The sequence below is a fragment of the Neodiprion pinetum genome, chromosome 7 (genome assembly GCF_021155775.2).
Source record: "Neodiprion pinetum isolate iyNeoPine1 chromosome 7, iyNeoPine1.2, whole genome shotgun sequence".
Lineage (NCBI taxonomy): Eukaryota > Metazoa > Arthropoda > Insecta > Hymenoptera > Diprionidae > Neodiprion > Neodiprion pinetum.
The window spans coordinates 4,985,638-5,465,967 of NC_060238.1; the positions used below are offsets into that span (position 1 = coordinate 4,985,638).

The 480,330-nt window shown below is 37.1% G+C and overlaps 31 protein-coding genes and 1 pseudogene across 90 annotated transcripts in view; 18 read left to right on the plus strand and 14 right to left on the minus strand.

The window, feature by feature from the left end:
- Positions 1–703, plus strand: part of LOC124222968 (lysyl oxidase homolog 2) — a 9,599-nt gene extending 8,896 nt beyond the window's left edge. The window contains exons 7-8 of the mRNA XM_046634521.2: positions 187–310; positions 456–703. Coding sequence (XP_046490477.1) covers positions 187–310; positions 456–590 — 259 coding nt within the window. The 3' untranslated portion in view covers positions 591–703. The remainder of the gene's footprint in view (positions 1–186; positions 311–455) is intronic.
- A 555-nt stretch (positions 704–1,258) lies between these two features.
- On the plus strand, positions 1,259–7,011 carry boss (bride of sevenless). Of its 3 annotated transcripts, none has more exons than XM_046634517.1 (6): positions 1,259–2,148; positions 2,609–2,757; positions 2,843–3,328; positions 3,675–5,008; positions 5,617–5,880; positions 6,016–7,011. In XM_046634517.1, the coding sequence occupies exons 1-6, from the start codon at positions 1,988–1,990 to the stop codon at positions 6,271–6,273; spliced, it is 2,652 nt and encodes an 883-aa protein (XP_046490473.1). In that variant the 5' UTR covers positions 1,259–1,987; the 3' UTR covers positions 6,274–7,011. The 3 variants fall into 3 exon arrangements, with proteins under 3 accessions (XP_046490473.1, XP_046490475.1, XP_046490476.1); XM_046634519.1 differs by having other exon boundaries at positions 5,632–5,880; XM_046634520.1 differs by having other exon boundaries at positions 2,629–2,757.
- Positions 7,012–7,978: 967 nt separating this feature from the next.
- On the plus strand, positions 7,979–11,081 carry LOC124222969 (synaptic vesicular amine transporter). Of its 2 annotated transcripts, none has more exons than XM_046634522.2 (7): positions 7,979–8,306; positions 8,705–8,914; positions 9,209–9,475; positions 9,588–9,628; positions 9,775–9,924; positions 9,998–10,319; positions 10,592–11,081. In XM_046634522.2, exons 1-7 carry the CDS (start codon positions 8,213–8,215, stop codon positions 10,804–10,806), a joined length of 1,299 nt encoding a protein of 432 aa, XP_046490478.1. In that variant the 5' UTR covers positions 7,979–8,212; the 3' UTR covers positions 10,807–11,081. The 2 variants fall into 2 exon arrangements, with proteins under 2 accessions (XP_046490478.1, XP_046490479.1); XM_046634523.2 differs by having other exon boundaries at positions 9,778–9,924.
- Positions 11,082–15,881: 4,800 nt separating this feature from the next.
- Pde6 (phosphodiesterase 6) lies at positions 15,882–33,739 on the plus strand. Of its 2 annotated transcripts, none has more exons than XM_046634055.2 (12): positions 15,882–16,720; positions 24,038–24,298; positions 24,767–25,104; positions 25,483–25,713; positions 25,979–26,336; positions 26,923–27,092; positions 27,152–27,374; positions 28,111–28,185; positions 28,267–28,305; positions 28,551–28,835; positions 28,906–29,719; positions 30,045–33,739. In XM_046634055.2, the coding sequence occupies exons 2-12, from the start codon at positions 24,248–24,250 to the stop codon at positions 30,701–30,703; spliced, it is 3,243 nt and encodes a 1,080-aa protein (XP_046490011.1). In that variant the 5' UTR covers positions 15,882–16,720; positions 24,038–24,247; the 3' UTR covers positions 30,704–33,739. The 2 variants fall into 2 exon arrangements, with proteins under 2 accessions (XP_046490011.1, XP_046490012.1); XM_046634056.2 differs by having other exon boundaries at positions 15,882–16,270.
- On the minus strand, positions 33,448–39,656 carry LOC124222762 (golgin subfamily A member 7). Of its 4 annotated transcripts, XM_046634064.2 has the most exons (4): positions 39,565–39,656; positions 38,868–39,083; positions 36,685–36,849; positions 33,448–35,901 (listed from the first exon to the last, which is right to left on the minus strand). In XM_046634064.2, the coding sequence occupies exons 2-4, from the start codon at positions 38,874–38,876 to the stop codon at positions 35,611–35,613; spliced, it is 465 nt and encodes a 154-aa protein (XP_046490020.1). In that variant the 5' UTR covers positions 38,877–39,083; positions 39,565–39,656; the 3' UTR covers positions 33,448–35,610. The 4 variants fall into 4 exon arrangements, with proteins under 4 accessions (XP_046490020.1, XP_046490021.1, XP_046490019.1 ...); XM_046634065.2 differs by lacking the exons at positions 38,868–39,083; positions 39,565–39,656 and adding an exon at positions 38,005–38,165; XM_046634063.2 differs by lacking the exons at positions 38,868–39,083; positions 39,565–39,656 and adding an exon at positions 37,583–37,868.
- Positions 39,636–40,456, plus strand: LOC124222763 (anaphase-promoting complex subunit 13). 5 transcript variants are annotated; one of them, XM_046634071.2, is made up of 2 exons: positions 39,636–39,751; positions 40,090–40,456. In XM_046634071.2, the coding sequence occupies exon 2, from the start codon at positions 40,134–40,136 to the stop codon at positions 40,368–40,370; it is 237 nt and encodes a 78-aa protein (XP_046490027.1). In that variant the 5' UTR covers positions 39,636–39,751; positions 40,090–40,133; the 3' UTR covers positions 40,371–40,456. The 5 variants fall into 5 exon arrangements, with proteins under 5 accessions (XP_046490027.1, XP_046490023.1, XP_046490024.1 ...); XM_046634067.2 differs by having other exon boundaries at positions 39,700–39,800; XM_046634068.2 differs by lacking the exon at positions 39,636–39,751 and adding an exon at positions 39,758–39,886.
- A 25-nt stretch (positions 40,457–40,481) lies between these two features.
- LOC124222761 (AN1-type zinc finger protein 1) lies at positions 40,482–41,415 on the plus strand. The gene is made up of 2 exons (XM_046634062.1): positions 40,482–40,907; positions 41,003–41,415. The coding sequence occupies exons 1-2, from the start codon at positions 40,482–40,484 to the stop codon at positions 41,381–41,383; spliced, it is 807 nt and encodes a 268-aa protein (XP_046490018.1). The 3' UTR covers positions 41,384–41,415.
- A 53-nt stretch (positions 41,416–41,468) lies between these two features.
- Positions 41,469–43,944, minus strand: LOC124222760 (fibroblast growth factor receptor-like 1). 3 transcript variants are annotated; one of them, XM_046634057.2, is made up of 5 exons: positions 43,441–43,944; positions 43,123–43,321; positions 42,807–43,012; positions 42,494–42,707; positions 41,469–42,417 (listed from the first exon to the last, which is right to left on the minus strand). In XM_046634057.2, the coding sequence occupies exons 2-5, from the start codon at positions 43,205–43,207 to the stop codon at positions 41,888–41,890; spliced, it is 1,035 nt and encodes a 344-aa protein (XP_046490013.1). In that variant the 5' UTR covers positions 43,208–43,321; positions 43,441–43,944; the 3' UTR covers positions 41,469–41,887. The 3 variants fall into 3 exon arrangements, with proteins under 3 accessions (XP_046490013.1, XP_046490016.1, XP_046490015.1); XM_046634060.2 differs by having other exon boundaries at positions 43,123–43,363; XM_046634059.2 differs by lacking the exon at positions 43,441–43,944 and having other exon boundaries at positions 43,123–43,431.
- A 1,461-nt stretch (positions 43,945–45,405) lies between these two features.
- On the plus strand, positions 45,406–54,052 carry msk (importin-7 msk). Its single transcript, XM_046634669.2, has 19 exons — positions 45,406–45,874; positions 46,348–46,429; positions 47,831–47,984; positions 48,084–48,242; positions 48,411–48,567; positions 48,691–48,881; positions 48,960–49,133; positions 49,257–49,402; positions 49,484–49,647; positions 49,748–49,867; positions 50,032–50,358; positions 50,434–50,620; positions 50,769–50,992; positions 51,244–51,336; positions 51,511–51,737; positions 51,840–52,045; positions 52,164–52,439; positions 52,854–52,997; positions 53,073–54,052. The coding sequence occupies exons 1-19, from the start codon at positions 45,791–45,793 to the stop codon at positions 53,138–53,140; spliced, it is 3,183 nt and encodes a 1,060-aa protein (XP_046490625.1). The 5' UTR covers positions 45,406–45,790; the 3' UTR covers positions 53,141–54,052.
- Positions 54,053–57,089: 3,037 nt separating this feature from the next.
- On the minus strand, positions 57,090–60,713 carry UbcE2M (NEDD8-conjugating enzyme UbcE2M). 2 transcript variants are annotated; one of them, XM_069137806.1, is made up of 5 exons: positions 60,585–60,713; positions 60,389–60,463; positions 60,206–60,300; positions 59,767–59,973; positions 57,090–59,243 (listed from the first exon to the last, which is right to left on the minus strand). In XM_069137806.1, the coding sequence occupies exons 1-5, from the start codon at positions 60,664–60,666 to the stop codon at positions 59,103–59,105; spliced, it is 600 nt and encodes a 199-aa protein (XP_068993907.1). In that variant the 5' UTR covers positions 60,667–60,713; the 3' UTR covers positions 57,090–59,102. The 2 variants fall into 2 exon arrangements, with proteins under 2 accessions (XP_068993907.1, XP_046489768.1); XM_046633812.2 differs by having other exon boundaries at positions 60,389–60,642.
- Positions 60,714–60,975: 262 nt separating this feature from the next.
- Positions 60,976–69,207, plus strand: LOC124222636 (solute carrier family 53 member 1). 11 transcript variants are annotated; one of them, XM_069137794.1, is made up of 11 exons: positions 61,191–62,076; positions 63,805–63,841; positions 64,059–64,167; positions 64,254–64,407; positions 64,532–64,776; positions 65,008–65,269; positions 65,399–65,766; positions 65,878–66,220; positions 66,312–66,478; positions 66,670–66,803; positions 66,923–69,207. In XM_069137794.1, exons 3-11 carry the CDS (start codon positions 64,099–64,101, stop codon positions 67,182–67,184), a joined length of 2,004 nt encoding a protein of 667 aa, XP_068993895.1. In that variant the 5' UTR covers positions 61,191–62,076; positions 63,805–63,841; positions 64,059–64,098; the 3' UTR covers positions 67,185–69,207. The 11 variants fall into 11 exon arrangements, with proteins under 11 accessions (XP_068993905.1, XP_068993895.1, XP_068993897.1 ...); XM_069137796.1 differs by lacking the exon at positions 63,805–63,841 and having other exon boundaries at positions 61,191–61,924; positions 62,010–62,076; XM_069137797.1 differs by lacking the exon at positions 63,805–63,841 and having other exon boundaries at positions 61,191–61,924; positions 62,022–62,076.
- Positions 68,902–70,825, minus strand: LOC124222637 (uridine 5'-monophosphate synthase-like). The gene is made up of 2 exons (XM_046633811.2): positions 70,324–70,825; positions 68,902–69,808 (listed from the first exon to the last, which is right to left on the minus strand). The coding sequence occupies exons 1-2, from the start codon at positions 70,462–70,464 to the stop codon at positions 69,323–69,325; spliced, it is 627 nt and encodes a 208-aa protein (XP_046489767.1). The 5' UTR covers positions 70,465–70,825; the 3' UTR covers positions 68,902–69,322.
- Positions 70,826–80,237: 9,412 nt separating this feature from the next.
- 5-HT7 (5-hydroxytryptamine receptor 7) lies at positions 80,238–164,596 on the plus strand. 4 transcript variants are annotated; one of them, XM_046634464.2, is made up of 8 exons: positions 80,238–81,057; positions 81,161–81,199; positions 114,109–114,774; positions 118,081–118,341; positions 119,589–119,902; positions 123,420–123,663; positions 124,905–125,111; positions 160,307–164,596. In XM_046634464.2, the coding sequence occupies exons 4-8, from the start codon at positions 118,210–118,212 to the stop codon at positions 160,931–160,933; spliced, it is 1,524 nt and encodes a 507-aa protein (XP_046490420.1). In that variant the 5' UTR covers positions 80,238–81,057; positions 81,161–81,199; positions 114,109–114,774; positions 118,081–118,209; the 3' UTR covers positions 160,934–164,596. The 4 variants fall into 4 exon arrangements, with proteins under 4 accessions (XP_046490420.1, XP_068993906.1, XP_046490417.1 ...); XM_069137805.1 differs by lacking the exon at positions 80,238–81,057 and adding an exon at positions 107,421–107,538 and having other exon boundaries at positions 81,088–81,199; XM_046634461.2 differs by lacking the exon at positions 80,238–81,057 and having other exon boundaries at positions 81,088–81,199.
- Positions 164,597–187,721: 23,125 nt separating this feature from the next.
- Positions 187,722–282,516, minus strand: Brd8 (Bromodomain containing 8). Of its 4 annotated transcripts, XM_069138001.1 has the most exons (11): positions 282,311–282,516; positions 278,597–281,643; positions 276,835–277,889; positions 274,977–276,688; positions 272,878–272,973; positions 265,480–265,560; positions 217,371–217,509; positions 210,213–210,392; positions 190,753–190,855; positions 188,779–188,928; positions 187,722–187,834 (listed from the first exon to the last, which is right to left on the minus strand). In XM_069138001.1, exons 1-3 carry the CDS (start codon positions 282,327–282,329, stop codon positions 277,707–277,709), a joined length of 3,249 nt encoding a protein of 1,082 aa, XP_068994102.1. In that variant the 5' UTR covers positions 282,330–282,516; the 3' UTR covers positions 187,722–187,834; positions 188,779–188,928; positions 190,753–190,855; positions 210,213–210,392; positions 217,371–217,509; positions 265,480–265,560; positions 272,878–272,973; positions 274,977–276,688; positions 276,835–277,706. The 4 variants fall into 4 exon arrangements, with proteins under 4 accessions (XP_068994102.1, XP_068994101.1, XP_068994104.1 ...); XM_069138000.1 differs by lacking the exons at positions 190,753–190,855; positions 210,213–210,392 and having other exon boundaries at positions 276,448–276,688; XM_069138003.1 differs by lacking the exons at positions 190,753–190,855; positions 210,213–210,392; positions 274,977–276,688.
- Positions 282,517–282,690: 174 nt separating this feature from the next.
- Positions 282,691–285,513, plus strand: LOC124223863 (T-cell immunomodulatory protein). Of its 2 annotated transcripts, none has more exons than XM_046636210.2 (2): positions 282,691–282,800; positions 283,236–285,513. In XM_046636210.2, exons 1-2 carry the CDS (start codon positions 282,754–282,756, stop codon positions 285,007–285,009), a joined length of 1,821 nt encoding a protein of 606 aa, XP_046492166.1. In that variant the 5' UTR covers positions 282,691–282,753; the 3' UTR covers positions 285,010–285,513. The 2 variants fall into 2 exon arrangements, with proteins under 2 accessions (XP_046492166.1, XP_046492167.1); XM_046636211.2 differs by having other exon boundaries at positions 282,721–282,984.
- Positions 285,514–285,997: 484 nt separating this feature from the next.
- Positions 285,998–288,615, minus strand: Cdk5 (Cyclin-dependent kinase 5). 2 transcript variants are annotated; one of them, XM_046636214.2, is made up of 8 exons: positions 288,380–288,615; positions 288,104–288,192; positions 287,803–287,996; positions 287,155–287,242; positions 286,907–287,078; positions 286,446–286,657; positions 286,266–286,376; positions 285,998–286,152 (listed from the first exon to the last, which is right to left on the minus strand). In XM_046636214.2, the coding sequence occupies exons 1-7, from the start codon at positions 288,414–288,416 to the stop codon at positions 286,269–286,271; spliced, it is 900 nt and encodes a 299-aa protein (XP_046492170.1). In that variant the 5' UTR covers positions 288,417–288,615; the 3' UTR covers positions 285,998–286,152; positions 286,266–286,268. The 2 variants fall into 2 exon arrangements, with proteins under 2 accessions (XP_046492170.1, XP_046492169.1); XM_046636213.2 differs by having other exon boundaries at positions 285,998–286,376; positions 288,380–288,614.
- A 596-nt stretch (positions 288,616–289,211) lies between these two features.
- On the plus strand, positions 289,212–296,622 carry Cpsf5 (cleavage and polyadenylation specificity factor subunit 5). Its single transcript, XM_046636218.2, has 6 exons — positions 289,212–289,409; positions 294,370–294,570; positions 294,849–294,912; positions 295,820–295,985; positions 296,111–296,225; positions 296,434–296,622. The coding sequence occupies exons 1-6, from the start codon at positions 289,291–289,293 to the stop codon at positions 296,453–296,455; spliced, it is 687 nt and encodes a 228-aa protein (XP_046492174.1). The 5' UTR covers positions 289,212–289,290; the 3' UTR covers positions 296,456–296,622.
- A 512-nt stretch (positions 296,623–297,134) lies between these two features.
- Positions 297,135–304,497, plus strand: LOC124223085 (DDB1- and CUL4-associated factor 5). The gene is made up of 9 exons (XM_046634752.2): positions 297,135–297,225; positions 297,716–298,144; positions 298,221–298,459; positions 300,315–300,495; positions 300,720–300,989; positions 301,213–301,439; positions 301,652–301,866; positions 302,197–302,467; positions 303,064–304,497. The coding sequence occupies exons 3-9, from the start codon at positions 298,264–298,266 to the stop codon at positions 304,035–304,037; spliced, it is 2,334 nt and encodes a 777-aa protein (XP_046490708.1). The 5' UTR covers positions 297,135–297,225; positions 297,716–298,144; positions 298,221–298,263; the 3' UTR covers positions 304,038–304,497.
- Positions 304,498–306,213: 1,716 nt separating this feature from the next.
- Positions 306,214–317,576, plus strand: LOC124222766 (integrin alpha-PS5-like). 2 transcript variants are annotated; one of them, XM_069137638.1, is made up of 10 exons: positions 306,214–306,643; positions 308,528–308,894; positions 309,229–309,539; positions 310,306–310,783; positions 311,386–311,540; positions 311,778–312,251; positions 312,558–312,721; positions 313,576–314,093; positions 315,048–315,334; positions 316,160–317,576. In XM_069137638.1, the coding sequence occupies exons 1-10, from the start codon at positions 306,254–306,256 to the stop codon at positions 316,232–316,234; spliced, it is 3,219 nt and encodes a 1,072-aa protein (XP_068993739.1). In that variant the 5' UTR covers positions 306,214–306,253; the 3' UTR covers positions 316,235–317,576. The 2 variants fall into 2 exon arrangements, with proteins under 2 accessions (XP_068993739.1, XP_046490037.1); XM_046634081.2 differs by lacking the exon at positions 316,160–317,576 and having other exon boundaries at positions 315,097–315,249.
- A 108-nt stretch (positions 317,577–317,684) lies between these two features.
- Positions 317,685–326,991, plus strand: LOC124222767 (integrin alpha-PS5-like). Of its 2 annotated transcripts, XM_046634084.2 has the most exons (11): positions 317,685–318,249; positions 319,725–320,055; positions 320,228–320,511; positions 320,573–321,026; positions 321,626–321,765; positions 322,014–322,475; positions 322,739–322,902; positions 323,073–323,584; positions 323,827–324,122; positions 324,445–324,510; positions 326,768–326,991. In XM_046634084.2, exons 1-10 carry the CDS (start codon positions 317,851–317,853, stop codon positions 324,487–324,489), a joined length of 3,087 nt encoding a protein of 1,028 aa, XP_046490040.1. In that variant the 5' UTR covers positions 317,685–317,850; the 3' UTR covers positions 324,490–324,510; positions 326,768–326,991. The 2 variants fall into 2 exon arrangements, with proteins under 2 accessions (XP_046490040.1, XP_046490038.1); XM_046634082.1 differs by lacking the exon at positions 326,768–326,991 and having other exon boundaries at positions 324,445–324,937.
- LOC124222768 (uncharacterized) lies at positions 324,521–331,862 on the minus strand. Its single transcript, XM_046634085.2, has 6 exons — positions 331,670–331,862; positions 329,475–329,961; positions 328,405–328,673; positions 328,072–328,306; positions 326,985–327,313; positions 324,521–326,158 (listed from the first exon to the last, which is right to left on the minus strand). The coding sequence occupies exons 1-6, from the start codon at positions 331,694–331,696 to the stop codon at positions 325,982–325,984; spliced, it is 1,524 nt and encodes a 507-aa protein (XP_046490041.1). The 5' UTR covers positions 331,697–331,862; the 3' UTR covers positions 324,521–325,981.
- Positions 331,863–333,258: 1,396 nt separating this feature from the next.
- On the plus strand, positions 333,259–334,019 carry LOC124223418 (peroxynitrite isomerase THAP4). Its single transcript, XM_046635360.2, has 2 exons — positions 333,259–333,642; positions 333,900–334,019. The coding sequence occupies exons 1-2, from the start codon at positions 333,259–333,261 to the stop codon at positions 334,017–334,019; spliced, it is 504 nt and encodes a 167-aa protein (XP_046491316.1).
- LOC124223416 (UDP-glycosyltransferase UGT5-like) lies at positions 333,388–338,353 on the minus strand. Of its 4 annotated transcripts, none has more exons than XM_046635356.2 (8): positions 338,293–338,340; positions 338,134–338,229; positions 336,769–336,997; positions 336,372–336,675; positions 335,904–336,180; positions 335,404–335,626; positions 335,071–335,312; positions 333,388–334,983 (listed from the first exon to the last, which is right to left on the minus strand). In XM_046635356.2, exons 3-8 carry the CDS (start codon positions 336,995–336,997, stop codon positions 334,726–334,728), a joined length of 1,533 nt encoding a protein of 510 aa, XP_046491312.1. In that variant the 5' UTR covers positions 338,134–338,229; positions 338,293–338,340; the 3' UTR covers positions 333,388–334,725. The 4 variants fall into 4 exon arrangements, with proteins under 4 accessions (XP_046491312.1, XP_046491313.1, XP_046491314.1 ...); XM_046635357.2 differs by having other exon boundaries at positions 338,191–338,229; positions 338,293–338,311; XM_046635358.2 differs by lacking the exon at positions 338,134–338,229 and having other exon boundaries at positions 338,293–338,353.
- A 2,280-nt stretch (positions 338,354–340,633) lies between these two features.
- LOC124223415 (UDP-glycosyltransferase UGT5-like) lies at positions 340,634–373,627 on the minus strand. 4 transcript variants are annotated; one of them, XM_046635352.2, is made up of 7 exons: positions 373,528–373,627; positions 344,993–345,224; positions 343,933–344,236; positions 343,070–343,352; positions 342,536–342,758; positions 341,806–342,047; positions 340,634–341,313 (listed from the first exon to the last, which is right to left on the minus strand). In XM_046635352.2, exons 2-7 carry the CDS (start codon positions 345,222–345,224, stop codon positions 341,020–341,022), a joined length of 1,578 nt encoding a protein of 525 aa, XP_046491308.1. In that variant the 5' UTR covers positions 373,528–373,627; the 3' UTR covers positions 340,634–341,019. The 4 variants fall into 4 exon arrangements, with proteins under 4 accessions (XP_046491308.1, XP_046491307.1, XP_046491310.1 ...); XM_046635351.2 differs by lacking the exon at positions 373,528–373,627 and adding an exon at positions 361,239–361,358; XM_046635354.1 differs by lacking the exon at positions 373,528–373,627 and adding an exon at positions 346,264–346,358.
- LOC124223413 (cytadherence high molecular weight protein 3) lies at positions 349,504–354,954 on the plus strand. Of its 3 annotated transcripts, XM_046635336.2 has the most exons (4): positions 349,504–349,848; positions 349,994–350,056; positions 350,949–351,111; positions 351,410–354,954. In XM_046635336.2, the coding sequence occupies exons 1-4, from the start codon at positions 349,778–349,780 to the stop codon at positions 354,782–354,784; spliced, it is 3,672 nt and encodes a 1,223-aa protein (XP_046491292.1). In that variant the 5' UTR covers positions 349,504–349,777; the 3' UTR covers positions 354,785–354,954. The 3 variants fall into 3 exon arrangements, with proteins under 3 accessions (XP_046491292.1, XP_046491293.1, XP_046491294.1); XM_046635337.2 differs by lacking the exons at positions 349,504–349,848; positions 349,994–350,056 and adding an exon at positions 350,479–350,874; XM_046635338.2 differs by lacking the exons at positions 349,504–349,848; positions 349,994–350,056 and adding an exon at positions 350,479–350,696.
- Positions 355,375–390,791, plus strand: AMPdeam (AMP deaminase). 9 transcript variants are annotated; one of them, XM_046635347.2, is made up of 14 exons: positions 355,375–355,611; positions 357,023–357,160; positions 369,318–369,501; positions 380,941–381,094; positions 381,448–381,634; positions 382,747–383,096; positions 383,196–383,393; positions 383,607–383,902; positions 384,080–384,206; positions 384,384–384,547; positions 384,642–384,936; positions 385,214–385,324; positions 385,547–385,684; positions 387,211–390,791. In XM_046635347.2, the coding sequence occupies exons 2-14, from the start codon at positions 357,025–357,027 to the stop codon at positions 387,226–387,228; spliced, it is 2,358 nt and encodes a 785-aa protein (XP_046491303.1). In that variant the 5' UTR covers positions 355,375–355,611; positions 357,023–357,024; the 3' UTR covers positions 387,229–390,791. The 9 variants fall into 9 exon arrangements, with proteins under 9 accessions (XP_046491303.1, XP_046491297.1, XP_068993740.1 ...); XM_046635341.2 differs by having other exon boundaries at positions 355,376–355,611; positions 385,547–390,791; XM_069137639.1 differs by lacking the exon at positions 355,375–355,611 and adding an exon at positions 355,677–355,769 and having other exon boundaries at positions 385,547–390,791.
- Efr (ER GDP-fucose transporter) lies at positions 390,326–395,075 on the minus strand. The gene is made up of 5 exons (XM_046635359.2): positions 394,628–395,075; positions 393,009–393,225; positions 392,564–392,878; positions 392,270–392,421; positions 390,326–391,645 (listed from the first exon to the last, which is right to left on the minus strand). Exons 1-5 carry the CDS (start codon positions 394,702–394,704, stop codon positions 391,399–391,401), a joined length of 1,008 nt encoding a protein of 335 aa, XP_046491315.1. The 5' UTR covers positions 394,705–395,075; the 3' UTR covers positions 390,326–391,398.
- Positions 395,076–404,377: 9,302 nt separating this feature from the next.
- On the minus strand, positions 404,378–415,398 carry ksr (kinase suppressor of ras). The gene is made up of 16 exons (XM_046634649.2): positions 415,077–415,398; positions 412,511–412,651; positions 412,217–412,364; positions 411,825–412,085; positions 410,894–411,047; positions 410,535–410,719; positions 409,856–410,119; positions 409,250–409,380; positions 408,597–408,720; positions 408,287–408,498; positions 408,018–408,194; positions 407,608–407,793; positions 407,339–407,472; positions 407,095–407,232; positions 406,347–406,476; positions 404,378–406,137 (listed from the first exon to the last, which is right to left on the minus strand). The coding sequence occupies exons 1-16, from the start codon at positions 415,227–415,229 to the stop codon at positions 405,985–405,987; spliced, it is 2,691 nt and encodes an 896-aa protein (XP_046490605.1). The 5' UTR covers positions 415,230–415,398; the 3' UTR covers positions 404,378–405,984.
- A 1,802-nt stretch (positions 415,399–417,200) lies between these two features.
- Positions 417,201–437,339, minus strand: LOC124223018 (peptide transporter family 1). 3 transcript variants are annotated; one of them, XM_046634603.2, is made up of 10 exons: positions 437,198–437,339; positions 435,716–435,762; positions 421,289–421,367; positions 420,738–420,966; positions 420,292–420,566; positions 420,008–420,090; positions 419,449–419,868; positions 419,087–419,318; positions 417,874–418,463; positions 417,201–417,601 (listed from the first exon to the last, which is right to left on the minus strand). In XM_046634603.2, the coding sequence occupies exons 1-10, from the start codon at positions 437,235–437,237 to the stop codon at positions 417,416–417,418; spliced, it is 2,181 nt and encodes a 726-aa protein (XP_046490559.1). In that variant the 5' UTR covers positions 437,238–437,339; the 3' UTR covers positions 417,201–417,415. The 3 variants fall into 3 exon arrangements, with proteins under 3 accessions (XP_046490559.1, XP_046490558.1, XP_046490560.1); XM_046634602.1 differs by lacking the exons at positions 435,716–435,762; positions 437,198–437,339 and adding an exon at positions 430,386–430,664; XM_046634604.2 differs by lacking the exons at positions 435,716–435,762; positions 437,198–437,339 and adding an exon at positions 426,987–427,446.
- Positions 437,340–440,041: 2,702 nt separating this feature from the next.
- Positions 440,042–449,047, minus strand: LOC124223278 (solute carrier family 15 member 1-like; annotated as a pseudogene).
- Positions 449,048–449,282: 235 nt separating this feature from the next.
- Positions 449,283–455,166, plus strand: elgi (E3 ubiquitin-protein ligase NRDP1 elgi). 8 transcript variants are annotated; one of them, XM_046634182.2, is made up of 5 exons: positions 449,283–449,354; positions 449,610–449,770; positions 449,866–450,006; positions 451,162–451,773; positions 452,209–455,166. In XM_046634182.2, exons 3-5 carry the CDS (start codon positions 449,917–449,919, stop codon positions 452,476–452,478), a joined length of 972 nt encoding a protein of 323 aa, XP_046490138.1. In that variant the 5' UTR covers positions 449,283–449,354; positions 449,610–449,770; positions 449,866–449,916; the 3' UTR covers positions 452,479–455,166. The 8 variants fall into 8 exon arrangements, with proteins under 8 accessions (XP_046490138.1, XP_068993697.1, XP_068993698.1 ...); XM_069137596.1 differs by having other exon boundaries at positions 451,162–451,767; XM_069137597.1 differs by having other exon boundaries at positions 451,180–451,773.
- On the minus strand, positions 454,599–477,671 carry LanA (laminin subunit alpha). Its single transcript, XM_046634180.2, has 22 exons — positions 477,206–477,671; positions 474,579–474,725; positions 471,355–471,762; positions 471,040–471,253; positions 470,265–470,474; positions 469,883–470,155; positions 465,049–469,713; positions 464,284–464,510; positions 462,633–463,392; positions 462,227–462,504; positions 461,942–462,129; positions 461,216–461,756; positions 460,742–460,872; positions 459,810–460,647; positions 459,126–459,669; positions 458,755–458,844; positions 457,849–458,061; positions 457,598–457,764; positions 457,239–457,481; positions 456,882–457,041; positions 456,482–456,709; positions 454,599–455,556 (listed from the first exon to the last, which is right to left on the minus strand). Exons 1-22 carry the CDS (start codon positions 477,419–477,421, stop codon positions 455,291–455,293), a joined length of 11,007 nt encoding a protein of 3,668 aa, XP_046490136.1. The 5' UTR covers positions 477,422–477,671; the 3' UTR covers positions 454,599–455,290.
- Positions 477,672–480,330: the final 2,659 nt, after the last annotated feature.

The following is a 480,330-nucleotide window of genomic DNA, read 5'->3' on the forward strand; positions in this document are numbered from 1 at the left end:
AATATTGAATCTGATAACGACATCAGCGTCGCTTGGCACTTCAAGTAAGCCGCTTCGGCCTGGCTGGCCGCATTTTTAGGCCTCCTAAAAACCTAATGGTACACCTACAAGTTGTTTCCCCTCGATTTCTCTAACAAAACATCAATACACACAACGTTCATTCCATTTTTTCACGCCTCGTTTTAGATACAAATGCGAGAAGTACGGAGATCAGGGAATCTCAGTAAACTGTACGGACATTTACAGACACAACATCGACTGTCAATGGGTTGACATTTCGGAACTTGACCCCGGGCTATATACCATGAAGGTGAGACCGCAATTATTGATTTATCGTGTTCCACGCAATTTCGGCTGAACACTTAGTCCCAAAAGCTATGGTCAGAGAATGGCACTTTTACGACGGTTCTAAACTATAGACTGATGGTCATTCCCTGTCACTCGTTAATTCACAGGTCGCAGTCAACCCTGAGTTTAAGGTGGGCGAGATGACCTTCGACAACAACGCGGCATCGTGTCAACTTACCTACACGGAGACATTCGCAACAGTCCATAGCTGCAAATTGGAACGACCCCAGAATTCGTTTTGATTAATTCTAAATTCTTTTTATCCACACACGGTAAATTATGTACGGCAATCTCTGTAACTTCATGTTTATTAAAACACATTATCACATTCCAATAAATCACATAATCAAGCAAAGTATTTTTTCTCAACCTGTAATCAATTATAAACTTGCAAATATGAGGATATCAGATGATTTGGTGAAAAGCCATAGGTTCAATGCACAAAAGTACAACCGAACGTAAAATTTTTTATTAGACGGTGAGACAGTCTAGAATAGTTTAAACAAAATCAAAGATCATTACGTAATGGTTTGGAAACGGTATATAGAAATAATGTGGACTGGGAAGACCTTTGTTCACTTTAACGAGAGTTGATTTATTGGATATGAATGAAGGTCAATGAGAAGACAATTATTAGTTGACGTTTCGGCCCGAGTGGCCCCATCCGATAAATCAACTCTCATCAATACCTAGGTCAAGAAAAAACTTTTTCTTTATTCACTTTAACCCCAGATTGTGGAATCATAAGCGAAGGTTATCCCTGTCACGGTTTGAGAACGGACCCGTCACATTATCCCCGACAAGAAGCGTTGCGCAATTTGGTATACGACTAAATGACTAATTCGCTTAACGCTTAGCGAACGAAGCTTGGCAGGCAGGGTAAAAGTACGGCTTCGATATCGAACGTTGTAGTCACGGCCTCTGCACAGTGAGGCACCTGCCCACCTTTGAAAAGCCATGAACCGTTGTCAGCTGTTGGGCTCCGGCACTAACATGACATGTCAGTCGGTTCCGCGTCACTCGTTCTAACCAAGCCAAAAAGCTAAGCTTGCATAAATGTAACCCACGCTGTGATAAGGTCCCATTGCTCGAAGACTTTCCGAACCCAAAACCGGGAATAATTAAAATAGGTTTTTAAAACTGTGCAGATATCCGCTAACAATCAGCACTGTGTAACTTAATTCATGTGTGACGAATCCAGTCCGGAGCTTCCATTATCCCCTGGGATTCGAATCGTTTAATTACGAGACGAGTTTGGAAAATCGTTTAGTGTCACGTGATGCTGTGTGTTATTAACGCAGGCTTCAACCTGATCCCAAAGAATAAATAGTTACGATTACCTGAAAGGGAATATTTCCATGCTGCGCAATTGCGATTCTTGGTTCACATCGAGCACGCTACTTTCGCTGAAATCGATTCGCTGTTTCCAGCTAGATATTTAACGACACAAGTATAGATAGGAGATATATGGGCGTAAATTGTACCCCGAACTGCTTACCGACCTTCGTATCGACAAAACATCGACTACAAACGAAAGAACAACGCCTTAAACAATGTGATACGAGGCCAAGTTCAGTACCGTTCGACTAACCATGGTACAAAGACAAACTGTTCATACACTGCAGCCCTGTCACTTTCGATGAACGATGCGAGCATCAAAGCAGGCATCAGGCATGGCGATTCGGACGCTTTTCACTCTAACCGTTTTAAACCTAGTCGGTATCGCGTTCGCGAACGATTACTCAATATGCGAGAGAAACCGAACCCTTTTGGAAGTGAGCGGGGACGCGATCATCGTCGGTAAGTCGGAATTATCTGACATATGGTGTACAGTTGTCCGGGAAATACCCTTGAATTTTGCTTGTCCTTCAAAAGTCCTGGAAACTATCATTGAATTGTTTTAGTATCCTGTAAACATTCTAATGTTATTGTCCTTGAATAACCTGAAAATGTCCTAGAAATGTCCTTGAATTTTTTACGGATTTTTAACCAGACACCATGTGACACCATTTCTTTTCCAAATTCAATGATCAGCTCTGAACTCCTAGCATAAAAGTTCACACCGAATTGATTCATCATTCCCAGTCCTGTGTTTCGAGGATGAAACTTGATACCTGATTTTCAATTACTGCAATGAACAGGAATTTTTCAATGACAAGAAAATCGCATGGATCATTTTGTTACTGGGGTTATTCTTGGAATAATTATGAATATTGTCAGGTTATTACGCAGACAGTATAGAGGCGAATTGAATGGTCAGTGTTTCCACTGCTTTTTCAGTATTCGCGGACACAAACTACGGGCCAGACTGTAACGTTTCATCTCCCAAAGGCTTCCAAGAAGTCACCACAGCGCTGTACGTTGTTGAGAAGTTGAACAAGTATGATTACATCCCTGGTCTCACATTGGGTAGGTAAAACTTTAGCGCAGATTTTGATCAAAGTTCGGATTACAGAATCAGAGAATTTACCACCTCGACTTGTTGCCTCGATAGGAGTGAAGATTCGTGACAGTTGTCACGATAAGATGGCAGTTTTCAAGGAGGCCCTGATGGTGGCGGTGGAACAAGATTGCACATCCTACTACGAACTGGGGGTCTTGGTTCCGAACGAGTACCGTGAGACACTAGAGCCACTGGAACAGTTTAGCCTTGTGCCAATGAGCTCGTACAGCGATCAAAATTTCTCTAAACCTCTTGTCAGCATCATGGTGGATTTCTTGAGCACCAAGTACGAAGTAGTAGATTTGTTCCTCTCGAATTCACCGGACGTTTTGAACGTTTTTTTGGACATCAGCCGGAAAGCCGGAATCTGTCTGAAAAGCCACACGGAAATTTTGGACACGGATAATTCTACACACGTGGTGATCGCTGTTGCGGGAAGCAAGGACGAGATCAAAATATGGATCGAGAACGGCGAAAAAATAATCGGTCCAGAAATAACGTGGGTGGTTCTGCCTTTGGATGGCTCTCACGTCGATGGTAGGCGAAGTTCATTCTGTACTCCTCTTTTCGCACTTCCATCAAAACCTAAGACCCCTGAAATTAGGCGCGCCTTTCCCAACTCAAATCCAGTCTGTACCTTCTATACCGAAACACCATGAGCCCCTTCTTTTACGAGCTTTTCCACTTAGCTGATCACTTGGCCGCACTGTTTTTTTCTTTTTTTTTTTTTATTTACTTTTAGGATTAATCCTTTTGTTTCGTGTAACGAATTTTCATTTATATTTTCCCGCAGTTTGTTGCCGCGTTGTGATAACACTTTCGCATTGCAGATCAGAATGCCAAAACAAGAAATTCATCGAAAAGCTTCTTCAACTTGTTACAGATCACGTGCCACCCGGTTCTTACATCATAAAAACAGAGCCGTTCGATTTCGACTTGCTTGAAGAATTTTCCAGCTCCGACACGTTTCTTCGAACAGCAGGCGAGTCGGTGATACACTCACCGTACCTTCTCAGCATCGGCAAAGCGATCGTGGAGACGGCTCGTTCGCTCCAAGAGCTGCAGAAGAAGACGTGTCCTAACGGCGCGAAATGCGTGCTGCCGCGTTTTAACTCAAGGAAGAAGACCTCGATGATGTATAACGAGGTCTACGATGCTCTGCACATATTGCCGAAGGCCCACTCGGTCAAGTACATTGTGACGAGGAAGAAATTGAGGGAAGAAGAGGAGGAAGTCATCGCCTACAAGATCAACGCTGTTACCAGTGAGATCACCTCGGACCTTCACATACCCAGGATGCCGAAACTGTGCGTTAGAAAGTACGCGAACAGCTGTGAGAAGTGTTCAAACTTTCATCGAAGAATTGGCGAGCCTGGTCACGGCCGTAATCGTGACGCCAGGGGAATTTTGAAAACCAGTCTCTGGATACCGATTATATTGACCGTTGTCGCCTGTGGGACCGTCGCCTGTCTCATCATCACCGTCTTCATAGTTTACCGCTACGTAGTCGACGAAGTTCTCGACGGTAATCCAGCGTTGACGATAGTCCTGATCCTCTCGACAATCTTTATGCTCCAGTCCGTGATTCCCTTCTGCATGAACGACGCAACGTTCGGCGTTGAACACCTGAACTCCAGGAAAATCCTCGTCACCAGCATGTCGATTGGAATCGCGTTCTCGATCATGCTATCAAGAGCCTTGTTCCTGGCTTTCTCGGTCGGCGGTATATTCACCACACACATCAACGGGTACCTCCAAGGTCTGATGGTGTTCTTCGTTTCGAGCGTTCAAATAACCATATCAACCATGTTTTTCGTCCTCAACAAAAACGATTCCGGGAAGATCATCCGCAGCTGCACATTTGTCGCCTTACTCAGCTACGACATATTCCTCCTTCTCAAACTTTTCGTAGTTTGCTGTTTCATCGCTCAAATCCAGAGGAATTACCGTGAGGGAAAATGCTTCTTCGGAACTGTCATCGGTCTCTTGATTGTTTGGGCTGTATGGATTACTTGCTTCATTCTCGTCGAACCGGAAACTCGCGACTGCGTTGTCTCCTTTGGCGTTATCGCCAGCGCCTACCTCATCATACTCGGCGTTCTCATACCGAGGACCTACTACATGGTCACGCGTCTTGGTCAGGACAAGACTCTTTCGGCGAGGTACGAGCCTGAGGATTACACTGTCGACCCCAGAACGAACACCATCGCTCGACAGGTTAGACTCATGTGACACCCCGAACATGAAATGTGGAACCCTCAACTTGGACCAGAAGTTCCCACTTTTTTCTAGAATGTAGATCTTCCATCTAGTGCCAATTCAATCCTTCAATATGGAATAAGAGGGATAACCGGGAATTTTAGAATCAAGACCATGTCGACGCTGGTCATCTTTTCTTTTTGTAAACCGAAAAACACTTTTAACTGAACCCAGACCACAACCTTCCTCTTTTTATATAGAATATTGTTTAAACCTATAATACTATGGTAGTTTTGTCCCGTTATTTTGAACTATATAGTTTCTAGGTATCCTAACAGTAGTTAAGTTTTTATTTATATTATGACTTCACTGTACATTTTAATATTCCCGTGCATCAGACTTGTAAATAGAACTTTATCATACATCTTTTATGCATACCGCTGTTATTATTTGTAGTTCATAAGATGATCGGAAAGCTTTCGGTATCGACTTTCGGTATGGTCAGTAGCCTTATGACTCTGTCTCACATCTGAATTGTTGGTTAGCACTGTTCAGTGGTACCTACCCCATTTCACCTTAAAAGTTGGATCGATCTTTTCCACCGGTTTACTCTTATTTTTCTCCAGTTTCCTTATTTGCAGTCTCATCAGGCACTATACGATTACACATTTCCCGGAAGCACGGCAGCTGCGGGAGTGGCCAGCCTACCAACAGTGGCCTACCACCCTAACTACTACGGATGTTCCAGTCCTAACTCGAGATTCGTTCCTCGAAGCGTGAGCCCGTATGTTCGGCAGAGACCTGGATACAACAACTACGCGTTCAACTCCGAAATGCGGGAAGTTGATCATTTGCAGCCGGTGCCCAGAGTTTGCGTCGAAAATACAGAAGTAAATCCTTATTATTCCCCAAAATTTAAGTCCAGGACACTCAGTTGTCACCAATTTATCAATGAATTATCCCACGCTCAAGTATACCGTTAAAAATGCCAATCACAGCCAATAAAGCGCACGTTGTTACTTCAGGGTAGGCGAAGTCCGATTGGAAGAAGTTCAAAGGAAATGAACGTTGATCATCCCAGGCGGTTCCGGGAGTCGCGGATTGGTCTGGATGATCGGGACTGCACGGAGACTGACATTTACGTCGAGGGTCGATTATCGCCGAATGTCAGAGGGCCGGATGAAGCATACCCAACTAGGTGTTCGAGCCCAAGGCTCGGTCTAACGGAGTCCGCTATCCGTGAAGAAGAGGAGAACGATGTTGCGAGAATCACTAAATTCTAATATAAGATGCTGGTTATTCAATCTCGTTAATCATAGGATACATCTTCGTATCAATCATTCATTCACGCGTGTTCAATTCTGCATATTTTCCAAACTTCAACTCATACTTGACGAACTCCACAACTGTAGGAGCAAAAATTGTTGCTTAAGCTACGATATAAGCTGCGTCACCAATGGTATCAAGATTATATTCATAGATCTGAAGATATCATCTCTACTTCAACATTAGGGTTGTTGATTTTTATGAATCTCAGTTGTGCATGTTCGATTAATTATTCAGCCCAAGCTCTTCTGACGTATGCTTCCATCTCAACCCGTTTGATCATCGCATCAAACCACTGGGTTTGATTCAACATCTTGAAATTGCGGTCAGTCGGAAAACAAATATACGAGATAAAGTTTTTTACAGAGTCTTCCACAATAACCGATACAATGAATTTTACGTAACAATAATCCAGGATTTAAACTTCCCATACAACGTGCAAACTTGGCTTTCACGAAAATCAATAACCATAGACCAAAAGTGCGGCTCTAATGATGTGTAAGTGTAAGAATTAACTGAACATACTCAGTCGATATTGAAAATATTTCTCTAGTACTTGGAATGTATTTATTAAAACACGATCATTTAGTGTAAGTGAAATATTGCATGAGAGAAATTCTCAGGTATTGATTAAGATCAACTATTATGTACCAGAAACTCTGATGCCTTAAACGAAAAATAAACAATTAACTGAACGATTTCGAGTAATCCATGCGCATGAATTCCATGTCCATGTTACAAGAAATTACAGTTTTTGGAATATGAAATGAAGAGAAGCGTCTCGCGTAAAGGATTAAGGCTAGTTGAGTACAGGTTAGAACCTGGGATTGAAATTGCATGGGATCCAATTTCAATTGCCACGAATTGGTTCACAGGTGTTTCTTGCTGAGTGACCGAGTGGGCGAGACAGTGTAGGAGTGAGGAAATGCAGTACAGCTGCACCATTGCAACCGAGCTGCAAGGCAGCGGCATTATAAGCCAGTAATTAATTTTTCCACACATGTAATCGTGTATGGTATACCGGTATGAGTTTTCTGCACTTCCATTAGAATTGTGAAATAGAAGGTGTGAACACCTTCTTGGGAATTCCTTAAGGCACTGACATTAATGAGCATTGAGATATCGCTTCAGGAGCGAAAAAAAACGCGGGCAATTTGAATAGTAATTTTTCACACGACGCTGCGTTCATCAGGGAATATCGAGGAGGGAGGAAAAAACTTCGATGATGACGAGTTTTCTCCCCTGTAAAATATAGCTCACCCTGGTTGTAAAAGAAAGTGAAAAGATGTCGCCGATGAAGAAAGATGAAATATAAGATTTGTTAGAGTACCTTATGGGCGGCCACATAGTGGAGGACTCTTCCATTATCCTATACTGCAAATTGTTCCTTTGTGAAAAATTTAATTCCAGTCGACAAAGTCACCATAAATATCGAGAAGTGCGTGAGCCTGCGCCGCGTAGATAAGCGACGGTGTAGCGGAGCATACGTTGAAGATGCAGTGAGTCGTGTAACGCGGAACCCGGGTCCGTATGGTGGTGAACAGGTACCAGGAGGCGTAACGCATATTGGCTAGGAGTGCGCAAGTCGTTTCCTCAAAACCTATAAAAGCAATGGTGGTATCTTTGAGACTCCCAGTTGTCATGTGAATTTTGTACAAAATAAATTGAACAAGAAAACTTATATTCAACCCAAGGTCATGGGATCCTTAGAGGAGTCGAAGTTGCTTAGTTCTATGAACGAGAAATCAGGAATAACGTCAGAACGAAATCACAGCTATTGAGTGGAAGAATACAGTCAAACTTTAATGTTCCCTGACAGTTGGTTTAAGCATAGTTCGATATATTCTTAGTTTGTAATACCGTGTTCATTGAATTGGTTTTGACATTTGGTTAACAATGAGTTTCGAAGTACTGAGAAATTCGAGATTGATTCTAGTCTCGGTGGTTTATCTCAGCTTATTTTTGGACAACATTCTTTTGACGGTTGTTGGTAAGTACAAAATAGAACTTACCATTCACACATTTATGATTATGAAAATCGAGTCAGCTTTTCAAGCAGTTGACCAAAAACTTTCTCAAGTTTTGAAAGACATTATCTCGATATGTTTATGTAAAGTTTCTAACAAGTTTTTCATAAAACGCATCCAAGATACTTGTTACAAGTCAGTTGTGGAAGAAAAATTAGTTTCAAACTCGACATATGACGTGAATCTCAAACTGTCGTTAATACTTAGGGATCCTTGTCCATTGTTTTAGCTAGTGTGATTACCCCTGTACTCTCTTATTGCTTTGCAAAGCTCATCGAATGGTATTATTCCCACATATGGGACGTCGTACAGACCTCTTTATATACAGACAAATAATTTCACCGTTCAAAATTCATTTCAGTACCTATCATTCCTGACTATCTCTATACTTTGGAAGGCAATGCAACCGTTGATGCAGAAACTGACGAAAACGGTCGTGTGGGTTTTCTGCTGAGTTCCAAGGCGTTGGTTCAACTGGTCCTGAATCCAGTGATTGGATCATTGACGGGAACTCTGGGCTATGCCCGACCACTTCTGATAGGCAGCGTGAATCTACTGCTCGCTGCGTTATGTGAGTATACATATATAACTCTACTCGCACGTGATAACCACATTGGTGTAATTTTTCTACGAGTTGTTACTTTACTGTCGTCGCGATGGCTCACAAAAATGAAATTTGACTCTCACTGACTCTTCCAAGACTTTCGAAATTCACAGCAGCTCAGTGAGCGATAAGAAATGGAAACAACTAGGCCAGAAATCCTGTGAAACATTTCAATCATCCAGAAATTAGTCCTTCAACAAATCGATGAACTTGCTGTGGCGGTATTGCGATCGATGGTTAATAAGTCGTAAACAATTCCAGTATTCGCGTTCGGCCAGTCTTACGAGGTGTTGTTTTTGGCAAGGAGTATTCAAGGCGTATCTTCCGCATGCATCGGAGTCTCTGGCATGTCGTTGGTGGCCTCACGATACTCGGAGGAGGAGGAAAGGTCAAAGATCATGGGTTTCGTCCTAGGCAGTATCGCCCTCGGTGTTTTATTGGGATATCCCATCGGCTCGATTCTCTACGATCTGAGTGGCAAGACGGCACCACTGCTGCTCGTTTCGGTCGCTATAGTCTTCCTGATCTGTAGGTATCACAGAGCATGAACGTGCCTCCTTCGTGTCAAAACCATAAAGAGTCAAAACCATAGTCAATAGTCAGTCAACTGTAGGTAGTAATCATCTCGGTTATATTTCAGTTTTTCAACTTGCCACACTGGACTTCCACACGATAAAACAGGTACAACCTCCATGTAACAGTTCATCAACGAAGACTAAAAGCTCTGTTTGTATGTCACTCGTATACTCGTGTTATACTTAAGCAGTGACTTCCACAGCGAGCATTGCGTTAACCGGAATTTTAATCGAATGTCAACTGTTAACCAGCAGAAGACAGAAGCACGTACTAACTGGATGTACCTGTTGTCCGACAAGAAGATTATAATAGTCTCCGGAGCGATCTGGTCCTCAACTTCAGCCATGGCAATTTTGGAACCGTGTCTTCCGCTCTGGTTGATGACCCACGTCAAGCCCAAAGTGAGTTGTTGCAAATACTACTCGTCAAAAGCTCGAGCTTCTCCAGGCTATCAACCGCTGTTTTATTCCTCAGAAATGGCAACTGGGTACCGTTTTCATTCCGGACAGCATCGGCTACTTGGTCGGTACTAACTTCTTCGGAATGGTGGCCTATCGCATCGGCCGATACAAAACGGCCATATTTGCCATGCTCCTGGTTGGCGTTAGCGCGATCCTGGTGCCACTGGCGACGACGATGTCGCAGCTGGTGATCCCGCACCTGGGAATGGGTCTGGGGATCGGTATCGCCGACGCGGCGCTGGTCCCGCTTTTGGCGTCGTTGGTCGACCAGGAGGACGGTTACGGACCGGTTTACTCCTTGCAACAAGTGGCCGTCAGCTTGGCGTACTCCCTGGGTAAGTCGAGTCGGCTGAAGGTCTCTACAGAGCTCGAAATTCAGCCCGTCTCGAGTACGTACCTATATACACCCACCTCTCAGTCTAACGACTTTAAACACGTTGAAAAGAACCACTCCGTTCTTGAGGACTTTACGCGCTACTGTACCCGGCAGCTTGCTCGCACACGTGGTCAAGAGTGCGTGTGTGAACTGGAGAGGCGATGTCGGCTATAGTAAGACAACCCGGTTATTCTTCTCTTTCTTGGTCTCTTTCACGCCCTTCATTTTCAGGGCCCATTATTGGCGGTGAAATGGTCAGGGAAATCGGATTCGCATGGGTGATGTGGGTTGTCGGTATTGTCAACATTGCCTACTGCCCGCTTTTGGGATACTTGGCAAGCAAGGATGGAAAACCCCTTGCTCAGGATGGACGGAAGGACTACGACGCCGTTCAAAAACCCACGACCAAATACGAGAGGTTTTACGATTCGGACGATACTTTGTGAAGAACAAACTGCATGTACATTTCAAATCGTATGTTATAAGATTATATAAATGACCTCTTCACCCGTAATAAATTCACTTAGATATTTAAAATGAGAAACGGGAGTTTGACTCGCTTCAAAACCTCATTACCAATATTTGCTTTGTCAAATAATAATATAAGTCAAAAAAATTCAATCACGCGGGGAATTCTAGCAAAAGTTTTACTCCAAACCTGAGTCGAAATTTAGCGTCTACTTTAAACTCTACGTAGAAGAGGATCTATTTCAATGCAATATTAGACCCTACTTTGACGCTAAAAATGTCCGAAATTTCCCGATTTAACAAGTTTAGGCTCAAAGTAGGGTCTGTTTAGAACCTCGTTTAACCCTCCAAAGATAGTACAGTTCAGTGTATCAATAAATTTTGGAATTTTGCGTTTATATTAACTTGTAGCTCCTGTCGTTAAAAAGGTTGTTGTATTCGTAAGAACGTTGAATAAATACAGTCGAAATGCGATACTTAATTTTCAAATGTTATTGAAACTCATCAAAATTATGTCTGAATAGCTCTTTGATTATTAATTGTGAACACTTGAATACCGCTGTAATAATACATCTATAGAGGAGGAGTTACAGGTCCAATGGAGGAACTGTAGATTGAATAGCGTCAAAATAGGTTCAATCATCTTCTGAGAACGTCAAATTAGGATTTGGTACTTTAATTTTTAGGAGTTAGAGGTTCAATGTAGGGTTTATTTTCAAATTTTTAGGAGCTGAAGTTTCAATGTAGGGTTTGTTCTCAAATTTTTAAGAATTGGAAGTTCAACGTAGAATGTCTAGGTCCAGTTTCCTTCAAAGTAGGTTCATATAAACCTCGGTAGAGTCAATTTTAGGCGCTAAATTTCGACTCGAGAAGAAACCCATAAAACCTGTTCCGCTCGTAAAAAAGTTTCCCAAATATTAGTTCAGTAATACAAGCCTCGGTTAAAGCTCATTAGTGGTTCTTAAAAACGTTGTGCATTAATTAAGTTTTGACTGGAAGTATCGGTGCGTAGCATAACATGCAGATTGGTGACTATAACTTCCGTCTACCAATGAACGTCAAGTGCAAAATGCCACTGAAACTTTGCAAACTTTTCAACGAATCGCATGGGATCCTTGCAAGAAACAAAAGGACTGGAAACGTCAGTTAGGAGCGAGATACTGCCTCGCGGCGTGATTTACTGAACAACTCGTCTGTCGCCAAACGAGGCACATTCACTAATGACGTGATCATCAGACTCATTCACAGCGTGTTGCTCAATCTACGCCCCCTTTACCTTCTCCATCTCCACCCTGCTCCAACACGGTATCTTCGTTGACATGATATATACGTAGACTTCAATCAACTGACAAATTTTCGAGATAAACAAGGTTGTTACCACGACATTAATTCAACCTAAGGTATAATCTGACCCTGAAATAACTCTGGACCTTTGTGCAAATAAGTCGTATGATTCGGTGAATCGTACTTCTATAATTGGATGATCATTAATGAAAATGAAATGAAAAAAAAAAAAACACACCGTATTCCAGATTGTTATATGTTAGGAACGTGGGAACATTTTCGATAATCAAGCAATCTTGGGTAAATTATTGAACGGGTATCGTTACCAGAAATTAAGTTCAACCCTCAGACTTTGTTCGATTCTGGATGTTTACTCTCACATAAAAATGATGCTTGGATTTAGTCGCCTGCGGATTATAATACGGTAATAGTTGCATGAAAAAAGGAAAGATCTTAGGTGAACCGTTGGGGCTGTAAAAGTAGTTTCATAAAATCACGTGTTCCCGATTCATCCTACATGTGTACGTACGGCGCGTAAGATGATAATCTGTTCACCCAGGAATACGGTAATAAATTCAGAGAAAAATTTATGCTTTTTAAAAATAATCAATTTATAGACGCATTTTGTGGAAATTTATTTCAAGAAGAATGCAAGTAAAATTTGACATGAATCAGCTACGATTTTTACGGTAAATCCAAAGCGATGCCTACAGCAATTTTTCTTTTCTCATTCTTTTCCGTCTGTGACACACGGCTTGGATGATTGTGACCGCGGACCCAATAGCCGGCAGTTTTCCGCCTGAACACGCGTTCGAAAAGCAGCGCTGACATTTAAATATCAGCGAACATCAACCGAGAAATAATGTATGCAGAGTTCAGAAGTTTTTGAGAGTTATTGTCAGTACGACGTGTTCGATGAATGCGTTGATTTAATGGGGCTTTTGTTTGTCACTGTTAACATTATTACAGGCGTAACAGACTCTCGATCGGAATTTCCCGATTACCACAAACTCATGGTGTCTGGTAAAAAATCCGTAACAAATTGAGGATCATTTTCAAGAAATTACCAGGTTATTCAAGAACATTCCGAAAAAATAAAAACACACGAATGCAGAGGGCGTTCTACAACCAGTTGGTAGGGAAAAACGAACGACGAGATTCAAGGCGGAAATTCACTATTTAAAAAATAATTATTCGGTAAAGACAAATAAATATATCGTTCCCAGCAAACCTTAAATTTAGAATATTTCCAGGAAACAAGAATAATTCAAGGATATTTACAGGACAACCGGACACCATGAGCAAGTTCTCATGTAATATCTTCTACACTGAGAGAAATTTTTAGTTCCGGTTACCGCTCAGTCCTTAACTACTTTCATTTTTTACCACGATCGAAAAATATAGTTCTAGGTAGAAAATGAAAATTAGTTTTCTAGCCGTTACCGGAAAATCTGGTATCCGTTACTATTCTTTCCCATTACGATCGCTGTTGCTATATTTTCTTGCAACCGTTGCGAAAATTTAATGCTCGTGCAAGAATAAATTGACGTTAAAGCCTTGTTCAACTAAAAAAGTATAGCAAACCTCAGAAACTGATTTTGCGTTGCAATAACCAAAAAAGGATCGACAATAGCGCAAAATGATCAAGCGTACCTCGTTTTTCGTAAACCCAACAATATTGAAACAGTTTTTTTAACGATACCTCTTTTACTCAATTTTTCTAGTTACTATAAACGATGAAATTTTTCTCAGTGTAGATAGCTGGCGTTTTTTGGTCGTTGAAAATGCGGAATAGAAGAGCAGAGTTGAAAACAATGAAGAAAAATCGTTTAGTCATCATCACGCCTTGGCAGAAGAAATCAAAAATTGTTAATCCCCGCCGGCTTACAGGTGTCAGTAAGTTGTGGCTAATGATAATAATTTCTCGGATTTGACTTGATGACCAATCAGTCGCGTATTGACATCTCTAATTCGACTTACATATATGACAAGAAAATTAAGCATTGGACTGTCTGTTTCAAGTTGCTGTAATTAGCAGTCTCGTATAGTCAGCATGATCTGTTGGCTTAAAACGCGCTCTTTCATCCGGGTGAAAATCAGTTGATTCGATACTCTCGATAAGTTAACAGTGCGCTGCTTGGGTTGGTTTATTCTACGTTTAACGGGGGTGGAAGGAGAAGAAACGAGATCCTGGTAAAGAATAAAAAAAAAAAAAAAAACAGTCGGTGATTCCGGAGATCGTAAAGGCAAAAAAACGCGAAACTGGTGACCATACATGCCGCATAACCGTTCACGTTTTCGCTCGTTTCTGATCCCCCGTGAAATCTTTGAAACTAAAAACGAAAACACGGAAAAATATTTAATCTTATGTGCATAGGTAGAATATCTATATCGTTCGTTAGCATGTTTTTGCTGTCTCAAAATCCAATTACCACACTAATTTCGATATAAATTTAGAAACAAAGAAATCGTTTCTACCTTCGGAAAAAAAGTTTCCCAAAAAAATTTCATTTCTTACGGAAAAGGCGGAAGTTTTTTTCTGCAATTACCGAAACTTGTTTCTGAAAACGCAAGTTCAGGGTTAATATACATCCAACTTGACATTATTTTCACACAATCTAAAAAAGTTTTGTTCATTTTATAGTGCGCAGAAAATAAAATGCCTCAGTACTGTCCAAGAAATTGTTTGACACTACAATACCATAGATTCTGTTGCGATTGCGAAATCAGATCTACACAGTGAGATCATATTGTAAGGATTGAAAAATGATTGATTAATTGTTGTACTCGAAAAAATTATCGTTTGATTGTAATTTACGCTGCACGAATTAAGCGCCGCATCAACCAAAGACAAAGAAATATGCGATTGTGAATTGACAGGGTGATTCAATGGTATCGGACCACGAATGATTTAGTTTTGCCGATTATACTAGACCGATGCCTGGAGTCCCTCCTAATAACTGCTAATCTTACTTCTCTCGCGAGAAAGGATTTTCAACGCGTCACGGAAAGTATTTTGCCACTTCAGCAAAAAATTTTGTACATTTACGATGTAACGTATTATTTGATAGCGTTAATCGATTAATAGCTCTCGTGATTTCGTAATTTTAACTGATTTCTATGAACCGTATAAGTTTAGTACGAAGCTGTAGCTGTACGAAGCGATTCAGCTGACTCTACCAGAGACTATTCAATATTTTGCTAGCACCATAAAAGAAAAAACTATTGTTTCATTAAACTAACTAAATTAAAATCAACGTTTCATATTTACAACTATATTTCGTTCTACAAATTTTCTTTTTTTTTTTTACAATCCTGAAACAATAATTTCATCAATCCACGGGAAAATTTTCTACAAAAATCGTCTAAAAATTCATATTTCCAAAAAAAAAAAAAAAAAAACAAAGTAGGCAAAAAGTTTACTCCGACTGTGACCGCTCCGAGCCAAGGGCCCGGTCCTGAAGCTACGGGAAAGCTTCTGCGAGCCGGAGGGGTTGCCTCGACGATGGCCGGGGACGGAAATTCGCCATATCGATCCAAGGGTTGCCCCCACCGAGCTTTCGCAAACGGCGCCTCTCGCGCTCCGGGGCGCCGGCGCGAGGGGAGAAACTACCCCCCACCACCCCCACCACCCCCTACCCTATAATACCATGCCGCCTCTCTCCGCAGCGGCATCAGCCTCCGTGCCCATCATCCCCCCTCACCACCCCCACCACCCCCGCCACCCGGCAATCACCCCCAAGCCTGGCCTCAGTCAGCCCCGAGCTTTCGCACGCGCGTCTCCGCCAACGCTTGACCGGCCTTTCGCAACGTGTGCCGATAAAACGTCGTCGAAACGGGGCCCAAAACGGACTCGTGGGCCCAACACGTCGGCGGAACTTTCGTCGCGTGCGTCCAACCGCTGACACCAAGTGCTTTTGTGTTGTCACGTATTGTTTTTCCACGATGAAACGAAGAATCGTATCCACGAGTATTGTTCGACGATTTGCCGGACGTTGTCACGTCCTGACGATAACTCGGTGCGACATCCTTCTGCGTCATACCTCCTGAAGATCATAATAAGCGGTTCACGGTCTTCCGTATTCTGGAGGATACGATCGAGTATTGGGATCTTCTTCTCGGAGGTCGTTGCAACAGTGTCCGGAGTTATGGAAAAGTGTACGAATCATCGCGTTGTTTAAAGAATTATTTAACCGTCAAAGAAAGAGGGGGGGGGGGGGGGGGGAGGGGCTAGAGAGAAGCCGAACGAACGTATTCGTCAGTCAAACAATATCGGTGCGAAAGTCGAGTCGTTGTACGGTCTTTATCCCGCGTCGTAAGGATCATTTTGTAAACCAGTTGACGTCATTGCTTCCGCAATGCATGCTGCAGCGATTTGCGGGGCGAAACTGTTGAAAGTCGTAACTTTTGTACGGGAGTTGGTCGATCGAGGACACAAAGAGTAACTCGAGTCTGATGTAATCGACGATACATCACGTGCGGGGAAGATTTTCATACTGGAACATCTAGGAAGTATCCCAAGAGGTTGAAATTGAGGCTGATAAATCACGCCAATTATAAGGGGAATCTGATGTTCGAAGGTCCTTCAACGATTCGAGGATCTGTTAGGTATTTTCCAAGACATTCGTTGGATTTCCAATCTTATAGCTGATAAGAATTCAATGAACGAGACGGCCGGTTGGTACGCAGGGGAGGGGGGGGAGAACGCTAGTGAACAACCCCTTGGAATTTCCAACCGGTTAGATGGTCACCCTCCCCCCACCCCCCTCGTCTCATCGACCCCGTTCCTTATTTGCTTAAACTGTGTCTATTATCGTCCGTGTAATCTAGTCACGTCAGATGCCAGAGATTAACCAATTTACAGACACGAGTTCGGTTTGCCCGTTTCTATACAACGTCGATTCATACGGATTATAAACGCAACGCGGTTTGATATAGATGTTTTAACAACTCACGTCCACGTCTGCTTGTCGCAATGAAATCCAGATTCGTTACCTTCGGGCTGAGTATAATACAAAACACGTTCATTGCTGCTGCTTACTAGTCGTTCCGTTTTGAATAAGGTTAGCGACTTTCGAAGCTTGTATTGAGTGCGGTAAATCAATGCAGTTGTTCATTCAAGAGTAAAAATTTTTTAGGTTCAATGATGTATCAGCCTTATTATTATCTGTTTCTTTCAGTCGTCATGAGCGAAATTTAAGATTCTTGTTTCGCAGCTAAAATGCAAAAAAAATATATATATATATATATATTTTTTATTGAAAATAGAGCATCATTTTATAGCACAATTATTGTGTAATTGTGTAATTTTGTTTGTTTTTTTTTGTCAAGGTATATTTAAAAATTGTAGAGGTGCAGCAATTCTCTGAAAGTTATTAATTTTTTTTTTTTTTTTCTGTGACCACGATTATTTGACTATACGCTTTATCCGAAACGTAAGAAAAAGATAAATCTGTTAAAAGACGTGAACGTCCGCTGATTGAACGCATGATTTTTCAAAATTCATATTTTTACCAAAATAGTAGTGGTTTCACTGAAAAGTCACTTTTTTCGCCGTATAAAATTCTCATTTTTTCTTTTTAACATATGTGAAATAAAGGTTTCATAGAGAGAAAAAAATCTATCGTTCGATCAGTAGATTTTGATGTTTTCTAACAGAGTTACTTTTTTTCGCATGATTCAGATAAGGCGTTCTCAAGTTATCGCGGTCACCGTAGAAAGAAATTTTTTCGTAGAATTGCGGTACCTTCCAAATTTAAAAAAATCTTGTCGCAATTAAAAAAAAAAAATTCACGACGTCAATTTACGGTACAATTAAGCTAATGCTTTGATAATATTACTGAGAATCTTAATACCGGTATTTTTACATCTCTAGTCCAACAGCGCATGCCCGCAGTAGCGAAAAGACCACTTTTGACTCCTAGGATTAAAAAATGTTATTTTCGTTACTCCGCACGCGCGCATTCGCAGACTCACTGAACAGTCACAGAAACGAGTACTTTGCGTACGGTAAACAGGCATGAAAAAACGCGTAAAACATGCCTGGGTTATATAAAAACAGTTTTTGCACACTAGTGGAGAAATGGTTCGCTATTTCCCAACGCGGAAGTCTGTTAATAGAGAAATAGCGCGTCTTTTCTGTACTTTCATCAGGGTCTAAAAATCGCATATTCTTACGTTTCAGTTGTGAAAAAAATATCGCACACATTATACGCGTGCAGCAATATCAAGAAGGAGAAAACAGATGGGCGTACCGCTCGTTTATGGTACACCATTTATTTGACACACAGATGAAAATACCCGTTTTGTCAAATAGCACGTAGGCTTATCATTCCGGTAACTGGTTCCGTGATTGTGCGAGAAGAGTCTACGCTATGATCGTCTAGAATGGGAGCCGTGCACAGTCAGCAAATTCTGAGGGTTGTCGGAGCTTGCGACGTAGTTCGGTTAAAATAGCCTCACGCGTCATTTGTAGGGCAGCGCATTTTTGTCGATTTTATCCCAATCGGGCCGAGAGATTTATTTTTTATTCTCAGGATTCCGTACCTGAAAGGGCAAAAACGGGACCATTGTAGGATCACTTTCTTGTCCGTCTGTCAACGCGATTATTTCTGAGAAACGGGTAGAGGTATCAAGTTGAAATTAATATCGAATACTGAGGTCTACGGTCCGTTGGAGTTGTAAAAAATTCAAGCTTCCATGTCAACGGAATCAAAAGATACATCAATTTATGTCACGTATTTCGATACTCGTAAACTCACAAATCAAAATTTACAGGGGTACTTCCCGTTGACCTAGAATCACGAAATTTGGAGAGAAGAAAGCTCTCACAACACAAGTACTGAGAGAAATTTTTAGTTCCGGTTACCGGTCAGTCCTTAACTATTTTCATTTTTTACCACGATCAAAAAATATAGTTCTAGGTAGAAAATGAAAATTAGTTTTCTAGCTGTTACCAGAAAGTCTATTATCCGTTACTATTCTTTCTCGTTACGATCACTGTTACTATATTTTCTAGCAACTGTTGCGAAAATTCAATGCTTGTGCAAGAATAAATTAGTGAGTAAAGGATAAAGTCCGAATAAAAAAATCGTAATAATTAACTTTGTACGGATCACTCGAAGCACTTGTTCGGTTATTTTTTCATACTGTTCGAAAGGGTCTTTCCCGCGAAATAGATCAGCACTGATATCTGTTTGCAGATTCAAATACACATAACCACATTCGACGTGATTCGCAAACACTTGACAAAAGCACAGCTCACGAGGGCATCGACGATTCCAATGTTTGACCAACGTTTAAAGCTCCTCATAGTTTTGGTCATAGGTACCAACTGTTTGAACGCGTGATCCGTGGGCGAAATAAGATATGCTTTGTGAAAAAAGACTCGGTATAAGAGAAATTTCGACGGGGAAAATTCAATTTTCTGACAATATAGTTTTACGCTGCTAAGTAGCTTTTATGTACGTACCTACGTATGGTTAATTTTACTTATGAAACGCGGCGCGGCGTGATGTACAAAAGCCTCGAAAAGACGCTCGTCGTGGATTCTTCTCAAGTGGCTTTCCGCTTGTTACAAAGCTTTGAATTTAAAGCCGCGTTATTTCAGAAGGAATATAAAAGATACTTGACGTCATACGCCTCGTGCTCACGAGAATTGAGAACTTTGTGAAAAACACCCTCGTGCAACCGGGTTCTCAACTGCAGTACCGGTATCAATACATCCTCAGGGTCCTGGAAACCAATACTTTGAACGAAACGTTCAAAATTTATCAGCAAAATCTGTATGACGGTAAATTACTCGGGAATATAATTTGTCGAACGTTTATCGTTCATTTTATGACGCATGATTAGGTGCGGTTACTTTTTTTTTACAATTTATTTCTCTACAATGGAAAAAAATTTGGTCGTAATGACGAAACTTTGTTCCTGGAAACGAAAGTTCAGTTAATATAAGTTAATATATATATATATATTAACCCTGAATATATATATTGCAACAACTCTTTCATCCAACTTATAGGTAACATCGATATTCGCTGTTACCTAATTGCGACTAGCAGGGTTCATTATGTTCTCAATGACTAAGTGCCGTTTTCATATCCATATACACACTGCTTACACACTTGTGAATCTCACTCGTTCAACCATGGTTACATAAAAGTATGAAACTTGCATCAGACAAGTTAGATAACAAAACCGATTTTATCAGAGTATGAAAAGTGCTGCAGTGTTAGTTTTTTTCTATGGCGATACAAATATATGAACAATGTTTTGTGATAATCGTCAAATACAAGTAAAAGTTGATCAACAATTTGCTTCCGTATCCTAGAATTCAAATAATATAGAAATAAAACGTCTGAAATAAAAATTGCGCCAATATATATTCCGTTGAAAAAAATTATGACTATTCTACCGAAGCGCCAAAAACGCGAATTTATTTATAAAAAGGTGTATATTTTAAATAAAGGTGAAAAGACTTGTATTTTCCGTGGATACGATCTTTCAGTACCAAAATATATAATTACTTATCACGTTTATAAATGATATAATATTGTATCCGTCAATTTTTCGTTTTTTTTTTTTTTTTTTTTATTTGCAAACGCTTTAAAAACCTTTGAAACTTGAAGACTCGTCGCTTTCGAGAAAAATGTTAAAAATTGTTATCCTCTCAAAAAATAATATCCATTGTGAACCTGATTGTTCTTCACAAAGTGCGTGATGTTAGGGCATACACGACGATACTTACGACCTTTCAATAAATTTTTCGACTGGTTTCAGTTAAAAATAATACCTGTAAATAATCGAAATTTTTTCGCCATTTTGTAAAATTGAGGCGACACTCTTTTTTTGTTCATAATTTTTAAATTAAAGTTTTTTGTAGTGAAAAATACAATGAATAGAAACTTCGTCTTGGTAAAAATCGATTTTCTGTTTATTTTAAGAGTGAAACGAAGAAAACAATTCTTAACTCGAAGAAGAATACCTAATAAAAACTTAATCGACCGGAATTTTAAATAAAGTAAATAATTTATTTACCAAAATTACGTAAACAATTAATCACACTTTTACAAAATGGTGAAAAAAATTTCGAAAAATCAGAGTTATTATTTTTGACCGTAAGAAACCGAAAAATCCCGATGACCCGTTGATTTGACGTGGAATGCCACGTATAAATTGTTATAAATATTACTCGAGCTTGTTGAGAGAAAATTCACGTACGGCACGGATAAGTTAACTCCAAAAGTCGACTCCCATCACAGCGCTTGTTATTGCCAGTTTGAACGCACCTCGGAGCTTTTCCCAAGTCAACATCACCGCATTCGCTCTCCTTACATGCTCATTTCTCATTCACCCTCATCCGTCGTTGCTAATTCCTCTCGCCTGGATCACCCGATCCCATTGTTCCTCATTCAGACTCTAATCTGTCGCTCTAGCTCTGAACTTTCTATGAATTCCGTTCCACTGTTCCGTAATTTAGCAACTTTACGGGTCAGATTACGTGCAAGCTTTACCTTCAATTTCATTTCATTCAACAAATCCAGATGTGACATACATACATATGCATGTCATATTTCAGGATTTTGAGACGTAATTTGATTGAAATTATACAACGAGACTTGATTTAAGCTTGTAAAAAATTATGCAACAGCGATAAGGTAGGTGTGTATACAATTTCTAAATTCACAACGCGTCGATAACGATTAGATTGACAGTTTTCAAATGTATGTAAAGGAAAAAAAAAATTGTCCCAAAAGGTGCAATAAACTTTTTGGTTTGATTTGACAATTTTCTAAATTGTTATTAAGTAAAAAAAAAAAAAGGTGCAAATCACAAATTAAATATTGATATGACTGTTTAAATGTTCAAATTACAAAAATGTGTGTCATATTTAGTAACGGAAATGTAACAAATAACACAATATAAAATCGACCTGCTGGGAAAATATGTTTATTATTAATTAAACTTTTGTAACATTGTAGATAACGACACTCAATTGAACCGTAAAAATTATGATCTTTGTGAAACATAAGAGTTTCGAGATTTAATATATTGTTTCTTTTTTTGTTCCCACCTTAAGTTTGAAGTATTCAAATTTCATATTATTGTTATCAAGCATCAAATTGATTGTTTAAGTCGATTTTAGTTTCTGAAAAATAAAAAAAAAGGATCTGACTGGGAAAAACAGGGAGATTTTTGAGGGAAATTAACTGCTTTAGGGTACATTTAGGGGAAAACTTTCAGTTTTAGAATGTTTATAGGGAAAGATAAAAAAAAAGATGGAGTGCTTTAACACCGAGACAAATTTTTAGTTCCAGTTACCGCTCAGTCCTTAACTATTTTCATTTTTTATTTCTCATCACGATCACTGTTGCTATATTTTCTTGCAACTGTTGCGAAAATTTAATGCTCGTGCAAGAATAAATTGAAGTTAAAGCCTTGTTTAACTAAAAAAGTAGAGTAAACCTCAGAAACTGATTTTGCGTTGCAATAATCAAATAAGGATCGACGATAGCGCAAAATGTTTACGCGTACCTCGTTTTTCGTAATTCCAACAATATTCAAACGATTTTCTTAACGATTACTGCCTTACTCAATTTTTCTACCTGCTATAACAAATGAAATTTTTAGAGTGTAGTCCTACCGTGCAGCCTGACGTACACATGTAAGTGGTAGAAGGTCGAAATCGGCACCTAACTCTGTGCATTCGGTAAGCAAACAAGAATCAACGCCAGCCGGATACAAGTAGTACCTACCTACAGTGTGTAATTATTATCCGTACGCAGCTTCTCGTTAGCAATCATGTGGCAAACAACGCCACCTGCGGGGTATACGTTGGTATACTCGTATAGGTTTATCCTGTAACTGAGAGTACGAGATATACCCTGCGAAAAAGTTGGTAACGTACGCTCTGACAATTAATCGGATCCTCCGAGAATTGTGACAATTGTGACAAAAGTGACAAAAGAAACAAACGAGACATTGATCATAGACACATAAAATTTCCACAGGAAGAAAAGCTTGTTTCAGTAGATTCCAAAAAACAATAATTAGCCACTGGGAACCCGGTAACGAACATTACTATACAAGCTATTCGACTATTTTGGTATACCGTCGGACAACTGCGAGCTCAACGATGCAAATTATCTGGTTCGCAAAATATCGTATCATCGTGTGAAATCATTCGAAATCATGAAATCGTCTCAATTTGTCCAAAGTGGCAATTACCGAATGTCTTTTTCAACCTTTAGAACGTTTCTGAAATTTCATTAATATTCGGAACGGAGGGTCAACCCAGGATCAATCTGCGGAATGCGCAAATCCAAGACCACGTGACCTGAGAAATTTTTTCCCGCATACACACTTGCCTTGATTTTTACCTTCAATTTAATGATCGTCCTTCTGACGTAGAACCGCTGAATTTGATCACTCCTCATATGCTTTCGTTCCATTTTTTTTTTTTTTTTGGGCCTTTACGCGATACTGTAGAAAGATTTTGTACTTTCAAACTGTGTTTCGACTTTAATCAACTCGTCTTACGACTTGTCAGGCTTACAAAGCAATCCCTTTCAAAGATCGTGAGCCAAAGCTAACCGATCCACTGTAACTCGATCAGACATGTCATAGAATAGATGCACAGTCATATTCTTCAAGGATAATCATCTTGTCGAATTTCATCGATCACAGTTCCGTTTGAAGATCCATAGAATTCGTCTCACTGCCCCAAAAGGCGGTCATTTCTTTTTCTACAAGTGTATTCAACGACCAGAGGATGCAACTTGGAAGCGAAGGACCTCGTTTCTCCTCAAATTTTATGGTTCTAGTGTAGTGGTTGCATGCATCTACGCTACATTCGGATCGTAAGGTATTTGGCCACTCGAGATTCACGACGATAAAAAGTCTTCTCAATTTTCTCGGTTGCAGAGACGGGTTTCACAGATGCAACAGACGGGATTCAAAGCCTGACTGGACAATATGTGAAGGAAACGGCCCCCGCGATCGAGTTTCAGGCGTCAAAACGATCGTAGAAAGGCACCCTGATACTGGTCGCGTTCGTTAAACGGCCAAGCAACCCCTTGGCACCACTGGAACGTCAATGCACAATGCAAAAACGTCTCGTTCCGAGGTGATAATATGGACGCGGAGGAGATGGACGAAGAGTTGCCGGAGGCAATCAATCTCGAGGTGATCGAAGACCCTGTTTGAAATTCACTCCGTAAACGGCCGTCTCGTCAAATTTAACTTCATCCGGCAAACTCTGTACACAATTTATTCGTCATTCTTCGTACTTTAAATTTGGAAACACGATTCATTCAAACGGCTAGCACTTGTGCTAGGTAATGTTCATGGATATTATTACCCAGGGCAAAGTCAGCGTTGCAGTTATTATAAAATGTAAGCGTGTTTGCAGATCCATTGATCCCTTCATTTTTTGATACCATGATATCTTTTGAATGGTATTTTGGAACGAAGGGTGTGTAATATTTGAAGCGTCATTTTGGTCAAATTGAAAATTTTATCTCAATGGCACAAAAGCCGTGTTTGCGTCGTTTCACCTAAGATTCATCCTACAAGCATGATACATCATACATCTGACAGTGGGATTTTTGAAGAAAGTTTATAGCATAAGGATATTGCTTTTTTTCACAATAGGTTAACCATAATAACAACCTCGAGAGTTTCCAAGCAATGAAGATCTCAACGACACCGCGATGCTCCAAAACCCCAGAGAGAGAGGAAAGCGCCCTTGTGGGATCCGCGATCCTCTCTCAAGCAGACGAAGAAGATGGGGATTCGGAAATTGGCGATATCGTTGTGCCTGTTAAATCAAATCGATCAATAGAAATCACAAACGCAAATGTTAAGACTGATTTCAAGGAACCCGAAGTTGCTAGATTGTGCCGCAGCAAACGCGTTTCCTGCCAAGACACGATTCCCGAATCTGACGAAGATAATCGAGACAGTGAACTGACCATGGAAAGAGTCGGAAGGTTAGTAAAAAATTTTTAAAAATAACAGTATTTACGTTAACTGCATCACTTTAGTCTTTACAAAACACGTAACTAATTTATGGATTCACATTATCACACGACACGAAAAGTAGTACAGTGACTGTAAAAGTTTCTACATAAAGGTTCTTATTTTTCACAGATACTGTATAAATTTTATATCAGAGTATTTTCAGACGAATCGAAAATTTGGACAAAAATTTTCGAAACAGTTTCTCAGTGCAGCGCAATATTCACAAAAACGTTTGCTCAAATCAATTCCATAAATATTCCCGCATAAAATACGATCACAGAAAAATGGTTGGATGTAATAAAATTGGTATAGATTGGAACAGCTCAAACGATTAAGTGTGTTATAAGGTACCTGGAGGCAAACCAAACTGCGGTGGAAAAATGGCTGTTGGAAAAGGCAAGTCCAGAACTCCGGCATCGAGTGCAAAATCCTCTCCTAGTTGCCAAGCGATCGGGGCCGAACCTTCATCAGGAAGAAAGCTCGTTGAGCCGGTGTAAAAGAAACAGCGTGACGTCAGACCTCTTCCAATCCTGGCTAGCTTCTAGTTCGCCGGTCAAAAGGAGCAAAAGTCCAAGCAGGTAAAAATCGATACGAGCCCTCTTCGACTACCGGCTGCAGTCACTTAGTACCTTCAATCCCTGTTACCTCAAGCTTGCTGATCAAATAGTTCAAGCAGAACCTCTTATAGGTACCGTAATGGTGGACATGAGTCAAGATAAGTCAAGCGGTACTTTGTACCTTGACTTTTGTCCGAATCATTGGAAGTCGGTGAACGGACTAATCGGTATCTGCCAATTGGTATCATTTCATCGAGTGAATGATAGTGAGATTTGAATTTTTCAGAATGGCTACAACGCTGGTTGGCCGACGCGAAGAACTGAATCAACTAGACGAGGGAGACTTGTTCATGGAATTGATCCGTGACGTTGCCAATGAATTGGACATCAATATCCTCTGTCATAAGATCTTGGTTAACGTTGGTCTATTGACCCACGCAGACAGGGGCAGCTTGTTCCTGGCCAAAGGTCCTTTGGAGGACCGTTATCTAGTCGCGAAGCTCTTCGATGTCACCCAGGATACTGAGCTCGAGGAGGCCGTGCAAAGGGCAAAACGAGAAGAGATCAGAATACCGTTTGGAGTTGGAATTGCTGGATTTGTGGCGCAGAGCAAGCAGATCATAAATATCAAAGACGCGTACAAGGTTGGTGATGATGTCAAACACATTGTGCCGGTCCGATATTTTCAAGCTACTAGAAATTTACGATCTTTCCAATTCGAGTTCTAAAGAAAATAAATATCGTATGAACGAGCAAATAATGATTTGAAAATTTGCTATCTAAACTATTTCAAACAGTCGTGTAGAAGGTTGCATTCATCAAGCTGATCTACTCTCTGAATTTCCTTGGAATCAAAATTGCGCAACTTGCACCATTGACTGAATATTTATTCTTTAAACGTGAACTTTTCCACTCCAAACGCTTAGAGGTAATAAAATCACTCTAAGTATTCACTCTCCCTTAGTGATGTTTCACTCCAAGCCGTTAAGAGAATTGTTTGGTGTAAAATAAAAAAAAAATAAATAAAAAACGATGAATATATTCATGTAAATATGCTATGGAAATACCAGTTTGAAAACAATATAATAGAGAGAATCGTAAAGTTGATGCATACATTTCGCCGAGATTCGGAACGGCGTTAAGTCATAAAATCTGGTCGTAGGGGTGAATGTAAGTTCGTAAAAAGGAAATAAGACAAGTTTGACAAGGTATGATCCGTGATGTTTGTAGGACCCGAGGTTCAACAGCTCGATCGATATGAGAACGGGCTACAAAACGACCTTGATACTGTCAATGCCGATTTGTAACTACGAAGGGGACGTAATTGGCGTTGCACAAATCATCAACAAAACAAATGGGAGCAACGAATTCACTCGAAGAGACGTTGAAGTTTTCCAGAGGTAAGTGTTTTCCAGATTAGGGAACGTTAAGGCTGACTAATTAATCACTGGATTCCAAGGTACCTCACATTCTGTGGAATCGGGATCCAAAACGCACAACTGTTCGAACTGTCTGTTCAGGAGTACAGACGGAATCAAATACTGTTGAACCTAGCAAGAAGCATATTCGAAGAACAGAACAACTTGGAATGTTTGGTAACGAAAATTATGGCCGAGGCAAAAGAACTCCTCAAGTGCGAGAGATGCGCAGTCTATCTTTTGGATTTGGACTGTGGCGAGGCGGTGAGTCACTACAGCATTATTTTTCACTGATAACCCTACCTTAGCTCACTCCCATTGCAACAATAATTCAGTGGTTATTCAGTAATAATTATCGTTCCACGTATGGTACTGAAAAACCAATCAGAACCGACTAGTCGGAACAATTCAGAAGCTTGCTAAATTGTTTTTAACTTACCGTTTTTCTGTTTTCGGAGAAAAATGGAAGTTGTTGTATCACCCAGAAAATGAAAAGTCGAGTTTTCACTTGATCTTGACAAGATCTAGAGAATTACCTATAATCATTTTCGGATGGATATCTGTGTCTGTCAATTTTTTTGTCCGACGATATCTTGAGAATAAGTTACCGGAATTCAATGATATTGATCTCAATCGAGGCGGCTTTCCTCAGCTTAGAACTGATTAGATTTTGGTTTTACTCGGTTCATTACTTTTCGTATTATTTCAGTAACAAAATTCCAAAAAATAAAATAAGATCGACGATCTCTTGAGAATGGATTAATGGATTAGAGTGAAAATTGGTACCATAAGGTTTTTTGAGTCGCTGACCACGAATCTGAATTTCCAGATTGAAATTCGAGTAGGATACTAATAATTTTTTTCCGTAAACTTGGAACCTGCAGTGTAAAAACGGGAAATTCGAGAGCTGGCTCACAGTCAGCTTCAAGCCGCTTGTTAATCCCCCATATATTAGGGCAAACCAGTCCTGAAACATGCTCGTATAAAATTGTTGTTTCAGAGTCATTTGGAAAAGATTGTTGAACGACCAGGAAGACAAATGCAAGAATCTAGAAAACCGTTATCCAGGAGAGAGGTAGGTTTAGACTGCGGCATTCAGATTAATAATTTGGGATGATAGCGATCACAAATCTAATGGTAACGTTGTAAATTTCAGAGCAACAACATCGACATGGAGGATATTTTTCAGCAGCACGTGCGTACGAAATGATGAAACTTACGATCAGACAGTCTCACAACATAGTTGAAGAATTGTTCCAAGTGAACTTTGGTGGTTTTTCAAACCCACTTCATTTCCCTCGTTCACGTTGAACTAGTTTTAAATAAAAGTTTTTTTCTTCAACAAAGATTGGTGGACTTTCAGTGATAGAAGTGTTAATTAAAGTAGCTTTCTACGCTTAGCAACCATTAATTGGTCCTGAATAAAGAATGTATTTTCAGCACGCGACAAACGGAAAGAGCAAGTTCACCATGGTTTTCGAGATGGAGAATGATACCCAACAGGCAAGAGTCTACCGACCAAATTCCAACGACCTGTCGAGCACGCTTGGTCAAATAGCGAGGTACGTCGCGAATACTGGACAAATTTTAAACATCGGAGACGTCGCTACGTGGTTAAAAAGAGAAGTCGTGGACGCTGGAAATGAACCGATCCGCAGTATCCTCTGCATGCCGATAGTGAACGGACAGCGAGCCGTAATTGGAGTGGCGCAGCTGATTAACAAGGTAATGGATGGACAGGAATTGGCCTTTTCACACATCGAAATGATGATGTCATTACGCGATAAACTTGCAGGACAATGGAAGTTCTTTCACCGACTCCGACGTCTCGATTTTCGAAGCTTTCGCCATCTTCTGTGGCTTGGGTATCCACAATACCCAGATGTACGAGTCCGCTTGCAAACTGATGGCGAAACAGAAGGTGGCTTTGGAGTGCCTGAGCTATCATGCAACCGCCAGCAACGAGGATACGGTTAAGCTGAAATCCGACACGATACCATCGGCCGAAAAGTACAATCTGTACAGTTTTACATTCATAGATTTTGACCTCACCGACGAAGACACTTGTCGAGCGACGGTGAGGATGTTTAAACAGTGCAATTTGATACAGCAATTCAACATCCCTTACGAAGTACTCTGCCGATGGATATTGAGTGTGAAGAAAAATTATCGCCCGGTAAAATACCACAACTGGAGGCACGCCTTGAACGTTGCACAGACGATGTTCGCCATGCTGAAAACCGGTAAAATGGAACGTTTCATGACCGACATCGAGATCTTGGGACTGCTGGTTGCCTGTCTGTGCCACGACCTCGACCATCGGGGCACGAACAACGCGTTCCAAATGAAAACAGAGTCGCCCCTGGCGATTTTGTACTCGACAAGCACGATGGAACATCACCACTTCGACCAGTGCGTCATGATACTGAATTCGGACAGTAACAACATCTTTCAAAGCTTATCGATGGAGGATTATAGAACCGTGATGAGGATAGTAGAGAACGCGATTCTGTCCACGGACCTGGCGATGTATTTTAAAAAGAAGAATCGATTTTTGGAACTCATAGAGGAAGGCGAATTCGACTGGCAGAGCGAGGAGAAGAAGGAACGTTAGTAGATAGCAAAATTTTGTTTCAAAAGTGATTAAATTCATTAACGCATTAACGGAGCTGTCACAATTGCTTGAATTCGTTTGAAATCACGTGGACACCGTTTGAGACTCTTTAAAACGAGGTTTAGGTCATTTGGAATGATTTTGAACCTGTATTAAGTCACTTTAAACCTGTTCGAAGTGGTTTGTCATTTGCTTTGTAAGTGAACGACAGTTTTAGGTCGTTTGAAATCATTTTCAAGCCGTTTGAAGTCACTTTAAACCTGTTCAAAGTGATCTGTAAGTGAACAGCGTCTCGGCTACACCTTTTAAATTTTTTTCAGTCCTCTGTGGTATGATGATGACGGCCTGTGACGTGAGCGCCATAGCGAAACCTTGGGAGGTGCAGCATCGCGTGGCTAAGTTGGTGGCAGACGAATTTTTCGACCAGGGTGATCTGGAGAGGCTTCAGCTGAAAGAACAGCCGGTGGCAATGATGGATCGCGAAAGGCGAGACGAACTGCCGCAAATGCAAGTTGGTTTCATCGACGTGATATGTTTACCGCTCTACAAGGTTTTGTCGGAGACGTTTCCCTGGATCGAACCACTCTACGAGGGCACCTTGGAGAATCGAAAGCACTGGCAGGACTTGGCAGAGAAGGTCGAGATGGGTTTGACCTGGATAGACAGAGACACGATAGAGGAACCTGTTGAGGAGTTCGTATCCTCGGAGCCAAAGGACATCGAGTTCACAGTTACGACGTTAAACTGTGCCCACACAGAGAAGAAAGAATTACCCGACGGAGCTCAGGAGCCGCAAGCCGCGAAGTCTTCCTTAGGGAGATTTGCGTCACTTCGTAAGGGTGGCAGGACGCTGAGCAAAGGCGTTAGACACAGACTGAGTAGATCTCTGTACGCGAGAAGCAGTTCCGAGGACGCTGGAAAGGCAAAGGTCTTGATTCCGGAAAGAAAGAACCGGAGTAAGCTCTGCTTGCTCATTTGACGTCTCACCTCTAGCACTCTTGAGAGTATACCGGAATAAGAGTATCGATCAAGTATTTTTACAGGGATCGATATACTTGTATTGAACTTGTTGAAGAATGTGTGGGTGCGAGGAGGAAGAGGGTGAGAGAGAGAGAGAGAGAGAGAGAGAAATTATCTCCAAGACATTTGGAATTCGATGACTGTTGTGATATCAAACTTTGAGGTTTTTACATTTCCTACACTCTATTTTACTACTTGGAAAAGAGAGGCAATTTAGGACCATGCGGCCGGTAAGATGCGCAGTAGATCATAAGGATATAATCATCTTCCATTATTCTTAAAGTTGAACTTAAATTTTAATATCAATATCCGAGTTCAATTACGGATCGAGTGATATGTTGTGACAATTTGCGAATGAGTGTGAGTGTGCGTGTGTGTACAGTACGTGTCGAAACATTATCCGAAGTACTTAGCAAACCTCGGTTCAACAAGTTGTACTTTACACTGCGTCAAAATTAGTGTTGTGCGATTAATCGATCAATCGGCAGCTTCGATTAATCGATAAATTGAATTTTTCGATTCATCGTTTTTCCAACTGATCGATTAATCGACGGTTTCGATTCATATACCGATTGACCTGCAAAATTATCATCAGGCAGTTTCGATTAACCGAAATCGTCGATTAATCGATTAACGGAAAAACAATTAGTCGAAGCTACCGATTAATCGCACAGCACTGGTCAAAATACAAAGCCAAAGCCAATTACTGGGCAACTCAGCACGATCGGTGGTTAATCAAAACTTGACAGAATGTGCCAGCTGTGAAAATGAACGCGTCGCTGTCAACGGATCAGAAAATACGGCTAAAAATCTGCAGAAGTATTTCCTTCCTTCGCGTGTTCAACTGTTATGTATAACATTATCATCATTTTATTCTTATTATTTCATTTTTGTCTACGAAATCAATCATCCAACAGCAATGCCCTCAAAGTAACTTCTAATATCCCAAACTGTGGTCAATAAAAATGTCAACGTTTAAAGTAAAAGCCCGTAACTATAGCGGAACTATTTGCCAAGGAATATTGATCAAATGTATCGTAAAAAAAATTTGGGAAATCGAGTTATTTCCACTTCAACATGCTTGACAGTTTTTTTAAAAATATTAAAATTTTTTTTTTTTTGGAACTAGAAATTTCCCTGCTGGTGAACTATCGTGTCTAATTTCTATTCGTAGCGACGTGATTCGTCAATATTTCGAATTAGGTACTCTATTCTTCCGACATAGAAAAAACAAAACTTTGAATTGATCTATTACTCTGTTAATCGCACGAAAAAGAGTGACGATTGAATTTTGTCCCAAATGAACTAACAGTATAAAATCATTTTGGTTACAATGTAATGATCAACCACGATAATACTTCTCGCAAATTGAACCGATGGAAAATGAAGTTGAGAGTTGTCTACAAGTTTTAATATTCATTTGAGAATAAAGATTGAAGAGAGCCGTACATTGAAACAAAATTAAAAAAAAAAAAAAAAAAACACAAAAAATCACCCTAAACAATTACACTTATGTAAGAATTCAAATCGAAAAACACATGCCGATGAATTAAACGCCATTTATACAGTGCAACAATGGCGAAGGGTTAAGATTGTAAGATAAATGAAATATTGTGAATCTAAGTCAAATTTTGACAATCTTTTTGTATAATTTAAGTGTTTTAGATTATATGGTATATATACATATATACATATATATATACATATAAATATAGTTAAAAAAAAATTCGGTGTATCTAGGCTAAACTATAGCTATAATGATTGTTGTAGGAAAACAATGGAAGCCGTATAAAAACCCTCGTGAAATCCATAAAACGAAATCCTTAAACTCTATTGGATTCGATCAAAAAGCATGAGGTTTAAGAATCGTCGTTGATAAAAATGTATTTTTTGAATTGTCATTCCCCGTTAAACGTATGGATTATATTGTTACCCAATAATTGTAACTAAACTAAACATATACAGCGATTATTGTTGATAATTTCGATTATTAAGTTGTCGAACGAAGAAAAAAAAAAAAAAACAAACAAACTGTTTCTAGTATTTTGATATAGTTGTGAAAGTAAGAAGAATAACAATAAAAGTAATAAAAATTTTAATGTACAACAAACTTCGCGTCAACTTCGCCCTCCCATTGATACCAGATTATTATTACCGATAAAAGTTTCTCCATGAACTGAATTTCAGCCTTTTTGTGTCTCAATTATTCAATTGTTCCTGTAAAATTTTTCAATGATCCTCTCGATTGATGACTCGATTAGAAAGTCGAGTAACTTGTTCGTAAATCAATTCGTTCCATTGATCTCTGATTCGATTCAACCGTTTTGAAACTGTCACATCAATATTTTTATATCGATTTGGCAGTTTCTATAAAAATCATGCACGAATCAATCTGTCTCGTAGTAAAAATTGTAAATACATTACAGCTCTTGAATAAAATTCTAAAATCCTGGCTCACTTCAACACAGCTTAAGTTTTACGCTAAAAGCTGAGTTTAAAACATCCGAATCATTGTGTCTATTGTTTTATTAATAAAACATTTAGAAATTACACTGGAACCACAGTATTAGTACGTTGTAATTAATATTCCGTTACTTGGTCCTATTCATAAATTAGTTATAAATTTTCTTTCACATTTTCAATTATTGTTACAATGACGGCAGATGTACTATATTTACAAATTATGCAAATCCTTATAACACATATATTCATTTATTTATATTTGTTTCATTCTATTTTATTGATTTATTTATTTATTTTTTTTTTTTTCGTTTTTTAATTATAATTTCACATAATACTAAAATCCAGGGTGTTTTTTCGATACACCCCAATTTCTAGAGCCGATCCATGGGTTCTTCACGTATGATAATTTGTTTATTTAACTTTCGACACTGTCATTCGATGCAAAAGTTTTCAGCATATTTTGAAAAACCTCAATAACGAGTGACATTCTGTTGGTAATAAAGGTGGCATATCTACCACAAAATATAAGAGAGAGAGAGAGAGTCACAAAAAAAAAAAAAAAATTAAAAAAAAAATAAGTAACTGGAAGTACCGTACGGAAGGTAAACAATATTCGCTAAAATTTCTGTCAACTTTTAAACGCGTTTGGTAAAAAATTATTCAACTAAATTTATACTATATGCTGTTTAATGTACAGTTTCAAGTGCTAGCTTTCGTGATTAACTGAGGATAATTTTCCAACGCCGTTAAACTTACAATTAAATGCATCTTCTCGATAAGATATTCAAACAATAAATAAAGATTAATTGAAATTAATATAATATTCCCATGTACTATTACAAATATTTTGTTCAAATATTCTGTTATTGCAGAAATTATACTAGTTATATACTTACGAATGCCGTATTACTTTATACCTATATATAATATATTACACGGGAACTTGTCGTATCCTTACATGCGAATGGATACGCTCTCGATTCCATCAAATAATCGAGACAATTTATGTACAAACACACCTATAATAATAATATTTAATAGTCTTTGTACAATAGAGAAAATACAATTGACGGCTAAAGAAAAAGAATAGCACTGACATTGCCGTCGGATACGGACTCGCCCAGGAAATCGAATCACTCTCGAGATGGATAATCGTAAAGTCTACATTTGGCATTCATCCCGATCGTTTGTCGTATAAGATATTGCAATATTTTAAAGTCCGATACTAACGCGTTAAAAATCGAGTAAGAGATGAGAATAACGAGGGGTAATACTTTTTTATTATAATTACTCTCAATTACGTCGTAACAAATTTCAAGGCCAGTGATAGGCATGGAAAAATTGTTTAATTTACTAATGAATTTTCCTAGATAATTTTTCCTGCAATCAATTCCCTCTTCGTTGAACCAAAGAGTTTCTTTGAGTAAGCAAAAAAAAAAAACAAAATTAACAGTACAAAGTTACTTTCTCCATGCCCGTCAACGACGGAAGATGGGCGATCCTATTCTCGCAGCATTTATACCAAAATCGAAGAATTTATTTCTATAACAATACTGTAAAAAAGTGATTTTTCAAGCGATCCATCTTAACCCTAGAACATGTATATCTTTTTTTCTACCTTATAACTCATGATTGGGATCGTACGCGTCTCGTGTTCATAAAATCGTTTTAAAAACAGTAAGGAGACTTGTAAGGACATGAATAAAACTTTTCTCTTGCTAATCAGAGAATAAGTGGTAAAGAGAGAATTTGATTTCATGGAAGTTTGGTCGTAATATAACGTAAGTATTGACGCGATAACGTCAATTTTTAGCTTAGGAGAGCAGTGTGAAAGTCAGCTGGGGTCGTTCACGACCACATACATGTGCGCTAGGGCTAAGTATGATTACAACGTTCCGATGCCAGTTTTATTGGATTCGATATGTAATTAATTTGTCTATTCGTCAACATACGCCAGTCGGAAATGCTAATTGTTGCACGCATCAGTGATGTATCGCTTAAACTTCATCTGTAGTGTATCAAGGAAGGAGGAGAGTCTACGGGATCAATTACACGTTTCATCTGCAACGTCAAACTAACGTTTCATACAGCTTTCGATTACTGCAAATCATTCAACAAATTTTAGAAATATCTACTCGACGCTGTAATAAGTCTGTGGTATCTCAGATATACGGTAAATAAAGAAAAAGATTGCGATTGATAGTTCTAAAAATTAGATTCTTATATATAAACAGAAATTCGTGTATTCTTCGATAAATGCATGAAATAAATGCTGCCGTAATTATCTACGATCGAATGACATCCTACAGAGACATTGAGATGTCGAGCGTGATTCTATCAAAGTATAAAATTGCGAAAGTTGGCGTGTCACATGAAGAACTCGGTGGATCGACTAGCATGCAGTCACGACGCAGGTCTGTCCAGAACAGAAATCTCTATTAACCTGAGACCGCGCGTTGTTGGATCAGTCAATAACAAGCCTCGGGGCCTGTAAACTCTGTCGTTTTGTTCGCTAACAAATTTTGCTACTTTTCGCAAGCACTTTTCGTAGTGCGTCTCTGTACATATGTAGATTAGGTAGCCTGTTAGACAGGCGAGACAACCTTCGCAGTACGTCGAACAGCTTGCACGTTCCGCTTCCGCAAAATAGTTATTCAACTGATTGATCGTGTACTCAAACAATTGACTATCCAGCTGAAAATCAGTAACCCAGTGTTATCAAAATTGACTCACAGTGTTCAAGGATTTATTCAAGATTTTTTGTGGAGAGCAGGATGGATTTGTCGGAATATTTTTCCCAAGGAAAACTTCTTCTACGAGTATATAAAACAAATATTACACTCAATTCGAGGTCATTTAGTTCGACAACTATCTGATGTGGGAAGAAAACCAACTCAAACAATTTTCTCAGGGAACGAATTTAAAAGCTATAAACTCGTAGCGAAAAAGTTTAGTACGAATATCCGTAACACAAGTAAAACACTAAAATATTTCCAACGATTCTTTCAAGCATCACGAATTTGAGGACATTACTACTAGCGTCAACATTTTTACAACCACTGAGTAGGATATTCAGGACTATTATAACAACTGTTCATACTGGAGAAAGATCGGAATAAACAAGGAAGGATAACAGGTTGGCTTAATCGACATAAAAAACCTTGCACATTGATAAAGTAGGACTTATTTCGGCCTTTTCGCAGGGACTAAAAAACTTTGGATAATTTCCTATACCAATAATTTCAATATTTTGAAATACCAAGAGCGAACTTAACATTGCTTCAGAATAATAATTTTTATAACAGCATGTAAATAGTCAAAACAATTGTATACGTGAAAAATTTCGTTTTGAAAATCCTGTAAAGGTCTCTTTTTACGACAGTTTAAATTTTTACCACCATATGGTTTAAGACAAAATAAACAAAATATTAACAAGTAAAACAAGGTTGGTGGAATGCCGTATTTCAAAGTACTTACTCTACCCCCTAGCTCGGAGGGAAACCTTGTTTGAAATTTAACCATAGTGCCTTCGCTGTAATCGCGCTGGATGAAGACTTTCAAACAATTTTGCGGTAGCCCTCCGCCGGCTTGTCCTCTACCACTCGACATATCTTCTAACGGTGTTAGCGCCGCGTGGTTACCCTAAGAAACAATATTAGAGTCTTATTATAAAGTTCGGTCATTTCTTCAACATAAATTATACATTTATGAAATCTCTCGAAGAAACATTAACAAGTATGTAACGCAACTACAGGAGGTTTCCAAAGTTTTATATATTTGGGATTGTGTTTGGAGATATTCGATTATTTCGTTACCGCTCTTAATGCAGTTGTAACAATTTCGTATTTCGCATACGATGACATCAAAGACGTGTCTTTATCAACAGCATACCCATTTATTTTACAGTGCAATGATTATTTTCATCAAGAGAAATACAGTATTCATCGTCAACGTTCATACTTTATCAATAATCTGAATATAATGTAATATGGATAAAAGTAATTTTGATGCATTTCGATATTTGCATTCACATCAATACTTCAAAATTCACGAAATATGTGCAATGTTGACATTTGGATGTAATTAGAACGATCTGAAGTCTTCGACATACCTTAACAGAAACAATTGCTATATCACCGACTAAACAGCCCAGCCTTAAAAATGCCTATTCAATGTTCCGACAAGTTTAAATACTAAATAATAGAAATTCCATTGAAACATGTTGCTGGGAATATTCTTTATGCTAGCAATCGTGTTAAATATCACTGCAATATTGTAGTAATGCAAATAGTTACCGATCGCAACAAAGAAACTGTGAAAAGAAATATTAAACACAGAATGTATATGACAACAAAAGAGGGGAAAGAAAGTTCACCTGATTTTTTGAATGTTGGTATTTTGGAAAGGAATCCAGATGGCTCAAAGGCAAGTTCGTGGCGTTCGCCATAAATCTGAGTACATACTTATAATAACCAAGATATTCAGTAACCAGCCAATCATTTCAGCAACTTCATGTATATTCGCTTTTTTTCAACAGCGTGTGCATGTAAAATCATTGATATATATTGTAAAATCACTAGCGCGGTGAGGAAAAAATTATCCGACGAATGAAAAAAACACGCAACTCAATCCGTAAACCGAGATAAATCGGGTACGGTTTTTTTTTTTGGGGGCAAAAATAAGAGTCTGCTGAAAAGAAAGCGAGTCACTGCTGATTGCGAGTCAAGTTTTGGCAGCGTGATACGATTTGGCCAAAATCTCGCCGCATATTTTGATGGCATTTAAAAGGTTTCTAACCTTGTTCTGCAAAACGTCGGCTGAAGTGTCAGAGAGGAAAAATCCGCGAATTCGACATAATTTTGGAGAAGTGTATTGTTTCAGGTCATATATCAATCTTGACGTTGTTTTGGGTTCGTTTAAAGGTTATTTCAGCAGTCGCGATTCATTTTTTACCCACTGCGCATGACCAACGATGTTCAGGTATGTACTTACTGGGCCGCCATTTTGTAAAACATGTTTCAAGAGCGCGGAAAATTCGAAAATTTATTCACATTTCAACAGCGTATTCTTCGTGCACGATTAAATACTAAATACTATAGATCGTTTTCGAATGTCACCGCATGTTTGCGTTGATATGTTCAAAGTTTAATTCAAAGATCACAATTCTGTTTACAGACGATACATCGTTTAGTTTAGGTCCGAAATGTCAACAAAATTCACGCCCCTCTGAACGTTGATGCAAGAAATATATTAGCGACAGTTCAATCAGAGGCAACGAACTTAAACAGATTAATATAATTCAATATAATGATTAACAGTGCCAAGGTGAATTTCTGAGTCTTACGTCGTGGAAAAATAAAACAGGAGAGTGACAAGTTGGAAATGACTGCCCTTGAAATACAGGTTACGTCAGGGCGCATGACACAATGTATTTCTTAGTTATCCGGCATATTTCGCATTACTACAATCGCTCGAGATGAGGGAAGTTCAGCTGATTGCAGACTCTGAATACATTCTCAAAAGTGAGAAAAAAGCAAGGGTGAAATCCGAGCAAGACGCAAAGTTGACGCAAGGCTAGTTGATAAACACGGTGGAAAGTATACAGATATTGTTTTGAGCAATAGGTTTTGACAGAGGAGTGGTACCCACTCGAGACTTACCAATGGCATTTTAAGCTTCGTCGTGATTTAGGCAAATGAATACGGCCAGCCAATAAACCGAAATCCTTCAGGCGAACATGGGTTCAATTCTTCCTCGACCAATTATCACTTTTCGGTTATATTTTATCAGAGATAACAGCAGGATAACGGCTCACACGCACGTCCCTGATCGTCATGCATTTCTATGCACGATGCGCGCGCACGATGGGAACCAACCTTACAAAAAAAAAGTAATGACACGCTAGTGGTTTAATAATTCCAAGAACAGCCTTGCAACAAATCCGCCAGGGTACGCGAAACTAGCATACTCGGCAGTGAAGCGGCAAGATTGAATTTCCACCGTGGCAATAAACGCCCTGCGTTGATCAACGTAACAACGGCGTGACTGAAGATTTAATCCCAAAATTAATTAATACAACAGCAAAATGATGAATTGTTTGTACTGGTCTCTTATTGATCGCTGACTCCTAGGCTTCTAGCGCAGGGCAGCTGGGCCGATCAACAGCCCAAAAAACCGACACTAGCACTCCAATAGCTGAAGTTAAACCAACGAGTCACGTGGTGATAGCTTATAAGGCACTGATTTATTTTAGTCACGTGGTACAGCGTGAGGAAGTTTGAATGTATTCACCTCGTGAACAAAATTACCATGTTTTTCTTCTGCTGATTATATATTTACTTAAAGAAATGCACTAACCAATGTCGAAAAGTTCATGTATTTTCTCTATTTTCATACAAAAACAACGAAATCTCGTTTCTGTAGGAACGTTGCGTGCTGTCAGTTCTGTCACTTTAACTCCATACATACACAATGAGCCACGTGATTCGTTAGTTTCATTTGGAACACTGTAGTTCCATAAATTTCCGTCGATTACGAGTTTCAGGTTAGGTTAATATCTTAGATTATGAGTTAGTCTACAGTAACCGTGCAATGTAATTACTCATTACTTTTTTCAGAAGCGTTGTATCACTTCACGACTAGATTTCTGTTGTTGTTGAAATTCATAGAATCAGGAACAGTACGTGATTTGAAAATTGATACTGACATTTCATAAATTTATCTTCCACAATTTGCTGAATCACGCTAATAGATTTTATGAACTGAAATTCAGTATCACAATATTGGTATAACTATGGAAATGATATTCGACAACTACTTGGAAAATTTCAATCAAGATAAATTTCATTTCACAAGGAAAATCAGAGTTTTCATGTTTTCCAGACTATTGTCAGTCTCGTTAATTGATCGTACTGTCAATTCACGGTATGGACAGTCAAGTCTGTGCTGATGGTAAACTGCTGGAAGTGATCGACGATAATTGGCGCAAGGAACGTCTTCCGATTGACGAAATATCAGTTCCACTCGCCGAGCTTCCTGACCCAGAAAGTGACAATGGAGATTCGCACATGACTCTAAAAGAATTGGAACAAAAGTGGAATAACTTGGCACTTAGCACACTTAGCGAGAATCACTTGCACTCTCCTACGCCGCCACATAACTAAACTAGCTATAAATCTAATGTAAAAAATATGTACCAAGTTTGAATTTTATACTGTGTTTTGAAATAATATCAGCCTGCTTATTTTGATATCGTTGATAATATTCGGCCAACAATGGAGTTCCCTAGCTTAGGAGTTCGTTGTTCGGTATCTGCTTGTAAGCAACTGGATTTCTTGGCCTTTTCATGTTCGCATTGCAAATTAATTTTCTGCAAGGAACACTTTCACGTATCAGCTCATTCTTGTTTAAAATTTCAAGATAATATCGTTGAATCTCCTGAGTCAGTTTCCGATTATTACTGCTCTGATTCTTCTTGTAACAACCATTCACCCGTGGAAATACCTTGCGTCAAATGTTGCTTACATTTTTGCATCGCGCACCGTCATCACGGCTGCTTAGACATTAGCGAAGAACAGAAATCTAAGGAACTGGAAAAGTGGAATAAACCACGGCAGGAATTTGACGAAGCAAAAGCAACAGTCGATAAGCAAATCAGCAATTCTTTGAGAAAAGCTAAAAATTCTACGGTCGCTGTTAAGGTACATTCGTCATCGAATCTGTGATATCTTATCTATTTGTGTCGATTCTATTTTGAATCTTGTCACTTTCATATTTGTCTTTTGCACATTTTCAGGTGCAACTGATGCGACTAAAGGGTCGAGCAGTTGGTTTCAACGGTATACCGACCGATGAAAGACGATACTTCTTGGTCTATCCACCAATCACAGGTTCGTTGAAACATACCGGAGGTCCAAAAGCAGTTTTCACTTGCTTACGTTGGTCGCTTGGTAGGACTATCGACGCATTTACCGATGCGTTAAGCGTACCAAATACCAACAACTTGTCCAAGAGTCAAAAGTTGAAACTGTTTCACCAAAACACAGGTTACGCTTTGTCCGAACGAATGGATATACTCATATCAGATCTGTTGAGCAGTGCAAGTTTGATCGATGGTGAAAGTTTGATATTAGAATATTCCGATGGCTTGAAAGTGGACGAAAGTATGTATAGATAACTCGTGTTAATAAACGTCAATTTTACTTATAATATTGGTTTCCCGTGTTGTTCTCTTTAAATATTTCTCTATCAATTCACCTTTTTATTACAACCTATTAACAAGTACATTTACCACGGTTTTGCATCGCTTGATTATTTTTAATCACCAATGCCATTGTTGAAAGAAAAAGCCAACAGTACTTAATGAGTGATGAAAAAAGATAACTCGGCTACATTCTTAAAAAAATAGTAAATAAACTATCTAATATTTTTCTATGTACATTCTCACCTGGTATATTCACTGTTAAGTGAAATTCTCACCATGCATTAAAGTATCGTATACATATGCTGCAACAAAATCATGGGAATCTGTCATCACTTGCAAAGTTATCGTCAGAGTCCAGTTTTTTTTTTTAACTTCACAAATTGGTAATTGAAAATCGCTTCTCTAATGAAGAGAGCTTGGAACATGTTAGCTTTCAATCTTCTAAATTGAGAATATCCTAAGCCTGATCACAGAAAGTCAATTTACAAACGGTACATTTTGTTTGTTCCGGGGTTTGTGATATAGATAGCAAAGCCATGCAGACGCAGGTACTAACGCTAAACAGGCAGGTATTAAAAAAAGACTGGAAAATTTGAATCCCACCCACTGCTCAACTTTTCCTGTGTTGTTAAGGGAACTCGAGCTGAAAGGCAAATAGACTTTCAACTGAGCCTCTTGCATTGTCCAACCTTTGTAATTGATTGCAATACATGCGTAATACCCGGAATCGTCCAAACTGAGCTGGTCAAAACTGAGCTTGGATAAGTATATTTGATTACCAAGATGTATCTGATTGCTGGGTAACATTTTCCACCCGGCGTCTCTGTAGATTATCACATCTTCTCCTCTTTTGCTTGGTGCAGTGTTAAGTTTTCTGAACCATACGATGTTCGGTTGTACACTAGACGTTACTCTGCATTGAAGAGATATTTTCTGATCTCTGCCGTAATAAGCGACGCTCACGTTCCACGGTCCTTCTATGATATTTGGCGCGTGAACCGTTCCATCTTTGAAATAAATTTTGAAAAATGGGATATAAGCAAAGTCCAAACCTCAAACTATCGCAGTGGGATTTTCTCTTACCTATTATTTCCAACTGAAACATCCTCAGTACCTTGAAAGTACCGTCGTTTCGAATAGTGCTACATTTGTACAAGCCGCTATCCTCTTCCGCCGTTGTCTTTAAAATTAATTCATCAAGCTGGCTTTGACTCTGCACGACTTGCCACTCTGTGTCGATGGTTAAACTGCTTCTCAGAATCTTGCACGATTGCTGATTATAGCCTGGACCACATGGCTGTACAAACGACCACGGTACATACAGTCTATTTGTGGTAATGAATAAACAAACCGCCTGAACAGACAATTCAGTAATCACAGATTATTATTAATTTACCAAAAAGTGCCACTGATATTGACGATGTCCAGAATGATGGGACATCGGATGACATCTCAGATTAAGAGTTTTTCCAGCCCAAACTCGGACGATTCCACCTTTTGCATTATTATTGTTGATGTTTATAATTTTCCCAGTCTCAGTGCCCAACACCTCCAGTTCTTTGTGACCCTCTGCGTCGGACCAGTACGTCAGTAATGGCCAGACTGAAATTGCCAAACTGCATATTTATCATTGGCTATAAAAATAGCTAACTGTTCGAACTAAACTTTGTATTTCTTGAAATGACATTAGTAAAAGCTCTTCGTAAACTCACTGGGGAAAACAGGTTCTTGATGAATTACAGCTAATGAATAAACGGTTAGACTCAGAACTATTAATATAATAGTACCGATGTGCATTGTTCTCTTCAGACCTTCTTTTAATCACGCAGGTAACAACGATGGTTTACTTAGACTCGTGAATTCAGTGACATAGCTTTGCACATTTTGATTGTCATTTTACGTCTAGAAAATCTGAAATATATTATTCTTAAATTTTGTACTCGATGCTCTCTCCTGTAAATTTTATGAAACTGCTTTATATAGATATTGTGTCAATCATATGATAGATCTTGTGATGTTCTGCACTTCACCTTATCTGCGTAAAATGATGAAGTGGTTATAATTCCAAGTATTATTATATAACAGTAATTGATACATAAGTATCTCAGCTAACGGAACTAGTTCATAAATCAATCACATCGGCAGCGCACCATATTTCGCCGTTCCATATCATTCCAATTTTACACCTTGTACCGGCAGTAACAAAAGTTGACACAATGAAAGTTGTACAATCTTTGAGAAAAATTTAAAACTCGGTAATGGATGATTTATAATTAATATATCTGGCAAACATTGTTTGTGTTTACATCTGTAGAGATCAATGTTATTGCAATATATAGTTGCTGTTAATCTCACATTATATTCTTGATCAATCTCAAATTTACAGAAAGACGTTAATTTAAGGAACGTCAAAATTTTACGGCAATTGTATTTATGATAATTTTTACGTTCAAACTGATTCACTGTGCCTTAACAGTAATTGAGGATTTGGAGCACTGTGAAATCCTTCCACACATAACGCGCTACTGATATGGACAGATGGGAAGATGTGTAGACAAACACAGCCTGGTTGATAGATAATCATACACATGCTTGTATGTATGATATAGGTAGATAGATATTGGCTAGTTACTGATATGAACAAAAATACATCTCCGATAGATAAGGTACGCGTACCAGTAACAATGTTGTGTGCGTGTAGACACACACATATACGCATGTCTTATATTCATATTTTAAATCCATTTCCTCTGAAATCTGGTCAATTGAATCGGTGCGTTTATCTATAGGTATGCTTCATTTGTTGTACTACTTGCGTATTAGAAGATATAACTAAACATTCTCAACTCTTTCCAAATTTTTCGTACAAGTTTGAAACTTTGGAGAATGCAATTTTTATTCAGATATGATCACTCATGAATATGTTTATGAGACTAGATCATTTATACATTTTAATATATACCATTTCTGACTCATATAATCATATATATTGTAGCTTCATATAATTTTTCACCTTTCTATTTTCCATGACCAGGAAAATGTCAGTATTATCAAATAAAATACGCACAGCAGTCTCCGTGTCGAAAAATTAATATCGGGTGATAAATTAAAAATCAGGCAGTAGGAGTTTTGCATTACGGATATTCTTTCTGCTAAAGGGAATCGCATAGCTGCAGGTATAGAAATAAGGGTAACATTCAATAATGCATATTATATACAGAAAGAACACACGTGACGTTTATTGTAATTTGCAAAATAATGCAATAATTGTTTTCTTATAGAGAAGTAGACAGTTCTAGAATCAAATACTATTGTAATGTGATAATTTTTTGAAAAATTTGTGTCCTTCCGCAGCGTTTCATACATTAGGCATATTGAATCATATCCCGCTGTAAATCATTTGCTTCCTGCAGATTTTGAATTTTGAAGTATGTACAGTCATGACGTTTTAATATCAAACGTCTGTGTATCATATCATCAGATCTTTTATAGGAAGGAACGTGCACCTTCACTTATAAAGGTAATTTTAAGATTTTCATACAAGAAACATCAAATCGTTTTTCAACTATCAGTGATATTGAACGAAAATTTTTTTCCGCTGCCTAACTCAACAATAACATAATAACGGGAATCCAACCAACGATAACCGCCATCTAGCGGAAAAATTAAATTTTGAAATATTCTCAGAGAAAGATATACAACATTCAGGTAGATGAATATTGTTTTTGCAACATCTTATTGACGTAAAATAGTCGGAAGCATCAAAGTAATCTTTACGAGGAGTATTATGAAACAGTTTTATCTCTCGATCAAGCTTTCGAGGCTATAAAAATTCGGTACTCCGACAATGACGTCACAATGACACCAAAACGTGCGGATGGAACGATATCCACGCTTATAAATAAACGAATTAAGGCAAGGTGAAGGGCGGCAAGAAACCGTTGGACAAAAGCCAAGTCGATCAACCAATAACGAGTCTGGTGTTGTTATGACCGTTTGTCCAGTATCCGAGTTGAAGCGCCAGTCAAAGATTAGCCCATATTCGAAATCCGAATATTGTACCGCGGAGTATCCGTCAAAAAACAAGAGTTTAAGTTCCACCTCGAAGGCGGAGAGGCTGTCGACTGCCTAGAATCTTCTGGAATAATACGGCAGATTCGAATTTCGAATATCGACGAGGTTTCGTTTCTTTCTCGAAACGAGTAGAGGGTTCACAGAGAGCGCCACAGTCCGCGGCCATATTGTTGATGTATCACGTGACCAGGGGAGCAGTGAGGTGAATGCGCCGGGTCACATTCGCCAGGCATTTAACAGGAAAATTCACGTGTGTTATTGAAGATAAATTTTGTAGTAACCGCAGCTTGAAATCCGTTCGGCATAATGGATCCGAGAAAATTGACAGAATTGCTGCGCGCCACCATAGACCCGGCCCAGCAGAAACAGGCCGAAGAACAGCTCGCCCAGGTATGAAATATGCTCGTGGTACAAAATCCCGGTAGACTAGACAGCCGCGCGGACATGTGGCTTTGCTCCTTGAGTGCCTGCCTCGCGGCTTTTATCCGAGCTCCTATCGCCACCGCAACCACCTTCTGCCCTTTCCCTTCCAAACCTAGGAAACTATCATACGCCGGATCTTCGAAAATTGGCTCAAATTCAGTTTTTTATCCCTTAATGCCATGTCACGTCTGGCACCGAATTGGCATGCGCGAAATCTAACGATAATAATACCCTCTCTGTTACTTACGAGCACATGTTTCGCTTTGTCTGCAAACTTCTCGATGCCCGATCCATTTCTGCTTTGCAGAGGAAGTAAATGATTTTTTCCCGATTGAAAAAACGCGAGAAAATTAGAACGATGGTCGTTTTCATTCCACACATTGGTAATTCCATACTTTTTACACAGTCCGTATTTTTCAACGCAACTATTCTAATTTCAGATCCATAAAATCATTGGGTTCGCTCCGAGCCTTCTTCAAGTCGTCATGTCTGCCGAAGTCGACATGCCAGTCAGACAGGCTGGTAAGCGTAATGACAAATCCTCAGTTTCAATAATAATTTTTTCTGAATCGCAATATTCACTTTTTTGAAAAATTGTATTGCTCGCCCAATATGGCGACAAAATTGAGAAAGTGATAACGATCAGGGATTCTTTTGGGTATGGCAAAGTTGAAAAGAAAGTTAAAAAATCATGCTCAAACATAGGGAAAATGTACTTTTTTCGGTCAGTCATTTTCGAGTTTTTATTCGTAATCATTCTCCAATGACTTATCACGTACCACGAAAGAATAACAAAATACAATTCAATAGTAGAATACTTGGGAACTGAAGGGATTTAATTTCTGAATCTGTCTGCGCAATTCCAATAAGAATATAGTTTTGGCCAAGAACAGATCATGAATTTAATTTTAGCTAATTCTTTTGTAACTCCGTTTCGTCACTGGCATTGATTCAAATATTTACAAGCTCTGAAGTTGAACATTGATTTCTGTAAACTGTTATTCACTTTCTTACTGTAATGTAAAACAGTCATATTTGAGAATTGAGCGCCATAATTGAAGCTGTAAAGTTCAAATCGTAAACCTTGAACCATATTCATTGATTCACCATTAGTTGAACTACACATGATCATGACATATTTAAAAAACAAAAAGTAAAATTCTACTTAAGTGTACCTAATTCAGCAAGAACATGTCTACATTGATTACAAAAGCATTTCTTGTTTACTTCAAAATTTTACCGGTCGTTGCTGAAATTGAGTTTAGAGACATGCCGCAAGTGTCTGGAGAAAATACGTCCCAACTTACTAACATCGGATTCATACTTTGCTAGATAATTTTAGTTTGACTGGAATAACAGTTCTGAAAATACCACAAAAACCGTTTATCTCTTCAATTTACAACATAGCTGGACATATTGAAAACATGTCAAACCTTGTAATGTACATGCAGAATTATTTACATACTTATTTATGACGCAAATATTTGTTATTTGGCATATCTGCTTGAAGTATCCGTGGAAATGGATTTCATTACAAACAACATCACATCTGTACGTGAAATATGAGCGCTTTTAGGTGATTAAATATAGACAAGATGGAAAAATAGTTCAATTGTGCACATATTTTGTGCCTGCCTTTTTCTATTTTACATTATTTCGTTCAAATTTCTTTACAGAGCAAATTGTAAGAGGCCAACGACCGAACCGTGTTACTAAACCACCATATATCCATGTTACTGTGTATTTATTTTATTAATCTCAAGGAACTTTTAATCCGACTGTATAATACTTTGAGTCACTGTTTATGTTGGTTCTTGAAAGCTTCAGTGAATTTTGAATCTTAAATTTTATAAGCTCCGTAAACCCGAACTACACTCGAACTTTAAGAACTTTTAAGTTTTGAAAAACCATTTGGTTTTATAGGTGTTATATATTTGAAAAATTTAATTACAACAAATTGGGCTGAACGTGAGGTTGAAGTTGGAGCTCCCGTGCCATTCAGTATACACGAACAAGATCGTGCAATGATTCGAGATGCCGTAGTAGACGCTGTGGTGCACGCGCCAGAGCTGATAAGGCTAGTTGAATCATTTATCGCATTGCACCTTTTAACTAAGCCCTTTTCTCTCTCATCGTCATCAATTCATCACACAAAGTATCATCTCTTTTAATACAGAATTCAATTAGCTGTCTGCATAAGCAATATAGTGAAACATGACTTTCCCGGACGATGGACACAAATCGTCGACAAGATTACGATATATCTTCAAAATCCAGATGCCTCGTGTTGGCCCGGAGTACTTCTCGCACTTTACCAGCTCGTAAAGAATTTCGAGTGAGTTACTCCAATATATTGTACGGTTGACTTTATTCGTGTATTTTCGTTCTTTATCTGACCATTAACATGACTCAGAATTTATCTTTGTAACGAATACTTTGATACATTATGTTACATATTACTCAAACAACGCACGCCGATTAAACGAGTTCTTATTCTTTACAGATATAAAAAGGCAGAAGAAAGGGGTCCCCTTAACGAAGCAATGAACCTTTTATTTCCTATGGTTTACCAACTGATATTACGACTATTACCCGATCCCTCGGAACAATCGGTTCTTTTGCAGAAACAAATACTCAAAATATATTTTGCACTCACACAGGTGATTACATATTTCAGTTATGCTATTTGCTAATTGATGCGATATTATTACCACTTTTTTCAAGAGAATCAGGGTGTTTTTCTTTAATCCTGAATTCACCGGATATATTACCTGTCCTTACAGTATTCACTTCCACTGGATCTTATTTCGAAAGAAGTATTCTCACAATGGATGGACGTTGTCCGTCAGGTCGCCGATAGACCCGTTCCCCTAGAAGACAAGCATCTAGAATTATTTGATGACGAACGTGCAGAGTTGCCGTGGTGGAAATGTAAAAAATGGGCACTGCACATACTTCACAGGATGTTCGAAAGGTGCGTTGTAATTTAAGTAATCAGATAAACCTTGTGAAACATACCGTTAATGGCGTGTTCTTTTTCTCTGTTCGACAGATATGGCAGCCCAGGAAATGTAACCGTAGAATATAAAGAATTTTCCGAATGGTATTTGCAGACCTTCAGTGCAGGTATTTTGGAAGTTCTGCTGAAAATCTTGGATCAGTATCGAAGAAAGATTTGGGTTTGTCCCAGAGTCTTGCAGCAGTCGATAAACTACATAAATCAGGGGTCAGTTGACACTCTTTGATACCAAACACCTTACGCTCCCTTTTTGCTATAAAACCATTATTCACCTCAACATTTGTGGTTGTTTATTGTTACAATTGGTCGACATATTCACCGATCATGCAGAGTGAGCCATGCATATTCGTGGAAATTCTTGAAGCCGCACATGTTTGAGATTATCCGTGACGTGCTGTTTCCAATTTTATCACATTCTCCGGCAGACGAAGAACTCTGGAAGACTGATCCTCACGAATACATTCGAGTTAAATTCGGTGAGTAAATCTGTTGTTTTCAGATTAAAAAAAAAAAAAAAATTGCTCGTCGGTTCTCATTTGATCCTTTTTTATTCGCAGACATTTTTGAGGATTTTGTTTCACCTGTAACTGCTGCGCAAACGTTGTTACACTCCGCGTGTAAAAAGCGGAAAAATATGTTACCGAAAACCATGCAATTTATTATGGAAGTTTTAACCAGTCCCATCGCTGAGCCTAGACAAAAAGATGGAGCCCTTCATATGGTACGAAAAATAAAGAGCTGCGATAAACAGCTTAGTAATAAAACTTCATATTCAGATTGTCAGATTACATGGAAAATTATTTATGAATGTTAAATTTCAGGCTGGAACTTTGGCGGAAGTGTTGTTGAAGAAGAAAATATTCAAAGAAGAAATGGACAAATTATTGATGCAGTATGTGTTCCCAGAATTTGCGAGTCCGCACGGTCACATGAGAGCAAGGGTAAGATTATTTTATCAAATATGAATTAGACTGTGTATTTCATACTTTGTTCACATGGATTTCGGGGGATTAAAAATCGAACCTCGCCAAGTAGTTAGCTTTACAGACAACTGGCTGAATATTTTTCATTGTTTCAACGCTGATAGTGAAATTTTTGTTTGCAGGCCTGTTGGTTCCTTCATCACTTCTCTGAGATCAAGTTCAAGCAGGAAGCAATTCTGGTAGAAGCTATTAGATTGACGACAAATGCGCTTCTGCATGATCGTGACTTGCCGGTCAAAGTTGAGGCTGCAATCGCTCTGCAGATGCTGCTTTCTGCACAGGATAAAGCGCAGAAGTACATCGAACCGTTGATAAAGCAAATTACGTTAGAACTTCTAACAATTATTAGGGAAACTGAAAACGACGACCTGACCAGCGTGATGCAAAAGATAGTTTACACATATACGGAACAGCTAATGCCTATCGCCGTTGAAATCTGTCAGCATTTGGTGAGTGAATCAAATTTCGTCTGCTTGAAAATCGGTTCTGCTGTGTTAATGTTGCTCGGATTGATTTGCTTCTAGGCTACGACTTTCAGTCAAGTACTGGAGACTGATGAGGGCAGTGATGAAAAGGCTATAACAGCAATGGGTCTTCTAAATACGATTGAAACACTGCTCACCGTTATGGAGGACCAACCGACTATAATGGTTCAGTTACAACCGACTGTACTACAAGTAGTGGCTCATATTTTCGGACAGAGTGTTATGGGTGGGTAATCTAAAAGACGATATTTAGTGAATTTGAAAGAGAGTTCTTTTATAAACTCCCTCTGCGTCATATAAACAACACTTGTTATCTGACGGTAATTTGGATGTAAATGTTTGAATCACTTATGAATTTCGATTGTCGTTCACAGAGTTTTACGAAGAAGCCTTGTCGTTGGTTTATGACTTGACCGGAAAGACTATTTCGGAGGATATGTGGAAAGTTCTTGAACTCATCTATCAGCTGTTCCAAAAGGACGGTTTTGATTACTTCACAGACATGATGCCGACACTTCATAATTACATCACCGTAGACACACCAGCCTTTCTTTCAAATGAAAATCACATATTAGCCATGTTCAACATGTGTAAAGCTGTATGTATTTAATATCGTAAAAGGTGAACGGACGACAACTACGTGATTCCTATTGTTGTAAAATTTTCCACAGCCACTTTGTTGGCTTTGCAAAAAGTCTTAACGAAGTTGAATCCTGTGAATAACACTGCTAAGTTTCACAGCAATCGGTATAACAAAGTTTGTGTCTGTCCCGTTTGGACTTATAACATGACCAACGATGTCAAGTAGCATGTAAATTATACACAAGTTGTAATATTACTTTTTTATAGATTTTAACTGGCGACGCTGGCGAGGATCCTGAATGCCATGCTGCTAAGCTGTTGGAAGTTATTATTTTGCAATGCAAAGGTCACATCGATCAGGTGCGTGTTCCCATTTACACTTTTAAAAAAAATCTTGTCATCAGTCGACGTCTCATCGATAAAAAATTAATTCTTCCATTCTATAATTTCTTTAAGACATCTGTCTGTAGAAGTATGCACTTTTCATGTTTTCATTAGCTTGCGCAGCATCATTTGACACACCTTATTTCACAGTGTATACCATCATTGATACAATTGGTTTTGGAACGTTTGACGAGAGAAGTGAAGACGTCAGAGCTGCGCACAATGTGCCTTCAGGTAGTTATTGCCGCGCTTTATTACAATCCGGCTCTGTGCATCGAAGTTATGGACAGACTTCAAAGCACTATTGGACAATCTACACAACCAATAGCATCACATTTCATTAAGCAATGGATACACGATACCGATTGTTTTCTGGGGTATGTAGAATCGTCCACACACCGTCTGACTGTATTTCTTTGGTCTCTCACTTGCAAAATCGGGAGAGGAATGTTCAGTTTTTATTAATCTCTGTATTTCAGTCTGCACGATCGAAAACTTTGCGTTTTGGGAATGTGCACTTTGATTAGTATGGGGCCCGCAAGACCGGCTGCAGTCAACGAATGCGCTCAACAAATTATTCCTTCGCTAATTCTTTTGTTCGATGGACTCAAACGAGCCTATGCGGCAAAGGCTGCTGAATGCGACGACGACGATAATGACGAGGAAGAAAGTGATTTAGAAGAAGGTAAAAAACCCCGATCATCTACGAGTGTTACGATAATGAGAAGGAAAATCTCACTGCGCGGTTCAGGGTTTACAAAAAGATCAACAAACCAAGTGACTGTAAAATTTATGTTTTCCAGAAGTATTGTCATCGGACGAAGATGAAATTGACGACAGTGGTCAACAGTATCTTGAGAATTTGCAAGAGAAAGTAAGTAAGGCGTCGGGCCAACATGGATTCAATATGACCAGCACGATACGAGATGGTCACGGAGATCATAGATCCGACGATGACGATGATGACGATTCTGAGTATGAAGCAAATGAGGAAACTGCTCTGGAGAGCTATACGACTCCATTAGACTCCGACGAGACCAATCAAGATGAATATGTTTTCTTCAAGGAAATCATGCAAAGTCAGTATATTTACTTGTTACAGGGAGAATCTTATTACTCTTAGACGTGAGCATTCGTAAACAAAATTCCTAGACAATACCACAATTTTTCGGTCGCATATTGAAACGATTATGGGTTGATCACCTAAAATATATCCGTAAAATGAAATTCACCTTCCTTGTTGTGAAAAAAAAAAATCAAACTGTATCACGCAAATAACCTTACGTTGAGAGAGTTGATTGCTGGACTTGGAGGTAAGTATTGTTTTAAAAAAAAGCGATAAAAAGCCTTTTGTGTTCGTTTGTAGGTGAACATTTTTATGCCGCGCATATATTTATGACAGATTCTAATCGCACTCTATTCTGAATACGAATCGCTTTTGGAAAAAATAAAAAACAAAAGTAAAGGAATATTCGAATACCATTTGCTTGCAGACATCGAAGCTTCAGACCAACCTTGGTACAAAGCTCTTACGAGTCACTTGACATCTGAACAACAGAAAGCATTGCAAGAAATAATTCTTCTTGCCGATCAACGTAAAGCAGCCCTGGAAAGTAAAAGAATTGAACAAAGTGGTGGTAAGTTTATTGCACAGAATTTTTTTAATTTGCTAACTTGGCGAATGGTATAAAAACGTTCTTTGCTCGTTGCAGGATACGCCTTCCACCAGCAGACTGTACCAACTTCGTTTAATTTTGGTGGAACCCCTTTAAGCCGATAAGATATTCTAACGATTTTATTCTAGAACGATAAGTAAATTTCAAAACAGAAAAAAAAAATAAATAAATGAATAAATAATGTATAAAATAATGAAATTGGACACTTACAGTACGAGACTGTAACTCGACCACTTCGAAGACATTATGCATTTCCTATTTACTATTTTTATGTATAAACTAAATGTACTTTGTAACAAGGCAATCATGTCCAATGCTCGTACTAAATGTATTTGGAAAAATATCTTTCGTTTTGTGCGCTGTTCTTGCTACGTCGTGTTGCCAATAACATACGCCTATAAATATTAAAATTTTCGCCACTGTTATCCATTTGTGACGCAAACAATTATCTGTATCAATTGCGACACTAGAAATTAACTGCTGACAAACTTACGAACAGATAAATTTATTTTATTTATTACAAGGGCTAATTTTTTCCTGCTTAAAGAGTTGTACAAAGGCTATGATGATATAATAGGATTTGCTTTCCATATCAACTGGGCTATCTTTTCACAACTTAAAGACTAGGCTATACTTTGAGTGAAAAAATAAAAATGTCGAATGGTTTTCGTTTTTCTCTATTAGTCACAACATTCGAAATACCCAGGAGAAATATAAACTTTTTTCTTTTTTTCCTAAAGAAATATTTAAAGAAAACCTAATATCATATCCGATCTTTGGTGAAAATCAAATCAATAGTGCCAATGAATAAAGAATAGTGGTTCAGTTGATGGAAAAAAAAGTACGAAATACCGACACACAATGATGATAATTATAATACCACATTTAGTGAACTGAATATGAAATGGCTGAGATATAATTACGTATTTATGACTAAAAAAAAAAAAAGTTGAAGAGATAGGAATATAAGGAAAGTCCGTGCATCCCCAAATTGCGCTGTATAGAGGCAATATTGCAACCTGTACCTCTTTAATAATAATATTAATAATAATAATAATAATAACAATAACAATAATATAGTATCTCGGTGCCAGCTGGAAATGAGTTTAATGTCCCATTAGAAAACAAATTTACTTTATACAAATGTTTGTTGAAGAAAAAAAGAAAAAAAAAAATTGTTAAATTGTTGATATAAATATGTCAAAGGCTAATTTTTACTATACACACCAAAAAAAAAAAAATATTTTTACTAATCAATTTTTTTTATTTTTTTTTTTTTTTATTTTCTGTCTTATATTTTCTCTGAATTCTCTATTTAAATGTATTTATAGATAATCAATTTTCAATAATTGAGACGGCATGCGATCCTATCTATATACATATATGTATGTATAACCATCTAAAGTTATCTTCATACTATTTTTCTTAACGTCTTAACGCCCAGCCGTTATTATACAACTTTTTGTCCACCACGGCACAAAATTACGTATATAATTTTGAAATATCCAGAATAATAATATCTACTTCAATTCAATTACTATGTTACACAGTTTACCCTCAAAGGAATAGGGAGGAAGAGGAAGAGGACGATGAGAAGAAGGGGAGGGTCAGGGGCAAGGGGGGGGGGGATGAACGGGGGTTAAAATTATTATAATAATATATCAGAGCCCAAAACGATAATGGCGTACAAAAAAAAAGGGGTGTTCTGTGCTGTGGTTAGCGAAGTGGATCGATGCATTGTGCGAGCGCTCCTAATAATGACGAATACCTGAAAGATGCAGGTCAATTAATTGCCGTTACAGATTTTTGTATATATATACTTAATATCGTGTTTGTGAAGAAGTAAGATAATTTTTTTTTTTTTCTTTATTCAATTTGTATCGTTTGGTTATTTTTTTTTTTTTTATTTTTTGTTTTTTTAATCTCTTTTCGCCAGTCTTTAGTCAAGTATACAGAATTAGACTCATCACATTTATTTCCAAAATTGACCAACTACGACCGTTAAGATTAATATTATATTTAACATAGTGCTTTGACGTAATGTTACTGTTGTAGTTACAAATCTGAAATTGTTTTTTAAAGTCCCGATTCACCGCTGCCGAATATGTTGTGTCAATCGATGTTGTTAGTTATTCAAAATTACGGACATGCTGAATAAACAATTATATTTTCATTATTCGCCAAACTTTAAGAATACGATATTACCGATAGTTTTGAGGAACGATTCGCTACTTTACGCTTCGAAATACATTGTTAAATAAAGTTTGCTGAAATATGAGTCCCAATTACAACCTGACTGAAATTTCGCAACATAATATTGTTTGTTTGTTTGTTTTTTTTTGTTTTTAAATTTTTTTCCAACCTTTCTATTAACGTATTTTCTTTCATATACACGATTTTTTCAGGTTTGAGTTGGTCAAATTTGGAATAACGATTTGGGAATCTGTTTGTTTATGGACAGATTTTTCGGGTAGTGAGTTTTCAAAAAAGTGCCTTTAAATGACGAAGAAGATGGGACCTAAATTAAAGAATACAGTAAAGCATTGCTGTAGGTCGGACTGAGGCCAGGACACTTCTCTAGTTTATAAGTTTCATAGGTACTATACTAAAATATAATAATAATAATGAAAATGAAATTGTTCCTTTTTTTCCTTCTATTATCTAGAAATCTTTATTTATAATAATGGACCCTTTGCCGTTTTGTAGTTTTTATATAATATTTAAATTATATAACGATGATGATGATGATGATAATGATAATGATAATAATAATAATAGCAACAATAATCATAGAGACAGTAAGCCAAACAATCTAAGTGAAACATATGCTCTATATATATAAAATTATAACTTCTTGACGTTTGTGCATAAGATATGGTCGGAGGTAAAATAGAAGCTATGTTGGTGCTTTAATATTTGGTATAAGTTCTTGAAAACTTCGCTATTAAAATTGAAATGCAGCTGGTAAAGTTATACTTGTCATTTATTTATCCAAATCCTTTAAAATGGTATTTTTTTATTGAAATTTTTGAACTCACGAAAGATCTCCGCATTGTATATTTGCCAATTGTAAACGCGCACGGGGGATAAAATGAGGATATATTAAACGAGTTTCAAACATCGATTTTCTTGTATATAGTATCACGGTAATAGCGTGAATTTAATCGTGTAAAATTTCCAAAGTAAATACATATATATGCCAAATATAAAAAGCATGATAAATTGAGCGAAATAAATAAATAAATAAATAAATAAATAAAAAATAAGACCTCGCTGTCGTAGATAAAAATATTTGAATTTATATTAGAAACAAAGTGAAAAGGAAAAACATAATTGTATGTAATATCTCAGATTATAGGGTGTAATCTTTCATTCGGAGCACTGCACACAGTCAAATGTAATATTTTTATTTCCTCGAGTCGAAATTGAATAAATTTAGGAAATAAGAACGGAAACCCAATCTGTGCGTAAAGGTGGAAAATAAAAGAACGTAACTAGCAGTCTGCAAAATGGGTCACACGCAATAAACTTCATTAAGCATAGTAAACCCCTCTTAATTTTTTCGTCATCCTTTGTATTCTGCTTGTTTGAAATTCCAGCTACGTTACTTCTATATCATATGTTTCAGACTATTTTTTACTTGCCTTTAACCACAAACCACACGAGACCACAACGTACATTCACTTTTTTGAAAGTGGCTCCGCACTTGGCAGAATGTTCTTTTCACAGCGTGTCCTTATAGTTAAATCTTCATGAAATTTCTAGACAAGCGCAAGTCGGTATTACGATTAGAAAAAATTGGCTTACTTCTTGATTAATTCGAACAATTTAAGTGATTTGAAGAATCCACTTTACAGAAATTTGTCAGCATTAATAAAGACAGATTAGTTTTTAAAGGTATTCATTTTATATCTCAACTCAAAAATTCTCTTCCACCATTTAACGACGTATGAAACAAACAATTTCTGTGTGTACGAACGGAGAATCATAGAACTGTGTAAGACGAATTGCGCTATGTCAAGTTTGAAAAAGGTATTGAAACAAATCAGTTAATTACTTCCAAACATAATTTAATCGGATTTATTATTAATACAATAGTTACATTGTTAACGTTGTGTGTTATAATACGTTTCGTATCAAGGCGCACTTATGGTACGTCAATAGTCCTCTCTAAACTTTATTAAATAGAAAAAAAAAAAAATACAAACAATCCATTCACCGAAAATGCCTGTCCATATAATCAAACAAGCGCTTTCGCTGACACGCAAAGGATTACGTACACTGTATTTAAAAAAAGAAGAGGCAATGTTATTACTTGGTTCAAATTCTGCCTTTGGCAAAGATATTTTCACTCTTACATGTGATTTGCGAATTGTTCTAGATTATTGAAAATAAACGGCAGCTTTTGCGCACATGCCCAACTTACCGCATAAAATCAAGCTGTGCTATAAATTCATCGTTATAAGATTTTAAAGATGTGAATAGTGTTACAAGGAGTACATAGATGTGGAAAAACGTAAATTCCACCCTAATTAATCCTCGTTCAGCGACATATTATGTTCAAATATGCAGCGATTAGATACTTAAGTCTACCAATGCTTTACCCATCACAGTTAGTCAGTTCTGCAGATATTTAGAAAAAGAAGAGCGTTACGCGATTGTATCACTCATGCAATTACCTCCTTAGAAACTCCATCAATGACCTAATATTGAGTGGCTAGTAAAAAAGTTCAGCATTTTTTCTGACGAATTAATATTGTAGAATCATGTGTTGTAATTGTGTCAATTTATCGGATTCAGTACAGAACAGAACGTAAAATGGTCGTCGTCTTATTATACATTGTTCGTGGATAGGATTTTATTACTTTTTACAAGACATAATAATTAATCAATCCTATCACCAACAACACGTTGTTATCATGAAACAAGTTCCACCCAACTTTTCAACGTCAACGTACAAAGTGCGTTTATATGCACAAGCGCAAAATAAATCATGCCCTACCAATTTTGTCGTTTGAGAGCAAAGGGTTCCGAAATAAACAAAGAGGTCCACCTTTGGAACATCTCACTTTGAAAATTGATAAAAATGTACATTCCCCTTTTTTTCTAGTAAATATTTTACTCAACTTTTTCACTCCCTGCTCTTTGAAAACTCCAAGTCTTTGTTACATCGCTACCATCGACCAGTTGTTTTGCATCCCATATAAACTCGGGGGTTCTATTATCTAGCAATCATAGAAGACTTTTTATTGAGATTTGTATGGGTCGCAACCTACATACTGACGCAATAAAGATATGTCCGGTCTGAGCTGATTACTTCTATCGTCGCTCCTTTGGAAGTATTCAGGTAAATTTTTATGGTTCATAAAATTGCGCTACTTTAGCTCGATGTACAAATCACACTTTCGAAAGATAGTTAAAATAACGTGCGATGTTTTTAATCATTTTATTTCATCGACGATGTAGAAGATGGACAGGTCCACCTTTCGGACATCCTACTTTGAAAATTAATGCAATCGTACATTCGCCCTTTTTTCTATGTAAATATTCTACTCAACTTTTACAGTCCCTGCTCTTTGAAAACTCAAAGTCTTCGTTACATCCCGACCATCGACCGGTTGTTTTGCACCACTTATAAACTTATATTCCAGCTACTAAAATAGCCAGCACTGCTTTCAAGGTGTCCTTCTGATCGCTATTGAGAAATTCGAAACCTAAGATCAGCAGCTTCCACCTTATTGCATCTACCCACTTTTTAAAGCTTGTGCAGTTGCTGTTATTTAATCGACGCAAACTGCCTGTTAAGGAAATTTTTGGTTTCTTCTATTTAGTGAACTATACATTGTGAAGATTTAAGTAAGTTTATTAGCCAAAAGCATAAAATACTTGATGGATTAAATGTTTGGAGGCCTGGCAAGACGTGAAGAACGTAAATATGTATAAAGCAGACACACAGGTAACCGTTAGAACACTGTGTTCTCCTCCATTTCTCCAGTCTCTTGGTATTTGTCCTCTAAGTCTGAGTCTTTGCAGGATTGTATACAGCATTGGTGAGGAGGCGGTGTATCACTTGAGACACCGTTCAAAATAAAATGACCCTACGTATCCACCTCGCATTGCTTTCACCACATTCTGTTCGAATACTCTTCGATTATTTTGTAACACCTCTGCCGCATCTTTGTTTAAAGGATCTTCAGGATTCGGTTCCTAAGTAAAGAGAAAATGAAGAAAAAATAAACAAACGAGAGGCATAAGAATAAAATTGTAAGATTTATTCATTAGTACAATCTAGTTAAAAAAAAAAAAAGCTCCAATGGACAATAAAAATAAAATAATGATTCAAAAGGTGGAACCGAAGTTGATTCGAGTGAAACTGAATTGAAACCTTGTCGACTGAGAAGTTCAAGGAAAAATCTTCGGTAGATGATTTGTGGGAAACTTATTTACATGCATAACATATGTAACAAATGTACCATAAGATGTGCAATAATCTGACTTTACTAAATCTGTTAATAACAGTTTTTATCCGAGAGATTTTGTGTGAACAAAACATACTTTGATCGACTTCAGTTGCAAGGTTGAAACTATTTTAACTTATCCAATTTCTTTGGTTCGATACTTTTCAGCCTAAAATATTTGCCCAATATATTGTCAAGATGTAAGTTTTGGAAATACATGAAAGTAAGCACATTGAGTTCAGAGACGCAAATTCAGAGCGTTCAATACTTACCAGAAAGAGATACTGAAGCCCGTAGACAATCGAGTTTATTGTCAATACAGGTTTCCAATCTTCTCTAAGAATATTCAGGCAGACATTGCCTTCCAGGTCAATGTTGGGATGATAAACCTGCGTTTCGCACTTTACTTTAGGTGGTTCGTGTGGATAGTTTGGACCGACCTTAAAACTGAACACAAATCTTCCGCCTTTGTAGAAACCCTAAGAATAATTATAATGCGAGGTGAATACTTTGGCTCATTTATCAATCGAGCGACGAACAGAGAACAGAAGGAGACACAGGCATGAGCGATCTGCGCTGAAGTTAGCACAGCTTAAAGAATCGCTACTAAGTTGCTGCAGTAGAAACTTGACTAACTGAAATTTTGGTACGCAACAAGTAACAACAGGATGATGAAAACAACTGAGAATTTCTGAGTGGTAAAATACGTACTTCGTCAGGGCAGATTATTAGTTTAAAAGTCAACAGGTCATCTGGATCTGGAAATTCTGTGCCGCATGTTTTTGGCAGGTTGAGTTCGTTTATATCTGAAATAAAAATAAGGGAAAGATTATTTTAAATATTTCTTTCACAATCGTATCCCGTTATGTGATTAAAAAAATGAGAAATCGCAACCTTTCGTGATCCTTAACTGCGCTGCTGAGGCCTTTTTCTGAGTTCCTGTCCTTGGTGATTCGCCATCTTTTTTCGCTTGTTTTAGTGAAAATAATTTAATCATGTTAGATTCTAAGTTCGGCTACAATATAGCGAGGCATACAAATACTTTTTAAATTCAAGCAAAATCACAGAAGATTAAAAAATTGGAACCTACTAATTTTTGACAAGGGGGATAACTCGCCTTTCGGACCGTGCTCTCCCCTGGCTATATTCACGCTTCGCGAATATTCCACCATATAGTTAAATTCACGTCTTTTTAACCACAAATACGAAAATTAATTGACCTTGATCACTTTCGCCGGCTATTTTCTGCTCACGTTTATCGCAAAAAATCAACGCGATTCCGTCGCGAATGGCCAGATACCTTGTTGAAGGCTTATAATTAAAAATTTTCACCGTTTAACGGCTGAACGCTGAAAGCTGGTAGATTGGTTCAGTCGAAAATAGCGCCACTGCGACCATCTCCTCATTGGATAAAAAATTTTTTACACCAAGATCCGTATTTAAAGTTGTTCAGTGAACGTAGACACTTTGGCGATGCGTGGCTCCATAGACTTAGAAATAATACTAACAGCGTGAACTCCGCTTCTAAACATCGCCATTGAAATCTCTGTTACTTTGACGTTGAATAAAAAAAATAGTGTAATAAATTCGCGTTGCGTAGACAGTCTTGCTAGTCCAGGTATGCATGGAATAGCGTGGCTATAAGCAAGGTCAAAAAGGTGTAACGAATCTAGCAGCCGAAAATAACGTACGAAAATGACGTACAGCATGTTTACTCTTCTACATATATCATATATTGGCACATATCTGTAGGATTGCATTGTTTTTGCAGAGTAGACAGTTATAATGACCAATCGCGATGGCGTTAGGTAACCGCTTCTCTCACTTTCATAGGTTAATATTTTAACATATTTCTTCGAAACAATTGATAACCGTTCATATGTAATAAATGGTCAAACTAGGGTACAGATAAGATTAAACAAATGCAATAATATATCAAGTTGTGATCCGCTGTAAGAGACATTCAAATCTTAAGCTCTGTTCAAGATTCCGCGCAGTCACGTGTTTTTGAGTGAAGTCTGTCGCACCGTGGTTGAGTGAACCTTTCACTGTACGAAAAAAAGAAGAAAAAAATAATATATATATGTTCTTTGACATCGGTGCATCGGGAATTGTCGCGGCGATGAAACGAAACGATAGTAGAAAGTAACTGTAATAATGATATTGTAGAGTACCGATGTTTACAGTGTTTACGTAGAGTGTGTAATGGGTCAGTGATAATCGAAATTTGCACAACGATGATGTGGTGCGTGTAATACGATATATACATGTATAATATCGCCTTTGTCAATCTATACGAATATTTATTTAACGAGAGATGTTACTATGAGTTAATTGCACTCGATTCTCAACGTTTTAAATTGTTCGAAACGAACTATTTATGATCTATTAATTCAGCCGGAGTCTGTTTAACGTGGCAACCGAATCAGGGTAAATATTTAATTTTCCATAACGCTTAGCCACGGTCGTTGATAAATCCGTTGATAACGTTTTAGTGCTCTATAAAATAAACTAGGGATTGTTGCAGCGTTTATTAATTCATGTTACTTGCCCAACTTCGCAACTCTCCTCGACGAGTTGTTGTAAGTACGTTAAATTTAGTTATAAAAATAGGTTTAAGATTTCACATAATTTCATTTGCTATCATATTCCTTTGTTCCGCTAATCTTTGGCTTGATGAAAAAACTTACTATGACAATTTCTTTTACCATTTTGCTGGCATGCTCGATCACTGAAAATACATAAGGATGAAGTCATCAACGTACCGTTACTGTAAAACGACGTATGTTCAGGAAAAATGATTTTCCGAAGTAAATAAACCATTGTAAACAAAATATATTAGTATTCTGAGAAGCCAACTCCTTGAAAGTCATTCTCAAATATCTCAGTGACGATTTTTTATCCTGGTATGTCGCTACATTAAGGTTACTAACTTCAGCCTTATGAAAATATATTTTAAATCGTCTTCCGCACTTCATGCGACTGCGAATAATTGCTCCGGCATTATTTACCTTCCTTTTTTTTATCGAGCGATCCTGTTTTTATTCACCGACCACCTAGAGCCAATTTTATTTGAAAATAATGGAGTTTTTATACATATATTTAAAAAAATAAATCAATACTCAAATATTTTACAGTCAAACTTGGCTTTTATTTTAGACTTGTGAGCTCCACCAAATTGTTCCAGCTTTGAGTTGTTTTGTAGGCAGATAAAACTTTACAGTTATTGATAAATACAGGAACAAAGACATTGTTATAATTATAGAAACCTTTGTTCTTCGCCAACGCAAATGAAATATCAATCATTGCACACATTTTTTTCTATGAATAAATGTAAAAATTAACTTCACACATGTTCTGATATGTGCGGAAATCGAAGAAATAAAAGATGGACTGAACAAATTGTCCCAAAATTTGTTGAAATGAATATTAATTGTTTAATAACTTAGTTTACCAAGATGATAAGAGAGACCCGCAGTCTTTATTTATATACGCTTTTAACAAACTAAATACCGGAGCGATTTAATGTTTGATTTTAACTAATTTTCATAATAAAGCAAGAAATCGCTGTGAAATTTCACTTTAAAATATCGTTCCACGTTTCACCCTTCATATTTCACGATGAAATTCATTTTATATTTTGCCATACAATAAAGATGGTAGAAACAGAATTACTTAATTAATCAATCTTAACCTCGTGAAATTAGGCACATTAACATAACAAAACATCAGAGAAAAAATCATTATTCCGCAACTTTAGAACATTTTCAAATAAAACTATGTTTTGTTTATCATGTTGTTTAGTAAATTTCAGAAATTCCTAAAAGTGCGAAGTAACGATTTATCCTAAACATGTATCGTTGCAGTAACGTTACTAACTTCATCCTCGTCCAACATCCGCGAACAAAGGTTCGAGTTAATTTAGTCCCCGTTACTTTCCAGTCCCGCAATTGAGAATTGAATATTCTTTGGAAAATAATAATAACCCTACTCTGTAATTATGACGTGAATAATGTAACAACTATTTGTAGAATATGAATAATGTCGCCTCTTCGTAATTCCAGGTAGTCAAAATAACATCGTAACTAACATATTGCGAGCATTTTTTATTTTATGTATCAAATCTAAGTACCATTTCACAAGTAAATCTTGATCAGGTTTAGATCTGTGCGCAAAATTCCTCATCTTTTTTTTTTTTTTTTTTATGTATTCAATTGAGCACGCTTGTTTTAATCTCTCGCAGTTTAAATTTAATTGTTGGTTTGATTCGCCGCTATCTTGTGTTCACTTTGTTGTATGCACTGAGATAGATAATCCTGATAAATGTTGACAACTACATTGAATTCCGTAAGTATACTTCATCGTTATCGTTATAGCTAAGGAAGCGCCTGTTGACACGCTTCTGTATTAAATCTTCCGCTACGTTTATTATTGCGAAATGGTTTTTTTTTTTTTTTTTTTTCTTCACCATTAGTAAATCTGTACTGCCTTAATCATAGCATTTATAAAATACAGTAATCGGAAGTCTACAGATTTTAATTTGTTTATGTTTGTTTTGTTTCAGTGTATGGCTGACTAGAGTTTGAAATTATTCTAAATCAAATATGAAGTTCGCGGAGCATCTTTCCGCGCACATTACGCCTGAATGGCGTAAACAATACATTAGTTATGAGGTAAAATTCATGAAAATTCTATAATTTTTACTATATTTATTCGTAACGTCACATATTATTGATGTTTTTCTACAAATATTTTGTAGGAAATGAAAGCCATGTTGTATACGGCGGTAGAAGAGGCTCCGTCCGTTGAGATTGTCGAGCAGGAAACCATATCTCGCCATTTTGCCTCTTTCGACGAAGTCTTTTTCACCTTCTGCGATCGTGAATTGAAGAAAATCAACACTTTTTACTCTGGTGAGATTAAATCGACGATCAAATTTTCAGTGAAATGAAAAACTAATCGATATTTATCAAGTAATTTTCGATTGATCTGTAAAAAATTTTTAAAAAAATTAATCGACATTCAAATTTTGTGTAGAGAAGCTGGCGGAGGCAACAAGAAAATATGCAGCATTGCAAAGCGAACTAAAAATTGCATCCGAAACGCATCACGGCGGAGGAAAGAACCGCGTTCGAAATACAACAAAAGCTCATCTGCCTGCTCGCAAGCTCAGGGAGCTAAAACTAGCTTTTTCAGAATTTTATCTCTCTCTTATCCTTCTTCAAAACTACCAAAATCTAAACCATACCGGTTTTCGAAAGATACTTAAAAAACATGATAAGGTACTTTAATGTGAATCATTCTGATAAACAGACATTGAAAATCGCCAATTCTTGAATGGAAAATTATGCAACATGTTAACAAGCGTTTGATCTTCGATCAAATCTTTTCAATCATTCATTCATTCGTTAATCGATACATTTTCAATTGGATTTTACAACGCAAATCACAAATTAAAAATTACCTTCATCAACGTTGAACAGCTTTTTATTACTCAAATTTGCATATATTAGCTGTTGTCCGTCGATACCGGCTCCAAATGGCGTACCGAATTCGTGGAAACTGCACACTTTCACACGTCAAAGGACATCGACAGGCTTATTCAAGAGACAGAGGCGACGGTCACTTCTGGCCTCGAAGGTGGTGACAGACAAAGGGCTATGAAACGACTCCGCGTGCCTCCCCTTGGAGAACATCAGAGTCCTTGGACGACTTTCAAAGTTGGACTGTTCTCCGGGAGTTTCGTTGTTTTGTTCGTCGCAGTTGTGCTGTCAGGTAAGAGTTTTCCCCGAACAGTTTACTATATCATTACTCGAGTATATTTGAGCAGTTCTTTATACCTTTAAATTATAACACGCGATACCATCCGTTCGCTTCTGATACAGATTATTAATTGAATTTTAGCAATATTTCATGATGGCGGCGCACGTCTCAAGGTTGCATTTCCCTTGTATCGAGGACCCCTGCTTGTTATTCAATTCCTATTTCTGATGGGAATCAATGTCTATGGCTGGCGTTCGTCCGGTGTTAATCACGTGTTGATATTTGAGCTCGATCCGAGGAATCATTTGTCAGAGCAACACCTGATGGAGTTAGCAGCTGTACTCGGCGTCGTTTGGACACTGAGTTTACTCAGTTTTTTATACAGCTCAAGCTTGAGCGTTCCGCCTTACGCAAATCCCCTCGCACTCGTCGTCATCATCGTAGCCTTTCTGTTGAATCCTTTCAAAATGTTTCGACACGAGGCACGATTTTGGTTGCTTAAAATAATGGTGAGGCTTTTATCGCACGGTATAGAAATGGTGTTTCCGAATCAGCGATTGAAATCATGTTTCTCTGCACGAATCACGCTCTAGAGTTCAACCACTTTTTTTTTATTGCAGTTTCGTTGCATCTCCGCTCCATTAATGGTCGTCAACTTTGCCGATTTCTGGCTGGGCGATCAATTGAACAGCCTGTCGACTGTGTTTTTGGATTTTCATTTTTTGATATGCTTCTACATCACAAACGGTGATTGGTTCGAAGCCGGTGATACGCAGCAGTGTTTGTCTGGGTCTTACATCGTTCGACCAATACTCAACTGTCTTCCTGCTTGGTTCCGTTTTGCACAATGCATTCGCCGATATCGAGATTCAAAGGAAGCTTTCCCGCACTTGGTCAATGCCGGCAAATATGCTACAACATTTCTCGTCGTTATAACAAACACGCTGCGAACGTTTCATGCAGGTAATATTATACCTTCGATCTTCGTGTGTTCTTTCATAAAACGTTGTTCTTTTCACCTCATCAACGCATTCAATTTCATTTCCTTGTTCAGGCGAATATACAAATCACTGGGATAGTCCTTGGCTTTGGCTGTGGGTCGTGAGTAGCCTGATAAACTCCATTTATTCGTACACATGGGATATCAAGATGGATTGGGGACTCCTGGATAGTAATGCTGGTGAAAATCGATTCTTACGAGAGGAAATTGTATACTCTACAGTGAGTCAATTTTCATGCTAATAATCATCGGAACGAATATTTTTTAATTCTATTGTCGTTACCGTCCCAAAAAGTTTCTTTCCATGCAAGAATACTCGATACATTTGTATCTCGAAGTGTATACAGACATTTTAATCTTAAATTTCGCTTCGTATGCAGGAAAAGTTCAATATGGAAGTCTCTTATTTCAGGGATTCTATTATTTTGCGATCATAGAAGACTTTTTATTGAGATTTGTATGGGTCGCAACCTACATAGTGACGCAGTACGGATATGTCCAGTCCGAGCTGATGACTTCTATCGTCGCTACTTTGGAAGTATTCAGGTAACTTTTTATGGTTCATAAAATTTCGCCACTTTAACTCGATGCAAGAATCAGACTTTCGAAAGATAGTTAAAATAATGTGCGTTGTGTTTGATCATTTCGTTTTATCGACCATGTAGAAGATTTATCTGGAACTTCTTCCGTCTTGAGAACGAGCACTTGAATAATTGTGGTAAGTTTCGTGCTGTCAGAGATATTTCTGTCGCGCCTATAGAAAGTTCCGATCAGACCCAAATCATAAGAATGATGGACGAAGAGAATGGAGTAATAAATCGGGGAAAGCGCAAGGGTGGAGGTAAAAAGCAGAACACTGTTAAGGAGGACAAGCGTGCATTATTGAAAGAGGAAACAATTGATATAGATGTATCTAACGCTAGTTGAATTTATATTTAATATTTTTGTTGCACTTGAAAGCGGGATCAAGTACTTTTTATTTCATCGTATTGCAGCTTTTGCATAAAGGTTATTGAAATAGTCGTATGGTTATCCGAGATTTATCTGATGCAGTGCCACTTATTTTTAAACGCAGCAGATTTTCAATCGGAAATATTTTTCGATTAATTGTAGTTAGTTTCGTAGAGCCAATTTTTCGATTTATCCCTAAATTCATTACAAGTTTATAATATACAAGTGGCTGTATTATACGTATATTATGCAAAACGGTTCTGCGTATCCAAGGCTGAGACACGGGATTGAAACACTGTGTTCTATATGCACAATGATGCTGCTCAGATTCTGTGGAATTTATTTTAAACTCGCATTGTCGCTGCCACCATAAAAATTTGCTTTTCTTTTCATGAGATTCTGAAACCGACGGTAAATTCCACAGGATCCGGTGAATGCCCTCATCCTAGTGCCGATATAGTATACTGAATTAAAACGAAATGAAAATCCTAAAATAACGCAACGACACGTGCGAATATTTGTTACATTCCACTAACAGTTTTATGAAAAATCAATAATTTAAGTGTAGATTGTGATTTATATTTTTGAATACTTACATGAAGCGTTATTTCAAGGCTTAGGTGATTTTTATTTTTTAGTTACGTACTTCCTTTTCAGCCCCACGAGTTTATACGAGTAATTACAAAATGAAAATAGTTATTACGTAACGCGGCCATACACTATTAGTAATGCAAAATTACTCTGGAACTAGCGGGTAATACATCTGGAAGGCTTTCAGAGAGTGAACAAATGATAAATTATTAAGAAATATATTCGAAAGAGTTCCCTGAATAATCCTGACAAGTTTTATCGTTTGGTCATCCCCTGGAACCTTTTTACCCGTATTACTTGCAAGTTTCAGTGTCATTAATACAAATGCATGTTAAACATGCATCATTTTTTCACCCTCTATTCCAGATTGCGACAACAAATACTAACCGATATCCAAAGATTTCATTGAATAATTTTTATTACCTCTTATTACACAAGAAACAGCAATACTTATTCCGTATAGAATAATCGAACTTCGTATGAGGTACTTTCGCAAGCTGATTACGAACAATAACTGATAATTGTTTCACTGACAGCTGTGTGAATTTTCCAAGTATTATAGATTAATTTTCCTCTTCTCTGTAAACGTAGATGCGGTTAATCATAACGGGCGTATCCTATTGATACTTTCCAATTTAACTAATTGCGTTGACAAACTTATTGTGTACGATGTTATTTTACGTGAATTTATTTAACACATTCAAGTTTTGTTCGGATATCTGCGCATAATAATTCAATGTAAAATGAAATTCGTGTATCCGTTTATATCCTTATGTTCAGAATTCGGTGCGAGATAAATTTGTGTAAAATAATGAAACTGGTGCAAGTTGAATTGTGATTAATAAAGGAACATGCTTCTTTAGTAATTGATCGCGACGCGAATTTACGAACTAATTAAATTAGTCCAACGGAATTCTTAATTACTATTATATTAAGTAGCACTTTATACGTATTTACGGTGCCTAAACTTCAGTTAATTTAGAAGTTCCTTGATTCAACTTTGTTGTGATTTTTTTGTCAAAAGGTATTTTTACATCTTAAGATTTAGATGTTCAAACGATACAGGATTGTACAGGTGTTGCTAAATAAGAACCAGGCCAGATATTTTTGTAAATCATGTCTAATATATCAATATATAAACAAGAAAGGAATGATTGTGAAAGGAGCGTCACTCTGATCCGTCGTTCATATACATTTGGCGAAGTTGATTTTAACGATACCAGCATAAATTCACCTTCAAACCGCATGCTGTTGCATCAGTGAATTAACTTTGCTGAGTTTGTACAGATTTATAATCAGATATTATCTACCATAGTCACAAACTTAGTGAGTAGACAACTGTGTTACATTGTTTGTAATGTATAAGAAAAAATATTGTTGAAATTATATCTTTATACACATATTGTGATTCATTATTTCAAAATATATTATGCCGTGTAAGTTCTGACCGTATAACATGACGATTTAAATTTATATATTTATTGTTAGATTTGAATCAGTTCGAATTTCTCAATTACTTCTATTTATTCTTTGCTATTTAATTCGACTTGATTTTGTTCCACGTAAGTCTTGACCTCTTCAAAGGTGTCTGAAGTCACTTTGCCTGCATTTAATAGATGCTGCATTAAACTCGTGAGAGTGTATAAACTCTTCATTTCGATGCCCTTTGCTTTCAGATTCTCACGACCACCCTGTTGTCTGTCTAAAATAACAATAGCTTCTTCGACCGTCAATCCTTCGTTGATTAGATCTTTTGCAGTCTCCAGTATACTGCTTCCAGATGTCACAACGTCTTCGATTATCATACAATTCTCTTCTAATTTGAATTGGCCCTCGATTAACTTTTTTGTTCCATAAGGCTTACTCTCTTTTCTCCTTATGAGCATTGGTATATTTTCTTCTACAGATATCAATGTGGCAATTGGCAAGGCCGTATAAGGCACGCCGCATACCTGTGAAATAGGTTTGCCTTGCTCTACGAGTGTCCATAGCAAACTCGAAATAGATTTCTGCAAGTATAAAACCCTGCTTTACATGTGAAATTATTTTCTATACCTCAAAGATTATATGCATAGATTTTTTGGTGATAGTATTTTTTGTCGAGGGATTTTTCCGGTTGGTTTGTAGAAGTGATACGGAGCAAAATGATACGCCAGAGCAATATTTGACCGATGTAAATATTGCATGAACAATTAACATAGGAAAGTCCTTTATTCGTGAATAATATTGTCTAACGCGGACAATACAACAATGGCTCGATCGGTAAGGGTAGGACTTTTACACACCCTTAAGGTATTATTTGTTATCTTAAAATTTATCACTATGGGCAGGGTTGTCTTTAGTAATCCCTAGTCAATGCTTAGATTCGTCATGTTTCTCCTTGAATAAAAATTAAGCATCTCTTGGAATAAAAATTGAGCATCACTTTGAATAAAAATTGAGCATCTCTTGGAATAAAAATTGAGCATCACCTTGGAATAAAAATTGAGCATCGGCAAACAAGCAGCTTAATTAAGTTCCTTACCATCAATTGTGGACGTGAAATAACGGCTCTTAGGTCAAAGTAGACGGGTGTCTGTAGACCGGTTTTCATAATGAAGGTGCCAAACTTCACAGCTTCGGATTCGAATAGTTTTACAGCTAATTCTTCCAAAAGATTTTCCATTTTATTCGGGTAAACAATCACTCAGGCAAATCAAGTATATCTCGTACTTATTCTTGGCTCGCAATTGACTGGATACGGTCACTCACTACGCAGCGATCACGTCTATACATACGAATCTAACCTCAATTAACCATCGTCGAATGCCTGAAATATTTGTGCTCGGTTCGGTCAACAAGTCGAACAATTTGCTGACGTGTAATATCACGTAGTACGGCATAACGGTACCACATAGAGGTATAAACACGGAGGGGTGGAGTACGAGCGGTACTTTAGCCATAACTTTCCATGCCGTATTTATTCTAGGAAAAGTAAGCTATGTTTCGTAATAAGAAAGTTGAAACAATAAACACGCCGTTGATTTTGCCTGGCACAATAACTGTAAACCTGTAATTAATCATTCAACATATTTTCAGAATCGTGTAAGCCGGTTGGGAATCCAAACTTCATCGGTAATGGCGGAGCCGGTGTCATCGACCGAACCACGGCGTGCACGGCTTGTAAACTTACCACCGACCAATTCGGAGTCACGGAGTCTAGTCGGCGATTGTTTTGCAGCCGCCATCATCAGTCGACGAGTGTTAATCGCGATGTGCAGTGAGCTAGTTCCCTCTGGTGATTCTGGTGCCACGGCTGCATCGTCGGCAACAACGACTGCGGTCAGGTAAATATTTAACGATTTTTATATTGCTAATAGTGTTTTGAATCATTGTCTACCAAGTTCACGATCGCTATTGAGTAATCACATACTTGTTTAATCAATGCTACCGGTGAACCCCAATGTCGTAAGCGAACAACACGAACTATCGATTGAACGTTGATGCCGTTCGGGAATCGAATGGGCATGTTTCGAACCGATGAAAACAATTGCGCGATCCTGATTGATAAACGCGTAATATTTTCGCACGTTGCTGATCAAGGTTTTCAGAAGATTTCGACGTAGCTGTTTCAGGATTTTTTGTCCGTCATGCCGACTCTGGTGAAAATGATTATTACGATTTTTTACGAATTTTTTAGGGAAATTGGGACGTTTCGTAAAAAACAAAATTGTAAACACGCATAGTTTCTCAGAAAATTTACAATTCTTTACGAAAGTCTATGCATATTTGCAATTTTGTACGAAATAATACAAAATTTTTCAAATTTCTGTAAAAATTCGTTATAGTAGCAGAAATTTTCACCATGGTAACAACTATAATCACAGTAATTTACGTTCCCATAACACAAACGGAGACGAATGAGTCTCGCAGTTTATTGTAAGTTAAAATTTAGGAAAAGAGAAAGAAACTCCCGTTGAAAAGATTTCCAACAACGTTATCGCTAACGATATTTTCTCTTTTCTCAACTTTTGATACAGCCGTTCATCCTTAATCCCTGCACCTTTTAAAGGGTTAAAGGAATCAACGAAACGGATACTTTCTCGATATATCGCACAGGCCGCCTTTTTCAAAACCACAAGCTCTTCATTTTGTTATTTGCAACATTGAGAATACCCTGTTGTTTGAAATTTGTTAGAGTTTAGGCGATGCGAGCGTAACGATTTCTTCCTACCGAATATATCTGAAACTAAAAGAGAAGAAAAAGAAAATGTGTTTCGAATTTGCACTCTTTTTTTTTTTTTTTTTTTCTTTTTTTATTTAAACATCCCAGCGCGTTCCACGTACCAAGAAGTTCTGATCGCACTCCTTCACGTGACAATTAGATGGATATAAATTGTTATTCACACCAGAGACGTGCATGCTGTGTACAACTGATTGTGTCAACACAGCAAGTTACCATAATATTCAGTCAAGTGTTGTGCAGAAGGAAAAAAAGAAGATGAAGAAAAAAAAAAAAAAATAAAATAAATAAATAAATAAAATAAAAATATCAATTGTTCAACGACGTGAAATGCGAACAAAGCGCTTATGACAATGATGTTAATTATACCAACAACAAGCACGGCCGGTCGAACTAAAGGAAAGCTCATTTAATTTCTATATATACACTCGTTTTAATCGTTTTATTTTGATCGTAAGTCTTAAGTGGAAACTATGTGCAGCCATTAAGAAAACCTCGCCGATATATTAGCATGCGTCAAATTTGTCTCAGACGACTGTTAGCGAAGCTACCGAATGGCGATGCAAACCGATATTATAATATTGTATATATATTGTATTGTATAAGTTGTACGCAACGATCGAATGACGACTCACGTCACTATTAATTGCACATCAATTCATCAGTGTCTTTACCGCGCGTGTTTTTAATATTAATGACAAACAGTCCTCAACAATTCCGCCTTCGTTCTTCTTCTATGCAAATCGTCGGGGAATCTTAAAACGCCAAACATTTCCTCGCACCTATGCCCGATGTACGTGCATGCCGGTTTGAAACCAATTTTTTCACTACCGGATGTCGGCCCAATTATATTACACGTACATGTTTTGTATCGAGTTGAATTTTTTCCTGCATACTTTGACGCGAATCTATTTTACCGCATCGAAATTTCGAGCGTGGCGTAATGATTTGAATAATTTATTACACCCAAACACGAAACAAAGCATCGTAAATATGTTCTTTGTTTGTTTTTTAATTTTTTTATTATCGCCAAGTTGGTAATGTTATAATTATATGCCGCGGATGTCGGGAACTAAAAATATATTGTTGCAAGTATAAATAAATACGTTTGATTTTTCGGTCTGTAATGCGTTTCTGGTCGGGGTTTTAGTAAGATTGGCGATTAATTGTGCACAGTTTTCAACATGTTTGATTGTTGTACAGTAGGTTGAATTTTACGGGATTATATTTCATACCTCAACTATTTCTCTTCAAACACAACAATCACCGAGGTGTCACTTGTTCATTTGATAGAAGAAAACATACGGCTAGGCTAGTTTTGTTTGATTAGGTAATATTATCAACAAATCTGCGAAAATGTAACAAATTTTACCTACACTCTTACTGATCGAAGTGTATTTCATTCTATGCTTAACGCATCGGAGTCGATATTCGACTATGAAATAAACTTAATTCGACTTTAGACTGCAATGAGAAAAATTGCCACAAGTATAGGTACCCATAAATCCTAGTATAAGTTATCGAGTTTAATGGTGCTCAAAATATCAGGAGGTACGTAACTAAGCGTCTGAGGATCAGTTCTGATTAATCTTTGAGGGAACTTGCGTAGATTTTATAATGGGGTTCAGGATCGAAGGACGAGACGAGGGGACGAATAAGTATTGAGAACATGACAATGAATTAAAGAATTGAGAACCGAAATGGGGGAGGAGGGAGACTAGCGCCCCAAATAATCTATACGAATCGAATAATTTGCGGGGAGGCTTAAGAAAGGAATTGACAAGTGATTTTCTCCCTTTGCATGCTGCGGGTGAATATTTAATGAAAGTCGATCAGTACACACACACACACACGTATAAATATATATATATGTTCATTTATATACGTCTATACATGTATTCGATCTCGGTGTATATCAAATTACAGGAGCAAATATTTCTTCAATCAATCTTCAGAATACGATACAGCGGTATATTTATATTTATATATGTATTAGGGTGAGCCAAAAAAAACTAATCTACCGAATCGATGGTCTTAGAAGGACCTGTTTAATGGTAAAAAAAATTCTGCCGTTTGGAAAAATTTTTAACTCAATTTTATGAGGTGTCGTTGGTCATTTGAAATTTCCCATTTGAATAACAAGTAAAAAAAAAAAAATTTTTTTTCATCAAAAATGCTATAACTTTTGAACCGTTCGAGATAAAAAAAATTTCCAGGCACATTCTTATAGGGCGTTAAATTCTCTAAAAAAAAGACTGCCGAGTTGATTTTCTAGACTCAAAAATTCGCATACTTACCGCCCGTGAAAGTCGAAGAATGGCAGAAATATGCAGTTTTAGGGCTCTATTATTGGGAATATACATACTAAATGAAAACGCTTGGACTAAAATGAAGTAAGCTGTGTGAAAGATGTTGTTTATAAACTAGATTCGTAGAGGTTAGTGCTTTTGGTTCACCCTAATATATATTGTACATATATATTTATTCAAGATTGTAAATTGAAAACGCATTCTCGGTGTTGTTTTTCTTTTCTTTCTTTTTTTTTTGTTTTTTTTGTAATTCATCGAGTCCGTTTGATGAAATCGAAAGTTTGTTACCGGTATTGAAAGCACGGAATTGGAGGTTGGCCAAAATTTTTGTAGCTATCGTTTCTCCGTTACCAACTGTTGTCTTTCGAATCAATTCTTGTTCGATATGTTGCATGACGTCAAAAGACGTCTTACTCCCGCCTGCGCGAAATTAAAGGTTCGCTGCTTTTTGCAATTTTTCGTTAACACTCATCCTGCACAGTTTGTATTTTTAACTGATGGCTTTTTTTTTTCCCCCTCCCTTCCTTCTCTTTCTCTTTTTTCACGTTTCTCTCATGCTTCTGCCTTTTTTTCTTCGCTCTTTTACTCCTATTTCTGTCAGATGATCCGCGATGAATGTATACATATATGTAACCGTACTTACCAACATCACTGTACCCGCAATCTTTAAATATTTATCCTATATGCGTTGTTTTATACAGGTTACGCGATCTTAATGAAAAATTACGTCAACGTGTTGTAAACAATATTTATTCTTGTAATATGCATTAATGTAAAAGCCGCGTTACGTGTTGCAAAGTGAAGGAAAATTTTGAAACTGACGTTGTAAAATCGGGTGTAATAAATGATACGTTAAAATTTTCTAATATTGCGTGAAGAACGAAAAAAAAAAAAAAAAAAAAAATTCGCACCGTCGTATACACGAAATAATTAAATTTTGTATAGTTTGAAACGTAGATTTCATAAGTAATTACACGAGTATAAATTTGTACAAACAGAATAAACTTCTGATTGGTTAATCAGATACGCTTAGCCAATGAGAAGATTGGATTTAATGATTCTTACGTTTGGCTGCGTAGCGATAAAGTTTGTTTTTAAATACGTGGCACGTATTCACGATTTTTTCTAAACTATTCTAGGTGTCCGTCAAAGCCATATAACGTGAGTTTAAATTATTCAACGCGTGGGGGATTAAAATTGAGATTGTAAAACCGACAAAGTAAACGCAAGTTGTGTAACAATATATTATAACAACGCTTAAATATTCTACGGATAGCACACGAAATTTCACACATCATATCGCGTTAAGGAATGTTTACAACCATTCCGAAATCACAGTTTGTTACTACAACTTACGTGCGTAATACACTCTCTTATCCTCTCTGATTTTTAACGACTTATGTTCATTCTCTTTGCGTTTGCCGAAAGATTTCCGCGAGCTTTGAAAAATAAGAGAAAATCCATGCAAAGCTTTTCGCGCAGGTGCCATTTGACTAAAATAATGGTGCTGCAACCACGTGGGTTGAATTTTATTGAGCGGACGGTTTTTGACACGGATTGAAAGTCACGTAGGCGAGAAATATGAAAAATAAAAAATTTCATCCGCTCAATTTTTATGTACACAGAGAAATTTTATTAGCAATATATGTACTGTGTTAAAATGCAGGTTTTCAATATTGTTGAAATTTCCTCTTTTCATAAAGAGGAAAAAAAAAAAATAAAAATATATATCCGATTCGTTATGTGATGAATAAATTATGGACAGAATGTAAAACAGATGAATTGTAAATTTCGATGTATAAATAAAATCTTTGGAAAAATTTATTGCAGTTCGACGGTATTTTTCAATTCAAAGCTTACGCGTAACGATAGCGGTGTGAAAAATAGAAAAATTATAAGCTTGGGTCAATTTAACGAGAAAAAAGAAACCTTGAAAAAATTAAAATGGCTGGATAAATTGTTAAATATTGTTTGAAATTTAAAGGAGAGAATTAGCTGACTCTTGAAGATTTTCTTATTTTAGTAATTATTTCTCGAGTGCACGTGTAATAAAGTTGGAAATAAGCTGACCAAATAAAGGAAAAAGCTGTTTTTTATAATACCGTGAAAAAAAATATTAATAATTCCAAGTTTCAATTGTGTTGCCGGAGAGTAATTAGCGAAACGCTCGACGTACACAGCAATGCACAAACATGGTAGGTATAAAGACACAACATTTCGGTATACCTGTACCATCGCTGTTTCATTCTCGCTCAAAAAGACTGCGCAAACAGTGGAATTCATGTCGAGGAAAAAAAATGATAACGTACAAGTGACAATACGAGACAAGAAAGAAATATCTGCTGGAGGCTAACCGGTCAGATCTAAGACGATTTTTCGAATATCCGGAGGTATTCAAAATAGCGAAAATAAAGCGGTTATAATAAATGTGTGTATTAGGGTGTTTCGAAAAAAGACGGATTTTTTTTTTTCTCATGGTGTCCAAAAATTGATAGTATATCTGAAAACAAAAATTTTGGCGCCAATACGAGCTCTTAATATCAATAGGAAGGTTTGCCTCTATCCATTTCTTTATCTTCCATTTAAATGACACGGGAAATTTTTTTTTTCATTTTTGAATTTTTATAACATCGGAACGGTTCATCGTAACAACAATCTGAAAAAAGAGATTTTTAGGAAATTTCACGCTCTACGAAAAACGTCTGAAGATCAAAGTTCCTCGGATCAACCGTTTCAAAGATATCAGCGATCAAAAATAACACTAATCAATAATTTCAAATATTTTCCAACAAAAGTACAAAAAAATATCATATGCCATATTTATATTATGTTTTATGTAAAATTACTCTATTTCTGTTGACCTGAGACTGTAAACTTTTTTTTTTGCTAATCAATTCAATACTTAACTCACCAAAAGCACAAATACATAAATACAAAGGTTAAAAATATCTCATAAATGATTTTTGTGCTTTTTGTGAGTTAAGTATTGAATTAATTAGTAAAAAAAAAAAAAAAAGTTTACAGTCTCAGGTCAACAGAAATAGAGTAATTTTACACAAAAAATAATATAAATATGGCATATGATATTTTTTTGTACTTTTATTGGAAAATATTTGAAATTATTGATTAGTGTTATTTTTGATCGCTGATATCTTTGAAACGGTTGATCCGAGGAACTTTGATCTTCAGACGTTTTTTGTAGAGCGTGAAATTTCCTAAAAATCTCTTTTTTCAGATTGTTGTTACGATGAACCGTTCCAATGTTATAAAAATTCAAATTAATTATACTATTTTGATAGTGTGATTGATAAACAGTTGCTCTCGGATTTTAGCGCGTGCGTATTAAATTTTAGCAGACGACAGATCGTGCAGTCGTTAGGAATTCACGCTGTAGGGAATAAGATAGAGAAGAGAATTAAGATAAATTACACGCAACGTTGTCTTCTGAAAACGATCAAGTCGCTAAACTGCAGTTTCGTAGGTAAAACAGGAGTTTATCATCGTTGATTTTTTCGTATCGTTCGCCTGTTCGTCACAGCAAAAATCCTCTTCCCTGAATTTCATGCCGCTTAATTGTCACGTTATCGATGTCAGTGTACACAATGACTAAACTTTTACCAAATAGCGGTAAACCGGAGCTTAATCACACCGCGCGTATGAAATTAAACAAAATGTCGACAAATTGTCGCGACAGTTGTACCCCGATTATACGCAATATACATAATGTATCTCTCGCTACTCGAGAGACTTGTTCGTTCTAGTATTCTCACGGAGCAAGGTGCGACGTGGTTATATCTGTAAAGACTTGAACTCTGTGCAATCACGAGCCAACACTTTGGCAGATCTCGTTCCGTTGGTACAAGTATACACATGCACGATGATTAATTCCACGCGATTAACAACGCGTGTGGTTAATTTTAGTTAGAAAAAGAAAAAAAGATGGGTTACGTGTAAAGTGTTTCCACGCTAAATTCAAAGTTTCATCGTCAGACGAACAACGCACACTTCGCGTATCAAATTGCCCCGCAATAGAAACGAATTGAACGTGTATAACTGTTCGAAATTTCTACACACTCCCCGAAAGTTTATCGAACGATTAATTATCTCGTTGTTTTTTTAAAAAATCAACACTTTTTTTCTCTTTGATGGGTAAAAAAAAAAAAAAAAAAAAAAGAAAAAAGTAGATCAGTTGGCGTTCGTCGGATCCGCGATTTTTACTAAATCGTGAAGGATTGCTGGAACGGTTTATTTTCTCGTCTGATTTCATGCTCTGTGGAATAATAACCACGGGTTGCATAATATCCATGATGATAACGTAATTGACACGAAATTTACACGTGATGGTGGAATAGTTTTTTTTTTTTTTTTTTCTCGAAACAGCAAATTCCTCGCATAACCATCAAGCTCTCGTCGAGGGTGAAATTGTAACTAAACTATTTTTATGCGTAGTAATTAATTTGTTTGCAGGCGGGTGAAATAACGTTCGATGAATTGTTAGTTTGGGAATGTTGATCGTTCGTACGTATAACGGGAAAAAATAGAATATCGCAAGTGTGTCGACGGCGGAAATATTGATTTTCCCGTTGCCGCTTCAATTTGCTTACGTATGTGTAATATTTTACAAATGCTTATAACGTAGTTATTTTTAATAACTTTAACCGAGATCTATTATTTCCGTAATTTTTTAGCCATTTTTTACGTCCGAACGTTGATTATCCTCCGTTCTTTTTTTTTTTTTTTTTTTTTTTTTTCAGAATCTGTCGATTGCCTACATTTCGTAAATCATTTCGTATTTAGTCGTAAACTTCACAAATATCAGTGCTTTCGCGAAATCTGACAGAAATCTTTGGCGCTTATTGTTAGACTTGAAAAACGCTAAAAGTAAATATTCTGGACATCATCTCTGTTATCGTCTAGCAATGATCCAACCGGTGCCGGTTCGCATGGAAGTCGAAAACTCCTTGGGATCCAATTTTCCTTTTTTTCTTATCTACATCTGAGCTATTTGTCCATTCTAAAAATAACCAACATCACGCAACGGAAGACTATCTATATTATTATTTGAATTATTTTTACTGCACAAGATTTGAGAGGACGTCATACAGTTTAGAAAGTGTCCAACTCTTGATATTAAAATTCTATGACCGATGAGTTTTGCAAAAAAAAAAAAAAGTCTTTCCTAATATGTTCTTTCTTGTAATTTTCAAGAAAAATCCAGGTCTAGTTGTAAGAAATGAGAAGGGAAATCAAGTGTTGCTGGAAAGAATTAAGGTTCATATCATTCTTCGTTTAGGTTAACACAGCTGCAATGAAACAAGGCAAGGGTTAGGTAAAATCTGGACACGCGACAAATTTTGATGGAGTTAATTCGCCATAGGCGGGAAATTCAAACCGTCCAATCGAAAAAGGGAAAGCAATATTTTCTGAAAAAAAAAATGAGGTTCATGGCATCCTTCGTTTATGTTTATTAGAACAGATCGATCAAACCTGTGGAAAAAAAAAAAAAAAAAATTGAGCCAACTTATCCACTGCCTTACAGAGTTCGAATCTAACGAAGCAGTGGTTGGATAAAATTTTTAAACTACTCAACGACTCTTTTTACGCAGTTAATTCACGATAGGCGGGAAATTCAAACGGTCTCAATTGAAAAGGGGGCAAAGAAACCTTTAGTTCGAATCAAATGAAGCACGGGTTTGATAAAATCTTGCAGATACTCAACCCCTCTTATTCGCGCAGTTAATTTCGCGTTAGGCGGGAAATTCAAAACGGTGAATATGAAAAAAGGTCAAAGAGCCGTGTTTGGGAATGAAAAATAGTGGATAGGCCGTCGAATAGATGAACGAATTTAAGGGATACGAGGAGAATAGTTAAGGCAGGAAAATTCAGGGTCGATGTAAGAGGTCAGGTGCTGTTACCGGGCGTCGCATGGCACACGGTATCAATTCTTGGACACCCTCAGGTGCGGAAACCTGGGACCGGCGGTCGGCGTCGGGCAATAGTTTATCGGTCCGGCGCTTGCGCCGGTGGTTCGAAACGACTGGTATCGGACAACTTTGGTACACCACCTCTGCTAGTCGTACGACGGCCGTCGTTGAAGCTGCGGATGCGTCGATTTGACGCGTCTTATCGCGCCGCGTAATCCGAACGAGTCACGGTATAAACTCGTACCGAGGTAATTGTCGTAAAGTCAAACGGATTTAACAAATCACCGGAAAAAACGAAACGAAAACCTCGACGCCCCCCCCCCCCCCTCCCCCCACCCCCCCCCCTCGCAATAAACATGGTTCAGTGATAACATCTGCAGCAACAACAACGACAACAACAATAATAATAACAATAATCATAATAATAATTAAAAAAAAAAAAAAAAAAAATAACAACAAATAAACGATACTGTAGAAAAAAAGTTCGTTGTAAGAAAAAAAAAAAAAAAAACCAAAAATTTCTAAATTACGTGCAACGTCTGCAATTACAGGTCGATTATATTCGTCACTGAGAATATAAGAGGATCAGATGCTCGGATTGACAAATGAAGTATCGATAAGTTTTTTTTTTTTTCTACCACAATTATTAAAATATATTTAACGCAGTTCGAGGTTGATTATTATACGTATGCTTACCCACATGTGTCGGAATTTTTTTTCCAAGTAAACGAGTGTGAAAACGACAGTTGTATTTGTAGTCGAAAATTACACGACTCACCGCAGCAATTATAAAACGACTAACGGTATTTAATACGTGTTGTTTTTTTTTTTTTTTTGTTCTTTTGTTTTTTTTATAATTAAACAAGTGAAGTTACTCTTTTGGTAATATTGTACATATATATACAGGAAATTTACGAAGAGGAAGAACATAAACACGTTCGAACGGTGAGTTGATTATAATATTTACATGACACAAAGTTGCAGTTTCTTTTCTTAGTCCAATTTCAAGGATTGTAATTGTGATGTGAAGAGAATAGAAAGTGAAAAATTTTTAAACGAGATTCGTATACAGGCATTATCCAGCAAATTGCAGACATTTAATCGGTGTTTTACCACAATTATCGGCCTTTTTTTTTCTCCCTCTCTTGCTCCGCACCGCGATTCACTTAATTGGACACTTCAATTGGTCGGAACGAATTCGAGGCGAGGGAAATAAAGGGAACTGAACGAAGAAATTTTATAAGTAGGGACCGGATAAGTGTGTGTTGAAAAACTAAAATTTGAAAAATTTAAACTGCATTTTCTCGCTCCAAACATGATATCTTTATGCAGAAAACCGAATAAGGAATGAAAAGGATTTAAGTAAGAAATATCTATTTACACTGAGAAAAATTTCATTTCTTATATATTAAGTAGAAAAATTGAGTAAAACAACTTGCAAAACGAGTTGCAAGAAAATCTAGCAACAGCGATCGTAATGAGAAAGAATAGCAACGGATGCTAGACTTTCCGGTAACGGCTAGAAAACTAATTTTCATTTTCTACCTGGAACAATATTTTTCGATCGTGGTAAAAAAATGAAAATAATTAAGGACTGAGCGGAAACCGGAACTAAAAATTTCTGTCCGCCTAGAAATTAATCTGAGCTATCATTGATGGCAAATAGTTAAAACGATGTAAGGAAAATTCGCTGACGCTATTGATCGAAAGAAAAGTGAACGAATTGATGAACGAATGATTATGAAGTTAGCCTCATGAAGCCTCGTATATGCTTTCGCTTTAGGTACCTAATATATCTGTAGGCCGGTTTTTACGACAAAATTTTAGCACTCGGGGCGCGTCTCGCACGCCGTTTAAATACCGAACGCATTCTGCCGTTTCTGTAATAATCGAGGAGGATGCTGTAGAGGAATTGTTGTGATCAAGCGGTTAATCGATGGAGTAAAAGTTGCACGGAAGTTCGATTTTCAAAGTAAAGCTAATCGAGGATGGTTAAAAATAATGTTGCGTTGCTGAAAGATTGTTAGAAGTATAGTAAAAAAAAAAAAGAAGAAAAACAACGAAAACGTGTCGATTGTTAATAATACGAATGAAACGACGTCTCTGCTGCAACGTGAAAATGATTATTTTACCAAACTCGAATCGCACAAGCTAAGATGTTGACAATTTGGGAAATGAATTTGTGCAGATTAGAACGTTCAAAATTGTGTTGCACACTTTTTTTTTCTTTTTTTTCGTCCGATTCTGAAGTTTTTCGGGCATATTTTGTTCACTGACAAAATTTTGGTAAAATTGTCCAATTTTCGGGAAATCTCAGGTTAGAATTAGTCGAATTATAACTCCAAAAATGTGTAATTATACAAATATAGTTATATTTTTATGCATTGCACGAATTGATTCAAATTCGTCAAATTGATTCGGGCAATTTCGAGAAATCCTTAAAGTAAAGAAAATAATTCGAAAAGTATGAGAATCGGATAAAGAAATACCAGAGTTAAATAACTTTGAAGTTTATAATTATAAAACCTGTTTTCAAACGGCTGATATCTTGACTTTTATTATCAAAAAATTCCTTATTTCGTTCACCCCGTTGAGATATTTGATTCGTCGTTATTCACTTATATCATAACCAAAAATTAAATCACCAAAAAGATTTTTTATTTTAATTTCTCTCTCTCTTTTTCCCTTTTCTCTTGATTATAAAAAAAAAAAGCTCGAAAGGCGTGACGCGGGTTTAGAGCGTGTTAAAATTGTTAGAGCCTGGCTCGAGTATAAGTAAAGAGTTGCAGATGTAGCAACGGAAAGCGTGGTTCAATTGCTCGAAGACTGCCAACCGCTCGTTGGAGAAAAGATAAATAAACATCGTGACAAGTAATGTAAGCCGAACGAAACAATTTCCGTCGAAGTTCATTACACAAAATCCGCATTATAAAACAGACGAGCCTTTCCTGTGCATACATTGTAAATTGAATATCAAGTGTTTTGTTTTATTTTGAAGTGTTTTTTTGGATTTCATTATCCTAGGTAACGACTTTTATTTGTAATTATCATTTCGCTGGAATGTAATTCAACCCTTTGAGTCATAGTGGTAATTATTCTTATATCATTTTTTTTTTTTTTTGTATGTTTTAAGAAATTTTTAAGACTTATTTATTTGCGGTTTTTTGCTATTTCCGACAGCATGTCGACTGGTTTTCAATGCCCGAGAGTAATTATTGCGATACAATGTAAATTATTATCGTTTGGAACAAATTGATTGAAAAAAATTCGTCAAAATCAGTTGAATTTTTGAAATATGATTCCAGATTCGTAATCAGCGACACCCAAAAACCGCGCAATACCAACTTGTTATAAAACTTGACACAGCACAAGAACCTGTCACTCAAAGGGTTCACTGACACAGAGAATTCGCAAATCGAAGATTAGGATTGTAAAGGACTTCAAACGCCGTTAAAAGAAAAAGAAAAATCAAAATGACAATTTTCTCAATTTTTCCAAAAAAAAAAAAATTACAATCACAGTTACACCCGTTTTATTTCTCCCATTCAATTTGAACTGAGGTGGAATTTCGAATGACGATGCATTTTTAAAAAAAAATTCGTTATCTATTTTGCAACATCCAGCGTTGACTGAAATTCAGTAAATCATAATCAAGATAAAACGTGAATTTCATTCTCGTCTTTACACCGGAATCCCAATTTTGCCTCGCCTTTGTGTTTCTCTTGTTTTTTTCATTTTCATTCGATCATCCGTACTATCCCCGCGAGTTTTTCACCAAATTCAATCAAAATCTTCATCATCAATTATATTATCGATCGTTCCTTAATTGACTCCTCCGACTGACAAATTGCAGAACGGTCAATCACGCAGACTTCACTCAAGCGCGAATTTCGAATACGCGTGTATAAAACGAATACTTGTGGAATTCCGAATTGTCGTTATAATCCGATAAACACGTACCTATCGATATAAATAACGTGGCCAAATCGATCGTCGGTTAATATTCGCCACCTGTCCGCCATAAATCATCGATAGAAAAAAAAAAAAAAAAAATAAAAAAATAAAAACGAAAATAAAGAAAAAAATAGTACAACAAATACGCGTGTATATACAAGTGATCGAAAGTACAACGTGAAACGTTGTACAATGAATAATTTATCGCGACTATCGTCGGTTGAACGAATTACAATGCAGCGTTAGATTTTTGATTGTGAAAACGAATGTAAAGGTAAAGTTGATACAAGTTGATAGTGGTAAAAAATGAAAATAATTAAGGACCGAGCGGTAACCGAGACTAAAAATTTCTCTCAGTGACACAGACACACACACACACACACACACACGCGTAATAATAATAATATAAAATCATAATCAGAGTGTGTAAAATTAGGTGTAAAACAATGTACGGAAGCCTTGATTTTTAATCAGTTTTAATCAAACAAACAAACTCGTTGAGACTTTTTTATTTTTTTATTTTTTTTCTTGTTCTCCGCTCACATGCCCACCTTTGTATTTGTGCGATAAGATTATTTGAGTGATTGGCACAAGAGCGTTAACGGAAGCAATTGATGTCTCGCCGCAAACTCTCGTATGATGATTACAGCGATGATTATCGTCGATATAACGATATATGTTCCATCCATCCGTCACTCTCTCGAAATATCATGAGCTGTGACAGCGAAAGAATCGCTGCGCGATATTGTTGCAAATAATATCTAAGCTTTACTGAAATTCTATCGCGAATATTAGGCAGGTGTTTAACTTGGTAGTCTTCTCATTATTATCATTATATCGTTTGTATTATCACCGGGAGACGATAAAAACCGATAAAAAGATTTTCTTTCACGCATGTATATTAGAATTGTTATAAAAAGAAATCGAATATTTTTTTCTCACCATCACACGTAAGAAGAGGAAATAATACGTTACAATTTAAACCCTTGATATTAATATTTAGTTCTTTCTGGCGGCGATTTTCCTTTTTTCCATTTAATTAACACGAGCGAATAATTTTAGTTATTTCTGAACTTTTGTAGCTCAGTAACGAGGCAGTTTCGATAAATATTTTTAGCAAATTCAATGCTCTGCAAAAACGCTTTCGTATAATTTTTCCGTAACTAAACTCTTTCGAAAGTTATTCGAGGTTGAAGTTAAAATCGTGTAAGAAAGTACCATGTTTTTTTCTTTCTAATGCATTTAAACCGTTATAAAATCATGTCATTCAATTAATTTTCAAGAAAAATTTTCAAGAAAAGTGTTACAAAAAACAAAAGTACATGTTACATGTATTATTAAGATTTCATTTCAATCGAACTTATTTCTGTAATAAACGAAAAATCCTGCTGCGACAATCAATTAATTTCTATCTGATTTTGTATTAGTTGACGTGTTAATAATAATTTATTCCGTTAATGTTTCGACAATTTCGTCTCACAGTTGACTAAAGTTCGTTTAATAACGACTGAAAGATCATAAATTAAGTAGAAAATAAAATGATCGATGATCGATTAACTCGTCTTTCTATTGTTGTGCGCAAAATATTTTATAATTATAAATATAATTTAGTAATTTTGCGTCTGAACTTCGGCCAGATGAATCACGAAGCTGTTGAAACTGAGATGTTAAAATTTTCGGTCTGTAATTAAAGTATCAAGTTTACTTATTAACGGAGATTAATCGTTGATTGAATTTAGGCATGCAATTAACAGATTTCGCAATTATTTCAATTTCGCACGCGATATTTTACACTTGTCGTAAAATTTCTCGTACCTGTTCAAAACCCAAAATTTTGTGGTTACCTGGTTTTATAACACGTGACGGGTATCAAATCTTATTACCGGGGGTTTGATTAAATTTCCCGTTACACCAAATCCCGAAACTTTATAAAGTATTTCAGGATCGTTTCGTGGGAATTTCTCGACTCGTGAAACACGTTAGTCGACGGTTTTGATCGTACCTTTTTCATTTGTTTTTTTTTTCTTTCACTTGGTCACGTGACGCGATAGAAATTTAAACATAGTTGAAAAATCCCAAATTTTTAAACGATAAAGCTTGGTTATTAAAAAAAATTTTTAGACTGATTGGTAAATTGTCAAATGGATTTCTTTTAACGCCAAAATCTTAACGCTTGTTTCATTTTTCTAATTATACGAATAGCTTATTTTATTTGACAATGAATTCTTCGTGTTAATTGTTCAAAAAGGATTATTAATATTAATAAGACAATGATTTTTTCAGTAAAAAATGAATTTATCGTTTACATAACTAGAAAAAATTTGAACTGCGTTCTTTTTTTCTCTTTTTTTTTCTCTTTTTCCTACCTTCCCATTTTTATTACGAGCCGTGCGACCGAATGAAAAAAAAGTTATACAGCAATTGAAGCTCTGTGATAAATCAAACTTTAATAAACAAGTTAAATTTGTCGTTTCGAAGATTGTGAAAAATACTCGTCATTAACAATATAATAGAGATAATGTCGTTCTGTTTCTAACGATCGTTGTTTATTTTTTTCTTTGTTTTCGTTTTTTTTTTTTACTTTTTCTTTTCATCCTCCTCTACATTTCGTTTGAAAAAATATTTTCACCGCAACTCGAGAGTCGGGTAGAAATACGAAAGGGAGAAAAAAAATCTTCGTCTCACAATCGGGAAATTCGACACGGAATGCCCCATGTATTCTACAAGTAGCAAATGTTTCGCACATTGTGAATCCACTTTTTTTTTGCCTCTTTTAAAAAAAAAAAAAAAACGATCGTTCGTTCGAATCGTTAAACCAAAATAATTATTTATCTACACTTGTTTCACTGTAAACTTTATCAAAAATTATATTAAAATATTATTATTATTATTATTATTATTGTTTTTTTTTTTTTGTCTTCTCGGCCATTTCGCTACGAAAAAATAAACATCACGTTATCAATAAAAATAATGTGAACATGTAAGATCTTGTTTAAAAACCTGTTTCCGTGCAATCGTTGGATTAACTATCGAATATGAATAGTACGACAGAAAAGTTTTACAACGTTGCTATTTCGATATCGTTGGAATTAAATAAATGTATTCAACCGCGGAGATTTGTTACAGTTGTCCAAATTTTACATATGTTTGGCAAAATTACTTGTCGATTGGAATTTACATGTTTTTTTTTTTTTTTTTTTCTCTTCTCTTCCTTCTTTCTCGTCGCTCGTGCGGGTCACAATATGAAAAATGAGGTATCAAGGAACCGATTTTGAGGTCTTATTTCGACCGATGATAGAGCGAAGTGATGTAATAAATCGAAACGAACTACTTGTTTAACGGGGGAATTTTAATTGCACTGATTGGTTTGCTCGTCACACATTTTTTCGACTCACGAACAATATTTGAATAATAACCGTTGTTTTGCTATGTGGGTAAAAGAAATTTGAACAAAAAAAAGAAAAATATATAACAATTTACCGGCAACTCTAACAAATGTAATAAAATACACAGTGGGTATAAAATTTTCTAATAAATTCGTTAGGCATGTATAATAATAAGTATAATTACAGACTCGAGGACAGTACATTTTTTTATTTTTTATTCTTCTCGATTGCACAACAATCTTGCTCACAGTCTGTAAAATCGATCCCAACGGTGATAATTTTCTTACCGAACTGCATTTGTACGATCTTATCGGAATTGTTTATCACGTATGTTTATTGATATATAATTATCCACTCTTCGGAATACATATCGATGCTGTGGTAATAATTATGCAACTTTTTCATATATATATATAAACAGAGATCGAGTTCATTTTTTCTGTTTAAGTATAGGAATTCTGTAAAAATATGTTTTTATGGATTACATTGAAATTCTCGATCTTTCTTAATAGTCAATCTGGGCTTATGTAATAATTAGTATAGAGATCGTTACAGCGGGAATATCTTTACCCGGTTATAAAGATAACATAAGAGAGAAGGCGATAACTGAATTATAAGAGTTATACGATAAGATATTTGAATTGAGGGGACATTCGACAAATACGTTCTCTTATTTGGACGATTTTTTTGGTCTATCGATTCACAATTCGATCTATTTCTAATATTGTCCGTACAATTAAACATATTCGAGGTATCGAAAATGCCAAATTTTTATGATACAGAGGATTTTTCTTTCTTTTTTTCGTACGATTTTTGTGGCATTGAAAAACACAAAAACCGAACGTCGCTTAAAACTAATTTTGTACAACGACAGAATGACGGAGAATTGAAAAAAGCAACAAGAAACAGCTTCCGTTAAATTGAATGTTCGAAAAATGATTTTTGTGCTTTCACTGAGAAAAATTTCATTTGTTACAGTAACTAGAAAAATTGAGTAAAACAGGTATCGGTAAAAAAAAACCGTTTGAATATTGTTGGGATTGCGAAAAACGAGGTACGCGTAAAAATTTTAGCGCCATTGTCGAAACTTTTTTGGTAATTGCGACGCAAAATCAATTTTTGAGGTTTACTCTACTTTTTTATTTAAACAAGGCTTTAACGTCAGTGCTTAGAATAAGAATGAAATCACTATTCTTCTGCTGTAAATTTTTATACGCGTCAAAAGTCGTGAAATTGAACGTTAATTTCGACAAAATGAAATCCGATTCTCATAACTGATAATTTTCAGAACTTCTCGACAGCTGACTGACGATTTTCGCGCGGAATGGCTCGTGAACAAGGGATTGGAATTTCGGTGTTATTAGGTTTACGCAAATAGAATTTGGGAAATTTGCTTCGGAGCTTCCCTCGAATTCACGGCGTATTTCAAACCTCGAGCGACAGCGAGAACCTCAAAGGCGTTGTTCTTGCCTACCGAAACGTTGATTTTCCGAACTCCGTAAATATCCCTGTTGGATAGATTTTTTTTTTTTTTTTTATTTTTATTTATTTTTTTTTTTTTTTTAATAATCACTTCGCCACGTCACAACCACGTCTTCAAGTTTTTTCCACGAATTTTATTCGTTGTCAAATTTTAGAGACAAATGTTACAAACTTCAGAAACGGGAATGAAAAGAAAAAAATACAGAACAATTGTAGCAAAATTCTAAACAATTTTAATTTATTTTTAACATAGTATTGGAGGATTTAGTTCTTTTCTTTCTTTCTTCTTCTTCTTCTTCTTTTTCTTCTTCTTCTTCTTCTTCTTCTCTTTTTTGTTTTTTTCTTTTGACACCGACTGCTCGAAAATTGCATCGTTACGTTATTCCATCGATATTATCCTGCGTGATGATAAATTTTTTGAATCAGCAAACCAACGAAGTAGAGCCAAAACTATTGCGGGAAAGAAAAAAAAAAAACGGAAACTTGAGTCACGGTAGCTGCACAGCTGGTGTCAAATAAAGTATAAAACTAAAATGTTATAGTAAGGATTTGTTGAAACAGCTGACAAGTAATATATATACATATATATTTATCCATATACCTATTTATTCCGTCATGTCAAATACGATGAGACATGTGTTTACTTGAACGTATGAACAGCGAAAAAAAAAAATGAAGGAAATAACACCTCCGGTTACGTTCGATGAGTAATATAATATGGTGCCGAAAGTAAGAAATAAAAAAATAAAAAATATAAAATCTCAAGTATCTACCAAGATAATTCTCTTTACCAAACGAAACAGCATTCGTATTTGAATGAATTTTAATTTATTTGGTCTTCTCTTTTTTTTTTTTCTTCTTCTCGTTCAACTTTCTCATCGTCAAATTTATGCCCAGTGAATTCGACGAGTGAGCTGAAGAAAAGAAAAGAAGAAGAGAGAAATAAAGAAATCGAAACAAGTAACGGCTAGAAAACTATTTTTCATTTTCTACCTAGAACTGTATTTTTCGATTGTGGTAAAAAATGAAAATAGTCAAGGACCGAGCGATAACCGAAACTAAAAATATCTCTCAGTCTGTGAAAATTAAGATTGTAAATTTCATAGCACGGTAATATAATGGTTCAAAAATTTCTCTGAATAAAGAATTGTTTTCGCCACAATTCAGCAGATAGATATTTATGCAATATGTCGGAATTTGAAGGAGACTTACTATTTGCAATTATTTATTTCGTTGTTTAATTTTTTTTTTTTTTTTTTTAAATTCAAATTCAACGTATTTAAAGGATTTCCGAGACGAGGAGCTCGTCCTTTTTTGTTTTTTACTTTTTTTTTTTTTTGTTCCAAATCTCAGTTCGTAGAAGATTAGAGAAAAAAAAAAAGTTACTCGAAGGTTTCTCTCGACAAATTGAGACAAAGCGTCTTGTTCAGCGGGACGTTGAATAATTACCGGTTATACAGATTCGCACTGTTTACTACGCGTTCACAGGAATTCGCAGATCCTCGCGATTGTAACGTAAACGAGGCGAGGCAGAAAACTGTCGCAAAATTTTACGAAAAGTTTCTGAAACGTTGCTTCAATCTCGCGATGCAGTGTGTTTTTTTCTTTTTTTTTTTTTCTTGTTCAATTAAAAACTTTTTCCCATAGACATAAATTTTCGAGTAAATTTTACACTCGTGTGGAAATTGAATTTTCGCCTATGAGATGCAATTTCTGAAAAATCGTACACGCGACGTTTTTTTTTTTTTTTTTTTTTTTCCCCTTCACGCTTTATATTACATCAGTCGTAAAAATCATCTACGTTTATTACGTAGTTGTCTTGAGATAATATTACATCGAAACAGTCAAATTAGCAAAAAATGAGAAATATATTATGGTGTGTATTTTTTATAAGGATAAAAAATTCCCGCAGGTCAACGAACTGCAGAATATTTTTTCTTTAGACAGTAAAATGTAAAGATTACGGTACCGTGTGCTTATAAATGTTGCAGAAACGTCGTTTAAATTTGTACCAATTAAATAAGGTAATCGAGTTATCTTCGTTTGCTATATTATTGCACTGATTAAGATACGACGAATTTATCTAACGCGAGTTCCTGTTTATGGTAATTCTGGAATTAAATAACCGATTGCGAGCCGGAGAATCTTGAATTCCTGCGATTGAAAAAAAAAAAAAAAAAACGTACCTGACATTCTCGAATACAGCGATAACGTTGATTATTATTATTTTCTTGCGGGTTAAAAGACATACGAAATTTAATTATTCATCTCGAAAATAAAATCACGACGAGGCTGCTAAATATATATTATATATGTTTTTTATCGAACTGCGAACGATAAGCTTGGAACAATTTTTGACACCATTATCTTTGCTCTTGACGATTTTCAAGATCGTTCTTTATTATAAAGGGAAAGTCAGGTCGATCGTTTTTGGCAGAAAATTTATATTTACGAGATTCGAAGATCTCTTTTAAAATACCGAAGTACAAAATACTGGATTAATAAGAAAAAGCTTGAATATTAATGCTGCATTTAAAAATTGTTGAAAATTTATTAGATTCATTATATTTTGTACATTTCTACGACTGCTCGATTTTGTTCAGAAGAAAAGACTAGTTTCTGCGAATTCATTGAAACGTTTCTTGTTTAATGTTGAATGTTAAAGTCTAGAAATAGTATAATTGAATTGACAAATTGAAAAAAAATATAACTTGGTGTAAAGTCGAAGGATTTTGCTAGATGTTGAAGAATTTCAAAGCGATTTGGAACGAAGCATAGACATGATCTAATCCTTTCATTGCGATTCTAATATTTTCTAGTTTTGCATTTTTAATAATAATATTTGCCTCGATGATAAATGTAGTCAATTTTCATTAATCTAATTCTTCGGAAACTCCATCGAAGGCATTTTACGCTACCGCGAATCGTTGTCACGTCCGATTTGACAAGTCTGGGGTAGGTTTGGGTTACGTTAAGTTAGGTTCCGTTAGCGTTTCGAGTGATTGAAAGTCTGATAATTCCGAGTTTCGGTATCTCGATATCATTCGGATGGATACTTTGCCGCATCATTCGGTGTTTCGAGAAATCTAGGCATGCGTGATTATCGAATTCGAGGTATCCTTTTATCTAAGATCCTCGGCTTGGATAAAAGGGTTCTCAATCATTTCGCCTTGACGTGGATTTCAGAATATATCGACCGTTAGATACCGAAAGAAATATCCTTCATTCCGAAGGGTTAATCACTCTTGAAATCTGGTGAATCTACATCTTTCCGTCAATCTTGCGAAGTCTCTCGAAATTTTGTACAAATCCACTGAAACATATTGGAGTCTCTGAAATCTTCTGAAATTTCATGAAACCTCTGAAAATCCACTGAAATTCTGTGAAACATTTTGAAATCTTCTAAAACTTTTTGAAATCCTTGAAATTTTTTCGAAATCATTTACAAACTTTTGAAATCCTTAGAAATCTTCTGTATTCTAGAAATCTTGCGAAATCCTTTGAAATATTTTGTAATTTTTGAATCTTCTGAAATTTCTTAAAAGCATTAGAAATTTTTTGACATCACTGGCAATCCCTTGACAATAAGATCCTTGGAAATCTTCTGAAATCGTCTGAAATCATTTTGTAATCTTTTGAAGTTTTTTGAAATCTTTGAAATCTGTCAAAATCTTTTGAAATAATTTGATAACTTTCGAAATCTTCTGAAATTCCTGAAACATTTGAAATATTTGAAATCTTTAGAAATCTTCTGAAATTTTGTTGTAATCTTTTGAAATCTCTGTAATATTTAGAAGTTTTGTCAAATCCTTGAAATCTTTCGAAATCCTTGTAATCTGTCAATCGGGTGTACATTAACGCGTTTGTATTTCACCCTTTGCGAATTTTTGAAACCTTCTTACTTTTCGTTTCACATATCTTACAAGCATCATGATGCACGTGAACCCGGATCTGGATACGACACATGAATGAGCAAAAAATATCTCATGTCAAAAGTACTTTGTACCTATTTTTTATCGAGAAAAAAAATTGTGTATTCAACGCGTTGATGCAAAGTCGGTGAAAATTTGAAATTTAAATATACAAATGTGAATATGCTCCGTGTTTCTTATACGACTTCAGGCATGCGTTACAACTTGCGTAAATAATGAATAAGTCAGGAGTCCCTCCAGACGCTGTACATATTACACATCATCTCAGTTCATCTCTTCTACACAGCTGCAGCTCAGCTGTATCGAGATAAAAAGGGCGGGAAAGTTCTCTGATTGAAAACGGTTCTAAAAAAAAAAAAAAATCACTCACACTGTGGGAACAAGATTTATCTGTTATATTATAATCAGTAGAAAATTTTAGACAAACTTGTCACTGGTTACAATTAAAGTCCAAGTATTGTTGTTTACTATTTTCGTTTCAATGAGAGATGTTTTTCAAAATAATGCTCACCCCTTAGTCACTAGCAAAGCCTTAGTGAAATAAAAATCTCTTACTGTCAGTATTGTGAATATATTTCGAAAAACAAATCACAAAAAAAACCAATTAAAAAAAAAATCTCGTTGAAACGAAGAAGTTGAAAAGATCACGATCGATTACATTGGATCTCGAGTAATATCACATGTATTTTTTGGTGCCTATCTTCTCAATAATCACCGATTGTGGATTTGAGGTTAAATTTTAGTTCCGATTTCCAAAAAAGTTTATTACCTACGGTCGGTAAATTATCGACAGAGTATACATTGATAGAGAATAGGTACTGATAGGAACACGATGTTCCGAACCGACTCACGAATTTTCCGTATTAATAAGTAAAATCCACGCGATAAGCAGGGGAGGAGGGGGTTGAAAATGGACTAAATACGTATCTCGTGATTAACGGACATCCGCTTTGTACAAGGGTGCGTTAAAGGTCCGGTGCTAAGAAGATCGAAAATCGTACGTTTGTCACGAAGTTACAAGGCGAGTAAATTACACTCTTGCACGTATCACTTTGCGTAACAGTTTTCTCGGTAAGTATATGCAGAGTACTTATTGTTGATGATACTCGACGTGCAGTTTGCATCTGTATAGTCCGCCGTACGTATTGTTCAGCGAATATGTGGATGGAAAATTGCAGGGGACAGGACGGCTGCAACACAAGCGTACAAATGGAGGATGAGGAACGAGAAACGGATGCGTTAATAATTGTTCGTAATTGTTGCGTTGGTATGACAATTCGCCTTTAAAAACGAGTTCCGTACAACGAGTATAATCATTCTCTGGTTATAATATTAGACGTGATGGCAACTTTGAGGTAACGCGCAGACGACGTATCAGTCATTCTGCGATCCGGCAAACAGGCCAAGGAGTCGAGGATTTTATCCAGAGATGATACACAGAGTGGCGACAGGCCGCGAAAACCGGGAATAGTCACGAGGCTGAAGTTAGTAACGTTAATGGATCGAAACTTTGAAAGAGAAATTACTATTTTGCACCCAAGAATACCTGAGGAAGGTGAATTTTTGAAAATTTCAGTTTGCCGATGCTGTATTGATATTTTAGTAAGTTTCAAGTAATCCCAAAGTTGCGAAATAACGACTTTTTAGAAAGATGCATCGGTACATTAACGTTACCAACTTCAGCCTGATGAATAGGGAAGAGACAGGAAAAAGTCAAGGAATCATGATGGACCATAGTGAAAAATGTAATATCTTTTTTTTTTATAAATCGTTTTCAAACTTCACCTATACTTCGCAAATTTGGTTGAGCCAACTTTCGGACATGGTATATTGTTTCATTTTTAATTATTCGTGTGAAACTAAGCAATGCCATGTGTTTTTTATATCCAAATTTATGTATCCATGGTGAACAACTTCGGGACAATCTTTGGTCATAAAAGATGGCTAAAATCATGGAAGGAAAAAGATCGGGAAGTCCTGAATTTTTTGACTGGAAAAGTCAGGGAATCTTATTTGAGAGAAATTTTTGCCACCCTGGTACGGTATGCTAAATACACATTTACTGGACCGATTCTGCAGGGATGAATCAACGATATTTTTTAATTGAACGTCGATCGCGTTTAAACCGATCTATCTTCATACGCATCTCTGAATTTCATCTGATGATGCTGCTGCTGCAGCTAATCTGATTACTAATGATTTATGAAATAGTTTCGCATCCCTGGTGAACGTGCATTTAATTGGGACAATTTACCGCTGGGTATTTTGCGCTTCGCGAATTAAGGAATACCTATGTAGGTTATGTGTACCTATATTCCCGTAAATGGAACGTCGATGTACCGAGTAATCCCGGGGAGAGAGAGAGAAAAAAAATTCCAAGCCCAAGAACTCTTTCCACGATCTGTTGATTCCAGACGATTCGAGTGCATCAATTGGTACACGCAGCGCCGATGATAAACAAGGTCTGCAGTTTATTAGGAAATTGCTTTCGCGAATTAGGGACTGACTTGATTAAATGGGGAATGTAATTAGCGGGACCGGCTACTGGTCGGTCAATCATTCGATGATGGATGTCGGGTCTGGAAACACGTTGGACTTTATCAGGAGCCTGTGTACAAGTTCCTGTTTCTAATTCTTCTCCGTTATCCTGGAGGACTCGGGAGCAGCAGTCTCCTCAACGCGAACACAGACTTGATCGATAACCGCAGTCTGCTAAAACGGGGTCTGTTGTTGTTACGGGAATTACAAGGAACCACCACACCAAGGCCCTTTTCACGAATCATTATCATCTCCCCGGGCAACGTTGTACAAACGCGATCCGATGTCGAGGATATTGGGTAAACAATATGAATCGTGTTGCAAAACCATTGTTCACTTTTTGCTCAACCTCCGTAACTCTGATCGGGTTTTATAACGTCATTGTTTTTTTTATCAAACCTCTTTTTTGCACAGTTTGAGATACGGAGAAACGTTTCGCCGCGTTTCAATCGTTCGTATTCTCTTCCGGTGAATGGGTTTGACATAATTTTGTCAAAAATAGCCAGGATAAGGGTTTAATTATTCGCTTATTTCGCCTCACGTCGTGATTATTAGGCTGAATCCAACCGCTGACACCAAAAGAGCGGACAAAGCAAGGTAGCCGAAAATGGTCTAATGGGTCCTGTATCCGGTATCGCTGTTTAAAAAGTCGCTGAGTCTCGCGGGTAAAAATGTAAATGGGTATAAGTTTAATCCGTACAATTACAAGTTGTTAAAAAAAAACTTTGCCGGAGACGATAAAAAGGAGAGGACAAAAAAAAAAAATACAAATTCGTTCCAATTAATGCCGCGTGTAAATGCCTAATTCATTGGAGCCTGTTATTACACTTTCCTACGCCAAAGTTTAACCCAAAGTTTTAAGTTTAATACAGAGTTAGCCAACTCGGATCAGCGGTTTATTTTACCCGTTCCTTTTAAACGAGAGGGAAGAAGAATATGAAAAATACGAGAGCACCAAAGAGAAGAAGTGAAGTTCGCCCTATTGTTCGGTAAAATGATCTCGTGATTCGATGATTACGTAGGCTTGCAAAAAAATATTTCATTTCAACCGCATGGGATGTTTTTTGGTGAATATTTAGTTTTTCGAGTGTGCTGAATCCAGTAACGACTTCCATTTCCCTCCATCACTTGGAGTATTTTTGCAAAATACAAGGTATTAGTGTAACAAATAAAAGTAAGAATAATGAAAAAAACCACCGTTTCGTCACAACGAACTAAACAATATTTCTTATGAAATTGAACAAACAATTTCTTCATGAAATTTACTTAATATTCCGTGTTCATTCTTTTTGCTTATGAAATCCTTTCTTCTTCTCTTTGACACCTCTCCGAATACGCTTCCGCTTATCATTTTCCGTTTCCGTTTTTGTACATTTATTCTTTAGTATCGCTTTGATACGTATTAATCGAAATTAAGAAATCACATTTGCATATGATTTTTAGAATCAAGAATAGGACATCGGATTTTGAGTTAAACGGTAGTTTCACTCCAAACGAACACTACAAACACTAGTTTAAGAAACAACCTGACTTGATGGAATTTTTAGTGTATTTTTTTCAGTTTCGGCGAGTAAAAATCTACGAGAAAGAGTATGAAAAAAAAACCCTGTGCAGTTTTTTGGTTGCAGACCCGTGTTAGTATTCTGACCAGTTCGGTCACGTTCTCTCCATTTTCGTCGGGACACTTTCATTCCAATCGTACTCCTCGTGCCGCTTGAATTGCCTTATTAATTGTCATACACTTGGCTAAATTGCAGTACCTAAATGGTGGATTATTGCGGCTATTTGTCAAACAAAATAGTCACGGCTTCGTTCTCAGCTTTGCCCACTCGCGCATTATAATGTATCGATCCTAAGACTCTTGCACCGAACAGCAGCGAAAAGTCGAGAAGTCTGGAGCAAACGTTTGGAGCAAAGCCGATAAGAATTAATGGACTACACCGTCCTAATCGAAAGTTGGTAAGAGAGAATAAAACCGTTCGAAAACTCTCGTGGAATTTTATTATCGCCGAAATTGGAGAACGTGAATCAAGTAACGTCTTGACTGGCTGATAGAAATAAATTTCAGCAAATTTTAATATCCGAAGCAAAGATATCAACAATTCAAGAACAAGTTTTACAGTCGGAACGTTGAAATGATAAGACTTTTTGCGTCTTTGTCTTTTTGTTTTTTCAATCCGATTCCGATGTTTCGTGTTTTTCGAATTTTCTCAGAATCATTTCCAATTACGATATACGTTTAGGAATGTTGTTTTATTCGATTTCTTCGCTATTATCGAACGCGAATAAAATCGTTGAAGAGCTTCCAGACGTTTTTTTTTTTTTTTTTTATACACTTTTCATCACCTTTGGTAAAAGCTTTTTTTTTTTCTCTTCTCTTCTCCAAACTCTTTTTCCGCACCGTCCAGCACATTTGTCCTTGGCGTGAAATTTTTATCCAAGTTTTCCATTCTTCGACAGCCGGCAGAGCTTTCGACCGATAATTTTTATTTCCACCCCCCCCCCCCCCCCAAGTTATCCCTCCTCAGTTTCGATTGATTGCAAGATAACTACGAGGACAACTTTACAGGACATAGAAAAGTGTGTCGGTTTATTATTTTTTTTTCTTATTGTATTTTTTTTCTCTGTAAAAGTTGACTGCTTTCATTTTTCTTGTTTTTTTTTTTTTTTTTTTTTTTTATTATCACTTTCATCCGCTCCATTCGCAACGATACTTTTCATCGTGCGATTTTACGATACGGTGTGTTTCGGGCATAATATTATCGCGGAATATCGGTTTGCCGGGTGATAATTTGTCGGGAATATTACATATAATCAACGCTTTAATTAATTTTCGTAAAATTGATACGTGCTCTAATACAACGTGACGTTTAGTAAGATTAAAAGTATCAGTTTTTCCGCAGTTTTTCACCCGATAAATTGATCGGACTCGACTTTACGCTTTTCGTGTGCTCCAACGGCATTCAAACGTTATAATCGCATTAGACGGATCAATAGAGCCGAATAAATACGGACAGACGTTCAAATATAACGCTGAACATCTATGCATGTTATTTACTGGCGGTTTGCGGTTTTACTTTCGCGCAGTTGTCACGTGTTATCGACGATGTGTTTCATCCTCGTAAAACACTCGGAATTTATTCACACCGCTGTCGTCGAAGTTAAAAGCCGCGTTAAAACAGAGCACTGGATATTCGAATTACCGACCGAGCGACACTTTCGACACGATTCGTATTACGAAAAAAACTAAACGTCATTTTGTCAAACGTCACTTTCGCACGCAATTAAATTCGGACGTTTAGTTATTTATTTTTTATTTTATTTTTTTTTTTCTTCTTCCCTCACTTTCGCACATATATTTTTATTGCACACTATGAAAAACTGCAATTAGCAGCTTCCCGGAACTTTTTCATCTTTCGTACAGACGATGAGACGTTTCGTTGAATACAGGCACTTCGCTTTTCCAGTCGGTAAAGTATCGCGTAATAAATTATTCATGGACGCTGCTCGCGGGAAATTGTTTAGATTTAATTATTCGCGAATTTACCGCCAACGCTGTCGACAAAGATTGGCGGGTAAAAAAAACCAACAAAAAAGAAGAAAATCCACCGTACAAGGATTGGTGAAATCGACAGCTGCTGTTTCGCAATTTATCACCTCCCCAATTTTGCCCGTCGGTCAGCGAATTTTCCTGCCAATTTTCTCAAAAGCGCAAACGAGAATTCCGAATCAGCTGAATTATGAATAAATCTTGGCAATGAATATTTTGTCACGCTTTCGCATAAGATCGCTATTCAACTATATAACGATAAATGATTTATCGTGTTCAAAAGAGCTATTCAAATCATTTGAAATGACGTTGAATGGGGAGGATTTTTTTCATCTCTTAAGCAATTGAAAGTTTATTCAATTTGGCTAACAAAAATTTTGCGTTTCTTCGAATAATTGATAAATAAGACTTGGACTTTGAATAATTACGTTTGAAATTCATCGATTAACCGATCGATCGATTCGTAGATAATGATGATTAATCGAAGGGGTGGATTAATCGCTCAACCCTTGTATTTATGTTGATTGACTAAATTTTCGATACAGTTATCTAATCCGTTCAGCAATCGTTTGGTTGTCGGGGAGTGAAATGAGAGTGACGGATGAATCGATGGATTCCAGGGATAAATTTAGGAATAAATACCGTTCGGTTTATAGTATAGGGATTCTTTCCCAAGACGAATGCCCGTTTTATACAGGGTGTTCCATTAACAAAAAAAAATAAAAAAAAAATGCTGAAACATATCGAAAACTAAGCATTGAATTGAAAAAAAAATTCTGAACAAAAGTTGTTGTTACATATCAAAGGGGACATCGGATGAACGTCCCTGTTTTTTAACAATAGGATGTTTTGTTTAAAAAACAAAATTTGGGCCTCAATGGGTCCAGCAGAGGCCCAGGGCCCAAAACTGGGACGCTCAACCGATGTACCATTTCGTATACAACAACTTTTGTTCGAAACATTTTCCAATTTAATTCTTAATTATAGATGTATTTGAGCTTTTTTTTCAAATGGAACACCCTGTATAATATGAAACGTAGTCAGTTACGAAGGTCAGAATTCAGGATTCGTAATTCCTTGGGTGCCGAGTTCAGAAAACTCGAGTCTATATGCCAAGGATAGAAGAAAACGAAGAAAGGAATGAGAGGAGAATAGAATAGGTGAGAAGAATAAAAGGAGAGGAGAGGAACGCCATCGATCTTACATTGTCCGCATCCCTTTTCGATCATTTTATTTCTCAAGTTATGAACGTCGAGTTCTTATCATCGACGCCACTCGGGAAATCCTTTTACATCTGGATTTTCACTCGCGAATAGCACTCTCTCTCTAAGGTACCTAAGGTACAAGGCAAAGTGATTGATATCATGCACGGTCACGCGGTAATCGAGTTTTATACTTACGTATGCACATACGTAAGGATCTATGTGCTAAAAATGTTTGCAAACTTCTCGCCGGAGATATCGCGATTTTTTTAAAACTTCTCTCGTACACTGGGAAAAATTTCATTTTTTACGGTAACTAGAAAAATTGAGTAAAACAGGTATCGTTAGAAAAAAAAGTGTTCGAATATTGTTGGAATTACGAAAAACGAGGCACGCGAAAACATTTCGCGCTATTGTCGATCCTTTTTTGGTTATTGCAACGCAAAATCAGTTTCTGAGGTTTACTATACTTTTTTATTTAAACAAGGCTTTAACGTCAATTTATTCTTGCACGAGCGTTAAATTTTCGCAACGGTTGCAAGAAAATATAGCAACAGCGATCGTAATGAGAAAGAATAGTAACGGATACTTGGACTTTCCGGTAAAAGCTAGAAAACTAATTTTCATTTTGTTCCTAGAACTATATTTTTCGATTTTGGTGAAATATGAAAATAGTCAAGTACTGAGCGGTGAACTAAAAATTTCCCTCGGTGAATACAATTTGAAAATGACAATTTTCAAGGGAGCGTGATTTTTAGTTGAATTTGAAAGATTACGGGGAAGATGTACTGGTTTTATCTTTAGTTTGAAATTTGAAAGTTGAAAATTGGTCTGCTGGAACTGTTCAACTGCACTCTTTTCATTAAAAAATTGAAATTTGAAAGGTGCTGTAATGATATACGATAGGGAAAAAGAAACACTAGCTTATTTCAATGTTGAAGAATTCTATTATTCAGGCCTTTATCCTTTCGAGATAAGCCAAATACTCGATTCGGGGTAAAAGATAATTCTGGTAATATCTTGGAATTATTTTTTACGATAGGAAAAACTCACAAATACGTACGTGATCGATGATTGTACTCGAAATTTTTGCCCAAATACACAGAAATTGATTGATGATCCATGTCGTCATTCTTCTATTAATCAAATACGCATCTCATTCAGTATCGGTTCTTGATTTCATGCCATGTTCCAATTTCTTTCCATAAAAAACGAATAGAAACTAGATTCTATATTCTTCTGTCATAGATTACCAGTTCTTAAAATAGACTGCGTATCGGTAAAAATTTCTTCACTATTCTTAGACTTGTCGGTTTGACACGTCTTTAAATTTCCGCCGCGCGTATCTGCGGCATTAAATGTCAATACTTTGACTACTTTGTGGCGTATGGCAGTCGAGTATCGAACAAAACTAATATAAATCCTTGTCGTTTTTATTTATTTATTTATTTTTTTCTCTTCTTTTGTTAATGTAAAAATCTTCGACGGGGATTATTCACATAGATTTGAACAAAGTTTTTTATTTCTAGGTAAAAACGGTTTGATATTTCGCCTAGCTTGGCCAATTCATTCACGCCTTTTACTACAGTATAAATATGTACATGTTTTACATACATCGCATGTATAAATGGAAATTAACATATCGCAGACACGGGCCGAGAAGTCTCCTTAATATATGTATAAGCTTTAGCAACACATCGTGGATGCATGGAGACGAAATATTTGTCTTGGTTATACCAACAACGTTGTTAAGTGTAAACATACTGCCGAAACTTGGGGATATACCAAGTGGATGATTATTTTGTGTAAGATAGTGATATACTCGCGGTTTATGCCTCAAGTAGTGAGCAAATATCTATTCGCTGGGGAAATATTCGAGAGATGATAATCGATTAAACTCGGAGGTCGAGGAATGTCGTAGCCGGTCATTTTAAAGATACAAGAACAAAAAACACCTCGCGATACGCTTCGTTTATTTGTCTTAATTACACGAGCATTCGCAGATATATTTTCTATAGAAGATCGGAGTCAGACGAATCGAGTCGTTTCGAAACTCCGTAGACAAGACGGCTGACGTGAAGCAAACAGTCGAGGATAATCTATGAGATAATGGTTGATCGACGTTGCAAGCAAGTGACCTGATTACCGGGTCTAATCTGGTTAAGGGTAAAGCAGCCGATGGACTCAATTTCGCGGCTTCATTTAGTCTGGAAAAGTTCGGGTATGCCAATAAAAGTGTTTGGCAAATATGCAAACAGAGAACAGGCATCGAGGGATTCTTTGTCTCAGTTGAATCCGTATTGAAGACAGTTTATCGACCGATAAATCGTTCGCTGGGTAAATACTTCCGTTACCTTCGGTCGGTAAATTGGCGTGGTAGATCGGCAAATAGGTAAAAATCGGCATGGCGGACTTGCAATAATGCGAAATTACGGAGCTGAAAGTACGCGAAACTCCTGAGAGTCCGGTTAAACATGGATAAAACTAATTCCACTCTGGCTGCCAGATCAAAGCCATCAGAGGTACGAATGTCTGGCTTCGAAGCCCGAAATTCGTTGCACCGTATCAACGAAGCAGCCGGGCTTTTTCACCCTTTACTTTATATATCGCATCCTGAATCGTCGATCACGAATAGCCGATGATTTGATGATGAATGTAAAAAATGCAAAATTCATATTCTCACATATCAGACGCGTTAAGAGCAGTCCTCGAATTACAAAAGCATGCATGAATGAAGAGTGGATATACTTACGTGCGAGTATTGGAAAATGTTCTCATGACGTCAGAGCCTGGTTGTCGTCGCCATTTTATCACCACATAACCTAAGTTTTAATCTCAACGGAGGCAAATCGTGATTGTTGGGATTTCAAATCACTCTCGTCACGTAAATGATTGAAACACGTTATCATTGATATACCTGGTCTACGATCCACACGCGAAAAAACACGGCCAACGGTCAGCTGTCAGTCTGGTTGCATGAGTTTGTTTATTTTTCCACCAGATGCCGCATTGAAAAGTCACAATCCCAATAAGACACCTTCGCATTTTGCCGTTAGCCCCAACCGAGATACCTTATAAGCCTATAAGCCGTTGAGTGCTCATTGTTTTTTTTTTCTTCGTTTTTGGCGGTACCTTTCCAGTATGAGATAAGTGCTCATGATAGTAGAATGTCAGTACAGAACAGTGGAAGAACTAGAGCTATTTTGTTTGGGTATTTTTTTTATTTATTCATTTATTCTTTTTGATGAAAAATCACAAGTGCTTGACACAAATATCAAAACTCACTCGTCATGGGGTGCGGAGAATTGTTTGGGTGAGATGTAATACGAGCGTGATAGCTTGTTCGGTTGGCTCTTGATCTGCCCATTTGACCCCTACAGCTTCACGAAACGCGCGTTTAATAGGTTCGATGGCTTCAAGGATAGACTCTTCGAAACGCGGGTATATTTTCACGATAAATAATTACACGTGTTTCATCTTACGAGTTGATATTGTCTGTATATGTGATAAGGTCAGTTATTTTGGCGTTGATTTGTTATTTAAGAAGACATTAGACCTTCTTGTCTTACCGACCGTGTCAGCAAGCAGTGTTTCACACTTTATTTTACTACTAATCGCTGATATAGTTTCAAAATTTTAGAAATGTCCGAGTTTAAAATTGCCTATGTGCGGCAACAAAAAACGACTTCGAAAAATCGTAAGCAATTATGAATACTAAACTTGACGTTTCAGCAGTACTGCCAACCACTGTAACCTTAGTAAGAAGCTGGTTTCGATATTTATATTTTGTATCAACTATCCCAAATTTATCTCGTCATCACTTAAGCACAATTGGCATCTCTATAATAACTTCCCAAAGTTAATAATAAAACGATTGCAACATTCAGGACCGTGAAACGAAATGTGAATAACGAATCGCTCATTCGATCGGTAAAGCAAGGAGGCCGTCCTACGACTTATTAATCACACTTGACTAGTCGAGTTCGAAATTCTCGGGACGTTTTACCATGTGTAACTCATAGTCAAATACTTCAGTCCGCCCGTTCAGACGAGGCTCGAGTAATTGTCATTCAAACTACTTTAGTCAGTGTCAGTCGAAGTGCAGGTTGTGCTTTAGATCGCGGTCCAAGTGTCTATTCCTCGACGTTTCCTCCGATAGGTTAGAGGTGCGTCGACGTCACACAATTCAAAAGTTTGACAGTGGGCAACTTCAGAGGGAGACCCATTATTCCGGTAAGCTCTTGTAGATTGGTCGACACGGACTACGGCGTTGGTTTAACGATATTAGAGAATTCCGGTTTGACGCCGATGATCATTGGAGAGCCTTGCAGGGTTATTAAGTTAGCAAAATTTGCTTGGGAAAACATTACCGGGGAATATATTCTCCTCGAAAGTTTTATACGTTGGATGGGCTTGCGGATTGTCAGTTGAAAATTCGATTTAACAACCAACGATTATACCAATAGCAGAAACTACTGCTCTGTAAATTTCCTTCAAGAGACTCTGAATGACCTACGATTCATTCGCTCCGACGTTGCAAGCGTCGAAAGTGCCTCTTTGTAATTCAGTACAAAGTCTCTTTGTCTAACAGTTGTATTCTCTCTTGTACGAAATTGTCCGAGCATCCGAGAATTTCTCACTTCCGAACTAACCTTAACCTTAGTTGGCTGAAAGGGAAGCCTGAGTAGCCCATCATTAAGAATTTGCTTTGACTGTAGAAAACGATGAATGGAGAGTAGCTTTTGTATCCCTGTACTTTTGCCATTTGAATCGATACTGGTGGAATTCAATCGCTCAAACTATTCACACTCTCTGATGTATCAGTGTTTTGAACATCGTCAAAAGCATTACTTGCAACAAAAAATCATCCCCACAGTATTGAAATATCAAATGTGCTTTCTGCGCTATCGAAATGAAAGCTCCCGGTAGAATGTTATGTACGTTTTGGAATTAAAAGGACGTATCGATGTTCAGGGATGAAAGTATGATTATGCGTGGCGACGATGTCCTTGCAAAAGTTCAGAGACATCCAATAATGCTGAACTATAATTTGCGGAGTGGAATGCCAATGGAGGGTTGATCGCGTCCTGAATCACCAAGGTATCGTCGATGGCCTCAGGAAAACGAGAGTGCAACTTGGAAAAATTACCATCCGTGGGTAAAACTCAGGAAAACCGGAGTGTAACTTGGGAAAATTATCATCCGTGGGTAAAACTCAGGAAGACCGGAGTGAAAATTGGGAAAATTACCATCTGTAGGTAAAACCGAGAAAAAAAGTTTTTCTGAAAATATGAAAAGAGTGACAGTAATTTCCCTTCTGTGAAAAGTGTGGATTAAATGTGTCGGGCAAAATTGTGAGATTAAAAAGGTGTCTTATCATAGAATTTATATGAATACTTCGCGTTATGAATCCCTTCATTTTACCAATTTCACCCTCGAACCGCTGCGTACCTTTGTTCGTTTCAATCATAATTCTAGCAGTCGATTTTTTGCCGCCTGTCGCGACATTTTCTTCGTTCTGATTAGAAGTTCAATATCACTGGAGGATGATGAAAAACTGATCGCAAAGGTTGCCCACAAAGGGCAAATCTGACAGGGTGCACCGTCGTTTTAATCGTGGAAACGGGTATATATAATGTTACAAATGAGGCCGAGGGGCGAAGTAAAATCGAGATTAATGAAATTTCAGCACGATTGAAAACTCTTGGAGGGATTTAGACCTAAGAAGAGAAAAGAAATGAAAAAAAAAAATTAATTTATACCTATTCACACGTAATCACTATTATTACCAGCATTGAAGATGTCTCAAGAACGGATATTTAATTTTCTTGCATAAGCGGCAAAATTTCTTTTCCATATACACTGTACACGTAACGGCGAGCGTTCTTGTTATATCGTTCCTTTAGTACCATTTGAAAATTTCATTTCACTTTACAAGGAATATTAATTCGCAGCCTTTGTTTCTGTACGCACCAGGTTGAATATTTCAATGGACAATCCTACACCAGAATCAAATATACCATGTGAAGTATACCTTGTATCATTTGTCTTGCTTACCTTTATGAAATTCCTAATTTAGCATATCAATATTCGAGTCAGGTGGAACACCTTGTTTCACGGATTTTTGTACTTTGTTCCCTACGTATGCTGTAAAAAAAAATTGCCTCGAAATTAGCCCATGTGGACCGTTATAGAACAATTTTTGTGGTCGATTCGATAATTCGGCGTCAGGTATGATATTAGACGGACATCAGAAAGTGTTTGATTAACATCAGTTTAGATGGTATTACAGTGACATGAGATGTTATTAGATTGACATTAAATTAGACAATACAAGATTGACATCGGATTTTATTAAATTGACATCAAATTAGAAAACACAAGATTTACATCGGACATTATTAGACTGACATCGGATGGTATGAGATTGACATCGGTTAGATGGTATGAAACTGACATCAGTTTAGATTTCATTTGATTGACGTCGGGGTGGATAGCATTAGATTGACATCAGATTAGAAAATACAAGATTGACATTGAAAAACATTATATTGATATAAGACAGTGCTGGATTAAAATAAGATAATAGTGTTAGATTGGCTGGTGAATTTCACATCGAAATTTTCCTTACATCGTCGTATCATCCGAAAAATTATCGCCGCTCTCAAATTCGCCTTAGCGGTAAGCTTCGTGCAAAAATGTGCTGACGACACACAGTGCGCATTATGTAAATGAAATTTTGTCAAAGTGGGTCAACTTCAGGTCGAATTGTAATCGAAACTCCGAAATGAAAGAATTCTAAACTGTTTATATACGGCAGAACTTTTCCGTTCAGATGACCATTCTCAAAGTTGCAACTGCTGCTGCTTCTGTGCTTGTTGCTTTCTTACAGAATCAGAAAATTCACCGTACCGTAGTGATTTAAAAGCATTCAACGATAGATACATTATTAAATAAATGTCGATACAATTTAAAGCGTTCCAGATTCGCTTACACATTTCTGATCAGTTTCATTCAGTTCATTTCACTTCAGATCCTTTCCTTTCTTGTATTTTGATTTATTTGTTCTTTTCTGTGTGTTGGTTCTTTTAGACATGGATTAAGATTTTCCCGTTTGTGTAGCATTTGGATTCAATCTTGTTGGATGGGTGAATGGTAACGAAGATACAACCACGGTGTTTCACGCATCGCATCAACAATGTTACACGTGTTATACAATCATTGGATTACGATGAATAGGGTATGAAAGAACGGCTGAACTAAGACCTTTTAACACTTGCAGTTATAAATAAGTTTTACAAGCAGTTTATGACTGTGGTGTGAAACCACGCTGATCAGACGCTGTGATACATATCGAAGGTAGACGGAGCGTGAATGTGCCTGTCGATATCAGAACTAACCGCGTTGATTGATCGAGCCGGATAACAAATCATGAACCATTTGATCAATTAGTTACGTTGATCCGACGTTTCATGAAACAGCACTTCTGAAGTTAACCTTACCGATAGGAAAACTGTGATGATTAAGGCTTTCTTCGTTTCGGTTAAGGTACCTACACGTACATACGTGTGACAGTACCGTCAGTCCAGAGATGAGATGCTTTGCAAAGTGGAGACTCAATATGTTTTCCATTCGAAATAGAAACGATCGTCCGTTTGGCGTCATTGAGACGCGAGAAAAACACACCCGGCTTCAACCCGGCGCAACGTAAATATTGTTACAGCTGGTGCCGGCCGCAAGTGCCGATGTACGTTACACACTCACACCAAAAAATGCATGCTCACTTACGTACAGACGGTCCTTGTGTGCTCAAGGCATTAGGACGACAACAGTGTCAAGCTTATGCCCAACGATCGCTTAAACGCCTGAAGACTCTAACTCGATGATTGTACACGGTTTATATAAATTGAAAATATGCTCGATCGAGAGAGTTGAATTAGCCACCGTTCAAATTTGGCGATACTTCGAGGCTCTTTGGTGGGCAAACAAATTAAATACATTGTGTATACTTTAGGGTGAAAATGTGTGTATGGTATAGAGGTGACGATGAAAACAGCGAGTGGTAGAGTAGCATGATTCCGGAATGATGATGACAATTGGACATTTTTATACAAGGATCTTAATATTGACATGGATAGATAATGTGAATTTCTAATCTTCGTTGCGAGATTTGTAAATCCCTCGAACCGTAGACTGGAGATGATTTTGCACTGCGTCCTTACCGACAGAGCAAAATTTCACTCTCGTATCATTTTTAAACCCTACGCAACACCGATGTGAAAATATCGTTGTCAGTGCAATTCTATATCCAATGGCGGACAAAAATATCAAAATACTCGTTTCTTGTGCGAAAATAAGACCAGGTAATTTAATCCTGCAATCAGTGGTAATTCCATTACAGGAATACAATTTCTGCCCACCTTTTCACACCAAAAAAAAAAAAAGTTTAAAGATATTTTTGGTTGGCTTCTGCATGTAGAATTGCTCCGACTAAAGTATTTTCACATCAGTGCTTCGTGGACTTTGATAATGGTAAAAATAAACGAAATTTTACTCAGTCGGTAAGGTTTACAGATGGAGTCATATTTCACTATCTTTCGGCATTATCAAAGCCTACGTAACACTGATGTGAAAATGCCGTATTCGGCGCAATTCTACATGGAATACGGAAAAAAAATATCTGTCGTCTTTTAATTTTCATTTGAGAATAAGACGAGGTAACGTATTCGTACAATCAGCGGTAACTCCGTTACAGGAATACATTTTCTGCCCACCTTTTCGCACAAGAGAAAAAAGTTTTAAGACATCTTTGGTTGGCTTCTGCATGTAGAATCGCGCTGACTACGGTATTTTCGTATCAGTGCTTCGTAGGGTTTGGTAATAGTAAAAACAAGTGCCATGTTTTACTCAGTCGGTAAATGCTAACTACCGCATCCCCTTAATTAGGATCGGGAGTTTTATGCAGGCTTGGTAAATCTCGTGGAGAAGGAACAGAAGCGACCCTTTAACCTCGGATGAAGGAAACGCGCTGGTACTCGGGGCGAATCAATATTTCAGAGAACATTCCCTCCGTTCTCGTTGTTGAAATTATACACCCAACAGGTGCACGGCAATAATAAGAATTCATCTGGGCTTTACACGCGTTGGCGTATAAATGCGCTTTTCACTCGCCGTTTTGCGGATTTTCCTAAAGTTTATACCTACCAGTCGCTTCGGGGGAAATAAATACCGCGTCCTTTTTACTTTTTCAATCGATAATATGTACGATGCTTGATCAATATTCAGGCTACACTCAACCTCCGGCCGTGAGTAGGTTGTAAAAAGTTGAAACGTCAAACGGAAATATCAGGAAAAGATTCAGATTTTATAATATAGTCGTATACTTTTGATTATTTTTTTGCACGAACAAAAAAAAAAAGAAGAAATTGCGTAGTTTTATCCTTATCGTAACGCATCGAAGTTTAAAAAATTGTCCACAATTTTGTTCAATCTTACTAATTTTACTCGATATAACGTTTTTCAATACTTTTCGCAACTTCAAAACTACTTCCCACGATTTTCCTAAAATTTGGCACACATTTTATTCTGATACTTATTGCGAGGTTGAAGTTAGTTACATTATCGTAACGACGCATGTTCAGGGAATATTATTTTTTTTCCGCAACTCAACGATATTCTGAAATTTTGACATCCTCATATTTTGACGACGCAACATTTTTCCAAGTCGTTATAACGTTGCAAAGTAATGAATTTTTCCAAAACGTTCAGTCACGAACTGATAGACGACGCGAATTTTATATTTTTAAAAAAACTTGCCAAAATTCGACAAAACTCAACACTTTTAGTATTCAATTAGCTGATCATCGGTATCGTGTTATTTCAGACAGTTGCCGTGTTTCGACGAGACAACAGCAGGGAACGGATGTTTTCCAATCAGTGAAAATACCTGTTGACGCGAATCGCAGATATGTTAAATTGTGCGAATTTTTGTTCGAATTTTATACCGTTGGAATCTCGTGTGTTTCAACGAATTAACGCATAATTATTATCAGATACGTGTTAATACGATGACGAATCATTTTTTTTTTTTTTCAGACACTATCATTGCTGGAAGTGCTTTGAGAAAGGTAATGCCGGCAAAGACTAGACGTGACGATTACGACATATATATACGTCGTTATAATTTTTTGAATCAATAACGGGCTGTTTCGGTTGGTAATTGTTTATCAAACGTTTCATCTCTTCGACCGTGAATGAATAGTTATCCGAAGCTATGACGTAGAAGTTACCGAGACTTTACTTTACGATGACTCCGTCTCGTCGAGAAGAATATTTTCTAAAAATTCATTGAAACATATGCTTGTATTTCTTCAATTGAGAAGTTCAGCGTTTCTGTATTTTTTAATCGTTTAATCAGTCGAACGGTGCAACGGTGGAAAATTAAATTTATACGATACAATAAATTAATTAGATACATAATCTGAAATTGGGATTAATTATATTGACAACGAGTTAGCGGAGTTGGATCAATTTCCTGTCAGACTCAGTTATCGTATGCTGTCTACGCTTATTATAAATCCAAAACAATGCCGCGTGCGAAATTGCTCTGGAAGTGTTACATCCACGTAGAAATTTGTTTCGTGGTCCACGTCCCGGTGAATTGACTCGCATATTGCGCACGTTCATCCATAATTTGATATTCCCTTACCGAAGCCCGCTCGTAATGCATCCGCTATTCGCTATTCGCGGTGCATCGAGGTGCATCCGCGTGCAGACTACATGTTACATGTAGCCATAGAGAGAGAGAGAGAGAAAAGAGAGAGAGAGAGAGAGAGAGAGAGAGAGAGAGAGAGAGAGAGAGAGAGAGAGAGCGAGAGAGAGAAATTCACCCACCGCTTGTTTATCGACTGCGGATCTCCGAGGGATATTTTCTCTCAACTAAATGGCAGATAGACGGAAGAGATACACGTACATCACCGGTCCATTATGCTGCAGCATCTACACACACACACACACACACACACACCATCTACTTTGCAAATTCAACGAATATTCTTTCACAGCGTTGAACAGAGAGAAAATTATTTTTATCAATATGTTCAACGAAAGCTCGGGTGGGTCAGAGAGTTGAGAAAGAAAAATGGAAAAGAATGTTTTTAATAAATTCCCGCAAGAATTTGTTTCGTCAAACTAGAAATTTGACCTTACGGAGAAGAAAGATTTCTGAATGGATATAGTTGAAAAATCCCGAGGCATGACAATTTTGCCCTTCATACACCAGAGATACTGATATTTCGTGATATTTTTCATCGTCATCAACAAACAGCAATTTACTACAGATTTCCTTCTTTTAGTATCTGAAATAAAAGGAAAAAAGAAAGATAATTTGTAGTAAGTTGTTGTTTTTTGTTTGTTTGTTTGTTGTTTTTTTTCAGATTTTTTTCAGGTACGTAACGACAAAATATTAGGAAAAATAGAAATTTAGGTGAAGAGGGACGAAATTACAATGCCTCGGAATTTTTAAACTCTCCGTTCGTAAATGTATTTTCTATGTACGGTCAATTTCTAGCTTGACGAAATGTATTGTTGAAAAATGATGCAAAATACATACATGATATGTAATATACGCGCTTAATCGCTTTAATATTATATTACGTTACGATATTTTATGCAACCCAGGGTGTCGTCAAATTATTATCATCGTTGTGGTGTTATTTTTTTTTTTTTTTTTCTTTTCTGTAATCGTCCCAACTTCGAAAGTACTAAAGTACTAAAATTACTGTGAATTTTTTCTGATTTTTTTTATTTAAATGCTTAGTTATTTGTTAATATTTAAAAGTGATTTTGAAAACAATCTCCTTTAAAATTCCCCGAAAATTTTCAGCAACTGTATTTTCTGTTCCAAACATTTCAATACTGGACCCATGATGGGCCAATTCCTTCCCCTTTTTTTTTCTATCAGCACTTTAAATTTTTTTGCTCAACTAAAACACCATTCAAACGATCTGAAAATTCTCGAAAATTTTTTCAAAAATTCTATTTTTTTACGTGAAAAATTTTTGTTCATATGTATAATATACGTGAAAAAGCACGGTAGAATAATAATTCTCCTCGCTACCCGACGTCTTTTTGAGACAATATTCTGTCCTGAAAAAAAACGAAGCAAACGCTGTTTTGCAACATCCGGACAAGAGAGGAATTCTTTTTTCTTTTCTTTTACGTGTTTTTTTTTTTTTGTTTTTACTTCCAAAGAAACGGTTTACTCATTACAGTCGACTTTCCTCGCTCTTCGTGCATTTTTAAATATTCGTACATGCAACCTGAACGTATTTTTCTTCTACATCGCGAAACAAAAGAAGGAGAGGAGAACATCCGTGAGAAAAAAAGACAACAACGAAAGAGGAAGAAGTAAAAAATTTAGATGTTTAAGAATTTTTTTCTCAATTCCAAGCACACGGAAAAGTCTCGTTGGAAAATTTTCATTCTCGTTTTCCTCACTCGTAATTGTAATATATGCGTAACGAGGTGTAAGTAAATAAAGAGCTGCTCAATATTGCTGAATTTTTGGTCGATTTGGTTCAATGTATTGTAATATGGAAAAATCCTAAGCTTGGATATTTTATAATAATCCCCCCCCCCGCCCCGTTGTTGGTTTTTTTTATTCCTTTTTTTATCGTACGTAGGTATATGAATTTCTTTTTTCTTTTTTTATCTTTTTTTATTGTTGTTGGTTTTCCCATCATGTCGACTCGCCTGCATTTTTTGTAACAAAAAAAAAAAAAAAAAAATGTTAAACCTGATATATGAGCGTGGAGTGTAAATTTTCACGTATTAAAATCGATCCCATCTGGTGTTGTACGATTGCAATACGAGGAACGGTATTTAACTGAAGTGTTTTTTTTTCTCTCTCACGCGTTTAATCGCCCCGTGTATTACACCCTTCGTTAAACAAATTGAAAGGGGTTGATATTTATTTATACACCTATATGCATGTACATTATACATACGGACGTATTATATATATATTGGAGAATTTAAAGAGGGTCTGTGTTATGGGACGTGAAGGTAAAAATTCCGAGAGATCGAAAAGTCGACTGGTTTAGAAACCGAAATTTTTGAGACACGAATTTTGAAATAACGAATGATCAGGCTACAGAAATTCGGAGTTTTGACAAATCACATTGTTTTCCCGAAAGTTCATTCAACCGAACGCTCTTTTGCACGAAAAATTATTTTCAGAACAGTCGGCGTTTCGAATGAACAAATCACAGAATGTGAAGATATGGAAGAATCAAAGTTACGAAATTCAAAATTGGGATCGGCTGACATATCTTTCTAAGAACGCAAAGAATAGACAAAATATTTTCGATAATATTTAAACAGTCGTTATTGATAAATTCGGATTCGAAAATTTTCAAAAAAGGCTCTAGTCTGAAATTTGAAAAGTCGACTTTTTGACTCTTCGTTATTTTCGCAATTCAATATTTTGCTTTCCGTAAATCTTTCCCATTCTCAAAACAAAAGAATAAATAAATAAACAACGTCGGTATAAATTTGATTATACATTTTTGGGTTCTAAATTTCTTACTCTCGGGATTTCGTCACGTCTAACTTTTTGGTTTTTCGCATTTATTTTTTTTTTTTCTCCACTCATCACACCCGTATATGTATATATATTTATAACACTTTATATATGTGTATATCGGTGTGTTGAGGTAAAATATTTAGGTTCGATACCGGGGATAAAATGACCGAGAATTGAATCGAACAAGCCGAAAACCTAAAGCAATATTGTCTCTGATATTTTCAGGGTGAACCTCACAGGCCTGAAACAACCCGGCACATCCTGTTCGGAGGATCCCAAGGACCCGAATGATCCCAAGGAGCAAAGGACCTCGGGCTCCAGGCTGTTTTTTCAAATTAAACGTCACCGCGGCTCAGTTTATAATCCGAAAATCATTGCCTCGCGTATTTTTTACTCCAACGGCGTCGCCGAGAGTCGAAAATATTCGGTTCAAACTTCTCGATTAATTTCAGACGATAATATATCGTCAAGAAAAAAATGCCGCTGGTATTTACGATTTTCCAAAACGAAATTCGCGCGTCCGGATATTTCAGCAGTTCGTTTAATACGCGTCGTTTACTTTCGTGACTAAATCGAATTATAAAGGAGTATAAATATTTAATTATCTCGTAAGATGTAAATAAAAAAGATAACGCAGATACGGCGGGTGCTTTTAATTTTTCATTATGGAAGAAATCGAATCGGTAAATTTATTTTAAAGGAAAAAAAAAAAAAAAAAATATATTGATTCTTGTATCGCGCAAGAATTTTGTGGGGATTTTTAACGATTCGAGGAAACTCGATTTTCGCGAGTGCGGAAAGTTTACGGACGAAATCGTCGACGGTGGTGTGAGAAGATTGAATTGATTCGTCGATGGCGACGTGATTACAACAGGAAAAAAAAAAACCGAGGTAAGTTTATCGATGTATTAAAAAAAAAGACATTATTACTCTACAATCTTGGTTGGATTCGCAATTTGTATCGATTTCGCCACGATTTAGTTCACGGTTTAAAAACTACTAAACTTAAGGTAATGCGGTACTCCTACCTTTACCGACCGAGCAAACTCAACCTTTTTTTTCCTCGTATATTAAATCAACAAACGAACGGAAAGGGTTCAAATTTTGACGGTAACATGAGTAAGTTTCCTGAATTCCGCTAAAAAACAAAAAAAAATAAAATAAAATAAATGTACCGTCGAAGATAAAAATCGGAAAAAATGAACCGCGATAAAGACGAAAAAAAAAATTAAAGTTGAATAATAATAACAATGCCCAAAAGTTATCGATAAATTGTTGAAATAAAACATTGTTTGACCAATTTTTACGGAATGTCTTTTTTTGTCATGCGAAACGAATCCGTCAATTTTTCGGAACACTCGTGAGTTTTTAAAGAATTTTCTTATTATTTTGAAAAATTTAATTTTTGAAAAAGGGAGGAAAAATCGTGAATTTTGGATACGTTTTTGAAAAAACATTTTACATTACAATTAAGAAGTTTCCGGGACATTGACCGACTAGTTTTGTAAATACAGCCTTTGCAAATTTTTTGGAAAACGAAAATATAAAAAATAATGAGAAAATTCTTTCGAAATTCGTCTGCGTTCAGAAAAATGAACGAATTCATTTCGCACGGCAGTAAAAAAAACATTCCCTGAAAATTTGTTGAACAATATTTTGTTTAAACAATTTATCGATAACTTTTGGGCATCGTTATTATTCAAATTAATTTTCTTATCGTCTTTATTGCGGTTCATTTTTTTCCGACTCTTATCTCATCATAAAGTATTCAATATTGTTCGCAATACTCACATTTGGTTGAGAATATCCTTAATTTAAAATAGCGTATGAAACTGTTTTTTTTTTCTTCTAATTTTCGTCACCTTTGTTGATATAAAAAAAATTATATTTAATTTAGGTCGAGAATCACTTTTCCTAATATCAACGAATGTTTACGTTTTCGAAATTCTAGAACCCGAATAACAAGTTTTCAGAAAAATGTTTTGAGAAACAAAGAAAGTTTCAACAGTTATACCGTAATTAAAAATAATAGTAAAAGATACTATCAGATTTTCTCCAGTCATAAATTAAAAAAAAATCAATTTCATTTAATTTTCATAGCTTGCAGAAATTTCTCTCGATCAAATTAATAATTACATAAACGTAGTACAGAGAGTTTGAATACAGCCGGGCATCGCGAAAATCCAATCAACTTCCAATCCGCGAAATGCTGGCTTAATGCTCATCCCGAAATCAGGAAATCCGAAACGCGTTCGCTTGTCGAACCATGAGGCCGCGTTTCCGGGAAACTGGGGAACCGATTTTCAGTCAGGCATGTCTAACCGAGCCTCAATTAACCGAAGGAGGTCTTCTTACAGCTGCCGAGACTGTTTTCGACCCATGATTGAAAACCGGTGCCTTAAGTTTCGATCGTTAATGCTTCAAGCTGACGCACCGGTATTACCGAGTTCTAACGAACAAGGTCTCCAGTAATTAACGAACAACATCGCGCTGGTCTCTGTACCGGGACAATATCTTGAGACTTGAAAATCAACCGCGCATGCGCGAGTTTTATCGGCTTTTCGCGCAGGCTGGCCAACCCGAGTTTTCAGCTGTCAAACTGTTTCTGCCGGCGATGTAGTTGTTACGAATTTTCGAGGTTAGAATCACAAATAATTGAGATAGCGACTCGGAAAGGTTCGGGAAGCGTTTTGTTGTCGGGTCGGAAAGTTGATTCTTCAAAGAACGGCCGGAATTCGATGCTTATGCTCTTTGAAAATTCAAACGTACACATTTTTCGTACGTTGGCCGGCCTGCGTTGCGGACAAGAATATCGCTGCGGGAAGATTTCGCCGACCAATGAGATTGGATTATTTGGCGCATGCGCGGTTGATTTTCAAGTTTCAAGAGAATGGTCCGGTATAATTGCTATTCAAAATTATTCGGCATTGATGACGATCCGAGCATTTCTATTTTACAGTTATCGATCACTTTTTAAGAATTTGTTTGTTTACAGATTTTTTTTGAAAAAGTGTCGCGAAAGCTGGTCTAAATACGTTCGACTATAAAAGGAGGCAAAAATGTCATAATATTGAAATTGAACTATAAACACATCTTTATTTTAACTTGCACATCATCGTATACAGAAATCACATTATTATGTTTCTCGTGTTTTCATTAAGTCACATTTTTGAACCGACTATGCGAAATAGGAAATTCCATGCGAATACCCGACTAACGTTCTGATTTTGTTTTTTTGATTTTGTGAAAAATTTTCTGCAATTGTCCCAACTCTGAAACAGCACCCTGAATTTGTTCAGATTTTTATATTCATCTGTTCAATTATTTAAATAAATTTCGAAAAGGACGTTTTTTAAAATTCTTTGAAAATTCTCTGAAACTGTATTTTCTATTTCTACAATTTCGAGACCGGGTGGATTTTCCTTCCATATTTTCTTTCAGCACATTCAATTTTTCTGCTCAACTAAAACATTGTTTGAACGGTCTGAAAATTCTTGAAATATTCTAAAAAATTCTATCTTTTCCATAGAACATTTCTAGACGGCTTCCATAACGGTACCGATTTCTGTCTATTTTGTGGACGCATTGAAATTTTTTCAACAAATTAATTACAAAAACAAACAACCAACTGACAAAAATTAACCAGTCGAATAAAAATCTTAAAAAAATTCAGGGTACTGTTTCAGAGTTGGGACAAAATCTTGAATAAAGTAAAAAATGGCGAGAGTCAGACGTTGGTTAATTTCGCATGGGATTCCCCATACATATACAATATACGTACGTATAAATTTCCGTAAATTTTTTCGTTTTTGAGACAAAAAATAAACGTTTAGAAAAAAAAAAAAAAAAAAAAAAATTCCAACGTGTGACGTATCGTACGTAATGTGTATAAAACTAATGGATGCAATACAGACAAAAATAAGCAAACAACACACGTTACCGATGTCGATATAATCCGAAGGTGCAGACACGCTGTTCGATATACGTATTCGAATGTCATATTTTCAAAGGATATATCGAGCAACTTCTTTTTCTCGTTACGAGATGATATGAGAATAAATAAACTTTTACATACCGTCCGTGTATTTATAAATCGCCTGCACGTATTTATCTATGTATATATATATACATATCTATGTACGTATCTATGTACTAATAATGGAAGAACCGCTTGAATGACGTCCGGATTTTCTGCAGTGGTGAACGGAAGTTCGGCGAACGCTGATCGCCGTGTAAGAAATCGTTGCTGAGATGGGCACAACAATAAACGTAATAATTCCGCCATGGTACTCGATGCACCGGATGTCCGGGTAGGCAAATCTTCGCATGGCGGGGACCAGCGAGACTTACAACGTCACGTGGCATCCACACTTGTCTGCATCTACACCTGCAAACGAAGTCCACGAACAATTTTTCCGTGACTTTCCCGGCAAGGATTCACCCTACACTACCCTACAGGTGAGAATCCCTCGTCGAACTGTCGAATTTTAATTGCAAAAAAACTACATTTCACTCTATGCGGTGTTTTTGAAGGTTTTTTTTTTTTTTTTTTTTTTTTTTTCCACCACAATCGATCATATCAGTGATTTTTTCTACAATCCGACGTTACGCACGAAATCGTGATTTCAATATTCAAGGTACCGATTAGCCAATTTTGTAAAAATCGTGACAAATCTCAGAACTCGAGATAAAAGAATGACAAAAAAAAAAAAAAATTGTCGCGAGCAAGTAGAAATAATTCTTCACGATACGAATTATTGGATATAAATTTATTATTATTATTATTATGCGGATTTCGTTTCAAAATTTTATAGTATCGTTTTAGATGAGATCTCTGCGTATTGGAATATTATTTTCGAACTCTTCCGCAAATAGTTGATCGTGCTTTGATCCGAGATTTGAATTTGACATGATTTCGAGTTGGGAATTTTGTTAGAAACTGATTTACTTTGCAATACATTATTCAATATTAACCTGATACTCGATTTGATTTTGGTTTCGTTGATTTTTCTTTTCTTTTTTTTTCTATTCGTTGCAATATCGTTGAATCTTTTTTTTATTTTCTGCGAGAACTCGTCACACGAGCTTTTTAGTATCGTCGATTTGTACGTAATCGAAAATTCGAATTGGGGATCAAAGTACAAAACGGCGGATGGAAATTTACGAGAATAAGCCATTTAAATAAAATTTTGAATTCACTGGATCTGAACTGAAATTTACAAAATTCAAAATTGTGGACCCAATACCGCAACATTAAGTGATCCACCATTTAGAATTTTGTAAATCTGAGTTCAGATTCTCTTAATCAGCGATCTCGAAAACCCCCGAGTACCGAGTTTTGTCAAAATCGAATAATTTTTTTGAATTTTGGTCCGCCATATTGGATCCATAATTTTGAATTTTGAAATTTTGATTTCCAATTTTTAATCAGCGACTTGAACAACTCCCCTATACTAAATTTTAATTCAATGTACACCTGAAAGGGTTAAATAGGAAAATCCAACTTGTTGGGGGCACGGATACGAGTTGAGGTAAAAAAAAAAGGAAAAAAAATGGGGGGAATTGTTTTTGAATTATTTGCTGTTCCAAAATGACCATTTTACGGACCACCCTAACAAGCGTATTAACAATAACGCGATACATGCATAATATATACGTATAAATACGTAAAGAGACTGAACAACCATACGATAAAAACAGAATAGCGTGTTATTATGTTTCAGGCGATAGTGCTCGCCCTGGTTCTAGGAAGCATAATCATCGGCACAGTGATAGGAAATATTCTAGTCTGCGTGGCGGTGTTTCTAGTTAAGAAACTCCGTCGGCCCTGCAATTACCTTTTGGTCAGCCTGGCTGTGAGCGACATTTGCGTGGCCTTACTCGTGATGCCGATGGCATTGCTGTACGAAATACTTGGAAGCTGGCCCTTCAACTCGACGATATGTGATCTCTGGGTCAGCTTCGACGTCCTCAGCTGCGCCGCGAGCATATTGAACCTTTGCGTCATATCCGTAGACAGGTGAGAGAGACACGTCGGTAAGAATCCCAAAGGTTACTAAAATTTCAAAACCATAAGTACGATTCAATTTGGCACTGGGATCAAATGAACCACGCAAACGTAACCCGTGAGATAAATAACCTGGAAAAACGTGAACTGCGACAAGAATTGTACACACAATCATAACCCGTGACGAAAATAACCCACACAAAAATAACCCATGACCGAAAATAACTCGTGGCCAAAAGTAACCCGTCTAAAAATAACCCACAAGAACACAGCCCGTGACCAAAAATAACCCAAGGCAAAAATAACTCATGACCAAAAATAACTTACGACAAAGATAACCCACAAAAAAATGAATCAAAAAAAAAAAAAAAAAACATAACCTATGACAAAAATGACCCAAAAAATATAACGCATGACCGAAAATAATTCGTATAAAAATAACCCATGACTGAAAATAGCCCGTTGAAAAATGACCCACAAATGCTTAACGCAAGGCAAAAATAACTCATGACCAAAAATAACTTACGACGAAGATAACCCATACAAAAATAACTGAAAAAAAACATAACTCGTGATAAAAATGATCCACAAAACATAACGCCTGACCAAAAATAACTCACAAAAAAATAATCCATGACCAAAAATAACCTGCATAAAATAACACATGCGAAGTTTAATTTGATTGAATATGATTTGATTTCTCGTCAATACCTCGGCATAGATTATTCTTTGCTTGGATTACTGTTGTTGGTGTTATTTTTACGCTGATGATGAAAAAAAAAAACCAGAGCCTCGAAGCGTTCGCGGTGAATGTTTCTTGAAAATTGAGCGATATCCGACTTTATTTTGTTATTGTGTACTTGAACAGTTCATGAAAAAGTTATTACGTCGTATTTTTCTTCCTTCAATTGCACAACAATTATTGTTTATATTAGTTAGGGAAAAGTAAGAAAGTAGAGAAAGGATAAAGCTTTCCTAAGTGTGAAAAAGGAATATTCTAGTAACAATATTATTATTATTAAAGTATTTCTCATCACCATATTTTTATTTTCTGTATCGCGAATGCTTCCAAATTTCTGCATCCAATGCATTATGGTGGAAAGTTTCTGAGAATTCGGTGCTCTGAAAAATTTCATTTTTTCATCATATGGAAAATGAAAAAAAAAAAAAAAAGAACGACTTCACTATTGCCCTTATTTCTCCGAACACCGTCACGTTTCGATTAAAATCATGATTTTTTTTTTTTTCTTTATGAGTAAACAGAACATGGCGGTAGAAAAGAAAAAGAAAAACAACCGCGGGCGAAACATCGGTGAAATATTTTTCCAACAGTTATTTACATTTATTTTTTTTTCAATTTGTATTTCTTTTTTTTTTTTTTTTTTTTTTACTACTCTTTTCCCCAACGATGACAAACAACTCAAAACAGTGAACGAACAATTAACGAATTTGTTGTAAATACTCAACGATGTTATAAATATACATGATATACATATATCGCGCTAAATTCTGAAAGCTGGGAAAAAATCGAGGACGCGATATAAATTATGAGAGTAAAAATTCCACCCACTACACATGTACTCGGATCGAATTTAGTTGTACCGGAATGACAAATTGGCCATCGGTAAAATTTCTCGTAGAAAGTTTTGTTTCGTCGATTCATTTATTTATTTATGTGTTTTTTTTTTTTGTTTTTTTTTTTTTCGTCGGGTTTTTATTCGGACTCGGGATATTCTCGCCATTCGCGAGGGTGAGAGTTCGGAACTTCGTTTGCAGCTGGGTTGTGTAAATTGTGAGACGAGTTCGCGAATCGATGATTGAGGCGTGCGAAATTAAAAGGTGAAATGAAATGAAATAAAACAGAGAACGAAACAAATCAAAATAAAAAAAAAAAAAAAAAAAAAGAAACAATCCACCGTTATATCAGACGGTATGCACGTATTAATCAATCAGATCTTCCTGTCATTTTTCAGTATAACGAGTCAACGAAATTGCGTGGGCTTAACACGTTTGGTTATTTGACGTTTGAGACTTTTTTTTTCGGTCCATATTTTTTCCCCCCCTCGATGTAATTGAATACAATATTATATATTTTTTTGGTAAAATTGATTATTAACGTCAGAGAAACGAGGATTGTCTAATCTGCTAGGAATTATCAGCTGTAAAACAAATCTTCGAACTAAGGGTGAAACGATATTAATCGATTAATTGAAGTCGCCGGTTGATCAGTTTGGATGAATGGATGAAAGACAAATTAAAGGGATCGGTTCACCGATCGAACGAATAAGATGATCGGTTGAAAGGGTCGATTGATCGATCAATCGTGAGTTTTGATCAAACCATTTTTACGAGTTAATTCATTTGTCGGAAATGCGGCAAATCGGAGAAATGATTTATGGGGAAAAATGATGTATCGGAAAAACTATCGACGAGCAAGAATTATGAAGTGGATAAACTGTTTAGTGGAAAAACGTTCAGCCGGAAGAACTATTGGCGAGAAAATTACGAACTGGAAAAACTGTCGAGTGGAAAAATGATAAACCGGAAAAACTATTAATGGGCAAGAATTAGTAATTTGGAATAAGCGTTAATCGGAAAAACTATCGAGTGAAAAAAATGATGAACCGGAAAAACTGTTGGTGGGAAAAATTGCGAATCGGAAAAACTGTCGAACAAAACTACTCACCGGAAAAACGATTTATCGGGGAAAATTATGAATCGGGAAAACGATGAATCGGAAGAACGATAAATGAGAACTAAACGATCACGAGAAAAACGACGGATCGGAAAAATGATTAATTGGAAAATCGACGAATCGGGTAACAACTATTCGGAAAACGAACGATCCAAAAATTACAAAAAACAGTTGATCCAAGCCTACGTTTAATCGATTAATCGCAATTCTCTGAGTTGAAATTTTCCTTTGTCTATTTTGTTTACCAACATTATTTTATGGCTGAAAAAAAAATACACACACCCACACATCCATACGCAAACAATACATGGTTAAATTCATGGAGTACGATGTCAAACAAAAAAAAATATATACGTTACAATACGAAACTAATCTTTCAATTTCACCACTCGCAATCACCGTCACGATGAAAAACGATCGATCAAAAAGAAACTACATGTTTGTCGTTTTCAGGTTTATCCCATTCGTTCGAATCACCACGCATTGCGATATAAAAATTTTGTATACACGATTATTGTTTTTTCAATTTTCCAAGTTAAATTTATCCAACCGGCGTCACTCTTACGCAGCGTGATGTTGATCTTGGACAGAAATCGTGATATGTAATTCGAACAGCTAATAATATAATACACATCCATACATACATAACCAACCACGGGAATAGAAAATTATTTTCGTCAATCGCTAATGGTTTTGAAAAAATTTTGTTTCCGGTATCGATCATCGTCGAAATGTTTATTTAGTAAATTTCAAACCAATCAAAATCACAGCGATATCGAAACGCCTTCGCTAATTCGGGGGTCTCGTTTTATTTCAATGCCGTTTCGTCGTCAGGTACAACGCCATTACAAAACCGCTCGAGTACGGCGTTAAGAGGACGCCGAAAAGGATGGTGTTGTGGGTCAGTTTCGTATGGCTCGGAGCTGCCTGCATCAGCTTGCCGCCTCTCCTGATCATGGGAAACGAGCATACTCATTCGAAAACCGGAGCCAAGCAGTGCGCCGTCTGTCAGAACTTCTTTTATCAGATATACGCGACCCTGGCCAGCTTCTACATACCGCTGATCGTCATGATTGTCGTGAGTATTGAGACCAATTTCACGAATGATGATTGCTTGTTTTATTTATTGATTTTTTTTTCCCCATGAAAAAAGGAATCTCAGCTAGCGTGTATGTCGAAAGAAGTGAAGTGGTGCAAGTGAAAAAATGATTTTGCGTTGCAATTACCAAAAAAGGATCGACGATAGCGGAAAATTCCAACAATGTTCAAACAGTTCTTTTTTTAACGATACCTCTTTTACTCAATTTTTCTAGTTACCGTAACAAATGAAATTTTTCCAAGCGAACGAATAGAAAATCCGTTGCAACGACTGTGTAGAAAATTGGAACTAGGAAATCGGGGAAATCGGAAAATTCTCGGAGAATTTTCGTGCTTTGAATAACTCGGCAAAAATTCTTCAAGTCTTTGTGAAACTTTTGGAAAAATTGAAAAGATATTTTCGTTCTATTTGTCCAAATTATTTCAGATTTGTTAATAATGATTGACGAGAAATTAAATATTCATTCGTTTGAGATCGAAGGAATAATTTTTTCATTTTCACATTGACATAATATCTTCTCATTTTCATTGCACCGTTCTCCAGAAGTTACCTCGAACGATAATTTACACGACGCTTTCTAAAGCACGATAGTAAATGTTACTGTTGAAAAAGTTCCTTCTACCCGAAATTTTGTTGCAAAATTGAACTTGGTAATTGTTTTAGAGAAACAAAAACGCCATTTTTTTTTACCTTCAAATAAATTCGAACGTGTTTGCAGTCTACGAAATGTAGACGGAAACGTATCGAGTCTTTGCATTTAATTCCTAAAACAAACATGTCCAAGTTTTACGAATTGCGAAAGCTTCAGCTACGAAATCTCATCTCGCAAAAAGCTGCGACACTTTCCCGAGGTTTTTTCGAACGTTAAAAAAAAAAAGAAAGAAAGAAAGAAAAAAAGAGTCGAAACAAAGTGACAAACGTACGTTTAAATCCAACATGTCAAAATTATTTCCAAAACGAAATTTTATCATACCAAATTTTGGTCTCGTTGATTATTTTAGTAAAAAAATGGGTTTTTTTTTTTCTTTTTCATTCAACTAAATTGAAACCTGCTTGGAGTCTGCAAAAAGCGGACGGAAACTTTCAGTCTTGCACTTAATTTCTGAAATAAACATGCCCAAGTTTTACGAAATGCGATAGCTTCTGCCTCGAAAGCTCAATGTCGGAAAAAGCTGCGACACTTTTTCTGAGTTTTTCTTTTCGTACGTTCCTGGTTAAAGGTGTACTACAAGATCTTCTGCGCCGCGAGAAAGATTGTGCTGGAAGAGAGACGGGCCCAGAATCACCTGGAGGCACACTGCTACCTGGATATCGAACCGGCTTCTCAACCCACGGCCATAGCTAATCGCCAACTCATCTCCGACGTTCACGCCTCCCAGGGCAGCCCCCCTTGCAAGCAACACCGAAGCTCCAGCGGGTCGACTACGGTGAGATAATCATTGACCTGCATTACTCTTCGTCTGAAATTCGCTATCACTTGACTCGAACCGCGTGAACTTTTTTGCCTGCCGAGTGCCGCAAGCTTGGCTCAAAAACGGCCAGTTTTAAAGCTCGACTTTCGCGAAACGGTACGAAAGTTTATCGACGACGTGCGCAGAGAATAGATTTTGTCGAATTTTAGTAATTTGGTGATCAATTATGGCGATGAAAGCTTTTTCTTTTTTTTTGATTCGAAAATAGGCTCGCATTTGATGCGTCAAAAAATTGATCGTAATTTTATGAATCAGGTTATCAATTGCGAGTGAAATCGTGTTTGGACGGATCAACGAAACAATTTTTGTTTTTTTCTTATACCCTTCGCAATATTTGGAATTTCTTAATAACTTCGAAATTTGTTACGATCGAAATGATAAGAGGATAGATGGTCATTTCTCGATGTAGTTGAAAGGGAAAACTTCCTTTTTTTCTCCGAAAACAGACAAAACGGTAAGTTATAAATGGAGTGAAGATTAGAAAAGAAGAAGAAGAGTAGATTTAGTTGGATCGATAGGTTTACCGAGTTTTAGAAGATTTAGGCTTACCGTTATTATCGAAGTTCTTGAACTCGATGATCAGGCGCTTGACTGCTGCTGCAAGAACAACTTTGAACTACCAAATATACATTCTTTTGGAACAATTCCAACGAGTTTAGCTTATACGCTCGAATTAACTCGGATATTTTATTTTAAATACGTCGCGGTTACGAAACTGATGGCTCTTACACTGATGTATGAAACTTATATTTTTACGGTACACGGTTCACCGGCCAGAAGGTAAAAAAGGACAAAAAAAAAAAAAAAAAAAGGAAGAGAAAAAATATTTTCACAACTGTCGATTCTCGAGTGCGAAGACAGATTTTTGTCTCGCTGATGTAAAACTACTGTGTTTAAAAATTACACCGGCAACTAATATATAATACAACACAGCGTAACGTTTTTTTTTTTTTTTTTTTTTAACTTGTTTCTCAACAAAAAATTTGCGGGCGAAGTATCGTTTCCACATTATATCATCGCTTTTTTCTACTGTATTGATTTCATAATTTTGTCAGGCGTGAGAAAAAATACAATGAAGGAATAGAAGAGGTTGTAAGAAAAAAAAAAAAAAAAAAAAGGTATTGCAAGCATCTTTGTGCATTTTTTAAAAATAATTTCAAGGATTTCAATGTGTTGGTTCGGATAGTTTTTCGCGTGTTTTATTAATTGTTCGTTGAATTACGAGGTTAAAAAAATTAAACCGTCAATCAACGGAATCAATTAAGTCGTTGTTAATTTATACAGTTTGTTTAGATACTTTTTCTCGAAAGTTGAGCCGTTAGCCTTCCGAGAATTATGTACGTTCTTCCTTGTTTCAAAATTAAACAGACGCCACTAAATGCAAACATGAAAAGTGCACTGAAAAAAAAAACAAACAAAATGTTCAAGGCCAAGATAATATTTATTCCAGTACTTTGAACCGGATAATTTATTGATACTATAAAAAAAAAAAAAAAGAAAAAATCAACAAAATTAATCTTTATAATAAACATAATTCCGTATCAAATAAATTTTTTTGTTTCAATATAAGTAAATAATCGTTTGAAACAATTGAAAGTCTGCTAAGGATTATTATTTTATTAAATATTTTCTTGGAATTATTATTTGAAAATTCATGTTCATTCAATGTTCGAAAATCGCGTTGTTGAAAACGATAATATTCCGTAAATTTACAGAAAGAAAAACGTCGTCCATCAGATCAACAGCAGTTGAATTTTCTTCTTCGCCTTTTTCGAGTTTCATTCCTGCAGACAATTTGATTGCTTTAAAGTGTACGTGAAGAATGATTTCTTTAATCAAGTCTTAGGAAAAATCACGAGTTCTCGTTTTTTCACACTAAATTTGTGCGATTGCTCCTCGAGACCATTAGGCTGATTGTTAGATTACGGAAACACAGAGTTTCAACTTACTGCTCGAAGCATGCACCGTCTGGAATCGAATCGAATGAATTCTCGTGATTGATACTCAACTGCGTTACACGCAGAATAATCTTAATGAATTATTGTATTTACGACGCCGATTCGAATCAAAGCTATGCATATGGATCTGAAATCAGGTTTCAGAAATTCAAGATAGTGGATCGAATATGGCGAGCGAAAATTTCAAATTTGATCGATTCCGGTCAAAAAACTCTATCCAGGTATTTTCGGGGTCGCTGATTGGATTCGCCATACTGGATTTTTTAAATCTGATTTCAGACACGAGTTTTTTCTCCGGAATCGATTGAATTTGAAGTTTTTGTCCCCCATATTAGATCCGCCATCTTGAATTTTTAAAACCCGATTTCAGATTTGTAATCAATGACCCCAAAAACTTATGATTTATGTAAAACGTGTTCAAGTGTAGAGTAGTAACTTTCTCGGAAATGAATTAATCCTTCAATTTTTACGATTATTTTCGATCAATTTGTTTCTAACAATAATAATTTACATTATACCGCAATAATTATTTTTGAGTATTGAAAACTTGTTAGCATACCGTCAGAAATAGGAAAAAACCGCCAAGTAATGTGTTGAAAATTTCTTTAAACATACGAAAAATGTATATCAGGATACTTAAACTGAGAGAAATTTTTAATTCCGGTTACCGCTTAGTACTTAGCTAGAAAAAATGTTTACGCGTGCCTAGTTTTTCGCAATTCCAACAATATTCAAACAGTTTTTTTCAACGATACCTGTTTTACTCAATTTTTCTAGTCACCGTAACAAATGAAATTTTTAAAGGGGTTATTAAACCGTTATTGGAACGAAACCGATTACCCAAAAATTTTCAAAATAATCACGCCTGTTTATTAAATTAAGTTTTTGCCAGTGTTGGCATCGGTAATAATGATTATAGACTCGGAGGAATCCTTGAATCGTGACAACGTCACCGTGTCTGCAACGACGTGATTAATTGTCCGGACGTTGTATAAAATTATTCGTTTACCGAGCTCTCCGTTACATGGAAGTATCAAACGTTCACATGCACGTATTCTACACCCACTCGAACCGAATGCAAATAATTACGGCTGTAGGTAGCCGACTACTCACTAATTCAAGATCAACATTTGAACAAGAATAATTACACTAGGAGGTATAAATTGTACGAGTCAGGCGGCTTGCATCTGCAATGCAAACAACGTCCGCTTATCCGCTTTTCGGACATCGATTAATTAGCATATCTTCTTCATCGCGTATGCTTGTCTTCGTTCACGTTCCCGCTGATTACCGATCGCTAATTGTCGGCTGGTGAAAATTACAGGGCTCTTATTTTATTTATTCTTCACTTCGTGACGTTTCAACTTCTGCTAAAGTAATTCTTGTGATGCATACGGTGCGTTCCGTGACAACTCATCGAATTGTTGACCGTAACATTTTTCAAATTCATCAAGAATTTTTACCGTGTGCTTTAGTTCGATCCCTGAAAACCTACCGTAAATTTTTCCATTTTCATACGATCGTTCATGTTTAACTTTTGAATTTTTAAAACCCATTCTAAAAACACAAAAATCTATATTTCTGAACTAAGAAAATAAAAAACATTTTCAGGCAAGGTTGAGACTGGAAATGCTTCAGCAAGATTTTTGTGTGTAAAAAATTTTTAACCTTCGTACTAAAAAAAAAAAAAAAAAAAGAACGGTAATGAGAAAAGAAAATTCCATCGTAGAAGCGATTTGATGTAAAAACAATGGATCGAAAATCGAGGTCGTTGAAAATTTTACGAGAGTTGTAAAAATGTGAGAAACAAAACTGGTTGCGTATGAAAAGACTAAGCGGTTTCTTGGAGGTGCGGAAATTGAAATTTGAAGAATGAGATCAATTATAATTCGCCGCTTATGAAAATCTCTCGGTTCGTTGGACTGTAAAAGAAAAAAGATCACCGCCTGCCGAAATCGTAGACTGAACGCGCGAGAAAATTACAAGGGCCTGAATCACCTCGAAATACGTTTAAAAAACAGAAAGAAGGAAGTAATAAAGAAAAAAGAAAATGGTTAAAAAATGAACAAAAGAAACTGCGAATACATCGAAAAACTTGGTTCTTTTTTTTTTTTTTTTTCTTCTTCAACTTTATCGCGATCGTAAAGCGAAGGTAAGATTTTTCAGGTGCGACTGACAGCAAAGAAAGAGCGAAGCCGTTGCTGCTTTTGAGAGAATAATAATATAACAACAAACGACGGAAATAAAAGTGAAGACCGCGATGGAGGGAAGAATAAAAAAAAAAATAAATAAAAACAATGATAATAATAAAAAATAAAAGAACGAAGAAGTAAGAAAATAAGGAAAGGAAAAATAAAATAAAAAAAATAATGACAAAATAAATTCCCCTCATTTCGGGCGGGGGGGGGGATTAGAATGAATGAGTAGAAACTCGAGACGAACTTCAATCCCATTGCGACGAAAACCGCGCAATACCTTCGAAAGTTTTTCTCCTCAATATTTTTATTTTTATACACAGGCGCCTTTCCTCGCTCGTTTCTTTATTATAATGGTATCATTAAAAAGCTCACTCCATGCGTACAAAGAGCATTATTCTTTCACGAGCCGTGATCGTTTTCAGTTTCAAGTTATTTATTGTTCGACGGTGTAACAGTCGAGATTCAAACAACTTTCGAAGCCGATCCCGTATTCATTTTTATATTCGTATCATAATCTTATCCCGTCCCATCGCATAAAAAGTATTCTTCTTTGTTCTTACGCTGTTCTTAGATTCATCGATTTATCGAAAGTTGACTTTTCAACTTCAGAAGCATTTCTTACCCATTCTATTATATACTCTTCTCCTTTCGCTTACAGGGTGAATTTCTAACGCCTGGATGCTCAGCGAGTTTATATACAACTTCAAATGATCTTTGTTACCGAATATAACCCCAAAAACTCCCGAGTAACAAGTTTCGGCCAGAATCATAGAATATTGAATTTTTTTTTCTATTTTATATACGCCATATTGGATACGCCATCTTGAATTCAGAAACTCAAATTCTGACCTTAGATTCTTGATCAGCGACCCAAAAAACCCCCGGGTAATAAGTTTCGACGAGAATCATTGAATATTGATAATTTTTTCGACTTTACATCCGCCATTTTGGACTTAGAAACTCAAATTCTGACCTCAGATTCATGATCAGCGACCCTAAAAATATTGATTTCGAAATGCCTGAGTGAAACGGTTAATGCGCATGCGCTACAATTCGAGATCAATTGTTTTCCAGGGTGACCAACCGTCATAAATTTAGACGACGATTCGCCGCGATGTACGTAACCTCAAAAATTTTGGCAGCTTTCAGCTTTGAGCACAACTACCAGCGATAACTGTAAAAAATTTTGAGGTTACGTTCACGACGGTTGGTAATCCTGGCAAACACGACTGCTCTCAGATTGTAACGCATGCGCATTAAATTCGTAGCAGAAGACGGAACATTCAGCTGTAAGCAATTCACTCTGTAGGTACACATAAAATACATGATTATACATAGATTTTGGTGTCATAAATTATCTTTGTACGTACAAGCAATTCTATGTTACAACGTAAGTAGTTTATCATCCCCAGCGAATTTATCAATAATTCTTTTTTTGGGGTAATAACAGTAATTTCCGTACGTCACTGCACAACGGTATGAATGAAGATTGATCATTTTAAGGATTTATCAAACGTACATTCCGATCGAAAACCCCTCGTGGTACTTCTTGTTCGACGTTACGAAGGGTTTGGAGGTAAAACTGTTTAGCTATTCGACTTGAATTCGATATTGAAAAAAAAAAAAAAAAACTTCATTCAATCCGGAAAAAAATTTGAGAGAAATACTAGCTCATACCAGTTTTTGAATGAAATGAAATTTGACGGTTTAAATTTCATTGATATGATCTTTTTTCCATGCAGTTTTTCGTTCGATTAAAAAAAAAAACAAAACAAACGGTGAATTTATAAAAACAGTAAACCAATAAGCCTGTATAGAAAATAATCATATTTGAATCTAGAAAAAAAAATCTGTGTTTCGCATTTTTCAGATTTTCGTTTCGGTAGCTTTTCGATTCTTTGTAAATATAAATCTTGAACTATGCCCTCACAATTTTGGTCATCAAACGTTTGAAATATATTATATTGAGGAAAGAAAGGAAAGGATCGGTAATAAAAAGTGTTTGGAATGAGCTTCAAAAACGTTTCTCATTATTCTTCGTGTGCTCGGACCGATCGATAAAGCAGATTCGAAGAGTTTCCCTGATCTCCAGAAATTACAGATCGCAGTTAGTTTCTCTGATTTATAAACGAGCGAAGTTGTATCGAATAACAGTCCTTACAAAGTTCGACGTTATTATAAACGGAGAATTTATGGTGCTTCGAAATTCAGACAATATTAATGGTGGCTTGAATTTTCTGCACGATGTGTGGAAAAATTTTCAGTCAACTCGTCAAAGCGGAAGAGACGATGTTCAGAGTAAAAAAGAACCTTGACGAAAAGAAAGCTCAATTTTTCACAAAAATAACGTCCTTGTGAAATGGAAAATTTTTTTAATTGATGCAATGGTGAGAAAAAATGAAAAATCGATTCGTTTCCTTTCGAAAATCATCTTTCGTTTCGTTAATTCCTTACCTGGCTTAAGCGCTCTCAACTGGGTCTACAGTTCCTGCAATTAGGGCTCAGTCGTATCGTGAATCGTAAAGTCAGCTCCGGAATTATTAGAGGCGTCAGAATCACCAGCCTCGTTATAATATAGAATCGATAACACAATCCCTTAACCCTTCTCTTGGCAGCTGCGTTGGCTGTTAAATTTACGTCGATCCTGCCGAAAAATTATCGCATTTATACCGCGAATTACATTGTTGAAGTGATTTGGAATTTTTATAATGAAAAGTCTAGGAAAAGTATCCAAATTATTTTTCCTCTACTCGTAGAGAGTCTGAAACTGAAAGTTCTTCTTAAATTTGTACCCTGAAACACACAATTTTTATCCTAAAAATCATCCATTTTTGGCAGTTTGTCGAGTTATTTTAAATTTAATTTTTTTTACACTTTCGACGCCGATTTTATCCAAATATTTAAATCCGCTGATCTCGAAAGAAAAAAAAAAAAAAAAGGGAAACAACAGCCGCATTGTATATAGAATTTTTATCAAACAAGCAGGAAAACTTTTTCTTTTCAAATTTAGTGTACGAAGCAATGTTGAAGAACGAAAGTTTACAAAATTCGGAATTGAATTCGTTGAAACGAGAACACATCTAAAAATCGTCCGCGTTTCAACAAAATACCGTGCAATTTGTCGAATTTTAATGAACAATTCTGTTCACTTCTGCAGCAGTTTTATTTATTTATTTGTTTATTTTTTTTTTTTTTTTTACCAAATATGGAAGCCTCTTTGCTTTTGTTTGTCTGTTTTTTTATTGGCGGACTGCCCGCGGAACAGAATTTGTCAATTACGCAGATATATAGCCGTATAAAATATTCAAACGTGTCCAACGGCCAATAATTGTTGCGTTGCAAAGTCAATAACGAAACAATTCGCTGGTGGGTGTAAAATTTTGCAAAACGGCGTGCGGTTTTCTTGATTGTGAAATTATTTACGACTGTATTTATCGCTCGAGACGTCGTCGTCTGCTGTAATTATTACACGCAGAATCAGAGAAACGAGGATTTTACCAAGTCGATGAGAGGATCGCGTGATCGAAACTTATTAATGCCGTCGACGGGCTTATCGGCATAACGTTCTGTTATATTTCGGAGAATTATTCTCCGTATAACGCTGTTTAGCGAGATGTGCAAAAGCGGATATTTCCAACCAAGTTTTCAGTGCAACAGACGGAATTATACTTTGAATAATAACGAAGATTATACGGAGATGCTAGTTTTCGATTTTGAATTTTCGACTTCGGGGGAATTATATTATTAACAATACGATTTTCATACGTATACTTTAGGGTGGTCCTTATTTGGAGGTTGGAAAAATTTGCGTTGCGACACCTCCCGGATCTGTTTCAAATCGTTAAAAAAAAAAAATCTGTGCAAAGTTTGAAGATTATACGTCAACTTAAACACGTGCCGATAATTTTTCTAAACTCTGGAAACAACACCGGACATCACGAATTTTTAGTCTGAGTTCTGGTTACGAAATTTTCATTTCTTCCACGTAACTGGTGAAAGAAAAAGAAAAAAAATAGTTTTATTAGATAAAGTTTGCTTCTGCGGATATTTTGAATTATAAGAAAATTTACCAATTTTATCACACGTTTATTGTAAATAACAATTAAACGAACTTCAGTTTCGCATTAAAACTTTCGAATAAAAAAAGTTTGTTTGTTTGTTATTTAAAATAAATAGCTGCACACCCTTAAATTCTTTGCATTTTCCGCTTTCGACCAGAGATTTTGTAAACGTGCTTTAGCCTGGGAAGAGGAGATTTTCACGGGGGGGAAAACATTGTTTTGCCTAATTAGAGGCCGGATACTGTTTGCCAAGAATCGGAGCCACCATTCAGGCATAAATCTTTGCAGCCTCCGGCAAGGTGAGCCACATCAGGAATTTGCCCGAGGATTCGGAAGTAGACTTATTAGACCTCGATTCTCGGCCGTTTATTAGCCGGAATCTGCCGACTTCTAAGTGCAATAATTTTGCGGCTTGCCTCCCTATGACCGGCCAGTAAACGAAGCAGGTTCGAAATGAAAAAATTGCACCGTTTGACCGATTTTAATGAACTAGGAATGAATTTCGTTCGTTAATAAATTCTCTACAAATTTATAACAAAATCAAACTTCTGTAAACGGTGGAAGATTTTTTCGCAATTAAGACGTTGATTTATCGTTAATCACTTGTATTCATTTCACTAATAACGTTTTTTCGATTAACTGATAGAAGATGTGACTTTGTTTGTTACTTGCAGAGAATTAATTTACGAAAAAAATTGATGAAAACGAATGAAAAACTTCTTCGTTAATTCTTGATATTATTGCGTATATTTTTATGTAAATTAGTAACGCATTTCGCACGGTATAACCGGCGTACAAATAACTGCTACACAAATAGACCGCGGTGTAAATTTTACTTACTGGTACTTTTGCATGGATCAGAAGTGGTTTTTTTTTTTTTTTTTTTTTCGTTCGCTGTCGTAAATTCTGCAGTCGTTGTGAAAAGTGGACGGATTTTCATAGCCGCGCCAATAACCGGGACTCTATAAATGCGTAGGTATGTAAAGTAATATGTCAAGGATGAGAGAACCGAGGATTTAAGTACTGGTTACACAAAAGCGTGTCCTGCGGACGGAAAGCTCTGATAGAGATTTACGACTTTTCATTTTTACTCGTCTCCGTCTCTTCAAGGCATTCTCCGGAAGCTTCGAATACCAGGATTAAAGCCAAGCTTCTGACTGCAGGACGTAGTTTCCATGCACTTTTGTATCCAGAGATCCTGCAAACTGCGAAAAAAAAAACTGATAAATTTTTATGCTCGAAGAAGAGAGAAAAAAAAAACAAATTCCAGGAATTCTAAAGTACGAGAAGTGCAGAAATTAACTAGCGAACAGTAACGTTGAAGAGAAGTGTTGATAAGAACTGTAAGTGCCATTTTGTTCCATAAATAAAAACAGCAAAATTTCTCTAGAAAACATTGCACCTGGCACATAATTTCTGAAGAAAAAAATTAGAACAAGAAAAAAAAAATGGCACTTATAGCCATTTTTAATTCACGTCCAGAATTAAAGAGGCTGTAAGTGCCATTGGAAAGAAAAAAAAATGCCTTCAGAAAACATTGGCCTCGGCACGTACGGACTTTGTAAAGAAAAGAAATTCCTTGGACGAAAAATGGCACTTACAGTCTCTTTTAATTCTGACTGTGAGTGCTGTTAAAATAAAGATAACAAAAAAAAAAACATCCATTAGAAAATATCGGCCTCAGTACGTAGATACGTTGTGAAGAAAAATCATTTGCAAAAATGGCACTCACAGCCTTTTTCAATTCTCACCCAGAATTGAAAAAGGCTGTATGTACAATTTTCATCAAAGAAAAAAAATTCACAACACATCGGCCTCGGTACTTACGTCAAATTTCCTAAGCAAAATCTTTTCCTTTTTTTAAAAAAAGGTACCTCCAGCCTCTTTCAATTCTCACCCGGAATTAAAAAAGGCTGCAAGTGCCATCTGCAATGAAAAAAAAAATTCTTCGCAACACAGTCGCCTCAGTACATTGATACTTACAGAGGAGAGGAAAAAAAAAAAAAAAAATGGCACTTACAGTTGCTTTTAATTCTACCCCAGAATTAAAAAAGGTTGTAAGTGTTATCTTTATTCGAAAATTTGTTTCTTCTCCGCAGCACAGTGGCATTAGCACATTTAACTTTCTGAATAAAAATTGAAAAGAAAAAATGGCACTTACCGGAGCTTTTAATTCTCCTCTTCAATTGTATAAACTGCGGATAATCGTTACCTCGGCTTTATAACGCCTCACGGCTATTCTAATTACGTATATCGTTTAAGAGAAACGACAATCAGCTTCTACAGTGCCTTTGCATGTGCACCCAATTTGCCCCGAGGTTGCAAATTGAACAAGACGTTTAGCGGTTTGGTATTGTTAATTTCCCATCGCGGAGAAGTTCTTTTCGGTTCGATAAAAACGGCAACTTGTAGGAGAATCCGATGGCCAAATTATGCCCGACATCATTTTATTTCGTACAAAAGTGCGCGGGTTCGATGCTACTTTCAATTTTTTGGCTCTCCGTTTTCAGAGAAGAGGAAAATTAATTTTTGTTACAGTATCGTTCCGAAAATTTAATTCCAACGATGTCTCGAAAATGGTTCAATGGATTTGGAACACTTTTTTTTTTATTTTGGAACTGATTAGAAAATAGATGGGAAAATGAAAATATTTTCGTCGGATAATAACTTGAAAACTGATTGAATAATTGAAACGAAATTCAGTTTATTGTTTTCCCTTCATTTGACTTTGAATTTACTCGATTTTGAGAAAAATCAGTCGGGCATTTCCTGAATTATTTCAAAAAAATGCAAGTATTTTTGTCTACCCGCAGTAATTCAAAAACGAATGAAACAATTCAGATGAAATTCCGTCGAATATTCTATCTTTAATTGACTTAGAATTGACTTGAGTTTGAGGAAATTCTGTCGAATCGTTACTGATTTATTCGTAAGGACAAAAATCTTTTCATGAAATTTCAATTTTTTCCCATTGCGAGAGGATATTCAATAAATGCGAGAGCCAACATTCGGAAATCCTTGGCTCGGCGGATATTATACGCTGCACGGGGACCGATGCTAAAAGCAGCATGGCGCCACCGAATATGTATAAAGCGTAAATTTGTCAGATGCTTCGTACTTTAAAGCTGAAAGGTTATCTTGTGACCTTTGAGCTCAGAAATAGGATCGTATAATTCAAAAACAGCCGTGCTTTCGCCGCAGAGAACGCGGATCTAGCATAAAGTGCTTTGAACGATCGTTCCAGCGTGACGGATTTTTTTTTTTTTTTTTTATTCGAGTCAAATCAAAGCACTCACCAAGAACAGACAATACATTTTCAAACCCTTACTTACTTCTTTTTTTTTTCTCTCTCTCTTTCTCCTACATTTATTTTATAAGGTCGAATATGGCCGGCAATATCATCTAAATCGAAAATTGTAAAAAGTTTTTGTTTATAATTTGAGTATTCTTTATTTTCATCAGTTTTTTTTTTTTTTTTTTTTTATTTAACAGATCCACGCAGCTCACGAATACAACGATATGATAAATTTACTCGCGTTAAGTCTTCACGTAGCATTTTAATTTCAGCACGCGATGCGACCGAGTCACGTTTATCTTTTAATATGTTATTACGAGCGTGTGGGTGTGTCACATTCTTCGCATAATTTTAATCCAGTTGAACTTTCCCAAAAGTAAACAAACGTTCTTTATTAATCTCGTCGTAATACATTCTACTGTAATTTATCTAAATTGGTGAAAAATCGGCGGTAATTTTGTGCGAGGAAGTGTTGTTAAAAAATTACATCGACAAAAGTTTTCAAAAAATTTACCAACCGTATTAAAATTTTCAACGCAGCATGACGATTCTGTTGTAGAATATGTTTTTTTTCTTTCTTTGTTTTTTGTTTTCTAATTCCGAAAATCTCCCCCTCCCATATCAGGGCCGAAACGTCAATTGTCACCGACGCAGACGAGCGAAACATTTTCACGCAGATTTTGCGAGGTCGAGAAAAATTGCCTGGAAAAAAGAAGAAAAAAACAAAAAAAGAAGAGAGAAAAAAAAAGAAAATTGACAATGAAAAAAAAAAAAAAACGAAGTAAAAAGGACGGCAAAATCGTTGTTCGTTGCGATTTGACAGTCAGGTTCGATGTTCGTGCGACACCATATGGCGATGGGGGAAAATATCCCATGGGATATGGGGGTAAGTTATTGTTATATCGACTGTTCTACCTCCAGGTTCACGGACAAGCGTTATAACGCCGTTAGCTTTGCCTTACCGCGTTGCGTGGGCTTCGCAAATGTACGTGATTTACTCGCAAGCTTCTCTGAACATCCCTCTCGCTCTATGCATAACCCGTGATATTCTATTTCGTCCGGCTTTAGAGCTGATCGCCCAGCTTTCAACGCCCCCCCCCCCCCCCCCCCCCCTCTCCCCCATCTCTAGAAATTGTTTTATTTACACGACAAAATTAGAAGAGGTTTGAAAAATTAAGGGCAGGGGGAGGGGGGGGGGGGGAGGACATTCAACTCGACGATATCTTGTTACGTGTACAAATGTTTTCTATTTTATCAATATTGATGAATTATTTTTGTAATTATACTCACAATTTTCCTACGCGCTAAATTTACAAGTTTATCGTGATAAATGTACGGATTATCAACAAAAAAAAAAAAAAAACAAACCAAAAAGAGAATTGAAATTCGTGGTAAAAATTTTTAAACCAACACGCTTGGGATTAATTTTCAACAACAACAAAGACGAAAACAAAAAAAAAAAAAAGAAAACCAATTTCCTTTTAAGAATTACGCAAAAGGTCAGAATATGACTGATTATGAGTTGAATTGTTTTTCTTTTTCTTCTTCTCTTTCAATCTTTGGAGAGATTAAATTTTGTACGTTTTGAGTCTCACGTTGTCGGGAATATGTTAATTAACCTGCCCGAGGAAATCCAGGATCGCGAGTATCAGGCATAATTTTTTTCATTCTTTATCGCTTTCTTTCTCAAGCCAGGTAATTGCTCCTTGAGGGGTTGTTGAAATCGTGCTATCGAAATGAAAAATAAAATTGATAAAACAATCTCCAAAACTTCCGAAAAAAGATTTCACGAAATTATAGTTCCCAATTTCCCATGTAAATCCGATGTGATAAAAATTCGAACTTACGAATCTGATATAAAAGCCAATAAAAATCACTCGACACTGCAATCAGAAAAATTTCATTTTTATCAGTAACTTGAAAAATTCAGCAAAACAGGTAACGTTAAAAAAATTGTTTCAATATTGTTGGAATTACGAAAAACGAGGTTACGCGTAAAAAAATGAAAATAGTTAATAACTGAACGGTAACCGGAACTAAAAATTTCCATCAGAGTGCGCATATTCGATGTAGTTTTATTTTATTATTACTATTTTTTTTTTTCTCAATCCTGTCGCAACGTTGACGGTAATAAACGGTAAGAATTGCGTTGTAAAATATGTAACGATCCAATTTGAAATCTATCGAATTTTTCAGTGTATCAGACTTTTTAACAGCGCGTTGACATCGACGTCGTTCCGTAGCATCGAATGACAAATGATAAAGAAAGCAAGCGAGAATATTTTTCACACCGCATTTGCGGCGAAATCTATGGTTTGTAAAATGTTTTTTTTTTTTTTTTTTTTTTTTTTTTTTTTTTTTTTTTTTTTTCTACCGAGCGAAACGGTAATACGGTTGTTTTGTTCCGGTTCGCGTCCGTTTCATTTCCGGCTTGTATAATACGATTGATACGAAATTTTACACTGATTTATTACTTTCTAAGGTGCTCGGTTTTATTTCTGCGGTTCGCCGTCCTGCAGCTATTAATATATATCCGAGATATGATGTATCGCGGATACGCGAGAGTCTGGCTTTCGGCCAAAAAACTTTCTGCGTTGTTTGAGCCATCGAGGAAACCGTTTTCTTGAATCAAATACCCTCGGTGTTTCAATATCACAGCCAAGTTATAAAGGGAGAAAAATAAAATAATTTATAATGCTTTAACGTACTTCGGATTATATGTAAACGTTCTCTCGTAACGATTTATTTACTTCAGCATCGGAGAAGGCGTTGATCCCTTGAGCACCCGTGTAGTTACATATTTCATTTCGTGAAACGAAACGTCGACACCGTCAAATCACGCGATCTCCAAGGTTCAAAGTTCAAACGTGCAATTTTTTTTTTTTTCTTCTTTTTTTTAGGTAGACGAATCGGGTTTGTATAGGATAGTCACATTCTCTCAACGCGCAGAGAAAATATGAGGAAGTTTATTAATAACGCGACTCGCAATTCTAACCAACGTCTGACTCTCACAATTTTTGATTTTGTTAAAAAACAAAATTTCGTCAATTTTTTTCAGAATTTTTCATTCAACCGGCTAACCATTTATGAATGTCGATTCTAAATTTGTCAAAAAATTCTCGGAAACTATTTTTTCTTTTCCAAACATTTCATTTCAATTTTTTCTCTACTTTGCTTAGCACTTTAATTTTTTTTTTTTTTTTTTTTGATCAACCGAAACATTGTTGTATCAACGATCCAAAAGTTCTGCTGTTGATTGACTTTTAGCGAAATTGTACCGTTATAGCAAATATTTAACCGGAATCAGAGTTTATTTTTATCAAATTTCAACGAATTCTCTGCACAGTAACGGAATAAAATATTGATTTACATTTTATTGCATTTTTCATATAAAAATGCGTTACAAGCTTTTCTTTTTTTTTTTTTTATTGTTGTCTATAACGTTTGTACGAATCACTGAATAGTGGAAGAAAAAATTCATCTCAAACAATTTGCCGAAAATCCATTCATGACGAAAATGAACTACCTATGCTTGGTGTATAATTTATTAAAATTGTTCGAACGGAACGAGCTTTTTTAGTTAAAATACGGTTGAAACTTTTTTGTTCCCGCGAGTCAAATGCATTGTCTTAATTAATTTCAACTCTATTCCCAGCTCCGTGATTTTATTTATTCATCGTTACGATACTTTTTCGTTACCAGTGTACGTCCTTGACAAACAGAGGTCGCGAGAGCTTTTTTTTTTTTTTTTTTCTTCTCTTTTCAGTTTTAGCTTTCCTTACGTCAAGATCGTATCTCGAGTGAAAAATCTCATTCGTTCATTTTGGACGATTGCCACCACCACCACCACCACCACCACCACCACCACCACCACCACCACCACCACCACCACCACCACCACCACCACCACCACCACCACCACCACCACCACCACCACCACCACCACCACCACCACTATCATCACGTTCATGATTCATATTCGGGGAAAATTAATTACCTGTATAACGTATATTAAAAGAGACCAAGGTGTTTCCGGAAACGTAATTTATTATACACGATTTATGACGATTCTCTGCGAAAATGTGAAATTTTCTTTTTCGGGATTGACGCGTCAAAAAAACTGTTTGAATATTGTTGGAATTACGAAAAACGAGGTCATTTTGCGCTATCGTCGATCCGTTTTTGGTTATTGCAACGCAAAATCAGTTTGCGAAGCTTACTCTACTTTTTCAGCTAAACAAGGCTTTAACGTCAATTTATTCTCGCACGAGCGTTAAATTTTCGCAACGGTTGCAAGAAAATATAGCAACAGCGATCGTAATGAGAAAGAATAGCAACGGATACTAGAGTTTCCGGTAACGGCTAGAAAACTAATTTTCATTTTCTACCTGGAACAATATTTCGTCGATCGTGGTAAAAAATGAAAATAGATAAGGACCGAGCGGTAACCGTAACGAAAAATTTCTCTCATTGCAGTTTTCCGGGGTGTTGAATCCTGTCTATTTCATTTTAACTCATGGCTTTACGCTTCCGCTCGAAAAGGCTCGCTCATATAGTGCGCGAAAGGCGTTCCAACATCCGACGTGAGTGACTGACGTGGGGCTAAAATTATTGAGATGAACGATTCGGGCAAATAAACCTTGGACTATAATATTTCTGTACGTTGTATCCCGGCTGCAGGGTATGTATGTATGTATGTATGTATGTATGTATGTATGTACGTATGTACACGGAGAGAGTTGATTGATTAATATTTGGTTAGTTATTTCCATCGGTTATAATATCGAACAGTGTAAACTCCGGCTTCGCGGCTTCGAGGCGAATTTAGACCGCAGGAAAATCGTTCGCGTTCATCTCGCCAATTTTCACGGCTGGACAACCGTAGTAAATTGAAAATAAATAAATAAATAAATAAATAATCACTGAAGAATTTTGACGCTTCAAACGAGCCGGAGAAAATTTCTGTCTTTTACTGATTTACTCACTCGCTGTTCTTCACTACGTTTTTGGTATTTCAAACTCCAAATAATTAACCTGAAATAATATGTTTGAAAATTTCATGTACAACGATTGATGGATCGTATTGTTCCCGTCAGTGAGAACAACTAGTCGTATCCTGGAAATATTTTGCGAAGATAGACGGAAAAAAAAAAAAAAGAAAGAAAAGGCCAACATCGGTGTATAAAATCGTTTTCAACTTACCGTCGTCGTAGATTTTTCACACTGACAAGCTAATCGATAGTAAAACTGAAACACGCCTATAAACGTATGCTAAACAATTGAGACAAATGTTTGCTTTGAAATTAACGAGCTGGTTTTGTTTATTATTTTTATTCAATAATTTAAAATATAGATACGGTTTGTTTAGTCGCGACAATGTTTTCCGTACGAAAACAAGTCACGGTTCGTTTTTCTTTTTCAATGTATACATATATGTATATATGTATATATATATATAAACATATTCATAAATTATATACCGTTGAATATTCTTATTATTCGTTTGCGTTGCGTGTGTCTGTGATTTTGGAAACAAAGTACCAAACGATTGAGACAAATCGTTTTCACTTGACGCACGAGATGCGCGGTATCGTTTCGGTTTTTTAAAATCAACGACACTGTCAAACCGAGATCCGAATGACACAACGAAATCAGTTTCGAACACGTACGGAGCAGTTAGCCTCACGTTTATTATTAAGCGCGTTATTTTTAACTACAGGGACTTTTCTTTTTATTCGTACTCCGTTCGCATTGCGATTCAACTCTTCGTTCTATGTTCAAGAGTAGTCCGTAATTACACGTAATTATAGGATCTTTAGTTCATTGAGAAATCCGCAGACATTTAATATAACAATTTTTGTATAGAAAGTTTTCTTAGTTTTCAAATGTTTCTTTTCATCTGTCAGTCTACTCTTATATAACGACACGTTAATAGTTTATTATTCCTTTTAATAATTTGAGTCACACGTTATTGTGCTGATTCTAATTTTATAACAAAAATCAGATTCGAAAATTCAAAATGGCGGGACCAATATGGCCGACGAAAATTTCAAATTCAATCGAGTACGGTCAAAAAATCCTATGCAGGGGTTTTTGGGGTCGCTGATTAGAGTGGTTATACTGAATTTTCAAAATCTGATTTACGATTCGTAATCAGTCATTCCAAAAACCCCCGGGCAGAGTATTTTCTTTGGATTCGAAATTTTCGTCGTTGACGTTGACGCAAATATCTCCAAATATCGCAGTCGATGAATTTGAAAACAGGCTTAACTGCCTCATTCTGTACGCAATCTTGGACAAAAACACTGCCATACACATTCATTTGACGTCGAAATGAAGAAATGAAAGAAAATTTACTATACAGCGATTTCGTAAAATCCATGTCATTTCTTTATTTCTGCGTCCATTGTTGCGTTTGATATCATTTGTCAACGTCGAAATCGACTAGATCACCCCCTTAAATCTGACAGTTGAATAACTCATTCGGTGTTCGATAGCTGTAGCATTACTGAATAATTGCTACGGTGACTGTAATACTCGTTTTTCGTAATGCCAACAATATTCAGTTTTTTTTAACGATACCTGTTTCACTCAATTTTTCTAGTTACTGTAACAGATGAAATATTTCTCATTGTGGTTACAAAACCATTCCTCAAATTGTCGATATTTCAACAGTTCGTGGTATTCCAGGATGTCTACTATCCGGAAAAATCTGGACATCCTTGAATTCTCAGAAATTTTTTTTCGTCTCCTGAAACATCTTTGAACTTTCAATGAATTTTTCGTCGAATACAATTTTTTTTTTGTTGTTTTTTTTTCCAATAATGAAAATAACCATGGAATCCTCATAGAATTTGGAATCCTGACTTTATTGGATACTTGGTTCTGTTACGTAGTTCCGACGTTGTCTCACGTTTCGGTTCATCAACATCATTGGGGAAAATAACACATTGTTGAAGATTTTTCAACTTGCTTTTCATACCCTCTTAAGTTTTGGTCCATACTGCGCGTATACATTCGTCCTTAATGCAGTGCTGAGACCGAACAGGATATGATATCCAGCTGGCTTTAGCCGCGTACCACTTTGTTTACCCGTAGAAGCATATACGCGAGATAAATATACTTCGCATTATGTCGGTATAACGCATAAGTTTAGGTAACATGTTGTCCATTTAATACGGGAAGTCAGGGAGGCTTGAAAATACCCCAGAGGTACCCATAAAACTCTTTATGGTTCGTTACGCGCGTATATATAACAACGTATATGGGTAAGTCTCAGATATGCGACGAAGGGTTTTTCCCTTACGGAATACGCGGAGGAAACAGAGTATCGCCATTGTGCATCGACCATTCTTGATCACCCTATCAATTACTCTCCGAGTTTTTCCTCGGCTCGTTTTTCCGACGAAGAAACTATACGTCATATAGGAATGGCTTTTTTCCGAAAACGAAAGAGAGAGATAGATAGATAGATAGATAGATAGAGAGAGAGAGAGAGATAGACAGAGAGTCAGCCGATCAAATATATCGAGATCATTATCGCCCTCGTTTTCAAATACTTTCGTACATACACACAGTTCAAGAAATTTATTGATACCAGCTGCTGATGCTTTTTTTCTATTCATAATATCTCTCTCGGTTGAGCGATCTTTCAATTTAATGCATCTTGTTGAGAGATATGTGAATCATTCTTCGGTATGTATACGTATATATGTATACCTATGAGTATTTCGACGAGATGTTACGGAAAATAAACGGATACGCGAAGTTTTTCCGAGTAAACGCCGCGGTATGTCGGGGTTGCCTACCACTTAGGTGAAAAAAAATCGGTAATACAGATCTACCGAGTTATCGACAGGCAGCGCGTTTAAAGTCTTCGCTAGTGAGCTGGAACTGCTCGTGCTGCCAAGTGATGTGGTTGTGACCAGTGATAGTGTTCTGAGGTCAGGTTGAAGTGACGATATTACTTAAATTGACCGAAATGACGATGGCTCCGTAGATCTGTTTTACCGATATTCATTCCCCTTAGTGATAGGCAATCTAACGTACCGCGGTGTTTACTCGGAAACAGCCTGTATACGAAAAAGAAAAAATGTTTGAAACTGGGGTATATTGCAGATAGGAATTTCGCAATTTTGACGCCTCGTTCGTCAGCATCAATGACGTAACGAACCCGTAATCAATCCAGATTGTAATTTATCCTTGACCCTATTCTCCGTAGCTGAAAAGTTTCCAACTCTAGAGCTTGCAGTGCTGGATGGTGACTCATCATTACGGGGAAACCACTATCTGGGTTGCAAATTGCGGTGAACGTACAGACACTCGGTACTTCGGGTAGAGTTTACTGTTGACGTTAAGAATCTCGTCGCTGCAGGACACTCTCCAATATCGGTTAGGGATATTCATGAGTTCTGGGGGAATTCGACATCCGAGATTATCATGCATTTAAGCCTGCAAAGGTCTGCAAAGACGCGACGACTCAGGAACACAAGTTCGATTCAATTCCATGACAAACAATCGAGATTCAGTTACACGGTCTACAATTCATTCGACACCGTTAACAAGCTAAGAAGATCGACGATGGAGATGCGGTTAAACGGTTCTTCTCATTTCTTTATAACTTTTGATCTATCTAGTTTCCATCTAGTCCAGTATAAGGTTCCATTTATACCTAACATCGATGAAATAAAATTATGTAAGTTTTGACATCGATGGTTGAATCTCCGTTATAGCCGCTGAATATGCACAGTAGTTGTAGTTCAGAGGTGTGGTTTAGTAACTTGAACGTTGGTCACGGTTCCTTGGTTACTTCGTAATAGTTTACTAAATTTCCTCAACCGAGAGGCTTTATAAACCTCCTTAGGTACACAGTGAAATATATTCCTCCACCGAAAGTTGACCTCTTATGTCGAGTAAAGAGATTCCCGAATTTCAAGACCCCGAGACGTTTTACCGAGGCGAATTTGTAGAAGCTTGACAGCTTAACAGGATCCTTCCAAAGCCTTCCGACCCCAAATCAAAAATAAGACGGCTGTCGTCAGGTCTGACGGTGGTTTCGAATATCGTGGCTTACGGTGTAGAAAATAAAGGGTTATAATGCAAAAGTTGACAAGGTCTGCTAAAAGTTTAGCTGTGATACGAAACGGTCGTGCAAAATATCCGACCGAGCACGAAGCTCAGAGGCTTGAATTGTAATCAATTCCGAGATCAAGGCTATTCTCGGCTAATTTTACTTATACGTAACGTCTTATGCGCCTTTGGCCGATTTACGAAGATTATCATCGCGGTTCGTAAAAAATAACGTGCTTAGATAGTATCTCGTTTGCAGAGTTTATACAACCGCGATATACCCTCATTACGGAAACTGCTCATCGACTAATCCACCGCTGGATACTGTTAGATTGAAAAATTGACGAGTGGCAGTAAACTTCCCGCGGTTAAATCATCCTCAATTTAAACTTTTTTTTTTTTTTTTACAAAACCCCCACTGAAATACTTTCGGACAATCTCTTGAAACTTGAAAATCAACCGCGCATGCGCGAGTTTTATCGGCTCTTCGTTGCAGGCTGGCCAACCCAAGTTTTCAGCTGTCAAACTGTTTCTGCCGGCGATGCAGTTGACACGAATTTTCGAGGTTAGAATCTCAAATAATTGAGGTAGCGACTCGGAAAGGTTCGGGAAGAGTTTTGTTGTCGGGTCGGAAAGTTGATTCTTCAAAGAACGGTCGGAATTCAATGCTCTTGCTCTTTGAAAATTCAAACGTACACATTTTTCGTACGTTGGCCGGCCTGCGTCGCGGACAAGAATATCGCTGCGTGAAGATTTCGCCGACCAATGAGATTCAATTATTTGGCGCACGCGCGGTTGATTTTCAAGTTTCAAGAGATTCTCCCGGTATACATGACTCTACACATCGCTGTAGTTCATCCTTCGTCCTTTGTCATTCGTAGCCCGATATCCCCTAATTGGATGTAGCTTGAGCGGATGAGAACATGAGAACGGTGCAACGACCCTCGGGAGGAGTGCTTTTCAATATCCTCGAACATTGGAAAGTTTATTGAGTGGATTCAGAGTCCGCAGTCCCTCGAGGTACATCCACCTTGCGTATACCTTATCCACCGCCTGTTTTTAATTTCGTCATGTTTTCGAATCAAGCATGCTTCAGATATCCTCGGAGCTTTCTTCCTTTTCTTACCTTGTTTCCTGCCATTTTCATTCGTAGCTGGTGCTTATTCGGATTTTCCTCGTTATCTCTGTGTGAAATTTTTGCAAGTTTATTTACGACTTTTCAAGTCGGTTGATCAAATGTTCGTTTTTCTTTTACGTAACGTATGTATCGTGTAAGTTGAGCTTTTTTTTTTCATCTACTTCGGGTTCTTTACCATTAAAACAGCTTGATATCTCAATTATAGATTCGGACATGAATGTTATGCGAAAGCAGATATTGGTTATATGTAGATATATACCGGCTTGATTAACCGAGCAGAAGGAATGAACGCGAGATCGTTGAGCACACGCAGATGGTGGAAAAGTCGTAAAAAATTTTTCAGTGGTCGTAATTACACGGTTTTATCGCTCGTTCAAAACGCTCAAGTTTCAACATCCTTCTATATTCCTAACTATAAAGCTTAAGGGTTTCGTTTTAACGATCCAAATGATTAAAAAATAAACGCAACCATCACCTTTTCAAGAATATCGTATTTATACCGAGGAGATTTATTCACTTCTTTTCAGAGTATTTCTCACCGTCAATAGCTCAATACAATCAGATTTAACGAACTTTTATACCCGAGTTGTTTATACATGAAATCTCGGCGCAGAGCGATGTGATTTTTGAAAATTTGCGATAAAAAAATAAAACAAAATAAAAATAACGCCACCTTTTCCATTCACCTACGATCAGCATTGGTGGCAGATGTCTTTGTTGACTCTCCCTATCGAATCGTATCAGATACGATTCACTTCGTAAAGAACATTCGCTAAACGTGCTAAATTTAGATTCGACTCATCGACGTCGATCTATTTTTAACACTCTCGGGTCTTATCAGTTGTTGATACGCGGAAAGAGAATTTAGATGATAACAATTATACGTATAAAGTCGCTTTTAATGCCTTGAAAATTCGACTTCAAGTAGAATAAGCTCGTCTGGAACTAAAACCACTATCGTTTCGCCCATTTCACGAGTACCCGAGTGGCTAAAACTAGAGCTAATAAGCTAATATACCCGAGGCAGAATTTAGTTTCAACTAGAAAGTGAAAATCTGATAATACAACGTGAAATATTTTACCACGGCAATTAATTGTACCGGTCTACCACGATCGTATTGTCCATAATTCTAACCCTGTAACAGTCCGAGAAACTTTTTCAATTCCAACAATTATCGGTTGTCAACTAGTCTAAAGTATTCGACACTTGACACGCGCTAACAAGGACTGTAATATTGTATCAGCGATGAGAATGGACAGCGTTAAAACAGCTGCAAGTATCACGGAGTCGTGGAACATTCATCGGTACTCCGTTCTCACTGGTATCTGATACACTAAAGTGTTGGAGGTCTCGTCAGTCTTAACATCGCAGGGGGAAATCCATTAACTGTGGAACATGGACACCCTTCCGACCTGAAAGTCAATCACCCATGTGACACGACCATAAGCTAAGTAATTGGGAACATCTATGTCACGTGTCGCATCTTCTCCCTAAACATGTTTCAACCCTAACGATGATTCGTTAGGTCGGAAACCCTATTCGAAGGGGAAGGAATTCTTAAACGAAGAAAATAGATTTTGACTGGATCGATCGATTGGAGCATCGATTCGAACGCTGAGAAAAATTTCATTTCAAAAATTTTTACAGTAACTAGAAAATCAAATCTTTAGTCACTTCGGTCACTCATTTTCTTGACACAAAATTCACATTATCGCAGATAATACTCGCGCAGTGTTATCTTGAATAAATTGATAGTCAGCATGATAATTAAAAGGTTTGATTCAATTCTATATCGAGTTATCACAAGTATTTAGTTAAATCAAACGAATATCACTTGACTCGAATAATTCTTTCCCTCTCCGTGTATTCGATGCGGTATTTCGTTCGTGGTACAAAAGTTGTTTTTCTTTTTTTTTTTTCTGGGTAGAATATATCGGCTGGGTAATTTTTGAATCAGTAGTCATGACAACCGGTTGGCCAATTTGCCTCGGATATTAGGCTAGAAAATGGACAGAGAGCAAAGGAAAACAAATCGCGTTACTTCAACCCATTTAACGCGCCTTGATCTTCGATGTGAGAAAAATATTCTGGCATGGTTCGTGATTTTCGGGCATTTCGTGCCGATTTCTATCGAGTCTATTACCCTAGTTACAGGTTTCGTTGTCACAATTTCCTCTGCAGATCGAGGTGTCCAGATATGATTGATATAACTCTGCCTAATTATAACGCAAGTGTTCAATTGTAATTCTATCACTCTCGCCGATCTAACTCGTGTCACCAAAATGCGCAATTCGAAACCTCGTCGCCAGTTTAATGCGCAGAGATTCTAGTCTTTTTGATTATCATGTAAATTTCGATGCTAGAATTCTCTGCATTATTTCTGCCTGTAATTTCAAGACTAGCGTTGCTTCGAATGATTTTACTGGCTACTTTCGTCGCGCTTAAATTTTCATCGAACTGTGCTTAACACTTTTTTTCCAGTTTATTTTGTTGATTTGATCAAAATTGACTAAATTACAGCGGTGATTTTGTCTCAAATTCAAAAAGACTTGTTTTTTTTCTCAAGTTATAGGTAAAAAAAAAAAAAAATCATTACAGCAGAATCACTCTTCCACAAATTATACGTAAAAGTTTTCACGGTAGTTTTTCTCTCGAAATCTCGCATAGTTTTTCAAATTTTTATGAGAATACGATTTGAAACTATTTTTAAAAATTATTCCAGACAAAGTTTAAGAACTTTTGTAGAATATCGTAAAGCGGAACAGTTTTCCAATTTCTTATTTTTTCGTGTTTTGCAACAGATCATAGTTTGAAATAAATATGGAGGTTAGATTTTGAAAAGAATCGTCGCCATTTTTCTACGAGGCATTTTTCCCACCTTTTAGTTTATTTCAAAAGGGAAGCTTTTGATATGTAGAAAAAAAAAAATGTTATACTCAGGGAAATGTGTAACAATATCGCTCAGTCACATTATGCGTAAAAATATTCCTGCAAAACACGTCCATTAGATAATTTGAAAGAAGTAAAAATGGCTATTTTCCTTGAAGCCGCAGAGAGACGAAGAATCTTAGCGAGGATTTGGATATGGGGTATTTTTTTTTTTTTTTTGTTTATCTTACATCGCGTTTCATGCAAATCATACAAAGCTCGTAATATTTTCTGCACGTTGAACTCGACGTACTAAAAATGTATATTATACTTTTCTGCGAAATATATGAATCTTTTGTCCCAGCCAGCCGGAAAGAATTTTTCAAGAGCATTGTCGAGATGGCCAAAGCGATAAGATTTAGAGGGAAAATTTGGAGATGACTCGGCTCGACCTATTTCGTGGCACAAGCTAGCTACGACTATTAATCCACGCTGACAATGAGAGAACTGCTAAGCGTGCAAGAATTTTGGAATAACTGAATTTAAGACGGGGGAATTTTTCGACGTTGTTGAAAAGAGTGAAAAAAAAAAAAAAAATTTTCATACCGTTATTTGTTTTTTCTATTCCAACGAGAAAACAAGAGAAAATTTCATTCCAAGTTATTCCATCGAAGCACTTTTGCGTCTAACACGTTTCTCCGCTGCTTGTTAATGGTAGAACATTATTTTCAAAACAGTTGTCAGTAAACGACGATCGAATTGTTTTCACAGCTCGTCAAGGCGTCGAATGGAACAGAATATATGTACAATTTAGTAATGAACGGGAAATATATGCCGTGCGATCGTTGTTTTATTTTTCCCCTAATTTTCATTTACTTTTCACGGGTTGGGCGAAAACGCCTGTAAGATAAATTACATCTGAGCCAGACATCGTAGTTTATTAGGCAATTAGGACACTACTTTGTCCCTTCGCCCTGGTCGAACATTATCCAAGAATGGAGCCACTTAATCACTACAATTCTGAGAAAGTTTTTGTTATAGTTTTCTTCGCTGCTAAGCGGCAAGAAATTTTCAAAGCTAGGTATTTTTAGCGATGATAAGGAAAGTTTCGAAAAGAATTACCGTCTCTTATCACTCCGTGACGCTTTAATGTACGATATATCGTTACAGTTATAATTTACAGTTGCGCGTGCGATGTTTATGCAATTTCGCTGAAACCTGCATCGGCTGTGTTATATTGAATTCCAATGATATCAATTTCGAGTCGTAATCAACAGGATTAAATAATCATTATCCCCGGATTGATAACGCATTCAGCGAATCATCGAATCAGGCCACGATTGTATGCTCCACTTGGAATAATAACGCTGTGAAGGTTTTTCGATTTCTGCGAGTACCGATCGTTTTAAAAGCTTCGAATCACACGCCAACTGTAAATAATTTCAAGAGTATAACAGATCAATTTTATAATCAGCATATTCATTTCGAGCCGTGATTGAATAAATGACAGAGAATTTCAAAGGTTCGTAAAACCTTTGGTTTTCTCAGATGAAAGTGTTGTTTTTTTTTTTTTTTCCCCCCCCCCTTCTTTTGATGAAAGTTTAATGAAATAAAAGATGGCGGCTTCTTTTCGGATACCCAAGCGGAGTACTCGAGGCGATCACCTTTTTATCACATACTTTCGATCGCAATATCCCTGCGATGGTGACCCCCCCCAAGTCCTCTGACGATATTATTAATTAATTTGAATCAATTAGGCGTATTCAAAGTACACACGGGCTTTGAGTATGGCCAGTAGCCTCGAGGTAGAACTAATTTGCCCGCAATTACGGATGTTGGATTGTATAAGTTACACAATTCGGCCACTTAGTAATTGGATACTCGACCGAATGTTTCCGCATTCGCAGTTTACCATTTTGTCTGTATATCTCGTCATGTTTGCAATCTCTTACAATATATTGTTTCGACCCTTCCTTTGATTTCCGATATCTAGCGAACCGGTCAATAATTCGTCATCTCGAACGTTCTCGGTTTCGCCGTTTAAGACTATGCGGTAGGCGGTATTTACCGACCGAGTAATATGTCGTTTATGTTTGCTATTATCAAATATTCCACAATTTTACGTGTCACGTCGAATAGAAATGTCTAAAAGAAGTTTTGTTTTACGCAACAATAATGCCAGTTACATGTATTCGTATTAACTGGATTACCACTTATCGCAGAAATACATTACCTGGAACTATTTTGACATAAAACGAAAAAATTTTTTAACACTTCTGTCCGGTATTGCTTGTGTGGAGAATTGCACCGATCGCGGTATTTTCGCATTAGTACTGCACAGGTTTTAATATTAGTAAAAATAAGTGATATTTTACTCAGTCGGTAAATTCATTCATTTGTCTCATTAAATCCATCTCTCCGAATTTACAGTTTTGCGGGAGTACACGCGGTGATTACTCACTCTTTGATAACAGTGAAAATGACTGTCATTTCACTCGGTCGGTAAAAAAGGACTGCAGCATCTTTTTAAAATCGTTCGTTTCTATGGCCGAATCCGTTCCTCCGAATTTACAGTTTGCGGGAGAACACACGGTGATTACAAACTCTTTGGTAACAGTAAAAATGACTGTTATTTTACTCGGTCGGTAAAAAAAGTACTGTAGTATCCTTTCAAAATCGTTCATTCGTTTCACCAAATCCGTTCCTACGAGTTTACAGTTTGCAGAAAAACACACGGTGATTCCACACTGGTATTATTACCACCGTCGAGCCCTCGGGGTGGTCTACAAAAAACGAAATACTAAAAAAAAAAAGTAAAAAAAAAAAAAAAAAAACAACAAAGAACATCCGATGGAGTGATGGAGTAGTTCGGTTCGGCTGACTGATGAGATTCGTACGAATATTCGCGAGCGTGTGTTTTCGATCTCGTACCTCTACGCCTTCATCCGGGATTCGGGGTTATTTCGGCTCGTGTGGTTTCAACCCTTCGTTTGATTTCGCGGCCATCCCACGAGAACAGTTAGTTTTTACCCAAAGTCTCGCGAGGCCGAAACACTCCCGGATTACACGAGCACTTTTACCTGTTTTACGCCCTTAGGTATAGGTAACGGCAAAGTACTCTACTCCGACTAATTGCTGTTCATCCCTGTTATGAAATCACGGCACAACGGTGTGTTTACCACAAAATCGCTGCACCCCGATTCCAAATGCCGCAATATCGTCCTCGGCATGATTCGCATGAGGCTGAGTAGGTATATCCATCGGTCATCTGTCATCCCGAACCCTAAATCGTTTACTCCTCACCTTGCTGACTGGCCGACCATGTGGTCGTCATTGTCCGACATCACGTCATTTACAGACTGGCCACACTCACGTATCCCATCTCTCCTATTCATCCAGCTAGGCTGGGCTTCTCTGGATCTGAGCCGCAAATTCTCGGTGTTTGGATCGGAGTGATTTTCGAAAACTGATATACTATATATATTTATATATATATATATATCTCAAAATGTACGGTCGAACTGCCGCTAATCACGAACAATTACTTTCGCCAATCGTTGATCCGCCCGAGCAGTAAATTCGGCGTAAAACGCGTGTTGCGGATTCAAACGCGAGTCACTTAACTTTATTAACGATGAAAAGGTTTTCACTCCGCAGCTGCTGCACAGCATAAAGCGAAACGATTCATTCGAAAAATAGGATGAACTTAAGCTATCCAAAGTTTCGAGACCCGCGTTAATTGGTAGCCAATATACGTTTTTATGCTGTATATAAATGTATGGAGCATTCCATGCCAACTCACCGAGCCTGTAATCCCGAACAATTTAGATTTTTCTAATAATTTTTTTCATCATCGACCTTATTTACGAAAATCAGCCGAAAACAGATTCGGGGTCTGATCAAATTCCGCTGACGTCGGAAATTTGGTATCAAATTTGGCACATATTTTTACCCGATGAATGATTTGAGTGAGTTTTTTTTTTTTTTTTTAATCCTTTTTTTCGCAACAAGTGAACAGAGATTGGTTTTGCTTACTTTCGCTCATGATACTCGAAATTCGGCTTCGTAGCGGGTCTTAGTTGCGAAAACTACGGTCAGAGTGGGAAAAATTATTTCATCCGTGAGAAAGGCGACACATTTAACATCAAAAAGACATCGCGTGTGAAATTCGCGAAAACTTTATCTGTGCGTAAAGAAATTCAATGACAAGGTTCAGTCTACTTTTCTTTGAAGAAACGGAGCTTGTGTTTCTCACCAATGAGATATTCCGAGCTAAGATTCGAGGCCGGATGAATCTCAGCACTCTTCCAGTATGATTCAATTAGCATATAAAGGCTCCTCGCCTTTTCCCTGGCAAAGCGAGAATTGTATTCGCCATTTCACTCACGGTATGGAATTCACGGTGGGTGTAATAAGCGGAACACTTTTTTCGATTCTATTCGTTTAACTCTCTCTCTCTCTCTCTCTTTCTCACATCTCGCTGAAAATGATCCGATTGGTTTCTGCCTGTACACTAAGAGAAATTTTTAGTTACGGTTACCGCTCAGTCCTTAAATATTTTCATTTGTTATCACAATCGAAAAATATACTTCTAGATAGAAAATGAAAATTAGTTTTCTAGCCGTTTCCGGAAAGTCCAGTATTCGTTACTATTCTTTCTCGTTACGATCACTGTTGCTAGATTTTCTTGCAACCGTTGCGAAAATGTAACGCTTGTGCGAGAATAAATTGACGTTAAAGCCTTGTTTAACTAAAAAAGTAGAGCAAACCTCAGAAACTGATTTGCGTTGCAATAACCGAAAAAGGATCGACGATAGCGCAAAATGTTTACGCGTACCTCGTTTTTCGTAATTCCAACAATATTTAAACAGTTTTTTTTTAACGATACCTGTTTTACTGAACTTTTCTACTTACCATGACTAATAAAATTTTTCTCAGTTTACCTAAAAATTGAATCAAATACGAAACTTTTTCCTTTCACCACGCTGAAAACATCAAAGATACGGAATAATAATTTACACGAAAATCTTGTGTCAAAATTAAGAGAAGCGATGCATTTTAAGAGATAAATTTTGTCTTCGTTATGCGGTAAAATATTTATTAAATAGCCGGCAGTCTTACACGTTGTATGAACGATTTACATCGCTCGGACGAAGAATCGATTTGGGGTGAATAACTTAAAAGCCGTCTAATGGGGTAAATATGGAAATGTGGAAATATTTTTACGGTTACACAGCTTGCTTGTATATTGATCAGAATCGCGAACTTGATTAATTTTATAATCAAGCGAAAAAATTATCCCATTCAAGCTGTTTTATTATTTCACGTAAATTCTCTAGGACCTGATTGATCGGACCGAATGAAATATCTGAGGAAAAATTAACGTACAGCATCGCTCTTTGTAAAAGAAAAAAAAAAAATATAATAACATTTTCCGCCCATCGTCATTCAGCCGGAAATAAAAATATCTCTCGGTGCAGCGTAAAACTTATCGAAAATGTATATAATGTTGCGCATCGCGTCCTGTTTTCTCGTACAGCTATATCTGTCTCTACACATGGGAACAACAAATCGCATTTTTCATACCAGTTTTGAATTCCTCAGGGAATTTCGCAGCGTGAAAAAAACGCCTCGCTAGTATAAATTCACTTTTACGATCTTTATAGTCGTAAATTCATCCGTTATTGGTAAAAACTGTGCAATTTCGTACATTTCCGTATCGATTTTATTCCTCATTCTCTTCTTCTTCTTCTTCTTCTTCTTCTTCTTCTTGTTCCGTTCAAGTCGAGTGAAAAATTTGAATTTCCCGCCACGACACAGAAAGCCACCGCGTGTTCCAGAAATGGTCAAAGATCCATCGATCGTCCAAGTCCGAAGCCAAGTGACGAATACACGTTACGTCGGAGATCTTTTTCCGAGATTCTCTCGTTGCGGCGAGTTGAATGAAACGCCTTCGTCGTTACGCTTACAGTCGGTGTTGTTGTATAAACCGCCGGTTTGCTGATCCTCTCGAAAATTTGACACGAATCCTCCCCTGGATCCGAACCCTCAGCGTCACGCTGCCGGTTGGCGTGGCGTTGGCAGGCAGGGTTTTCCTCTCTTCCACAATGATCGCCTCTACTGAGCCGGCTACATTACCGTTCCCGAAGGGCGGTATGACGGAGGATTTTCTTTTTGCAACGCTCAGCTTCTGAGCCTCGCCACGACGCCGCTATAACTTCGGATAATGTACACACCCACATCGAGCCAGGCCTAGAATTGAACGGCGCGAGGAATCGTCGGCTCGGTAGACAGGGACAATACATTTTCAAACATCTGCGACAATCTGGTTACTAAAAACCACAATCTGTGGCCTGTTTTTGGTCGCATGACTCTCTCGGAGTACAGACTCGATTTACGATGGTTTAATGATTTATGGTGGCAGCACTGCGGTACTATGTTAATCTGTCAAAGGAGGCACAAGCCACCGGAAGTATGTTGGAATAGGGAACAGGGATTTAGTCGGTTTACGTCATGCAACTTTTAATTACTTGTCACGTGAGCATCCATCTCCAGATCAATTCTGATACTTGTATCGTATATTGCACAAGTCAACGCGAATTTTGAGACCTGGGATCTCTACACAGTTTTTTTTTTTCAACCATACCTGTTTTACTCAATTTTTCTCAGTGAGGCGTATCACAGTGACCAAATCCCGGAAAAGCTTGATCGCAATCTGTACAGAATGTTTGTGAACCTGGAAGTGGCCAACTAAGTTTGTAAATCCGAGGTAGATTCGGTGTACGGATAAGGTCTGGAAACTGGTAGGAATGTGTTAATGTGAGTTTCCCTATCTGCTTGTTCAGAATCTGCTCAGGGTGCCCAAGCACCAAGTGGCGCATCTTGTTTGTAGGTTCGTCGCAAATCCCCCGCAGGCCAGCGGATGCTAACGAGAAGAGAAACATTTCGGTAAAAAAAAAAAAAAAAAAACCCTCAGCTTTGCAGGCGCATCCCTAATTTTCGGACATCCTTAGAAGAATCCTGATCGATATTACTTTACATCATTTCCTCGATTCTCACGAACGAGACTTATTCAGGATTTGTAATTGGCAAATGGATTTCAAGTTTCTCTCGTGTCCCAGTTTCTCTCTCTCTCTCTCTCTCTCTCTCTCTCTCTCTCTCTCTCTCTCTCTCTCTCTCTCTCTCTCTCTCTCTCTCTCTCTCTCTCTCTTTCCGATAAGTACGAAAATTTCATTTCATTCGAGTAAGTTGTAAATTTCAATGAATTGGGAGGGGGGTTCGCGGAGTGGAAACGATGGCTTTCGTCTCGAAGTATAATTACTTTAAGGCACGTACCGACTTGAGGTATTTCATCTCAGTATCGAGACTCCACACGAACTTAGCTCGGTAAACTGATATAGATATAAGAGTACGGAAATATGGATGGCAGAAGCGCCGGTGGCGATAAATTCTCTTCGACGAAACCAACTTTTCATCACACGCGTGATTCTTTCGTTTTATGAAATCGACGAACCTTTTCAGAGAAGTTTTTTCAACTATCCAGAAGTTACCACACTGACCTTTGTTCTCAAATAATTGAAGAATCGACTTCTTGCTTCGGAAGTTTAATGGTATCCTTTTGAAACATGCGTTTTGTGACAGGTTTTTATCGACGTGATAAACTTTGAGGGAATTTAGGATTTGGAACGCCAACGTTTTCTCCTCGGTGTCGTATCGATTTATGATTTGACTCATTCCGTGATATAAGAAACGATCGTTACGATAACCCTAAGAGTATAAAAAAAAAAAAGATAGCAGCTGTAACGCGATGTTTTCATGTTTCGCCTCGGTGTGGATGGTTTGATGTGTTTCGTGAGGTCGGTCAATTGGTTCGTTCGTCATTAGGAGAGACTTGAGGTCTTTCGGTGAGTAGGGTGAAATGCTATTTCGAGTAGCAGCAGCCTTCTGCGAAACGAGCCAAGCCTCTGACCTAGAAATTTATAACTACGGGATGTATAGCTGTGTACACCATTGATTGACTTTCGCGTCACGCAGTGCAAACGATTTTCCACACTCGTTTCTCACGGTAACTGTAGAGATCGAACCGTTTTGTTTTTCAACACCGATAAGATCAAACAAAGTGTGAAGTTGTGGATTTAGCGATCTTTAGTGATCTTTGATCGCGTTCGTTCTTCCCGAGGATAAACTTGGACCAATTTTTTTTTTTTTTTCTCAACCACTATAACTCAGCTTTGACACCGACACAAAGTGTCATTGCTTGGCTGCTTTCAGCTTGGCTTAACCCTTTCAGTAACGGAAGCCACTTTTGTGGCACCCTTTATTTTTTCTTCTTTTTTTTTTTTTGTCATTTTTTCTTCCATCCCGTACAAAATCTTGAATTTTTTTTTTGCATTTTCAGGCGAACAATTACGCAAAATCAGTTTCTAAGGTTTAATCTACTTTTTTTTAATTAAACAAGGCTTTAACGTCAATTTATTCTTGCACAAGCATTAAATTTTCGCAACAGTTGCAAGAAAATATAGCAACAGTTATCGTAATAAGAAAGAATAGTAACGGATAATAGACTTTCTGGTAAGAGCTAGAGAACTAATTTTCATTTTCTACCTAGAACTATATTTTTTGATCGTGGTAAAAAATGAAAATATTTAAGGACTGAACGGTAACCGGAAATAAATATTTTTCTCAGTCTGAGATGTCTGAATTTTCACCAACAAATACCGTGCCATTAGTTTCGAACAACTGTTCGAAGATCTCATACCAAGACATGCGTTGGTAAATTCGTCCGTGAATGAACTATTGACTTTACCAAGTCATAAGCGAAAGGAGTTGGATTTGTAGAGCGAATAACACAGGTTAATGCAAGTGGTTTTATACCCTTAAAGTTTAGGAATTAGGACTCGGATCAAAGGCATAAACTTTTCTTCTCGTTTCGTACAAAGAGATCGTACAACTTTGATCTTAGTCCTAATTCCATAACTCAAAGCTCCAAGACAGTTATACGAACCCAAACCTCGTACCTTCGTGCGGGATCACACACGAATGCAAAATAGCTTCGAGCAAGTTACCAAGTACTAATTGATATTCGAGGAATGTTAACCCTGTCGGGCATGTCGCAGCTGCGACTCAAAATGTAATAATTCCCGCAAGTATAAAGAGACTTGACGGAGCTTTTGGGTTCGCCGAACTTTATACCTTGGAAGATTTTTCGTGGCAATATCTTTTTTTTTTTTTATCGTTCCGATTCTAAGGAATTCGTCATATGTTGTATATTCATTCCATTCACCTCGAGGTTTCTTCTCGGGTGTCGAATCGAAGGATCAACGGTTCGGCAATAAGACACGGGAGAAAAGGACCTTTAACGCATCGGCACCCGGATATTTTAGCTTCGCACAGCATGGCACCAGTTATGGAAACGCGGATAATGAAGCTACTCTAATTTTGGTCCGGATGCTTAATTTCATTTGGTTAAGCCAGGGGGGATTGGTTCTGTGAAATTACTGGATTACTCGGGAATCCCCAGAACACGTTTGCTTTCCGTCTCTCCATATCTCTCTCTTCCTCTCTGATGACCTCCGGCTCTGTGTTTTAGAAAATATCACCCAAGCCCTCAGCAGACATTTTGGCTCACAAAACTGATTCAGGTCAGCAATTGCAGTAAATCCCAACTGAATCCTTTCAGCGTTTAGGCATCTAGAAGGATACTAATTTGGCGATAAGTATCGCCTGGCAAGATTTCGTGGCGAGAATTTAGTTGCCGGATGTATCCGTGTTTTCTATTTATACTCGAGTAATGACTTTTGTGAAACAGCTATTTCGATGTCCATTTTTACGTAGGTCAATCATTTCGTTCATGATTTTGTGGGTCCTCATGCCGATTTCACATTGCCAAGTATTAAGCTCTCGTTCGTAAAAGATTATTCATTGACCAAGCCATTGGAAGCAATCACGTTGAATCGGTGACTAGAAATATCTGGCTATTAAAGTTCCTTGGGCGTGGAGTACAGGTTAAAATGAACTGGGATATCAAAAGAGTTCAGGTACCAATGATGGCTTGAATTTCAGGAAACGTCGCAGCGATGCACGAAATAGAGTTCCGATCCTCGATTACTTGCAATGCACGATTCGAAAGGGAGATACGTAACTTTGCCAGAAAATTATCTCCAACTGGCGACTACTTGGTTCTTGTTAAATTAGTAAACTGTAAAACCGAATGACGTTTGAAACTATGACGAGGATAATGAGGCGAGTGTATCAGTTATTGACCCGTATCGGTTGTATCCTTAGTTCTGAAATCACCAAAAAATAAATTTGCAGCGTCTAACCCTCCAGCGATTGGTTCTGGTCGTCGAGAGATTCACAATATGTCCCGTCCATTTATGATTTTGGAAAATAGAAGGTTCAATGATTGGGTCTAAACGTGTCAATGACTGGTACACTTTAACCCGATCGTGTAAAACGTACAATATGGATCTATCGCAAAGTCGTGAAGTTGCGTGCCCAACGAAATGGCGAATCGTATGGTCTGATCAATTCTGAACATCTTCTTGCACTTTGTGTTACAGTGCAGCAGCAACGCGGTGAGATGCTTCGCCGGAGGACCAAGAAGAAGCAACGAGTCCCAGTGCCCGATGTTGCAGAAGGTGGATAAGCACACGTCGTCGGGAGCGGCGTCGATACCGATGGCGACAAAGTCGACGATAATTCGTAATCACTTGAACAGCACGTGCAGCGTGACAAATTCACCGCATCGTAAAAAGCTGCGATTCCAATTGGCCAAGGAGCGCAAGGCGAGCACGACCCTGGGGATAATAATGAGCGCTTTCATCGTCTGTTGGCTACCGTTTTTCGTCCTGGCTTTGGTCAGGCCGTTCCTAAACGAATCCAACGCCATTCCAGCCGCGCTTTCGAGTCTCTTTCTATGGTTGGGCTACTGCAACAGCCTACTGAACCCAATAATTTACGCGACCCTCAACAGGGACTTCCGGAAACCGTTTAGGGAGATACTGTACTTCCGTTGCGGCAACCTGAACCACATGATGAGGGAGGAGTTTTACCAGAGCCAGTACGGTGACCCCGTTAATAATCACGTGACCAGAGCTTGCGACTTGGAGAGCGGAGGACGTTTGGAAAGCCACGGCGTCGAGGCGCTCGACGTAGCTTCCAATCCGGCAAACGAAAGCTTTCTATGATCCACGTGGAACGCTTTGTCGATATACGAGCTAAGTGATACCGCGAGAGTTAACAACGAGGATTAGCCGCGTGATTTTTTCTACCGAAAACACGTGGCGAACACCTCTCTCAAGGTCAGACGAATAACCCCGTTCTTTCCAAGACACTTGACGATGGTCCCTTTCGATGGACATGCCAAGGATATTGGGGATTCTGACTAGATACAAAAACGAACAAACAAGATGAAGAAAATGGAGAAGAAGAAGAGGAGTGGAAAAAAATTGTACGGAAATTGTGAAAAATGAAGGTATGCCGAACGGCTGTGATGTGCAGGCGGCTTGTCAATAAGAAGATGGATGACCGGCGCCGATGGCGCCGGAGAAAGATAAAAAAAAAAAGTAAACCCATACATAGACTGGACGGTGTCGATGAGATATGATGAATGAAAAGAGAGAGAGAGAGGGAGAGAGAGGGAGGGAGGTGAAAGGGAGAGGACGCGTAAAAATACAAAATTTCACGCGAAAATGAGAGTATAAATCGCGATCGAAAGGTAGTTTACCATACGTGTTCCTTACAAATGTGCCGAGGCCTTGCGATTTCAGGCTCAGAAATTGGCTGCGTGAGATTTCTTTTCTCCCTAATAGTAAATTAGAGGTACGTGAATATATACCGTGAAATTGCGAGTACCTACCTTGTGATAAGGGATTGATCGAACAACGTTACCCGGCATTACACGAAAATTACTCGACAGATCGAAGCTGCTTATAACTGACGATAAAGGTAATGGAAAAATAGCAAGAAAATGTGAAAGGTCGCGTTGGTTAGCGGACAATTGTTTTTATCCCACGAGGTTAAACAAGCCGTTTATCAAGTAAATGTTTACCTTGAATTTGACGTCACGTTACAGAGATGTATACAATATTGCAATTGGACATCTGGCATGGACTGGAAGCGCTCGAACCTGTAAGGGTTACAAGAATATACTTGTACATTGAAAAAATAATAATCGTCCACGATGTGAAACTGTATATTATATATCGGCTGGCGAGAAGCGACGCTGAGCAGATATCGAGTGTTCGCGTTTGTTAAACACCGGACAGAAATAAAAAAAAATCGAAAGATGATTAACAAAAAAAAAAAAGAAAAGAAAAAGCAAAGAAACAGGAAACTATATCGACCTTCTCTCCTCCGTTGTAAAAATTACGATACGACTCTGAACGCGGATGGAGGGGAAAGAAAAAGAAAATTCCATTTCGAGATTTCTATGGAAAGAAACGCTGTTCGACGTGTCAATAAAGATTATATCCAACGTGCGTGACAAAATCGGCAGGCGGACTAGGACGAAGGGTGAATGCCCGATGTACACCCAACCAAGTAGGGCCAAGTATTTCGATTCTTCGAAAAAAAGGAGGGGGGGGGGGGGGTGGGTGGAGGGAAGGAAAAAAAAAATACCCAATCATCTTGTCAACCGAGCACACACTGGAGCTACTGCGTCTCGTCGTGTCGTACGGCTCGACTGATCAAACATGACGAATTGCGTTCCAACTAAACAAACAGAATCGTTCCTTTTCTATTCACGTCTGCATTGATATTTGCAAGAAATTTGTGATCCATGTTAAGCCTACTTGGCCGATAATTTTCAGTCCCAGTTTTCTTCTTTTTTTTTTTTTTTTTGGTCAACGATGTAGAGTACTGGAAGAAAGATAAAGGAGAGTGATCGGTAATGAAGAGAGAGAGAGAGAGGAAGTGAGAGATCGTTTTAGTGATTGAAACATTTTTTTAAACCTATTTCCGGTAGCATTTTAAAAGTGAATTTTGAAACAGAGACTTTAGAGTGAATTGAAATGTAGGGTACTAGTCAAAATACTTGTAGTTCTAGTTTTGTGATAAATTTTACGAATTACTTTTTATCGGTATGTCTAATCAATCAAAATATTTCTACGATCGCATAAAAATCCATATACGAATTTGTTAGAAATTGGCCGGATGAGTCGTGAAATTTGGTGAGAAATACTATTATTTGAAAATCGATATACTTACGAGAAGTTGGTACGTTGATTGTTTAAAAGAAAAATAACCATTATTATAATACTGTTACTATCGTTATTACTATTTATTAAGTCTGTGTTACGCTTAAATTATTTAATATTTAAGAAAAATATTCTTTTTTTTTTCGCAATCCACAACCAAAGAATTAACTCCGGAGTTAAAAATTAACGGTGTTGGTTATATTTATCATGTATGATATAATAATTATAATATATGCATATTATATTGTCGTATAGAAAGAATAACAAGGCTCTGAAACTAAGATTGATTTCAGTTTCGCGAGTAAATCTCTTGACGGATTATCCCTGCACGGTGAAAAACTTTGTTGAGAAACTTTTTTTTTTTTTTTGTTTTTCCGTTCACCCCCTCCCTGGTTTACTCAATCTATCGTTTTTACAGAGCTAGGCCATTAGTCCCATCCGTCAGAGTAGATTAGTGCCAAAATAATTGATCCAGCAGCGGTTCGTCAACAATTGAGTAATTGTTCATTCCCGTAGCGATTGTTCACTTTTGACAATTCGCTAACAGTGCGAGTATCGCAAAGAGATCCAGAAACTAGTCAATGACGTGCGAATAGTTATGCATCACGAGACTTGAAGTTGCGGTATATGCAAATTTTACAATTACTTTTCAAGTACCGTGCTTCGTTTGCAAATTCACACGGTTTTCGATCCGCTCAAACACATCCAAAAGAATTAAACCGGTGGTAGAGTTAAACCGGTTCATGTACAGTAATGGAAAGAGAAAAAGGAATCGTGTCGTTTCGACAATAACGAAACGATTCTCGTTATTTATAATCGCAGGAAATTAATATCCGTTGACTTACTCGCGGTTCTTATTACTTGCTTTTTCTTTTTTCTTCGCCATCTCTTGATTTATCTCGTGAAAGTTTTCGCTCCAATCTCGGAACGCGTCTTTAAGATAGCAGCTTTAAGGGACGGATAGACCGTAATCGATCCTGAAATTTGCCAAAGCAACAATCAAGTCCGGGACAATCATTCGATTGGCAAAATTGTCAGATCGGAAATTGGCAGTCGGACTTTATTCCTCACTCTTCGGCGTCTTACACTTGATCTATAAACGGTTTCAGCTGACAGTGCGTGCATAGAGAAGTGACCAAAAAATATATCGTCGAGGGTAACAAATCGCGAAACACATTACCTTATAAACAATCAAATAATAACCCGAATAATTACAGTTGTGGATAGATTGAACGGTGATAATAACAAGGAAGTTATCCCAGATTTGATTTCTTTTGTAACACGTTATAGTAGACTAAAAACTAAGCTACAAGTATTTGTTTTCAACTGCCATTAAACATTTTAAGGGGGTGAAACCACCGTCCAAAGCGAGGCATGTCGAACGGCGATTTGGCAGTTTTTTTTTTTTCTTCTTTCTTGTTTTACTTGAGAAAACTACATTTTTCATTTCTCGTTGTGAGAAAACTTTTTCAGTTGTATTGGTTTAGAAACATTACGTCCCTGTGTGCGAAACTGCCAAATCGTTTCTTGACATGCCTTACTTTGGAGGGTGTTTTTACCCCCTCAAAGTATTTAGTGGTAGGCAAAAAAAAAAAAGACGTATCGCTTAGTTTTTAATCTACTATGACGCGTTAGAAAAGAAATCAAATCTTAGAGATCGATCTGGGAAAACTTCCTTGTAAGTCTGTCGTGTTAAATTTGAGTTGTGTCTGATCTAAACGTGTATTCGTTTAATCGTAATCGTAAATAGAATCACCCCCGAGGTTATTTCCGGTTTAGCGAACCGTCCGATTGGTTGTTAAAACTCGAGAAGACAGTATCGCCCGCATTATTTGCAAATCAATTATTTTTTAACAACCTGTTTCCAATACACCGTTCAACAGTCCTTTCTTCCCTCACGAGAACCAGACGATCAATAATACAGACGTTGAATTTCTTACCGAATCAACTATTTTCGCATCGGATACCGTGCAACATGTGCTTGGGTCACTGTTTCATCGACTTTAACCTCATTTCGCCCAATCCGCTTCTCCATTATCTGCAACCTGGTGTTTTTCATTCAGGTGCTTGCACGGTAACTTGCATGAAGTAGGCACGTAGATTCGTAACAAAGATCGAACGATCGATCGAACATCCAGAGTCTCGTTTGGAAGGTGTAAGAGATTCTCTTTGGCGAGACGATTCTCGGATTATCACCCCACCTACCAAAGTTACCTACCATGTTCCCCCTTACATCCTGTTGCTCGCAGCTCATTGCGAGTCAACTCGGCAAATTAGTCCGTCACCAATGTTCCTTTCATCAAGTAGGCACACTGTACAGGCCATTCGGTTCCGCAGGTTGTGAGGTGAGCCAATTGCTACTAGGGATAAATTCCTTTCACGCTTTCACACTCGACTGATGATTAGCTGATCAGTGAGATGCTCTCGTTAAAGGTACACAGCCAAGATTGAGCGTTGTTAATTTCGACTCTCCCGGTCGGATGATCAAGAATGCAAATATTAATCAAGGCTGAAGACTGGTATCTGCATCCATTCGAATAAACAATTTTTCTCATTTTTCAATCTTTGATATCAGTCAAAGTTCCGTCGACCCGTTTGCTATTTTTCGTTGATGATCGATCCGCAATTCATACCGTAATTGTACAGGTGATATTCTTCTGCCGCTTAGATAGGTATCGAATTTATCCCAACTCAGTGTATGGCAATAAACGGATTGGCCGAAAGAGATCAAGTGCGTGGAATTAACAATGCTTTCGAGTACTTCTAGGGTGGTTTTTATTTAGATTGTTGATGAAATTTATCCACTCCACCCCCCCAAAATTAACTTCAACTAATTCAAACACAATTTTCTAATTTTTTTTCAGATTTAGACCACAATTTTAAGATAGTCCGCTTTGTGGTCGAAGTTTCTTATGGAAATGAAATGGGAAAAACTTTTTTTTCTCAAAGTATATATTTTATTGTAAGAGTAATAATGTTCCGAAAAATCTGTAACTTCGAGATCTTAGTAGGTATTAGTGCTGCTATCTGAAAAAAAATACACATCATCGTATCAGGCTATCTTCACGAATTGCAAACCCTAGAATTTAAGTTTTTTTTTTTTCTTCTTTGTACTTAGAGGATATTTTTCCCATGTTATTTCCACAGGAAACTTCGATCACAAAGCCGACTATCTTAAAGTTGAGGTAAAAATAAGGACCACCCTAGCGTACGTCATAACTGCAGTGATTTGTTAACGACTGGATGGTCCGTCGTCCGCCACAATTTAATGCGCATGCACGACAATTGCCAGGGTTACCAACCGCCGGTAATATAACTTCAAAAATTGTCACTGTCGTCGCTGGCAGTTGTGCTCTAGATCGACAGGTTTAACATTTTTTGAGGTTACGTTCGCGACGGTTGGTCACCCTGACAAACAACTGCTTTCGAATTTTAGCGCGTGCGCGTTAAACTTTAGCAGACGACGGGCCATTCGGTCGTTAGAAGTTCATCCTGTATATTTACAGGTATACGAATCACCGAGTGTTATTTCCGTAAAGCCAATCGAACAGTTCCCGATTTCGTAGCTATGACAACGCAATCAAAATACTAGGTACCTGTTAATACTGCGCTACAAGGGAGCTTTGTAGTCTTAGAGTAAATGTCTAGAACGAATCAGCGTCGGATTTCAAGTGATTTATCTTCGGTTTGAGTAGATACGATTATTTTTACGGCGTCGAAGAGTTTCGCAGCAAATTCGCATCGTCTGTGACAACGCCGTGCATTCTGTGATTTCGAATACTAATCGTGAGCATTTTCAAGCTTTATTCGTTGACTGTAAAATTCGGTGATATTTTTATCAGGAAATTTTTGCAACGCGTGTTGTTTATTTTGCAATACCGAATAACGCGACAATTACCGACTGACGAATGGCTTGTAATATCTAGGTCTACTTTTATTTGTACTAAGGCGTATAACCCTGTGGTATCAAAATTGCATCCTCAACATTCTATCTGGTCTCGCCTTTGTGATTTGAAAGAAATCCGTGTGTTAGTTAAGTGTTAGGATTTGTCAAAACAGTGTAAATTTCCTGTAAATAAAAAGAAAAAAATTCTATTAAGTATATTACATTATTCACATTATATATAAAGTTAGAATGAAATCGAATCGGTTGAAATAGTTTGAAAACTTCTGTATCGTATTTGTTATACGATATTAGCTATAGTATTATAAATAGGTAATAATCAATTATGCTTAGTAAACTGCTTGTCAATTTAGTCTTTTTCTATAAACGGTATACGTGAGTGAACGCGAGTGAATGATAAATAGGCGAATCAATATATTACACGAGATGTGTAAACTTATGTAGTTAAAATTAGGGCATTTTTCGACCAATAATTGTGTATCCTGTATAAATTATTCTAGAAATAAATAAATGAAATCTTTGCATCATAAGATTGTCCCGATTATGGGATATTATACTTTTATCGATGATGTAGTTAATTCTCTAGAGCTGGCGTACATGTATCTATACTATATTAGGGTCTTCTGAAAATGAAAAGTTTTTTTTGTCTTCAAACTTTCATCAAAATTCTGATAGAATATCTCAAATTAAACATCTTAACCAAACATGAGCTTTTAATATTGATATTTAGAAGTGCTTATTTTATTTCTTCCATTTTCCATTTAAATAATGCGCGAAAAAAGAAAATCGGCAAGCTTCTGAATTTTTTTTTTCTTTCAAACAGCTTTACTCATAAACCATCTAAATACACATTCTTGTAGCAAATTTTACGCTCTATTAAAAAATATAGAGATAGAATTTTCCTAACTCTAACTAATTAACAGATATTTAAGACGACTCAATGTTTATAGGCGAATATCTCTTAAATCGATTAAAGTCAGAAAAATTCTATCTCGGTACTTTTTTATACAGTGTAAAATTTTCTATAAGAATCTATATTTAAATAGTTTGCGAGTCAAGCAGTTTACGTAAAAAAAAAATTCTAAAATTTCCCTAAAGTTTCTTAAATGGAATATGAAAAAAATAAAATAGGAACCTCCAAATATCAATATTAAGAGCTCATATATGTACGAGATATTCTACTTGAGATGTTCTACCGGAATTTTGGTGCCCGTTTGGAAAAAGAAAATTGTTTTTTTTTTTCTATATATATATAACACATATATATAGCGTACACGTATAAAATATATAAATCATTCCTCAAAAGACAATCATTTCGACACTCGTTTTAGTAGTTATTGCATAGTTACATTCCAACAACTTATTAAGCTTGCTGGATACAAGTCGATAGAATTTTAACGCTACTACAATAATAATAGAAACGGTGGTTGTAATAACAATAATAATAATAACAATATTAATAATAATAATAATAATAACAATGATCGACAAAAAAAAAAAAAAAAAAACGGCATCTGAGAGGCATTTTTGCTGTACATAAGTACTATTGCATACGGAGTATATTGTATAATAACAACACCTTGGCCATCCGGTAAGTTATTGTATTCTGCTGACAATGAGGCGCAATTTCTTCTCGTAGAGAGGCTTGCCTGGGTATTATTATCGTTGTGCGTGCATGATTTACAACTTCGCATCCAACGCTGGGACGACGGTGTTCTCATAGCTGATTATACGATCCTGATGGGGGTTGCGGGTGAGAATCCCTGAGAGATGGAGGAATTTCTACGATGCAAAGTTAGCTGAATCGCGGCTTTTGGCATCGTTGAAACTTCAAAGTCTGAAAATTCGAGCCTAATTTAGAACAATTTACGTTTGTCACCTCGTTCATTACGATTTGTTGAGATTAATTGGGTCAAACTTTTCACATTTGGATTGTACGGAAACAAATTAACGACACCCGAAAATAATACACGTCTCGATTAAACATTGTTTTTCATTATTCTGATTTTTACAATTACCTTAGTTCGCCTTATCGTTCGGATTCCGAGGGTGGTGGTTGAAAAAAAAAAAATATATTAAAAAATATTAAAAAAAAAAAAAAACAACGAAGACAAATTGTAACGGATATTCCACCCTCAGGCAGCGAAAAAGTTGTTGGGATCACTTTAGTATTCATATAGATTTTGGTTACCAATTTTATTTTATTTTTTACTGTATAATAAGCAGAAGTTACTGAACAAAGTTTGAACAGAACTGTTTGTTATTGGCGAATAAACGCTTCGGTTGTATTTGCGTTGTTACAAATTGGATGAATTCTCTTTTAATCTCGTTTAATAATGATAAATTCGGCATGATTTTCATGTCACTTATTACGTATACCTTTTCTCAGATTCTGTTGTAAATTGGCACGAAATTCCGTATTCTATGCATAACCGCAAAATTTTACAAGATCTTTCAAAAGAAAATTTAAGGGGAGAATTAAAGGGATGCAAGTGTCGTTTTTTTCAATATAATTTTAGAAACACTGAGAGCGCACAAATAACAGTGTTCCAGTTTGGTTTTTTCTGAAACGTTTTGTCGACAATAGTCGAAATATCATTTTGCGAATTCAATGGCTTGCTTTTTACAACCGAAATCAGCTTCTTCTCCGTTCAAATTCCTGCATATATTGCAATATTTTCTCACATATATTCAAAATCGAAACTTTGTTAATCAGGTTCAGTTATAGCTTTTTTAAACAAAGGAACGTCTTCCATGTTTTTTCAAGGATGTCACGCAGCTCAAATACATATTCATTGCAAACGAGCATTCAATCATTATATATATATACAATACTGTAAATTTATGTTAGTCAATTTGATGAAATAATTGCACCGAACGTTTGGACTGTTAAAAAATTTCACGTCATATGAATAATTTTTTTTTTTTTTTTCTTTTAATTTATGACACGGCCTTTGATAATCCCAATCTCTGTTTACCTGTATAATGTATACTTGATCAACTCGTGAGGAGGAGCTCATAAATTCAATTTTTATTCAAGTTTGTAGAATAGTCTCCGAAAAAATCGTTGAGAAATACATCAACAGATTTCTTTACAACCCATGTTATACGATTTGACCTTTCTTTCGAAAAGTACTGTAAGTAAAAGAAATGTACAACGAGCATAAATACCCGTTCGTTCATAATTTCTCTCTATGGATTTTAGGTAGTTTTGAGCATCGTAATTAACAAAAATCCGTGTTAGCTTGCAACGTGATTCTAGGTCTTATACGTAGCAAGTGACACCTATTACCTATCCTAGCCAAAAGGTAAGAGATCTTTTTTTATTCAAGTTACGAAGCGAGAGAAAAATCGTTCCCTACAGTTTTGAACCGAATTAAAACGCTGCGTTGTGTAATTGTTATGGGAAAATTTTATGGGAATGTGCAAAGGAAAGTTTAAATTTTTATTTCCTTCTTTTTTTTTTTTTTTGTCTCTTTTTCTTTACAATGATCGATGCTAGTAAAAATAACCAAAAAAAAAAACAATTTCAAGTCGGTTTAGTTGGTACCACAATTATTGACTCGCGGTACAATTATTACTCGAATGAAAATAATTGTTTATCTGTAACTGACAGTGAGAGAGGCTATCTTACTTCGGAAGATGAAATTCAATGTTAATTAATTAATTATCCTATAAAAATTGTATTTAAGGACTATTTATTTTCATAGAAGCTATTAGATATTAACGATTACTGTACATAGTATAATAATAATAATAATAATAATAATAATAATAATAATAATAATAATAATAATAATAATAATAATAATAATAATAATAATAATAATAATAATAATAGTAAGGTCAGACATGAACAATATCTTGACTCGAGTTGCAATCGAATATAAGCCATGTATAAAAGTGGCTTTTACAGGTGAGATCGTCAAAAATGCCCTAGCTTGCAAATAAGAAATACGTATCTCTGTATATCAGTATGATGAAAATAAAAATGGACATCGAACGTCTAGCCAGTTCTAAATTTATCTACCGTTCACTACTCGGCATTCCTTCAAATCCTTGAATATCCTGTGATCGGTAAAGAAACCAACTAGCATTAATAAATGCTTTTAAATTCCTGCCAACATTTTTTTTTTTTTTTTTACATTGTTATGTAAACCTGGTGGTGATATTTTCGTCTTGCTTTTAGCAGAATATTGTAAACGAAGTTCTTCACGGTCGTTGTGTTGAAAAAAAAAAAAAAAGAAAAGTAATTGAAACATTGGGAAGTATATCCTTCCCGATGATAGATATTGATTTACACGCTGGTAGTTGACTGAAAATTTTTGCTACCGATTTTATCACGTTGTCAGGATTATATTTACACCGAATAAATCTTTCGGCAGAATCATTAATCGGTGTTTGGGTACCGGCCAATAAGTGCCACATTTTTTTTTATTTATTTTTTGTTTTCTTCACGAGCCGACCAGATATAACACTTAGTACGAAATTGTGATGAATTATTCGAGCGTTCTCGGGTAAGTGCATTTCATATTTTTACTTCGCTACGAGACTCGTCAAGATCCAAGACCGACGCGGCAAAATTTCGACACATGATCCTGAAAAGCCCTGCACAGAGTTTTTGGACTAGATTCAATCGAATTGCAATTTTTGAAATCTGATTTTAACAATAAAAACCCTAGAATACCGTCTTGTTATAAATGTTGGCTCAGCACAATAGCGTGTGACTCAAAGGGTTAACTCGAATGACGCGGCTAACTTGGCCAGCAGCGACGATTATTTAAATAGATCGTTGACCAGAGTTGAAAAATTATCATCGACAGCGAATTCTGCACGAGTAGAATAACCGGAGGTAGAAATTAACGGCGGTGGCAGTGGATTCATTTTTCTGAACTTTTGACATGTTGTACGTTATATACGACAAAGGATACGTGACTGGCTGTAAGGAATTTACGAGACCCAGAGGCATGTAATTCAGACATTAATTGTAGCGCAGTGACACAGCCCCGAAATTTCCTCGTTAAGCATTTAGTACGATAATAAATTGTATACGTATATTATAATTTCAAGTTTATCATTTGCGAAGAAAAGAAGAATGAGAAAGTCTAGCCTCGTTTGTTCCCACCTCAAGGCCCATGACAGACACTCTGATAAATCTTTTCCTGCAAGAATTTAAATCAACTTCTTTGCACGATTTCACCGACAACGCGTTGGGTCGGTAATATTTGAAGGATACTCTTTGTAACGTGCGTGCATTGACGATATTTATTACAGTTTTATCGCAAAATCGAGGAAAATAATGGTGATACCATTAGCTTCTTGAGTGATTGAAATTTCTTCGTACCAAAATCTTTTCAGAACTTCACCAACTTCCGATGGCCGACTTTGATCGATCCCTGTGTTTGATGGACGTGAAAATTCAGTCTTCCAATAGTTCATAAATAATCCGATAGAATTATGTCACCGTGATACGAATCTTATATTTTTTTTTATTAAAATATACTTTCACAATTTGCGTGGCGATGTGAAATTAATATTGTACGGTTTCAATTGTGAGTTCAGTTTTCATGCTTAGAAACCATTTTGTGAAATATCACGATGAGAATAAAATATAAATAAATGGTTCAATCTTTGCAGCTTAAGAGCAGCTGCAATTGTCAGTCAGAATAACGAAAATTTACCGACCTTGTGAACTTTATTTAAACATCGTATAATTTTTTGCAAACACATTGATTATGACGGCGGTGAATTGCCGTCGGTTTGAAATTCCGATTGCTATTTTATACGGTACAAAGAGCAATTTTCACTGTTGGTTTATACAATTCGACATCCCTCCGGTGTTTTATTGATAATGACAAAGACAATATCTGCTATGTGCGTGTGTTGTATAGGACATGCGTAACCCGACAAGCATTTCACAATCCGATTATTCACGCTCAGGCTAATGTGAATCGATTCGCTTGGATTTACGTTACTTTCACGGAAGGTTTAACGGTCGGCGTAGGAGTAATTTCATTTCGGTTCTCCCTTGATACACTTGAACTTTGATCAAATAACGCATGAAAAAGTTAATCCCTGATACGCGGAAAAACGAGTTAGAGTAATTAAATTGACGAAATACTCTGAACGACCATTTTCAGCTAACAAAAATCGTTACCGTTTTATCTGTCAATATTATAAATAACAAATAAATAGTGACAATTCCATAGAACGGAAGACTGTTATTCCCAGTCATTAGAAAATATCCTCTCATTAATTGGAACACATAAATTATAAAATATGATTTACAATCCGAATCAATAAGTGTACCCAGTCTAATTGTGAGAACGAATTGGGCAATGGTAGAAAAAGTGAATTTAATTTTCTCGCTTTAACCAAGTAACGAATACTTTCGAATGAATTTCTTTCCTCGCAATTTCCGTCAGACTGAGACGCGCGATGTATACAAGTAATGTATAGATCCGCTTTCCAGGATAGGCACCTGCTTCTTCTTTATGCATATTTGATCCGTCTGCACATTTCCGAATAATAATGGTCGGTTCTTGGCAAGAACGAAGCGTCGATAAAATATACAATACCTGTGGAATCGTAAATCATTCGTAGAGCTAGACGCCACCCTAACGTAACCATTCTTCAGCTCAGAGTTTGGAATCGATGGATGGAGTGTGCGGAAAAAATGGAAAAAGGAAACCGAGCGGATTTGTGACGCGTGTTGACGATTACCGCTGTTCATCGACTTTGGTGACGCAAGAAGAGTATTGGTTTCGGTCAAAAATCACTTTCTTCGAATTTCAACGAATCTTTACGTCTTCAAACCTCTAGAATCCGAAGAATAAGTTTTTTTGAAAATTTCGGCTTGGATGTTTGACTGTCGGTCTGTACGACAAACTCTCCGTGCTCGCAACAAAGAAATGACGGATTGACTTTTTTTTTTCTTTGGAAAAAACAAGTTTTATCGTGACTTAAACGTATCACATACCTGATTTATTTGGCAGGAGGAAGCAAGTTTCATTCGATAAGATTCAAATTCATTCGAATAGGTAAAGTTTTATTCGGGCGAATAAGTTTTATAATAAATTTGTAATAAATTCAAGACTTTTCCTGGATGAGAAGCAGGAAAGAATCTTGGATTTTCTGGAGTGAGTCAATTCATAACTAATCTGGAACTATGGTTAGATAAATCTGGTTGTAATTAAAGTTTTGAGAAATCCAGGTGAATGAACTTAATCTAATAATATTTTCTGTGAGGGGTGATTATCGGTTTCACTTCCATAGTTCGTATTTCACGTTTGAATATGGCACGTGAATACTGCAGAAATTATCGCAAATGATTTTGCGATAAATTTGCGAATGGCGCAAAATGAGAATGAATTAAAAAGCAGTGTTTTTTGAAAACATTTGAAATATGCCGTGTTTTCTTATACGAAATATCTTCATTCGGAGGGGATAAGAATATCACGCGTGAATGTAGCACATCCATGGACTTACGATAAGATGCAATCCTTCTCATATCCATAAATCCCAGCCTGTCATCTTATCTGATCGCACGTGTATGTGCTTTGTCAACTTGAGTTTCCCAAGTAAGACTTTCTCGGAGAGGTTAGCTAAGAAATAAACAAAAACTTTCTCGTACTAGATTGGCACTCTCAGCAGCTCAAGAGATTTGCACTTCAGGAGAAGAGGAATCGAACTTGACTTCCTGAAATATTCGCGCCAACTGAACCATTATTTTCATGCAGACACACTTGGCGTGAAAACAATGTACACGTATCGTTTTCTAAAGTGGATATACATACGTTCACTAAAAACACGTAAGTTTGGATGTGTTGGTTTTGAAATGTGTGAGAAGTAGTAATGAAGTATGTTTCTCAGCTTTCTCAAGGAAAGATGTGTGATTGGTCAACCGAAGATTGATACGTACTAAATAATAAAAAGCTAAACGACACAAGAAAGTATTTGGGAAAGCTCAGAAATCGTTGTTGTTATACTTACCACTGTACTTATCATCAAATCCTGTAGATGATATTTTACTTTTGCATCACTGACTTTGAAACAATATATAGTATTAATTGATGAGTATCAGATGAAAATAGTAGAGTAATTCTATGATACGACCGAGAATTTAGATTTTGGGTATAAAGAAGATGCAAGGCATCGAAACAATCATAATTTTTTCTTAAATTGACAAGCGCAATCAGGTGTCACTAGCAGGTCCCTGTTCCATCAAATTCGGATTCATGGGAGTCTCAATTCAATACAATCTGTTTCTCGAAACAATAATAAGAAAATCGTACGACTCCCGTCTCTCAAAAATTGGGATTAATTAATTGATTGCTTATACTGTTCATGCTCTACGTTTGAACGCATGCCTTCATGCTTGGATTAAGCATGCAAACACTTGATTATATGCTACTTCTCGACGAATTTGAGCGAATTGGAAAGCATGCAGCGCAAAAGGGTTCCTAGTATAAGTGGAATATCTGAGGCAAGAGTGTCTCCATTCGGAAACGAGAAAGAATTTTCCTAGTCAAACTGTTTAGATGTAAGTGTATAATGTGTAAGCAAGTTGTAATACGATATCAGAGCTAATGAAAAAGAAAATTCAGTAAAATACTTAAACATTTCATAACAGAGCTGGCTATTATATTGTGGCAAAGGAGTACAATACTTATTACTCTGAGCAGCATTTGGAAAGTGGAACATAAGATAGTAGTTAATATAGTTTGTAAGTATGTATTGATTTCTGCTCAACGCACGGGTGCAATATGTAACAACATTGTATTGTACATTGTACTTGAGTATCCTACAGCAAAATAAATGATGACATGGATTTCTATGTGTTTTCTGCTTTTTTCCTATGCCGTCAGCCTCCCGATTTTTCAGGTCTTTTCTGCGTTCAGAGTTCAGCTGAACTCGGTAGGATCATGGAAATCGCTTCTGAGTCGGGGAATTTTTTGTTCCGATGCATGCATGCTTGCTTATAAGTATACGTGATCAATTGCTTGTATACTACTTCGGCTTGTGACTAAACAAATCGGATGAATTTCAGCGGAGAATTACTCTTGGTATCAGGAGCGCAGGAGAACCGAGGAGCTCTTCTAGAAACAGGGACACATTGATTAATTGATTGACTGCGTGTGATGTCGACGCTGTGTGACTGAAGGCATGCCTGCTTGATTGGGAGGGCATAAGATCGCTGATTTTCCCGCCATTTTCTCTTAAACCTAAGCGAATCGGAGAAATTTCAGCGAAAATGACTCCTGGTATCAGGAGCACAGGAGAACCGAGGAGCTCTTCTAAAGGCAGGGACACATTGATTGATTGATTGACTGCATGTGATGTCGACGCTGTGTGACTGAAGGCATGCCTGCTTGATTGAGAGAGCATGTGATCGCTGATTTTCCCGCCATTTTCTCTTAGACCTAAGCGAATCGGAGAAATTTCAGCGAAAATGACTCCTGGTATCAGGAGCACAGGAGACCCGAGGAGCTCTTCTAAAAACAGGGACACATTGATTGATTGACTGACTGCATGTATTGTCGACGCTGTGTGACTGAAGGCATGCATGCTCCGAGTATCAGGAGCGCAGAAAAACCGAGGAGCTCTTCTAAACACAGGGACACGTTGATTGATTGCATGTAATATCGACGCTGTGTGACTGAAGGCGTGCCTGCTTGATTGGGAGGGCATGTGATCGCTGATTTTCCCGCCATTTTCTCTAAGACTTGAGCGAATCAGAGAAATTTCAGCGAATATGACTCCTGGTGTCAGGAGCACAGGAGAACCGAGGAGCTCTTCTAAAAACAGGGGCACATTGATTGATTAATTGACTGCATGTGATGTCGACGCTGTGTGACTGAAGGCATGCCTGCTTGATTGAGAGGGCATGTGATCGCTGATTTTCCCGCCATTTTCTCTTAGACCTGAGGGAATCGGAGAAATTTCAGCAAAAATGACTCTTGGTATCAGGAGCACAGGAGAACCAAGGAGCTCTTCTAAGAACAGAAACACATTGATTGATTGACTGACTGCATGTGATGTCGACGCTGTGTGACTAAAGGCATGCATGCTCCGAGTATCAGGAGCGCAGAAAAACCAAGGAGCTCTTCTTAACACAGGGACACGTTGATTGATTGCATGTGATATCGACGCTGTGTGACTGAAGGCATGCCTGCTTGATTGGGAGGGCATGTGATCGCTGATTTTCCCGCCATTTTCTCTCAGACCTAAGCGAATCGGAGAAATTTCAGCAAAAATGACTCCTGGTATCAGGAGCACAGGAGACCCGAGAAGCTCTTCTAAAAACAGGGACACATTGATTGATTGATTGACTGCATGTGATGTCGACGCTGTGTGACTGAAGGCATGCCTGCTTGATTGAGAGAGCATGTGATCGCTGATTTTCCCGCCATTTTCTCATAGACCTGAGGGAATCGGAGAAATTTCAGCAAAAATGACTCTTGGTATCAGGAGCACAGGAGAACCATGGAGCTCTTCTAAGAACAGAAACACATTGATTGATTGACTGACTGCATGTGATGTCGACGCTGTGTGACTAAAGGCATGCATGCTCCGAGTATCAGGAGCGCAGAAAAACCAAAGAGCTCTTCTTAACACAGGGACACATTGATTGATTGCATGTGATATAGACGCTGTGTAACTGAAGGCATGCCTGCTTGATTGAGAGGGCATGTAATCGCTGATTTTCCCGCCATTTTCTCTCAGACCTAAGCGAATCGGAGAAATTTCAGCAAAAATGACTCCTGGTATCAGGAGCACAGGAGACCCGAGGAGCTCTTCTAAAAACAGGGACACATTGATTGATTGACTGACTACATGTGATGTCGACGCTGTGTGACTAAAGGCATGCATGCTCCGAGTATCAGGAGCGCAGAAAAACCAAGGAGCTCTTCTTAACACAGGGACACATTGATTGATCGCATGTGATATCGACGCTGTGTGACTGAAGGCGTGCCTGCTTGATTGAGAGGGCATGTAATCGCTGATTTTCCCGCCATTTTCTCTCAGACTTAAGCGAATCAGAGAAATTTCAGCGAATATTACTCCTGGTATCAGGAGCACAGGAGAACCAAGGAGCTCTTCTAAAAACAGGGGCACATTGATTGATTAATTGACTGCATGTGATGTCGACGCTGTGTGACTGAAGGCATGCCTGCTTGATTGAGAGGGCATGTGATCGCTGATTTTCCCGCCATTTTCTCTTAGACCTAAGCGAATCGGAGAAATTTCAGCGAAAATGACTCCTGGTATCAGGAGCACAGGAGAACCGAGGAGCTCTTCTAAAAACAGGGACACATTGATTGATTGACTGACTGCATGTGATGTCGACGCTGTGTGACTAAAGGCATGCATGCTCCGAGTATCAGGAGCGCAGAAAAACCAAGGAGCTCTTCTTAACACAGGGACACATTGATTGATCGCATGTGATATCGACGCTGTGTGACTGAAGGCGTGCCTGCTTGATTGGGAGGGCGTGTGATCGCTGATTTTCCCGCCATTTTCTCTCAGACTTAAGCGAATCAGAGAAATTTCAGCGAATATGACTCCTGGTATCAGGAGCACAGGAGAACCGAGGAGCTCTTCTAAAAACAGGGGCACATTGATTGATTAATTGACTGCATGTGATGTCGACGCTGTGTGACTAAAGGCATGCCTGCTTGATTGAGAGGGCATGTGATCGCTGATTTTCCCGCCATTTTCTCTTAGACCTAAGCGAATCGGAGAAATTTCAGCGAAAATGACTCCTGGTATCAGGAGCACAGGAGAACCGAGGAGCTCTTCTGAAAACAGGAACACATTGATTGATTGATCGACTGCATGTGATTTCGAGGCTGTATGATTGAAGGCATGCATGCTCCGAGTATCAGGAGCGCAGAAAAACTGAGGAGCTCTTCTTAACACAGGGACACGTTGATTGATTGCATGTGATATCGACGCTGTGTGACTGAAGGCATGCCTGCTTGATTGAGAGGGCATGTGATCGCTGATTTTCCCGCCATTTTCTCTAAGACTTGAGCGAATCGGAGAAATTTCAGCGAAAATGACTCCTGGTATCAGGAGCACAGGAGAACCGAGGAGCTCTTCTAAAAACAGGGACACATTGATTGATTGACTGACTGCATGTGATGTCGACGCTGTGTGACTAAAGGCATGCATGCTCCGAGTATCAGGAGCGCAGAAAAACCAAGGAGCTCTTCTTAACACAGGGACACATTGATTGATTGCATGTGATGTAGACGCTGTGTGACTGAAGGCATGCCTGCTTGATTGGGAGGGCATGTGATCGCTGATTTTCCCGCCATTTTCTCTCAGACCTAAGCGAATCGGAGAAATTTCAGCAAAAATGACTCCTGGTATCAGGAGCACAGGAGACCCGAGGAGCTCTGCTAAAAACAGGGACACATTGATTGATTGATTGACTGCATGTGATGTCGACGCTGTGTGACTGAAGACATGCCTGCTTGATTGAGAGGGCATGTGATCGCTGATTTTCCCGCCATTTTCTCTCAGACCTGAGCGAATCGGAGAAATTTCAGCAAAAATGACTCCTGGTATCAGGAGCACAGGAGACCCGAGGAGCTCTTCTAAAAACAGGGACACATTGATTGATTGACTGACTGCATGTGATGTCGACGCTGTGTGACTAAAGGCATGCATGCTCCGAGTATCAGGAGCGCAGAAAAACCAAGGAGCTCTTCTTAACACAGGGACACGTTGATTGATTGCATGTGATATCGACGCTGTGTGACTGAAGGCATGCCTGCTTGATTGAGAGGGCATGTGATCGCTGATTTTCCCGCCATTTTCTCCAAGACTTAAGCGAATCGGAGAAATTTCAGCGAAAATGACTCCTGGTATCAGGAGCACAGGAGAACCGAGGAGCTCTTCTAAAAACAGGGACACGTTGATTGATTGATTGACTGCATGTGATATCGACGCTGTGTGACTGAAGGCATGCCTGCTTGATTGATAGGGCATGTGATCGCTGATTTTCCCGCCATTCTCTCTAAGACTTAAGCGAATCGGAGAAATTTCAGGGAAAATGACTCCTGGTATCAGGAGCACAGGAGACCCGAGGAGCTCTTCTAAAAACAGGGACACATTGATTGATTGACTGACTGCATGTGATGTCGACGCTGTGTGACTAAAGGCATGCATGCTCCGAGTATCAGGAGCGCAGAAAAACCAAGGAGCTCTTCTTAACACAGGGACACATTGATTGATCGCATGTGATATCGACGCTGTGTGACTGAAGGCGTGCCTGCTTGATTGAGAGGGCATATAATCGCTGATTTTCCCGCCATTTTCTCTCAGACTTAAGCGAATCAGAGAAATTTCAGCGAATATGACTCCTGGTATCAGGAGCACAGGAGAACCGAGGAGCTCTTCTAAAAACAGGGGCACATTGATTGATTAATTGACTGCATGTGATGTCGACGCTGTGTGACTGAAGGCATGCCTGCTTGATTGAGAGGGCATGTGATCGCTGATTTTCCCGCCATTTTCTCTTAGACCTAAGCGAATCGGAGAAATTTCAGCGAAAATGACTCCTGGTATCAGGAGCACAGGAGAACCGAGGAGCTCTTCTGAAAACAGGGACACATTGATTGATTGATCGACTGCATGTGATTTCGAGGCTGTATGATTGAAGGCATGCATGCTCCGAGTATCAGGAGCGCAGAAAAACTGAGGAGCTCTTCTTAACACAGGGACACGTTGATTGATTGCATGTGATATCGACGCTGTGTGACTGAAGGCATGCCTGCTTGATTGAGAGGGCATGTGATCGCTGATTTTCCCGCCATTTTTTCTAAGACTTGAGCTAATCGGAGAAATTTCAGCGAAAATGACTCCTGGTATCAGGAGCACAGGAGAACCGAGGAGCTCTTCTTAAGACAGGGACACATTGATCGATTGATTGACTGCATGTGATGTCGACGCTGTGTGACTGAAGGCATGCCTGCTTGATTGAGAGAGCATGAGATCGCTGATTTTCCCGCCATTTTTTCTTAGACCTAAGCGAATCGGAGAAATTTCAGCGAAAATGACTCCTGGTATCAGGAGCACAGGAGACCCGAGGAGCTCTTCTAAAAACAGGGACACATTGATTGATTGATTGACTGCATGTGATGTCGACGCTGTGTGACTAAAGGCATGCATGCTCCGAGTATCAGGAGCGCAGAAAAACCAAGGAGCTCTTCTTAACACAGGGACACATTGATTGATCGCATGTGATATCGACGCTGTGTGACTAAAGGCGTGCCTGCTTGATTGGGAGGGCATGTGATCGCTGATTTTCCCGTTATTTTCTCTCAGACTTAAGCGAATCAGAGAAATTTCAGCGAATATGACTCCTGGTATCAGGAGCACAGGAGAACCGAGGAGCTCTTCTGAAAACAGGGGCACATTGATTGATTAATTGACTGCATGTGATGTCGACGCTGTGTGACTAAGGGCATGTCTGCTTGATTGAGAGGGCATGTGATCGCTGATTTTCCCGCCATTTTCTCTCAGACCTAAGCGAATCGGAGAAATTTCAGCAAAAATGACTCCTGGTATCAGGAGCACAGGAGACCCGAGGAGCTCTGCTAAAAACAGGGACACATTGATTGATTGATTGACTGCATGTGATGTCGACGCTGTGTGACTGAAGACATGCCTGCTTGATTGAGAGGGCATGTGATCGCTGATTTTCCCGCCATTTTCTCTCAGACCTAAGCGAATCGGAGAAATTTAAGCAAAAATGACTCCTGGTATCAGGAGCACAGGAGACCCGAGGAGCTCTTCTAAAAACAGGGACACATTGATTGATTGACTGACTGCATGTGATGTCGACGCTGTGTGACTAAAGGCATGCATGCTCCGAGTATCAGGAGCGCAGAAAAACCAAGGAGCTCCTCTTAACACAGGGACACATTGATTGATCGCATGTGATATCGACGCTGTGTGACTGAAGGCATGCCTGCTTGATTGGGAGGGCATAAGATCGCTGATTTTCCCGCCATTTTCTCTAAGACTTAAGCGAATCGGAGAAATTTCAGCGAAAATGACTCCTGGTATCAGGAGCACAGGAGAACCGAGGAGCTCTTCTAAAAACAGGGACACATTGATTGATTGATCGACTGCATGTGATTTCGAGGCTGTATGATTGAAGGCATGCATGCTCCGAGTATCAGGAGCGCAGAAAAACTGAGGAGCTCTTCTTAACACAGGGACACGTTGATTGATTGCATGTGATATCGACGCTGTGTGACTGAAGGCATGCCTGCTTGATTGAGAGGGCATGTGATCGCTGATTTTCCCGCCATTTTCTCCAAGACTTAAGCGAATCGGAGAAATTTCAGCGAAAATGACTCCTGGTATCAGGAGCACAGGAGAACCGAGGAGCTCTTCTAAAAACAGGGACACGTTGATTGATTGATTGACTGCATGTGATATCGACGCTGTGTGACTGAAGGCATGCCTGCTTGATTGATAGGGCATGTGATCGCTGATTTTCCCGCCATTCTCTCTAAGACTTAAGCGAATCGGAGAAATTTCAGCGAAAATGACTCCTGGTATCAGGAGCACAGGAGACCCGAGGAGCTCTTCTAAAAACAGGGACACATTGATTGATTGACTGACTGCATGTGATGTCGACGCTGTGTGACTAAAGGCATGCATGCTCCGAGTATCAGGAGCGCAGAAAAACCAAGGAGCTCTTCTTAACACAGGGACACATTGATTGATCGCATGTGATATCGACGCTGTGTGACTGAAGGCATGCCTGCTTGATTGGGAGGGCATAAGATCGCTGATTTTCCCGCCATTTTCTCTAAGACATAAGCGAATCGGAGAAATTTCAGCGAAAATGACTCCTGGTATCAGGAGCACAGGAGAACCGAGGAGCTCTTCTAAAAACAGGGACACATTGATTGATTGATCGACTGCATGTGATTTTGAGGCTGTATGATTGAAGGCATGCATGCTCCGAGTATCAGGAGCGCAGAAAAACTGAGGAGCTCTTCTTAACACAGGGACACGTTGATTGATTGCATGTGATATCGACGCTGTGTGACTGAAGGCATGCCTGCTTGATTGAGAGGGCATGTGATCGCTGATTTTCCCGCCATTTTCTCCAAGACTTAAGCGAATCGGAGAAATTTCAGCGAAAATGACTCCTGGTATCAGGAGCACAGGAGAACCGAGGAGCTCTTCTAAAAACAGGGACACATTGATTGATTGATTGACTGCATGTGATATCGACGCTGTGTGACTGAAGGCATGCCTGCTTGATTGATAGGGCATGTGATCGCTGATTTTCCCGCCATTCCCTCTAAGACTTAAGCGAATCGGAGAAATTTCAGCGAAAATGACTCCTGGTATCAGGAGCACAGGAGACCCGAGGAGCTCTTCTAAAAACAGGGACACATTGATTGATTGACTGACTGCATGTGATGTCGACGCTGTGTGACTAAAGGCATGCATGCTCCGAGTATCAGGAGCGCAGAAAAACCAAGGAGCTCTTCTTAACACAGGGACACATTGATTGATCGCATGTGATATCGACGCTGTGTGACTGAAGGCATGCCTGCTTGATTGGGAGGGCATAAGATCGCTGATTTTCCCGCCATTTTCTCTAAGACATAAGCGAATCGGAGAAATTTCAGCGAAAATGACTCCTGGTATCAGGAGCACAGGAGAACCGAGGAGCTCTTCTGAAAACAGGGACACATTGATTGATTGATCGACTGCATGTGATTTCGAGGCTGTATGATTGAAGGCATGCATGCTTCGAGTATCAGGAGCGCAGAAAAACTGAGGAGCTCTTCTTGACACAGGGACACGTTGATTGATTGCATGTGATATCGACGCTGTGTGACTGAAGGCATGCCTGCTTGATTGAGAGGGCATGTGATCGCTGATTTTCCCGCCATTTTCTCTTAGAACTAAGCAAATCGGAGGAATCTCAGCGAAAATGACTCCTGGGTATCAGGAGCACAGGAGAACCGAGGAGCTCTCCTAAAAACAGGGACACATTGATTGACTGCATGTGATGTCGACGCTGTGTGACTGAAGGCATGCCTGCTTGCTTGAAAGGGCTCGAGAGCGCCTGCTGAGCGAACCACGGATCAAGAGTAACGGTTGAAAAGAAGAAAACATGCACCCGAATTATTGAAGAGGAGAGGAAAATTAATTACAACAGATAGGTTTCTAGTTTCAGTTTCAGTTTATTCAATATGTTTCTATCGTAGTACAATTGTTTTTGTGTCAGTGTATAGTACTTTAAGAAGTTGCGAAATTGTCGTATCATGGTCCAAGTCAAGAAGAAATGGAAAAGAGTGATCGTCCATTACATAAGAAATTCAACAATTATATGCTACAGAAGAAGTGCAATACACAGCCTCAGGCAGAATATGAAATATGTTATACGAGATATTTATCATTGTAGTTCATAAGAAGAGATTAAGCTCTGGTCTGCGTGCAGGTGTACTGAAAGGCCATCTGTAGGATATGATATGTATAATAGTATACTGTTACTATCTGATGTAACCTGTTATAAAACAAATCAATCTGGAATGAATTGATTTCTCTGTATTATCTTTGTTTTTGCTGAGGTGTTTGTCCCACGATTTCTGAAATCCGTTGTTTGCTATGCGCTGAATTTAATTGTTCCAATAAGGGTCATGTGAATCGATATTAAGGTGAATAGCGTTTTTTTACAAGATGAAAGAAAAAGCAAGGCTTGCCCCTTTGGATTACTGGTGAAAGTTCTAATGATTTTGAATAATGCTTAGATGCACTATTGCGACCTTACTTGCCGAGAGAAATTGTTTGCACGCAATGGATGAAAATCACAGCCAAAGAACTGAAGATTTCCCTCGTAATTTCTCTGCTGTTGGTCCTAAGCGTTTCTTGACGTCTTTAAGTCTCATAAACATTCAAAAGTCATTCACTGCTGGAGACCGCAGCATTTATCCAGAAAAATGATAATTGATGACTTGACTCAAACTTATTTATGTTTGAAATTGACCCAAGGTCAACGTACTTATTTTCATTTCTACTATTCAGCTCAATGAAATATCACAGTTATTTCTAAATTTAATCATCGTACATATTCTTAGTATACTCGTACGTGCATCCTGTAATACGATAGTATTACAATGTTTATAGCATAAATCTTACATCAAATTCTATCAATAGCATCACATGGTAAGGTGTAACCGTTCATTGTATTTACATCTTGTAACGATTCGGAAGAACAATCTTACAAATGGAATTACAGTATCTACGGGATAAAGCTTATAACAAACACTATCAATATCATCACCTAATACGGGTTGCAATCATTTATTGAATTCACATCTTTCAACGAAACAGAAATACAATTTTTTTATGACCAAGTCAATAACAAATAAAATCAATATCATCTCATAAATATATCATTAATCTTAAATCAGAAAAATATGTCTCATAAACTTATCATTTCTTCAAAAATAGAAACTCATAGCAGGGTGAAAAATTTCCACTTCCGTCAATCTATCAAAATTACTGATCATAGCTCCACTTGCATGGAACTTGCGCAATAAACTTTGGCGTAAAAAGAAATAATCCTCAACTTTACAGATCAATTTTCAATCAGTGAGATACTTATATTCACCATGTTAATCATTCAGATTGACATATAAACACAAAGCAATGTTCATAATTGTTAGTCTTCCGTTTCAGAATATTTTAAGTTCATTTTTATATCCACTATTATAAGCCTTCTGTCTTCTAATGTCGCAGCAATTCCTTTCAGTTCGACTTTCCTTTTGCGATTAATGTGCGTATGTGTGTGTGGTCGAAGAGCTCTAAATCATCTGCAAGCATGCAATACGTCGGCCATCATCGTTAGAATTTAATGGAAATTCCATGAACTCTGTGTGAGTTCCGGGCAACAGACGTATTGCTGGCTAGAGGAATGCGATTATCCTATACCAGCGAACGGTCCGGCATTATATGCAGTGTGTATGTTCGGTTCCTCTATCTTACGGAAGTTTGATCGAGGTATCCAGGAAACTTATTTCTGAAAAGTAGAAAATACATATGACTTTAATCTCGTGGTCGACTACTTAACCCTTCGACTGTTCCAGTGCCAGACATGTCGACAGAAAGAAGTCGTGCCACTTTTGTGTCATGACACATATGTGGGAATTTTAAAGAAACAAATGTTTTTACTACATCGATTTGACTCTAATTTGGTAAATGATCGTTTTTAAGCTCGCTAAATTATAGAATAAATCTATGAAATGTTTTTTTCAACACAAAAGTGGCACGAAAATCACATTTTTGTCTGACTGATAAGGGGTTGATGACGGAATCAAAATATCAATATGAGTACGTATATTAATTCACACGATTGTTCCCGTAGACCAATGAGCATTTGTGCGTAGAAATACCTGCTCATTACGTGACGTCATTAGTTTAGCTGTGACACTCCATAACTTCCGGCGCTCGGACTCCGTGGGGCGAAGCTTTTCTAGGAATCGGGAGGCTAGGACTGGTTTCCAAATGCGCCAATCAGGCAATCGCTCGTTATGCTGCGCTGATTTGGTATGAAGGCTGATGTAATCCTGTGCTGATGCAATATGGATTCACACGTATATAATATACACCAAGGCGTGTGACGAGATGGCGCGGTCTGAGGTAGAAGTTAGCGCACCAGAAGTTATGGAGAGAATCCATCGTACTAACTTTTGATTAAATTAGTCCGCAAATGAATAGAGTCAGCGAAGTAGCGATCTGATCAGTCTGCCAGCAGTCTGTGCGCAGATCTTTCTGAGGTCACTCATAGTAGGTAGATAGGTACATTAGATTCTTCGATGTAGGATGTTGAGTAGATTACCATCAGACCTTCGCAGTAATTACCTATAGCTGACATACCGTCTGGGAAGAACCAGTTTTAATTGGAAAGATGGGGAATTTGTAGTCTCTGGTTTTTTTGCTGGAACGTGAATGAAGGGTTTTTAAAGTAGAAAAGACAGACTGATCAGACATCCGTATAATGTATTTCGAATACGACGTTGGAATCAAGTATTCAAGGGTTAAACCCAGGATTACGTGTAACCTGATGAAGCATGAATCGCCATCCATTCAAATGTTTGTTAAATATTCACGAGGCGTTTCCCAGAACATGCATAACGTGTTTCTGACTGACCTCCTCATGGCGCCCCACCATTATATATCCGTTTTAAATAACGCGAACAGAAAAACGCGAATTTGTACCAACAATGAGTGTAACGAGTGACGTCTGAAATCCCCTTTCCGAGTTACCCGAAAATACGTTCGGCAATTCCTTTACTGATCTTTCTCAATTTCTTTCCAATTAGCGATACTTGATTGATTACACCTTGTTAGGAAAACCATTGATAGTCGATACAGGTGGCGTTGAGAAGTTATTGCTTTGAAGATAATTACTCATTTATCAGTCGAGATGACTGTCATCTTTTCACAAAATCCAATAAGGCCTGGAGTGTAATGCGACTTTCGTAATTGCAGATCATATTTGGACAGTTAATCGATTCGATAAGGTGAATTTTCTGTTGCACGGTATAATAATGATTGTGAAACGTTTCGTCCCGTAACGAGCCCACAAGTTATAAAAGACTTCCTTGTGAAATGTACCACGACTTTATAATTTTAATAAATTTCTATCATGCGCCCCATTTCTCCCTTCCTTTACATATACGCTAATTGTATTTTATTCGTGGACAGAATTTGTTTCAGAGTCCGTAATTTTTTTTTTTTTTTTTTTTTCAACAACAATCTTCCGACCCTAGGTAAAATAAGTAGGTAGACAACAACGATGGAGAAGTATGAGAAATCAGTTACCTCTCTGATTTTCCCGAGGTATTTCACTTGGCAAGTTCCTCTTTCATTCTACTTTGTGTCATGACGTGGCTGCCCAAATTCAATACTTGACGAACGCGTAGAATTTTCTTCGTCTTGGATAAAAAAAAAAAAAATGATAAAAATTAGTTTCGTTTCCTTGCTAAGCATATAGGTGTATATATATACATATATATATATATATATACACATGATAGACGGAGGATCTTCGCAGAAGCACGGACGAAAGTATAAAACAGCCCGGGGAGTGTGAATGACTTCCCAGGATTGAATTTAGTGAATTATAAAAACGAGCCGCGTGGCTAGCAATCTCGGAAGTGAAAGCCACGCGAGTTGAGGTTACATAGAAGGTATGGGGGTGACGGAAAAAGTAGAGGGACGGAAAATAGAAGCTTACTCAGGGAGAAATGAATGAAGAAAAAAAATCGATTCAATTCCTTCCAGTGAGAAATGAAAGTGGTAAAGTCATCCGCCGTTGATTACTGTCCAATTTATTTTACGTGCCTGTAAAGTCGAAGTTGAAGTAATCAACAATTCTGTCACTGAGTATTTTTTCAGTTTCCAGTCAACGTTTTTAAATGTTTTTAAACACCTGATGAAAAGTACGAACTAGAGAACAAAACAACATAAATCATGCCTTGAGCGGACAAGTTAGATTAATAATGGAACCAATCAATCTCTGGAAATGGTCAGAGGTATATGAGTGTCGAGAGAAAGGAAGTGGTTGAATGAAAGGAGAAGAAGTGGAGAGGCTTAACGGCCCTTTTTGATTAGCCTCGACCCGGTTGACAAGCTTTTTACGTGGGCGAAGCTTCCATATCATGCTTCTTATAGCGTTCATTTACGTTTTTCCAGTTTGTTAATTTTTTCCTTCCCCGTTTGCCTGCTTTCTTTGTCGACTTATCTTTTCACTCTATTCATGCCAACGCGAATATTACAGATTCGTGTGTCGATACAACTTCGTTATTTGTTTTCCGACGTGTCTTTCACCTCGTCAAGTGACGTAGTCATGGAAATTTTTTCGTCATTTTAAACTCACTCTTAGCTGAAGGGACAGAGAAGTTCGACAACTCGCATCGTGCGTCGTTCTTAGCTAATAGTTTGACTTTCCTTAACCTCCAAGATGGCGGTGCTGTCGATTGGACAACGTGACGTGGAATGATGATGTACTTCGGATTGCGAGGATGGGCTGAAACAAAGGATAATATTGTCAAACAACTAACTCATCAAATTTAGAAGTTATCTCAAGGACGGAAAACGCGAGGCAGAAAGCTACGTGATTAATTAAACCTTCGCGCGTTTTCCCCGGTTCCAAATTTCAAACGGTCATCGCCTCACCGGATTCTCCTCAACAAAATTTACTCATTTTCAAGCTTACCGAATTTCATCGCAAATGAATAAGCACCTAAACACATGAACGAAAAAGTTTCCAGTTGTTTGTATGAAAGTTGCCAAAATTGATTGCAAAAACAAGTTCTATTGGATTAAAAAATCGAGCGCATAGAACAGAATTAAAACCCAATTAAAAAAGGCACCTCTGCGCAAAATTGTACCATTTTATTGTCCCTCAGCAGGATATTTCCAGTGTTTGCGTCAAACTGGTTTTAAGCTTTTGCAGTACAGTGTACACCTAATGTCATTGCTGGTATTGAATTTTTTACCGGAATATCGTCAAGACCGTACGATATCCTTTGTAAAATATGGAACCGAGTAAAGACGCATATCATAAGCACCGTGTTACGAAGACTCTGTGATTGTATGCTGAAATGATATTCGACGTTGTTGTAAAATTCCGGGAATAGCCTACTTTCCTTTCAAACGTTTGCGTCATGGTACGATGGATAAAAAATGTACCATCAACCGTTCCCTTTCTTATACGAATGTATCCGATAGGCCGCCCATCGCTGTCACGTGTCAATTCAAGGCTCCCTGTTCGGCGGCCATCTTACTTTCACTCCAAGGGCTAACGGACGGGGTTGATTGATGCCAAGAGTCCTATAACGTCGCTTTGACAAACGAGGACCGCGCGGAAATGCCCGTGCCGAAGAGAGAAAATCCACGTGGTGAAACCGATATAATTCTTATATATAAGTTATAGAGGTATGAAGGAAGCTATCGGTAATGTCCGATTCAATGAATTCAAGACATTCGGTAAGCACGAAAAATTGCACAGAGTTTGATAATCCGGAAAACCTTGTTCAAGGTATCGGAAATAATGTGTTATTCAGGTTGATTGAGAAAAAAACCGATAATAGATATTGTTAAACCTTACTTGCCAAACTCCTGTAAAATCACCTACTTGCCGGACTGGCAAAAATTGTTATAAAAAATAAACTGTTGAACATTTTTAGTTGAAATTTTTTTTAGAACATATTGAACGTTTACTTAGGATCACGTAGTTAATATAGTCAAAGATTAAATTTAAGTATACTAAAAATAATGCAATATAATTCTATAGGAAGAAAAAGAAAAATAGTAATTTTGACACAAAAATTGACAATTTTTTTATTGTTCAATATTATGAGCTGAAATTCTAACTGGGCCGTTTAGGTACTTAAAATTAAGAAAAAAAGCTTGGGTTGGTCTATACCCCTGGGTGGCAAGTAACGGTTAATTTTAGCAGATTGGCTATAAAAATACACAAGTAGAAAATACTGAAAGTATAAACACAAAATTTCATGATACCGATACTTCCTTTCGTATGGTTTTGGAATGGTCAAAACGTGTTTTTGTCCAGTTTCATTCTGCGATGGTTAACTTCATTCCGAAAACTACTTTTTCTACAAATTTACTGCAACGCTTTTCTTTTTTTTTTTTGTCGCTTTGTAAAAACATTCAGCATTGTTGTTCTACTCAGCAATATGACTTCACGTGTTCCCGCAGAATTAAGCTGGTGGGTTTTTCGCTTCATTGAGGAAAAGTTACACAGATAGTTCTGATAAGTAAACACGCCAAAGAGCCAATATACGATTCCAATGAAAGCGCGAGGCGAGAATAAGGATGGCGTACTTACACAAGCAGATACAACGGCGTCAAATCTCCTATCCGAATGAGACTGAGGTGCCAATCGATAGGGCAGAACCTCGCGATTGAACTTTACGCTTGGAATTTATTCTCTGTAATAAAAGCAATACTTAGAAATTTGTATGGAATTAGTGGTAAAATTTTGAAAAAAATTCAATTTTTCGAAATCATTATAACATTCTAGGCAATGTGGTTTCAGGTTTCGTAGGAAATAAAATCTGGCAATGCCGATTAACTTTTTTCACAAAATCAAGTCCATCAAGTCAAGGTAGTCGTTTGAAATTTTGAAACCTTATAATTTTCGATTGTATGAAATCGCGAAATCGACGAGAATCATCCTCTTTAGGCAAAGTATAAATTAAACTTTACCTGTCTAAAATAGCACTAGTTAAACTTGGACCGTCTGCAAACTTTGCATACGGGTTTTATCGACTGGCATATCTTGAGAACAATTGAAGATAATATCTCAACGCGGTCTGGTTTTCTATTCGAAACCATGAACAAGAGAATTTCCACTTGGCATCGAGAAAATAGTTTATAACATGCAGTATATAGAATGAGTAGTTAAGGGTCGAATGAATGGCCTAACGCGCATGCGCTGAAATTCTAGCGCAAAAGCTGTTGTTTTGTCAGGTTGACCAACCGTCATAAGTTCGAACGACAGGTCGCCGCGATGTACGTAACCTTAAAAATTTTTACAGCTGTCGTTGGCAGTTGTGCTCAACTTCGGTCATTCCCCGATTAATAATTTTCACGAATAAAAACATTCGCAATTCGCTCATTCGATCTTCAAAAACAGTTCCAACGACCAAAATGTTTTATCTATTACAGATGCCGTAAATATTTTTGAGGTTATATACATCGCGGCTACCTGGCATCCGAACTTACGACGGTTGGTCAACCTGACAAAACAACTGAATTTGCGCTAGAATTTTAGCGCATGCGCGTCAGATCACTCGATCGTTAAGTTATTCGCTCTGTAGAAATGTAGCTTTTCCGAAATGCATCAAGACTTGAGAAAACTGCAGAGGATCAGGTTAACTCACTTGAGGTAACCTGAGCTGAACAAATAGACGCTTCTCATCGACTGTGAACGCCTTACGTTTGCCTCGTAAATCGAGCCCGCAACACGTCGGATTGATGCAGCGTTTAACGAGCACTGCAGTATAAGTTATGATGTTCCATCAACGGAGGTGTAAATCGTCAAGTAAACATTATGGATTACCTTACTAGTAGATTACGGTGAAAAATTGTTTGGTTCCGAATGAGAAACTATGCGACAATAATTTCGTAGATCGAATCGAACAATGTTTGACAGAGGAAATTATTCGATGTATCGTGCTAATTCTAAGATAATTCAGAAGCGAGTATAATAATTATCGTCGTCGTCAGGGAAACTGATTCTGTTCAGAATCATACATTGCCACAGCTGAGAAAACAAACGTAGCTTGTCTCGAACTCTATATCAGTTAACATTATTGATAGTGATTTTACCAACGTTTAATCAAGTCAAAGTTACTATAACCCGTTGATAGTCCATTAGAGAAACGATGTTGTAGGGACAAATTTAAATCTTCAAAGAACTGGGAAATAGATGATCCCTTTTCAGAATAATCAATGATTGGATGTTTTTCATTCGTTTCATGAGGAATGTATTGGTTAAATACTGCTGACATACAATTATGATTAAAAAATAAACCAAGATGTAGAAAAAGCGTTTGACTGGGTGTAATTTAGCAAAATCTCTTTTGATGTGAAGAAAAAAAAAAAAAACTTTTCATTTTCACTTTGGCGCTATTTGCATGAAGGAATTAATACACGGGTCTCACGATAATGCATAAGCCATGTAGATTTTGAAGCGCCACGCCGGCATAAGAGATGATAATTAATTCTGCCTCACACTCGCCACATCTGTAGTGGTTATATTACGACTATTATAAATTTAATATTATTTCATATAATTGTGGTGCCGTTTCATTTTCACCACCCACATCACCGTGACAAGTATAAAAAAACACACGCGTAGTAGTTGTGGAGTTAAACAGAGATAATCAGATCATCTGCTTTGTATCCTTCATACTCGCTTTCTCAAACTAAGACGCGTAATGATCCATCGTTGTAGTACAGTAATGGATATATTTATCAACAACGTATCTTTTACAAGTTATGAAATGATTTTCACTGTTTCGTTTGATCTTGACACGCTTAACTGGCCCATCTTTTGATCTGATATACCTCTGACAAACACACGAGCTTCGCAGCTACGATCAATCATGCACATCTATCTTTAACTGAACGACTTTAATGAACATTTTAATAAAACACGTATAAAGCAAGCTAGTTCGACGTGGTAAATCGATGCTTACGACACCACGATTCTTACACCATTATTCCTGACTGACTGCAATCACCCAAACCAGAGTTGTCGAAATTAATCGAACAAGGAGTATTTGACGGATCCATCGAAGAGTGGAATTGGAGATTGTAGAGGCATCAGTAGCGAAATAGAGAGAAAAGTTAATTTCTTCAAAAACGATTCACTGCCCGTAGACGAACATGGCTGAACACTCTGATAATATCCGGGTATTGCACACTTTTCAAGAACCGAAGAATAGATCACTCTAGAATTATCGGGACCCGCAGTCTTGATCAAATGTTAGAAAATGGACAAAATCCAGTCCAAAATATCTCCACCAATGTTTACCAAATTTGTACGAAGGATAGTAAACAGGGATGAAACGGAAGTAAAATGTTCAAAGTGATTAAACTCTGCAGTGTTTCCGATTCGGTTCCAACATTTTTGGACGCGGTTTGAAATGAAGGTGCATTTTCAACGATCACCCAAAACTAGTGCATGCCAAATCGTCACTTGACATGCCTTACTTCGGAGGTTGGTTTCACTCCTTCAAAGTATTCAATGGCAGATGAAAAAAAATACGTATCGCTTAGTTTTCGATCTACTATGACATATTACAAAAGGAATTAAATCGGAGGGATCGGCCTGGAATACCTTTCTTGTAAGTTTTAGAGTTAAACCGCTGAACGCACCTCTGACGAGTTCATATCCATCCGCCCGATAACTTCTCTGCAGGTATACACCAGTTCAGTCCTGGACATCAATTGGCAATGTACGCCCTCAGTGTGAAGGTTTTGCGAGTGGCGGCGATTGGCGGAGCTTAAACTGGGGAAGGAAGAGAAGGCCGATGGCTCGTTTGTTTGACGCCTGAGGAAAGGTCGAAGGTCAAAGGTAGCTGGCTGACCGGGAAATTCTCTGCTTCAAAGTCGCAAACGAGGGAGATGAACCCGGCCACATTTGTAGGGTAAACGCTTCATATAACCTCGATCCCTTCATAACAGCCTCAGATATAACTATGAACACTCCTTAACTCTTAACCCCAACAATTACAAATTTCTTCTATTGGCATGCCGTTGTACCAACGTTCAGTACACGAAAACTATATCTCATGTCTTTGGTCGGATGAGTCTTGTCCTTTAATGACTTACAGTTTCGATTTTGAGAACTGAATACAACTGTTGTCGATATAGTTGGGACAAATGAGACGTTGATTCATGCTGTATCCGCCGACTAACATTCACGGTTAATGTAATGGTGCCTGTTAGTCGGTACAACATGAAGAGAATAAGAACGATTTGAAACGAAGTTGTTCCTTGCCAGAAGCGGAGCTGTTGAAATGCCTGGAAACACAGGAATAACTTTCGCACTTTACGATTGTGTTTTCGTGATAAAATTTTTACAGTTGTGGTCGCCGTGCAGAGAAGTTTATGCCATATCGACTTTGCGGTAAAGACATGCAGTTGCCCATTACAAAAGAAGAAACATTCAAAAATGTGCCTTTCGCTGCGACGTCAACGTTACTCAAGATAATATAGCCCCGAGTTTATTGACTCGATTATGATATGAAAAACGTCATGGCGAGGGGTTAAACACGCATCAGTTTGCGCGTACATTGAATTTCACATGACTTCAATAAGACTTCAGAGATTTCAAGTAGTATTAAAAAATTTCAAAGAATTACAAAGGATTTCGAAATAATTCATGGGCTTCAAGAATTCCAATGTGCTTCCAACAAGATTTCAGAGATTTCAAATGATTTCACAAAATTTCAAAAGATGTTACAGGGCTTGAAAATATTTCAAAGAATTACAAAGGATTTCGAAATATTTCATACGTTTCAAGAATTCCATTGTGCTTCCAATAAGACTGCAGAGATTTCAAATGATTTCACAAAATTTCAAAAGATGTTACAGGGTTTCAAAAGATTTCAAAGAATTACAAAGGATTTCAAAATACTTCATAGGTTTCAAGAATTCCAATGTACTTGCAATAAGAATCCAGAGATTTCAAGTAATGTAACAAAATTTCAAAAGATATTACAGGATTTGAAAAGATGTCAAAGAATTACAAAGGATTTCAAAATATTTCATAGGGTTCAAAGATCCCAATGTGCTTTCAATAAGACTTCCGAAATAACAAACGATTTCACGAAATTTCAAAAGAAGTTACATGATTTCAGGATTCAAAGTGTTCTAAAAATTCCATGTAATTTCAAAGATTTCCGAGATTTTCGATGATTTCACGAGGTTTCCTATTATTTCAAAGGATTTCATAAAATTTCACGAACAATGCGGAGCATATTTCGAAGCGAGCCAACCTCTCGCCGTGCATCGCACTGAACATGCAGCACAGAAGCCGAGCATATGCCGCCAGGCAAAACCCTGGTAGTCACCAGCTTCCTTTTATAATTAACGAAAGCGTGAGTAGATACGTATACGACGAACCGTGTTCCACATCCTTGCTACGATGACATATACGAGGAGAGCGTTTGTCTCGTCGGTTTTATTTGAAAGGTATTACTTGTGCCGAGGTATGGCATCGCGTTTCTACTTCATTAATAATTGTTTCATCCAGGGCATGCCACAGAATTGCCTCATTCCAACCTCTGACGTAGGGTAAGTGTGTGTATTACAGCATATCTCGCGACACGGAGAGTAACGAATACATGTAATATCACAAAAGCCATTCGCTTGTTCTTGGATCACCGCGACTTGGGTCACACACTGTTTTCCATTTCGACAAAATTGCAGGGTTATTGCACGACACTGTTCACGTGCCGTAAGCTGTTTCGATCTTGTTGACCAAGGAAAGGGAGACAGAGAAAGAGAGAGAGAGAGAGAGAGAGAGCGGTTTCTGTACTTTATAAAAGAACCCGATCTATTCACCCGTGCAGAAAAAGCCTGTATTTCATCCCCGGATGGAGGCAACTCTGCTAACCCGACGTGACGTAGGAGAAAAATTCATATTTCACCACGGCAGCCAAGCGGCATGGACAAATTGTGGAGACCCATTCGGCTCCGTGTTGTGCAATGGACATATGCTCACCGGGCGAAACGACCGCGGTTCACAGAACAAGAAAAACGATTCGTTGGAAACGGGAATGTAGTGTATAACCTGACTTGCACTATCAACCTTTCATATATTGCGAAAAATCTGCACCCAAGTAACGTACACTGTGGACTTATTGTCGTAAGGAAATGGACTCAATTTGTTGGAGGATGTTGATGAAACTTTCCTATCTGGAACCAATCCATGGTATCCAGTAAAAAATCCGTAACAAATTCGAGGACATTTCCAGGTTATTCAAGGACATTGAAAATAACATTTTTGCGGGACACAAGAAAAATTCAAGATCATTTCCAAGACCACTGGGCGCCATGCAATCGATCCGACTGTACGTCAAATTTTGGACACTGGTGAGTGTACATTAACTATCAGCTAGTCTTCGTTTTGAATTTGTCTGGATTTCGATGTTTTCAAGAACATTCGTCAACTTATTGAGCGATGTTTGAGGACGACAATCATGGATGCGTGTAAGAGATACCGTTTCCCGCAGGGCGGTCTGGATTATTCATGTAGAAAAGGCTCTCGAGGCACTTAGGGGAAATCTGAGATAGGTACGCGATGTGACACGGGGTAACTCACAGTCCGTATCGACAACACCGAAACATTGAACGTAATAGATTGCTCGATTCAAGGATCGTCGATCCATTCTTCTACATTTGACGCCTCTGATAATAAGCTTCGAGGAAATTCCTTTCACGACTTTGCGATGTCGGGGGAAATTATATTCGCCAGGGGTGAAACAATATTCCCTATCGACCGCCTTTACATGAGACTTAAGTGATCATCCCGTCCTCTCGTTTCGCAGTCGTCGTTCATAGCCTGCGGATTTCTAGTGCATATGGGGTAATTGACGCGCTGATCCGAAATATTCCTATCAGGATTCGGTCCGACTTGGAACACCAGTCTTAAACGATTACATACCGGGACAATCTCTCTAAACTTGAAAATCAACAGCGCATGCGCCAAATAAATCAATCTGATTGGTCGGCGAAATCTTCTCGCACCGATATTCTTGTCTGCGATGCAGGCCGGCCAACGTACGAAAAATGCGTACGTTTGAATTTTCAAAGAGCATGAGCATTGAATTCCGACCGTTCTTTGAAGAATCAACTTTCCGACCCGACAACAAATGCTTCCCGAACCTTTCCGAGTCGCTATCTCAATTATTTGAGATTTTGACCTCGAAAATTCGTATCAGCAATATTCAATCATTCGCCTATTTTAATCCAAAGACTACCATTATCCGAAAAAATAGAATTTTTAAATTCCCCGGCTCGACAAGTACTAGTCTATCTACTTTAAGATAGAAAATTTTCTTTCTTTTTTCAGATAAAAAATGGCGCAGGCACGTCTGGTACCGCAAACGCTATCAACAACAACATGTCCTAGGAAAACGACTGCGACTTTTTTGCCGTTTCAAATCTTTCGACCAAATTCTCTCACAATATAGATAAAATGTCGTACTTTAAAAGATGTATAATAGTTGTTCAATAAAATTCAGTTTTATGGACGAAAAAAATTCTTAAACATGACCCTAGTTTTAGCCGTTCCTGCAGGTAAACGTAACTCCTCAAGCATTATCTTGTTTCATGTTAAATCTTTACCCGTTCCGTCACGTTTGTATCATTCCAATCCGGTTGTGTAATTTAACACAAGCCACAAGCATCTTACAACAAATGGTCGACGTTACCCAAGATAATCATTTCAATTTAATGTATTTTTTGGGGATCTTATTCTGGCGATGTATTCAAGTTTCACGAAAGAATAAAGTAAAAGATCTCTTCTTGGAAAAGCTCATATGCCTCTAAGATTTTCTCGCCGATAATATTATCCTCTTGCCTGATAAATAGTCTAGAAAAATAGTTGATAGTAAAATCTAGTAAATGAAGTTTCAACTTGGAGGTCGTGCTTCTACTTCCTTGCCTTGAGGCAACAGCGTGACAAGTAAAGAAGTTTGAATAAGTAGCAGCTTGATAATTTATTTCGATAAAAGTTACTACATCAAGGCACATGATATTCCGATATTGAGTAAATTGAATCAGCACGTCGCTTCAGAAACGCGATACACGTGTCATTTTCACATGGCGTTTCTATTTCAGGCGGTATTTTATACCCGATTCGTACAAAATATACATATTCCATAAGCAATTCAGCCTCTCGAGCGGTACATTATTCGATATCGAATATTTGCTGGACAATGGTATAAAACAAATTGAAACATACGTGCGCGAACAACCAAAGTTTCATTTTTCACATAAGCACAGTAAGGAAAAAAAAAAGCACCACAATATTCCCTCCCTACTAACAGCAGCTGATGGAAAAAATTGGCTATCGCACGTCAAGTTCTATTACAACAGAACTTTGCCACGTAGCTCGGACAAAAGGGATCGTATTAGTTCAGTCATTCCGAATGGTTTATTATCATACGTATAACTACACGTGTGTTCTCAAATTGGTTTCACCACTGTGCCCAAGAACCCGGCTCATATTGCCCACCGAATGAGCAGCTGAGTCTGACAGCTTATTTTATACAGCCTGACAGTTGGATATAACTGAGAATACAAAAAATAAAAATAAAGAAAAAAAAGGCACAATTTCTAATTCCCGAATCGACTGTTGGACGAAAATTCAGACGTTTGAAATTGGTAAATTTTTCTCCCATATACGGAAAAGGGAAGACAGCGTTACATATTTATCCAAAAGGATGTTCTCAAGTTTGCAGAGATTCAAGGAAATTTTTGACCAGAATTAAGGCAAAGCTTTTTATTTTTATACACTTTATCATTATTCTAGAGGCACTGAGAGAAATTTTTCGTTACGGTTATCGCTCAGTATTTAACTATTTTCATTTTTTACCACAATCGAAAAATATAGTTCTTGGTAGAAAATGAAAATTAGTTTTTTCTAACCGTTACCGGAAAGTCTATTATCCGTTGCTATTCTTTCTCATCACGATCACTGTTGCTATATTTTCTTGCAACTGTTGCAAAAATTTAATGCTCGTGCAAGAATAAATTGAAAAATCACAATGTTTAGACGTACCTCGTTTTTCGTCCATTCCAACAATATTCAAACAGTATTTTCAACGATACATGTTTTACTGAACTTTTCTAGTTACTGCAACAAATGAAATTTTTCTCAATGGAGGGAAAAAAGAAATAAATCGTATAACTTGTTCTGGAAAAGCTGATCAGAACCGCGAACTAAGGGTGAAAAATCCTACATTTTTCATGAAAATTTATCGGAGCAAGGTTCCAGGTGCCCATCTATCAAGTATATAATCACGCAAAACATCACTTACGTCAGGTGAAAAATGGCGTCGCTATCTTGCGAGGAGGCGGAACGTAGAGCCGCTTTCAAGGAACCGAGTATATCGCAGCTGGTGTAAAGAAGTTTGAAGGGTTCAACGAAGGCTCGCGACAGTCGTCGAGGCCTTAAATAAGCTTCGCAAAATCTCCAGGGTCAGACGACTCCGGTCTTAATTTTGAAGACAAGTAATGTCCGCCTAACGACCTTCGTAACAAAAAAACCGGACGAAGTTAATTACGTTAGCGGTAAAACCGAAAGGCGACTGTTTCCTAAACACTGCCTTTGAAAACCGCAGACAGGAGACGCGTTGTTTTACGCGTACGTAAAGAGGCGAGGCAAATATATCGCTGTCTGTAATTTCGCCGGTATTACACGCCAGATTTACAGTCCTGTAAATTCGTGAAAAAGATTTCAATGTTTCACGAGACATGTATATTTTATTTCATTGAATTTAAAGCATTGAAATAGAAATTTTTTGTCCGTAATTGTGATGTGCGATTAATCGATTAATGAAAAATGGCGTCATAGAATAATTCAATTTTTTGGTGTCTCGGGTGAATATTTACTTTTGACAACAAATGAAATTTTTCTCAGTGTAGCTACTAGGGAAATTATTTTTTTCTATTTATTAAATTAATTTTTACACAAATTATCGCGTTTTGTTCATAGATTTCGGATTCTATCGCTGTCGCATAATTCACCAAGTCTTTTTTGACACGTGGTGACCCGGCGTATCACCGCGTACGGAATTATTTGCGTCCATGATTTTCACCGCCACGCCGGTATCGTGACACGGACAAAAAATTAGAGCTAGCCGCGTGACTTCCGATATTTGTCTGACAATCAGACAAGTTTCGAGTGTCAGACACACACCGCCTGAAAATTCACACCTGCGGATCTCAAAGTAGGTCACGTGGGCGAGGAACTGCGAGAATTAGACCGATATAACAGAACCGGAAATTGCGGCTCTCTCTATTTCTGTATTTCGAACGTGAAACTGATCTCTCTGGTTTACCCGACGATTTGATTAAAATTCTTCGTCAAAGACTGAATATCGTGTGACAAGTTGGCTCGAAGTTCAACGCGCGTATTAAGATTCATCTCGTCAAAAAAATCCATCCAACGTACGGAGATCGACGATTCTCCTCCTGCGAATTGTTTCGAGTTGTTACTGAAGGTGAAATGACCTGTCAAGAGACAAATTGTCAGAGGTACTTAAATACTTGAGGGAGATTTATGGCCAGACAAAAGCGCATCTCCGTCGAAGCCAAACCGTGGCTAATTCTACATGAAAAATATTACCTTAACAGTTTGATTATTTTTTACTTCCGCGATAGCTCGGAATTGCCACGAGTTGTTTTCTGCTCTTTTTCACTCAGCCATGCGCGAATAAGTGAATTTTGGCTTTAATCATGGAATCAACAAAAATTTATCTATTAAACTACTTTTTTGGAAACAACTACCGAGTTTTTTGGTTCCACATGGTCCCGGAAATATTTTCTAAGTGTTAAAAAAATAAAAAATTCATTTATTTATTGAAAAAATAGCATATGTAATCAAATGGTCGAAATTCGAGCTTTTCCTGTCATGAAAATCACATACCAAAAATTTTTACCGACCTATTTCATAATCTTTCTTCTTGTTGTTTTTGTTCTTCCGCCATATTGGATCCACCATTTTGAATTTTCGATTTTCGACTTCAGATTCGTAATCAGCGATCCTAAAAACCGATTTATGCAAAATTTCAACCGAATCGCAGGCAAGGAAAAATACATGCATAAAATAGTTATACAGAGAATTTCATAACGAATTTCAAGTCTTCTAGAAACCTCTTTCATTAATTAAAACGTAATTCATTCAAAGGTGAATTGAACTTGTAACGTTAAATTCAAACTCACAGCCGGTCCGTATGAGAGAGAAAAGTTCAGCCGTATTTAACGATAATTATGCTCCTAAAATTAGCGATATTCAAACACTGTTTTGAATATTGACATAAAAATCTATTTTCTAGTCACGTCTTAATTTCATTATTATTTTTTTTTTCTTAGCAGATCGATCTATCGAGACGTTAAACATTTATAGTTCCCTTGAATCAGGCGATATGGGCATTTTCTTAGCCAGAGCATCTTGAGCTGGTCTTAAACAAACCTTAAAACTAACCACGTGCACCCTCCACTCTTACGTAACTTTAAGCTCACACATTGCCTCCCGAAAATATCGGATACTCTTTCATATTTTCATTTAATCAAGTCTCTAGCGTCAATTTATGGTTAAACTAACGTCGAATTATCTCAATAGTTACATGAAAATATATTATCTCGTAATTTGTTGCTAAAAATTTGACATCCGAACAGTTAGTTGGAGATATCGAACGCATAGATTAAACCAGACGTCCATGTTTTCGCAATAAAAATGAATTTCGAAAGAGTCGAGAGGTTTCAAGCTACCAGATATTATAGGTATTATAATAATAATTTACCGCTTTTGATTCGAAGTCCGATAGCAAACCTCGCAATGCTTGTCTCGAGAAATTTACGACAGTTCAGAATTTGATTCAAGATATTCTCCCCCGCTTGCACTCAATCGGATCGTAAAATATAAACCAATCGTTCTTCACGTTCATATATATATATATATGCCTGAATGTCGAGGTACGTATCTTCGGTAGTAAAAAAAAAAAGATAATACGATCAAAACCGATTCTGAGAGAAATTGTCGATCGCAAACTCTGACTGGGGCGATGAAATTTTTTTTTCAACTTTCAACGTGACGAGAATCTCAGATAATATTCTCAGAGTAAATTTTTGAATCGTTGAGAATATTTGGTCAATGTTTAAAACTTATGATTATTGTAATTCGTCACGTTTCTTCAGTCTGCGAAATATATCAACGAAGAATTAACGAACGATCGGTCAGTTTGAATAAACTTTGTTCGCAAAATAAGTTACGTTCGATTTTCAAAGTATCGAAGAAACGCTCGAAGAGTTGGAGCGTCTGAAAATTGAAAATGAGCTGCTAACTACTGCGGAGTGATTTTTTATTTTATTTTATTTTTTTTTTTTCTTAATGATGGAGCAAAACTTTTTTACGTTCACCAGTAATGGGAAAGAAAAAAAAAAAAAAAAAAAAAAAACTGTAATTTGGAATTCTCGAGATATGAAAATGAAATTGAGGTCGCCTGCTCTCCGAGACTGAATTCGAAATTCTATGCCTCGAGAATGGACAAGACAAACATGTTTAAATTCAAGCCTGGCCCTTGTGATGCATAAACAAACAATATTATAGAGCTTTGTGAACTTTATGGCGTTTCACCTGACACGTGAAACTTCTGAAACATACTCTAACCGCAGGAAGAGATGATTATACATGCGTTCTCGGCGTTTGCTTTTTCCTTCGGTGGAACGAAAGTCAGGTCGCCATGGATTTTCCGAAAATTAAAAAACATGTTGATGAAAAATTTGAAAATTCGTTGGGAAAAAGTCGGTGAATTTTGGAAATTTATATTCGATCGGGGTTTGTCTTATTCAAAAATTACGTACGCTGAGCCTCGTTAAAATACTGGTTTCATTAAAATCAGTTAATTTGAAGTATCGTTAACCCTTTGAAGCATACATTTTTCCTTGCAGTTAAATTACTTGAAACTGGGTATTTATAAAAGTTCTCGAGCTCGGTGATTTCGAAAATCGAGTTGGATATGAGAAATTTTCAAAAATCAAAAAACTCGGATCTTATATGAGTGAATTGAGTCAATTTTTTTTATTTTCAGTTCGTCACAGCGGATCCGCCATTTTGAATTTTGAAATATAGACGTCAGATTCGTTTTCAGCGATCCCAAAAACCTTCATACGAACAAATTTCATACAAATCTGATCAAATTTTATATTCTGGGTCCGCCATATTGGCGCCACTATTTTGTAGGGATCCAAAAACCCAAGATTACCGAGTTTCACTTTTCCAGTCCCCGTAAACTTCCCACAATTACATCTATTCTGTAAAAACAGGCATTTTCAACACTCATCAACATTGACATCTTAGATGTCCAAATATGCAAAAAAAAAAAAAAACTACAGGGATAATATGTCATAAATGGAATCTAAATCATGAATAACCGAATGGAAAATGATGTCTCGTATATGAGACGCTGTCAATTCATTCATTAAGGATTCGAAATCGATATACGACTTCCTAAAATTTAACCACTTTTTCATTCGTCTACTCGTTTGTTATTTTCTACTCTTACCAAAGCTTGACCCTGACGGTAATGCAGAAGAAAATTTAGGGCAGTCAGTCTGATGGATTTTACTGTTCTCCTAAGTGTAAAGACACGATTTACCGAAGCGATTTTCAACCGACGTGACCTACTCCAAAATGAGATCGATTCTCACGGGGCAACGGCTGCAGGTTGTATGATAATTCGATTAAAGTAAGAAGCAAGCAAGAAGACTGTATAACAGTTTGAATTTCCCACCGCGTATCGCGAGCCAAAAATAGAAGGGAGTTCTTCAAGTTCGAGGTCGCGGCTTCACGTGATCACGGGTGATTCCCAAGTATAAACTGCGAAGTAACTTTCTATATAAAAGGGGCGCCTAAGAGTTCACGCAGCCTGCTGAGTGCTTTCTGACAATAAAATTTTATAACTTTTTTTTACAACTTTTTAGTAAAAACTGTTTGGCATACTTTGCGAGGCTTCATAAAGAATTCCAGTTTTCGATCTTCGATCGAACGATACACCTGAGAGAAATTTCTAGTTCCGGTTAACGCTGAGTTCTTGACTATTTTCATTTTTTACCACAGTCGAAAAATATTGTTCTAGGTAGAAAATGAAAATTAGTTTTCTAGCCGTTACCGGAAAGTCCAGTATCCGTTGCTATTCTTTCTCATTACGATCGCTGTTGCTATATTTTCTTGCAACTGTTGCGAAAATTTAATGCTTGTGTAAGAATAAATTGACGTTAAAGCCTTATTTAACTAATAAAGTACAGTAAACCGAACACACTGATTTTGCGTTGCAATTAGCAAAAAAGGATCGACAATGTAACTTTGCCAATCGGTTTGAAATATTCTTCAAGAATAACTTCGAACCAGGTGTTTCAACACTTTTGTCGATGGACGTATAAGACAGTTGTGATAAGATCTTGTGAAATAAAACATTTGACGCAAGATATGAAAAGTTGACTTGAGAGTACCTCTGAAATCGTTTAAACAAATCTAGTCGAAAAATTCATACCAGCGTGCAAAATTGCACGGGAAACTCTGTAGCTGATTTCCCGTAAGAACTTCGTTTTTCAACTCAGTGAACGTGAAATATCTTGAACGAATCTTAAAATTTTTTTCCCAGCCCGGTCTGCTCCGTCTCTCATATTCACACTGTCTCGATTTTCATACATCAAAAGATTCCAATTACGAATAAAATATAAAGTCTGTCTGCGTTGAATACTTTGGTAAAAACCGTTTGTAACCATATCTTGAAATGTCCTTTGGAATATTGGTTGCAATCAAACGTCACTCGCGCGTGATTTTCTTTGACTCTTGAAATTGTACTTGGTTGCATATCGCGTCTCGCAGCGATTGTTCGTTTAAAAATAGAAGAAAACATCGGCTTCGTTCGTTCTTAAAGTAATAAAATTCGAAATAAGAGATCCGTTTTCCATCGTCAAAGAACTAGGGATAGATATACCAGCTCCCAGAGTCAGGTTCAGGTGTCACATTGATTCGCGATCAGGATAAACTCACCCCATCGAACGTCTCGTCAATCAAATTCCAATTTTCGAATACCTTCGATCAGGCCTCGAGTTTTTATGCCTGAGAAGAAAGCTACCGCATGTGATTTTTCATCCCTAGGCAATTGCAGTAGGAATGGCGTGACCGACGGTGATGTAAAGCGTTTATCATCCTTGCGGAACGTTCAGGGTCTTCGCTTAGCGTCCTCCGTTGCAAAGGTCATGCAAGAGATAACCGTCGAAACAGTTTCTCCGTTAAGGGAATACTCACGGCTTGGGAAATCAAGCCTCTAACCAACGATTATGAATAAAATATCATCGACTCTTTCGCCCGAAAGAGACCATATTCGAAATACCACTGCGTTGGATCGAGGAGACATACCAGCTGGGGAATCCTACGTTGAATTACTCTGCAACACGAGTGCTCCGTATTATCCACATGCAATTATGACGAGGATTTCCTCTCGAGCATTCCATTTCCATACTTTAAGAATTATACTAGCCACCAATCATCTCTGAGATACCTACCAGAAAAGGTAAAAGAAACTTGATATTCTTTCAGTCCTGACGACATGTTGTTAAAAGGAACCTGACCAGCAATGAATACCTACGTAGGATATCTAAGTAGAAACTCGATACTGCCATCCAATTATTCGAGCAGGAATCCAAACACGGTACTTTCAATGTCTGCATAGTTCACAATGTTGCATTTCCTTCTATGCTGCTACAGCTAATCACAAGTCTCGTTTAGAGTCTCTTCAAAGTCCAGCTCAACTTTTCAACCTTCGGAAAGACCATTGCACCGAATGGTCATGAAAAATGGTAGCGTTTTGAGTTTTGATCTTTCAAATTTTGACCATTCGGTGTAATGGTCTGTCCGAACTTTGACCCGCGTCCGTTAAATGAATGTCAGACGGTGTTATACTGACATCAGACAGTGTTGGGGTGACACTAAATTGTAGTGTACAGAAATCGAAACTACATTTTTCCAACCGTATATTAACTTTTCGAACTGTGACAGATCTTTTTTGGTATCAAAGACCGATGATAAGAAGCATCCATAGATGTTAACGTTTCAGTACTTTGGTGCGAGAGCCTCCTCAGAACTGTGAAAATTTTATTAAACATGACTTACGTTATCCGTGATCCATTTGACAACAATCAAAAACAAAGAAAACTACTTTGGCCATCTGGCACAACAATTCTCAAGAACGAATAGGCGTTACAGATAAAATAAACAATTAAAAAACCAATGGTATACTTACTAGTTTTGACATAAAAGGACCATTTAAGGTCAATCGCTGAACCTACTATTGCATTCTTACATGTAAACAAAACCAACATCCTGAAGTTATGATCTTTGATCTTGGATACCAAGAAAAGTCTATCGTATAAATAAAGATGGTCGATCGATTCGTCCATATCTTCAAACTGTCATCGAATAACTAATACATGGCAATGGTTGACCTCTGGTACCCTTTCCAACGTTTTCAAAATTCAGAGACGTTTGAAAGTCGTCCAAGCCATTGAAGAGTCGGAAAATATGCAAACATTTCCGTGGTTACAGTGACGGTATTTCCATAAGATATGGATCAGCATCCCTTGCTGTGTGCCAAGTAGTGTTAATAAGAAATGGTCGGATACACTTCGTTGCATTCGCGTTTACTCCCGGTGGAATAGAGCAGGTACGTACCGCGATAACGTGTAGCCTCGACAGGTTGGTAAGAGGTTCGTAAAGTGTATCACGTCCAGAGGGAGGAGGTCGGCAGTGGAAGCTCCTGGAGCAGTTGGCGATACTTTGAAAAAGTCTTCGAGAAAGGCAATCGGTATTCGGAACTTAGTTTCCCCGTTCGAGTAGAGAAAGAACTTTGTGTGTCTGGTGCAACTGTTTCCAGGGTAACAAATTTAGGATTCAGTATTTTGTTTTTCTTGCAGAGTCATGTGACGCCCGCTTTCCTGATCTCCTTATAATTCCTCCGAAGCCCCAATGGTTCGATTCGTGAGTTTTCCCCTCAGGTTCGGGGTAACAAATGGCGGGGCAAACCTTTCGTCGACACCGTTTAAATTGCATGTAGATCGGACGCGTGGAGGAGAGTGACAATACCCTCGATCGTACATTAAACTTAATCTTGATGAATTACCAACTACTGGCCATAAACCATCCGGAGTCACGACGACGGAACTGTTGTTGGCGAGGAGGGGACGGTGTTGAGCTTAAAAACCCATTTTCACTATACCGAGAACCCTGGAGCCCTTTATAAAGAAGGAAGAAAACGCGGGTGTCGGAGATAAATTGAAGGTGATGGAGAGAAAAAAAAATGGTAAATTCCAGACTCCCGGGATACTTACGGTATTATTCGCAATTTTAGACGAGCTTGGGGAAAGTATAAATATTAAAAAAATATACATATATACATGTATATATTTACAAAGAAAAATTATGAACGCCGAGGCATCTTGAGACGGGTTTAATCGATACCGCGCGAATCTGTGCGGGTCGTAATTTTTCGTCAATTCAACTAGCCGATTGCATAATTGGCTTGATGCCTTTAGCCTGGCTCTAATTCAAAGATTAATGCGTTGCGCGGTCTGAATCGAGAATTGTATCGATAAAAAAAAGAAAAGAAAAAAGAAAAGAAAACAATCAAGACGAAGTTTTCGTACTCGGAATGTTCGAAGCGATTAAGCTTTGGTCTTTTTCATCTGATTACAATGTTTTTCGGCTCACTTTAGTCGTTGACAAAATTTCCACAAATTTTCTGAAAAAATTCAGAAACATGGGTTGCATCGTGCTAACACTAATCTAATTTTACTATTTCTCTCTTTCTCTCTGGAGATAAATATTTGTAAAATTTCTATCGCACAGTTACAGGAATGTTCTTTTATTTCTTCTCACTGTCATCAGTGGAGGTAAATAGATTGCTGAAGATTTTTCGAACAGTTCTTTATCGCTTCCTAACTTTTGATTCCGTCGGTCCGGTCGATTCGCCCTTGAAGCACAGCAGAAATCTTGGGAAATAAATCAGGCGTTTCCTGTTAACTCAGCCTCCGATTCATAAACAATTCAAATCTGAGACGGCCATGGTTTTTTTAAACCGCAACTCCATTCGTTCGATTCGTGCCTCGGCTTTCGATGAGGTAGACATTTTTTTTCGACCATTCGACATCGAAGAGATGAGAAAAATTCAAACGAGCAGAAAAATTATCGTCGAGTGTTTTTTACTCCCATTTTAATGGGGGTCAAGGGTCAAGTTAGCCCGGAGAATCCTCTTCCGTCCAAACGAGAAATAAATTCTGACGACGTTGTTTTACAGGCACAAATACGGTGACTACCGGATCATCCAAAATCCATGAAACGTCCATTGCTGCAGGGTTTTCAATGGGATTCGCGAACAATATGCTCCCTTTCCGAAATACCGGAAATTGAATTACCTACCATGCGGAGAGAGGAAATGGCGGTCCGGTCGTCAAGTTACGATGTAAAGAGAAGTCATTCAACAACTCGAGTCAAACACGCCGATTGTTTAAATTTGATCGCCACGATCGGCATAGTGCTAAAATTAATTGAGAATACTTCCCGCAACTACGTGCAGTTACATGTGCACTCGGAAAAATAATTTTATCACGGCGATGAAATTTCAGGAGTAATACACGTACGACTAAACATTATTTTCACACAAGCAAAAAGTTTTGTTGATTTTATAGCGGGCAGAATACAAAATGGTTTAGTAATGTCTGAGAAAAGGTATCGCACTAAAATTCTCGTAGATTCTGTTGCGATTGCGAAATCAAATCCACGCAGTGAAATCATTTTGTAAAGTTTGAAAACTGATCGTTTTGTTGTTGTAACTAAAAGAATTATCGTTTCATTGTAATTTACGCTGCACGAATTAAGCGCCGCATCAAACAAGGACGAAGAAATATGCGATTGTGAATCGACAGGGTGATTCAATTGTATCGGACCACGAATGATTTAGTTCTGCCGATTATGCTTCACCGATGCCTGGAACTCCTCCTAATAACTGCTCACCTTACTTCTCTCGCGAGAAAGGATTTTCAACGCGTCACGGAAAGTATTTTGCCACTTTAACAATAAATTATGTAAACTTACGATGCAACGTATTATTCGATGGCGGTAATCGATTTGTAGCTCTCGTAATTTCGAAGATTTGACTAATCTTTATCCACCGAATAAATTTAGCGAACTGTACGAAGCGATTTAGTTTAATTTACCAGAAGATATTCGATATTTTGATAATAACATGGAAAAAAGTAACACCTCATTAAATTGACTAAACAAAAATCTAGATTTCGTATTTATAAGTATATTTTATTCAATAATTTTTTTTTTTTTGCGTTTCTGAAACAATCGCTTCGTTAATTTTGGCATGTGGAACAAGATATTGTCTTCTCGCGAGAAAATTTTCTACAAAATGCGTCTAAGAATAGATTTTTTCTTAAAAAAAAAAAAAGGAAATATTTTATCTCCGAGCGTGATTTTACCGATGACGATTATTCATCTTGTCGCAGTTTCTATTTATATCTACGTTCACTGTTTTACCAGGGAATATTCCATGCTCGTTTTAGACATGAATTCGCAAAATCTGGCTGAAACAAGAAGAAGTTCGTCTCGATGGAAGAAAGACCGTATCCTCACGGGGATAGAAAGCTCAACACCGAAGCACTCGACATTATATTCCTGCGCTTCAGGGGAAAACTTTTCTTTATTTTTTTCTCCCTCTCCTCCCCCGTCCCTCCGCTCCGTGTTTTTTGTGGGTGTAGAAATCTCTCGCAGTGATTTTATACAAATGGTTTTCATTTCAGCTCGCAGTTGAAGATACCAGCGTGATTACATTTCGTCGGTTGGGAGAAGAATTAAAACCATTTCAAGGCCATTTCCGTTAACCGTTCGATGCCCGTATTGAAATAGTGTAATCGTCGAATTAAGCCCAACTCAGTTCCTTAATCAAGATGGCGAAAAGCCGGAAGTATGCTCACCGCTGAAGAAAGTCACTTCAAGGCGTCAATGCAAGAACTTCCGTAGTTCCGAGCTTCATTATTCTCGTTCAAACTTTCTCCGACGTTAAGGTTCGAGCATCCGAATAAGGTCTTTGCTTTCCATTCGCGTCGGCGGTAATATCCAACAGCGAAAAGCGTGTAGCTCATATCCCGCGAAGCCTGGAATTTTCCACTAGGGAATAACTTTTATATTTACGACTCTTGAGTGATTTTCAATATAACCGAAAGTCGAGTAGATCCAAATTATTCATACTACGACGTATTTTTAACGGATTTGGCAACGTCCTTTCGGTACAAAATGTCGAAAATATTGCGTCGTATGCTGAGAAAAATTTCATTGGTTACAGCAACTAGAAAAATTGAGTAAAACGGGTATCGTTAAAGAAAAAACTGTTTGAATATTGTTGGAATTACGAAAAACGAGGGACGCCTAACCATTTTGCGCTATCGTCGATCCTTTTTCGGTTATTGCAACGCAAAGTCAGTTTCTGAGGTTTACTCTACTTTTTTTAGTTAAACAAGGCTTTAACGTCAATTTATTCTTGCACGAGCGTTAAATTTTCGCAACGGTTGCAAGAAAATATAGCAACAGCGATCGTAAATGAGAAAGAATAGCAACGGATACTAGACTTTCCGGTAACGGCTAGAAAACTAATTTTCATTTTCTACCTGTAACTATATTTTGTCGATTGTGGTAAAAAATGAAAATAGTCAAGGACCGAGCGGTAACCGAAACTAAAAATTTCTCTCAGTGTATGCATAATTTTACCGATTTTATTCACGTAACCCAAAACTGTTTGGGTATACTAGGATTCGGATTTCGTTTTAAAGTTCGGATATCAGTTTGACTCGCTTCCAAGTGGACAGATGGCTGGATACCATTGAGAAAAAATGCCCGTTCGTTTGAAGTATCAACCTAAAACTCGGTCCTTGCAAAAGTTTTCCAGATGGTTCCCATGGGGGTAATCAGAATTGAAAATAAGCAAAAAAGTTGGGGAGAGAAAAAAATGGCAAAGATTCGACAGCCCGCAAAGTTTGATCGTCTGGGTCCATTCAAGTATCAGCTAACGCTAAAACAGGTGTGGACCGTTCTGAAAAACGTTATCAAATGTTAGCCTATAGTAGCAGGCATTTCAGTCAAGCATTAGCTAACATTAATTTAAATCAGTTATAAAATAGTATATTTTGTTGAAAAACTAAACTTTCAATTTCCCCATTAAAATATAAATTCGAAAATATTATTACACCAATACAAGAACGTAATTTTTTGCTTGAGAATAATTAAAATATTTTCCTTTTAAGGAGGTATTAATAATGCATTAATTGCTCAATAATAATATCTTAGCAAATATAATGTTTATTGCATGCATTCAAGAAGAAAGACAATATACAATGTATTTAATACTAAATAAACAATGTATTTAATACTAAATAAACAATGAATTCACGTTTTACTGAACATGTTAATGCGTATTAATAATTAATAGTCATTAATATTTCATGAGATAGGGATAAATTTATCAGGATGTGACTATAAATGCCATTTCTTTGCAATTTGCAGGTGATGAATCGATTTTCCAATAAACTTTTCGAAAAGCGTTAGCTAACGTTAAAAAACAGTTATGAGCAAAACAAGAAAACGTTGCCAACCGTCATCATCACGGGTGGGATGTAAAAATGAGCAAAAAATACATTAGCTAATGCTTGTGTAATGCTCTTGAAATCGTTCGAACAAACTTTTGAAAACAAGGCCAAGTTAACGAATAATCTTCGACTTACGTGGTTCGAATAATTCGATACAAGAAAAAAAAAGAAAAAGGTGATAGAATATTTGTAGATCGGTACGACAGAGCGGTTTTAAATGTACCGTGTCTACCCTTCGGACTAGAAACTCGGGAATACGTTGTTGGATTACTCGATGAACATTTTTTTACAACCCCTAAAAATATGGCCGAAGTTAAAGCTTGGGTTTAGCACGCATCGCAGTGCTCAATTTGGAAAGGTCCTAAAGTCGGCTGTCATGTCAGCTTATCGTCAGCGCCGAGACGTGCGCCTCTCACAGAGGGTCTGCATCTCGCCTCAACCATCTCACCTAAAGCGGATGACGAGCCGTGATCGATCAGCCCAATATGGCCCGAGTATAATGTCTTTGAAATTGGATTTCTCACACACGATGCTTTGATTCGTCTCGATTTTATTACCGAAAACACGATCGGCTCCGGCCGTTTGTACAAAAGTACAAAGACACGTCACACATCTGTATACTGTTTCAAATCGATATACAAATAACAAACTAAATTTTTCTCAGTGTAGCTAATTGTCGAATGATCTAACGCGCATGCGCTAAAATTCCAGCGCAAATTCAGTTGTTTTGTCAGGTTGACCAACCGTCGTAAGTTCGGATGCCAGGTAGCCGCGATGTATGTAACCTCAAAAATATTTACGGCATCTTTAATAGATGAAACATTTTTGTCGTTGGAACTGTTTTTGAAGATCGAATGAGCGGATTGCGAATGTTTTTATTCGTAAAATTTATTAATCGGGGGATGACCGAAGTTGAGCACAATTGCCAACGACAGCTGTAAAAATTTTTGAGGTTACGTACATCGCGGCGACCTGTCGTCCGAACTTGTGACGGTTGGTCAACCTGACAAAAAAACTGCTTTTGCTCTAGAATTTCAGCGCATGCGCGTTAGACCATTCATTCGACCGTTAGCTAACCACTCTGTGCATTAATACCCGATCCACATTTCCTATACACTATAAAATTAAAAATCAGTTTGCAATAATTTGGTTTTATCGATAGAAAGGATTGTCATCTGTTATTTCATCGAGATTATCGTATCAGTTGAAATTTGGGGTTTGCGATAAAGGTTTTTAAACTATTCGTTTCCACGATCGAAGAAATCAGCGCGACTTCCGGACACATAAAATGAGGGGAAAAACAGTGATCATTATACTCATACACGTGAAATAGATTCTCCTCTTTAATTTCCATACAGGAATAAGCTTTCAGCCTTGTGACATTGATGAACCGTACCTACTCGTTTTTCAGGTATTCGAGAAAATTTACGTCACATTGACGATCGGCTTGGTCATAGGAGCCTCAGTTTACTCCGGTGTATCAACGTCAAACGCAGACCGTGACTTGCAAAACGTATTAAATTGATATAATTTCATCATGAAATTTTTGCCAAGATTCTGGATATTCTCCGGACAACACGAGAAATCGCATTCAAATACACGCGAACGAATTAATCACACGAGTTGAAAGAACGAAAGAAGAAATAAAATAAAAAATATGCCAAATCCGGAAAATAAATGATAATGAAATTGCGTGGCAACTATGAAAATGACGAAAGTCAATCGCTCCGTTCACTTACAATAAAGACCTAACTTAAACTGAATCTAAATTATCCTGATATAATGATTGCTAATTATGCATACTAAATATTACTGCGCTGTTTTTTTTTTCTTTTTTTTTCAATACATACTACGAGACTCGATTAATTATTAAATTATAACAAAGGAAGGTACGTTAAATTCCATATTATATTGCATCCGTGGCTTGCATATTGATCCACTTATGATAAATATCGTTTATAATATGAAAGCGTACGTTTCAACCAAGCACGTATATAATGTATTATAAATAATGTGAAAATAAACTATCAGCATCGCGACAAGAATTTTCATCGCTTCTAATGACTTGTGTGTTCAAATTGTGACTTAATATAAATACATCACTTGATTCACGACGGTTTGCGATGAATTCAAAACCTCTGTGAAGTTGGCTAGTCGTAAAATTCTCGGGTACAGAATATGCGAGAATGAATATCGAGGGAATTATATTTCCTGCGTAACAGTTCCAGTCTTGATAAAATATCGATTCTATGCTTATACGATACACTAACACAGTTCGTATAGTTTGACTAAAATATTTCATCAAGCTGAATATATCGGGAAAAAAAGGGAAGGGCCTGAATCGATTTAGGTATCCTGTTTCCATCCATCCCCTTAAGGATAAATCGGGGGAACGTCTTGATCAAAAGTTAGCGTAAATCGAAAATAACTTTGCAAAAAGTTTTCATTATTTTTTTATACCTGCGCAAATGACAATATAATAACCACGAATGAAACAACATTCTCAATATGTACTAGAAACGAGTCTGAACTAGTCCGAATAATATAAGCTTACAAAATATCAAAAATTTCATTACTGATTTGGTTTTATATAATTAAAACGTCGAAAATGATAAGACTCTGGTCATTTTCATCGTATATAATATAAATGATATTTTTAGGCTTACTCTGATCACTGACCAGATGACCGTAAATTATCTGAAAGGAATTGTAAAAAATTTCACACTATAGTTTAGTTATAATCCGCAAATGGAATCCCTGACGAACATCGTTTCTTGTAACGTAGTTGTAAAAATATATTTTTATTCACTCTGGAGATATCTTATTTTGAAGAAAAAAAGCAAAAAAAAGAACAATTTTAAACGATCTCAAGAGATCTTTATTGTGAAGAAATTAAGTTCAAAAATACTAAATTCTGATTAAAAACGCCAGGGTTTTAATGATTTTTAAATTTTTAATTGTAAAACCTTTTATAAAACAGTCTACATCTTATCTTGTGTTATTCGTATTTACTCAGATTCGATCCCGTCATATCATTAAGATGTCTTTCCATCCGTTTTTACTACGACTAAAGCAATTTTTAAAACGGTTTTATCACTCTTCCTAACTTTTTACTCAGACTTCCCACCCCGATATATCCTTAATTTGATATTGCAGAACAACCTTAGGTGTAGCTTTTCAAGGCCAGGTGCCGACGTAAATTTTAGCATCCCCTTTCAGCGTATCCATTGAGCTGTGACATCGAGGAAAAAGACTGGCATAAATTGGAAATCGTACGCCTAAACCGGAGAGCACGCACAATAAGACACCTCGACTGGAAAGCGTGAGAAGCATTTTGGGCAAAGACGCAAAAAGAGAGAAAAAAAAAAAACAAACCACAATTCGCCACCATCTATGAGGATTCAGACCTACTTTTGGCGTAGTTCAAGTGTAGCGATGAGAAGAATCCCTGATAAAAATAACTTCTACGCCAATGTATAACAAAGTGGACTTCGTTGAAAATTGTATTATTTTGCATAGAAAATTACAAATTTCTACTAAGAATTATAAAAATATACAATTTTTTGTAAAAGATTGATTACAATTTCCGACACGGACAAGATGCGTTTTTTTTTTTTTTTTTACGTAGAAATTCGTACAATTTTGTTAAAAAAAAAGTACCAGCTTTGATAAAAAAAAAATTACAAAAATCTGCAATTTTCTATCGCAATTTCGAAAAAAGGCGACACAAATTTTTTTATTCCGCAGTATTGTAAGAATTTCATTGAAAAGTACAACATTTTATGAATTCCTGCGAAAAAGTTGGAATCATCGACAATGTTAGAATTCGATTCAGATCGATGAGATTACGAATACGTACAAGAAAGTACAAAATGCTATTTTTGAACCACCGTCAGACGTCGCATTTCTATGACAAGGAAAAGTTATTAGAGACAAGTTAAGTATCGGGAAGAATTCAGGTCTTCACTCAAAGAGTAATTTTCTCATCTTTTGAGTATAATCTATTCGAATTTAAATAATCCATCGTAGATTTTTGAACTCATTTTGTATCAATACGCGATTCTTATGAAAAACCTAAGGTTCGTGATTTGATTAAACCAGGAATTTTACGATATTCTACAACAAATTATAATTACTTCATCATATGATATGAGAAAAACGATCATACAAATGCAAGCTATTCTACAGGTATCTATAATATACGAAAATAATTTGTGCAAAAAAAGTACAATAGTTACTATATTTTTCGATTATGGTGAAAATTGAAAATATTTAAGGACTGAGCGGTAACCGAAACTAAAAATTTCTCTCAGTATAATCAATCGTAAAATCAAATTCGTAGTCACGCGTAGAAATCATTTCCACGACGGATAAGACTGGCCAATTTACAGGGTTGGTCCAAATTCGCATAATGATTTTCAGACTCGAATACCGCCTACGTGGAGAGAGCGAATAACGCCCACACTTCGGGTAAATATTATCATTTAAGGTTACTCGAGCAGCTGGGTCGAAGTTACCATTCATTATTAAGTTTGATGCGTGATCCTCATGCCTCAGTAGCAAATTCGACGCACATGCCAGATTCAATACTTCTACTTCGATGGTACCACAGGGTGAAAAGAAAGGGAGAGAGTGAGAGGAAATAAAACGGGAGTCAAGCCTCAGCATTAAAAGCTTTGTACTTTTCAGCAATTTTTAGTTTGAGACCTATCGCTGTGAGCGTGTTTTCTCCCCACTTTATAAAAGTTTACGTAGATAGAAAGACCAAAAACGAAAAGAAAAGAGAGAAAGAACAGCAAAGAATCAATTAGCCATGTTAGGAGTGAAATTTGATATAAGGATAATGCGTACAACAATATTTTCTTCGATTATATTCTTGTTTAACGAAACTCTCTCCAGATGAGATTAAACCGAACACTTTACAACGTAGGTACAAGAATGGAGGTCGCAAGGAATTGAAATATCAATTTACATCCCCTCTTTCCGTCTCACCCATTCCATCAATTTTCCTGTTCACCTAATGCACTGTGAAATTATAATATGTAATAACAAAGCTGGTTTCAGTTCACAATTCCGATCACGCGTCTGCGACACCTCAAGTTATTCTCATCGAGGTTTGACAGGCAAACATAATTCATCGGGAGCCCGATTTACGCCACAGCGGTTCATTTACCTATTAACTATTACTGAATTTTTCTACTTACTGTAACAAATGAAATTCTACTCAGTGTGAATAGATCTTTGCAAGTAACGAATTAATTATCGCACAAATAATTAGACGTTAGACCGCCTCGTTATAAAATAAATAACGCGCATCGATATTTGGTTCAACGACCTCTTCAACAGTGATTATACTGGGTACCATAACGACCCAGACAAGGCCGTGCAAGCACTCAAAACGTGAGACGCCTGTTTTCCACACACGATTTCCATTATTTGCAAGCGTTAAAATTTGCATCGCGGAACGAAAGTAACTTTGTTAGCATATATTACCTTGATCCTCACGCTATCCAGGCACTCGTACATCACCCAATCAATCTTCTACACCATGGCAGCCGTAGGATCTCTGATGTGGCCAGCAAGTAGCCGGAAACAAAGGCTGCCTGATCCACGTCTTACCTGGTGGTTTAATCTGGAATGGTTAAACGGCAGTTGAATCAAACACAAGTTTAACACCATCAGCATCGAATACCGGGAAATGAATTCTCTGTCTTGGTATTTCAATAGTCAAAGTAGCATGAATTTCGTATGAGATGTGTAATCGCAGTCAAGATTTAACAAACTGTTGGGTATATTTCACCGGTGAATATAAGTATAATAATAATAATAATAATAATAATAATAATAATGTAAGAGGCATCAACAGTTCTAAAGAAATATCAAATGGGTAGGAATGATACCGAGAAAGCGATAGAACTAAAATCGAATTCATTGTTGCGTCGCTTTTTGTGATACGCGTAGGTATATCGAGTGGTTGAAGAAAGTGACGCAATCTTGAAATGAAACTTGAAGCAATCGATTTGAGCTGACTGGTAATTGAATTCTATGTATATACATTTTCATTCAGAGTTATACTCGACGGTGAAATGAAAAAGTTGCGAAATATAGAACGTTGGCGAAGTTTCCTGAAACGAGTTTCGAACGTGAGTAAATATCCGGAACCTTAGCTACTTCGTATTTGGCATGTACCGAAGGTCTTCCAATTCGAAGAAAGTAGTTATAAACGCATATCACGATGAGCTTTAGCTTCAAGTCTTTCAAGATGAGAAAGTCTTGGAAGATACTGGTAAAGGATAGTAACGTTAAGCTTCTTCTACCAATGTGCAATTACGGTAGAAACGACAATCGGACAAAAAAGAATCACCCTCGTTTCGGCATCGAGTACCTTATAGTGTAGGTAAGATTCGTGTAAAACGCTGAGCCGAAGCCTGAATGAGAATAGGTTTCAGCAATGGACGTTTAATGTTATACCATTGCGAAAGAAGATACATCACCCAGAGTTCCATTTAGACGGACAGTGGCGTAGGTAGGTTTAATTGAAAACAAGGTGTCACTCGGTATAATATATCAGAGTTTCTAGGTCTTCGAGGTAAAATATGACCGTCCAAAAAACCGGACGAAAAAAGCATGACAAACTGTTAAGAAGACATCGTTACCAAGGTTTGGAGTGAAATAATAGCTGATTGAAACTGTCTGACTGGGGAAAAAAATTCAATGTATAAATTTCGGAACAAGGATGGAAGGCTGAAGACTTGGATCCATTCTCAGTATAGTTGGAACAAATCAAGTGACATCAGGTCGACACTGTGCAAGGTTTTGAAAATGAGTCGCCATTTTGACAGGCTGTAAACTTCATTCAGGGATTTGTCGTTAATCGAGCATAATTCGTGAAAACGCGGGTATATTTGCATTTTAGGTCAAATTCTGGAGAGGTAGGTACCGATAATGAGTGGTATTGAGAAACATTAGAGTGAGAAAATATAAAAACCAAGCAGTATCGATATAATTTCACTTGGGAAATACTGCTGAAATATCTGAATCTCACTTTAACATTTGCTGAATTCTTCTGGGATTCTCTAAATACCTTTTTCCGAGTTAGGCGGAGCTTTTTTCACTTCTGAATCTATTCAGACTTTTCCAAGAAATATTACACATACCATGCGTAACTTGGATTAACCAACATCGACTTAGTTGTGATATTTTACTACCGCGTCTTTATCCATCTTGGAATTTGGAAAAAAAGCATCTTCTTTACAAAACCAGTGTTTGCAGTTAACATCTCGTTGGATTTTGTAGCTTCGCTGAGCTATGTAACGTATTGTTGTAATTACTTAGGGTTCAATGTAATACAGGGGCGAGTTCTCTCTCTCTCTCTCTCTCTCTTTCCCTCCTTCTCACTTCGGTTGAAACGTCAATACGCATTGTTTGAATGACCCAGATTTCCAAGAAAGCAACAATGTAAACTCTGCAAGTAAAACCGAGACGCCTCCCGCACTTTGTAAGTGATATCGCTCTGCAAGTTCAACACGCAACCCAAGTTCTCGTTTAAGTAAACTGTTGTACAGAAGCCAGACCCATAATTGAAGTTATATACAAGCTCAAAACCTGATTAAAAGTGCTAAAAATATGAAATTTCAAACTTGGAATAATTAACGGTGTTCATTTTCACATTATCGTCTCATTTTTACAGTTTGTTTTTATTGTTCCGTTTTTTATTTCAAATTCAACTAGCAGTCAATTATTCAAACGATGAATCGGAATTTCTTTCAAATGCAGAACGTCGTGTTCAATACGGCGGTCAAAATTGAAAATTTATTCTTCTTACAATTAGTGCAAGTTTTGAAATTCAAAAACGAATAATTTTTGTTCTCGAAAAACACTTATTGCGCATATATTGTGCAACTCATTGAATCGATTCATTCGACTGATTTTACCGGAACTTTAAATTCTGGGGAAGATTGCAATTAATACAATATAAATTTCTGTGTAATCTTAAGCATATCATTTTCTAAATATTATCAAACCTTCAAAATAAATGTGCGTCAGCTTGACTTGTACAGTAAGATTCAAGTGGCGTGAGATTTTTCAACGCCTTAATTTGTCTCCGGAATTGCGAAAGCAATTTGTTCGAAAAAAATTGAACCGCAAATTTTCCAAACGTATCCGAATGAAATAAGTAATCGAATCGAGTACAGAGATCCAGCTTCCCACACTGCTATTCTCAATTCCTGCAAAGAACAACGCAGCAGACTTTTACGATTAAGCTTGAGCTGATCCAAGCGAAGCTCTTTTACGGTATAGAAGTAAAAGAAAAAGAAGAAGAAGAAGAAGAAGAACAAGAAAACGAAAAGGACATTTTAGTCATACATTATAATAAATTCCAAGTGGATACGAAAAGCGGGCAAATCCCAATATTATTTCACTCAGAAACAATGCGACTGTCTGGAAATGCAAATGTTTTTCATCTGAGCCATCGAGTGGCGTGACCACGTTCATCTCACGCCAATTCAGTGTGTAGACCTTACACCCAATGCACTTGAATTTTTCATCTCTTGATTTCAACACGTCCTGATGCTGCTCGTGTAATATTAAATAAAAGTGCGATCATTCTTTTCATGAAAAACTCCTGACTCAATCGCCACTTTGATTAGGTATGCGATTATATTTCACGAATGATAATCGATCATCATATTGCGAATCAATGAAGAAAACATTGAAAGACCAATTTGAATGTTCGAAAATTCTCGCATAAGCAATATAGAAAACTTTTGTTTGGAGTCGCGTTTTGGCCACGTTTCAGAGGCCATTTCTCAAGCTTCATCCACCTTCATCTCTCGGCAATTAATCAGGTTCCGTCAACTCACTGTCTGATCCTTTCAAGGTCCATTTCCACCCACACTCCGACGTATCAATTCCCATGTCTGAGTCCTATACCCATGTGTACGTCTAGCCCACTCCTATTCGGCATTTCGGAAGTCGATCTCACCAGAGACCAAATCAGTCTTAACAGTGGACAGCTGGTTAAGTTCAAACACATACGACCGTCCTAGCATCGTTTATTTACTTCCGTCCTGCGGCGCCCAAGCTGTTACTACTTTGTGACCCAAGGAGGTGAAGCGAAAATCAACTTTCCAGGTCGAGAGGCTATGGAAGTACATGACCAAAAGCCACGCAAATCTTCGTCTCATTATGCTTTTAGGAAACAAAGTCTCTCCAAGATGATAAATTTCAAAGTTCATTCCATTCTTTGGGGCCAGTTTTCGTCTCCAAACTTTCACCGATCATATCAAAAGCCTTTGTGTCAGAGCTCCGCACCTCCCATGGGAGAAGACTAACGCAACGAGCTGGCACTGGTCGACCAGAAAGAGGACCCAGCTTAATTTCCCTCCCATCACTGCAGACCTGCTCGAGAATATCCCGTATAGGTAGTAGCAGGAAACGGCCGTCTGTCTTGGGAATCGATAAACTGGCAAGTGCACCGTGATCGTCTCATTTCGACTTCCACATCATCTTCTTCTTCGCTGGTTTTTATACTCCCTCATAACATTCCTTCGGCAGTAGTTTCTTATCGATGTTCACAATTGCACTTCCAAAGATTTGATCGAACCGTTTACTTCCGTCATCCAAACTCTCTCTATTACTCTGTTTCACTCTCGCTCTCTACCTCTCCCTATCTCTCCGACTTTATTCGATGTTCAGTGACCGTGGGGCGTTTGATTTCCTTCACGTCGTCATTGGCAAATGCTCACTTTCACGCTTGTTTGCATCGATGATCGTGGCACGGTATCAATTCCTCCGCTTCGAGTATTTCATCTGCAGCCAACCTCTTCCTCATGGTCTTGAAACTTTCACCATTTCCATGACGTGTGTTCGTCCGTATGCACCAACCCCAAAATATATTTTCCCTCGCTCAGCCCTTGTCTTCAGAGATATCGAGAATCGCCATCGAGGCAGGGGACCAGAACGTTTTCCCTGTGCCTTCTGTTTTCGCATTTTTTATCACTATCATTCTTTATTCTGTTTTTTTTTCGTTTCACTTTTTCCCTTCCACTTTTCCTCGAGGACTGAGGATCAAGATTGGGAAAACTGTGCGGCTTGGAAAGCATTTCTTCCTCACCCTCTCGACGCCGTTGAAAAATTCCGTAGAAGTCAGAGGTCTTCCGGTCGGCCCTGACATCGTTCTCGGTTTCCTTATGGCCGCTCAGTTTTCTCCACGCAACGATTTTACAGCTTAAACCCTTTCTCCCCATCGCGCAAACTGCCCTTCGTCGTATTATCGAACGCCATTTGCCACCCTCGCGTAAAGGACAAACAATTCGCCGTCTGTTTATCCTCACTGAAAAAATATTGTACCAATCTAGGTCTGCTGGTGAGCTCGCGAACATTAGGATACACCTTTGTCCGTGGATCCAGGTTAACCACATTACGACGGTGTATGATCAGTAATTGCCCAGATCTAGTGGATGTCAAGTTGTGGCGTGAGGGTAACTCTCAGGTAATGACACGGCGCTAACGATCGCGTTCAACCAAGGTACCTTAGTTGGTAAGACAGGTGGCTTAGTTGATAAAACAGGTATCTTAATCGGTAAAACAGACGGCTTGATCGGTAAGACAGGTGGCTTAATTGGTCATATAGATGACTTTCTTTATCTTATTAACTCACTTGCCTCCGCTGTATCATGCAAACTAGTGCTGAACCAAGATATCCGGAGCAATAATTCCAGCTTCTTGGTTCAATGCATAGTTAGTATAAATTGTCGAATGTTGTCGTGTCTGAACTTCTCACGGAAACATGATGATACCATTATTCGTATCTTATATTTAGGGATATTGATCTCACTTCGAAGTCAGTGAGATAAAGCTGCAGGTTCCATAATTTGTTTTCTTTCGTTACTACGACGCATGTCTCGCGACTTTGTATTGTGTTACGAAATTGAACTCCTGTACCCGTTCGAGCTATAAGAATAACTCTGCAATTTTTCTCATCCATACGGTTACGCCGCGAGGCTGTTTTTCCATTTATCGAAGGGAAAATCCAACGAAGTCTTCTTCGTAAACAAAATACAGAGATATTTGGGGTAAAGTATAAGAGGCACTCCGACCAAGTTGAACGTCTTTAACCTCGTTCAATATCTGATTGATTTTTTCTTTCGATACGGCCAACATCAATGTCAGTAAAATGAATTCCGTTAATAACCTACTGCGGAAAACTTCAAATTCAGAACTATTGAACGGATATGGTATTCCGAGTGTCAAGTGACCACAAATCAAGGTTTCACAGCACGTATAGGTCTTACAATTTTAATGGTCTTGGCCGATATTCTTGAAGCCACAAGGTGCGTTGTTATTTCTTCCAACTTCTGCAGTGAAAAGGCTATACCTCCATCTCCTTTAAATTGGCGAGTCAGCAGATCGTGAATTATACGATAAGCAGGATAAAAGACTTCACTTGCCCCAAGTTCCAGAAACACTGACGAATAGCATTAAAATTATTACCAACCTTAAAGACTCGATCCGTAACGTTCATTCGAAGAATTCTTGTCTTTCGTTTCTTTATTCACGTTCTTGATATTTCACAATTCGCGTACATTGTGAGTGGAACAAAACTCATTGCGCTTCATCCATCTATGTTCAATCCCTCAATTTGAGACAAGAAAGTATAACAAACCTGCTAATATTCGATTGCACTTGATCAAATAAATTGAAAAGGTACACCTTACGTCCGACTGTGATAAAAAATTCTTTCAAATCAAAATTCACACAATTTCTCTGACCAATGGTTGACCATTTCTAACAGTAATGCTGTATCTTTGATATCGTCTCTTAAAAATCGTACAAACGGCATAATTTCTAACTAGACTATACAAGTTGAACTCCCTTATAACAATTTCCTCTGGATGTTGGCATTGAACCGTCCGTTTCGCCTCAGGCTGATCTCACGCATACACGCACAGGAAACGTTGCAGGTACGTTTACGCTTCATGGATGGTGTGCGTCAGACTCAAGAGTATTGTAAATAACAAATTCTGACGTCAATTTCTACAGCAGCGTGTCAACCGGGTGCAAGGCTGGTTAACCGCGGGGTGAGATCAACCACATTAGGTTGAACTTGGAGCCCGGCTGTATTTACCCTCTCTGGTTTTGAGGGAGGGCGCCGATTGGTAAACACGAAGCATACCACCCCACAAGTCAGATGAGCAATTTGTTGGCACAGTTTACGCCTGGCAAAGTTATTACGGCTTATAATAAATTCGGATTAGTTCTCTGCTAAGATTCCAAAACAATTTTGGAAAATGGAGAGTTTCGGATACCGGAACAGTGTTCAGATGGATATTTATTTCGTTTTCACAGCACGCAGCCAATGCAATTGGACGTACCACTTGAAGTTTGTAGAATTCCTAGGAAGCTTTGACAATTCAAGCTTGAAGCTTGAAGTATTTGAATCGTATTTATCTATTTATCCATTTTATCATTTCACGCAACGAGTATATTTCTGTGGTTCTCAACGTCTTAATCACATCGGAATTTCAGAGGCTTTCCCACAATTAACGCACACCCACGATTTTCTGATGAAATACACTTCGACGGATGAATGAAAGTAATAATAGCGTGAGTTAATTTTATTCCGTGAAATTTGTGGCGGCATAAATTGTGTTGGCCTAAAGTTGCAGGTTTCTCTTGGCTAAACGACGTTCAAAATTAAATCCTGCGTTACGATTTAACGCCTACATATTTACGTTGGTTAAGTTAGAAATAAATTTAGAATTTCGTTAAACGGTGCCTAAAACTTGGAAAAATTCAAGTTTGGCACGAGATGATTGAAAAAATGCTGATTTTAGATTAATTATCGACGTATTAATTCTTCGAACAAGCTGCTAAAAATTCTTTAATAGAACTCACCAAACCGTTGCGAAGAAAAAAGTCTCAAATCAGCAGGCTACGTACATAATTATACGTTATATATATATTTATATATATATATATATATATATATATAAACTTTTTTTGGATCGAATGTAGGAAAAAATTGTGTAACTTTTTCATTACTGGTGCGGTATCGAAAAAAGTTACGTTATATAAGGATTATAGTGAGAACTCTGTGAAGCTGTTACAAAACTCTTTCCAGAACTCATCTCGCTGCTTCATCCGGAAGAAATTCAACCGGCTAAGGAACTTTGGAATTGTGTAATATAATGTTTAAAAGTTTAAACTGTCTCATTCTGAATGTGATTGACAGTGAAAATTGTTTGGCCGCGAATCGATACAATTTGCATTAATTTTATTACAAAATAGCCTTACATTTTTTGGGGTAAAAAAATGTAAAGTATAGAAATTATAAACAAAATTTTCGTTTCAAATCGCTTCAAGATTATTAGAAATCTAACAGATTCTTTCGATTTCATTCTGCGATGAATGGTTTTATTTACATGATTACTTTAGACAAATTCACTGAAATCTGCCTAAAATGAATTTCAGGGAAATTTCACTCCGTACAATTATGAGAGATGAACCGGAATTCATGGAGAGAAAACCACGCCAACCGATTCAACGATGAACAACGACGAGAGTATGAAGCCTTTTTTGGTTTAATTGATCTTGAACATTAACGGAGATAAAAAGGTGGTTTTATAGCGCAGTAACATCAAAGAGACAGAGTTGAAACAAAAAAAAGGTACGGCACTTTTTGTTTGAACGTTGAATAATAATTTACAATCAGATATTTCTTCTGTATTTTTTTTCAGCCTCAAAAAGATGCGCAAAAAGTAATTTCCATAAGATTCGCTTGCATATTAATTGTCGAAAGAAGCAAGAATCCTTTTTAATGAAACACGACCGTCAGTCAGAGCAGGCATTATACGTCTTTATTTATTTTTTTCGTGCAATAACTTCCGCCACTTGAACATATATTTCCTATCCGCTGACGTTTCTTCTTACTTTTTTAATATTTCACTCCATTTTTTTCTCCCCCGTCGGTATCGTTTCTTTCTTTTTTCAAAGACTTTCTTTTTTCGCCTTTCTCTGCATGGGTGGGTATACCCACATCGTGACTCAATCTCCGTGATACCGAAATTACAATAATTCTCTTTTTTCCATAGCTGCGCAGCGAGCGGGGTGGTGGAAAGCTCAGTCCATTCGTAAGACGGTGAAACGGCTCGAGTTACGCTTCGCGGGAGCTCATTTCTTGGGAAAAGTAAATTTCAAGAAAATCTACTTCAGCCCGGGAAAAGACGACAAGTTTCCAAACTCTTGCACCGTCAAAGTGCATGAGATCCAAAGTTACCGTACGTATGCAAAGTTTACTTCTGCGCTGCAAATCTTACATATTATATTAAGCTGCACGCGGCGGCGTTCATTACACAAACTGGTTCAAATATTCATTAAGAGTTTTGCAAGCTTCGAGGACGGTTGAGAAAACTGCCGTAGAAATTTTGAAAAACTACTAAAATTATGCACCTCTCTGAGATAAGAGATTTGCAGTTGATTGGATGCCTCGACGTTATTTAAACAAGTTTCATGAAATTCGATTTCATCAACTTGCAAATATAATTATCATACGAAGTATCGACGGCTCGATACTCTGAAATGGATGGCAAATGTTTTCAACGCTTGAAAAAAATGTCTGCGAATGTTTCAACATAATAAGAAATATCCATATACATATAATATGAATATAAAATATATCACAAATATATTATCATGCTTGCAGGATAAATTAATAAAAACTTTGCAGTTACAGTTTGAATTTCAATGAGAATATTGTGATTCAATTTCACTGAGTTTTAGTTTTTTTAACCATATTTTACTACTACCAAAAACACAAACACTCAATTTTCGAATGAATTTAAGGCTTAATCGATTGACATTAAATTTTTCTCGTCAATTTTTTAATTAATAACAAAAATTTTTTGACAAAGATAGAAAAGCGGGCAACTTCTTGGTTTAAAAGCTACAAGCGAATCAAAGGATTGAAAAGTGAGAAAAATCGAATTGAATATAAATTTCAAAAATACAAATTCATGTTCAATTCAATTTTTCTCGCTACTGTGTTTTTGGTTTAGAAGCTACAGGACAAACATGTTATCGTAAAGTAAGAAACAAACGTATAAAATATAAATTAGTATATTGACGTCAAAATTTTGGTTTTTCTACAAAGAATTCATGAAAATTTTTTTATGTTAATCGCCTCGCGCTATTCTGGGAGCAGTTGAAATAAAATCCGTGGTCTAAAAATTCTAAAACTCTGTAAAAAGATGATTATTTCTATACTCTATACCACAGTGAAAAATTTTTCAAATCGCCGATGGTGAGGATCATACGTAGGTCGGTTAAGTGTGGAATACCTCATACGCATAAATCAATCGAAACGAACTAAGAATCAGTTCTTTCAGCCGATACTCGATTATTAGTATCGTGACATTTTCTTCTCTTAGTACCGGATTCACGACGGATATTCGGATCCCCGGATTGGATAAAATTTCTCCGCTGCGACTGGTAATTTCAACTAATGCTGCGCCATATATTGCAAATCTTCAGAGCACTCTTTGAACATCAAGGATTTTGAATAAAAGATCTTGAAGCAGGTAGGGAAATTCAATTCACCGTGAATATACCTAAATAGAAGTACCCTGTACGTAATTTCTCTCGGAAGTTACATTTCCTCTTTTACTTTTCATACGATCCAGAGAGACTGTAGATTTTTTTTTCCTTCAAATAACCGTTACATCAAATTTAGTTACATATAGACATTTTTCAGAACGGGCAAAAGGAAACAAACGATTATCAAGTACCTACTTCGTTTAAACTACATATCCGAGTGAAGTAATAAAACTTACTGGAAAGATTTGGCTACTAGGTTGTCAATCAATGAAATGGAATGAAATGAATAAAAAAAAAAACTCCGCAAGCTCAGACAAAGTGTAGACAAGAATTTATTTTTTCATCGTCTTCGAAGTTGCGTCGTAAATAAATTTTCGCACTACTTGTGTGTTTTCTTTTTGGTCGATTTTTCTTCTGCCGACTTTCGTCATTTTCGAAAGTATTAAATCGATTTTATTCTATTTACGTAATTCGAAAAAAGAATCTCTTTATTTCTTGGAATATAAGTTCACTCCGTTGCGTTACTTTGGTTGGGCCAAAACTAGGAGAGAATTGTACAAAAGGAGTAAAAAAAAAAAAATAAAATAAAAAAAAAACAGACGAAAACAACGAAATTGAACTGCACAAGACGCGAAAAGTCTTTCTTCGTTCAGTTGCAATAACGGCGGCATATTTGAACCCCCTGCAGAGGAGCAATATTACGTTTCAATGGAAAAATCGGTTTTTTTTTTTTTGGCGGGGCGGGGGGGGGGGGGGGACTTTTTCTTCCCTGGCGTATAAGTTGAAATAAAGCAGAGCCGCATGTGCTGCACCGCAAAAGTTGGAGAAAGGCAGGCTGGGATTTCAGTCCTGCAGACGGGATCAATTTGGACTTGAAAAGCTAAAGTGCTTTACACCCCATGACCCGCTGAAACTTCGCTTTGTACAGCTCGTAGAATAAAGTTGAATTCATACATATCCGTCGGCAGACGCAATTTCACACGATATCATCTTGCTCGATCGGCGTAACCGAATATATGTATATAAACGTATACGAAAAGAGAAAAGGAGGAAGTAAAAAAAGAAAGAAAAAAAAAAAAAATGAAAAATGAAAAATAGGGGGGCATTTATCGAGCTCGTGGATCGTCGGACTCTAAAAATACGCCAATTAGTGTATTCAAAAAGTGATCGAGTCGATTCTTTCCAGTTCTCGAACCTCTGCACTTTTGAAATTGTATTTACATTATATGTATGTGTGTGTGTGTGTGTGTGCGGGTATGTAATAGGCAAAAAACGTGCGATACCTCTTCGGAATATCAAGTAGAACGAAACAGTGACAACTTTTCTCCAAAAATATGCAGCGTGGTTCACTGAGTTCAGTCTAGAATTATATTATAACCTAAAGAACATTGTTGAGAGACTCTATATTCATAAAACGTGCTGACTTTACTTACTTCGCAGCGATGAAACAAGTGAAAAAGTATATTAAAATATATATATACCTATGGTGGTATATCGAAATGCAATTCGAGTGTTCCGTTTTTTCCCTTTTTTTTTCTTTTTTTATCATAGGATGTTTCTGAACGGGGAATTTCGGCTATCCTAATTGCGTGGCATGCTGATTATACGTACAGGTTACCCTGAAATTTCTTAACGCCAGATTAAGAGTGACACACCAAGGCTAATCGGCGCTCATTAGTGGGATTCACAGGCCCGTAACTCGCGATGCCTTAACCCTTTGTGCCCCAGAAAAATATTTCACGAGAACTTAAACGACACGCGATTTTATCACGCGAAAATGCTGTGTGAATTTTGTACAACCCAAAAACGAGTGTTTTTCTGAAGAAGAAAAAGAAAATTCATGTATCCAACCTTTTGCAAGAAGAACGAAGAAACTATAGTTGATATTTAAAGGTTGCAACTCATTTGATGCCAGTAGAATGGCAAAACCGGTTCTGAACGCAGATTCCTTTACAGACACTTAGCCAAGACTCAAACTTTTTGCCAAAATTTTCGGCGATGGGAGGATATCCGTTACAACAATTCAAAATTCTGGAAAAAGGTTTTTGTCTGGACTAAGTGTCGGTAAAAGGTCGATAACAGGAATCTGCGTTCAAGAACCGGCTTTGTTATACCACTGATACAATGATTACTATAGATTTTGGAATTTCTGCGCAGATTGTAAGAATAAAATCTCAACCACTTGTGTCTTGTTGGATATTTGTTTTTTCTTCTCATTGCCTGTTTCAAAATATATTGCGTTATTTTCTTTATCACAGTAAATTGTCAAATGATTTTAGCTTCGCAGAATTTGCAATCATATGTTTACTTTCCGGGCGATGCGGTTGAACGGCTTACGTCTTACCGCTAAGATGCGGAAACTGAACCCCTGAAAGTTTGAGGCACCCGTGCATAAAGGATTTAAGTAAAAGTTTTCAACCCCCCCGTCGGTTGGTAAATGAGATAGCTAAAAGTCTGCGCGATGTTCGCAAAATCGCTTTATTATTTCACCAAGTTGTTATAACTTTATTTCTCATTCGCGGAAAAAACTGCACGTTACAATTTTATGCTGCTTTTCACAGGTCTATACGTATATATCTGTTGAAATTAATTACCTGCGCGCTCTGATACATGATCAAAGAAAATGTAATAAACGGACCCTTTGAATATGTTTGAATGAAGAGAAATTGTATCCTGGATTTCCATTCGCTGCTCATTTTACTATATTTGTTAACATCGTTCGGCAGTTCCGTTCATCCCTGCTGCTATACCGTGAAATATGATGAATTGATAATCCATCCTCGCAGCGATTGGGAATCGCTTATACGCGGCAGGATGCAGTGTACGTACACATTGTACAATTACGAGAGAAGAGATTCGAATTTGCCAAATAATCGATTCGCCCGGATGTCCGCCATAATAACATGTCACGCGAAAACGGAAATAAGGTGAACGTCGATTTGCAGGTTCCAACGACCCGGTGAAAAGCTGAGCAAAATGTCCACCGGTCGTATTAAAGAGTAATGGAACCCACAGTCGGAATCAAAAGTTACGAATAGAGAAGAAAGGGTTTCAAAAAAAAAATATCCAACATGGATGGTTTATCTAACGAAATTTCAATAACGCAAGCTAGGATATTAACTTAATATTTGAGAAAAAGTTTTACAACAAAAACGAAAATGATTGTGTTCTTTTGCTGTTCTTTTTTGACCGACTTTAGTGCTCTATTTTGACTTTTCTAGTCTGCTTACGGTTGATTCGTATTATGAGACCCATTCATCCTTAACTGAGTAGTTTGAGTAAGAGACAGATTTTTTCTTGAATTCGTTAGTTTGTAAAAAAAAAAAAATCCATACACACCATTATAATACTTTACAAATTTTTAATTTGTTATTTAACATGATATACGTTATTGTTGATCAAAGTTTGACTTTGATCTTATTGCTAATTAGGATCAGACAGATGAATCCTTCGGTGAAAAAAAATACTAGAATAATAAGATTTGTACGATGTATCTAAAATAATGAAGTATTTTTAATTCAATTCTTGTATTTGAACATTTTCTCCTCCATGGAGGTAACTTTAATGGTCGAATTTTAACTATATTAGCTTCAGTGATACTATTGAAAGCTCTCTTTCATTAGGATTTCGTTTCAATACTTTTTCAACGCAACTGTACTCCTCGTACATCCTTAAGACTCGTTGTTTATTTTTAAAGTGTTAATATTGAAGCGTTGAAAGTGAAATTCCAAGCCAAAAACTTGGGTGAACTTCAGCGACGAAGTGTTACAAGGATAAGAAATACGCGTCCCAGTAACGCCGGAATAAGAATATATTTCAGAGCAAGACGAATAACCCTGGAAAACACGACGGCAGTTAGAACAGCGGGTTGATAAATTGATAAATGACCATAAATAACGTTTCAAACTGTTAGACATCTGGCGTTAATGCGCCAGCTCCAACCTGAAACGAGATATGATGTTAAACTCACGTGCGTCTGCTCGAAACATTTCCCTAATCCTGATTAATATCATCTCGTATTATAAAAACACGCCCTGCGCTGCCGCTTCTGGCCCATTTTTTGCCAATGATGTAAGCAGTAGTTCCGCAAAAGAATATTAAACGCGAAATTCCTCGAAACTTTTCGTTTCTTCGTATCAGCCGATTTCGCGATGTCTTCTCAGACCAGAAACTTATTATTTTTACTAGTTATACCCAGGAATCTCGGCTAATTTCAAATTCTACAAAAACAGGAATTTTCTTGCAACTGTTGCGAAAATTTAATGCTTGTGCAAGAATAAATTGTCGTTAAAGCCTTGTTTAACTAAAAAAGTAAAGTAAACCTCACAAACTGATTTTGCGTTGCAATTACCAAAAAAGGATCAACAATAGCGCAAAATGGTTACGCGCACCTCGTTTTTCGTAATTCCAACAATATTCAAACAGTTTTTTTAACGATACCTGTTTTACTCAATTTTTCTACTTACTGTAACAAATGAAATTTTTTTCAGTGAAGAAAAAAATTTTTACCGGTCCAGAAATACGTGTATTGGAAAATGAACGATCTCGCTCGTTGTATCAAACATATTTCTATTTATTTCTACCCTATCGAGTCCCGTATTGCGAGTACCTTGAACAACGCGCGAGGAATAAAGAAATCGGTACGAGTTGCACGTATTGAAGGACAGCAGCGAGTAATCTGAGTTCAAAGAAACACCGTGCAAGGATCACGCCTGAAATTTCTCCCTGTAAATCAAATTACGAGATTCAAGTTTGTAGCTCGTTTGATGCCAGCTCTGTCTGGAGGCACTAGACTCTCGCAAAATCCGATATAAAAGCTAGAAAAGCTGTACAGCTGTTGAATGATGCATCGACTGCTGATAAAGAAGACATCTAAGCCGTCAAGGGGTTATACCAAGTCGAAATTTTTCAAGACTGAATTTTTTTTTTTTTCATTTTCTCCATTTTCTTCATTTTCTTCATTTTCTTCATGTACATATATTCAAGTGTACGGACAGAAAATCTCACGAGGATTCAACAAATATTCTCGAAGTTACGAGCACATTTTCAAATACGCCCCGGAGCGTAGAAGTGCTTTTGAATCTTTGAACGCGTCTTTCTCAAAACTATGTTTTCAAAGTCGGTGAGCAGGATTTCTCGGAAACGGCTAAACCGATCAGTCTCAAATTTTTATATAAGCTTTATGAACATGTTATTCAGTCCTTAATCGAAGGTTTTTCCTCGTCAATAAATTTCTTCCATTTTATAAACAAATTAAGGCGAAAATTTTTATGGTGAATCCAATTTTTTAGTTTGTGTTGCCGCCGTTATGATAAAAATTAATATTTTGCTTACTCCTTCGATCAGAGACCAGATAATACCTTATATTAACTAAATCTGTTTTGATTTTTCATTTCCGACGATCCAGTTCAGAGATATTTTGCTCACCGCAAGACGCCTTTTTTTAGAGCTGCTCCCAGAGATCAGCTAAGCTTTAAAAGTCATTATTTTTACGAATAAAGAATATCAGAATGAGGTTCAATGTTACCCTCTTAACCTCTTAACGAAGTTCAGTTGTTATTGTTGAAGTACTGTCTAGTTCTAAATACAAAGACTCTAAACGATCTCTCGTCTCCCGTAATTAGAGTATCGATTCTTAGCCATCCAGGCCCCTTCATAAACGCTTCACGATTGCGGTAGAGATCTGATATGGGATATTATTTCAGTGATCTCAATGAATTCAGGGAAGTTATTTTTCCTCGATCAATCAGACACGTAATCCTTTTCAACGAAGTAGTCAATTTTCTGTTTGTGATTCCAATCGCCGTGAAACCAAGATAGGGGTTGGAAAAACGAAGACCAGGATTTCTTGAAGGTAAACACAGCGGACCGAAGATGGGTTTGAGTATTCCAGAAACCGAAGCACAAAGGGATAACTGAAGAGTTAAGAATCGGATTCGATGCTTGAGCAGCGATCGTTCATGCGCAACTTCTTCAACAGAATAATAGATAAACCACACAGGCTTTCCGAAAATCGAAGAGCAGCTTCCGACTTTTGCAGCTTTCGACATTTATCTGGACATTAATTCTACGGGGTCGATGTTAAACCCTCGCGATATTTCGCCGTGGAAAAGATGCGCCCAAAACTGATTCGAAGGGTCGAGTGGGTTTTCAGTCTGAATGCCGAACTCACGTACCACTAACGTCTCGCCGAGTGACCGGAGGCTTTCAAATCCCCGAGTATATTGTTGGGTCAACAAAGTTCCTGTCATCGCTACGTATACCAATAATTGAAATTGGTCAACAATCGCGACATTGTTTCTTTTACCGACATTGTTGCAATTGGAAAACGAATTCAAGGCTCCGATGGGCAGTTTTACTTGACAAATAATGATCAGCAAGTATTCCAATGAAAATTCATCTTCCGCATGAAGTACTATTCCTGATTTCTCATTTTACTTTTGGATTCTGATTTCACTCGCAATCAGCTTAATAGTTGTTACGACGTATAGCAGGTACGTTAAAACGCTTGTCACAGTGGAAAATTAGCGTGGCATGTGAAGCCGAATACCCGAGGCATGCGGGGGTGAAGCAATCTCTGGGGTCCTCTTACGCCAACGCAACGTCCTCGATGCTTCCCTTTACACGTGCGTACGTACACGTAATACGTGCACGTATACGATACGCCGGGATGTCTTGTTTCAGCCCCGTGGCTCGGAGCTACCATACAAGAAGCCCCGAATCGACAAGAGTGATCTCCGCTTATCTACCTGCACGTATCAAGGCATCCATAATATAATACAACGCGGCATAATAAATTATTCAGGGTTCCGTATACCGAGCTGAGAGCCCGACCGTCGATATCTAATAAATTAACACGTCAACCCCTGTCTGCCGTATCATATTGCGTATACGTACGTATAAACTGTAACCTTATTAATCGGCTTACGTCCACATGTATATTATACACAAGTTGCGCGCAGTTAAGTAAGTTTCCACATTGAGTCAAAATGAGCAAACAAACTAGACACACCGTGAAGATACTCAAATTTTTATACCGATCTTTGATCATTCGGTCAACGCCTGCGCGCAGAGTGACTTGCGTCGAAGTACATTTGTTCGGTTATAAATATTTACCAAGAATCTCGGTTCTGCCGTTTCTTTCATTTTGACATCGTTTTCGTTCACAGTTTCGACCCTTCAACCTCCACTCCACCGTCCAGTATTTCTTGTTCCAGAACTGGTATATAGTAGCTTAGCATCCTAACTCCCAACTTCTTATTCACCCTTAGGAAATGGTGTACCAACTCTGTCTCCCCCTCGCAAAGCCTTGGGGCTACCCTTCTTCGTTCGTTGAGACCCAGGATTACCTTGCTTTTCCTTTCTCACAAAGGCTCCATCTAGATTTTAACTCCCAGACTAGTGTCATCGTATCGTTTGCCAAAGACTGCTGCAGGCGGATTGACGCAAAAATTATACGAGAGCGCATGATTTTGTTTCGAAATATTCAAAAACGCAACACTTGATATGGTTTATGTTGAGAAAAATTTCATTTTTTACAGTAACTAGAAAAATTCAGTAAAACAGGTATCGTTAAAAATAACTGTTTGAATAATGTTGGAATTACGAAAAACGAGGTACGCGTAATCATTTTGCGCTTTTGTCGATTCTTTTGTGGTAATTGCAACGCAAAATCAGTTTGTTCGGTTGACTCTACTTTTTTAGTTAAACAAGGCTTTATCGTCAATTTATTCTTGCACAAGCAGTAAATTTTCGCAACGGTTGCAAGAAAATCTAGCAACAGTGATCGTAACGAGAAAGAATAGTAACGGATTCTAGACTTTCTGGTAACGGCTAAAAAACTAATTTTCATTTTATGTCTAGAATTATATTTTTCGATTGCGGTAAAAAATGAAAATAGTTAAGGACTGAGCGGTAACCGGAACTAAAAATTTCTCTCAGTGTACGAATTTTCTTGATGCGATCAATTCCAGTGTAGATAATTTTCAGGCGTGGTATATAATTAAAGGGAAAAGAAAACTTAATCAGCTTAGGAAGAGCTGCAAATTGCTGGATTAAATATCGCAGTATTTTACAGCAGTTTGGTTAAATACTGCGTAGAAACTTGTTTCCCCATCGACGTTGTTTTTTTCGCACATGTGCTGAATGCAGGACGAAAATTTACTATCATAAAGTTTAATTGGATACACTGTATAAAGATAAAGTTATGCTGTGCAGGCCTTTTAGAAATATTCTAGAACGTCGCTGCGTGGCGTTGACAACGTTACTAAGCTCGTCTGAAGTTGTTCGTGCAGGCAACTTATGTCAGAGTCACGATTTGTCCCAAAAGTTGTTTGTCTTCACCTTTTGGCGTCGGAAATAGAGATCACGAATCCTTCACCTCCGAAATTGTTGTACACTTTTAATTACAAGAGAAAATAACCAACGCTATACGTAGACTCAAAGCTAAGTTTGATAAGCGACTGGAAATTTGTTAGAAAGAAACCGCAAACTCACGGGGCCACGTTGAATAATCCGCTGAAAATTTGCCAATCATAAATATGGAATTTGATTCGTTTGCCCTGAAGCATCACTATTGGAAAGAAAAGCTCTGAAACTGAGACTTTCCATACTATTTCCATGGTGAAATCAATTTAAAATTCTACAACAACCATCGATTTGATGGCAAAGAAAAAAAAGGGACATTGAGTGGCACGTGGAAGAATCAAAGGGGAAACTGAACCGTGTACTAAAAAAATGATTCTTTGCTATCTCATCTTGACGGTTGATAAAATCACGCTGCTTTTGTGATTGATGGAATGTCAGTGGCTTTTTGTTGTATGGACAAAATTTTTAACGGATATTAGGGGATATAGTTCCAGAAGCACCGTTGTCACTGTCCTTATCATCTGTACAAGAGGAACACTAAGATTTTCATCGTTGATTTATTACAGGCCTGAAAAACTATGCGCCAAGGTTCATATAAAAGATTGACATATTAACACACAAGTAGCACCATCACCAGCAGCAGCAGCAGATTAATTATTGTGAAATGAACCCAGAGAAATACGACGAAATGAAAGAATTGCCGACTTGAGGTCTTATTGTTAGAGATATGAAGAGTAGAGCAACTGTCTAATGATTCCAAGATCGAATCTCTGAAAGGTACTTCACAGACAGAGACTTTACGAGTCGTTATTAAAGCGGAACAGGCATTGTCACTCACTCTTGGGGACAGAGATTGCTCTCCGCGGTCTGTGTAAAGAGAAAAGAACCTGTGAAGCGTTGATGACACTGACGGTTAATCGATGATGGAGAATATCTTGAAATTTACCCTCTCAAAAATGACAGACAATTTTGGTTTGGTCAGTCCGTGGCCCGATCCTTGGTCTTCGGGGCTTTTAGGAACATTTATGGTCGATTGATTGGAACCGAAACATATCTGAAAATGATTTCTCATGGATTTAAACGTGCGCTTCATATTGTGTGCAGACAAAAGATTCTCAAACGCTTCCATCAACGTTGGCTTCTTATGCGATTTACACAAAGGGTTTCCAAAACAGTTTCACGTATTACGTGAAAGAACCTGCTCAGTGAATCGAAACTCAAACGAATTTCACCAAACAAAGCCTACCGGGACTCGCGGTGGAGTTGATAGAATGTCAAAGCGGTAACTATGCATTTGAAATCTCTTTTTTTGCTCGTACCATCAGAACTCGAAGGGCTAACTTTCAGAGAAATAAAACGATCAGCTTCCATGTAATTTTTGCCGTAACTTTGTCCATTGTCCTGGAACCAAGAGAAACTAGATGATGTCTTTTTCTTTTTACTTTAGAATATTCTCCGGACAGAATGTTTGACATCAAGACAGTACCCCGTTAGCAGAGTTCCAATAGGTTCATTTGACTAAAAGTGTTCCATCTACCTTTCTTTCCATTAATCGTACACATCTTAATTCTCATCGTGCTGGCGAGAAATAAACCTGTTCGAGCATGTCCATTTTCATTCATTTGGACGTCTCTTGAAAGTCGAGTTCCCCTGGGAGACGTCTTTTCCCGGCAACGGAGCTTGAAGTATCCATATCAAATTTCCCGTGTCGTTCAAAAGTTATAATAAAACGCTCTCAGAGAGCGAGAGACGGTTTATAAAAAGGACGCCCGGCTTAACCATGCCTTCGGCATCGGATGATGGTGGCTATGAAGCTGACATAGTGTGAAGAAGGTTTGTCAAATAAAAAAATTTAGAAAAAAATAGTCTTGAGATATTCCGGCAGCTATGAAGTGATTGTCTGAAATAAAATCGACGCTTTCAAATTGAAACATTCCTCGTTTTGAAAGAATGTTCTTCTTTCAATCTTGAAAATATATTTCTCTTTGACTTCTTATTCTATACAAGGAAATTGGTGATACTTCAAATGGTCGCTGTATATGACCAATTACTCTCACTTTACGGAGATTAACGTGTTACAGGCTGCGCGTGGCATTTGTGACATTCATGAGTCTGACTGCTTCATCTTTCTCAGCCGCAACGAGCCAAGAAAATGACGCCAGAAACTCTGAGCCCTCTCTGGTACAAAAGATTTAATTATACAAGCTCCACGATCAGCAGTGGTTGCCATCTTGAAGCTTATACTTGGATGAACAATCGACTTGCGATAGATTTCAGCGGTCAGACTGTATGAAGTGCGCTTTATCTCACCATCGAAAGTATTTCGAAGACCTTTTTTTACTGCATGCTCCGAGCAACCTAACTAAACCACGAATCATGCCTGTCTTGTATAACCTCAAATTCTGGTTTTCGAATTTGCTCACAGAGTGCGAGTTGTGCACCTTGAACATCTAATATCGGCGCATTCGCAAAGAGTCAATCAGCACTTTCCAAGTCTATCGTCTCACAATCTTATTTCAATACGCTCTCGGAAGATCGAAAACGACCACCAGGTACACCATGTCCGTAGACGACCCGAGTGAATCCGCTTGCGTTCAAACGGATTCAACCTGCCATGTTCTCTGCGCTGGAAGTGCAAGGGGATAAAGTCCGATGGTAAGTTTACCGCTCGTAAAGGGCGAGTCCAGCAAAGCAAGACCAACTGTGAACAACTATTACAGGTACCTGCGAGTAGCATCAATTCTGAGATTCTGCCGTAGGTATTCCATAATAACAGTTCAACATTGCAGGTATTTAATTACTACAGTCAAGGTGTCGGAATCTCAACGTAATTGTTGCTTGCGAAGGGTGAATGGAACATTGTTGATGAGACGTAGTCCATGAATGACGCTTACTACATCAACATACATAAGCCCTTAAGTGTCTGAATTAGGATTTCCGCGATTATGGCATCATCGTAACTTGACAATGCATTTCGCCTTTCGCACCGCCTACCAATACTAAAGCGTTTCATGGGTACCTACATAGATTGTTACAGAACCCAGTGAAGTGGTTTTGACGATGATGCATACTTGAAACGAACGTAGGGTGAAAATGATCTGCTGAGGCGATATGCACACATCCATATAATCGCATTCACGGAGAGAATGTCGACACTCTTTTTAGGCACTATAACAGCACCTCCCTTGAGGGTGAAGGCTGCCAAACCTCCTGCACGGTCTTCAGTCCGTGTTCCAAGATTCGAGTCACGATCGACACTGATCGTCTGCTGCCGAAAGTATCCGTCCAGCGAATCTCCGTCTAGTCAACCTTAAAGATAACCTGATCCCCTATCCCACAGACTATGACATTGAGGTGTGCGCGGCGATGTCGCCGTGTCAACGGAGGATATTCCGCGACCATTTCCCTGCTGGGAGTTTTATAAATAAATATATATAGATATACAGAGGTATGTACACGAACGTGAAATCCGTGTGTGATGGAATCTCAGCGAGGATGATGAAGGGATTTCATACCTCTCTGCGCCACCTTTCTTAACCGAATCACGTCACCTGATTCAATTATTTCCAGGTGAACTGACTATCGATTCCTTCCCACGGAATTCAAATCCAACCTTCGCCAGTAGAACGAACATCGATTCACCCTTATTACAATAATTGCTTCGAGATCTTGAAAGCATTGGTACCAAAATGCGCAACGGTATACATTTATCTGATTATGTATTGGGAATCGATTTCGACGGAAGTTCTTTCTCATATTATATTTATGAAGAACCTCCATCCGATCATTAAACCGATGGTACACGTATCAATGTATTTTGATCACTGAGAAACATTTATACAGTTGTTCTTGCTGTACAGTCCACAACTATTTTCATTTTTTTTTTTTTTTTATATGTATATATAAGCGAAAAATGAAGCTCTGGGTATAAAATGAAAATGAGTTTTTCGAGCCTTAACCAGTAAATCTATTACGCATTGACCCACTCATTTCCAAACAAGGTGTGCAAAGTACGCTTTTTCACTATGTGGGATAAGAGCATTTTGCGCGCTCTAATCCGTACGCAAAACCGAATTTTACGCACATTGTTTGGAAAAATAGTACACACAACGAGTGTTCAAAGTAGGTGATTTTCGCACTAGTGTAGGTTATTGCCGGAGCGAATAACTATTCAAAAAAAAATGTATTAAATTACAACGATGCAACGATACAACTCATTTTACTGAGATTTTCTAGTAACTCAATAAATCAAATGAAACTTTTCTCAGTGATTAAAGAAGAGCGGCGAACGGCTAAAATATCAATTTCCTGACCATTCATAGATTCGGTCATGCCTACAGTTCACGCAATCCTAGATGTCTTACATCCGGTTTCTGGACCTCCGGAATGAATTAGATTGATATCTAGGAACTAGAGCTGACAGCGGGAACAAAATAATTTATGAGGATGCTTTTGTAATTAACGATGCCGCAGTATTGTTAGCGAGTTAGGGTGAGTCTCGAGTAATTTCCTGAGCTTATCTGGACGCCTCGATCATCTATATTGTCTCCCGCATCACCATCGTCATTGCTTCTCGCTGTTAAAAAGCTTTTCTTGCTTGCCATGGTGCACGAAACGCGAGCTAACGAGCAAGTCGTCAAAAGTTCATGCCGCGCCTTCAATTAAGCTCACAGGTATTCGCCTACTTTCAGGCTCCAAGAAACAACACCGAGCACGCAAATTCAGCCGGGAGTACCCGTTAATTTCGCATTACGAATTCATCCCGAGACGGTGCTAAAATTCAATACAAATTCCAACAAAGTTTCATCAACACAACGAATTACCTCGTACACAGTGTGAATTGTTAACGACTGAATGGTCCGTTGTCTGCTACAATTTAATGCGCATTCACGCTACAATCTGAGAACAGTTGTTTACCAGGGTAGCCAACCGTCGTGAACGTAACCTCAAAAATTTTCACACTTTCCACTGGCAGTTGCGCTCAACACCCAACAGTTGTCAATATGTTTGAGGTTAAATTTATGTCGGTTGGTCAGTCTGGCAAAGAACTGCTCTCCAATTGTAGCGCATGCGCATTAAACTATAACAGCCGACGGACCATTTTATCGTTAGCAATTCACACTGTATGCGTATGAGGGTGGTTTTTTTTTTTTCAACTATTTTCTTTCTTCTTATCCGTGAAACCAGAACTCGGGAGCAAAGTTTGAAACGGTGACTCATCCGTAATACGAACGTACGCAAGCATCTTCATTCATTTATTCAATGCACCCAACTTTAAACGTTGATATCAAATACAAGATGAACATTCAGGTGTATAGTAGTCTGGACATTTTTTATAGAAAACTTCATTATCTCCAAAATGAAACCAAAAACAGCTTCCCAACTTGTATAGTTTTCAACATATTTCGATTGGAGTGTTTGAATAATTCAAACTGGATGAGTCAACATTTAGAATTTTGCTATCGAGTTCCGGTTTCACGGGGCTTCGTTCGAGGCAAAAAAACTAATTATTCGAAAGGTACGTAAAAAGAAAAAGAAAAGTTATAATAAAAACCACCCTAATATGTATATATACATTTATACATGCAAAAAGTGCATGATTAAAAATTGTAAAATTTCATAGCAAATTTATCGGTAATAAGAAATTCCGAACGGGATTATTTACACATATACTTAATGCAACGTGAAGTTTTCTGCTTTTTTGTAGCAATCTTTTTCGCGCATCGCTAGGTACAGAAATCTTTATACTACATACATGTTCGTATTATACATATAAAGATACGCACGTATATATACATGTATGTATGTATGAGCTTTGCAACGGAGACCAGTAAATTGAACCGGCTGAATACTCAAATCGTAGGAGGACTTTTCACTGAAATCATATTAGAATTTCAAGAGGTATATGTATAAAAAGCTTGTATTGATTTTTTTCCGTCAAGTATATTTCTTGATATTTATTCGATTTTTTATTCACTCCTTCAATTTTCCGAGAGCTCAAATATGTAACGTTATTTATTCTAAAAATAGTCCACATTCTGAGAGCTGGAATTTCGGGAAGTTATGAAAAGTCAATAATCAAACGGCTGTGTGAAATTCAAGTACTTACGGATAGTTGTTGCAAGAATAACACTGAGAAAAATTTCATTTGTCATAGTAAGTAGAAAAATCAGTAAAACAGGTATCGTTAAAAAAAACTGTTTGCGTAACCATTTTGCGCTATTGTCGATCTTTTTTTGGTAATTGCAACGCAAAATCAGTTTGTTCGGATTACTCTACTTTTTTAGTTAAACAAAGCTTTATCGTCAATTTATTCTTGCACAAGCATTAAATTTTCGCAACGGTTGCAAGAAAATCTAGCAACAGCGATCGTAACGAGAAAGAATAGTAACGGATTCTAGACTTTCTGGTAACAGCTAGAAAACTAATTTTCATTTTATATCTAGAATTATATTTTTCGATTGCGGTAAAAAATGAAAATAGTTAAGGACTGAGCGGTAACCGGAACTAAAAATTTCTCTCAGTGAACCTAACTAAAATTTAAACAATGTCAATGAATAATACTAGTTCAGAATCTCGTACGATTTCGATATTTCGAAATAGTTTGTACAAATCTTCTTCTACGAATCTGGTACCCATAACACGCGTACCTGGAAACTAGATTTCAGAAAAATGATAGAATGTTTCTTCATGGAGGATAATACAAGGAAAAGGGGCAATAAACTTCTTCTCCGTAGAAGTGCGCCGACATCAAAGAAACCCCGCGTTCTTATTTTTCCTTTTCCTCTTTTTCTCGCCCTCGCGGGTCTTCTTTTCTGTGGCTATTTCCTTTCATAGAGACGTATAGGTGTACAGTCACGTCCGGACGGGGTCTTTATTCGAAATTCCGCGTCTCCCGCGATGCGAGCGTTTCCAACAAACGTGCCTGATGCAGGTATATGTACCGTACGTACGACTGCGGAGCTGGAAGCCGGCTGAATCGGAACTCGTTAATTTCAGGCACCAACGTCACGGGAAGCAAAAAAACGAACATTTTGTTGCCTCCTTCAATCAATATAACAGAGCTCAAGGGCTGCTTGCGTGAGCCTCGAACCAAAGTTTTCCTATTGGAATTTGAGACATGATCGCTAGGAGTGTGTTCCTTATTATGGTCTTAAAGTTCCTTGACATCGATATCGATACGAGCAAAAGTCTTCGCTTTTTTTCATTCCGAAAACATCGTGTATGTATATATATATATATGTATATATAAACACCATGTGCATTGATCCATAAGCATAGGAAAAAAATCCCTGTCAGAGAACCACTACGACTAGGTATATTTATTCCTCACCATAACCGAGTGACGCGTTTTTGCAAAGTAGGTAACAAATGAAATTTGATCTTTTAGAGCTGATTGTCACAGAGAATATATTACAAGTTATTATTCCCCCCCCCCCCCCCCCCCCCCCCCCCATTAAGGAACGTTAAGGAATTCTCATTTAAGTTTTTACAGTGTGACTGCTGCAGGTGTTTCATGATTATATAATCACTTTATAATTAAACGTCAGAAACTTTTTACCCGATTCTCGTTAAATTACGTGCAATATAGGTGTACTATACGTGCGATGCACGATTAGCTTTGCTTTGATAAAAACAATCGTATAACGTATAATATTATCAGGTAAATTTTGTCTCCTGGGAAGTCTGAGGCGATATTTATGACAAATGCTGTGCATACAGAGAATAATTTTGTTACAGAGTCAACTCGAGTCGTTTCTAAGAGTAATTTAATTCGGTTTGGAAAGCTTTTAGTAATTTTTTTCAAACTTGTAATTCTCGACAATTGTTATTGTTTTACCGAATGCGAAAAAATAAAGAGATGGGATGGTTTTTTTTTTATCAAACTGACACGTGGGTGGGATAATCTTGAAACGAATGCTACACGGAAGATAATATATTTAATCAAGCTGTAGGTTTTGGCTATAAACGATTGGAAAAGTCATTCCCAACTAGATTTGTTGGTAGTTTAAATCACTTGTCTGTAGAGGCGAAGTAGAAAGGCGAATCGATTCATCCAAGTTAAAGGCTTTTTTTCAACTCCATATCTCTTACTTTTCCCGGTTTTCTTACCACCTACACACACACATAGCACTAGCAGACGACTTTCCACCCTCGAGCTTGTAAATTACCAAACACTTGTAATACATTCTCATTTTCAACTGTATAAAAGAAGCTCGGAAGAAGAAGAAGAAGAAGAAAGAGAAGAAGAAGGGCAAAAATCGCAGACTCGAAGCCGGTGAGTGAAAAAATGTTACCTAAAGAGACACACTTCGATATTTATTCATTTTGATCTACACTTGTTAGAGTATTCGTCCAACTTTTCTCTTCGCTGGAATAACATCCATCTGAAATATCCCATCAAACTTGTAACATATCCCATCGACACGCGATGGACAACTAATCCTGAGTTTCCAACTATCGAATGGAGTTCGGAATGACTTTATGAGTCTGACGATACACCGCGAAGATCATTGAAATCCCCAGGGTGCAGAATAGGCAGGTTCACGTCCTGGAATCGGTATCTTCAACAATATCGCAAGTTACACTTTTCCCCAGTTGAAGATAAATTGGATGTAAAGAATTTGCGATAAGAATCAGACATCTAAATTTGAGAGTTAAATTGATTATGTCCATGAACTAATTTAAAGATATGCAGTGGTCATTATAATAATAACATTGCCTTGGTATCCACTGGTACTCTGCGACTAATCTATTCGTCGATGAAACGATTAATCTAAGCTGCCGATTGATCGATCAATCCAACAGCATTTGTACCCACAGGATTTGCCTGGTAAATGTACTGTCAAATTTTTTATACAACGGGAACTGCACTGAAAAAATTTTTGTAGAAAAAATAAAATTTTTCTTGGTGTGTTTTCCTACATGGGTGAGGGTGGTTTCACCCCTTTAAAGTGTTTAATAGCAGATAAAGAAAAATACGTGTCACTGAGTTTTTAGTCTACTATAACATATTACGAAAGAAATGAAGTCGGAGAGATCGACTTGAGATATCTTCCTAGTCAGTCCAGACACGAAGACGTGAATCCTATCAAGTGCGAGAACGGATTATATCGTGGAAACAAACGCGTGATTTAATAAGAAGTGACGAGTGGTGTAATAACGAAGTTTCATCCAAAACCAAACACACCGTATGCGTGGGACAAGGTTTGCGTGGTTGAGATGCCGGAGCAGGAATTAAGCCCGGAATGAAAATCGCCACTGCCAATTTGGCCTCGCATTTAGGGTCCAACAGGGTCGATGAAAGTTGGGTGGTAACACAAACTGGCACTTGCACTCTGTCTGGTTTCATATTTACTGAACGTGTCAACGTATCGCGAAATGTCTCATGAAGTGGCACTTTCGTATCGACCCGATACCCAAGAGTCCTCAGAAAATCTCCTAATTGCGAAAAGCCGGCGTCCCTCTCGTTGGACTTGGCTCGATTTTACAAGCTACCAAATTATAACACTTTCCGTTTCAACAAGTTTTGTAGAAATACACTTTCACGAAATGATCACCAGGAATAATTGAGCCTGATTGAAAGCAACGTCGTCTACAGCATTCAAAGTCACTGATGGTATTCTGGTTTTGTATGAACCAAGGAAAGTGGGGACGGATCGTAAGAGTTTCACAAGACAATAAACAAAACAGACGTTCCAAGCAGACGGCTTGAAGGGAATTGGAGCGAAATGTGCCAGACAGTGAGACTGCAAGCTTCGGGTGTATGTAAGCTGGTTGCGGATCGATTTTAGCATCCGGTTTGGTCCTGGCTGAGGCCATGGAGGTCAGCCAGGACCCCGTGGCTTCGTGAGAAGCTGATTTATTCCAAGATCCAAGGAGCCATCGTATGAATTATTTGTTTCAATTAGGGCGATGAAATGCATGAGAGAATCCAGCGCAATTAAAACCCCGTCATTATTATCTGACAGTAAAATTTTGATCACCCGAATCGATAACGTTTCAATTAACCCTTTAATTCGGACTGGGACGCTCAGCGTTCCGTCTTTGTTTTTCATACAGCTTTTTATTATTAAACTATTTTTTTGATAACAACCGCCGAGATTTTTGTTTCCACATGGTTCCTAAAATATTTCTAAGCCTGCAAAAAACGTGAAATTTATTTATTCATTTATTTATTACGAAAATATCATGCGTAAACAAATGGTCGGAATTCCTACTTTTCCACGAAAAAAAAAACCATTATCTGACTAATCTGCCATTAAAATTCGAATGCCAATTTTTAGACTAACTCAATTCACACCAAAAAAAATTCACAGAATTTTTTCCAAATTTTTCTTTTTGTTTTTGCTTGTTCGCTATATTGGATCCGCCATATTGAATTTTCGAATCTCGAGTTCAGATTCGTAATCAGTGACCCCAAAAGCTCACGTATGTAAAAAAAAATGAAAGGATTATATAACCACTATCCGTGAAGTGCGACAAAAATTACTTTAACGCAGAAAAAATACTTGTGAATAATTTTTACAGACATGGTAAAATCATCTCTGTAACGTTTTCAGCACATAGTAAGAAGCTTTCGTACTTCTCGAATGCAGGACTTGATGTAAAAGGATGTTAAAGTTGGTACTTACTTATTTCAAGAGTTAATTAAACACTCTAGGCACGAGCCAACGCAACCGAGTAAACTTTTAAGTAACTATCCGAGTAAATCCTGCAGCTATTGCGTACAGCTTTAAAGCAGTAATAGCATTCGAGGGACATAAACAATTGTGTGAATTCTCTACGTTTGATAACTTATATACTTTATGAAAACTCACTAGAAACGGAATGGTATGAATGAAGGTATTTTTGTTGGTATTTTTTGATTCGATTCTGATTCTGATTGAAATTCTTTACGCCAATCATTCGCATCGAGTTTTGTATTCCTATCAAGTAAATTCCGTCGGTCATTTAAATTTTTGCCTGCAAGTGTGCACTGAGAAAAATTTCAATTGTTACAGTATGTAGAAAAATTCGGTAAAACAGGTATCGTTGAAAAAACTGTTCGAATATTAAATAAATTTTCAATTGTGGTAAAAAATGAAAATAGTTGAGGACTGAGCGGTAACCGGAAATAAAAATTTCTCTCGGTGTGTCCGTTCGTTTATTTCTCTCAATGCGTGGCGTCGCCTCTTTCCGCTTCTAACGCGATTATATAATCTCCCTGCCAGCTGGCTGACGGAAAACGGAAGTCTGCAAGAAACCGGCTGTCAGAATGTCAGAGCATCTTTCAAACTGACGCCCAAGCTATAAACAGAGAAAAAAGTGCATTCCCCTCGGAAACGTTACGATATATATAATATTTGATCTCTTTTATGTATAGTTCGAATGTTCTCCGCTCGTTGATTCTTCGCTGTTGAAAGTGAAATAATAATATCTCAAGTCCCATGAGTAAAATTTTGGAGATCGTAAAGGTTGGGGTTAATTAAGAACCCATGGCATGAAATGCGAACGAAGCTTTAGAGACAAAGTCCAAAAATAATAAAACTAGAATGTTAAAGGTCCCAGTTGAATTTATTTGACACAACGTCTCTTGAATCTTATTTAAAAAATTTGCGAACTATGAATTTTACTGATTTATTTTCCATGTTAGCATAAAAATCATATCGTTCGAATAATTTTTATTAAATCGAGCCTCAATTTTGTTCTTGATTAAATTCTCAAGAAATCGTTAGATAAACAATGTTTGTCATACTGATAAATTACGTATTTTATAATAATTAGAATTTTTTTAACACAACGGTTCTTAACCTAAAATTACATCAATTGTCACGTTTTCCTGATCAAATGAGAAGCTCGATGGAAAATCCGGCTTTGGCAGTTTGCAGAGAATTCAATTGCGACAAAAATTAACTGTAAGCCATAACAAATCAACGAAAATAAACCAAATTCTCTTTTTCTTTCAAAAAGTTATTCCAATACAATGAAACATCTTCCAAGTTAGTGGCAATAAAATTTCAGTTAAAATTAAAAAATTTCAAACTATTCTCCGAGTTCGAAGTGATATCCTTTCGACTAAATTAAACTCGATTTATGCCTACATTTGAAAACACAAAAACTCGATGCAATCGTATTTTTGTCCCAAACTTATCTCTCGTTCCGTGACGACGATAAATATAAAACTCTGCTTTGAATGGATGAGATCAGACCATAGATACTATGAAATACCCGCAGATAAAAACGTTGATAGAATATAAATAAAAATGTAAAGAGTCCGAGTGCCGTCGTTGCTCTTTTTAGTTCTTTCGTGTATTCCTATTATATTTTCAATTTGCGAACTCGACGCGAGACGTTCCGCGAAGTTTCCCCGATACCCTCGAAACTGTATAAACGCTAGTATATTTTATTTTTATTCTTTATCAGGTAACGCGGTTCGAATGTAGGAATAATCCGCTGAAGCGTGTGCAGAATTAACCGGTGCCTGTTATTCGCACTCTGAATAATAACGGTCAATATCCGGATTTTAATCAATGTTAATTAATTTCGCTGCACCGATAATACATGAAATATGAATTATATGAAACTATAAATATTTAAATCTGAAATCACAAAGTACTAAAAAAAAAAAAACAAATCTCTAAAGTGGCGGAATTTGCAAATCAACTCGTACCAGCATTATCTTCCGATCTCAAAATCCTCCAGGTTTTTTATGAAACGTTTTCTTCTATCCCTTCTAATTTTCGAGACATTCGTGCGGGATGATTGAAAAATTCCAGCCTGTATATTTACACGTCACTAAAATAGCACGCAAAAAAGGCAAATAGTCACCGACTAGTCCCTTCAATTTATCGGCAGTGTCAAAGCCACGGGGTTATGTACCTACAACATATATTGCTCCAACAACCCTAGGATCAGAGAGGCAAACAGATATTTGCTCATTTGCCTAAGCTCCCTAGGATTTGCCGGTTTGATCAAGGACGACACTTCGAATTTCGTATCGATTTACTTTTTCACTCTCCACCTTCAACATTGAATCTCTTTACTCATGCTTCGCTATATTCTTTTTCTTTTTCTCTTTTTTTTTCTAGCAAAATAAGGTATCTACGTAAATTTAATCTACCAACACCTTCGAATCGTCGCAAAAGTACCAAGAAAGTATAATACGAATGACCGTAATAAAAAAAAAAAAAAAAAAAAAAAAAAAAAAAAAAAAAAAAAAAAAAAAAAATCATTCTCATTTTGTACGTAGAAGTGTATATTTTTCGAAACTTCTAAAATAACCATTTCAATTAGAAATTTCTCTCGGTATGGTATTGACTTTTATTTCATTCTTAATTATTTTTTTTTTTAAAATCCATAACCCGCAGGTAAGTATGTCCTTTCATTTCATATATATAATTGAAAAAACAGCGACATATCTACTGCACAGAAACTGGGGAGTTATAGCAACTTTTTTAATTAAAAAAGGTGGTGTAACTGCAGGAAATGCGACCGCCATTCATTCTTATCTTTTCAAAGTTCTACAAGGTGCAGGATGTTGCCATTTACTAACCTCGTACAACAGTGTCGGAAGTCCCATGCTCGCGGTTTCTGGATAGCGCCTCGATGCTCTAACAACCGTATTTTCTTCAAAGATCTTCCGTGCTACTTATTAAATGTAGATAATTGACTAATATCATTTTCAAATGTATCTGATGATATTGTATAAATTCCGCATTCGCAGATGATGAATGAAAACACTCTGGAGCTCTTTGCCAGTTAAGTTACAGGTGCCAATTTCCTGCAGTGCAACGAATTTACGAGAACATATAGGAGTGGCTAATGCACAGCTTTGACACGGCGTTGAAGGTAACATTTCCGTAGTTATTTCGCAATTCTGTGTATAGGTAATTCCCACGTAAGTAGAGTCGGGACTCGAGTGAGGTCTGCGGTGAATTTAAAAACTCGAGTTTAGTGAAAGCTCTGCACGGGTTTCGTGTATGGTCCCAGTGAAAATGTGAGGCGGTAATTGGGCCGTCCACCTTTTGCATTTTTCATCAACACCGAATGATCAAAGGGCTTTCTGTACCTTTACAGTACTGTGAATACCATTCCTACGGGGAAACGATTTCGCAAAGTCGTCATGATTTATTAGCTCACTTGTACCGACTGCAACGATGCGTTGGCTCGTGACGAAGCGCCGGGTCAAATGACCGTCTGCAATTCAGTAGCGACTGCAGCGCCGCTGACGGAAATTTCACGAGTTGAATTACATCGCTTCGCGCAGATAATCGCCGAGAAAATTTCTCGGTGACTTCGGATTTCGGAAAAAATTACTAGATGACGAGACATGGATGGCAAGAAAGTACAGCCGAAGTTTTGAGTTGATACGTCAAACCGTTCGGGAGATATAGAGAATCTCGGAAGAGGAGAATCACCGTGAGGATCAACAAGAAGGAGCAGAAGATGAGCGAGTTATGTGTTCGATAAATCAACCGTCACTGTTCGATATTATTTCGGTACAACGGAACGATCTGATTTCTTGTAAAATTTTCTTTTCTCTGTTCTGTTTTTTTTCTTGTGTTTTTTTTTTTAACGAGAACTCAAGGCTAGGTGAATTCCATTAGAAAATAGTCAGTGGTTCGGTGTATATCACATGTGATGACAGGCATCCGGTAACTCATTCTTGGCTACGAATTCTTGGCTGGGAATCTTGATGTACGCATAGTCAAGAGAGTCCGTATATTACGCAGATTGCCTAGTCACTAAGTCATTTATAACTTAGTACCCGGTGAGTGGCGGTATACCGGTAGGGCTGGAAAGCTGACAAAAAGCAGCATCAGTTCTTGCGACAGAGCCTGCAGAAGAAGCTTGAAAAGAAAAAGCACCCCGCCCGTCACCCCATACATTCCCACGCCCAAGACCAATGGGGATTAATTCTGAGGGAGGCTTTCCAACGGCGAATAAAATTCCGGCTCAGACGTCGCCACCGCCCGCGTTTTAAGTGAACATATATTGTAGTATAAAAATTAACCGCCATCTTCGAGTTTTTACCAATTATCTGTAACGTAATAATCATCAATTTTCTTTCTTATTTTCTTATTTTCTTTTTTTTTTTTTTTTTATTTTGTAGATTAGACGGTGAAAAATTTCTCATTTTTAGTAATTTTATAGCTAGATAGTCGTGTATTGAGTATATTGGTCAAGTTATTATATTCCTAAGCTACACCGAATATCTCGGCAAAGAGCAGCAAACAATAGGATTACAAAGGAAAGATATAACGTATCATTGAAACCGATTTTTTTTTGTCAGTAATGAATTCGATATTGTCATTTGTGGATGATAAGCAATATCGGTGCGATTTTGTAATGTTAAATATTGAACTATTCCGATATGATGCAAATAAAAGTGTTTCGGTAAATTTGCATAGGAAATAGTTTTCTGTATAAACGATCCAAAAATTGTATCGAACTGATTATCTACAATGTTTTTAAACATTTTGAAGCGATTTGAAACAAAGCATCTATAAGTTGAATCTTATAATTTCATTGATTTCTACATTTTTGTATTATCAACGAAATCTTCGTAACTTACGAATATATGTATTAATTTGACAAAAACTCAAATGTCAATGTGCGAATTGAATAAATAAAAAGCATCGATTTCTGGCGAAAGGATCTCCTTGAGATAATTTTATTCACTGGAGTATATTAAATGAATAATTTAGAAAATTGCAGCCGTCGTTGCTTCGGCTTTTTTAAATTTATTTATTTATTTTGTTTTATTATTTTTATGAAGCCGCGCCGCTCTGAATGATGGTTATGAATTTGGCTTAAATGAACCAATTTATCAGAAAGCGTCACCTGCGTTACTCTCGTGCTTATCTCAAACCTTGGTATTTGTGTTTCAAGTTAAGCAGCCTCGGCGCGTCTGCGTACGAGAAAACGTCGAGTTATTGGGATTGTCACTTTGCAATGCGTCGTCTGGTGGAAAAAAATCGAACTAATACAACCGGGCTCGAAGGTGATCGTTGACCGTATTTTTTCGCGTGTGGATAATAAAACAGGTATGTTATTGATTGCGTTTAATTAATTTATGTGGCATGAGTAATTCAAAACCTTAAAAATTACGATTTCCCTCCATTAGAATAAAAAACTTAGGTTAGGGTGGCGATAAAATGGCGCCGACAACCAGGCTCTGAGATCACGAGGACATTTTCCAATACCGATAGCCTCCCTTGAAATTATTATCCAGAAATTTTGATTCACCTACAAAAATTGCGATCATCAAAATCCACGAAATTTTTACTCAGTAAAACCGAGGCGCCATCTCGCGGTTATTTCCGGAAACGAATTCCGAAATCGGAACAGGAAAATTTTAGTCTCATCGTGACGTAACAAGCTTCATTGAAATCCCCCTCTTTTTGTACCAAAAACTTGACAACGACGCCCTAGCTTTTGCCTCTTCCCTTCGCTTGATAATAATAGAGAACCTTATTAAACTCAGAGCTTTAGAAAGTCCCGTTATATTGAAAAACTTTTTGCGAACGGCTTGGTAGCTGTGTACCATTTACTCGCGTGTTATTTTTTACTTGTTGGAAAAAAAAAGAAATTAGAAGAAAAAAAAAAAAAAACTCTCGCGTATCATCTTCTTGCCGCTTTTACTCGATGACAAAAATTCGAGACACATTGAAGTAATATACATGGATGTTGATAACCTCGTTTCACTGAAACGTCATTACCTTATAAATATCCAACCACGTTATCGAATTATACGCAGATAAATTATATGAAGTGGTTCGTTTCATGCGTACGAAAAGTTTGTCATGTTTCGAAGTTATTTACATATAAAACGAAGCAGTTTGTTGGAGCTTCAAAGTTATAAAGGACAGTGTTGAATGTACCTACTAATGCCGGTTGAGTAAATCCAAAAGGATATAGTCCAACCGAAAAATTAAAGAGAAAAAATACAAGCATGAAAAGAATTGTCGTTTGCTTCAAGTTATATTTGTTAATTATTGATTTCCAATAGTTTTCCACTGAATTAAACTCTGCCTACATCAGTAGCATCATTCGAACTATATCATCAAGTTAATTTGATAAATGATATATGAACTCACTTTTTTCAGAATTTTTAAGAAGTTTTTGATATACCCATATGAAAATTTAGTGGTCAGATCGTTCAGACCAGCAGGCAGCAAAGCCGTTGCTAAAGGTAAGTGGAAAGTTTGAGCCTAGGTGTTGAAATTATTAGGGACCTCTTAAGGGGGCTTTCCAGTGTGACAGCCCGAAAAATCGCTGTTTTTCGCGATTTTTTTTTTTAAAGAAAAAATAATCTAATCGGTCTGGTTTTTTTTTTGTATATTAATTGGGTATTGAAGAATACAAAACAATTTTTTAAAGATCGATTTATTTATTAATTAGTATCTATAAAAATGATGAAACAATTGTTGCAGAAAATGCACTTGGATGTGGTGGCCACATTGGGGGTCACAATTTTGATCTGAGACAAAAAACACAAAAAGATTATTGATCGGTATATAATTGGCTTTCGTGCTATGGAAGCTTTTTTCTTTTTTTTTTTTTTTGCAAAAATGGCGCCGGTTTGAACAAAAAGTATCGATTTTAGCATTTTTTTTTGGCAGTTTTTTTTACAAAAAAATAGGAAGATGTCAAAAAAAAAAAAAAAAGCTTCCATAGCACGATAAACAATGACGTTAAGAATATTGTGTAAAAAATTCAACTCGATAGCTTTAAAACTCTGCCCTCCAAGTTGGCCACCGTTTTGAAAAATGCTGTTTCGAGAAAAACGCGTTCAAAGTTTCAAGTGAGGAAATTTTAGGTAAATCGTTTACTTACGGTCAATCAGCGATGCCAGGTCCATACAATATCCCTTCTGCTTCTTCGAAAAGATCGTGCTCAATGGATTGTTCAATCCGACGAGCTGTCCTCGCCTCTTTGCTATCCAGGGACGCCCGGCGGTTTGCTTGGGTGATGCGCGCATTCTTGTATTTAGCGGCGAAATCTGCGGCGCTCGGCCCTATCGTGCATCCCATCGTCTCCAAAATTTTTAAAATTGGGTCGTAACCTTCATTGAAGGTGCACACAGCACACTGCGTAGCGATTTCTACTATCTGCTTGCCGCAGAATACGTGCTTTGGGGCTAGTTGCCACACACAGTGATTGAAGCTCTCGTTATTATTTTGAGTGTTCGCGCCCGTACATCGTTCTAAGAGATCCTCCGTTGTTAGATCATCGTAAATCGGTTTTAAAACTTGTTGTACGTCTTCGTCGAGTGCTGGTGGATGGGTGTACTCCTCTCCTGTGGCCTCGGCCTTGCGCCATTCGCACCACGAATCTTCTCCCGGAGGGCAATACTCATGCTGAGGATTTTCATCAGTTGAGCTTTTGTGATGAAATGTAGCCCATATGGCTTTCCTCATATTTTCCACGGAATTGGAATTTCGACGAACTGCCAAGCCATAATATTCCGAGAGATTTGTCAATAATTTTAACGTCAATTGCGCTCTTTTCGGTTCAACAGCAGTGTTTTTTGTTTGATTTTTTTTAGTTTTCGGAGAACTCGAACGAGATCCTTTTTTTTTCGGTTCACTCTCCATTGCCTTGTCTTCGATTTGATTTTTGGCCTTTTTTAGTTGAACTAACCTTTTTCTTGCTTCGTTTCCCCTTTTATATACTCGCTTTTTCACGTGCAAAACGCATTCCTTTTTTTTTACCGTCAAATCGTCACCGTACGGCTTGGCTTCTAATAACATCTTGAATGTTTTTGTATCGCCGTCTCCTATATAGAAACCGTATTTCGCGTTGTGCAATTCTTCTGATCTCTTGAATACTTCGATTATACCGTCGACTTCCATTTTTCCCGCGCTGCCTTCGTGATTGACGTTGCATTCGGATTCATGCGTCTCAGACCACGCCTCGTACTCGGTTGTTCCCTCTTGTCCTTTCCAGAATACACAAGCCTTGCAGAAGCTTGATTTGACAGCAACATCCAAAACTTTGTTGGTATATTTTCCAATCACGGACACGATACCCATGCGCGACGTGAAACCGCGTTTCGACCACGATCCATCACCGGACACCGTCAGAATATCGCCCCGATTTTCTGCTTCCAAAGTTTTTTCCTTCTCTTCGGTACCTGCTTTTTTCACGACGGCCTCGTATATTGATTTCGCTGCAATCTGCAGGATTTTTACGATTCCATAATAGGTGTTATTATTGAAGTTTGCAGTTAAATCCATCAAGGCGATAAAATTTCTAATGCCATTTATGCCGATGCCGACCAATCGCATGACAAAGCAGAAACGACGATTGATTTCATAAGCATTTTTTATCAAAGGACAAGAATCTATCTCGGCCGGATCTGGACACGAACACTGAACACAAATTTTAAAGCCCAATCCGCGAATCGATTTTTTAAAAAACTTCACGTCGCTATTACACTTTTTGCACTTCAACAGTTCCTGAAGAGCGCCGAAAACCAAAAAGAACTCCAAAATCACGTAGCTAAACGTTTGATCGATTCGGACTTCAAACTCTGGACTCTTTTTCAAGATTTTTGCTGCCGAAGTGCTCGCAAACGTTAGATTCGTTTCGATATCGTGTCGATTTGTTCCCTTGAAACCACCGGATCTTTTTCGTCTATTTCGCGGATGTCCGCTTCTCGAGCCTTTTCTATCCTGCCACGCACATTCCTCTTTCGTACATCTATCCATTTTGAATGTCGAAATCGAACTGAACGACGAGCAGGTAGGACGTACATGAACTTGGCTCGCTAATTATCGAAAATATGAAATCGGACTATTGCATAATTTGCCGTCAATTAGCCGGAAATTAGTCACGCCTTATTATTTTGTCGCACCCAATTAAAAAAAAAAAAGCGGATGGCGTGCTAAATTCTAAAGACATCCGGTTTTGTATTTGAAAATTGTGTGCGACAAAAACAAAAATTCGACGACTAATTTGCGGCTTATTTGCGGCAAATTATCAACCTAATCAGAATCACTCATGGTGCTCGCTGTGCGTTATTTTGGTAGTTGGCGGGCTAAATTCTTGAAAAATCAGAACGCCATCCGCTTTTGTTTTTGAAAATTGAGTGCGACAAAAACAAAAGTTCGACGACTAATTTGCGGCTTATTTCTGGCAAATTATCAACCAAGTCAGAATTACGAATGATGCTCGCTGTGCGTTATTTTGGTGGATGGCGCGCTAAGTTTTTGAAAAGTTAGCACGCCATCCGTTTTTTTTTTTTCAAAATTGAGTGCGACAAAAAAATAAATTGCGCGACTAATTTACGACTAATTAACGGCAAATTATGCAATAGTCCGAATTCACATTTTCGACAATTGGCGAGCCAAGTTCATGTACGTGCAGGTAGGAACGAGACAATAGAAATAACAGTCGCACGGGCAGACGGCCGACGCGGCAGCTGTAGCGCTCCGTTGCCTTCTACCAAGAAATGCTGTACAGTAACCGAAATAATCTGAATTTCGGCATGAAAATTTCAGGGAATATTCGGAAGAGTGTATACTATTCGATAAAGCAAAAAAAAAAAAATCGATTTTTTGAAAATTTCACACTGGAAAGCTCCCTTAAATGGGCCCCAAGACGAGTCTGTCTCACGTAACGAACACCAAAGAGCGAACCATGAAATGTGTTTCAAGTGTGAGGTAATACGGGGTAAAGAAAGAGAGTCCTCGGATGAAATATGATTGTTTGGAAAAAGGATGGTCCAATCGTGCTCATATCAGACCCGTAAGAGCTGCGAGTTACACTCTCGTGCAAAATGTTCGCTACAAGTATAACATCCCATAAAGTTCCTACGAGTATCTTGCACGCTGAACTTGATACCTTAGAGCTTTTACATACATATAATACTCTGTGTGTGCCTGCGAATGACATGGCCTGGTTCCCAGCTGCTGTGTTCAAGTGTGCATAAGACTCTTACAGCATAGAACTTATGCTTGCGAGAAATACGAGTAGAGTATAATAGAGAGCGGAAGGGAATATTTGCATTAGGGAAAAGTTCCTTGGGGCAACAGAGATATTAAATACACATTTCTATACATGTATACACGTATACTTGAGAGATAAAAGGATGATACTTACACAGGTATAAATTCGTTGTGTGTACTTTGTTTTAAATCTGGGAATCTTTGTGTCAATTGATTCTCTTTGAGACGAAACACTTTGGACAAGAGAAATAAAACCGTTTGGAAAATTTATGGCAATATTGATATTCAAACAAAAGTTGAGGTGAACAGGAATGAAATAACGTCTCAAGTATGAAATAAAAACAATTCTTATTAAATTCGAACGGTACAAGACAAGATATCAACAATTTCAGAAAAGTTCTTGTAATTAGAACGTTCAAAATGATCGTATAAGATATATAAATAAATTGGATGTTATAAAATATGCAAAGTGCTAGCGACATAGAGCCGTAATATATTATTTTTGTTTTAATAAATCGCTCTTGTTACCAACGTTCCTGTATCTGAAATTCAAGAGGCATAAAACCAGCAAAGCGTAACGAGCTGAGAAACAAATTTTCTGCGAACGCTGCTCAATTAGCGTGGCAAAATTGAAACCCTAAGTGGCGAACGCTTCTCTCTTATTACAATTTTGATAACTGAAAGTGTCAGTTTTTGGACGACAAAAATTGAGGTCACTAATGAACCTTGTATCGGGGGTACCGTAGACTCGAGGATTTTGTCAGAGATCAACATAACGAGATTACTAATTCTAAGATGGTTGTATAACGGAAACGAAGTCACGAAACTTGACGAGAGAAATCTTTGTTCTCCAGAATTCAAACATCTAACTGATTTAACGAATTGAATCATGGTGAATTGGAAGCATGCGATGAACCCTTCTATAACAGTTAACAACTGTTGCACGTCGTATATTTCGGATGATGTAGTGTCGCGGATCCTCAGAAACGTATCTAAAAATTTCATCTTAATGGGTCGAATAGGTGATTTTTATTCGCAAATTTACAATTCATTCGTCAATTCACATTCCGAAAAAAAAAAAAGAAAGAAAGAAAGAAATTGCAAATTCCGTTGCACATTCGTTAACCAGATAGATCATTTGAAGCACTAGCATCACACGTGTTTCATGTTATTCTATGTGATGCCCGACCCGCTCTTTGAGCTCCAGTTTCCACATGACTTATACCATTCAAATGCTACATGATTTCACAGTTTGCAGTGAAACTGATTCCGGCTCAATTTGAGGTAACCATGATTTCGTCGAAACGTGTAATACTCTGTACACTTGTAATTGAATATCATTGATTGATGGCAAATGCGGTGACGTATTGACCCGGATCAATCTGTGCAAGTCAGCGCAGAAGAAGCTCAAACACCTTATACAAGGTGTTTCCGAGTAAACGCCGCGGTATGTTGGGTTGCCTACCACCAAGGAGAACAAATATCGGTAATACAGACCTACGAAGTTACCGGTAAGTAGCGCGTTTAAAGGCATCGCTAGTGAGCTGCACGCAAATCGGCAGTCCTGGCAGTTCCAGCTCATTCGCAAGGACTTCAAAATCGCTACTTGCCGATGAGTCAGTAGGTCTGTCTTAAAAAGAGTTCATCACTTTTGGCCAACTTATACAGTCACGTTGAAACTGTCATTCGTATTAATTTCTGAAGAATGGCGCAGTGAAGAATTCTAAAAAAATTCAAGTAAATGCATTGAATGGTTAAATAATATTATAATATAAAAAAAAAATATTAAATAAAGTAAAATAGATATTTAAGAATAATACATAAAATTTTCGTGATATTTGTCCGTCATTGAATAATTAAAAATATAAGATTGTAAATTTGACGTCAAAAGTATCCACATTACGCGCGGTATTCAAATTATTTGCTTTCTGCCGTTTATATGTATATATAGCATTCCTGAAACACTTGAATTGTATTTTTTTAAACAGGTTTTTTTTTAATAATATTGTTATCAAAGAAATATATTAATTCCTAACTGATCTGACATTTTGATTCACAAAAATAAAAGTTATACCGGGTAACCGCCGACGGTTCAAGCAGACTACAACACAAGAAAATCACACGACGTTGCCAAATTTATTTTCTGATTATTTTAGGAATACAGTGCAGTCCGATTGTCCGTCGGATGGCGTTACTGTCGTTACCCAACTACCTTGCCGGCATTTTTGCCCCTTAGTGGTAGGCAGCCCAACACACTGCAGCGTTTACTCGGAAGCACCCTGTATACCCGTTTGGCACGATTTTTTGCGTCATTTTTTAATCGTCACGACGTTAATACGGGCTATATTTCAGCTATTAGAGTTCGGAAAAAAGAACCCGGGCACCGGAGCTTTTTCTACACCTCGCAGCTGCGAAGCCTGATATGGATAAGTTAAGGGGCGAACGAGACTCGACTTGCTAACTTGGGACGAACCGTAGTGAAACTGAGCAAGAGGTACGTTAACTTCGAGTATGATACCTGCATGGAAAGTTTTACTTGCCGAAACTTTTATATTTCGTGGAATGTAATATTTAGTATATAAATACTTCGAAAAGTACCGAGCGGATCTCTTCCTAAGATAATTTCTATTCCTCGGAAGCCGTATTCCAAAATTTCATCACTTTTGTCACAGCAGAAGGGTGATGGGCGTGATAAAAGTCAATGTTTTTTGACTGGATAGTATCTTCGCATGCTTTCGTCAGAGGTAACATAACCTCGATATTCGTTTCAGCTGTTTCAAAGCTGAAAACTCGATCGTCATTATATTTAAAAGATCCAAATAAAGTCCTGCAATCATGAACGACCTTTTTTTTTTTTTTCGATAATCTCTGTAAAACAATCCGTAGTTTCCACTCGGAAATTTTTATCACGTGAATGTTTCATCGCCTCAAATTTCAGCAATCAACGATTTCTTATCGCTCCATAGAATCGAAGGGTGAAAAATCGATTCAACAGACCTTTTACTGTCGATTTGTTTCAATTTTTGATTATCAAGGTTGTTTCAAGCGTAACGTTGACGCAGAAATATTATCCAATCCGAAAACATTGAACTACATCATTTGTATCACCGTTTTACTTGCGCCAAATCTTTATTGTACATTCTCCTGATCCTAATTTCCTCATGCCTGTCTCCTAGTATCGCACACACGCCATCTTATGTATATGTATTTAATTTCAGCAGAACTCCCGATCCGTTAGTCAATAATCAAACAGAATCCTGAATGCGAATTAGCTCGTCATACAGTGCAATATTAAACGTTGGTATATTTACGTGTTTCAAACGATATTTTTCACCCTCAGATTCAGCGCGAAAGAGAATTTGAAAACATTGTTGACAAAACTGTACTGACAGCAAAAACTCACAAAATGAATTCAAAAATAATTAATCACTTCAGATTGTTCTATCATATAATTTATCCATGATTTGGTAAACTTTCGACTAAACCTCATAATATTTAATCCGAAGAAACTTTTTCTTGTAACTATTAGGATTAAAAAAATATCAACAATCATCTAATATAGTCCGAAATGAAGTGATTTTTACATGAAATAATCATTGATTTTATTAAAAATGAAATAAATCCGTTGAAAATAAAAACGTTTATTAAGTCCAAGCTACAATATTTGAAATTATCCTTTTCAAAATAAGTTTCTGATTTTTTTAACAATAAATTAACTCACGATAGAGCAACGACGAAACATCGCATGTTTCATGTAACTGTTTCAAGCAACATTAATATCGTTCTGATTAAAAATAATATCTTTCTGATATCAAACCGTATATAAGTACGTTACGCGTGTGAAGCATCATATGTGGATGGATTGGGATTAAAAGAATCTTCTGAAATAAGATGTTCCGAATCTCTGTATGCGGATCAGGAAACGATTTTACCGTTGAGATAAGGGTTTGTTGGTTTTCGTGATTGGTTCGGTGTATTTTCCTTTCATCGCGGAAACAGCAATCGTCCTAACGCAGCCCGGAGACCCGGATGACTCAGTGCGTTACGCCTTGCGTAAACCTGATCAGGACCAAATTGATTATCCGGTTGATCCGGGGTAATTTCAACTCGGAAATAAGATGACGAAGAAGCATTGAATCAGTCCGAAACTGGGCGGAACGATGCCCGCAATGCATCAATCGATACGACGGCGTATTTAACTACATACGAACTTGATATTGGTAGAATTTTTTAGAGAATTGAACACTGTAGATAAAATTTTATTTGAATCTTCACTCCAAAGTTTATCACTCAGCTACCAAAGACGTTTAAAGACGAATTCTCACATTGAATTTATCTTCAAGACTGCTAACTTGAGAACCCTCGAACCTACGAACATTGCTTCTAGGAGATTTTTGCAGAAAATTGACTTGCCTGATATTTCGTCATGCAAATTTTTCTTGCAAAGTCAATAGTTTAGCCACTGAAACCATTTAAAGACGAATTTTCTCATAAACTTGACCTTCAAGACTTTCAACTTCCGAATCGTTAAAGCTACAAACGTTGCTCTATGGACATTTTAACAGATGATTCAATTGTCTCCAATTTTGTGGCATCAAGTTTTGTCATAGAGTCGATAGTTCAGCCACTAAAGTTGATTAAAAATTCTTATTTCCATAAGTTTGACTTTCCAAGATTATAACTTTCGAACCGTCACCGTGGCGAATTTTTTAAGGAATTCTATTCTCTGCAAAAAGCTTCCAGGGTCAAGTCCGTATCATTAACCCTAGTCACTGACCCGGAATCACTTTACTGACCAGAATCGACTTTATCGTACAATTTTAAATTCAGCGTGCTTGAATCGGGGTTTTTTGTGCAAGTAAAACGAAGCATGATTGAAAAAACGTTCGGGTTTCAGGGATCCCGTGTATATACTGCATATTGTCTTACTTTTTTTGCTTCAATAATTTCTTCGACATCCTCAATATTTTTTTGCAAAAACTAAGATCAGAGTCTGTTCCTGAATAGTTCAATTTTGCCTCAGAATTTTCTTCGAGTCGTAAATGTGAGTAACGTAATGTTGTGTAGAGTAATAACGTTTCAAAGTTAGCTGGGGTCTGGATAAACCCGTGTAAGTAACGTGGAAGTTTTCATAGATGTAAGTGACTAGGGTTGGTTTCGCCTGAGTGGTAACAATTTGATAGAACAAAAATTACACCCTCTCCGTGTTATTTAAGTAGAAAAAACTTCGAGTCCCGAGAGTTTCCCTTAAAAATTGAATTCAAGATATCCTCCCTTCGGGACTTCTTTTTTGACACGTGAAGCAAATATTCCAGCTACTATATCGGATAAAATAGAAACTTTCCTACGAAACGAAAGGCACCCTACACTGAGAAAAATTTCATTTGTTACAGTAACTAGAAAAATTCAGTAAAACAGGTATGGTTGAAAAAACTGTTTGAATATTGTTGGAATTCAAAATCAGTTTGTGAGGTTTACCACACTTTTTTAGTTAAACAAGGCTTCAACGTCAATTTATTCTAGCACAAGCATTAAATCTTCGCAACATTTGCAAGAAAATATAGCAACAGTGATCGCAATGAGAAAGAATAGTAACGGATGATATTATAGGAGGTACCTTCAGAAGCAACCTTGATTATTGTACTTGTGTCTAGGGGTATATGATTTATGAACGATCCCTGAATCGAATTACATTTTTTTTTTTTTTTTGTTTGTTTGTTTGTTTCTGCTTCCGAACACCGCCAGATTTCTGCCGCTGCGGCGCTTCCGCGATCAATATGTACCTACATGTTCGTGTCGTGGATTCCAAGTGGGGCCAATATTGCGGAGATAGGGTGCATATCGAGATATACAGAGCTTCTCTATATGTTGTGCTTTCACAGTAAGTCAAGGAGGGCTGCTGCTATTACGCGATATGGAAGCGCTTCGAGTGATCGTGAAAATCGATTCAGAGACGATTCGAGCTAAATTTGGCCATTGGCAAAGTAAAGGAGTTCGTTGAGGTATTTGTAGAGGTATATAATGTACTCTGTCATGCGATTAGAGTGCAGTGATTTTTTATCAAAATTCAACGTCAGAGAACCAACATTCGAATGTCCAAAGTTGACTCGGATGTAACTTCGGTAATGAGTATTGAGTAGGTGCGAGATAAGTTTATTTTAATTTATTGACCCTGTCCCAATTATTCACCTTTTTTGGCTGTATCTGTTTGATCCTGAGCTCGGATATCGCCAAAAAATAAATTCGCAGTCCCTAACCCTCTGGCAATTCGTTTTAGTCATCGAGAAATTTACAATTTGCGTCGTAAATTTATAATTTTGGACAATAGAAGGGTCGGTAATTGGGTCTAATTAACGTGTCAATAATTGGTACATTTACCTTAGTGATAAAAAGCAACGAAACTTGACCCGAAGCAGGAGTTGTTTATTAATTAATTGGGATTTTCGACAGTTTTTTTTTCCCTCGAATAGCACCATAAAGAAGTTTAATTTTAGGTCTAGATAATATTACAAAATTTCACCCTGATTCAAATTTACCGTTACAATAAAAATTCTATGCAAATATTGTCGGAAAATTCGCAACTCCGTTGCCTAAATTAAAAATAAAACAATAATATTTCTTTTACGATGCATTCAACAAAGACTATCAAAATTTTCAACCAATCGTCACGGACATAGTTAATAATATCATAAATTGACATAGGATTAAAGAAAGTTGTATAACATTCGGTTAATCTTCAATTGGAGATTGAATTGCTTGCGAAGTTCGAACTAGTAATCTTCTCTAATGAATCAACTCACTAATGAGAAATATCGTCACAGGATGTATAGTAATAGAGAATCTGGAGCAATACTGTCCTAAAAATTTCTCCAACTTTAATCTCTCACTTCAAAATGCAGTATATAATATGATGCAGAAATTACACCAAGGGACAAATTTATGTACGAAAAATCAATTTTCGTTTTTTTTTTTGGCATTTTCATACACTAACATCCCTCCTGCGAATGGGGAAATTTTTTAGGGTCAAAAACCTTTAATTTTTATGAGGTTGCATATGGCCAATTTAATATCCGAAAAAGTTTAAATTTAAATACATTTTTCTTCACTTTTGATTTTTCAAAATTCCGCGCAAGGTTTCTCCTGCAGTTGCTAACCGATTCACCTGAAATTTTTAAACGTCGCGTTTAAAGAAACCTTGCGCGCAATGAATTTTCAGCTTTTTAAACTCTATTCAAATTGCATTACCCTGATACATTTAAATGAGGATATGATGAGGTAAATTTACTCTAAAAGACGTAAGAAGTGCGTATCTAAAATCTCTAAAACTTTTTCCTACATGAGAACAAAAATGAACTGAAATTCCTCTAAGTGCGATCTCAAACCTAAACCATCAGAAAGAAGAAAAATCTCCAGGAATTTGATCCGCGGCGATAACACAGCGAGAAAAAATTTCTCAAAGTTTTTCCTCGACTCGTAATTTTCGACTCAAACGATCCTGACTAATCGTCGCTTCATTAATCACAACCGAAATTAAGGGGCATCTTCGGAACATCGATGTTTTTATATATGCCGTTCACACTTAAAGCGAATGGAAGAATGCCCGGTTTGAAAACGACGCGATCCGTTCGTCATTTAACCGTGTCTCTCGAATTGTCTATATATTGTGAAAAATGTCGGGTAGCAAACGATCGCCCCAAGGGATTACACGTAGGGAATCGAATTTTAAACGAATGGTGAATTGATGTTCGATTTACATTGATAAACGGCAGAGGGTTTGCTACGTTTCATCACCGATATCGCCGTGCGAGAATTCGTGATTTTTGGACGAGAAAGAAGGAGATAAATAAATACTTTATTTAGATAATTTGCGATGATGAATAAATGATTTAGATAATCGTTTACACATACCGGGACGATCTCTTGAAACTTGAAAATCAACCGCGCATGCGCCAAATAATTAAATCTCATTGGTCGGCGAAATCTTCACGCAGCGATATTCTTGTCTGCGATTCAGGCCGGCCAACGTACGAAAAATGTGTACGTTTGAATTTTCAAAGAGCATAAGCATCGAATTCCGACCGTTCTTTGAAGAATCAACTTTCCGACCCAACAACAAATGCTTCCCAAACCTTTCCGAGTCGCTACCTCAATTATTTGAGATTCTAACCTCGAAAATTCGTATCAACTACATCGCCGCCAGAAACAGTTTGACAGCTGAAAACTCGGGATGGCCAGCCTGAAACGAACAGCTGATAAAACTCGCGCATGCGCGGTTGATTTTCAAGTTTCAATACGATGTCCCGGTATATTCGTACACGGAGAATATAAAAATTATGTCACGTGTTTAGTACACGAACAAAAACTTCTTAATTGAATTTAAACGAGATTTAATCGAAACGAGTTGCATTTTACATCGTATCAGTTCATGCCTACAATTATCAAAGTAAATTCAAATTAGAAACTTGAACACCAATTAATTCTGCAGATTCAATTAATTTCAACCACTTATAACCTTAAGACTGATTCACTCACTTGAACAATGCCTCGATGTAAAACTAGTTTCGAAAGAGTAATGTGAATGCAAAAATTTTCATTCAGGATTGATTTTAGACTTTCCAAGCTGTACCCTCGGTAAAATATCGTAGGTTAATATCTTTCATTTTCTGGTTTCTACATGTAATAGATAAAGTGAATGCACTCACATGTTTTGTTGTTTTTAAGTCAGGATGTTCGCAGAAAATATACGATCTCAGCAATAGTCGAAGTTTTCGATGTGTATTTGCCTGAAAGCAAAAGTAAATAAATATTACATACATATTCTCTTGAAGTATGGAAAGAATTAATTGTGGACCAGACGAAAGCAAAAGACTGCACCTTGAATAAATGATGCGCAATTGGTACTTCCAGAATTACACTGAGAGAAATTTCATTTGTTACAGTAACTAGAAAAATTCAGTAAAACAGGTACCGTTTGAATATTGTTGGTACTGCGAAAAACGAGGTACGCGTAACCATTTTGCGCTATTGCCGATACTTTTTTGGTTATTGCAAGGCAAAATCAGTTTCTGAGGTTTACTCTACTTTTTATACATTTTTCGATTTTGGTAAAAAATGAAAATAGTTAAGGACCGAGCGGTAACCGGAACTAAAAATTTCTCTCAGTGCAACAAGATTCCTACGAGATGTACGGAAAATCGAGCGGCTCTATTAACTCGAAGACGAAGTGACAACCGATTGCAAAGTCGAACCATTTCACGTAGTTCCTAATAATGTCACTGGATTTCGAATAAATTATAATAACCATAAACTCAATAACAATGTTAATATGTTGGTTATAGCTCGACTTTATCGCTAGACGTTCACGCTCGTACTGATCACTAATAGTCTTTTCACCCGATCGGTCTCTCAGGTCATTCAAATCGTACACATAATCTGACGCACACATATTACACGTACACAAGAGCAAAGATACAAACATACACACTCGGCGACTTCACAACAATGTACGTTACGCCAACCCCTCGTCTCGACAAATTCGATTCGTTGAAATACTGTCAGTTAGTAAATCGTTGACAAAGATTCCTAACCAAAAATGTGACTTTGGTAAATATTTCGAAATGGAGATTTCTCAAGTTTTCCGTCAAAATCATGAAATATCTTTAGAATCGCAGGTAACTCGGAACCCAAGAAAAAACCAAAAAAATCATCTCCGCTGAATAAAGCTTCGAAAATCTTGCTGCCAAATTTGGATATTGGAATCTTCTTCGATTTGACTTTCGATTGATTAGTAAATCGGTCATATCGACGGTAAATTCTAGTGAAAAGATTTACGATTTTTGGAAATGAATATCAATATCTACATATATTCGACACGTGCATCGACGACGTCGACCTTAAGGATGAAAAAAAAAGTTCAAGCTGTTCGTAAGATTTATTTTTCGTCTCAACAGAATTTCTTCGTATAAAATGCAATTCGATTGTTGAACAAGAATCGAGCTAAGCTAATTTCTCATCAAATTTTCTCACTTTTGTACACAGTTGTACATACTTTGTGAATACGTTTCGACATACGATAAAAATTGAGGCACTTAATTCAGATCCATCAACAAATTACTGTCGATAAATCACCAAACTGACAGCCAAAAATCATACCAATTATCGCACAAATTGTATCCGTTCAATTCGACACGAGCTTTATAAGTTTCTATCGTTTTTAGACACCTAATATTATATCGTAACTTTATCCGTTGATTGCTCCCCTTAAATAATTAAAGAGGGGAATTCAAGAAGGCTGTAATTACCGTTTTTTTTTTTTTTTCCTCAAAGACCAATATTTTTCCGAGGAAAAAAATAATTTTGCATTAACCTTTTCTGATTCTCTTCTTCAATCCTGATGCATCGAAAAAGAAAAACTCCTAAAATAGCGAATATACGACGTAGTTTTTAGAGAAATATAGGTTTGTGCAATGATTACACAAAAGCTTGCACATTTTCCCGTGGACTGCAAGGATTTCAGGATTTAGTCTCATCGTCAGATTTCCCGGCACCCTCGTCATACACACTACATTATATATACCGAATACATATATGTGTTTATAATACGCGTATACACTGGCGGCAAAGGTAATGAATTAATTCCCATCACGTTTCGGTGGAATTTTGATATATGCAAATGACTCACTCTTGATGGCCCTGCACTCTCTTCGCCGTTCTCTCTGCCCCAAAGTTGACGTATGATTATTATATCTGCTGGATGTGTTACTGTGAGCTATATATATATATATAATTTAAATTTTATCGTAGCTGTTTCGGTAATTCGATTTTTTTGCAGCGATAAATTGATGTTATTGACAACTTATTTGATTGAGAAAAATTTGTCAAACTAATTATGAAACAGATTTGACGTTATGTTATAACCATAAAATGTAGTACTGACAAAAATATACACATAATTGCAGTAAATAGTTATTTGTACCAAATATTATTGTAATTTTGATGAAATTTCCTAGTAAATTAATCCGATGAAATTCCTCTTAGTTCTTTTGTCGCGAGTTTAGAGAAATGTCCGAGAAGCAAAAATACCGTCAGACAAGTATTTGAACGAATACGTAACAGTTGAAATAAACCTCTTTTCATGTGCAAAGAAAGTAATCGAAAATGTGTAAACTAATTTTATGAAAAACCAGTTTCTACATCGTGTATTAATATTTTCCGCTGGACGATGCAATTTCGATTGATCGACAAGATTATACGAAGAGACTTTGAGATTAGGATTAAGGCACGAATTTGGCCGATGTTCTTGGAAAAACTGCTGAGTATTATTTGCAAAAATTCTTTAAGATAGAACGATTAAATAAATAATCCCTCACCGGATTGCCGCAAACAATTTCTTTACGGACCTTCGTCGATCAGTCTCGAAGTTTTTTAATAGCTTTCTGCAATTTTTTGTCGGCAGTTTTCCGACCCGCCAAAATATCTCCACCCAGGTATATTTTTATTTTATTTTTTTCTATTATTTCAAAAATAATTAACGTTATACGAATTGACAATGTATTGTTTGTAAATACGGTGAAGGTTGGTAATTTGGACGGAAAAAAAAGTCCGGGATAAAAAATGCAAAATCCCCTCCAGACCGGAAGTGATTTTTTTTTTTTTTTTTATCACCTTAACTTATCATACCTTCTGACTAGAAAAAGTGAGGAGGGGGGATTTTATGCTTACATACATTGAACGATCGTATGACTCTGGAATCTATGAATCCGTGAGTATGTGACCTACCAAAGCGGTGGCGATAATGGGAAATCAATTATTCAATATTACTGTGCCAGTCTGTGCGCGGATTTTTGCCCCGCTAACCCTGCTCTTGAATTAATGAATTATGGAGCACAACTTGATCGGATATACAATTTTCGAGAACTATTGGAACTGGAACATTAATCCTGTTCAATCGTTTATTTATTTGTTGATTAGGAAGTTTGAATGGCAAAAAATTGATACTCTTTATTCATTTTAGACACGATTTTTGGCCAATCAAACTACTTGAGAATTTAAAAATCCTGAGTTGGGAACGTAAACGTTAGGATTTTCGTTTAAACTATCGATGCGAAATGTTCAAGTTTACGCTGATTTTATCAACAATTATTTCAAGATTATCCAGTATCGATTTGTAACTAAACTTTGACCTCTTGCCTGAGGATATATATTAAATATATACATTATAATCTTGAAATTTAATCTTATCTGCGGTAATTTAATGACTCTAAAGCTGCATTCGTGCATGCAAGAATTTGCATTGAAAATGCTTGAAGGACTTTCAACATTAAGTATCACATTTTCACACGAGAAAACCATGATTGTTCATAATTTTATTTGTTATAGTTACAAGATTTTACGTAAAATTTTTCAGTATGTACGTTACAGTAAAAGTTTAATTATCGTTCGAATTGAAAGAAAATGTGTTAGAAGTAACTATTTAGCGTGATTATAATTGTTAATGATAAATTTTCTGTTTATTAACAGGTCATTAGAATCAATTTATTGTCGTACTAGCATCAAATCATCGCAACAGCAGAAATCTCAGTATGTAACGGACTTTTTCATTCGTCTGATATTTTCTGAGCATGTGGAATACAAGTGTAAACGAGTATCTGCATGGGAAATTTTTCTTTTTTTTTTTCTTTGCCAAACACATGCTAATACAGCGGACGGATCCTCCGCTTGAATTGTTCAACCTTCAGTTCCGCATAAACCAGACCCTTATACTGTAAGCCCATGGCAAACAGCAAGAGCGTGAAGATCTTAAGGTGACGGAAGATGTTTTCGTGGACAAGGGTCTTAACCATCCGATGGTGGAGGAAATATTGAATATCTGATATCGTGGGAATGAATATTTAGGCGAACGACAATATTAATATTCATTACATGCATTAAAATTAACTCCAACGTGAATTTGGTTAATTACATGAGTAGACAAGTAAGACCGGTTTTAAATAAAAATCCCGTTATCGATATTTTACCGACATTTTTAACCGCTTCATAGCTCAGACACAAACCCTTTTTTCGGGTGGGGGTTGTCCTCAGTCTGGTTAACTTTCTTGATAATCGTGAAAAATCCTCGGTATTTTTTTTTTCCGAGGTGGAGAGATTAACCAGAGTGGGGATAACCCCCACCCGAAAAAAGGGTTTGTATCTGGGCTATGAAGCGGTTAAAAATGTCGGTAAGTTGTCGGTATCGGGATCTGTATCCAGAACCGGAGTTACTTTTCTACTTACATGTAGAATTATTCCCAGATGTGCAAGATATTTGTTTATGAGAAATATTGAAATAATATAGAATACATTTATGGATAGGTATATAAATGTATTCTATACAGCATGTATCGAGCAATTAGTGAGAAGCATTACTTTTAATGTCGAAAATTATATTTCCACACACAAAATAAATCACAGGTATATTCGATTAAATGATAATTTATTAGTTTTCTATATGTGTATACAATTGCTTCGCAATTTCTATACTCAAAATCTCAAAGCAATGTAGGTAGTCTCTCTTATACATACATGAGCAAATATAACCTAACTCTTTAAGTCTGTCATCATCGACCAAATAACATTGAGGGACTGCAAATATATGTTTCTCTCTGAGAAACCATCGGTCAACTTTTCTCTGCGAAACTACAGATCAAACGACTTTTACAATGGAAGAATTGTGTGTCTTGAAATGAGTGAATATGCAAATCATTTCGTAGCATAAAAATGTCGTGGCTGTCCACGAAGCTTAAACTTTTTTCCCGATAATAAACTGCTTTTCAATAAGTACTTTGATACTTGTATCCGTATTGTATTATATAAGTTGTACAAAAATCGATTCATTGCAGCGACGCGACGTTATGATATATTATCTGGACAAGTATAAATTCAATCGAAATCCTTTGTTAAACATATACAGAGACATGAAGAGAGCGAGCGAGAGAGAGAGATAGAGAGAGAGAGAGCTGTGATATAATAGCAATAAATCAGAGCAATGCCAATGATTCGAAGAAAGATAGGCACAACGTGATTCTTTCGGAAATAATAAATCAATCTTCTGTCTTACAAGTCAAGCATATATGAGGTATACCTATAAGATATTGTAGACGTAAAGTGCGTGCGGGTTGAAATCTATATTCTACACCCGATACACGTTTATCATGCAAACTGTTATAAATCATCGTCCACTATGCTAAAGTTCGATCTGCTACCTATAAAGTCAAACAAAAATAAGTCGACCATGCATTTATTTCAACCAGTCATGATGTATTACATAAACGCATCGATGAGCTCCGTGGGGTGCCTAAAAGGGCGCTATTTGTCGAAGCTAGTGGGAACACAGCCGAGCTTAAAGACTCCCAAAGAAGCTATAATAAATGCCCCTCAATTTAGAGGCTCTCTACCCTTTGTCTGTTTTTTTTTTCTCTCTTTATATTGTTCTATTTTTTTTTTTCCGGCACATTTATTTATAGTTTTTAAAGAGCAGAATAAACGCTGTTATGTGGACATACGTTTATACCGAGAGGTTCTCTTTGAAGGACCTGCTCGACAATTGCAACTTGTCTAGTTTACACGCGTAGCCAACTGGGCGAAAAAGTTACTAGCATGATAGGCAGAGTGACCGATGCGTAGTGGATGGCAGTGGCGCCGTGACCCGGCCATTCCTATTACGAGGGAGGTTATGGTTGACTGTCACTTGTCAATCGATCGATTTTAGGGAGATTGTTCTTGTCGGCGAACGTTCACTTCATGCTGCGAGAATAGGTGTCAGAAAATCAAGATTAAGGAGTAGAAAAGGAAGGATATGCTCGTAGCGCGCACGATTCAACTTTGTCAATTTCGATTGGCTGACATATTCATTCTCGAAGCCTGAAACAAACTTTGTCCGACAATAAAAAATTCTCTATAATCGATCGGTTGGCAAGTGACAACTCTGACTAGCATGGGTGCGTTTCGATATTATCTCCCATTGCTGTCAACAGTCTTTTATCTCTTTTGCGCTGCCAAGTTCGCGAGTAGCTTTGCCTCTGTCCTAGGGAGTTTTTACCGTTTCAAGCTAATTTAGGAACGCACCTCTAGATAGTAACATTTTTACGAAGTTGGCTACGCATATAAACTAGACAAATTGCAATTGCCGAGGAGGTCTTTTCGAAAAGAACTCTCCGTATTTAAATGCGCCGGAAATTGACTACGTGGTAAATGACTTAATTCCATGGTGTAATTAGTTAATTAGCATCTGCACTTCGCTACTTAGATTATGTATACAAATTGCTTTCAAATTAATTACACCCAGCAGGGTTAGCTGAGTGAAAATTATCCTAGACGACAATATGGCTTAACGAAATGTCGGTGAATATTTCGTACCGTGTAATATACTGTGATGAAAGAACACCCCAAATCCCTGTACATCATCGTTATTGGTTCAGAAGATTTCTCTCGGCATCAATATGTGTTTGAACAAAAAAAAAAAAATAAAAAAAAATACTACAAAAGTGTTCATTTTTCTTCGGGTCAAAATTTGACCTATTTTTTTTTTATAATTTATTGAAAATTCTTCTGTCATATGAATCGCTGTTTATATCTTTATCATACGTGGATTACAATATTTGACGGATATTTTCACATTTTTACAACACCTGCATGTTATACCTAGACTTATCACACTGTTGCTGCAAGTGATTGCGCAGGTCACCGACGCACTGATAATATCCAATCTATAAATCACGTTGTTTGCCTGCTTAAAAGATTACCGTTTGTACTATGCGTTATCAAACGAAATATTAATTCCATGAAAGTGCAAGAGTCGCAAGTTGCGACATGTATGTATATACATATCCTACGTACAAAATAATTCGAAAGCATATTTTTTTTTTTTGTTAGAATGAGATCTTTTATGTTCTGATTAAACTCTCAATCGAATTACATAAGCAGATTTTTGTTCTGTACAGAAAAATCAGTATAGCCGAGAAACCGATTGACCTAAAGTATCGAATAATAACAGAGCTATGAAAAATGTCTACTCTCCTTCAAACTAACGATAAGATATTTAAATTGCCGGTTCTTGTACTTACAGAATTCTAGTTTCCGCTGAAATTCCCTGAATGATCGTCTGACGTCGTTGCTCAACTAAGCCTGACTCATGATCACGTCCGAGTTTGAAGTTGATCCTATGAACATAAAATTCATCTATTTGAATCTTATTGAACTGGTTTTGGAAATGTGTAACAAAAAATTGACAAAGGCAAATGCGCACTGATGAGAGTAGTTTCAGTTATTATAATTATTTAAAAATTCTAGTAAAATGATTACAGTGATAATAATAACTGTTTAAATATTGTTTGAATTACAAAAAAAAATAGCACAAGTTACTATTTGAAGTGATTACAATTTTGGATTTATTGGAACATTAAATCCTAACATCAGTTGATCGCTACGACAACACAAAATTGTCGTTACATAGTAACAGAAAAAAATATAGTATCAAGTATACCATTATCAAAGAAAACTTTCTGCTCACAGATGTAAAAAAATAATTTTCAGTTAGTGCCGTGTAGAAAAATATCTTTCGGTTCCGGGAAAAATTGAATACAGTTCAGGACTGTAAGGTGTGACCGCAATTGGAATTTTCTCTGTGTGTCGTGCGAGAGAGCACAGCTGTCTCTATGCCATTAGTCGAATACTCCGACGTAATTAGCGGCATAGACACGGGCATGGGAAACGTATTACATAAGTATAAGGGTGTGAAATTACGCGGATATATACAAAGCTGTGCAGTAGTTGTTGATTTATTTCGTGATAGCAACAACAGCAGCCGCGTATAGTTGTAACGAGATAAACTCACAGCTGCGGGAAGACTTAAGACTAGGTTAGGTTTCGCCGGGAGAAAATTAATCTCCGCCATATTAAAATATCTCGTTGATATATGTATACGGAGTTTATGACGTCACTGGGAAGTTTTCAACAAGCAAAAGGTGCCTTTATATACCTTTACGCGGAGTAAATATACCCATCAACCGACCCCATATCGCGAAATGTACTAATTATATACCCAGGGTACACCATATTTCCTCTAGTTTTAATTATGTAGGTAGGCCTGATGGTAATAAGATCGGCGATATAAGTTGGGCAGCTTTGTTACACAAACTTCACTTGTTACAGCATCGCTGCAAGTTTGATCTTACAATATAACCTTTCACAAGTAATTAACTTTCATCGATTAAAAGGAGGAAGTAAAAAAATTGTAACGAATTCGGGAAGAAATTAATCACTATATTTGTGAGCTATACGAAGTTGTTTGCAAAAAATATACAGAATAGAAGACATTCGAATTACAAACAAAAGCTTAGGTATCGATTCTACGTATCAAAAGGTATCGACCTTTTTTTCAAACTAACAGTTCGTTCCTATTCACTCTATAACCGCTCATTTTATTCAAAAGACTATTTTCTACAAAATCACTGACACACATTTTCTTTTTTTTTTTCAGCAGTCAATTCAATACTTACATATTTTGTTGGTCGTAATAAATATCAAAGTACAATGTTATAAAATTAATTAGTCAACGATGCCAACATAATAAAAAAAAAGTGTTTTTGCGAATTTAACGAAAATAGTCTTCGTGAGTAAAATGAACGACAGTTAAGTAAAATCGAACGAATCTACCAGATTTTCAACAATTTTAAAGCATTTTGAAATGAAGCATCGATATCTAAGCTTTTCTCTATATATTTTTGTATTTTCAAAGGTATAAAGCTTCGCAGCTTAAGACTGTGATAATTTGATGAAGGCTCATTGTACGATCATCTCGTGATAAAATTAATAAAAAGTATATCTATTTTGGATTAACCAACTTCCTCAAGTTTTGAAAATATTATGAACGCTTTTTCAAATATTTCGTTTTCAGTAAGGTGTATTGCCGCACTTTTGGCCAATTATATATCCCATTATTACAATGCATAAAGTTTAGTATATTCCACATAATTTTCGTCAATTTCATCCCAGCGGCGCTTCATATATTCGAGATCGCCTCGTTTTCTTACAAACACTGTTTTCGAATTCGATAGATGAACAGGCAATAGGCACTTAATGGGGTTCAGGCAGACTGCAGGAAGTTAATATTTTTTCTCCCCGTCATAAAAGGTAGCTCCATAATATCACCTTACGGTTTTACCTTCTTTTTTTTATTTTTTTTTCCTTGAATCTTCACTTGTATTCATCATTCTCCTATATTAAGCACTTTTTTTATTACTATTCTCAAAACGCATTCTATTACACCATATTACCGTAATTATTTCGTGATACAAATCTACTCATCAAAAACGTATAAATGAATAAACATATTAGTTAACTGTATAAATATGTATAAGCCAGTGCAAAAATCTTCAGACATTAATTTATTTTACGAGCTGACTTCGGTCAGAATAAAGTTCGCGCCCCGTTGGAAAATGAAAAGGCGTTAATTAAAAGTCAGAAGTAAGCTGTCGCAACAGTCTCGTATCTCTGCAATCGTGCTGATGGGTTCTTAATCAGCTTTATCTCACTTCCGAGCTGGATTTCTCAGTACTAACGATAAATTGCGAAGCTTATTTTTTATCCCACCAGCCATTCTAGAACTAATTAAAAAATCTCAGAATATTGGAGATTGTTGGACATTTAGTATAATAAAATATTCTTCGGTATAATCACACTTAATGGCATTAAATACCGACAATTGGCAAGCCGTGGTTATAATAAACACGAATACTGACAGTCGTTTAGGTGTGCTTAACGGATACAGTCAAGATGGAGAATAGAATCTAATGTATCGATCGTCGGTAACGTAAATTAAAGTAGATAGTTTTGAATTTCGATTTCAAGAATGGAAATACACGTTACATATTTTCAATAATCTGTCGCAGAACGACATTTAGCAAATGGAATTTTTTTTTGACAATCGTATGTTACAAGTATGCAATAAGATTGCGTTCTCATTGTCACTTGCGGTTCCATATTTTACAATTTTTTTTTTTTTTTGTTCTTCTAAATTTACCATTAATCACAGTTTAGGCTTTTTCTCAACTTTTCGCTGTCAAGATTTCTAAAATTTTACTTGCGCTTCGATTTTGACGGTGGGCAAAATTTTTGCTCCTTGTATTCATCATTATCTATCAACTCGGTTGTTCGAGGTACGTTATTACCATGAGGACAAGATGACTGTGTTTGACTTTTGCGTCTTCTGGATTTAATTCGCAATACCGAAGTGCCCGGGGTTTTTATTTGTCTTCTAGAATTTGGACAGTGTAATCCAGATGCTAAATTACAACCGATGACTTTTACATCGAAAGGTGGTCTTGACGCGGAAGCCTTAACGGTTGGGCGGTTGCTTAGTTCTCTGGGTTTTTTAGTCAAGGGTGAACCTTGCTCTTGATTGCATCTCCGTCTTCTATGTGCTAGAAGTTTCAAACAGTCGTTTCAAAATATGACGTCATCACGGAATTTCGGCCATGGTTAGTTTTCAACTTTCACTGTGTAAAGAGAAATTGAACTACAAATTTCCTTTCTCTTTTCACCAAGTATCGAATTAGGAAACAATTCTTTGAATGACATCAATACCCTGGAGTTTGCATGCTTCATCAATACATCTGTAATAGCATGAAATTTACCACCGTGACTGATCGGTGACATAATTTTCATACGAATGCCCGGATCAGAGTTGGAGCTGGATGATTGACGAAGAAGAGATCTGCTCCTTTTACGAATAGCAACTCGATTTCTGTATGCCACACTACGTCTCCTCCTCTGCTTGCAAACCAAACGCAGCCTTGACTCGGAACCGCTCAATTCGTCTTCGGCCCAAAATTGACGGTCAGTATCGTCGGCCGTTGGTGGCATTGGCAGTGCTGGCTTTGACAATAACTCTGATGAACGATCATTACAGATTTCTATAGCTAATGACAAATTTCATGTACGAAAAATCGATTTGGAGGAATTGAAAGTAAGAAATTAAAGTTGTAATTGCTACAGTTTGATTATTTGGAAAACAAACTTACTGCTTCTCCGGATGTTCCTGGTACGGGAAATCTCTTCTCATTGATGTTTAAGTGCGCCATCATTGCATACGTGATAGGAGCGACATGTACAAAGTTGTTGTAGACTCCCTGTTGAAGTTCTTCTTCTTCGGAGCTGCAGATTGCGTTTTTACAATCTCCTCTAGCATGGTCACCCATATCTCAGAATATATTTATTAAACAATTGTTCACTACTGTAGAAACTTTATTTTCGGTTTTCAGTCATTAGTAAGAGAAACTTGTAAATTTTGACATGTCCTAGAGTCATCTTATGGTCTGCCAAAATCAGTATTTAAGAGTAACTTCTGTTGATTCTTTTTTTTTTCACTGCTTCATGAATTGTGACATTTGTGGTCACGAAACTATGAAGGGTGTTCGATATGTAGAGATGGAATTTCTTCACTTCACAATTACCTCGTTCCGTTTTAGAAGCATTCGATGCAATAGAAAAAATCACGAAAATCGTTGGCCAGAATTCGAATCAATGTAAGTACGCTTTCATAATTTTCACAAGTATTGAAATAATTGAAATATCCATGGTTCATATTAATGAGGAAAAATCCTTTTTCGACGGCTGATATCAGAATATTATGAATCAATAAAAAATGTAACACAAGTTGTGGAGATAATTCTTCTATATTATGGTATATACAGCTGTGACATATTGTCCATGAGGCGTACTACACTTTAACACCTTGCAGTACTGTGGACAGTGCAATTTTCCCGATAATGTTTTTGTACCTTCAATCGGCCGCAAGCTAGCAACTTTGTCCACAAGTTGGTGAAAGGAATTTGAACACGATATACGTGAAACATTATCAAGCAACAGATCGACACTTGACTGTTTGAACGTATTAATCGTTCTCCGATTTTCTTCGTTTCTTAGTGCGTGCACTGTCAGAGTCATGTGGGCTAGGAGTTATGTGACTTCTTTTTCGCTGCGGTTTTGCAGACGAATCGCCAAAATCGCTACTACTGCTAGCAGCTGTTCTTGTTTCTCTTCTAAACGGTCCCTCGCCGGTGACTTGTACTAATATCTGTCGAAAGGCAAAATAAAGCACTAAATCAGTGATCTCAAGTTTCCAGGCTTCAGATAAAAATGATTCATGGCGTGGGTTACTCCCGTGCCAAATCCAAGTCAGAGATACATGCCCAGATATACTACCGTGCTGAGTGTTATGGCTAACTGCCAAGCATTAGTCTATCCAATATTTGTCAGTTGTAAAGATAAGTCATTTTCTTATTTTTGACCGAGAAAAGACTTTGCAAGATATTTTTTTAAACTGAATATTTACATCTGGAATTGAATTTATCGCCGTTGATTGGAATGCTGTACGACACGTACTGATTTTAAAGAACAAATCCTCTTTTGAAACTTTCTTTTGATTCTAAGTATTTTCTCTCTTCTGGAACAGCATAAGACAGGTAACTCGTACTCTCAATTACTTCGCATAGTTATGCATCATTCCACATCAAACTTGACAACATCGCAACACCCTTCGAAATTTTTTCTTTCCGACAAAATGGCGACCATTTGAAGTTGAGATTCAATTTTTCACTCATTGTTGATCATTTTTTTTATTCAATAAAGAAACAAAACTCGAATGTTGAGAATAGAGAATTGTAGAGATATAAATCCCCAAAATTTACCTGCTTTTGCAGCTGTCTGCTCGTATATATCTATATCCCCTTAAGCTTTGACTAATACCAAAAACAGGTTAATACAATATTTTCGTAAACACACCTGCATGTGTTGCAAGCATTCTTCTTGCATGGAAACAGCCATTTTGTAGACAAATGTATCCTGTTTGTTGTACATAATGGCGTTTTGGAACATCAGCATAACATCTCGCTGGAAGTGCATTGTAGACCTGATGGTTCCATTGTCAATGTTCTTTTTAATGGTTGACAAATCCATGGGACGGAAAATGACCGAATGATAACCCGGCGCTTGATCTTCCGTGATGGGCCTCAGAAATACAGACGCATATTTGTGTGTGACCAGTCTATTAAATACCAACATAACAGCTTTCTTCCAAGCACGGTAATCGGCGCCTTCCCCACTTCCTTCATTCTCTGGTTCACTGTCTATCGTAACAACCGGCCTCTTGGAGTAGGTTTTCATGGTGCGACCACCACTCAATTTACTCAACGAAGATTCCTCCTCGTCAAGGTCTCCATCGTCTGCGATTCCAGTGACCGGCTCTTTTTTGACATCTGGTTCAGGTTCCAAGGTTTCTTTTATTACCGGTTTATCCTCTGGCATTTCATTGTCTCTTGCCACTTCGTCGTTCTTCTCCGTAACAGATTCTGCATCAATTTCGACTTTAATTTTGTTTTGTTCTTCTGCTTCCACAGTTTTCTCAATAACCATTTTCTCTGCCTCCTCTTTTAATGTTGACTCTTCGGTCTTCGTGGGCTCCGGAACATCTGGAGCTTCTTCTTTCACAACCTCCACAGCTTCCGGTATAACAGGAGGATTTGGATCAGTCCCTGATACGCTGCCTACCTCTGCCTCCTTGTCGTTGACTTCATGAACTATCACGTCGATAGAGTCTTTAAAGCTCTCCTTCTTGTCTTCTTCCTTTTCCATTTCTTCCGAAACATTGTCCTTGGACTCAGTTGTTGATTCGTCCATGACGATTGGCACGTTCTCGGTGACTTTTACCACCACATCAGGTTCCTCCTCGGTTGAAACGGTGGATTCCTCAGGACACGACTCAAAAGTGTCCACCATATCTGATACCTGTTCTTGAGGAGGTGTTTTGTCCTTGTTTTGCGATCCTTGCGAACTTTCGTCATCTTCTAAAATCAGACTTATGTCCTGAGATTTCTCCGCTTCCTCTGCACTAGCTCCGTCGTTTGAAGTCTCGGACGATACACTAGCGGGCGCTGCCTCAGCCGATTTGTCTTGTGGGTCCCCGGTTATCTCAGCAAGATCCATTTCCAGTTGATCTATTTGCGGTTCTTGTTTAATCTCCGATTCCTGAACAGGCTCTTTCTCATCACTTGTACTGTCGCTTGTTGTATCCTTCTCAGCTTCGATGAGGTCAGTTTCTTCCTTTATCGCGTCTTCCGTCACCTCTGGTGTGGCACTCTTCTCCATATTCCGGTCTTCCGACCCTTTTGTATCCGTCGGCGTGTTTTCGTTGCTTTCAGACTCTTTTCCTTCGCTTTTGGGACTCAACTCCACTTCTTCGGTAGTATCGTCTCCTTCATAAGGGGAATTCCGAAGTTCCTCTGCTAACGATTCGTTACCCATGTTTTCCTCATCCGCATCCCCAGCCTCTGATTTGGCTTTCTCCTCAACCTTCGGCGATTGGCAAGTGACCATTATTTTCGACTCCGTAGATTCTACAGCTACGGTTCCAATGATTTCCGCGATATTTGACGTGCTTGAATCGATATCTTCTATTGCTAGTTCACTTTCAGGTGAATCCGACAATGATACTGGCTCATCGACGTTCCGAGGTTCTGGACGAGGTTTCGGGCGAGGTTCGGGACGCTTTGAGACAGTTTCTTGAACCGTTTGTACAGTCAATGGTTCCACAACAGTGGCCGCGGGTGGAGTCTCGTTCGTTCTTGGGCTTGAAGTGATCTCCTCTTTGATCAGCTCCTCAATATCTCCAATGATTTCGTTTATTTCATCTTTGTCAATAACGTCGGCCATTATATCCTTCCCAATAACTTCGTCTATATGGTCTATTATCTGTACCATACTCTCTGTTACCGGGATGTTCTGAGATACCGATACCGGCGGTGGAGGATTGATTACTTGCAAAACACCTTCGGATGTTGACGGTGCGTTGGTTGGTAGAGAAGAATGAATTTCGGGAGGCATACTAAGCTGCGTTGTTACCGTAGAGGACGGTTGCAAGTTTGGTAACGGTCCTCGCTGCGGATTTGCCGGCAATTCCAAAAGCATAGAAAGCGTTGGCGCACCAGCTGAAGGTCTTTCGGGTGGCGCGTTTGCTATTGCGGTAGAGACCAATTGCTGCAATTGGGAAGAAACATTTTGTGCCAGACCACGATCTAGCTGGGAACTCGGGACCTTTGGACTCGAAACTAGGAGACTGGCTATGGTAGGGGAGCTAGCTTTTGTTGGCGTCGGTGGTGTTTGTACTTGAGTCGTTGGGCTGGTGGACTTTAATAAGCTTGTCAGGAGCGGCGATCTGCCCCCTCGTTTCTTTTCATCCTCGTCATTATTCGATGACTCCGATACAGAAGCATCATGGTTTTCCATCACACTGTCTACCGCTTTTCGTTGGACAAGTGGTGGCGGTGTTATCATAGATTCTTGCTTTTGTTGTCGTTTGGTTAGCCATGCGGCGTATGCTCTGACTTTTTGCTCCTGTTCCCGTTCTTCTTGTTCAATGACTTGCCACATTTTCTGCAGCTTATCGTCGGATAAGGGGCCGCATTTTAAAAGGTTTACTTCCGCTTTGAGCTGCTGATATTCGTCTCTTTGAAACGCAAGAATTTGTTTCAGTTCCGCAATTCTTTCCTGTGTTAATCGATTCACTATGGATTCAGCTTGCGTTTCTCCGCTCTCCCTTTTTTTCCTTTTCGGAGTATCCGCTGTTTCCAACAAGTGTGAATATTGAACGGCACAAGACTTTTGAGAAAACCAATCAGGTGGTCGCAATGCTTCTTTTTCAGCAAACGGCTCCAATGATTCGGACACGGCTTTCCAATTCTGAACATTCTCCCCAGAATACAATACGCTTGCAGCCAAGCATAGCTGCTCTCTTGTGCTCCATGTATCGTACGGAACACGTTTTACTTTCATCCCTACGATTGCAATAATTTATTAATAGTTGAGGAATAATCATCTCTGGAGACTTCCATGCAAGAACAGCAATCCATTTAACTAAGACTTGGCAAGTATCTCCAAAAGTAAATTGTACTTTCAAGCATGTCTCCAATGATTATCATGTTTAATTTCTTACATAGATACATTGATTCTCTGCAGTGATGATCGGCAATGCTTTAGAAATACAAGAAAAACTTGTTGGTGTGTGAAAATTAGAGATTTAAAAATTTTGTTTCCAAAATATGTGTGAGTAAAAAAACTGAAAGGAGAAATGGTTGTCTATAACTACGGCTTGAACCTGGAAAATATAAAGATTCTCGAAACATCAGTCCAATTTGGAATACAGTTAAATATAAAAGCTTGGTAAAGTATCAATCGCCTTTGTCATCCAATTCGAATGATATTGTGGTTATGTTTGCAATACACAAATAAAATCGGTTTCGCGTGGAAATCTCCATCTGTAAATTTAGTCTAAATGATTTCGAAGAAACAAATACTAGGATTAATCAGTGTTTTGTGACAAATAAAACCGTGAAATCACCGTACACAGTTGAATAATAAGTCGTTTGTGTACTCTAACCTAAAAACTGTGAGTAAACGAAACGGCAAAATTAGTGAATATACAGAGTCTAGGCGATAACTTACTGTCCTGTGCAGATGCCATGTTGCTACTAGTTGTTCTTACATGTGTGTCTCATTAACAATTCACTGAGTTTCTTGGTCATTCATGTTTTGATACAAAACGTACCGCAATTCTCGTTCAGTTTCGTGCACTTCTCAGTTTTCATTTACCACCGGGAAATACAATACGCTAATGCAACCACACAGAATACAGCCCAGTGCTGAAGTTGCGCAGACTGATGCGCAAGAACTCTGTAAGACAGCGAGAGAGAGAGCCAATGGTCGACTTGATAGTGTAAAAGAGATACAAGATGACTGATAGAATTCAGAACACTGCAGGCAATCCCCTATTTTCGTTATAAAAAAAGCACTAGATTTAGTTAAATTGTGCTGTAGTGGCAACGCTGAAGCTGTTTTAAACTATACATGTCCTTCAAAACCAACGAGATAGAAAAAGACGTACATACATGCATAGATCATTTTCCGGACGGCTGTTTCGATTACATGTACCTGGGTGTGTTATTTTGACAATTGAGTATGACAAAAGTCCATTTAAGAACTATGCAGTACCCGTTTATAGAATATTGTATGCTTGAATAAGGAAATACAAGGGACAGATTCCTGTTTGCAACAAAATTCAATCAATCGTCTTTGATCTTCAGAAATAAAGAAATACAACATCTTGACATCTCCACTAGGTGAGAATAAGTAAAATATCGAGAAGTTCTAACCTCTGATAAAAATGTGTTTTATGTTTATTGAGTAAACATAAATCATTACCTGCCTCCTTGATACTTACATATGCTTCGCATAGCAAGTAAAACTTGTGACATACAATTGACAGAATTACAATAAAATGTAAATAGCTTAGATGGGCATAGAAACCACAAACTGAAAAGAAATTAAATAAGCAGATGACTCATTACTGCGTATCTTTTTTTCATTGCAGACTATGTAAAGCTATCGAAATGGGCAAGGCAATTTTATTTGTTTACCTCATCTCGAATTTTCTAATTGTCGCACGATGCAGCGACATAACATCAACGGTATATGGAAAAATTTTGGACAAGATGCCTGCAGCGTTTGGCGATTTCAACTCTGACGAATTGACGGATGTATTTGTGATCGACACGGATGGTAAATCCGTTGAAATTATGCTGGCAGCCGAGCAAGAGCCTCTCCTGAGGCCTGGGGTAGGCTTAAAGTGTACCTTTAATAATTCAGTGACCAGCATTGTGCCTGGGGATTTTGATGGTGACGCATTTATGGATGTTTTCGTAACAACGATAAAGGACGGTCTAACCTACGGACACATTTTGTGGGGCGGAAACGGGCAGTTGAATTGTACACCTGAGTCGAATCCAGTAATTGTGATGTTTGGACAGCCGTTAGCCATCGATTACAACCAAGACATGATTATTGATTTGTTTGGACTTGATGCAAATCAAACAAGAACATTTTGGATATTCAATAAGAATAGAACTTCACCAGCAGTTGTAAAAATGCAATCTAAAAATGGGGATAACTTTGCGCTCATAAGAAAACCACATTCCAACGCCTTTCTAGATTACAATGGCGATTTTATGCCTGATTTATTTATAACAACGGAGAATGGATTTGAAATTTGGCTGGGAAGCGAGGAGAACTTCACTCTTCATCAAAACATCAGCTTGCCGCATAATTTCGCCGTCGTTGGTCAATCTTTATTCTTGGACGTCGAGCTCACTGGCAAAATGGACCTGATTCTACCCGCATGTTATGATGCCGCATGCAAGAACAGCACTATTATGATACACTCAAATGGGTGGCACAATTTACAAGTAGATTTCAAAGATCCTGACAACATTGACTGGGGTTTCTGTAAACCTAACGGGCGGCGTTACACGGATACAATAACTCTGAGAGGCGGCGATTTCAACATGGATGGGTACCCAGATTTACTGGCAACTTTGACAGTTGCGTCAGAATCTGAGCCCAGAACATTCTTGCTTGAGAACGTACCTTGCACAAACTGTAAAGAGTTTAGTCGAAAATTTTCTGTACAATGGACAGCTCTGAATCCCTTGAACAACAGAACAGTTATGGCTGTCTTCTATGATTTTTATCAAGATGGCATATTGGACGTGATTTTGATAGAGCAAGAGGGAAATGAATACCGAACTCTAGCGTTCAAAAATAGCTTGGACTACGATGCTAATTTTGTTAAAGTCATGGTTTTGACTGGGTTATCGAACAGCCTGTATCCCATCACGCCTGGAACACTTGGCAAGAAGAAACGGACCTATGGCACAAATCTACCAGGCCCATCGATCGCTTACAAAACGACGACACAGGATGGAAGTATGCGCATGGCAGTAGCGGCACAATTACCGCAGAGCGCACACTTCTCCCTCAATTTGCCATACTCAACGTTTGGGTTGGGTCGCACTCCAAATTTTATTGATACCCTCACAATAGGGTTGAGCAACAAGTCCCGAGAATGGACACAAATTATTCCCAATTCCCAGATGGTCGTGATTCCGACACCAATCTCTGAACCTTCTAGATGGAAAGTTCAGTTATTTGTAACACCCAGTAAACTGATCCTATTGAGCGTTGCTGCATTGACTGCAACTTGCGCTCTGATTATTGCCATAATTTTTGGACTATATTGGAAAGAAAGGAGAGAGGATAAAATTGAAAAACTTCAGGAGGCACACAGATTCCATTTTGATGCTATGTAATAAGCTTTTATCACTGTTAATTCAGCTTAAGTTCTCACTAAAATATATATTTCTAATTTAAAACATACTTTATCCTGTAGAACGGAATTATACGTGTAACTAAATGAATTGCCAAGACTGTTTTAAGTTTCCTTCTTATGAGGGATGCAAAAACAAGGGTAATAAAAATATGCCGAAACCGAGATTGGGCAAAAAAGTTACTCGGAAAGAAGGGATCTTGTCACAAATTTTAGGCCTCTAAAATTTCGGTTTTACATAACTTATACTGTATATTCCATCAAAAGATGTTTTTGTTTCTGATAACCAATGCACGTTAAAACGCGATACGAAACTTTTATATATTTTTTTGAAGTGTTATTTGTAGTCGTCATTTATTTCGTTCATTTAGTCGCCTGTAATATGTATACGAGGATGACAGTTGAAATATGTTTCTTTCAACAGAAAAATGTACATATATATACATGTGATATAGTCAAGATTTATAATAAATTTATTTTATTCGTTTTTCATTGTTGAGAGTGTGTCTGTCATGTTCCTTGTTATATTCATTATTTGAAAATTTTAACAGAGTATATACTGATTCTCTACTGGCATTTCAGAAAGATAACAAATGAAAATCACGATTACTGCAAGTTCCTAGCTATTTTGATATAGATCAACTTAAATATTTGCAACCAATTCTAAAAGTGAAATCGCGCTTTTTGTTTTGTATTTATTTGTAGCTGTTTGCTTAACATTAGCTTCATTTTTATTTTAATCATACGTCCAAATTTAACGATAAAAAAGTTTTACCTCTGTATTCCTTATTTCATAATGTAAGTGGAAACATGATAATAAAGTGTCGTTCGAATTTTCTTGACAGTTAAAAAAATTTGAAATGAATCACAGATAATCATACTGAATTTCTAAATATGACCGGGATCGTCGATTCAAAAAAAAAAATGTTTTCATTTGAGTGTGAAAAAAAGGGAACATGAGAATGATTAAATTGAACAACAGTAAAATTAAATATTTATTCACTTATTATGTTATACCTTAACTATAATTGTATATTCATAAATAATATGCATACGCACTTACATTAGATATATGTGCAGAGAAACACATATATACTCACACACACACGTCCACACGCTGGAATACCTAAACAACACAAGACATTGTACTATTACACATAACTAGATTATTGCACGTTCATATATAATAAATATATCATTACTGGAGTGTCAAGAATATGAATCGTAAATAAAGCCAACCAGCTATTGACAGCGATCGTTCTTCACAGCTGGATTTAAATCGGCAAAGTACGAGTGTGCCATCGCCTCGTCAGCAGATAGACGTAGTGCTGGGTTACAAACTAATAATCTCTGAAAAAGAAAAAGGTGTTGTAAATTGAGTAATTCACAACTTGATCAGCGGATTCAGTTTAAAATTACCTGCAGCAAATCTTTGCCTCTAGAGTTTAGCTTTGGCGCAAACTGGGGTAATCCACCTAATGTTGGATATGGAGGGAACGATTTATAATCAGGCAATGTAGTTAACCCGGGCCATGTTTCTTCAGTCGGAGTGCCCAGCATTTTAAAAATTCGTTTCAACTGATCCTCAACGTCTGACCCCGGAAATAGTGGTCTGCCAGCATTTGCTAATTCTATGCGATAACGATTCGTGGGTTCATTATTAAGCAATTGACCAACAATTTGTTCAATACTATATCAAATAATATGAAGCTTATCGTGATTTCAAACATTTGACAATTTTTCAAAAGGAGATCCATTTTATCAGATATTTTTGATAAGATTTACCGCTGCCACTATTCGGACTTCAAGTTGAAAATTACTTATCCAAGTTGATAATTGGCACAATCTGTGCAAATTTTTACCAACAAGTAACGACTTACCAGCAAATATACACCCTGCACTCCACATGTCTATGGATGTCGTGTATAATTTTGCTCCGAACAAGACGTCTGGTGGACGGTACCACAAAGTTACTACTTCTGCAGAGTAACATTTTACTGGTATTCCAAAGGCTCTAGCCAATCCAAAGTCGGCTAATTTCAGCTCTCCGTTCTAAAGTATCGAGGAATATTAACATGGAACACATGCATAAAAACTGACTAGCTTTAAGAACACGAAATCGTTGTACCTTGTTAATAAGCAAATTCTGTGGTTTAAGGTCCCTGTGAAGAACATTGTGGCTGTGGCAAAACGCCAATCCACGCAATAATTGGTACCTAAAGGCAACGAGACCATTTTTAAAGAAAGACTCGTTGGGACGAAGTGTATTTTTAGAATTAGACGAAAATACCATCATTATAACTAAATTTAGACAAATACTTACCACACTTGTGCTCAGTCAGCCTATCAAATTTTGAATCAAGCGTCTATCCCGTTTCTTAGGTTAGTTGATCGAAGGGTTTCAAGATTTCAACATATATCCTTATGGAAAATTGACCAACGGTCAACAACAGTTTTATTAAAAAAATTTATAAAAAAAAATTTGAAACATTAAAAAATTCTCACTGATTTCACTACACAATTCTGAAGAAATTTAGAAAATATAAAAGCGTAATGTATGCAGTAATACGGTGACATATATTAAATTAACGCAGTTACTAAATATTTATTACAATCAGAAAGTACGCGATTCGGAAAATTCATAGCGCAAGTTTTAAAAGTTGCATACGTGGCGATATTTTATCAGTCAAACATTTTCAGACTTTACGAGTTTTTATCTCGTACGATGTGACCAAATATCCTGAAACGTACCAAATTTGAAAATGAATACACTTACAGAAATGACTTGACGACATCCAAGTCAATCTCTCCGTTAAGACTATCGAAATACTTCTTAAGGTCTTGATCACAATGCTCAAAGACTAGAGTCAGTTTTTTGTCACTATGAAGAACGTCGTACAGACGAACAATATTCTTGTGTTTCAACTCTTTGAGGAGGCAAATCTCTCGTAGGGCAGAGGATGGAACACCCTAAGGAATTGGAATGAAATTAAGTAAAACCTTTCAAACAGCTTAAATGGAGTTGGAAATAATACCTCTTTGATTGCTAAATAATTGCTCGGTTTGTGTTCACTTACTTCATCATCTTCATCTAGCCGGACTTTTTTCAGAGCTACGATTTCGTGCGTTTCACGGTTCTTCGCTTTAAATACGGTACCGTATGTTCCTGTATTAGATATAAGCAAACCGTTAATATAAACGTACCACCGGTCAGGAGTAGTTCGATACTGTCAATTTCTGACAATGAGATTACGTTCATTTGTTTCTATTGTTCGTAGACTGATTTATAGTTTTAAAAGTTGACAAATTGTTTTTCCACATGTGTGAAATGAGTATTAAGTTCCAAATCGTACCTTCCCCGATTTTTTCTAGCTTCTCATATTTTTGCATATTTTCAGTGACTGTGTCAACGCGTTTGACGGCGTATTTATGATATTTATTTTTATTTTTTATCTAATCCTAATTCTCTCTCATGGCATCGGGATGGTTTATGGTTAGCGCTGCAGCCCGGGTGGAGGATTTGTGGATCACAACAGCAAAAACGAGCCCGACAGCGTTTTCAACTGGCTGTATTGAGTGCGCAAGGGAACAACTAGGGAAATCCCACTCAGCGTGTACTCGGTGCAGCCAGTTTAACATCCGATCGGAAAAATATTGTAACCCGAAGAAATTCTCGAACCATAAAGACTATAATATCATTGTATTAGTGCTAAAATTGACTAATAATATTATTTGAAAACACGGAGTATAGAGCCGTGTTATAGATAATGCGTATCACGTCATATGACCTTGTAAACAAGACAGGGACTGCAAGCCAACAAGCGTGTTGTCTAATCAACAGTATCAAATATCTAACCACTAGATTATAAAGACGTTATGGTTTATACCAAAATATTATCCAAACAACAATCGTAGAGCGTCTGAACTCGATTAATTTAACATGAACCAAAGAATCATTCCTATACAGATTTTGAAAACTGGAGGAATTATTCGCAGTGCAGCCAGTTGAAAACTCCACTAGCGAGTAATTGGTTGGCCAATCAAGAGTGCGTTCCAAAATTCGCTGGCAACGCTAAAAACTCCCTAGGACAGAGACAGAGCTACTCACGAACTTGGTAGCACAAAAGAGATAAAAGATTGTTGACATCACTGGGAGCCAATATCGGAACGCACCCCAAGTACACACTTCGTGTGGCAGGTTGACGCACGGCAGAAGAGAGGAATCGGATCGAACCATTGAGTACGAAGCAGTTTTCAAATAAAAATGGCGATGGCAGCAACTCAGGTAAAGGGCAGTGGGTGGCCAAGAAGGGCAAGTAATAGCTCCTTTGAAGGGAAAGTGGTCACAAATCAATCAGTAACCATCAACAGAACGGTCAACTTGTAAGTGAATATCTAAATGTGTTTATTGAACCTTAATTAATCGTTAAAAACACTTCCACCTCAGCTCGGTGTGAAACGGACATGGCCGGCTTGTCGACGACGCTAATGATACTTACTTTGACAAAATCTAATTTACCTGTGAAAACGTCAGGATTCTAACGCCGTTTCATTCGCTGCGCCAATCTTCGAATTATTAACGTTTATTACGCTCTCTTTCTCCCTAGAAACGATCGTCTTCCTCAGTCACTACTCGTTGATTGTACAGGGAGCGTCACTATGTGTTGGTCGATTTAGATATATCGCTGTTCTTTTCTGTAAGAGAGTGTTGAATATTGACTGCCATTGTAAACACTTCCGCCAATGCGGAACTTTGATTACTTTAAGCTGATTAATAGATGATACACTTGTTTCGAAATAATTCCCATTTGCTACTCGTTTGAAATGTCCGTGCTTTAATTCAATAGAATCACTTGTACGAAATACATCCTTGAATATAAATTAGCTCCGTTAGAAATATTATATGTAAACACATATCAAGAGTACAGAAATAATTGCAGAAAATAATTTTTCTAGTAATTCACTATGCTATACAACATGTAATTATCTTAGTTTTACAGGCATCAATATTGACCTGCCCTCTTATGTGACTTTTTAGGGACTCGAAGTAAAATTTGGTTGATGAAAAATTTAGAATTTTCAAACAATGCTCTCTGATAACTTCTTTGCAATTCAACAGAACGTTGGTTTACAGTGATTTAAAAAAATATATTCTCATTTTCTATCTAGCGTCAAAGTACACGCAGCCTAGAGTAGTATTTTGTTCAATCTTCAAATTTTTCAGAATTCCTGGTGAAATCTATATTCTTTAGACATTTAGCTGTAAAACGCTTGCCGGACATTTCAAATGGTTAAAGAATTAACGCCGTGAAAATTTCTTTTAATATCAATCATATTGTATTACACATGTTTTTTTTTCCCAGAGAAAATTAGCCTCTTTCAAAACTGTCCCCAATTTCAAATACTATAGAAGAAAAGAAATGAAAAATGTTCAAATCAATTACAAATATTTTCTTTCTGCTCAAAAATTCCTCACTCGCTAAATAACTTTGGTTTTCACAAATGTTATTACTCAACTAGCTATATTTATGTTCAAAAGGCCGTGAAACTTGTAATATCGTTTAAAAAGAAAGATTGAACGGCAACAATTAGTGTTATTTTGTTGTCAAAAACAGCCTATGTTTAGGAATCTTAAATTTCGATGTAATGCCATTGTAAAATTCAAATCTAAGGATAGCGATGCGTTATGGAATATTATAAATCATTTGTTTGTAGGAATTTACAAACTCAATCTCTGATATTCTTTTCTTGCAATTGCCCAATCTGGAACATCGTCAATTTTTACACATTTTTTCGTCACTTAAATGAAAGGACAGTACGATAAGAAATCATTTGTTAAAAGACTTTCGTTTGTGAAACATTAAGATGTATATATTCATTTACGTTTGTCTAAGCAGTCTTAGGTGACTTTAGTTTAAGAGTAAGTCGTTTCGACTTGTCGCTACATTTTACGGAACCTCGTTATGTAATACTGCAATAACCGAGACAATTTAGTTTCATTTATAATCATTGTTACTGATAGAACTTTACCAAGTCACAACAATAACATACAAATTGTTGATATTTATGTACCGCAATGACAGTGATTATTGATTAATTGTAAGCTGAAACATTGACAACTACATTTGAAAAAAAAAAAAAAACAATAACCAACTTCCGATCAAAATTTCAAATAATTACGAATGTAGGGATGCCTGTAATGTGCGTGAAATCAATTTATGTTCATCATTTGTTTGATGTTGTTAGAGGCTTTGCCATTTCAGCATTAAATTTAATGCATTTCTTTGTGTGTGAATAATCCCAAAGAAATAATTATATCATCGAATGTTATATGTATGAATTGATATAATTTTATTATCTTTGCATTGCCATTACCATGGTGCATCAATTTTTCGTCTACGCAATGTGATTAGAAAAGTTTTGCGACGACAGAGAGCTACATTAAAATATAATTTATATGGCATAGAGAGCTGTAAAAATGAAACACTTTAATACTCGAACATATATTTAGCATCGATTTTCAATAAATTGCTTCTAATTTATATCGAATTTTATTCAAACTACCATTTGCAATGGTAATCTAGATATCGATGCGATCATGATCGGTGATTAGAATATAATAACACTGCGATTATTCCTTGAATAAGGAATTGGAAAATGACTGTGAAAAATCGTAGTTGGTCATATATGTGGAATATCTATTGTCGGATTTCAGAATATGCTAATTAAATGTGAACAAATTACATTTTTTTTATTTCTTTTTTACTCATTAACTAGCGACTTGCCACGCTGCTCTGTTATATAATCATCCAACAACCTAATGCATCAATTATATATTTTCATTGTAAAAGTTTATGATAGCTTATCAAAGTTCAGTGTACGCTTTACGTGAAACTATGACTGAATGGACATTAATATAATGTTACTAAAATAATGTATATTTTTTAATGCTTTTTTTTTTTTTTGAGTAACAACAAATTTGCAAAAAACAGCCCAAGTAAGAATACAGTCACAAGCAATAACTATTGATGTGGTTTATTCTCTGCATTAAGCTAAACGCCAAAATGTCTCTCACAGTCGTCGCTATATTTATTTTCGTATCGATAGTCAGGTGCTTTTAAATTTTATTTGCTCACCTTTTTCATGCACATTTCACTTATTATACATGTGAGAGGCTTCCCATCAATTATTGGTGTATGATCAACCGGCAATTTAGCGTCTGCACTCAACGCTCATGCGTCCTGAAATTCCTCGTTCCTACTTTCAAATGAAACTTTCAATTATTCACCATTTTGCTATGTTTGGAATGAAACTTTATTTAAACAATATGCAAGAGTCCATACTCGGATAAACTTATGTCCAAGTTCTTTGCCCTTGTTAAATGAAATAAATTTCGTCTAACATTGTTCCAAGTACTGAAATTTTATGTAAAAAAAGACAAATAACGAGTAAATTTCAGTTGCCTGGATCTGATCGTTTACTGGCAATTGGTACAAAGCCTATGTTCACATTTTTTCACGCAATTTTTATTCACTGATCTTTTATATTAAAATCTATAATTGGAAAATAATGATTAGCTTCTGATATTTGTATGAAATTTTATCATACCGATGCGAACGAATTTTTATTGAGAAGAATATTAAAAATAATTGTGCATAGAATTTTGCAAATAGAGTTAAACACTCGTTAGTTGTGATAAATAACAACTTATATTACTTATAATTTTTATCGATGAATTACGTATATTTCCTCTTCTGTGTTATAAATAGTTATTTTAAGTTGTATACGCATCTTGTGAAACATTTCCATTGTATCTATCCATCAGTTTTTCTCAAAGTGTGATCTTTTATTCTTGTTATATTGCTTTTCATCCTCTTCAAACTTATACAGTAATTTAGAGAGTTTTGAATAATTGCTGTAGCAACCATGTGCGGTGATGGGATGTTGACTTTTTGAAATGATATTCGGTCTTCTGAATGACGTCAGAATTTTAATTGTTAAATTCTTTTATGCGTAAAAAGTAGACATCCCAGATCCTACATTCTCATCATTTTATTTGAAATATTCTGCTCACTCGGATCAATTAATACGGCGAAACATATTTTCCGTCAAAAAAGAATTTGAGGAATACTGGTAAATTGTTGTTTATATAATTTTAATCGATTGTAATTAAAATATAACAAGTGTTGGGGAAAATGTCTGACATAGAAAAAAAAAAAATAAATAAAAATTTGTTCACCATCAAATTACTTGATATTTTGAGTATAAATTAAATAAACCGAATACATGCCTTGCTGATGAAAATTTTGGTTATCTGATATCAAGATATGATTCTTCAAATTGAAATTTGTATGAAACTTTTAAAATGCTTTAGTTATGAACGTTGATAAACGTTTGTATGTAGCGGTAAATTAATTGCGCTGAGAAGATTAATTATGCTGGTTTATCTGTATAGAAAAAATTACATTTGCTCGCGTTATTCTGTAGATTCAAAATGGAACTTTAATAACATCATACTAGAAAGGTAAAAGTTATTCATTCAACAAAATCAAATCAATTGAAAAATTGCGACAAAATTCGTTTGGCCTACGTATTGTATTTGCCCTAAAAAGCCTTAGTTTCCGAAGTGGAATTCATTCGTAAAAAAGAATACTACTGTACTCTGTAGACTTTCATTTTGTGCGTGATAGAAAAAACACTATTGAATAGTTGAGAATCAGAATTATACTTGCAGTCTATTAATTTACAAATTGAATCTGTTTGATCGAAAATTGAACCTTTGCAAATGAGGGTATGAATGAAAATTTCTCAGAGCCACGTTAATAGATTTATCATTATGCTATTGAAATCACACATGATTCTTGAAGACGCATGTGTGAGTCAGTATCACAATTCGTCATTTTATTTAATGATACCTCATTCACATATTTATGTCAGATGTATATGCCGTTAAAATAGAGCTATTCCTGCTTAAAATCTGATGAAGAAAAAAACTGATTGCAATGCGTATATTATGTGAAGAAATTTTTGCTATAGCTCAAGTTTTTAAGTATTCAGTCTTAGAACAGACATGAACAGTCTTTTGAAAGACCTTGATACAAAAAAAAAAAAAAAAAAAAGAAAACAATCCCCAACACTTTGTACTCGATGCTTAAAATAAAATTTGTAACAATAGAAATTTCATGTAAATCAAACATACTGTGAATATCTCTGTAAGTTTCTTACTTCCAGTATATCCAAGAATGCATAGTTCAAGATGTTGGAACTAGGTACTTACTTAATAGTTACAATATCCAGATAAAAAAATAATCCTAACCAAAGAAATACAACTCATTTATCATAGATATCCTTTGACAAACTATACATTTGGAACGAAAGAGCCACTATTTGAGAAAGACCCGTCAGTACCAGCCAGGTTTCAGCGAATGAGGGATGAATTTGACAAAATTGGAATGCGACGTAGCGTCGAAGGTGTCCTCTTGGTACACGAGCATGGCTTGCCTCACGTACTGCTCCTCCAGCTTGGTACAACATTTTTCAAATTGTAAGCATTCTTTTTTTAATTATATTCTACACGCGTCATACTTATCACGAATATTTAGAGTATCTCATCTGCTGAAAGCAGGGAATTCGAATTTCCACATTTTTTTCCTGCCCAACTATTTCAATCATCAGATTCAATAATTGAAAATCATGTTTTGCAAATTACAGATGTCCATTTTTTACAATATAAAGTTAAAAAGAAAATAATGAGTACAAAAAATTTAACAACGTTACACACAGAATTATATACTAACGATAGTAATTTTTATTCGTTCGCAGACCAGGTGGCGAGTTGAATGCAGGAGAAGACGAGGTAGAGGGCCTGAAACGGCTCCTCACAGAGGTAACAGTTAGCGCAGCGCCTTAAGCTGCCCTCCCGGGCAGCTAGGAGCAGCACTTTGATTTGTTAGACTGTATTACTGATTTGATGAGCCCTCTGTAATAAATCCTATGACTCTGTAAAAACCTGTTTGTAGAATCGATGTAACCGGGCCTGTAGCTCAAATTAGTTTCTTTTCGTACACTGCGTTATATTGTTGGATAATGGTTTCTCTATATGTGCTGCATGCCCGGACACTTTCATGTCAGTAGAAGTAAACCGAATGGAAGAATTGTATATACACTGGTTAGCTAAGAACATTGTTAAGTGTATCTAAATCATTCACTTTTGAATCCAGGTCTCAACGTTATTGTAGATAAGACGGAAGATTTCAAGACTGTAATTATTTCTCCTATTTCGCTTAGTACAAACATAAAAAAAAAAAAGATGCAAAACTACTTCCAGTGGTTGCAACTGAAATTCTGTCAAAGAACAGAGAGATATTAAGTTATACGCTTGTTACTTTGTTATTTTTAATTTGTTGTGCATTAGCTTTATTTGTATATATTCACTAGTATGCGTTTTATTTTGTGACTTTGGAATGTTAAAGAAAGATAACTGTATAAAACGCTAATTATTTTTGTTTACACTTATGATGTGATATGAATGACATGATTGTAAGTAGGTTCTTTTTCGTAAAATTAAATTATCTATGTCACTCGAGTATATTTTATAAGTAAGAGACGTATTTTTTAATGGGTTGAATGTTTATTGATTCTACATTGTCATGATGTTGTACGAAATATGAAGAATTCACAATTATTTTGTAACCATGTTCTTAGTGAACTAAAACGAAGAAGAATGTATTTAATCTTGGGTATTTGAACTATCGGTACTAACTTGGCATTAATGAAGGTGAAACCATTTGCAGACTCTTGGGCGGCAAGATGGAGTTAAACAAGAATGGGTAATCGAGGATACGATTGGTAATTGGTGGCGACCTAACTTCGAACCACCGCAATATCCTTACGTACCTCCACATATTACCAAACCCAAAGAGCACAAACGACTTTTCTTAGTACAATTACAGGAAAAAGGTATTTATACTTTATCTATTCTGCTAACATATCGTTTGTTTTGTTCCAAGTAACCGAAATTCTTTAACGAACTTTACCTTTTTTCCACCAAAGTTATTAACTTCGATGTTGCTGATAATTTTCAGCTCTATTTGCTGTACCCAAGAATTACAAGTTAGTTGCAGCTCCATTGTTTGAACTGTATGACAATTCGCAAGGATACGGACCAATAATTTCATCCCTCCCACAATCACTTTGCAGGTACAGAATAAATCTATAAATTACCAAATGCTTGATATTTTATGCAGCTTCTTGCATCTGGGATTCAAAATGCTAGGAATTGAATGTAAAGTAGCACAGCAGCGCCCAGATTCATGAAAGTTAAAATCATTCTAATTTTTCAATGTATCTTCGATATTGGTAACGTTTTAATACAGCATTGAAATAATAATGATTTTATGGATTTCAGATTCAATTTCATTTACATGTGAACGATACCGCACGATGGCTGAGAGATTAGCCGGATTTTAATTAAGTTAACAAGAACAACATTGATAACGAAGTTACGTATGTATGTGATGATGAATGCAAGTTTTTGAAAGGTCTGAGTTCTCTGTATAGTACGACATACCCAACATTAAATCATTTTTGTAAGTAATACTTGTCATATTGTTTTTCGTTCGTAATCCCACCACCTTCAATGTGTGCGAGTATTGTCAACGAAAACCAGAAGTAATGATTAAAATTGTAGATTCGTCACCACTACATATTTTAGTCTTATGTTACCGGCATGTTATTAATTGAGTCGGTCACGGTAAGTTTAAGAAACCACAATTATTGCAGTCGTGCCGATCAGATTATTCTAATTGTTTGGATATAAGTTTTTCCTCGTAAGAGTACAGCTCAGCTTGAAATACGCGCGTATACAATTAATTAACGTAATATGGCTGCGACCCAAATTCTTATACATTTGATATCAGACTCCTGTTGAATAATGAGCCATTCCCGTATTCCGAATTCCCTGATATTTAAGAACCCACAGTGCGATTTCTTTACTTTGAGTGTGGATGCCTTACTCAAGCATTCTACATTCTCACAGCCTTTCCAGCTGCAGTTTCGATCGTCCGCTTACAATTAGTATAGGAATTACGCGTATCGAGTCACTATTACAGTTAGTCGAAGTTTGATATTCGTGGAAATATTTCCGTCGACAAAATACAATTTACCAAATTATCGGGCAAGCCTGGAGTGATTTAAGAGGGTGCTATAATCAGTCCTTACCAACTGCGTCAAATGCCTTCTATTTTGAATATTATCAGAAGCTATGCGTTGCAATGCAAGAAAAGGGCATAACGAACTTATTCTACGTGCAATTTTGAACAAAAACACACTGAAGAATTTTGATTTTATACAAAAATAAAGATATAGCATCAAAAATATGAAAGCGTGATCGCGATTTCTTATTCTTCACGTCATTTTTTTTTATCGTTTCCTGAAACATAAATAGGTATATTGGTGTATTTCAGAATCGCATGTAGAATACCACTGTCGTGTTTTTATTTTTTTTTTTTTTTTATTTTTGAATTGCGACGCGGAGTCTTTGATAAAAGCCAAAATAAGAGACATATGACGCAGTCGGTAAAAACTGACTGTAGCAACCCCTTAACACGTTCGAAAACCGCTGAGAGGCGGCACTGTGTCGTGCGCGTCTGTAACGGTAAACGGGATTAATATCTGTTTACATATACAAGGTTGACACGGTTCAAGAAATAAAAGCAGCTGAGAATCAAGGATTAGGAACGGAGCATCATTGTAGCAACAAGAAGTGAGAAGAGACCGGGGGAGCAAATTTAACGCGAGTCTGGCATCTCGTGTCATGAATTAGTTGAGAGTTAAAGGAAAACGCAGTTCGTCGAAGGGAGGTATAAACAAGGGTAAGGAAGTTACGTATATGAGCAAATTGTTCAATGGAACAATGAAAGATCGGCAGAGGGACAGATTCCTAGTTGAAAACGAGCGGAAAATGTTCCGGACATGTCACGCAGCGATATGACTAGAAATCGAAACAGTTGAGAGGCGACGAACAGCTGATTCACAGAGATTGCGGTGGTTCGTGATTGTACTAATCGTAAGTGCAGGACTAGAGACAACTACACGCCTGTCAGCGAAGCAGCAATAAAGTAAGCAGCTATAACAAGGCGGAGGAGGTATATACCTATGTAGTTTTCTTTTTTCTCCTTCTTAATTTTGTAACAGAAGTGTTATATGGAAAATCCGAGACACCCAGCGAGATATAAACATGGTTTCGCCGTCGGTTTGCAACCCTTTGCCCTACGTCGTGAACAGGCAGATACACGATCACTTCAATTTTACCAAACGTCTCGTCAACGCCAGGCTTGGCTGCTCCGAGAATTTGTTTAGAAAAGATCTACAGTCGCATTATGGTTGCGTTAATGCGATCGAGTTTTCCAAAGAAGGGGAGTTACTTGTCTCCGGTAAGCTTGTTACTATCTGTATGCATGTATGTATGTAAGTTATCAAATTTTATTTATTTCAACCCTCACAAACCTTTGCCCATATTATTATAATATCATGCAACTTGTACGAGTATTTATTTTAACACTATACAAGTATAATTTGTCTAGCGTGCATTTCAAAATTTTTTTTCTTTGTTTTGCACGTTTCTTTTTCAACCCGAGATATCAGGCAAAAATATATAACACATAGAAGTTTCTTTTCTTTTTTTTTCTCTCTCTCTCTATGTATCTCCTTGAAATAATAATCGTACGAAATTATCAAATACAAGTTTCCTGAAACCCAACTTTCTTTTTCGCCGCGTCGTCTTATCGTCGAGAATTTTTTTCCTGCCCTCAATTCGTAATAATTCTGCAACATCTCTCTGTTCCAATATTTTTATATAGGAGGGTAAATATGTAACTTGCAGAGAATTTCAAAGTTTTCATATTTTTCCTGTTGGAAGTTAATTGCAATGCGCAAAGTATAGATTTCTTCGAATCCAGGTCAATATTATCATTTCTTTGTCATATAGTCATTCTTCTTTTATCTTTCCATCTTATTTTAAGTTCAATTCTGAAGCACAACAGCAGCTTAACGATATCCTAAATCTTCCTTTCGTCTTTGCAAACTTCGGCCTCTTTTCAATTATCACGTACAGTCGAGTGATCCAGTGCAAACATTAGATTTTTATTTGACTCTGCTGTAATTGTGTACTTGCAATGTAACACAACCATGCATATAACGAAATAAGGATTCGTGCAGGAACTTGGCATGCAAGAATTTAAGAAAATTTCGTACATGGAAAAAGAACTCACATTATCTAAATCAATTAGTTATTTTGATTTCAAACCATGCCGACAAAAGATTTTCGTCGTTTAGCCGATGAATTTCATGATGATAAATGATTCATGACAGATTTTTTTTTCAACATATCTCTGTAAAATTTTTAATGTTTCATTTTTTTTACCTTCGATATAGAACATACATAATTTCAGATTATCATACCTACATTTATCAACTGTTATACTTTTGAACAATTACTTTTTCAAACACACGTCGGATTCAGAATGTTGTCAAGATAATGTCATATATTATTTGCGTTAAGTTGATAAGAACTTGCTAGAATTACTGTAAAAATTGTCGTTGTTATTATTGTTGTTGTTATTATTATTATTCTTGTTTTCTTAAAGCTGAATCAAAAATTTAGTATCAGTAATAAAATTCTTACACAATATCATTTTTTTTTTTTTTTTTAAATTTAATTATCTAAGCGGTCGCATCCCTGAAGTGACCTATGAAGTTTCCCCGGTGTTTCTCTTGGTAAAAAAGTTACAATTGTAGCTGATGATAGAAAAATTGGCATTTTCCATCAATTCAATTTTAATGTCTACATGAGACTAAACTTTGCTGTCCCAACAATTTATGACCATAAAGTCAGTTATTTCAACTATTGTAAATTCAAAAGATGGCGATAAAGAGATATTCATAAAAAGCAAGTAAGAAATTTTATACTCATATATTTGGCCATTTCAGATAATTTCAAATCAGGTTAGAAATTCTAACAAACTTGATGTGAAATGAAAATTCTTGCGTATTCTGTCACCCTAACAAATATGTATTTTTTTCTCTTTCTTTCAAATCTGAGCAAGCGATAAAACTTCACAGACGACTCAGATTTGTGTCTCACAATATTCTATACATTTATGGAAGAAAATCAATGCTCGTAGATAATTGTAAAATCTTTACTTGCATCGAATACTGGTTATTATTATTGTTATTCTATAGACCGGATACATCTTGTATCACAGATATTTGGCTTGTAATTATTCACAGGTGGCGACGACAGAAGGGTTTTATTATGGCAGGTCGAACAAGCGATCCAGGGTGTCGGAAAACCGGCAGTTATGAAAGCTCAGCATGGCAGTAATATATTCTGTCTGGGATACGACAGCACAAAAGCAAAAATATTTTCAGCCGGAAACGACGACCAAGTCATCGTTCACGACTTAAAAACGTGAGAAAATATTATCGCTGTAGCGCATTGCGCTAAAGAAATATTAGAGGAGATCGTATTTACTGAAATTGAATGCATTTCCCATTTCTGCTTTGTCTTGCACAATTATTCAAGCTTGTGAAAAATTGAACTTACTTCTGTGTAACATTTCTCCTTAAAATCGAGTTCATTTACAAGTCAAGCAAGAATTATTATCGGCCATTTTAATTATTTGTACATTACAGCGGCGATCCGCTGAATTATTTCCTTCATGAGAAGCCAGTGTACGGCTTATCGATCCATCCACACAACGACAATGTCTTCTCGAGCGCATGCGACGACGGGAGGGTGCTCATATACGATATCAGAGATTCTTCTTCTACGGAAACCTTTTGCCTTGCTCAGTACAAGTCGGCTTTTCATTCTGTTATGTTCAATCCGTCAGAGCCAAGGATGCTTGCCACCGCGAATGCCAAGGAAGGTGTTAGTATGTGGGATGTTCGCAAGCCTCTAGTGTGAGTAAAAATTTTATGAATCAAGTCCTGGTTGCGACATTCGGAAAGTAGCATCTAATATCAAATCTTGAATCTTTTCATGTTTTGTCTTTGAAAGGAGTATATTTCGGAAACGATTGCATAAAAGCTGAGAGCACTTCAATTTTCTATGACATGAATGAAAGTCTAGATTTGTTTCGAAGTCGCCGAATCCCTCTTTTTTCATTGCACGAATTCATTTTAGAGCTGTATTGCGATATGGCGCAGAAGGGACGTCGCAAAGCTGTATGAATGTCAGGTATAACGCGGCTGGTACAAAGTTGTTGGCCTTGAGAAGACGACTTCCTCCGGTATTGTACGCCGTCGAATCTCCGGCAAATCTTTGCCAATTTGATCATCCTGGTTATTACAACAGCTGTACAATGAAGTCTTGCTGTTTTGCCGGTGACAACGACCAGTACGTCCTCTCAGGTACAAACGCTCACAACGATCGATTCATGCTTCGCAACCACTTCTAAGATCTGAATTTTTCTTGTTTAAATTGGCAAACACAAAATTCGTACGACAAAAACGTTATTTTAAAAATATTGTCAAGTATCTGTATCAATCATATCTAAATTATTTTCTCAAGTTGATCACTTTTCATTTATCAAATTTTGTTATTCCTTATATTAATGTTATAGGATCAGACGACTTTAACCTGTATATGTGGAAAATTCCAATGGATAATGAGAAATGGGTAGACTCTGCGCATATGGTTCTCCGTGGGCACAGATCCATTGTAAATCAAGTTCGTTTTAATCAGTCCAGCTGTATCCTTGCCTCCTCGGGTGTTGAAAAGATTATAAAAATTTGGAGCCCATTTCCACTTGGCAATGGTTGTCTCGGTGGTTTGAAGGTAATTCATTATTCTATTAACAATGAATTTTTCTCTTTATTCATATCGAATATCAGCATTTCTTTGCAACCAGCCTGTGTTGAACCAATGAACATTCTATACTGTAAAAATCATTATCTTTCAAACTTCCTATGCAGACCATAGTTTTCCTGTCTAACAGGCTTATCTTGATTGACTAATCAAACCACAGCGCCAAACGTATGTCAAAAGTCTCTTTTTCTGCAGTGCAAAATATTCGTGCGATTTTTTCCTCCAAACGCTTATTTCGCTAACTTTTGCCATTTATTTCATCCATTTTCACTAACTGGAAAAATATTACACCGTCTGAAGAGGGATGCTGGAAAGCAGGAGAGACAACGTAAAGTGTTCACACACAATGAGTATGTTAGCCTGGTACTCCGTAGTGGTCAATTCATGACCCACGACTACAGTCATCAGTCAACTCGCGAAGATCCTCGTATGATGGCCTTCTTTGATTCTCTTGTTCAAAGAGAAATAGAGGGTTGGAACTCGGAGGACGCACTACCTGCTCCCCAGACTCCAAGTGACTCGGAACATCATCCGACGATAGGACGCACATACAATGGCAGTGACTCTGACGGTAAATTTTGAAAACCGATTACTATTGGAACTCGAGGGGGTCTTATAATATATATGTATAGAAGGTCAAAAAAGTGAAAAAATTCCGAGAATTCATATCTCGACAACCAATTATTTAATTTGATTAGGTTTTATTTTATTCAAAAGTATCTAGAACGAGCGTCAGTTGATTATATTTTCATTAGATTGAATTAGTAGTAAGCATCGTTATTCACAATAACATCAACCAATTTGCTCGATGGGATGTTTTGCAATGCCCGCGCTATCTCAAAAACGGCTCGACCGGTTTACTCGAAATTTGAAATCAGCATTTTTGGATAATTTATCCGCTTTGCCACGAATCGGTGTTTTTGTATTTTGTTAACAAAATCGCCACCGTTTGAAGTTGAAGTTCGATTTTTCTTTCAAGATTTACAGCTTTTTTTAAAATCAATTCAGTAAAAAATATGATAAATGAAAGATAAATGGGCTTGTAGCACAAACTAAAAAAGGAGAATAACTTCTAGTATATAATTGTCTCTTAGACACTGTTATATTAAGATTACCGATACCTTAAACAATGCTAAAATTTTTGTGCGAATCAAAATTTTTTCACAGACTCGACTGCCTCAGACCGTCAGCTGTTGTTGAGTATATTAGGCTCTGCGATTGGTAGTCGCGGTTTAACAGGTGGTGTGGTACCAGAAAGACCTTCGGAATCACCAAATCGCATTACACAGTTGATAGCAAACAGAAGAGAGAAACTCATGAGGTTAGCAGCCCTGGAAGGCGGTGCGACTGTAAATGCCTCGACGAACACCGTAAATCATATAGACACAGTTACGGACAGTGATAAAGATGATAATAAAACAAAGTGTAAGTCTAAGAGCAAATCGAAAGGTGCTAAAGTAAAACATGGAAGAATATCAAGAATCAAATTTCGGGTCAAGAGGAAATTAGCGATAAAGAAAGAGGATAGCGACACGCACAGCGATGCTCAGCCATTGGACGCAGAGCAGCCCAGTACAAGCTCCGGTGTTGTTTCACGCAGATCAAGATACGCAGCGAGATCCATCGGCAATGACAAAGATTCGACTACCACCAGCGAAGATGAACGACCCGCGGAGAAGTGTAGAAAACAAAAAACTGACTCGGATTGTTCGACCAAACTTCACAGACTGAAAAAGTGGCGACGCAAAAACGTGAAACATGAAATATCGGCGGAAAACGGCGGTACGCAGTTAAGAACAGACAATGATACGCAGAAAGATGTAGTTTCTAAGGCTCAAAAAGATATTGTAAATAACTCGAGCGTGCGTAAAACACGAGCGGAACAATCGGTAACGCCGCATAAAAAGAGGTCGAAAATTCCTCCAACTCCGGATAGCGGAATTTCGGGAGTCTCAACGGTCGAAAAATCGCTGGAAGAAGTTCGAAAGGCGTGGCTAGGAGGTGACAGTTCTGATCACGAACAAAAAAAGAGAAATTTGGAATGTTTTAGAAAAAAAGTTGACATTGCACGACAAAGCTATCGACATCGCTGTAATCCGTACACAGAATTTCCTGGTAACAGTAGTGATTCGTCTGATTAAATGGATCTTTGTCACCCGTTTCCTCTTGTAAATATTGAATCTGTGATTCCCTAAAATATATATTTTTATAATATTAAGTTTGATGGCTCCGAATTTTTGAGCAGAATGATTGTTTGTTTGTTTTTTTTTTTTTTTCTTCTTTCTTATTTCTTTTTCTAAACCCATTTGCAATGTTATGAGTCTTTTTATTAATAACTGTGTCATCGCATCCATTTGATATGTGTATATTATTATAAACGTGATTCGTGCATACTAATTATTCGGTTTGGTAGAGAAAAATACGTCTAAATTCTTTAAGTACGTATCAAGCCTATTACCGATAGCTGTGAACGGAGTCGAGGCATTCTTTTAGCACAATACAAATATGTACGTACAACCGTTACTCTTTGTATGAACTCAATTCTGATACTTGTAACTTTGGAATGAGAATAAATTGTGATTTAACAGGGCTGAATTTTCACACTCATCGTGCTTTCAATTACTAATTTTAAAAACCTGAATTCTCACGTTATTTCGTTGAACTGTACAAAACAAGGATTAACGGAAAGAAAAGGTTTCTACATAAATTTTCATTCAAAAATATGTTGAACGTTTTCGCTGAGTGAAGAAAAGAAATATTACCGACAAAATGGTATAAACAATTTGAGCGATACATCAAGAAGCAGCTCAAAATTGCATTTGCGATCCTAGAAAACTTTTCTGGATACCATAAAGCGATGCAACTGTTTTTGAATGGAATACTACACCTGTTTTACTTTTTTTTAGTAATTGAAACATTACGAGCGATATGTTTTTCGGCTCGTGAAGCCGTCCCAGATTTACCGCGTTTTTTGGAATCCGGGAAAAGACAGGGAATTACGTGGATAATCAAAAAGTTGAGAAATATGATAATTATTCTGAAAAAAATTAATATTTTCCAATATTTTGTTGAAGTTCACGTGAAGATTCCCGTTCGGAGTTTATATCGGCTGAAGTTTTGTAAATTCAGTAATACTTAAATGTGTGTGGTGATGAAGTGCATTGCATAATTTAATATCCAACCTTTTCAGATATCTCTTTACGCTGAGCCTGTTTTATTTAAGGAGAACACCTGTTTATTCATATGGTGATGGAAATGTTATACAGGATTGATAATTTATATTCTTGCAGGTAACCTTTTATACTCTGTGAAACATCGAAAACTGCAGTAAACATAACATAATATTCGAAAGTTTTTGAATTGTTGAGTGTAGAAATAATGGAAGTATCGCAAAATCCGTACTCTTATTTCTTGGAAACGTCAAAAAAATGTCCTGATTTTAAACTCTGTTTTTACGATTTGTGAAGCGTTTTTGTCGAATATCTCTACAGATATATGTTTCTCGACGAAACATCCCTCCGCCAAAGTTGTAAATCTCGTCAAGATGCTTCTTTTTGTTCACACAAATTTTTCACGTCTATCAAAATATTTTTCCCGCCAATTGCCGCCGCATGTACACACCAATACAAGCACGTTTCTTTGCTTGTGAAGGTACTTAAGTACTTAATTATACACTGTATATAACTAAACGTAACTCTTTGAAACCGAGGTATAATATTTTATTTACTATTTCCTACCCGGAAAACGTGAATTGTACGACTTGAAAACCTGGAAAAGTCTGGAAATTTTATAACGAAAAGTAGTGGTAACCCACCGTTTTAAAATTGTTTGTAAAATGTGTTCCATTGCTTTGCCATTTCTGCAGAGTTAATTGGAAAAATGAAAATCTTTTCAGTTAAAGGACTGCAGGGCCTTTCGTTCAGGCCTTTCGATTTGTCTTGGATAAATTTTTTTCCATTCTTAAAATTTTAATAATGTTCAAAAACAGCGAACGTCATACGAATACGAAGTTATAGGAGACCAAAATACGTAAGAATCGTCTTACAAATTTTTGCGCACGTTTCCGAATCTTCAGCAGTCGTTTTAAAAAAAAGTAATTTACGGAAATTTAAAGTTGGATAAATGTACAATATATGGCAATGGTTGTAAATATAGTACAGTGTGGAATCATCCAGTACGCATTTCCATATTTGTAAATGAACCGCAATACCAGGATGTCACCTCTTCCTGTGGTTTTTTTTTTTTTTTACCTTCGGTGAAGGAATTCTCATTCAATGGCTGTGGCAGCATAAAAAAGTCGCGGGATACAATATTTCATACGATTTCTCAGTCAGTGTTTGACCTGCGTCAATACACGATGAATACCTTGGGGAACTTTTACTGTTTCGGTTGTATTTTGGTAAACGTTCTGGCGCGCATTGCGGCCCATCAGTTTGACGTAGATAACGCAATATTGTACGAGGACCCAACTCCTGTTACTGAAAATTCCCGGGAGAACTATTTCGGGTATTCAGTAGCTCTTTGGAACGAAGATTCCAAAGCGTGGATTTTTATCGGAGCACCCAGAGCCAATTCATCGCTCTACGAAGGAACCACCGAGACAGGAACTGTATTCAGATGTCCGATTGGTCAAAAATGCACGGAATGGCCTATAGACAAGCATCTAGAAAAAATCCAGCAGCGTCAAAACGGATCTTGGCTGGGTGGCACAATGATCGTACAAAATTCGAACCCTCCAAAGCTTTGGGTATGTTGGTCTTTCATTGCCATCCGCAGTTTTATTATCTTTTTTATTCAATTCTTACCGGATTCTGTATTAATTACCGACTCAATTTTTGGACAAACAGCAAATGACTGAACCCTTGCAAATCTGATGTCTGAAACTTTTTTTTACTGTTTCATTATTCGAGCGAGCAAAATCCATGTAAGGTAATTTAAAAAAATAAAATAAAAAAACATGTGTGCAGTTCACACGTGGTAGAAGCGAAACCTTCAGAAACTAAACTGCGAGAGAATGAGGAGAATGCAGTATCAGGAGTGCAAAAATTATTCGTTTCATCGATAGTAGTTTCATTTCGTTTTATCGAGTTTCAAATCACTCCCCTGCTGAAGAAGTTTTCACCAATGGCGCTAAAGAAGTTTTATTTTCAAAAGGAAAAGAAAAACCACAAACGAATATTGAAATAAATATTTTCAACACAAAGGCCGGAATTGTCCTTATCAGCCGTATAGACATACATGTAAGGAAATATTAACAAAATGTATCGCCATTTATTACCATTTATCGATGGTCGAAAATAGTGTTGAATTGTAAAATTCCATGTATATTACGCATATTTATACCGTAGTGAAAGATTTCCTCCAAATTTCTGCGTAAGCTTGTACATCCATATCTTTGTCGACATTCTAGTATCGCGATGAAAAAATATCATTATGACATTTTTTCTAACTAATTAACAAGTGGTAACATTTTATTTTCTATCTCGAATAATTATATAGAATTTGGACTCGATTCGACTTATGAACCACCCGCACGCAATATTTGAGCATGATCGGATAGAAATAAAATAAAACCTAGAGTAAGGGATAATTGTGATTCAGTTCGGAAAATATAGAATTAGAATGGATGAGAAAATTAATGATCAGGAAATTTTAATCCTGTTTACTATTGCGAATTCGTTACTTTTATATCGGATTAACAAATACACGAACGTAATAGAATTGGAACGCATTTGCTTGAAGTTCAGCGCTACCAAGTGTTATCAGATTTTGTTCGGTCTACCGCAAAGCTGTGCACCGCTCAATTCTACATAGTTTATATGAAGTAGCAGTATAGCAGGAATAATTGTGAAATTCAGATCTTGGTTTTGTTCTGACTAACGTTTAAGTTGTATAGATTACCGCCAGGCGTGGAAAAGATTCTGGTCTATGACTTAGGAGAAAAATGATATTGTAGATACGCCATAGAGGTTGAGTGAGGTGCTAAAAAGGGTGCCGTTGTTACTTACTTTATCTTTGGCTGCATGAAATCGAGGAAATGATTAAGCAACCGCTATATTGCTAAGCGTTTTGACTGACCGAGGAGAGCATATAACACAAAATGTTTAAAGTTTTCAAACAAGAGGGAAATAATTGTGTTTCAATTGCTTTTGTTTAATGCTTCTTCATCTTGTGGAATTCCTTAGGAGGGTGCTTTACAGTCAGTCTTTACCGACCGAGTGAAATTAACTATAAGCAAAATTTTTACGTGCAAAGCGGTGCACGTTATAATAATTAGTATTCAAGAAAATTTTTCTCTCACACAAGAATAATGAAAGAAATGACATTCTTGAATTTCAATTTATGTAGGTATTGTTAGTTCACGAAAAAAAAAATATTTTCGGTTGTTGAAGTGAAAACTTCTTTAGCGCCGTTGGTGAAAATTTTTTCAGCACGGGAGTGCTTTGAAACTCGATGTAACGAAATGAAACGACTATCGATGTAATGGAAACATCGATGAAACGGATATGCAAAACTTAACTTAATTTGCGCGGTAGTGATTTGAAACTCGATGAAACGAAATGAAACAACTATCAATGACACGAATAATTATTCCTTTTTCATTCCGTAATTATTGACAATTTGCGTTCAGGTATGTGCCCCACGGTGGATGGATTATTTAGATCCAAACAAAACGATGGTGCCTGTGTACGGCAAGTGTTATAAGGCATCTGTCGAAGATGTAAATAAGAACGAACCACAAGGGAAGAATATCAATCTATTAGAGCCCCCCAGGGATTATCATAGAATCGGAAATCAGAATTATCCTCTTCACGTACTGGGACAATGTGGTTTCTCCTTACATGTCACTCAAGATGAGTCGCGGCATAAACTTGTCTCGGGTTGTCCGGGGGTATGGAATTCGCATGGAATATCGATAATTGAGGAGGACTACTACGAATCCAGCTTCATTGTTCTAAACGCTGTCGACGACCTCGGGAGCAATTCCGATCAATTTGGTTCGTTATCTGACTAAATATCGAATCACAATGCATCGGTGATACAATATAGTACACCATTTCTGCATCAAATCGATATTCGTTTCACTTGAAGTAACTCACTCTTGTAATACACATTTTTTTCGTGTGAAAGAAAAAAAAATCGATCAAGTTATTGTTGGCATATGAAAAAATGTTTTTCCTCAACATCAGCAATACTTTACGTGAAAAATAATTACCGCATGCAAATACATCTATAGTTAAAGACTTTCTCATCGCTATACTATACATATATACTTTACATTTCCGCATTGATTGAAAATTTTACATCACATACAATTTATCAAATGTTTAGGATATGCGGTAACATCGGGTATATATTTTGATGATGCCGAGCATATTGACGTACGTGGCGGACCAAGAGGCAATAAATTGCTTGGCGAGGTCCGTCTATTCCAATTTCCCTCGAACACTGGCGAAAGTGAGGCAGTAAAGAGTCTTTTGAATCTAAATGGGGAGCAAATTGGCGAACATTTTGGTGCCACGTTGGCTTCTTGCGATATTGATGGTGACAGTAAACATGATATATTGGTGGGCGCTCCACTCTGGTCGAAAAATATAGAAGAACTCGGACGAATCTACATATACAGACAAGGTTACGGAAGGGTAAGCGTTAAGGAAGACAGTAGTACCTTAAAGCATATACTACTGGAGGTAGCTAACCATACCGTTAACCTCGCAAAAACTGCAGCCGAAGTGATGAGAGAGGAGATATACCGGGAAAATCTCTTGAAAATTGAAAATCAACCGCGCATGCGCTAAATAATTCAAATTCATTGGTCGGCGAAATCTTCCCGCGGCGATATTTTTGTCTGCGATGCAGGCGGGCCAACGTACGCAAAATGTGTACGTTTGAATTTTCAAAGAGCATAAGCATTGAATTCCGACCGTTCTTTGAAGAATCAACTTTCCGACCCAATGACAAATGCTTCCCAAACCTTTCCGAGTCACTACCTCAATTATTTGTTGTTCTAATCTCGAAAATTCGTATCAACTACATCGCCGCCAGAAACAGTTTGACAGCTGAAAACTCGGGATGGCCAGCCTGCAACGAACAGCCGATGAAAGTCGCGCATGCGCGGTTGATTTTCAAGTTTCAAGACATTGTCCCGGTAAACTCGGGATACTCCGTCTCTCTCACTCTGCATTTGATTGGCTGGAAGGAAACGTATTGACCAATTAAATGTAGAGCGAGAGAGACAGCTTTTAACGGGCATATACCTCTCTCTTTCTCTCTCTCTCATTCTTCTGCCTTACTTTCTGTACATGAGAAGCTAACTCCGGTAGTATATGCTGTAAGAGTAATACCTAACCGCAAACATATAATTATACGAACAAAAAGAGAATATAGATAAATTGGTTAAATTTTCAGTGCTATCAAAAGATCAAGAGTTGCGGATTCAAAAAATTGGAGCACATCGCTGGGAAAATTTCTGGAGGAAGATTTGGCGCCGCTATTACTTGTCTTGGAGACATAAATTATGACGGCTTTGCAGATGTCGCTGTCGGCGCTCCGTACGATGGGAATGGAGCCGTTGATATATATTATGGTAGCAAAAACGGTCTTGACTTGGATAACAGGCGTAGAATCTCCGGTCCTGAGAACACCAAAGGGTTTGGTTTTTTGATCTCGGAAGCAGTTGACATCGACGATAACGGATACGTCGACATTGCGATCGGAGCTTATTTGTCTGGTCACGTGATGTTGGTTCGATCTAACAGCGTTGTAAACCTGACTGTTAAGTTGTCCAGCAATCTGACAAGTAACTCCGGTCTCAGACGAAACGCTGGGTTCCTTTCATTGAAAGTATGTTCCGTCTATGAAGGTGTAAATGCACCCCCAAATATTAGTGAGTATTACACTTTTTCATGGCACCAATTATTTTCAAATGTCAATCTCTCGACGCTTTAAAGAGCTTTGAAATCTCGCGAGAAATCGTCAAACTTGATTCTCAATACGTGTAGGGTCGTGCGATTATTTGATTATTCCAACGATTCATTGATAAACAATTGATTGGAAGTTGAGTAATCGATTGATCGATAGAACAACTAATTTTAATCTGAATAATCGATTTATCGGAGAAGCGACTGATTGAAAGGGCTAATTAATCGATTAATCGGTCGAATGAGCAATCGACTAATGAGAATCGATTAATCGCACGTCCCTTGGTATGTAAACTTTGCGTAACTTCTTGCTCGCTCACTTCCAGCTTTGACCCGCTTTTGATAGTACCATAAATTCGTGAACACCCTATATAACTTTTCGATTCTCAAAACCACCCTATTTTCAGAAAACCGAGGACATAAAGTTATAGAAAGTCTGTTATATCAGATACATGTAGTTGGGTGCAAAATGAAGATACTTCGTCAATTGTTAATAACTAACTTTTCACTTACATTTACGATTATTATTATTATTATTATTATTATTATTATAAATTTTTGTCCGTAGTCGTGACTACGGAGTTAAAAATCGATGATGAGGGTCAAAGAGCAATATTTTTTGACAAAGAAATCGACGACCTAAGCAAAACAATATACACATTTAATACTACCCTGAACGCCGCACAGGAATGGTGCCACAATTATACAGTAAAAATAAAAAAAGTGAGTATAAACAATTTCGTCGACTGATTTTTAACTCGACGACACGGTACAGCTTGCCGTTTAGCTTATCAATGCTTCAATTTATGTAATTGCGTTTGTATAATTTCAGTAATAGGGCGACAATAATCGGGAGAATTTTTTTTAACCGCAGTAACAATTAATTCAATGTTGCATAAATAAGTTGTAGGTATAATATTTACAAACTCACTTAAATCTGCATGTATAAATTTATTGAAGCTAGTGGAGCGATTCCCCGATCCGTTGAAATTCTCGGTGAGACAGAATTTGCCAAAACATGGAAGTAAGACTGGGCTGTTGAAGGTGAATGGTATTTCTAAGGATAGTGACAATTTCTGTAAATCTTGCGCTGTATTGAACGAGCTTCGACCACCACCTGAGGATCACTTGGAAGTAGCATTTGCACTGGAATGCAACGACACAATCGAATGTTTATCAATTTTGTCGATCAATATGACGACCAATTGGAGCGATGGAAAACCTTACGTGATTGGTTCCTCAGAATTTATTGAATTGGACGTAACCGTCAGAAACGACGGCCAAATGGCATTTTACACCAAGGTTAAAATCTCTATGCCAAGTTACATTGAACTTCATAATTCCGCATCATTGACGTACGACGAGGTAGAAACTGTTGGTGAAATTCGCACGGTTACTTTTATCATCTCCAATTTTCTGGATCAGAATGAAACGGTGAGTAATTTAGTCTAACTTCCGGTGCGCGTACTTTCAATGCCGGGAAACCGATATCTAGAATTTGAAAAAGGAAAAAATCATTTTTCGTACCATCTCGTGGAAATTCTCCGTGTGAAATTACGAAAATTTACGAGTAAGAATGAAAATATTATTCTCTAATCGCCGTTAGATGTCGCATTTCTCTCACGAGGGAAACTTATCCGAACACTGCTTGATTTCCTACCTTCAAATAATGGCTCTGCATTTGAATGCTCTCATCTCATTTATCTCATTATGTCAACTCTGGATGTATAAAATTTCCAGGAATCTATGAAAGTATACTTGAACGCATCTACGCTGCGAACCGATTTCGACATGATAACCCTGAACGCAACAGCGGTAACGTCCAGCAACGATACAGGATCGGGAAACTACATCGCTGATCTGTCGATTAGATATGTAGTGCAAGCAGCCATCGGAATAGCAGGGTAAGCGATTGCTTCCTATGGGTATAGAGGGCATTCCACCTCAATTCGACTAGGGTCTGTTGTTTCATCTCTAAAAACCATTCGAGATTTTTTTCAGATTCTGACAACACCCCTGATTTCTCCGGAGCTCTTCAAACGATGATGTTTTTACAGTTATTGCGACATTTTTGAAAATTATGATAAAAATTACGTCAATTCTGTAACCAAAATCAAAAATTTTCCAATCAAAATTAAAATGGCCAGGCAAAAGAGTAATTGTTCATTAATTTTTTTTTTTTATTTTTATTTTTTTTTTTTTTTAGAATTTTCAACGTTCAAGACATCTTTCCTGACACAACAACTATGACGAAATTTCAATCAATGTTCAAAAATGACATATAGAAATAAGCGAAGAAAAATGATTTCAAAGGTAGATTTTTTTTTTCGAATTTCAATAAGAATTTCAAGATAACCGTTATATTAGGAAAGATATATGGAACCCTAAAAATGCAAGAAAAAAAAATTAAAATATTAATTGGTTAAAAAATAGATAAAAAATTACAGGCAAAACAGCCTGCCTACTTTTATTTTGGTTGGCTACAGAAATTATGTAATCATTTTCATCATTTTCAAATACGTCGCAATCACTGTCAAAATATCATCATTTGAAAAGGTCTGGGGGCGTCAGGATGGGTTGAGAATATTTGAAAAAATTAGAAATGCTTTTTAGAGTTGGAACAACAATATAAAAAATCGCGGACCAAATCCAAGAGGATGAGGGTAAGACCCGAGTTGAATTGACACAGAATGTCCTGTATCCAAATTTCTGAATCATCGCTGACAAGGCTGTTTCTTATACTTTTGCAATTCGTTAGGGCGTCAGAAGAGGCTTTGTATCCTTACACGTTGAGCGGACCTGCGGAAGAGTTGCCGAATATAAGGTTCCGACACACCTTCGGATTGAGGAACGACGAGATTACTCCGATAAGTCTAGCGCTGCTCAGCGTTTCTATTCCAACGCACTGGATCGTGAGTAGCGACAAAGAGGTCGAAATTGTCAGACTGAATGAAATGATGGGCGGAATTTCAAAGCCGGGGGAGGATATCGACAGCAAAATCCTACGACAAGATACGAATGAGCCCTTGAGCAGCGATGCGACCACGATGAGCAACTGGCTTCCCAATAAGGATTCTTCGAAAACAAAAAACCATTTCATAAATTTTAACGGAAAAGTACTCGCGGCTTCTGCAGAGAATAGAACCCTCTACATGAATTGTACCAATCCGGCGTTCAAATGCACAACCGTCAGTTTCAAGTTCGGACCATTGGAATTGAAACGGACCACAGCCGCACTCGATCTCGTCCTCGAGATGCTTTTCTCTAACATTAAACGTAAGTCAACTCGGTATTTTATCCAACGACGAAGGCTGCGATCCGATATTAGCTCCCAGTGCTGTCAACCGTCTTTTATCTCTCATGCGCTACCGAGTTCGTGGGTAGCTCTGCCTCTGTCCTAGGGAATTTTAGCGCTACCATATAATTTCGGATCGCACCCTTTGTCGGTATTTGAATCGACGATTGCATTTATCCCTGATTATCGATGTGTGATTAATTTTTAGTGAATTATAACGTAACTGAAAAAGTCGACAACCAATTGTTCAGTTCAATCGGAGTTTGCATATGTTCTCTTCAACGGTATGCAAATGAACCGTCACCGACATTTTTTTCTATCACAACCAATTAGTCGGCAGCATTGTTATTGACATTAACGTCATCCATTTTACTAAGTGATATGTTACTTCGAAAACAGTTGAACTGATTGAATCGAAATTTGGAGATAGTATTTCTAAACAGAATATCCTCTTTGCCACGATTCAATTTTTGCTTATTTTGTCTTTTTAATTTTTGTCTTATGAAAACGTCGACCTTTTGAAGTTGAAATTCGGTTTTCCGTACAAAACTGCTGATATTGTTATTCAGTAAACATGAAAAATATCGTGAGCAAAATAAAGTAGGATCGTAGCAAGGAACGTAAACTATTCCAAAATACTGTCTCTAAATTTAAAGACAATTCGTTAAGCCGTTTTTGAAATATCGTCAGCACCGTGAAATATCTTGTTAGTAAGATGGTTGACCTTACTGCCAATAACGATCCTTTCTACAGATTGAATATTACATAAAAAAAAAATGTTATCAAAGCTTTATCTACATATTTTCGAGGAAAAGAAACCCTGATGGAATTGAATAATCGGCTGCCGACACAAAAATTCCACAAAATTCATCCACTTTTCCAACAGTTTATTCCTATGCTATGAAGCCTCAGGAAATACTCGTTTTCGTTTTCAGCTGACATAATCGGAATAAAGGATATTATATTGTTTGTTACAAATGCCAGTACGAAAATTCTAACGCCACAGACTCAGTTGATTGCCAATATGAATCCGGTTTCGATGATGGTTGGCACACAGTTCGTTGGATCACCGCAAGATCAACATGTAGCTATGTGGGTTATAGTAACGTCGAGTTCTGTGGGACTACTACTTCTGTTATTAATTGTCCTTGCACTCGTGAAGTTGGGTTTTTTCACGAGAACTAAAAAGGTAGAACTCGAAGCTTTGAAGCAACAGAATGGCGTAAGTATTAAGTATTATTTCCAATTCTGCCTTTAGATGCGTATGTATACATACATAATAGTTAACACGTCCAAATGTTCGCGAACGTCAATTTCCACAAGATTATCTAACTTAGAGGCATGCACTGAGAAATTTCATTTGTTATTATAACTAGAAAAAGTGAGTAAAACAGGTATCGTTAAAAAAACTGTTTGAATATTGTTGGAACTACGAAAAACGAGGTACGCGTAAACATTTTGCGCTATTGTCGATCCTTTTTCGGTAATTGCAACGCAAAATCAGTTTGTGAGGTTTACTCTACTTTTTTAGTTAAATAAGGCTTTAACGTCAATTTATTCTTGCACAAGCATTAAATTTTCGCAACAGTTAAAAAAAAATATAGTAACAGTGATCGTGACGAGAAGGAATAGTAACGGATACTAAACTTTCTGGTAACAGCCAGAAAACTAATTTTCATTTTGTACCTTGAACTATATTTTTCGATCATGGTAAATAATGAAAGTAGTTGAGGAATGAGTGGTGACCGGAGATAAAAATTTCTCTCAGCGTGAAATTGGTTGGTTGCACCAATTCTTACCGAATATTCACGTTCCTACCTTAAACATATGAATAAGGTCATTATCTAGTTGGGGTAGCTTGATTTTGCAATACAAATGCTCAGATATCGTTTTCCAAGCTCTAAAGATTTTATTATAAAGAATTAGGTAATTCTGTGGCTTTCGCACCAAAATTCACTTTGGCTGGATGGAATTTTCATCTTTCTAGAAACACCCACCGCCGTCATCATGAACGATAACTAAAAATTTCAAAAACCATTATTTTCAGGCGTGTCCCAAACTTGTTTTAGAAACTACATCGTCAACAGAAGCTTTGGACCAGCCGTATTACATAAGTAATTAATTATAATCAACTTTGAGTATCTTATACAATTATGCTAGTTTAAAGTCTCATTATTTATTACAATTATAAAACTAATCGACTATTGGTATTCAGCTCAGAATGGTTTTGTGATTTAGCAGAATAGAGAAACTAACAAGTAAAAGTTCTGTTTCATAAAAAAAATTCTTTATCGAATCGATGAGCTAGTTTAAAAGTTCAACGATCCGCAACCGGTTAATTTAAACTATTGATTGATCGACCAATCGGTAATACCATCGAATGAAATCTCTGGTTAATCCGTTGATCGTTTATTTATCGTGTCTAGGGATTTAAGTCACTTATTTGTATGAAAAAACAGTATAAAAAAGGTAAAAGATCATGCAAGGAAAACTTTCTATCATAATTAATAATATGTGTAAGCAGTGAAGTTACTTTCAAGAAGTAGTATAACAATTGTATAATAGAAAAAATTGCTATCAACAAATATTAAAAAATGGCCACACCAGAGCCATTATTGCGAGACGCGTTGAATTCCGCGGCACGCGGTGTATTTGGTGCAAATTTGAAGCTGGAAAGAAAAAAAAATCACTCGAACCAAATATTAACAGCTACAAAAATACGTAAGGGATTTTGAAAATATTGATTTTCATATAATTGGCGAGTATTTGAATGAAAATGTTCAAATTTTTAAGCAGATAAAGATTACTTGTTTGTTAATAAACAATGTTCAAACTAGCTTATAGAAAATCACCCACATATTTCACTATCTATCAATACGTAAATTAAGTGTTTTTCTTTTATTTTTTTTTTCCTCCGATCTAAATTTGCACCAGCGTCGCCATGTTTGAATATTTATTAAGAAAAATCTATCGTATTGTATACTTAAATATATGCCTAATAACTTCCTTGAATATTATCATCTTTTTACCTTTTATTTCATCCAGAAGAGACAAAAAAAAAAGAAGGCAATTTCTTAGATTCTTACACCGGTATTATCCCTTAAAGAAAGGGGATTCCCTGGTTTCGTCGCGGATTAGATAATAAAAAGTTGTCGGTCCGAATTCTTGGTGCGTCGGAAGAATATGAAAAGAAATGGTAAAAATTTTTTAATTCAGATTACAAGATATTATTATTATTACTATGATTATCATTATTATTATTCATTGTGAAATTTTTCCACCTCAAAAAAGAAAAAAGTGTCCCCCCCCCCAGAGCTACATTTTTTTGGTCAAGTGTGATGCTGCCTGTGTCCTCTTGGCACCTTAGTCAGTACCAGCCAAGAGTCCGAACACATAAGACCTTCGAGCGCTAAGCCATCATTTGTACCGAAAACTATATCGAATAAAACCTGGTTGAAGTATAATTATGGTTCCTGTGTGCACCAGTTAGTAACAATAATAACATCCTTCCTTCCCTAACGGAGACTAGAGTCCGGATAAGCCGTGCAACTCCACCAAAATAAAATGAGGCAAGTTCCCAACATGAACAGACTGTAATACTTCTTATTCCTTTACCACAAACCACATATTGCGATACAAGAATGCGACTCGTTAAGCTGATTCAAGTTTTTATCTACAAGAATTCAGCTTCTACATCAGTCGGCATCACATTCGACTTTAAATCCGTAACAGTGAAGGATGTTTTACTTGGGACGATGTTATACTTTTTACGTAGCCATCGTTATTTTTGCCGTTGCGCCGAAGCGCGTCGCGACTTTTAGTTTCGACAGCGAGAATTTAATTCTCTACGAGGACGCGGCCCGATCGAATCAGCGTCGATCGAGCTATTTTGGGTATTCTTTGGCACTCTGGAGTTCGGGGAACAAGGACTTGAATGGATCGTGGATTTTTATTGGAGCGCCAAGAGCCAATTCGTCGAGATACCCGAACGCCAGAGAACCAGGAACTGTGTTCAAGTGCGAAATTGGCAAACCATGCACGGAATGGAGCTTCGAACACAGTTCGATTAAACCTGGAGACGGTTCTTGGCTCGGTGGATCAATTATGACGGAAAAGCGGTCAGATGCAAACGTTCTGGTACGTTGATCCGAAATATTTTTTCTTTCATCGTCGGACGTATTATTATTAAAAATGATTCTGACTTTAGTGTGGAAAAGAATTGTCGAATTACTAAGTCAGGTTGGAAATTTGCGAATTCAATTCAATGTACTTTACAACATTTGTTTAATTATTTAATCAGACATATAAGTGAAATTCGAGAATGTAATTTTAATTTACTACATTGTTTAGCCAATTTCCTTTATTTGTAATTCGAACAAACAGTAAACGTATCGTAATTTCACTGTTTCGTTTACGAGTGAAACTTCCAACGCAGCATAGAAAGTTCCGTGAAGAATTTTTTAACAGTGATAAGAAATCGGAATGCGGTGCTCGCTACGTGGCGAATTCAATTTAAGTCGATAAAATCTTTTTTGATGGTTTTACAAAACCTGCTCACACCTTCCGAAATATTGCAGTGACATTTCTTATAACCCAATATTGAAATCATTATGATTACATTGAATCTCTTCAATTTCCAAAATATCTTGGGATCGAACTTGGAATTCTTGAGAATTAGATTGAACCTTTTTAAATCCCGAAACCTGTGATATCCAGAACGAAATTTCTTGTGAAAATTGAACGAACGCAATTTCATTTCGATCTCGGTATTTTCGTCCTTAATTTCGATGTCTCTTATTGCTTACGATTAGAATCAGTCATCTGGTTAATCGAACACCTAGTGGAATATAAATTGTATAGTTGCTCCTATCCTAAAAATAAATTTAACCGTAATTACGCTCCACAGTGGGGTCAAAATGACGATAAGTAATGAAATATGGTAAAAATCGTTGGTTAATTCTTTTTCAAAAAAATTCAACTTCACTGGAACAAATAAATACCTACATTTTTCTCACCGCGCAGTATCGCTATATTTTTTTTCTCAAATATCTGTGCCTTGATAGTTATTAATTTTCAGCTCAAACTATTAAAAATTCCGTGAGTCATGATTTTGCGGGTAGAATAATCGTTGCTTTATGAATTTGTTCGCATCATATCCAAAATTTCATTTCGCTAAATACAACTAATTTGCTTTGAAATATTGAAGTTGAAGAGTGTCCCAGAATTTTTCAAACTCAAGACAACGGCCAGTACCAAGTTTTTCTGAATTCCGATACTTATTCATCTGGGCTTGGCTGCTAACGTCGACTTTTACGTCTTTTGATAACTGGAAGGCATTACTCGCGTTAAAAGCCATAATAATGATTATATCTCGCAATTTTTATCGTGTGTTATGCCACTCGTATGCCATCTGACTCTGTACATTAACATTGGTTTGTCTGAGTTGCGGTCAGAACTACAGGATATGAGGCGAGGCATGACAGCAACCACAATATATCTATACAAGGATTAAAAGAAAAACTGCGTCTGCGTTATCACTGCGTCGAAAAGAAGAAAAATGTTTCATTACCGATGTGTAAATGCATTTGAAACTCGACTGCTTGACATTGCAGGTATGTGGACCAAAGTGGCTGGATGTACTTCATTCTAAAACCAATCAACCCATCCCGATGACAGGCGTTTGTTACAAGCGTGCAGCGAAAGAAAATAATTCGAATCAGGATAAGACTACGATAGGTATCAGCGGGAATGGCGAAGGGTATAACTCGAATGGACTCGGGGCTTCTATTCACATTCCCGATGATTCGTTGAGAAACGCCGTGATCGGTGGTCCGGTACAACGTTGGGGACGCGGAGCACTGACGGAGATTCAATGGACGTTTGATGGAAATCAAAGATCCAACTTGCTGCCATTCCGTCCGCTAGAGAACTCCGCGTATGCCGGTATGTATGAAACGATTGCAGAATACAGAATCGTCGATGATCTAATTGTGAGTTAGGATCGAGATGTACCTATAATGTATTGTTCCGGTGGGATGGAATGTCTGTGAATGGTTAATTATTCGTTTAGGAGATATGCAGTATTGCGAAACAACAATCTCATTTCAAATTGCAGGATACGCTATAACATCGGGATACTATTTTAACACATTTGAACGCATTACTGTGACCGGGGCACCAAGGACTGCGAAACTTCGTGGCTCTGTGTTTGAAAGTAATTTTAGGAACGGTACTATATCCAGCTTGGGATCGGGAGAGCAGGCTGGGGAATATTACGGATACGCTTTGGCGTCTTGCGACGTCAACGGTGACGGAAGAGACGAGCTGCTCGTCGGCGCGCCTCACTGGACCAAAGACGTGGACGAGGGAAGAGTTTACGTTCTGACGGGGAGGCGAGATGTGAGTCGAATGGTATTTACGCGGTGGTCGATGGTCGAATTGTCCGATTGAATTTTCGCAGAAAACGTTCGCGGTCGCAAGTCGCCTGGAAGGAAGGACGCCGCGCGGAAGATTCGGATCGACGATCACCTGCCTCGGAGACGTCGACTTCGACGGATACGCGGACGTCGCCGTCGGTGCTCCGTACGCCGGAAGTGGGAGCGTATTCGTATACCGCGGAAGCAGGAGTGGATTGTCGAACGGACACAGTCAAAAGATCCCGGCCCCCGAAAGCACCAAAGGTTTCGGGATTTCGATTTCCGAACCAAGGGACGTCGACCACAACGGATACGCCGACATCGCGGTTGGCGCTTATTTGTCAGGGCACGTAGCTTTGATCCGATCGAAACGCGTCGTTACTACGAAAGTTACCCTGAAGAGCGACACGCGACAAATAACGCTTCAATCGGATCCCTTCGTCTTTACGATAACAGTCTGTTCTTCTTACAAAGGAGTTCACGTAGAAAAAGAACTGAGTGAGTATGAAGTGAACTTGCTCGCTATTCGATTCGAAACGCATTCCCAAAGTGCAGCGTGCACGGAGCCAAGTAATATTCATACCAATGGATCTACCCGATACGTGATTCGTTTGATAAGCATTGACGGCACAGTATCGAAAGAAACGGTTACAATATTCTATATTCCGTCATGTCGCGACAGTTGACAAAAATTGACATTATTCGACATTTTCTGAGAATCCATTCGTAAGTACCTTCGACCGTGGTTTCGGTAATGTTTCTTGACTATTCTGCGAAAATTGTTGCGAGTTTTCTACCTTGCACGGTTCAACGTTACGTTATTTGTCGTAAATCGAGACACTGATGAGTCGCATCTGAATGAAAATCTAAAAACTCTATGGAATGGGATCACTCGTCTACTTTTCGTGTATCGGATTTTTAAAACTATTCGTTACTTTACACGAGCGATGAAAGTACCAAGTAAAAAACCAGCCGTAAAAATCATTCAATACTTCGAAACATATAATATTGCCGGTGGTTGCTCGGGCTTCTAAGCCTATGACGCAGGTCACCAAAAGCCAATAATTTGACGAGTCCACTTTACTTTCCATCCGCAGGTGTGGAAAACGAATTAACGGTTGACGAAGTATACAACAGAGCAAAAGTTGTGATTGCCAAGGAAAATAAACAAAGACATATTTTTGTTCATACGCTTCAAAAATCAAAGCCAAACTGTGAGAATTTTCTAATCAATGTGGTGAGTAGTTTCGATATCACGAATTTATTATTCGTAGATTATAGTAGAAGAAGGAAAAATATTTTTTAATCCCATTCAAACGTGAAAATCGAATATGAGATTCGATTTGGAGAAAATTATGTATCATCCTGGTGAAGGCCACGTAATGGACATATTTTTTTTCACGGAAGTGTGTCGACTTTCCGTTAATTAAGACAGTTCCATGACGAACCCTGATGCCGATATAATTTTTTCAATTGAACTTTCAGACGAAGAATGACAATATTCGTCAGGCGATCAAACTCTCCGTAACCCAGACTTTTAATGAAAGTCCTACCGGCGGAATCCTGCGGATTGGCAAGGACAAGATAACTGGCAAGGATCTTTTCTGTCACGATTGCGTCGTAATCGATCCTCTTTGGTCGACAGTCCGAGCCGAGCACGACGTAACATTGGCAGCCAAGTGCGGCAGTGACAGTCACACTTGCCGATCGAAGTTAAAAATTGTTCTGGAAACCGTCGACGAGTTTGTAATCGATTCTTCGCCAGGCTTGACGTTGAATATCAGTGTGAAAAATGCCGGGGAGCCGGCGTATCACACGAAGGCGATGATCCGTGTTCCGATTTCATTAACCGTCGTCGACAGTGTCGGATGTACCGATGGAACGGCGACGGGCAATTACACGGAAATTACATGTCAAATTGCAAATCCCTTGGAAACCGACAAAGCGGTGAGTAACTTCGCAATCCCGAGTTTCCGATGCTGCTGACACGATGCTTGAATTTTCCCACGAAATATATCTACTGAAAGTGAAGTATGCGGTAAATAATAATATGAGCTAAATTCTCTCGCATCGGATAATTCAGAAAGTCCATCGTCAGTATCGGAGATTATTCTTGTATCGATAAATTTTTCAGGTAAAACTATATAACGGTAATCGTGTAACGTGCGTCTATCGTGACGCGATTTACGTGAGTGTTGAATTATTTGCAGCAAAATATAAGTATATACTTGGATGTGTCAACAATTCCATGGGATACGGAAAAACTTGATTTCACGGCGAAAGCAACAACTGAGAGCGACGATATTTCGGAGGGAACCAGCAAAACTCATCATTCGATCGCGTGTCGAGTGGAAACTGATGTCGGCATTTCGCGGTAAGAACTGACGTTGTAAACTGCTCTCTGACTGAATACTCGTGTCACAGAAATGACTCGAATTTGTAGCACCTCGGCATCCCGGATTCCTTAATTTTCCGAAATCGTCCGCTTACTATTTCGGAATTCCCGAGCGCGAAAGGAACCTACGTGTTTTTTGTTGTTTGCAGAAAAAGTACAATGGACACGATCGGATTTGCTCGGACAGACCAAATAGAGAATTTACCGAACAAATCTTTTGAACACACGTATCTGGTGATGAACTACGGACGGACACCGATTTCGAAAGTCGTGCTCGGCGTCTCTGTTCCAACGCATTGGATCCAAGCCGACGAGGAAATCGAAGTAGTCAGAATCAGCGAAATACGTAGTAAACTGGACGGGAATCAACTGATCTGTGAGAATGCGACCGAAAACGAAGGTACAGAACCGTCAGCCAGGATCGACGCAACGACGATGACCAAGTGGCTGGACGAAGACTCGCCTTCGACGAACACGAAGTTTTCAGTCATCGAGGGCAAAGTGTTCAGCAGTTATCCCGACAACAGGACGATATACGTCAATTCCACGAATCCTTCGTTCAAATGGAGGACGATAAACTGCGAGGTGGCGCCTTTCCAAAGCACGCAATCGGTAGCCGAAGTTACTTTCGCGTTCGAGTTGATGCTGGCGAAGTTTCCGCGTAAGTTTATACGATAAACCTCTGTTGGGAATGAAGTTTCTCTTTAGTTGTAATACAATCAGACTTGTAAATAGTATACGATTAATGTATCTTGATCAGAATCGTTTCCATGAATTATGAAAATATTTTTAATAATTGTAACAAAACTCGGTTACCACGAAATTCAAGCGAGCCAATCAAATTGCTCGTTTGGAAGTGAATCGCGAGAGTTTCGTGTGATCTCTGTAATGTTGAAATTTCAGCCAAAGTCATCCAAGCGAAAGATATAATATTCTTCGTAACGAATGGCAGTATCGTGATTTCGTCACTCAACGTCATTGACCGTCAAACTGTGAACAACGCATCCGACGCAATAATGATTGGCACAGTGTTGACTGGAACCCAAATTGAACATCGTATAGCCATATGGATCTTAGTCTTGGCTGTATTTTTGGCTCTGTTACTTTTGATCTTGATTACACTTGGACTACTGAAATTCGGCTTCTTCAAGAGAAGCAAGAAGCTGGAACTTCAAGCTCTACTACAGCAACAAACCGATGTAAGTCACTGTTACGGTCGTTCAAAATCATTTTTGGTTTTTATGTACGCTGTTATAACCGCTACCATATTTTTCTCCGATTTTCACACCGTTGTAAGACTGCCACAATCACATTTCCGATTTCTCGGTCAGTGCTGAACATTGTTGCAGCAAAAAAAATAGTTGTGTTTTCATCCTTCACTAAAGAACCAGAATCGGGAGGCATTGTCAATCCCGTTGACATACGTGTCCATCTCTTAGATAATTCTAAATTTGTCTCTGAAATTCTGCAACTCATATTTTTGGCTGTTTGAACAACCGAATCGTTTGCTTTGGATTCCAGGAGTCTACTGGAACTGCTGGTCAAGCCAATAATGCAACGGAATAATCGTCCGCCATTAAGTAACAGGTAAGCAGTATTTCGTACATTCCATTGTTTATTTGATTTCCGTACGTGTATACAATACGATGTACGTGATGCAAATTGTGCGTTTACAAAATATTTCACGTATCGAAATTTGTAAGGCAAACGTTTCGCTTAATAGACTAATATTAGCATTATATAAAAATTAAACAATTTGTACAAAATAACGAGAGCTTTGTTGCCGGAGGTGGTACTGTGAATAACTAACAAACACATTATTAAAAGTAATTTAATCATAAGCCCATGTAAACAATTCTGAGAATACGTTATCAGATCTTGTAAACTTGTCAACGGTATTTTTCGTTCTCCGTTTATACGAATAGTTCGTTTTAAACACTTATATATTATATATTATAAAATCTGTAACATTGATACTAATAAATTGCGAAAATGCAGAATTGAATTGAAAGCTGATTTTATGAAAAAAACATCTGTTTCAACGATTAAAATTCATTTCAAACTTACGTGGAAATATGGAATACCTCAACAATTTGATAGCCAACAGTGGTAATATTTTCGAGTGATTCGGCATTGGGATAGTATATGTATAATATACGTGTATGTCACGATCAATACCTATAAAATTTCAACGTTTCTCACATGTAAAAGGTCGGGGGACCTGCCCTGCCTGTTTCAACGAGCGTGTAACAGCTATAATAAGTTTATTACATGCATATAATTTGTGCTATTATTCGTACACGGTAATTAATTTTATAGAATTTATGCACCTAATCCAAGCAGAGATTCTATGCGTTACAGATACTTTTAATATCATATTATAATTTTTTCAAGGCCTTGTTCACACTCCGAATATCTGATTCTTACCCAACTTACTTGATCTTTTAGGTACAGTGAAAAGTGTTCCATACTAATGATAATTTATCCTCAATCTCCGATATTCTATGTATGCTTGCACACTGAAAATGTATCTTATATAAGTACAAAAATTTTTGCCGTAGTAATAATTTCCACATGGATTCCTAGCAAATATACTAAAACTAGTTTCCACAGAAATTCCAATGTATTTTAATAAATTACCTTTGACCTTTCGCAAGGTATTAATGTACCGACTACTCGCTGTGAAGAGATTCGTAGTCGAGGTAAACCTCACAGACGTATATTTTATTATTATTCATATCATATTGTATTATTAACAGACAATTTTTGCACAACATTATGCAGAAGACTCGAAAATGACGCTCTTGTTCTGAAATTTTAATTTCGGTATGATACCACCTTCGACGAAATTCTGAACACTGAGAACTTAGCGTATACACATAAAATTATTCACTCCACTATGTGCATATTGACATCCTGCCTACGATCATTCGCTTCTACTAGCCAGGAGTATCGAGGTTTCAATTAACGTAGTAGCATAATATCAGTATCTTGTTGTATAAGAAATGGAAATATAGACGTGTGGACACTTTTCATTGTACCATCAAGAATGTACTTATTAGTCCTCGTCGTCGCCAAGACCAAGTCCACGAGAAATTTCTGCAGCCGTAAGCTTGCTACCTCCGCCAGACGAAGGGGGACCTGCCGGACCTGAGGCGGGTCGAGGGCTGGGAGAATCATTTTGCATTCCGTAGTTGACTGGCCCCTGCGGCTGGTTGTTGTATCCTTGAGGCTTCTGCAAGTACATAAATGTCAATTTTAAGCTAAAGGTACTTGTGCCATTCGCTTGCCAACAGTGTCATGATCTCTTCAAGCAGGCCTAATTCATGGAACCACTAGAAGTAACTTTCTGTCTCACATTAAAAGGCTTGCTTCAAAAGATCGTCTGTTTATTCAACCCTTTTCAACATCTTATTAATGTTAATGAAATATACTTCAATCTAGTAAATTCCAGATATTATTCGAATACATTTTTTTTTTTTTTTGTTATTAAATTATGTTCTCTGTGATTATGCATATAGATTTTTGCTGTATCTGACTATGAAATACGATACCTCATGCGCATGTTATACATTCTTAAAAACATTAGTAAAACCACTGCAATGAAAGTGAGATATTGTTACATATTTCCCTCGCAATAGTTATACAATCATTCGTACAAATTAATTCCACTTTTATAGTTTTGACTGTTCGTTTAAAAGCTACTTACTAAAATTGACAATCTTGATTCGTTGCCATTGCACAGTTTGGCAATATAAACACAATTCTTTAAGCCTATAAATATTCAATGCAAAGTAAATAAATGAGTATAATTGTTATATCTATAAAAAAAATTTTCATTCAGATAATCGAAATGATAACATGAGAATGGGCAGATTTATCTAGATGAAGATGAAAGATATACTTAATCCACGTCATCTCTATATGATAATAAATATAAACGGAAATTTATCTGAGATACAACAATCCGGACAATGTACAACACTGCAATAATTATACAGTAAACATATCATATAGATTAATTAGTTCAGTTTTTAGTTTCTTGTTGCTTTACTACTTACGTCCTTGCCATGCTTGCTTAGTCCGTCTAGAGCGGAGTTGAAGAGCGATGATCCAATGGCGGAACCGATTCCCGATAAAAGATTAGAACCATCAGAACCTTGGTTAGAAGGGTATCCACCTGATTGCTGATAATTGTATCCCCCGGATGGCTGGTATCCAGGCTGATAACCAGGCTGGTAACTCGGTTGCTGGTTTCGTCCTGCTCCTCCGCCTCCAAGAACTCCACCCAGGATTGAACTCAAGGCTCCACCGAGCGCGTCGCCTCCTCCAGATTGCTGTGGTGCATACGACGGCTGATGTCCACCACCGCCGCCACCACCTCCACTGCCTGGATTTTCAATATGAAATTACAGAGACGACTGAGAAGAGTAATGTACGAGAACCGTGGTGAAAAAACTTTTACAAGTTTCTTTAAAATATGCCATATATTCAGTGTTCAGAGAAAAATTCTATATTATTTCTATTGAATTACTCCCATGATGCGTGAACTGGTATTTGAAGAAATTCTCAGAGCTTCCAGAAAGAACTCGAATATCTTTGAGAGATTTCGTTTTCTATTGAAAATTTGAACAATTCTCAGTTTTCAAGTTTCCGATTATTTTAGACTAAATCTAGTTAAAATGTAAAAATTAAATGAATTTCTGAGAACAATTAGATTTAGATTTTTGTCTTTTTAACTGTTTCTAACCAAGTCAAGTTATATCAATGAGAAAATACAACTAATTTACTTAATAAAAAAAAACTCATAAGTTGTACCAGAATTCTGAAAAATTCAAATGCCTCCCGATTCTGGGTATTTTCTCACGGTATCACGTTATGGAGATGTGAGGTGGACTTTTGAGACAAATTAGAAAATAATGTTTTTTACAGTGCAGCTGAAAGAATTTGGATATTCCTACGAAAGAATATTTTCAATGAAACTAGATTTATGAAACTTTTTTGAATACCATTCTTGCCAAGGAATTATGATATATTTAATTCAACTATCAGTTTTGCGAAGAATTAGATGCGAGTCTACATTTTGTATAAAAATACAATTCGTACAATCCATTCAGGCATTTGCCTGTAAAAATTATCTATACGTACCAAGTGCTCCTAAGATGGATCCCAACACGCCACCGCCACCGCTATTGGAATCATGAGGCGGATAGCCACTCCCGGGATAAGATCTGTTGTCACCTTGTAAACCACCAGAAGCCAGCGTGCTTGCCAAAGCGGAGCCAATTGAGGCCATATCAAAACCGCCAAAACCCCCTTCTCTTTCTGATTGCGTTTTGGACGCATCTGATTTCTCATGATCTTGCTCCTGTTCCTTTTTTTTCTGAATCATATAATGTTAGCGGAATGAAACACATGCTTTGGGAAAATTAATCGACAATTTCAACTGTATCTGTCCCCGATTCGCAGATTCAAACTCACATTCATGGCATGCATAGCTGCCGCAACGCCACCAGCTGCAACAAGTCCACCAAGAGCAAGGCCCACTTTGTCCATACATCCTCCAAATGCAGCTTCTTCTTCAGGCTTCTCGTAGCCCGGCTGATAACCGTAAGCCCTCGGTGGATTGTATCCGCCGGGTCCACCGTAGGCATCTGGATGTGACCCGTAATTACCTGGAGGCTGGTAGCCACCTCCCTGAGGTCCCATAGGGTCCTGATTTTTCAAGGTTGGATACAGGCCTCCTGGACCTAAGAGTGAATCATTTCTTAGAATAAAAATACTCGCAGTATCCATGTTTCTTGATAGATCACATCGTCAAGAATGTGATTAATATTAGACACCTGCAACAGTTGTTTCAGTATCGCTTTCAAGTATGTTTGTTGCAAACAGTCTTTCAAGTATAATTGATCAATATTGTGATTTCATTTAAACACACATATTTAAAATCACATGCATTGTACAGATTGAGTCTATTAACCTGTTAATGGCGACGCAGGTCAATATATCGGCCAGCAGTTAACTTGGGGACTCGAAATAAGAAATACATTGAATTTGTTATAAATTTCACGCTTAATGAAAGATCGATTTGAACTGATATTTCCCAGCTGTTAACAGGTTAAAGAAGCGTATTGTTCGAACGACCAAAAAGTGATTGATCGTCAAATTTACATTAGGTTTTTGTTCAGCGATGAGAACTCTGTTTGAGAAAGCATCGTCTGAAAATCGAAAGAGGGTCTCAACAGTACAAATAGTCATGATATAATATTTGTTTAACAGGTCCTAATGTGTTCATATAATCAATGGCAGTTGACAGCTCGACGATAATGTTTTTGGAATAACTGGGTTCCTCTTCTAGAGAAAAGATCAGTGTGACCGCGACAAAGAGATAATGCTTACCCAATGCTTTGTAAGATGCTTTATAACAAGCGTGAGAGAGAAAAGGAAATCGAAAGTCACACTTTCATGGCAATCCTAGTAATTTTTCATATTCTCTTTTCCATAACAATGAGCAGATCGATCAGATACAAGGTAAAGAACAGTATATGTACCTGGTGGTCCAAAATCAGCTGCGGGAACATCTGGCACAATTGGTGCACTTGGCGACTGTGGTGTGGCTGGAGTGCCGCTCTCGTATCTGATGGAAGCGACTTCGACATCACCGTCGATGACCAAGTGAGTTACTTTTTTATAGGGTAGACGATGGGCAAACTCCGTGAAGTGCCTGCCGTTGATAGCGATCTTGTAGCAAGGCTGCTCGCATAATATAATTATCTCGAATTCTTCACCCGGTACTAGCCAAAGGGGACCTTCATTTTCTTCCCTGCCCCAGCTCATCGACTCTATATGATTTCTGGTAACAAAACCCTCTGGGAATCGAGGCGATACATGAATAGCTATATCATCTCGGGGGTTTATGTTCGGCCCCAGCTGGTAATTTATTGCAAATCGAACTGCTTGCGGCGGTATTTTTCCCTGGACTTTGACCATTTTGCCAGGAAAGAGTCCACCCTCTACCTCGCCAACATAGGGAATATCCTACAAAAGTATCAAATTTTCTTTTTGATTGTGAGATCATAAAGCGTTTGTCGAGTGCTTTCAGCTGATTGGAAAGAGTGTGGAATTCATGTGTATCTGACAGAGTATAAAGATAGACGATTTTGTGTTCTGGACGAATTCAGGGTGCTTACTTAATTAAGGTCTCTGTATCATTTTATTTTTAACATCAGGCCTTTCTAGCTGTCTATGAGTCAGCCGAGAATAGAGTAAAAATACATTGGATTTTTATCATCAAAGATAATCTTTTGAACCAAATTTTACAAAGATGCTATAATTCATCACTTTGTCATTTGAATTTACTAGATAGAGGAAAATAAAAAATTTGTCCTCATAAACTATAATAAATGTAATATCTCTTCATTCGTTTTGAATCATTTACATCTTTGTTTTTGAAATGTAAATTTTTTTATTCACAAAAACCATGTCATATTTTTGACTCACGATAGTATATTTATCTCGTATTTTTCATGAAAATATTACCACTGATAACAATTATATTTTATAAGTGTGTTCATGTTACGAATTCCAATCTCATTTCTCTAAGTAACATATTTTGAGTATACAGCGTTTGCACCATTTCAAAAGATGCTGAGTATCGTGATAACTTTGTAAATAATCAGATCGTTAAAACATAAAACCTGAAAATTTGCAATGACATGTGTTTCTTCATCAAAGGCGTTGAAATTTTTATTGCTTGCGGAAGGTCAAAAATGTTCACATACTACAAACGGAAAGTAACAAAAAGTCACAGCTCAGATGTAGAATATTTATTTATAAATGTTTACACCCATTAAAAATTCATGTATAATCTGCAATAAATCATGTATGATATACTATTTAAGATGGGGTATCTAAAACATCGTTGTAATAATTTTTCTTAATCAACAGTGAAAACATATATTTCGCAAATAGTTCACAAATCGTGATACAAGTTACGTAAACTCGCGTTCAGTCATTGAATTGTTCAAGGTCGAGCATACGAAAGATTTCCGAGCATTCCCATAAACAAGGATGGTTGTGTAAAGTTACAGTCAATTATGGTACAATCAGAATTTCCGAGGTAGCTTAAAAGGCCTTCAGGGCATTCTGGGCGCAATTTCAACCAATCACAATAGTTGTATAATGACAATAGTTACGGGACCTGGGTCTAATAATCGTCCGCTGGTCAGTTCGAAAATTATAGTCGAATCTTTTTAGTAAACGCATTATTGTATCGATTTATCGTTTGACGCTCGCTTGTTTTTTTCCGCGAAAACTATAACATTTTCTTATTCCAAGCAATAAATAGTTGCTATCTACATTTGTTTGTCAACTATGAAATGCATTCGGATTTGTATTCTTGATTTCATCATATGATTACTTTTTAAGAGCATCGATAATATTCTGCGTCAACAACTCGTTTGGAAATGGAATGTGACCCAATTACATTCAAAACTGATTCGGTTTCAAGATAGAAATACACGATGAGTTTTGTGTTAACTTTGCGAAATGCAATTGGAAAATTATGTAACAGTAACGATTTATCAAGTACAGCGATATATAATCATATTTTTAGAAATTAGCTATCTACTATCCAGAGTATTAAAATCCAATTTATATTCCGCGACTTTTTGCGCATGCAGTGGCATAATGCTGCAGTTAAAGGGAAGTGATTTGTAACTGTTTATTGTCTATATTGTATACTCACGGGGTTTAAAACTGGAGACGAGGCCATGTTAATATCGGGCAATGAACACGGCTTGAATTGAACACAAATTTTTTTGTTCCGTGCGGATATGAAGACCTGGAACTAGCTCCGAGGAATTCCTACCTCAGTATTCCTCAGAGGCGCTCCGCACTTCTATTTACAGTGGTGACGTATACTCTATAATGACAGCTTGCTGACTGTCGTATATATTTACAGCGTCGACGCGTAAAAGTTAAAGGCTAGTCTACGATAAACGGGCATTGGTCAAGAGGCCGGGCCATGATAAAATCTCAAACCACCGTGCGTCCTCTGAAAGTGACGCATAAACGTGCTCAAGATTAAGATCTATAGCTATAAGGCCATTTTTCTGACAAAATTCATATATGCTCATCATTTTTCAATTCAATGGATTGTCTAATGATAATATGTGCATAGAAATTCATGTGGAATTAAATAAGAAAAGATAATTCTAGACTGGTGAAATTTTTGAGAAATTCTAAGAATAAATTACGAGTTCCTTCGCAAATTCCTGAAAATCTCATTATAGCCATGTAGAAGAACAATTCATTTTCCGATATATATATCTGTTTCTCTCACTCCTCCGCTACACTTTCACCCGAAACTACCACCAGTAGTTTATGCTCTAAGGGTAGTACTCAGTAGTACTAATTAAAGGGTGCGTTCCGAAATTAGCTGACGGCGCCAAAAACTCCCTAGGACAGATGCAGAGCTAGTCACGAACTCAGCAGTGCAAGAGAAATAAAAGACAGTTGACAGCACTGGGAGCTAATATCAGAATGCATCCAAAGAGGGTGGACTGGCACCGTGACTGGCACTCATACTATTTCGTTCGCCAATAATCTTGCAGTAATTCAAATTCCGCCGGTAGTCATTTCGGACGGTCGCACGAGATAACCTCTCATCGTATTTATGTCTGGTAATAACTACTCGCTACTTCTGTAATTTCGTGAATTTCATACCTACATTAAGTGAAATTGCTTAACAAACAAACTCGTTTCGTATAAAGACTCGACGGATTATTCTGGTACGTATTGCATACAAACAGAAATATTCGATCCTCTGTATAAAAACATTTGAAATACACTACATTGGGATTTCGTCGCATAACTTCGTTTGTTTACGAATTTTAGAGGGGGGGAGGAAGACAATATTTATACGCCGAAGAAATATTTGAAAGTACTTCGAAGTTTTGTTAGAAAGTAAATCGAACATATTATCTCTGTAATGAACAAAATTCGTTGCTTTCACTTTTTTTGTATTCGTCGATACAAATAGTTTCGAAAATTTCCAAAAGTGAAACCTTTGCACATATTTTTGAGCAGTTCGCATCTGAACTCCAATTCATTTGTTATTGTTAATGTTATTTTATTTTCACTGGGAAACAACTCTGATTTCAAATTGTTTCGTTTTTTGTCACAAAGCTTACATTTCAAGTCTAGGCCCACACAATTATTTTCTAGGATAGTACACAGAGATATTTATTTACTAACTGGACAGAATCAAATTCTATTTTTGTATTCTAAGTATATACATGTAATAAATCTATAGGCACATAAAATACAGCTGATATGGATTGCAATCAACCGATGCACCCAGCGTTGAAAACTCTAGCTTGGCTGGAAGGTACATGGAGAGCAGAGAATACAGGAGAAGGCAAATTTCCAACGATAAAAGCATTTAAATTTTGCGAGGAAATCAGTTTCTCATCGATTGGTCAGCCAATGTTAAACTATGTGGGTCAGAGCTGGCATTCGGAAAAGAAAAAGCCGATGCACAGAGAAGTTGGTTTTTTAAAAATAATTCCTGGTTCAAATAAAGTTTCTCTTATTCTGGCACATAACTTCGGCTTGACCACAATCGAGGAAGGCCACGTCAACGATTTTGAAATAACATTGAAAAGTACAAACGTTTCCAGAATGTCTGAGGGATGCAAAGAACCTGTGGTTCTGAAGGTAATTTCAAACAATTCCCAAATTACCTTGATGCAGTGAAAAAATGTGCACGACAAAATTACTCATTTGATATGACTAAAAATTAAATTTTTTGGAACATTGATTAGCAGTTTAGAATGTGTAGTATTAGTTGGAAATGATATTCTGTAGTGTCTTATCTCTTATAGCCATATTCCATCATAGTTTATAGTCACAGAAACATCTACGATGATTCTGAAATTTTCCATGCGTTAAATCATTTTAACTTATGGTTATAGACTGAACGAGAATTTCGACTGGTTGGATCTATGCTAGAGCAGACAATTCGTATGGCCACCACAAATGTAGGAGAAATCTCAGAGCATATTCGTACCGTTTACCAGAAGACTGAAAAGTAACTTCAGCTTTCAGATTGAAACAAAGGTAACAACATCATACACTAAATCGTGTCATTTTATAATTAAGCTTACATCACTCACTCTTTTAGTATGTAGGTACAGGTGTATTGAGATCACATATTTTGATTAAGCAAATATTTATAATTTAGGATGTAATGATGGAATTATGAAAAGTTTACCGTTATTATCTTGGATACCGCATATTTGTGTCATCACGAACTCTGACAAATTTGTCATCTGCTGGGCAGAAATTTAATCATCTTATCTTCCTCGATGTAATATAATTAGAAAATACTCACTCTGCAGACAGTTTTAACATGAGTAAAGAATTTTGCATTCTGTTGCTGAAAATCCAGTGTGATCTCCTGACAGTGAGATCAAAGAACAAATTCCTCACCTTTAGTGTATTCATGCCATACACGTGTTGTCACAATGAAGAATAACCTTGACTTAATATCCGTGGTTCGCAAAACGGTAATCTATATCACCGACCTTGCTTTACTTGATAGATCGCCTAACACTGGCGTAAGAGTTATAATAAGCAATATTGGTTTGATAATTACATATATTATCGAACTTGTATGAAATGAGGACTATAAGTTATCTACACCGTCTATTCATTAATTCATACATCTATGGATAATCAAAAAATATCACTGCATTTCGTCTGATTTTTATTTTGGCTTGTTATTATTAGATACCGAAGCTAGTTATTTTTTTTTGAGGTCATCTTGGGCCTAGATTTTCTACACAACAATCTGAACGTCTTGCGTATTAAAATGCACGTCAAGATCAGTAATAGCAAGATTGCAAATCCTACATCGAGCAAAAAATACTGGATGAAATTTTGCTCAGTTACAGTTGCTTTAAGGAGCTTCGCGCCTCCGTTTTTGAGAACGTATTCTACCCAATGCACAGCTACATCCAAAGGATGATTCATTTCACCCTTCCAGTAGGCTGATACCTGAAAATAAAAACGGACAGTTTTTGAAATTGGTTAGAGGCAATACGTAGCCAAGCTTACAACAGTTACATGTTACATGTTAACCACCTTTTTCACGTTATCTCGGTATTTTGGATTTGTTGCAACATTCATTACGGCATTGTAGACTTGGTTTTCTGTCAAAGTTAGAAAATCCACAAAATCGGCGTATCCTTTTGACTCTGCAATTTTAATGTTGCGCCTTTGATCTCCGAAGAGAGGTATACCAACGATGGGTACTTCATGGTAAACCGTTTCCATTAAACTCGATATCCCGCCGTGAGTAATAAAGAGCTTGAGATTGGGATGCGCTAATAAAGTGTATCAATTTTCCATTAATACGTGCTCGCGCTCAATCTTGGTGATTCACGTCTTCGGTACACTTATCATATTTTTCCTTACTGAGTATGTCACTTTGCGGAAGCCATTTTCCTATCCGAACGTTTTTCGGCTTGTTCTCCATGGTGTCATTTTCCCATTTCCACAAAACGTCGTAAGGAAGTCTTTCGAAAGCTCCCTTTAGTGCCTTGATCTTGTCATCTGGCATAAGTATACTTTGCATTGCCGAGCCCAAGCTAAACAGAATCACTCCGTTTTTCGAGGAGTTCATGTATTGTTGCAAGTCCTGGAAATAATTTCGAAACTCATTATCAGTAGAACTCGCCGAGCTTCGTCATTTTGTTTTACAAATCAATATCATATAACTTCTATTCACCACTCACTGTCGATTCAGTCTTTTACTAAACTCGATGTGCATTGAAAAAACCTTGAACATTGTAACTTACGATAGAAGCTGTAATGCATTTGAGACACTTTGGTAATTGCCATAATTTTGAGTCAGAAGTCTTTTATCAGTACTTGTTTCAGTTCCCTGATAAAACCAGCTATTTTAAATGACGTACCAAAGGCAGCGGTTTTGATGGCTTAAGGTGCATTCCGGCGACGTTTTTCATATTTTCCATATATGGCCGTGGGGTAGAAAATATGTGGTGAGAATTCAGGAGAATTAAATCCGCTTGGCTCTCGATTTCTTCTAATGACGGAACTCCAGTATCTGATAAATATTTGTTTGCGAGTGCCTGCTGTTGGGGCATGTAGTAATATTTTCTACTACCGTCAAAATATAAATTCGCGATGGTGTTTTCAAGTCTTTCAAAAAACGTCATTCTGTCTCCAAATCTGGAATATACAAAGAGACGAAAGTTCACATGTCTGATTAATGTTGTATCTTACTTACCGTTAACTTGTAGAACTTGATATGTCAGTTTTCATCATTGAATAATTGAGAAGTAATCGAGTAGACGATGTTCTCTTTATTGCAATTTACATTGTGTCATCGAACTTCTATTATTCATGTGAAAAAAACTCACGGTAAAAATTCAGACGGCACATAGCTGTATGGTGCTGAATTTCCAAAGATTCCATTGATTGTAGCTGTGGGTCCAAATGCGCTGATTAAGACAAAGGGACATTTGAACTTATGGACATAGGCGAGGAAAGCCTCATTGAAGAATTGCTCCATCACGATAATATCGAACTTCTCTTCTGACTTTATCAGAGCTTGAGCTCCAGTTGTATTCAAAGCCATTTCCGTGGTTAAGGTTCCTATGTAGTAAAGGAAAATATGTGCCAAGAATATATTCATCTTCAAGTAATCCATGATGTTCCCATGTTCTTTGAAATAGAAAAGAGGATTATTTATTTTCACTAATCATACGTGTTTTGTCCTTTACCCTTACTTTTCACTGAAAATATTTTTATACTAACTGTCTAAAGGAATGGAGTCGTACGTGATCTCTCTGTAATTTGATGCGTTGAAGCCTGTATGAAACGGCACAAACACCGTAACGTCATGTCCTTTTTTTGCAAGGGCATGCATCAGGGGCGAAGTTACCGAGAGATGAGATTTTCCAGGGATAGGAAAAAGTCCCAAAATACGGGCACCTTCTCCCCCCCCGGCAAGGCCGAGAACGAAGCATGTTGCGATAAGATTCATCTGAAAACCACATATTACGTTGTCGTTAGATCGGCTAAGACGATGTCAAGCTTCGATACTGGATTGACGTGCCTCATGGTAGTGGAGAAAATGCTGCTGACGCAAAAGGGGGATAATTCATACAGTTCAACGATTCATGGGGATAATTTACATGGTTAGACGGCTGAAGAAGAGGCTGAAGTTTCAGAATACATCTCTCAACGAGCAACAACTCAATCCGATTAGGGTTTGTTTTATTCGGAAGTATGTAGATCGATCTTCATTCACATATTTTTTCCTCTACAATCAATTAATAGAAAGCATTATTCTGGACAATAATATCAACCACTTCGCTCTGCGATATGTTTCGAGATATTATCTGTGCCGCAAAACATGTTTCCTATTAGTTGTTTCTAGTAAAAGCTCGATCAACACAAGTTTGAATAAAACAAACCTCAAGAGAATTGAACAATTGATAATTGATTTTCATCTCCTTTTTCATCCGTCGATTGAAAAGATATTTAGAAATTGGAGCAAGCGTCAGGCTACGTAGTGAGTCCCCTATCTCCCAAAAAGTAAACCCCCTCTATTTTTGCCAGTCAGATATTTTTCTTTTCATAAACTCGAATGAATTAAAAAAATCTTCTCATACTTGAGAACAATGTTTATGTTTCCAACCTGTCATAGAAACGATATAAAAAAAAAACTATATTGAATCTCAGATTTCTCTTATATTCCACAAAACCGTGCACTTATCCCAAATTATTCGGTTCTTACATTCAGTTTGAAATATAAACATTGTTCTCAAGTATCGAATTGAGTTGTTCAGTCCATATCAGTTTATGAAAAAAAGAAAAGAAAAATTGAAAAATTGAAATACATCGAAAATTTCAGTGTACTTTACATTCAAAATTTAAATCGCCCCCCAGGACTTGTTAATTTTATCCGGAAATTTATTCACAGGGCGTATTTTTTTCTTTAACTTGAACATGTTTTTTGGGGTGCAATCGAAAACATTCCAAAATGACCAAAATGCCGGACACGTTAGTGTGTACCTCATTTTTCTCTGCCTGGTCAGTACTACGAAAAAATAATGGAACCCTGATACCCCCTAATACTATTTTCACAAAGCTTTCCCCAATTTCCCCTAAAATTACCTGGTTCGATCACTGTGAAGCCTGAGTATTAAAATTCACACTTGCAACGATTCTCACCAATAATCTGATTGCACTGTTTATTCCTTGATCTGAAAACTGAACTTTCTTTATAGTACACTCCTCATTTCAAATAATTCATATAGAAATTGTATAACTCACATTGCACAGTCGCAATCGTAGACTAACTACGTTAAACTGTTATCCACGGCAATAAATCGTCTTTACAAGATCTCAGCTCTAGTAATCAGTCACAGCGTTTCACAAGATAACGATTACTAGTTGCACAATAATCTCTGCGGTGAATCCGCAACTTTTTAGTCTACCTAGATTTGATAGTTTAAAATTCTCTTCCGATATGTTATTTATGTGCTAACCATTGTTCAATTATTACATACCTTTATTCTACGACGTAGGAAAGCCATGAATATCTATACTGCTACAGAAATTATCGGTGCAGAGATGATAGAAATCGTTCCTGAATCTTATGTGTAAAAAGGAATACTAATCGTCGAACCATTTTCATTATACCTTTCGAATCAATGTCAATATTTTCACAAATTTGACACTCTGGAATGTTTCAATTGGGTCGGGATCAAAACTTGGAAGGGTCGATATTTCGAATGGCTGATGTATCGAAATTTCAAACATGCGAAAATAAAATGACGAAAGATAAATTGTTCGAAATTTTGATTTCCGAAAGTGTCACTGATTAGAATGACTACTAATCCGTGACTCGATACTTCGAAAAATTTATCTTTCGTTATTTTACTTTCGCATGTTTCAAATTTCGCCCACTCGAAATGATGAACCTTCCAAGTTTTAACCCTGAACCTTTTAGTTGGCAGTAGAGTGTCTTATGTCAAAAACAGCGTGAGGAATGATTGACGTCTTGATTTCGGACATGAACACTAGGATGACTCGTTTACAGTGTCGTTTGCAAACTTGTTAGTTTTTTTACATAGAGTAAACGCTTCCCGAATTTTAGGTCAATTCAAACATTTTTACGGTTTCCTCAAGAATTTTAACAAGTTCAAAAATGGTCAAAAGTTGAATTTTATTTTATTTCCAATTTTTTTTTTTCTCGTGTTGGCAATTATTTTGACATTGAGAAGAAATTACATCCTAAGAATTTGAGCTCAAAATATGAATTCTTCTTGAGAAGTTCGCGTTTTGAAAATGTAACCCGGATTTAATAAACGTCGCTTTTACTCTGGTAGACAATTGTCAATTCTGCTTGTGAATTGAAATCGTCGGAAAAATGTCACGTTAATCATCATGAGATAAAATGAAAAGGTATCAAAACTTCAAGCATGAATTACAATAAGGAATGAATAAAATTACTTGATGCTGAAAAGGGTTTCATTTTATTTCTGCATTTACATTTGGTGAATTAATCTTTCAATTCTGGAACACCGATTAATCATTCAAAATTTATATCGTTTATAGTCAGAATTTGTTTTCCACTTTTTCACCTATTCATCTGTAGTTGATGAATCACTTGACAGATTTAATAACAAAAAATTCTGGCTTTATCCGTGGTATAATATTAATTTCAGCAATAAATAACAGTGAAAGCGGGCCAAAAAGTAACCAGGATGACTTCGTTTAATATCGTCAAGCTTTCCTGTATCGAGTAATCGTACTCTACCTGTTTTTGTGCCTCTTATAGATGATGGTTCGATCCAAATCTCAAGCACTTTCCAGCGTGTGCGTTTGTAGATTCACGTCCGTAGCTTAATTTCACACACTGTCGAGTGGTTCACTAAACCTTTTTCGATTAGAGCATCAAGAAAAACTGAGCCTTGGCATGGTGTCGTCTTTCTATTCGTTCAAATTGGTATTTTAAAATGTCCTGTTTCATTGAACCAGCCTGCGGTGTTCATTTACGCGAAAAATATTTCTTCAAACAATCGTTTGAGCCTTAAGCCATAATATGCCTTGGGCGATGTGGAATGTCAATTTTATTGCCGAATCTGAGTGATGGACCACTCGAATTATAACTTCAGATGATGGAAAATTGGTTGTGCTTAACAGCGCATTTTTGTAACTTCTTGTGTCATATCTCCTGTAAGTACTCTTTCAAATTATTTCATCGTGATATAATTTGCATCGACGATCGAGTTTCCATTTACATTAGCTGAATTATATTCAGAATTATAAAGGTCTATCGTATCGTTGAAACCAATCATTATACAAATACAGCGAGATTGGTATACTAATTATAATTAGAACATTTGAAATGTATAAACTTTGGTGTTTTTGATTCGATTCTGATGTTTTTACCCCTTGTCGGATGGTTTCGATTTTCAATTCCGGCAACATGAAAAAAAAAGCTGTGAGTTATGAGAATTTAACATTATCAACAAAGTCCAGGATATTTATTTCATAGTCAATTTCAGTGAGTGAGACTTAAATTTACTGAAATCATTAGCTTTTTGCCGATCGAATTACACAGAACAACATGTTCTATTAGTTCCTGGTTTGAATAAATATGGCATCATTCATGAAGTAAAATATAATTTATTTTTGTATTATCTACAGGTATTAAAGAATCTAATGTCTCAATAAATCGAAGTTACAGTCGTTAGTTTGTCATAACAGCAACGTGGTTCTTCAAGTTGCGCAATTTTGCCAGAACTAGTCAGTATTTTCGGACTGTTTTTGCGAGTAGTTCATCGTTTTTGCACTTTTATCGGTAACGGTTGGTTTGTTTTAGAGCTTTTCTCGTTCCTAGTTGATCTCTTTCCGTGCTTAAGTTGGTACTAGTTGATTTCATTTCATCGTTTATTGGTACTATTTGGTTATTTACAACTTGTATTGGTACTGGTTAGTCCTGTTTGAGCTCTCATTGATACTGGCTGGTACTTTTTTGAGCTTTTCTCGGTACTAGTTGGTCTTTTTTTGAGCTTTCCTCGTTACGAGTTGGTCTTTCTTCGAGCTTTTCGTGGGACTAGATCGTCTGCATACAAGCAATCTACACGCTGCGCGTATTAGAATGAAGCCCAATATCAGCAATACCATTATTGTGAATACCACGTCTAGCAGAAAGTACTGAACAAAGCTTTGCTCAGTTGCAACTGATTTCAAATGCTTCCCGCCGCCATGTCTAACGACATATTCCACCCAATGAACAGCCTCATCTAGAGGGTTGTTCATTTCATCCTTCCAGTAGGCGGATACCTGAAAAATAGATGTTTTAGTTACACGCGCAGAGAAAGCATCCATTGAATTAACCAAATATAGCGAAGAAATGTTTTTTTAAACAAACAAATTTTAATTTCATCTTCAAACATATTACCCGAACAGCAATTTCGGTTATTAAGTGAAACAACAACAGTTATTTTAATCGACAAAACACTTCTCCCGTCATATTCGGTAATTTCAACATCAAAATTTTTGTCTGCAGTTCTGTTCCATGATCTTTTATTATATACTAAAAATAAAAAATAAAAATAATAACGTTCTTCTAAATTTGTTTGAAACAAAAAGATTTTATTTCAGTACGAACTGAAGTTTGTAAAAGAGAAAATTTGACTTGTTTCCATTAAACGTTGATTTCAATCCAATAATTTTCTCTTTCAGATTTCTTTTTCTTCAATATTATAGGTTCGTATTGAAATACCTAGATCGTTTTTTTTTTTTTACTTTTTGGGCACCGACTAATTTTCATACCTTCTTCACGTTTTCCCGGTACTTCGGATCGTTCGCAACCTTCATAATATTTTCGTAAATTTCGTCTTCCGTCATTTCCATCAATTCCATCATTTCGGAAAATCCCTTTTCCCTAGCGCAGATTAAGTTTCGCTGTTGATCCCCAAGTATCGGTATACCGACAATCGGCACTCCGTGATAAACAGTTTCCATCATACTCGATATGCCGCCGTGAGTCAGGAACAATTTCAAATTGGGGTGCGCTGAAAACGTTTACAAGATTTTTCCCATATAGTTAACCAGTGCATTTTTAAGGAATTCCGAACAAAATCACCCGTCGAAAAAACTTTTACGTATGAAAAAGATTTCACGCAATCAAAATATTTGCATATGTTCAGAATGAAAAAGAGTAACTCGGAAAGTTTCAACGAAATAAGAAGTGGTATGGTTCACAAACCTAAGAAAAAAAATTATTATAAAGTCTAATACAACCGAAAAAAAAAATCGACGTCATGAGAGACAATACTTGATTGATCTTACACCGAAAAAAATATAATCAAAGAAAATAGGTGAAATCTTGCGAATCAAAATTCTGATCAACGTTCAAAAATACTAAAGTCTACATTCTTACTTGAAACTAATCTTCATCTAATACCCTAGTCGAGTGTTTTTTTTTCTCTCCTTTCTTTTATCCACACGTAAGTTTTTCCGCCATTTTATACCTAAGATTGTACAGGTAATATGTAATAACTTAGTATATCATTCTGTGGTAGCCATTTCCCTATGCGAACGTTGGTCGGTTTGTTGGTCATTGTATCGTTTTCCCATTTCCAAAGAACATCGTAAGGCAGACGTTGAAAAGCTCCCTGTAGTGCGCGAAGAGGCTTTTCCGGTATATGCACGCTCTTCATTGCTGATCCAAGACTGAAGAGAATTACACCGTTTTTCGAGGAGTCAAAGTATCGTTGCAAGTCCTGTGAACGATGTTTAAAAGAGGTTAAAAAAATCGTTTGAAGCACAGAGATAAATTTATAGTTGTTGTTACTACGTATAAGGCTTGAAGTAATTTTATTTATAAGCATAAAATTTAGTTTAGGCAACTCAAATGTATCACATTAACAAAAATCGTTACCCCGCATATCACATTTTTTTGATATTCCAATGATATATTCGAACCGTTAATTTGGGGATGTTTATTACACGAAAATTTTCTGGTAACTATGAGAAATGGAATTTCATTTTCATACTTCTTGTAGGGATAGAGAAAATTGATTCGTGGACTTACCACAGACAGCGGTTTAGCTGGTTTTAGATGCATTCCGGCGACGTTTTTCATGTTCGGCATGTAAGACCGTGGGGTGGAAAATGCGGGGTGTGAATTTATCAGAATGAAATCCGCGCTCCTCGAAATCTCATCCAACGGTGGAATTTTCTCATCGGGACCAGACAAGTATTTTTCTACTAATGCCTGCTGTCGTGGGATGTAGAAAAATTTACGGACAAGCTCGCCGTAAATATACACCAGAGTGTTCTGAAGCCTTTGCGCGAAAGTCATTCTATCGGAGAATCTGGAAATTATACGTAGAAAACAAAACAATTAAATTACAGAACTTATCGCTGGTTGTAAAAGCGTACTCAGAAAAATTCCATTTTTTTACAGTTACTTGAAAATTCTGGTAAAACGGATATTATCACAATATCAATTTGAATCTCTTTAGACTATAACAACAAATTTTACAACAAGTAGCTATTTAGTCTGATCATAGTTGGCAACATTACATTTTCCGGTTATCGCAACGTTAAGTCTCTTTGTTTGGATTACCAAATCTTTTTCACGAGTATGAAATTACCGGTCGCACGTATAAATACGAGAAAACATTTAACCAGGAAGCATAATAAAAAATAACAGTAACGCAAGCCACATCTTTTCTCTTTCAGTCACAAAATTCATTTTTATTTTCCACCCAGAACTTATTTTTCGGTTATGATAATGATAATTAAAAAAGAAAATACTTTTGAACTCTATTTAGTGACCACAACTGGAAAGTTTTCTGAGCGTGCAGTAACTTCAGAAAATCACGATACCTCAGGAAATTTTCGAAGATTGAAAAAGTTGGTTTTGGAAAAATAGAAAAATGCATGACTCACAATAGAAATTCGCTGGGTACGTAACTCCACGGTGCCGGATTACCGAATATCGAATTTATCGTCGAGGTTGTTCCGAATGTGCTTATCAGAACGACAGGACATTTGAATTTGTGAACGTAGGCGAACAAAGCGTCGTTAACAAAGTGCTCCGTAACTATTATATCGAATTTTTCATCCGATTCCCACAGTGCTTTTGCCTCGGGTGTTTCCAAAATCGCTTCCGTTGTCGAAATTCCCATGAAAAAGAACCCGAATGGCTTCAACAGGATGTTTACCCTCGCGTAGTCCAGGACGTTCATCTGATCTTTAATTAATTTTATTAATAACAAAACTATTCTAACATCTATCTTATAAATAAATTTGCAATATTTTCGAGCTTTCGTATTACTTTGATCTCAACAGTGTGCTTTCTTATATCATTTTTAAAACACTTATCATTGTTTTTTAGGGCACGTGTTTAATTATTTTTTACTCAACCTGCACCAAATGAAATAATTTTATTTACTGACTTAAATGATCTATTCTATATGGTTGCCGAATTTACTCCAGATGTGATTTATAACACTCCGTGCGCCTGACGCACTGAGAAAGGCAACCGGAATTACTATCCGTCATTTTCAGGTTGAGAACCGCATCCCGTGGACTTTGAATTTGATAAATAATAAATGACGATTGAGATGCGATGCTCAACCTGAATGTGACTGATAGTAATTCCGGTTGCCTTTTTCAGTGCGTCAGGCGCACGTACTTCGGCGCCTGCAGATCAGCAACCGGGCGTTACAATTTCGATTCGGAGTTAGTGAATTGTAGGTCCGGTTGTCTATCTGCAGGCGCCAAGATGACTCCCACGTTTAGATTCGGTATACAGAAATTCACGATGTGATACGAATAAACTTTTTGTTTACTTATTGGTGAATCTTGAATAATGAAATATTCGTTCAGGAAGTATTTAATGTAATAAACTAATTAAGGGAACGTTTTTATATGTAACCTACTTGTAACTGCACTGTGCAAAGTTGTAAAAAAAAAATATGAACAGTAGTTGAAGTGTCGTACTCACTGGTCATCGGAACGGCGTTCCATGAGATCTCTCTGTAATTCGAGGCGTTGAAGCCGGTGTTGAACGGCACAAACATCGTAACATCGTGGCCTTTTTTAGCCAGGGCATGCATAAGGGGCGAAGTTACGGCGAGATGAGATTTTATCGCGACAGGAAAAAGTCCTAGAATACGGGCGCCGAGTACTTCTTGCCCTGCAAGTGAGAGAAGCACGCATGCTGCGAGCAGGTGCATCTGAAAATTGATGGAATATTGTTATTTCGGAAAACAAGTTGAGAAGTTATTATTGTTTCGATTTTAACGCATTTAGCAAATAGCTGATGAGCGTAAAAATTTAAAAAGATTAGAGAATAGAGAGATCAGAAGATTGGATTTCGAAAAGCGCCTAAATCGCTTTTCTTGGCAATATTTAAAATAGGGAATATCGAAGTACAGAAAAGTTAAGATGTAATAAAAAAAAATATCGTACAAATTCGGTCATGTTATTATTCAATCTAATGATGCTATTTTATGGCTCTCTATACGTCTCATCTATATCTGACCTTTCTACATTTTGTTCTCTATCGACGAATCAAAAAATATTATGACTATAAAATAATCAGTCTGAATGAGTAAAGGAGTGAAAACACAATGAGCTTCAACTAATTGAAATTGATAAAATGATACGCTTTCCTAATTCTAAAAATGATTCAGTAATCATATGATCGATTCAAAATTATTCACAGTACAAATTGCGCTTTTGCAGTTAAAGTCTGCGATTTCCTAATTTTCTTTCAGATTGAGGAAATTATTCAGTTGCATTGATTCTGTAATCGCACGAAGATTTTTCAAATATTGAGCTGTAAAAATTCCACATTTTAGAATGCGATGATGAACATCATATGTATGGCGTATAACGGGTGTAAATCTTTGTAACAAACAACACGATAAATAATCCCGCAAGAAATACTCAGCATTTAGAATTAACGAATTTTTCTGACTACAGAGTATAAAGTCTGTAAACAAGAATATTTTGTTCAAAAAAAAAAGCCTCAAAGAATAGAATATAGAATAAAGACGCAGGGACAGAAGAAGATATCTAGAAGTCATTACGTACCGAAGAATTCTTGTACATAGCGAGAATTTCGTGTTTATTTATCTAGACTGGCATCTCTTTTCTATTCGGAATGTCGTTTAGTTTGGCGTGCGGCTTGCCGGATGATCGAATCACGCAAAATTCACGATCACACTTCACACTAATCAAATTTACAGCGTGGAGTGATGTAATTTTTACCGTTGATCTGATTCCTCGTCAGGGATTCACTGCTCATTAACCAGAGCTCTGAGCATCACTGAGACTAGAGTTCAGTAATTTTTTTCCGGCTGTAGTATACCTATTTAGAAATTCTCCAATCACGCTCCGAGTTTCTGTTGGAATCGAGTACCGTATACGATAATAACAACAGCAGAGATAAACGGATATATGTAACAGCGCAATAGATAAAGTGGCCAATGAATGACCGAGCTTCAGATATTACATTCGTATGCTGCGAAGATCTCATTGGAAAAATCGAAAATGCAAAATACTGAAATTGCAAACAATACTGAGAGAAATTTTTAGTTCCGGTTACCGCTCAGTATTTAACTATTTTCATTTTTACCGCAATCGAAAAATATAGTTCTAGGTAGAAATTGAAAATTAGTTTTCTAGCTGTTACCGGAAAGTCTAGTATCCGTTACTATTCTTTCTCATTACGATCACTGTTGCTAGATTTTCTTGCAACTGTTGCGAAAATTTAATGCTTGTGCAAGAATAAATTGACGTTGAAGCCTTATTTAACTAAAAAAGTAGAATGAACCTCACAAACTGATTTTGCGTTGCAATAACCAAAAAAGGATCGACAATAGCGCAAAATGGTTACGCGTACCTCGTTTTTCGTAATTCCAACAATATTCAAACAGTTTTTTTAACGATACCTGTTTTACTAAATGTTTCTAGTTATTATAACAAATGAAACTTTCCTCAGTTAATAAGCATCGACGTCGTAGCTTCATTTTTTATATTTAAAATCTAGTCGGTAGGTTCTTCTGATTTGACGTTTATGCGATAGCTCAATTTATTCAGAACATTATACAGATTTTAATTTTTTATTTTTTTTATATTTTCAGCTGAAATCAAACGCGAATGACAAAGATTTTCCAACTATCCATTCATAAAAAATTAAATATTCACCTGAATTTTAATCGCGTCTTACTACAGATCGTGGAATGTTTTATTGTTAGTACAATTAATGTATTCCTGTTTCTAACGGATTCTCGCAGCTCTCGTCGAAGGTTGTCGAACCGAAATAATATTTTACATGCGAATTTCGTCGCTGAATATTGTGTGAGAATTAACGTGTTCAATGATAGAATGAAATACTATTCAGTAGAAATAGAGTAACAACAAATTGTACTTTTTTTTTTTTTTGTAACATTTACTCGATAATTGAACTACCAAACTTCATCGCGATTATTTATCTGCATTGTTGAACAACTGCGTGGAAATCGTTTCTACGGACTGATCGAAAATATATATTTATAATATTCTCTCCTTTTTTAAAGTACAAAATCATATTATCCGGCAATTTTCTTTATTAGATTACTGCTTCCGTAGAAAAACGACTGTTTGAAGATTTTATAAATAGTGAAATCTAATCATATTAGCTAACTCTTTTCCAAATATTGGCATGTAACATTCTATTTTCCGTCATATATTTCAATTCGTGCCTGGTACCATGGCTTCATTGATCCAGCATAAATCGATCGAATTATTACGATGAAAAAAAGTTACAAAATTTATGTTAATTTTATATTCAAAGTTTTAATTTTCGGTTGTTTTTAATAATGAAAATATAGCCATGAATTGTATGGTCGAGAGACGTATAAATTTCACTGTGTCACTCGCACATTCATCAACTTACATTTATCTGAGAATTTTTTTGTTTTGAATTTTTACAAAAAAAAAACTGAGACTAGTTATCTAAAGCCTTGACGATTTTTTGTGATACGCATTACTAGTAAGACTTGAAAAGTTGTCTTTTTGCATCTCAGATAAGGCAATCGCAATATCTAACTACGATACGTAAGACGTAATTCGTTTTTCAAGCATGTCCGGACTCAATAAGTTACATAACAGGTGACAACAATTGCAAACCTGTTTTCTTAAAAATTTAATCATGCCTATCTTTGCTACGGATGAAATAAACTGGAAATTATCCAACTGTATATCCTTGTCGAAGATAATAAATTTCAAATTCTCACTCATCTCTATCAGACAACCTCTAATCAATATAAGCTTATCTTCCATGATAGCAGATGTTACTGTAAAGTTACAAACCTATTTATTTAAGAATAATTCGAAAGTAGATAACTGGGAAAACATATCAAGGAGCTCTTTTTGAAACCTATTTATTAGAATTTTCGTGATCAATTGTTCACAGAGAATATATTTTTAGAAACTTTGAACGCATTATACTGTCATAATATTGAAGATGCAGTATGAAAAGGAGTTTTAAATTAAATTATTATAAAATATTTATCCAAGAGAAATTGAATCTGCGACCGCTAAGCATCGTTCTATCAAATTCTCCTAGTTCACACGTGTGATAAAATAATATTTTACACCTTATCAAGATATGCATTATTTTGTAATTATAATTTGTGTCCACCGATTTAATTTGGCACAGAATAAAACTTGATATTGAAAATTTTGGATTACGATCTTTTGAGGTATAAAATTCAAAACAGTGGGAACAATATGAGGAGAAAATGAACTAATTAAACTCGAATAAAAGCTTGAACTCAATTAATTTCTGTTGCATCGGTGTTTAAGAAATTGGTTAGCTAAAAATCGATACTTTTTAATTTTTTTATTACGAGATATCCGTATATTGAGTATTTATCAAATGATTATGTTCGTAAAAGCTTAGCTTTCGATGCTTGATTTAAAATCACTTGAAAATTGTTAAAAAAATCTAGCAGATTCGTTCGATTTAACAATAATTATTAGATACGATTGCTTTTTTTATTAGAAAGGCTATTTTTTACGAAGTGAGAATTCGATATTGCTACACGTTGATCGTAATCAATCTCTATGCAATGTTGTAAAATTAAATATATAACATTGGCAACAGAATAAAAAAACACGTATTTAATTCCAGAATTTGTAGAAAAAAATCTAATGAATAAAATACAGCGATCCATAGTATAACGAAACAGAATAAATTAACCAAATTTTTAGCAATTTTGAATCGATTCGAAACGAAGCATCGACATGTCTAAGTTTTTGTTTATAATATCAATATTTGATATTTTTTTAATTTTGAACAGATTCTCGTAGTTTACGGTTACATTAATTTGAAAAATAATAAATGCTCGACTATCTCGTACGAAAATTAATATAAAAAAAAGCTTCAATTTTTGGTCTGCAACCAAGCTCATAAATCTTTTGTCATTATTTTTAGATGCAGTTTTTCAGCGTAGACTAAGCATACATTTACCTACAAATCCCGGTGCAGATGTACCTGCAGAGCTCTTGCGCACCTGGCGCACCTGCGAATAGAATCGAGGTTTTCCTTCCACCCCTGGAGGGTGCAGTGAAGGCTGCTGTTCGCAACACGCGACAGTTGTTTTAGGAAGTTTCATCGGAGAACGTCAGATTTCAAATTGCACCACAGTGAAAATAGTCGTGAATAAAAGAGAGTCGCGTCTGTTTTCCTGATTGAGAGAAAGGCAAATGCACCCCACAATTAACTCGAGGCCGAAATATGACGCCGTTTTACGACTCTCAGGATTTTTATAAGAAGATGATTGAGCTGCAGGAAAGGCTGCGGAAAAGGTGCGTCTCAATTCGGCCTTCGTCTGTCTATTTTCTCATTTCATTTATTCTTTTATTCTCCTATTTTTACAACTATGCCTAGATCGACACGCGATACACAGATAATAATAAATATCGTTATTTTTTAATCGTACTGTTCATACAGCGAAGAGGAGAGAATGAAGCTGGAGGAAAGATTCAATTTACTATCGCAGGATTCTCGTAATAGGTGAGTTTCAATAACAATCATATTAATGAGTAATGATTTGAGAAAATAGGAGATCCTTTATTTAATCCCAGTATTTATACATCCTTGATGAAGAAACATTTCATCATTGCAAATATTGGTGCAGTTTTTAATGAAGTACGTACTATGTTAATTCGTATAATACACTATAAATAAGAATGATCACATGGACAGTAAATACTTCAATTACTGGACGCAGTGATGAAATTTTTTTTATCCAGATTCGTTCAGCGTTTTTCATATACGAAGAATTGATTATCGTAATAGCATCTCCCGAGATGTATACTTGGTTTTTTCTGCTCGATTCTCATGATAAAAGGTTTTTTTTATTATCCGTCTAATGACGTCTTGTCCTTGAACCGATCTTGTGTATAAATGTAAGGAATGATCAGAGGCTCTGCTCAGATATTACGAACATTCAGTTTATTCCTCTAATATCGATCAGGTGGCCACCAGGTTTGGGGAATGTATACAATCGATATTCTAAACATAACTCTGGTGACACGCGTTCAGGGATAGACAAAAGTTGTGAAGCAGCTGTTAAGCGATGCAACTGCAGAAAATTCCTCGTTGTATAATAGGATTATCGTATTTCGTACAGCTCGGAGAATTTGGCCATTCGGTGAATTTCGATCATTTGTATATAAAGTATCTTTACATACTGTACAGTAAATAGGAATTTGGCAGCATTATTTGTTCGTGAAAAGATATCTGAAATGTTTCGCAGGTTTCTTAAACCTCGAAATTTCCAAGCCATCGCTCGACTTGACAGAATCGTTAAGGAATTTTTTTTCATAACAGTAGGTACAGTTTCTTGAAAGTATTCTTCTGGTCCAAGATACGTGAATTCGGTGATCAATTTTTGGTATTCCAGACGAGAAGCCTGTATCAACAACCTTAGAATGAGATACATCGAGTTTCTCGAAGAACAGCGTCTTCGCGATGAAAGAAATCACGAAATTCTAGGAGCGCTAGATAAGATTGACGGTAGTCTAGCACGCATGACCGCCAGGACCGATCGCTTAGGAATTTTACGGGTAAGTTGAAGGCTGCAAATATTACTTCTTAGTCGCGTATCAAAGCAAACAACTACGCGATCGCATTAGACTATTTCGAAATTTCAAAGCGAACAGAAACTTTTTCGCTGACATTAATGCTAAATGTCACCGACAGTCGGTAACCCTTTTTAGTTCAATTTGTCGAGAAAGATGTCAGTTTTGTCCGACTATTTTCATCCCAGTGTAGTCTTACCGATAGACATTGCAGTGCGGCTTGACTGTCGTTTGTTACCTGTAAAATCGCAACTAACTCATTCGGAGTTCCTATCCTTTACAGAAACAGTATGAAGCCTATTTGCTACGTCTGTACGCGAACCGAAGTGCAGGTGGAAATGGCGACAGCGGCGTTGGCAGCCACAATGATGAGAAACCATCGAAAACCGGTGTCCAGCAGACAAGAAAAAACCGTGGTCCAACGCAAAACGCCACAGACAACCCTGCAATCTTCATTCCTCAGACAAATTATCCCCAGAGTTACCTCGGCTCTTCGAACACGTCGCAGTTCAATGTCCCGAGATACGCTGGGGGCCAAGAAATCCGTCCAGAAGTTGAGGTTTTCCAAAAAAGTGGTCAAGGCGATGGTCCCAAGGTTGCGCAATCCGGCCACACACAGCAGCTCTTCTGCGGTACTAGAGATTTGAACTTGCAAAACATTCCCACGTCTCAAACGCAGCTAGCGAAACAGTTCTCTGAGCCTCAATTCCCAAGACCGAGTCACCAGTTTGCATCTTCGACGAGGTTCCGGGACGTTTCCAATCCGTATCTGGAGGAGAATCCGAGGTCACCTTACCTGGTCGATCAGGTTGATCCGTCGATGATTGGTCTGAGGTCCGATAGAACGAATGTGAGGATGGTACCGGAATTTCCGATCGACTTAACAGACGAAAATTTCGGGCCGTACAGACACAGCACGCCGCTTCCTGGTTATCTGGACTATTCGACTCGGTACTCGAGAAACCCTTCGGGACATGAAGCAATGAACCTTGCTCTCAGGTCTGGATTCACCAGGACCGATTTGGAGAACGTTGTTCATAGAAACGAGCAGATTTTACCTAGGGATTATCTTCACAATTCGGAGACTATTAAGCCTTCTTTGCAAACCTCGAAGTTGGCTTCGGAAAAACGAAGAACTTTGGATCACAACCCGAGTGAAGAAACGTACGAGGATGATCTTGACCAGTACATAAACAGAATTCGAAGTCTCCATCGGGAGAATAATCAAAGTCTGGAGGTGCTTGACATTGAACAAAACACTAGCGGAGATCTACTCAATGCTACACTGTCGGAAGATGGACCGTTGGAACCCTTGGCGCTTCACTCGGATGATAAAGTCAAAATCAAGAAAATTGATGCACCAGTAGTTGCGGATAATTTTGAGGCGGCAACTACAGCGGTCTTTTCAAACAATCGTGATATTCCTAATTCCAAGTTGCAACAAATGATGAACGATAAGAATTTTGCCGCCAAGCCAAAGCTCGTAGAATCAGACGTCGTTAGTCAGGCGGCATTGGAGTCCGATGTGACACTTGACAATTTATCTATTTCCGCGACAAGAGATGACATACTTTCGGAAACAGCTTCTCTCGGCGTAAGCCATATCCAAGATAAGTCTGCAGTGGCCAGTGATAAACTTAGACCAAAGGTTGAGCCACCCATCACAGATTTGAGAGCTACGGATTTAAATATCGAAGTGGTTGCGACAGTGTCTAAAAATAGCCCTGCTGATCTAAATGTACTTTTGCCAAATAAACCTGGTGAAATTCAAGTATCAAACTCCGCCCGGGAGGAATATTTAAGTACGCTGAAAAAGGGTCGCGATCTTGACAAAAAAATTACCGCAGACAAACCAACGCTGGAAAACGTTCCGACGAGAGATGAGGATTTTCCAGCCGAGGAGACGGAAGTTCACGAAGATATCGAAGGAGACAAGGTGACGCTGATCAAACCGGAACAAGTTAACGAACAAGTAATCGACGTTGTTAAGGAATTGCGGCCACCAAGTTTGCAGCACTACGAGAGAAACATTGTTGAAGTTCACGTTAATGATGAAGACAAGAAAGATAAAAATACGCCAAAAATATTGCCTGATGATACTGGGAAACAAATCACTGCGTTAGACTTACCCGAGAACGATAAAAAGCAATTGGAAGCGATTCCAGACGCTTCGTATCAGGATGACGCATTGGAAAGACAATTCGAGCAGAATCCAGATCAGGAATACTCAAATTACGACCACTACTCTGCACAAAATCTTCCCCAGGATGTCAATGAAAGTCTTGACACCGGTCAAAGGTTTGAGCAGAATCCTCAACAGTCATACGATCCTGACACACACGAACAGCTTGATTACGACGGGAAACCAATTGACAATGAATTTGCTCAGGTGCAGCAGTCTCACGGTCCTGAACCTGATCAACTGGAAGATTCTAACCAAGTCTGTAACACTGATCAACAATACCAGCCGGATACGACGCAACAGTACGCACAAGAATCAAATCCACATGATCCATATGGACAGTACTCAACTGACCCCAGCCAACAATACGTGGCTGATCCTAATGAAGAGTACAGACATGATTCTAACGAACAGCACATAGCTGGTTCTGATGAACAGTATGTGGTTAATCCCAACGATCACTACACAGCTGATCCGAACGAGCAGTATTCAGCTGATCCAAACGCACAATACGGTTACTATGACGATAAATCGTACCAGAATGATCAGAATGCAGCGTACGATAATGCTGGAAATGAACAGTACGATTACGGGGATAATCAAGGCTACGAGCACGATCCAAATCAGCAGTATGAACAGGACCCGAGTCAGCAGTATGAACAAGATCCAAGTCAGCACTATGAACAGGATCCAAGTCAGCAGTATGAACAAGATCCGAGTCAGCAGTATGAACAGGATCCAAATCAGCAGTATGAACAGGACCCAAGTCAGCAGTATGAACAAGATCCGAGTCAGCAGTATGAACAGGATCCAAATCAGCAGTATGAACAGGACCCAAGTCAGCAGTATGAACAAGATCCGAGTCAGCAGTATGAACAGGATCCAAATCAGCAGTATGAACAGGACCCAAGTCAGCACTATGAACAAGATCCGAGTCAGCAGTATGAACAGGATCCAAGTCAGCAGTATGAACAGGACCCAAGTCAGCAGTATGAACAAGATCCAAGTCAGCAGTATGAACAGGATCCAAGTCAGCAGTATGAACATGATCCAAATCAGGAGTATGAACATGATCCAAACCAGCAGTTTGTACATGAATCTTACGCGCGGGATACTGACCAGGAATACAAAGAGCAAGGATATGGAGAAAATCAGGGCTACGATCCAACCGGCTACGAAGAATCCGAACAGCATGGCAATCTGGAGGTTGGTGATGATCCGGACGAAATTTATGAGAACCGTAACATGAATTTGGAATCGTCCGAGCAAAATTATCCCGCTATCGATACCGAGAAAAGCAACAGGACTACAAGTCACGAGGTAGCAGAGTCCGATTACACCAGAGTAAAAGATCATTCTGTCGAAGAGAAGAAGAAAGATAAGGATGTGATTAGGGCTCTATTGGAATCGGACACCGAGAGTACCATTGAAAGAAATCCTTCAAACAACACTGAGAGTGATTTCGACTTTAATTAATGTCTAATAATTGTTCCGTTGACATCCCCTTCATTCCAAGTATCTATTATTCGTTTATCGTACCGTTACACAGTGAAAAAGAGTATTTATTGTATATATATTTATGTATTGAGATATGATATTTATCAATAAATGTTACAGCCAGCCTCGAAAGAGGCTGTGAACCACAACTGGAATTGAAACGAAACATTTTCATTCATATCATGAACTTCGATGACCGATAGTTCAAAGAATTCTCCAACAGCAGTGATTGACAAAAGTTTTCCAGCCGGCATCTGGTTATGGTGAATTATTTCCGTCTGGATCGATAGCAAAACGTGGAAGAGTCCGCGGCGCTGGTCATGTTCATACGTTCAAAGCTGGGAAGCTGGTTTATAATAATAAACAAATATGAGGCGTCTGTTCTTATTTCCAGCAAAAGCGTCGACCGCCGCAGCTGGTTTCTGGTTCTTATGGATTTTCCGTCGGCCAATCGTCGCGTCGTTCGGACGATACGCGAAGGCGAGTTTGCGCCAATCAAACGTTCCGTTTCCGCGTTTCGCATCGCCATCAATTCCCGAGTCGTCGTACCGGCGGTATTCCGATGTTCCTGGCTTCAGTGTACATTGTATACTCTCCGAATGGGCACCGACTATCCGACAACCGTTCAACTGCAACCAGGCCTTGCATCAAATACGCACCTGCAGTGTGACCTTAGCGACGACGCCGATTCGCCGTTGTGAGACGCATTAATCCGTCTGGCAGTGTGGCTACCTATCCTATCCGCGAAACATCGCGTGCTGTACAATAATTAACCCGGTCACTGAGGAGAAGAGAAAAATTCAAAAGTTAGTAACAAGGCGGAAACGTCAGGAGTGCAGCAGCTGACATTTGTGACTCCAGGGCGTGTGTTGCTCGTCAGTTTTATGGGGCACCATGCAATCGGACCTGAATCCTCGTTCATCTGCTTTTCTCACCCCGTCGCATTTCACACTATAAACATTCGGTGCGACGTCTCACAAATTCTCTCCCTCTCTCTGTCTCTCTCTCTCACATATTTAATCTTCGTAAACACAAACGCGGGGAGATTAACGAATTGTTATTGGACACTATCAGCCACCGTAGCCACGCGTTAACAACGTCATCGCTGTAACGTGTTTGTTTCCGTTCAGCTGATATAATCATCCAAGGGTCATTCCAGCGTGGTTCGAATTTTTCGGGAAAACTCTCGGCCTATATTTATAAACAGAATGCGGTTACGACTCGCGACGTATACGAAGGCTGATCGTTATTACACGAAGAGGGAACTTAATGTTGTTAATTTTTTTTGTTCACATCGTGACATTCGAATCTTCAAAATACAGATAAACATTCTGCAAATTTGGGTAGAATACTTTATCAGCAATTTTGTAACGCATTTTTTTTTTCAATCTGCGTGATTATTAGTTTATTCTGAAACATTAGATTTATTTCATTCGCTCAATTCTTACCAACCATTTTAGAATTCGCCATCAAGTCGATAATCATCGGATAACGCCAATAATTTATATGTAACACGACCAGTGCTACAGAAACTATAAATGCCTGATTGAACATTTCTTTATAAATTCTAAAACTCTAAATTGAGTTAATCCATTCTATGACGGTCCTAGAAAAATAATTAGTAATCTTGTAGAAGAAAATTTTACAGAATAACGCCAAAGTCGGTGTTTAAACTTTGTACAGAACTCGACGTTTTTTCTCCTGAAAAGTATTGTCGAAAATGTTAATGATTTTGAGTCAAAACATATCAAACCAATAAAAGTCAAATATTTTTGAATTGAACTATTACCGCGAACTAAAAAGAACGAACACATTTTACATCAACTTGTGCACATAACTGGAAAAAAACCGTCACATATCACTTTAGAAATTGTCGCAGGTATCAAATTCATTATTATCTTATCGTTAGTTGTGATAATTAGCACCGTGTAGTTCTGTTCTAAAACGGTTAGGTATGCAAAAAAGAATTTCCCCGATAACTTGTCAATGCAAAATACAGCTCATGCTTTTTTTTTCAATTCGGCGAGAAATTACGCCTGCAGCGAATTCGATGTGTTTAATACCGTGAAAAGCGTCGTTAGACCAAATACGGAATATGTCTCGATCACGCGATCATCGTACCTTCGTTCAATGTTTAGGCGCGATTTTTAATGCTCTGCCCCAGAAATCGCCGCCACGATTCTTATTAGATATAAGGCTTTATTGAACAATTTACAGTCATGGAAACATCGGTTTCTACAAACGCTATCAACGAGTCTAACGGAACTGCACATCTTTGCTTTGAACTTGACGGCGAGGGAGACGCAGACAGCTCAACGACACCTGGACACAACACCGATCTTCATTGTGACGATCGTGAGTATTGACCTGATTTACTTTGCACCATAGCCTCGAATGAAATTTCAAAAATTGTTTTTTTTTTTTTTTTTAATGCTATTCGTTTTAAAAGTCACTCAGAGGTGGCAGGAGGACAGAATCTACATGATCGTCATTGAGAAAAATTTTTCATACACTGAGTGAATTGTTAGTTCCGGTTACCGCTCAGTCCTTGACTATTCTCATTTTTTACCACAATCGAAAAATATTGTTCTAGGTAGAAAATGAAAATTAGTTTTCTAGCTGTTACCGGAAAGTCTAGAATCCGTTGCTATTCTTTCTCATCACGATCGCTGTTGCTAGATTTTCTTGCAACTGTTGCGAAAATTTAATGCTTGTGTTGTTAATAATTTTTACCCTCGATTACCGGGCTCTGAGACCCTGAATTTTTGCATTATATTAATAACACTGTAAACATCGGTTCCGGTACCTCGGGTGAGGATACAAATTGGCCTCACGAATCGCGTGTCTCTGGAATGTCATGCTGCAGGTGACGAGCAAACTTTTCCACTCCAATCGCCCCGAAAGGGTCGTGAATAAACAAGGCCGAGCTAATCGAGCTGGTTCTCATTCGTGTTGGAATTGGCGTGATGTCGCATGTTACCATGCTGCAAAAAGCATTTATCCAAAAGTTCGTCGTCGGTGTGAAATTACTTAGAAAATTTATAATTATGCTCGTTCGTTGGATTCCCGTAAGGTAAGTGTACCATTCATCGACCCCGTCTGAATTATTAAACTCTTTTTGTTATGTCTGTTTGATCTTTCTAGTTCTAAAATAAATTTGCAGAGTCTAACCCTCTAGCAATTGGTTTCAGATATCGAGAAATTCACAATTTGTACCGTAGATTAATAATGCTGAAAAACAAAAGGTTCAATAATTTGGTCTAAACGTGTCAATAACTGGTTGACTTATCTTATACGAGGTTTAAAAATTTTTAGATTTAGATTAGATTAGAAAAACGCTCGATTTTGAAAGAATAAAAATTCATCAAAGTCCTAAGCTCAATTCATTAACGCGTATACTTATATCATGGATGAATTATTAGACTCTGTTTTGCCACATAAAACTAACGATTTGTAACTGTATATAAGAATAAGTGTGACGGAGTTATTATCGAACGCGTAAACCTTCCGGCCTCACATTTGTCAGTGAAATGATATCTTATCTATCAATCAGCTAATGGCTTGAAAACACCATTCGCGAAAAATTCCATTTGTGTTAGTTTTCCGGTTGAGTACTTTCAATCATTTACAGAATAAGACTTATTACGTCAAGACTTGAGTTCGATGAGTCTTTGAAACAAAAAAAAAAAAAAAGAAAAGACGGCAAAACGTTTTGCATTGATCGCAAAAACACTTCAGAGAAAACAAGATTCACGAAAACCGTCAATTTTGTGTCTGCTTTGACTAAATTTTCTCACCGAGTCAAGTAGAACGATGATCTATACTTTGATCTCGACTCCGTGATCCATCCAATGATCGCATCATCGATTGAAAGGGACGGGGTTGAAGTTCCGAATTTGAAAAGTTCCAAAGCGCCTAATTCCGAATTATTTGGTGACGAAACTTAAAGTGAAGAAATCAAACTGTGGAGACACAACAAAGTTTTGAATGGCCGGAAACCCGACGGCTCAAAGTTCCGGAATGCAAGATTCTGAAAATTGAAGTTACAATAGAGCTAAGTTTTGAAAAGTAAAATAAAGTTGCCATAAAGTAAAATTCCGTAAATTAAAATTTAATCGCACAGCGTTGTCCACTCAACGAGTGGGTGTAAAAAATCAAGAAAACCAAAAATCAAAATGACCAGGATTCCGAACGTAAAAATATCGAAAATCCAAAACGATGACAGATGAAATTGGTGAAATTTTAGTAAACCAGAAATTCACAGAACTGAAAATCGTCGATCATTCGGAAATTCGTTGCCAGAGATTTAAAAATTTTCTCACTTTCGCATTTTCGGAACTTTGAGCGTCGGGTTTCGGATCGTTCAAAATTTCGCTGTTCCGTCAAAGTTTGATTTCGTTACTTTGAGTTTCGCCGCCATAAAATTCGGAATTTCACGCTTTCGAAGCTTTTAAAAATCGGAATACGAACCCGGCCCCGATTGAAACGGCGGACAAATGTACAACTCGACAATCTGATTTCGATCCACGAATGCATCTCTGGGTAGGTAATTGAAAGATATATACGTAGAATAAGCGAAGGCGAAGCCAAGAGTGTTAAAAGTGTTTGTTGTGCACCGATTTAAACGGGCTTTCAAAGTGTGTTGGCCAGTTCGTTCACTGATTGGTTACGCGAATAGAAACACAAGAAAAGACAAGCATCTCTCACTCAGTTTAGCCGCCTGCCAGCCGCGAATAGGACACTGTCTGTTTTTTCGACAATATTTCGTTCAACTATTACGCAGCATATCGCGTTACCTGATCGATTTCCGATGGGGTTTAAATCCTCAGAGATCGTGATCGCCTGATAAACTTCTCGTCTTGTTTGGAATCTCCCTCCGGCAGTCAGTGCAACGTCTGTAATTTTGTGTGAACAAGTTCGCTGGGCGTCAATATCGCCCTGTTATTTTACTAAAAGTGATTTCACCCGCCGTTTTCCCGCCTAAATAAATATTCCTCTCGTTATACGCAAAACCCTGTTTTTCCAAATCGCATAATTAATCTAATAACACTCGCGCAGATTCGTTAAACATCGAAATATGTACGTATAAACGTTGACTATTATTACATGCATCCAGTTTGTATTTAATTGGAATTACCGATGCCCAAAACTTCAAGCCAGAAACAAAGTCTCGACATTTTTTTTTTTTTGCAGTCATTGTGCCAATTATTATACGAAATTAATCTACTCGTTACTTTTTAAATTCATGGTGTAGATGATATCACTTTATTGACACAAGATATTTGGAATTTCAAGATTTTGTTTATCGGAATTTTCCTGCAAGACAAAGAGAGAGAAAAAAAAAAAGAAAAAAAAGTGTACAGAATTCAATATACGTACTAGTTGTTTTTGCAACACTAGTGCCTTATTTTTAGTGCGCAGAATATATTTTTACATTAAATTCGTTCCTCGTTGTGGATGTGCAACGGTTCGTTGAGCACACTTTTTCAACTGTGTTTTATTATCATTGCCGCATTCTCGTTTAAATTCTCGTCTAAAGCCGCAGTTATTGCCAGAATTTTCTTCGGTCTAGACGAATCCATTGCAGATGGTTGAAACTTTGTTTTGTGGACAAGTGAAGAAGACGGACAATCAAGTGTACTTTGAAACATTCTGACCGAAGTATACTATAAATATAGAATTTTGCAACAGAACGGTGTTTGCGGTTAACAAAAAAAAAGAAAAAAGAAAAACATTAAAATCAGCCGAATCGTGCAACCAAAGGCCGAACGAGCCATCGAACCGAAAAGTTAGAGACAATTAACTAAATTGGGCCACATGTCGAGCAGAGGCGTCGTCTCAGAGGACAGCGAAGCTTTTCGTTTAGGCCATGGGGTCCATAAGAACTTCTTCATCGACGTGGACGAAGGTATTGCGCTTTCTGATAAACAACACTGAGAAGAATTTCATTTGTTGTAGTAATTAGAAAAATTCAGTAAAACAGGTATCGTTAAGAAAACTGTTCGAATATTGTTGGAATTACGAAAAACAAGGTACGCGTAAAAATTTTGCGCTATTCTCGATCCTTTTTTGGTTGTTGCAACGCAAAATCAGTTTGTTCGGTTTGCTCTACTTTTTTATTTAAACAAGGCTTTAACGTCAATTCATTCTCGCACGAGCATTAAATTTTCCCAACAGATGCGAGAAAATATAGCAACAGCGATCGTAATGAGAAAGAATAGTAACGGATTCTAGACTTTGTGGCAACAACTATAAAACTAGTTTTCATTTTCTAAATGTAAGGTAAAAAATGTAAATAGTTAAGGACTGAGCGGTAACCGGTACTAGAAAATTTCTCTCACTGTCAGTGTATCTTATAAAAGTTGACTCGGCACAATAACGAGTGACTCAAAGAGTCAATCGTTTGTTGCAACAGAAAAGAAGTTGAACGTACCTTGGATGCGATAAAGCAATGAGTTTTTTTTTTGCCCTTTCGATAACACAACTTTTGTAACACAAGTACGAGGCACCTGAACCTCCGTTAAGATACTGTCAGAGCAAAGTCGTTGCTTCTCCAGTCGCGGCTCTTAACCAGCACTTAATGAAAGTGACATTGGTACTCGTTTACGGTTACGAGTCACGATAATGGCGATAAACGATTGCGTAACTTGACTCGTTGAAGAGAGCTGAGAGACAAAGTGTACCGGACATTTAGTTTGAGTATATCCATTATTACGTGTACTATCGCAAGTATATTACAGCTGCGGAGAATCTACCGTTGTTTCGTATGACATCCGAGGACAGTTTTTGATACCTTATCGTGATCGGCTTAAGCCTGTAATGCTACAATAGAAACAGCGCGCAGCAGAGACCTCAGACTTTGCCGGGCTCTTCGCTGAGAGCAACTCGCTGTGAAATCGGTTCGAAATTATCGTTCTCGCTTGGGTTTAAAGTGCCAATCCGCGATTCAAGATCAATAATATTGAATATTGAATATTGACCAAATCTAGGATCGGAGGATCCTCAAGTCTGACTTTTGATTAATTGTGAGTGCAAGAAGAGAAATGAATTTAAACAGAACTGTCAAGTCGATGTCTCAGCAACGGAAAAGGGGAAAAGGTAAAGCGGTAGATTTCTGTATTAGTTATTAGGAATGATCTGAAACGATACTTGGACTAATTCAAGCGATTACGATGATTGCAAATATACTGGACGTGTACTTATAACCAAGATGTATACATAAATATATCGTATCTCTGAACTACAACGAGAGAAATTTTTAGTTCCGGTTACCGCTCAGTTATTAACTATTTTCATTTTTTACCGCAATCGAGAAATATAGTTCTAGGTAGAAAATGAAAATTAGTTTTCCAGCCGTTACCGGAAAGTCTATCGTCCGTTACTATTCCTTCCTAAAAGTTTTAAAATCTGATTAGAATCTGCAAAAGATTTTGAAAATTATTCGTTTTTTTCTTCCAAATCGTTACACTTTTTTGGTCGTTTTCTATACGCTAGAGATTAACCAATTTTTGAACTTTTTGGAATCTTGGCAATAATTCTCGCACCTTCAAAAAGTTCGTAATAAAGCAAATCGACGAATACAAAATTGGTTTTCACAATACCGAGAAAATTGCGAATTTGTAATCATCAGCATCGTTATTTCAATGTCACGTGACTTTACGGCATTAGATTTTTGTCGAAATTACCGATAAAGACTGCAACGATTATTGAAAATTTCGGTAAAATAACAGTTGGACTCGGGATCTTCAGAGAACCGATAAAAATCTTTTCTTCACTGAAATAAGCGAATAATATTATTGCGAAACAGTGAAAGCTCGCCGAATGTTTTCGAAATAACGCTGGCTTTGTGCGGAAATCTAAAGTTGTTATTTAAATTCTGTTTTGACGATGTGCCAAAGTTGGTTATTGCTAAATGCAGGGAACAAGAGAATGGAGAGTAATAGCCTGGGCAATAAGTTGGCATAGAACCAGCTTTCAGATCGTCATCGCGAAACGTGCCAAACAAGTTAGCTGTCATGCGATCGATAACTTTGCAGGAATTTCGTATATACACGGGGTGTTCCATTTGAAGTTAAGGAAATATAACCGGATCAAAACTTCGTACAAGTTTGTTTTCAGCGAGTTTGAAGTTAGTAACGTGATCGTAATAATTCACGTTTCGGAGAAATCGGCGTTTCCCAAATTTAGGAGTATCTGAGATGCAGTAAATTGTAAGAAGGCAAAAGAATTTCAAATTTTTTAAACTTGGCCGCTTCAAAGTCACTGTAAAATTATAAAATATTGACTCCCCCCCCCCAATGTTTCCGTTTCCCTCACGTTACTAACTTCACTTCGGTATCTCAACAACGTACATTTTTTTTTTTTAATACAGAAATCGATTTTCATTTTATACAGTGAAAATTCTCGTCAATATTACATCTATCAAACACGTGTTCAGTGTAACTAGATACGAATGGCTACGACTGTCTGCATTCGACTATATTCTTATCCAGCCGACTTATCGCGAGCAGTAAAAGCGTACGTTGAGACTCAAATTACTCATTGGCTTGCCGTAAAAAGTTACTCGACGACTTATCTTCATTCTTTGTAATCAATTTGTCGCCATTTGGGGATACACGTACACCTTTATCTGTAATAACGTTATTACTTTCTCCTACGTACGCAACTCCGCGACTATTGTATTGGAATGTCGTTCCTTACTTTGATTGGAATTGATTACCTGCTTGATTCGTCCCGTTTGATCGTGTGAAAATATCTTTGAAAGTCGTTTTTTCATCGAATCGAACGAGCATATCACAGGTTTAATCATCAATTAAGAGTCGCAAGGCAAGATCAATTGTGGCGAGCCGAACATTTCACAAAACACAGTTTTCTTTTTTTTTTTTTTTATTTTTCTCTTTTAACCGTCCGTACGCATCGACCGGAATATTTTCGGTTAATCATTTGGTACCAGCGCTCCAATAATTCATAAAATCGCCGCAAGAGGTCGGCCATTGTTTCTTCTTATCTCGCGGATAAAACACAGCTGTTGTCAAATTTTATCGAATTTTAACATTTCGAAACGTTTCGGAGATCTGACGCGATAAAAAAACTTCCACACATCGTTACAACTTTTGAAATACGAAAGAAATTTCACATCCGTGTAAAATTTATTCACAACTTCTTACCCCATATACATTATTATTCTGTCACATTCGTTTTCCAATTTCACGGTATTGCTGTAATTTTATTTTAATCGAAAACTGTTGTGTTCGAGACATTTTGAAATTGTAAATAAAAACCGTAACCGCACGGTTCGTGCATCCAAGGCTTGTTCGGAACTTGACCGATGAATGTTGCATAGCCTTCTTACAGCCAACCATCAATCTCGACCCCATCTTTCAACGGGTCTTATTTTTTTTTTTTACTACGAGCCTTGGCGAAGCTTCGAGTGCGTTGCTCCATTTACTAAAAAAATATTTGGATGCTTTCCAAAAGGCTGACAACGGAGAGAGAGACTAAAATCAACCGCGAACACGTGTATACCATGGGTCAAGTTTCCTCGATCAACCCTTTGCTTTCCGTTCACATCAATTTTTTTTTCACACAGGCTTAGCACATCGTTTCAGTCCAATTTACCAAAATAAAATATCAAGGCACGAAAAAGATCGTGCAAGCTGTTGTATTTTGATTTTTGTGACATCAAGTCAATGTGGATTAAAATTTTTTATATGAAACCAGTACCGAGCAGCATCAAATTACTTTTTGTAATTAATTACATTCAATTTTCAAATTACAATTCGGAAAAATGTGCTAAGTACTTTGTTAATTCGTAATTGATTCGAAAAAAAGATATGTCAATCACACTTGTAATTTGTAATTGTTTTTTTTTTTTTTAATTTCAATTACAAAATACAATTGTAATTTGTAATTAATATTTTTTTTTTTTTTTCTCCATTACAAATTACAATTGCAGTTTGCAATACATTCTTTTTCAGTTACAAGATGCAATTGTAATTTGTAATTTGTAATCTGTAATCAATTAATTACAAATTCGCCCAGCACTGTATGAAATCACTTTTGTAGTTAAATACTACCCGATTATCGCATTATTTTATTACTTTTTATATTTTCGAACCATACGGCGTATTATGAATTTTCGATACACAGCCTACAGAAACATGGCGTCCGATCGGTGAATCAGCTGATCGTTTTAAGCGAATAAAAAAAAAAATATCAAAGCAGCGAAAATATCGCGCAAGCCGTTGTACTTTAATTTTTGCGACATCAAGTCAACGTGGATGAAAAAATTTTGATACGAAACCACTCTTGTAGTTAAATACGACTCGGTTAGCGTGTTTTTATTTTTTTTATACTCCTCTAAGTGGAATTTTTCGGATATCGCGCAGTAAAGAGATTTTCCCCCTCTCCACGAGTAATATCGCATCTTGGTTTCAACTTCTGACGTACATCCCAACTCTATATCCTTCTTGTGCACGCGGCTGATTCATGCTTGTGCGTTACAAGTTTACGCGACATTTAACACAAGGAAACACAGAGGCCGGGAAGCCACGTGATCGTCCCTTGCAGCTGCCGCCACTTACTTTCGACAGTCTTTCGATCTCTCTCGCGGTGATTGTACCTCCGTCGTCGATTCGTCTATAGATCGCTGTTATACCGTCGGGAGATGCTCGTATGCTAGTGTTTTGTGCGCGTATTTGGCTACCTGTCAGTTGACACGTTTCACTGCCGCTTAAATCTCGCCCACTGCAGTTTCGCGGACGATAAAATCATTCGGACCGAAATAACGCGAAAGTTTGATTCTTTTTTATTACAGAGTTTTCTTTCGTCAAGGTGGGATTACAGTGCAAACTTTGAACAAGTTCATTAGCCTACTAATTCCAACACGTATTTCATTCGTACCACGTCTAAATCAGAGTTCAATCATTTACCATTTATTGATGTGTAACAGAGAAACGATTTCGATTTCAGACTTTAAACAATTTTTTAAACTTTAAACAAAACTCTACACGCGCGTCATATTTTCTGTTAATTAGATTATAGATCAAGGTGTGAAACTAGATCATATTTAAAAATTATTAGAGCAACTCGCTGATGTTATAACCACGTTTTTAGACTTTGAACGGTTCTGTTAATCAGTTGACGTACGTATAGGTATAAGCGTATAAATCAATCGTCAATCCGTTTTTATAATTATCTTGTACGTTTATCAACCTCAAGTGTCGAGGCAATGAGTTATTGATCACTGATTATCGATCGTCGATGCGAGCTATAAAGATACTTTAATTTTAATAACAAACGTATTTTTAGACACATCGACGCGTTCTACGATTCTGGATGATTATAATCCCAATTCTTATTTATTGGTTCGCGTAGCGTGTAAAATGATAAAGACAGATCTGATTCTAAAATTGATCCCGCAATATCTTGATTATTATTCGACACTCGTCGTTAGCTATAAATAAACTCTCTCTGATTTCAAGTCAAGTATCGAATCAAAATCGTGTGCAAATTAACAAATTTTATATAATTTTAGCAAATTTTTCGAATTTAAATCGATACAGTCTGATTACCGTTGTTGATAATCGCATTGTTTTTTTTACCGTTGCAACAATTTTTATTGAACGAATGATCAAAAGATATTGGATTTTAAAATTTGGTGAAACGTTTCAGTGTATATTGTATATAGCTACTGGCTCCAGTGAAAAAATGCCAATTTCACACAAATATTTATCAACATTTTCTGGGTCATCGACTATTCGTCGAAGTCATATCTCGAGTTGCGATACTTAGCAGTACGCACGGTATTATCATTAATTCTTGCTTTTTTTCCTACCACCTCGGAATTCGCAGTTGAAAATATCAAATTTTAAACATGCCAACTTTTTTTTTAGAACTTTCAACATCTCGTTCAGGTTCTGTTTATGAAAAACAAAAAAAAAAAAAAAAAAAAGCACGCGCACTTCGATCTCTAGAAATATCAGTAAATAAATAACAACCCAAAATTTCGAGCAAGATTTTAAACAACAACAACTATTGAGCAATGTGCAAGAAAATCACTCGATGCGTATATATAATCTAATCGTAAATAAACCGTTTATTCGATTCACCGACTGTCTCATCAATCGAGGAATCTATTAGAAAATTAAGTTATTCACGTTCGAACGACTGTCCGCAGACTATATTAACAGCCCGACTCTCGGAGAGGGAAATTACTTTCGATATTGATCGGTGAGCACAGCTGAAGCGCAATTATCGGTTCATCGACGCCACTTGCGACCAAATATTAGACGAGCATAAGGTTTTTATTCAAGCAATCGACTTGCCCGAAATGAAGATAATTACAGAGCCCGAATTACAGGAAAAAAACATGTTTTTGTAATTGCTTTCTTTTTTTTTTTTTTCTTAATTATTAGGGATTGTTTTACCTTGTAGACAGCGAAATTTGATTAGAAACATTTATTCACTTGAGCTGTAACGTTAAGATCAATGGTCAATGATTGTAATTCTTGATTACTGAATATGTAATATTAACGCGGATATAGAATTCAGATATTCTTCGTTAATTCAACAAACGTATTTGTTCTCTGACACAGATCTTCGATCTCGTTGCCATCGAAGAAAGAAGGACAATTTACGTCTTTGAAAGATGTCCAAGTAAACTGTTTATCGAAGTTTGAAAATATTTTCACTCTCTTTCGCATTGCGTGTACACGGTTCTAAAAAATTTTCATAAACTTGACATAAATGCGGTTTTTGTCATCGAAGAGTAAAATTCTGTGTAAAAGTATTCGTCATGTTTGTTTGCTGATGAGAAATTGCTCATGGTTGATATAAAACACGACTGGTTGATGAAAAAAAAAAAAAAAAAAAATCACCCACATACAAACACGATTCATTTAACAATTCTTCGCAGAAATAATCAAATAATTCCACAAAGTCGGCGGCATTTATTTATTTATTTTTTATTGTCCGGTTTGATAGACCAATTTGTTGAATTGCGGAGGAATGCATTTGAAACGCGATTGATCTCGAATCATCGATAGTCAAGAAAATTTTGACTGATTTTAAAACATTCACAGTGAACGGTGTGACAAAGACTGGAAATAAAAAATGGTGCTTGGAAAGGAAATAAAGCTGCTCGGTAACATTGAACATTCCACGGTTACCGAGTGGCTTGAAAAGACGGGGCAGGCTGACCGAGATGGTAACTGACACATGTTCCATTACACAGTGTTACACAATAATTTTTAACCCCAAGGCATTACGTCCAGTGATGTGTTTATGTTCGTTTATTCCCAGCTTATAGTAATTTAATGAAATGTTGTGTAATTGCAGTATCGTCGGGAAGTTTCCACTGGAAAATTTTATCACAGTGAAGAAACGAAGGACTATTTTTCATTCCAAGAGTTCATATGTTGTCGGTTACTGTTATTTTGGAAATATCCATTTCAATTGACTCGATATATGCTAGGATGATTCAGATTTTATTTTTTTTTTTTCTTCCAAACAGGTTCAAAAGTTTCATTTAGGTATACAGAGACACCAGTTAAAGTTTTAGATTTTAATAATAATATTTAGGGGTGGCTCGTCGCACTTTTCGATTTTCCGTGAGAATAACATAGGAAAAATGTTGTTTGCTTCTTCTAGTTTTTATAACTAGCTAACGAAGCGTCGTACAAAAATCCTAAAGACACAGTTTTGTAGGAAATTGGATGCTCTACAAAAAAGGTCTCTTGTCAAGATTTCGTAAAACTAACTGTGTCAAAATTACAGCCTGTCAAAAGTTGAGTTACTTATAATTTGACCTTTTTTTTTGAATATTATAGCGTAACTACCGATCTTATAAAAAAGTGTACATGAGTTTTTTTTTTTGTAAAGCATACACTCGACTTTAAATAGATGATAACTGATAATTTATTCTTGCAACAATGAAAAAAACTATCTTTTACCATTACAAAAAAAATAATAAAACGAGAAAAACAAATTTCGAAGCAGATTTCTGCTAAAAATTTTTTAAAAGTGTACAATTTTTTCATTGTTGCAAAAACAATCATCAGTTATCATCTATTTGAAGTAAAATGTACGCTTCACAAAAAAACCCATGCACACTTTTTTTTATGAGACCGGTAGCTACGCTGTAATATTCAAAAAAGGTCAAATTATAGGTAACTCAACTTTTGACAGGCTGTAACTTTGGCACGGTTAGTTTTACGAAATTTCGACAAGAGACCTTTTTTGTAGAGCATTCAATTTCCTACAAAAATGGTTATTTACATTTTTTGTACGACGCTTCGTTAGCTAGTTATAAAAACTAGAAGAAGCAAACAACATTTATCCTGTGTTATTCTTATGGAAAATCGAAAAGTGCGATGAGCCACCCCTAAATATTAATATTAAAATCTAAAATTTTAACTGGTGTCTTTGAATACCTAAATGAAACTTTTTAACCTGTTTTTTTTTTTTTAATCACCCTAATTTATATAAATTTTTTTTTTTCGTTTCCTTTCAGGCAGCGAGAGTCCCGTATTCGGTTTAGAAGGAGGTGCGACAGGAGTTGGCGTAGGTGGCGGAAACTCTCTGAGAATAACGTCTCACGAACTTCCCAACGAGATATCAGCCCCTTATGAAGTTCCCCAATTCCCAATCGAACAGATCGAGAAGAAACTTCTCATCCAGCGACAGCTGACAGTAAAGTGAGTAATATTTGACTGATCGATTACGTGCCCACTTACCAGAGACGGCCAGTAAACTAAAAATATGTAATCGATCGATTGATCGATTAACCGAGTCAAAAAAGAAGAAAAAATAATACAATACGAGTCGTAACTCGATTGGATCGGTAAAAATTAATCGATTAATCGATAATTTCGTATTTTTTGCTTAAAACAAACCTCATGAAATCAAATTTCGTAAATTTTAGTACGTAGTCTGAATAGCGGAAAATTTTTTTTTTTTTATAATTTATTGTTTAATTCGAAATATTATTTAATTTCAGGTAAAAATATTCATTTATCTTTCGCTAATTATATCGATGAGGTAGTTAGTAAGTAAGACAGTGATAATAATTGATATTGCGTTGCGTTGTTCGAAAAAGTAAAAAAGAAAAACCGATCGTGAGGAAATGTAATCGATTTAATCGAGAATGGATTATTTTTGGTCATTCTTAGCCGATTCTGCAGTTGGTCAGGACTGATTCATTTGTTTACGAGATTCTGTTCTCTTACCGAAAACGAATCATCGTTTTAGAATTTAGGCGCTCATGTGCTGCGATGTCTCAAAGAAAACGTATCGATTTTTTTTTTTCACGGTCAAAGGTCAATAATTAAACTACTTATTATTTTGACATTTCGTCGCTACTGAGGGAGGGCCTTTCTCATAGCAAAAGTGCATATTTATTACTAATATATAATACAATTTAGGCCTGAGAGATGATTGAAAAAAATGAAGAAAAAAAAAATTCGCAATCGAACGACACAGTCTGAAAATTATTCAAGAAAAATTATACGTGAACAAGCAGCTCAAAGAAAGCAGTCGAGTAAAAAAAAACAAAAAAAAACTAAATTTATTTTGGGATTAAAACAAACATATTCATTTCTTTGGACAACTTGTTAGTTTTAGTCGTCGCAATACTAATGGTGGTGTAATTGTTGACCTTTGATATCGAAAAAAAAATTGATACATATTTGGAATGAGGTTAAGAAAGTTCTTTTATTTTCATGAAAATAAATAAAAAAAATAAAAATAAAAAATCGAAGCTACCTTTATTCTAGCTGCGGACATGTCGAAGGACTGAAAGTGAGTAAGTAACGAATATCTCTTGGCAGAGTGCAGAGTGACCTACATAAAGCCGCCTTAGAGTCTCTCTTTTTATACTTTGCGACCTTTTTTTTTTTTTTTTTCTTTCTTTCTTTCTTTCTGTCAAGCATTCATACACGCGTTATTTAAAGTCTGAGGAGCGGCACGGCCGCGTTTACATATTCATGGAAGTTCAATATCGAATGACGCATCGCGTTCATTAAGGGGCACACCTAGTGTGACAGCCTGAACAAAAAGCGATTTTTGGAAATTGCAAAAAAAAAAAACTACTGTATCAATTATTTTAAAATTTTAAGGGTATATTTATAAATATTTTAAGAATACACGGTAAAATTTTTTAAGAAAAAAATTAAATATTTTTCGAGTTACACGCGATTTCCGACGGCGCTGAAAAAAAAGGTCCCCCACTGCTGCAGTGATTCCGGCCTTCTCCGTGGATGAAACCTAAAAAAAAAAAAAATTCTCGTTAAACTAGAAGATATTGTCCGTACAATGACCTACCAGTTTTTTGATCTGATCAAAAATCGAATTTTGGCAGGCCAAAAACGACCAAAATTTTTGGTAAAATTCAACTTTTTTTTTAAAAACACCGCCATTTTGTCAATTTTTGATTTTTTTTTTCAACCGTAGGTCATTGTACGGACAATATCTTCTAGTTTAACAAGAATTTTTTTTTTTTTGGTTTCATCCACGGAGAAGGTCGGAATCACTGCAGCAGTGGAGGACCTTTTTTTTTCAGCGTCGTCGGAGATCGCGTGTAACTCGAAAAATGTTTAATTTTTTTCTTCAAAAATTTTACCGTGTATTCTTGAAATATGTATAAATATACCCTTAAAATTTTAAAATAATTGATACTGCAGTTTATTTTTTTTTTTTTTTAAATTCCCAAAAATCGCCTATTTTTTAGGCTGTCACACTTGGTGTGCCCCTTAAACGCTCCTTTCTCAAGACTCGTGAAACTAGCCTCCCGGCTATTTTTCCTTGGTGAATGTAAAAAAATTCGTGGTTAATAAAGAACTGCTAATTTTTTCCGGTACTATGACGTTATTCTAAAGCTTCGTATAAGCTGATGCTTTTCAAGTGTGAACAATGTTTTCATTTTTTACGAGCTTCATTAGTCATTCTTATCGTATTCTTTTCTACGGAACCTGAAATCACGTGTCGATTCCATTTTTTTTTTTTTTTTTTCGAGAACAATACTCGGCAATTTTTAGAATTCTTTTATCGGGTGAATTAGAAGCTCAAGCGTCACGTCGATTTCATTCATTCAGAAGGCTTCACTGTCATCTTCGTATGGCAAAAAAGGGAGAAACATCGTTCAGCTTATCGTTAGGATGGAATTACTGACCATATTTGCGTTGCTTTTGATATCTTAGATCAGTGATTTCACAACAGTTTGATAAATGGAACGGCTATATTAATGTCTGCCTTGATTATCATCGTGGAAAAAAAAAATTTGATGTGGATTTTACATCTCTTGTGGTCAATAATCCACATCAATTGTGTTAGATTTACCTAACCATAATGTTACTCTTGCTATGTTGATTTTTTTTTTTTTTGTAAATTTTGCCACAATTTCTGTATATTTAACTCCAAAAAAAATCCAGTTTCAGGGAATTAGGGTAATTTACTATGTCTTATTAATTATAATAATATGTTATACACTAAAATTCAGCCATCGCGATGTTGTGTAAACAAACATGGTTGCAATGTATGTATGCCTTTATATTTGTACACACAGATAAGCAACGTTCGCCGAAGTTGTTTATCCGGTAATTCTACTTGGCACCAGTTAACAAACAAATTTTCGCCACTGTTGCTGTATCATCATCACTCGAATATTCATTATCTGCATGTAAACAACTAAACAAGTCGTTCCCTTTATTCATTGTCGGATGCCTAAAATGCACATCACGTAGCCGATTTTGAACTTGGATTCCGACGTTTTCTCAACTTCGTCAAAAATTTTCTCTAGGTGCAAATAATTATAAAACGAGATAATTCAGTGGTCAAATTAAATACGATAGACGTAAGAATTAATATCGCATGACGGTGGAGGAAATTTACAATTACTAATATTTACTAATCATACGTAGTGTTTAATTATCAACAACTTTAGAGAGATTATAGTTATTTACGATCATTTAAAAGCTGCAAGTATATATGTATAAATATGAATCGAAGAAAAAAAAGGAAAAAGAAATGAAAAAGAATAACGACTTCGGTGATGCGATATTTATAATTTTGTAAATCCTCAGGCTTTATCGGTTATATATGAATGAATAAATTTAAAAAAGAAATTCCGCAAACGCCATTTTTTGTAAAGCTGAAAAAATTCGCAGATTCTGTAATTTGAAATGTGATTTTCAAGCACCACGCGATAATGGGATCTCAATATTTAATATTTACTTCGCATAGTTTTAGTTTTTCCATGTCGGAATTGTTTTTGCTTTTTTTATTTTTTTACATACCTCGATCTAAATAGATTACAAAATCATATTACTTTCATGATTCTGTTGTCCGTGTTAAGGTCGGGGAATACAAAGAAAAAATTCCAATTCCAACATTGAAAAACTAAAAGCTTACCAAAAAAAATAATATAAATATTGAGATCCTATCGTGCGATGCTTGAAAATCACATTTCAAATTATAGAATCTGTGTGAATTTTTTCAGCTTTACAAAAAATGGAGTTTGCGGTATTTGTTTTTAAAAATTTTTTTTTTGACTTCAAATTTCAAATTAAAAAAATTATGAAAATCGAAAAGTATGAGGTACGTGGGCTGCTAATTTGACATGGAATGCCCGGTATACTTCTGTACGAATCGCAAGCTCCGTGAAAAAAAATGATCGACTAAAGACGCAGTAGAGCAAAAGAGAAACGTTAATGTATAAATAAACGTACCTATATGACGTATCACGATACGATTATACATCACATATCACTGCACGGTGCAGTTTGTAGTTCCTCGGCAAGTCGTGTTGATCAATAACTCAACGCAACGTAACTAACCGACCTTAGCGTTGTTTCATCACGAACTTGCCTAATTCGATAAATGTTAATTAGATATAGGCTGGAACAAGGCCGTTTCCCACAAGCCCACAACTCGCGAAGCCTCGTTTTTTCTGCATGCAGTTCTCGGACGATATTATTCCCATTAATGTAACGCATTTTGTGAATGTCAGTGACGATTGAAAAAAGGGCTCCAAGTGCGATTTTATACAACCATGCAGTGAAGGAAAAACAGTTTTTCTCCATTTTTGGCCGCAGCCACTCACAGCCTTTCTCAATTTTCCTCTTCAATTATCACTGATGAAAATAAAATGCGCTTGACATTTCTTCTTGGATAGATTCTCACTTGATACTTGTATGGTTGACTCGAAGGCGATCGGCTTGCCTTTGGGAAAATCGTTACTTCTTGTTAATCTTTTATTATATTCATAAGCTAAGAAGACGACTACTTAGAAATCCAAGAACAGAAATTAATAATATTTCTAAACAAATGCTCATATTTCGATGCTTCATTTGTAACAAAATTTTTTGAAAGCTTTAATTTCTAACCCCAGTGTTTTCTGTTTTTGCACTTTCGAATGGATCTTCGTGACTCACGTGAATATGATAATTTGATGAATACTAGTGAAGAAAATGAATAAAAGTATCGATTTTTCGTCAAACAGTCTCCTGACTTACAAACGTATCAAAATCGATTCGAAGATTATTTGCTTGCGTGGAATACTTGATTCAATTTTTGTTTTCAAAATTGAATATCTTTCAAAAAATTTGGATAACTCAACGTGTTTCTCATACAATGTTTAGAATCATAATTGTAATCTGTAGCATATCAGTATCATTCATTAGAGAAATCTTAAAATGTTTACCATATTGTGACTGACTGCAAGGAATGCGAAAAAAATTATTTGATCGTTCGACAGCAGCGATAAACTTTGATAAACTGTCAGTCGTGACAGATAAACAAGTTTCCAGTTCCCTTTGTGGTAAAACACGTTATACTTTATTCCAACAATCGTTATACCGGTCAGAATAAAGTTTTCTCGGCAAAATTTATCACGAGAAATTTCTCTAAACTTTGTACATACAAAACTCCGATAGTTATAGCTAAGAAAAAATATGTCAAATTTTCGCGAATCTTGAATTTCCATGAATCTCGTGTGTAATAATGTAGGAGGAAAGAAAAAATATTACAGGACAAAATTTACTGATTACATGATATTGTCTAATTTGTTAGGGAATTTTTCCATTTTTTTTTTTACCATTCAGACGCGGGTTTCGAAAATTTTCTGTTTATATTATCGTCGTTTCGCGCAGGGCGAGTTTGCTGTTTTATATCACGTCGCGTTTACTCGAGCCAAAATTCTCCGCCGATCGTTACTTGAACAGCTACTTTCAAGATAAGTATCTCCTTCTATCTTCAATCACGATTCATAAAGTAAGAAAAAAAAAGAAATATGTATATACGTAATTTTTGCGTAAAAGACGCTCACTTACGAGGAAAAGCTCTTCCGTTAAAACTAGTTCCTTAGCTACAAAGTTTGTTTTACATTTCGCATAATTTAGACAATAAATGTGAGCCAATTTTCAAACGACGAATTTAGAATTCAGTAGGAGAAGTTTGCAAAAAAGATTTGCTACGTTTTGCTTGACAAAAGTTAATTTCAGCTATCGTTAGTTGGAAATTACGGATTCTAAGAGGAAGATCGATTTTTTAAATCAAAATTTTGTTATAAATAAAGCCAAACTCGAGCTGTAATGTTTATTGCGTGAAAGATTGTGAAAACGAATGAACAACATCTGTACCATGTTATAGAAATGAAACTGAGCAAATTAGAATAAAACAAGGTAAGATACGATCAAAATATCTAAATTGAAGATAAAAAATTTGCACATTTTTTGTATTGATCAATATCTGAAGGTCACTACGATGATCAAAAGCTAGAATTATCCAAAAAACGACCTGATACCTTACCGCTTGCGTAATTCGAAAATTTTCTCAGAGTCGTTTCTGTAAGATAATATAAAAATGTTGTTCAACCGATTTTAACTGTAGTAAACGCAATCAATAACATTTTTTAAAAGTTTCTTCTATTCTTCTATTCGCTACAGAGACGATATGCTGGAAACGACGATTCGTCTTTAAAGACGTGATTCGATACTTATTAACTGTTTGAGTCAACTGTTGTGTTATATATCCGTTTTTCGTATATTTAGAGAACTTTTCAGTATATTTCTTTGCAGTTTTTTCCTATTTCTATTAGTGTACTAATAGGTTTCTAATACTCGAGAGTAATTATTGCGATATAATGTAAATTATTATTGTTAGAAACAAATTGATTGAAAAAATGGTAAAAATTGAAGAAATAATTCATTTCCGAGAAAGTTACCCCGTTACATATACGAGTATACATGTTTTACATAAACCGATCAGAATTTGGATTTTAAAAATTTAAAATGGCGGATCCAACATAGCGGACGAAAATTTCATATTCGATCAAATCCGTAGAAAAACTCTGTCCGGGGGTTTTTAGGCTCGCTGATTACGAATATGAAATCAGATTTCAAAAATTGAGTTTAGCGAATCCAATCAGCGACCCCGAAAACAACTGAATAGAGTTCTTTGACCGTATTCGATCAAATTTGAAATTTTCGTCCACCATATTGGATCCACCATCTTAAATTTTCAAACTTTTATTTCAGATTCGTAATCAGCCACACCAAAAACCCTTGCATCGAGTTTTCCGACCGTACTAGATCAAATTTGAAATTTTCGTCGGCCATATTTAATCCACCATCTCGACTTTTTGAGATTTGATTACAAATATGTAACGAACGACTCCGAAAACCACTGCATAAAGTTTTCATGACCGTATTTGATTGAATTTGAAATTTTCGTCCGCCATATTGGATCCACGATATCGAATCCACCATCTCGACTTTTTGAATTTTGATTTCAACTATGTAATCAACGATTCCAAAAACTACTGCACAAAGTTTCCATGACCGTATTTGATTGAATTGAAATTTTCGTCAGCAATATTGGATCCACGATATCGAATCCACCATCTCGACTTTTTGAAATTTGATTTCAACTATGTAATCAACGATTCCAAAAACCACTGCACAAAGTCTTCACGACCGTATTTGATTGAATTGAAATTTGCGTCGGCCATATACGATTCGCCATTTTAAAGTTTCGAATCGAGTCAAAAAGCCTGAGAACATCGTCTCGTTAAAAAATTTAACTCTCCACAATAACGTGTAATTCAAATGGTCAAAGACGTCATTCGATACTCATCAATGTAGTCGAAGATAAAGCACCCCGGGTATCTCTATGTACGTTACGTCTATAATATAGCCGTACATAAACCGTGTGTATGTACACGCAGTGCGTCAGAGGCATCGGATCATGCAGGGGTGGCTCTCACTCACAGGCAACTTCACACACTCTCGGACTCTCGGCTCTGCAAGGGTGGTTAGAGGCGTATATGCATACTAGTATAGGGGCAGCGGCTACCTGCAATAACGTCAGATCGAACGCTGGTGGAGAACCTGCACCCCCCACGTGCTCAAGGCGGTTGTGAATTCTCCAGGCCGAGGCGCTCTGAACGGCCGTTATATCAGCTCAGTGTTCGCGTGGCCACCGTCTGGCCATACGCGTCGTGCCTCCGTGAGGTTAATGATTTTCCGAAATCCCCTTTTCGATTAAATTATAAACTGTTTTTTTTTTTTTTTTTTATTTATTTATATTTCCCCTACTTCCATACCTCGGGGAAAAAAGAGAAATGAGAGAGAAAAGAAAATAGACAGAAATACGATGAAAAGAACGTGAAAAAATTCGAATTTTCAAAATTTACGGAGCATAATTATTTTTCGGATTACATCTATCTTTTTATCTATACATCTAAATGCAAAGCTGGCAATATGTAGTTATTTCGCGAATGAGAGTATCTAGTGCATGTAATTAAACGTTATCCGTGGCAACTAAACTTTACGTATAATTGATGACGTCGAAATGTAATATTGCAGGTCTTTGTTATTGTCTCTATGCGATTTTATACATAGAATCATCGTGTCTCGTTGTCGTTGGGGAATATATAAATGTTTAACATGCTCGACACGCTGTGTCTTGCGAATTATGTATTGTCAATTTCAACAACGGATCGATTGATTTAATATTATATTCGCGACGAGACTGATTTGAATACAAGTTGTGAATGTACTGCAGGTACATGACGTATTTCAATAACTGTCACATCGATTAAGAAATTCTTGTGCTTTACACACCGAGTTGACGCCGAGTCTTTGGTGCGTGTATATATCTGTGTAGATAATATTATTGTTTATTCTTCGACGCATTTATATGCGACTGTGATGATGATGATGATGAAGATTATATAAATATTATGTGCCTTCGAGTACGGTTGTGTCCAACATTCCATTAAACCTATAATTATTTATAAACTTAGAATAACACAGCAGTGGCTTAATTAAATATTTCTGAAATCTTTTTTTTTTTATCTCGTGCTGAATAAATATCGAATTATGTTCGCCAACGTTCGAGCATCAAAACGATGGCAACGAGATAATATGGTCACACTCAGGTATGAAACGAATTATCACGTCGACATTTATTTATTTATTATTATTTATTATTATGTTTAAATTCAACGTTTAAAATCCATCGAATCTTACTGTCAAAAGTTTTTAATTTCGGTAAGTTTTCACCTTGTTTTAAGCAAAAAGAAGAAACTAGACTGATGTTAGTGTATTCAAATGACTACGATGATGATTATACTTCAAAATTATTGTATTAATTTGTGTCTTATAGAACGAGTTTCTTTGTAATTTTTAGTATAAATATATAACACACGAAATAGAATTCGTTTTTCTAATGGTATGACTAATTTTAATTTCTCAAAGTGTACAGATTTGAGTCACGCGTTATTATTACGTTGGTAATTATTTCGTTCAATCGACGCTGTTTGTACTTAGGCACATTTTGTACTGATCGATCTCTACTATTCGTTCAACAGCGAAGTATCTCTGCACAGTATTTTTCTCTCGCAATAAAAGCCATACTTGAACAATATGAAACAATGGAATAATTTTTCATGATACATATTTATTTATTACGTGATATATCCGAAATTAAGTTAACTTTACTTATAATAGCAAGAAAAACAACTGCTGTTTAAATTTTATCAAATTTATATCGAATTTCGATACGTCGTACGTGACTTTAATTGAAGTTAAATTTAAAATCAATCGATTTGAATAATTGCGAAATTAGACAAGCGAACTTAATTGTCGGTGCTTCAACCTCGACAAATAAATAATAGTAAGGTTTATTAAGTAATAAAATAAACTCGATCAGCATGCGATCTATAATTGCGTGGAACTTAAATGGATATGCCAATGCTTATTTACAACATACGATGTAAGAATACGAATGAGATAAGCCTGTTATTCGTGGTTAGAAATATCCTGATTAATTCACGACTCCTCCAATCAAATACAATTAATAGTACAGCAACTGATAATTATGTTGTGTGAAAAATAATATTCAAGTCAAGTTTTATGGCAATCCGTTTTCTTCCAGACACACTGCATTTTCTTCTTTTTTTTTAACTCAAAATAAACACAGTATCGCGAAAGAAATTCTACGTAATAATTGTAAACAATCACGTGCAATGATCGTGTACGATTTAACAGTTTTTCAGAAATGTTTGTTTATTTGATCAATATTGTACGCATTTTTAATCCGTGGTAAAATATTATCTTCTAACGAATATCGTTCAACATAATTGTTAATTGGTTTAATATCTGGAATTATAATTATTCTGCGAAAGAATATTGCCCTGAAAACCCAAATGTTGAAACTATCCTTTTTTTCGTCACTATGGAATGAAACGTTATTCATTCTGCTTCGATATTCCTGTCACACAGCATTATTTGCGCTAACAGCTGATAACCCTGTGGCATGATTAATATAACGCGATCTATTCTGGATTTAGAAAAAAGATCTTTCTTGCCAAACGTTATCAATGCGAGTCAATTAATTATTATTCGAGTATTATACGTGATCCACTTTTCGAACGATAAGAAACAAGTTAACAATTATATCGTTTTTATGTGTTAAACATGTCAGGAAATATTGAAAATCAGTAATACTGAGATGTTTGCGTGAAAATCACGAATACGTAATAATTTTTTTACAAGTTCTTTCATATTGCGTTTAAGAAAAAAAAAAAAAAAAAACGCATTCAGTTGTAACTCGAACTTTGTTGTTCCTAGTTATTATCCAACGGTGTGTATAAATTCAACTGTCTACAAGTCAACTCGTTTTTACCGAATTATCGAATCTTGTTTTTGAACCTCGTCGAAATTCTAATGATAAAAATTAAGACGGCGACCATCGCAATGAAATTCTACCAAATATTATAGGTGTTTAATAACTATTCGTTAATTCTTCGTGACGCGTCGTTAAAGTCTAATAATTCCCAATTACCGAGCCTCTTGTTTTCTGATATTATAAATAGTTAATAAAATATTTCAATCATTGAGAATGGTATCTGGATTATTCCACTGAATGAAAAATTTCACCCAAGATAATTAGCGAGGATATGTTTAAAAATAAGTCAATATAATTCGGGCAAGGTCATTAATTATAACGTCCTACAATACGTGACCTGGGTCTTTGATTCAATTACTGCACCCTGCAGGTTTTTCGTTACTTCAACGTTACGTCGCTCATCGTATGGTTTCAGTCACTTGTATGATAATATTTTTATACCTACTCCACTGAATTCCACGTTTGTTTTTGCACGAAACGATGCCTTGACATTTATTTATCTGTTTATAAAACTGTAGTTTACTTCCTGTATTTCCTCATTTATTTAACTCCCGAATTTAAAGAATAAAAAAATTTTGAACAAGTTGCGCGTTCTGGTTTATATGGAATAAAAAAACTTATACAAACAACTTTTTCAATTCATCCGGATGCTTTAAATACACTTCCATGAGTTTATTTAGCAACACATTTACCGAAACTTAAGTTTATGTAAGAAGTAGATTTAAATTTCAGAAATGAAGTTTGATTTCAGAGAGAAATTTTTAATTTAGATATTTTGTATGCCAAATGAACAAAAAGCTTTTCTATCTTCTTTCAACACATGTAACGAATAAAGAAGCCCTATTTTAATCTCAATTGAGCTATCGCCTTTACGACTAATTTAATAGAACCTTCTCATTTGTTATACAGTCGATTATAACAACAGGATGATTTTTTCTGAATTATTACAGAGCTGCGAAGGACCTTGAAGAGCGACGCAGTCATTACGAACCATCGATAGGTCCAGGAGTACCGGATGAAAATGAACACCCATTTGGCCTTGAAGAAAATGATTTTGTTCCACACTTTCAACGTGTTTCGATATCCGGCGAGGATACCTCGGGGGTAAGATAAGACATTCCACTCAAACTTTAATGACTAGTAATTACTCTTAACAGTAAAGCAAATGTGTAATATTTTTAAAACTGATCAGAGTACAAGAGAATCTTTTACTTGTAAGAGAATTAATTGCCGGAGGATATTCGAAGCCTCTAGGTTTGAGTTTAAGTTCGACATTCTTCTTTACCCAAAATCGAGACTAATAATGCAGATACTAATCAGCGTTGCATGTTCATAATTGGTCTCTGACTCATGCTCGATATGCACAGTTACGCATAATTTATTTTAAAACTTTTGTAACCGGGGAAAGTTTTCGACGCACTGTATTAATTTTTAATAATCAATTTTTGATGCTTCAGGTGCCTCTTGAGGATTTACAACAGGCGTCACAGATGCTTGTACAGGCGCTTGTTATTCGGGAGAAATACATGCAGAATTCAAAACAAAGCTTTCCCTCAATTACCTCTCGGTTTTTGAGAGGTGCCGATAGGGCGCCTCACAGCACAGTCGAGGAAGTAATACATGATGATCGTAAACCGATCGCAGGTATGTTTGAAACAGCTTTAGGAGTTTGCCTGAACTGCATCGACACTTGATGCTTGACCCTGAAATGTACTTTTACTCCCACGCAGATTTCTATAAAATCAGTGATGACACGTCTTTTTGATCAATTTAATATTCACTCCCATTCAAAATTAGCCACACTTTTTATGCTTATGTCTTACAAGTTCTGTAAAGATGTTCGTTAGTCGAAAACCGATAACGTTTTCTCAATTTTATTGCGAGATAGTCGTACGTTGAATAGTCGTCAAATTACTATATTCGTATGAACTTCGAAGATCTCTTAAATACAAAAACAGAATATACTGGAATTATAAAGAAAAGCTCTTCAATACAATCGATGCTTCATTTCAAATTGCTTCAAAATGCATAAGAATATAGCAGATTTATTCGATTTTGTTCTAAGACAGCAGAAGAAGATCATTTTCTACAAAGTAGCTGACATAAGTAATCTTTCCTTCTCAGAAGTTAATTCAATATTGCTATTTGAACATCATATAGAATTTCTGGAAAATAGTCTTCTGAAGAAAATAAAGTATATCCAAGGTTTTATTTATAACTCCAGTATTTTTTAATTTTGCATTTTTCACGATATCTTTGCAGATTATGAATATAATAATTTGATAAATACTCAATGCCCGACTATCTCATAATAAAAACACTAAAAAGTATCAATTTCTGGCCACCGAAGCTTCATTGCAATTATACTTATTCACAAGAACGATCGTCGGACATGTGTCTGAAATTGCAATTAATTTAGAATGTAATTATGGTTAAAGAAACCTTACGTCAATCAGACGAGTTGCAATCAGTTTCGAGTTACACAATTTTTTGCGTTCTCTCCTAAGGAATGCTGTCATCCTCCGCAGAAAGTGATCTACTCGAAATTCGGTCTGATGCAGATATTGATGCCCTTATTAAAGATGTTCCCTGGCAAGGTTCTAATCCATTTTATCCTTGTTTCCCCGTCCATTACTACAGTCCATATCACAAGTCCAAATAAAACCAATTCTTTTCTCTTTGCAAAGTCAATAATTGTACGTTTTAAATGACGTCAGTACCAAACCCACCACTAAATTTATTTTCACTTTACGCAGATCATCCAGTTCATGCACCAGCGTCGCGTGGCGATCCATGGGAATGCGTTTTTCCGCCTCCAAAAAATTACCTCATATCTGCTGTGAACGGAGTTTTTAACGTCTATTGCAACGAAGAAGATCTCGCGAATGGAAAGCCGGTTCCATACTCGTATCCGGATTTGGCTACGTTTGTAGGAGACATGAATCTTCTCTGTACGATGATAGCTGACGGGCCATTGAAATCCTTTTGCTACAGGAGATTGAGCTATTTGTCCTCGAAATTTCAGCTCCACGTACTGCTGAATGAACTTAGAGAGCTTGCGAGTCAAAAGGCTGTTCCCCACAGGGATTTTTACAATATCAGAAAGGTCAGATATATGAATTCGTAATTTTAGATTTTGAGTCTGACAATCGCCATAAAATTATAATCCCCTGTGCAAGTTATAACATTAGTCGATTCGTTACAGGTTGATACTCATATTCACGCAGCGTCTTGCATGAATCAAAAGCATCTTCTTAGATTTATAAAGAAAACACTGAAAAACCATGCAGACGAGGTGGTGACGTGTGCAAGAAACGGAGAAACGATGACTCTGCGAGAAGTATTTCAGTCCATGAACCTCACAACGTATGATCTGACTGTGGATATGCTGGATGTGCACGCTGTAAGCATATAAAACAGTCAGCCATTGTGTTCTTATAACGTCAAGCCATTACATACTGCATACATTTTTGCATAAAAATGAAAGTCAATCCGAAGTCGCCAGCCTTGAATAAAAATTATTACGCTATTATTGACAAGATGAGAATGATGATTTTGAAACGCCCTCACTGAAATATCACATTATGGAAACTTATCATCTACGAATATATTTCAGGACAGAAACACCTTTCACAGATTCGACAAGTTCAATGCCAAGTATAATCCTATCGGTGAAAGTCGTCTTCGCGAAGTCTTTCTGAAAACTGATAATTATTTGAATGGAAAATACTTTGCCAGGATCATTAAAGAGGTCGCGAGTGATCTTGAGGAATCTAAATACCAAAATGCCGAACTCCGTCTGTCCATTTATGGAAAAAATCCAGAGGAATGGGATAAGTTAGCCAAATGGGCAATCCAAAGTGATGTTTCGTCGGACAACGTACGGTGGCTGATACAAATACCAAGGCTTTTGTAAGTTATCGAGATATACTTAATTTAAAATACCATTTACAGTAGATTTCAAACTGCATTTATTCCTTAATTGATTGTGACTGGATGAAGTAATCGAATGGGTATCAAAATGCCAAGGTTCAACTTGCGTCGCAACGTTGTACAAGAGTATGTGTGAACGATGTTAATTTTTTACAGTGACATTTTTAAACTCAACAAATTGATGACCAACTTCCAAGAGTTTTTGAACAATATATTCTTACCTCTTTTTGAGGTCACTAACGATCCGACAACTCATCCCGAACTTCACAAATTTCTACAATATGTAAGTATCGCAGTGTTGAAGTATTTTAAACATCTTTTAATCGATCTCTCAAGATGCATTATACTAACTAAACACCTTGCGGTAGAGACCAGATTAGAAGCATTTGAAACTGGGCGGATATTTTTGGTGCAAGAAATTTCGATTTCTGATTATCTTGAAATATATTCTTGTCAACAGGTAATAGGCTTTGATTCAGTGGATGACGAGAGTAAACCAGAAAACCCGTTGTTCGACAAAGATGTTAGCCCGCCAGCGGAATGGGATGATATTGAAAATCCGCCGTACGGATACTATCAGTACTATACCTACGCTAACATGACAGTGCTAAACCATTTCCGAGCGTAAGTTATCGTTTGAGTATAATTTTTTGAATCGTCGAAAGCACTTGCACAGCTGAGATGGGTAAATCCAAACTGTTGTCAATCATTTTTACAGAGAACAAGGCTTGAACACATTTGTTTTGAGGCCGCACTGCGGAGAAGCCGGACCCATCCAGCATCTCGTGTGCGGTTACATGATGGCCGAAAATATTTCTCACGGTTTACTGTTGAGAAAGGTGCCGGTGTTACAATATCTGTATTACCTTACCCAAATCGGTATCGCTATGTCACCCCTCAGCAACAATTCCTTATTTCTCAATTACCATCGTAATCCGTTACCCGAATATCTGGCCAGAGGACTCTGCGTCAGCTTATCGACGGACGATCCACTACAATTCCACTTCACCAAGGTACATACAGATAGAATTTTGCTTTCGAGATAGTTATACCAACTATAGGACAAAGAATCAAGGCTTTCCAAATTATTTTTTTTTACTACAAAAGTAAATAAAACTGCACATTTTTTTTCTACATGATCAAATTTTTATTGAGGTGTCGCGTGTCTGGTGAAACTTCTTATTCTTTCATGTTTCCAAGAAAAATATTGGGCAAATCTCGTAGCAAACTATAAGCGTTGCGTTTAACGTTATGAACGATGCAATTTTTCAATTCAATTTCTTGATACAGGAACCTTTGATGGAAGAATACAGTATCGCTGCTCAGGTTTGGAAACTCAGCTCATGCGACATGTGTGAACTCGCTCGAAACTCGGTTATCATGAGCGGATTCCCACACAAAGTGAGTTTAAGATTCAGCTGTGTCGTGAAACTTTTTTTTTATAAATGAATTGTTTTTAGTTCATTGAATCGTGTTGAAATACGTTAAATTTAACGATTTTGATCGAATCCACGGAGTTTTTACCGTGAGATTTTTTGGTGTTTCATTTTAGCTACGGCGTAATGTTAGATGTACTCGTATATAAACGATTTAGAGATAACACGTGTACGTTAATATTTACAGAGCAAGCAGTACTGGCTGGGGCCAAATTATACAAAAGAAGGAGTAGCGGGTAACGATATAACGAGGACCAATGTCCCCGACATTCGTGTCGCATACCGTTACGAGACCCTACTCGACGAGTTATCCAACATCTTCAAGGTTGTCGAGAAACCTGATGCATTTTAGGTTTCTTATCGTGATTTTCTGCTATAAAAAAAAAGAAACTGTTTCACTTAATCAAGATTTGATTTCCCCACAGATGGCGTCACTGAACTTTCATGCCGCATCTTTCAATATTATCGATACAGTTGCTTCCCTGCTTACGTGATCATTATCCAAATACTAATTATATCGAGCCTTGTAATAATAAAAAAACAGAGGTCCATTTTTCTTATAGATGGTCGTGAACATTCAATCTTTTCAAAGGGCACGCATATAAACTAAAAAAGCTGTACAGATCTCGCGAGAAAGAAATTGTAGACAAGATTGCTTAAAATATCACACAAGTGTTAAGTTGTCAGTCTAGTTTTATCTCTCGATACTTGGTACATAATTGGTACAGTTTTATTGTCGCGCTTATAATCTTTGATGCGATAAAGAGTGATGGTATGATAATCGTCAATGCTTGTCGCAATGAGAGATCTGTCTTCCAGCGTTATCAGCTCTTACATAAATAAACGAGATTATCAAACTTAGACAATGTCCCAATCAAGTCATTTTCATATTAATTTATAGCTGTGTCAAACATTACACTTGGGACTTTTCAATTTACAACAATCGATGACTCCTTTTCGTTTACTAATAAAAATTTCGGACTTGATTATTCAAGTTGCTCGTAGTACAACGACAGTTTAAGTTTAATTCTTTGTTCAATTTTCCGAGAGTGGTATATGAAATAACAAAATTTTGAGGCAGCGCCATTCGCGTACTTTCACAAGCATGTTATCAGCGCGTGTATAATACGTTATCTGTGCACGCGTAACCCTATCAACGCCACCTTACTTCAGTTCAAGGCGCAGCTTGGAATCTTGGATGCCAATTACATGCATGTATATAAAATAACTCAGGCCTAGTTCTGTACTTGTGGAAGTCTACAATCTGCATATTCGAAAATTCGAATACGCTTCCAAGTAACTTTTTTTGTGAACTGTGTTTGTTATACATGTATCATCACTTAAGCCCATATCCGATGATTTAGATATATTTTAGTCACTTTTTGCCTGAAGCAAAAGTACTAGGAATTTCGTCTGACTTGAAAATATGTAAGCTTAGAATACGAAATCTAGCAAGAACATTGACCAATTTAAGAGTAGCGTAACTAGATGAAAGAAAAAAATAATAAATTCTTCCCCGTAAATACAATTTAGCTTCTAAAATTCATTACGTTCGTTGAGTTAAATACTGCGATGAGCTTTTAGTCAAGTAAATAAAATGTTATAACTTGCAAGTAATGACAGAGGATAGGAGGTCACTTTAGGTCTCGACTTCGAGCCTTTGTTATATTAATATATCTTAAATTTTATCGTTTTTGTTATATTTTTGTACGTTTATACCATATAATCGTGTATGACATTTAATTATTTTAGTAGATTTTTTATAGTAATTACGTCGGATTAGCTGTCATAACATGTCATCGACTTTAACAATATTTTAGTTTTTCATATACAAATTTCTCATTGTTTCAGTTGGTATTTGGTATTTGAAAACAACCTGAGAAGCTTTATTTGGATCCATTTAAATGATCGTAGTATTGTACGTAATAATCATTGTCATTCATATATGCTCTTCAGTTAGTTATCTATTTATCGATTATTCGTGATTATGTTTTTCAACATTGTAAAACGAATTTACAATGTAAACATCCACATTGTGCTTTGAATGTAACATTACAATAACTTACTGATAACTATGACGTTTTTTAGGCTCTTTTGAAGTTGTCTGACGTTACTTTAATCAAATCTGCTTTCACTAAAAAACTAAGATACTATATCTTTTAGAAAATCTCTTGAAGGGAGATTTTTTTTTATAAGAGAGAATATAGAGTTTGCCATTTCTTGTTTTCTCGAAATTCCTTAAGACTAATTGTCGTGACGGCAGGTTTAGTAGTATATAAGATTGATTTGAGGATTTTTTAAGAAAGATGCGTTTATCATGTAGATAATATCTTGACATCTTATATTCTTTTTCATCATGTCTTACCGATTTTTCTTTAGCTACTATTGTGCATAGAAAAAACGCATTATTTCATGTGTTATGTAATTAACGATTAAAAAATGAGTGGGTAGCAAAACAACTTATATGCAATTTTCTAAATTTCCAAGTTTCAAAAGATCCAACTATAAAAACCTGCTATATGCTATTTAATTGACAATATAATACAGATTATTTAAACCACAAGCATACACGTCATTCTTGACGATAGTTGACGCGATCCTTCGCAACTTAATAGTTGTGAAGAGTCGCGTCAACTATCGTCAAGAATAATGGAAATATAGTAAATACCAAAGTGCGATACTTTCGCTGCTAAACTTCTTTTTTTTTTTTTTTTAGTTTATATATTGTCTACATGCATATATTGGTCATACTATTCATAAAATCTAAGGATGTGATATGTAATATTTGAATGGAATTATTGTCAAATTGATAGAAACGAATTTATTTATTGTATAAAGCGTAATATTATATTGTATAGGAAAAATATACCTATATCGTTGAAATATGATTTTAGTATCTGTTAATGTATATTAACATTAACGTCGCATACATATTGTAACATACCATTAATTGTAATAAATTAAATTTGTTTTTTCATTCGCTAACAGAATCTCTGATCGTCAAAAATGTACACAATATACATATAGGTATGTATACTTCTTTACTAAATTTTTCTATATTATTGTAGTTACTATATTAATCTAATTACACAACAAAGTTTTTCAATTTCAAACAACAATCATGGTAAGCAAATAAGTTGCATCATCTATCTGTACACAGATACACGTAGTAAATAAGTATAAGTATGCGCGATGCGTATATATTTATTAATATAAATCTGCTGTATAATGATGAAAATAATGTTTCTTTCGATATGATTAAATATGATATAATTTATTATAATCTAGCCTCTGTCAAGATGGTGCGATTTCTGAACTAAAAACACGTTTAGAAACATAATTTCATCAATATTTCAACTTTTATATTATAACTATCAGTCTGATTATCACACTTAATCCTAAAAAGGATGTCAACCTTTGTTTGCAAACGTTACATCTATAATCGTTTATTTGTCAACTATCCACATGTATGTGTATATCATACATGGAACTCTAAAAAGCGAAATTTCCGTTTAAAAAATACGAGTTTCAAACGGGCTTTCCGCAAATAGAACCAACTTATCAAAGTTTCTGAACTTATTTTTTCATTATCTATTTGAGCCTGCAGTTTAAACTCTATTACTTTTCTGTTCGAAGCAGTCAACTCTAGGAAACTCATAGTAAACCGGAACGAAATGATCAATTCCAACTTACTAACGTTTCGCATTAGCAAGAAATCATTTGAAATTAAAATTATTCCAAGTTATCAGAGTGCTGATTGTGGAGTTGTAATCGTACAATTTACACGCTACTGTAAATAATACGCATATATCAACAAAGCATTTATGATTACCACTTATCATACGCCATTATGAACATTGATGTTACGTAATTGAACGCCTGTAATATTAGCTAATCGTTTCAGATTTCAGAGTCTTACAATCTCTCGTTTCCTACACGTAAACATATATATATATATTCTCGATTTCATTCACGATAATTAATTTCTCTGAATTCAATTATTGTAATGGTAATAGGAAATGTTTCAATTGTATAAAAATTACTCATTCGAAAGTCTGATGAACTTCAAGTTTGTACAGAAGATTGTGAATTATTTTGTGGAGAAAAACCCGAAATTTTTCTACAAAACCATCGAATTCATACTCTTATTTTTTTTTTTTTTCGAATACCTCGAATTTCTCTGAGACTTTCTTTCACTATAAACTTTCAGAGAACTTTCTTGACCAATGTCTTCACCCTAATTTATGTCGTCTTCACCTGTAATTATTTGATCCCGGAACAATCAGCTTTCCTTAAGCAATTTGAGTAACTCAGGATAAATCGACGTACCTCAAATTGCTCTGAAACGAACTAGACATTGCATTTACTATAACGACGTGTCACGATGTTTCTTCCATAGTTGCCAATAACTTTTCTTCTAAAATCTAAAAAAACAAAAGGAGATACTAGATAAATTTTCTACTTACAATAATTGTTCGGAGACTTATTATATACAAATTATCATAAATAGTATTTCATGATTACGTTAAGTTCTATATAATTAAGACTAAGTCCTAATAAGGCATGGTTTCAATTTGAGAAGCTAATTGAAAAAGCACATTAAACATACAGGCATTTATCGCATATCTGACCAAATAAAATTAAAATATAACTAAACACGCAGGATACAATTAAAGTATCAACTCAGCTTCATCACTAAATATTTCCAAGACATTTTTACCAGGAGACATCAGAATAAGCGTGACGTTTTACAAACGAAAAAAGCAACAGTGTGATCCACATATCCACGACCTCGCACTTGACGATGACATCATATCGCTATTACAGTTGAGTGTGTATTTTTTCTAACAATCTTAATTTTTATTAAACAGAATAACATTGGGTCGTTTTACATTATGTAGGAATTACATTGGATTTTGGGAAAAAATTCGGGATGGTTGATATAATAATAATCATATGACTATAATTGAATATCTTATATACAATATATTAATTTCGGATACAGTCTTGTTAAAAGTACAAGATTGGTACTGTGATATGTGACATCTTGACATTATTATGATCATTTGTTTAATTATCACCATTATATTTTTTTATTGAGTTTTTTTTGAGCTATTTTACAATAAAAAACGTTTTCTGCAATATTATCAGAGCGACAATTTAGAGTATATAATAAAATTTATTCCCTCTTGTAGTGCAATGACTAGAATTGAAGTTTATCGGTATACCAATTTACTGTATAACGGATATTACGTTAAAGTGTAATAATGTTTGGTAAATGTAATAAAATGCCGTATTTTAATTACATTACACTGATGTTCCCATCAGTTGCGGTAAAACTGTAAGTAATGGTTACCTTTCAACAGTCACAAAAACAAGTAAATCCTATACTCATTTTTTTGTTGTCCAGGTCAGCCTGAAATATCTAACGAGTTTCAACAAAAAAAGATTTCAACTACCTAATCTTTATTCCATATTGTATGAATTTATAATTAACAATGACATCGTATATGTCAAAAATATGGAATCTTGAACTACGATGTTGTGATTTCAAAAATCATGCGGTCAAAATAACAGATAACACACGTGCGTCTAAATTTTTGTCTATAAGTTTTTCTCTTTATTCTTAGAATCTTTATTAAACGCAGTAAAATATGAATTGTAAAAATTGATGTACATATCTGTGCAAATCTCCCCACGATTGAAATTTGCAAATGATTAACGTGGCGCTGGAATAAATATAATTATGCATTTATTACCAGGAGACTTGGTAATATTGTTTCAATTTGCAGGGTAAATGAGGAGCGCAGGTCACAAATTTATAAGTGAATACGCTGAAAAGAATAAGTGTCAACTTGTATAGCTAATTACGAGATCCTGGATGGGATCGTGAAGAGCAGAGGAATACGATGGCTGTCATAAACAAAGAATTGAAAAAATACTGCACATTGTTCACATATATCATAGTGCTTAGAGCAAGTTTTGTTATAAATCAATAAACAAAGACACACAGAACTTCCCCACCCTATTTATGCTCAACTATTGTACTTTTTCTCCTTTCGGCGGTGCTTGTAAGCTTTGCTGAATTCTGGGAACGACTTCTGTGAATATAATTGTTCCAACGAAAACCAGGGTCGTTCCGATCCAATGGTACAATGTGAATGGATTTTTAAAGTACAGTATAGAAAATAGTAGCGACACAAATTTCCTCAGCGTCACCACCAGCGTCACTGTCAACGATGTACACTCCGTTGTCAGTACATAAACAGAGCTGATGCACATGTATCTAAGATTTTGGTAAGGAATAAAGCTCGCATTTTTTCAAAAAAAATTTGATGTAACTTTGTACAATGTACATAAAAATGTTAATTCAGCTACAATTTTTAACCATAGCTGCCTGAATGTTCGGCAAATATTTTATCGAGGTTTATATTTTCGTCTCGAAGTCTATGAGTTTGTGCTTGAAGCATAAACAACACAACGGCGGTAGAATCTTGCCAGTGTAATATTTGAATAACAAAGATATATTGTAATACTCCAGTATTGTATGGACAGGTGGTTCTCACGTGTATTTACAGTTACGTACGACAGATAATTGTTTTCATAACTGTATTCGTGAATTTCACCTTGGCATGTAGAACCTAAAGTTTAAATTTTTTGGGTAACAGTCTGCAACGAATTATTCAGACAGCTTTGCGCAGCAAATTTCTCTGTCCAAGTAACATATCCATCAGTAAAATTTGCTCTGTAAAATCTCATAAATTTGTAAACTTGCTTGCTAAGAATTCGGGGAAAATAGTACACAAGTTATAGGTTTTGCCAAAAGTTCATAAAATATTCCAGGGCGACGAATCTGCAAATAATGAAATTGCTACATAATCAAAATACTTGATATGTGTAAAAAGGATACTGTGTCAGTACATTTCCTATCAGGTATACGAGTGTTTTGGGCATTGAAACGCCAATGAGAGGTAGCGTTAGAGGATCCGAATTAACAGCCAAAAGAGTATGATTCCAGATATTTGGTAGTAATGTCAGAAAGAAGGGTAGTGGCAATAAATGCTGAAAAACAAATTATTATTCACAATAATATTCGCATGGTCGTATCTAATATTTTGTTAATTCAAGATTCCTGAATGATTGAATTCCAACATGCAGGCTGGAGAAGCGATTCCATGGGAGAAAAAACGTGGGGATGTTTTACCGTATAAAACAGGGCTTCTTTGGCATGTTTTCCGTAGCGTACGTACAAAACCTCTTGGTAAATGCCCATCCTGGCGGATATAAACAGAGCAACAGTGAGCAGAGTAATGCCAAGAATCCACCAGAAAAAGTCATCCCACGGAGTAGTCGGTAAACTGTCCGGGCGGACGATCTGCGTAGATTTGACTTCTTTGCCACTGATTAGCGTGCATAAAAATATTCCCGAACTTATCATGAATACTGAAAGATATTTGCTAAATACATATTTTTTCTTCAGTATTATTATTCCCATGATCATATTCGCTATTAGAGAACCCTGAGGACAATAAAACAGTGGTGAGAAAATATTCCGATAATCTCTACGACAGCGACGCAAAGCTGCAACAGAGCCAAAGTGCAAACTATGTTCATTATTCTGTTGCAGTTTAAGAAAGGGAGATACTTACAGCTCTGAATATCATGTGTAAGGGCATTGGTATGTTGAAATCAAAAGCATAATTGTTGCAAACGCTAACAACGAAGAACATTGAAACTAAAATCGTGTAATCCTTTATTCCTATTGTGGGTTTCACCGTTCCAAACTTCGAAGTGAATATGAAACCTTCAAGTGCAATAAATGCAAACTGCGAGAAAGTAATTAAGTTCCCACTGCCAGGGTCTTCTCTGAAAAAAATTATAACCGGCTAGAAATTATTTTTTTGAAAACATGTTCACTAGGGCTGTTGAGTGATTGTTCTTGAAATAAAACGTTGAAAATAAATTCGATATTTCTTTATGCCTAGCTTTTATTTTTCGAAAATATTATTGATAGCCAAACAGTAAGGAAAAAGAAACATTCAATAAAGTGATGGGTTTTAATATTAAAAACAAAATTTTTATCCAGTTTTCGATGTTTTTGTTCCTCTAGTCATAAACTTTCAGCTGCAATTGTTAATATACTTGAGCATAGAAATGAAACAGTCAGAAGAAACATTCAATCAGATAATATATGAAGGTCAATTGGCAATTTCAAGTATTTGGGTTATCAGAATACTCAAGCGAATGGATATATATTGTAATTCTATCAGGCCATAGATATTAGAGAATGAATGAATCAAAAGTGGATGAAATTCAGATATAACGCATATTCCAAAGTCCTTTGTATATAATAAACATTGATTAATTTATTACAAAACTGTATTCTTAACAGCATTACAAGGATGTGGCAAAAAGGGATAAAATTGCTATACAAAATGTAGAGTGAAATTCAAGAATTTATGTATTTGAACAAAAAGTTGCTTGTTCTCAGTTCTGACAAATAATGAGTTACTTTTATTCTTCCGATCCAGCTCACTAACTTCTGTAACCTTGTGGATAGTAAGTTAGAGTTAGTATGAATACCAGGGAGCTCTAAAGAGAGGACAAAACATAAGTCGTATGACAATAACATGACTTGATAATTCTTAATTCCTCAAAGCCTGCAATAAGATAGATAAGAAAAACTAGTTTGCTGCGATGGTTGAATAAATTGAATCAATTACACAGAAATGGAAATCCGTGAATTGAGAATTACTTGGTCTTTTACACTTTCAATTATCGATGTCTCTAGTATACATGAACATTCGATCGATTTAGCTCGATGAAAACTCAAATTATCGCCAATATAAAGTTCCAATATTGAACTGAAACTATTTGGGACTCTTAAGCAACTTACCGATTTTCATTTTTATCTGAGGATTTCATTATCAGAAATTAGTGTGAGCGACAATTTCGGTTTACAGAAAATATTAATCGATCGAAACTTCAAGTAGATAATATCTAACGTTTTAAGGGCATGACTAAAATTATAGGTACATTGTTAAATCTCTTGCTGTACAAATACAAGAGAATATAAGCAATTATGTGTGAAGAGTGAAACATGAATTCTGTAAAATATTTATTATTTGTAATAAATTGTGCTGGATGATATTATATAATAAAGTACAGATTCAAGGATCGAATACTGTATACAATTATTTCTGAACACTATAAAACTTCCGAAAAGACAACTGATACGTAGGACTTAATTAATAATAGGCATACATACTTGACCAAAAGTTCCAGGAAAACAACATTTGTACAACATCCTAAGAAGACGAAAAATATAGCAAGAGGAGCCTGCATTTTTAACAAACTGTTGTCAAATAGTTAACCTATAAATGAATTGACTAAATTTGGGATAATTCAACTAATGCCGAAGATATTTTCGGAGACGGAACTAAGCTGCCAATAGAATTCTTGACATAATATAACGGCGGTCACGATATCACTGACGGAAAGATTCTACTTTCAGTCTTATCTCTGGGCGGACAAATTACCGCCACGAACGCCACGTGAAGGTTGTAGGTAGTTTGCATTGAACGAATGCTGACAATTGCTCAAAATTGAGCAGCAATTCTACGTAGCCACGGCTAACGGTTGAATGCGCGCTTTATACTAGGGTTTAAATTACACGATGCGACATGTTTGCAGACAGATTGCCGTTGTACCACTGAATAAGTTCATGTTGAAGCTTCGTGGTTTCATATTTCATAATGTCGCCTGTAATTATGTGATAAGGACTTCTATGACGTCATCAATGCTGAATCATGCATTCATGCCGCTTTCGGTCAGCAAGAAAGATAGCAGGTGGAGAAGGAAGTTGATATTAGTTGAGAATCTGAGATTCTGTTGCTTTTTCTGCCGTCCACACGTTTAATTGGTTGAAAATAAGCTAGTCATTTCTTCCGCGGAGAATTGAGCTTCGCTGTCGTCTTAAGATATGACCTTGTGAAGACTCACGCCATCGTGGCTGAAAACTCGGTAAACGCGACGATTCCTCATCGCATATCTCTTCGAGCATATTAGCTCTGTAGAAACTCAAAATTTTCTACGTATTTTACGTCAATTATTTTGATTCTGAATTACTGTAGAATATAGTGATCTGACGTTTTGTATGACATATTAGGTCGAATTTTGCAAACGTAGTCCAAAATACTTGGGAGTCCTGTCGCGATTGCTTTTTCAGCTTACGATTCATAATGCGAATGCCTGCTGGTTACGTGCTATCGATAGAGGAGAATCGAGGTAATTTTAGCGTAAAACTGTTACGGATGAAAGCAGAACATCAGAGCCCAGAAGGTCGATTAAAATCGGGGCTGATTGATTGAATGCATGTGATGTCGACGCTGTATGATTGAAGGCATACCTGCTTGCTCGAGAGGGCATGAGATCGCTAATTTTCGTGCCACTTCTTATTGGAACTAAGCAAATCGGAGAAATTTCAGCGAGAATTACTCCTGGTATCAGGAGCGCAGGAGAACCAAAGAGCTCTTCTAAAAACAGAGACACATTAATTGACTGCATGTGATGTCGACGCTGTATGATTGAAGGCATACCTGCTTGCTCGAGAGGGCATGAGATCGCTAATTTTCGTGCCACTTCTTATTGGAACTAAGCAAAACGGAGAAATTTCAGCGAGAATTACTCCTGGTATCAGGAGCGCAGGAGAACCAAAGAGCGCTTCTAAAAACAGGGACACATTAATTGACTGCATGTGATGTCGACGCTGTGTGACTGGAGGCATGCTTGCTTGCTCAAGAGGGCATGAGATCGCTAATTTTCGTGCCACTTCTTATTGGAACTAAGCAAATCGGAGAAATTTCAGCGAGAATTACTCCTGGTATCAGGAGCGCAGGAGAACCAAAGAGCTCTTCTAAAAAAAGAGACACATTAATTGACTGCATGTGATGTCGACGCTGTATGATTGAAGGCATACCTGCTTGCTCGAGAGGGCATGAGATCGCTAATTTTCGTGCCACTTCTTATTGGAACTAAGCAAATCGGAGAAATTTCAGCGAGAATTACTCCTGGTATCAGGAGCGCAGGAGAACCAAAGAGCTCTTCTAAAAACAGGGATACATTGATTGACTGCATGTGATGTCGACGCTGTGTGACTGGAGGCATGCTTGCTTGCTCGAGAGGGCATGAGATCGCTAATTTTCGTGCCACTTCTTATTGGAACTAAGCAAATCGGAGAAATTTCAGCAAAAATTACTACTGGTATCAGGAGCGCAGGAGAACCGAGGAGCTCTTCTAAAAACAGGGACACATTGATTGATTGATCGACTGCATGTGATGTGAACGCTGTGTGACTGAAGGCACGCCTGCTTGATTGAGATGGCATGTGATCGCTAATTTTCCCGCCATTTTCTCTTCGACCTAAGCGAATCGGAGAAATTTCAGCGAAAATAACTCCTGGTATCAGGAGCACAGGAGAACCAAGGAGCTCTTCTAAAAACAGGGACACATTGATTGATTGATCGACTGCATGTGATGTCGACACTGTATGACTGAAGGCATGCATGCTCCGAGTATCAGGAGCGCAGAAAAACTGAGGAGCTCTTCTAAAAACAGGGACACATTGATTGACTGCATGTGATGTCGACGCTGTGTGACCGAAGGCACGCCTGCTTGATTTAGATGGCATGTGATCGCTAATTTTCCCGCCATTTTCTCTTCGACCTAAGCGAATCGGAGAAATTTCAGCGAAAATGACTCCTGGTATCAGGAGCACAGGAGAACCGAGAAGCTCTTCTAAAAACAGTGACACATTGATTGATTGATCGATTGCATGTGATGTGGACGCTGTATGACTGAAGGCATGCATGCTCCGAGTATCAGGAGCGCAGGAGAACCGAGGAGCTCTTCTAATAACAGGGACACATTGATTGATCGATCGACTGCATGTGATGTCGACGCTGTGTGGCTGAAGGCACGCCTGCTTGATTGAGATGGCATGTGATCGCTTATTTTCCCGCCATTTTCTCTTAGACCTAAGCGAATCGGAGAAATTTCAGCGAAAATGACTCCTGGTATCAGGAGCACAGGAGAACCGAGGAGCTCTTCTAAAAACAGGGACACATTGATTGATTGATCGATTGCATGTGATGTGGACGCTGTATGACTGAAGGCTTGCATGCTCCGAGTATCAGGAGCGCAGAAAAACTAAGGGGCTCTTCTAAACACAGGGACACATTGATTGACTGCATGTGATGTCGACGCTGTGTGACTGAAGGCATGCGTGCTTGATTGAGAAGGCATGTGATCGCTTATTTTCCCGCCATTTTCTCTTCGACCTAAGCGAATCGGAGAAATTTCAGCGAAAATGACTCCTGGTATCAGGAGCACAGGAGAACCGAGGAGCTCTTCTAAAAACAGGGACACATTGATTGATTGATCGACTGCATGTGATGTCGACACTGTATGACTGAAGGCATGCATGCTCCGAGTATCAGGAGCGCGGAAAAACTGAGGAGCTCTTCTAAAAACAGGGACACATTGATTGACTGCATGTGATGTCGACGCTGTGTGACCGAAGGCACGCCTGCTTGATTTAGATGGCATGTGATCGCTTATTTTCCCGCCATTTTCTCTTCGACCTAAGCGAATCGGAGAAATTTCAGCGAAAATGACTCCTGGTATCAGGAGCACAGGAGAACCGAGAAGCTCTTCTAAAAACAGTGACACATTGATTGATCGATCGATTGCATGTGATGTGGACGCTGTATGACTGAAGGCATGCATGCTCCGAGTATCAGGAGCGCAGAAAAACCGAGGAGCTCCTCTAAACACAGGGACACATTGATTGAGTGCATGTGATATCGACGCCGTGTGACTGAAAACATGACTGCTTGATTGAGAAGGCATGTGATCGCTTATTTTCCCGCCATTTTCTCTTCGACCTAAGCGAATCGGAGAAATTTCAGCGAAAATGACTCCTGGTATCAGGAGCACAGGAGAACCGAGGAGCTCTTCTAATAACAGGGACACATTGATTGATCGATCGACTGCATGTGATGTCGACGCTGTGTGGCTGAAGGCACGCCTGCTTGATTGAGATGGCATGTGATCGCTTATTTTCCCGCCATTTTCTCTTAGACCTAAGCAAATCGGAGAAATTTCAGTGAAAATGACTCCTGGTATCAGGAGCACAGGAGAACCGAGGAGCTCTTCTAAAAACAGGGACACATTGATTGATTGATCGATTGCATGTGATGTGGACGCTGTATGACTGAAGGCATGCATGCTCCGAGTATCAGGAGCGCAGAAAAACTAAGGGGCTCTTCTAAACACAGGGACACATTGATTGACTGCATGTGATGTCGACGCTGTGTGACTGAAGGCATGCGTGCTTGATTGAGAAGGCATGTGATCGCTTATTTTCCCGCCATTTTCTCTTCGACCTAAGCGAATCGGAGAAATTTCAGCGAAAATGACTCCTGGTATCAGGAGCACAGGAGAACCGAGGAGCTCTTCTAAAAACAGGGACACATTGATTGATTGATCGACTGCATGTGATGTCGACACTGTATGACTGAAGGCATGCATGCTCCGAGTATCAGGAGCGCAGAAAAACTGAGGAGCTCTTCTAAAAACAGGGACACATTGATTGACTGCATGTGATGTCGACGCTGTGTGACTGAAGGCACGCCTGCTTGATTGAGATGGCATGTGATCGCTAATTTTCCCGCCATTTTCTCTTCGACCTAAGCGAATCGGAGAAATTTCAGCGAAAATAACTCCTGGTATCAGGAGCACAGGAGAACCAAGGAGCTCTTCTAAAAACAGGGACACATTGATTGATTGATCGACTGCATGTGATGTCGACACTGTATGACTGAAGGCATGCATGCTCCGAGTATCAGGAGCGCAGAAAAACTGAGGAGCTCTTCTAAAAACAGGGACACATTGATTGACTGCATGTGATGTCGACGCTGTGTGACCGAAGGCACGCCTGCTTGATTTAGATGGCATGTGATCGCTAATTTTCCCGCCATTTTCTCTTCGACCTAAGCGAATCGGAGAAATTTCAGCGAAAATGACTCCTGGTATCAGGAGCACAGGAGAACCGAGAAGCTCTTCTAAAAACAGTGACACATTGATTGATTGATCGATTGCATGTGATGTGGACGCTGTATGACTGAAGGCATGCATGCTCCGAGTATCAGGAGCGCAGGAGAACCGAGGAGCTCTTCTAATAACAGGGACACATTGATTGATCGATCGACTGCATGTGATGTCGACGCTGTGTGGCTGAAGGCACGCCTGCTTGATTGAGATGGCATGTGATCGCTTATTTTCCCGCCATTTTCTCTTAGACCTAAGCGAATCGGAGAAATTTCAGCGAAAATGACTCCTGGTATCAGGAGCACAGGAGAACCGAGGAGCTCTTCTAAAAACAGGGACACATTGATTGATTGATCGACTGCATGTGATGTGGACGCTGTATGACTGAAGGCATGCATGCTCCGAGTATCAGGAGCGCAGAAAAACCGAGGAGCTCTTCTAAACACAGGGACACATTGATTGACTGCATGTGATGTCGACGCTGTGTGGCTGAAGGCATGCGTGCTTGATTGAGAAGGCATGTGATCGCTTATTTTCCCGCCATTTTCTCTTAGACCTAAGCAAATCGGAGAAATTTCAGCGAAAATTACTCCTGGTATCAGGAGCACAGGAGAACCGAGGAGCTCTTCTAAAAACAGGGACACATTGATTGATTGATCGACTGCATGTGATGTGGACGCTGTATGACTGAAGGCATGCATGCTCCGAGTATCAGGAGCGCAGAAAAACCGAGGAGCTCCTCTAAACACAGGGACACATTGATTGAGTGCATGTGATATCGACGCCGTGTGACTGAAAACATGACTGCTTGATTGAGAAGGCATGTGATCGCGTATTTTCCCGCCATTTTCTCTTCGACCTAAGCGAATCGGAGAAATTTCAGCGAAAATGACTCCTGGTATCAGGAGCACAGGAGAACCGAGGAGCTCTTCTAAAAACAGGGACACATTGATTGATTGATCGACTGCATGTGATGTGGACGCTGTATGACTGAAGGCATGCATGCTCCGAGTATCAGGAGCGCAGAAAAACCGAGGAGCTCTTCTAAACACAGGGACACATTGATTGACTGCATGTGATGTCGACGCTGTGTGGCTGAAGGCATGCGTGCTTGATTGAGAAGGCATGTGATCGCTTATTTTCCCGCCATTTTCTCTTAGACCTAAGCAAATCGGAGAAATTTCAGCGAAAATGACTCCTGGTATCAGGAGCACAGGAGAACCGAGGAGCTCTTCTAAAAACAGGGACACATTGATTGATTGATCGACTGCATGTGATGTGGACGCTGTATGACTAAAGGCATGCATGCTCCGAGTATCAGGAGCGCAGAAAAACCGAGGAGCTCCTTTAAACACAGGGACACATTGATTGAGTGCATGTGATATCGACGCCGTGTGACTGAAAACATGACTGCTTGATTGAGAAGGCATGTGATCGCTTATTTTCCCGCCATTTTCTCTTCGACCTAAGCGAATCGGAGAAATTTCAGCGAAAATGACTCCCGGTATCAGGAGCACAGGAGAACCGAGGAGCTCTTCTAAAAACAGGGACACATTGATTGATTGATCGACTGCATGTGATGTGGACGCTGTATGACTGAAGGCATGCATGCTCCGAGTATCAGGAGCGCAGAAAAACCGAGGAGCTCCTCTAAACACAGGGACACATTGATTGAGTGCATGTGATATCGACGCCGTGTGACTGAAAACATGACTGCTTGATTGAGAAGGCATGTGATCGCTCATTTTCCCGCCATTTTCTCTTCGACCTAAGCGAATCGGAGAAATTTCAGCGAAAACGACTCCTGGTATCAGGAGCGCAGGAGAACCAAAGAGCTCTTCTAAAAAAAGAGACACATTAATTGACTGCATGTGATGTCGACGCTGTATGATTGAAGGCATACCTGCTTGCTCGAGAGGGCATGAGATCGCTAATTTTCGTGCCACTTCTTATTGGAACTAAGCAAATCGGAGAAATTTCAGCAAAAATTACTACTGGTATCAGGAGCGCAGGAGAACCGAGGAGCTCTTCTAAAAACAGGGACACATTGATTGATTGATCGACTGCATGTGATGTGAACGCTGTGTGACTGAAGGCACGCCTGCTTGATTGAGATGGCATGTGATCGCTAATTTTCCCGCCATTTTCTCTTCGACCTAAGCGAATCGGAGAAATTTCAGCGAAAATAACTCCTGGTATCAGGAGCACAGGAGAACCAAGGAGCTCTTCTAAAAACAGAGACACATTGATTGATTGATCGACTGCATGTGATGTCGACACTGTATGACTGAAGGCATGCATGCTCCGAGTATCAGGAGCGCAGAAAAACTGAGGAGCTCTTCTAAAAACAGGGACACATTGATTGACTGCATGTGATGTCGACGCTGTGTGACCGAAGGCACGCCTGCTTGATTTAGATGGCATGTGATCGCTTATTTTCCCGCCATTTTCTCTTCGACCTAAGCGAATCGGAGAAATTTCAGCGAAAATGACTCCTGGTATCAGGAGCACAGGAGAACCGAGAAGCTCTTCTAAAAACAGTGACACATTGATTGATTGATCGATTGCATGTGATGTGGACGCTGTATGACTGAAGGCATGCATGCTCCGAGTATCAGGAGCGCAGAAAAACCGAGGAGCTCCTCTAAACACAGGGACACATTGATTGAGTGCATGTGATATCGACGCCGTGTGACTGAAAACATGACTGCTTGATTGAGTAGGCATGTGATCGCTTATTTTCCCGCCATTTTCTCTTAGACCTAAGCGAATCGGAGAAATTTCAGCGAAAATGACTCCTGGTATCAGGAGCACAGGAGAACCGAGGAGCTCTTCTAAAAACAGGGACACATTGATTGATTGATAGCGACTGCATGTGATGTGGACGCTGTATGACTGAAGGCATGCATGCTCCGAGTATCAGGAGCGCAGAAAAACCGAGGAGCTCCTCTAAACACAGGGACACATTGATTGAGTGCATGTGATATCGACGCCGTGTGACTGAAAACATGACTGCTTGATTGCGAAGGCATGTGATCGCTTATTTTCCCGCCATTTTCTCTTAGACCTAAGCGAATCGGAGAAATTTCAGCGAAAATGACTCCTGGTATCAGGAGCACAGGAGAACCGAGGAGCTCTTCTAAAAACAGGGACACATTGATTGATTGATCGACTGCATGTGATGTCGACACTGTATGACTGAAGGCATGCATGCTCCGAGTATCAGGAGCGCAGAAAAACTGAGGAGCTCTCCTAAAAACAGGGACACATTGATTGACTGCATGTGATGTCGACGCTGTGTGACTGAAGGCACGCCTGCTTGATTGAGATGGCATGTGATCGCTAATTTTCCCGCCATTTTCTCTTCTACCTAAGCGAATCGGAGAAATTTCAGCGAAAATGACTCCTGGTATCAGGAGCGCAGGAGAACCGAGGAGCTCTTCCAAAAACAGGCACACATTGATTGATTGATCGACTGCATGTGATGTCGACACTGTATGACTGAAGGCATGCATGCTCCGAGTATCAGGAGCGCAGAAAAACTGAGGAGCTCTTCTAAAAACAGGGACACATTGATTGACTGCAAGTGATGTCGACGCTGTGTGGCTGAAGGCATGCGTGCTTGATTGAGAAGGCATGTGATCGCTTATTTTCCCGCTATTTTCTCTTAGACCTAAGCAAATCGGAGAAATTTCAGCGAAAATGACTCCTGGTATCAGGAGCACAGGAGAACCGAGGAGCTCTTCTAAAAACAGGGACACATTGATTGATTGATCGACTGCATGTGATGTGGACGCTGTATGACTGAAGGCATGCATGCTCCGAGTATCAGGAGCGCAGAAAAACCGAGGAGCTCTTCTAAACACAGGGACACATTGATTGACTGCATGTGATATCGACGCCGTGTGACTGAAAACATGACTGCTTGATTGAGAAGGCATGTGATCGTTTGCTTGCATGCTACTATTACTTCAAACTATGCAAATCGAAAAAATTACAGCGAAAAATTACTCCTGGTATCAGAAGAGCATCTGAGCCGAGGAGCTCGATCAAAGGCACGCCTTATTCCTGAAAGCCCGTTTCGTATACGTATAAGCGTGGTTGCCTATGATTAGGCGCTTCCACTTGGACTAAGCAACTCGGAGAAATTGCAGCGAAAAATTACTCCTGGTATTAGGAGAACATCTGAGCCGAGGAGCTCGATCAAAGGCACGCCTTATGCCTGAAAGCCCGTGTCGCATACGTACAAGTTTGGTTGCCTATGATTAGGCGCTTCCACTTGGACGAAGCAACTCGGAGAAATTGCAGCGAAAAATTACTCTTGGTATCAGGAGAACATCTGAGCCGAGGAGCTCGATCAAAGGCACGCCTTATGCCTGAAAGCCCGTGTCGCATACGTACAAGTTTGGTTGCCTATGATTAGGCGCTTTCACTTAGACGAAGCAACTCGGAGAAATTGCAGCGAAAAATTACTCCTAGTATCAGGAGAACATCTGAGCCGAGGAGCTCGATTAAAGGCACGCCTTATTCCTGAAAGCCCGTGTCGCATACGCATAAGTTTGGTTGCCTATGATTAGGCGCCCCCACTTGGACGAAACAACTTGGAGAAATTGCAGCGAAAAATTACTCCTTGTATCAGGAGAACATCTCAGCCGAAGAGCTTGATCGAAGGCACGCCTTACGCCTGATGGCCGTGTCGCGTACATGTAAGTTTGGTTGCCTATAATTAGGCTACTTCCACGTAGCTAAGCAAATCGGAGAAATTTCAGCGAAAAATTACTCCTGGTATCAGGAGCGCAGCTGAGCCGAGGAGGTCGATCAAACACAGAGACCCATTGATCGATTGCATCAAATAAAAATGATTTCTGGGATTCAGATCATATCAATATCAACAAGAGTTGTGTGTGATAATATTTTGTTTTATTATATCCTTCTTAGCATTTTACAGAGTTTGGCTTTTCACATGTAAGTTTCAGATATTTTTGTCGATTGGCATTCGTAGTGGATATATGTTGTGTAATAGAAACGTATAATAATCATAGTCAGAGAAGTATTCTAACAGCGACACGTCGTCGCTGCAAATTTTATTGGTCGAATGATTTCTCAAACAACATCAAATGAATAGATCACAAATGCGAGCCACCCAAAAGCGTTTTCGATATCTTCACATGTTTAAAGCTCACAAGAATACTCTCTTTTACAGATGGTTTAAAATGCTAGTAATCAGGTGATCAAGTTTATTGTACCTGGTATACCGAATACTAATTTTAACAATGTTTTCGACATCTTCGATGCCTATGGAAATAGATTGAGTTATGAATTTAGTTCCGATTATCTGAGCGTAGTATATTTGTATATTTCTTGTCCACGTGCCGCAAATCATGATTGTAATGGATCGAATTTTCGTACTTTGGTTCAATAGTGATTCCAAGAAAGATTACTACATTTAAGCGGGATTTTTATAGGTGCTGAAGTGCAGATGAAAAATACACAAGAACATGAAAACCGTGAAATAGAAACTGAGTGAGAAATAAAAAATTAAAACGATTACAGAAGAAGACAAAAGCAGCTCAGTTGAGAACGGTAATAAAGACAATAATTATGTGTCAATTATGTTTTAATAAAAGTCTTTCATTTCATTTACTGTGATTACAATAAATCAAATGATGGAAAAAAATCAAGGATAAAAGCATCTCACTGAGTTGCTAAAAATGATTTTGCCATGGCTATGCAAATGATAAAAGTAGTCGCTGTTTTCATAAATGTAACAATTTACAAGATTGTAATACCACCTACGCAAAAGAATTTAACGTATAATAATAAATGTTAACGTTTAAAAAAATAAATACCTATGTATTGTGATATACCACACTTATATCCACAGGGATCGACTTATGTTTACAATACGACTTACGGTCTGTGCAATGAAGTTATATTTTTGATTTCATTCATTCATTCATTCAACTAGTCAACATTCCATTCAAATCAACGTCTATCCAACTACAAGCCATGTAATCATTTATGTAACATTAATATTATATTCTCTACACTTTCCGTACGGTAGCGATAAATTTTTGTTTGAATGATCGTGGCTTGAGTAAATGACTGTTCATTTTGTACTTTTGTGAATGTATGTACCATTTAAGTATCCCATTAATCTTTCTTGATAATGCACACTTGTATGAAAAAACACTTTGAAACTGAGTGTACTTACTTATCGTAAGTACCAAATTTCACTACTAAAGGAATTCTTTCATAATCCTGTGTATCTTCACTATGTAGGGATATGCTATACATATTTTTTCATTATGACTGATTTTTTTCTTTCATCAAAAGATCATGTTTCGTTATTGCACGTTTTGGTAAATTAAAAATATGGAACGAGTCATACATTCTGTTATTTTTACTTTGCCTCAAGAAAACATGGAAACAAAATGAGATTGATTCAGTAATAAGTGCGTAGAGATTTACATACATTGCCAGAATAAATTTCATGCAAATGATAATTAATTGGATTTAAAATACAGATTCCGCAGAGCGAGAAAGATGAATTGGATGAGAGGGGCTTCGAGCCAATCTTTTACGAGGCAGCTTCTCTAGCGTCATCAGCAATTTTGCAAACTCTGGTCGATTTTCCGAATGATATGACCAACAGAGTATCAAAATGTCCTGAAAAATTACCAAATATGGATAGTAAAATTTGATTTGTAGTTACTTTGAGATTGTCGGTTTTTTTCCTACAAAGTACTGATTAATAAACTCTATTTATGGGTCCGGAATTGGAGGTAAGGCAGACGTATGTAAAAATTACTGTAGGGTTCAGGTCAGGTTCCAGATAATTAGACAATTATCATGATTAGATAAGAATACAATCATACCTTGACATCACGCGATGCTTGAAGATTGGCTAAGGCTTGCTTCATTCCTTTACCAACTTGCCAAATGATGGCCTCAGGAGGTTGTCCTTTAAACGGCCACTCTCCACACAAAAGTTCATACCAGACAGTTCTAGAGAAATTCGATATCTTTTACTGTTGCATAATTATTTCGCAACAACAAGAGTAAATTATGATTTTAGGATGGGTCATTGTCATTAGTAATGAAACATTATAAGTTTCTAACTTGATGACTTTAGTATCATGCGATATAATGACAAAAGAAAAAAAATTAACTCATAACACTCCAGACTACTAAAAACATTATTTAAGTTCGTAACTGACAAACAAGAACGATTTATCTGAGTAAAAATATTGACATGTAAAACTTGATTAACCTGAATAGATATCAGATAATATAAGTAACTTATAGGTTCAGAAAACGTATTCAAAGTACTTTTGGATTGAATCAGGATTTAAAACCGGGTCTTTCAGTGGCCAGGTAAATTCTCTAGTCACTAAACCATTTAGGCTGCAACCAGAGGGGAAGTTCTAGGTGGATACCTAAAGTGTGATGTATAAGGGAAATGAAAAAGGACGTAGGGAAGTTGAGCAATGGAGGATGGAAGGAGATATTTTGCGCTTTTCAAACAGATGTACATATCAGTATACTCGAAATTCTATTGCACAGTGCCGCCTGTGACCCAAGTAAGATTTAATTTTGAAGAGCTGAAGTGAGCGTAGTACGTACCCAAAAGCATACACGTCAGAAGCGCATGAAAATGGCAATTCTTCTTGATCTCTGTTCTGTTGCGGTCTTAGTCGTCGGACTACTTCAGGAGCCAAATAACACAACCAACCTGGTGGTATGCTTAATCCATTGCCCTTCCTATGAAATTAAGTATATGTAAACAGTAATAAAATCACTGAATTTTCTAAAATTATCTTAATGTACTTTACTTTGCGTGATTTGTTGCATAAAAGTATTGCCTTACCTATTCCCATAACATAATTTAGTCACACTAAACAGTCCAAAATCTGTTATAACAACTTTGCCATTTTCCAGGAATATATTTTTGCTTTTCAGATCCTTATGAACAATGCCTCTAGCGTGAAGGTATCCCATACCCTGTAACAAGTTTAAATACGTAGTTACTTTTACGCACAAAAAACTTCTTCACTCTTGGTACCGAGCTTACTTGTAAAATTAAATAAATATTCAACAACTTTTTTGTTTATAAGCATGTTATCTAAGATAACTTACCTGTGAAATCTGCTGGGCAATAATAGTTGTTTTATTCATATTAAATTTATCCTTTCGTAGATGAATATGAGTGTATAGAGTCATGCCTTTGCTCATACTAGTCACTATTGCTAAACGTGGAGGCTTCATACAGGCACCCATAAATAGAACTAGGTTTTCATGTCTTGTTTTTCGGAATGTTGCTACCTACAAAACAGAATATCTTAAATGAATAACAATTTTATACGAAGGTAAAATGTTAGATTCGTTACAGAAAAAAACGACAACACCCCTCGGTTTTATCTTAAAATTCATCAGAACTTCGCGCACTTTTCCATAGTTACCAAATTCCGAGGCCCCCTCCTGATTTTATAATTTTATTCAGAGAGAATAGTCAAACTTTGACCTGTTAAAACATTCAGTTTTCTTACCTCTAGCTTGAATGCTTCCAGGGTTTTGTCATCGTCAAGATAATAATCCATATTGAGGACTTTGATTGCTACGTCTCCGTGCCAGTTTCCTCTGTAAACTGTACCGAATCTTCCAGTCCCAATAGGTTCTCCAATTTTAAGTTCATCATATGGAATGTCCCATTCTCTCATGGAGAGCTAAAACGACAAAAGATAATGAAAGTTTGCATTTCGGCGTCTTGAGAAAACTTTAAATGTGAGCTTCTGTTTCACCTTGAGCTCAAACTTACACTGTTTTGTCGTGGCCAGCGACTATCACCAGGTTCACCGTCAGACACTTGAGAATCTTGAGAATCAACGCGTACAGGTGTTCTCTCCGAGTCAGTGCTGACACTTCCAGATCCAGAAACACTAACGGTTCTCTCACTATCGCTTGATACATTTGTACCTTCTAGACGATGTGTTTCTAGCGTCACATCTTTTTCGTTGTTTAGAGTGACATCTACGATCAGTGAATAGCATAGAATTAATAAATTAACATATTGAAATAAAGTACCGTGGTTTACTGTAGTTTTATGAAAATAAATATCATTCACATACCTGGAAAGTTGAACTGTTGTTTAACAGGTGCTTGTGGAGTTTGACTAGTATTAGCAGGGTGTAATGCTGGACTAGAAGGTGTCGAGCTATTACAGCTCGAAGTGTTTGAACTAGAATCAGCACCCTGAAGCAAAATTTTCATCTTATTTTTCTCTTTGCAACACCATACCAAAATATATACATGTGACTGTTTACATCATGACTACAGAAAACAGAGTTTTATTCAAATGTTGGGATTGAAATTTCAGGCGATAAAAGTTTGCGACCTTTCCATTGCCAAAATATAAGTTTCGACATTTGCGGTTTGAAGCTTTCATCACTTTAAACTTCGAGCCTACCCTTTACTGAATATAGTTTGACAGTAAACTTTTACTATAGAACAATAATTATTTGAATCGTACGAAATGCATCCACACCATAATTAGAGAGACAGTATAGTAAGGGAGAACCACAGGTACAAAATTTATCAAATTTTATCCATAAATATTACTCATGTTAGTTGAAATAAAAAACGAAAACAACAGAAAATTTCAGTCACTAATTTTGTCGCCTGTCTGAGGGTTTTCACACATAACTAGCGATGGACCGACTCCTTTGGATATTTTTTACAAGTTAAAAAAAAAAAAAAAACAACAAAGAAACCAATTACATACCTGAAAGGGTATATTCATTGAGGAATGAGGATGCGTACGTTTCCGATTGAAAGTAGCAGATATAATTGCATTATGATGGTTTGTAGATGTTATCCCAGGCCTGGTTAGTATTGGAGAAACATTCGTCATAGCTAAAGATATTGTATTTTTTTTTTAATTGCGAATGAATAAATGCAGTACATTTTATAACTATTATATTAGCAGTTTAATAGTACCTATGCTAAATACGAGTTGATATAGATAATTTAATACCTTTTTCATCAATTTCACGCACCTGATGGCAAATTTTTAATTATACGAATAATTACTTGAGTCACCGTCAAGTTTACATAAATTTTGTTAATTCAACACACATTGTTGAACCAGAAACTAAAGAGTTACAGAAAAAAACGGAGGATATGTTGATAACGATTGGTTTTGTATAAACGTCTAATTTTTGGTAAAGTAGATTTGAATTCTGATTTATTAATGATTCCCATGATAAAATAGACAAGTTTTCAATACCGTATCTGTTACAATTTCTCAATTCATCATTAGGTAAAAGAATCCATTAAACCTGAAACCTACGAAGAACCTACGCTGATGTAATATTATTCTAATACTTACCATCGGCCTGTATAGTTCGTTTGAATTCATCAAACAGTTTTTGAGGAAGACCGCAAGATGGTGGAACTTTAGACTCACAATCTCTATGGCACTTATATTTGCATTCCTTGCACTTAAGACCTGTGCCAATGAACATTTGTTTATCACAATAATCACAAGTGGTCATCATTTTAAAGGTTTTAGTAAAACGGTGAGCAATAACGTGACCCATGCCACGAGTCACTGTGGGAGTTCGTGGAGACTTTGGCACCTGAAGACTCGTGACTGAAAATAATAAGAGAAAATCTTAAATGGTAGACGGCTTGAAAAATGGGTGAATTCTGGGAATTTATATCTCGACAAACAATCATTCAATTTGATTGAGGTTTATTTTAACAAAAAGTAAGAACATCGAGCTGTGTTCACATATTGTTTTTATGAGAATCAATTTATGGGAGTTTTATTTGTTAAAAAATTTACACAAACAAACCTCGGTTCACGTGCTTAGATATAAACAAAATGCCGATCGAATTTAATTGATTGTCAACGTATCAATTCCCAAAATTTATCCATTTTTAACCGCGTAAGCAATTCCAGGCAATGATGTACAATTTTAAATACAAATAAACTCTTTCACATCGCCTTACTCTACGAATAAATATATTGGTAAATCTGTAATAAAGGTAGAGAATTATCTAACCTGTAGCCTTAAAGCTGTTATCGTCACTGTTAGCGCTGGAATAGGGTGGCGAGTTTATAGGACTGTCAGTGTTACTGTTACCCAAAAGAATGTCTCCAGTAATGTCTGCGCTACTGCTACGAGGACCTGGCTCAGTAGACAATCTTGCTCTAGTGGTACTGCTACCAACGGTTGGATCTGCACCACTGTTACAACATGGGCATGCAAATTAAGTAAATCCAATTATCAAACAAGTTATAATTATTCTTAGCGTTAACATTACAGGTTGTAATTTAAACCGAATGAGATGAAATATTTGTCTCCAAGATCATCAGCAGGTGACTGTAATGCTTTACAGTATATTGAAAATAAAGTACAACCTTGACGCTGTTTCCCCATTTTCTAGACGATTGGCCAACTGTGATTCGTGTGATTTGGATTTAGTTAGCGGAAATACTTCAGGCTGTGTCACAGTACTTTGTAGGCCAGTTTGGTGTCTCTTGCAGGGAGGAGGCGTTGTCGGAACTCTTGCGTCTGGAAGAACGAGAAATTTTCATAATCATGGATCGTTTTACATTGCTTAAGGTAGGGTATATATATATGAGTAGATGCCTCAAAAGTTGTGTAAATTTCGGCAATTTATACCTCAACAACTGATTACACAATTCGATTAGGATTTGCTTTATTTGAAAGTAGACAAATCGAGCTGCATTTATATATATATATATATATATATATATATATATTTTTACTACAATGAATCAAGAGGGAATATTGTCATCGACAATGACGTTACTTTACTTGGTGATGAGTTTCGTGGTATCTGTGATTCCTCAAAAATGGCTGAACCAATTTACTTGAAATTTGGACACAGTATTCTGAAATAGTTTCTCTTATTATTATTTTTTTTTTACTTCATTCAATAAAATAGCGACCATTTAAAGTTGAATTTCTGTAGTTTTTTTGTTCAAAGTCAAAGAAATTATATTTAATTATAATAGGAAAACTATGATTAAAGAAAAGGAGCGATAGCAGCAAAAGGGATAAATATTCAAAAATACAGTCTCCAAATTAGAAGTAAATTGGTTGCGCTGTTAGTGACGTCGTGGGTGTTACCGTCACTAACAAAGCTTCCTATTAATTGATTCTAATACAAAAATGACTGTAACGAAAGTTGATCCACATACTTTTGAATTTAAAAAAAACCTGATCAAACCGAATAATCGGCTATCGAGATATAAAATACCGAAAATCAGCGATCTACTTGTACGTGGTCCCTCAAAACGATAGAAATCAATTGAAGCAACGTACTGCGGCCCTGTCTGTTCAAAAGTGGCGTAGAGGGGGGTGTTGTCATCGACAGAGAACTTATAGACGATGCTTGGCCCAATGTATCGCTGTTGAGATTATTGTTATTGTGATATGGAATGCTATCTTCAGAGGGTACGGAACAACGCGTAGTACGAGAGCGTGCTGAACGAGGAGATGGCCCTCCTCGTAGATGATGTCTGTCCCAGGAGTCCCAATACAGAGCCATCTCGCTACTTTCCATATCGCCCCGCAAAAGAACGTCTGTAACACAATTGCATTACATTGAATGAAGTGTATAAAATATAATACTTACTACCAAGGGTCAAGTGATTTTATCACTTATGCATACTGGTGTTAAATTTTGTATACGACACAGGAACTACAAAGCTCACCCATGTAACGGTGCAGATTGTGTAACGCCCTACAGAGCCTACGGAGTTCTTCTTCGTGACGCAAATTGTTCTCGCCCAGCATACTACCCAATTCATGCTCCGACTTTTCTTTCAACGCTTCCAGAGAACTCGCTTTCGAACAAACCATCTGTAATTACATAATTTGTATGTATCCGTGTAATCTTCACAATAGTGGGTCAATTTAGTGTCACTTTAGCATTTATACTAATAATGATCTATAGTACATTTAATAGAATTGAAAGCTGCTGAAAATAGTATCGCAATTAACGATACCTGAATTGATTCTTGAGTTAGGCCAACAACGCGAAGCCATTGTTGCAGAGATGGATATTGCCTCATTTCAACAGGCAATGACTCGACAGCAAGCTTAGCCTTCCTCACAAGTTGTTTGGAATATAATTTTATCAATTTTCCCTGTTGACGAAAAAAATATATCATTAGATTATTCGTTACACTTTTTATTTTTTGTATCTTTAAGATAATCATGTTTATTATGCGGCATCAGTCAATGTAATAACACTCTGACAGAATATTTGTGTCTTGTATATTAAATGCGTAGTCATCTTTAAACTTTTATCTTTCCGAAGAATAGCTGGGTTAAAAGTTTGATATAAAAATATTTTAATAATCTAAAAATGAGTTTCGTATCATGTATATTATTTTACAAAATTATAACGAACACAATCATGAAACTCAATGTTGAGTTCCAAATTCATCGCAACAGCTAAAACCTAAGGAAGAAGTTGAAAGGTGGTAGAATAAACGGATTTAAAAATGTAGAGATAAATAAAACAGTAGACATATATGCAAAATATGCATCTTCAAATTAAAGAAATCAGCTTTTTCTTCTGTATATGTAAATCGTTAGTATAAATAAAAACGAATTTCCTTGTTCCTTTCCACAAGACATGCTTTTGATATTTACTTGGAATTTTTTTTATCCATGTCGACTAGATTATGGACAGAAATGTAAGAAACAAGAGGCATCACTTCACTGATTGAATAAGATTGGTGTAAGACTTTTTTATAAATCGTACCTACAATTCAATAGTTTGACCAAGTTCAAATGTGTGGAAATTGAAAATTGATTGGGTACAAAACTACAGCATGTTGAAATCCCATGTGAAAACACAGTATAATTTGTACAGGTCATAGAGAACTGCAGGAAATTGACAAATTAATGTGGCTGGACTAACAATGCCATGGTAACAACCAAAAAAAATTGGCCGTGATAGTTGAATCATTGTCGAAGTTTGAAGTATTGTATGGAATTCTTTCGGAAACTTAGAACTTGGCTTTATTAGGCAATGAGACGCATTTTGCATGAAAATCGAGATTCCCAAAGTGTATTTAAATTTTTTTTAAATCTACAACATAGTTGTCATTAATGTTTAACGGTTATTTGACAAATAGACTGATAATAGACTGAAAAAAAAAACACGTGGATATTATTTCTCAAATCCCTCATTTATCCAAAATTATGTTTTTTATACTTGAAGTATGGCAAATTTGAACTTGAACACTGAACTTGAAATATACTGAATAAGCAGTTTTACTTTAGACATAAGAGCAGTTAATTCATTGGAGGCCTTGTTACCAAACAATTTTTATTATACAGATGTATTGTTAACTTGGATAGATTCATGAAATTTTATAAAGTATACCATATATTTTTACACTTAGAACAGTAAAAATCATAGTAATTTCCAGGTTTCTTGAGTATTAATTGTAAAATTATGTCATCACACAATGGTAGAATAGAAGAAAATTAAAATGCTCCGAGAAAAGTGCTACGAACGGAGATCTTCTGAGTTTGAAAAATCAATTTTTCAGAGTTTAGATGCTGATCCCATTTCGCTGACTTTGTCATTAAAGTTTATGAAGTAAGGAACATGTCATGTTAGCATAATCAATCTTGTTCTAGATATTTTTGAAGTATAACGAGGAAAATTGGTTCCGGTTTATGATTACCACAGAAAACTTTCTAAGCAACAATGTTTCAATAACAAACATTCTGCTCTTAGATCAACCATCTGAAATCAACTTAAGGACTAAAAAAAACAAAACAAACACAACACAATTTTTATGAATATTACCATGCTACAATAATTTGATGCTGATTGTGAAATTTTAAGACTGACTTCCTATGAAGTGACACTGAAACTTTTGCAGTGCGCCACTTGATTATTAAACTAACTGGGTCAAGGGAATACAAATCACAAAGAATACATTTTAACCGATACTGTGTTTTAAAAGAAAGAAACGAGTAACTATGCAATAATAGCAGTGTTATCAATTTCTTGTAGAAGGAAAATTGAAGACTGACAAGTCTTTGAAAGATACTTTTCATATGAATGAATTCTCTGCTACTTGGCACAGAATCCTACCCTGTGGATAAGGTACACATTAAGAAATAAAAAGAAATTCTTAACACGACAAGCGGTGATGTTTTTAGAATCACTGAATGTTGTGAGAATTTTGTTTAACTGAAAACATGGTATCAAACATTGAATTACAACTGTATTTATCGACAGCTCGTTTCCAAGAATTAAATGATAAGCCTTGGCGCATCATGTTCTCGAGAATTATTATACCGGCCTATATTAGAATCAGTGCGATACGATTGATCAATTTTAAATAATTGGACGGATTTTTTAATTGGAAAATAGGAATATTCGAGGCTTAGAGTAGCAGGAGAAAGGAATGATTGATATATTTTCTATTTCCTGTAACAGGTCAAGCGGATTTGGAGCAAGAAGGAACATGAATAGGCGAGTGATATCGGGAAATTAGCGAAGCAAAAGGCGGCCAATTTCATAAGAAAAAATGCATCGTGTACCTCCAGAGTGCGTATTTCTTGTTGTGTTAACTCCGCGCTGGTAGAGCACTGAGTCCGTAAGCCTTCAAGCCGATCGGCCCAGATGTCAATCATGGATTGATCGACATCTAGGGCTCGCCGAATGTCCTGTTCAGCCTCCTCGCTGTCCGCCATGAGAAACGGTGACAGCTTCTTGTCTCGGTCACTAAACAACTTGTTATTTCACCAACATAGTATCCCCGACGCGAGGCCCCTATCGAATTCAATATCACAGGTATCGTAAGTAACCAAACCACTTATCAACATTGACAGCCATCTTGGCAGCCTATCAATGACGTCAGAGACGCCCGGCAGTCGTACGTATGGAACCCTCCCCGCCCTGAACCCCTTGTCGACGATCAAAGTCCAGTACGTGCGTTCGCAAACTCATCACTTTCTACCTTCAAACGTTGTGGTAGGCCTTTTTTATCGACCGAGTCAATCGGGGGCACTATAGAGATCAGTGATCGAAGTCTATGGGGTGGACCAGCCCCCTAACACTCACCACTGCTCGTATACTGAAAAGTTGTATGCGTTTTGTCTCCGTTTTTTAGTTCCTCTGCGTGGCGCTAGTAGACTTCTGACACGCTCGATGCCCTCGCTGGGCGCGCGCAAGCTTGTCAGACAGCTACTAGCGCCACTAGTGGTGGAAATTGGCGGCAGAATCGAGGGACATTTTGCGAACCACTTTTAGCAGCGTGTGTCAGGGGGCTGGGGTGGACACTACCATTCCACGGACAAATTATTCGTCGGGCTTGGACAAAACTGTAGCCAACATAACACTGATTAGGACTAAAGATATTATAGAACATTTTATACTATCACTACCGCCACACCAATCGACTATCAAACGATTGGATAATCGAAATTGAAAAAAACTCAAGTTGCTCGGTCAACTTTACGTACAAATTGGTAATTCAGTGTTTGTGGCGACCAAAAATGCAGCCAAATAAAATTTTATGTTATATACTTTTGTCCCATTGTTGTGGTATCGCTTTGGTTCAAACCTTTCGAATACCGTATGGAGGAGAGTATAAGTGGTCCACCCCCTGCGAGTCTACTGGCTGTTATTTTTCGTCACTAATGATGAACTGCTGTATAGAATTTGTTCAAGAGACTTTCTGATATTCTGAAAAGGCCACAAGCCAAATATTAAGGAAACGCAATGTTCTGCCATGAACAAATTTCATTTCTTAGTTTACTAATGATACCAAAAAATAAGGATCAACTAATTCGGTCGATACAAAAGCGCTATCACATGCCCTTAAAGTCGCAAAAATCCAGGTTTTCTCAGGTTTTTCCTTATAAAACCCGAGTAAAATTGGATCTGATTCATTACACGTTTGTGATGCGATGAGTATTGCATTTTTGTTTAGCGTCATTGAACATGGAATTAGTGATATAACCCATTTGGTTAATTTATTAACTATTAATCAATAATTTAGTGTATGAATCAAACCATTCTTTAAACAATTGTTGCTTCCTGCAAGTGTGCTACTACAGTTTTGTCTAGTAGATGCTCATGATATACTATGAACGAGTTCACAGTCATGTTTATTACTTTATAACATAGTTACTAGGTATAAGGTATTATTTTAAGGCCAATTATTCATTCGACGTTTTCCCAATACTTGATAAACACATATAATATAAAAATACACGCTCTTCACCTTTCATCAAAAAAAAATATTAAAAGAGAAATTTTTTTTAGACCGGGTTTGTTCGGACCAGGTTTTTTTAGATGGGTTTTTCGGGTGCTCAGTGAATTGAATTGGGTCGAGGAAAATTGGACTCACCCTACAGCCCATAATTAAGTACTGCACATGCGCAATGCTTGCTACGAAACTTAAATCTGCGAACTTGCTGTGATTTTTGGTCTCGTGAACACAGTGCTTTATTAAAGGAAGTCTTGAGCTACAAAATACTCACAACTGAGAGCCAAATTTCGAGTAAGAATAAAAAATTCAAATGTTGGATATCATTCGAGAAAATGAAAAATTAGCCTTTAGAGGTCGGCTCTTTGATGCTAATAATATAACAAACGAAACCATATGTATAATTACTGACGGTTACTGAAACGTTTTAACTAAATAATCGTTGACCTAATGTTAAAGAGATAAATTTTATTTACACAGCATAACGAACTGATCACGTGTGTATATGGATATGTATAAAGGCATAAAATTTATTTACAATTATGAAACGTTGAGTCGTAAATGGGGTGTATATATACAGCAGTTCGAATTCACGTAGAACACATTTTGTAAATAAAAGGTATCTTCAAGTGTTTCACAACCAGTCTGGTTTGATGCCAGGACAAATCACTTACCGCCATCGTCTTTGAATGACGGGTTCGTTGTACCAGACTTTTCGTTAAGAACGATATCTCCATTAGGAGATTCATCTTCATCTTCCGCAATCTCGACGTACTTGTAAAACCAAGCAAGAATACCAAATATTAACATGTCTACAAACATGAGGCCGGCGAATAGGAAGAATTCACTCGCCTGGAAAATAAAACGAAAACGATTGTTATAACGAAAAGGTACTCACACCTAATAAAGCTCAAACTCGATTTGAAAAGGATTCATTAATAATTTTGATCATTCTTGGACATATAGTATAGACTATTACGTAGTACTATTAATGAAATTTGAACGCATGCAAATGTGAAAATTTAAACGTGATAAATATCTAAAAGCCCGTTCACGACATTACAAGATGCATGAAAAAAATATCGAGATCGTGGTATTCAAGTAAAGTATACAGCCATTCTTACCTGGCTATCGAAGAAGGCTACTTCGGCAACGATAACGACGATAAGATTACCAAAGGCGACCGTAAGAAGCCAGCAAGCCTGGAGCAAGGCTTTCATACTGACCGGTGCTTGGGTGAAGGCAAACTCAAGACCAGTGATAGAGAACATAACTTCTCCGACAGTGATCACGATGTACTGTGGCAAAAGCCAGAGCATGTGCATGGAGTTTGGTTCGGTGATCGTAATGGTGTTAGCAGTGGCGGAACTGAGATCGTTCACGTAAGCTGTGACGGTGTAGACACCTCCGAGCTTTAACACTACTGACGATTCTACCAAGGTCTCATCCAAATATATGTCATAGGTACCAGGATCAAGTTCGGTAAGATCAGTCACGTTGAACGGCGATATCACCTCCAAAGACAGGACGGTTTTCGAATTTTCAATGAAGTTTAGATTAGCCGTATCCCCGACCGACGAGTTGAGGTAAACCAAAGCTCGGACAGCCGGATCTCCACTCGTCGTCTTGGACACGCTGTCCACGTAGCTGTTGCTTATTCCATCTTTCGTTACGACCCATGAAGTGGCAGTAGCTTCAGTTCCATAAATGGTTCCTGAAACGTTTCACATGTTCATTAAGTAACCGTATATCAGGTCATTCCACAAGAATATTACGAGGATAATTCATCGCGTGGTGAATTCGCTTGCACTTATGCAATACAGGGTACTCCTTGCCAGTTGAAATTTTGCTCATTGTTCGCGATTGGCCGACTCTTCTCTTTATGTCCAATCGTAGACCATGAGAGACAAATGTCGATCGTTAAAATGTACTCGGAGTTGCCGAAATGCAGCCGGATTTCGTTAGAAATCTCCCTTGTATTGCGTAAATGCAGACGGGATATCTTTCCGTGAAATTATTCCGCAAAGGTACACGGAGAGAAGAAAAAGAGCGATTTTACTCAAAACTGTAAGAAAAGAAGGACACATCGGGGTTTTTGGTAAAAAAATACCGATGTCAATTATATTTTTTACTAGAAATTTAGTAGATTTTACTTTGCACACAGTGGTTTTCACTGTTTCTAGAATAAATTCTGCATTTTGCAAAGTATATTTTACCAAATCATATGATGTGTTCCTTTGTTCCTGAAGTTTTTAGTAAATCTGCTCTTTTATTCTCTTCGTGTACGAAAGGTGATGTGGCTCTTTTTTACAATGCGTACAAACATTCCCCACTTACCACTCACGGCTCCGTTCAACGTATCTGTCACGCCAAGACTCGAACAACTAGCGAAATTGGCAGTGTAAGCGAGACTAACGTTACCGTTGGCCTCAACGTACTTATTTTCCCAAACCTCCATGTTTTCCAGCACAAAAGAATCATCTCCGACTGTCATTGTGATCGGACAATTCAAGGTGTTGAAGACTCTGACTTGGGCTAGTCCAGACGAAGGAAGCACGGGATACGTTGACTGAAATATATTAAGGAAATCTGAAATTATACGTTCTTGACGTTTGCATGGTTCTAGAAGAGTCCATAATTATAATTGTACTGTTGAAACTGATGAGGAATAGCACTTTTATAGTGGTTAAAATTTATACCTCAAGCTGCAACTCCACGATGGCAGAAATTATGAATGCAATTCCAGCCAAGAGTCCACCGGTGGTGAGCTTCTGCAGAGGAGTTCGCAGCAGACGCAACTTGTTAAGGCAAGGATAAATTGCGGTTTCGAAAATCGGTATCAATATGATGATAAGCAGTGGATTGACCACTTGCATCTGGTCCGGCTTTAGGAGAAAACTGCCGATCTGGCCGTCCATTCGCGTCGCTTGGATCGTCCATCTTGATCCTTGCTGATCAAACAGGGCCCAGAAAAAGGGCAGCGGGAGGAACATTTTTATCACTTGGAACGCTGACCTGATATCCGAGATGAATTTCGGGTCGTATTTGTCATCCGCGTAATCCAGCCAGTATTCTCTTTCTTCACCTTTCTTCGACCTCCATTTATTGCCGATTCCATGCTGCAGTTAATTAATTTTGGAAATTCCAAACAGTCAAAACAAAATAATCACAGTCCTATTCAAAAATACTTCTTTGTTTTTATCAATCATCAACCGTGGTTATATTTTCCACTTTTATAAAAGTATGTCATGTACTCACGCAGATACACTTTCCGACTTCTAATACCACGTTTCCTTGTGGGGATTTTATCTTGTACATTGGCTTACCAAGAATGAAGATCACTGGAATAGAGAAACGAATATTGAGGCATGAATTTTGGTTCATAGTCTATCAAACTTGAAGATTATTTTTTTTAAAATACTGCATAATGTTTTTTTAAGGAAGCTATACTAACATGAACGATGCACGAATAATACAGCAATTATATTGTTGTCCTTGACAATATATAATCATACCGTTTTTCTTGATTAAAATAAACCTACCAATGGAAAGAATCATAAGAATTGCCGGAACGAAAAACGCTAGGGAGTAGCAGGTGTTTTCACCGAAGCAGGAAACATCTTCGCGAAGAATAGGAGTGAGGAAAGTCGAGATCAGCGATCCGGTATTGATCGAGAAGTAGAACAAGGAGAAAAAGGTGATCAAATATTTCTCCTGTTGCGGCATCAAAAACTGGTCACCACCAAAGGCTGCAACGCATGGCTTGATTCCTCCTGTTCCAATGGCGATCAACAGCAGCCCCAACAGCGCAAATGTTCTGTAAAGAAAACAGAAATTCAATTTTTTTCTATTTTCATCATATCTTCCGCGCATCTTGCCTATTATGCTATTTATGTAATATACTGTGTATATTATGCATAGTCTCGGCTATTTTACACTTGTAAAAAGAAAAAAAAAACAACTAAACATGTTCAGGCACTTCACTTACCGATCGGGCAAATTCAAAGGAGGTGCCGCACTCCCCGTAAGTACCAATTGTCCAATGGCATAGATGATGCTCACGTAAAAAATGGTGCGAAATTTGCCGAGAAGAGAATCGGCCAGCATCGCTCCGATAAGTGGGAAAAAGTATGCCAACATACTAAAGACATGGTAGATCACGGTGGATGTGTCATCGCTGTAGTAAAGCTTGTTCCGCAGGTAGAGAACCAGGATCGCTGTAAGGATATAAGAAAACGCAAAAAAATTATCAATCTTGAAGTAAATGAAGAGAAGTTGATCGTTTTTCGTTTATCTCTGACATGATATGCTAGCTGGACTCAAGTCCAATTGATACCATCAATTGACACCATCGTATTAGAAAAGGTAAAAAAAGTTACCAATTGGTTCTCAATACAAGTTACGGTGTTTAATTAAATTTTAAAACATCACTAAGAACTGAAGAGTACGAGATGTTTTTTGTTTATACTATAAAGAAGCACACTTAAACTAATATTTTTCACTTCGTTTCAAAGAGTTATTTCTATTTATTATACTTACTTCGAATACCATAGTAGGAAAACCTCTCACAGAACTCGTTGAGGATGATGAAGAAAACAGACCTTGGGTATCTGAGTTTCTGAGAAAAGAAAAAAACGTAAGATTTTCATTAATTTTTCTCATTTTTGGTATAACAAATATATATATATTTCAACACTTGAGGATGCTGAAATATCCTGTTCATTTTTTTGCCAGTTTTATTTTTAGACAGAGAGCATATAATTTTTTTTTTTTTTTTGCACGACATACGATCATATATTCTCGCCGATAATGATATAATCTAACTGTAGTCTCGCCTTCGTCTGTAAAACTGGTTATCGGTTCTGAAAATATACATTCGGTAAAGTTGGCTGAAATAATTATAAAGTATTTTTTTTTTTTTTTTCATTATTATAAATCATTACAATTGACCATGAAATATCAGTGTTTTTGCTTACAGATGTATTTTGACATGGATGACATCAAGATCCTGTTGTATTTAATTCGTTGTGCAAGCTATAATTTTTTGTTCAATTAATAAAAAAAAACTATCTTGAATTCAGTTGCGAACTGATTTTTTAGTGCAAAAACCTGTTTCCTAGGTAGTTTTGGGATTTTTTTCTCAATTCGACGTGTTTTTGCGTTGAATCGCATTTAGAAGATCACGAGGAAGTTAAAAGCAGCACGATCTCAAGTTTCACTGCATCGCGATGTCTCGGTTTTGTTTTTCCTCTTTATTTCACAATTACTGTACATTTTGAAGGCTTTTCAGCATATCTCACTGAAAACTTTCACTGTCATATTGAGCTGCAAACTACGCAGAAGGCCTCGCAGATATATAAGGAACAACGACCCCGCAGCTGCAATTTTTTACGTAACCACATTAGCGATACGGTTTTTTACCGATCAAAACTAGAACGCAACATTCTAGGAATTGCATGTATCGACTCCAGTATAACGTTACCACGTTTCCTTTGTGATATAATCAATATTGAACAATTCTGCTTATCGTATAACTCGTGCTCATTTTTTAAATTCTACGCAAAGATTAACGCATTGCCGCTCTTTTCGCGACAAAACATCGAATAACGTTTCGGGCCTGTTCGAAGACAAAAACAAAAAAATCACAGGAAGTAAAACTTACTTACTTTTCAATGATAAATAAGAAAATGCAATAAAAAATCGGAGGTTCTTTTTGAAAAATAAAAATTGGGCCTCAACGGGCCCAAAAACTGGGATGCCCATCCCATGTCCACCTTCATATACAACAAATTTTGCTCGAAATATTTTGCAATTTAATGCACATTTGTTGAAATGGAACGCCCCGTATATACGAGTACGACACAAAAAACCTCGGACCCTAAGATAGTTTGATAAGTGTAGAGAAAAATTTAAAAAAGAATGTAAGTGATATTTAAAAAAGAAGAAAGGAGTTGTTAGGAAAGGCCAATTGTTCCGCAGGAATTGAATCGTTATTTTTGTTAATTTTTCTATCAAAACAATTGACTCTCCGAATTCTCTTCGATTGGACTAAAACTCGTTCCAGCCAACGAAGTTTCCTCGATTTACTAATCTGTCAACGTATTCGATTTTGCATGGTCGTATTTTTCAAAGAATTTGGAACAATGTCGTTGAGGATAATAAGTTCAATACGTATGCTTCGATAATTAAAATCCGTTTCATTCAATAAACATTGTCTAACAACAGCGGATAGAGATCGGCTATTGATGTCAAGGTTGTATCGTTAAAGTTACGACAGAGATCGCGATACAAACTCTATTCGCCACGTCCTGTTGGCCTTCCATTGTTTTCATTTCGGTTACTGACCGTGTGGTGTCGGTTATTCTTTGATTGGACGGAAATTCACGATGCAATGCCTGGTAACATCATAGAAAAAGGCGAGGGGCTTTTCACTCCCGAGTATGATCGCTTCTTAACTACACTATTCAACTGATTTTGTCTATCTATCCAAAGACTCGCCGATACTCGCCGGCAACGAGGAAAAAGAATTTACCGACTTGGATTGACGAGTAAAGAATTTTTTTCCCCCGATTCGAAGAAAGGCCAATTTCTTGATTCGACGGAAAAAGTTAACCTCGAATCACCGATTCATAAGCTAAACTGAATTTCTGCCACAGTGTGAATTTTATTACACCAATCAATCGACAGATCAATGAACTTGGTGTTATTATACAGTAAAAGAAAATAAATTGAACGGTGAAAATTTCGACAGACATCAAACTGATGAAAATTAACAAGATTCAAATTAAGGTCATGTAGCAGTCCTACCCTTACCGACCGAGTAAATTGAACTATTCCCGTTCATTTGTTTATTTCGCGTAGGGAGAAAAAGTGTGAGTTTGCTCGGTCGGTAAAGGTAGGAGTATTACATATCCTTAAATTCCGTTTCTACTCCGTCGTTTTCCTACGATATGATAATATAAAATCTCTGCCTATTACAATTTGAAGATTGTAGAATAATCATTGCGAACTGTACGTATGCACGTAAGTATACATGTATTGATCTAAAATAGCTTACATTCCATTTCTGTAATTAAAATGTAGAATCGTGAATAATTAAAAGCAAGTTTGATCGTGTATAAAAATTGATTCCTTGACTCCAAAATTTTTTTATGTAACTCGCAAGGTTTCATTAGCATAATATATATATCGACTTGGTTAAACTATTGCGTAACAGTAGTTGCGTATAACGATAATAATTCACTGAATGTAATAGGTTAATTTTGAAGTGTGTCGCCTGCGCGAGGAGAGAAATTATAATAAAAACTCGAAGAGCTGCAGATTTCGAATATCCATATAAACGCATGATTTGCATATAAATTGCAAAACTCTATTTCGCACGGTAATCCAAATGCAAATGCGTGCAACTTTCACAGTGTGACAATGAGGTCATTTTGCTTCGTATTTGTCGTTATTGTAAATTTTGATTGTACGTACGTACGTACATACATGCAGGGCAAGTGATACACTGTTAACGCTAAAACAATAGCTCACATGCATGGAAATTGCACATACTGCTGGGTAATTACTGTACGCAGCGTTATCAAATATCTATCACGTGGAAAGCTCCATTATGAGTGACAATAATTTGACCGTGAAATGTCAATGAACGTACTTCAATACATATTGTTAGTAGAATTCCATTGTTGTGGCGTGTTTTCGTGCAGACTCTCAAGATTTATTTAACACTGTCGACCAGACGTGTTGTTTGATTGTTCAATTTTTATAAACGATATCGTATTTACTGAAAACCTAAAGTAAAAATCTTTCGTTTTACGGAGGATTCATCGGAGGAAAAACAAAGTTTATATTAAAATTGGATAAACTGATTATTGCAAAACACTTTGATTTTTGGCTTAATTATTAGTTGAAATTTGTAATATAAAGTTTTTATAACTGTAAACGCACGTTCTTCTTTCATCAAAATTCACCCAGCTGTTAATTTCGATACATCGTCTTGTTTGAAACTTCTTTCTTTATTTTTTTCGTTCGATACTTTTTTCGCCATCAAATATTTACAAGCCGGAAAAATTTTATGAAAAATACTCTCAATTCTTACGTACATAGAAAAAAATAAGTCATTGACGCTATTTGCAGTCACTCAGCTTGCAGCTGGAAGACAGCCGTGCGACTAAAATGTCTTGCTTTCGTATATGACCCAGTTACGGAAGATTCGTGAGAAATAATTATCAACCGTAGTTTCTATCAGCTCGTATTAGGTGTGTACGTACATACCGTTACAGTTTACGTGAGACGTAAATAGCAAAAGAATTTTTTGCCATCTGTTTGTTCAGTTGGTTGTGTTGTTTTTTTTTTTTTTTTTTCTTTATTTTTTATTTTTTATTCGTATAATAAGGCGTTGATATTAATTTATAGCTGAACCACAGCCGAAGACTTATATGAAAGAAATGGTCCCCAAAACGTAATAAAAAAAGAATGGTAAAATGTTAATAAATTCTTATTGCTAATAGCTTCGAAACTGATATGAATATTCATAAACGTCACCTGCAATATTTGCAAGCGTATGTATGAAAAGAACGTTTTTACAATGGTCGACCTTTATTATCTTGAACGTATGCCACGTGCACAGCACGAACAAAGGCAGCGTGTTTTAAAATATTGTTGTACATTGATGGATATAATTTGAATAGTATTTGCAACGTCGGTTTCACGAAGGAAAAAAAAAATTTAGATCAGTGATTGGGAGAATTGTAATTTTGTTGGTAAAAATTCATTCCAGACAATTCGGAAAAATTGATTCAACCAGTATCGTGACTATCAAAATTGAACAAGAACTACGATCTTGGTATTGAAAAAAAATGTCAGCGTGTAAAGTGATTGAGAATCAAAAATTTTCAATGATACGATTAGACGTTCGATCTTAGTTAGTTTATAAATATGTTAAGAAACTTACATCCGACAATAAAATTTTACTCAAAAATTTTTATCTGATCGTAATTTGAATATTTTGTTACTTTTCTGTTTTATTTCTTACGATAGTTTTTTCAACGGACTGTACATAACGTAATATAAGACGTCGAAGCACATGCTAGACAAATTTTATCGTCTAATATATTTCGCTCACGTTTAACACTGCATATGTGTCAATATATGAATGTAAGTCAGAAGTCACAACAATAAGACTCGTCGCACCGGGAGTTTGAATCTCGCGTGTGATTTATCAGCTGTTAAGAAAAATGTTATTTACGTTAAAGTTACTAGGAAAATTCTAGTGACATTTTAGTAACCAAAAACTGGAAATTTCTTTACCGGCATATTTTAGCCCTCAGTTTATACGCTGCCTCAAGATATTGCAAGGATAAACCCATCGCATATGTTTTGCAAAAACGATTCTGCAACTTATTACTCAACGATATACGCACCAGCTATTGCCCGCCTTTCAATATACGTGTCGCAATCAAAAACCTGTTTCAAACAACGATCAACCTGCACCGTTTGACCGTGTAATTCTACCATTTGCACAATATATTATTACAAGTCAGAGCCCGGATTAATGTGTAAATACATGTTATTTATTTAGATAATTTTCATTCCTTACACTAAGAGAAATTTTTAGTTCCGATTACCGCTCGGTCCTTAACTATTTTCATTTTTTACCACAATCGAAAAATATAGTTCTAGGTAGAAAATGAAAATTAGTTTTCTAGCTGTTACCGGAAACTCTAGTATCCGTTACTATTCTTTTTCATTACGATCGCTGTTGCTATATTTTCTTGCAACTGTTGCGAAAATTTAATGTTTTGTGCAACAATAAATTAACGTTAAAGCCTTGTTTAACTAAGAAAGTAGAGTAAACCTCAGAAAGTGATTTAGCGTTGAAATTACCAAAAAAGGATCGACAATAGCGCAAAATGGTTACGCGTACCTGGTTTTTCGTAATACCAAAAATATTCAAACAGTTTTTTTTAACGGTACCTGTTTTACTGAATTTTACTAGTTACTCTGACAAATGAAATTTTTTTTAGTGTATTTGGTTTTCTACATAAAGTATCAAGTTTAAAGCCAAAAAATGCAATTTCTACTTTATGCATTTTAATTTTTTTAAGTCTATATGTTATACTTTGTAATATTTAATACACATTCGTCCGGTACCTAATTACAGGTGTACGCCTATGCAGGTGTTTTGTAACAATAAACGAGGCAAAAAACCAAAACTAAGATACGAGTAAAACGTTACCTGTTTCGTTTGACATTTTTCGACCGTCATATTTCAGCGTTTTGGTCAAAAGTCGTTTAAAAAAACTCCGCTCCACGAGCGATATGTAATAAGTCGAAGACTCGTTTCCGGTATCCCTTCACTTCCGTTTACAATTTCCTAAGCCTGCATCCCAATAGTTAATCAATTAAATCACACACTGTGCAACGAAACACTTGCAAATCGATTTAAGGATCTTGATTTTCCGCTAGCTGATAGTTTCGTTATCAGTTACAGACGGATGTTTTTCGCGTTTAACAAATTTCGCGACGATTCTATGCATTTGGGGTCTGTTTGTTTGTTTGTTTATTTATTTATTCACCCGTTCTTTTTTTTTCAAACTTATTTCTTCTCGTTTTATTCTCTTTCGCGGATGCGATAGACGCGCGAAGCGTTCTTTCACCGCCAACTCGTTCGTCTGACGTTCTGACGGAACTCTGAAGGCATGGCACCTATAATGCTTGCTTCTGCCTCCCGACACGAGCCGCAAGATTTTTCAGGGGGGATGAGAGATCGATTCACTTTGAACCGGGAGACGGTGATTCGGGATGTAAAACGAGGAAAAAATATGTAAATATTTTCATGCTACGGAACTCCCAGGCTGATTATAATTTTCTCTGTTTTCATGTTGTGTGTACGTTAATTAATCGATAACCGGGTCATTGATTATTAAACTTTGCTTTCAACTATCAATGACCCTCCGATAACAGCAATAAATACCGGAATATTATTGAATTTGATTATGTATAATTGAAAATCGGTGACAAAAAATTGAACAGGGGAATTAGTAAAAAGGCTTTAAGTGTCATTTTTTCAAAAAGAACAATTTTTTTTTAGAAAACGTACAAACTTTTTCAAACAATAAATTGTTTTTTTTTTTTCTTCTCTCTTTTTCTTTTTTTTTCAATAACATTGCACTCGCAGACTTTTTTCATTTTCCACTTCGATCAGTGCAATTAAGTAAATCGTTATAAGTTTCATTCATTAATATTGCTGTCGGATCGAAGGGTTAATTTTCTCGTACATAATAACACGGCTAAAGATTCCTTGGAATTACCTTTATTTCAGAAAAAGCCAATCATTTTTTTTTTTTTTTATCAAAAATTTCATTAGTCCAAAACTTTGTTTTTAAAACATTGTTAAAATTATCTGATAAGCCTATAAAGAAAGCGTTCGAATTTGAAAAAAAGTTTGCTTCGTGGGACGCACGTTGAAAGTGAAAACTTTCGATGAAATTATCCTTTCTTTTTTTTTTTTGTTTTTTGTTTTGCATGTTGACATAAAATCGTTCACACTTTCTCTTATTTGTTTAAATTATCGGCGGTCATACACGGTGCAGTGACTTTCCGCCATCTTGTGCTCTATCTCTCTCGTATGTATGTGTTATATATTACGAGTATAAATAAGGAATGCCGTTTAAAAATCAACTCTGCGTGACCTCGCACAAAAAGTTTTCACTTTAAAAATTAAAATATCGGTCAAACCGTGATCGATTTTTTCCGAAAAATCCTTATGTCTTACAGTTACAAACACTGAAGAATTTGTTTTAAATCAAAACGATGCGTGAAAGTACGAAAATTTGATTTATTCATTTGAATGTTTAGACAATTGTAGAAATTCAAACGGAATTTGTTTTTTTTTCTGGGAGAGAATCTCAGAACGGAGAAAATGGTATATAAAATTTGTGGGTTATATGAAAATTCAGTTGACATTTACATCGTTTTTCATTTTGTCGATTTTTGTTTTTTTACAGCTGTGTAAATATAATTTTTAAAAACTGAATTCCAAAGGGTGTAATTCAAGCCCTTAAACACTCGATATAATTCCTAGTGACGAGTGACAAAGTCTCGCAACTTGGCATGGAATACCTTATATATACTCCATATATAACATGAGATGAATCGTGTCCGGAAAAGATTGACAAGAAATCTATAGATCTTCGTAATAGTAAATTCTTCACGGAAAATAAATTTCTGTTTGCTCGACGTTTTTAAATTCTTGATCTTAATGATTGGTCATGAAACTCCGCACGTGGATAAACAATCTGCTTTCACAATCCCAAGACGCATACCTGATTTGGAATTTGAATTTTCTCTGGGAACTAGGTTAGAGCAACAGTATCGTTAACCAGACTTTTCTCATATCCGTGAAGCCAATTAGAAATTACTTATAATATTCAAGCGATCCATTAAGACGTTTCAACCCTGAGGCAACACGTTCTTAGAACTATTTTAATTACTTATCTTAACCTTAAGACAAAGTACCGGATAGCAAATGAATTTTTTCCGATTACGAATGGTAACCAGTACTGTATGTTCCGGTAATAGTTGCGATAATTTGATATTAGTTCAACAAACTGAACAAAAAGGTTTAACGTTGCAATAACAAGAAAATGTATCATTGACAATTTTACCATCTTAAGGTCACGTAGAAAAAGGATGAGCTTGCTCGGTCGGTAAAGGTAGGAATACCATGTGACCTTAATTCTGGAAATTCCAACGGACGTGATATTCGAACCAATTATAAACGCATTATAACCAAGTTGCAAAGAATACGATGTGACATAATTTAATGTATCAATTTTTCTTACAATCTGACGATTTCGTTCACAGATCCGTGAAATCCGTTTCATAAACTTCTCAAGTCAAACGGAAGAAGAATGCAAATTGAAATTGGTTTACTGCGGTACGTTTGAATCTTTCGTACCGTTACCATTAATAATGCGCACAATATTTCATCGTCTATTTAATATAATATAAACCTCTATAAATTATTAATTAAATTTATTATCGACGCATGTGCGGCTGCCGTAAGACTCGAATTATGAAATTCATTAATTTGCTTGGGCTCTTTCAAGTATTTATAAGAACATCTCGAGGCCGCCGGCAAGTTACAAAGACTCAGCCTGTAACGTATAAGAAACATGTATTACAGACACAACAATTCGCACGCTATATTGCCGAGTTGAATGATTATCGTCGCTACGAAGTGGCGACAAAATCTTAAGTATATAATATGCATTGATTGCAATTTTCGCTCATTCAATATTTCTTTACACTGTGCGTATACTAGAGTGGCTAATTTTTTTACTTTTCTTTTTCTCAAGGTGCTGATCAAAAAATTTGCGACAAACATGGAAAGAAAAACTTTCGTATTGATCTTTGATTTATGCAGAAATTATTATTGCATACTTTATACACGAAAAAAAAAAAATAATAATATACATATTCGTTATGATTGCGTGTGATACACAATAATTATTTATGATCATTGAATAGAGACGAACTTCATATCAGTAATAGTAACCAGGCGGATAGTTAACAATCGATTTTTTCTCGGAGGTTAAAAATTGAAAAAAAAAAAGAAATTTATTGCACTTACTGTAAGAGGATTTTTCGTCGTAAAATCGGCATTGTCCTTTATTTCTTTCAAAGGGATCTCCTGATAAGAAACAACCGAACGACTTGTCGAACTGTTTCGACGCATTTTTACACTTCCACGTCTCCCCGCAATAACTTTCATATCGTCATCCGAATTCACTTCCGAAAAACGAGTTTCATTTTCTTCTTTGAGTTTCTCTATATTTTTCATCTTTATTTTTTTACCATTCTCAACCTTGGCGTGCAACATGCATTCAACTGGCATAATGGACAAATAACTATTCTATGAGCGAAAGTAAGATTTACGATGTTCAAGGATATCATACTTATAAGTTACGATTCGTCGTAAGCTGTTTTTCATTGGCGAATTTATTCTTAGACAAATTGTAGCTCGATTTATTTGATGTTTGAATCACGGTGTAAATGAGATTAAACATTTTATTCAGATCATTCACAATTGTTGATATAATAATTTGAAAAAGGGTAAAATTTTGTCAAATAATCGGCATTTGCGGCGTCTCCGGAAAATTTGTTGCTAATCGTGAAAACTTTTAAGCACTTCAATTCAATACATATAACACGCAACCAAAAGTCATTGTTTCAAATACCCGGAAATTTTTCGTCAATCCGAATTAGAATTAATTTATACGTGGAAATTATACATTTTATGCAATTGTTTGAATTATTCGTACAAACTCGATTATTACAAAAAAATAATTGCAATCAGCCGAAGATCACGATTGATAAAAAACAAAAAAAGTGTAGATATTGCATATAAACTGTTTCTCCGGTTTGTCAGCTATAGTGCAAATGTTATAAATTTTCAATCTTTAGCACAGCCGATAATGTTTCGACAAGAATAAATTATCACACCTAGATTATGACTTTCGCAAGCAATTTCACATTTACAAATAATATATTGCTTAAGGATTTACGAATTTGACTGTCTCGTCAATAATTGACCAACTTTCTAGTCTTGTACGCGGATTTTAAAATTCTCTCGCCCACGGATGTTCGACAAGTTTCCTTATTCTGAAATTTGTATGTTATTTATTTATTTTCTCCTCCTGTACCGGTAAAAATTATTAGGAGATAAAAATCGTGTTGTCAGTTATCCATTTCTCGATGATACCTTTTTAATCGCAAGATTTCCGAAAATTCCGAACGATTATTCTCAGTTTCACCAATTATTCACCTACGTAGTAACTATTTTCATTTAATATTGCACACCATAAGTTTGCGATCACAATGAATATTTTATCCGTGTTTCTTTTGAAATAAATATTTACCGTACCGTTCTTTTCTCTCCTTGTTAATCAAGTACTATTTACTGTTTACACTTGATAAATAGGTTACGCTGCACAGTTAAGAATGATAAAAAAAAAGAACGCTTGGGTTAAATGCATAATATGCACATTAATATCGCTAAATCGCTGCTCAATCGGCAGACTATAAATGATTATAAAGGCCGTCAACGCGAATCGGAAGTTCGTTAAACATTGAACGAGCCAAATTGTTCGAGCAGGCTGATAAATCAATTACTAGAATTGATTTTGACCAGCGCAGCTATCTCGTTGTGAGATTAAGCGAATTGAAAAGCAAGACTTGGTCTGCAACGGTGATAAATAACAGAAGGCAATGTTAACAACTTCGAAATACTTAAGCCGAGTAACCGAAGAAATGCGTCAACGAAAGCTTTCATAAATTATAACAGCAGAGGAGAATCGGCTTATGTTTTATTCACAATAAATCGAAAACAGTTATACCTCGATGTGTCACTGAATCGGAATTTTTTAGTTACTCTCTGCGACTTTCGTGCCAGCTTTGCACCTCTCGTTATTTTACTAATCGTGTAAAATTTTACTGCGTCATTTGTGGAGTCTGACCTTATCATAATTAGTTTGGACGCTCAATTATAAAATAGCCGATTTTCGATAAAGTCTTTCCCTTATCTTTACTGATTCTTCACCATCGCTGATTACCTCGTTATTCATCGATCATACTGAAATGACGAATTGCCATAACTGTCACTATCAGATGAGAGAATAATTACTGGTCAAAATATTGTAATTCGTGATTGAAAGGAAGAAGGAAGAAATCACAATTCTAATTTACAATTAGTTTAATGAATATTTGATTGTAAATGTAAATTGTGATTCCAGTATTCAACAAGATTACAATTTTAATCACAAATTACGAACGTGTTCAGTTTTTAAAAGGATTCGTAGAGCGAACTTGATCGAGTCTACTAAAGTTTTAACCATTTTGAATCGATTTGAAACGAAGTATCGGTATCTAAGCCTTCGTTTACAATTCTAGTATTTTCTGTATTCATATTTTCAAATTAATAGTTCACGAACATAATAATACGACGAAATTATTGAACAGTATTAATTTTTGATCTACCAACTTCCATATGTATTTTTTTTTTGTCATACTCAAAATTTCTCTATGTTTCGTTCAGAAAAGACTATCCGTTGGAAACTTCATCACCAGTAATTTTCTGTAGAACAATAATAACCTATTTCATACAGGATCGTTGAACTCTCAATTGTTTGTCTCAAGCTCTTTCTCATGTAGGTAGACCAGTGTTGCCAGATGATCCGTGTGACTTTCCCGTAGACGCTGTCTGTAATTCCCCCCCTAAAAATCCCGTAATAGGATCGATCTTTTAACCTTCGATTTTTAGTAGAATAGATTTTCACACGTCCGATAGTGGATCAAATTATTACTCTTCGATTCTTAGTAGAATCGATTTTCACACGTCCGATACCGGATTGATCCAGAGATCGATTCTTAACAGAAGATCGAACATACTTACCCTCTGGTTCCCCCTAAAAATCCCCTAAATCACCCTCATCTCCCACCAAGCAATTTTACGAACCTCTAGACGAAATTATTTATTTTTAAACTCTTTTTAGAATTTATATATACAACGTAGAACACTGTCGAACAGTAATTACCATACGAATGATCTACTTCGTCAAGTTATCTCGTACATTTCAGTGTTTGCACCTGCATTTAATGGCAAAATAAAAATTTCCATGATTTATGTCTGCTTTGGAGATTGTTGAGGTTACAATTTTTGATTAGTCGATGGATCAACGTCAGACCGTCAGATCTGATCTCCGATAGGTTATTTGCTTGATTATTTTAATTGATGTCACGTAAGAGTCCTGACGCCATAGCGCATGCGCTATGGTCTCTGCATTCTGCTTATGGCGTCTGAATTCTTATGCGCTTCCAATTTAAGACGGTTAATATTCAAAATTGCCAATGTTATCGTACGGAAATATGATGAAAGTCAGCAAGTGTAAGCATAAATATCAAACCCAAGATAACGCGAATAGCGTCTACATGCGACTCACGATAAAAAGCGAAAAGCAAACGTCTATTTAAAACCTAAAATAATGACTGCCCGATAGGGAATATCGGCAAGATTACGAGAATCAGCGTAATGGTGATTGTACAATATGTGAAAACGAAGAAACACGGAACACGAATAAACGGTTGCGTGCCGTTCTGCAAATTGATTCGAGTCGACTTGAGTATGTCGCAGGCTTTCACGATGGCATAAAAAAAATCTCTTGAAACTTGAAAGTCAACCGCGCATGCGCCTAATAATTCAATCTCATTGGTCAGTGAAATCTTCCCGCAGCGATATTCTTGTCCGCGACGCAGGCCGGCCAACGTACGCAAAATGTGTACGTTTGAATTTTCAAAGAGCATAAGCCTTGAATTCCAACCGTTCTTTGAAGAATCAACTTTCCGACCCGACAAAAAATGCTTCCCAAACCTTTCCGAGTCGCTACCTCAATTATTTGAGATTCTAACCTCGAAAATTCGTATCAACTACATCGCTGCCAGAAACAGTTTGACAGCTAAAAACTCGGGATGGCCATCCTGCACGAACAGCCGATAAAACTCGCGCATGCGCGGTTGATTTTCAAGTTTCAAGATATTGTCCCGGTACACAGAGTACATACATACATCCAGAGACGATTGTTAGTATTGAATGTTTACTACAAGTGGAGAACAACTTTGAATGAATTTCAAGTTCCCTTCCAAATAGTTGTAATTTACTGAAAATTTTCTCATCCGAGAAAAAGTTACAAGAATTTCAAAAATAAGGCTTTGCAACAAAAGTTCAAAAATTGTACGCCCTCTGCCTCAGTCTATATTTGTCTAAGTGAATTAATTTTTGATGTCAAAAGTTCCATCCAATGGAATGCAACGATTAGCTCAATTTTCGGCTCGATCGAAAAACTTTTTTTTTGTGGGTGGTACACTTGAGAAATTATGTCAAAATCTATATTGTCACCTTAATTCGCCGGCGTAACGACTTGTTGAAACTTTAGTGCAAAAGAATGTGTTCAAAGTATGTGACGGGTGAATTGAAATAGTTGCAAAAAAATTAGCACAATGGCAACATCGTTTCACACCGAACAAAGCGTCTACAAAAATTTATTCCAGTGTGTACAACTTTCACCTGTGACAAAATTTTAAAGACCGCTGTGAAATTCATTCCAATAATCGGCATTCAATCGCAATTCCACATGACATACAGAAATTGCATCGATGATAATTTATTACTATTATTTGGATACTAAGCGCATCATATGACGTTTATTCAGAGTGTTTCATAGAAAACGACTCAGAAAATGGGGTTGCCTACCATTGAGGGGAACAAATATCAGAAAAACAGACCTACCGAGTCATTATCACTTTGGTAAAATAAAGTCGTATAATACCGATAACTTCGTGGGTCTGTTTTACCGACGTTTGTTCTCCTCAATAGTAGGCAACCCAACATGCCGCGGCGCTTCCTTGGAAACACCCTGTATACATACGAAAATAAAAATTTCGCGAACTGTATTTATTTTACACGAGAAAAAGAATCCCTTTTAAATGATCGAGCAATGCATAAGTAATTGCAGAACATTGCAAACATTGCATGTGTCAATTTTCTAATTCTTGGTACCAAGTTGAGGAGGAATATATGCATATCTGCAATTATCATAAGTACCTGATATCTCATTGCCGAGTTTATCGGTACGAAAAGCTCGTTAATCTTTCTTACTGACTTATCTGATAATGAAGTGAAGTTATCAAGCGGACGATTCACGAATTGATTATTCGAGTAAATTAAGCATATACTTTGTCAATTGACGCTTCAAACAACCTATTGGGTTGTCTTAGGCAATAGAATTGTTCCAGATCGATGAATTTCGCATTTTTACCCCAAACAAGTTTCCAATTTTTCGGTTTTCTTATCATTGGTTGTGAATATTACTTTTTAAACTATATAGAGAAAAAATCGATCAAGCTCACCTCTTCGGATGTTTCTGGATCGACGTTCGGATCAGTAGCCGCAACGTCTGAAATAAAAACCATACGTGTTTAAGAATTATCGAACACAAACTTTATCGGTCATTGAAATTTCCTCAAAAAATGTAAATAATTGATGTCATCTTTTCATATATGCAAACAATTCCGACGAGTTTGTGACTAATTATGGAACAAGAAAGCCAACATTAACGGTTATTTTTAAAAGACCACCTGCGACTCCCGAAGAATCTAATCGATTCGTGCCTATTGCTTGGAATGTTGAATGGTTGGTAATGGTGGATCCATTTGGGGTCAACGGCAGTCTAACACATAGGAAGATAAAAAATGATGAATGTCGAATCAATTGTGGCACCAGAACATCGCGTGCGTGACGTTTGATTAGGTAGGGATAAGAGATTCATCTCAGCGTGTTCCAAGAAAATTGCTTCTCTGGAGTACGTTTTGGAAAATTGACATTTAAATACCGTATTTATTGGAAGATCATTAGTTCGAAAATTTTGCTCACCAAAGTTTTCCGCAGGTAACATTTCGCCTGTTTTTAAATCGTTTCGGTGAAATGTAATTTGTAATTTGCATTATAGCACAAGAGTTTTAAATAATTATAAACTATATTTCAATGAATAACACTCGGTGCAAATGCTTGATAAACCTTTACATTTCGACTCCATTTATAAAACTGGGTTACATACCAATCAGGTACTGTATATTACATATATTACATATGTACATCATACACAACATTCCTAATTTAATACATCAGCAAGTTCACAAATTAAATACGCGCGTGTTACACTTTTGTACGACCATAAAAAAGCTCCCCAGTTTTTATTCACTTTGTCGCCTAGCGGAGTTACCAGTAAAAACAAAAAAAAAAAAAAGAAAAATACAATTCCCACAATTTATAGTAATTATAACTAAGATTGCAATTTTGTAACGAATTAGTTGACTGCTTGTAATAAAATTTCACGATCATTGTAGCTGCTGGATTAAATAATCAAAGTATCGAACAGTGTTTATACGTTCAGCTTAACTAACATTTGACCCGGAAATTAAAACCCCAAACGTTTCAATTAAATGTCACTATACGAAGGAACGTAAATTTATGTCTTTTTGACAAATGCAGTTTCAATTTATGACCGATAAAAAATATTTCCAAGTTCAATGGGAAATCTATTTGCTGTGACTAAATTTAATAGCCGTGTTCCAATATATACGAAAAAAAAGATTAGAACGTATTGAATACTTTGTATTTGTTATTACTATTTATAATTGTCGTCTCTAACTGCTTTCGTTTTTTTACAATAACCGAAAAATTACAATAAAAGTATTGTTACAGTATTGAAAACTATGTAATCACACTAAATAGTAACTTTTACCAAATTTTCTTGCAATTTCAGCAATATTCAAACCGTAGCTAAGATCCTCTATCGCAAGAGGTAAAAAATCAAAATTTTCCCATCGTACCTTGGCTTGATCCGGGCGGATTTTCTTCTTCTTTACTCATATTCCTCGAGTACCGATAGCGGGGTTTCCTGACTCCGTTTCCCTAACTCTTTCCAGCACTCTCGCCTAGTCGCCAACTAAGTAACTAACTAGCCCCAATGCACCTGTGGTCCGTTCATCGTATCGCTTCTTTATCTCGGTAATATCACTATAAATCATACTTCTTGGCCTATCAATGTGACAATAAGACGTTTTTATCAGTAGCGAGCCGCTCACGCTGCGACGGACAGCCTCTGATCTCGAGTGAACTGAATAGGACGTTCCATCAGAGAAGAAGGCATCGAAGATTTGCTCAGTGAATTCAAACAAACCAGAAAACGTATCTTGATCTCAGATCAGTGCCTTGTCAATGTCACTTATCAAAAAGCGAACAATCTTCGGAGACTCATTTCGTATGCGGAAGAAAATCTACTTTCGAATCAAGTATTCGCGTATTTGAACGCTGTCGAGAAAATGTCTTTAACCCAATTTAAGCAGTCGTTTGAAGTTCATGTGAATATTTACCGGTATTCGTCGAATATTGTGTTTTTTCGTCATAACGGTTTGTAAGATTTGTACTAATTTTGACATTTTAGTTATTATTCAATTACAGTCTTAAAGATCGCAGCAATAAATACATTTATGCAATCATTTTCATTAACTCGAGAATTTATCGCAATTATTACAGCGATAATGAGATAAGATTTTGTACAGACGATTTTATCCGCGAAAAATGTCGGGTTAATACATATAACTACATCGTTATATGGCATCTGTATTCGATAAAACAGAGCAGACCGGAATATAATTAATCGTATTGGGTAAACCACTTGAAGGAGCAATTAAGTAAACCCTAATGACTTTCGACTATCATAAGCCGTGTGTGGAAATTTTTTTACAATTCTATGAAATGCTAGAAAAACTGAAATACTTGATAAAAGACAATAATAAAAAAATAAATGAAAAATGACGTCTATTTTTCAAATGTGAGGAATTATTCTGTTGGAATAAATAATATTGTTGAACCTGAACGTTAAGTTATACACTTTATTGACTAATTTTTGCACCCTGAATTACGCAAGACTTGAAAAAAACTCTCAAGTCAGGCTTTACGTCTTTTATTGTTTTTGCTCTTAAATAATAACTCTTTGCGATCAGGCGATAAAAAAAACTAATCGATGAAAACTCTCGAAATCGTATCAAGTCCAGGATTGTACAAATATGCTTATGCCTTCTTATACTGCGCAATTATTGGATTTTTTAGATGGTTTGACCAGATAAGATTCGTTTCTAATATGAACAGGCATTTGTTTGAAAATTGCAAAGACAAAGGAAAGAAATTTTCGGCTATGGAGATGCCCGGAAAATTTGGTGATAAACGTGCAAAATTTGTTTCTTTAAAAAATGCGTCTAATTGCTAATTGATTTAAAAATCACAAAAAAAAAAAATTAATCTCAAATTCTCAAATAACGTTCCACCCGTTATATGCTCCGAAATAAATAAGTTGAAAACTGAAATGACAAGGAAAAAATAGACGCATCGTGTTGTCGTAGGTAAAATTCAGCGTGACGTCAATTAATCGGATCTCACATTTTCATTTGACTGGCCTAATCGATCACTTTGCAGATTGTGATTCGACTTACTTGTGACTATTATAATAATAGTTTAATTATAATGTGACGCAAAATTTCAGACGAGCTTAGCGTTATTGACTGCGATAAGTCTGCGATTATATTGAGTGACAGCGGGAAACTTTTCAAATCTGTACTTGCACATTCCGCGTGTCATAATTTTTTTACGGTCAACTATTCGTAGCTGACGGACGTCAATCAGAAAATGATTACAATACATCTGCAATACAAGTGTCTGCGGTCACTCTGATAAAAATATATCCCAGACTAATTGAACCTTGGTCAAATATTCAGTGAAGCTATTGTCGCCAGAGGGATATAATAATTTAATTATGAAAAAGGTGAAAAATTTTGACAATAGGTTATTCTCCTCTTTGAAATGAGAGAATGTAAAAAGTGTAACTACCGAACGTTCGTAAAAGCGGCTATTGATAAACGCCACATTTTTCTTATCAAACCTGAATTCTACTTGCGAGACTTTCTCGTGACTAGTTTTCTTATATTCTTTTATTTTCACCTTCGCACTGAAATTTTTAGTTCCTAACTAGTTTCATTTTTTACCACAAACGAAAAATATAGTTCCAGGTAGAAAATGAAAATTAGTTTTCTAGCTGTTACCGGAAAGTCTAGTACCCGTTACTATTCTTTCTCGTTACGATCACTGTTGCTATATTTTCTCGCAACCGTTGCGAAAATTTAATGCTCGTGCAAGAATAAATTGACGTTAAAGCCTTGTTTAACTAAAAAAGTAGAGTAAATCTCACAAACTGATTTTGCGTTGCAATTACCAAAGAAGGATCGACGATAGCGCAAAATGTTTACGCGTACCTCGTTTTTTCGTAATTCCAACAATATTCAAACGGTTTTTTTAACGATGCCTGTTTTACTGAATTTTTCTAGTTATTGTAACAAATGAAATTTTTCTCAGTGCGGCCCTCGGTATAACCTAATTGTTACAACGACTGACAATGAAAGGTCCGTTCGTTATCGGTAAAACAGCTGCCTGCGAAACAAGGGCATATTTATGATGGGTTAATCTGGATGCCAAGAACTTAACTTATATTAATCCAAATACGATAAGTACGTGTGTGCGCGTGTGTGTGTGCTTAGAATATAAAGTAATAGTCTTTACTAGATCGATGTAAAACATCCGATTACACTAAACACAGAAACGGTTGATAAGTGTCTGTTAAATATTAATAACGTCACACCCACATGACAATTCTAGATAAACAATTTTTATACAATATCTTTGTCACTGGTCATTAAGTTGTCATTAATACTGTATAAATATTTCACCTCACGGATATGACGGTTTGCTTGAAACACATAATTGCTCAATACTCGAATGTGTTGTTTGGGTAGTACACGTGCACTTGGGACCGTCGTACTGTGGTTAGAATAATCCTATTTCACGGTGAGACGATAAAGCTGAAGGTTGTCAAAATATTAATAGACGAAAATGCAACTGTAAAATCATACCTGCTATTGTAAATTATAAATTATCGAAGAACACATTAAATTACAATTAATTGCAGATATTTATTTATTATAAAAATCGCGAGCACGGCAGCGGTTGATTCAGTGCGAGACTGAGTTCTGTGTTTTATAATCATCCCGTTTACCATTTGCTAGATTTCGAAGTCGACGTTGCGATAGTCGTTGAAGTCGCGGATGGACCGCGTATGTAAGAAGCTATAAGAGTGGGTTTCAGAAGGGGCAAGACTTCGGATCTCTCGACAGTTTTTCTGTTCAACGTCGAGCTTGAATCAGTTTCCAGAACGACGAATTTATATCTTCCCACCATCGCGGAAAACGCCACCATATTCACCAGGATCAAACCAGCGAACAAAAAGAATTCGTAGGCCTGTTTGTAATTCGTAAAGAAATGAGTCCAGCAGGGTGAAATTCAGTTGAGAAAAACGAGATGTATCGTTAAAGTCAAATAGTAAGTGGCGTAAATATAATATTTTGATATCGATAACGGATAATTGAAATATGAATCATATTGGTTGACATTTATATCTCCTTCTGACACCAAAAACTTTTTTTTCATTAAATAACTAACCGTACGAGCATAGGTAGGTTTAACGTCCTGTAATGTATCTGTATAAAATGAATTTCTAATTTAGCCACATTACGTAAGTACGATGAAAAACACACAATTTTGAGACAAATCATCGCTTGTTTTATTCCAGAGATCTGTCTTGATCTGAAAGAATTAAACTTTAAATTTCGGCTTGATAAGTACTAGTTTTATCTATCTACTTTGAGAAAAAAATATTATTTTTTTCAGATGAATAATCAGGTGAAAAATAATGGAGGTACGTCTGGTACCACAAACGCTATCAACAAAAACACGTCCCGGAATAATGACTGTTACTTTTTTACCGTTTGAAATTTTGCCAACCAAATTTTCACGTAATATAAACGAAATATCATACTTTAAGCAATATATAATGGTTGTTCAATGAAATTCAGTTTTATACACGAAAAAAATTCTTAAACATAACCCTATTTTTAGTCTTCCCAGGTATATGTAACGCCTTAAACAAAGTTAACACACTATAAATTATTATCATCCTAGTGCAGAACTTCTGGTATGCCAATTAGCGTAACACGAACATAACTTAAGTACCCACCCAGATAACAGAACGTTTTGATTTGAAAGCCTCGTGGCATTTCGATATCGATGTAATGTTTTCATAATTCGATAGATCTCATACTATGATTTGCAAGAAGGTGACAAATTAAGTCCAACAAACTACAGCTGCTGATAATATAAGATCATACTCCAAGCAATTGAATCAAGTTTTAACATGTAACCTTTTCTAAATGGTATTAATAAACAAAGAGAGACTGACTCTTGGTTCGACAATAAGTAAATCGATCAACGTACCTGACTTTTGAATAAGCGTGCCTGCGTGATGATGATAACCATGAAATTACCAAGTGCTACACTGACGTACCAAGCAGCAATGGTGACTGTCTTCATGCTGTTCGGAGCCTGAGGAAAGGCGTGTTTGTTTACATCAGTTTGTTTACAATCGCAACGTCGGGAGATTTAATACCTGTGTGAATGAGAATTCTAGTCCGGAAATGGCAAACATTACTTCAGCCATGGAGATGAACAGGTACTGCGGAATCAACCACAACATGTGGATTTTGTTCGGTGGCGTCATTGTGAAGAGCTTGTGAAACTGCGGAAGCAGAGTTCGTGTTAGCATCAACCGACGGTTTGTATCGAGGTTCAGCCTGTCAATAAGTAACCCACGACAATTTCATCGAGGTATTCTCTCAGCACCAGCGTATATACAGCTCCAAGTTCAAGGTCAACAGCATCTCCGTCATCCACGTCAGAAGTATCGTTCCCGTAATGGACGGAGTACCGAAATCTGTAATTTCAAGTGGGCAAAAGGATACCAACCACATAAAACCAACTCACGAAAAAAGTATCCCAGGTCGATCTCTCCGATTTGATTTCTCTTGTAATATGTTTTAATTTTTTTTCTTATCTTCCGTTAAACGCTTTAAGGGGGTGAAACCACCCTTCAAAGTAAGACATGTCAACGGGTGATATGGCAATTTTTATTTATTTTTTTTTATCGAGAGTTACATTTTTCTTTTCTCGTTATGAGAAAACTTTTCCAGTTTGATTGGTTAAAAAGTATTAAGTTCTTGCGGGTGAAACTGCCAAATCGTCCCTTGATATGTCTTACTTCGGAGGGTGGTTTCCCCCCTGAGAGTGTTTAATGGCAGGTAAAAAAAAAAAAAAAATGCGTCGCTTAGTTTTTAGTCTACTATAAATAATTACTAAAGAAATCAAATCGGAGAGATCGACCTGAGATACCTTCCTCGTCAGTAACCGTGTTACTGTAATAATGTATCAGTCTACATTTTGGCTAGATGAGGATCGCGAATGTACTTTCAAATTGTCAAATTAACTTTCGCGTTGTTGCAATCTTTTTGCCTCCGTTTCATGAACTCGCCTCATCCAATCCAAACCAATCAATTCCCAAGTATCGGTCAATTTTCAATGAATGTATTCACTTTATTTCGCTACTGGAAAGGGGGAAACGTGAATTAGGGCTGTTGCACTCACGACCCAGGTTCCAACTCGACGTATGCAGACATTGAAAGAGGATCCTCGTTCGGTACGAAATACATATCCTCCAATCCGCTGTCGCTCTTCAATGTGATCGTGACGTTGGTTAATGCTTTCGATCCTCGCAAGAATATCGTGCTGTGCGCAATGAAGAAAACAAAATAATTATTACGTGTTTCGTCGATTATTTAACCTGCTTCGTCAATTTATTGACAAAGAGTAGTTTAATCTCACCATCAGTGATTAATCAATTAATGAGTAGCTTTGATTAATCGACGATTTCGGTTGATCGTTTTTCCAACTAATCCATTAATCGGCAGTTTCGATTGGTCGTTTTTTCGAATAATCGATTAATCGATGGTTTCGATTTATATATCGATTGACCTGCAGAGTTACTATGATCCAACTTGGATTAATCGATTAATCGGAAAAACGATTAATCGGAAAACACTGGTCTCAACACAGTCAAATCTCTGTGCGCAATTCTTTAAAATACTTTCGATTTAATAACACAGACAGATATTCGTTTTACCGAACTTTTGGCCGGCCGCTAAGAGACTTCTTGAATTCATCAGCGTCGGCTTCAAATACTTTCAAGTCTCTTCCTACCAAGCCAATGACGAAGGTATCGACTTGAGACTCTGTGGCAGTGACCACAATCGTTAATGTCGGATTTTCCAATTGAACTCCCGAGCATTGCGGCGGTGCAACCAAGTAAACATCGTATTTAGTTACGTTGCGGGCTGTGACATTGAAGACTTTTCTCTCACCGGCAATCAGGGTTATGTCCGACTCGAATGAAGCCAGAAAACCGATGTCACACTGAAGCGTGTTTATAAAATTCAACGTCGCTTCGCCTCTGTCCGGTAAAACTGGATAAGTTTCCTGTACATTAAGATATTTTGACTATCAATCAAGTCGTACCTAATGTACATTAGACCGTATAAAAAAAATCGACCACTTTTTTTCTTAATACAAGTCGAAAATATTTTTCCAAATGACGAAAAAAAGGTGTTGTCCAAGTTCCAGCTCGTAATATTAATATTATAATATTTCGACTTTAATTTTGTACAAAAATATTCGTGATTTTGTGCAGTCTAATCTACATACATAATGTAAACAATATAATTCTAGCTTTTGAAACCACAGATAAAACGCTGCGACGCCCACGTCCACGTGATGAGGATATTTGATAAGTGAGATTATCAATGCCGAGGAAGCGCAATATATTCAGATTACGCGAAATCAAGATTGCAGACAATTTCTCGGATATTCGTATCTCAATGAAAAGTGAGACAGTCGTTGAAGGTTAATTATCGAACTGATGTTCAGATGAAATCGAATAAAACTTCTCAGAGTGACTGAGTTTGAATTTCTCTATCTCTCTCTCTCTCTCTCTCTATGCATAAACGAATGAATAAACAATAAGCAAATGAATAAACTTAGTTGGTGAGGACCTCTAGTTTCAATTCGAGACAGCCACTGGTTACGAATGCTAAACCAGCGAGTATTCCACCGACGATCATGCGATGTAGAGGGGATGAAAGTAGACCTCTTCCTTCAAACCATAGGTAAATGCCCTTGTCGAAGAGCGGAATCAGCAGTAACACCATTGCCGGATTAATCACCTGTCGTCAAGATTGGCGTTGGATTATAACGACTTTGTCCATATTATTTGTCATACGACAGATTCAATTCGATCCTTAATCTATACAAACATTTCAGAACAATTTAATGTGCACTATATATTCGGATAGTTATTACATTAATATAAATTGTCACAAGCAATTGACAGATATTGCTAATCAATATCAGTAGGAAAAGGCTTTTTAGACGGACTACGTGAAGTTATCTTTACACCTGTAATTCAAGTGGTCAAGGTTACTTTTTATTACGGTTTATAACGTTTTATCATTCTTACAATACGCCAGACGTCGTGTTTCAGCTTTACGTACTGAATAGAAACGTATTATTTAGATTGTAATTATTCATATTCCCGTTATCTTTTATTATGCATTACACCTATATTGAAATCCTTATATCGCGTCGTTGAGATAACTTCAATATAGTTATGTCATGTTCAGTCCACGTTATTTATTCATCTAACAAATTGACACGGTTACTCGTAACCCAACGACAATTAAGTGAGCCTATCATTACAGAATGGTAGTTGAAGAAACACGTCCTGCATCCCATGTCAACTCGACAAAGCGTTAAAATCCTGATCCTCGAATTTTTACTCTATTGTTTCAAGTCTTAAATTTTTTTTCGCCTGTCAAAACGCACGCAAGAAAAAATTTTAGAAAAAGAATCGATAGTTAGAACTGATTTTGGAAAATTAAATAATTTTTTTCTACTACTTTTACTATCGAAAGGACTTTGTTCTAAAAATTGATGAATTTTATTGCGAAATTCAATTACTATCATCAATTCGTTTCAAAACTTACAGTCTGTTTTTTTACTAATACACTTCATCTCTTTCGAAATTAGCTCAGAATTATCGTTTAACGTTTCTGAACGTCTCAATCCTTCGACAAATTGCAATAATTATAGCTATATGTATACAAAAGCGAAATTAACCTGCATTTGATCAGGAAGCAGCTGAATCCCCAGAAATTCACCGTTCATTCGCGAGGCCTGAAACGTCCACCGAGATCCCTGCAGTTTAAATTCAAACTGATCAGTTAGTATTTGTTAAAATTTTCTTTATACAAAACAAGAAATTTTAATTTACCAAATATAGCGATCAAAAACGGCGAAGGAATTATTGATTTTTAATTTACATAATGTGGTTTCATTTGTTAAATCGGTATCTCGTTGTGACCATTATTTTCTCGCATCAATAAATAACATTTCTTCTAACCAGAAAAAAAAACATTCGTCTCACCCTATTTGATCGCCATGTTTGGGATATTTAACAAATCCTTCCTCTGTGTATTGTACGGTCCTCATTTTCACCTGTTGATCGAATAAACTCCAAAACAAGGGCAGAGGTATGTACAGAAACAGAATTGCCAGAACTATCTTCACTTCGGCGATAAGTTTCGGGGGAAATTTATCGGCAGCATAATCCAGCCAGTGATTTTCACGCCGGTGGGATTTCCTCTCAACGAATCTTCGCTTAGCTGCAAACTGGATGCGAAAAACGTTTTCGATTTCAAGTATTCGGTTACAAAATTTGTATAGATAATTGCTCAACTCACCGTGACGCAGTTGATAAAATTCAACGTGATGTTCTCCTTTGGGTACTTCAATCGGTAAAGTGGTTTACCCAATAGGAAGAGAACTGTGATTAAAAAGCGATTGAGACAAAATTTTCAAACAGACTATCGCAAAGTTATTTTGTCTAAGGGGGTTTCACCCAGTCAGGACGCGGAAAAAAATCAATTTTTCAAAAATTTTCCATGAAGAGACATTTCAATTTATCGTTACAAAAATTGATGTACATATTGGGGTAGCATTGAACTTCATTCTGATATTTTTTAGTTGTAACCATGATTTTTAAACCTTGGTATAACTGATCTCCGGGAGCACCTCTAAAAAAGGCCTCTTGCGGTGAGCAAGATATCTCTGGAGTGGATCATCCGAAATGAACAAACAAAAAAGATTTAGTTGATATACAGTATTATGTGGTCTTTAAACGACGGAATAAGTAAAATGTTAATTTTTAACAAGACGGCGACGACTCAAAAACAAATTTCGATTTTTGAAAAAAAATGTCGCCTTAATTTGTTTATAAAATGGAAAATGTTTACTGGCGAGAAAAAACCTTCGATTAAGGACTGAAAAATATATTCATAAAGCTTGTGTAAAAATTTCAGACTGATCGGTTCAGCCGTTTCCGAGAAATCATGCTCGCCGACTTTGAAAACATAGTTTTAAAAAAAAACGCATTCAAAGTTTCGAAACCACTTTAATACGCTCTGGTGCGTCTTTACAAATGTGCGCGTAACTTCGAGAATATTTATCGATATGAAATTCTGTGTATATTTATTTGAATATATGTATATTAGGAAAATGAAATTTAAAAAAAAAATCGGTTTTAATAAAATTCTAAGTGGGTATAACCCGTTAACTTGTCACTTACAGAGTGCGGTGACCATGAGGGCAGCAGGAAATCCAAATCCTAGAGCATAACACGTGTCATCTCCGAAGCAAGTGAAAGCTTTTCGCAGTATCGGCGTCAGCACCATTCCCATAAAACCGCCAAAATTTATGGTGAAATAGAATATGGAAAAGAATTTCTGCAGTCTCAGTTGCTGCTGAGGGAGATGAAACTGGTCACCGCCAAAGGCTGCTACGCATGGTTTAATGCCTCCTGTACCCCACGCGATCAATATTAGCCCAATATAAGTCATCGCTCTAAAGAATTGGGAACACATTAAAATTACGTTCATTGATTCAAGAAGCGTTGTTGTGAATGATGCAACTCCAGTCAGTCCTCGAATGATAGTGAATTAGAAAAGTAAATTTTTCGTCTTGTTTCTCCAGGAAAGAAAATTGCAATCAAGTGTCTCTTCAAGAACGGAAATTTCACTTATATGAAATCCTCAGTTCTTTTGAGAAGAAACCATTCTCGTAATAATTACACACTATTCCAAGATTGAATTTATGCAAAGTGCTTATTGTCAGTGTATAAATATACTAAAAAAAAGCTTTTAAGAAAGTAGGATGAAATCTCAAAATGGTATTCATTAAAATTTGAAGAAAAAAGTCTGGGATTAAGAGGTATAATCAAGAATAGACTAATTTTTTTCATAGTTCATCACAAAGAACTTACACTGGCCAAACGGCTATTGGCGGTGTTGCAGCAAAGCACATCAAGATATTGCCAATGGCATATATTACCGAAAAGTAAAGGATGGTCCTGAAAAAATTAAATACATTAAATCAACGTAGATCCAGATTGTAGAAGACAGGTAGGTGAAAATTGGGTTTGATAGGCGAAGTCCATGGCATAAATCAAACCGCGTGACATCACATAGAATATATAAGACCCTGTTACCTGAATCGGCCCAAGTAACTATCGGCAAGGATCGCTCCAACAACTGGGACAAAGTAGCACAGCATAATGAACACATGGTAGATGACAGTGGCTCCATTCTCATGAAAGAGCAGTACGTTTCTCAGGTAAAGGGACAAGATAGCTGCGATAGAAAGAAGTGAGAATATGTCAAATTATAAAAACGGCACGGATATGAGCTTGACTATTTACCTATGTCCGACGAACTCACTTCTCAATCCACAGAAAGAAAACCTTTCGCAAAACTCTGTTGCGATGATGAGGAAAATAGATCTCGGATACTTGGATGAATCCTGAAATGTTATAATTCATTGCAATGATCAGCAGTCTGTACAATAAAAAAAATCGTGCAACTAGCATTTACACCCCGCTCGTATAGATTTAAATTTCAATTATACGCATGATTTACGTGAAAACGTACAGGTTCGATGGACGATTCTTTGATTTTAGACAATTTTCGGTACAACATTTCTGCAGATAGATATATATTCCTTTTAGCCCGAAGTTTTATAAAAGTACATTCGCAAACGTCGTATCGCGACGACGGCGTATTTCTATATTTACCGCCGCAATGTCATCTGCCCAAAAGATATGATTTACGGGTTATGTGCACAGGATTATTAACTCGCTATTTGAAAAATATCGAAAATCGAACTACAATGGTTGATAAAATAAAACAAGACCGCCACTGGATGCGAACATTAACCCAAATTCGTTTCGAATTTTCATATTTCGACGTATCGTATTTTAGTTGTAAGGTATTTTCAAATTTCTAATCTTCCGAGAAATGTGTGATTTATAACCCCGCCTTAATACAACTAAATAATGATGCTGAGATACTCGAATTTCAACTTCAAAACGTAATTTTTATGCTTCGCGTATTAGTGTGAGACTCTTACGGCAAATTCAGATTCTTAGATTATTTAAAATATATTTACAAATTTAATCTTGCTGTAAGTCGGCAGCGTAAGTACGTGACGGTTAAATCGCGATCGTCATTTGTTTATCGTTGAAAAACACAATTAGCAGGCATATTGCGTGAAAAACGAACCTCTGGGTGGCTTTGAGTTGTTTATTTGATGATCACTTATCCAAGTCAGCCCCACGGTTCGAGTTAATTGCGAAAAACCATTAAATTCATCACGAATTTGTATAAATTCGGGACCCGAGAGCGTTCGAACTCTTCGACGTCCCAGGATTGCGTGAGTACCTTGAAGATAGCGCTGGAGCAGCGATGTTTGCGCGGCAAAACGATAACCCAAATCGCGCTCTCTGAATCAGGATTTTGCAACTAATTTTCGACAACGCAAACATGTCGACAATAAATCCGCAAACGTCGAATCGTGCATCAGTAGTTTTTTTTACTGCTAGTAAATAAGGTAAATATTGCAATCGCCGTTTCAGACACCTCAAACATTAGTTCTAAAAACCTACTTTGTATGAGTGGATGCGATCAATTTGGCGACATGAAAAACGCGAGGTGGGCTTTGTTACGAGGCTGAAGTTAGTAACGTTAACGTATCGAAATGTTGTAATAAAAAAATTACTATTTCGCACCTTTGGAATAACTGAAGAAACTGAATTTACAAAATCGGAGTTTATTGACGCTGTATTAACGGTTTGCTAAATTTCAGGTTATCCTAAAGTTGCGAAATAACGCCTTTCTCTATAGATGCATCATTACAATAACGTGACAAAATTCAGCCTGATCGTGCATCCATATACGTCGAGGCTTGAGGCACACACGTTTGAATACATGCACACACACACATACCTGGGAGCTGTCACAATAACGGTAGGCATTTTTGCGCTTTCGGAACGTCGCTCCTCAACGCTTCTCTCTGTTTGGCATTTTTTTGCTCATGGTAACTTCGGCTTTTTTGTTGATAGAAATAGCAAATCGAAGAAGTGAGAGCCGTTGTCCAAGTCGGAAGGTGTGAAATGGGCTTCGAAGTTCATCGATTTCAAGGCGAAGTTGACGAAGAACTTCTTTGCCCGATCTGCTCCGGCGTTTTGGAGGAGCCTGTTCAGGTACTCGTCGTTTCGATCGACGCTTTCAACTCTGACCCTCAAAATATTAAAATATTTTCATACCCATTCGATTCGTCTTAAAATTCTGGGCAATTTTTCTCACTCGAAAGGCAAAACCTAAATTCAACGAGGTTAAACCTAACCTCAATTTGTCTCTTATTCATGCATCAATATCACAGGGCGTTCAATTCTCGGGAATAATCTAGAAACAGGGAATTAATTCTGTGTGAATTTTGCGTGATTACTTGAATTTTTTTTACCCTTTATTATGATTATTTACTTCTTTCATCAATGTGATTTAACAGAAATATTTTTCCAGTGTGATGTTTCGCTCTTTCGGTTCTGAACTGATCGTTTTACAAAATATAAGTTCTTACCCGTATTTTGTACAACTCAATTCCTTTGTCTGTATCATGCATTTCATTCAATCGAGTAGTTTTTATTCAGAAAAAAACTTTACTCTAACATTAGAAAACTCTAAATCTCATGATACTTAAAAGTGTTCAATCAGTAAGCTCCTAGAATCATGAGCGATTAGTTCTAAAACTGCATTCAAAGATCTTTTCCAAATCCAATTTTTGGTAAAATAATTATTTTGTAAGTTTCAAACAATTTCTTTGAACGATTGTGTATATTATTAACGAATGAGAATGAAATATAATAAAACCGAGAGGCTTGATCGCTTTAAACTTCAATGAAGTCTGTAATTTTACTAAATTTGATCAAAACTGAAGAAATTTTCAAACCTTAAATGATGAAGAAAGGTTGAAAAGTTTGGTAAAAACTTTTCGCCCTGAAAATCTGCCAGAATAACGCTGAAATTGAATATTTCAATGTAAATATGTTGAAATTTTTAATCAGAGAAATAGAACTCACAGTCTCAATTAGAATTTGTCAAAAATCTGCTCCTTGAGAAAAAATTCTGGGCAAAATCAACTGCACATATTTTATCAGAAAAATGTTGATCTTTTGTTTAAAATACGACAAATTTTCTCTACCTAATTTACAACATCTATTTATCGATTTGCTGGTATTTAACAGCGTGACAAGATTGAGATTTGCAAAGGAACGCTTGTAAATATTCAAACATTTGATTTTGACCAGGGTTTTCACTTATAGATACTGAGCACATAGAAGGGTTATGGGTTCTGGTAGGTAAGTGATGTGTTACAGGCTCAACTCTGCGAGCATGCATTTTGCCGGGCTTGCATCAACGAGTGGATCAACCGACAACCGACCTGTCCTGTAGACCGGGCGCCGATAACGTCTGCGCAACTGAGGCCTGTACCTAGAATCCTAAGAAATTTGCTAGCCCGATTATGCATTGGCTGCGACAATACGATATACGGATGCCAAGTTGTCGTAAAGTTGGATTGCCTTGTCGCACACCTCGACGAGTGCGAGTACAATCCAAAACGGCCAATGCCATGCGAGCAAGGCTGCGGATTGATAATACCGAAAGACGAGCTGAACGGTCATCATTGCATACGAGAACTTCGCAGCCTGATACAATCACAGCAACAGAAGTTGACCGACGTGAAAAGGGAACTGGGAGAACAACAGTTTCAGATCAATGAACAAAAACGGGAAATACATTTGCTTAAGGATTTTATGAGAGCAATGAGGGTCTCAAATCCGGCCATGAGAGCTATCGCCGATCAAATGGAACGCGACGAAGTTGTCAGATGGTCCGCCACGCTTCCTCGTGCCAGAGTAACTAGATGGGGGGGTATGATTTCCACACCTGATGAGCTGTTACAGGTAAAAGTAAATCGAAACAATTGATTATTTGGGATACATCGCCTGATCATTTATGATTCATAACAAATTTTACTGCCCGTTTTGCAGATAGAGACGACAAATGTTTACGTTTATACTAGTTTTACTGTTGGCAAAATTTTAATAAATTTCTAAAATTTCAATACAATCATTGTTGTAATTTGGTCCGAATATTCAAACTTGTTGCAATTATATAAGGAAATTTACACTTACCCATATTGCCAAGAAAACGAATGTTAAATGTTGTAAAAATTTGACCCAGCTCATATACTTCTTTTTCAAGTTAAAGTTATTACTCACATCAAATATTCTGTTTTGTATGTTGCAAGATTTCTATGCTATTATTTTTGCCTCTTCCTAGACTTTATTTTACAATCGATGTTCCTCTTCTACGATTATTCAGTCGATATCGTTTCCTTGCAGACAATGATCAAGAGAACACTATCAGAATATAATTGTCCGCCACATGTGATTGATGAACTGATGGAAAACTGTCACGAAAGAAAATGGCCACCTGGATTAAATTCTTTGGAAACGAGGCAGAGTTCTCGGCGTCAGTATGAAAATTATATATGCAAAAGAGTACCTGGTAAGCAGGCTGTGCTGGTGCTTCATTGTGATAACACTCATATGCCTGAGGACATGATGGTAGAGCCAGGTTTAGTTATGATTTTTGCTCATGGTATTGAATGAACAAACTGAGATAAGAATCTGCATCAAAATTTTATAAAGACTGTACAACATGCAAAGGAAATTTACTTACAAATGAATTTCGAACACAGTCTTGTTTGATGCAAAAAAATCCGTACTAATCAGCTCTTATCAATGTTATACAAACTGATGATTCAGAGGTGAACGATATCTTGTCAAAGAATTAATCTGTTGTATAAAATGCACAAAAAGTTGCAGGTATCAAAAGTCATTTTCGGGGCGCAAATCTATTATCTGTACAAAGGTGTTGTACAGAAATTCTTGTGAGTTGTTGTGTGATATTTATGCTTTTTACTTTACCAAATACCATTTTCGTCCCTGAATCCAAGGTACTAAAGGTATAACGAGTAAGACATAATAATAAAAAACAATCGTAAGAATTCCACTACTAAAATAGTGAATATAAAATACAAGCCATGGTTTCGAAGCAATTTCGAAATGTTAGCTGGGAGTATTTGGTGAATGTCCTATGAGATGTCGATACGCTCATCGATATGTAATATTTATCGACCGACTGAAATCGTCGTAAAGCCAATTGCGATGGTATCAGTTTAGGCACAAGTCTGAGGTATAATCTGACTTTTAAATATCTCCACCTATGATTAAAACCTAAAAACAGTTTGTATGATAATTTATTCGTGATCAATGTATTATATATAATAGTCCTAACGTGACAACCAAATCAAGACTGTATATTTTTATAAATGATTCTATTCGTTGTTTAATACCGCGATAAGTTATTGTTACTGGCAATTAGTTATTATCGCTCTGTCATAATTGTCTATACACGGAGTCTGTAGCGCAGTCTTCTAACGTATGATGAGAAAAAGTTGCCTTTTAGACGTACTGCTTATTAGGATAGGGCTGACATATTGTTGTCACATTTGACGAATTTCTCCGTAATCTAATACGTTTACAGTCATTCAAGACTGCCACTAATGTTAATATACGTACTGTCTATACATATGTAATACACGAGTAATATCCTGACATCCTTCGATTTTGGTGTAAATTTATTACGCGAAGTGCATGGTCAAGTGGAGTTTTAACTGGAAACAAAGGCACAGCATTCAAATCAGGACTCAGGGTCATGTCAAATTGCTCCACTGTACTCTTACGACGTACAATAAAATATTGCATAGTCAAATTTACACCTAGTTACGCATGAAAAATTTATAAGAAAATCTAACGATCCAAGGACCCCGGCTTAGCAAAAGTAACAAAGCACGTCCGCGAAGCCTTTCTGCTTTGTATGCTTTTCTACAAGTATCCGGTTCGTCTTTTATCATTTTCCCTGGAGACCAAATTTCATGCGGATTGGTCGATAATTAATGGTTTCGAAAATACGAGGGTTGGATGTTACTGAAAGATTGTTCAATATCTTGAAAGTAGAATAATAAGGCCGATAAAAAAAATACTTTTCAATTATTTCGTTCACTTCACACCTTTGCAAAGTATTGTCAAAATCCGATATGCAGGCCTTGCAGACATTGTTGTCAGTTAACATGCCCCAGACATTTTTCTACACTTATCAATCTTGACCTCGCCGATTTTCAGCGGACTAATTATAGAATATCTTCTGACAATGGCAGTCATTATTTTATTACACTTTATTGCTTTGAGTCTTTTCCGAAGTGCTCTGATCGTAAGTCTCGAAAAATTTGTTAGGTAAATACATATCCTAACTTGAAGTTGCAATTAAAAGAAACTTGATATACATGCGTTTCTCATCTTGACCTATTTTAGCAGTAATTTTATATTTGCATTAATGTTCAAATATTCGAACTGATATTTGTTCAAAAACTGAGGAACCCGTATGTTAAACTTATTGTTAGTTTTAAATACTCGAGATTTCTGTATGATGATTAAAATGACTATTTCACCATTTGTTCTTACTTATCATACAATAAAATCAGTAATATTATTCTCAGCATTCAATCATTTCGTTTATCACTGCAGTTTCTGACTGGGTACTAATCACCCAATATATAATAATATATAATAAGAATATATAATAAGAGTCGAGAATTAATCTATGAAACACTAAAATGGCAAAATTTAGAATATTGATTGGAATAAGGTTGAAAAAAGACGTGTGCTGCTTGCACTGTAAAATGATTCATAATATATTGCTCGACGCGTCAAATGTATTTTTACCATTATAAAAAAATAACATACTTCCAAATTATATAATCTAGAAAAGAACAAAGACGTCGAATGTTTGTTTTTGGGAAAATAACCCATCAAGACTACAACTAATCACTGATACCGTTTTGATGTAACTTCACCTACTCAAACTTTTGTAATATTGAGTTTGATACAGTAAAAACTGTACACGATATATGTCTTATTTAAAAATATCTTTCGGATTGTTTATTTCACAGATATATTATTATGAACAACATAATAAAAGACAAAAAACATTTTAAAACATACCAAGTAAAATTCACTAGCCATAACAGCTGGAATTTTAATGGCGTTACAATGAAAGCCGAATAATGAACTTGATGTCGCTTGTTGAATACAACACACATATATACGACTGTTAAATGCTCTCAAAGGCTGTTTCAACAAATCTAAGACTGAGAATTATCGTTCTGGTTGTTTTAAAATCATAGAATTGGATAACTGGTGCATTGACTTGGTAAAAATTGTTGATACTCGTAATGACGTTGCTTTAAAAAAAGCATAATTATATACTCAAACAATTTCTTACATCATCACCCGAATGTAATTTAATTTTTGGTACCCAGCATAGCGTGTTACTCTATTTTACTTGACCGTGTATAACGCCTTAAATAGTTGGACATATTCCTGTAATTACTTTACCATTGGCACGTAATGGGTTCAAGGTGAGAGGTACGCTATTGATTATAACATTGTTGATGCACCCCACATATTGCTGACGACTTTTCGAACCTCGAGCTCTGGATAACCTTAGATGGCCACCAATGAATATTGGTTGTTTCGATTGAACACCATATATGTTTCTAGAACCAGTACCAGGTGGTGCGGATTTGTTATCGACCGATAGAAGCACTGCATTCTTTTGTCTCGTAGCTGAAAAACACACAGAAATACGATACAGAAAAAGAAAATCAAGAATGTCAAAAAAAAATTGGGTATCGGCGTTAAATCAAGTGTATAATTGTAAAAGTACATTCCGGAGCAAGTTACTGGAACTAAAACATTCACCATGAACAAAGGACAGAGCTAACCCAACAGCTAGCATTAGGTTGGTCCTTAATAGGGTTGTTTTTGAATTTTTATGCTGCCGGGGCTTAAACGCCTTCAAACTAATAACAAAAAATTCCGTAGAAATTTGAGCTCTTGGGAGAACCTTTTTTTGATCTTTGAAATTTTATAAGTTGTTGACGAATATACGTAAAATTATGAAAAATACATATTTTTGTAGACGATTGAACGCTCTACAAAAAAGCTCTAATACATAAAATTCGTAAATGAAAGCGTTGGTATGTTAATTAATGTTCAAGGGGTTCAATCGAATTCGTTGATTAACGCGTGAAGGCTTTCAGTTACGAATCTTATGCATCAGAGCTTTTTTTCAGAGCGATCAATTCATTACAAAAATGTATATTTTACATAATTTTAGGTACATTCGTCAACGACTTATAAAATTTTAAACAGTAAAAACAAGGTTTTCCCATGTTATTTCCATAATATACCTTGATCACATATCGTAGACTTGATGAAGAAAGCTCAAATTTTCAAGGAATATTTTTACTAGCTTATTTCAAGACATAGCCAATGTACCTATCTGCATGTTATTCGTTAGATACTTGTTATGTTCAAAAACGAATATCACGAGCGATTAACAGTTATCGATCGGTTGTCTTTAATACACCTGGCATTAAATCAGGATTTTTGAAAATCATGCTGAAATGAAATTGTACTACGGTTGCATCACGATGTAGTTGATAGAGATATCTGTATACTACTAAATTCACGAGTAAGAATAACTTACCACGAATGCTGTGCCAATTTCCATCACATAACGAGTTGCGATTTGGCAGTTGGAACGACGTCTCGATGATTCCTTTTTGTGTTTTAACGAGGAATCTCACGGTACCATTGTCCATTTCCAATACTAAGTAATCACGTTTACCGTGAGTTGACAATAAATGCCCAGAAATTGTGCGTGGTTTGATATTCATTTGTATATCGATTGTGCCGCCGAACTGATGTTTATCCGCTGAAAATTTCAATCAAAACTAATATTTGTGCGAATAATTTACCCCAGAGTATCTGACCTCAATAATTTATCTAAACACTTTAGAGTTTCCGATAAATACAAAATCTAAAATACAACTTGCGAATGCATAAATTGACAATTCGACACTGCGAGGTATTTGTAAGGCACTTACTGTCCTTGTAGTAATTTGATCCATTTCCTGGATAGAAGAATAGACCAGGTTCGACCGACTTAGAGCATGGAATAACTCCAATCGTCGTAGTTGGGTCACCTACTAGGTTTCCATTCATCATGAAACTCTTCAAACAGCCACTAAACGTGGAATTAATTCCCTGAAACAGACCAGATGAAGTGATACAACGATCAAAATGTACTATTGTTCGCGGTGATTGTATCGACAAATGCTGATAAGTAAAAATTGGTAAACAAGTATTAATATTTTTGAAAATAAATCGCTTACATCGTGGAATCTAATGGAAAAAAATACAGTTGTAGTAACTAATAATTGATCACTCTTAAAATAACTTACCGTGGATCTGAATACGTTATCCGATAACTCGGATCGGAAGCCTCCAACGTAAAATGGTGGAATGACATCCATCATTGTAGCATCTCCCGCAGAATTGTGACGTATTATTTGCTCATCGTCAATAGCCAACTCTCCAGTATTACCCTTTCTCTTGAATACGATCGTGTGCCATTGATTGTTGTTTGTCTTTGTCGCCCCAATCAACAAAGCAGGTCCACTGCCACAATCGAATTTGTAATGAACCTGAGAAATGATACGCGTACGTTATGCATGGTGCGAAATTGTGATTGCCCAACAAATATGCATGATTTTTCACCGTGAATATAAGCATTGTAAAAACTAGCGAAATGTCTAATTACCTTGCCTTCCTTGAGGTATACAGCAATAAGGTCCTGCTTACCAAGGACAGCGCTGTAGAATATTATACCATCGTTCTCCATTGTTTTGAAATCAATTTGTATATCATAATCGTTCATGTATCTGCCACCAAGAGAATTGTATTCGAATCTGCTGTTTTTCTTGGTACCTATGAAAGAATGGATGGTCATTCGAGAGTTTCACCGAGCAATTGTCACTTTGGTGATGAAAAATTTTATAAATCCATACATACCAAATCGCCATCCATTATTTACATCAGAATCGTTGGCAGGATATTGTGGCAGGTGGCATTCATTAGCTGTCCGTGGTGCCGGGGTTATAACGGGCTTCAATGGTTCTGAAGTAACTACTACTGGGGTTGCTGTAGTCGAAGTTACGGGTCCGACTGTAAGACGGCCTTCGATATTATTGAGTCCGTCATTCTCTTCGAATGGAATGTTTACATCTGAAAAAAAGTAATGCATATATTCAGATATTGGGCAGGTTAACGATAAAAATCGCAAGGTATGCTGGCCGCATTGTCTAATCAAAAATGACTCCGGCAGTTAACGATGATCAATTAACGTACCTTTAAGTAATCAAACATTTCTACGGTAAAATTGATACAAAGTAACAGTATTTACGTACAAGTAAATTAGTGAGTAGCTGATAATTGAAAATGGAACTATAGACTATAGTACAAGTTGCTTTCCAAACAGGTATGAATATTAATTGATCGACTGTCATATCCTATAATTGATCATCACAATATGACATAGGTTCAAAATTCTCACCATAACTCGTTGATTTACCCTCACGTGTGTATACGACTAAAACAATCACTGCCAAGAATGATGGAAACTTTGTGGAGCTAAGCATGACTTCTTCTCTCGTAGAAATTATGAGGTTACTGAATGGGCACAGTGCCTTTCTCCGCTATTATCGGTTTCATTATTCTTTAAGGTCAAAGTTTCATCTTAATCTTAAGTATATATACACACACATATGTATATATCATTTCCACTATTGTTCATATCAGTCTAAACAAGATACAGACGGCCTGGTCATGATTGCGCGCCGAGAATGAGGGTTGAACATACCGTTATCCTCCAAACAATGGAGATGTACATTATCTGTATAGATATAAAAGGAAACTCACCTGTACGTTTCGGAGGTGTTGGAACATCTGGTACTGGTTCCGGTGTCCATGTTTCGTCTGGTCGTTGTGTCTGGACAGCCGGTGGCCGTGCTGAAAAATTGAATTGAATAAAACATATAATTATGGTATGAATTATCAATTATCAATGCTCTTCACTCAGGGATTAATGGCCGCACATTATTCTGATGATACAAAGAGCAAACACCGTGTATCAGATATCTTTCGCATAACCCGCGTACTGTATATAATTGCTGAAACCTTGAATTGGACAGTCCAGCTTTCAATAATTAACCGATAAATTAATAAAACCATAATAAATCAGAGCTGCTCCGCCGATAGGACGATACTAAAAATGAAACGAATATACTCACATGGTTGATCGCCACCTTTGCATTTGCCGAGGAATGCACCAGGCCGATCCGTGCTGTTGGCAAAATTGATAATGATGCCATTCAACGTCGCGTCTTCGATGCAACCCACGAATGGTACAGTCGATAGATTTCCCTGTTTCTTGACGTTGTAATCAGGCGGTAATCCTCCGATGTACAAGCTACCGTATAGAATGTGCAAAGGAGGTGGTGGTATCTCTGTGATGTAGTTTTCGATGTCATCAATGTCCAGTCTGAGACTGTTTTCGTCATGAGTAGCCGTTACGACGTGCCACTCATTGTCATTGAATTTAATGCCATCCTTGCTTGTGCTGAGCTCTTCACCTTGGCTCCTTACAAAGAGTCGGCCATTCATCAAGGACATCATACTTACCGCCGACTGGTCATCATTCGTGGCGTAATATATGAGTCCCGATTTCGCCGAAGTTTTAAACTTGAGATTTACTTTCAGAGAATTTGGTGCCGACGCATTTTCCCATTTAACGTATCCAGGATTGCCTTCTTCGAATGAGACAAGTCTCGCGAACTAAAAGAGCAACATAAATTTTTATCTTTCAATGCGGAAGTGTCTTTTGTCTTCTGTCTTCATTGACAATCACACCGCAGATTTTTACATCTGTCAAGGAATATTTTTGGCGAAACGAAAAAATGACATGGAATTCTTACCCTGACGGGACATCCGGACGTGACTCCAAACGCTTGGGTGCTACTGCTAAGATCGACTTGAGTATCGGATATGTAAACTTGGTCGATGCAACCCTCAAAGCCTTCCGTTGTGACGGATGAATAAGAATGCAGAGTAGGATGACCCCCAAAGTATATGCGATCTTGGGACTCGAAGGACGTTGATGCTCCCTTAACTTCGCCCCATACTTTACCAGAATTGTCGATTTCAAGAGTACCTTGTTTCTGTTGTCGCAACGCTATCAAATTGTGCCAGTTACCGTCGTTGAACGTCTTCGTTGTCTTTATAAACGCGGTTGATTGACCGAGATTGTATTGGTAGAGTACATGTCCATCCTTCATTTCCAACGAGAAGAAGTTTCTTCCGTTAACCATCAAATACATCAGACCATTTTCAGCGAACGTTTTGAAGTTCAATTTTATATTGAACTTTTGAGCGTCCATAGATATTTGGGACTGCTTTATGCTGATGATTGCGTAGCCGTTGCCGTCGAATCTGTACCCGGTGCTTGGTTGGAAGTTTATCAGTTTGTCTCTTTCCACAGCTCCTTCCCTGTTGTTTTCTCCGTAAACGAAATTCCAGAATGACACGGGTGTATCACCGATTACCAACTCTTCCATTTCACCCTCGAACGAAGCCGAAGTAACTGCGTTTTGAATCTGGAATGCTGCCGGATATCCGCCAACGAATAGCTTCGATTGATCCTGATCCAAGTTGAATATGGAATAGGGACCGGGAATCACTTGTTCTTTGACAAATAGTTCATCTTTACCCTCGCCGATATCTTCACGTATGATTAACTTTATGTTTGTGCCGGTCCTGTTGGAGGAATAAATATTATCACCAATTAAACATCGATTGTATGCTATTTCAAACAATTGAAGCGGTAAAATATAATATCTCGTGAGCTCACCGTTCGATTATAACTTGCCGCCAAACATTGTCAGCGACAAATCTATTACTGATAATTCTTTCTGGTCCCGATCCCAGATCGACTACAAGCACAGGGTAGCCGTTTTCGACTAAAAGCGCCATAAAGTCATTCTGTAGAAAATAAATAAATAACATTATTGTACCATCAATTTTCGCATTTATCAGATTGAATGCGTTATAATCATTTAAGCATTCAACGTCAAGCGTTGAACCTTTAGTGGTTCATGAAGTTGAAGTTGGTACGGTTACTTTAACGATGCATGTTTCGAAAAATCGTTACTTCGTGACCTTAGGATTGTCTGAAATTCAGCTAGTAAATCAAAGAAAAGAAAATATGTTCATATTTTGAAAAGCCACCTCCTTGGAAGTCGTTCTAAAATTTTACAACTATTTATACCATGATGTTTCGTTACGTTAACGTTACTAACTTCAACAAGTTAGTGATTCAATTTACCGTCTTAAAACGAGATTGTTTGCTCTTTTGTTCATTTCCTAAGTATAACATGAAACCGTTAGTTTGATTCGTTCTGAAATATGCGGATATTTTAGTCGATGTTGCCAATAGAGGCAGACTCTCAGGATTCTTCAGTTCCAACGTTGTATTCCTGTAGAAGGTCAGACCAATCTTGATCATATCGGCTAATTCTCTTGCATTTGCAATACTGTGTTTCAGGTCGTCAATTTTTTGCTGTAACATCTTTCCCGTCGTCTCAATTGAACTTTGTTTACTTCCCAGGTCATTTATCAAATTTGTAATGTTCGGAACGATCCTTTCTACAACATCCAATTGTTTATTCGCTTGCGATATATCGTGAATCGAATCCTCCATATCCTTGGAAAGTTTTTTCGCGTCGACGAGATCTTCCGGTAGTTTTTCGACAGTTCCTTTCATGTCATTGATCGCGCGCTGTGTTACGTCTTGTACTTTATCAGCCTTGTCCATGAATTGTTGAGCCAACGGTGATGAAGAATCGGGTGAAAGCCCCGTTAGAACACTGTGGGAAAAGTTGTATTAACTTAAAAATATACGTCTATTGAAACTGGTATTCAAATATACAATAATTATCTTGCCAACACAACGTAAAATTCATGTTATTAGTCACAGTTTCATTTTTGTATGATTATTTGATGATATATTATTTGGAAGTATTTTAGCGTCACATTTGCACTGAATTATTACCTCTCTATACGGTCCAGCTCTGCAGTGTTATTGCGATTTTGATTATCTATACTGCTGACATCATTTTGCGTCTCAATTAAATCATCCTCAAGTGATCCCTCAGTTTGATCGAGAGCGTTTATAGCCATATCCAACAATTCCTGTGATCTGTTTTGAGATGTCAATGTTCTTCCTCCAATTCCGTCAGACTAAAACAGTTTCATTATCGTATGTAAATTTACTCCCTAAATTTGTTTAAATTTACTTGGAATAAATCACACTGCAACGAAAAAAGTGATCACTCACAAGCTGCGTAGCATTATTTGCGGCTTTGATAGCATCTACGGCCGCTTCGTAAGCTCCGTTAATTGTTTCTGAGATATCCTTGTAAGCAGAAGCAGCTCTCACAGCGCTTGTGTTTCGGGTATCGGTAAGTATGCCATCCAAATCGAGAGAATATTGGTTCAATGTTTCAGCATGTTTTGTCGCATTCTTAACCAAGTCGAGAACATCTACTAAAATTTGGTCATTGCCGTACGTAGTTTCGTTCAATTTTGAACGAACATCCCGTTGGGTATCCTCTTCTGCAATACAGGTTAAATCCTTGATTACATATGATCGGTCCAGCATGTCAAATATTCTGCCATTTTTTACAGAAACATTTGCTACTTATTTATAATTAAAAAATTATTACACCAGGTAGTATACTTACTAATTGTGTTGATAAAATTAATGGCCTGGTTCAAAAATCTCGTTGCATTCTCGTTCAGTTCTTTTCCAGCATTCAGATCTTCTTGCGCTTCGTTGGTGGAGTTCTTGGCTGTGTCAAAGTTCCCCGTTTCTTGGGCTATTCTATTCTCCAAGTTCAATCTCTCAGCAACGTTGGCATTTAATTGCGTCATCTGAGTATTGTTCATCATGTCGTCTATTTTGTTGGTCAGGTTTACCACTTTTTTATTCAAATCCATGACGACTGTACTCAAATTCGTGATAGGAATATTATTTTGTTCCATCTCTGTCAACAAAATATTAGCACGATCTACCTGATCGTTCGCTTTGTCGCGAAAACTGCGGAATGAAACGCCTTCAATTTTTTTAATAATCTCTTTAGCTTCCTTCAATGCGTTATCAACTTTTGGCCCGGTACCCTGGTCTATGTTCAGTGCCAAGCTTTTCACTTCATCTACAATCACGTTTACACGGTCTATCTCTTTGGCTGCATCTTTTTCCAACAATTTCATCTCTACCGACGTATTCATTGCGCCCTCCGCCCATTTCTCACTATTTTCAGATATGTATTCCACCTTGCGTTGTTGATTTTGTACGTCTTGATCAAGTTGCGAAATTTCCTTTTGCAAAGGCACGAAATCTACTCGGCTCGGATCCAGTAGCTGGACTTGTTTGTCCAGTTGATCGACTGTTTCGTTTATGAATTGCAAACGGCGATTCGTGAAATAGCCCGCTGCAACGGTCTGAAAATATTTTCACAAAAATTACTCTACTCAAATTCATTCTAAGGTGATGAATAGGAGTTTAGAATAACTTTGGAATCATACCTGGATACTAATAACCTACACGGAACATTTACCTCTAATGGACGTACCATGGACATACAAGATGGATATGTACTACCCCTATTAGAGATCCATTTCAATCGGAATGAAGTATATTACAGCTCTATTGGAGATCTAAATGTCCTCTTGTTATACATTTAGTAGATCTCTACTAGGTATCAGCACAGATCTTGATTAGAGATTTTATGGATTTTGTGGGGAAGATATTTGGACCTCCAATGGACGTCCTTTCTATCCATTATGCATGTGTACATTGATCATATAAAATCTTATAGATCTACTACATACAAAGTTATACTAAATATCCACGTAGATCTTCACTGGAAATATTATGGATTTTATGGGGAAGAAATTACTATATTTAGTCGACGATATTTTCACATTATCTACTCTTGTTTGCGGATCGTCAAGGATGTTAAAATATTATCGTGTGCACATTTTGTTCTGCCCCAGACACAAAGTCTAAGACCTAAAAAAATGTGTAAATATTGGATGAAATTCGGAGTAAACGAAAGAGCAGAATTGCTAGGGGCTCGTATAATTTGGAGCTCTCCTCTATGGCAAGTGAAGATAGCGACCATCTGCCGCATGGTTGTTGTCTGTGGTACCTATCCACTTATGTGAAGGGATATTCATAGACATCCAATGGATACCTATCACCGACTTTAATATGACCTTATCCTGTATGGACCACTGATAGGTGGAGTGTTCTATGTCATACGGATTTCAATGGCTATGTAAGCTTGATCAACTTTCTAACGCATATTGGTGGTAATGAATATATCTTACTTTGAATTCTTGAACAATAGGAACCAATTGTTCAGCAAGACGATCGGTGTCATCGAGGAGATCGTGAGCACAAGAATCACATTGGAAGCAGCCTTCTTGTTCAATGAGTACCCAACGGTGCGGACATTTATCACACTTATCGCCTATCACTCCCGGAAGACACGTGCAATGCCCAGTTTCGGCATCGCAAGATGCCCCGATGGAATATTCCGTGTTACACCCACATGCTGAAAGTAAATTTACATCCTAATTGAAATTTCAAGAAATCAAACTTGCGATCTCTGTTCATAAAACAAAAAACCGGACAAGTGCGAATAAGACTTACGTCCTGAAGGTTCCGTGCAAGCTAAATTATTGTTTTTTATGTGGTATAGCTACAAATCAACTATGTTCTGACTTTTTCCTCTACTTGTACTGTGAAACCTTGCTTCTCTCCAAATTTTATGATTCTAGCTTAACGGGAAGTACTCTATAGGTTTTGATTTGATCAAAATATGTGACGTCAATAGCCGCATCTTTTGATTGGGTTGACTTAAAAGCTCGTATTTTTTACACCTCCAAGGAAACCTTAGGAGTATTTGATATTAATTTCTTATTGATATCTCTACCTATTCCTGAGAAAAAGGGCCTTGTCAAACAGACGGACAACGAAGGATCTTATAAAGGTTCCGTTCTTACCTTTCGAGGTACGAAACCCTAAAAATTGCCAAAGTTTAGGAAGTGGTGATGGAAGGAAGGTTCGATCAATTCAATTCTATAACTCACATTCACATCCACTGGGTCCGTAATTCCAGTATCCGGGAGTACAGCGGTCACATTGCCTGCCGGTGACTCCAGGCGCACAACGACACTTTCCAGTGTCATCATCACACTGGCTACTGTACGATGCAACTCCACAATCGCATGGCAGACACCCTTGGCATGACTTGAATCCATAATGGTTATCGGCACAACGGTCGCATTTCTCTCCAATGACATTCGGGTGACACTCGCAGCTTCCATTGTAGTTGTTGCACCTTGTCATTCCGCAAGTGTCGCATATGCAGCTTTGGCAGTCTTTGAGTTGTACCGCGTCGCCGTAGAAGCCTGGAGCACAGAGATTGCACGCCTGGCCATAAGTGTTGTGTAAACATGCGAGACATGTCCCGTCGATGGAGTCGCACGAATGCTCGTCTTCCGGATCGATGTTTCCCGAGCACTGGCAGGGTTTGCAATAGTCCCCTACTTCTTGGGGTCTACCGTAAAAACCAGCCGAGCATGACTGGCAGCGGGCGCCGTAATACCCTTCGAGACAATCGCAGCTGATCTTGTCACCTTCTTCGTTCACCTGGCAACTGTTGGCAAAGTTGTTCGATGCTATTGGCAACGGACAGGCACAAATGTTGCAATCGCCCGGAGTTCCAACAGTGGCATTGCCGTAGTAACCGATTTCGCACAACTCGCAATGGTCTCCAGTTGTACTGTGCTTGCAGTCGTAACAACGACCGGTGTTAACGTCGCACGTGTTGGAATGATCGTTACATTGGCAAGGAACACAGTAGCCGCCGTGAGGTCCTGAGGATACTCTGTAATATCCTGTGGCACATTCTTCGCAAGATAGGCCTTTGTAATTCGGAGGACAGTGACACTGTTCCACACTGCTGGCTATTACGTTACTGCTCGAGGAATAGGTCTCTGTCGCATCGTCCAACGTTACGTACGACAACCATATCACGACACTTGGCTGCCAATATTTGGCACGGATGTAAATTCCTTGCAAGTCTTCCAGTACGACCATTATTTGATCCCTCGTCGCGTCTAGATCATTCAGTGTTCTGAAATTGGTTTCCACTATCTGAACCGAAGCTTCGAAATCCATTGAAGACGGAGGCTGTTCGTCTCCGGAATATAGCAGATACGTGTTTGCCCCGTATAAAATAACGTCTGCACCTGCCACAGCCTCGCCAAATGGGCCAGTGGTGTAATAAATTAAGTATTTCAGGTAACCGCCGTAGGCTGTCAACCTTTTACCGAGGTATGTGTCTGGCGCTGAGAAGTAGATGGTGTTTTTGAAAGTTTCGTTATGGGTCAAGCTCATGAAAATTTGAGAATTATTCTGGCTGATCGGAACGTTTTTCAGTATCGTTACGTTGCCAATTTTTTCATTTATTATCGCCGCTTTCCAGTTATTCATGTCTGTTACGTAAGTCTTGTAAAGACTGGCCGATGAACAACGGGTTGTTTTGCCAAAGCAGAAACATTTTGTACAGCCGTTCGGGTTGTTTAGTTGGATGTCGAAAGTACCCTCTGCGCACACGTCGCAACCAGACCCTTGAACATTTGATTTGCAGAAACATTCGGCCGTTTTTTGGTCGCAAATATCGGCGGTCGTTCCCCGGATATCGCATTCGCATTCAGTGCAATAAGGATATTCGGCGTAACCAGGCCTGCACTTGTCGCATTGGCGGCCGATGACATTCACCTTGCAGTTGCAGTTTCCATTGTACAGATTACACTGTAAATCGTTGTCAGTTACTCCGTTCGGGTCGCAGTTACAATCTTCACAGCCTATAATTGGATCGAAACCGTAAGTTCTTGGCTTGCAAACGTCGCAACGTTGCCCGCTTACGTTCGGTGGACAAATGCACTCTCCAGTTTCAGGAGCGCAATTCGCGGTGCTGGGACAATTGCACGGTTTGCAATCAGGAAATCCGTAAAAGCCAGTTTTACAAATTTCACACTGTCTGCCGATGACGTTTGGTCGGCAAGAACATTGACCACCGAATTCCTGGCATTCGAAGCTCAACGTTCCTTCGACATCGCAGTTACAGGGTTGCGCCCCGTTGTTATAATCGGCGGTCAGTGAGAAAACTGAGTCCCGACAAAAGCCGTCGTCCGTAATGTTGATGTGAAAATGGTTGGTCCCACATTTCTTTATAAACTCTTTAGTTTGATCAAATTGTATCTTCTGCAGTGTCTCTTGCACGCGTGGGCCAGCCGGAATTACCAATATGTAGTCAAGCCAGACGGCGTTATCACCAGCACCCTTTTTGAATGTGATCATGAAGTTTTCTATCAGATCAAACTTCGTCTCGCCGTTGGATTGGTGCACAATGCTACGACAACCACTGTTGCTTGGGCAATTTGGCAAAGGTATTTTGGCCTCGTAAAACTTGCCGTTTTGAACTAGCACGTCCAATTCAAATTCCGGATGATCTGGTTGGAAATATTGTACAACAAATACGTATTCCCCGGGTAGAGGTACTTTGGCCTTAATGTCTATCATAGTGTTGTTGTTACTAAGATAGATCAATTTTGTAGAGTTGTCATAAATGCCGGGAGGCCTGCTGCCTACTTCCAAAATCTCATTGCCCACTTCGAACTCGATGTGTTTGGCGTCGGCAGCTTCGGGAAAGATTCCTTGTACACACTTCCCACCTTTGCGCACGCAGACAGATTTTGGTTTGATATAATCCAGGGACCAGTTCTCGTAAGGAATAGCGACGATAGATACAATGGCACTATCCGTGTACGGTTCTGCAGATAAAATGACGCTTACGTAATGGGATGGAAGTTGCAGAGGAGTGACTCTTCCGTATTTGTCAGTTACAACTTGTCTGCACACAGAGGTATATCTGCACGGGTAAAGCATCACTTTTCCGTTGTATGATGCATTCGCTTCGACAAGGACAGTCGCTATTTGATCGTTCGAAATTGGCGTGATGTAAGTTACAACTAGAATGTAAATTCCAGGTTTCGATATCCGTACGTCGTAATGTATTTCCTGTTGTTTATCATTAATTAGTGCAACACGTTTTTCACCAAGCTCATTGAGAGCTGCACGGTCAGTGAAATATTCCGTCAACCGTTCTCTTTGGTTATCCTGAATTGAATAACCTGCGTCTCCCCGGACAGTATCGAAAGTCGACAAGCTTGGATAGCTAAAGTGTCTGCAGAGTCCGTTGTACCCTATTTCGCAAGGCCGCTTGACCTCCTGAGTCAGAATAGTAGCTTCGTAGTAGGCTGCTGGTAGAAGAACGAAGTAATCGAGAAGTAAGCTCGACTTTGTTGAAATGCTGATGTCCCAACGACCGGGATCCATTACTAGGGGTGATGGAACTGTCCCCGAAGATCCAGCAACTGTTACAAACATCGGTTTCGAAGTTGGTTTAAATACGACCGTAAATTCCTGCTCAGTGTCGTGCGAGTGCTCAGGAGTGATTTTGATCAACCCGGAAATCGGATTGGGGTTCAGATTAATGTACCGTAGAACCATTCGATACAACGTCGACTTCTGAATGTGCACATCCTGTATAATTTTATCTTGGAGAGGAGAGAAGACGGCGTATCCTTTCCAACTATAACCGGGGAACAAGTCCTCAGCAAAACCGTAACGAACCGGATTGTTGCTCGGTGTTCTACCGTCTTCAACTTCGTACTGGAATTGATGCAAGGTAGGGAAGTAATGAGCTTGCAGCGGCTTGTTGCACATGCGTCCTGTTACTCGAGGTCTGCAATAACATTGTCCCGATTGTTTGTCGCAAATTGGATTTATCGAGCCGCCAACGTCACATGCGCAATTATCGCATCCGAACAAGTTGTATTCTTGCAGATTGTACATCCCATCCGAGCAGTGGGTGCATCCCCTGCCAGTAACTGCCGTTTTGCAAATACATTGACCAGACTTTGTATCACATTCGCCAATCCCTGCAATTGTACCAGGAATATTGCACTGGCACTCTTCGCATCCTTGCGGGTTTCTTGGTTGTAAATTCCAAAATAACGGCTTGCATTCGTTGCAAATTCGGCCCGCTACCCTCTCTTTACACTGACATAGTTCTCCGATGGGCACTGAACCGCATCCTTGGAATGTTTCTATCACACCAGCTGGGTCGCAGTTGCATCCTTCACAGGTCGGGAAGTTGTAGAAGCCTTCCTTGCACTTGTCACACCTTAGACCGTCGAAGTTCTCGTGACACTGGCACTTGCCTTCAGCGTCACATGAGAGACCAATTGCACCGTGATTGTCACATTTGCAATCTATACACTCAGGATATTTGTAATACCCTGGGCTACACTGGTCGCAAGTTTTTCCCGAAAAGTTTACGTAACACGAACACGTTCCTTTCACGTCACAAGATGTGAACGGAGAACCATTGGTACTACACTTGCATGGTTGACAATTCGGGTACCCGAAGAATCCAGTCAGACACTTGTCACAACGAGGTCCGCCATAACCGTCCTTACACAAACATTGCCCGTTCGTCTTGTCGCAGATTTCGCCTTGAGTGCCTTGCGCATCGCAATCGCAGAACCTGCACGATGGGTAGTTGAAATAACCGTTCTCGCAAACGTCGCACGCTCTTCCAGCGTAATTGTTTTTGCACGTACAGTTTCCACTTGTCACGTCACAAAACTCGTCGGTCGCTCCTAAATCATTGCAGCCGCATGCTAGAAAAAGAACCCTGTATGTTATTCTGATCTATGAACTTGTTCTTTGAATGGCACAGTTCGGGAAGATTCTAACGAATGGTTACAGTTATTATAGTTATACAAGTGGGATCATACGTCTGAGTACATATTTAATTTATAGTGTTATCATCAGTTGTGTTCTACGCACGCAGGCAGTCAGGGAAGTTGTAGTATCCTTCTGCACACAAGTTACAGTAATGTCCCGCGTAGTTTTCTTTGCATGGACAATGGCCGTCCGTAGCCTCGCAATGATAACCATCTGTTCCTTTAAGATGACATTCGCAAGGCCGACACTTCGGATAACCGAAGTAACCATAACTGCATTCCGTACAATCAGGAGCCACATATTCCGGACGACATTCGCACTTTCCTGAACCTTCCGCACAGTTTCCAGTGGAAAATGATAAATCACAATTGCAAGCTATGAAGAAACACGAAAGAATCATTATCATGATATTATACCATATCTGACGCACTAGAAATAGACTTTGTCTGTTCTGTATTCATGGATTTGCATGAATTTGACTTACGCTGACAGACATCAGTTTCATTGAGATATTTGTCGTACGGTTTGTAGAAGCCTGCCTTACAACGGTCGCAATTTATACCCTCTGTGTTGTGCTTACAGTTCTGGCACACGCCACCTCCTTCATATTTCCCATGGATATCCAGTGACAAATGTTGTTCATCGATTTGAGGGTCATATTGACACTCGTCCGTATGACCGAAACAATTGCAAGCTAATCGAGAGACAAAGTATTCATTTATAAATATCCATAATTGATACTACTAACAAGGAAGGTATCCCAGGTCGATCTCTCCAATTTGATTACTTTTGTACTATGTTATAGTAGACTGAAAACTAAGCCACATGTATTTTTTTTTATTTACCACTAAACATTTCAAGGGGGTGAAACCACCCTCCAAAGTAAGGCATGTCAAGGAACAATTTGGCAGTTTCACCCACGAGAACATAATATTTTTAACCAATCTAACTGGAAAAGCTTTCTCATAAAGTGAAATGAAAAATGTAATTTTCTCAATTAACAAACAGAAAAAATGCCAAACCGTTCCTTGACATGCCTCACTTTGAAGGGTGGTTTTACCCCGTTAAAGTGTACAATGGCAGGTAAAAAAAATTCACGTTGCATAGTTTGTAATCTACTACAACATATTACAGAAGAAATGAAATTGGAGAGAATGACCTGGAATACCTTCCTTGTAAGAGGACATAAATGATTATGCAATACACCAAACAGCTGAGAAATTCTGTATAATGTCAAAACAAAATGGAGAAAGGCTCACGTTCGCAAATGAACTTCTTGGACGCTGTTGATATTCGCCATTTCTTTTGTTCGAAACCCTTGCAACAGGATGCGCACTGAGGTCCACAGGTGTTGTGATGACATCTACAGAGAAGCTTATCGGGAATGTTCGGATCCTGAACATCGCAAGTGTCCGCATGACCGTTACACATGCAGCGTCCACCTATACTGATGTCTTTGATGGAGTAGAAGTACTGGAAATCGGATGAAATTCATCTTATTATAGTGATTTGGAAACCTCACGAGCAAGAATAACATAAATGCAGTGGCGCTGATCCAATTTATCAATACGTACACGCCTGGTGACTGTTGGATCCTGTCGAGCGACGGACATCAAATGTCCGAACAAGTTCTTCGTGCGTAGAAAGCGAAATCGGACGTTGGTGGCTCTGGTCCACTCCTGCAGAACCGAGGAGTTGAAGTAATGGTTGGCCGAAGGTCTGTCGGTCAAAGTGGAGAATGGAATCTCTCCGCCTTCCAACGGAACCAGCTTCGAATATTCCGTGGTACAAATCACACTGTCGTCTCTTTTTATTCCTTCGCGACTGTTCACGCCAAAATATGTAAGACAGTCGTTCTCCGAATCGGAAAAGTACTGCCATGGCGACCACGTCTTTCCGTAATCCTTCGACTTTTCGAGTGCCCATAATCCGGGACGAGGGGAGTTGCCCATACGGATGTAAACGTATGCGACGTGAAATTCCTAGAACACATACCGTTGTGTATTCAGAAAGAATTTCGTTGGGGTGGTTCATAATTTAACTATGTTATTTTTTCAAGATGCCATTCGCTACCAATTATTCTAATATTTTTTATTTATATTTATGTGTACACCTTACGGACTTTTATACATATCATATATATATCAGTTTACTTTTTTTGTATCGTAGTCCAATTAAAAATCAAAGATTAATCGCCTCGGAGAAATTCGGACAATAGTTTTCATTACCGACGGAGGAGTATCACATCACCTTAATGTCTCTATTTCGTTTTCAGTACTGATTTTTACGAACAATGATCAGTTGGACCACGATACGAAAAAAATAAACTAATATGTATATTTTTTTTAATGAATAAATTGTTCGCTGCAAATGACATCACAAGTAGCATGTGGCATAATCGTGGAAACGATCCGTCTATTCTAAAGAAAATATGATATTCCATAATATGATAGGGTATATAGAATAATAGATATGCAAACAGTGTCATGTTTTTTATGAACTGAAAATTTCGTTGATTTTCAAAATTCGAACATCATTGAATGTCTAAATGAGCTCTCTAAGATTTGACCGTTGAATTTCAAACACAAGTTGTATTTCAACCTGTTGTAAAAGTAAATACAACTGCAAGTATGGCTAAATTTAACAATAAACTGCAAGTGGATCGATGCTGATGTCCATTTTTCAAACGTATTTTTTAAAACACACGGAACAGTTTATTATTCTCAACAGAGGGTTGTTGAAGTCTCTATCGCGTATCTGCAGTAGCGGAAACGCTTGGGAGATAGTGTGCTTCCCATTTCATGAGTTGATTTCCGACGCCTACACATCGATAAGCCCGAAGCGGCAGCAATGAAGAAAGCTGAATGATGATTTCAGCCGTTTCATCGATTCCAGAAATCTGGTCGGTTTTAGGTTCCCGTTTTTATTTATGTAGCAGAATAAAATTTTAGAAAATGATTTTGAAAAAAATTCATATAAATCCTCGAGCAGTGTTGTTTACGTCAATGACAGTGAACACGGGTGAAACTTATCTCTGTTATACAATAAAAATCATTTTGAGCGACTCGGAGTAAGAAATTCAGAGGATATCAATGACTTGAAAAAAGGTTTTATAATCGGAAAATTGAAAATTATTGAAGGCTGGTGTTTTTGATGCAATTTTAATATTCTTGGTCTCATATTATTCACCGTATAGATCTCCAGAAATCGCCTGAAAATTTTTTACGCGTTATTATCTCCAGGATGGGTAAAAATAGATTTTATTTAACCCTTTGAGTGACACGTTATTGTGCTGAGTTAACTTTTATAAAAAGGTAGTGTTGTACGGTTTTTGAGGGTGTTTATTACGAGTCTGAAATCAAAATTAAAAAATTCTAAACGGCGGATCCAATATAGCGGACAAAAATTGTGAGTTTGATTCGAATCCGGTCAAAAAACGCTATGCAAGGGGTTTTTGGGGTCGCCGATTGGATTCGCCATACCAAATTTTCAAAATTTGATTTCGGATACGTAAACAGCGACTTCAAAAATCCCCGGACAGCGTTTTATCTCCGGATTCGATCGAATTTCAAATTTTTGTCCGCCATATTGGATTCGCTATCTTGAATTTTTAGAATCCGATCGCAGATTTGTAATCAGTAGATTCGTAGAGTTTGGAAAAAGTATCAGATTTTAATTGCTTCGAACCTTCCAATTACAAGACCTTTCCTTAAATTGTTGATACGATTTTATCTCGTGCTATTAAAATTTCCCCCACATGCATTTCATATTACACAGTATAGAGACGTTGTTCCATTCGTGTTCCCCGTAATCATTGTGCGGAATTAAAATTCCTGAAAATTTTTTTCAAACAATTCTTTTTATTTTGCTACAAGTTTTCATTCGGACGATTCGGCCTATCAATCCTTAATGCCGTTCTTATTCTCGTACATATAAGCCAGACAAAGATCGGTTCTGTGCTACGCTCTGACTCCAGTATCATCGCAGGAAGGGCCAACGTTCGTGGCTAACGCGATACAGTTCAATGATTATCTATCTCTGTACGCAGAAGCTTTGCTTCTCGGTAATTCTTTCTCCTCAGCTGTATAAGCATGAATGAGTATTAAATTAAATTACATCAGATAGTATTAAACGAAGAAGATAAAGTCCAAGAGCCTGGCGAAGTACGTTCAAACGATATATAAACATTGTAAAGATTTCATTCTATGCGCAGGATTTGATCTATTAAACTGAGATAAATTCGTCCATCAGCTTTTAGAATATTTCGAATGAATCGAATCAGCGAGACTGACCCGTTTATGTATTTTTTTTTTTATAGCTTAAACAATTCTGTACGGACAAATACGGATGAATAATATAATAAGCAATAAAAATCAACACATTATTAACAAAATGCGATTGAATTGTAAACAAATGTATGCTTACGAATCGTTTCAATACTATTATGATATTTTTGAGGCAGTAAAAGTTGCTATGTCAAGGCTCTTAATGTTTTCAACAGTTTGCCGAATGAACTTTAAACGTTAAATAACAACACATGTGTAATGAAAAATGAAATAAATCCTTGAATCTTACAATTAGAGAATCTTTAAACATATAAGTTTGGTTATTATATGGTTGATTTATATTGCTAGAAAAATTTGATTAAAAATTAGGACTATGTTCTCTGTATGATCAATATTATTATGTTTTGAAACTGTGTTAAATTATGTGACAAAATGTAAACAATCCGATGAAAATAAATAAATAAATAAACAGATAAATAATAATTAATATTAAGATTAATCGACGTTATTACCTGGCCTAAATTGATGGTGAGATTTACTTCGTTGTACTTCATTCCACGAGATAATGGCGGTGATTGCCACCAAGTTTGAGTACCATCGACGGCATATTCTGGAGGATGTCGCTTCAACGGATCGTTTGGATCGCAATAATCGCATACCTGTAAAAATGTGAATTAATAGGAAATATCGCACCCAATTCTAAAAAGTTTCATCATTCGTTATTATATACTATCATTATTATTTACTTGATTGTATTTTTTTTTTTTCAAACAGGAACGCTTTCATTTCCCTGGATGAAAATTGAATGCGGAAAAATAACGACGAGGTGCAGTTATAAATAAATAATATCGTCAATGTTGAAAAATATTTTAACTGGGATAAGTTCTGTGAACTATAATTTAGATAAGATGTATCTAAGAGTCTCGGCGTAATGCGTTATTTGAATGAATCTCAGGCTGAAAAACTTCCAACTCGAACATGCGACGCTTTGTTATCTCATATAAGGGGTCAGTTCTATCTTCCCTTATCGCTTGTGTTCGTCCCCTTCGACCTGCAAGTCCCCATTTCTCATAGGAGTTACATCAACGCTTCGAAAGGCTTGAAATTTGGCCATTTTAACGAGTGACCTGAGAAACATTCAAACATTCGTAACATCGAGATGCGTGTAGTATTTTATGAACAATTTCCACAGGAAGTTACAAAAATTTTGAGCAACAATGTGGAATTTTTTTACCCAAGAAAATTTATGAGTCTGTACAATTACTACGTTGTCATTTAATTATCTATATATAATTGTAAATGTAAATAATTATATATATATATAAGTCTCTTCGTGCCACAAACTTAAATAATTTCAGTTCGTGACTTCTCTTGTTCCAACTATTTTTTTTTTTTTTTTTATTTTCTTTTTTATAGAATATTAACGGATACTAGAGTTTCTGGTAACAGCTAGAAAACTAATTTTCATTTTCTACCTAGAACTATATTTTTCGTTCGTGGTAAAAAGTGAAAATAGTTAAGGGCTGAGCGGTAACCGAAACTAAAAATTTCTTTCAGTGTACGGGTGATAATAACGGCTGATTAGACGCGATATTCAAAGCTGAAAACAGCAGATTATCCTTGCGGATTACGTTTAGGTATACTTAAGAAAAAAGAATAAGAAAGAAGTTTCACGATTTTCGACGACCATATTTTTCATATACCTGAAGGCCTCAAAGACAGATCAACCGAGCAGATTTTCGTATTTTAATACCAATAAGCTGGGATGCAGATTCAATTTTGAGTTCGGAATGCCGATCGTTTATACCGATAGCAATGTATATTTCTTTTATTTGTCAATAACAATTTTTTCTCCTTCTCTAAACTCACTCCAAACATATTTACACATTGGTTAAAAATCCTACAATGCTGGAGAGAATTTAGTTTTGAAACTGCTGCAGCACCCTGCGACCAATTTAGACTCGGAAATTTAGTTCACTTTCGTTCTGTCGAGAATAAGTTTATTTCTGAAAGCTCGAGGGAAGTCTTAAAGTTCCAGCTGCGTACGTACGCTTGAATATCAAATCCGTTGCAAGCTGAACGGTATATTTCATGCTGATTCGTTGATTTGTACAGCGATATTTCAATAATTGAACAAATCTACCCTTGCGGAAAATAATTATCGGCAGTACGGTGGTAGAAAAATTAAAACAAAAAAAAACCACAGCTGTTTATATTTTTTTTATTTTTTATTTTAGTCATTTTTTTGTAATACGTGTATTTTTATATTTGTTTGTTCACGTGCGTGATTGAATAAAAAAGAAATTGTTCAAACTTTTTCAACAAACTGATACGATCGGTGTTATGCTTTATAAAAATTACAAAGAACGATATTCAATACATCTCAGAGGCTCAATTATTTATAAAACGCAAGTTGCATTGACTTGATCATTTTCAAAATATTCGTAAAATCTGGGCTTGGTGAAATCAAAATTTCATAACTCACGCCTATCTTCTAACAAAATTGAACGAAGGATATTTCAATTCTTTTTCTTTTTCTCTGATCACAACTTATTTTACAAGGCAATAAACACGGTCTAGATTTTTAAATTTTCAAAATTCAAATTTCAATTTTTTCAATAATTCTTCGTTCAATCACAAACTATACTCAACTAGTGACAGAAAATATTTGGTTTTTTGATTTCATACAAAGCTATCATGAGTTTAACGGCTTAATTTTCAAAATTTTTCCATGAAAGTTTCGTGAAATATTGTTTAAATATTTTTCTTACATCGGAGTTGCAGTTGTTTGTCAAAACATAATTCCATAAGAATTCCAGGTTTTCCATACCAAATCTACGATTTTACCAAGTCGACTTCAAGTACGCGATAAATGAAAACGCAATAGAAATATGAACAAGAACAGTTGATTTTCAAAATTTTTCCGGTAACAGCTGGAAAACTAATTTTCATTTTCTACCTAGAATTATATTTTTCGATCGTGGTTAAAAAATGAAAATAGTTGCAGACTGAGCGGTAACCGTAACTCATAATTTCTCTCATTGTTAAAAAAAAGGCACTCTCAGTCCTTTCGAATTCCCTTCTTGAATCAACTAATCGACTCTACGCTTTTACCCCGCGCGGGAAATCCCCGGCTCACCTGTCCCTGTATCAAGTTGATATCCTCGTCCTGATCCGCGTTGGCGCCAACAAGTTTACAGTAAAGTTCTGGCCCCGGAGTATCGACACCGCAAGTCGCAGTGGCGCTAATTTCCCGGCCATCCGCCAAGTTGAAATACGGCGGTGTAAGGATTTCGCCGCGGGCGAAAACGGCCGCAATCGCAAGGATGACGAGGCCCTGGGCCTGCAGGATCATCTCTGGGCCTCAGTCCCTAGATCCTCGCAATCGAACGCGACGAGAAGTCGCTATCAGCGATTACTGCGATATAATCGGCCAACGATTTCAGCCAAATCTCTCCGTATTCATGTGCGAATTGCGATTTATCCTCCGAGAAACGATTCGAGGGTACCGCTTTTTGCTGAAAAACACAGCCGCCTCCCTTTTATTACAACGTCAGCTTCACGATGTCAATTTTATTCCGCTATCCCGCCGAGATCGAGCCAACTCGACGGTTCGGCACGGACTGATTCGCTGCCGGTCATCTCTTGGGTTTCCCGAGGGTGGGGATGCAGGGGAAACGAAATACGGGAGACGCATGGCTTTCATGGCAGCGAATTCCCGGCTGGGAATTCTAGCATCGGGCGCGAGATCGAATCCCTTTTCACCGCTCGCGTAACTTCCTGCTCTATTTGGTCGTTTTTTGAGAATAAGATAACCTAAAAAAACTTGAGGGAAAAAAGGTACGCGCCACATACCTCAAAAAGGGACGCGGGAATGCAGATTTTTGTAGAACTGAGGAGATTCCTGGCTGGTGGTCGATAATGGAATATAAAACCGTTTGCGTTAACGGTTCTTCACCGTATTGAAGTTAGTTACTTTGTCGCAACGATTTGTACCGAGGAAAAACCGTGATTTTGCGATTTTGGAATTGTTCGATATTCAGTAAACGATGATAAAACAAAACACAATCATATTCCGAAATCTTAGTTCCTTGAAAATCATTGCAAAATTGAGAAAATAATGATTTTTTTCGCCAATGTTTCGTTACGATAGCGTTGCTAACTTCAACCTCGTGGTTTTTGATCATATTGAAGTTAGTAACTTTGTCGCAACGATTCGTGTTGAGGAAAAACCGTTATTTCGCGATTTTGGAATTATCTGAAATTCAGTAAACTGTGATAAAACAAAGTACAATCATATTTCTAAATCTTAGTTCCTTGAAAATCTTTGCAAAATTGAGAAAATCATGATTTTTTTCACCAATATTTCGTTACGATAGCGTTGCTAACTTCAACCTCGTGGTTTTTGCGATTCGATGTTCCGCAGAAATTAATAGGTTATTTGAAAATTGTTAATTGTTCATGTTCGAATTCTTTACGGTTAAACAATATTATGCGATTTCATGGGGTGAATGTTTGACCGCAACTTTCAACAGCAGATAATTTACAGAGAGATTGGAGTATTTTATCAAAAGTTTTTTAATAATCTGATGTGTTCAATTTTGATGGATGTTAACCGTATATAGTTAACCCTAGTAGAAAGTGGACAAAACGTTTTATCGCAACTTCATAAAAAGCGATTTGAATTATTTTACGATATTTTGAAGACGAAATATTTTATTCTATGCTCTGTCGAGCGTAGAACAATTTTGTGTTACAATCAGTTTGTTCGCTATTTAATAATTAGATTTTTTCTTGGATATCAGAGTTAATAAAAAAAACATTGTAAACATATGACAGCCTGCTAGTTTATATATAAACATCAAATTTGTGCTTTACTAGGAAAAACTGCGTAATTGTATCACGAATTAATAAACAAATTCGTTTCAAATGATTTGCAAAATACTTATCAACGAAGGAAACAAACTGTCACGACATTCGTAAAAATGAGACGAACCATTTGATTTTTTTGATGTTGCGAAAAAAGAACCGTACAATTAGCTGATGAAAATAATTAAATCATCTTTTTCTCGATACAAGAGTCGCCATTTTGTTGAAACTTTTCAAAGTTCGTTCTATACTCGCTAGCGAACGAATTAGAGAAGAAATGCTTGTGCATCGCTAATTACACAGACACTTGACGTTTCTACGTCAGTCAGAAGAGCTTATTTAATTAGCGGACCACACGTCTGAGGATTAGCGAATTATGAGAGTATTAACCCCGCAAACGTATCTAATAATATACATATAAATATACTAAACTTAACGCAGGAAGAAATTCTTCCTGCATTTAACGCGAGATCAATTATCCAGTATGCAGTATTTAATCTGCGCTGAATAACGCTTATTTATTGCAAAAAAATCAACGGCAATAAAGACGATAAGAAAATTAAATTTGAATAATAATAATACCCAAAAGTTATTAATAAATTGATAAAACAAAACATTGTTTAACAAATTTTCAGTGAATCTTTTTTGTCTGTCATGTGAAATGAATTCGTTGATTTTTCTGAATACACGTGAATTTTTAAAGAATTTTCTCATTATACTTCGATGGTGGTAAAAAATGAAAATAGTTAAGGACTGAGCGGTAATCGGAACCGAAAATTTCTCTCAGTGCGTATGTAGAAAAGAAAATACTTTCATCGGGTGATCGACGGCTTCTGACAGGCTTTGTTTGATCTGGGATGAGATTTTCTGGCAAAGCGAGGGATGTTTGCTGGGTGAGAGCCGGAGAAGATGAAGAAGACGATGATTCGGGCGTCGGGCTGGCTGCCAGATGTGAGCGTCGTGTCCTCGGTTCATTTTCATGGAAGATCGTTCCCCTATGCGATGCGAACACGTGTGCACGGCCTTTGCAGCCTGGTAGAATCCTTGTGCACTTTTAAGTACGTCTCAATTCTCGACCCCAAGCATAGCAGAACCTCTTGAATATTCCGGAGGTAAAATATATGCATGGGGTTGAGTTTTGACTAATTTGTTGAAAAAAAATTTCTTCTTCATCTCAGAAACGGGTTCAAAAGTTTCATTTGGATATAAAAATATGCCTGTTAAAATTTCAGCTCTTAATATTAACGTCAAGAGGCCGCGCAACGCACTTTTTTATATTTCAGAAGAATACGGTGAAGATAATGGTTTGATTTTTATAACTTACTAACGATGCGGCATCGTACAAAAAATTGACAGACATATTTTTGCAGAGAATTGAACAATCTTCAAGAAAGA

Bases quoted from the DNA above. Each gene is read 5' to 3' on its own strand.
- LOC124223416 (XM_046635358.2), bottom strand. From the start codon at position 336,997: ATGAATCTTATCGCAACATGCTTCGTTCTCGGCCTTGCCGGGGGGGGA. The intron at 335,627-335,903 runs GTACGTCATTTA...AATTATTTCCAG, and splicing joins CATCAAAACCGCTGCCTTTG to GACTTGCAACAATACATGAA. The intron at 335,313-335,403 runs GTAAGGAAAAAT...ACACTTTATTAG, and splicing joins TCCGCAAAGTGACATACTCA to CGCATCCCAATCTCAAGCTC.
- Brd8 (XM_069138003.1), bottom strand. The intron at 277,890-278,596 runs GTGTGTTTACGA...GCCTTTCGACAG, and splicing joins AATGCTTGCAACACATGCAG to ATATTAGTACAAGTCACCGG.
- LOC124222969 (XM_046634522.2), top strand. From the start codon at position 8,213: ATGAGTTTCGAAGTACTGAGAAATTCGAGATTGATTCTAGTCTCGGTG. The intron at 9,476-9,587 runs GTAGGTATCACA...GTTATATTTCAG, and splicing joins CGCTATAGTCTTCCTGATCT to TTTTTCAACTTGCCACACTG. The intron at 9,629-9,774 runs GTACAACCTCCA...ACTGTTAACCAG, and splicing joins ACTTCCACACGATAAAACAG to CAGAAGACAGAAGCACGTAC.
- LOC124223415 (XM_046635350.2), bottom strand. The intron at 343,353-343,932 runs GTGAGTCATGCA...TATAATTTCCAG, and splicing joins GTACCCAGCGAATTTCTATT to ATTCTCCGATAGAATGACTT. The intron at 342,048-342,535 runs GTTATTACATAT...AAACGTTTTCAG, and splicing joins ACCACAGAATGATATACTAA to CGCACCCCAATTTGAAATTG.
- LOC124222762 (XM_046634063.2), bottom strand. From the start codon at position 37,654: ATGGCGAACGCCACGAACTTGCCTTTGAGCCATCTGGATTCCTTTCCA. The intron at 36,850-37,582 runs GTGAACTTTCTT...ATTGTTTCTTAG, and splicing joins ACCAACATTCAAAAAATCAG to GGTAACCACGCGGCGCTAAC. The intron at 35,902-36,684 runs GTAAGTACTTTG...ACTGATTTTCAG, and splicing joins CCTCCGAGCTAGGGGGTAGA to CTGGATAGTCAATTGTTTGA.
- UbcE2M (XM_069137806.1), bottom strand. From the start codon at position 60,666: ATGGTGGAATATTCGCGAAGCGTGAATATAGCCAGGGGAGAGCACGGT. The intron at 60,301-60,388 runs GTTGCGATTTCT...TTTTTATTTCAG, and splicing joins GCAGTTAAGGATCACGAAAG to ATATAAACGAACTCAACCTG. The intron at 59,244-59,766 runs GTAAGTATTGAA...CTCTTTACTTAG, and splicing joins GGCTTCAGTATCTCTTTCTG to GAACCGAATCCTGAAGATCC.
- LOC124222766 (XM_069137638.1), top strand. From the start codon at position 306,254: ATGAATACCTTGGGGAACTTTTACTGTTTCGGTTGTATTTTGGTAAAC. The intron at 309,540-310,305 runs GTAAGCGTTAAG...TTAAATTTTCAG, and splicing joins ACAGACAAGGTTACGGAAGG to TGCTATCAAAAGATCAAGAG. The intron at 310,784-311,385 runs GTGAGTATTACA...TTTTGTCCGTAG, and splicing joins AAATGCACCCCCAAATATTA to TCGTGACTACGGAGTTAAAA.
- LOC124223413 (XM_046635336.2), top strand. From the start codon at position 349,778: ATGACGCCGTTTTACGACTCTCAGGATTTTTATAAGAAGATGATTGAG. The intron at 349,849-349,993 runs GTGCGTCTCAAT...CTGTTCATACAG, and splicing joins CAGGAAAGGCTGCGGAAAAG to CGAAGAGGAGAGAATGAAGC. The intron at 350,057-350,948 runs GTGAGTTTCAAT...TTGGTATTCCAG, and splicing joins TCGCAGGATTCTCGTAATAG to ACGAGAAGCCTGTATCAACA.
- LOC124222636 (XM_069137804.1), top strand. From the start codon at position 64,099: ATGAAGTTCGCGGAGCATCTTTCCGCGCACATTACGCCTGAATGGCGT. The intron at 64,408-64,531 runs GTGAGATTAAAT...AATTTTGTGTAG, and splicing joins AATCAACACTTTTTACTCTG to AGAAGCTGGCGGAGGCAACA. The intron at 66,221-66,311 runs GTAATATTATAC...TTCCTTGTTCAG, and splicing joins GCTGCGAACGTTTCATGCAG to GCGAATATACAAATCACTGG.
- LanA (XM_046634180.2), bottom strand. From the start codon at position 477,421: ATGATCCTGCAGGCCCAGGGCCTCGTCATCCTTGCGATTGCGGCCGTT. The intron at 469,714-469,882 runs GTGCGTAGAACA...TTCTTTTTCTAG, and splicing joins CAACTTCCCTGACTGCCTGC to CATGCGGCTGCAATGATTTA. The intron at 458,062-458,754 runs GTGAGTTTCCTT...ACTTTTTTTCAG, and splicing joins AACACCTCCGAAACGTACAG to ATGTAAACATTCCATTCGAA.
- LOC124223018 (XM_046634602.1), bottom strand. From the start codon at position 430,649: ATGCCAGTTGAATGCATGTTGCACGCCAAGGTTGAGAATGGTAAAAAA. The intron at 420,567-420,737 runs GTAAGTGAAGTG...TTTTCTTTACAG, and splicing joins CCTTTGAATTTGCCCGATCG to AACATTTGCGCTGTTGGGGC. The intron at 419,869-420,007 runs GTGAGTACATGA...AATTAACTGCAG, and splicing joins AAGTCGGAAAGTGTATCTGC to CATGGAATCGGCAATAAATG.
- elgi (XM_046634182.2), top strand. From the start codon at position 449,917: ATGGGCTTCGAAGTTCATCGATTTCAAGGCGAAGTTGACGAAGAACTT. The intron at 450,007-451,161 runs GTACTCGTCGTT...GGGTTCTGGTAG, and splicing joins TTTTGGAGGAGCCTGTTCAG to GTAAGTGATGTGTTACAGGC. The intron at 451,774-452,208 runs GTAAATCGAAAC...GTTTCCTTGCAG, and splicing joins ATGAGCTGTTACAGGTAAAA to ACAATGATCAAGAGAACACT.
- LOC124222761 (XM_046634062.1), top strand. From the start codon at position 40,482: ATGGAGTTCCCTAGCTTAGGAGTTCGTTGTTCGGTATCTGCTTGTAAG. The intron at 40,908-41,002 runs GTACATTCGTCA...GCACATTTTCAG, and splicing joins ATTCTACGGTCGCTGTTAAG to GTGCAACTGATGCGACTAAA.
- LOC124223418 (XM_046635360.2), top strand. From the start codon at position 333,259: ATGGATTGCAATCAACCGATGCACCCAGCGTTGAAAACTCTAGCTTGG. The intron at 333,643-333,899 runs GTAATTTCAAAC...TTATGGTTATAG, and splicing joins AAGAACCTGTGGTTCTGAAG to ACTGAACGAGAATTTCGACT.
- LOC124222767 (XM_046634084.2), top strand. From the start codon at position 317,851: ATGTTTTACTTGGGACGATGTTATACTTTTTACGTAGCCATCGTTATT. The intron at 320,056-320,227 runs GTATGTATGAAA...TTCAAATTGCAG, and splicing joins AGAGAACTCCGCGTATGCCG to GATACGCTATAACATCGGGA. The intron at 323,585-323,826 runs GTAAGTTTATAC...TTGAAATTTCAG, and splicing joins GATGCTGGCGAAGTTTCCGC to CCAAAGTCATCCAAGCGAAA.
- AMPdeam (XM_046635341.2), top strand. From the start codon at position 357,025: ATGGAAACATCGGTTTCTACAAACGCTATCAACGAGTCTAACGGAACT. The intron at 369,502-380,940 runs GTGAGTAATATT...GAATTATTACAG, and splicing joins CAGCGACAGCTGACAGTAAA to AGCTGCGAAGGACCTTGAAG. The intron at 384,207-384,383 runs GTAAGTATCGCA...TCTTGTCAACAG, and splicing joins TTCACAAATTTCTACAATAT to GTAATAGGCTTTGATTCAGT.
- ksr (XM_046634649.2), bottom strand. From the start codon at position 415,229: ATGGCGGACAGCGAGGAGGCTGAACAGGACATTCGGCGAGCCCTAGAT. The intron at 412,652-415,076 runs GTACACGATGCA...TTTCGTCAACAG, and splicing joins AAGAAATACGCACTCTGGAG to GGAAAATTGATAAAATTATA. The intron at 411,048-411,824 runs GTACGTTGCTTC...TCGTTCTTCCAG, and splicing joins TTTGAACAGACAGGGCCGCA to ACGCAAGAGTTCCGACAACG.
- Cdk5 (XM_046636214.2), bottom strand. From the start codon at position 288,416: ATGCAAAAATATGAGAAGCTAGAAAAAATCGGGGAAG. The intron at 288,193-288,379 runs GTACGATTTGGA...TATCTAATACAG, and splicing joins GCTAGAAAAAATCGGGGAAG to GAACATACGGTACCGTATTT. The intron at 286,658-286,906 runs GTAAGTCGTTAC...GTTATCGCATAG, and splicing joins TGCAGGGTGTATATTTGCTG to AATTAGCAAATGCTGGCAGA.
- 5-HT7 (XM_046634464.2), top strand. From the start codon at position 118,210: ATGGCGGGGACCAGCGAGACTTACAACGTCACGTGGCATCCACACTTG. The intron at 119,903-123,419 runs GTGAGAGAGACA...TTTCGTCGTCAG, and splicing joins TGCGTCATATCCGTAGACAG to GTACAACGCCATTACAAAAC. The intron at 125,112-160,306 runs GTGAGATAATCA...TTTGTGTTACAG, and splicing joins GCTCCAGCGGGTCGACTACG to TGCAGCAGCAACGCGGTGAG.
- boss (XM_046634517.1), top strand. From the start codon at position 1,988: ATGAACGATGCGAGCATCAAAGCAGGCATCAGGCATGGCGATTCGGAC. The intron at 5,009-5,616 runs GTTAGACTCATG...ATTTTTCTCCAG, and splicing joins CGAACACCATCGCTCGACAG to TTTCCTTATTTGCAGTCTCA. The intron at 5,881-6,015 runs GTAAATCCTTAT...TTGTTACTTCAG, and splicing joins TTTGCGTCGAAAATACAGAA to GGTAGGCGAAGTCCGATTGG.
- Cpsf5 (XM_046636218.2), top strand. From the start codon at position 289,291: ATGGCGATGGCAGCAACTCAGGTAAAGGGCAGTGGGTGGCCAAGAAGG. The intron at 294,913-295,819 runs GTAACAGTTAGC...AACCATTTGCAG, and splicing joins TGAAACGGCTCCTCACAGAG to ACTCTTGGGCGGCAAGATGG. The intron at 295,986-296,110 runs GTATTTATACTT...GATAATTTTCAG, and splicing joins AGTACAATTACAGGAAAAAG to CTCTATTTGCTGTACCCAAG.
- Pde6 (XM_046634055.2), top strand. From the start codon at position 24,248: ATGGACGCGGAGGAGATGGACGAAGAGTTGCCGGAGGCAATCAATCTC. The intron at 24,299-24,766 runs GTGATCGAAGAC...TTTTCACAATAG, and splicing joins CGGAGGCAATCAATCTCGAG to GTTAACCATAATAACAACCT. The intron at 28,306-28,550 runs GTGCGTACGAAA...ATGTATTTTCAG, and splicing joins AGGATATTTTTCAGCAGCAC to CACGCGACAAACGGAAAGAG.
- LOC124222637 (XM_046633811.2), bottom strand. From the start codon at position 70,464: ATGGAAAATCTTTTGGAAGAATTAGCTGTAAAACTATTCGAATCCGAA. The intron at 69,809-70,323 runs GTAAGGAACTTA...TTATACTTGCAG, and splicing joins TTTCACGTCCACAATTGATG to AAATCTATTTCGAGTTTGCT.
- msk (XM_046634669.2), top strand. From the start codon at position 45,791: ATGGATCCGAGAAAATTGACAGAATTGCTGCGCGCCACCATAGACCCG. The intron at 47,985-48,083 runs GCTAGTTGAATC...CTTTTAATACAG, and splicing joins CACGCGCCAGAGCTGATAAG to AATTCAATTAGCTGTCTGCA. The intron at 51,337-51,510 runs GTGCGTGTTCCC...CTTATTTCACAG, and splicing joins GCAAAGGTCACATCGATCAG to TGTATACCATCATTGATACA.
- LOC124222763 (XM_046634071.2), top strand. From the start codon at position 40,134: ATGGACAGTCAAGTCTGTGCTGATGGTAAACTGCTGGAAGTGATCGAC.
- LOC124223085 (XM_046634752.2), top strand. From the start codon at position 298,264: ATGGTTTCGCCGTCGGTTTGCAACCCTTTGCCCTACGTCGTGAACAGG. The intron at 298,460-300,314 runs GTAAGCTTGTTA...AATTATTCACAG, and splicing joins AGGGGAGTTACTTGTCTCCG to GTGGCGACGACAGAAGGGTT. The intron at 300,496-300,719 runs GTGAGAAAATAT...TGTACATTACAG, and splicing joins ATCGTTCACGACTTAAAAAC to CGGCGATCCGCTGAATTATT.
- LOC124222760 (XM_046634057.2), bottom strand. From the start codon at position 43,207: ATGCACATCGGTACTATTATATTAATAGTTCTGAGTCTAACCGTTTAT. The intron at 42,708-42,806 runs GTAAATTAATAA...TCGTTTGTACAG, and splicing joins AATATCAGTGGCACTTTTTG to CCATGTGGTCCAGGCTATAA. The intron at 42,418-42,493 runs GTAAGAGAAAAT...TTTATTTCAAAG, and splicing joins GTTTCAGTTGGAAATAATAG to ATGGAACGGTTCACGCGCCA.
- Efr (XM_046635359.2), bottom strand. From the start codon at position 394,704: ATGCAGGCTCCTCTTGCTATATTTTTCGTCTTCTTAGGATGTTGTACA. The intron at 392,422-392,563 runs GTAAAACATCCC...TTTGTTTTTCAG, and splicing joins AAGAAGCCCTGTTTTATACG to CATTTATTGCCACTACCCTT. The intron at 391,646-392,269 runs GTATCCTTTTTA...CCAAAATCTTAG, and splicing joins ATAGGAAATGTACTGACACA to ATACATGTGCATCAGCTCTG.
- LOC124222768 (XM_046634085.2), bottom strand. From the start codon at position 331,696: ATGGCCTCGTCTCCAGTTTTAAACCCC. The intron at 328,674-329,474 runs GTACATATACTG...ATTCACTCTTAG, and splicing joins AGCTGATTTTGGACCACCAG to GTCCAGGAGGCCTGTATCCA. The intron at 328,307-328,404 runs GTGAGTTTGAAT...TATATGATTCAG, and splicing joins CAGCTATGCATGCCATGAAT to AAAAAAAAGGAACAGGAGCA.
- LOC124223863 (XM_046636210.2), top strand. From the start codon at position 282,754: ATGCATAGATCATTTTCCGGACGGCTGTTTCGATTACATGTACCTGG. The intron at 282,801-283,235 runs GTGTGTTATTTT...TTTTCATTGCAG, and splicing joins TTTCGATTACATGTACCTGG to ACTATGTAAAGCTATCGAAA.